The sequence below is a fragment of the Chiloscyllium punctatum genome, chromosome 9, assembly GCF_047496795.1.
Source record: "Chiloscyllium punctatum isolate Juve2018m chromosome 9, sChiPun1.3, whole genome shotgun sequence".
Lineage (NCBI taxonomy): Eukaryota > Metazoa > Chordata > Chondrichthyes > Orectolobiformes > Hemiscylliidae > Chiloscyllium > Chiloscyllium punctatum.
The window spans coordinates 2,202,536-2,713,139 of record NC_092747.1 but is presented as its reverse complement, the minus strand read 5'-3'; the positions used below and the strand labels follow the sequence as shown (position 1 = coordinate 2,713,139).

The 510,604-nt window shown below is 49.2% G+C and overlaps 3 protein-coding genes across 11 annotated transcripts in view; 2 read left to right on the top strand and 1 right to left on the bottom strand.

Moving 5' to 3' along the window:
- Positions 1 to 32,212, top strand: part of LOC140480975 (cholecystokinin receptor-like) — a 45,510-nt gene extending 13,298 nt beyond the window's left edge. The window contains exons 2-5 of the mRNA XM_072576580.1: positions 9,768 to 10,019; positions 23,930 to 24,191; positions 28,512 to 28,639; positions 31,603 to 32,212. Of these exons, the coding sequence (XP_072432681.1) occupies positions 9,768 to 10,019; positions 23,930 to 24,191; positions 28,512 to 28,639; positions 31,603 to 32,126 (1,166 nt within the window). The 3' untranslated portion in view covers positions 32,127 to 32,212. The remainder of the gene's footprint in view (positions 1 to 9,767; positions 10,020 to 23,929; positions 24,192 to 28,511; positions 28,640 to 31,602) is intronic.
- A 197,038-nt stretch (positions 32,213 to 229,250) lies between these two features.
- On the bottom strand, positions 229,251 to 298,223 carry cnga4 (cyclic nucleotide gated channel subunit alpha 4). Of its 2 annotated transcripts, XM_072576694.1 has the most exons (5): positions 296,763 to 298,223; positions 269,256 to 269,360; positions 248,457 to 248,563; positions 233,192 to 234,187; positions 229,251 to 231,126 (listed from the first exon to the last, which is right to left on the bottom strand). In XM_072576694.1, the coding sequence occupies exons 1-5, from the start codon at positions 296,954 to 296,956 to the stop codon at positions 230,642 to 230,644; spliced, it is 1,887 nt and encodes a 628-aa protein (XP_072432795.1). In that variant the 5' UTR covers positions 296,957 to 298,223; the 3' UTR covers positions 229,251 to 230,641. The 2 variants fall into 2 exon arrangements, with proteins under 2 accessions (XP_072432795.1, XP_072432797.1); XM_072576696.1 differs by lacking the exon at positions 269,256 to 269,360.
- A 58-nt stretch (positions 298,224 to 298,281) lies between these two features.
- fhip1b (FHF complex subunit HOOK interacting protein 1B) lies at positions 298,282 to 478,119 on the top strand. 8 transcript variants are annotated; one of them, XM_072576688.1, is made up of 14 exons: positions 298,307 to 298,366; positions 319,990 to 320,093; positions 324,747 to 325,045; positions 383,467 to 383,856; positions 396,414 to 397,013; positions 408,934 to 409,092; positions 412,707 to 412,793; positions 414,866 to 415,033; positions 449,064 to 449,143; positions 456,708 to 456,877; positions 466,743 to 468,026; positions 470,691 to 470,869; positions 472,703 to 472,865; positions 477,294 to 478,119. In XM_072576688.1, exons 4-14 carry the CDS (start codon positions 383,728 to 383,730, stop codon positions 477,587 to 477,589), a joined length of 3,315 nt encoding a protein of 1,104 aa, XP_072432789.1. In that variant the 5' UTR covers positions 298,307 to 298,366; positions 319,990 to 320,093; positions 324,747 to 325,045; positions 383,467 to 383,727; the 3' UTR covers positions 477,590 to 478,119. The 8 variants fall into 8 exon arrangements, 7 of the variants coding, with proteins under 7 accessions (XP_072432791.1, XP_072432788.1, XP_072432789.1 ...); XR_011961466.1 differs by lacking the exons at positions 319,990 to 320,093; positions 477,294 to 478,119 and adding an exon at positions 469,929 to 470,005 and having other exon boundaries at positions 298,283 to 298,366; positions 472,703 to 472,852; XM_072576687.1 differs by lacking the exon at positions 319,990 to 320,093 and having other exon boundaries at positions 298,283 to 298,366.
- Positions 478,120 to 510,604: the final 32,485 nt, after the last annotated feature.

Below are 510,604 nucleotides of genomic sequence, written 5' to 3'. Positions count from 1 at the left end.
GTTTCTATGAAATCCTTATTCTTCTAATCTCGAGAGATGGTCTATTCTCCAAAATCTCTCCTCACAGGACACTCTCACCATCTCAGTCTGGTGAATCTCCTCTGCACCCCCCCCATGGTAAGTCTATCTCTCTTTAAGCAGGATGACCAAACCTTCCCACAGTCCTCCAGGTGCAACCCTGCCTGGGTTCAGTCAGACAATGACTGTAGAAAGGTCACAAATATCCTTCAACAACAGATTCCAGTAGTTTCTGTCTTCCTGTGTTCAGGCCAACAGGTCTGCAGGTTCCCAGTGTCTCTCCCCATCCTTTCTTAAACAAGGCTGTGACATTTCTAACCTTGCACTTGAGAGACACGAGGTACTCGACTAGAGCTGGGGTGGGGGGGGGGGTGCGGGGGGGGCGGGTGGGGTGGGGGGGGGAGGCATCACCTGGAAATATCGGGGAGCAGATTTCAGCCTCAGCTGAGGAGGAACTTCTTCACACAAAGGGTCGTGAAACTGGGGAATTCCCTGCCCAGTTCAGACTACCTCGCTGAATGTTTTTAAAGCTCAGATAGATAGAGTTTTGAACAGTTAAGGAATTAAGGATTATGGTAAGTGGAGCTGAGGGCACCAAAAGATCAGCCATGATCTTATTGAATGGCGGAGCAGGCTCGATGGGCTGAATGGCCTCCTCCTGCTCCTGGCCTTCACAATCTTACGACGATTTCACAGAATGAAGTGACTGTTGGCAGGTGGTTAGTTCAGAATTCTCTGAACCCACGTGCGCCTGGGATTTATCGATTTTCAGTCCCATTAATTTTATCCAAGGTGACCTTTTTACTAATATTCAATCCCATCTTTATTTTTACCATGTTGAGAATTTAATTATTTCAGAGAGAGCATTTGGGACATCCTCAGTGATGATAGCCACAATGTATTTATTTAGCTTTTTTATTATTACAGTTGTATTTTATAAACTCTCCCATCTCCATCTGTAATGGGCTGGCATTTATCTGATTATTATTCATTCCCTGGACGTGGGTGTCACTGGCTGGGCCCAGCATTTATTGCTCGTCCCTAGTTACCCCTTGAGAAGGTGGGGGTGAGCTGCTTTCTTGAACCGCTGCAGTCCATGTGCTGTAGGTAAACCCACAGTGTCCTTAGGGAGGGGAACTTGTAGGGCGTTGGGATCCCACGTACCTGCAGACCTTGTTCTCCTAGATAGAAGTGGTACAGCACCACAACACTGACCCTCTGACAGTGCAGTACTCCCTCAGCACTGACCCTCTGACAGTGCAGTACTCCCTCAGCACTGACCCTCTGACAGTGCAGCACTCCCTCAGCACTGACCCTCTGACAGTGCAGCACTCCCTCAGCACTGACCCTCTGACAGTGCAGCACTCCCTCAGCACTGACCCTCCAACAGTGCAGCACTCCCTCAGCACTGACCCTCCGACAGTGCAGCACTCCCTCAGCACTGACCCTCCGACAGTGCAGCACTCCCTCAGCACTGACCCTCCGACAGTGCAGCACTCCCTCAGCACTGACCCTCCGACAGTGCAGCACTCCCTCAGCACTGACCCTCTGACAGTGCAGCACTCCCTCAGCACTGACCCTCCCACAGTGCGATACTCCCTCAGTACTGACCCTCCGACAGTGCGGCACTCCCTCAGTACTGACCCTCCAACAGTGCAGCACTCCCTCAGCACTGACCCTCTGACAGTGCAGCACTCCCTTAGTACTGACCCTATGACAGTGCAGCACTCCCTCAGCACTGACCCTCCGACAGTGCGGCACTCCCTCAGCACTGACCCTCCGACAGTGCAGCACTCCCTTAGTACTGACCCTATGACAGTGTAGCACTCCCTCAGCACTGACCCTCTGACAGTGCGGCACTCCCTCAGCACTGACCCTCCAACAGTGCAGCACTCCCTCAGTACTGACCCTCCAACAGTGCAGCACTCCCTCAGCACTGACCCTCCGACAGTGCAGCACTCCCTTAGTACTGACCCTATGACAGTGCAGCATTCCCTCAGCACTGACCCTCCAACAGTGCGGCACTCCCTCAAGTACTGACCCTACAACAGTGCGGCACTCCCTCAGCCCTGACCCTCCAACAGTGCAGCACTCCCTCAGCACTGACCCTCTGACAGTGCGGCACTCCCTCAGCACTGACCCTCCGACAGTGCGGCACTCCCTCAGCACTGACCCTCCGACAGTGCGGCACTCCCTCAGTACTGACCCTACGACAGTGTGGCACTCCCTCAGCACTGACCCTCCGACAGTGCTGCACTCTTTCAGCACTGACCCTCTGACAATGCGGCCCTCCCTCAGCACTGACCCTCTGACAGTGCGGCACTCCCTCAGTACTGACCCTCTCACAGTGCGACACTCCCTCATCACTAACCCTCCAACAGTATTGTGCTCCCTCAGCACTGACCCTCCGACAGTGCTGCACTCTTTCAGCACTGACCCTCTGACAATGCGGCCCTCCCTCAGCACTGACCCACCAACAGAGCACACTCCCTCAGCACTGACCCTCCGACAGTGCGGCTCTCCCTCAGCACTGACCCTCCGACAGTGCGGCTCTCCCTCAGCACTGACTCTGCAACAGTGTGGTACTCCCTTAGCACTGGCCCTCTCACAGTGCGACACTCCCTCAGTACTGATCCTCTGACTATGCGGCACTCCCTCAGCACTGACCCTCCGACAGTGCAGCACTCCTTCAGCACTGGCCCACCAACAGAGCGCACTCCCTCAGCACTGACCCTCCGACAGTGTGACACTCCCTCAGGGCTGACCCTCAGACAGTGCGGAGCTCCCTCAGCATTGACCCTCCGACAGTGCGTCGCTCCCTCAGCACTGATCCTCTGACAGTGCGGCCCTCCCTCAGCAATGACCCTCAGACAGTGGGCACACTTTCAGCACTGACCCTCCGACAGTGCCCCCTCCCTCAGCATTGACCCTCCGACAATGCGGAGCTCTCTCAGCACTGACCCTCCAACAGTGCGGCTCGGTGGCACAGTGGTTAGCACTGCTGCCTCACAGCGCCAGAGACCCGGGTTCAATTCCCGCCTCAGGCGACTCTCTGTGTGGAGTTTGCACGTTCTCCCCGTGTCTGCGTGGGTTTCCTCCGGGTGCTCCGGTTTCCTCCCACAGTCCAAAGATGTGCAGGTCAGGTGGATTGGCCATGCTAAATTGCCCGTAGTGTTAGGTAAGGGGAATGGGTGGGTTACGCTTCAGCGGGGCAGTGTGGACTTGTTGGGCCGAAGGGCCTGTTTCCTCACTGTAAGTAATCTAATCTAATCTAATCTAATCTCCCTCAGTACTGACCCTCCAACAGTGCCCACTTTCTCAGCACTGACCCTCCGACAGTGCGGCACTCCCTCAGAACTGACCCTCCGACAGTGTGGCACTCCCTCACTACTGACCCTCCAACTGTGTGGCACACGCTCAGTACTGACCCTCAGTGCGGCAATCCCTCAGAACTGACCCTCCAACATTGCAGCACTCCCTCAGCACTGACCCTCCAACATTGCAGCACTCCCTCAGCACTGACCCTCCGACAGTGTGGTGCTACCTCAATACAGACCCTCTGACAGTGCGGACCTCCCTTAACCCCTACTCTGCGACAGTGCGGCCTTCCCTCAGCACTGACCCTCCGACAGTGCGGCCTTCCCTCAGCACTGACCCTCCGACAGTGCGGCCTTCCCTCAGCACTGACCCTGCGACCATGGATATGTTGCTGACAGTGCAGAGTGTGGATGTGAATTATTTTTAGGTTAATTTTTATGTGTCAGTGCTGACTTTCAGAAGGAGTGATTTATTATGCCCCAGCCTCTCCCTTCATTGCTCCAAATCCTCTGATCTAATTTAGGGAGTTCCTCCTGTCAGGTTCAAACGGGTTATGGTTCCACCATCTTGACTCTCTCTCCGTCTGGACCTCCCTTTGTCTCCATTAACTCTTTGATCAATCCCCTTCAATCCACATTCTCTAATTCTTTGTCCCCTCCCCCACCCCATTGGGGACCGTTTCTCCTTGTTCCTTCTGTCCAGACCCCTCATGAATCTGAAAACCTTGATCAAATCTCCCCTCATCCTTCTGCCCTCCAAGGAAACAATCCCAGCATCTTCAGCCTGTTGTCACTTGGTGGGTGGCTCAGTGGTTAGCACTACTGCCTCGCAGCACCAGGGTCCCAAGTTCGATTCCAGCCTCATGCGACTGTCTGTGTGGAGTTTGCACATTCTCCCCGTGTCTGCGTGGGTTTCCTTCCACAGTCCAAAGATGTGCAGGTTAGGTGAATTGGCCATACGAAATTGCCCATAGTGTTAGGTGCATTAGTCAGAGGGAAATGGGTCTGGGTGGGTGACTCTTCGGAGTGTCAGTGTGGACTGGTTGGGCCGAAGGGCCTGTTTCCACACTGTAAGGAATCTAATCTGAGCCCTCCTTTTGAACATGGCTTCACAGCTGCTACCTGACCTGCTGAGTATTTTGCAGCTTTCTCTGTGTCTCAATGCAGGTTTCCCAATGCTACCCACACACGCTGAATAAATTGAAAACAACATCCCTCTCTGTCAGTGACTCCTGTTGATTTCACTCCCCCGGCCCAGAAGCTATTTGCAGGAATGCTTTTAGTTGTGATTCATCCAGTTAGCGGAGGCACTCGATGTGTAATTAAACTGTCGTTGGACTGATGGATGGAGCTGCAGAGATATTCATAACTGATACGAGAACAATCAGTGATGTCAGAATTCTTTGTCTTTCAGTGCTCTGTACATCAGAGAAATGTTCAAAACTTCTTTGCCATTTTTCTTACTGTTTGTTTCCCAGGATCAGTGTTAAACTGAAACACTGAGAGCATGTTGGGCCCTTGGTCATTTTTCAGTGGAACATTGGGATTGATCTGGGATTGTTCAGTAGGCTTGTTTTCTGAGTGTTTCCCATTGCCCTGGTGATGTGTCAGGGCGAGGGGTAAGTGACACTGGGCAAGTCACCCTGAGCCACAGGATAATGTCATAGAGTCATAGAGATGTACAGCACGGAAACAGACCCTTCAGTCCAACCTGTCCATGCCGACCAGATATCCCAACCCAATCTAGTCCCACCTGCCAGCACCCGGCCCATATCCCTCCAAACCCTTCCTATTCATATACCCATCCAGATGCCTCTTAAATGTTGTAATTGTACCAGCCTCCACCACTTCCTCTGGCAGCTCATTCCATACACGTACCACCCTCTGTGTGAAAAAGTTACCCCTTAGGTCTCTTTTATATCTTTCCCCTCTCACCCTAAACCTATGCCCTCTAGTTCTGGACTCCCCACTTCAGGGAAAGAAAATTGTCTATTCATCTGTTCTGATGACATGGGTTAGATTCCAACATCTAGATGGGGACATTTCAATTCAGTGGAAATATGGGTTTAAAAGAATTAATAAGAACTATTGTCAATTACCAGAAAACCCATCTGGGTGACGAATGTTCCTTAAGGAGGGAAATCTGCAGTCCTTACCCAGTCCAGTCCGGGCTATTTTCCCTGGAGCATCAGATATTGAGAGGTGATCTTACAGAGGTTTAATAAATTCATGAGGGGTGGGTGATAGGATGATAGACAAAGTTTTTTACCCTTGGATAGGTAAGTCCAGAACTAAAGGGCATAGGTTTAGGATGAGAGGGGAAAGATTTAAAAGGGACCTAAGGGGCAATGTTTTCACACAGAGGGTGGTACGTGTATGGAATGAGCTGCCAGAGGATGTGTTGGAGGCTGGTACAATTACAACATTTAAGAGGCATTTGGATGGGAATATGAATAGGAAGGGTTTGGAGGGATATGGGCCGGGTGCTGGCAGGTGGGACTAGATTGGGTTGGGATATCTGGTCGGCATGGACGGGTTGGACCGAGGGGTCTGTTTCCATGCTGTACATCTCTGTGACACTCGATGTAACTCCAGACACACAGCAGTGTGGGTGACTCTTGTCTGGCCTCTGATCAATCATAGAAACAGAGGAGCTAGAAGCAGCATTGGGCCATTCGGCCCTCAAACCTGCCTTGCTATTTAATGTGGTCATGACTGATCATCATAGTTAACCCCACCCTCTCCCCCCATACTCCTTTAGCTCCAAGAGCTATACCTACCTGCTTTGTGAAAATACACAGTTTTGGCTTCAGCGGTTCTATGTGGTGTTGAACTGCAGAGTGACTGAATGAATATAAAGCGAGATGCTTCTCAGTGCCTGATGGTTTGTGTGCACTGGTCCCACTGCTATGGGCTGGTGTGCTTTAACCCGAGTGAGTTGGAGTGAATTCTTGAAGCTGGAGGTAGAGGTTGTTCAATGGGGAGTGAGCTGGCGATGTGCCTGGTGCTGAGGACAGTGGGTAGATGGTGGGCAGAGGGAGATCAGAGTCGAGAGGGTGGTGCTGGAAAAGCACAGCAGGTCAGGCAGCATGTGAAGAGCAGGAGAATCAACATTTCGGGCAAAAGCCCTGAATCAGGAATGAACATCTCCTGCTCCTCAGATGCTGCCTGACCTGCTGCGCTTTTCCAGCACTACACTCTCAGCTCTGATCTCCAGCATCTGCAGTCCTCACCGTCTCCTGGCAAAGGGAGATCAGTCTGACCAGCTCTGAGGAACAGGACATCAGAACATTGGATTCGGGAGCAGGATAAGGCCACTCTGCCCCTCGATTGTGCTGCACCATTTAACATGATGGTGGCTGACCTGATTGTGATTTCAATTCCATTTCCCTGTGTTTTCCCAGAAGCTTTCACTGGATTAACTGTCAGCACTCGGTTAATATATTCCCGGCCGAGCTTCAGAATTCCAGATTCTGACGGACAAGAAGTTCCCTCATCCATGTCTTAAAAGGGAAACTTTTTTTCTTAAACGCTGCCCCCTCCCATTCCAGGCTACCCCTCCCCACTACCTGAGGAACCCTCCCAGATTGGCAGACTCTCCAACTTTGTCCCATCCCTCAGGATCTTAAATATTTTAATAACAACATTTCATATTCTTCTAAACCCCAGTGGATTCAGTCCAACCTCCTGAACGGTTCCCCAAGTTAGACAGGAGTACCCTGAAGTCTTACTGTGACTGGCCAGGAGCTTGATTAGACTGTACCTGGAGTACTTTGTGCACTTCTGGTTCCTTTTCTCAGGAAAGATATGATTGCCATAAAGGAAATGCGATAGAGGTTCACCAGACTTGTTCCTGGGATCATGGGATTGTCCAAAGAAGAGGGGTTGGGTGAACTGGGGCCGTATTCTCCAGAGTTTCAGAGAATGAGAGGTGATTTCATTGAAACCTACAAAATACTTATCGATATGCAGGTAGCATGTTCCCCCTGGTTCGGAGTCGAGATGAGAGAGCACAGTTTAAAAATAGGGGGATGCCATTTCGGATGGCGATAAGAATTGTTTTTACCCAGAGGGTTGTGAACCTTTGCAATTCTCTATCTCTGAGAAGGATTAAGATTGAGATTGTAGACTTCTGATTCTTGGTGGGATAAAGGGTTATGGGGATGGGCTGAGTAAAACCTATTGAAGTGTTTGATCAGCCACAATGGTATTGAATGGTGGGGCAGGCTTGATGGGCTGAATGGCCAATTGCTGTTCCCATGACAAATGTGCAAAGAGAGGTCATTCTACAGCTCTGACTGTCACAGACAAAATGGGCTGAATGGCCTCATACCCCTCACAAAGATGCTTGACCTGAGGATCCTACAGCTCTGCATTGAGGTGATTTTTGATCAGTTAGTGTCTCTGCCAACTGAGTGACATAAACAAACAGACAAGGAACAGGAGCAGGCCATTCGGCCCCTCGGATCTGCTCCCCCATTCAGTAAGATTCTGCCTGATTGGGGTTTTCAGCACGTCCTGCCCATGTGGAGACTGTGGAATGATATTCCTTTCATAAAGTCATCAAGAGGTGACACTCACATGAGCAGGATAGGGACGCGATGCCCTACTGGGGAAATCACAGGCCTTTCAGTCCACAGACACAGTTAATGTCCTGGGGGCCAGGGTTCAAATCCCACTGTGTCAGATTCACACTGCACTGTCGGTGGGTCAGTGCTGAGGGAGGGCCGCACTGTCGGAGGGTCAGTGCTGAGGGAGGGCCGCACTGTTGGAGGGTCAGTGCTGAGGGAGGGCCGCACTGTCGGAGGGTCAGTGCTGAGGGAGTGTCGCACTGTCGGAGGGTCAGTGCTGAGGGAGTGCCGCACTGTCGGTGGGTCAGTGCTGAGGGAGTGCTGCCCTGTCGGAGGGTCAGTGCTGAGGGAGTGCCGCACTGTCAAGAGGGTCAGTGCTGAGGGAGTGCCGCACTGTCGGAGGGTCAGTGCTGAGGGAGTGCTGCCCTGTCGGAGGGTCAGTGCTGAAGGAGTGCCGCACTGTCAGAGGGTCAGTGCTGAGGGAGTGCTGCACTGTTGGAGGGTCAGTGCTGAGGGAGTGCTGCACTGTTGGAGAGTCAGTGCTGAGGGGATACTGCACTGTTGGAGGGTCAGTGCTGAGGGAGTGCTGCCCTGTTGGAGGGTCAGTGCTGAGGGAGTGCCGCACTGTCGGAGGGTCAGTGCTGAGGGAGTGCTGCCCTGTCGGAGGGTCAGTGCTGAGGGAGTGCCGCACTGTCGGAGGGTCAGTGCTGAGGGAGTGCCGCACTGTCGGAGGGTCAGTGCTGAGGGAGTGCTGCCCTGTCGGAGGGTCAGTGCTGAAGGAGTGCCGCACTGTCAGAGGGTCAGTGCTGAGGGAGTGCTGCCCTGTCGGAGGGTCAGTGCTGAGCGAGTGCCGCACTGTCGGAGGGTCAGTGCTGAGGTAGTGCCGCACTGTCAGAGGATCAGTGCTGAGGGAGTGGGCACTGTTGGAGGGTCAGTGCTGAGGGAGTGCCGCACTGTCAGAGGGTCAGTGCTGAGGGAGTGCTGCCCTGTCGGAGGGTCAGTGCTGAGGGAGTGCTGCCCTGTCGGAGGGTCAGTGTTGATTAAGTGATGGACTATGTGTAACTGGGATGTGGAGCAACATCTTCACTGAGAGGGGGTGAATGTTTCCGATGACCTCTTGCTGTGAAAGCTCAGTCCTTCAACGTTAATAAGCCTAAGGTGGATGTGTTTCAGTCTGATACTTTAGTTTGATGTGGATTGATTTATTCCTGTCACATGTACACAGGCAGATTGTCTTGTACGAGTGCGTCAGAGTGGCCAAGTGAGGAAAACAGTATTTCGCTGTTGAGAAGGTGCAGAGAGGGATCAGAATGAACATATAAGAGGGCCATTCAAAACTCTGATAACAACAGGGGAGGAGTCGTTCTTGCCTCGGTTTGTCCCTGTATTCAGAGTTTCATATCTTCAGCCCGACAGAAGTGGGTGGGACAGAGTGTAACAGCTCTTTAATTCGGTTGGCTGCTTTACTAAACCAGAGGGAAGTACAGATGAGGTCGATATGGGTTTCAGGTGGCAATGTGGTGTTCATGTTGGCATTCTGCCATCATCTGGATCAGCACAGCAGTCTCAAGGGGCTGAATGGTCTCTGGTCCCAGGTTCCTGGAGCAATGATTGAGGAAGAGTTGGTCAATGGGGAAAGTAGCACTATGCCTGGGATCTTGCTGTGCTTGCAGTTGGTTTCTGCAAGTGAGGGTCCAGGTCAGGGTTGGGTTCATGGGGTAGCTGCAGGAGCTGGGAGGTAGTGGGTTTGGTGTTTGATGGTGAATTATCCCATTGGGCTGAGGAGACTCTGTTAGCTTCCTATCACTGTCTTCTGTTTAGAATGAGCTATTTGATTCCTGGTCCTTGTCTGTCTTTGCAGACCTTGATTACACCGTCCGAATCCTGCTCTACTCGATCATCTTCCTCCTGAGTGTTTTTGGCAATACGATGGTTATTTTGGTGCTGATTCTCAACAAGAGATTGCGGACAGTCACCAACTCCTTCCTGCTCTCACTGGCCCTGAGTGACCTGATGGTGGCTGTTTTCTGTATGCCATTCACTCTCATCCCCAACCTGCTGGGAGACTTCATCTTTGGGCAGGCCATGTGTAAGATCACCGCGTATTTCATGGGTAAGCCACAGCTCACCTCTCAACCTGAGTGTGGGAGCAGGAATATAGACTTATCAGGGACTCACAGGGAATGTGTTTCTGTGTGTGTGTGTCTGTGTGCTCTGTGTGTGTGTCTGTGTCTGTGTATGTCAGTTTGTATGCATCTCTCTGTGTCACTGTGTTTGTGTGTGTGTGTGCTCTGTGTGTATGCCTCTGTGTGTCTGTCTATGTCTGTGTGTGTGTGTGTCTGTGTGCGTGTCTCTGTGTGTATGTTTGTGTGTCTGTGTGCTCTGTGTGTGTGTGCTATGTGTGTCTCTGTGTGTATGTGTGTCTGTCTGTGTGCTCTGTGTGTGTGTGTGCGCTGTGTGTGTCTGTGTCTGTGTGCTGTGTGTGTGCTCTGTGTGTCTGTGTGCATGTCTGTGTGTGTGCTCTGTGTGTCTGTGTATCTCTGTATGTATATGTCTGTGTCTGTGTGCTCTGTGTCTCTGTATGTATGTATGTGTGTCTGTGTGCATGTCTGTGTGTGTGCGCTGTGTGTCTGTGTATCTCTGTATGTATATGTCTGTCTGTGTGCTCTGTGTGTCTCTGTATGTATGTATGTGTGTGTGTGTGCATGTCTGTGTGTGTGCTCTGTGTGTCTGTGTATCTCTGTATGTATGTATGTGTGTCTGTCTATGTCTGAGTGTGTGCTCTGTGTGTGTGTGTGTTTGTGTGTGTGTGTGTGCTCTGTGTGTGTATGAGTGAGTGTGTGTGTGTGCTCTGTGTGTGTGTGTGAGTGTGTGCTCTGTGTGTGTGTGTGTGCTCTGTGTGTGTGTGAGTGTGCTCTGTGTGTGTGTGCTCTGTGTGTGTATGAGTGAGTGTGTGTGTGTGTGCTCTATTTGTGTGTGCTCTGTGTGTGTGTGTGCGTGCTCTGTGTGTGTGTGTGAGTGTGTGCTCTGTGTGTGTGTGTGTGCTCTGTGTGTGTGTGTGTGCTCTATTTGTGTGTGCTCTGTGTGTGTGAGTGTGCGTGTGTGTGTGTGAGTGTGTGTGAGTGTGCTCTGTGTGTGTGTGTGTGTGTGTGTGAGTGTGTGTGAGTGTGTGCTGACATGACGGTCAGATTGAAACCTTGCTTACTGGATCATATTTTGTTTGCCTTTATATTAATGTGCTGGTCCCTCTCTGAAGCACAAATACACAACGCTACGAATGTGTTTTTCACAATAAAACAGAATTTTATTTCACAAAACAAATGAAGATTAAAAAAACAAACCATTTACATATAAATGAATTTGAAATATTTTGAAACAGTTGGCAGAACAAAATCATCTAACCAACACCATCACTCTACAATATTCAAATACCCGAGAGATACCTTCCCTATCATATCTATCGGATTAATTCATGGTTTCTTTCAATTCCTGGTCTTGAGAGCTTGATATCCTCTTCTTTGATTGTTCACACAACCAAATTTAACCTTTACACACTCAAATAAAAACATTGTGCTGGAAAAGCTCAGCAGGTCTAGCAACATATGTGGAGAGAGATCAAAGTCAACGTATCCGGTTGAGTGACCCTTCCTCAGAGCTTAAACCTTCTTAGCTTCAAATAACTTTTTCATGGTTCTAACCAAACACCTCTGGTCTTGAATTTATAACTCAAACTCTTTCACTGAGTTGATCAATTGTTCTGAACTAACTGCTTTCACCAGGATGGTTTGTTCTTACATCTGATCTGAGCCAGCTCCCCTGCAGACTGCCTCCAAATCTTTCCAACGTACTGATCTTACACTGAACTTCAACCAGGACTTTGGTGAACTGAACCCAACACCTTTCCAGTTTATGGGTGTCTGCCGAAGCCAAAAAAAATCAATTCCTGAATCTCCAAATGAAAAGCAAGTAAATGCTGTTCTAATGCAAACAAACTCCATCGTCACTGCAGGAACTCTCACTCTGCTTAAAAAATTGTTTCAGAAATTCTGCCGAGTTAATAGTTAAATCCCTCTGTGATTGTGTGTGTGTGTAAGTGCATCTGTGTGTGTGTGTGTCTGTGTGTGTGTAAGTGCCTGTGTGTGTGTGTGTGTGTGTGGGGAGTCTTTATGTGTGTCTCTGTATGTGTGAGTATTTGTGTCTGTGTGTATGTCTTCACCTGTGTGTGTGTGTGTCTCTATATGCGTGTGTATTTGTGTGTGTATGTCTGCGTGTGTGTGTCTGTGTTGTGTGTGTGTATCTGTCTCTGAGTGTGTGTGAGTGAGTGTAAGTGTGTGTGTGTCTCTGTGCGGGTGTGTGTCTCTGTGCGGGTGTGTGTGTGTATCTGTCTCTGAGTGTGTGTGAGTGTGAGTGTAAGTGTGTGTGTGTCTCTGTGCGGGTGTGTGTCTCTGTGAGGGGGTGTGTGTGTATCTGTCTCTGAGTGTGTGTGAGTGTAAGTGTGTGTGTCTCTGTGCGGGGGTGTGTCTCTGTGAGGGGGTGTGTCTCTGTGCGGGGTGTGTCTCTGTGAGGGGATGTGTCTCTGTGCAGGGGTGTGTCTCTGTGAGGGGGTGTGTGTGTGTGTATCTGTCTCTGAGTGTGTGTGAGTGTGAGTGTAAGTGTGTGTGTCTCTGTGCGGGTGTGTGTCTCTGTGCGGGTGTGTGTGTGTGTGTGGGTATCTGTCTCTGAGTGTGTGTGAGTGTAAGTGTGTGTGTGTCTCTGTGCGGGTGTGTGTCTCTGTGAGGGTGTGTGTGTGTGTGTGTATCTGTCTCTGAGTGTGTGTAAGTGTGTGTGTGTCTCTGTGCGGGTGTGTGTCTCTGTGAGGGTGTGTGTGTGTGTGTGTATCTGTCTCTGAGTGTGTGTGAGTGTGAGTGTAAGTGTGTGTGTGTCTCTGTGCGGGTGTGTGTCTCTGTGAGGGTGTGTGTGTGTGTGTATCTGTCTCTGAGTGTGTGTGAGTGTGAGTGTAAGTGTGTGTGTGTCTCTGTGCGGGTGTGTGTCTCTGTGCGGGTGTGTGTCTCTGTGAGGGTGTGTGTGTGTATCTGTCTCTGAGTGTGTGTGAGTGTAAGTGTGTGTGTCTCTATGCGGGGTGTGTCTCTGTGAAGGGGTGTGTCTCTGTGAGGGGGGTGTCTCTGTGAGGGGGTGTGTCTCTGTGAAGGGGGTGTGTCTCTGTGAGGGGGGTGTGTCTCTGTGAGGGGGTGTGTCTCTGTGAGGGGGGTGTGTCTCTGTGAGGGGGTGTGTCTCTGTGAAGGGGGTGTGTCTCTGTGAGGGGGGTGTCTCTGTGAGGGGGGTGTGTCTCTGTGAGGGGGGTGTCTCTGTGAGGGGGGTGTCCCTGTGAGGGGGGTGTGTCCCTGTGAGGGGGGTGTGTCCCTGTGAGGGGGGTGTGTCCCTGTGAGGGGGGTGTGTCCCTGTGAGGGGGGTGTGTCCCTGTGAGGGGGGTGTGTCTCTGTGAGGGGTGTGTCCCTGTGAGGGGGGTGTCCCTGTGAGGGGGGTGTCCCTGTGAGGGGGGTGTCCCTGTGAGGGGGGTGTGTCTCTGTGAGGGGGGTGTCACTGTGAGGGGGTGTGTCTCTGTGAGGGGGGTGTCTCTGTGAGGGGGTGTGTCTCTGTGAAGGGGGTGTGTCTCTGTGAGGGGGGTGTCACTGTGAGGGGGGTGTCACTGTGAGGGGGTGTGTCTCTGTGAGGGGGGTGTCCCTGTGAGGGGGGTGTCTCTGTGAGGGGGGTGTCACTGTGAGGGGGGTGTGTCTCTGTGAAGGGGGTGTGTCTCTGTGAGGGGGGTGTCTCTGTGCGGGGGTGTGTCTCTGTGAAGGGGGTGTGTCTCTGTGAGGGGGGTGTGTCTCTGTGAGGGGGGTGTCTCTGTGAGGGGGGTGTCTCTGTGAGGGGGGTGTGTCTCTGTGAGGGGGCGTGTCTCTGTGAGGGGGGTGTCACTGTGAGGGGGTGTGTCTCTGTGAGGGGGGTGTCTCTGTGAGGGGGGTGTCTCTGTGAGGGGGTGTGTCTCTGTGAGAGGGCGTGTCTCTGTGAGGGGGTGTGTCTCTGTGAGGGGGGGTGTCTCTGTGAGGGGGGTGTCCCTGTGAGGAGGTGTGTCTCTGTGAGGGGGTGTGTCTCTGTGAGGGGGTGTGTCTCTGTGAGGGGGTGTGTCTCTGTGAGGGGGCGTGTCCCTGTGAGAGGGCGTGTCTCTGTGAGGGGGTGTGTCTCTGTGAGGGGGGTGTCACTGTGAGGGGGTGTGTCTCTGTGAAGGGGGTGTGTCTCTGAGGGGGGTGTCTCTGTGAGGGGGTGTGTCTCTGTGAGGGGGTGTGTCTCTGTGAAGGGGGTGTGTCTCTGTGAAGGGGGTGTCTCTGTGAAGGGGGTGTGTCCCTGTGAGGGGGGTGTCACTGTGAGGGGGGTGTCACTGTGAGGGGGGTGTGTCTCTGTGAGGGGGCGTGTCTCTGTGAGGGGGGTGTCTCCCTGTGAGGGGGGTGTCTCCCTGTGAGGGGGGTGTCTCTGTGAGGGGGGTGTCTCTGTGAGGGGGGTGTGTCTCTGTGAGGGGGCGTGTCTCTGTGAGGGGGGTGTCTCTGTGCGGGGGTGTGTCTCTGTGAAGGGGGTGTGTCTCTGAGGGGGGTGTGTCTCTGTGAGGGGGGTGTGTCTCTGTGCGGGGGTGTGTCTCTGTGAAGGGGGTGTGTCTCTGTGAGGGGGGTGTGTCTCTGTGAGGGGGGTGTCTATGCGGGGTGTGTCTCTGTGAAGGGGGTGTGTCCCTGTGAGGGGGGTGTCACTGTGAGGGGGGTGTGTCTCTGTGAGGGGGTGTGTCTCTTTGAGGGGGGTGTCACTGTGAGGGGGGTGTGTCTCTGTGAGGGGGGTGTCTCTGTGAGGGGGGTGTCTCTGTGCGGGGGTGTGTCTCTGTGAAGGGGGTGTGTCTCTGTGAGGGGGGTTTGTCTCTGTGAGGGGGGTGTCTCTGTGAGGGGGGTGTCTCTGTGAGGGGGGTGTGTCTCTGTGAGGGGGCGTGTCTCTGTGAGGGGGGTGTCTCTGTGAGGGGTGTGTCTCTGTGAGGGGTGTGTCTCTGTGAGAGGGCGTGTCTCTGTGAGGGGGTGTGTCTCTGTGAGGGTGGTGTCACTGTGAGGGGGGTGTGTCTCTGTGAGGGGGCGTGTCTCTGTGAGGGGGGTGTCTCTGTGAGGGGTGTGTCTCTGTGAGGGGTGTGTCTCTGTGAGGGGGTGTGTCTCTGTGAGAGGGCGTGTCTCTGTGAGGGGGTGTGTCTCTGTGAAGGGGGTGTGTCTCTGTGAGGGGGTGTCTCTGTGAGGGGGTGTGTCTCTGTGAAGGGGGTGTGTCTCTGTGAGGGGGGTGTCTCTGTGAGGGGTGTGTCTCTGTGAGGGGTGTGTCCCTGTGCGGGGGTGTGTCTCTGTGAGGGGGTGTGTCTCTGTGAGGGGGTGTGTCTCTGTGAAGGGGTGTGTCTCTGTGAAGGGGGTGTGTCTCTGTGAGGGGGGTGTCTCTGTGCGGGGTGTGTCTCTGTGAAGGGGGTGTGTCTCTGTGCGGGGTGTGTCTCTGTGAAGGGGTGTGTCTCTGTGAGGGGGTGTGTCTCTGTGAGGGGGTGTGTCTCTGTGAAGGGGTGTGTCTCTGTGAAGGGGGTGTGTCTCTGTGAAGGGGTGTGTCTCTGTGAAGGGGGTGTGTCTCTGTGAGGGGGGTGTCTCTGTGCGGGGTGTGTCTCTGTGAAGGGGGTGTGTCCCTGTGAGGGGGTGTGTCTCTGTGAGGGGGCGTGTCCCTGTGAGGGGGCGTGTCCCTGTGAGGGGGCGTGTCCCTGTGCGGGGTGTGTCTCTGTGCGGGGTGTGTCTCTGTGAAGGGGTGTGTCTCTGTGAGGGGGGTGTCTCTGTGCGGGGTGTGTCTCTGTGAGGGGGTGTGTCTCTGTGAGGGGGGTGTGTCTCTGTGAGGGGGGTGTGTCTCTGTGAGGGGGGGTGTGGGTCTGTGAGGGGGGTGTGTCTCTGTGAGGGGGGTGTGTCTCTGTGAGGGGGGTGTCACTGTGAGGGGTGTGTCTCTGTGAGGGGGGTGTCTCTGTGCGGGGTGTGTCTCTGTGAGGGGGGGTGTCCCTGTGCGGGGGTGTGTCCCTGTGCGGGGGTGTGTCCCTGTGCGGGGGTGTGTCTCTGTGAAGGGGGTGTGTCTCTGTGAGGGGGGTGTCTCTGTGAGGGGGGTGTCTCTGTGAGGGGGGTGTCTCTGTGAGGGGGCGTGTCTCTGTGAGGGGGGTGTCTCTGTGAGGGGGGTGTCTCTGTGAGGGGGTGTGTCCCTGTGAGGGGGGTGTCACTGTGAGGGGGTGTGTCTCTGTGAGGGGGGTGTCTCTGTGAAGGGGGTGTGTCTCTGTGAGGGGGTGTGTCCCTGTGAGGGGGGTGTGTCCCTGTGAGGGGGGTGTCACTGTGAGGGGGTGTGTCTCTGTGAGGGGGTGTGTCCCTGTGAAGGGGGTGTGTCTCTGTGAAGGGGGTGTGTCTCTGTGAGGGGGTGTGTCTCTGTGAGGGGGTGTGTCCCTGTGAGGGGTGTGTCTCTGTGAGGGGGGTGTCTCTGTGAGGGGGGTGTCTCTGTGAGGGGTTGTGTCACTGTGAGGGGGTGTGTCTCTGTGAGGGGGTGTGTCTCTGTGAGGGGGTGTGTTCCTGTGAGGGGGTGTGTCCCTGTGAGGGGGCGTGTCCCTGTGAGGGGGCGTGTCCCTGTGAGGGGGCGTGTCCCTGTGCGGGGGCGTGTCTCTGTGAAGGGGGTGTGTCTCTGTGAGGGGGGTGTCTCTGTGCGGGGGTGTGTCTCTGTGAAGGGGGTGTGTCTCTGTGAGGGGGTGTGTCTCTGTGAGGGGGGGTGTGGGTCTGTGAGGGGGGTGTGTCTCTGTGAGGGGGGTGTGTCTCTGTGAGGGGGGTGTCTCTGTGCGGGGTGTGTCTCTGTGAGGGGGGGTGTCCCTGTGCGGGGGTGTGTCCCTGTGCGGGGGTGTGTCTCTGTGAAGGGGGTGTGTCTCTGTGAGGGGGGTGTCTCTGTGAGGGGGGTGTCTCTGTGAGGGGGGTGTCTCTGTGAGGGGGCGTGTCTCTGTGAGGGGGGTGTCTCTGTGAGGGGGGTGTCTCTGTGAGGGGGTGTGTCCCTGTGAGGGGGGTGTCACTGTGAGGGGGTGTGTCTCTGTGAGGGGGGTGTCTCTGTGAAGGGGGGGTGTCTCTGTGAGGGGGTGTGTCCCTGTGAGGGGGGTGTCACTGTGAGGGGGTGTGTCTCTGTGAGGGGGTGTGTCCCTGTGAAGGGGGTGTGTCCCTGTGAAGGGGGTGTGTCTCTGTGAAGGGGGTGTGTCTCTGTGAGGGGGTGTGTCTCTGTGAGGGGGTGTGTCCCTGTGAGGGGGCGTGTCCCTGTGAGGGGGCGTGTCCCTGTGAGGGGTGTGTCTCTGTGAGGGGGGTGTCTCTGTGAGGGGGGTGTCTCTGTGAGGGGTTGTGTCACTGTGAGGGGGTGTGTCTCTGTGAGGGGGTGTGTTCCTGTGAGGGGGTGTGTCCCTGTGAGGGGGCGTGTCCCTGTGAGGGGGCGTGTCCCTGTGCGGGGGCGTGTCTCTGTGAAGGGGGCGTGTCTCTGTGAGGGGGGTGTCTCTGTGCGGGGGTGTGTCTCTGTGAAGGGGGTGTGTCTCTGTGAGGGGGCGTGTCTCTGTGAGGGGGTGTCTCTGTGAGGGGGGTGTCTCTGTGAAGGGGGTGTGTCTCTGTGAGGGGGGTGTCTCTGTGAGGGGGGTGTCTCTGTGAGGGGTTGTGTCACTGTGAGGGGGTGTGTCTCTGTGAGGGGGTGTGTCCCTGTGAGGGGGCGTGTCCCTGTGAGGGGGCGTGTCCCTGTGAGGGGGCGTGTCCCTGTGAGGGGGGTGTCTCTGTGAGGGGTGTGTCTCTGTGCGGGGGTGTGTCTCTGTGAGGGGGGTGTCTCTGTGAGGGGGGGTGTCCCTGTGAGGGGGTGTGTCCCTGTGAGGGGGTGTGTCCCTGTGAGGGGGTGTGTCTCTGTGAGGGGGCGTGTCTCTGTGAAGGGGGCGTGTCTCTGAAGGGGGCGTGTCCCTGTGAGGGGGGGTGTCCCCGTGAAGGGAGCGTGTCTCCGTGAAGGGAGCGTGTCTCCGTGAAGGGAGCGTGTCCCTGTGAGGGGGCGTGTCCCTGTGAGGGGGCGTGTCCCTGTGAGGGGGCGTGTCTCCGTGAGGGGGCGTGTCTCCGTGAAGGGGGCGTGTCTCCGTGAAGGGAGCGTGTCTCCGTGAGGGGGCGTGTCTCCGTGAGGGGGGTGTCTCTGTGAGGGGGGTGTGTCTCTGTGAGGGGTTGTCCCTGTGAGGGGTGTGTCTCTGTGAGGGGGGTGTGTCTCTGTGAGGGGGTGTGTCTCTGTGAGGGGGCGTGTCTCTGTGAGGGGGGTGTGTCTCTGTGAGGGGGGTGTGTCTCTGTGAAGGGGTGTGTCTCTGTGAGGGGGGTGTCTCTGTGAGGGGTGTGTGTCTCTGTGAGGGGGTTTGTCTCTGTGAGGGGGTGTGTCTCTGTGAGGGGGTGTGTCTCTGTGAGGGGGGTGTCTCTGTGAGGGGTGTGTCTCTGTGAGGGGGTGTGTCTCTGTGAGGGGGTGTGTCTCTGTGAAGGGGGTGTGTCTCTGTGAGGGGGGTGTGTCTCTGTGAGGGGGGTGTGTCTCTGTGAAGGGGTGTGTCTCTGTGAGGGGGGTGTCTCTGTGAGGGGGGTGTGTCTCTGTGAGGGGGGTGTGTCTCTGTGAGGGGGGTGTGTCTCTGTGAGGGGGGGGTATCCCTGTGAGGGGTGTGTCCCTGTGAGGGGGGTGTCTCTGTGAGGGGGTGTGTCTCTGTGAGGGGGTGTGTCTCTGTGAAGGGGGTGTGTCTCTGTGAGGGGGGTGTGTCTCTGAGGGGGTGTGTCTCTGTGAGGGGGGTGTGTCTCTGTGAAGGGGTGTGTCCCTGTGAGGGGGCGTGTCCCTGTGCGGGGGCGTGTCCCTGTGAAGGGGGTGTGTCTCTGTGAGGGGGGTGTCTCTGTGCGGGGGTGTGTCTCTGTGAAGGGGGTGTGTCTCTGTGAGGGGGGTGTCTCTGTGAGGGGGGTGTCTCTGTGAAGGGGGTGTGTCTCTGTGAGGGGGTGTGTCTCTGTGAGGGGTGTGTCTCTGTGCGGGGGTGTGTCTCTGTGAGGGGGGTGTCTCTGTGAGGGGGTGTGTCTCTGTGAGGGGGTGTGTCTCTGTGAGGGGGGTGTCTCTGTGAGGGGGTGTGTCTCTGTGAGGGGGCGTGTCTCTGTGAGGGGGCGTGTCTCTGTGAAGGGGGCGTGTCTCTGTGAAGGGGGCGTGTCCCTGTGAGGGGGGGTGTCCCCGTGAAGGGAGCGTGTCTCCGTGAAGGGAGCGTGTCTCCGTGAAGGGAGCGTGTCCCCGTGAGGGGATTGTCTCCGTGAAGGGGGCGTGTCTCCGTGAGGGGGCGTGTCTCCGTGAAGGGGGCGTGTCTCCGTGAGGGGGCGTGTCTCTGTGAAGGGGGCGTGTCTCTGTGCGGGGGCGTTTCTCTGTGCGGGGGCGTGTCTCTGTGAGGGGTCGTGTCTCTGTGAAGGGGGCGTGTGTCTGTGAGAGGGCGTGTCTCTGTGAAGGGGGTATGTCTCTGTGAGGGGGTTGTGTCCCTGGGAGGGGGTTGTGTCCCTGTGAGGGGGTGTGTCCCTGTGAAGGGGGTGTGTCTCTGTGAGGGGGGTGTGTCCCTGGGAGGGGGTTGTGTCCCTGGGAGGGGGTTGTGTCCCTGTGAGGGGGTGTGTCCCTGTGAGGGGGTGTGTCTCTGTGAAGGGGGTGTGTCTCTGTGAGGGGGGTGTGTGTTTTTACTCGGGTGAAGGTCACTGATACCGTGGGGGTTATGGTGAAGGTCACTGATACCGTGGGGGTTATGGTGAAGGTCACTGATACCATGGGGGTTATGGTGAAGGTCACTGATACCGTGGGGGTTATGGTGAATTAAAGCCCATGTTGACTCTCAGGAATGGGATCTGGGCCCGTCCAAACAGAACTGGCAGATTTCCTCCCCTCTGGAATATAGAGGAACCAATCAACTTCTGACAGTTCAACAGCTTCATGAGCTTTCCTTAATGATCAACACCTTCCTCAAATTCACAACTCCCTCAGTAACAGCCACAAACTCCCCTCAATAACAGCCTCAAACTCCCCTCAATAACAGCCTCAAACTCCCTCAGTAACAGCCACAAACTCCCCTCAATAACAGCCTCAAACTCCCTCAGTAACAGCCTCAAACTCCCCTCAATAACAGCCTCAAACTCCCTCAGTAACAGCCTCAAACTCCCCTCAATAACAGCTTCAAACTCCCCTCAATAACAGCCTCAAACTCCCTCAATAACAGCCTCAAACTCCCCTCAATAACAGCCTCAAACTCCCTCAATAACAGCCTCAAACCCCCTTAATAACAGCCTCAAACCCACCCTCAATAACAGCCTCAAACTCCCCTCAAAATCAGACTCAAACTCCCCTCAAAATCAGCCTCAAACTCCCTCAATAACAGCCTCAAACTCCCCTCAATAACAGCCTCAACCACCCTCAATAACAGCCTCAAACTCCCTCAATAACAGCCTCAAACCTCCCTCAATAACAGCCTCAAACTCCCTCAATAACAGTCTCAAACTCCCCTCAATAACAGCCTCAACCACCCTCAATAACAGCCTCAACCACCCTCAATAACAGCCTCAAACTCCCTCAATAACAGCCTCAAACTTCCCTCAATAACAGCCTCAAACTCCCCTCAATAACAGCCTCAACCACCCTCAATAACAGCCTCAAACTCCCTCAATAACAGCCTCAAACTCCCCTCAATAACAGTCTCAACCACCCTCAATAACAGCCTCAACCACCCTCAATAACAGCCTCAAACTCCCACCATAACAGCCTCAAACTTCCCTCAATAACAGCCTCAAACTCCCCTCAATAACAGCCTCAACCACCCTCAATAACAGCCTCAAACTCCCTCAATAACAGCCTCAAACTCCCCTCAATAACAGCCTCAACCACCCTCAATAACAGCCTCAAACTCCCCTCAATAACAGCCTCAACCACCCTCAATAACAGCCTCAAACTCCCTCAATAACAGCCTCAAACTCCCCTCAATAACAGTCTCAACCACCCTCAATAACAGCCTCAAACTCCCTCAATAACAGCCTCAAACTCCCCTCAATAACAGTCTCAACCACCCTCAATAACAGCCTCAAACTCCCCTCAATAACAGCCTCAAACTCCCCTCAATAACAGTCTCAACCACCCTCAATAACAGCCTCAAACTCCCCTCAATAACAATCTCAACCACCCTCAATAACAGCCTCAAACTCCCTCAATAACAGCCTCAAACTCCCCTCAATAACAGCCTCAACCACCCTCAATAACAGCCTCAAACTCCCTCAATAACAGCCTCAAACTCCCCTCAATAACAACCTCAACCACCCTCAATAACAGCCTCAAACTCCCTCAATAACAGCCTCAAACTTCCCTCAATAACAGCCTCAAACTCCCCTCAATAACAGTGTCAACCACCCTCAATAACAGCCTCAAACTCCCCTCAATAACAGCCTCAACCACCCTCAATAACAGCCTCAAACTCCCTCAATAACAGCCTCAAACCCCCTCAATAACAGCCTCAAACTCCCTCAATAATAGTCTCAAACTCCCCTCAATAACAGCCTCAAACTCCCTCAATAACAGCCTCAAACTCCCCTCAATAACAGCCTCAACCACCCTCAATAACAGCCTCAAACTCCCTCAATAACAGCCTCAAACCTCCCTCAATAACAGCCTCAAACTCCCTCAATAACAGCCTCAATCTCCCCTCAATAACAGTCTCATCCACCCTCAATAACAGCCTCAAACTCCCCTCAATAACAGCCTCAACCACCCTCAATAACAGCCTCAAACTCCCCTCAATAACAGCCTCAAACCCCCTCAATAACAGCCTCAAACCCCCTCAATAACAGCCTCAAACTCCCTCAATAACAGTCTCAAACTCCCCTCAATAACAGCCTCAAACCCCCTCAATAACAGCTTCAAACACACCCTCAATAACAGCCTCAAACTCCCTCAATAACAGCCTCAAACCCCCTCAATAACAGCCTCAAACTCCCTCAATAACAGCCTCAAACTCCCCTCAATAACAGCCTCAAACCCCTCAATAACAGCCTCAAACTCCCCTCAATAACAGCCTCAAACCCCTTCAATAACAGCCTCAAACCCCCCTCAATAACCACCTCAAACTCCCTCAATAACAGCCTCAAACCCCTCAATAACAGTCTCAAACTCCCCTCAATAACAGCCTCAAACCCCCTCAATAACAGCCTCAAACTCCCTCAATAACAGCCTCAAACTCCCCTCAATAACAGCCTCAACCACCCTCAATAACAGCCTCAAACTCCCTCAATAACAGCCTCAAACGTCCCTCAATAACAGCCTCAAACTCCCTCAATAACAGCCTCAAACTCCCCTCAATAACAGTCTCATCCACCCTCAATAACAGCCTCAAACCCCCCTCAATAACAGCCTCAACCACCCTCAATAACAGCCTCAAACTCCCCTCAATAACAGCCTCAAACTCCCTCAATAACAGCCTCAAACCCCCTCAATAACAGCCTCAAACTCCCCTCAATAACAGCCTCAAACCCCCTCAATAACAGCTTCAAACACACCCTCAATAACAGCCTCAAACTACCTCAATAACAGCCTCAAACTCCCCTCAATAACAGCCTCAACCACCCTCAATAACAGCCTCAAACTCCCTCAATAACAGCCTCAAACGTCCCTCAATAACAGCCTCAAACTCCCCTCAATAACAGCCTCAACCACCCTCAATAACAGCCTCAAACCCCCTCAATAACAGCCTCAAACTCCCTCAATAACCACCTCAAACTCCCTCAATAACAGCCTCAACCACCCTCAATAACAGCCTCAAACTCCCCTCAGTAACAGCCTCAAACCCCCTCAATAACAGCCTCAAACCCCTCTCAATAACCACCTCAAACCCCCTCAATAACAGCCTCAACCCCTTCAATGACAGCCTCAAACCCCTCAATAACAGCCTCAAACTCCCCTCAATAACAGCCTCAAACTCCCCTCAATAACAGCCTCAAACTCCCTCAATAACAGCCTCAACCCCTTCAATAACAGCCTCAAACCCCTCAATAACAGCCTCAAACCCCCTCAATAACAGCCTCAAACCCCCTCAATAACAGCCTCAAACCCCCCTCAATAACCACCTCAAACCCCCTCAATAACAGCCTCAACCCCTTCAATAACAGCCTCAAACCCCTCAATAACAGCCTCAAACTCCCCTCAATAACAGCCTCAAACCCATCCTCAATAACAGCCTCAAACTCCCCTCAATAACAGCCTCAAACTCCCCTCAATAACAGCCTCAAACCCCTCTCAATAACCACCTCAAACCCCCTCAATAACAGCCTCAACACCTTCAATAACAGCTTCAAACCCCTCAATAACAGCCTCAAACTCCCCTCAATAACAGCCTCAAACCCCCTCAATAACAGCCTCAAACCCCCTCAATAACAGCCTCAAACCCCTCAATAACAGCCTCAAACTCCCCTCAATAACAGCCTCAAACCCATCCTCAATAACAGCCTCAAACTCCCCTCAATAACAGCCTCAAACTCCCTTCAATAACAGCCTCAACCACCCTCAATAACAGCCTCAAACTCCCCTCAATAACAGCCTCAAACCCATCCTCAATAATAGCCTCAATCCCCTCAATAAATACTTACATTGCTAAACACTGTCCCCATCAGGCACTCCCAGGACAGGGACAGCACGGCACTGTCCCCCCCACCCCCCCCAACAACCCCCCCCATCCCCCCACCCAGGACAGGGACAGCAGGAGGAGAAGGAGGATGGGGTGTGGATGGGGATGGGGGTGGAATGGGATGGGGAGTGGGAGGGAGAGGGGGTGTGAAGGGGAGGCGAGATGAAGTACTCTGCCTGTGGGTGTGCTGTGGGCAGTGTTGCCTTGGGATCTGGTTGCTGTTCGAGGTTTCACTTCCCCAGAGGTTGATGCTGAGTGTCTTTTTACAGGAATCTCGGTCAGTGTCTCCACCTTCAGCCTGGTGGCTATCGCTATTGAGCGATACAGTGCTATCTGTAACCCACTGAAATCCCGCGTCTGGCAGACTCGCTCCCACGCTTACCGCGTCATCGCCATCACTTGGCTTCTGTCCATTGTTATCATGATTCCATATCCCGTCTACAATCTGCTGCACCCCTTCCTAAAGGCCGACAGGAGCAGAGCTCACAACTGCCGTCTGACCTGGCCGAGCAAGCACGTGCAACAAGCCTGGTAAGGAACTCTGAGACAGGGAGCTGCTACTATACAACCCCATCAATCTCTCACAGTCCACCCTCTCGAACTCTCAGTCATCCCAAACCCAGCTGCCCCCTTTCCTAATGCACTCCTAATCCAGTTTCTTTCACACCCGCACCCCCCGCACAGGGTGGAGGCTGTGACCAGTGGTGTTCCACATGGATGGGTTCTGGGTCCTCTTTCGTTTGTCGTTTATGTAAATGATTTGGATGAAAATTTAGGCAGCACGGTTTGTAAGTTTGCAGATGAAACCAAAATTGGCAGGATGGGGGCAGCGAAGAAGGTCATCAAAGATTACACCATGACCTTGATTAATTGGGTCAATGGGCTGAGGAGGGGCAGATGGAGTTGAATTTGGATAAATGTGAGGTGCTGCCTTTTGATAAAATGAACAAGGGCAGGATTTATACAGTTAATGGTGAGGCCTAGGGTAGTGCTGTTGAACAGAGAGAGCTAGGGGTTCAGTACATAATTCTCTGAAAGTTGCATCACAGGTAGACAGGATGGTTAAGAAGGCATTTAGCACACTAGCCTTCACTGCTCAGACATTGAGTTTAGTTGTTGGGATGTCACGTTGAGGTTGTACAGGACATTGGTGAGGAATCTTCCGGAGTACTGTGTACAGTTCTGGTTACCCTGCTGCAGGAAGGATATTGTTAAATTGGAGAGGGTTCTGAAACAATTTACCAGGATGTTTCCAGGACTGGAGGGTTTGAGTTAGAAGGAGAGGCTGGACAGGCTGAGACTTTTTCACCAGAGTGTAGGAGGTTGAGAGGTGACCTTATAGAGATTTATAAAATCATGAAGGGCATCAATAAGGTGACTAGCAAAGATCTTTTCCCCAGGGTAAGGGAGGGGGCATTATTTTACGGTGAGTGGAGAAAGATTTAAAAGGGACCTGAGGGGCAACATTTTCACACAGAGGATGGTTCACATGTGGAATGAACTGCCAGAGGAAGTGGTGCATGTGAGTATAGTTACAGTGTTTAAAGACATTTAGACAGGATTAGAGGGATATGGACCAGTTTAGTTTAGTTTAGTTTGGGAAACTTGGTCAGCGTGGAAGAGTTGGACCGAAAGGTCTATTTCTGCTGTCTGATTCTGTGTCTCTCTACTGCACATTGAAGACCCCCCTTTGACCCATTGTGTCCATGTCAGTCACCAAGCATCCACCTAATCCAGTTTTCCTACACTTGGCCATTACCCTGTGGCTCATCGAAATATTTTTGAAAGTCTTGATTGCTCCTGCCTCCCCAACCCTTTTGGAGATACCCACTATCCTCTGGGTGAAAATAACTTTCCTCAAATTTCCTCTAAATCTCCTACTCCTGGTTATTGAACATCCTGCTCAGGGGAAATGTTTCTCCCTATCTACACTATCCAGGCCCCTCATAACTTGGTACACTTCAATTACCACCCCCTTCGCCTTCGCTGCTGGTAAGGGAACAGTTCCAACCTATCGAGTGTCTCTTCTGAGCTGAATCACTCCAGGCCAGGCACAGTTCCAGTCTATCTCACGCCTTTCCTGATTTTAAACCAGTCCCGAGAGGGATGGTTGCCCATTGATAATTTCACTGAAGCCTGGATGTTTTGGGGACCTGGGTTCAAATCCCACGCTGGCATGATGGGGGAGTTTGAATTCAACAAGAATCTGGATTTACACGATCGTCGTTGTTCACTAATGTCCTTTAGATTAGATTAGATTCCCTACAGTATGGAAACAGGCTCTTTGGCCCATCAAGTCCACACTGACCCTCTGAAGAGTAACCTACACAGACCCATTCCTCTACATTTACTCCTGACTAATGCACCTAACCTGCACATCATAGAACATCGAACATTCCAGCGCAGGACAGGCCCCTCAGCCCTCGATGTTGCGCCGACCTGTCATACTAATCTGAAGCCCATCCCACCTACACTATTCCATGTACATCCATATGCCTGTCCAATGACGACTTAAATGTACTTAAAGTTGGCAAATCTACTACCGTTGCAGGCAAAGCATTCCACACCCTTACTACTCTCTGAGTAAAGAAACTACCTCTGATCTCTGTCTTATACCTATCTCCCCTCACTTTAAAAGTTGTGTCCTCTCATGTTCGCCGTCCCCATACTTGGAAAAAGGCTCTCCCTGTCCACCCTATCTAACCCTCTGATTGTCTTGTATGTCTCTATTAAGTCACCTCTCAACCTTCTTCTCTCTCACAAAAACAGCCTCAAGTCCCTCAGCCTTTCCTCGTAAGACCTTCCCTCCATACCAGGCAACATCCTAGTAAATCTCCTCTACACCCTTTCCAAAGCTTCCACATCCTTCTTATAATGCGGTGACCAGAACTGTACACAATACTCCAAGTGCGGCCGCACCAGAGTTTTGTACAGCTGCAGCATAACCTCATGGTTCCGGAACTCGATCCCTTTATTAATAAAATCTAAAACACTGTGTGCCTTCTTAACAACCCTGTCAACCTGGGTGGCAACTTTCAGGGATCTGTGTACCTGGACACCGAGATCTCTCTGCTCATCTACACTACCAAGAATCTTACCATTAGCCCAGTACTTTGCATTCCAGTTACTCCGACCAAAGTGAATCACCTCACACTTGTCCACATTAAACTCCATTTGTCACCTTTCAGCCCAGCTCTGCAGCTTATCTATGTCCCTCTGTAACCTACAATATCCTTCGTCACTATCCACAACTCCACCAACCTTAGTGTCGTCTACAAATTTAGTAACCCACCCTTCTACACCCTCATCCAGGTCGTTTATAAAAATGACAAACAGCAGTGGACCCAACACTGACCCTTGCGGTACACCACTGGTAACTGGATGAACATTTCCCATCAACCACCACCCTCTGTCGTCTTTCAGCAAGCCAATTACTGATCCAAACTGCTATATCTTCCACAATCCCATTCCTCCGCATTTTGTACAATAGCCTACTGTGGGGAACTTTATCGAACGCCCCCCCCTTGCTGAAATCCATATACACCACATCAACCGGTTTACTCATCCACCTGTTTGGTCACCTTCTCAAAGAACTCAATAAGGTTTGTGAGGCATGACCTACCCTTCACAAAACCGTGCTGACTATCCCTAATCAAATTATTCTTTTCTAGATGCTTATAAATCCTATCTCTTATAACCTTTTCCAACACTTTACAAACAACTGAAGTAAGGCTCACTGGTCTATAATTATCAGGGTTGTCTCTATTCCCCTTCTTGAACAGGGGAACCACATTTGCTATCCTCCAGTCTTCTGGCACTATTCCTGTAGACAATGATGATTTAAAGATCAATGCCAAAGGCTAGGCAATCTCCTCCCTGGCTTCCCAGAGGACCCTAGGATAAATCCCATCTGGCCCAGGGGACTTATCTATTTTCACACTCTGCAGGATTTCTAATACCTCTTCCTTGTGAACCTCAATCCCACCTAGTCTAGTAGCCTGTATCTCAGTATTCTCCTCGATGACATTGTCGTTTTCTAGAGTGAATACTGTCGAAAAATAATCATTAAGTGCTTCCCCTATCTCCTCTGACTCCACACATAACTTCCCACTACTATCCTTGATTGGGCCTAATCTTACTCTCGTCATTTTTTTCTTTCTTGAATATCTATAGAAAGCCTTAGGGTTTACCCTGATCCTATCCGCCAATATCTTCTCATGTCTCCTCATGGCTCTTCTGAGCGCTCTCTTTAGGTTGGATTGTGGGAGGAAACCAGAGCACCCGGAGGAAACCCACGCAGACACGGGGAGAATGTGCAAACTCCACACAGAGAGTGGCCTGAGGCAGGAATTGAACCTGTGAGGCAGCAGTGCTAACCACTGACCCATCGTGCCACCCCTTTAGGGAGGGAAATTGGCCGTCCTTACCTGATCTGACCTACATGTGACTCCAGACCACAGCAATGTGGGTGACCCCTTGGGAATAAGCTAGCAAGGCACTTCAGTCAAAGGAAATTTGATGGGGGGTAGATGCTGCTGTTGTCACTGATGACAGGGAAGTGATCTGAAAGCTTGTGATTTCAAATAACCTAGTGTTTGTCCAGCCCAGCCCAGCCCAACATCAATCCTGCTAACATCACTGATGCCCACATCCTGTGAATAAATAAAATATCGATCTGGGTGCCAGGCCCTGAGTTGCTGGGGTTCCGAGCTATGGAATTCCCTCCTTAACCCTCTCCGTCTCCCTCATTAACACGTGCCCTCAAGAGTTGCTGCTTCAGAGGAAATCAGGGTCACTGCTGAACTGCTTCCTGGGGGACTGACGATGCTAATTCCTCACTCCCTATTCCAGGTACGTGTTCCTGTTATTTATCCTCTTCTTCCTGCCGGGAGTAGTCATGGCTACCGCTTATGGACTGATCTCCAGGGAGCTCTACAGGGGAATCCAGTTTGAGATGGACCAAAGAAAGGAAACCAAAGGTATTAATCTCCTTTTTACTGAAGCGACGTGAGGCAGAACTTTATAAAATAAGATCTCAGGCACAGAAAGAGGCCATTCGGCCCATTAAGTTTGCTCCACCATTCGATCATGGCTGATAGGTTTCTCAACCCCATTCTCTTGCCTTCTCCCTGTGACCCTTGACCCCCTTTATCAATCAAGAACCTATCTCTGTCTCACACACATGCAATGACTTGACCTCCCCAGCCCTCTGTGGCAATGAGTTCCACAGATTCCCCACCCTCTTGGTTGAAGAAATTCCTCCTCGTCTCAGTTCAAAAGGGTTGCCCCTTCACTGAGAGAAGACAGCGAATGAGGAGGCTGACATGCAGGGGGATATTGATTCGGGAGTGGGGTTGAAGGAGCTGAAGGGTGTATCTCAGTCCTAAATCCTGACCAAGTTCCCATGTGCCTTAAAACAAATTCCACCCCGTCAGCCAACACAATTACCCAGAATCGCCCGAGAGGGGGGTGCAATCAGACTCAAACAGAACTTTCTCAAAGTGAATTGTACTGATAATTTGCAGCAAATTTCGCAGAGGGCTGTGGGGACGGCTGAGGCAATGGGAATAATTTGAGGCTGTTTTCAAAAAGCTCTCACTGACTTGAGGAGCCACAGCAACAGGAGAAGGCCATCCAGTCCCGATTCCTAATGAAGGGCTTTTGCCCGAAATGTCAATTTTCCTGCTCCTCGGATGCTGCCTGAACTGCTGTGCTTTTCCAGCACCACTCTAATCTAGACTCTGATTTCCAGCATCTGCAGTCCTTGTTTTTACCCTCCTGCGCTGTCTAATTTGGTTGAGTCTTTTGAGGGGTGGCAATGGGGATTGATGAGGTTTGTGCTGTTGTCTGTATGGACTGCAGGAAGGCTTTTGACAAAGTTTCAAATGGCAGATTCTGAAGAGAAATGAACGTGCCTGAGAATCAGGGGAAAGGGACCAGATGGATCCAACATTGGATGGAAATGGGCCCAGTGGTATTGTCACTGGATTGTTAATCCAGAGACCCAGGTAATGTTCAAATCCCACCACGGCAGATAGTGGAACTTGAATTCAACAATTCTGGAACTAACAGAAAACTGATGACCACGAATCCATTGTCGATTGTTGGAAAAACCCATCTGGGGTCACTAATGTCCATTTGGGAAGGAAACTACCATCCTTACCTGGTCTGGTCTACATGTGACTCCTGACCCACAGCAATGTGGGTGACTTTTATCTGCCCTCTGGGTAATTAGGGATGGGCAATAAACGCTGGCTTGGCCAGCGATGCCCTCGTCCTGTGAATGAATAAAAAACATTGGGTCAGTTGCCAGGAAACACAGGATAACAGTCAGTGGATGGTTTGCAAATGGAACACAGTTTGAGTGGGGTTCTGACTGGGCTCATTGTTGGGTGCTGTGCTGTTTATGGTATCTGTTAATAATTTAGACTTTAATGTGGGAGACATGATCAGGAAGCTTACAGATGGTCCAGGAACTGGCAGGGTAGTTAACCATGGAGAGGGAACTGGGAACTGCAGGAAGATATCATTGGGATGGGGTTGGGGGGGTGGGGGGGGGGGGGGTGTTCAGTGAAATGAACAGAAAAGTGGGAAATGAATTCAGTTGGGAGCAGAACGGGGTTATGTAATTGGGGAGGGAAATCAAAGCCAGGGGGCAGGAGTACATCGAGAGGGATCGAGGGGTTGAAGACCATCACAGTGAATATCCCAGAAAGTGGCAGAATGGCTGGAAAAGGTGGTAAAGGAGGAACATGGTATGCTTCCCTTCACTGGGGAGGATATTGAATACAAGAGCAGGATGCAATGCTGGAACTATACGGGACATTGAGTAGGGCACAGCAAGCGGAGGTTTCCATTGTCGGGTGAGACTAGAATTAGGGGGCATAGCCTCAAAATAAGGGGGAGCAGATCTTGGACTGAGCTGAGGGGAAACTTCTTCACCCAGAGAGTTGGGAATCTGTGGAATTCCCTGCCCAGGGAAGCAGTTGAGGCTACCTCAGTAAATGTTATTAAGGCTAAGATAGATAATGTTTCGAACAGTAAAGGAATTAAGGGTTATGGCGAGAGGATGGGTAAGTGGAGCTGAGTCCATGAAAGGTTCAGCCATGATCTTATTGAACGGTGGAGCAGGCTTGAGGGGCCAGACGTCAACATTAGAGTGGTGCTGGAAAAGCACAGCAGGTCAGGCAGCATCAGAGGAGCAGGAGACTCAATATTTCGGGCAAAAGCCCTTCATCAGGAATGAGGCTGGGAGCCTCGGGGGTGGAGAGATAAATGGGACGAGGCCTGGGGGGAAGGTAGCTCAGAGTGCAATATGTGGATGGAGGTGGGGATAAAGGTGATAGGTCAGAGGGGAGGGTGGAGCGGATAGGTGGGAACGAAGATGGATGGGTGGGACAGGTCATGAGGATGGTGCAGAGCTGGAAGGTTGGAACTGGAGTGAGGTGGGGGAAGGGGAAATGAGGAAACTGTTGAAGTCCACATTGATGCCCTGGGGTTGAAGTGTTCCGAGGCGGAAGATGAGGCGTTCTTCCTCCAGGCGTCTGGTGGTGAGGGAGCGGCGGTGAAGGAGGCCCAGGACCTCCATGTCCTCGGCAGAGTGGGAGGGGGAGTTGAAATGTTGGGCCACGGGGCGGTTTGGTTGATTGGTGCGTGTGTCCCGGAGATGTTCCCTAAAGCGCTCTGCTAGGAGGCGCCCAGTCTCCCCAATGTAGGGGAGACCGCATTGGGAGCAACGGGTACAGTAAATTTTCCAGCACCACTCTAATCTCCAGCATCTTCAGTTCTCACTTTAGCCTTGATGGGCCGAATGGCCTCCTCCTGCTCCTGGTTGATGACTGATTGAGATGGTAATCCTTTGTACTGAGTAATAATGAGATAGGAATATTGCTGATTCCTGTGTTATTGTCTGCACTAACCGATGGGAATTTGCCGTGTGCAGTCCAGGTGAATGGTGACACGGGCTCCAGCCTCGAACACAGTGAGGACAGTGATGGCTGCTACCTGCAGGTGGGAAAGCGTAGGAATACCATGGAGATGGTGACCTTGACCCCCAGCTCCAGTGCGAAACTGGACCGAGCTCGCAGCAATGCCTCTGGGTCCAAGCTGGTGGCGAAGAAGCGGGTGATCCGGATGCTGATTGTCATCGTGGTCATGTTCTTTATCTGCTGGATGCCCATCTACACCGTCAACACGTGGCGGGCCTTTGACAACCAGAATGCCATCAGGCGCCTCTCGGGGGCTCCCATCTCCTTCATCCACCTGCTGTCGTACACCTCGTCCTGTGTGAATCCACTGGTCTATTGCTTCATGAACAAGAGGTTCCGTAAGGCTTTCCTCAGCACCTTTGCCCACTGCCTGCGCCCCTTCACCCACCTCCGACAACACGATGAGGAACCAGGAGCCACAGGCACCTCCCTGTCCAAGTTCAGTTACACCACCGTCAGCACCGTGGGGCCCCCATAAACACCGGGTCCCTGCCCTCACCCCCCCACTCCCCCTCACCGACCCCTGCTCTCACCCCCCCACCCCCCTCACCGTCCCCTGCTCTCACACCCCACCCCCCTCACGAACCCCTGCCCTCACCCCCCACCCCCCTCACAAACCCCTGCCCTCAACCCCCACCCCCCTCACCGACCCCTGCTCTCACCCCCCCACCCCCCTCACCGACCCCTGCTCTCACACCCCACCCCCCTCACCGACCCCTGCCCTCACCCCCCCACCCCCCTCACCGACCCCTGCCCTCACCCCCCACCCCCCTCACCGACCCTGCCCTCACCCCCCTCCCACCCCCCCTCACCAACCCCTGCTCTCACCCCCCACCCCCTCACCGACCCCTGCTCTCACACCCCACCCCCCTCACCGACCCCTGCCCTCACCCCCCCACCCCCCTCACCGACCCCTGCCCTCACCCCCCCCACCCCCCTCACCAACCCCTGCTCTCACCCCCCCACCCCTCACCGACCCTGCTCTCACACCCCACCCCCCTCACCGACCCCTACCCTCACCCCCCCCACCCCCTCACCGTCCCTGCTCTCACACCCCCATCCCCCCTCACCGACCCCTGCTCTCATACCCCCACCCCCCCCACACCGACCTCCTGCTCTCAACCCCCACCCCCCCTCACCGACCCCCTACCCTCACCTCCCACCCCCTCACCGACCCCTGCTCTCACCCCACACCGACCCCTGCTCTCACACCCCACTCCCTCACCGACCCCTACTCTCACCCACACCCCCCCCTCACCGACCACTGCCTCACCCACCACCACCCCCTCACCGACCCTGCTCTCACACCCCACCCCCCTCACCGACCCCTGCTCTCACACCCCCACCCCCCTCACCGACCCCTGCTCTCACACCCCCCACCCCCCTCACCGACCCCTGCTCTCAACCCCCACCCCCCCTCACCGACCCCTGCCTCTCAACCCCCACCCCCCCTTCAATGACCCTGCTCTCACACCCCCACCCCCCTCACCGACCCCTGCTCTCAACCCCCACCCCCCCTCACCGACCCCTGCTCTCAACCCCCACCCCCCTTCAATGACCCTGCTCTCACACCCCCACCCCCCACCCCCTCACCGACCCCTGCTCTCACACCCCACCCCCTCACCGACCCCTACCCTCACCCCCACCCCCCCTCACCGACCCCTACCCTCACCCCACCCCCCTCACCGACCCCTGCTCTCACACCTCACCCCCATCACCGACCCCTGTTCTCACCCCCCCACCCCCTCATTGATCCTTGCTCTCACACCCCCCACCCCCTCACCGATCCCTGCCTTCACCCCCCACCCCCCTCACCGACCCCTGCTCTCACCCCATTCCCTCACCGATCCCCTGCTCTCACACACCCACCCCGTTCACCGACCCCTGCCCTCACCCCCCCACCCCCCTCACCGACCCCTGCTCTCACACCCCACATCCCTCATCGACCCCTGCTCTCACCCCCCCACCCCCCTCACCGAACCATGCTCTCACCCCCCACCCCCTCACCAACCCCTGCTCTCAGCCCCCCACCTCCTCACTGACCCCTGCTCTCAACCCCCCACACCCTCACCAACCCCTGCTCTCACACCCCCACCCCCCTCACAGAGTGCTGCTCTCACTCCCCACTCCCCTCAACGAACCCTGCTCTCACCCCACCCCCCCACACCGACCCCTGCTCTCACCACCCACCCTCCTCACCGACCCCAGCTCTCACACCCCCACCCCCTTATCAGTCCCTGCCCTCACCCCCCCACCCCACTCACCGACCCCTGCTCTCACCCCCCCACCCCCCCTCCCGCCCCCACCAACCCCTGCTCTCACACCCCCACCCCCTCACCGATCCCTGCTCTCACACCCCCACCCCCTCACCGATCCCTGCTCTCACACCCCCCAACCCCCACATGGACCCCTGCTCTCAAACCCCACCCCCCTCACAGCCCACTGCTCTCACCCCCCCACCACCCTCACCAACCCTGCTCTCACACCCCCCACACCCCTCACCGACCCCTGCTCTCTCACCCCAACCCCCTCACCGACCCCTGCTCTCTCACCCCACCCCCCTCACCAACCCCTGCTCTAACCCCCCCCCCCCCCCCCCCCGCCCCCACCAACCCCTGCTGTCACACCCCCATCCCGCTCACGGAGCCCCGCTCTCAGCCCCACCCCCCCCCTCACCAACCCCTGCTCTCACACCCCCCCACCCTCCTCACTGACCCCTGCTCTCATTCTCCAGCGCCCCCCACCGACCCCTGCTCTCACACCCCCATCCCTTTTCGACACCTGCTCTCACCCCCACGCCCCCCTCCCATCCCCCTCACGGACCCCTGCTCTCACCCCCCCCCACCCCCTCACCGACCCCTGCTCTTTCACCACACCACCCCCCTCACCAACCCCTGCTCTCACACCCCCACCCCCCTCACCGAACCCTGCTCTCACACCCCCACGCCTCTCACTAACCCCTGCTCTCACGCCCCCACCCCCCCTCACCGACCCCTGCTCTCTCACCCCACCCCCCTCACCGACCCCTGCTCTTTCACCACACCACCCCCCTCACCAACCCCTGCTCTCACACCCCCACCCCCCTCACCGAACCCTGCTCTCACACCCCCACGCCTCTCACTAACCCCTGCTCTCACGCCCCCACCCCCCCTCACCGACCCCTGCTCTCACCCCCCACCCCACTCACTGACCCCTGCTCTCACCCCCCACCCCCCCACACCGACCCCTGCTCTCACCCCCCCATCACCCTCACCGACTCCTGCACTCACCCCCCCATCACCCTCACCGATCCCTGCACTCACCCCCCCATCACCCTCACCTATCCCTGCTCTCACCCCCCACCCCCCCCCACACCTACCCCTGCTCTCACCCCCCACCCCTCTCACCGACCCCTGCTCTCACCCCCACCCCCTTACTGATCCCTGCTTTCACCCCCTTCCCCCTCACCGACCCCTGCTCTCACCCCCCCACACCGCTCACCGACCCCTGCTCTCACCCCCCCACACCCCTCACCGACCCCTGCTCTCACACTCCTACACCCCTCACCGACCCCTGCTCTCTCACCCCATCCCCTCACCGACCCCTGCTCTCACACCCCACACCCCTCACCGACCCCTGCTCTCTCACCCCACCCCCCTCACTGTTCCCTGCTGTCACACCCCACACCCCTCAACGACCCCTGCTCTCACACCCCCACCCCCCTCACCGACCCCTGCTCTCACACCCCACCCTCCTCACCAACCCTTGCTCTCACACCCCCACCCTACTCACTGACCCCTGCTCTCATGCCCCCACACTCTCACCGACCTCTGCTCTCAACCCCCCCACCCCCCTCACTGGAACCTCACTGCCCCCCTCCCCCCTTCTCCCCCTCACTGCCCCCTCACATTGCCCTCCCCCATCTCGCCTCGCCCCTAAATCACCTCCTGACCTCCTGCCCCTCCACCCCCCGCTCCCTCACTACTCCCCCAGCCTCACCTCCCCCTCCCCCCACGTACATCCGTTTAGCCTGATCTCTGCACTCTTGTTTTTCTCTGTCATTCCCTCCCCCTTTGTCCATCATCACAAGGATATTGAGGGTGAGGGGGTTGCGGATCTGATTGTTATATCGAGTGTTGTGACCTTCAACCCCTACCCCGACTGAACCCCAATCTGTGGCTCATTTCACTGAGTGTGGCGTGTCTCACCATCCCCTCCCCCCTCCCACAGTGGCCCAGTTTGTGGGTGAGGGTCTGGCTGAGTAGAGTGTTCTGGGAAGGGCGGTGGGAAGGGCCACCATTGACTGACCACTTCCCCCCCACCCCCTGCCCACCTCCACCCCATCCTGGACAGCGAGGGAGTCTGAAGGGTTGGACTCCAGCCAAAGTTGGGGTTGAGGGTTGGAGAGGCTTTGGTTTCCAACAGAGTCCTTTCCATCCTCAGGAAACCTCCAGCTGTGCTCCCTACTGAGCCCTCTCCACCACTAAATGCACAGCAAGATCACAACAAGCGTCATCACCATTAAAGGCAGACAATCTTCCCGATTGTTCTAGACCAAAGTCAAACGTTCACCTGGACAACAGGGAGATAGCCCCCTGACCCCACACATTTCCTTGGAGGGGCAGCAGGAATATATAAGTGCAACTGAGTAGATTAAAAGAGCCTCAGTTTAACTCCCTCAGTACTGACCCTCCGACAGTACAGCACTCCCTCAGTACTGATCCTCCGACAGTGCGGCGTTCCCTCAGCACTGATTCTCCGACAGTGCGGCGCTCCCTCAGCACTGACCCTTCGACAGTGCGGCACTCCCTCAGTACTGATCCTCCGACAGTGCGGCGCTCCCTCAGTACTGATCCTCCGACAGTGCGGCACTCCCTCAGTACTGACCCTCCGACAGTGCGGCACTCCCTCAGCATTGACCCTCTGACAGTGTGGCACCCCCTCAGCACTGACCCTCTGACAGTGCGGCGCTCCCTCAGCACTGACCCTCCGACAGTGCGACACTCCCTCAACACTGACCCTCCGACAGTGCGGCGTTCCCTCAGCACTGATCCTCCGACAGTGCGGCGCTCCCTCAGCACTGACCCTTCGACAGTGCGGCGCTCCCTCAGCACTGACCCTCCGACAGTGCGACACTCCCTCAACACTGACCCTCCGACAGTGCGGCACTCCCTCAACACTGACCCTCCGACAGTGCGGCACTCCCTCAGCACTGACCCTCCGACAGTGTGGCACTCCCTCATCACTGACCCTCCGACAGTGCGGCGCTCCCCTCAGCACTGACCCTCCGACAGTGCAGCACTCCCTCAGCACTGACCCTCCGACAGTGCTGCACTCCCTCAGCCCTGACCCACTGACAGTGCAGCCTCCCTCAGCACTGCTCCTCCGACAGTGCAGCCTCCCTCAGCACTGCTCTCCGACAGTGCGGCACTCCCTCAGTCAAGGAGGAGGAAGGGGAACACTACTTGCCAATGGTCAAAGTGCTGAATTCTCCCATTCCCCATTCCCAACTCCATTCCCAAAGCTGTGCCTGGCTGTCTCTCCCCAGAGTAAAATCAGTCATTTTCTCCGATATTGCTGTGTGGGGTGAAGACTGTTCAGAGACATTGGCTGCACTCATTCCCCCCTCTCCTGGGGATCTCCTGTGGATCATACTCGCCAATTCTGTGACCTTTCACCCCCCCAGTACCTACAGCCGAACCTGACCATAGAGAGTGTGAAGTGCGAGTCTCTCTGACCTTTGCTGGGGGCAGTTAGCCAGTTCCTGGCTGAGTTGACGGTCATTAATCTCCCCATTCACAGAAATCTCCCTCTTTACCAAGTTAACTTGTTGTCATGGTGACAGTGCAGTGTGCTCTGTGATTGGTGCATTCTGCTGGTTGCTGTTGTGTTTCTATGGATACTACAAGCCTCTTGCTCCTGATCTCGATGCTTCTGGGTTTTTCGATATTGTACAGCGCTGTTCTGCAATGTGCCGCTGGTCATTGTGTGGTGTAGCTGGCCTCAGTCATTCTGATGGGGTTTACTATCTTGGCCTTTGTGCTTCCCTCATGCTCCAATGCACAGACTCGTGTTTATAGCCTCTGCCAGGCCTCTTTCCCATTGTCTGCACCATGGAGACAGAGCCCAGTGTGTATAACCTGACCAGTGTCTGATCATGCCCCCGGCCCAACACACCCCACTTCACTCACAGGATATATCCATGCTACAGTAACTGGGCAGTGGGCTGCCTGTCCCTTGGTGATCTGGGCACTACCAGCTGACAGAGCAGGCCAGCTTGGGGATTGGGGGGGTTGGCATTGATAAAATATACGCAAAGCAACTGAAATATAACAACAGGCACGGAGCATCGGGTAATGGGGACGGGTATCGGGTAATGGGGACGGGGTATTGGGTAATGAAGACAGGGTATCGGGTAATGGGGACGGGGTATCGGGTAATGGGGACGGGTTATCGGGTAATGGGGACGGGTTATCGGGTAATGGGGACGGGGTATCGGGTAATGAAGACAGGGTATCGGATAATGGGGGCAGTGTATCAGATAATGGGGGCAGAGTGTCAGATAATGAGGATGGAATATCAGAAAATGGGGGTGGAGTATTGGGTAGTGGGGGAGTCAGTTGCAGAAGGAATTTGCCCTCAGGTGATTGGGTGCTGTCTCTGTTCAGAAAGTAATTATCCAGTGTTTTGGTAGTGATGGGTGGGTGGGTGGTGAGTGGGTGAGTGGGGGGTGAGTGGGTGAGTGGGTGGTGGGTGGGTGGGTGGTGAGTGGGTGATGGGTGGTGAGTGGGTGGGTGGTGGGTGAGTGGGTGGTGGGTGGGTGGTGAGTGGGTGGGTGGTGGGTGAGTGGGTGGGTGGTGGGTGAGTGGGTGGTGGGTGAGTGGGTAGGTGGTGGGTGGGTGGGTGGTGAGTGGGTGATGGGTGAGTGGGTGGTGGGTGGGTGGGTGGTGAGTGGGTGATGGGTGGTGGGTGAGTGGGTGGTGGGTGGGTGGGTGGTGAGTGGGTGAGTGGGTGGTGGGTGGGTGTGTGGTGAGTGGGTGGGTGGTGGGTGAGTGGGTGGGTGGTGGGTGAGTGGGTGGTGGGTGAGTGGGTAGGTGGTGGGTGAGTGGGTGGGTGAGTGGGTGGTGGGTGAGTGGGTAGGTGGTGGGTGAGTGGGTGGGTGGTGGGTGATGGGTGGTGGGTGAGTGGGTAGGTGGTGGGTGAGTGGGTGGTGAGTGGGTGGGTGGTGGGTGATGGGTGGTGGGTGATGGGTGCTGTCTCTGTTCAGAAGGTCAGTACCCAATGTTTGGTTCCTGTCAGACTCTCAGCCTCTGATCCCCTCCTGTTGTTCCTGTCCTTGAACAGTTGAAGTTTTGGGATATTTTGATGTTTGTGAACATTGTGGAATCACTTTGTGCCCCGTGCTAGTGTGCTGTCTAATAAACAGATTAGTGTGAACATGCAGCTGCCTTGTGTTGCAATGATTCTCTCTGGGTCAAAGAATGTTGCTTCTCAATTTCATCAATGAGTCATCATCAATTGACTTCTTCTCTCTGGAACCTGGGGGTCGGGGGTCAATCTCAGGGTGTGTATGTGTGGGTGTATGTGTGGGTGTCTATGTAGGTGGGTGTGTTTGTGTATGTGGGTGGGTGTGTCGCTGTGCGTGTGTGTGTGTGAGGGTGTGTGTGTGTGGGGGGGGTGGGGGTGTGGATGTGTGTGGGGGGGTGGTGTGTGGGGGTGGGTGTGTATGTGTGTGTGTGTGTGGGGGGGTGGGGATGTGGGGGGGGTGGGTGTGTATATGTGAGTGTGTGTGAAGCAGCATGGGGGTAAGGGTGAGGTAGATACAGGGGTTAGGGTCACGGGGTCATGGTGAGGTGTAAGGGGGGTGGGGGGATGAAGAGGGAGGGAGTTTGAGTTCTGTATGGGGCTGGTTTGGGACAGAGGGGAGTCAGGGAAGGTGGGATTGGGGAACATATACCCTGGAGCTGAAGCTCAGGGCTGACAGTGGGAATTCTGTGTGGATTGGGTGGATTATCATGAACTCAGGGACATAACCCCTTCTAACTCCCTGTGTGTTACCAGAAGCAACTGGCGCAGGAGGAGGCTATTCAGCCCATCAAGCCTGATCTGTGACTCAATAAGATTATGGCTGATAATGTGCCACCCCATTTTCCTGGGACCAGTGGACCTAGAGAATGCATTGCTCCCAATTAGCTCAAGATCACAGAGCACAGGCGTTATAATGACATCACCCCCTCATCCATCAAATTCCACGGGATACGGACTCAACCTGCCCAACATTCCCTCAGAAAATGCCAACCGAAGGAATCACCTCTTAACTGCTCCCAATGTCAGTATCCACCTCCTTAAGTCTGGAAGTTAAAGCTGTTCTCTAAATGCAGTCTCACAATGCACTGTACAAGTCTTCCCCATTTATATATACAATCCCCATTGCAATAAGTTCCATTCCAATTCCTAATCACTTGCTTTAACTGATTCATGCTGTCGGACCCAGATCTGTTGGAACTTCAGAGTTCTACACTGTCGCTATTCATTTACTGCATCTACCAACCATTTACCCACATGCTGAATCTGTCACTATTACTCTGCAGTATCTATCATCCTCACAACTAGTTGAACTATAAATGACTGTATTTGAACTGGAGCTACAACACATTCAGTGCCTTTATACAAATCATTGCTCCAGTCTGGAGCTCGTCAGAGCCCCAGCACGAGTCTTTGTGGCATTCCACTCATTGGGCATTGTCAGTCTGAAAATGACCCATTTCTCCTGGCTCTGCTGTTTTCCTAATGCTGCCCAATTCTCTATCCATTCTGAGACCTTGTGATTTTACTCTATGTCTGAACCGTTATCTGATTCCTTATCAAATGCCCCTATAGACTACATCATCCTGCTCCCCTTTATCTACCCTGTTTGTTTTAACATATCCCTCATGACTGTTTGGTGTCCTCCAGGAATTTTTCCAACATCCCCCCTCCATCAATTCCCCTGGAGATTTTCCTCTATCATACAGTCAGAAGTGAGGATGTTTTCCAATAATCGCACAATGTTCAGCACCATCTGTCACTGCTCAGATTCTGAAGCAGTCCGTGCTCAAATGCAAGAAGATCCGGACGATATCCAGGCTTGGGCTGACAAGTGGCAAATTACATTCACACCACACAAATGCCAGACAATGACCATCACCAATGAGAGAATATCTAATCACTGCCCCTTGATATTCAATGGTGTTACCATCACTGAGTCACCCACTATCAACGTCCTGGGGTTTACCATTGACCAGAAACTCAGCTGAACTCCCCACATGAACACAGTGGCTACAAGAGCAGATCAGAAGTTAAAAACTGCAGCAGTAACTCCCCTCCTGACTCCCCACCATCTACAAGACACATGGAATACACCTCCCTTTCCTGGATGAGGGCAGCCCCAACAACAGCCTCGGGTGACTCTCTGTGGGGAGTTTGCACATTCTCCCCGTGTCTGCGTGGGTTTCCTCTGGGAGCTCTGGTTTCCTCCCACAGTCTAAAGATGTGGGGGTCAGGTGAATTGGCCACGCTAAATTGCCCGTAGTGTTAGGTAAGGGGTAAATGCAGGGATATGGGTGGGTTGCGCTTCGGCGGGGCGGTGTGGACTTGTTGGGCCGAAGGGCCTGTTTCCACACTGTAAGTAATCTAATCTAATCAACACTCAAGAAACTTGGTGCAAATGTACAGAATTGATACAGTATTTGAGGCCATTCAGCCCACTGATGTTTAGAGTCGTGCGATTCTGAGGGTGGAGGATCAGGTGGATTTCCTTCAACAATGACGGAGAGAAACCAAGAGTCTGATCAAAGAGCTGCACAGTGAGGATCTCTCGTTTGTCCACACTGGAATCACTCCATGACATCTCACTCCGAGGCTCTGTTCATCAACAACAACAACTTCGATCTGAGTAGCACCTTTAATTCAATATATTGTATCCAATATTTCCAATGTATCAGATGACGGGTGCATCAGGGCACCATTATAGGGCAGGGTTTAGCACTGAGACCCTGGGAACACTAAATCCAGTGGCACAGACACTGACAGGAGTGGAGGGAATTCCAAAACTCCAACTCGGGAAGCTGATAACATGGCCATTGATGGTGTGGGGATTAAAATGGGAGATGGTGACCAGAAAGTATAGACTTCCTGAGAAATACAAGCAAATAGGCCATTGGGCCGATCAGGCCTGCTCCCCATCCAATCCAATCGACCAACTCAGTGCCCTGTTTCCGATGTCACCCCAATCCCTGTACTCCCTTTAACCCCAGAATGAAGAAGTTTGAGGAGCACAGAGACCTTGGAGGGTTGTAGTGGGGATGAGGTTATGGGGGGCAGGGGGGTCAGGTAGTGGGGAGGGAGCAGGTTATGGGGGTGGGTTGTGGGGAGGGAAGAAGCTGTGAGGAGGTGGTGCTTTATTGGAGGGGAGGAGGTTACAGGGTGGGGGCAGGTTGCTGGGCCAGAGGGGGATATGGAGGGATTTGAAAAGCATGATGAGAATTGTAAGGTCACTCAGGAGTCACTGAAGGTCAGGGAGGGCAGGGATGGAGTGAGGGGGCAGGAGTCTGCCGTGACTCTATGATGGTCCTGTCAATGTAAGAAGTGTGTTTTGTCCAAGTTTCATTTATAGAGAGATTGGGAGAAGGTAGCGAGCAGTACATGAAAAGATAAACACCTTGTGAGGCCTTGGGTGTGTTTTATTAAAAGTTGGAACAATAGAAGCAGCCTGAATGGGTGGGGTCAAGCTGTCACAGATCCCAGAATTGTAGTTTAGCTTTCAGCAGTTGGTGCTGGGTACTCATCACACTCTGAAAGCAGTGAAACCCCCAGCTTCTACTCTCTCTGTCTCTCTCTGTCTGTCTGTCTCTCTCTCTCTCTCTTCTCCACAACCCTCCAACCTCCCCCCACCCCAAATTGTCTTTTGATATCTTTTCCTCCTGGATTGGAGAACTGCATGTGAGACAATCTGTGTCTGAATTTGCCTTTTTGCCAAGGGGTGTGTTTATGACATGTTACTACATTGGAACAGTTAATTGGTAATGGTTACTGTATCTATTATTCTGTTAAGTTTTACAATAGAGTTACGTTATTCCAAGTTTCTCCTGTTGTTGTATTTTAACTGTAGTGTTGGAATAAGTTGTGTTTCGCTTAACATTAAATAGTTGGACCAATCACACCGAAAGACAACACTACCTTTAAAATAAGGAAATGTTAGGATCTAGTCTACCTTCTTAAAATAGTTTGAGGGGGTCTGGCCTGTTCTGGTCTGGTCTGATCTGGACTGGGGGGAACAACATGAGAGCAGTGGGACACACCACAGTGGGCTCCACGATTATTTCCAATCTTCACTCTGAGTTTCAGCCCTCTCACAATTAAATGCAAATCTTTAAAATGGAAAGCAGAAATTAATCAGGAAGGCTAATGGAAAACTGGCCTTTATATTGAGAGGACTGGAATATAAGGACGCGGATGTTATGTTGCAGTAATACAAACCCTTGGTTAGAGCCCTCTCACCTGGAGCACTGTGAGCAGGTCTGGGCTCCACATCTTCAGAAGGATAGATTGGTCATGGAAAGAGTACAACCTGGGTTTACACGGACGATACCTGAACTTCAGGGGTTACGTTATGTGGCGAGATTATACAAAATAAAACCTGAAAGAACTGCAGATGCTGGAAATCAGAAACAAAAAAACTGAAATTGCTGGAAAAGCTCAGCAGGTCTGGCAGCGTCTGTGGAGAGAAATCAGGATGAGTAATCCTTTCTCAGAACGTTCTCAGGGAGGGTCACTGGACCCAAAGACAGAGAAAACTAAATGACTCCCTCTAGAACGAGAGGGAGCAGAGTCTGAGAATGAGGGCCCAGAGCGATCCAGAGACATTAGGAAGCACTTTGACACACAAAGGGTGGGAGAGGCTTGGAACTCTCTTCTACAAACAGCAGGGTGGGAGAGGCTTGGAACTCTCTTCTACAAACAGCAGGGGATGCTGGATCAGCTGTTAATTTTAAATCTGAGACAGATATATTTATGTTAAGCCATTAGGAACATGTGTGAAAGTCAGATATATGGAGGTAGACTACAGGTCAGCCATGATCTCCTTAAATGCTCAAGGGGCTGATGGCCTCCTCCTGTTAATATGTTCCAATGAGTCTTGAATTGAGAATTGCTTCTGCTGCAATTGCTCTCATCCCATCCCCCGCTCATCCCATCATTGATCCCCACTCTCTCACTCTCAATTCCTGTATCAGCTTGTGATTCAATGATTGAGGGTAATGTTCCCTCTGAGATTGAGGGATTTCATTCTCTTGTTCAAATGTGCCTCACATGAGCCCCTGATTCTTTCAGGCAGCAATAAAACCCTGTTTAAACTCAGCACTGCAACAAAACCTCCGAAAGTTAAATATTATTCCCTGATATGATTCTGAAAATGGTTCAGCGCAAATCTTAACTCATAAAAGTCAGTGTTGGAGGCCAAGGGGACAAAGAAAACACTTCCTCCTTGTTCTAAACTGTTTGAGGATCTCTGTTTGGATTGGATTCTGGGATCAGGAAACCAAATTCTGGGCAATTCCTGAATCTCCATGAGATTCAAATCAGCCTGGTACTGAGGCCAATTCCTTCATATTCACAGGCAGGAAGGTCAAAGATGGGTCCACTGGGAGGGTGGGAGGATGACAGGTGAGGGTTGGGGGGTGGGATGGAAGGTGGACCTCTGACAGTGCGGCACTCCCTCAGCACTGACCCTCCGACAGTGCGGCGCTCCCTCAGCACTGACCCTCCGACAGTGCGGCGCTCCCTCAGAGCTGACCCTCCGACAGTGCGGCGCTCCCTCAGCACTGACCCTCCGACAGTGCGGCGCTCCCTCAGCACTGACCCTGCAACAGTGTGGCACTCCCTCAGCACTGACCCTCCGACAGTGCAGCACTCCCTCAGCACTGACCCTGTGACAGTGCGGCACTCCCTCAGCACTGACCCTGTGACAGTGCGGCACTCCCTCAGTGCTCTCTGGGTAAAAGACTTGCCTCTCAATCTCCCTTGAACTTTCCCCCTCTCACCTTAAATGCATGCCACCTCGTACCAGACATTCCAACTGAGGGAAACAGATTCTGAACATCAACACTATCTGTGCATCTCATAATTTTATTACCTTTATTAAGTCTCCCCTCAGCCTTCACTGCTCCAGAGAAAACAACATGAGTTTTTCTAGCCTCTCCTTATAACTCATACCCTCTTATCCTGACATCATCCTGGTAAACCTCTTCTGCACCCTCTCCAAAGACTCCACATACTTCTTGAAATGAGGCAACCAGAATTGAACGCAATACTCGAAGTGAGGCCTAACCAAAGTCTTATAAAGCAGCAGCATGACACCCTGACACTTGTACTCAATTTCCTGACCAATAAAGTCAATTATGCCATACACCTTCTTTCCCACCCTATCCACTTGTGTGGCTGCTTTCAGGGAGCTATGGACTTGAACCCCAAGGTCCCTCTGTCCATCAAGGCTGGTCAGGGTCCTGCCATTAACTGTATATTTTTCCTGAACATTTGATCACCCAACGTGCAGCACCTCACACTCACCCAGTTTAAAATCCATCTGCCATTTCTCTGCCCATATCTGTAACTGATCTATATCCCGCGATATCCTTTGACAACCTTCTACACTATCCACAGCTCCACCAATCTTTGTATCATCTGCAAACTTACTAACCCACCATCTACAGAAGTTCCCTGTTTTGTCTCTCAATCCCTTCTTACATTGTACATGACCTTTGCTTGCTAACACTCCACAGGAACTATTCCAGAATTTAAGGAATATTGGAGGTTATTGCCAACGTATTGCTTGTCTCTACTTCCTTGCAAATAAAAATTATCCAGTTAATATTCCTGAGTGCAGTTCATTGTCTTTATAAACTGGGGAACTGGCAGGTCAACCTTTCATCTCCTGAGCTGGCAAATTGTTGTCCATGTGTGAAATTCCCCACCCTGATCCAATTTCAATGTGTTTTGAAAAAAATGGTCATTTTTAGAGATTTTTGATTCATCGTGTTCGGGAGGAGACGGAACCTGAATCCAGACCTCCTGGCTCAGACACAGGGACTCTATCACCACCCCACAAGAACCTCAAAATGGTGTTTTTAGAGCAGACGGCTTTATCTATTCCACAATGTTCCCCCAAGATGTGCCATAATGTGTGGTCACATGACCACTGCAGCCATTTTCTGCCCATGTTTTCTCTTTTATAAAACCATCTTCGTCATGTCAGGTGCTGGCTACGATGACCTGATGACAGAAGCTGAAATTCCACTGTCCTCAGCCTAACCTCACACTGAATCATGACTCCACTCACACTGACTCCACGGAATCGCTGAATTGTTACAGTCCCGAAAGAGGCTATTTGGTCCGTTATGTCTATGCAGTTCTATCACCTTGTGCCAATCTCCTGCCTATTCCCCATATCTCTGCACACCATTTTGATTCAAATAACTGGTCCAATGCTCCTCTTGAATGTTCCAATTAAACTCACCCCCACCACATTTCCAGGCAGTGAATTCCAAACCCTCCCCACTCGCTGGGTAAAAATGTGTATCCTCCCCTTGCTTCCATTACACCTCACTTTAAATCTATGTCCCTCCCATTCTGGTCCCTTTTATAAGCAGGGACAGCTTCACCCTGTCCACTCTGTCCTGCCCAGTGAGTGGTTGGATCACCTCTCAGCATTCTTCTTAAGGAGAACAGTCCCAAACTCTTCAATCTCTCCTCATCACCCTGTTTGTGTGTGTGTGTGTGAGTCTGTGTGGGCGTGTGTGTGCTTGTGAGTACATGTGTGTGGGTGGGTACATGTTAGTGTGGGTGTGTTTGTGTGTGTGCATGTGTGTGGGTGTGCATGTGTGTGATTATGTGTGAGTCTGTGTTATTGTGAGTGTGTTTGAGTGTGTAAGTGTGTGTGTGTGTGAATGTGAGTGTGTGTGTGTCTCTGTGTGTGAGAGTGGGTGTGAGTGTGTGTGTGTGAGTGGGTGTGAGTGTGTGAGTGGGTGTGAGTGTATGGGTGTGTGTGTGCTTGTGAGTACATGTGTGTGGGTGGGTACATGTTAGTGTGGGTGTGTTTGTGTGTGTGATTATGTGTGAGTCTGTGTGATTCTGAGTGTGTTTGAGTGTGTGTGTGTGTGAGAGTGGGTGTGAGTGTGTGTGTATGTGAGAGTGGGTGTGAGTGTGTGTGTATGTGAGAGTGGGTGTGAGTGGGTGTGAGTGTGTGTGTGTGTGAGAGTGGGTGTGAGTGTGTGTGTGCATGTGAGAGTGGGTGTGAGTGTGTGTGTGTGTATGTGAGAGTGGGTGTGAGGTGTGTGTGTGTGAGAGAGTGGGTGTGAGTGTGTATGTGTGTATGTGAGAGTGGGTGTTGGTGTGTGTGTGTATGTGAGAGTGGGTGTGAGTGTGTGTGTGTGTGTGAGAGTGGGTGTGAGTGTGTGTGTGTGTGTGTGAGAGTGGGTGTGAGTGTGTGTGTGTGTATGTGAGAGTGGGTGTGAGTGTGTGTGTGTGTGTGAGAGTGGGTGTGAGTGTGTGTGTATGTGAGAGTGGGTGTTGGTGTGTGTGAGTGTGTGTGTGTGTGTGAGAGTGGGTGTGAGTGTGTGTGTGTGTGTGAGAGAGTGGGTGTGAGTGTGTGTGTGTGTGTGAGAGTGGGTGTGAGTGTGTGTGTGTGTGTGTGTGTGAGAGTGGGTGTGAGTGTGTGTGTGTGTGTGTGTGAGAGAGTGGGTGTGAGTGTGTGTGTGTATGTGAGAGTGGGTGTGAGTGTGTGTGTGTGTGTGAGAGTGGGTGTGAGTGTGTGTGTGTGTATGTGAGAGTGGGTGTGAGTGTGTGTGTGTATGTGAGAGTGGGTGTGAGTGTGTGTGTGTGTGTGTGAGAGTGGGTGTGAGTGTGTGTGTATGTGAGAGTGGGTGTTGGTGTGTGTGTGTATGTGAGAGTGGGTGTGAGTGTGTGTGTGTGTATGTGAGAGTGGGTGTGAGTGTGTGTGTGTATGTGAGAGTGGGTGTGAGTGTGTGTGTGTGTGAGAGTGGGTGTTGGTGTGTGTGTGTGTGTGTGAGAGTGGGTGTGAGTGTGTGTGTATGTGAGAGTGGGTGTTGGTGTGTGTGTGTATGTGAGAGTGGGTGTGAGTGTGTGTGTGTGTATGTGAGAGTGGGTGTGAGTGTGTGTGTGTGTGTGTGTGAGAGTGGGTGTGAGTGTGTGTGTGTGTGAGAGTGGGTGTGAGTGTGTGTGTGTGTGTGAGAGTGGGTGTGAGTGTGTGTGTGTGTGTGTGTGTGAGAGTGGGTGTGAGTGTGTGTGTGTGTGTGTGTGAGAGAGTGGGTGTGAGTGTGTGTGTGTATGTGAGAGTGGGTGTGAGTGTGTGTGTGTGTGTGAGAGTGGGTGTGAGTGTGTGTGTGTGTATGTGAGAGTGGGTGTGAGTGTGTGTGTGTATGTGAGAGTGGGTGTGAGTGTGTGTGTGTGTGTGTGAGAGTGGGTGTGAGTGTGTGTGTATGTGAGAGTGGGTGTTGGTGTGTGTGTGTATGTGAGAGTGGGTGTGAGTGTGTGTGTGTGTATGTGAGAGTGGGTGTGAGTGTGTGTGTGTATGTGAGAGTGGGTGTGAGTGTGTGTGTGTGTGAGAGTGGGTGTTGGTGTGTGTGTGTGTGTGTGAGAGTGGGTGTGAGTGTGTGTGTATGTGAGAGTGGGTGTTGGTGTGTGTGTGTATGTGAGAGTGGGTGTGAGTGTGTGTGTGTGTATGTGAGAGTGGGTGTGAGTGTGTGTGTGTGTGTGTGTGAGAGTGGGTGTGAGTGTGTGTGTGTGTGAGAGTGGGTGTGAGTGTGTGTGTGTGTGTGAGAGTGGGTGTGAGTGTGTGTGTGTGTGTGTGTGAGAGTGGGTGTGAGTGTGTGTGTGTGTGAGAGTGGGTGTGAGTGTTTGTGTATGTGAGAGTGGGTGTTGGTGTGTGTGTATGTGAGAGTGGGTGTTGGTGTGTGTGAGTGCTGGGGGAGGGGCTGCTGTCAGGAAGCTCCTCGTCACACCGTATTGTGGGGATCAGGGGGTTTGGGGGTGAGTGGGGACCTGGAGCAGACTGGGGTCACGTTGGTGGTTTCTGAGTCTGAGGCAGATGCGGTTTGATTAGGTACGGGATAGCGAGGGTTAGGATTATCAGGGATGGGACACCCTCACATCCAGATTCCACCAGGATTGACCTGAATGGGGGCAAACAGGCAGGAGGCTGAATGGTCTCCTCTGGTTCCTGTGTCACAGAAGGGAAAACAAAAGGAAATGGATCGGGGGAATGCCCCCCAACACCCACACCCCACCCCTAACTCCAATCCGTTTTGGAATAGAACTGTTACCAGGAAGGTTGTGAGTGTGGTGCTGGAAAAGCCCAGCAGGTCAGACAGCATCCGAGGAACAGGAGAATCGACATTTCGTACTGCCTGACCTGGTGTTCTTTTTCAGTAACGCACACTCTCGGGTCTAAGCTCCAGCACCTGCAGCCCTCACCTTCTCCCAGTTACCAACAAGGTGACTGGTTCTTTCCCACCTCAACCTGGTGGATATTATCCGTCAGTGTCCCTGAAGCAGGTTGACTGGGTCTTTATGGCATGTTGTTTGTGGGATCTTGCTGCTCTTATCCCTGCCTTGTAGCTGTGATGGGTTTGATAGGTGGTGATAAAGGTTGGGCTGTGGTAATGGTCTGGCTGCAGCTGTATGAGTGCGGTGTGTCTGAGCTGTTGGTCGGGAGCTCTGTGTTCAGTAATTGGAGCTGAGTGCTCTGCCTGTGCCTCATTTAGACTGTCCATCAGCAACACTCTGAATCTAATCCACATCAAACTGCAGCCACTTACCTCCGAGAGAAGTCACTAGAATTCACTGCCTCTTACTGTCTTGAACCTGCTCATTAGGATTCGGACACAGTCTTGATTGCATGTTTTAAATTTATCTCCCAGTGTTTTGAGCTGAGTCACTATTGGGCGTTTATTGGAACAATTCATGCTTTTGGTCTCAGTAACTGTTTCTTGTAAGTGAGTCACCTCTCAGGCACAGGGTAGGATGGGGACACAGGAGGGAGCAGGGACAATACACCAGGAATATTCTCCGCTCATTCCAAACCTCAGTCTCCTCTGAGATCTCCTATCAACCTCGCTCTGTTTCATTTCATCCACATCACTCCCGACCCCACCCTGACCCATAGGATCCCACAAACAATCCATATGTGTTCAGGCCGAATCTCCATGGTGTTGTGAAAGGGAAATTGTCTGTAACTAATTGATTCACATTCTTTGAGGGAGTTAGTGGTCCCCCAGGTGAAGCAGAAGCTGTGGACGGGCTGTAAGAGGTTTGACACGGTCTTACATTGCCAGTCACTGCCCAGGGGTGGGGGGAATGTCACAGCACAGACAGAGGATGGTTTAGCTCATAGAAAGCAGGGCCTCAGGATAAAGGTCCACAGGGATCAGTGTTGGGACCACAATTACTTATAATCTACACAAATTATTCACAATCTATATGAATTATTTACAATCTACACAAACAATTCCAATGAAGTGACCGACTGAACAGCAGCAACATTGACCAATCAGTGCAGGCCAGGCTGGAAACTAAACTGTCAGTAGATTGGACAGGAACATCCATGGGGATCTCAGCCCGGCCCCTGAGGATTCTGGGACACTGAGGGTGGGTCTGCGTGTATAGAGAGTGTGGGTGGGGTGTGGGGATTGGGTAGTGGATGTGTGTGTAGGGGGTGGGAGTGTGTGGGTGGGGAGTGTGTGTGGAGGTGTGGGGTGTATGGGGTGGGATATGTGGGGTTGTGTGGGGTGTGGTGTAGGTGTGTGTGGGGTGGGATGTGTGTGTGTGTGTGTGTGTGGTAGGGGGTGTGGGGGGTGGGGGGTGGGGAGTGTGTGGGGTAGGGATGTGGGGGGTGTTGGGGGTGGTGAGTATTTCCTGATTCTACTCCAACTGAGATAGTGAGGCATAAACAGGAGCTGGGACATTGTCTAGTCCTGCCTCAGCAACAGCCCTGTCCCTGGCATGGGGTCTCCTACCCCTGAACACAGGGTCTCATGACCAACCCGGTGAGATGCCTCAGAGTGAAGGCCTCTGTTGAAGTTCCCATGATGCCGTGTTCTCCAGAGTCTCTCTGCTGTTGGGATAACAATCCCAGGTTGAACTCTGTGATGGTTTGCTGTTTGCTGATGTTCTCTCTGGTTTACACAATAAACCCTTGGGTCTCCATGTTTCGATAGACAATAGACAATAGGTGCAGGAGTAGGCCATTCTGCCCTTCGAGCCTGCACCACCATTCAATATGATCATGGCTGATCATCCTTGATCAGTATCCTGTTCCTGCCTTATCTCCATAACCCTTGATTCCACAATCCTTGAGAGCTCTATCCAACTCTTTCTTAAATGAATCCAGAGACTGGGCCTCCACTGCCCTCTGGGGCAGAGCATTCCACACAGCCACCACTCTCTGGGTGAAGAAGTTTCTCCTCATCTCTGTCCTAAATGGTCTATCCCGTATTTTTAAGCTGTGTCCTCTGGTTCGGCACTCACCCATCAGCGGAAACATGTTTCCTGCTTCCAGAGTGTCCAATCCTTTAATAATCTTATATGTCTCAATCAGATCCCCTCTCAGTCTTCTAAACTCAAGGGTATACAAGCCCAGTCACTCCAGTCTTTCCGTGTGAGGTAATCCCGCCATTCCAGGAATTGACCTCGTGAACCTACGATGCACTCCCTCAACAGCCAGAATGTCTTTCCTCAAATTTGGAGACCAGAACTGCACACAGTACTCCAGGTGTAGTCTCACAAGGGCCCTGTACAGCTGCAGAAGAACCTCTTTGCTTCTGTACTCAATCCCTCTTGTTATGAAGGCCAGCATGCTGTTAGCCTTCTTCACTACCTGCTGTACCTGCATGCTTACCTTCATTGACTGGTGTACAAGAACACCCAAATCTCTTTGTACTGTTCCTTTTCCTAAGTTGATTCCATTGAGGTAGTAATCTGCCTTCCTGTCTCCGCCACCAAAGTGGATAACCATACATTTATCCACATTAAACTGCATCTGCCATGCATCTGACCACTCACCTAACCTGTCCAAGTCACCCTGTAATCTCCTAACATCCTCCTCACATTTCACCCTACCACCCAGCTTTGTATCATCAGCAAATTTGCTAATGTTATTGCTAATACCATCTTCTATATCATTAATATATATTGTAAAAAGCTGCGGTCCAGCACTGATCCCTGCGGTACCCCACTGGTCACTGCCTGCCATTCCGAAATGGAGCCGTTTATCACTACTCTTTGTTTCCTATCAGCCAACCAACTTTCAATCCAAGTTAGTACCTTGCCCCCAATACCATGTGCCCTAATTTTGCTCACTAACCTCCTATGTGGGACTTTATCAAAAGCTTTCTGAAAGTCCAGGTACACTACATCTACTGGATCTTCCTCGTCCATCTTCAGAGTTACATCCTCAAAAAATTCAAGAAGATTAGTCAAGCATGATTTCCCCTTCATAAATCCATGCTGTCCAGATGTGTCGTAATTTCATCCTTTATAATAGACTCCAGCATCTTTCCCACCACTGAGGTCAGACTAACTGGTCTATAATTTCCTGCTTTCTCTCTCCCACCTTTCTTTAAAAGTGGTACAACATTAGCCACCCTCCAATCCTCAGGAACTGATCCCGAATCTATCAAACTCTGGAAAATAATCACCAACACATCCACGATTTCTCGAGCCACCTCCTTCAGTACCCTGGGATGTAGACCATCAGGCCCTGGGGACTTATCAACCTTCAGACCTAACAGTCTCTCCAACACCAATTCCTGGCAAATATTAATTCCCTTAAGTTCAGGTCCTTCAGCCACTGTTACCTCGTAGATTGCTTGTGTCTTCCCCAGTGACACAGATCTGAAGTACCAATTCAATTCTTCTGCCATTTCTTTGTTCCCCGTAATATATTCCCCTGTTTCTGTCTTCAAGGGCCCAATTTTAATCTTAACCATTTTTTTGCCTTTCACATACCTAAAAAAACGTTTACTATCCTTCTTTATATTATTGGCCAGTTTACCTTCATACCTCATTTTTTTCTCTGCGTATTTCCTTCTTAGTAATCCTCTGTTGTTCTTTAAAAGCTTCCCAGTCCTCCGTTTTCCCACTTATCTTTGCTATGTTATACTTTTCTCTCTTAACTTTATGTTTCTTCACATCCCTCGTCAGCCACGGCCACCCATGCCTCCTCCTAGGATCTTTCTTCCTTTTTGGAATGAACTGATCCTGCATCTTCTGCATTATACACAGAAATATCCGCCATTGCTCCTCCACTGTCATCCCTGCTAAGGTATTGCACCATTGAACTTTGGCCAGCTCCTCCCTCATAGCTCCATAGTTCCCTTTATTCAACAGAAATATTGTCACTTCCGATTGTACCCTCTCCCTCTCAAATTGCAGATTGATGGATTGGTTCATTCGGAATTATCCTGAGGTTCATTCAAAGCGGGAGGGATTCACCATGATGGAGCAGGAAGATCTTTGACAGAATGTTTATTTGCATCAAGGTCTTTCTTGGGAATGAGGAAACAATAGACGGACAGAGGGAATTCCAGTTTATTCGGCAGCCCAGTGATCAGCCTCAATGGCTGGTTCAGAAAGCATGAAGCTTCCTCAGATTGGACATGGCAACGTACAGCCAACGGCTCAATCCAACTGCCCAGAACTTGGCTTTACTCTGTTCCATTGACAGCAGCCAAGAGTCTATAACCATCAGGAGAGAGTGGACAGTCTGGGGCTCCTATTGTTTAGTGAAAGGAAGGCCAAGGGCTGGCCTGATTATACAAATATCTGGATTAAAGGAGGCCATTCAGCCCCTTGAACCTGCTGTGCTATCCTTTAAGATTGTCATTGATCTGATTACTCCACATTCCCACATACTCCCAAAAAACCTTTCACCCTCAATCCGTTAATAAGATCCTATCCAGCTCCACCTTAAACATACTCCAAGTCTCTGCTTTCATCATCATTTCAGATCAGGATCTCCAGACACTCACCAACCTTTCAGAGAGAGAGAATTTCTCTCCTCTTCTGTTTAAAGAGTGACCCCTTGTTCTCGACTCTCCCACAAGAAAAAAAATCTTTTCCACATTCAGGATCCTGTGGGAAACAGAGCAGCCTGTGGCTGGTGTTTTGTGGATAATATGTGGGGAAGCAGTTTGCCTGGTTTTCTCCAGTGAGTCTGACTCTGGGTGAAGCCATGTTCAGCTTCCACTCTCACTGTCCCTGCCTACTGCTCATTAAAAAGCTCATCAAGAAGACTGCTCACACCCGACTCAGCAATGAGAAACCTCCTGAACTGCTTTTAGCTGAAACCATCATAATTTTCGCAGGCCTGTGATACACAGACAGAGTAATAGCTGTGATCTCACTGAGCTGCTATTTATTCTTTGATCTTCCCACCTTCTATGTTGTTTTAAATGGTATTGCATTTGAGAAAAGCATTGTAAAATGTGACAGCGTGTTTGATGGGTTGGGAGAGAGCTCTTTCCCAAGTGCTGATCAGAGAGAGGGAGACAGACCCTGAAATGATACAGCACTGAATCCAAACATCAGACAATCCATCTGGCAGGACCATTGTCCTGCGTTGTACAGGATTGAAGAGCATTCCTGAGGATCACAGCTTTCGTCTCCTCCCAGAGAGGAGAAGTCCTGCTTAGGATCAGGCCCTTCGGCCCTCCAAGCCCATCCTTGATCATCAGGCCCTAACTCAACTCAAAAACAAATCTTCTGCCCTTGTTTGGTCCATATCCCTCTATTCCCTCCCTATTCATAGAACCATCCAGATGCCTCTTAAATGTCACCAAAGTGCCTGTTTCTACCACCTATTCTGGCAATGTGTTTCAGACCCCTCCCACTCTCTGCATGAAAAACATCCCTCGCAATCTCCCTTGAACATTCCCCCTCTCACATTGAACTTGTGCCCCCCCTTGTAATTGAAACTTCAACCCTGAGAAAAAGCCTCTGACTATCCATCCTGTTGATGCCTCGTAATTCTGTAAACCTCTATCAGGTCTCCTTTCAGCTGCTGTCTTTCCAGTAAAAACAATCCTAGTCCTTTTAACCTTTCCTCATAGCCAAGAACCTCAATCAGGCAACATCCTCGAGAGCCTTATCTGCACTCTCTCCAAAGCTTCCATGTGTTTCTGGCTGTGTGGTGACCAAAACTGCACACAGTACTCCAAATGTTGCCTAACGAGGGTTTTATATAGCTGCAAAATGGTTCACCAATTCTTGTACTCCATGCCCCAGCTGATGAAGGCAAGTATGCCATTTGTCCACTTAATCACCTTGGCCACCTGTGTTCCCAGTTTGAGGGAACTGTGGACCTGCATGCCCAGATCTGTCTATATGTTAACGTCCTTAAGGGTTGTACCTTTTACAGTATAATTCACACCTAAATTTGATCCTCCGTAATGCATCATCTTGCATTTGGCTGGATTAAACTCATTTGCCATTTCTGTGGCCAAGTCTCCAATCTACCTATATCATGTGGTATCCTTTCACAATCGTCAGCATTATCAGCAACTCTACCAATCTTTGTATCATTTGCAAACTTACTAATCAGACCACCCATATTTTGCTCCAGATCATTTATATATCCTACAAACAACAGAGAACCTAAGACCCATCCCTGTGAAACGCCATATTACCAGTCTCCATTCTGAAAAACACCCGTCTACCGCTTGGTCATCTTCTGTGACCAGGCCAGGTTTGATTCTAGCTAGCCCACCTTGAATCCCATGTGATTTTAGTTTTTGTACTAATCTGTTATGTGGGACTTTATCAAATGCCTTACTAAATGTCCATATAAACTACATCCACAGTTCTGCGCTTATGAATTATCTTTGTCACCTCTTCAAAAAGTTCAGTCAGGTTGGTGGGGAAGCTCTTGGAGACGATACTGAGGGGCAAGGTATATGCAGATATGAAAGGAACTGAACAAGTTACTGACAGGCAGCAGGGAAGGTCATGTCTCACTACCTGATTTAATTTTTCGAAGAGGTGACAAAGATAATTAGATACAAAAACTAAAATCACATGGGATTCAAGTTGGCGCTGGCTAGAATCAAAGCTGGCCTGGTCACAGAAGAAGTCAGGCTCACCGGCCTGTAATTTTGTGGATTCTCCCTGGTTCCTTTCTTAAACAATGAATAACACTGGCTAATCTCCAGACTCTAGAACCTTTCCTGTGGTCAAAGAGGATGTGAAGATATTTGCTAATGGCCCAGCTATTTCTTCCCCGTGCCTCTCACAGTAACCTGGGATAGATCCAGTTTAATCAGTATAGGATTCCCAAAATTTCCTCCTTGATTGTATTGATATTCTCTTGAGTATTCCCAGACTCATCCCTGACCTCAGTATCAGTCATCTCCTTCTCCTGGGTTCCCCTTTTATATTCCCTCAGTGACAGTGATGGTTAGTACTGAGCAGCTGTATTCTGATGTAAGGTCCAGATTGTTGTGTGTTGGGATCATTGTTTTTCCGAAGAGGAGAATTTGGGAGCAGTTGTTTGCAGCAACGAATTAATCTAATGCAGCAGCAGGTCACTGCAGAGGCTGGTTTCTGTACAGAAAACTACCAAATGCTGGAGATCACAGTGGGTCAGTCAGCATCCACGGAGAGAGAAAGAGCAAGGTAACGTTTCGAGTCTAGATGACTCTCCATCATTGCCTACAGGATGGTGTCACTTTCTGAGAGTGTTGAATACAGGTAAACTGGCATCATCTCTTGTGGACTAGGCGAAAGTGAGGACTATTCCTGATGAAGGGCTCTTGCCCGAAACGTCGATTTTCTTACTTCTCGGATGCTGCCTGGCCTGCTGTGCTTTTCCAGCATCACTCTAATCCTGACTCATCATTTCTTGTGGAGCCTGGGGGGACTCAGCAAAGTAACAACTCTCTGATTGGCCAAACTCCAGCTTAGCTCAGGAGCAGACCAACAGGAGTAGGAGATGCTGATGCTGGAAATCTGAAACAGAGCCAGAGAATTCTGGGGAAACCCAGCAGGACTGGCAGTTTCTGTGGGGAAAGAAACAGAGAGAATATTTCAAATCTGGTATGACCCCCTTGTTCTGAAAAAGAGACATATTGACTCAAAACATTAACTCTGTTTCTGTCTCCACAGATGCTGCCAGACCTGCTGAATGTCTCCAGAAATCTCTGCCCTTTGTTTTCCTCTCTCTCTTTCACACACTCTCTCTCTCTCCCATTTTCTTTGTAAAGTTGCTTTCTTTAATTCTCTGTCAGAGAAAAGGTTGAATACATTCAGACACAATAAAAGAAGTCATTTCAAATCCCACATCACAAAGAATGGCCCCAGGTCCAATCAACCAATGAATTAAACACTCACTGTCGCTGAGCAGTTACTGTCAAGGTGTCATCACAGAATCCAAAGGGTTGGGATCAACTGATCAGAGTCTGTGATCTGGGGCAGGAGACACAGAACCGTGTCACCCTGATTTGTTATTTCTCCACTCAGTGTAAATGTGTGTGTGTGAGCGAGTGAGTGTGTGTGAGAATGAGTGTGTATGTGTGTAGGTATGTGTATGTATGTGTGTGTGTGTGTGTATATGGGTGAATGGGTGAATGTGTGTGTGTGTGAGAGTGTGTGTGTGTGTGTGAGTGAATGAGTGTGTGTGTCTGTGTGTGAGTAGGTGTGTATATGTATGTGTGTATGAGTGAATGGGTGAGTGTGTGTGTGTGTGTGAGAGTGTGTGTGTGTAAGTGAATGAGTGTGTGTCTAGGTGTATATATGTATGTGTGAGTGAGTGAGTGTGTGTGTGTGTGTAGGTGTATGTATATATGTGTGTGCGAGTGAGTGAGTGTGTGTGTGTGAGTGAATGAGTGTGTGTGTAGGTGTATGTATGTGTGTGAGTGAGTGTGTGTGTGTGAGTCAGTGTGTGTGTGTATATGTGAGTGATTGTGTGCGTGAGTGAGTGTGTATGTGTGCGTGTGAGTGAGTGTGTCTGTGTGTGTGAGTGTGTGTGTGTGAGAGAGAAAGTGGGTGACTTGAGTGTGAGTGTGTGTGAGTGTTTGTGTGTTGGGGTTGGCCATTTGTAAAGGAGTAAAGTTTCAGTTGGACAGTAATAAAATTGGAATGAATGTTTCCTTGTTTCAGTCATTGGTTGAGAAAATCAGTTTGGTTACAATAAAAACTGTGGTTCTTGACTTGTTAATGACAGGAGCCCAGAGACACTGTTTCTTATCCTCCATCAGAGTGTCAGCTGCATTGAGTTGGTTGGTGACTCAGTGACATGCTCCTGTTTGTGAGACTCAGTGAACTGTGTGGCTCAATGTCAGCAGAATCTCCCAAAACAATCGAGACCCTGATTTGATGAAACAGAGGGCAGTGAATGATGTGCCACATTTCTGTGGGTTTGGGGTCACATATAGGACAAGGACAGACATTCCTGTCCATCAGTCACCTCGCTGCTTCGGAAGGACATTACTGAATAATAGTGTAACTGTCACCAGAGAACACACATCCCTAACATCAGTGCCGATCCCCAGGAGAGCGCACCCAGACCCCTCTCCGCACTGCTGTCGGTATAACCCACAAGGGACCACTCTCTGTATAAAGACAGAGCTCCCTCCACAAGGACAGTGATCAGGGAATAGACAGCATCATGGAGATGGGAAGGGGGCTGGAGGGAGTTACAGAGATAGGGAGGGGGGTGGAGGGGCTGGAGGGAGTTACAGAGATAGGGAGGGGGTGTAGGGGCTGGAGGGGGTTACAGAGATAGGGAGGGGGGTGTAGGGGCTGGAGGGGGTTACAGAGATAGGGAGGGGGGTGGAGGGGGTGGAGGGGGTGACAGAGATAGGGAGGGGGTGTAGGGGCTGGAGGGGGTGACAGGGATAGGGAGGGGGTGTAGGGGCTGGAGGGGGTTACAGAGATAGGGAGGGGGTGTAGGGGCTGGAGGGGGTTACAGAGATAGGGAGGGGGGTGTAGGGGCTGGAGGGGGTTACAGAGATAGGGAGGGGGGTGGAGGGGGTGGAGGGGGTGACAGAGATAGGGAGGGGGTGTAGGGGCTGGAGGGGGTGACAGGGATAGGGAGGGGGTGTAGGGGCTGGAGGGAGTGACAGAGATAGGGAGGGGGTGTAGGGGCTGGAGGGGGTGACAGAGATAGGGAGGGGGTGTAGGGGCTGGAGGGGGTGACAGAGATAGGGAGGGGGTGTAGGGGCTGGAGGGGGTGACAGAGATAGGGAGGGGGTGTAGGGGCTGGAGGGGGTGACAGAGATAGGGAGGGGGTGTAGGGGCTGGAGGGGGTGACAGAGATAGGGAGGGGGGTGTAGGGGCTGGAGGGGGTTACAGAGATAGGGAGGGGGGTGGAGGGGGTGACAGAGATAGGGAGGGGGTGTAGGGGCTGGAGGGGGTGACAGGGATAGGGAGGGGGTGTAGGGGCTGGAGGGGGGTGACAGAGATAGGGAGGGGGTGTAGGGGCTGGAGGGGGTGACAGAGATAGGGAGGGGGTGTAGGGGCTGGAGGGGGTGACAGAGATAGGGAGGGGGTGTAGGGGCTGGAGGGGGTGACAGAGATAGGGAGGGGGTGTAGGGGCTGGAGGGGGGTGACAGAGATAGGGAGGGGGTGTAGGGGCTGGAGGGGGTGACAGAGATAGGGAGGGGGTGTAGGGGCTGGAGGGGGTGACAGGGATAGGGAGGGGGGTGTAGGGGCTGGAGGGGGTGACAGAGATAGGGAGGGGGTGTAGGGGCTGGAGGGGGTGACAGAGATAGGGAGGGGGTGTAGGGGCTGGAGGGGGTGACAGAGATAGGGAGGGGGTGTAGGGGCTGGAGGGGGTGACAGAGATAGGGAGGGGGGTGGAGGGGGTTACAGAGATAGGGAGGGGGGTGGAGGGGGTTACAGAGATAGGGAGGGGGTGTAGGGGCTGGAGGGGGTTACAGTGATAGGGAGGGGGTGTAGGGGCTGGAGGGGGTTACAGAGATAGGGAGGGTGTGTAGGGGCTGGAGGGGGTTACAGTGATAGGGAGGGGGTGGAGGGGCTGGAGGGGGTTACAGAGATAGGGAGGGGGTGTAGGGGCTGGAGGGGGTTACAGTGATAGGGAGGGGGTGTAGGGGCTGGAGGGGGTTACAGAGATAGGGAGGGTGTGTAGGGGCTGGAGGGGGTTACAGTGATAGGGAGGGGGGGTGGAGGGGCTGGAGGGGGTTACAGAGATAGGGAGGGGGTGGAGGGGCTGGAGGGGGTTACAGAGATAGGGAGGGGGTGTACGGGCTGGAGGGGGTTACAGAGATAGGGAGGGGGTGTAGGGGCTGGAGGGGGTTACAGTGATAGGGAGGGGGGGTGGAGGGGCTGGAGGGGGTTACAGAGATAGGGAGGGGGTGTAGGGGCTGGAGGGGGTTACAGTGATAGGGAGGGGGGGTGGAGGGGCTGGAGGGGGTGACAGGGATAGGGAGGGGCTGGAGGGGGTTACAGAGATAGGGAGGGGGTGTAGGGGCTGGAGGGGGTGACAGGGATAGGGAGGGGCTGGAGGGGGTTACAGAGATAGGGAGGGGGGTGGAGGGGCTGGAGGGGGTTACAGAGATAGGGAGGGGGTGGAGGGGCTGGAGGGAGTTACAGAGATAGGGAGGGGGTGGAGGGGCTGGAGGGGGTTACAGAGATAGGGAGGGGGTGGAGGGGCTGGAGGGAGTTACAGAGATAGGGAGGGGGGTGGAGGGGCTGGAGGGGGTTACAGAGATAGGGAGGGGGTTACAGAGATAGGGAGGGGGTGTAGGGGCTGGAGGGGGTGACAGGGATAGGGAGGGGGTGTAGGGGCTGGAGGGGGTTACAGAGATAGGGAGGGGGTGTAGGGGCTGGAGGGGGTGACAGGGATAGGGAGGGGGTGTAGGGGCTGGAGGGGGTGACAGGGATAGGGAGGGGGTGTAGGGGCTGGAGGGGGTTACAGAGATAGGGAGGGGGGTGGAGGGGCTGGAGGGGTTACAGAGATAGGTAGGGGGTGTAGGGGCTGGAGGGGGTTACAGAGATAGTGAGGGGGTGTAGGGGCTGGAGGGGGTTACAGAGATAGGGAGGGGGTGTAGGGGCTGGAGGGGGTTACAGTGATAGGGAGGGGGTGTAGGGGCTGGAGGGGGTTACAGAGATAGGGAGGGGGTGGAGGGGCTGGAGGGGGTTACAGAGATAGGGAGGGGGGTGTAGGGGCTGGAGGGGGTTACAGAGATAGGGAGGGGGTGTAGGGACTGGAGGGGGTTACAGAGATAGGGAGGGTGTGGAGGGGCTGGAGGGGGTTACAGAGATAGGGAGGGGGTGTAGGGGCTGGAGGGGGTTATAGAGATAGGGAGAGGGGTGTAGGGGCAGGAGGGGGTTACAGAGATAGGGAGGGGGTGTAGGGGCTGGAGGGGGTTACAGAGATAGGGAGGGGGTGGAGGGGCTGGAGGGGGTTATAGAGATAGGGAGAGGGTGGAGGGGCTGTGATCATGCTGAATGGGGGAGCAGGCCTGAAGGGCTGAATGGCAGTTCCTTGTGACATGGATCTGACTGATTCTGGAGCAGAAACATTGAGGAGGGGCTCGATATTCTGTCCCACTCCCTCAGGACCCCCAGGCTGCTCTACACACCTCCCCCACTCCACCCCACCCCACCCCACCCCAATATCAGTCGGACCCCATGATAGTGGGCGGTGCTAAAGGCGCTCCTCAATATTAACCCTTTCAGAGCCCATGCCAAAGGGAAGCACCGTCAGCTCTCCGTCTGTACAGAGCTGCTGTCCAATCAGAGATAGTGTCCTTGGGGAGGTGCTCACCAAGTCCCTGTGGGACTGGGGTGGGGGGGGGTCACTCAGACAACACTTGGGGTTGGGGGGGGGGGGGGGAGGTGGGCATAGGTGTGTGTCCCCAGGGTAAGAGTCCAGAGGGTGGGTGGGTGTGTGCCCCAGGGTAAGGGTCCAGGGGGTAGGTGGGTATGGGCCCCAGGTTAAGGGTCCAGGGGGTGGGTGGGTGTTTGTCCCCAGGGTAAGGGTCCAGGGGGTGCGTGGGTGTTTGTCCCCAGGGTAAGGGTCCAGGGGGTGGGTGGGTGTTTGTCCCCAGGGTAAGGGTCCAGGGGGTGTGTGGGTGTTTGTCCCCAGAGTAAGGGTCCAGGGAGTGGGTGGGTGTTTTTCCCCAGGGTAAGGGTCCAGGGGGTGGGTGGGTGTTTGTCCCCGGGGTAAGGGTCCAGGGGGTGGGTGGGTGTTTGTCCCCGGGGTAAGGGTCCAGGGGGTGGGTGGGTATGGGCCCCAGGGTAAGGGTCCAGGGGGTGGGTGGGTGTTTGTCCCCAGGGTAAGGGTCCAGGGGGTGGGTGGGTGTTTGTCCCCAGGGTAAGGGTCCAGGGGGTGGGTGGGTGTTTGTCCCTGGGGTAAGGGTCCAGGGGGTGTGTGGGTGTTTGTCCCCAGGGTAAGGGTCCAGGGGGTGGGTGGGTGTTTGTCCCCAGGGTAAGGGTCCAGGGGGTGGGTGGGTGTTTGTCCCCAGGGTAAGGGTCCAGGGGGTGGGTGCGTGGGTCCCCAGGGTAAGGGTCCAGGGGGTGGGTTGGGTGTTTGTCCCCGGGGTAAGGGTCCAGGGGGTGGGTGTGTGGGTCCCCAGGGTAAGGGTCCAGGGGGTGGGTTGGGTGTTTGTCCCCAGGGTAATGGTCCAGGGGGTGGGCGGGTGTGGGCCCCAGGGTAAGGGTCCTCAGAGGGCGGTGATGAGTCTTGGTGAGGACTTTTGACCCAGGTTCCCCCACCTCCAGGAGACCCCTTCTTCCCCTCCAATGACCCTTCAAGAACCCTACCCTCCCTCTCGGGAGAGCCTGCCCCTGAAGACCCCTGGAGATATCCCCAAGGAGCCTCAATCTGATTGTGTTTCACTTCCCCATTTCCAGTTACCCCCTGCCAATGACCCATGATCCACTACCTCACCTTGACCCATCCACATTGCCCTAAAAATACTCAACATCCAGCACTGTTACAGGGCACAGGGCTCCTTCGCATTTCCTTCCAACTGAACCCCAACCTCCCACTCCCCAAACCCAGGTCATTCCAGTGAGTCTCTGTATTGGCTTCTTGGGTAGAGACCGGAATCTGGAATGGAGGATGGATCAGCAGGTTCAACGGGTGGAATGGCCTCTGGTCCTGTTTCTGATGTTCTTCTGTAATGACATGAAGGTGGGATGTGGGGGTGTGGGGGTGGGGTGGTGTGGGGTGGTGGGGGTGTGGGGTGGTGGGGGTGTGGGGTGGTGGGGTGTGGGGGTGTGGGGTGGTGGGATGTGGGGGTGTGGGGTGGTGGGGGTGTGGGGGTGTGGAGTGGGGTAGGGGTGTGGGGGTGTGGGGTGTGGGGTGTGGGGTGTGGGGTGTCGGGGTGGTGGGGTGTGGGGTGTGGGGTGTGGGGTGGTGGGGTGTGGGGGTGTGGGGTGGTGGGGTGTGGGGGTGTGGGGTGGTGGGGTGTGGGGGTGTGGGGTGGTGGGGATGTGGGGGTATGGGGGTGTGGGGTGGTGGGGGTGTGGGGTGGGGTGGTGGGGGTGTGGGGTGGTGGGGGTGTGGGGTGGGGTGGTGGGGGTGCGGGGGTGTGGAGTGGGGTAGAGGTGTGGGGGGGTGGGGTGGTGGGGTGTGGGGGTGTGGGGTGGTGGGATGTGGGGGTGTGGGGTGGTGGGGGTGTGGGGGTGTGGAGTGGGGTAGGGGTGTGGGGGTGTGGGGTGGTGGGATGTGGGGGTGTGGGGTGGTGGGGGTGTGGGGTGGTGGGGGTGTGGGGGTGTGGGGTGGTGGGGTGTGGGGGTGTGGGGTGTGGGGGTGTGGGGGTGTGGGGTGGTGGGGGTGTGGGGGTGTGGGGGTGTGGGGGTGTGGGGTGGTGGGGTGTGGGGTCTGGGGGTGTGGGGTGTGGGGTGGTGGGGTGTGGGGTGTGGGGTGTGGGGTGTGGGGTGGTGGGGTGTGGGGTGTGGGGTGTCGGGGTGATGGGGTGTGGGGTGTGGGGTGTCGGGGTGGTGGGGTGTGGGGTGTGGGGTGGTGGGGTGTGGGGGTGTGGGGGTGTGGGGTGTGGGTAGGTGGGGTGTCGGGGTGGTGGGGTGTGGGGTGTGGGGTGGTGGGGTGTGGGGGTGTGGGGTGGTGGGGTGTCGGGGTGTGGGGTGTGGGGTGGTGGGGTGTGGGGGTGTGGGGTGTGGGCTGTCGGGGTGGTGGGGTGTGGGGGGTGTGGAGGTGTGGGGTGTGGGGTGGTGGAGTGTGGGGGTGTGGGGTGTGGGGGTGTGGGGTGTGGGGTGGGGTGTGGGGTGGTGGGGTGTGGGGTGGTGGGGTGTGGGGTGTGGGGTGTGGGGGTGTGGGGTGGTGGGGTGTGGGGTTGTGGGGTGTGGGGTGTGGGGGGTGTGGGGTGGTGGGGTGTGGGGTTGTGGGGTGTGGGGTGTGGGGTGTGGGGGTGGTGGGGTATGGGGTGTGGGGTGTGGGGTGTGGGGTTGTGGGGTGTGGGGTGGTGGGGTGTCGGGGTGTGGGGTGTGGGGTGTGGGGTGTCGGGGTGTGGGGTGGTGGGGTGTGGGGTGTGGGGTGTGGGGGTGTGGGGTGTGGGGTGGTGGGGTGTCAGGGTGTGGGGTGTGGGGTGTGGGGTGTCGGGGTGTGGGGTGGTGGGGGTGTGGGGTGTGGGGTGTGGGGTGTCGGGGGTGGTGGGGTGTGGGGGTGTGGGGGTGTGGGGTGGTGGGGTGTGGGGTTGTGGGGTGTGGGGTGTGGGGGTGTGGGGTGGTGGGGTGTGGGGTTGTGGGGTGTGGGTGTGGGGTGTGGGGGTGGTGGGGTGTGGGGTGTGGGGTGTGGGGTGTGGGGTGTGGGGTGTGGGGGTGTGGGGTGTGGGGTGTGGGGTGTGGGGTGGTGGGGTGTGGGGGTGTGGGGTGTGGGGTGTGGGATGTGGGGGTGGTGGGGTATGGGGTGTGGGGGGGTGTGGGGTGTGGGGGTGTGGGGGTGTGGGGTGTGGGGTGTGGGGGTGGTGGGGTGTGGGGTGTGGGGTGGTGGGGTGTGGGGTGGTGGGGTGTGGGGTGTGGGGGGTGTGGGGTGTGGGGTGTGGGGTGGTGGGGTGTGGGGGGTGTGGGGTGTGGGGTGGTGGGGTGTGGGGTGTGGGGGTGTGGGGGTGTGGGTGTGGGGTGGTGGGGTGTGGGGGTGTGGGGTGTGGGGTGTGGGGTGTGGGGTGTGGGGTGTGGGGTGTGGGGTGTGGGGTGTGGGGTGTGGGGGTGTGGGGTGTGGGGTGTGGGGTGTGGGGGTGGTGGGGTGTGGGGTGTGGAGGTGTGGGGTGTGGGGGTGTGGGGGTGTGGGGTGTGGGGTGTGGGGTGTGGGGTGTGGGGGTGTGGGGTGTGGGGTGTGGGGTGGTGGGGTGTGGGGTGTGGGGGTGTGGGGTGTGGGGTGTGGGGTGGTGGGGTGTGGGGGTGTGGGGGTGTGGGGTGTGGGGTGTGGAGGTGTGGGGTGTGGGGTGGTGGGGTGGTGGGGGTGTGGGGTGTGGGGGTGTGGGGTGTGGGGTGTGGGGTGTGGGGGTGGTGGGGTGTGGGGTGTGGGGGTGTGGGGTGGTGGGGTGTGGGGGTGTGGGGTGTGGGGGTGTGGGGTGTGGGGGTGTGGGGTGTGGGGTGGTGGGGTGTGGGGGTGTGGGGTGTGGGGTGGTGGGGTGTGGGGGTGTGGAGGTGTGGGGTGTGGGGTGGTGGAGTGTGGGGGGTGTGGGGTGTGGGGGTGTGGGGTGTGGGGTGTGGGGTGTGGGGGGTGGGTGGGGTGTGGGGTGTGGGGGTGTGGGGTGGTGGGGTGTGGGGGTGTGGGGTGTGGGGTGGTGGGGTGTGGGGGTGTGGGGTGGTGGGGTGTGGGGGTGTGGGGTGGTGGGGTGTGGGGGTGTGGGGTGTGGGGGTGTGGGGTGTGGGGTGGTGGGGTGTGGGGGTGTGGGGTGTGGGGGTGTGGGGTGTGGGGTGGTGGGGTGTGGGGGTGTGGGGTGTGGGGTGGTGGGGTGTGGGGGTGTGGCGGTGTGCACACGGACTGACTGCAAGAATACTAACGTAGTTAATGCTGGACCTTGGCATCTTTGGCAAAAGTGCTCTGTTGCTTGGCACAGTCTATTCGATCGGGCCAGAGAGAGTTCCTGCTGCAACACGATGTGTCAGTGATTTACAGGATCATTCCATCAGATCACAGCAACAATTTCAAAGGAAACCCTCAGGATGCTGCCGTTAACTGGATTTGATCTGAAATTCACGTCAATACGCAGCAGATGGTTTGGAGTTATTTATAAAATTCAAACAATTATTGATCAAATGGGACACAGAGAAAATCATCACAAAGACTGAGTCGATTGTCCCTGACACGTGCTCTGGTCCCAAAGCTCATCTTCCTCAATAATTTATTTTTATTTACAGGTTACTGTCGGTTGTAGTTAGATCGTGGAACACATCAAAGTCCTGAGCGCTGACTCAGTAACAGTCAACAGCACTGAGTGATTACAAACACAGCTCCCACTCCAAAATCTAAACCCACCAGCTTCACATTTCCCCCAGTCCTGCTCGTTCCCCATGTCCCCCAGACCCACTTTCCCTTTAAATTCATTAGTGGGACATGGGGGCCACTGTCTGGGCCCAGCATTTATTGCCTGTCCCTAGTTGCCCCTTGAGAAGGTGGGGGTGAGCTGCCGCCTTGAGCTGCTGCTGTGCGTTGACCCACAATGCCCTTAAGGATGGAATTCCAGGATTCTGACCCAGTGACAGTGAAGGAATGGCGATATATTTCCAAGTCGTGATGGGGAGTGGTTTGGAGGGGAACCTGCAGGGGGTGGTGTTCCCATGTACCTGTTGTCCCTTGTCCTTCTAGATGGAAGTGGTTGTGGGTTTGGAAGGAGCTGCCTGAGGATCTTTGGTGAGTTTCTGCAGTGATTCTTGTCGCTGGTACACATTGCTGTTACTGAGTGTCGGTGGGGGGAGGTACTGGATATATGTGGATGTGGTGCCAGTCAAGCGGGGGCTGCTTTATCCTGGATGGTGTCAAGCTTCGGGAGTGTTGTTGGAGCTGCCTCCACCCAGGGCAAATGGGGAGTATTCCCTCACACTCCTGACTTGTGTCTTGTAGATGGTGGATTGGCTTTGAGGAGTCAGGAGGGGAGTTACTTGCTGCAGGGTTCCCAGCCTCTGACCAGTCACTGTGTTTATATGGGGCGTCCAGTTGAGTTTCTGGTCAATGATAAGACCCAGGATGTTGATAGTGAGGGATTTAGTGATGTTAATACCACTGAATGTCTCTTATTGGTAATAGTCATTGCCAACTTTATTCCAGTCTCCCCCAGTTCCAAGTTTCCCCCAGTCTCCCCTGGTCCCACCTTCCCCCAGACTCCCCCTGGTCCCACCTTCCCCCAGACTCCCCCAGTCCCACCTTCCCCCAGACTCCCCCAGTCCCACCTTCCCCCAGTCTCCCCTGGTCCCACCTTCCCCCAGTCTCCCCCAGACTCCCCCAGTCCCACCTTCCCCCAGGCTCCCCCAGTCCCACCTTCCCCCAGGCTCCCCCAGTCCCACCTTCCCCCAGGCTCCCCCAGACTCCCCCTGGTCCCACCTTCCCCCAGTCTCCCCTGGTCCCACCTTCCCCCAGACTCCCCCTGTCTCTGGATCCAGGCTGGGACATGACACGAAGGGGGCAGTGTGCTGATCTGAGCTGGTCCAGCCTTCCCTCACTCAGTGAGTCTGTGCCCTGGGTTTTTCCTTTGGGACCAGCAGCAGCCTCTCACACCACCATCCAACCAGCTCAGCCTTGTCCAAACCCCCGACAAACAATCCCAGTTCCTGCAGACTTCGTGTATTTTCCTAGCTGGGGATGTCAATCACAGATAGTTCAGTCCCTCAGTCAGTAGGGAAGGTGCCATCCAGCAGTCAGCCAGAGAAAATGGATCAAAAACTTTCCACAGAACCTTGGCTCACTAACAGCCTTGTTTTATTTATGACCCTGTAAGAGTTTATGCTCTTTGTATATCTGACAGCCAGGCCTTTCAGCATCACCTCGATATCGGGCAGAACTCCGGCTCTCCTCCCAGCCCTGCTCGGGACGCAGGGACATGTTTCCAACTCCTAACCTCAAACTCCACCGACAGCAAGGATCGCGTGTGCCCTGGGAGGTCAGTGAGAATCTCCAGGTCAGTGAGAAACTGCTGACAGGAAAAGATTCAATTTGTGGAAAGGATGTGGGAGTCTGTGTAACATAAACGATAAAATTCGGGAGAGTTGTAGCTGTAATGAAAGGAGTGTCAGTGCACTCACAATCCAGAGACAGCTTAATGACCTGAGACGTCCTCCCCCAGCAAAGAATGTTCATGAATAAAATTTGGGATTGGAGCGAGTCTCAGTGATAGTGACTGTGAAAATATTGGTGACTATGGTAAAGCCACCTGGGTCACTAATGTCCTTTTGGGAAGGAATTTCAGATTTACCTGGTCTTTACATGAGACTTCAGACCCACAGCGATGTGACCAACTCTTAACTGCTCCCTGAAGTGGGCAAACCAGCCCCCAGTTCAAGGCAATCAGGGATGGCAATACTTACTGGTCCAACCAGTGACACCCACATCCCTTGAAACAGTTAGAAACTCTGAAAGAGGGTACAGGAGCAGAGGGAGCTGGGCATATATGTGCAGGAGGCAGGACAGGTGGAGAGCACGACTAATACAGCAGGCAGTGTCCTCGGCTTCATTAATAGGGACATAGAGTACACGAGCGAGGAGGTGATAGTGAACTTGTACAAGCCCCGTGTTCAACCTCAGCTGGGGGAGTGTGTCCAGGTGTAGGCCCCACATTACAGGGAAGGTGAGGGTGCAGAGACAACTTACAAGAACAGTCCCAGGGATGAGAAACTTCAGTGATGGAGAGAGATTGAAGGAGTTGGGAGTGAGCTCCTCAGAGAGAACATGGCTGAGAGAATATATTTTAGATTCCCTACAGTGTGGAAACAGGCCCTTCGGCCCAGCAAGTCCACACTGACCCTCTGAAGAATAACCCATCCAGACCCATTCCCTACTCTATTACTTAATATTTGATAGAGATTTTTGTGATCATTCTCCAAGACTGTTTACACTAACAGATAGCCCCACTATTCAAAAAGGGAGGCAGAGAGAAAATCAGGGAATTATAGACCAGTCAGTCTGACATTGAAAGTGGGGAAAATGCGAGAGTCCATTGTGAAAGGTTCAATAGCAGAACACTTGGAAAACAGAGGCAGGCTCAAACACGGTGTGGATTTACAAAGGCAAGACAGACACATCTACTGGAGCGTTTCCCACTCACGAAAGAAACACAAGCGAGAGAGCATAGATTTAAAGTTTCCTTAAATCTTCATAAACCAGGGATTGCCTCCCTAAGGATATTGTGGATCTACCTTCAGCACAGTGGGTCACAAAGGCAGCTCACCCCCAACTCCTTGGGGGCAACTAGGGAGGGTTAATAAATCCTGGCACAGCCAATAGTGCTCACATCCCTGAATAAATACAGCCAATAGTGCTCACATCCCTGAATAAATCAAAACCAAGGAGTGGTGGCCAGCTCAATGTTTGTGCCCGAGAGAGTGAGCCCAGGCCAGGAGTGGCTCCTTGGGAAGAATGGGTTCAGTCCCATGGCTCAGGGAAAGCCATTGAACAAAGGATTGTGTTCCTGCATTGGGCTGAGGTCTCTAATTAGGGGGGCATTGGGCTGGCCAACAAAGCAGACCACCTCTCGCTGTGGCTTGGACTCATTGCTGTCTCGGTTTGACTTTCTTACCAACACTCACCTCCCCAGGGTCATACTCTGTATTGAGCCAACTCAGGGCTCTGGAACAATTGACCCTCACCACCTTTACCACAGCCAGTAACTGTTGGAGCAGCCATTCCTGTCCTGCATCAATCAGTGAAGGTTGGGGACAATATTTCATTGTCACTAACACTCAACACTGGAGCCCCCCAGGGGTGTGTACTCAGCCCCCTACTGTATTCACGATATACCCATGACTGCATCACCAAATACCAGACTAATGCCATTTACAAGTTCACTGATGACACCACCATAGTCAGTCGAATCTCAGATGGTGACAAAACAGACTACAGACGGGAGGTGGGAGACCTGGAAAAATGGTGCACTGAGAACAGCCCAGCTCTCAATGCTGGCAAAACCAAGGAATTCACTATTGACTTTCGGCGGGATGTTACTCATGCCCCCCCCCCACACATTAACAACACAGAGGTGGAACGAGTGAAGGGTGTCAGGCTCCTGGGAGTGGTCATCCACAACAAGCTTTCATGGACTCTTCATGTGGACGCACTGGTTACAAAGGCCCAACAACATCTCTTCTTCCTCAGGCAGCTGAGGAAATTTGGCATGATCCTTCCCAACTTTTATAATGCACCAACGAGAGCATTCTGTCTGGATGTATCACTACCTGGTATGGGAACTGTACCATTCAGGATCGGAGATGGTTACAGAGAGTGGTGAACCCGGCCCGGACAATCACAAACCCAACCTCCCATCTACAGAATCCATCTACCAGGCCCACTGTCAAGGAAAGGCCGCCAGCATTCTCAAAGATCCATCCCACCCTGGCAATGTTTTTCTACAACCTCTACCATCGGGGAGAAGGTACAGAAGCCTGAACACACGCACCAGCTGGTTTCGAAACAGTTTCTACCTTACTGTTGTTACAATTCTGAATGGACTCTCAAACTATTAATGTTCGCCTGTACCTGTGTTTTTGCTCTTGCTGCTGTTTCTGTATTATTTACTTATCTACTCTGCTTAACTCTGTGAGCTCACTGTGTCTCAGTACACGGGACAATAAATTCAATTGAATGTATTTCTCTATCCTCAGCTGCTCACCTTTTGGGATCATGCCACTCACTGAGGAAAGAGACAAGATTTGAGTTAGTCAGAAAGAAGGTGAGATGACCTTGCACCTCGCTTCCTGAAGGGAAATGATTGTTTTCTTTCTGGATGTGTGTAAACAGGAAGTGAGTGAAAATGGGGAGCTGAGGAAATCTCCATCAAGGTAAAACTTTTCCAATCTCTTTCCCCAGCATCCATTTTGTTTTCTCAGGCTGGGGTGAGTTGGACCTACGTCTTAGAGATGAAAGGAGATTTTTAAGGAATAATATGTCTGTCTCCATCACTCTCTATCCTGCCACATGCTGTCACACTGGCATTGAGTTCAGGAATGTGATGATGACTGAGTGATTCACCACCAGATTCTCTACTAATAAACAGAGTGCTTTCAAGAAATTGTGTCCTATTAGTGAAACTATCTCCGTGCAAAGTCAGGACCTTGTTTTTTCTGAATTAATTCCTCAGCAATCCCCAAATGGTCGGATTTTTAATCAACAGGTATTTTGCCGACATTCCACAAGACCCTCAGCAGTTGATGACTGTGACTAGGATTTTAAATCAGGACATTAAACAGAGCAGAGAGTGTCCCTCAAAGCACCAAGAGCAGAGAGTGTCCCTCTCAGAAACACTGGAAGAAAATTGAAAACAAATTGGAAGCAGTATTTTTTATTTCACTGGATGAGATGTTTATTACCTGTCCATTAAAGAGCCAGGGGGCCAGGAGAGCGTCAACCACATCACTGTGGGTCTGGAGTCACGTGTACATCAGACCAGGGAAAGATGGCAGGCTCCTTCCCGAAAGAATGTTAGTGACACAGATCAACAATCACTACCCCCCCTGCTCACAATCACCCCGCTCACACTCACACAGCCCCACTCATACAGCCCCGCTCACACTGCCCCACTCACACTCATCCCACTCACACTCGCCCGCTCTCACTCCCCCCGCTCACACTGCCCCACTCACACTACCCTGCTCACATTGCCCCCATTCACACTGACCCCCCCACATTCACCTTGCTCACACTCACCCAGCTCATATCATCCCACTCACACTCGTCCAACTCACACTGCACCCTCTCATACTCTCACCCAGCTCACACTCACCCTGCTCTCACTGCCCCACTCACACTGACCCAGCTCACACTGCCCCACTCACACTGACCCAGCTCACACTGACCCAGCTCACACTCACCCCACCCTCACTGCCCCAGCTCACACTCACCCGCTCATACTCACACAGCTCACACTGCCCCACACTCACTCACCCAACTCACATTGCCTTTCACACTCACCCAGCTCACACTACCCCAACTCAGACTAACCCAGCTCACACTGCCCCAACTCACTCACCCAGCTCATACTGTCCCATTCACACTCACCCAGTTCACATTGCCCCGCTCACACTCACCCTGCTCACACTCCCCCGCTCACACTCACCCAGCTCACACTCACCCCACTCACACTCACCCTGCTCACATTGACCTTGCTCACGCTCAGAGCTCACACTCAGTGAAAGATTTAAAACAAAAACAAAAGACTAAAGCAATGCGTCTTCTTAAATGGCAGTTGGTGCTGGATCAGTCGTTAATTTTTAAGTTTGTAATCGATAAAGTTTCTTTAAGCAAGGTATTATGGGAAATGAGTCAACGACAGGAATATGGAGTTAGACAACAGCTCAGCCATCGCCCCTATACTGACTATAACAATGCCAGCCAGGTGGACCTCAGAGAATCGGAGTTCCCTGATTGGGGCTGTTAACCTGGTCCAATCAGGGAGCCCTGGCTGACAGATACAAACAGGAGGGTCAGGGGTTCTGTTCACTCTGAGAGCTGACTCTGAGGGAGCTGGATCAGTGTCAGGGATTCTCCATGTGTAAGTAAAAGGGGACTTGGTGATGGAATACCGGCCTCGGGGAGCTATTTGAATCTCATTGAATGGCAGAGCAGAGTCAAGGGGCTGAATGGCCTACTCCTGTTGGCATGTTCCTGTGTTTGAATCAGAGTGTGAGTGTCCTTCCAGTACAGAATGACAGCCAGGTTTACTGACCCTTGGGGAAATGAAGCTGTTTACTCACCATCAGGGCAAAAAGAATGTGCTTTCATTTCAATCGGTTTAAAAGGTTCCTTGGTAAACAAATCTTCTAAAAAAAAATAAATGAAGTTGCCAATGCAGCTGACAAATGGAGATGTGAGTAGTCTGACCATGAGCAGTAATTCTGGCTGTCATTGTTCCTGAGCTCAGGGATTTACAGCGAATCTTTCCATGATGCTGGGTTGTGACTCTCAAAATATCTCCAGTCCTGGTTAGAATGAGGAACTTCCCCTGGGATCAGACTGAGCACACAGGCCCCTGCTTCAGTGACAGTGATCCACCAGGTTTATGACCAGAAGCTGAAAATGGACAGAGATGTTTCACAGCAAGGGGACAATAACAGTTAACAGCTGACCAGTCACTGCCAAGATACAGCTAGTGTAGCAGCTTGTGAACAGAAATACAAAATAAAATCATTGAACAGAATCCAGACCTGAAAGGGTTACTCAGCCCATTGAGAATCTGCTAGCTCTCAGGAACCTAGGAACAGGAAGAGGCCATTCAACCCCTTTGACATTGCCTCTGCTATTTCACAGTTTTGGATAACTCATTACTTTGGTTAGACCCTTAACATGTGACTCTTATACCTATTATGTTATTCCAGTCATTTGGTTTGTCTTCAGCTCCACTTTAGTTTTAATGTTTTGTAATTATCCCTCTGCCTCATTTAATCGGATTATAGGTCATCCTTTGCTTGTTATTCAGTGTTGACACTTTACTCACACCATCTAACACTCTTGATCACCTGCAGAGCCCTGTTACTCAGCCTGTAGACAGTCCACTCACTCCATTTGCGCTCCACTTTGATCTCTGATTATAAATTCTGTGAGTGTGTGCTTCTTTTCATTTTACCTGAGGAAGGAGCAGCGCTTTGAAAGCTTGTGATTTCAGATAAACCTGTTGGACTATAACCAGGCATCACCTGACTTCTGACCCTATTCAATCAATGCTGACCAAACATTGCAAGCCACTAATCCACCTCATCACGATAACCCTACATCCTCATGGATCATTAGAAATCGATTAATCTCTGCCTTAAACTGAGGTCCCACAGCCCTCTGAGGGAGACATGTCCCAATATTCATAATCCTCTGAGCAAAATCATTTTAACTCATCTCAGACTGCAAACTAGTATTTGTTGGGAAATAAGGCAGGGCAGGTGACTGAGGTGTCAGTGGGGGAGCACTTTGGGGCCAGCGACCATAATTCTATTCGATTTAAAACAGTGATGGAAAAGGAGAGACCAGATCTAAAAGTTGAAGTTCGAAATTGGAGAAAGGGCAATTTTGACGGTATTAGGCAAGAACTTTTGAAAGCTGATTGGGGCAGATGTTCGCAGGTAAAGGGACGGCTGGAAAATGGGAAGCCTTCAGAAATGAGATAACAAGAATCCAGAGAAAGTATATTCCTGTCAGGGTGAAAGGAAAGGCTGGTAGGTATAGGGAATGCTGGAGGACTAAAGAAATTGAGGATTTGGTTTAATAAAAGAAGGAAGCATATGTCAGGTATAGACAGGATAGATCGAGTGAATCCTTAGGAGACTGTAAAGGCAGGGGACATAAGATAGCTTTGGCAAATAGGGTTAAAGAGAATCCAAAAGGATTTTATAAATACATTAAGGACAAAAAGGTAACTAGGGAGAGAATAGGGCCCCTCAAAGATCAGCAAGGCGGCCTTTGTGTGGAGCCACAGAAAATGGGGATACATTAAACAAGTATTTTGCATCAATATTTATTGTGGAAAAGGATATGGAAGATATACAATGTAGGGAAATAGATGGTGACACTTTGAATTATGTCCATATTACAGAGGAGGAAGTGCTGGATGTCTTAAAACACAAAGATAAATAAATCCCTAGGGCCTGACCAGGTGTACCCTAGAACTCTGTGGGAAGCTGGAGAAGTGATTGCTGGGTCTCTTGCTGAGATATTTGTATCATCGATAGTCACAGGTGAGTGCCGCAAGACTGGAGGTTGGCAAATGTGGTGCCACTGTTTAAGAAGGGTGGTAAAGACAAGCCAGGGAACTATAGACCGGTGAGCCTGACCTTGGTGGTGGGCAAGTTGTTGGAGGGAATCCTGAGGGACAAGATGAAAGGCAGGGACTAATTAGGGATAGTCAACATGGCTTTGTGTGTGGGAAATCATGTCTCACAAACTTGATTGAGTTTTTTTGAAGAAGTAACATCGAGGATTGATGACGGCAGAGTAGTGGATGTGGGGTAATGATCTGAATTCTCGCGGGTGTAGTTGAAATATAAAGTCTGCCTGCTCTCAGAATGCAGTGATCCTGATGGAGTGTCTGTGATCGGGTTTTGTGTTTCTAGCTCAGTGTCTATTGAGTCTATCTTGAGTGGCCTCACAGTCAATCTGGGCTGAGTGTTTGTTTTATTGAATTACAGCCTGTCACTGTGTCCTAGCCCTTACCTGATCAAAGCACATTGAGCTGACACTGACACAGTGACTCCCACAAGCTTCCTGTCAGTGAAAAAGGATAAATAGAAGTTGATAGAAAACAGAGCTTGATGATATTTTTACACACCAACTTTTTTACGGTGGGTGATGAAGAAACATTACTTCATTTCACGTGTCTCTTTGTCGATGCCATGGGTATAATGAGGTCAGTGTGGGTTCCTCAGAGACAGTTTGTTCGTGTCCTCACTCTAGATCCCCCTAATGAAGAGACTACGAGGTCAGGAATCTTCTGGAGAATGGTCCTGCCCACAGTCCCAGCCAGCAGCCCCTCCCTGGGACACAGTCAATGCTGGGAGCTCTCTGACTTTCTCCTGGGGTGTGGGACGGGTGGGTCACAGAGTGAGAAAGAACCAAGTCCCAGTTACTGATTGTAGGGACCTCCCTCACAACCTGGCAAATAAGGAGTATTTTCCATTGGCAACAGCCTGCATTTAGATAGAGTCTTCCTGAGGCGTGCTAGTGGGGATGAGGGGTATTTATGAAGTGGAGGGACAGAGGTCTCTGGGATTGCCCTCCTGCAGGAGATTCAGAGGGAGATTTAATCAAAGGGGTCAACATCAGGAAGGGGTTTGAAGATTGAGGGGAGTCAGGAAAAGCCGCAGAGTGAGGGGGGTGTGAGGGTCAGGGTCAGGGATTGGGTGGGTGGGTGTCAGTGGGTGGAGTGTGGGGTCGGGAGAGTGAGCGTGGGGTCAGTGAGTGGGTGGGTGGGTGTCAGTGGGTGGAGTGTGGGGTTGGGAGGGTGAGCGTGGGGTCAGTGAGTGGGTGGGTGGGTGTCAGTGGGTGTCAGTGGGTTGGGAGTGGGGGGGGTTCAGGGGGGTTGAGGCTGGGTGTGGGGTTCAGGGAGTGGGGGGAGGAGTGAATGCTTTCCCCATAGTTAGTGGTTATGACCTGGAACACGCTGCCTGAAGGGGCGGATTTGAGAGGAACATTCCAAAAGGGAACTGTGAGAAAACTGAGGTGGAGACATTTCCAGAACTGTGTGGGAGAGAGTAGGGGAAGTGGGATTGTGGGATAGCTCAACCAAAGTTAGTATAGCTCAGGTGGGCCAAATGGTTTTCTGATGTGAAGGATCTCATTCAATGTTATGTTTGCTAAGCTCTAACAACAATTACTTTCAATCACTGTCAGTGTTCATTTCATTATCATTCATCACCCGTCCCTAGTTGCCCCTTGAGAAGGTGGGGGTGAGTTGCCTTCTTGAACCGCTGCAGTCCATGTGCTGTGGGTTGACCCACAATGTCCTCAGGGAGGGAATTCCGGGATTTTGACCCAGAGACACTGAAGGAATGGCGGTACATTTCCCCAAGTCAGGATGGGGAGGGGCTTGGAGGGGATCTTGCAGTGGGGGGTGTTCCCCTGTATCTGCTGTCCTTGTCCTTCTAGATGGAAATGGGTCGTGGGTCTAGAAGGTGCTGTCTGAGGATCTTTGATGAATTTCTGCAGAGCATCTTGTCGATGGTACACACTGCAGCTACTGAGCGTCGGTGGAGGAGGGAGTGGATTTCTGTTTTTGATCTGGTTCAGCTGTTACCCTCTGTCATTAGCCCCCGGGGGATTCACTTTTTCATTGGATATCAGAGTCTCAGAGGAACATGAGTCTGTTGTAAATTATGGAACCAGTTCATCCTGATCTCTGGAAACACCTCTCCCCCTCTCCCTGCCTGAGGGAAGTGATTGCTGGGCCTCTTGCTGAGATATTTGTATCATCGATAGTCACAGGTGAGGTACCGGAAGACTGGAGGTTGGCTAACGTGGTACCACTGTTTAAGAAGGGTGGTAAGGACAAGCCAGGGAACTAAAGACCGGTGAGCCTGACCTCGGTGGTGGGCAAGTTGTTGGAGAGAATCCTGAGGGACAGGATGTACATGTATTTTAAAGACAAGGACTAATTAGGGATAGTCAACATGGCTTTGTGCGTGGGAAATCATGTCTCACAAAGTTGATTGAGTTTTTTGAAGAAGTAACATCGAGGATTGATGAGGGCAGATGTGATCAGTAAGGTGTTCGACAAGGTTCCCCATGGGAGACTAGTTACCAAGGTTAAATCACATGGAATATAGGGATAGCTAGCCATTTGGATACAGAACTGGCTCAGAAGACAGAGGGTGGTGGTGGAGGGTTGTTTTTCAGACTGGAGGCCTGTGACCAGTGGAGTGCCACAAGGATCGGTGCTGGGCCCTCTACTTTTTGTCATTTTCATAAATGATTAGGACATGACCATAAGAGGTATAGTTAATAAGTTTGCAGATGACACCAAAATTGGAGGTGTAGTGGACAGTGAAGAAGGTTACCTCAGATTACAACAGGATCTTGATCAGCTGGGCCAATGGGCTGAGAAGTGGCAGATGGAGTTTAATTCAGTCAAATGTGAGGTGCGGCATTTTGGGAAAGCAAATCATAATAGGACTTATACACTTAATGGTAAGGTCCTAGGGAGTGTTGCTGATCAAACATACCTTGGAGTGCAGGTTCATAGCTCCTTGAAAGTGGAGTCACAGGTAGATAGGATAGTGAAGAAGGCGTTTGGTATGCTTTCCTTTATTGGTCAGCTAACTGATGAAGGAGCAGCGCTCTGAAAGCTAGTTCTTCCAAATAAACCTGTTGGACTATAACCTAGTGTGGTGTGGTTTTTAACTTTATTGGTCAGTGCATTGAGTGTAGGAGTTGGGAGGTCATGTTGCAGGTGTACAGGGCATCGGAGTCAAGAGTCTGGAGCCCTTCATCAGGAATGAGGCTGGGAGCCTCCAGAATGGAGAGATAAATGGGGTAGTGGGGGGTTGGTCTTGAGGGGAAAGTAGCTAAGACTGCAATAGGTGGATGGAGGTGGGGATAAAGGTGATAGGTCAGAGGGGAGGGTAGAATGGGTAGGTGGGAAGGGAGATTGACAGATAGGACAGGCCGTGAGGATGGTGCTGAGCTGGACGTTGGGGTAAGGTGGGGAGAGGGGAAATGAGGAAACTGGTGAAGTCCACATTGATACCCTGGGGTTGAAGTGTTCCGAGGCGGAAGATGAGGCGTTCTTCCTCCAGGCGTCTGGTGGTGAGGGAGCGGCAGTGAAGGAGGCCCAGGACCTCCATGTCCTCGGCAGAGTGGGAGGGGGAGTTGAAATGTTTGGCCAAGGGGTCATAGGGTTTGCTGGTGCGGGTGTCCCAGAGATGTTCTGCGAAGCATTCTGCGAGTGGGCGTTTGGTCTCCCCAATGTAGAGGAGACTGCATCGGAGCAACGGATACAGTAAATGATGTGTGGATGTGCGGGTGAAACTTTGATGGGTGTGAAGGCATCTTTTGGATACAGAACTGGTTTGAAGTTGGAGGTGCGGGACATTGGTTAGGCCACTTTTGGAATATGCGTTCAATTCTGGTCTACCTGCTATAGGAAGAATCTTGTGAAACTTGAAAGGGTTCAGAAAAGATTTACAAGGATGTTGCCAGAGGGGTTGAGCTATAGCTGAACACACTGGGGCTGTTTTCTCTGGAACATCAGAGGCTGAGGGGTGACCTTATAGAGGTTTATAAAATCATGAGGGGCATGGATAGGATAAATAGACAAAGTCTTTTCCTCAGCGTAGGGGAGTCCAGAACTAGAGGACATAGGTTTAGGGTGAGAGGGGAAAGATTTAACAGGGACCTAAGGGGCAACTTTTTCACACAGAGGGTGGTACGTGTATGGAATGATCTGCCAGAGGATGTGGTGGAGGCTGGTACAATTACAACTTTAAAAGGCATCTGGATGGGTATATGAATAGGAAGGTTTGGAGGGATATGGGCTGGGTGCTGGCAAATGGGACTAGATTGGGTTGGGATATCTGGTCGGCATGGACGGGTTGTACCGAAGGGTCTGTTTCCATGCTGTAAATCTCTATGACTCGAGTGTTTCTCTCTCTCTTTCTGTCGCAGTCTCTCACTCTCTCTCTCTCGCCCTCGTTTGGTCTCTGTGCCTTGGTCTTGCTCTCTTTCTCTGTCCCTTTTTCTTTCTTCTCCATTTTCTTCTCTCATTCTCTCTCTCTCTCTTTCACTCACACACAACCACACACACACACACTCTTAGTCCTCCACAATAACTATTCTTAAAATCTACCCCTATTATCACTTTAAGTGGTTCAGTGTTGACCTCTGAAGGACAGTTGTTGTGTGCTGGTTAGGGGACAGTCCATCACAGTAATATGGTGTCTCAGTGGTTAGCACTGCTGCCTCACAGCACCAGGGGCCTCGGTTCAATCCCACCCTCGGGCCACTCCCTGTGTAGGGTTTGTACATTCTCCCCGTGTCTGTGTGGGTTTCCTCCCACAATCCAAAGATGTGTGGGCTACCATGGGAAATGTGAGGTTATGGGGAAGGGTCTGGGTGGGATGTTCTTCAGAGGGTCACTATGGGCTAAATGGCCTGCTTCCACACTGTAAGGATTCTATGGTAAAGGTACTATACAGATGCAATCTTTTATTCTTGACTCCCACATTAACATTCCTGTTTCCCAATCTGTCCCTGAACCAATCACATGCTCTCTCGAAGTAGCCTTTAGGATTTTAGATGGAGCAGCGGATTGGATCGATAGTCCCAGTGATCGCGGGTCCCAGCGTCGTCAGCCCATGCTCCATTTCCACAGGTCTAGCCATTTGTCTGAGGCCAGTGAGTTCACCAGTGACCAGGACACTGCTGCCTCACAGCACCAGGGACCCGGGTTCGATTCCTGCCTCAGGCGACTGTCTGTGTGGAGTTTGCACGTTCTCCCCGTGTCTGCGTGGGTTTCCTCTGGGTGCTCCGGTTTCCTCCCACAGTCCAAGGATGCGCAGGTTAGTGGATTGACCATGGGGAAATGAAGGGGTGGGGTGTGTGAAGGGTGGGGTGCCTTCAGAGGATCAGTGTAGACTCGTTGGGCTGAATCACCTGCTCCCACACTGGGGGTAGGGGGGTTTCCATTTGCAGCCTCTCAGGTTTTGGTTGCACTTGAGCCCCCTCTCCTCTCCTGATCGAGGGCACACAGTGCAGGGAGGGGCAGACAGGTCTCCGGGCCTACTCATGGTCTGCCCCTGGGCCAGGCCAAGATGGGTCTGGGCAGTAGGCCAGAGGAGCTCCTGGTTCCTGACTATCTGACCCTTTTTCACCGTTTTGTCACAACACTCAGAGTTCCTGGAGAGGGAGCACTGGGTACCACAGGGGCTGGAGTGCATCATCAGCCTGGAGAGGTATCTTGGAACAAACCGAGAGAGAGAGCGTGCTGGAGAAACTCAGCAGGTCAGGCAGCATCAGCGGAGAGAGAGAGAGAGAGTTAATGTTTCAAATCCCGTGACTGGTCATCATAACTGGTTTCTAAAATCAGTTCTAACAAGCATCACTGAAACATTAACCGTTTCTCTCTGCGCAGACTCTGCCAGACCTGCTGAGTTTCTCCAGCATTCTCTGTGTCTGTTTCAGACTTCCAGCATCCATAGGATTTTGCTTTCATCCAAACATTATTTTGATTTGACTTTGGGAAGTTTCCAATTTGATTTCCACTGGTTTCTGTTAGCCGTTTGATTTTGCTCCTGTTCCAGTCCTGCTGTTTGACTGGATTGAAGTTTATTTCAGAAACAGCACACATGGAACCATTAACAGCCAGTGGTTAAACTGCACTCACTGGCTGCTCGCTGGTCTGTCCAATCCCAGAGCAGCTTCAGTGCACGGTCTTTGAAAACTCAGTGGTGAGTTAGAACAACTTCCATGGTCCTCACATTCCTGAAACTGAGAAAGTGATTTGCAGAACACGACATGGATTGTCTGACTTGAAGCCAGCAAAGTCAACTGCTCAAATTAAATAATTACTTTCCTGCCAGTCACTTCAATAAAAGTCTTTTTGAATTTTAATTAATTCCTTTGATGAGGTGCCACAGTTAAACAGCACTCCCAACGATCAAGCTCCCACTAATCACGAGACAAAAACAACTTAGGAGTGTACACCATTGGAGCAACGTTCAGGAGTTTCATTTCTATAGCACTAGACAGAACTGGCAGCTGGATGTCCCAGGATTGAGATAGAACAATAGAACATAGAACAATACAGCACAGAACAGGCCCTTCGGCCCACGATGTTGTGCCGAACTTCTATCCTAGATTAAGCACCCATCCATGTACCTATCCAAATGCCGCTTAAAGGTCGCCAATGATTCTGACTCTACCACTCCCATGGGCAGCGCATTCCATGCCCCCACCACTCTCTGGGTAAAGAACCCACCCCTGACATCTCCCCTATACCTTCCACCCTTCACCTTAAATTCCCCTTGTAACACTCTGTTGTACCCGGGGAAAAGGTTTCTGACTCTATCTATTCCCCTGATCATCTTATAAACCTCTATCAAGTCACCCCTCATCCTTCGCCGTTCCAACGAGAAAAGGCCGAGAACTCTCAACCTATCCTCGTACGACCTTTTCTCCATTCCAGGCAACATCCTGGTAAATCTCCTCTGCACCCTCTCCAAAGCTTCCACATCTTTCCTAAAGTGAGGCGACCAGAACTGCACACAGTACTCCAACTGTGGCCTAACCAACTCCCTCATCCAAGTCATTAATAAAAATTACAAACAGCAGAGGACCCAGAACTGATCCCTGCGGAACTCCACTTGTAACTGGGCTCCAGGCTGAATATTTACCATCTACCACCACTCACTGCCTTCGACCGGTTAGCCAGTTTTCTGTCCAATTGGCCAAATTTCCCTCTACCCCATGACTCCTGACTTTCTGCATAAGCCTACCATGGGGAACCTTATCAAATGCCTTACTAAAATCCATGTACACTACATCCACTGCTCTACCCTCATCCACATGCTTGGTCACCTCCTCGAAGAATTCAATAAGACTTGTAAGGCAAGACCTACCCTTCTCAAATCCGTGCTGGCTGTCCCTAATCAAGCAGTGTCTTTCCAGATACTCATAAATCCTATCCCTCAGTACCCTTTCCATTACTTTGCCTACCACAGAAGTAAGACTAACTGGCCTGTAATTCCCGGGGTTATCCCTATTCCCTTTTTTGAACAGGGGCACAACATTCGCTACTCTCCAGTCCCCTGGTACCACCCCCGTTGACAGTGAAGACGAGAAGATCATTGCCAACGGTACTGCAATTTCCTCTCTTGCTTCCCACATAATCCTAGGATATATCCCGTCAGGCCCGGGGGACTTGTCTATCCTCAAGTTGTTCAAAATGTCCAACACATCTTCCTTCCTAACAAGTATCTCTTCTAGCTTAACAGTCCGTTTCACACTCTCCTCTTCAACAATACGGTCCCTCTCGTTCGTAAATACTGAAGAGAAGTACTTGTTCAAGACCTCTCCTATCTCTTCTGACTCAATACACAATCTCCCACTACTGTCCTTGATTGGACCTACCCTCGTTCTCGTCATTCTCAGGTTTCTCACATACGCATAAAATGCCTTGGGGTTATCCTTGATCCTATCCGCCAAGGATTTTTCATGCCCTCTCTTAGCTCTCCTAATCCCTTTCTTCAGGTCCCTCCTGGCTATCCTGTATCCCTCCACTGCTCTGTCTGAACCCTGTTTCCTCAACCTTATGTAAGCCTCCTTCTTCCTCTTTACTAGACATTCAACCTCCCTCGTCAACCAAGGCTCCCTCACACGACCATCTCTTTCCTGCCTGACGGGTACATACATATCAAGGACACGTCGTATCTGCTCCTTGAAAAAGTTCCACATTTCCACCACATCCTTCCCTGACAGCCTATGCTCCCAACTTATGCTCCTCAAATCCTGTCTTACAGCATCGTAATTTCCCTTCCCCCAATTGTAAAATCTACCTTGTTGTGCGCACCTATCTCTGTCCATAATCAAGGTGAAAGTCACAGAATTGTGGTCACCATCACCAAAATGTTCACCCACTAACAAGCCCATCACTTGTCCCGGTTCATTACCGAGTACCAAATCCAATATGGCCTCCCCTCTGGTTGGACACTCTACATACTGCGTTAGAAAAGCTTCCTGGACACACTGCACAAACACCGCCCCATCCAATCTACTTGATCTAAAGAGCTTCCAATCAATATTTGGGAAGTTGAAGTCGCCCATGACTACGACCCTGTGGCTTCTGCAACTTTCCAAAATCTGTTTCCCAATCTGTTTCTCCACATCTCTGCTGCTATTGGGGGGCCTATAATAAACACCCAACAAGGTGACTGCACCTTTCCTATTTCTGACTTCAGCCCATACTACCTCCAGAGGCAGATCCCCCTCAAACTTCCTTTCTGCAGCTGTTATACCATTTCTAATTAGCAATGCCACCCCCCCTCCTTTTTTACCACCCTCCCTAATCTTACTGAAACATCTGTAACCAGGAACCTCCAACAGCCATTCCTGACCCTCATCTATCCATGTTTCCGTGATGGCCACAACAGGTGTATGAGAAAGGGAGGTAAAGGGGTGGGGGAATTGGATTATTGGTAAAGGAGTATCTCACAGCTGTACTCAGGGAGGATCCATCAGGGGATTCCGGCAGCGAGGCAATCTGGGTTGGACCCAGGAATAGGAAAGGTGAAATCCCAATGTTGGGGGTACACTCCGGGCCCCCTGACAGCCAGCAGGAGATAGAGGAGAGAAGACGTAGAGAGATCTTGGCAAGATGTAAAACAGCAGGGTTGTTGTGGTGGGTGATTTGAACTTCCTCTACCCTGACTGGAACTCCCTGTGAGCTCGGGGCTTGGATGGGGCAGTATTTCTAAGGGCCATTCAGGAGGGTTTCTTGACACAGTACGTAAACAATCCAACCAGGAAAGGGATTATACTGGATCTGGTTTTGGGAAATGAGCCAGGCCAGATGAGTGAAGTTTCAGTGGGGGAGTATTTCAGGAGTAGTGACCATAATACGGAGAGTTTTAAATCCTCGTGGATAGGGATAACAGCAGTGCTCGGGTGGTGGTTAAATTGGAGAAGGGTGAACTTGATAGAGGTGTACAAGATGATTAGGGGGTTAGATAGGGTTGACAGTGAGAACCTTTTTCCACGTATGGAGTCAGCTATTACAAGGGGGCATAGCTTTAAATTAAGGGGGGGTAGATATAGGACTGATGTTAGGGGTAGGTTCTTCACTCAGCGAGTCGTAAGTTCATGGAATGCCCTGCCAGTAGCAGTGGTGGACTCTCCCTCTTTATGGGTATTTAAGCGGGCATTGGATAGGCATATGGAGGATAGTGGGTTAGTGTAGGTTAGGTGGACTTGGATCGGCGCAACATCGAGGGCCGAAGGGCCTGTACTGCGCCGTATTGTTCTATGTTCTATGTTCTATGTTCTATGCAACAATATTAGGCAGGAACTGGAGAGTGTTGATTGGAGGCAGCTGTTTGAGGGTAAATCCACATCAGACACATGGGAGTATTTCAGACAGGAGTAGATCAGAATTCAGGAGCAGCATGTTCCTACGAGAATGAAGGTTAGGTATGGCAAGTTAGGTGAACCAGGGATGACCAAGGATATTATGGTCTTGGTCAAAATGAAAAAGGAAGGATATATAATGTCTACGAGGATAGGAACTAATGAAGCCCATGAAGTATATAAGGAAAGATCTTAAACAAGGAATTCGAAGGGCTAAAAAGAGTCATGTTGAGTCACTAGCAAACAGGATTAAGCAGAATCCCAAGGTTTTTTATATACAATGCAAAAAAGTAGCCGGGCAAAGGGTTGGTCCACTCAAGGACAAAGAAGGGAATCCGTGTGGAGCCGGAAGAGGTAGTTGAGATCCCAAATGGATACTTTGTATTGGGATTCACCAGAGAGATGGAGTTGATGGAGGATGATCTCAGGGAAGGGCGTCTCCCATTTCTAAGCCAAGTTGCTATTAATAAGAAAAAGGTTTTGTGCATCTTAAAACATATTAAGATAGATAAGTCCCCGGGTCCTGATGGGATCGATCCCAGAATGTTGAGGGAGGCAAGAGAACAAATTTGCTGAAGTGTTGACTGACCTCTTTATATCCTCTCTGGCCACTAGTGAGGTCCCAGAGGACTAGGGAATGTTGCCTCATTGTTTAAGAAGGGTAGCAGGGATAATCCAGGAAATTATAAGCCTGTGAGCCTCCTGTCAGTGTTAGGGAAATTATTGGAACAGAATCTTAGGGACAAGATCTCTACGCATTTAGAAGCAAATGGGCTGAGTAGTGATAGACAGCATCGATAGACAGCATGGATTGTGCAGGGTGGGGTTGTGCAGGGTGGTTTTTTGAGGAGGTGATGAAGATGATTGATGAGGGAAAGGAGATTGATGGACTACATGGATCAGTAAAGCCTTTGACAAGGTCCCTCATGGCAGACTGGTACAAGAGGTGCAGTCACATGGTGTTGGAGTGAGCTGGCAAGATGGATACTGAACTGGCTTAGTCACAGGAGACAGAGGGTAGCGATGGAAGGATGCTTTTCAGAATAGATGGTTGTGACTAGTGGTGTTCCACAGGGATCAGTGCTGGGACTGCTGCTATCAATGCTATATGGACAAAAACACTGTTGGTCGAATTAGTAAGTTTGCAGATGAGACCATGATTGGAGTTGCGGACAGTGAGGAGGATTGTCAGAGGATAAAACAGGATATAGATCAGTTGAAGGAATGGACAGAAAAATGGCCAATGGAGTTTAATCCAGACAAATGTGAAGTGATCCATTTTACAAGGTCAAGTACAGATGGAAATTATACTGTGAATGGTAGAACTCTTTGGAGTATTGATAGGCAGAGAGATCTGAGTGTGCAAGTCCACAGATCACTGAAGGTGGTAGTGCAGGTAGATAAGGTAATAAGAAAGGCCAATAGCATGCTTGCCTTCATTGGAAGGAGCATTGAGTGTAAGGATAGGCAAGTTACACTACAGCTTGATGGAACTTTAGTTAGGCCACACTTGGAATGTTGTGTACAGTTCTAGTCACCATACTACCAAAAGGATGTGGATGCTTTGGACAGGATACAAAAAATGTTTACCAGGATGTTGCCTGGTGTAGGGGATTTTAGCTATGAAGAAAGGTTGGATAGATTGGATTTGTTTTCACTGGAATGCAGGAGGTTGAGGGGTGACATGATAGAAGTTTATAAGATTGTGAATGGCATTGATAGAGTGGAAAATATGAGTCTTTTTGCCGGGGTGGAGGGGGTCAATTACTATGGACACATGTTCAAGGTGTGTGCAGTTTAAAACAGATGTGCGAAGAAAGTTTTTCACACAAAGGGTGGTGAGTGCCTGGAATGTGCTGCCAGAGGAGCTGGTGGAAGCAGACACAACAACAACATTCAATAAGCACCTGGACAGATACATAAATAGGAAGGGAGTAGAGGAATAAAAATCCTGTAAGTGAAAGACCGTTTTAGTGTGGAAGTGACAGCGCAGGCTTGAAGGGCCGAAGGACCAGTTCCTGTGCTGTATTGTTCTTTGCTCTTCACACCCTCTCCTTCCCAAAGGGTGCCAATATGTAATGCAGCAAATTGTGTCGCCTCCTGTTGTAAAGGAGGAGGATGTGCAGCTGCAACTGAGTTACGCCGAAGGGCCTGTTTCAATGCTGTATGACTCAATGACCAGCTGACACTGGGTTTTAGTGCCTGAGCGATGGATACCAGGCAGGAACTCCCCACATAAAACCCAAAAACATGTCCTATACTTGAGAGAGACAGTAAAGAGACTGAAAACACAGACTGAGAGAGAGAGAGAGAGAGACAGACAGACAGACAGAGAGGGTGAGACAGAGAGGGAGAGAGTGAGACAGAGTGAAACAGATAGAGGGTGAGACAGAGAGGCAGAGAGAATTAGACAGAGAGAGAAGGAGAGAGAGAGAGAGATCAACAGGGAGAGAGGCAGACAGTGAGAGATACAAACAGAAACAGAGAGAGAGAGAAAGAGAGGAAAGAAGCAAGAGAGTGTGGGTGGAACCATATCTTGTTTTGTTGAAAGTGTACCTGAACAGCCCTACTGCCAGCTCCTCGCTGAGTGACATTTCCAACAAACCACTTCAACAGAGAGATTTAATCCCTGGGCATGACACTGAAAGATAACCAGGCTCTGAGATGATCATTAACACATTGGCTCCAGCAGTACCAGCTGCTTAGAATCCATTCTCCTTGGAGTTTAAACACTGTAATAATGTTGTCAAGTTAATAGCAAGCAGCAGGTTCCATCCGAGCACTGGGGAGCCAATTAAAACTCGTTAGAGGGATCAATGTGCACACACACACATAACACTGACCCACCCACACATACACACACAGACTCTCCCACACACACATAATGACCCAACCCCCCCCCCCCCCCCCACACACACGATGACACACACACAGAGACTCTCACACTTCCACAGACTCTCACACATGTACACAGAGACACACACACAAACACAGACTCTCCCCTCCACACACACACTCACCCACCTACACACAGGCTCACCCACCTACACACACAGACTCTCACACTCCCACAGACTCTCTTTCACACACACACACAGACTGCACCCCCCACACAAACACACTGACTCACACACACGCACACACAGACTGTATCCCTGCCACACACACATGCACACACACACAGACAGACTCTCCCTCCCAACACACATTCTCCCACACATATACAGACTCTCCCACACACTCCCACACACACAGACACACACACACTGGCTCTCACACACATACACAGACACACTCTCCCACATACACAGACACACTCTCTCACACACACAGACTCTCTCTCACACACACACATACACATTCACACACACAATGACACACACACACACTGTTTCTCTCACACACAATGACACACACACTGATTCTCTCACACACAATGACACACACAGACACACACTGACTCTGTCTCATACACACACACACACAGAGAAATGCACACATCGACACATGCAAACATACACAAAAAGACTGACACAATTACATACATATTCAGGCATACTCTTGCACAGTCAGATCCTTGCTCACACTCTCTGCTCTCAGTTAAATAACCCTGGTCAATTGAGTCTCCCTTCATGGTTAGATTGCTCCATCCCAGACAACGTGCTGGTGAATCCCTTCTCCGGTGCAGTCACATCCTTCAGACAGTTTGATGGCCAGAACTGCAGCTGTGGCCTAACTAGTGTACATTTCCATCATAACCTCCTTACTATTGTATTCGGTGCCTTGACTGATAAAGACTAGGATCCAATAATCATAACGACCTTATCCACCTGTCCCCACTGCCTTCTATGGATATGCTCACTAAGGTCCCACTGAGCCCCTGTATGCCCCAGGGCTCTCCCATTTGTGCCACCCAAATGCCAGACAATGACCATCATGAATAAGAGACCATCTAACCACTGCCCCTTGACATTCAATGATGTTACTATCATGGAATTTCACACTCTCTACATCCTCAGGGTTACCATTGACCAGAAACTCAACTGGACTCACCACATAAACACAGCGGCTACAAGAGCAGGTCAGAGGCTGGGAATACTCCCCTCCTGACTCCCCAAAGCCTGGGTAAAAACAAGGACTGCCGATGCTGGAAACCAGATTCTAGATTAGAGTGGTGCTGGAAAAGCACAGCAGGTCAGACAGAATCCAAGGAGCAGGAAAATCGACATTTCGGGCAAAAGCCTTTCATCAGGAATACAGGCAGAGAGCCTAAAGGGTGGAGAGATAAATGAGAGAAGGGTGGGGGTGGGGAGAAAGTAGCATAGAGTACATTAGGTGAATGGGGGTAGGGATGAAGGTGATAGGTCGGGGAGGAGGGTGGAGTGGATAGGTGGAAAGGAAGATAGGCAGGTAGGACAGGTCATGGGAACAGTGCTGAGCTGGAAGGTTGGATCTGGGGTGAGGTGGGGGAAGGGGAAATGAGGAAACTGTTGAAGTCCACATTGATGCCCTGAGGCAAAGCCAATCCACCATCTACAAGGCACAAGTCAGGAGTGTGAGGGAATACTCCCCTCATGCCTGGATGGGGGCAGCTCCAACAACACTCAGGAAGCTTGACACCATCCAGGATAAAGCAGCCGCTTGATTGGCCCCACATCCACAAACACCCACCCCCTCCACAATCAACGCTCAGTAACAGCAATGTGTACCATCGACAAGATTCACTACAGAAACTCACCAAAAATCCTCAGGCAGCTCCTTCCAAACCCACAACCACTTCCATCTAGAAGGACAGGGGCAGCAGATACATGGGAACACCACCCCCTGCAGGTTCCCCTCCAAACCACTCCCCTTGACTTGGAAATATATCGCCGTTCCTTCACTGTTACTGGGTCAGAATCCTGGGAATCCCTCCCTAAGGGCATTGTGGGTCAACGCACAGCACATGGACTCAGTGGCTCAAGAAGGCAGCTCACCCCCACCCTCTCAAAGAATGGGAAGGAGGGGGTTACAGGGATAGGGAGGGGGTATAGGGGCAGGAGGGTTTTACAGAGATGGGAGGGGGTGTAGGGGCTGGAGGGGGTTACAGAGATAGGGAGGGGGTGTAGGGGCTGGAGGGGGTTACAGTGATAGGGGGTGTAGGGGCTGGAGGGGGTTACAGAGATAGGGAGGGGGTGTAGGGGCTGGAGGGGGTTATAGAGATAGGGAGGGGGTGTAGGGGCTGGAGGGGGTTACAGAGATAGGGAGGGGGTGTAGGGGCAGGAGGGGGTTACAGAGATAGGGAGGGGGTGTAGGGGCTGGAGGGGGTTACAGAGATAAAGAGGGGGTGTAGGTCCTGAAGAGGGTTACAGGGATAGGGAGGGGGTGTAGGTCCTGGAGAGGGTTACAGGGATAGGGAGGGGTGTAGGGGCAGGAGGGGGTTACAGGGATAGGGAGGTGCATAGGTCCTGGAGGGGGTTACAGGGATAGGGAGGGGGTGTAGGGGCTGGAGGGGGTTACAGGGATAGGGAGGGGGTGTAGGGGTAGAGGTAGGAGATGTGAAAAGCAGGTTGAGAATTCTAGTGTCTTGGTAATGACGGGCCAGTGTAGGTCAGTGTAGGCCAGTGTAGGCCAGTGTAGGTCAGTGTAGGCCAGTGTAGTCTGGTGTAGGTCGGTGTAGGCCGGTGTAGGTCAGTGTAGGCCAGTGTAGGTCAGTGTAGTCTGGTGTAGGTCGGTGTAGGTCAGTGTAGGCTGGTGTAGGTCAGTGTAGTCTGGTGTAGGCCGGTGTAGGTCAGTGTAGGTCAGTGTAGGCCAGTGTAGGTCAGTGTAGTCTGGTGTAGGTCAGTGTAGGCCGGTGTAGGTCAGTATAGTCAATGTAGGTCGGTGTAGGCCAGTGTAGGTCAGTGTGGGCCGGTGTAGGCCGGTGTAGGTCAGTGAAGGCCGTGTAGGTCAGTGTGGGCCAGTGTAGGCTGGTATAGGCCAGTGTAGGTTGATGTAGGCCGGTGTAGATCAATATAGGTCAGTGTAGGCTGGTGTAGGTCAGTGTGGGCCATTGTAAGTCAGTGTAGGTCGGTGTAGGTCAGTGTGGGCCATTGTAAGCCAGTGTCGGTCAGTGTAGGTCAGTGTGGGCCGGTGTAGGTCAGTGTGGGCCAGTGTAGGTCAATGTAGGACGGTGTAGGACGGTGTAGATCGGTGTAGGTCAGTGTAGGTCAGTGTAGGCTGGTGTAGACCGGTGTAGACCGGTGTAGGCCAGTGTAGATCAGTGTAGGCCGGTGTAGGTCAGTGTAGGCTGGTGTAGGCCAGTGTAGGTCAGTATAGGCCAGTGTAGGCCAGTGTAGGCCAGTGTAGGCCGGTGTAGGTCAGTATAGGCCGGTGTAGGCCAGTGTAGATCAGTGTAGGCCGGTGTAGGTCAGTGTAGGCTGGTATAGGTCAGTGTAGGTCAGTTTAGGCCAGTGTAGGCTGGTGTAGGTCGGTGTAGGTCGGTGTTGGTCAGTGTGGGCCAGTGTAGGTCAGTGTCAATAGACAATAGACAATAGATGCAGGAGTAGGCCATTCAGCCCTTCGAGCCTGCACCGCCATTCAATATGATCATGGCTGATCATCCTTAATCAGTATCCTGTTCCTGCCTTATCTCCATAACCCTTGACTCCACTATCTTTAAGAGCTCTATCCAAAATTCTTTCTTAAATGAATCCAGAGACTGGGCCTCCACTGCCCTCTGGGGCAGAGCATTCCACACACCCACCACTCTCTGGGTGAAGTAGTTTCTCCTCATCTCTGTCCTAAATGGTCTACCCCATATTTTTAAGTTGTGTCCTCTGGTTCGGCACTCACCCATCAACGGAAATATGTTCCCTCCTGCCAGAGTGTCCAATCCTTTCATAATCCTATACGTTTCAATCAGATCCCCTCTCAGTCTTCTAAACTCAAGGGTATACAAGCCCAGTCGCTTCAGTCATTCCGTGTAAGGCAATCCTGCCATTCCAGGAATTGACCTCGTGAACCTACGCTGCACTCCCTCAATAGCCAGAATGTCTTTCCTCAAATTTGGAGACCAGAACTGTACACAGTACTCCAGGTGTGGTCTCACCAGGGCCCTGTACAGCTGCAGAAGCACCTCTTTGCTTCTATACTCAATCCCTCTTGTTATGAAGGCCAGCATGCTATTAGCCTTCTTCACTACCTGCTGTACCTGCATGCTTACCTTCATTGACTGGTGTACAAGAACACCCAGATCTCTCTGAACAGCCCCTTTACCTAATTTGATACCATTGAGGTAGTAATCTGCCTTCCTGTTCTTGCCACCAAAGTGGATAACCACACATTTATCCACCTTAAACTGCATCTGCCATGCATCTGCCCACTCACCTAACTTGTCCAGGTCACCCTGTAATCTCCTAACATCCTGATCACATTTCACCCTGCCACCCAGCTTTGTATCATCAGCAAATTTGCTAATGTTATTGCTAATACCATCTTCTATATCATTAACATATATTGTAAAAAGCTGCGGTCCCAGTCCTGATCCCTGCGGTACCCCACTGGTCACTGCCTGCCATTCCGAAATGGAGCCGTTAATCACTACCCTTTGTTTCCTATTAGCCAACCAATTCTCTATCCAATCTAGTACTTTGCCCCCAATCCCGTGCGCCCTAATTTTACTCACTAACCTCTTGTGTGGGACTTTATCAAAAGCTTTCTGAAAGTCCAGGTACACTACATCCACTGGATCTCCCTCGTCCATCTTCCAAGTTACATCCTCAAAAAATTCAAGAAGATTAGTCAAGCATGATTTCCCCTTCATAAATCCATGCTGACTCTGTCCTATCCTGTTACTATTATCCAGATGTGCCGTAATTTCATCCTTTATAATAGACTCCAGCATCTTTCCCACCACTGAGGTCAGACTAATTGGTCTATAATTTCCTGCTTTCTCCCGCCCACCCTTCTTAAAAAGTGGCACAACATTAGCCGCCCTCCAATCCTCAGGAACCGACCCTGATTCTATTGAACTCTGGAAAATAATCACCAGCGCATCCACAATTTCCCGAGCCACCTCCTTCAGTACCCTGGGATGTAGACCATCAGGTCCTGGAGACTTATCAACCTTCAGACCTAACAGTCTCTCCAACACCAATTCCTGGCAAATAGAAATTCCCTTAAGTTCAGGTCCTTCAGCCACTGTTACCTCAGGGAGATTGCTTGTGTCTTCCCCAGTGAACACAGATCTGAAGTACCCATTTAATTCCTCTGCCATTTCTTTGTTCCCAGTAATATATTCCCCTGTTTCTGTCTTCAAGGGCCCAATTTTAGTCTTAACCATTTTTTTGCCTTTCACATACCTAAAAAAGCTTTTACTATCCTTTATATTATTGGCCAGTTTATATTCGTACCTCATTTTTTCTCTGCGTATTTCCTTCTTACTAATCCTCTGTTGTTCTTTAAAAGCTTCCCAGTCCTCAGTTTTCCCACTTATCTTTGCTAAGTTATACTTTTTCTCTTTTAACCTTATATGTTTCTTTACTTCCCTCGTCAGCCACGGCCGCCCATGTCTCCTCCTGGGATCTTTCTTCCTTTTAGGAATGAACTGATCCTGCAACTTCTGCATTATACACAGAAATATCCGCCATTGTTCCTCCACTATCATCCCTGCTAAGGTATTGAACCATTGAACTTTGGCCAGCTCCTCCCTCATAGCTCCATAGTTCCCTTTATTCAACAGAAATATTGTCACTTCCAATTGTACCCACTCCCTCTCAAATTGCAGATTGAAGCTTATTGTATTATGGTCACTACTTCCCAATGGCTCCTTCACTTCGAGGTCCCTGATCAATTCAGGTTTATTGCACAATACCATATCCAGAATCGCCTTATCCCTGGTCGGCTCCAGCACCAGCTGCTCTAAAAATCCATCTCTGAGGCACTCCACAAAGTCTCTTTCTTGAGGCCCGATACCATCCTGATTCTCCCAGTCTACCTGCATGTTAAAATCCCCCATAACAACTGTAGTAACATCTTTGCGACAGGCCAATTTCAGCTCCTGATTCAACTTACATCCGACATCCAGACTACTGTTTGGGGGCCTGTAGATGACTCCCATGAGGGTCTTTTTACCCTTATTGTTTCGAAGCACTATCCACACTGACTCTACATCCCCTGACTCTAGGTCCCCCCGCGCAAGGGACTGAATATCCTCCCTTACCAACAAGGCCACCCCACCCCCTCTGCCCGTCAGTCTGTCCTTACGATAGCACGTGTAGCCTTGAACATTCATTTCCCAGGCCCTGTCCCCATGAAGCCACGTCTCAGTTATCCCCACAATATCGTATCTGCCAATTTCCAAAAGAGCCTCAAGCTCATCCACCTTGTGTCTAATGCTTCGTGCATTCATATATAGAATTTTTAATTTGTTACTGCTCTCATCCTTCCCCTCAACCCTTATTTCACTCAACAGTAGGCCAGTGTAGGTCAGTGTAGGCCGGTGTAGGTCGGTGTGGGCCAGTGTAGGCTGGTGTAGGCCGGTGTAGGTCAGTGTGGGCCAGTGTAGGTCAGTGTAGGCTGGTGTAGGTCAATATAGGTCAGTATAGGCCGGTGTAGGTCAGTGTGGGCCAGTGTAGGTCAGTGTAGGCTGGTGTAGGTCAATATAGGTCAGTATAGGCTGGTGTAGGTCAGTGTGGGCCATTGTAAGCCAGTGTAGGTCGGTGTAGGTCAGTGTGGGCCGGTGTAGGCCGGTGTAGGTCAATATAGGTCAGTGTAGGCTGGTGTAGGTCAGTGTGGGCCATTGTAAGCCAGTGTAGGTCGGTGTAGGTCAGTGTGGGGCAGTGTAGGCCGGTGTAGGTCAATATAGGTCAGTGTAGGCTGGTGTAGGTCAGTGTGGGCCATTGTAAGCCAGTGTAGGCCGGTGTAGGTCAGTGTGGGGCAGTGTAGGTCAGTGTAGGCCGGTGTAGGTCAATATAGGTCAGTGTAGGCTGGTGTAGGTCAGTGTGGGCCATTGTAAGCCAGTGTAGGTCGGTGTAGGTCAGTGTGGGGCAGTGTAGGCCGGTGTAGGTCGGTGTGGGCCAGTGTAGGCCGGTGTAGGACGGTGTAGGCCGGTGTAGGTCAGTGTGGGGCAGTGTAGGTTGGTGTAGGTCAGTGTAGGTCAGTGTAGATCAGTGTAGGCTGGTGTAGGTCAGTGTAGGCCAGTGTAGATCAGTGTAGGCCAGTGTAGGCTGGTGTAGGCCAGTGTAGGTCAGTATAGGACAGTGTAGGCCAGTGTAGGCCGGTGTAGGTCAGTATAGGCCGGTGTAGGCCGGTGTAGGTCAGTGTAGGTCAGTGTGGGCCAGTGTAGGTCAGAGTAGGTCAGTGTAGGCCGGTGTAGGTCAGTGTAGGCCATTGTAAGCCGGTATAGGTCAGTGTAGGTCAGTGTGGGCCAGTGTAGGTCGGTGTAGGTCAGTGTGGGCCAGTGTAGGTTAGTGTAGGTCAGTGTAGGCTGGTGTAGGCCAGTGTAGGCTGGTGTAGGTCAGTGTAGGCCGGTGTAGGCCAGTGTAGGTCAGTGTAGGTCAGTGTAGGTCAGTGTAGGTCAGTGTAGGCCGGTGTAGTCCAGTGTAGGCTGGTATAGGTCAGTATAGGCCAGTATAGGCCAGTGTAGGCCATGTAGGTCAGTGTAGGTCAGTGTAGGTCAGTGTGGGCCAGCATAGGCCGGTGTAGGTTAGTGTGGACCGGTGTAGGACGGTGTAGGTCAGTGTGGGCCAGTGTAGGTCAGTGTAGGCCGATGTACGTCAGTGTAGGTCAGTGTAGGCCGGTGTAGTCCAGTGTAGGTCAGAGTAGGTCAGTGTAGGCCGGTGTAGGTCAGTGTAGGCCATTGTAAGCCGGTATAGGTCAGTGTAGGTCAGTGTGGGCCAGTGTAGGTCGGTGTAGGTCAGTGTGGGCCAGTGTAGGTTAGTGTAGGTCAGTGTAGGCTGGTGTAGGCCAGTGTAGGCCGGTGTAGGCCAGTGTAGGTCAGTGTAGCTCAGTGTAGGTAAGTATAGGCCGGTGTAGGTCAGTGTAGCTCAATGTGGGCCGGTGTAGGCCAGTGTAGCTCAGTGTGGGCCGGTGTAGGCCAGTGTAGGTCAGTGTAGCTCGGTGTAGGTAAGTATAGGCCGGTGTAGGCCAGTGTAGCTCAGTGTGTGCCGGTGTAGGCCAGTGTAGGTCACTGTAGCTCGGTGTAGGCCGGTGTAGGCCAGTATAGGTCAGTATAGATCGGTGTAGGCCAGTGTAAGCCAGTGTAGGTCAGAGTAGGTCCGTGTAGGCCGGTGTAGGCCAGTGTAGGCCAGTGTAGGTCAGTGTAGGCCGGTGTAGGCCAGTGTAGGTCAGTATAGCTCGGTGTAGGCCAGTATAGGCCAGTGTAGCTCGGTGTAGGCCAGTGTAGGTCAGTGTAGCTCGGTGTAGGCCAGTGTAAGCCAGTGTAGGTCAGAGTAGGTCACTGTAGCTCGTTGTAGGCCAGTGGAGGTCAGTGTAGGTCAGTGTAGGCCAGTGTAGCTCGGTGTAGGCCAGTGTAGGTCAGTGTAGCTCGTTTTAGGCCAGTGTAGGCCAGTGTAGGTCAGAGTAGGTCAGTGTAGCTCACTGTAGGTCGGTGTAGGCCATTGTAAGCCGGTATAGGTCAGTGTAGGTCAGTGTGGGCCTGTGTAGGCTGGTGTAGGTCGGTGTAGGTCAGTGTGGGCCAGTGTAGGTTAGTGTAGGTCAGTGTATGCTGGTGTAGGTCAGTGTAGGCCGTTGTAGGCCAGTGTAGGTCAGTGTAGGCCGGTGTAGTCCAGTGTAGGCTGGTATAGGTCAGTGTAGGTCAGTATAGGCTAGTGTAGGCCATGTAGGACAGTGTGGGCCAGTGGAGGCCGGTGTAGGTCAGTGTAGGTCAGTGTAGGCCGGTGTAGTCCAGTGTAGGCTGGTGTAGGTCAGTGTAGGTCAGTATAGGCTAGTGTAGGCCATGTAGGTCAGTGTAGGCCGGTGTAGGTCAGTGTAGGCCGGTGTAGGTCAGTGTGGGCCAGTGGATGTTAGTGAGGGCCGGTGTAGGTCGGTGTAGGTCAGTGTGGGCCAGTGTAGGTCAGTGTAGGCCGGTGTACGTCAGTGTAGGCCGGTGTAGGTCAGTGTGGGCCAGTGTAGGTCAGTGTGGGCCGGTGTACGTCAGTGTAGGCCGGTGTAGGTCAGTGTAGGCCGGTGTAGTCCAGTGTAGGCTGGTATAGGTCAATGTAGGTCAGTGTAGGCCGGTATAAGTCAGGGTAGGTCAGTGTGGACCAGCGTAGGCCAGTGTAGGTTAATGTGGGCCGGTGTAGGTCGGTGTAGGTCAGTGTGGGCCAGTGTAGGTCAGTGTAGGCCGGTGTACGTCAGTGTATGGCCGGTGTAGGCCGGTGTAGTCCAGTGTAGGCTGGTATAGGTCAGTGTAGGTCAGTGTAGGCCGGTGTAGTCCAGTGTAGGCTGGTATAGGTCAGTGTAGGTCAGTGTAGGCCGGTGTAGTCCAGTGTAGGCTGGTATAGGTCAATATAGGTCAGTGTAGGCTGGTGTAGGTCAGTGTGGGCCATTGTAAGCCAGTGTAGGTCGGTGTAGGTCAGTGTGGGGCAGTGTAGGCCGGTGTAGGTCGGTGTGGGCCAGTGTAGGCCGGTGTAGGACGGTGTAGGTCGGTGTAGGTCAGTGTGGGGCAGTGTAGGCTGGTGTAGGTCAGTGTAGGCCAGTGTAGATCAGTGTAGATCAGTATAGGCCAGTGTAGGTCAGTGTAGGCTGGTGTAGGCCAGTGTAGGTCAGTATAGGCCAGTGTAGGTCAGTATAGGCCAGTGTAGGCCAGTGTAGGCCGGTGTAGGTCAGTATAGGCCGGTGTAGGCCGGTGTCGGTCAGTGTAGGTCAGTGTGGGCCAGTGTAGGTCAGAGTAGGTCATTGTAGGCCGGTGTAGGTCAGTGTAGGCCATTGTAAGCCGGTATAGGTCAGTGTAGGTCAGTGTGGGCCAGTGTAGGTCAGTGTAGGCCGGTGTAGGTCAGTGTAGGTCAGTGTAGGCCGGTGTAGGTCAGTGTAGGTCAGAGTAGGTCAGTGTAGACCGGTATAGGTCAGTGTAGGCCATTGTAAGCCAGTATAGGTCAGTGTAAGTCAGTGTGGGTCGGTGTAGGTCAGTGTGGGCCAGTGTAGGTTAGTGTAGGTCAGTGTAGGCTGGTGTAGGCCAGTGTAGGCTGCTGTAGGTCAGTGTAGGCCGGTGTAGGCCAGTGTAGGTCAGTGTAGGTCAGTGTAGGCCGGTGTAGTCCAGTGTAGGCTGGTATAGGTCAGTGTAGGTCAGTATAGGCCAGTGTAGGCCATGTAGGTCAGTGTAGGTCAGTGTAGGTCAGTGTGGGCCAGCGTAGGCCGGTGTAGGTTAGTGTGGACCGGTGTAGGTCAGTGTAGGTCAGTGTGGGCCAGTGTAGGCCGTTGTAGGCCATGTAGATCAGTGTAGGCTGGTGTACGTCAGTGTAGGTCAGTGTAGGCCGGTGTAGGTCAGTGTAGGCCGATGTAGGTCAGTGTAGGCCCTTATAGGTCAGTGTAGGCCGGAGTAGGCCAGTGTAGATCAGTGTAGCTCAGTGTAAGCCGGTGTAGGCCAGTGTAGGCCGGTGTAGGCCGGTGTAGGCCAGTGTAGGCCGGTGTAGGCCGGTGTAGGCCTGTGTAGGCCAGTGTAGGTCGGTGTAGTCCAGTGTAGGCTGGTGTAGGTCAGTGTAGGTCAGTATAGGCTAGTGTAGGCCATGTAGGTCAGTGTAGGCCGGTGTAGGTCAGTGTAGGCCGGTGTAGGTCAGTGTGGGCCAGTGGATGTTAGTGAGGGCCGGTGTAGGTCGGTGTAGGTCAGTGTGGGCCAGTGTAGGTCAGTGTAGGCCGGTGTACGTCAGTGTAGGCCGGTGTAGGTCAGTGTGGGCCAGTGTAGGTCAGTGTGGGCCGGTGTACGTCAGTGTAGGCCGGTGTAGGTCAGTGTAGGCCGGTGTAGTCCAGTGTAGGCTGGTATAGGTCAGTGTAGGTCAGTGTAGGCCGGTATAAGTCAGGGTAGGTCAGTGTGGACCAGCGTAGGCCAGTGTAGGTTAATGTGGGCCGGTGTAGGTCGGTGTAGGTCAGTGTGGGCCAGTGTAGGTCAGTGTAGGCCGGTGTACGTCAGTGTATGGCCGGTGTAGGCCGGTGTAGTCCAGTGTAGGCTGGTATAGGTCAGTGTAGGTCAGTGTAGGCCGGTGTAGTCCAGTGTAGGCTGGTATAGGTCAGTGTAGGTCAGTGTAGGCCGGTGTAGTCCAGTGTAGGCTGGTATAGGTCAATATAGGTCAGTGTAGGCTGGTGTAGGTCAGTGTGGGCCATTGTAAGCCAGTGTAGGTCGGTGTAGGTCAGTGTGGGGCAGTGTAGGCCGGTGTAGGTCGGTGTGGGCCAGTGTAGGCCGGTGTAGGACGGTGTAGGTCGGTGTAGGTCAGTGTGGGGCAGTGTAGGCTGGTGTAGGTCAGTGTAGGCCAGTGTAGATCAGTGTAGATCAGTATAGGCCAGTGTAGGTCAGTGTAGGCTGGTGTAGGCCAGTGTAGGTCAGTATAGGCCAGTGTAGGTCAGTATAGGCCAGTGTAGGCCAGTGTAGGCCGGTGTAGGTCAGTATAGGCCGGTGTAGGCCGGTGTCGGTCAGTGTAGGTCAGTGTGGGCCAGTGTAGGTCAGAGTAGGTCATTGTAGGCCGGTGTAGGTCAGTGTAGGCCATTGTAAGCCGGTATAGGTCAGTGTAGGTCAGTGTGGGCCAGTGTAGGTCAGTGTAGGCCGGTGTAGGTCAGTGTAGGTCAGTGTAGGCCGGTGTAGGTCAGTGTAGGTCAGAGTAGGTCAGTGTAGACCGGTATAGGTCAGTGTAGGCCATTGTAAGCCAGTATAGGTCAGTGTAAGTCAGTGTGGGTCGGTGTAGGTCAGTGTGGGCCAGTGTAGGTTAGTGTAGGTCAGTGTAGGCTGGTGTAGGCCAGTGTAGGCTGCTGTAGGTCAGTGTAGGCCAGTGTAGGCCAGTGTTGGTCAGTGTAGGTCAGTGTAGGCCGGTGTAGTCCAGTGTAGGCTGGTATAGGTCAGTGTAGGTCAGTATAGGCCAGTGTAGGCCATGTAGGTCAGTGTAGGTCAGTGTAGGTCAGTGTGGGCCAGCGTAGGCCGGTGTAGGTTAGTGTGGACCGGTGTAGGTCAGTGTAGGTCAGTGTGGGCCAGTGTAGGCCGTTGTAGGCCATGTAGATCAGTGTAGGCTGGTGTACGTCAGTGTAGGTCAGTGTAGGCCGGTGTAGGTCAGTGTAGGCCGATGTAGGTCAGTGTAGGCCCTTATAGGTCAGTGTAGGCCGGAGTAGGCCAGTGTAGATCAGTGTAGCTCAGTGTAAGCCGGTGTAGGCCAGTGTAGGCCGGTGTAGGCCGGTGTAGGCCAGTGTAGGCCGGTGTAGGCCGGTGTAGGCCTGTGTAGGCCAGTGTAGGTCGGTGTAGGCCGGTGTAGGTCAATGTAGCTCGGTGTAGGTAAGTGTAGGCCGGTGTAGGTCAGTGTAGCTCAATGTGGGCCGGTGTAGGCCAGTGTAGGTCAGTGTAGCTCGGTGTAGGTAAGTATAGGCCGGTGTAGGCCAGTGTAGCTCAGTGTGTGCCGGTGTAGGCCAGTGTAGGTCACTGTAGCTCGGTGTAGGCCGGTGTAGGCCAGTATAGGTCAGTATAGATCGGTGTAGGCCAGTGTAAGCCAGTGTAGGTCAGAGTAGGTCCGTGTAGGCCGGTGTAGGCCAGTGTAGGTCAGTGTAGGTCGGTGTAGGCCAGTATAGGCCAGTGTAGCTCGGTGTAGGCCAGTGTAGGTCAGTGTAGCTCGGTGTAGGCCAGTGTAAGCCAGTGTAGGTCAGTGTAGCTCGTTGTAGGCCAGTGGAGGTCAGTGTAGGTCAGTGTAGGCCAGTGTAGCTCGTTTTAGGCCAGTGTAGGCCAGTGTAGGTCAGAGTAGGTCAGTGTAGCTCACTGTAGGTCGGTGTAGGCCATTGTAAGCCGGTATAGGTCAGTGTAGGTCAGTGTGGACCTGTGTAGGCTGGTGTAGGTCGGTGTAGGTCAGTGTGGGCCAGTGTAGGTTATTGTAGGTCAGTGTATGCTGGTGTAGGTCAGTGTAGGCCGTTGTAGGCCAGTGTAGGTCAGTGTAGGCCGGTGTAGTCCAGTGTAGGCTGGTATAGGTCAGTGTAGGTCAGTATAGGTAAAAACAATGACTGCAGATGCTGAAAATCAAATACTGGATTAGTGGTGCTGGAAGAGCAAAGCAGGTCAGGCAGCATCCAACGAGCAGCGAAATCAATGTTTCGGGCAAGCCAGTGTAGGTCAGAGTAGGTCAGTGTAGCTCGTTGTAGGTCAGTGTAGCTCAGTGTTGGCCAGTGTAGGCCAGTGTAGCTCGGTGTAGGCCAGTGTAGGTCAGTGTAGGCCAGTGTAGGTCAGTGTGGGCCAGTGTAACTCAGTGTAGGCCGGTGTAGACCAGTGTAGGTCGGTGTAGACCAGTGTAGGTCGGTGTAGGCCAGTGTAGGTCAGTGTAGCTCGGTGTAGGTAAGTGTAGGCCGGTGTATGCCGGTGTAGGTCTGTGTAGGCCAGTGTAGGTCAGTGTAGCTCGATGTAGGTAAGTGTAGGCCGGTGTAGGTCAGTGTAGGCCAGTGTGGGCCGGTGTAGGCCAGTGTAGGTCGGTGTAGGCTAGTGTAGGTCACTGTAGCTCGGTGTAGTTCGGTGTAGGTCGGTGTAGGCCAGTGTAGGTCAGAGTAGGTCAGTGTAGGCCAGTGTAGGTCAGAGTAGGTCAGAGTAGGTCAGTGTAGGCCAGTGTAGGTCGGTGTAGGCCAGTGTAGGTCGGTGTAGGCCGGTGTAGGTCGGTGTAGGCCGGTGTAGGTAAGTGTAGGCCGGTGTAGGTCAGTGTAGCTCAATGTGGGCCGGTGTAGGCCAGTGTAGGTCAGTGTAGCTCAGTGTAGGTAAGTATAGGCCGGTGTAGGTCAGTGTAGTTCAATGTGGGCCGGTGTAGGCCAGTGTAGCTCAGTGTGGGCCGGTGTAGGCCAGTGTAGCTCAGTGTAGCTCGGTGTAGGTAAGTATAGGCCGGTGTAGGCCAGTGTAGCTCAGTGTGTGCCGGTGTAGGCCAGTGTAGGTCACTGTAGCTCGGTGTAGGCCGGTGTAGGCCAGTATAGGTCAGTATAGATCGGTGTAGGCCAGTGTAAGCCAGTGTAGGTCAGAGTAGGTCCGTGTAGGCCGGTGTAGGCCAGTGTAGGCCAGTGTAGGTCAGTGTAGGTCGGTGTAGGCCGGTGTAGGTTGGTGTAGGCCGGTGTAGGCCAGTGTAGGTCAGTATAGCTCGGTGTAGGCCAGTATAGGCCAGTGTAGCTCGGTGTAGGCCAGTGTAGGTCAGTGTAGCTCGGTGTAGGCCAGTGTAAGCCAGTGTAGGTCAGAGTAGGTCAGTGTAGCTCGTTGTAGGCCAGTGGAGGTCAGTGTAGGTCAGTGTAGGCCAGTGTAGCTCGGTGTAGGCCAGTGTAGGTCAGTGTAGCTCGTTTTAGGCCAGTGTAGGCCAGTGTAGGTCAGAGTAGGTCAGTGTAGCTCACTGTAGGTCGGTGTAGGCCATTGTAAGCCGGTATAGGTCAGTGTAGGTCAGTGTGGGCCTGTGTAGGCTGGTGTAGGTCGGTGTAGGTCAGTGTGGGCCAGTGTAGGTTAGTGTAGGTCAGTGTATGCTGGTGTAGGTCAGTGTAGGCCGTTGTAGGCCAGTGTAGGTCAGTGTAGGCCGGTGTAGTCCAGTGTAGGCTGGTATAGGTCAGTGTAGGTCAGTATAGGCTAGTGTAGGCCATGTAGGTCAGTGTGGGCCAGTGGAGGCCGGTGTAGGTCAGTGTAGGTCAGTGTAGGCCGGTGTAGTCCAGTGTAGGCTGGTGTAGGTCAGTGTAGGTCAGTATAGGCTAGTGTAGGCCATGTAGGTCAGTGTAGGCTGGTGTAGGTCAGTGTAGGCCGGTGTAGGTCAGTGTGGGCCAGTGGATGTTAGTGAGGGCCGGTGTAGGTCGGTGTAGGTCAGTGTGGGCCAGTGTAGGTCAGTGTAGGCCGGTGTACGTCAGTGTAGGCCGGTGTAGGTCAGTGTGGGCCAGTGTAGGTCAGTGTGGGCCGGTGTACGTCAGTGTAGGCCGGTGTAGGTCAGTGTAGGCCGGTGTAGTCCAGTGTAGGCTGGTATAGGTCAGTGTAGGTCAGTGTAGGCTGGTATAAGTCAGGGTAGGTCAGTGTGGACCAGCGTAGGCCAGTGTAGGTTAGTGTGGGCCGGTGTAGGTCGGTGTAGGTCAGTGTGGGCCAGTGTAGGTCAGTGTAGGCCGGTGTACGTCAGTGTATGGCCGGTGTAGGCCGGTGTAGTCCAGTGTAGGCTGGTATAGGTCAGTGTAGGTCAGTGTAGGCCGGTGTAGTCCAGTGTAGGCTGGTATAGGTCAGTGTAGGTCAGTGTAGGCCGGTGTAGTCCAGTGTAGGCTGGTATAGGTCAATATAGGTCAGTGTAGGCTGGTGTAGGTCAGTGTGGGCCATTGTAAGCCAGTGTAGGTCGGTGTAGGTCGGTGTAGGTCAGTGTGGGGCAGTGTAGGCCGGTGTAGGTCGGTGTGGGCCAGTGTAGGCCGGTGTAGGACGGTGTAGGTCGGTGTAGGTCAGTGTGGGGCAGTGTAGGCTGGTGTAGGTCAGTGTAGGCCAGTGTAGATCAGTGTAGATCAGTGTAGGCCAGTGTAGGTCAGTGTAGGCTGGTGTAGGCCAGTGTAGGTCAGTATAGGCCAGTGTAGGTCAGTATAGGCCAGTGTAGGCCAGTGTAGGCCAGTGTAGGTCAGTATAGGCCGGTGTAGGCCGGTGTCGGTCAGTGTAGGTCAGTGTGGGCCAGTGTAGGTCAGAGTAGGTCATTGTAGGCCGGTGTAGGTCAGTGTAGGCCATTGTAAGCCGGTATAGGTCAGTGTAGGTCAGTGTGGGCCAGTGTAGGTCAGTGTAGGCCGGTGTAGGTCAGTGTAGGTCAGTGTAGGCCGGTGTAGGTCAGTGTAGGTCAGAGTAGGTCAGTGTAGACCGGTATAGGTCAGTGTAGGCCATTGTAAGCCAGTATAGGTCAGTGTAAGTCAGTGTGGGTCGGTGTAGGTCAGTGTGGGCCAGTGTAGGTTAGTGTAGGTCAGTGTAGGCTGGTGTAGGCCAGTGTAGGCTGCTGTAGGTCAGTGTAGGCCGGTGTAGGCCAGTGTAGGTCAGTGTAGGTCAGTGTAGGCCGGTGTAGTCCAGTGTAGGCTGGTATAGGTCAGTGTAGGTCAGTATAGGCCAGTGTAGGCCATGTAGGTCAGTGTAGGTCAGTGTAGGTCAGTGTGGGCCAGCGTAGGCCGGTGTAGGTTAGTGTGGACCGGTGTAGGTCAGTGTAGGTCAGTGTGGGCCAGTGTAGGTCAGTGTAGGCCGGTGTAGTCCAGTGTAGGCTGGTATAGGTCAGTGTAGGTCAGTATAGGCCAGTGTAGGCCATGTAGGTCAGTGTAGGTCAGTGTAGGTCAGTGTGGGCCAGCGTAGGCCGGTGAAGGTTAGTGTGGACCGGTGTAGGTCAGTGTAGGTCAGTGTGGGCCAGTGTAGGCCGTTGTAGGCCATGTAGATCAGTGTAGGCTGGTGTACGTCAGTGTAGGTCAGTGTAGGCCGGTGTAGGTCAGTGTAGGCCGATGTAGGTCAGTGTAGGCCCTTATAGGTCAGTGTAGGCCGGAGTAGGCCTGTGTAGATCAGTGTAGCTCAGTGTAAGCCGGTGTAGGCCAGTGTAGGCCGGTGTAGGCCAGTGTAGGCCGGTGTAGGCCGGTGTAGGCCGGTGTAGGCCGGTGTAGGCCAGTGTAGGTCGGTGTAGGCCGGTGTAGGTCAATGTAGCTCGGTGTAGGTAAGTGTAGGCCGGTGTAGGTCAGTGTAGCTCAATGTGGGCCGGTGTAGGCCAGTGTAGGTCACTGTAGCTCGGTGTAGGTAAGTGTAGGCCGGTGTAGGTCAGTGTAACTCAATGTGGGCCGGTGTAGGCCAGTGTAGCTCAGTGTGTGCCGGTGTCGGCCAGTGTAGGTCACTGTAGCTCGGTGTAGGCCAGTATAGGTCAGTATAGATCGGTGTAGGCCAGTGTAAGCCAGTGTAGGTCAGAGTAGGTTCGTGTAGGGCGGTGTAGGCCAGTGTAGGTCAGTGTAGGTCGGTGTAGGCCGGTGTAGGCCGGTGTAGGTTGGTGTAGGCCGGTGTAGGCCAGTGTAGGTCAGTATAGCTCGGTGTAGGCCAGTGTAGGTCAGTGTAGGTCGGTGTAGGCCAGTGTAAGCCAGTGTAGGTCAGTGTAGCTCGTTGTAGGCCAGTGGAGGTCAGTGTTGGTCAGTGTAGGCCAGTGTAGCTCGGTGTAGGCCAGTGTAGGTCAGTGTAGCTCGTTTTAGGCCAGTGTAGGCCAGTGTAGGTTAGAGTAGGTCAGTGTAGCTCACTGTAGGTCGGTGTAGGCCATTGTAAGCCGGTATAGGTCAGTGTAGGTCAGTGTGGGCCTGTGTAGGCTGGTGTAGGTCGGTGTAGGTCAGTGTGGGCCAGTGTAGGTTAGTGTAGGTCAGTGTATGCTGGTGTAGGTCAGTGTAGGCCGTTGTAGGCCAGTGTAGGTCAGTGTAGGCCGGTGTAGTCCAGTGTAGGCTGGTATAGGTCAGTGTAGGTCAGTATAGGCTAGTGTAGGCCATGTAGGTCAGTGTGGGCCAGTGGAGGCCGGTGTAGGTCAGTGTAGGTCAGTGTAGGCCGGTGTAGTCCAGTGTAGGCTGGTATAGGTCAGTGTAGGTCAGTATAGGCTAGTGTAGGCCATGTAGGTCAGTGTAGGCCGGTGTAGGTCAGTGTAGGCCGGTGTAGGTCAGTGTGGGCCAGTGGAGGCCAGTGTATGTTAGTGTGGGCCGGTGTAGGTCGGTGTAGGTCAGTGTGGGCCAGTGTAGGTCAGTGTAGGCCGGTGTACGTCAGTGTAGGCCGGTGTAGGTCAGTGTGGGCCAGTGTAGGTCAGTGTGGGCCGGTGTACGTCAGTGTAGGCCGGTGTAGGTCGGTGTAGGCCGGTGTAGTCCAGTGTAGGCTGGTATAGGTCAGTGTAGGTCAGTGTAGGCCGGTATAAGTCAGGGTAGGTCAGTGTGGACCAGCGTAGGCCAGTGTAGGTTAGTGTGGGCCGGTGTAGGTCGGTGTAGGTCAGTGTGGGCCAGTGTAGGTCAGTGTAGGCCGGTGTACGTCAGTGTATGGCCGGTGTAGGTCAGTGTAGGCCGGTGTAGTCCAGTGTAGGCTGGTATAGGTCAGTGTAGGTCAGTGTAGGCCGGTGTAGTCCAGTGTAGGCTGGTATAGGTCAGTGTAGGCCGGTGTAGTCCAGTGTAGGCTGGTATAGGTCAATATAGGTCAGTGTAGGCTGGTGTAGGTCAGTGTGGGCCATTGTAAGCCAGTGTAGGTCGGTGTAGGTCAGTGTGGGGCAGTGTAGGCCGGTGTAGGTCGGTGTGGGCCAGTGTAGGCCGGTGTAGGACGGTGTAGGTCGGTGTAGGTCAGTGTGGGGCAGTGTAGGCTGGTGTAGGTCAGTGTAGGCCAGTGTAGATCAGTGTAGATCAGTGTAGGCCAGTGTAGGTCAGTGTAGGCTGGTGTAGGCCAGTGTAGGTCAGTATAGGCCAGTGTAGGTCAGTATAGGCCAGTGTAGGCCAGTGTAGGCCGGTGTAGGTCAGTATAGGCCGGTGTAGGCCGGTGTCGGTCAGTGTAGGTCAGTGTGGGCCAGTGTAGGTCAGAGTAGGTCATTGTAGGCCGGTGTAGGTCAGTGTAGGCCATTGTAAGCCGGTATAAGTCAGTGTAGGTCAGTGTGGGCCAGTGTAGGTCAGTGTAGGCCGGTGTACGTCAGTGTAGGTCAGTGTAGGCCGGTGTGGGTCAGTGTAGGTCAGAGTAGGTCAGTGTAGACCGGTATAGGTCAGTGTAGGCCATTGTAAGCCGGTATAGGTCAGTGTAGGTCAGTGTGGGTCGGTGTAGGTCAGTGTGGGCCAGTGTAGGTTAGTGTAGGTCAGTGTAGGCTGGTGTAGGCCAGTGTAGGCTGGTGTAGGTCAGTGTAGGCCGGTGTAGGCCAGTGTAGGTCAGTGTAGGCCGGTGTAGTCCAGTGTAGGCTGGTATAGGTCAGTGTAGGTCAGTATAGGCCAGTGTAGGCCATGAAGGTCAGTGTAGGTCAGTGTAGGTCAGTGTGGGCCAGCGTAGACCGGTGTAGGTTAGTGTGGACCGGTGTAGGTCAGTGTAGGTCAGTGTGGGCCAGTGTAGGCCGTTGTAGGCCATGTAGATCAGTGTAGGCCGGTGTACGTCAGTGTAGGTCAGTGTAGGCCGGTGTAGGTCAGTGTAGGCCGATGTAGGTCAGTGTAGGCCCTTATAGGTCAGTGTAGGCCGGAGTAGGCCAGTGTAGATCAGTGTAGCTCAGTGTAAGCCGATGTAGGCCAGCGTAGGCCGGTGTAGGCCAGTGTAGGCCGGTGTAGGCCGGTGTAGGCCGGTGTAGGTCGGTGTAGACCGGTGTAGGTCGGTGTAGGCCGGTGTAGGTAAGTGTAGGCCGGTGTAGGTCAGTGTAGCTCAATGTGGGCCGGTGTAGGCCAGTGTAGGTCACTGTAGCTCGGTGTAGGCCGGTGTAGGCCAGTATAGGTCAGTATAGATCGGTGTAGGCCAGTGTAAGCCAGTGTAGGTCAGAGTAGGTTCGTGTAGGCCGGTGTAGGCCAGTGTAGGTCAGTGTAGGTCGGTGTAGGCCGGTGTAGGTTGGTGTAGGCCGGTGTAGGCCAGTGTAGGTCAGTATAGCTCGGTGTAGGCCAGTATAGGCCAGTGTAGCTCGGTGTAGGCCAGTGTAGGTCAGTGTAGCTCCGTGTAGGCCAGTGTAGCTCGGTGTAGGTCAGAGTAGGTCAGTGTAGCTCGTTGTAGGCCAGTGGAGGTCAGTGTAGGTCGGTGTAGGCCAGTGTAGCTCGGTGTAGGCCACTGTAGGTCAGTGTAGGTCGGTGTAGGCCAGTGTAGGCCAGTGTAGGTCAGAGTAGGTCAGTGTAGCTCACTGTAGGTCGGTGTAGGCCATTGTAAGCCGGTATAGGTCAGTGTAGGTCAGTGTGGGCCTGTGTAGGCTGGTGTAGGTCAGTGTGGGCCAGTTTAGGTTAGTGTAGGTCAGTGTATGCTGGTGTAGGTCAGTGTAGGCCGTTGTAGGCCAGTGTAGGTCAGTGTAGGCCGGTGTAGTCCAGTGTAGGCTGGTATAGGTCAGTGTAGGTCAGTATAGGCTAGTGTAGGCCATGTAGGTCAGTGTAGGCCAGTGTAGCTCGGTGTAGGCCAGTGTAGGTCAGTGTAGGTCGGTGTAGGCCAGTGTAGGCCAGTCTAGGTCAGAGTAGGTCAGTGTAGCTCACTATAGGTCGGTGTAGGCCACTGTAAGCCGGTATAGGTCAGTGTAGGTCAGTGTGGGCCTGTGTAGGCTGGTGTAGGTCAGTGTGGGCCAGTGTAGGTTAGTGTAGGTCAGTGTATGCTGGTGTAGGTCAGTGTAGGCCGTTGTAGGCCAGTGTAGGTCAGTGTAGGCCGGTGTAGTCCAGTGTAGGCTGGTATAGGTCAGTGTAGGTCAGTATAGGCTAGTGTAGGCCATGTAGGTCAGTGTAGGTCAGTATAGGCTAGTGTAGGCCATGTAGGTCAGTGTAGGTCAGTGTAGGCCAGTGTAGGTCAGTGTAGGTCAGTGTAGGCCGGTGTAGTCCAGTGTAGGCTGGTATAGGTCAGTGTAGGTCAGTATAGGTAAAAACAATGACTGCAGATGCTGAAAATCAAATACTGGATTAGTGGTGCTGGAAGAGCACAGCAGTTCAGGCAGCATCCAACGAGCAGCGAAATCAATGTTTCGGGCAAGCCAGTGTAGGTCAGAGTAGGTCAGTGTAGCTCGTTGTAGGTCAGTGTAGCTCAGTGTTGGCCAGTGTAGGTCAGTGTGGGCCAGTGTAGCTCAGTGTAGGCCGGTGTAGACCAGTGTAGGTCGGTCTAGACCAGTGTAGGCCAGTGTAGGTCGGTGTAGACCAGTGTAGGCCTGTGTAGGTCAGTGTAGCTCGGTGTAGGTAAGTGTAGGCCGGTGTATGCCGGTGTAGGTCAGTGTAGGCCAGTGTAGGTCAGTGTAGCTCGGTGTAGGTAAGTGCAGGCCGGTGTATGCCGGTGTAGGTCAGTGTAAGCCAGTGTAGGTCAGTGTAGCTCGATGTAGTTAAGTGTAGGCCGGTGTAGGTCAGTGTAGGCCAGTGTGGGCCGGTGTAGGCCAGTGTAGGTCGGTGTAGGCTAGTGTAGGTCACTGTAGCTCGGTGTAGTTCGGTGTAGGTCGGTGTAGGCCAGTGTAGGTCAGTGTAGGTCAGTGTAGGCCAGTGTAGGTCAGTGTAGGTCAGTGTAGGCCAGTGTAGGCCAGTGTAGGCCAGTATAGATCGGTGTAGGCCAGTGTAGGCCAGTGTAGGTCAGAGTAGGTCCGTGTAGGCCGGTGTAGACCAGTGTAGGTCGGTGTAGACCAGTGTAGGTCGGTGTAGGTCAGTGTAGCTCGGTGTAGGTAAGTGTAGGCCGGTGTATGCCGGTGTAGGTCAGTGTAGGCCAGTGTAGGTCAGTGTAGCTCGGTGTAGGCCGGTGTAGACCAGTGTAGGTCGGTGTAGACCAGTGTAGGTCGGTGTAGGCCAGTGTAGGTCAGTGTAGCTCGGTGTAGGTAAGTGTAGGCCGGTGTATGCCGGTGTAGGTCAGTGTAGGCCAGTGTAGGTCAGTGTAGCTCGGTGTAGGTAAGTGTAGGCCGGTGTATGCTGGTGTAGGTAAGTGTGGGCCGGTGTAGGGCAGTGTAGGTCGGTGTAGGCTAGTGTAGGCCAGTGTAGGCCAGTATAGATCGGTGTAGGCCAGTGTTGGCCAGTGTAGGTCAGAGTAGTTCCGTGTAGGCCGGTTTAGGCCAGTGTAGGTCAGTATAGATCGGTGTAGGCCAGTGTAGGCCAGTGTAGGTCAGAGTAGGTCCGTGTAGGCCGGTGTAGGCCAGTGTAGGCCAGTGTAGGTCAGTATAGATCGGTGTGGGCCGGTGTAGGCCAGTGTAGGTCGGTGTAGGCTAGTGTAGGTCACTGTAGCTCGGTGTAGTTCGGTGTAGGTCGGTGTAGGCCAGTGTAGGTCAGAGTAGGTCAGTGTAGGCCAGTGTAGGCCAGTGTAGGCCAGTGTAGGCCGGTGTAGGCCAGTGTAGGCCAGAGTAGCTCAGTGTAGGCCAGTGTAGGTCGGCGTAGGCCGGTGTAGGCCAGTGTAGGTCAGTATAGCTCGGTGTAGGCCAGTGTAGGTCAGTGTAGATCCGTGTAGGATGGTGTAGGCCAGTGTAGGTCAGTATAGCTCGGTGTAGGCCGGTGTAGGTCAGTGTAGGCCAGTGTAGGTCAGTGTAGGTCAGTGTAGGCCAGTGTAGGCCAGTGTAGGCCAGTATAGATCGGTGTAGGCCAGTGTAGGCCAGTGTAGGTCAGAGTAGGTCCGTGTAGGCCGGTGTAGACCAGTGTAGGTCGGTGTAGACCAGTGTAGGTCGGTGTAGGCCAGTGTAGGTCAGTGTAGCTCGGTGTAGGTAAGTGTAGGCCGGTGTATGCCGGTGTAGGTCAGTGTAGGCCAGTGTAGGTCAGTGTAGCTCGGTGTAGGCTGGTGTAGACCAGTGTAGGTCGGTGTAGACCAGTGTAGGTCGGTGTAGGCCAGTGTAGGTCAGTGTAGCTCGGTGTAGGTAAGTGTAGGCCGGTGTATGCCGGTGTAGGTCAGTGTAGGCCAGTGTAGGTCAGTGTAGCTCGGTGTAGGTAAGTGTAGGCCGGTGTATGCTGGTGTAGGTAAGTGTGGGCCGGTGTAGGGCAGTGTAGGTCGGTGTAGGCTAGTGTAGGCCATTGTAGGCCAGTATAGATCGGTGTAGGCCAGTGTAGGTCAGAGTAGGTCCGTGTAGGCCGGTTTAGGCCAGTGTAGGTCAGTATAGATCGGTGTAGGCCAGTGTAGGCCAGTGTAGGTCAGAGTAGGTCCGTGTAGGCCGGTGTAGGCCAGTGTAGGCCAGTGTAGGTCAGTATAGATCGGTGTGGGCCGGTGTAGGCCAGTGTAGGTCGGTGTAGGCTAGTGTAGGTCACTGTAGCTCGGTGTAGTTCGGTGTAGGTCGGTGTAGGCCAGTGTAGGTCAGAGTAGGTCAGTGTAGGCCAGTGTAGGCCAGTGTAGGCCAGTGTAGGCCGGTGTAGGCCAGTGTAGGCCAGAGTAGCTCAGTGTAGGCCAGTGTAGGTCGGCGTAGGCCGGTGTAGGCCAGTGTAGGTCAGTATAGCTCGGTGTAGGCCAGTGTAGGTCAGTGTAGATCCGTGTAGGATGGTGTAGGCCAGTGTAGGTCAGTATAGCTCGGTGTAGGCCGGTGTAGGTCAGTGTAGCTCGGTGTAGGCCACTGTAGGTCAGAGTAGGTCATTGTAGCTCGGTGTAGGCCAGTGTAGGTCGGTTTCGGCCAGTGTAGGTGGGGGAAGGCCAGTGTGGGTCAGTGTAGCTCGGTGTAGGCCAGTGTAGGCCGGTGTAAGCTGGTGTAGGCCAGTGTAGGTCCATTTAGGCTGGTGTAGGCCAGTGTAGGTCAGTGTAGCTCGGTGTAGGCCAGTGTAGGTCAGTGTAGCTCGGTGTAGGCCAGTGTAGGTCGGTGTAGGCCGGTGTAGGCCGGTGTAGGTCAGTGTAGGTCGGTGTAGGCCAGTGTAGGTTAGTGTAGCTCGGTGTAGGCCAGTGCAGGTCAGTGTAGGCTGGTGTAGGCCGGTGTAGGCCGGTGTAGGTCAGTGTAGGTCGGTGTAGGCCAGTGTAGGTCAGTGTAACTTTGTGTAGGCCAGTGTAGGTCAGAGTAGGTCAGTGTAGCTCGGTGTAAGCCAGTGTAGGTCGGTGTAGGCCAGTGGAGGTGGGGGAAGGCCAGTGTAGGTCAGTGTAGCTCAGTGTAGGCCAGAGTAGGCCGATGTAAGCCAGTGTAGGTCAGTGTAGGTCGGTGTAGGCCGGTGTAGGCCAGTGTAGGCCAGTGTAGGCCAGTGTAGGTCGGTGTAGGCCGGTGTAGGCCAGTGTAGGTCAGTATAGCTCGGTGTAGGCCAGTGTAGCTCGGTGTAGGCCAGTGTAGGTCAGTGTAGGCCAGTGAAGTCGGTATAGGCCAGTGTAGGTCAGTGTAGGTCAGTGTAGGTCGGTGTAGGTCAGTGTAGGTCAGTGTAGCTCGGTGAAGGCCAGTGTAGGTCAGTGTAGGTCAGTATAGCTCGGTGTAGGCCAGTGTAGGTCAGTGTAGCTCGGTGTAGGCCAGTGTAGGTCAGAGTAGGTCAGTGTAGCTCGGTATAGGCCAGTGTAGGTCAGTGTAGGTCAGTGTAGGTCGGTGTAGGCCAGTGTAGGTCAGTGTAGGTCAGTGTAGCTCAGTGTAGCTCGGTGTAGCTCGGTGTAGGCCAGTGTAGGTCAGAGTAGGTCAGTGTAGCTCGGTGTAGGCCAGTGTAGGTCGGTGTAGGCCAGTGTAGGTGGGGGAAGGCCAGTGTGGGTCAGTGTAGCTCAGTGTAGGCCAGTGTAGGTCAGAGTAGGTCAGTGTAGCTCGGTGTAGGCCAGTGTAGGCCGGTGTAAGCCGGTGTAAGCCAGTGTAGGCCAGTGTAGGTCAGTGTAGCTCGGTGTAGGTCGGTGTAGGCCGGTGTAGGCCGGTGTAGGTCAGTGTAGGTCGGTGTAGGCCTGTGTAGGCCAGTGTAGGCCAGTGTAGCTCGGTGTAGGCCAGTGTAGGTCAGTGTAGGCTGGTGTAGGCCGGTGTAGGCCGGTGTAGGTCAGTGTAGGTCGGTGTAGGCCAGTGTAGGTCAGTGTAACTTGGTGTAGGCCAGTGTAGGTCAGAGTCGGTCAGTGTAGCTCGGTGTAAGCCAGTGGAGGTCATTGTAGGCCAGTGTAGCTCGGTGTAGGCCAGTGTAGGTCAGTGTAGGCTGGTGTAGGCCGGTGTAGGTCAGTGTAGGTCGGTGTAGGCCAGTGTAGGTCAGTGTAACTTGGTGTAGGCCAGTGTAGGTCAGAGTAGGTCAGTGTAGCTCGGTGTAAGCCAGTGTAGGTCGGTGTAGGCCAGTGGAGGTGGGGGAAGGCCAGTGTAGCTCGGTGTAGGCCAGAGTAGGCCGGTGTAAGCCAGTGTAGGTCGGTGTAGGTCGGTGTAGGTCGGTGTAGGTCGGTGTAGGCCAGTGTAGGTCGGTGTGGGCCGGTGTAGGTCAGTGTAGGCCGGTGTAGGTCGGTGAGCAGAGGAGCTTTTGACACAGGATGCAATGTGTTTATAATACACAGGATGAAATTGAGGCCATTCAGCCCCTTCAGCCTGCTCCAACAGATTAGTTGTTGTGTCCGAGTGATTCTAGAGATCCACATCCACATTTCCCAGCGAAGACAATCTGACCAACCGACCGCCCTGGAGACAGAAGACAATTTGTTTGCCGCCTTCAAGAGGCGACCTCTTATTTTTATCAACGGAAACTCCTGACTCTACCCTAAAACCACAACACCCCTCACCCACACACATGGCTCCCCACACACCTCACTCGCACACCGCTCCCCAAACATCGTCACCAACACACCGCTCCCCACACACATCACCCACACACACTGCTCCCCACACATCCCCACCCACACACACCGCTCCCCAAACATCCCCACTCACACACCCCCATCCATACACTGCTCCCCACACACCCCCACCCACTTATCGCTCCCCACACATCCCCATCCACACACACTACACCCCACACATCCCACCCACACACACCGCTCCCCACCCACACACACCGCTCCCCACACACCCCACCCACACACACTACACCCCACACATCCCACCCACACACACCGCTCCCCACCCACACACACCGCTCCCCACACACCCCACCCACACACACTACTCCCCACACATCCCACCCACACACCGCTCCCCACACACACTACTCCCCACACATCCCACCCACACACACCGCTCCCCACCCACACACACCACTCCCAACACATCCCCACCCACACACCGCTCCCCACACACACTACTCCCCACACATCCCACCCACACACACCACTCCCCACCCACACACACTGCTCCCCACACACCCCACCCACACACACCACTCCCAACACATCCCCACCCACACACCGCTCCCCACACACACTACTCCCCACACATCCCACCCACACACACCGCTCCCCACCCACACACACTACTCCCCACACATCCCACCCACACACACCGCTCCCCACCCACACACACCACTCCCAACACATCCCCACCCACACACCGCTCCCCACACATACCCCACCTACACACACCGCTCCACACACACCCCCACCCAAACATATCTCGCCACACACCCCCACCCACACACCGCTCTCCTCACACCCCCACCCACACACCGCTCCACACACACCCCCACCCACACACACCGCTCCACACACACCCCCACCCACACACACCGCTCCACACACACCCCCACCCACACACCGCTCCCCACACCCCCCCACCCACACACACCATTCCCCACTCATCCCCACCCACACACTGCTCCCCCCACACCCCACCCACACACCACTCCCCACACACCCCCACCCACACACCACTCCCCACACATCCCCACCCACACACCGCTCCACACACACTCCCACCCACACACCCCCACCCACACACACCCCCACCCACACACCCCCACCCACACATCGCTCCCCACACATCGCCACCAACACACACCGCTCCCCACACTTCGCCACCCACAAACCGCTCCCCACACACCCCCACCCACACATCCCCACCCACACACACCGCTCCCCACACATCCCCACCCACACACACCGCTCCCCCACACCCCACCCACACACTGCTCCCCACACACCCCACCCACACACACCGCTCCCCACACATCCCCACTCACACACCGCTCCCCACACATCCCCACCCACACACCGCTCCACACACACCCCCACCCAAATATATCTCCCCACACATCCCCACCCACACACCGCTCCCCACACATCCCCACCCACACACCCCCACCCACACACACCGCTCCCCACACATCCCCACTCACACACCGCTCCCCACACATCCCCACCCACACACACCGCTCCCCACACACCGCTCCCCACACATACCCCACCTACACACACCGTAACGCACACACTCCCCTCCCACACACCGCTCCACACACATCCCCACCCACACACCGCTCCCCACACATCCCACCCACACACACCGCTCCACACACACCCCCACCCACACACCGCTCCACACACACCCCCACCCAAACATATCCCCCCACACATCCCCACCCACACACACAGCTCCCCACACATCCCCCCCACACACACACACCGCTCCCCACACATCGCCACCCACACCCCGCTCCCCACAAACCCCACCCACACACACCGCTCCCCACCCACACACACCCCTCCCCACACATCCCCACCCACACACTGCTCCCCACACATCCGCACCCACTGCGCCCCACACACCCGCACCCACACATCGCTCCCCACACACCCCCACCAACACACACCGCTCTCCACACATCCCCACCCACACACTGCTCCCCACACATCCCCACCCACACACCGCTCCCCACACATCCCCACCCACACACCGCTCTCCACACATCCCCCCCCACACACTGCTCCCCACACATCCCCACCCACACACCCATCTCCACACATCCCCACCCACACACCGCTCTCCACACATCCCCCCCCACCCACTGCTTCCCACACACCCGCACCCACACATCGCTCCCCACACTCCCCCACCCACATACACCGCTCCCCACACACTGCTCCCCACACACACTGCTCCCCACACATCCCCACCCACACACTCCGCTCTCCACACATCCCCACCCACACACCGCTCTCCACACATCCCCACCCACACACACCGCTCCCCACACGTCCCCACCCACACACCGCTCCCCACACCCCCCACCCACACACACCGCTCCCCACACACCCCCACCCACACACACCGCTCCCCACACGTCCCCACCCACACAACGCTCCCCACACATCCCCACCCACACACACCACTCCCCACACCCCCCCACCCACACACACTGCTCCCCACACGTCCCCACCCACACACCGCTCCACACACATTCCCACCCACAAACTGCTCCCCCCACACCCCACCCACTCACCGCTCCCACACACCCCACTCATATACTGCCCCCCACACATCCCCACCCACGCACACTGCTCCCCACACATCCCCACCCACACAAACCGCTCCCCACACATCGCCAACCACACACCGCTCCCCAAACATTCCCACCCACACACCACTCCCCACACATCCCCACCCACACACACCACTCCCCACACATCCCCACCCACACACACCGCTCCCCACACATCCCCACCCACACACACCGCTCCCCACACATCCCCACCCAAACATCGCTCCACACACATCCTCACCCACACACTCCGCTCCCCACACATCGCCACCCACACAACGCTCCCCACACACCCCCACCCACACACACCACTCCCCACACGTCCCCACCCACACACACCGCTCCCCACACGTCCCCACCCACACACACCGCTCCCCACACGTCCCCACCCACACACACCGCTCCCCACACGTCCCCACCCACACACCGCTCTCCACACACCCCCACCCACACACACCACTCCCCACACACCCGCACCAACACACACCACTCCCCACACACCCCCACCCACACACACCGCTCCCCACACGTCCCCACCCACACACACCGCTCCCCACACACGCCCACTCACACACACCGGTCCCCACACATCCCCACCCACACACCGCTCCACACACTCCGCTCCCCACACACCCTACCCACACACTCCGCTCCCCACACACCCCACCCATATACTGCTCCCCACACATCCCCACACACACACACCACTCCCCACACATCCCCACCCACACACACACCGCTCCCCACACTTCGCCACCCACACACCGTTCCCCACACACCCGCACCCACACACACTGCTCCCCAAATATACCCACCCACACACACCACTCAACACACACATCCCCACCCACACACCGCTCCCCACACTCCCCCACCCACACACACTGCTCCCGAAACATCCCCACCCATGCACACCACTCAACACACACCCCCACACACACTGCTCCCCACACATCCCCACCCACACACACCGCTCCCCACACACCCCACGCGCACATTGCTCCCCACACATCACCACCCACACACCGCTCCCCACACATCCCCACCCACACACACTGCTCCCCACACATCGCCACCCACACACCGCTCCCCACACATCCCCACCCAAACATCGCTCCCCACACATCCCCACCCACACACCGCTCCCCACACACACCCACCCATTAACTGCTCCCCACCCACACACACTGCTCCCCACACATCCCCACCCACACACACTGCTCCCCACACACCCCACGCGCACATTGCTCCCCACACACACCCACCCACACTTCGCTCCCCACACATCCTCACCCACACACACTGCTCCCCACACATCCCCACCCACACACACCCCCACCCACACACCGCTCCCCACACACACCCACCCATTAACTGCTCCCCACCCACACACACTGCTCCCCACACATCCCCACCCACACACACCGCTCCCCACACACCCCACGCGCACATTGCTCCCCACACATCACCACCCACACACCGCTCCCCACACATCCCCACCCACACACACTGCTCCCCACACATCACCACCCACACACCGCTCCCCACACATCCCCACCCAAACATCGCTCCCCACACATCCCCACCCACACACTGCTCCCCACACATCCCCACCCACACACACCCCCACCCACACACCGCTCCCCACACACACCCACCCATTAACTGCTCCCCACCCACACACACTGCTCCCCACACATCCCCACCCACACACACCGCTCCCCACACACCCCACGCGCACATTGCTCCCCACACATCACCACCCACACACCGCTCCCCACACATCCCCACCCACACACACTGCTCCCCACACATCACCACCTACACACCGCTCCCCACACATCCCCACCCAAACATCGCTCCCCACACATCCCCACCCACACACCGCTCCCCACACACACCCACCCATTAACTGCTCCCCACCCACACACACTGCTCCCCACACATCCCCACCCACACACACCGCTCCCCACACATCCCTACCCACACACACCGCTCCCCACACATCCCCACCCAAACATCGCTCCCCACACATCCTCACCCACACACACCACTCCCCACACACCCCACACACACACCGCTCCCCAAATATCCCCACCCACACACCGCTCCACACACTCCCCACCCACACACCACTCCCCACACTCCCCACCCACAGACACCGCTCCCCACACTCCCCACCCACACACCGCTCTCGAAGGGGTCATTCCTGAAACGTCGATTCTCCTGCTCCCTGGATGCTGTCTGACCTGCTGCATTTTTCCAGCAACACATTTTCAGCTCTTCACAGTGAGAGGATTGGAGTCCAGAGCAGAGATGTCTTACTGCAATACACAGAGTCAGAGGTCATACGACACCAGGTTATAGTCCAACAGGTTTATTTGAAACCACAAGCTTTCAGAGCTCTGTTCCTTCTTCAGGTGAAGTCACTTCCTGTGATGAAGGAGCAGTGCTCTGAAAGCTTGTGAGTACAAATTAACCTGTTGGACTCTAACCTGGTGTTGTGTGACCTCTGACCTTATCCTCCCAGTCCAACCCTGGCACCCCCACATCGTGGTAATTATACAGGGTGTTGGTGAACCCACCACCTGGAAAATTGAGCACAGTTATTGTCTCTGTATCTGAGGAAGGATGTTCTGGCGACAGAGGGGGTGCAGTGAAGGTTTACCAGACTGATCCCTGGGATGGCAGGGCTGACATATGAGGAGAGATTGAGTCAGTGAGGACTATATTCACTGCAGTTTAGAAGAATGAGGGGGATCTCATAGAAACCTATAGAATTCTAACAGGACTAGACAGCGTAGACATAGGAAGGATGTTCCCAATGGCCAGCAAGTCCAGAACCAGGGGTCACATGATCAAGTGGAAGCACAGACTAGCTGGGCTGAATGGTCTAAATCTTCTCCTACATCTTGTGGTCTAATGAATGGCAGATCAGGCGCAATGGGCCAAATGGCCTACTCCCATTCCTCTATTCAATGTTTCTAACCCCTCCCTAGCTAATGTAGACCAAGTGAACCTTCTCTGGACTGTCTCCAATGCCAGGATATCTTTGATTTGAAAAGGCACCCAGAACTGTTCACAATATCCCAGCTCTGGTCTGATTCATGCCTCTTATAATTTTATAAACATCTCCCAACTTTTATATTCCATTCTCTTTGAAATAAAAACCAATGTTCCATTTGTCTTCTGAAGTTGAATTCTAGTTTTTTTTATGATTGATCCAGCAGGACTCCCAAGTCTCTTTGTTCTGTAGCTTTCTGCAGTCTCTCTCCATTTAAATAACATTCAGCTCTTCTATTCTTCCTGCCAAAGGGCACCACCTCACATTCTCCCACATTATCTTCCACTGGCCAAGGTTTTGCCCAATTGCTTGGCCCTCTCTGTATCCCTCTGCGGACTGTTTGGGTCATCCTCACCACTCACCTTCCTACCTTCTGGAATTCACCAGAGATGCTGCTGCAGAGTTTACTCGTTCTATCTCTGTGACCATTTCCCTTTCACTCAATCACTCACTCATACACTCACTCACTCATTCACTCATTCACCCACTCACACTCATCCATTCCCACACTCGCTCACTCACTCATTCCCTCATCAACTCCCATACTCACTCACTCCTCTCCTGCCCCCTGTATTGGAGAACGTGCCAGTGTAAACTCTTACTCATTTTGCTGATAATCACAAGAAACATTTCCTGCAGGTTTGTGTGTGTAAGTGTGTGGGGGTGTCTTTGTGTGTGTGTGTGTTTGGGTGTGTGTGTGTGACTGTGGGTGTGCGTAGAGGGAGGTGTGTGTGTGTGAGTGGATGTTTGTGTGTGTGTGTGGATGTGTATTGGGGTGTGCGTGTGTGTGTGAGAGAGAGAGTGGATGTTTGTGTGTATGTGTTTGTGTGTGTATATATATACGTGTGTGTGTGTGTGTGTGTGTGTGTGGGTATATACGGGTATGTGTGTGCATGTGTGTGTATATAGGGGGGTGTGTGTCTATATCGGGTTTTGTGTGTGTGTGAGTGAGAGAGAGTGGATGTTTGTGTGTGTGTGAGAGAGTGTGTGTGTATATATATATATATATGGGTGTGTGTATATATAGGGGTGTGTGTGTATATATAGGGGTGTGTGTGTGTATATATAGGGGTGTGTGTGTGTATAGGGGTGTGTGTGTGTATATATACGGGTGTGTGTGTGTATAGGGGTGTGTGTGTGTGTAAATACGGGTATGTGTGTGTGTGTGTGTAAATACGGGTGTGTGTGTGTGTGTGTGTGTGTGTGTGAGAGAGAGAGAGAGAGAGAGAGAGAGACAGACTCTGACAAAGAGGATTGATCACATCTGGTTCATACTTTCGGATACAATCAGTTGTTTAAAATTCCAGTCAAGTGAGGCAGTAACAAAAGAAATTCATCAAACCCTTCAGGTCTGTTATTTACACTGTCTCATCGGAAATTAAAACGGATCAAAAACACCTTGAGACACTAAATGTGAAACATCTTTCACCCGGTCCGTCCATCTGTCTGTCGATGTTCTCTCTCGCTGTCTTGTCCTGGTGAAGCTTCACTCTGGGTAATTCAGTGTGAATTGGGACCTGTTTATCCATCCACAGAGTGCTGTCCTCACCTGGGCCCACCAACAACCACAACACAAGATGGAGGAGTAGGAGTGGGCCATTCAGCCTATCAGATCTGCTGTACTATTCAATGAGATTGTAGTGAATCTGATCATCTTCAACTCCACTTTCCTGCCTTTTCATCAGAACCCTCGGTTCCCTTCCTGATTAACAAACTGTCTCAGCCTTAATGATTCAGACCAGCACCTTCCAAACCCATGAGCACTTCCATCTGGAAGGATAAGAGCAGCAGATACATGGGAACACCACACTGGGCGGCACGGTGGCTCAGTGGTCAGCACTGCTGCCTCACAGCACCTGAGACCCGGGTTCAATTCCCGCCTCAGGTGACTGTGTGGAGTTTGCACATTCTCCCCGTGTCTGCGTGGGTTTCCTCCGGGTGCTCCGGTTTCCTCCCACAGTCCAAAGATGAATTCAGGTGAATTGGCCATGCTAAATTGCCCGTAGTGTTAGGTAAGGGGTAAATGTAGGGGTATGGGTGGGTTGCGCTTCGGCGGGGGGCGGTGTGGACTTGTTGGGCCAAAGGGCCTGTTTCCACACTGTAAGTAATCTAATCTAATCTAATTTGCAAGTTCCCTCCAAGCCACTCACCATCCTGACCTGGAAGTACTTCACTGTCACTGGGTCAAAATCCCTCCCTAAGGGCATTGTGGGTAAACCTACAGCACATGGACTGCAGTGGTTCGAGAAGGCAGCTCAAGGGGCAACTAGGGACTCCAATGACCCATGAGTGAATCAAAATATTAAAAACAGAACCTTTTTGCCGTCCTTTGGTGGATGTGCAGATAGTGAAGGGGACTGTCGGAGAATACAGCAGAATATCAATAGATTGGAGAGTTGGGCAGAGAAATGGCAGATGGAGTTCAATCCGGACAAATGCGAGGTGATGCATTTTGGAAGATACAATTCAAGAGCAAACTATACAGTAAATGGAAAAGTCCTGGGGAAAATTGATGTACAGAGAGATCTGGGTATTCAAGTCCATTGTTCCCTGAAGGTGGCAACGCAGGTCAGTAGAGTGGTCAGGAAGGCATATGGCATGTTTTCCTTCATTGGACGGGGTATTGAGTACAAGAGTTGGCAGGCCATGTTACAGTTGTGTAAGACTTTGGTTTGGCCACATTTAGAACACTGTGTACAATTCCAGTCACCACATTACCAAAAGGATGTGGATGCTTTGGAGAGGGGGCAAAGCAGGTTCACCAGGATGTTGCCTGGTATGGAGGGCGTGAGCTATGAGGAAAGGTTGAGTAGATTGGGATTATTTTCATTGGAAAAAAGGAGATTGACGGGGGACCTGATTGAGGCCTACAAAATCATGAGAGGTGTAGACAGGGTGGATAACAAGAAGCATTTTCCCAGAGTGGAGGACTCAATTACTAGGGGTCACGAGTTCAAAGTGAGAGAGGAAAGGTTAGGAGAGATATACTGGAAAGGTCTTTACCCAGAGGGTGGTGGGTGCCTGGAATGCATTGCCAGCAGAAGTGGGTGGGGGGGTGGGGGTGTGGGATAGGGGCAGGCACGGTAGAGTCATTTAAGATATATCTAGACAGATACATGAATGGGCAGGGAGCAAAGGGATAGAGATCCTTAGAAAGTAGGAGGCAGGTTAGATAGAGGATCTGGATCAGCGCAGGTTTGGAGGGCTGAAGGGCCTGTTCCTGTGCTGTAACATTCTTTGCTCTTTGTTCTCCCTTTGTCCAGCTCCTTGTTTCGGATCCTGTCTTCGTTTTGCCTGAATTTGTCTGATGCTGTTTGAACTGTTTGATGTGAACCTGCTGTGCATTTTGCTACATTAAAGGCGCTGGATGGAACGAAAAGGCAGTGACTGTGACTGGTGCTTGTTCACTGACATGGTCAGAAAGATTCAGAGCCTGTGTGAGTCACTAACTCACTCACAGAGCCATTTCTCAAACACGGCAGTGACGCCCCTCGCTGTCCAAGTAACCTGCTCTCAATACAAAACAGAATTTCATTTGGAACTGCTGGCTGCTCCATTGAGCTGATGGCTTTCAGTCAGGTGTTAGAGACAATGGCCTAGTGGTATTATCGCTAGACCGTCGACCCAGACACCCAGGCCATATCCAGGGACCTGGGTTCAAACCCAGCCACAGCAGATGGTGGAATTTAAATTCAATAAAAATGTCTGGAATTCAGAATGTAATAATGGCTATGAATCCATTGTTGATTGTCAGAAAAACCCCATCTAGTTCAATAATCCCCGTTAGGGAGGGAAATTGCCATCCTTACCCGGTCTGGTCCACATGTGACTTCAAACCCACAGCAATGGGGTAACTCCTAACTGCCTCCAGGGGCAATTAGGGATGGGGAATAAATACTGGCCTGGCCAGTGACACCCTCATCCCGAGAATGAATAATAGAAAGGATCATTGCCTGTTGTCAGCTGGAGACTGGCCAAAGGTTACCCTCAGACACCAATCCAGGGAAAAGTGTTTGAGTACATGGAAACACAAAAACTAGGAGCAGGCGTAGGCCATTCAGCCCTTTGAGCCTGTTCCATTATTCAATCTGATCATGGCTGACCATCTAACACAGTCTCCTCTTCCTGCTTTCTCCCTTTTCCCTTTAGTGCCAGATCGAACTTCTTCTTGAAAACATTCAATGTTTAGGCCTCAGTCATTTTCTGGGGCAGAGAATCCCACAGCCTGTGGCATTTCTCCTCATCCCAGTTTGAAATAATCTGCTCCGTATCCTTAGACAGTGAGCCCAGGTTCTGGACATCTCTCTGCCCCGGGTCATCGGGGACATCTTGGGAACCTTCTTACCGCGTGATATCGTTAGTGTCGACAGGGTCAGGGCCGACTGCCTCAAGGCCTTCATTGTCAGGACAGGTCAGAGAGGGTCTGTTGGCGGTCAATGTCCTTATTCCCAGGCGATGATGCAGGAACACAGTTACTCACTATACCCCCCATCACCACCTGCAGAGAATCCGGCCAATCTGAACACAGCAAACCCGGGAATTTAGCCGAAACCATGTAGCTCACTCCCATTGGGAAGCTAGGCATCAGCCTGAGGAAAATAAACATGGATGGGTGACAGGGAGAGAGTGGGACCATGAGGACTGCGAACATCATTGGATGCAAGAGGATAGTCACAGCAAGGGTAGGCCATTCGGCCCTCCCAGGCCTGGTCTGCCTTTCTATAAGACCATGGCTGATGTAGCTGTGGTCCCGAGCCCATATCTCTGCCGCGACCCACTAATCCTTGACCCCCAGGACAATGAAAACTCTGCGTGCTTCAGAATGTCCCACCTTCGCTGCTCCCTCAAAGGGAGAGTTGGTAATAGTCCTGACGGGTGCTGATAGGGTGGGTACTGAGTCTGTCAGAAATAGGAGCAGGAGTAGGCTATTCGGCCCTTTGAGCCTGCTCTTCCATTCCAGAGGATCATGGTCGATCTGATATTCCTCACATTCACTTTCCTGCCCCTTTCCCCATAACCTTCAATTTCCCAACTGATCAGGAATCTATCTCAGCCTTAACAATGTTCCCATACCTCATGCGGGGAGTTCAGAAAAGGGGTTAGAGGGTTACCATTAAAAATCAAAGGTCTTCGACTTCGAACGGTGATGAGGTGGAATATTTTCCCTTTCATTCCGTGGGGCCCCCATGATTGGATTCCCTGGAGTGTATGTGATCCCGGGAGAGAGCTGACAGCACTTCAAGGGGAATTCACCGCTCCCAACAACATCAGAGTGATCCACTCCCAATGACACCAGAGCAATCCACTCCCAACAACATCGTAGTGATCCAATCCCAACATCAGAGTGATCCACTCCCAATGACTCTGGAGAGACCCACTCCCAACAACATTGGATTATCTACCCCAACAGTAGCAGAGTGATCCACAGTCAACAATACTGGAGTAATCCACTCCCAACAACATCAGCTTGGTCCACACCGACCCGCTTCAGAGTGATCCGCACCCAACATTGGAGTGATCCATTCCCAGCAATACAGCATCAGCATGATCCAATCCCAACAACATCAGAGTAATCCACTCCTGACATCAGAGTGGGACACACTCACCGACATTGGAGTGATCCACTCCAAGCAACATCAGAGAGATCCAGTCCCAACAACATTGGAATGACCCATACCCAACATTGAATGATCCACTCCCAAGAACACAGCACCAGAGTGATCCATTGGGTGACACCCTGATGGCTGAATGGTCAACTTGTAAACTCTGAGCATGGTGACTCACACCAATCAGCTGAGCCCCTAATTTCGGTGCAAATGTTGTTCCATTTTGGTATTTCTTGTGAATTGACCAAACAAATTGCCTTCAAATCCTTGAAAAGCCCTCAGTGAAATGTGAGCTCACCTTTTCTGGATGATCACGCTGACACATGGGCTCTAACAGTGATAGAGCTCGGACTGCTCTGACCTCAATCCAGGGAAAAGGATTCACTGAAATCCTGTTCGAAGTTCTTTGACATTAAATTGAAAATTTGGGGCAAGGTGAGACAAGGTCTCGAAAGAATCCAGGTGATAATTTGTGTTAAGGCAATGAATCAGTTGGAAGTTCAGAAAATTTACTTGTCACTGATCACTCAGTTCAAATAGGAAAGTCACACAGTTTGGGCTGGGGTCAAATATTCAATTGCTGGCAATGAACTGATTAAGACCATTTACATAACCTTCCCTGGAGATTCATATCGAAAGGTCCATCTCAATCTCTTCACAGCTCGATTTAAGCTTCACTCATGAATGGTGCACAGGCAGGAAGCTGGAAGGACACAGCAAGGCAGGCAGCATCAGGAGGGAGAGGGACACAGCAAGGCAGGCAGCATCAGGAGGGAGGGGGAACACAGCAAGGCAGGCAGCATCAGGAGGGAGGGGGAACACAGCAAGGCAGGCAGCATCAGGAGGGAGGGGGACACAGCAAGACAGGCAGTATCAGGAGGGAGAGGGACACAGCAAGACAGGCAGTATCAGAAGGGAGGGGGAACACAGCAAGGCAGGCAGCATCAAGAGGTAGGGGGACACAGCAAGGCAGGCAGTATCAGGAGGGAGGGGGACACAGCAAGACAGGCAGTATCAGGAGGGAGGGGGACATAGCAAGGCAGGCAGCATCAGGAGGGAGGGGGAACACAGCAAGGCAGGCAGTATCAGGAGGGAGAGGGACACAGCAAGACAGGCAGTATCAGAAGGGAGGGGGAACACAGCAAGGCAGGCAGCATCAAGAGGTAGGGGGACACAGCAAGGCAGGCAGTATCAGGAGGGAGGGGGACACAGCAAGACAGGCAGTATCAGGAGGGAGGGGGACATAGCAAGGCAGGCAGCATCAGGAGGGAGGGGGAACACAGCAAGGCAGGCAGTATCAGGAGGGAGAGGGACACAGCAAGGCAGGCAGTATCAGGAGGGAGGGGGACACAGCAAGGCAGGCAGTATCAGGAGGGAGGGGGACACAGCAAGGCAGGCAGCGTCAGGAGGGAGAGGAACACAGCAAGGCAGGCAGTATCAGGAGGGAGGGGGACACAGCAAGGCAGGCAGTATCAGGAGGGAGAGGGACACAGCAAGGCAGGCAGTATCAGGAGGGAGGGGGAACACAGCAAGGCAGGCAGTATCAGGAGGGAGGGGGACACAGCAAGGCAGGCAGCGTCAGGAGGGAGAGGAACACAGCAAGGCAGGCAGTATCAGGAGGGAGGGGGACACAGCAAGGCAGGCAGTATCAGAAGGGAGGGGGAACACAGCAAGGCAGGCAGTATCAGGAGGGAGGGGGAACACAGCAAGGCAGGCAGTATCAAGAGGTAGGGGGACACAGCAAGGCAGGCAGTATCAGGAGGGAGAGAGAACACAGCAAGGCAGGCAGCATCAAGAGGTAGGGGGACACAGCAAGGCAGGCAGTATCAGGAGGGAGAGGGAACACAGCAAGGCAGGCAGCATCAAGAGGTAGGGGAACACAGCAAGGCAGGCAGCGCCAGGAGGGAGAGGAACACAGCAAGGCAGGCAGTATCAGGAGGGAGGGGGACACAGCAAGGCAGGCAGTATCAGGAGGGAGGGGGACACAGCAAGGCAGGCAGTATCAGGAGGGAGAGGGAACACAGCAAGGCAGGCAGTATCAGGAGGGAGAGGGAACACAGCAAGGCAGGCAGCATCAGGAGGGAGGGGAACACAGCAAGGCAGGCAGCATCAAGAGGTAGGGGGACACAGCAAGGCAGGCAGTATCAGGAGGGAGAGGGAACACAGCAAGGCAGGCAGTATCAGGAGGGAGAGGGAACACAGCAAGGCAGGCAGCATCAGGAGGGAGAGGGAACACAGCAAGGCAGGCAGCATCAGGAGGGAGAGGGAACACAGCAAGGCAGGCAGTATCAGGAGGGAGAGGGAACACAGCAAGGCAGGCAGCATCAGGAGGGAGAGGGAACACAGCAAGGCAGGCAGTATCAGGAGGGAGAGGGAACACAGCAAGGCAGGCAGTATCAGGAGGGAGAGGAACACAGCAAGGCAGGCAGTATCAGGAGGGAGAGGAACACAGCAAGGCAGGCAGCATCAGGAGGGAGGGGGACACAGCAAGGCAGGCAGTATCAGGAGGGAGGGGAACACAGCAAGGCAGGCAGCGTCAGGAGGGAGGGGGAACACAGCAAGGCAGGCAGTATCAGGAGGGAGGGGAACACAGCAAGGCAGGCAGCGTCAGGAGGGAGGGGGAACACAGCAAGGCAGGCAGTATCAGGAGGGAGAGGAACACAGCAAGGCAGGCAGGATCAGGAGGGAGAGGAACACAGCAAGGCAGGCAGCATCAGGAGGGAGGGGGACACAGCAAGGCAGGCAGTATCAGGAGGGAGAGGGACACAGCAAGGCAGGCAGTATCAGGAGGGAGGGGAACACAGCAAGGCAGGCAGCGTCAGGAGGGAGGGGGAACACAGCAAGGCAGGCAGTATCAGGAGGGAGGGGGAACACAGCAAGGCAGGCAGCGTCAGGAGGAGAGGGAACACAGCAAGGCAGGCAGCATCAGGAGGGAGAGGAACACAGCAAGGCAGGCAGTATCAGGAGGGAGGGGGACTGAGCAAGGCAGGCAGCATCTGGAGGGAGAGGGACATAGCAAGGCAGGCAGTATCAGGAGGGAGGGGGACACAGCAAGGCAGGCAGCATCAGGAGGGAGAGGGACACAGCAAGGCAGGCAGCATCAGGAGGGAGAGGGACACAGCAAGGCAGGCAGCATCAGGAGGGAGGGGGACACAGCAAGGCAGGCAGTATCAGGAGGGAGAGGGACATAGCAAGGCAGGCAGTATCAGGAGGGAGGGGGACACAGCAAGGCAGGCAGTATCAGGAGGGAGGGGGACACAGCAAGGCAGGCAGTATCAGGAGGGAGAGGGACACAGCAAGGCAGGCAGTATCAGGAGGGAGAGGGACACAGCAAGGCAGGCAGGATCAGGAGGGAGGGGGACACAGCAAGGCAGGCAGTATCAGGAGGGAGGGGGACACAGCAAGGCAGGCAGTATCAGGAGGGAGAGGGACACAGCAAGGCAGGCAGTATCAGGAGGGAGAGGGACACAGCAAGGCAGGCAGTATCAGGAGGGAGAGGGACACAGCAAGGCAGGCAGGATCAGGAGGTGCAGAACTCAACATTTTGGGTGCAACCCTTCTTCAGGACTGGGGGTGGGTGTGAGACTAGGACCCGTGGACACAGCCTTAGAATTAGAGGGGGTCATTTCAGAACGGAAATGCGGAGACATTTCTTCAGCCAGAGAGTGGTGGGCCTGTGGAATTCATTGCCACGGAGTGCAGTGGAAGCCGGGACGCTAAATGTCTTCAAGGCCGAGATTGATAGGTTCTTGTTGTCTAGAGGAATTAAGGGCTACGGGGAGAACGCTGGCAAGTGGAGCTGAAATGCGCATCAGCCATGATTGAATGGCGGAGTGGACTCGATGGGCCGAATGGCCTTACTTCCACTCCTATGTCTTATGGTCTTATGGGTGTGGGGTGTGGGGTGGGGGTGGGTGGTGAGGTGGGGATGGGTCAGCCTTGAGAAGGACAGAATTAATCAGATGGATGTAACGTCAGTTTGTATTACAGTGCTATCGATTATGGAGATGGTAATATTTAACAATAGGATTCCACAGCTTTACTGCCGAGTGAAGAGAGAGCAGACACTAGTCTCAGGAGGAAGTGAAATGTATCAGAAAGAGAGAACCTCACCAGAGATTGGTCTGTGAAGTGTCAGAACAACACAGGGGTGTTCGCATAGCCCTCTGGAGCAGGCTCGGAGGTAGGGACACTACCACCACACCACAAGTCCCTAAAACAAATATAATCATTGAAACCTGTTAGTTCTGGTGGAGGAATAAAATCGAACATGGATCATGCCTTCCCGTTAGGTTTCCAGTACAATTAGTGGATTGATTGGTATGAAGCCGACACAATGTTAATGAAAAGCCTTGCTGAGCAAATTAGCAATTACTGCAGTTATACTGGAACAACAGCACAGCTATCAACCAGGGAGCCTGGGGGGGGGGGGTTGTGGCATAATGGAAATGTCCCTAACTCTGAACCAGGAGGTCTGCGTGCAACCCCCACCCCCTCCTAATTCTCTGAGCAGCTTGGTTAGAACTATCAATTAAAGCCAAACTCAATAACCTTTCATGTTGTAGAAAATGTAACACCATTGATAGAAATTTTCAAACGATTTCTTCATGGGATATGGGTGTCACAAGAGTTACCATTCCCCAAGGGCACCACGAGGTCAGAATCCTGCAATTCCCTCCCTAAGGGCATACTGAATGGACTCACAAACTCTTCACATTCGCCTGTACCTGCGTTTTGTTTTTGCCGCTGTTTACCTATTATTTATTATCGATGCTACTTAACTCTGTGATCTGTCTGTATTGCTCACAAGACAAAGCTTTTCACTGTGCCTCGGTACACGGGACAATAAATTCAATTCAATTCAATTCAGTTCAATTCAATTCAACCATCAGGAAAAACCCATCTGATTCACTAATGCCCTTTAGGGAAGGATACTGCCATCCTTACCCAGTCTGGCCTCCATGTGACTCCAGACACACAGAAATGTGGTTGATTCTTAACTACCCTATGGGCAATTAGGGATGGGCAATAAATACTGGACTAACCAGTGATGCCTTCATCCTGTGAAAGAATAGAGAAAATGAGCATATTTCTTAAAAGATCCACAGTGTTTATGTTGAGACCTGGCTGCAACTGAATGAGAGGATGGGGAAGGGGTGTGTGGGTACAGCAAGCCATGGGGAAGACAAACACTGTTCTGGTCTTTTTATTGCGGTGGGACTGGAGTACTGCAATGATAAGGACTGGCTCCAACTGCTTCCAGTTTGATGAGATCACTGCGTGCTGATGGCTCTCCATATTGATGGAAAGATTTACTTACACTGGAGGTGGGGGGGGGGGTGGGGGGAGGTGTCCAGTGAATATTCACCAGACACGTCCCTGGGACGATGGGACTCTTAAATGATAGGTAAACTAGGTTTATATTCTCTGGAGGTCTGAAGTGATAAGGATACATGTTTGTATTTGCAGCCTATTTAGAAAAATACAAAGGTATCCAATGGATATTTCTGGGTTAAATGAGGGTTCATCAAGGAGTGAGGTCAACAGTTTGATGGGTGCTGTAAGCCATCTGCTGTTCACAGAAAACATCAAATGATTGAGGTGTCATGGTGGCTCAGTGGTTAGCACTACTACCTCACAGCACCAGGAACCTGGGTTAGAATCCAGCCTCGGGTGACTCTCTGTGTGGAGTTTGCACATTCTCCCCGTGTCTGTGTCATTTCCTCTGGGTGCTCAGGTATCCTCCCACAGTCCAAAGATGTGCAGGTGAGATGGATTGGCCAGGGGAAATGTAGGGGATGGGTCTGGGTGAATGGCCTGCTTCCACACTCTCGGGAATCTACTTTGGAGAAAGCAGCCAAGCAAAGCTGTCAAGGAGATAACAAAGGATTATCTTAGATTAGATTACCTACAGTGTGGAAACAGGCCCTTTGGCCCAACAAGTCCACACCGACCCGCCGAAGCGCACCCACCCACACCCATTCCCCTACATTTACCCTGCAGCTAACACTATGGGCAATTTAGCATGGCCAATTCACCCGACCTGCACATTTTTGGACTGTGGGAGGAAACCGGAGCACCCGGAGGAAACCCACGCAGACACGGGGAGAATGTGCAAACTCCACACAGTCAGTCGCCTGAGGCGGGAATTGAACCCGGGTCTCTGGCGCTGTGAGGCAGCAGTGCTAACCACTGTGCCACCGTGCCGCCCTTAATTCCCTAAATAAACTGACTTGATAAATATTAGGTTTCCTCTATGTTAATGGCTGCTTAGTTACATTCTCTGGACTTGGCCTTCTGTTTTTCAGAGCCAGGAACCTGTAAAGAAGACACTACAGAAGCTATAAGTCCTTCCTAAAGTACTGTTCTCAGTAGAAACATTAATATTCCTGACTACTTTGTGGAACCTGGAAAATTGGACTGTGACCATCTTCTAAAGACTGGAATCCAGGCAGATTAGAATGAGGATTGAATTCTACCACCAGTCTCTGACTGTCTGCCATTCAACTTTGTCAACAGGAAATCCAGCAGACATGAGTCAGTTTATGCCCTTATCTATGTCCTCACCAACCATCCCAACGGCATCCACATTAGCCTCCATTTTCACCAACTCCAGCAAGATACCATCATATTCCTCATCCCTCCCTTGTCCACCTTCCACAAGGGGTGTTCCCTCCAGGACACCCTGGTCCATTCCCCCTTTACTCCCAAAGCCCCCTCACACAGCCCCGGATCACCTCTCCCTGCAGCAGGTGTATTACCTGACCCTTTGTTTCCTTCCTTCCTCCATGGACTCAGTGTGATACAACAAACTCAAACTCATTGGTATCTGTGGGTTCGCCCTGCTCTCACTGAGACAGCAGTGCCTGATCCTCTCATGGCGTTACTAACTCCAACTCTGAGGGCTCACCCCTGAGAGCTCACACTGAGGTCAAGGGAAAGGCAGCTGCCATAACAATGAGGTGTTGATGGGAAATGGAAGCCACCATGGTCTGTTCCCTGTCCCTCACAGCGCTGTCTCTGAGCTCCGGGTGTGGAGGCTCCAGGTACAAGCTACAATAGGGAAACATTCCGGAAGGCTGATGGCGTTCCAATGTCTGGGCATGTTGGGATATGCAAATCCCAAGCTTCCCACCCCAGCCTCCTCCCTAGCCCCCATCAGCCAGTGTTTGTAATGGCCATGGCTCCATGGGAGGGTCAGGTGGCTTGACAGAGAGAAACATTGCCCTGCACTGAGAGCTGGCTCTGTGCTTTCAATAGTATTAATGATAAAGGATCAAGGGATGGAGGAACAGGAAAGGCCCTTCAGCCCATCAAGCCTGCTCTGCTATTCAATGAGATCATGGCTGACCTGATCATTGTCAACCCTACTTACACACCTTTTCCTCAGAAGCCATGACTCCCCCCTTCTTGATGAACAATCTGTCTCCCTCAGCCTGGTCTGGACTGTGTGGGACCCTTGGCTAAAATGAAAGGTATAGCTTTAAGGTGAAAGGCAGGAGGTTTTGAGGGGATTTGAGGAGAAGCTTGTTCACCCAGAGGGTAGCAGAGTCCGGAATGCTCTGCCTGGAAGAACATTTAAAGCAGGAAACCTCAGAAACTTTAAATAGAATTTGGATAAGCACTTGAAATGTCACAACGTTGACAGCTATGGGGCCTAGTGTGGGAAGGTGGGACTGGTGTAGGGTTTGTGTAGTTTTGGTGGCACAGAATCAAAGGGCCAAAAAGCCTCTTTTGCAGTTTGATTTGATGGGTCGATGTTTCCATTGCCATTGATCTGTGGGAGGATCACATCAGTGTCACTCACATCGATGCTGACTATAAATACTTCTTGAAAGATTTGAGCTGTGAGACCAGCCCCCTCACTGGTTAAAACAGCCTCCAGCTTTTCAGAAACACTTTGGCAATTCCCAGCCTCAATGAGCTCTGCCTTTCTCTGTCAGGTGGGACCCACATGTTCACATGAACCCTGTGCCACCCTGTTTCACTGTGGGGGTGGGGAGCTGCTGCACCCAGCTCAGCCTTCCCCCACTGAGTGCCCTCGATTCAGACCAAACCAGATTCTGAGGGAGAGGTCAGCACATCAGACACAACCACATCTCTTCCCCCTCCCCGAACCCCTCAAACACGGCCTGATGTCAGGGCCAGGGTCACTCCTGAGGGAACACAGTGCAGCACATTCAGAGGGAGACAGGGCGTGTGGGTTGGTCAGGGCGGGGGCAGGCTATGGGGCTGGGTGAGGGTGAGTTTTGGGACACCAGTCAGTGCAGCCTTCCCTTCACTCAGTGAGTCTGTCTCTAGTGGGGGGTGGGGGTGGGGGTGGGGGGTGGGGGGGGGGAGCAGGGGAGTGGGGGAAGAAAGTGAAGCTGTTAATCAGCAAGGATCATATCACACAGCAGCTCGATGGGCTGACTGGCCTCCTCCTGTTTTTGTGAGTTGGCTGTCACCTAAACAAATGGTGAATGATAGTGTTTCTGTGTACATTTGTATTTTATCCAATTAACAAAGACAGATTTGCGCAGGGTGTTAAACAGTGTTCAATCTGATGTTTGGACTGGCTCCAGTAAGAACACAATCACGCATCATTGAACAATGAATTTAAATTTATTACAGACCCAATTTTCATTTACTCTGAAAGGTTTCAGCACAGACAGCTGCAAGAGAAACTGGGAGTTTAGGCTGCATTCAATACCAGACTAATTCTGTTCGTTTAATTAAATAGATTTAAAGTTTCTCAATCTTCAAAGTTTAAGACAAACAACAGTTTGTGTTTCTGTAGCTTAACGTGGGATAGTCTCAGGATCAGCTCTCACACAGGGATCAACTCCTCTCCGGGATTGGGGTTTGGAGACAAACGGGAAACTGGAGCTGGGACTGCAAACTGATCTTCCAGAACAACACAGCAGGTTTGAAGAGCAAAATGGCTTTCCCCTGCCCCTCGGTATCATGACAACTTGGGTCAAACACCTTCTCATCTTGCACACAATTAAGAACATGATCCCAGTTTCTCAACATTGGGGCTGCATGGTGGCTCAGTGGTTAGCACTGCTGCCTCACAGCACCAGGGACCTGGGTTTGATTCCAGCCTTGGGCAACTGTCTGTGTGGAGTTTGCACATTCTCCCCGTGTCTGCGTAGGTTTCCTCCCACAATCCAAAGATGTGCAGGTTAGGTGAATTGGCCATACGAAATTGCCCATAGTGTTAGGTGCATTAGTTAGGGGTGAATGTAGGGGAATGGGTCTGGGTGGGTTACTCTTTGAAGGGTCAGTGTGGAATTGTTGGGCTGAAGGATCTGTTTCCACACAGTAGGGAATCTAAGAAATAAAAAATTCTCCCCTTGGCCCACTGAGCCCAGTTTGAACATACTGTCTGCAGGAGTAGACTAAATCAAGGCTTTGTATAACTGAGTGCTGGGAAGCGGGATGATTAGAGATTTAATGTGTTTTTGACACCTTAGACTCTACAGGCACATTGGTCACTTCTATAATGTCTGATCCTGTGGTTCGACATTGAGCCACTTGTATTCAGGTTCTCCATCAAAGAAAGGGCATTTTCCATTCAAAGTTTTGATTATTATAAGGAACTTTTAAAGGCATTTTATTGGGAGGGTAGTAGAGATAGAGATTTTCTCCAATAAAAGACAATCTAACTCCTGCCCCTTAACAATTCAATGTTGTTACCATCACCGAATCCCCCTCTATCAACATCCTGGGGGTTATCATTTTTCTGAAGAAGGGCTCATGCCTGAAACGTCGATTCCCCTGCTCCTTGGATGCTGCCTGACCTGCTGCGCTTTTCCAGCAACACATTTTCAGCTCTGATCTCCAGCATCTGCAGTCCTCACTTTCTCCTTGGTTATCATTGAACAGAAACTCAACTGGACTCACCACATAAACACATTGGCTACAAGAGCAGGTCAGAGGCTGGGAATCCTGCAGCGAGTAACTCCCCTCCTGACTCCCCAAAGCCAATCCACCATCTACAAGGCACAGGTGACAGAAAGGATGTTTGAGGACTCACCTACTGAGGTAGTATGGGCTGAGGTTAGAAACAGGAAAGGAGAGGTCACCCTGCTGGGAGTTTTTTTACAGGCCTCAAAATAGTTCCAGAGACATAGAGGAAAGGATGGAATACTCCCCTCATGCCTGGATGGGGGCAGCTCCAACCACACTCAAGAAGCTTGACACCATCCAGGACAAAACAGCCCCCACTTCATTGGCACCACATCCACAAACATCCACTTTCTCCAGCACCAACACTCAATAGCAGCAGTGTGTACTGTCCACAAGATGCACTGCAGAAATTCACCAAAGATCATTAGAGAGCATGTTTCTAACCCATGGCCACTTCCATCTCGAAGGACAAAGGCAGCAAATCCCTGGCAACACCACCTGGGCAGGGGGTAGAGGTTATTGGCAGCAACTGAGCCTGGGGAGGGAGGATGGGCTCTGATTGAGGTGTAGAAAGTTCTGGGGGAATAAATGGAGGCTAAAGGTCAATAACCAGGGACTTGGATTTAAGATTTGAGGAAAATTATTCTACCCAGAGGCTGGCAAGAATGTGGAACCCCTTGAGAGGGTGGGATAGGCAGAAACCCTCAGAACAGTGAAGACGGACTGCGATGATCATTTATAATGCCACAGTGTATAGGGTTACAGAACAAGAGCTGGAAAATTTGGATTAGAATAGCTGGAGGTTTGATTAGTACAGACATGATAGGCTGAGGGGTCTGTGTCTCTGTTAAAACCCTGATAACTCTCGGGTTGTGTTGGTCAGGGTGAGGGATGGGTTGAGGGTCATTCCCAATTTACAGCCACATGGAGTTGCTTTTGACCTGTGCTGTAAAGATGGACATTGGTTTACTGCATTTAGAATTTGCCCCTTAAGGAATTCTATTGTTTATTTACTCTTTTGCTCATTTTCAAACCTGCCAAGCCCATTCTGATCGGACTTAAATCCTTAGCTTTACACTGCTTTAAACTGTCAACTTTCATTAGGTTTTTAAAATCTCTCCAATCTTTGTGATGTCAAATCTGATCAATTTCTGATCATTGGCACTTTAAGATTTTCATTGTCCTTACAACTCAATCAAATCCAATTTGACTGGAATTTCTTCTGTTCCAAGCTGAGCCTTAAATCAGTCTTCTCTCTGCAAAAGTAATACCATAGGCCCGCAGGTATGGGAAATCTGAAACAAACACGGAGAATGCAGGAGAAACTCAGTGGCTCTGGCAGTGTTGCTGGAGAGAGATGGGGAGATCTCCCTTCCTTGACTTCTCTGTTTCTATTTCTGAGGCCGGCCTGGCCCCCAATATCCAGCACAAACCCAGGGGCTCCCAGAGTGACCTTGTATTACAGCTCCTCACAGTCTGCTTCCTGCAAGGATTCAACTCCATTCTCAGCCTCCTTTTCCTGTAACTCTTACACATGAGATGGGAGTAATCTGGAGGTTGCTTCTTTAGAAATCCCACTTGCTAATTTTCTACCGAGCTAGTTGAATTCTGATTGCAGCACCACATACCTTTCCTACTGATGTCATTAGTACCAGTATGGACAACAACCTATGACTGTTCCCCTTCCCCCAGGAAAGAGTCTTGCTGCCGTAACATCCCTGTCCCTAGCATAGTAAGAGCAGGAACAGGCCATTCAGCCCCTTGAGCCTGCCCTGCCATTTGATACAATCATATCTCATCTCAGGCTCAACTCCACTTTCCTACATCTCCCCAGAACCCTTTAACCTGTTACTAATTAACATCCTGGGGTCACATTGACAGCCTTGGAAATGCTTGCTCTTCTTCAAAATCAATAATCCCCTCTCCACTCATCCTCCTCCTTTCCTGCAGAGTTGGACCACTCCAGGTGCCATGGGCTGGTTTCTGGGATCCCGAGAGGCTTTGCACTTGTGCCAGCTTCTCTTGAACTACCTGGTGGTCACCCATTCCCGACGACCTGTTTACTCTCACCACCTCTGACTGTGTTATCCTCATCATTCTCTGCCCCATGATGTACCTCAGTGACTCCAGCCCCTGCTTGAGCTAGGAACCCAAGCCTTTGCAGTGAGTGACACTTCCTGTGTCATATGTGTCCATGATTCCTCACATACCCGAGAACAGGCATTCTGCTTGGCTGAACTGTCCTACCATACCTTAATCTTAAACGTCACAGTGATCTCTGTATTGTCAGTAGCAGCAGCAGTACGGGGAGCAACAGTGAGGACCAGGCCTTACCAGGAAGATAAATTTTAAATTATATAAACTTACTTTGTCAATAGACGGAGTACATGTTGAGCAGGAGCTGAGTAAGTGAAGTAATATATTTGGATCGTTGTGTTACCCGAAACACTACTCGGTAGTGTCTCCGACCCATCCTCCTCCTCGAACTAAAACAAAAGGCTCTGTGTGCTGGATTGGTAAGGTCACTGTTTATATTTTAGTTTTCAGCAGTCTCAGTGGGAATTTAGAACAGTAGGGACGCAGGTAAGGGGGGGTCAAATGTTCCTCCTGCAGAATGTGGGAGGTAAAGGTCACTATTGGTGTCCCTGCTGACTACATCTGTGGGAAGTGCACCCAACTCCAGCTCCTTGAAAACCGCGTGAGGCAAGTGGAATTGGAGCTGGAGAAACTTCGGATCATTCTGGAGAGAGAGGGGTTATTGAGAGGAGTTACAGGGATGTAGTCACTCCTCAGGTACAAGAAAAAGGCAGGTGGGTTACAGTCAGGGGATGGAATGGGAACCGGCAGGCAGTGCAGGGATCCCCTGTGGCCGTTCCCCTCAACGACGAGTATACCATTTTGGATACTGTTGGGGGAGATGACTTACCAGGGGTAAGCCGTGAGGTACCCTGGCACAGAGTCTGTCCCTGTTTCTCAGAGGGGAAGGGGGAAGAGGAACAGAGCATTAGTCATTGAGGACTCTATAGTTAGGGGAACAGATCAGAGGTTCTGTGGGAATGAGAGAGACTCACAGTTGGCGTGTTGCCTCCTAGATGCCAGGGTTCGTAATGTCTCTGATCGTGTTTTCAGGATCCTTGAGGTGGAGGGGAAGCAGCCCTAGTCGTGATTCACATAGGCACCAACAACATAGGTAGGAAAAGGGATGGGGATTTAAGGTAGAAACTCAGGGAGCTAGGGTGGAAGCTTAGAGCTAGAACAAACAGAGTTGTTATCTCTGGTTTGTTTAGATCAGAGTGGTGCTGGAAAAGCACAGCAGGTCAGGCAGCATCCAAGGAGCAGGAAAATCGATGTTTCGGGCAAAAGCCCTTCATCAGCATTCCTAATGAAGGGCTTTTGCCTGAAACGTCAATTTTCCTGCTCCTCAGATGCTGCCTGACCTGCTGTGCTTTTCCAGCACCACTCTGATCTAAACTCTGGTTTCCAGCATCTGCAGTCCTCACTTTTGTCTATCTCTGGTTTGTTGCCTGTGCCATGTGCTAATGAGGTAAGGAATAGGGAGAGAGAGGAATTGAACATGTGGCTACAGGGATGGTACGGGAGGGAGGGTTTCGGATACCTGGATAATCTGGGGTAGGTAGGACCTCTACAAATGGGATGGTCTTCACCTGAAACAGAAGGGTACCAATATCCTGGGGGGGGGGGGGGGGGAGTGGAATTTGCTAAAGCTCTTTGGGAGGGTTTAAACTAATGCAGCAGGGGGGCAGGGGGGATGGGAAGCTAAATTGTAGTTCCAATGTCCAGGAGGTTGAGGGTAGTGAGGTCAGAAATAAGATTTCAAGGTCGTAAGAGTTCACCGGCAAGCAGGAAGGTGGTTTGAAGTGTGTCTGCTTCAATACCAGGAGCATCTGGAATAAGGTGGGTGAACTTGCAGCATGGGTTGGCACCTGGGACTTTGATATTGTGGCCATTTCAGAGACATGGATAGAGCAGGGACAGGAATGGTTGTTGCAGGTTCCAGGATTGAGATGTTTCAGTAAGAACAGAGAAGATGGTAGAAAAGGGGGCGGTGTGGCACTGTTAGTCAAGGACAGTTTTACGGTGGCAGAAAGGATGTTTGAGGACTGATCTACTGAGGTAATATGGGCCGAGATTAGAAACAGGAAAGGAGAGGTCACCCTGTTGGGAGTTTTCCATAGGCCTCTGAATAGATCCAGAGATGTAGAGGAAAGGATAGCAAAGATAATTCTGGATAGGAGTAAGAATAACAGGGTAGTTGTTATGGGTGCTTTAACTTCCTAAATATTGACAATAATACTACAGCTCAAGTACTTTAAATGGGTCAGTTTTTGTCCAATGTGTGCAGAAGGGCTTCCTGACACAGTATGTAGACAGGCCAACAAGGGGCGAGGCCACATTAGATTTGGTACTGGGTAATGAGCCCGGCCAGGTGTTAGATTTGGAGGTAGGTGAGCATTTTGGTGATAGTGATCACAATTCGGTTATGTTTACTTTAGTGATGGCATATACTGCAGGGAAAGAGTTATAGCTGGGGGGAAAGGCAATTATGATGCAATGAGGCAGGATTTAGGATGCATAGGATGGGGAAGGAAACTGCAGGGGATGAGCACAATTGAAATGTGGAGCTTGTTCAAGGAACAGCTATTGCATGTCTTTGATAAGTATGTACCGGTCAGGCAGGGAGGAAGTGGTCGAGACAGGGAGCTGTGATTTACTGAGGAAGTTGAATCTCTTGTCAAGAGGAAGAAGAAGGCTTATGTTAGGATGAGATGTGATGACTCAGTTAGGGTGCTTGAGAGTTACAGGTTAGCCAGGAAGGACCAATAGAGAGAGCTAAGAAGAGCCAGGAGGGAATGTGAGAAGTCGTTGGCAGATAGGATCAAGGAAAACCCTAAAGCTTTCTACAGGAATATCAGAAGTAAAAGAATGATGAGAGTAAGATTAGGGCCAATGAAGGACAGTAGTGGGAAGTTGTGCGTGGAGTCAAAGGAAGTGGGGGAAGTGCTAAATGAATATTTTTCGTCAGTAATCACACTGGAAAAAGACATTTTTGTTGAGGAGAATACTGAGATACAGTCTACTAGATTAGATGGGATTGAGGTTGATAAGGAGAAGGCGTTAGCAATTCTGGAAAGTGTGAAAATAGATAAGTCCCCTGGGCCAGATGGGATTTATCCTCCGATTCTCTGGGAAGCCAGGGAGGAGATTGCAGAGCCTTTGGATTTGATCTTTATGTCATCATTGTCGACAGGAGTAGTGCCAGAAGACTGGAGGGTAGCAAATGCTGTTCCCTGTTCAAGAAGGGGAGTAGAGACAACCCTGGTAATTATAGACCAGTGAGCCTTACTTTGGTTGTGGATAAAGAGTTGGAACGGGTTCTAAGAGACAGTATTTATAATCATCTGGAAAGGAAAAAGTTAATTAGGGATAGTCAACATGATTTTGTGAAGGGGAGGTCGTGCCTCACAAATCTTATTGAATTCTTTGAGAAGGTGACCAAACAGGTGAATGAGGGTAAAGCGGTTGATGTGGTGTATATGGATTTCAGTAAGGCGTTTGATACGGTTCCCCATGGTAGGCTATTGCACAAAATACACCGGCATGAGATTGGGGTGATTTAACAGTTTGGATCAGAAGTTGTCTAGCTGAAAGAAGACAGAGAGTGGTGGTTGATGGGAAATGTTCATCCTGATGTTCAGTTACTAGTGATGTACCGCAAGGATCTGTTTTGGGTCCACTGCTGTTTGTCATTTTTATAAATGACTGAGATGAGGGTGTAGAAGGATGGGTTAGTAAATTTGTGGATGATACTAAGGTTGGTAGAGTTGTGGATAGTGACGAAGGATGTTGCAGGTTACAGTGAGACATAGATAAGCTGCAGAGTTGGGCTGAGAGGTGACAAATGGAGTTTAATGTGGAAAAGTCTGAGGTGATTCACTTTGGAAGGAGCAACAGGAATACAGAGTTTTGGGCTAATGCAAAGATTCTTGGTAGTGTAGATGAGCAGAGAGATCTCGGTGTCCATGTACATAGATCCCTGAAAGTTGCCACCCAGATTGACAGGGCTGTTAAGAAGGCATACAGTGTGTTAGCTTTTATTGGTAGAGGGATTGAGTTTCAGAACCATGAGGTCATGCTGCAGCTGTACAAAACTCTGGTGCGGCCACACTTGGAGGATTGCATACAGTTCTGGTCACCACATTATAGGAAGGATGTGTAAGCTTTGGGAAGGGTTCAGAGGAAATTTACCAGAATGTTGCTTGGTATTGAGGGAAGGTCTCACAAGGAAAGGCTGAGGGACTTGAGGCTGTTTTTGTTAGAGAAGGTTGAGAGGTGACTTAATTGAGACATACAAGATGATCAGAGGGTTAGATCGGGTGGACAGTGAGAACCTTTTTTCCTCGGATGGCGATGGCTAGCATGAGGGGACATAGCTTTAAACTGAGGAACGATAGATATAGGACAGATGTCAGAGGTAGTTTCTTTACTCAAAGAGAGTAGGGACGTGGAATGCACTGCCTGCAACAGTCGTAGACTCACCAACTTTAAAGGCATTTAAATGGTCATTGGATAAACATATGGATAAGAATGGAATACTGTAGGATACATGGGCTTCAGATTGGTTCCACAGGTCGGTGCAACATCGAGGGGCCAAAGGGCCTGGACTGTACTATAACATTCTATATTCTATGTTCCTTTCACTTTAAATACTTTTGCCTACTTTAACAGTCCTCTGGTCATTCATTATTCATTGGAGATTAGTAGGAAGTAGAAATTATTCATCCTTCCCCAGAAAGCAGCTCTGTCATCTATAACCATAAGCGAACATTTGCCCTCATCTGGAAGCTTACATTTTTCAAAATTACTGGAGTGGATATATTCCCTGCCAGCAAATTAAAGGAAAACCTTTCAGATACTGGAAATTTGAAATAAAAACAGGGGAGAATGCTGGAGAAACCCAGCATGTCTGGCAATAATATGTGGAGAGAGGAACAGAGTTAATGTTTTGAGTCTGTTGTGACTTTTCTTCATGTGTGGGATTCACCATCCCCCTTAAATATTATCCACCTCTGCCATTCCCTGTTTGAGCAGGTTCCACATTCTCCCTGCTCTCAGAACATAGAACATAGAACAATACAGCACAGAACAGGCCCTTCGGCCCACGATGTTGTGCCGAACTTCTAACCTAGATTAAGCACCCGTCCATGTACCTATCCAAATGCCGCTTAAAGGTCGCCAATGATTCTGACTCTACCACTCCCACGGGCAGGGCATTCCATGCCCCCACCACTCTCTGGGTAAAGAACCCACCCCTGACATCTTCCCTATACCTTCCACCCTTCACCTTAAATTTATGTCCCCTTGTAACACTCTGTTGTACCCGGGGAAAAAATTTCTGACTGTCTACTCTATCTATTCCTCTGATCATCTTATAAACCTCTATCAAGTCACCCCTCATCCTTCGCCGTTCCAACGAGAAAAGGCCGAGAACTCTCGACCTATCCTCGTACGACCTACTCTCCATTCCAGGCAACATCCTGGTAAATCTGCTCTGCACCCTCTCCAAAGCTTCCACATCTTTCCTAAAGTGAGGCGACCAGAACTGCACACAGTACTCCAACTGTGGCCTAACCAAAGTCCTGTACAGCTGCAACATCACCTCACGACTCTTGAATTCAATCCCTCTGCTAATGAACGATAATACACCATAGGCCTTCTTACAAACTATATCCACCTGAGTGGCAACTTTCAAAGATCTATGTACATAGACCCCAAGATCCCTCTGTTCCTCCACCTGACTAAGAACCCTACCATTAACCCTGTATTCCGCATTCTTATTTGTTCTTCCAAAATGGACAACCTCACACTTGGCAGGGTTGAACTCCATCTGCCACTCCTCAGCCCAGCTCTGACTCATATCCAAGTCCCTTTGCAGCCGACAACAGCCCTCCTCACTATCCACAACTCCACCTATCTTCGTATCATCTGCAAATTTACTGACCCACCCTTCGACTCCCTCATCCAAGTCATTAATAAAAATTACAAACAGCAGAGGACCCAGAACTGATCCCTGCGGAACTCCACTTGTAACTGGGCTCCAGGCTGAATATTTACCATCTACCACCACTCTCTGCCTTCGACCGGTTAGCCAGTTTTCTATCCAATTGGCCAAATTTCCCACTATCCCATGCCTCCTGACTTTCCGCATAAGCCTACCATGGGGAACCTTATCAAATGCCTTACTAAAATCCATGTACACTACATCCACTGCTCTACCCTCATCCACATGCTTGGTCACCTCCTCGAAGAATTCAATAAGACTTGTAAGTCAAGACCTACCCTTCACAAATCTGTGCTGGCTGTCCCTAATCAAGCAGTGTCTTTCCAGATACTCGTAAATCCTATCCCTCAGTACCCTTTCCATTACTTTGCCTACCACAGAAGTAAGACAAACTGGCCTGTAATTCCCGGGGTTATCCCTATTCCCTTTTTTGAACAGGGGCACAACATTCGCTACTCTCCAGTCCCCTGGTACCACCCCCGTTGACAGTGAAGACGAGAAGATCATTGCCAACGGTACTGCAATTTCCTCTCTTGCTTCCCACATAATCCTTGGATATATCCCGTCAGGCCCGGGGGACTTGTCTATCCTCAAGTTGTTCAAAATGTCCAACACATCTTCCTTCCTAACAAGTATCTCTTCTAGCTTAACAGTCCGTTTCACACTCTCCTCTTCAACAATACGGTCCCTCTCGTTCGTAAATACTGAAGAGAAGTACTTGTTCAAGACCTCTCCTATCTCTTCCAACTCAATACACAGTGTCCCACTACTGTCCTTGATCGGACCTACCCTCGTTCTTGTCATTCTCAGGTTTCTCACATACGCATAAAATACCTTGGGGTTATCCTTGATCCTATCCGCCAAGGATTTTTCATGCCCTCTCTTAGCTCTCCTAATCCCTTTCTTCAGGTCCCTTCTGGCTATCCTGTATCCCTCCACTGCTCTGTCTGAACCTTGTTTCCTCAACCTTATGTAAGCCTCCTTCTTCCTCTTTACTAGACATTCAACCTCCCTCGTCAACCAAGGCTCCCTCACACGACCATTTCTTTCCTGCCTGATCGGTACATACATATCAAGGACATGTCGTATCTGCTCCTTGAAAAAGTTCCACATTTCCACCACATCCTTCCCTGACAGCCTATGCTCCCAACGTATGCTCCTCAAATCCTGTCTTACAGCATCGTAATTTCCCTTCCCCCAATTGTAAAATCTAAATTGTTGTGCGCACCTATCTCTGTCCATAACCAAGGTGAAAGTCACAGAATTGTGGTCACCATCACCAAAATGTTCACCCACTAACAAGCCCATCACTTGTCCCGGTTCATTACCGAGTACCAAATCCAATATGGCCTCCCCTCTGGTCGGACAATCTACATACTGCGTTAGAAAAGCTTCCTGGACACACTGCACAAACACTGCCCCATCCAATCTACTTGATCTAAAGAGCTTCCAATCAATATTTGGGAAGTTGAAGTCGCCCATGACTACGACCCTGTGGCTTCTGCACCTGTCCAAAATCTGTTTCCCAATCTGTTTCTCCACATCTCTGCTGCTATTGGGGGGGCCTATAGTAAACACCCAACAAGGTGACTGCACCTTTCCTATTTCTGACTTCAGCCCATACTACCTCCAAAGGCAGATCCCCCTCAAACTTCCTTTCTGCAGCCGTTATACCATTTCTAATTAGCAATGCCACCCCCTCCTTTTTTACCACCCTCCCTAATCTTACTGAAACATCTGTAACCAGGAACCTCCAACAGCCATTCCTGACCCTCATCTATCCATGTTTCCGTGATGGCCACAACATCGTAGTCCCAGGTACCGATCCACGCCTTAAGTTCACCCACCTTATTTCTGATACTCCTTGCGTTGAAGAGTTACCAAACTCCTCAGTTCAATAATGAGTACAGGGGTTGGGAGGTCATGGTGTGGCTGTACAAGACACTGATTAGGCCACTTGTGGAATATTGCATACAATTCTGATCTCACTCCTATTGAAAAGATGTTGTGAAACTTGAAAGGGTTCAGAAAAAAATTTACAAGGATGTTGCCAGGGTTGGAGGATTTGAGCTACAGGGAGAGGCTGAACAGGCTGGGGCTGTTTTCCCTGGAGCGTCGGGGGCTGAGGGGTGACCTTATAGAGGTTTATAAAATCATGAGGGGCATGGATAGGGTAAATAAGCAAAGTCTTTTCCCTGGGATCGGGGAGTCCAGAACTAGAGGGCATGGGTTTAGGGTGAGAGGGGAAGATATAAAAGAGACCTAAGGGGCAACTTTTTCACACAGAGGGTGGTACGTGTATGGAATGAGCTGACAGAGGAAGTGGTGGAGGCTGGTACAATTACAACATTTAAGAGGCATCTAGATAGGTATATGAATAGGAAGGGTTTGGAGGGATATGGGCCGGGTGCTGGTAGGTGGGACAAGATTAATTTCGGATATTTGGTCAAGTTGGACTGAAGGGTCTGTTTCCTTGCTGTACATCTCTATGACTCTATAGCTATTAATTTAGCTGACTCTAAACATATCTCTGTCAGTCTGAATATAAACCTTTAAACTCTCTTGTTTGTGCTTTTCCTCTGCTGTGCCCATCCCCCCATGAGGCTCAGAGTTTGGCTCTACTTCTGAAAACCCCTGTGAAACACTTGGGGATGTTTTCTAACATTAAAGGTTCGATATAATGAAGGTCGTTGTCAGGTTGTTGAGAATGTCCTAAAGGCGAGGCAGTGGTAGCTGGAGCCTCACAATGTAGAGGCACAGGGGTTAATGGAGCAGCTGGTTCCACACTGAGCAAACAATTACAATGAGTCCTGGGGCTCAGCACATCTTCCACTCCACACAGGCTGAGAAAGGATGAAAACCTGGATCAGGAAAGGGGTGAAATGTTCGGTTATGCTTTTTTGCAGGAGGAATAGAGGAGATGGATGCTATTTAAATGGAGTGAGACTTGCAGAAAGCTGCAGCACTGAGGGATTTGGGAGTCCTTGTGTATCAAGCACAAAAGACATAAGAACATAAGATCTCAGAGCAGGAGGAAGCCATCTGGCCCTTCGAACCTGCTCTGCCATTCAATAAGATCGTGGCTGATCTTTTTGGGCCCTCAGCTCCACTTACCCACCCTCTCACCGTATCCCTTAATTACTTTACTGTCAAAAAAATAATCTTAGCTTTAAAAACATTTACTGAGGAAGCCTCAACCACTTCACTGGGCAGGGAGTTACACAGATTCACAACCCTCTGGGTGACGAAGTTCCTTCTCAATTCAGTCCGAAATGTGCATCCCCTCATTTTGAGGCTATGTCCTCTTGTTCTAGTCTCACCTGCCAGTGGAAACATCCTCTCTACTTCTATCTTATCTATTCCCTTCATAATTTTATGCGTTTCTACAAGATTCCACCTTTATTCTTCTGAATTCCAGTGAATATAATCCCAGTCGACTCAGTCTCTCCTCATAAGCCAAACCTCTCAACTCTGGAATTTACCTCGTAGATTTCCTCTGTACCGTCTCCAGTGCCAGTACATCCTTTCTTAAGTAAGGAGACCAAAACTGCAGGCAGTACTCCAGGTGTAACCTCACCAACGCCCTATATAGCTGTAACATTACTTCTCTGATTTTAAACTCAATCCCTTTAGCAATGATGGATAAAATTCCAATTGTCTTCTTAACTACCTGCTGCACCCACATATTAACTCTCTGATTCATGCACAAGAACACCCAGATCCCTCTGCACAGCAGCATGCTGCAATTTCTTATTGTTCAATTAATAGTCCTTTTTACTGTTACTCTTACCAAATGAATGACTTCACATTTATTTACATTATATTCCGTCTGCCAGACCTTTGCCCACTCACTGAAACTACCTGTGTCCCTTTGCAAAGTTTCCCAGTCCTCTGCACACTTTGCTCTACCACTCATCTTAGTGTTATCCACAAATATCCACATTCAGGAGGGAATGCAAATGGAATGTTGGCTTTTATTTCAAAGGGAATGGAATGTTAAAAGAGGGAGGTTTTGTTAAAACTATGCGAGGCACTGGTCAGCCCACAGCTGGAATACTGTGAACAGTTTTGGGCCCCTTATCTAAGGAAAAATAAACTGGCTTGAAGACAGTCCAGAAAATATTCACTCGGCTGATCCTGGAGATGGAAGGGCTGTCTTGTGACAAGAGCTTGGGTGGTTTGGGTCTGTACTTTTAGATTTTGGAAGAATGAGAGGTGACTTTATTTAAACATACAAGTTTGTAACAGGACTTGACAGGGGAGATGCAGAAACAGTATTTCCTCCTGTTGGAGGGTTAGGGGTGAGAGGATATCATCTCAGAATAAAGGGTTGCACATTGAAGTCAGAGATGAGGAGGAATTTCTTCACTCAGACAGGAGTGAAGCTGTGGAATTCTTTACTGCAGAGGCTGGGTCATGAAGCATGTTCAAGGTTGAGATAGATTTCCAGCATGTTAAATTGAGAAATTTCAAATTCCAAAAGCCCATGCAGACCCGATGGGCTGAATGGCCTCAAGCACTGTCACAATGCAGTGATACTGTAATTCAGTGATGGGCCTAGTGACCAGCAGACTCGCTCAACATCTGTCAGCGATGACGTATCCCAACAGCTGCTTTAACTGCGGCTGTGGTCCCTTCAGAATATTTCAAATCTTTCCCAGATGTTAATTGGAATGATTGCATCGGATTTCTGTGTCACAGCAACATGAAATCCATCATTCTCAAAGTGTATACTCTCCTCCGACAGCACCCACACATTAACATACACACAGCTCCAGCAGTTTAACCTTTCACATTTAGTTTATTAATATTTCTACTTTATTTCACTCACAATGTTGGAAAGGTACGGATTAAATTGTGATATATTGTCGGGACAAGGGTACCAGCTACTCCACACTGATCATGAATCTCTGCCTCAGCTCCCTCCCTCACACACAGTCCCTAACCTCCTCCTGCTGGACAATCAATTATCCCAATGTGTTTGCAGTCTCAATATTTACACAAATACAGAAACTGTTCCACAAAAACCAAACTGGTGTAAATAAAAGGAAGATAAATGAGCAGAAATTGGGAATATTGCCTATGGAATATTGGCCAGAAATTGGGGAAAAAATATGGAGCATCTTTCAGAACAGCCCACGGCAGATTTAACATCCTTTGGAGAGGAGACACAGACCAGGACCATTCCTCAGCACTGACCCTCTGACAGTGCGGCACTCCCTCAGCACTGACCCTCTGACAGTGCGGCACTCCCTCAGCACTGACCCTCCGACAGTGCGGCGCTCTCTCAGCACTGACCCTCCGACAGTGCGGCACTCCCTCAGCACTGACCCTCCGACAGTGCGGCACTCCCTCAGCACTGACCCTCCGACAGTGCGGCACTCCCTCAGCACTGACCCTCCGACAGTGCGGCACTCCCTCAGCACTGACCCTCCGACAGTGCGGCACTCCCTCAGCACTGACCCTCCGACAGTGCGGCACTCCCTCAGCACTGACCCTCCGACAGTGCGGCACTCCCTCAGCACTGACCCTCCGACAGTGCGGCACTCCCTCAGCACTGACCCTCCGACAGTGCGGCACTCCCTCAGCACTGACCCTCCGACAGTGCGGCACTCCCTCAGCACTGACCCTCCGACAGTGCGGCACTCCCTCAGCACTGACCCTCCGACAGTGCGGCACTCCCTCAGCACTGACCCTCCGACAGTGCGGCACTCCCTCAGCACTGACCCTCCGACAGTGCGGCACTCCCTCAGCACTGACCCTCCGACAGTGCAGCACTCCCTCAGTGCTGATTACATTCTTTTATGCTATTTGTACAATGTTGAACACTGGTCCCAGCTAACAGTGATTTTGTTTATGTTGTATACTCTCTGCTCTGGTGTCATGTTTGTTTCTCGGTTTTACCGGTACCTGATTTTCTGAGGTTTTGGGCTCCCTTGGAGAGGTTAATGTGTTTGTGGGTCCTATTCCCTGACAGGTTGGTGTTGTTGAGCTGTGTGTTACCTGCTGTCTCACTGCAGTGACTGTAATTTGTTGAGAGTGACAGTGAAAGACAGACAGGGAGGTGTAAACTGCACCAAGTGGAACGTGGTTGGCAGGAGGTGAACACTGTGTTGTCCCTGAGACTTTTCCCTTGACCTTTGGCCAGCCTCCCCCCCTCAGTGTGGCGCCAGCTCAGGGTCAGTTTGATGTTCGCGAAGTGAGTCTCTCTGTCAATGAGGAGTTCAGGGCATCACAGAGAGTCTCAGCTGGAGTTCCAGCTTCCAAACAAAACTGTATCACTGTGATCCGATTAATCCTCACAGCGTGAGGGGGTAGGCAGAAGGAGGGGGGGAAACTGAGGCTGTATTGAGTCATTATTCACTGCGCACATTCACTGCACTCTGTCCCTCTGTCTGTCCATCCATCAGCCCCTCAGTAAATAATATCCCAGTATATATTCACACACAGACACAGACACACAGACACAGACACACGCACAGACACACACAGACACACACACACACAGAGCCACACACACACAGGACACACACAGATACACACACCCACCCACACAGACACGCACATACACACATACACAGACATACACAGACATACACACACAGAACCACATACACACGCATCCCCACACACATACATACACAGACACACATACACAGAACCACACACACACACACATACAAACACAGATACACATACACAGGACCACACACACACAGACGCACAGACATAAACGCGTGCGTACACACACACACACATACACACACACACACACACACACATACGTGTATGTATGTATGTTATGCACCAGTTCATTACTAACACCACCCCCCATCAGTATTGCGGTATCGTCACTTGACTATGAATCTAAAAATCCAGGTAATGTTCTGGGGACCCAGGTTCAAATCCCACCACGGCAGATGGTAGAATTCATATTCAATAAAAATCTAGGACTAAGCATCTAATTCTGACCATGAATCCATTGTTGATTATTAAGGAAAACCCCTCCTAGTTCACTAATGTCCTTTTGGGAAGGAAACCGCTATCCTTACATAGTCTGGCCTACATGTGACTCCAGACCTGCAGTCATGTGGGTGACTCTTAACTGCCCTCTAGGGAATTAGGGGTGGGCAATAAATGATGTCCTGGCCAGTGATGACCATGTACTATGAATGAATAAATTAAAGAAACATGTGTCACAGTGCCAGTGTCCATTCCTCACGCCTGTCTGCCTCAGTCAGTATCTGTCATAGTCTGCAACCCCCCCATCGATACAGGGGAACCAGTGGGTGCATTGCATTTAGATTTCCAGATGGTATTGAACAAGATGCCATATCAAAACTTCCTGCAGAAAATAAAAGCTCATGGTGTTGGGGGGAACATATTGACAGACGGAAGATTGTCTGGTTAACAGAGAGTAGGAATAAATGAGTCTTTTTCAGGTTGGTAGGATGTCACAAGTTTTAGAGAAATGATTTGGATGAAGGGATCCAAGGTACAGGAGCTCAATTTGCTGATGCCACAAAGACAGGTCGGAAAGTGAGTTGTGAAAAGGAGATGAGGAAATACGTAGGGATATGGATAGGTTCAGTGAGTGGGCAAAGATGTGGCAAGGGGTGTTTATTGGGAAAGTGTGAACTTGTCCAGTTTTGCAGAAAGAATTAAAAAAAAGCAGATTATCTAAATAGTGAGAAAGTGCAGGACTCTGAGATACAGAGGGATCTGGGTGTCCTTGTGCATGAACCACAGGAGGAGAGTGTGCAGGTACAGCAAGTCTTCAGGAAACCGAATGGAATGTTCTCACTTAGTGTGAGGGGAATGGAATATGGGAATAGGGAGATTAGGCTTCAGTTATACAGGGCACTGGGGAGACCACATATAGGGTACTGTGTCCATGACTGGTCACCATAGTCCTATTGGACAGCAGGGCTGCTCTCTCAGACAGAGACAATGATGGTGGTTTAACCTGAGGGTGACCAGGCCTCAGGTGAGAGGACAGGTTGAAAAGGAGAGTCCTTCATGGTAACCTCAAACTGGTAATGGGAATTGGACCCATACTGTTGGCATCACTCTGCATCCAGCTAATTGAAGACAGGTGGTCATAGAACCATACAGTACAGAATAGTCCCTTCAGCCCATCAAAACTTTACCACCAGACATATAGAATTACTACCGAATGGAAACAGGCCCTTCAAGTCCACACCAACCCTCCAAAGAGTAACCACCTAGACCCATTCCCCTCACCTGCACATCCCTGGACTGTGGAAGGAAGCCGGAGGACCCAGAGGAAACCCACACAGACATGGGGAGAATGTGCAAACTCCACACAGTCACCCGAGGCTGGGATTGAACCCAGTTCCCTGATACTGTGAGGCAGCAGTGCTAACCACCGAGCCACCATGCCACTGCTATGTGCTAGACTGCTACCGACACTAGTCCCACTTGCTGCTCTAGGTCCATAGCCTTGACTGTCGTGACATTTCCAAGGTTTGCGCAGGTACTTTTTCAAGCTTGTGAGGTTCCCTGCCTCAACTCCCCTCCCAGGCAGTGCACTGCAGACCCCCACTCCCCTCCCAGGCAGTGCACTGCAGACCCCCACTCCCCTCCCAGGCAGTGCACTGCAGACCCCCACTCCCCTTCCAGGTGAAAATGGTTTTCCTACAATCCCCTCTAAACCCCCTGCCCCTTACATTAAAATGATACCATCTTGTTATTGACCCTCCAAGCTGCTTTCCATTCACCCTGAGTATGCCCCTGCTAGTCTTATACACCTCCATCAGGTTCCTCTCAACCCTCCCTGCTCCATAGAAAACCATTTGAGCTTATCCAGCCTGTCTTCATCGCTAACCTGCTCCATCACAGGCACCATCCTGGGGAATCTCCTCTGTACTCCCTCCAGAACGATCACATCCTTCCTACAGTGAGGTGACTCGAACTGCACACAGTACTCTGCGAGACGGTCTTTTGAATTCTGTCTGGCAGCAAGGGCAGGAGCCTGTGTATATATTTGGGGCTGGGTTTTGATTTTCAGGTTAGTGAAGAGTTATGGGGGTTGGGTTGGGGTAGGTGAGAGATTTGAGTTGAGGCCACAGTCAGATCAGGCTCAATCACGTGGAAAGGCAGAACAGGCTAGAGGGGCCAAATGATCTGCTGTGGCTCCACCTCTCTCTCCTTTTCTTTCTTGATCTCTGTCTGTACATCCTGCCCACACTCAGTCACCAACCATATTTCATGTTCTTTTCAGAAGCCTTAACCACAAAAAGGTTGCATTTATATAGTGTGTTTAACGGAGTAAAATGTTACAGAGGTGTTGATGGCTCATTGACCTGAAATGTTAACTCTGTTTCTTTCTTCACAGATGCTGCCCAACCCGCTGAACATTTCTGGCACATCCTGTTTGTCGTCTGGATTTCCAGTGTCCTTGGTACATTTGGAATTGTGATGAATCAATCATTTGCACTGAAGCAGAGAAAAAGCTCAGGACTGGGAAGAAAGGGCTGACCAAGGAGGCAACTAGCAGAAGGACAGAGAGGCAGAAGAATTTAGGGAATGGTTATTTTCTCGAGAATTTAGAAGGTTAAGGAATGATCTGATCAAACTATTAACAGGATATTAACAAGATATTAACAGGAAAAGACGGGGTAGATAAAATAAACTACATGTGTTATCGTAAGGATAGACTGACGGGCAGAGGGGGTGGGGTGGCCTTGTTGGTAAGGGAGGATATTCAGTCTCTTGCGCGGGCGGACCTAGAGTCAGGGGATGTAGAGTCAGTGTGGATAGAGCTTCGAAACAATAAGGGTAAAAAGACCCTCATGGGAGTCATCTACAGGCCCCCAAACAGTAGTCTGGATGTTGGAGGTAAGTTGAATCAGGAGCTGAAATTGGCTTGTCGCAAAGATGTTACTACAGTTGTTATGGGGGATTTTAACATGCAGGTAGACTGGGAGAATCAGGATGGTATCGGGCCTCAAGAAAGAGACTTTGTGGAGTGCCTCAGAGATGGATTTTTAGAGCAGCTGGTGCTGGAGCCGACCAGGGATAAGGCGATTCTGGATCTGGTATTGTGTAACGAACCAGAATTGGTCAGTGACCTCGAAGTGAAGGAGCCATTGGGAAGTAGTGACCATAATACAATAAGCTTCAATCTGCAATTTGAGAGGGAGTGGGTACAATCTGAAGTGACAATATTTCAGTTGAATAAAGGGAAATATGGAGCTATGAGGGAGCAACTGGCCAAAGTTCAATGGTTTAATACCTTAACAGGGAAGACCGTGGAGGAACAATGGCAGATATTTCTGTGTATAATGCAGAAGATGCAGGATCAGTTCATTCCTAAAAGGAAGAAAGATCCCAGGAGGAGACATGGGCGGCCATGGCTGACAAGGGAAGTAAAGAAACATATAAGGTTAAAAGAGAAAAAGTATAACTTAGCGAAGATAAGCGGGAAAACGGAGGACTGGGAAGCTTTTAAAGAACAACAGAGGATTAGTAAGAAGGAAATACACAGAGAAAAAATGAGGTACGAAGGTAAACTGGCCAAGAATATAAAGGAGGATAGTAAAAGCTTTTTTAGGTATGTCCAAGGCAAAAAAATGGTTAGGACAAAAATTGGGCCCTTGAAGACAGAAGCAGGGGAATATATTACTGGGAACGAAGAAATGGCAGAGGAATTAAATGGGTACTTCAGATCTGTGTTCACTGGGGAAGACACAAGCAATCTCCCTGAGGTAACAGTGGCTGAAGGACCTGAACTTAAGGGAATTTCTATTTGCCAGGATTTGGTGTTGGAGAGACTGTTAGGTCTGAAGGTTGATAAGTCTCCGGGACCTGATGGCCTGCATCCCAGGGTACTGAAGGAGGTGGCTCGGGAAATCGTGGATGCGCTGGTGATTATTTTCCAGAGTTCAATAGAATCAGGGTCGGTTCCTGAGGATTGGAGGGCGGCTAATGTCGTGCCACTTTTTAAGAAGGGTGGGCGGGAGAAAGCAGGAAATTATAGACCAGTTAGTCTGACCTCAGTGGTGGGAAAGATGCTGGAGTCTATTATAAAGGATGAAATTACGGCACATCTGGATAATAGTAACAGGATAGGACAGAGTCAGCATGGATTTATGAAGGGGAAATCATGCTTGACTAATCTTCTTGAATTTTTTGAGGATGTAACTCGGAAGATGGACGAGGGAGATCCAGTGGATGTACTGTACCTGGACTTTCAGAAAGCTTTTGATAAAGTCCCACACAAGAGGTTAGTGAGTAAAATTAGGGCGCACGGGATTGGGGGCAAAGTACTAGATTGGATAGAGAATTGGTTGGCTAATAGGAAACAAAGGGTAGTGATTAACGGCTCCATTTCGAAATGGCAGGCAGTGACCAGTGGGGTACCGCAGGGATCCGTGCTGGGACCGCAGCTTTTTACAATATATGTAAATGATATAGAAGATGGTATCAGCAATAACATTAGCAAATTTGCTGATGACACAAAGCTAGGTGGTAGGGTGAAATGTGATGAGGATGTTAGGGGATTACAGGGTGACCTGGACAAGTTAGGTGAGTGGGCAGATGCATGGCAGATGCAGTTTAATGTGGATAAATGTCTGGTTATCCACTTTGGTGGCAAGAACAGGAAGGCAGATTACTACCTCAATGGTATCAAATTAGGTAAAGGGGCTGTTCAGAGAGATCTGGGTGTTCTTGTCCACCAGTCAATGAAGGTAAGCATGCAGGTACAGCAGGTAGTGAAGAAGGCTAATAGCATGCTGGCCTTCATAACAAGAGGGATTGAGTATAGAAGCAAAGAGGTGCTTCTGCAGCTGTACAGGGCCCTGGTGAGACCACACCTGGAGTACTGTGTGCAGTTCTGGTCTCCAAATTTGAGGAAAGACATTCTGGCTATTGAGGGAGTGCAGCGTAGGTTCATGAGGTCAATTCCTGGAATGGCAGGATTGCCTTACACGGAAAGACTGAAGCGACTGGGCTTGTATACCCTTGAGTTTAGAAGACTGAGAGGGGATCTGATTGAAACGTATAGGCTTATGAAAGGACTGGACACTCTGGCAGGAGGGAACATATTTCCGTTGATGGGGGAGTGCCGAACCAGAGGACACAACTTAAAAATACAGGGTAGACCATTTAGGACAGAGATGAGGAGAAACTACTTCACCCAGAGAGTGGTGGCTGTGTGGAATGCTCTGCCCCAGAGGGCAGTGGAGGCCCAGTCTCTGGATTCTTTTAAGAAAGAATTGGATAGAGCTCTTAAAGATAGTGGAGTCAAGGGGTATGGAGATAAGGCTGGAACAGGATACTAATTAGGAATGATCAGCCATGATCATATTGAATGGCGGTGCAGGCTCGAAGGGCAGAATGGCCTACTCCTGCATCTATTGTCTATTGTCTATTGTCTATTGTCTATTTCCACTGTTTGGGGAATCTGGAACCAGGAGCAGAAGTCTGAGGATTAGAGCCAGACAGTTCAGGAGAGATGTTGGGAAACACTTCCACACACAAAAGGTGGGAGAGGTTTGGAACTCTCTTCCACAAACAGCAGTGGATGCTGGATCTGTTGTTAATTTTAAGTCCAGGGAAGTTCAAAAGGCTGGAGTTCCTGAATGCATCCTGGGTCCTGGTGTTTTGAATCAATGCATCTGGTCGATAGAATCTTGATGGACTGCCATTGAGATTTCCATTGATCCTCTGTTGCCTCAGAGGGGGTGGGTGGGTGGGAGGGGAGGTGATCTTTGCCCCTCTTAACCCTCTCTCTGAGTCTGGGTTACAAGTCGAGGGCAGAGTAAGGCAGTGGATTGAAGTAATGTACCATCAGGGGGCTACATTGGTAATAGCAGACAGGAATTTTGCACAGCCACGTCCTACACAGATTGTCTGAGTCTGAAAACTGATGACTGCTCCCTGCAATCTAACAGAAAAGCAATCACGCTGAACACATTTCAGTTGAGAATAGACAGAAATTGGTGCATTTAAAAAAATTCTCACTCCTCTCATTTAAAGAACCTCATAGAAATCATAGTCACTTTGACCAATTGAAAGATTTTAAAAGCTGCCTCCTTTATCATCAGTGTGACAAGTATATTTATTTTTAGATTTAATTTTTGAGTTGAAGTGGTATGTAAACGGTCTGTTTGAAACATTAAACACTGTCTTTTCATCTCCAGGAGCTACAGTCTCATAAACACAGGGACAGACAGAAATGCTGTTGGTTGACTCTCAAATTCCAGTCATTGTACTGTAGCACCTTACACCCAGTTAGACTTTAACCTGCATCACAGTCAGTGACAAAGAGGGATAGCAGCATCATAGAATGGGAAAACTGCAGAAAGAGGCCATTCAGCCCACTCTATCTCTATTGGTTTTCTGAAGGAGCAATTTATCCAGTCCCACTCCCCAAACCTGCCCCCACAACCCAGCCCATTATTCCTTCTCAATAATCAATTATTTCAAACAGTACATTCCAGAGCCTAACCACTCAACAAACAGGTTTCTCTCATATTCTGTTTTCAATTTAAATCTCTGCTCTCTCGGTCCTGATGGTTTCAGGAGTAAAGCTGAAGTTCCCATGGTCCCGTTGGGTGCTCTTGATGGGCTGAATGGTCTATACCTGCTCCTGTGATGGTCTTCTCCTCCATCCATGATACCAATGTGTGAGCAGTTTTAGGCCCTGTATCTAAGGAAGGGTGTGTTGGCCTTGGAGCGGATCCAGAGGAGGTTTACAAGAATGATCCCGGGGTGAAGGGCTTGTCATGTGAGGAGCTGTTAAAGACTCTGGGTCGGTACTCCATGGGGGATTTGGATTTCCTGTCCAGTGAGCTTCCAGCTATTCAACAAGAAGTACCATCACCGGGACCTTATCTAGATTGTTCAAGCCAGACCGACCAAACGAGCCAACCCCTCCACCCCCTCCCACCTTCCCCTGCTATCCCCCATTTGTGTCGCTGGGTACTTGGATCAGCTCCGACATGGAGCTCAATAAAGATTGAGAACAGAAGAAAGGACTTACATTTAGGTAGCATCTTCCACCCCCTCAAAGCCACCCAAAATGCTTTCCAACTATTGTAGTATTGTGAAGCATTGTCACTGTTGGGAAGTGGGGAATGCATACACAACAGGATCCCGCTGTGTTATTCCAGCGCCACACTCTCAACAGCAGGGTATCACAAAAGCAATGCGACTAATAAATATGTTCAACAACATGTTATCCCTGGGCAAGACCTCTCCCTTTACTTTCTCAAACACAGTGGCTGTGGCATTGTCCATCAGAATGTGACAGGCAGAAATTCAGCTCAGTACAACATCCCTCTGAAAGGGTGGGGCGGGGTTGCTCTGTCAGGTACATTACACCAGGGCAATATCAGAAAGGGTTAATGTTACAAACAGCAGTTGGAAGAATCGGAATCGGTTCCATTTTCTGCCTCCAGGCAGCATATCACCACGTGCTGTTTGTCATTAATGAGAGCAGCACTTTACTTGAACAGCACCCAGTCCTCTGGACAACACAGTAACAGTGTTTCGGCCAAGAGCAAGGGAAATACTACACAAATCCACGGCAGCCACAGCACTGACCTTCCCTCAGGAACAGTCGCCTGGCGCAGTGTTAGGCTGGAGTCAGTCACTGGAATGTTGTCCTGAATAAGGGGGTGACAGTAACCCAGACAGACTTGTGAAGTCAGAATCAAGAGGGTAAGTGGGGAAATGGGTTGGAGAGGAAACAAGAGAATGGGATCAGACCGGGTGGGATATTAAAGGGTGTGGGGAGTGAGGGGAGAGTGGGATTAGACTGGGTGGGATATTAAAGGGTGTGGGGAGGAGAGTGGGATCAGACTGGGTGGGATATTAAAGGGTGTGGGGAGGAGAGTGGGATCAGACTGGGTGGGATATTAAAGGGTGTGGGGAGTGAGGGGAGAGTGGGATTAGACTGGGTGGGATATTAAAGGGTGTGGGGAGTGAGGGGAGAGTGGGATTAGACTGGGTGGGATATTAAAGGGTGTGGGGAGGAGAGTGGGATCAGACTGGGTGGGATATTAAAGGGTGTGGGGAGGAGAGTGGGATCAGACTGGGTGGGATATTAAAGGGTGTGGGGAATGAGAGTGGGATTAGACTGGGTGGGATATTAAAGGGTGTGGGGAGTGAGGGGAGAGTGGGATTAAACTGGGTGGGATATTAAAGGGTGCGGGGAGTGAGAGTGGGATCAGACTGGGTGTGAATCTTGGCCCCCGTTTTCTGAAGTGTAGGTTTCAGGGATATTCAGTTCCTCTGTATTCAGATAAAGTGACGAATATTTGGGGCCATAGACGTAAATGCCACTGTGTGGGCTGAAGGTGAAAACAGAATTCAATAAAACAACTGGGAGGAAAACATAGTCTCAGCAACAGCCACCCATTTAAACACTGTCATAACAACACACAAGGCAGGAGTGTGATGGAATACTCCCCACTCTCCTGGATGGGGGCAGCTCCAATAACACACAAGGCGTGACACCCTCCAGGACAAAGCAACTGATTGATTGGCATCACATCCATAAACATCCACTTCCGCTGTCACCGACGTTCAGAAACAGCAGTGTGTATCATCAACAATATGCACTACAGAAATTCACCAAAGATCCTCAGACAGCAACTTCTAAATCCACGACCACTTCTGTCTAGAAGGACAAGGGCGGCAGATATACAGGAACACTGCCGTTATGATACAGCAGATGTTATTACTGGATAAGTGAGATCCCAAACTGAAATCATATTTTATTTTGGTTTTAATGAGGTAGTCTTTCACTGAAACACAAGCACACAATGCAGCAGATATGGTTTATGCAAAAAGAGTCATAGAGATATACAGCATGGAAACAGACCCTTCGGTCCAACCCATCCATGCTGACCAGATATCCCAACCCAATCTAGCCCCACTTGTCAGCACCCGGGCCATATCCCTCCAAACCCTTCCTATTCAAATACCCATCCAGATGCTTTTTAAATGCTGTAATTGTACTAGCCTCCACCACTTCCTCTGGCAGCTCATTCCATACACACACCACCCTCTGTGTGAAAACGATGCCCCTTAGGTCTCTTTTATATCTTTCCCCTCTCACCCCTCTAGTTCTGGACTCCCTGACCCCAAGGAAGAGTCTTTGTCTATTTATCCTATCCATGCCCCTTACGATTTTATAAACCTCTATAAGGTCACCCCTCAGCCTTTGATGCTCCAGGGAAAACAGCCCCAGCCTGTTCAGCCTCTCCCTATAGCTCAAATCCTCCAACCCTGGCAACATCCTTGTAAATCTTTTCTGAACCCTTTCAAGTTTCACAACATCCTTCCAATATCCAATATTCAAATGTTTGTTGCAAAACAAAAAGAAATGAAGATAAAATAAGGTAAAACAAACTATTTACATACAACACAGATTTAGAGATTTCAAAATACATGGTAAAAAATAATCCCATTAAACTGAGAAATAGCCTGGCACAGTACTCACACCAGTGAGAGTTCCCTTTGCTATCATCCTTACAGAACTCATTTAACAATGTCATTAACTGGAGAATCTGATAGTGTCTTCCTGGAACCTTGATACAACTGAGCTTAGATTTTCTCAGCTTCAAATGGACCCTCCAGGTATTTAATGCTGGAGAAACACACAGCGTCTGTTAACGTCTATGGAGAGAGAAACCAAGTTATTCGATTAGATTTAAAATAGTGATGGAAAAGGAGAGACCAGATCTAAAAGTTGAAGTTCTAAATTGGAGAAAGGCCAATTTTGACAGTATTAGGCAAGAACTTTCAAAAGCTGATTGGGGTCAGATGTTCGTAGGTAAAGGGACGACTCGAGAATCCAGAGAAAGTATATTCCTGTCAGGGTGAAAGGGAAGGCTGGTAGGTATAGGGAATGCTGGATGACTAAAGAAATTGAGGGTTTGGTTAAGAAAAAGAAGGAAGCATATGTCAGGTATAGACAGGATAGATCGAGTGAATCCCTAGAAGAGTATAAAGGCAGTAGGAGTATACTTAAGAGGGAAATCAGGAGGGCAAAAGGGGGACATGAGATAGCTTTGGAAAATAGAATTAAGGAGAATCCAAAGGGTTTTTAACAAGTACATAAAGGACAAAAGGGTAACTAGGGAGAGAATAGGGCCCCTCAAAGATCAGCAAGGCGGCCTTTGTGTGGAGCCACAGAAAATGGGGGATACATTAAACAAGTATTTTGCATCAATATTTATTGTGGAAAAGGATATGGAAGATATACAATGTAGGGAAATAGATGGTGACACTTTGAATTATGTCCATATTACAGAGGAGGAAGTGCTGGATGTCTTAAAACACATAAAGATAAGTAAATCCCCAGGACCTGATCAGGTGTACCCGAAAACTCTGTGGGAAGCTAGAGAAGTGATTGCTGGGCCTCTTACTGAGATATTTGTATCATCGATAGTCACAGGTGAGGTGCCGGAAGACTGGAGGTTGGCTAACGTGGTGCCACTGTTTAAGAAGGGTGGTAAGGACAAGCCAGGGAACTATAGACCAGTGAGCCTGACCTTGGTGGTGGGTCAGTTGTTGGAGAGAATCCTGAGGGACAGGATGTACATGTATTTGGAAAGGCAAGGACTGACTAGGGATAGTCAACATGGCTTTGTGTGTGGGAAATCATGTCTCACAAACTTAATTGAGTTTATTTGAAGAAGTAACAAAGAGGATTGATGAGGGCAGAGGGGTAGATGTGATCTACATGGACTTCAGTAAGGCGTTCAACAAGGTTCCGCATAGGAGCCTCGTTAACAAGGTTAGATCTCACAGAAGACAGGAAGTTTTAGCCATTTGGATACAGAACTGGCTCAAAGGTAGAAGACAGAGGGTGGTGGTGGAGGGTTGTTTTTCAGACTGGAGGCCTGTGACCAGTGGAGTGCCACAAGGATCGGTGCTGAGTCCTCTACTTTTTGTCATTTACATAAATGATTTGGATGTGAGCATAAGAGGTATTGTTAGTACGTTTGCAGATGACACCAAAATTGGAGGTGTAGTGGACAGCGAAGAGGGTTACCTCAGATTACAACAGGATCTTGACCAGATGGGCCAATGGGCTGAGAAGTGGCAGATGGAGTTTAGTTCAGATAAATGCGAGGTGCTGCATTTTGGGAAAGCAAATCTGAGCAGGACTTATACACTTAATAGTAAGATCCTAGGGAGTGTTGCTGAACAAAGAGACCTTGGAGTGCAGGTTCATAGCTCTTTGAAAGTGGAGTCGCAGGTAGATAGGATAGTGAAGAAGGCGTTTGGTATGCTTTCCTTTATTGGTCAGAGTATTGAGTACAGGAGTTGGGAGGTCATGTTGCGGCTGTACAGGACATTGGTTAGGCCACTGCTGGAATATTGCGTGAATTCTGATCTCCTCCCTATCGGAAAGATGTTGTGAAACTTGAAAGTGTTCAGAAAAGATTTACAAGGATGTTGTCAGGGTTGGAGGATTTGAGCTATAGGGAGAGGCTGAACAGGCTGGGGCTGCTTTCCCTGGAGCGTCGGAGGCTGAGGGGTGACCTTATAGAGGTTTATAAAATTATGAGGAGCATAGATAGGATAAATAGGCAAAGTGTTTGCCAGGGTAAGAGCATTTGAGCCCTCAGCCTGCACACAAAGCAAATTTGATGAAGGTCAGAAGTCAGACAACACCAGGTTATTGTCCAGCTGGACCAAAAACAGATGTTGCTGGAAAAGCTCAGCAGGTCAGGCAGCATTTGTGAAAAGAAATCAGAATTAACCTTTCAGGTCCAGTGACCCTTTCCTTTGAGGGGCAGTGCTCAGAAAGCTTGTGATTTCAAATAAACCTGTTGGACAATAACCTGATGTCGTCTAACTTCTGACCTTGGTCACCCCAGTCCAACACTGACTCCTCTGCATCATGGCTACCATCGACACCATAAATTTGATAAAGACATACCAATCAGAAAATCAACCAGCATACACATCAATCATCAGCTCTGCATTTGCTGGGAATCCAATAGTTGGTGAACCAGCATGACCTGTTCTGGGACATTTGTATTCCTGACAATCTGAATGAATGATAAATGAAGTGAGATTGTAAACATTAATTTATAGAAAATATCATCCAAGCAAAACATTTCTTGGCAAACCACTTTGACGTTTGTCACAATTCCTCACGACAGAATGGGTACGTTTCCAAGCTCTTGTTGCACGTGTGTCACTCAGTCATTGCAAGCATCTAGTTCTTGGTTCAGGTTAACATTTCAGAAGTACTTTTTGGATCTGTTAAGATATAGCATATGCAAATGCTGGGCTTTAGAAATTGCCAGAACATTGCAAGAAATGCAGTTCAAAAGGTGACTCATGTTTGTGGGATTGAGCAATAAACCAGCAGGTGGACTTACTTCATCAGAGAGCTGGAAGTCTGAGCAATACAAGCGTTGGACACCAGACAGAGCTGTTTTTGTTTACTGAATCCGAGCGAAATCAATTAAAAAACATCTCTTGAGCCCTGAAAGTTTCTTTACTTCACTGGATCAAAAAATTAATTTGAAATGAAGGATGATTGACTGAAAGATTGTTTTGAGGCTATCCCAGAGCAGTCTCTGTCATTCTGGAGATGCGTGGAGGTTTGGGAGGGCTCCGGTTCTCAAATATTGGTTCGTTTGTCAAGAGTGTTAGTGGTCAGTGCAGCTTCTAGCTGACAGAGAGTGAGTAGACACAGAAAAGGATTGGAGTGAATGATCGATGAATGGTTTTTATTCGCTTGTACTTCACAGTAAGAATACAATAAAATACAGTGAAAAGGTTTCATTTGTCACCACACTTTGGTGCCATTTTGAATAATTTAAAGAATAAAGGAAAGAAAAGCTACAGGTCGTTCTGTTATAACGCGAAATCATTGTAACGTGATTGACAAATTGGTTGGCACTGTTTCGAAAGGGCAAACTTTTAAAATGTGTGTAGGTTGTGACGCGATTATATCACCAACACTTTAAGCTCTGTTTCTAAAGGGCAATGTTTGTATAACATGAGGTTAGAGAACCATCATGTTGGGGAAGAACTGACTGTACTCCATCTTAGAGAGTTCATCAGTCCTCAGCCAGCTCGCCATCTATAATACCTGGGTAAAGTGAGGACTGCAGATGCTGGAAATCAGAGTCTAGATGAGAGTGATGCTGGAAAAGCACAGCAGGTCAGGCAGCATCCGAGGAGCAGGAAAATCGATGTTTTGGGCAGGAGTCCTTCATCAGGAATACCTGTACTGCCACTTCTCCACTACCACCTTGCAACTGTCTACACCAGACCCAATCAACATTGGAGTTGTGTCTCCCCCTGCTGGGCCCATCTTGTCAATGTCGCTATGATGCCCTTCACTGCTTCACTGCTGCCAGTGCCAGACCCAACCAACAATGGAGTTGCTGACCCTCAAGCACCATGTTTTGCTACAGGGCCTACTATGCCAATGTTGCCTCTGCCAATGTACCAGCTGCCGATTCTGATGCCAGGTCATCAAAAAAGTATGTGCCCACTCGAGGTCTGCCCACTCTCGCTGCCTCTGATGTTGTCCAAGCTCAGGACAAGGCATCAATAAAGGGATAGAGAGAGAAAGAGAACACGAAAAGAAAAAAAAAGGCAGTCAGAGCAGACAAACTCTGGCTCAAGAACCCTACTCCAACATCATTTTGTAACGATAGGATGGTTAGATTGTCCTGCGCTGTAAGCAGCATAAAAACTCACTTCATCATTCACCAATGGGTGGTGCTTGAGCTGAATCTCAATTTGAATTTAATAATGGAACAGGAGTTGGATGATTACTTCATTTGAAAGTAGTGGAAGAATCAAAGCTGCCCCTCACAGAGTTGTGCGTGAAGGAAAGTCACAAGTAAATTAGTTGTGAAGTTTTGGAAAAGTCACCAGAACAAGGGACACAGTCAAGAGAGACTAAGTGAAAGTGTTATGTTTGAGGATAGCTGGGGCTGAGGGAAACTCTCAAGAGGACAGTGGGATACCTCTGTGCGCACCTGTCCCCACCCACTCTAAAGATATACCTAACATTCAGACAGAAATGACTCATGAGAATTCTTGAAGCAAGTCCAAGTAAACCTGATTGCAAAGCTAACAGGTTTCTAAACCTGGATAGGGTAAACATCCCAAAGATAAACGGGGGGTTAAATGGGTCGAAAGATCTTGTAATAGTCTCGATCACAGGGGACAATGTATTCAACAAACTCCTGAGCCTGAAGGCCTCTACATCGACGGAGCTGAGGTGGAGAGGTGCGAATGCCTCACGCTCCTAGCAGTGACGATAACTGACAATCTGTCCTGGCCTTCCCATGGAGATGTGACAGTCAAGAAGGTACAACACCCTCTCATCTTCCTCAGGCAGCTCAGGAAATTCAGCATGTCCATCAGGACCCTCACCAACCTTTACAGATGCACAGATGAAAGCAGACTGCCTGGGGGGATAATGGCCTGGTGTGGCAACTGCTCCACCCAGGACTGTGAGAAACTACAGAAGGTTGTGTGCACAGCCCAGACCATCACGGACGCCCACCTTCCATCCATGGACTCCATCTGCACATCTCGCTGCTGGGGAAAGGCTGCTGACATCATCAAAGACACCTCCCACCTGATAACGATCTCCTACAACCTCTTCCATCAGGCAGAGGATACAGCAGCTTGAACACACGCACCAACAGGTTCAGGAACAGTTCCTTCCCTGCCGTTATTAGACTGATCAATGGACTCTCTAACTTCAGATAACGCTGATCTTGCTGGATGTGTCTCCTGTGCAGTGTAACCCTATATGCCTCACTCTGTCCCAGCACCCTCTGACCTGTATGTCCTTGTTTGTGGTGATCCGTCTGTACTGCTCTCAAACAAAACTTTTCACTGTACTCAGGTCCATGTGACTACAATAAATCAAATCAACTCAAATCATACAAGTCACCAGCACCTGATGATCTGTGTCCAAGGGGATTAAAGGAAGTGGCTGCAGAGATAATGGAGGCATTGATCAAAATATTCTCAAATTTACTGGATTCCAGGAGGGTTCCAATGGAATGGGAACCAGCTGATGTGATGAGCCAGTTCAAGAAGGAAGGAAGACAGGGAGCAGGTGAAGGGGAAATGCTTGAGTCCAGGTAGGGGTGTAGGCTTCGAGAGAAAGGGGTTGGGTGCAATGGCTGGAGGGGTTTACAGATATAGGAAGGGGTGTCGGGGCTGGAGGGGGTGACAGGGATAGGGAGGGGGTGTCGGGGCTGGAGGGGGTTACAGAGAGAGGGAGGGGGTGTAGGGGCTGGAGGGGGTTACAGAGAGAGGGAGGGGGTGTAGGGGCTGGAGGGGGTTACAGAGATAGGGAGGGGTGTAGGGGCTGGAGGGGGTTACAGAGATAGGGAGGGGAATAGGGGCTGGAGGGGGTTACAGAGATAGGGAGGGGTGTAGGGGCTGGAGGGGGTTACAGAGAGAGGGAGGGGTGTAGGGGCTGGAGGGGGTTACAGAGAGAGGGAGGGGGTGTAGGGGCTGGAGGGGGTTACAGAGATAGGGAGGGGTGTAGGGGCTGGAGGGGGTGACAGGGATAGGGAGAGGGTGTAGGGGCTGGAGGGGGTGACAGGGATAGGGAGGGGGTGTAGGGGTTGGAGGGGGTGACAGGGATAGGGAGGGGGTGTAGGGGCTGGAGGGGGTGACAGGGATAGGGAGGGGGTGTAGGGGCTGGAGGGGGTTACAGAGATAGGGAGAGGGTGTAGGGGCTGGAGGGGGTGACAGGGATAGGGAGGGGGTGTAGGGGCTGGAGGGGGTGACAGGGATAGGGAGGGGGTGTAGGGGCTGGAGGGGGTTACAGAGATAGGGAGGGGTGTAGGGGCTGGAGGGGGTGACAGGGATAGGGAGAGGGTGTAGGGGCTGGAGGGGGTGACAGGGATAGGGAGGGGGTGTAGGGGTTGGAGGGGGTGACAGGGATAGGGAGGGGGTGTAGGGGCTGGAGGGGGTGACAGGGATAGGGAGGGGGTGTAGGGGCTGGAGGGGGTGACAGAGAGAGGGAGGGGGTGTAGGGACTGGAGGGGGTGACAGGGATAGGGAGGGGGTGTAGGGACTGGAGGGGGTTACGGAGATAGGGAGGGGGGTGTAGGGGCTGGAGGGGGTGACAGGGATAAGGAGGGGGTGTAGGGTCTGGAGGGGGTTACAGTGATAGGGAGGGGGTGTAGGGGCTGGAGGCGATGACAGAGATAGTGAGAGTATGTAGGGGCTGGAGAGAGTTACAGAGATAGGGAGGGGTGTCCAGGCTGGGCAGGGTATTTGAAAGGGAGGATGAGATGTAGTCAGGCTCTGAGTTGGTGTCAGTGTGAGCTCCGGAATTATGGGTGGACTGGAGTCGTTCTGGTGATCTGTGTGTGTGTGACCGTGTCTGGGTCTAAGTCCAAAGGGAATGATCGCTGAGGACTCACTGAAAAAGGAAGGCATTGGGTATTTGATAAACGTCAGGTTTACTTCCTGCAGCATCAGTGTCTCTCTGCCCCCGGATCACTCTGAGAGTTTATATTCTCAGTTCTGAATGAGCTGGAGATTGTGTTCTGGTGTTCTCCAGCGGTTGGGGCAATTTCTGACCCAAGGCCCAAATTCCCACTAACTCAGAGCAGAATCTCACAATTTATTTCCTTTCAAACTTTCCAATCTCGATCCCTAACTCCTTAATTCTGGGAAGGGGTGGGCATTACACACATTCACTTTCCAGCCTGACACTTAATCACTGAGCCAGACTCAGCGAGTGTGTTTCAGTTCCATAAAAGGAGGAATTTTAACTTTATTTTGAAGATTCCCCCCCCCATCCCTCCCCTCCCCTCACTCGTACCCAATGGCAATTGTTATTGAGTCCAAACCAGGAGAATAGATTTCTTACAAAGATGAAAATGTGTTGCTGGAAAAGCGCAGCAGGTCAGGCAGCATCCAAGGAGCAGGAGAGTCGATGTTTCGGGCATCAGCCCTTCTTCCTTGGATGCTGCCTGACCTGCTGCGCTTTTCCAGCAACACATTTTCAGCTCTGATCTCCAGCATCTGCAGTCCTCACTTTCTCCTCGAAGATTCTTACAAAGATGACCAGACGGGAATAATGAATCAGGTGAAAGTGAGCATGGCAGATGCTGGAGATCAGAATCGTGAGCATGGGTTACTGAAAAAGCACAGTAGGTCAGGCAGCATCCAAGGAGCAGGAAAATCGACATTTCGGGCAAACGTCCTTCAACAGGAATGAGCGACCCTGAATGAGAGGGTTACCATTGTCCTTATCTCAGGAATTAAACATGTTTATCTTGCTTCAATCAAACATGTTTTGCAGGTTCTTAAATGAGCCAATAAAGTGGACTATGCCAAGGTCTTTGGCCTGCTTCTCGATCAGGTTCCATGGAATCTGTCACCCACAAACTGGGCTCCCCACACCAGCCTGCTCCCTCTACAACCTGCCCTCAAACAGACCCTCCTGTCACCCCATTCTCATCGCTGTCCGCATATTGCACAACTTACAGATACAGACCCATCATTCCAGCTCTCACACATTCACACTCACTCATTCGCTCACACATGCACACTTTCACACTCATAAACACACAATTAGTCACACTCTCTCATATAATCGCACTCAGTCCACATTCACATTCAAACTCTCAAACACTTACACTCTTTCACTGACCCTGCCTCACTAACTCTCACAATGACATTCTCATTCACACTGCCACTGTCGTACACACCATCTCACACACGAAAACACCCACTCTCCACTCACCCACACACTCCCTCTCTCCACTCACCCACACACTCCCTCTCTCCACTCACCCACTCTCCACTCACCCACAACCCACACTCCCACTCTTCACTCACCCACACTCACACTCTCTGCTCACCCACACTCTCCCTCTCCACTCACCCACACTCCCTCTCTCCACTCACCCACACTCCCTCTCTCCACTCACCCACACTCGTTTTCTCCACTCACCCACACTCCCTCTCTCCACTCACCCACACTCCCTCTCTCCACTCACCCACACTCTCTCTCTCCAGTCACCCACACTCCCTCTCTCCACTCAGCCACACTCCCTCACTCCACTCACCCACACTCCCTCTCTCCACTCACCCACACTCTCTCTCTCCAGTCACCCACACTCCCTCTCTCCACTCAGCCACACTCCCTCACTCCACTCACCCACACTCCCCAACTCCACTCACCCACACTCCCACTCTCCACTCACCCACACTCCCTCTCTCCACTCAGCCACACTCCCTCACTCCATTCACCCACACTCTCACTCTCCACCCACCATCACTCTCACTCTCACACTCCACTCACATACATTCCCTCTCTCCACTCTCCCACTCTCCACTCACCCACACTCCCTCACTCCACTCACCCACACTCCCTCACTCCATTCACCCACACTCTCACTCTCCACCCACCATCACTCTCACTCTCACACTCCACTCACATACATTCCCTCTCTCCACTCTCCCACTCTCCACTCACCCACACTCCCTCACTCCACTCACCCACACTCCCTCACTCCATTCACCCACACTCTCACTCTCCACCCACCATCACTCTCACTCTCACACTCCACTCACATACATTCCCTCTCTCCACTCTCCCACTCTCCACTCACCCACACTCCCTCACTCCACTCACCCACACTCTCACTCTCCACTCACCCACACTCCCTCTCTCCACTCACCCACACTCACGCCCTCCACTCATCCACACTCCCCCTCTCCACTCACCCACACTCTCACTCTCCACTCACCCACACTCCCTCTCTCCACTCACCCACACTCTCTCTCTCCAGTCACCCACACTCCCTCTCTCCACTCAGCCACACTCCCTCACTCCATTCACCCACACTCTCACTCTCCACCCACCATCACTCTCACTCTCACACTCCACTCACATACATTCCCTCTCTCCACTCTCCCACTCTCCACTCACCCACACTCCCTCACTCCACTCACCCACACTCCCTCACTCCATTCACCCACACTCTCACTCTCCACCCACCATCACTCTCACTCTCACACTCCACTCACATACATTCCCTCTCTCCACTCTCCCTCACTCCACTCACCCACACTCTCACTCTCCACTCACCCACACTCCCTCTCTCCACTCACCCACACTCTCACTCTCCACTCACCCACACTCCCTCTCTCCACTCACCCACACTCACGCCCTCCACTCATCCACACTCCCCCTCTCCACTCACCCACACGCCCACTCTCCACTCACCCACACTCCCTCTCTCCACTCACCCACACTCCCTCACTCCACTCACCCACACTCCCCCTCTCCACTGACTCACACTCCCTCTCTCCACTCACCCACACTCCCTCACTCCACTCACACACAATCGTTTTCTCCACTCACCCCAACTCTCACTCTCCACTCACCCACACTCCCTCACTCCACTCACCCACACTCCCTCACTCCACTCACCCACACACCCACGCTCCACTCACCCACACTCTCACTCTCCACTCACCCACACTCCCTCACTCCACTCACCCACACTCCCTCACTCCACTCACCCACACTCCCTCACTCCACTCACCCACATTCCCTCACTCCACTCACCCACACTCCCCCTCTCCACTGACTCACACTCCCTCTCTCCACTCACCCACACTCCCTCACTCCACTCACCCACAATCCCCATCCTCCACTCACCCACACTCTCACTCTCCACTCACCCACACTCCCTCTCACCACTCACCCCCACTCCCTCACTCCACTCACCCACACTCCCTCACTCCACTCACCCACACTCCCTCACTCCACTCACCCACACTCCCTCACTCCACTCACCCACAATCCCCATCCTCCACTCACCCACACTCCCACTCTCCACTCACCCACACTCCCTCACTCCACTCACCCACACTCCCTCTCTCCACTCACCCACAATCCCCATCCTCCACTCACCCACACGCCCACTCTCCACTCACCCACACCCCCTCACTCCACTCACCCACAATCCCCATCCTCCACTCACCCACACTCCCTCACTCCACTCACCCACACTCCCTCACTCCACTCACCCACACTCCCTCACTCCACTCACCCACACTCCCCCTCTCCACTCACCCACACTCTCACTCTCCACTCACCCACACTCTCACTCTCCACTCACCCACACTCCCCCTCTCCACTCACCCACACTCACACTCTCCACTCAACCACACTCTCTCTCTCCACTCACCCACACTCGTTTTCTCCACTCACCCACACTCACACTCTCCACTCAACCACACTCCCTCTCTCCACTCACCCACACTCGTTCTCTCCACTCACCCACACTCCCCCCTCCACTCACACACACTCCCCCCTCCACTCACACACACTCCCTCTCTCCACTGACCCGCACTCTCACTCTCCACTCACCCCCACTCCCTCACTCCACTCACCCACACTCCCTCACTCCACTCACCCACACTCTTACTCTCCACCCACCATCACTCTCACTCTCACACTCCACTCACATACATTCCCTCTCTCCACTCTCCCACTCCCCACTCACCCACACTCTCACTCTCCACTCACCCACACTCCCACTCTCCACTCACCCACACTCCGACTCTCCACTCACCCACACTCTCCCTCTCCACTCACCCACACTCTCCCTCTCCACTCACCCACACTCTCCCTCTCCACTCACCCACACTCCCTCTCTCCACTCACCCACACTCCCTCTCTCCACTCACCCACACTCGTTTTCTCCACTCACCCACACTCCCTCTCTCCACTCACCCACACTCCCTCTCTCCACTCACCCACACTCTCTCTCTCCAGTCACCCACACTCCCTCTCTCCACTCAGCCACACTCCCTCTCTCCACTCACCCACACTCACGCCCTCCACTCATCCACACTCCCCCTCTCCACTCACCCACACTCCCACTCTCCACTCACCCACACTCCCTCTCTCCACTCACCCACACTCCCTCACTCCACTCACCCACACTCCCCCTCTCCACTGACTCACACTCCCTCTCTCCACTCACCCACACTCCCTCACTCCACTCACACACAATCGTTTTCTCCACTCACCCACACTCGTTCTCTCCACTCACCCCAACTCTCACTCTCCACTCACCCACACTCGTTCTCTCCACTCACCCACACTCTCACTCTCCACTCACCCACACTCCCTCACTCCACTCACCCACACTCTCACTCTCCACTCACCCACACTCCCTCTCTCCACTCACCCACACTCTCACTCTCCACTCACCCACACTCCCTCTCTCCACTCACCCCCACTCCCTCACTCCACTCACCCACATTCCCTCACTCCACTCACCCACACTCCCCCTCTCCACTGACTCACACTCCCTCTCTCCACTCACCCACACTCCCTCACTCCACTCACCCACAATCCCCATCCTCCACTCACCCACACTCTCACTCTCCACTCACCCACACTCCCTCTCTCCACTCACCCCCACTCCCTCACTCCACTCACCCACACTCCCTCACTCCACTCACCCACACTCCCTCACTCCACTCACCCACAATCCCCATCCTCCACTCACCCACACTCCCACTCTCCACTCACCCACACTCCCTCACTCCACTCACCCACACTCCCTCTCTCCACTCACCCACAATCCCCATCCTCCACTCACCCACACGCCCACTCTCCACTCACCCACACTCCCTCACTCCACTCACCCACAATCCCCATCCTCCACTCACCCACACTCCCTCACTCCACTCACCCACACTCCCTCACTCCACTCACCCACACTCCCACTCTCCACTCAGCCACACTCCCCCTCCCCACTCACCCCAACTCTCACTCTCCACTTAACCAAACTCCCTCACTCCACTCACCCACACTCCCTCACTCCACTCACCCACACTCTCACTCTCCACTCACCCACACTCCCCCTCTCCACTCACCCACACTCACACTCTCCACTCAACCACACTCTCTCTCTCCACTCACCCACACTCGTTTTCTCCACTCACCCACACTCGTTCTCTCCACTCACCCACACTCCCCCTCCCCACTCACCCACACTCTCCCTCTCCACTCACCCACCCTCCCACTCTCCACTGACCCGCACTCTCACTCTCCACTCACCCCCACTCCCTCACTCCACTCACCCACACTCCCTCACTCCACTCACCCACACTCTTACTCTCCACCCACCATCACTCTCACTCTCACACTCCACTCACATACATTCCCTCTCTCCACTCTCCCACTCTCGACTCACCCACACTCCCCCTCTCCACTCACCCACACTCCCCCTCTCCACTCACCCACACTCCCCCTCTCCACTCACCCACACTCCCTCACTCCACTCACCCACACTCCCCCACTCCACTGACACACACTCCCTCTCTCCACTCACCCACACTCCCTCTCTCCACTCACCCACACTCCCTCACTCCACTCACCCACACTCCCTCACTCCACTCACCCACAATCCCCATCCTCCACTCACCCACACTCCCCCTCTCCACTCTCACACACTCTCTCTCTCCACTCACCCCCACTCCCTCACTCCACTCACCCACACTCCCCCTCTCCACTCACACACACTCCCTCTCTCCACTCACCCACACTCGTTCGCTCCACTCACCCACACTCCACTCACCCCACACTCTCACTCTCCCCCCCCCACTCCCTCTCTCCACTCACCCACACTCGTTCTCTCCACTCACACACACTCCCTCTCTCCACTCACACACACTCCCTCTCTCCACTCACCCACACTCTCTCTCCAGTCACCCACTCTCCCTCACTCCACTCACCCACCCTCCCACTCTCCACTGACCCGCACTCTCACTCTCCACTCACCCACACTCCCTCACTCCACTCAGCCACACTCCCTCACTCCACTCACCCACACTCCCCATCTCCAGTCACCCACACTCTTACTCTCCACCCACCATCACTCTCACTCTCACACTCCACTCACATACATTCCCTCTCTCCACTCTCCCATCCCCACTCACCCACACTCTCACTCTCCACTCACCAACACTCCCACTCTCCACTCACCCACACTCCACTCACAAACACTCCTATCACCCACACTCCCACTCTCCACTCACCCACACTCCCACTCTCCACTCACCCACACTCTCCCTCTCCACTCACCCACACTCCCCCTCTCCACTCACCCACACTCTCCCTCTCCACTCACCCACACTCCCCCTCTCCACTCACCCACACTCTCACTCTCCACTCACCCACACTCCCACTCTCCACTCACCCACACTCGTTCTCTCCACTCACCCACACTCTCACTCTCCACTCACCCACACTCCCTCTCTCCACTCACCCACACTCGTTTTCTCCACTCACCCACACTCCCCCTCTCCACTCACCCACACTCGTGTTCTCCACTCACCCACACTCGTGTTCTCCACTCACCCACACTCACGCCCTCCACTCATCCACACTCCCACTCTCCACACACCCACACTCTCACTCTCCACTCACCCACACTCTCACTCTCCACTCACCCACACTCCCACTCTCCACTCACCCACACTCGTTCTCTCCACTCACCCACACTCCCCCTCTCCACTTACCCACACTCCCCCTCTCCACTCACCCACACTCGTTTTCTCCACTCACCCACACTCCCCCTCTCCACTTACCCACACTCCCCCTCTCCACTCACCCACACTCGTTTTCTCCACTCACCCACACTCCCCCTCTCCACTTACCCACACTCCCCCTCTCCACTCACCCACACTCTCACTCTCCACTCACCCACACTCCCACTCTCCACTCACCCACACTGGTTCTCTCCACTCACCCACACTCCCCCTCTCCACTTACCCACACTCCCCCTCTCCACTCACCCACACTCCCACTCTCCACTCACCCACACTCCCACTCTCCACTCACCCACACTCCCTCTCTCCACTCACCCACACTCCCACTCTCCACTCACCCACACTCCCTCTCTCCACTCACCCACACTCCCACTCTCCACTCACCCACACTCCCTCTCTCCACTCACCCACACTCCCTCTCTCCACTCACCCACACTCCCTCACTCCACTCACCCACACTCCCTCACTCCACTCACCCACACTCCCTCTCTCCACTCACCCACACTCCCTCTCTCCACTCACCCACACTCCCTCACTCCACTCACCCACACTCCCTCACTCCACTCACCCCAACTCTCACTCTCCATTCACCCACACTCCCCCTCTCCACTCACCCCAACTCTCACTCTCCACTCACCTACACTCCCTCTCTCCACTCACCCACACTCCCTCTCTCCACTCACCCACACTCCCTCTCTCCACTCACCCACACGCTCACTCTCCACTCACCCACACTCTCACTCTCCACTCACCCACACTCGTTCTCTCCACTCACCCACACTCACTCTCTCCACTCACCCACACTCTCACTCTCCACTCACCCACACTCTCACTCTCCACTCTCACACATTCTCTCTCTCCAGTCACCCACACTCCCCCAATCCACTCACCCCCACTCCCTCACTCCACTCACTCACACTCCACCTCTCCACTCACACACACTCCCTCTCTCCACTCACACACACTCCCTCTCTCCACTCACCCACACTCCACCGCTCCACTCACACACACTCCCTCTCTCCACTCACACACACTCCCTCTCTCCACTCACCCACAATCCCCATCCTCCACTCACCCACACTCCCTCACTCCACTCACCCACACTCCCTCACTCCACTCACCCACACTCCCCCTCCCCACTCACCCACACTCCCTCTCTCCACTCACCCACACTCCCTCTCTCCACTCACCCACACTCCCTCACTCCACTCACCCACACTCCCTCACTCCACTCACCCACACTCCCTCTCTCCACTCACCCACACTCCCTCTCTCCACTCACCCACACTCCCTCACTCCACTCACCCACACTCCCTCACTCCACTCACCCCAACTCTCACTCTCCATTCACCCACACTCCCCCTCTCCACTCACCCCAACTCTCACTCTCCACTCACCTACACTCCCTCTCTCCACTCACCCACACTCCCTCTCTCCACTCACCCACACTCCCTCTCTCCACTCACCCACACGCTCACTCTCCACTCACCCACACTCTCACTCTCCACTCACCCACACTCGTTCTCTCCACTCACCCACACTCACTCTCTCCACTCACCCACACTCTCACTCTCCACTCACCCACACTCTCACTCTCCACTCTCACACATTCTCTCTCTCCAGTCACCCACACTCCCCCAATCCACTCACCCCCACTCCCTCACTCCACTCACTCACACTCCACCTCTCCACTCACACACACTCCCTCTCTCCACTCACACACACTCCCTCTCTCCACTCACCCACACTCCACCGCTCCACTCACACACACTCCCTCTCTCCACTCACACACACTCCCTCTCTCCACTCACCCACAATCCCCATCCTCCACTCACCCACACTCCCTCACTCCACTCACCCACACTCCCTCACTCCACTCACCCACACTCCCCCTCCCCACTCACCCACACTCTCACTCTCCACTCACCCACACTCGTTCTCTCCACTCACCCACACTCTCTCTCTCCGCTCACCCACACTCCCCCACACCACTCACCCACACTCTCCCTCCCCACTCACACACACTCCCTCTCTCCACTCACCCACAATCCCCATCCTCCACTCACCCACACTCCCTCACTCCACTCACCCACACTCCCTCACTCCACTCACCCCAACTCTCACTCTCCATTCACCCACACTCCCCCTCTCCACTCACCCCAACTCTCACTCTCCACTCACCCACACTCCCTCTCTCCACTCACCCACACTCGTTCTCTCACTCACCCACACTCCCTCTCTCCACTGACACACACTCCACTCTCACACACTCTCTCTCCACTCACCCACACTCTCACTCTCCACTCACCCCCACTCCCTCACTCCACTCACCCACACTCCCTCACTCCACTCACCCGCACTCTCCTTCTCCACTCACTCACACTCCCTCTCTCCACTCACCCACACTCCCTCACTCCACTCACCCACACTCCCTCACTCCACTCACCCACACTCCCTCTCTCCACTCACCCACACTCCCTCTCTCCACTCACCCACACTCCCTCACTCCACTCACCCACACTCCCTCACTCCACTCACCCCAACTCTCACTCTCCATTCACCCACACTCCCCCTCTCCACTCACCCCAACTCTCACTCTCCACTCACCCACACTCCCTCTCTCCACTCACCCACACTCCCTCTCTCCACTCACCCACACTCCCTCTCTCCACTCACCCACACGCTCACTCTCCACTCACCCACACTCTCACTCTCCACTCACCCACACTCACTCTCTCCACTCACCCACACTCTCACTCTCCACTCACCCACACTCTCACTCTCCACTCACCCACACTCCCTCTCTCCACTCACCCACACTCCCTCTCTCCACTCACCCACACTCCCTCTCTCCACTCACCCACACGCTCACTCTCCACTCACCCACACTCTCACTCTCCACTCACCCACACTCACTCTCTCCACTCACCCACACTCACTCTCTCCACTCACCCACACTCGTTCTCTCCACTCACCCACACTCACTCTCTCCACTCACCCACACTCTCACTCTCCACTCACCCACACTCTCACTCTCCACTCTCACACATTCTCTCTCTCCAGTCACCCACTCTCCCCCAATCCACTCACCCCCACTCCCTCACTCCACTCACTCACACTCCACCTCTCCACTCACACACACTCCCTCTCTCCACTCACCCACACTCTCACTCTCCACTCACACACACTCGTTCTCTCCACTCACCCACACTCACTCTCTCCGCTCACCCACACTCTCCCTCCCCACTCTCACACACTATCTCTCTCCACTCACCCACACTCCCCCTCCCCACTCACCCACACTCTCACTCTCCACTCACCCACACTCGTTCTCTCACTCACCCACACTCCCTCTCTCCACTGACACACACTCCACTCTCACACTCTCTCTCTCCACTCACCCACACTCTCACTCTCCACTCACCCACACTCGTTCTCTCACTCACCCACACTCCCTCTCTCCACTGACACACACTCCACTCTCACACTCTCCCTCTCCACTCACTCACACTCCCACTCTCCACTCACCCACACTCGTTCGCTCCACTCACCCACACTCCACTCAGCCACACTCCCACATTCCCCCTCCCCACTCACCCCACACTCTCACTCTCCCCCCCCACTCCCTCTCTCCACTCACCCACACTCCCTCTCTCCACTCACCCACACTCCCCCTCTCCACTCACACACACTCCCCCTCTCCACTCACCCACACACCCCTCTCCACTCACCCATACACCCCTCTCCACTCACCCCCTCTCCCAATCTCCATTAACACCAACTCCCTCTCTCCACTCACCCACACTCCCTCTCTCCACTCACCCACACTCTCACTCTCCACTCACCCACACTCCCCCTCCCCACTCACCCACACTCCCACTCTCCACTCACCCACACTCGTTCTCTCCACTCACCCACACTCCCACTCTCCACTCACCCACACTCCCACTCTCCACTCACCCACACTCGTTCTCTCCACTCAACCACACTCCCACACTCCACTCAACCACACTCGTTCTCTCCACTCACCCACACTCGTTCTCTCCACTCAACCACACTCCCACTCTCCACTCACCCACACTCGTTCTCTCCACTCACCCACACTCACTCTCTCCGCTCACCCACACTCCCCCAATCCACTCACCCCCACTCCCTCACTCCACTCACCCACACTCCCTCACTCCACTCACACACACTCCCACTCTCCACTCACACACACTCCCTCTCTCCACTCACACACACTCCCTCTCTCCACTCACACACACTCCCTCTCTCCACTCACACACACTCTCTCTCCGCTCACCCACACTCCCCCAATCCACTCACCCCCACTCCCTCACTCCACTCACCCACACTCCCCCACACCACTCACACACACTCCCACTCTCCACTCACCCCACACTCTCACTCTCCCCCCCCACTCCCTCTCTCCACTCACCCACACTCCACCTCTCCACTCACACACACTCCCTCTCTCCACTCACCCACCCTCCCACTCTCCACTGACCCGCACTCTCACTCTCCACTCACCCACTCTCCCTCACTCCACTCATCCACCCTCCCACTCTCCACTGACCCGCACTCTCACTCTCCACTCACCCACTCTCCCTCACTCCACTCACCCACACTCCCACTCTCCACTCACCCACACTCCCCCTCTCCACTCACCCACACTCCCTCTCTCCACTCACCCACACTCCCTCACTCCACTCACCCACACTCCCTCACTCCACTCACCCCAACTCTCACTCTCCATTCACCCACACTCCCCCTCTCCACTCACCCCAACTCTCACTCTCCACTCACCCACACTCCCCCTCCCCACTCACCCACACTCGTTCTCTCCACTCACCCACACTCCCACTCTCCACTCACCCACACTCCCACTCTCCACTCACCCACACTCGTTCTCTCCACTCACCCAGCCTCCCACTCTCCACTCACCCACACTCGTTCTCTCCACTCACCCACACTCCCACACTCCACTCAACCACACTCCCACTCTCCACTCACCCACACTCGTTCTCTCCACTCACCCACACTCTCACTCTCCACTCAACCACACTCCCACACTCCACTCAACCACACTCGTTCTCTCCACTCACCCACACTCGTTCTCTCCACTCAACCACACTCCCACTCTCCACTCACCCACACTCGTTCTCTCCACTCACCCCCACTCCCTCACTCCACTCACTCACACTCCACCTCTCCACTCACACACACTCCCTCTCTCCACTCACCCACACTCTCCCTCCCCACTCTCACACACTCTCACTCTCCACTCACCCACTCTCCCTCACTCCACTCACCCACACTCCCACTCTCCACTCACCCACACTCCCCCTCTCCACTCACCCACACTCCCTCTCTTCACTCACCCACACTCCCCCTCTCCACTCACCCACACTCCCTCTCTTCACTCACCCACACTCTCACTCTTCACTCACCCACACTCCCCCTCTCCACTCACCCACACTCCCCCTCTCCACTCACCCACACTCCCCCTCTCCACTCACCCCCACTCCCTCTCTCCACACACCCACACTCTCACTCTCCACTCACCCACACTCCCTCTCTCCACTCTCCCACACTCGTTCTCTCCACTCACCCACACTCCCTCTCTCCACTCACCCACACTCCCTCTCACCACTCACCCACACTCCCTCACTCCACTCACCCACACTCCCTCACTCCACTCACCCCAACTCTCACTCTCCACTCACCCACACTCCCTCTCTCCACTCACCCACACTCCCTCTCTCCACTCACCCACACTCCCTCTCTCCACTCACCCACACTCGTTTTCTCCACTCACCCACACTCCCTCCCTCCACTCACCCCAACTCTCACTCTCCACTCACCCACACTCCCACTCTCCACTCACCCACACTCCCTCACTCCACTCACCCACACTCCCCCTCTCCACTCACCCACACTTCCCCTCTCCACTCACCCACACTCCCACTCTCCACTCACCCACACTCCCACAATCCACTCACCCACACTCCCCCTCTCCACTGACACACACTCCCTCTCCCCACTCACCCACACTCCCTCACTCCACTCACCCACAATCCCCATCCTCCACTCACCCACACTCCCTCCCTCCACTCACCCACAATCCCTCACTCCACTCACCCACACTCCCCCTCTCCACTCACCCACACTCGTTCTCTCCACTCACCCACACTCCCACACTCCACTCAACCACACTCCCACTCTCCACTCACCCACACTCGTTCTCTTCACTCACCCACACTCTCACTCTCCACTCACCCACACTCCCACTCTCCACTCACCCACACTCGTTTTCTCCACTCACCCACACTCCCCCTCTCCACTCACCCACACTCGTGTTCTCCACTCACCCACACTCACGCCCTCCACACACCCACACTCTCACTCTCCACTCACCCACACTCCCTCTCTCCACTCATCCACACTCGTTCTCTCCACTCACCCACACTCCCTCTCTCCACACACCCACACTCTCACTCTCCACTCACCCACACTCCCTCTCTCCACTCACCCACACTCGTTCTCTCCACTCACCCACACTCCCTCTCTCCACTCACCCACACTCCCTCTCACCACTCACCCACACTCCCTCACTCCACTCACCCACACTCCCTCACTCCACTCACCCCAACTCTCACTCTCCACTCACCCACACTCCCCCTCTCCACTCACCCCAACTCTCACTCTCCACTCACCCACACTCCCTCTCTCCACTCACCCACACTCCCTCTCTCCTCTCACCCACACTCCCTCTCTCCACTCACCCACACTCGTTTTCTCCACTCACCCACACTCCCTCCCTCCACTCACCCCAACTCTCACTCTCCACTCACCCACACTCCCACACTCCACTCACCCACACTCCCTCACTCCACTCACCCACACACCCACGCTCCACTCACCCACACTCTCACTCTCCACTCACCCACACTCCCTCACTCCACTCACCCACACTCCCTCACTCCACTCACCCACACACCCACGCTCCACTCACCCACACTCTCACTCTCCACTCACCCACACTCCCTCACTCCACTCACCCACACTCCCACAATCCACTCACCCACACTCCCCCTCTCCACTGACACACACTCCCTCTCTCCACTCACCCACACTCCCTCACTCCACTGACCCACACTCCCTCACTCCACTCACCCACAATCCCCATCCTCCACTCACCCACACTCCCTCCCTCCACTCACCCACAATCCCTCACTCCACTCACCCACACTCCCTCACTCCACTCACCCACAATCCCCATCCTCCACTCACCCACACTCCCTCACTCCACTCACCCACACTCCCACTCTCCACTCACCCACACTCCCTCACTCCACTCACCCACACTCCCTCACTCCACTCACCCACACTCCCACGCTCCACTCACCCACATTCCCTCTCTCCACTCACCCACACTCCACTCACCCACACTCCCACTCTCCACTCACCCACACTCCCTCTCCCCACTCACCCACACGCTCACTCTCCACTCACCCACACTCCCTCTCTCCACTGACACACACTCCACTCTCACACACTCTCTCTCCACTCACCCACACTCCCCCAATCCACTCACCCCCACTCCCTCACTCCAGTCACCCACACTCCCTCACTCCACGCACTCACACTCTCACTCTCCACTCACTCACACTCCCGCTCTCAACTCACCCACACTCGTTCGCTCCACTCACCCACACTCCACTCAGCCACACTCCCACATTCCCCCTCCCCACTCACCCCACACTCTCACTTTCCCCCCTCACTCCCTCACTCCACTCACCCACAATCCCCATCCTCCACTCACCCACACTCCCTCCCTCCACTCACCCACAATCCCTCACTCCACTCACCCACACTCCCCCTCTCCACTCACCCACACTCGTTCTCTCCACTCACCCACACTCCCACACTCCACTCAACCACACTCCCACTCTCCACTCACCCACACTCGTTCTCTTCACTCACCCACACTCTCACTCTCCACTCACCCACACTCCCACTCTCCACTCACCCACACTCGTTTTCTCCACTCACCCACACTCCCCCTCTCCACTCACCCACACTCGTGTTCTCCACTCACCCACACTCACGCCCTCCACACACCCACACTCTCACTCTCCACTCACCCACACTCCCTCTCTCCACTCACCCACACTCGTTCTCTCCACTCACCCACACTCCCTCTCTCCACTCACCCACACTCCCTCTCACCACTCACCCACACTCCCTCACTCCACTCACCCACACTCCCTCACTCCACTCACCCCAACTCTCACTCTCCACTCACCCACACTCCCCCTCTCCACTCACCCCAACTCTCACTCTCCACTCACCCACACTCCCTCTCTCCACTCACCCACACTCCCTCTCTCCTCTCACCCACACTCCCTCTCTCCACTCACCCACACTCGTTTTCTCCACTCACCCACACTCCCTCCCTCCACTCACCCCAACTCTCACTCTCCACTCACCCACACTCCCACACTCCACTCACCCACACTCCCTCACTCCACTCACCCACACACCCACGCTCCACTCACCCACACTCTCACTCTCCACTCACCCACACTCCCTCACTCCACTCACCCACACTCCCTCACTCCACTCACCCACACACCCACGCTCCACTCACCCACACTCTCACTCTCCACTCACCCACACTCCCTCACTCCACTCACCCACACTCCCACAATCCACTCACCCACACTCCCCCTCTCCACTGACACACACTCCCTCTCTCCACTCACCCACACTCCCTCACTCCACTGACCCACACTCCCTCACTCCACTCACCCACAATCCCCATCCTCCACTCACCCACACTCCCTCCCTCCACTCACCCACAATCCCTCACTCCACTCACCCACACTCCCTCACTCCACTCACCCACAATCCCCATCCTCCACTCACCCACACTCCCTCACTCCACTCACCCACACTCCCACTCTCCACTCACCCACACTCCCTCACTCCACTCACCCACACTCCCTCACTCCACTCACCCACACTCCCACGCTCCACTCACCCACATTCCCTCTCTCCACTCACCCACACTCCACTCACCCACACTCCCACTCTCCACTCACCCACACTCCCTCTCCCCACTCACCCACACGCTCACTCTCCACTCACCCACACTCCCTCTCTCCACTGACACACACTCCACTCTCACACACTCTCTCTCCACTCACCCACACTCCCCCAATCCACTCACCCCCACTCCCTCACTCCAGTCACCCACACTCCCTCACTCCACGCACTCACACTCCCTCACTCCACTCACCCACACTCCCCCTCCCCACTCACCCACACTCTCACTCTCCACTCACCCACACTCGTTCTCTCCACTCACCCACACTCTCTCTCTCCGCTCACCCACACTCCCCCACACCACTCACCCACACTCTCCCTCCCCACTCACACACACTCCCTCTCTCCACTCACCCACAATCCCCATCCTCCACTCACCCACACTCCCTCACTCCACTCACCCACACTCCCTCACTCCACTCACCCCAACTCTCACTCTCCATTCACCCACACTCCCCCTCTCCACTCACCCCAACTCTCACTCTCCACTCACCCACACTCCCTCTCTCCACTCACCCACACTCGTTCTCTCACTCACCCACACTCCCTCTCTCCACTGACACACACTCCACTCTCACACACTCTCTCTCCACTCACCCACACTCTCACTCTCCACTCACCCCCACTCCCTCACTCCACTCACCCACACTCCCTCACTCCACTCACCCGCACTCTCCTTCTCCACTCACTCACACTCCCTCTCTCCACTCACCCACACTCCCTCACTCCACTCACCCACACTCCCTCACTCCACTCACCCACACTCCCTCTCTCCACTCACCCACACTCCCTCTCTCCACTCACCCACACTCCCTCACTCCACTCACCCACACTCCCTCACTCCACTCACCCCAACTCTCACTCTCCATTCACCCACACTCCCCCTCTCCACTCACCCCAACTCTCACTCTCCACTCACCCACACTCCCTCTCTCCACTCACCCACACTCCCTCTCTCCACTCACCCACACTCCCTCTCTCCACTCACCCACACGCTCACTCTCCACTCACCCACACTCTCACTCTCCACTCACCCACACTCACTCTCTCCACTCACCCACACTCTCACTCTCCACTCACCCACACTCTCACTCTCCACTCACCCACACTCCCTCTCTCCACTCACCCACACTCCCTCTCTCCACTCACCCACACTCCCTCTCTCCACTCACCCACACGCTCACTCTCCACTCACCCACACTCTCACTCTCCACTCACCCACACTCACTCTCTCCACTCACCCACACTCACTCTCTCCACTCACCCACACTCGTTCTCTCCACTCACCCACACTCACTCTCTCCACTCACCCACACTCTCACTCTCCACTCACCCACACTCTCACTCTCCACTCTCACACATTCTCTCTCTCCAGTCACCCACTCTCCCCCAATCCACTCACCCCCACTCCCTCACTCCACTCACTCACACTCCACCTCTCCACTCACACACACTCCCTCTCTCCACTCACCCACACTCTCACTCTCCACTCACACACACTCGTTCTCTCCACTCACCCACACTCACTCTCTCCGCTCACCCACACTCTCCCTCCCCACTCTCACACACTCTCACTCTCCACTCACCCACACTCGTTCTCTCACTCACCCACACTCCCTCTCTCCACTGACACACACTCCACTCTCACACTCTCTCTCTCCACTCACCCACACTCTCACTCTCCACTCACCCACACTCGTTCTCTCACTCACCCACACTCCCTCTCTCCACTGACACACACTCCACTCTCACACTCTCCCTCTCCACTCACTCACACTCCCACTCTCCACTCACCCACACTCGTTCGCTCCACTCACCCACACTCCACTCAGCCACACTCCCACATTCCCCCTCCCCACTCACCCCACACTCTCACTCTCCCCCCCCACTCCCTCTCTCCACTCACCCACACTCCCTCTCTCCACTCACCCACACTCCCCCTCTCCACTCACACACACTCCCCCTCTCCACTCACCCACACACCCCTCTCCACTCACCCATACACCCCTCTCCACTCACCCCCTCTCCCAATCTCCATTAACACCAACTCCCTCTCTCCACTCACCCACACTCCCTCTCTCCACTCACCCACACTCTCACTCTCCACTCACCCACACTCGTTCTCTCCACTCACCCACACTCCCACTCTCCACTCACCCACACTCCCACTCTCCACTCACCCACACTCGTTCTCTCCACTCACCCACACTCCCACACTCCACTCAACCACACTCCCACTCTCCACTCACCCACACTCGTTCTCTCCACTCAACCACACTCCCACACTCCACTCAACCACACTCGTTCTCTCCACTCACCCACACTCGTTCTCTCCACTCAACCACACTCCCACTCTCCACTCACCCACACTCGTTCTCTCCACTCACCCACACTCACTCTCTCCGCTCACCCACACTCCCCCAATCCACTCACCCCCACTCCCTCACTCCACTCACCCACACTCCCTCACTCCACTCACACACACTCCCACTCTCCACTCACACACACTCCCTCTCTCCACTCACACACACTCCCTCTCTCCACTCACACACACTCCCTCTCTCCACTCACACACACTCTCTCTCCGCTCACCCACACTCCCCCAATCCACTCACCCCCACTCCCTCACTCCACTCACCCACACTCCCCCACACCACTCACACACACTCCCACTCTCCACTCACCCCACACTCTCACTCTCCCCCCCCACTCCCTCTCTCCACTCACCCACACTCCACCTCTCCACTCACACACACTCCCTCTCTCCACTCACCCACCCTCCCACTCTCCACTGACCCGCACTCTCACTCTCCACTCACCCACTCTCCCTCACTCCACTCATCCACCCTCCCACTCTCCACTGACCCGCACTCTCACTCTCCACTCACCCACTCTCCCTCACTCCACTCACCCACACTCCCACTCTCCACTCACCCACACTCCCCCTCTCCACTCACCCACACTCCCTCTCTCCACTCACCCACACTCCCTCACTCCACTCACCCACACTCCCTCACTCCACTCACCCCAACTCTCACTCTCCATTCACCCACACTCCCCCTCTCCACTCACCCCAACTCTCACTCTCCACTCACCCACACTCCCCCTCCCCACTCACCCACACTCGTTCTCTCCACTCACCCACACTCCCACTCTCCACTCACCCACACTCCCACTCTCCACTCACCCACACTCGTTCTCTCCACTCACCCAGCCTCCCACTCTCCACTCACCCACACTCGTTCTCTCCACTCACCCACACTCCCACACTCCACTCAACCACACTCCCACTCTCCACTCACCCACACTCGTTCTCTCCACTCACCCACACTCTCACTCTCCACTCAACCACACTCCCACACTCCACTCAACCACACTCGTTCTCTCCACTCACCCACACTCGTTCTCTCCACTCAACCACACTCCCACTCTCCACTCACCCACACTCGTTCTCTCCACTCACCCCCACTCCCTCACTCCACTCACTCACACTCCACCTCTCCACTCACACACACTCCCTCTCTCCACTCACCCACACTCTCCCTCCCCACTCTCACACACTCTCACTCTCCACTCACCCACTCTCCCTCACTCCACTCACCCACACTCCCACTCTCCACTCACCCACACTCCCCCTCTCCACTCACCCACACTCCCTCTCTTCACTCACCCACACTCCCCCTCTCCACTCACCCACACTCCCTCTCTTCACTCACCCACACTCTCACTCTTCACTCACCCACACTCCCCCTCTCCACTCACCCACACTCCCCCTCTCCACTCACCCACACTCCCCCTCTCCACTCACCCCCACTCCCTCTCTCCACACACCCACACTCTCACTCTCCACTCACCCACACTCCCTCTCTCCACTCTCCCACACTCGTTCTCTCCACTCACCCACACTCCCTCTCTCCACTCACCCACACTCCCTCTCACCACTCACCCACACTCCCTCACTCCACTCACCCACACTCCCTCACTCCACTCACCCCAACTCTCACTCTCCACTCACCCACACTCCCTCTCTCCACTCACCCACACTCCCTCTCTCCACTCACCCACACTCCCTCTCTCCACTCACCCACACTCGTTTTCTCCACTCACCCACACTCCCTCCCTCCACTCACCCCAACTCTCACTCTCCACTCACCCACACTCCCACTCTCCACTCACCCACACTCCCTCACTCCACTCACCCACACTCCCCCTCTCCACTCACCCACACTTCCCCTCTCCACTCACCCACACTCCCACTCTCCACTCACCCACACTCCCACAATCCACTCACCCACACTCCCCCTCTCCACTGACACACACTCCCTCTCCCCACTCACCCACACTCCCTCACTCCACTCACCCACAATCCCCATCCTCCACTCACCCACACTCCCTCCCTCCACTCACCCACAATCCCTCACTCCACTCACCCACACTCCCCCTCTCCACTCACCCACACTCGTTCTCTCCACTCACCCACACTCCCACACTCCACTCAACCACACTCCCACTCTCCACTCACCCACACTCGTTCTCTTCACTCACCCACACTCTCACTCTCCACTCACCCACACTCCCACTCTCCACTCACCCACACTCGTTTTCTCCACTCACCCACACTCCCCCTCTCCACTCACCCACACTCGTGTTCTCCACTCACCCACACTCACGCCCTCCACACACCCACACTCTCACTCTCCACTCACCCACACTCCCTCTCTCCACTCACCCACACTCGTTCTCTCCACTCACCCACACTCCCTCTCTCCACACACCCACACTCTCACTCTCCACTCACCCACACTCCCTCTCTCCACTCACCCACACTCGTTCTCTCCACTCACCCACACTCCCTCTCTCCACTCACCCACACTCCCTCTCACCACTCACCCACACTCCCTCACTCCACTCACCCACACTCCCTCACTCCACTCACCCCAACTCTCACTCTCCACTCACCCACACTCCCCCTCTCCACTCACCCCAACTCTCACTCTCCACTCACCCACACTCCCTCTCTCCACTCACCCACACTCCCTCTCTCCTCTCACCCACACTCCCTCTCTCCACTCACCCACACTCGTTTTCTCCACTCACCCACACTCCCTCCCTCCACTCACCCCAACTCTCACTCTCCACTCACCCACACTCCCACACTCCACTCACCCACACTCCCTCACTCCACTCACCCACACACCCACGCTCCACTCACCCACACTCTCACTCTCCACTCACCCACACTCCCTCACTCCACTCACCCACACTCCCTCACTCCACTCACCCACACACCCACGCTCCACTCACCCACACTCTCACTCTCCACTCACCCACACTCCCTCACTCCACTCACCCACACTCCCACAATCCACTCACCCACACTCCCCCTCTCCACTGACACACACTCCCTCTCTCCACTCACCCACACTCCCTCACTCCACTGACCCACACTCCCTCACTCCACTCACCCACAATCCCCATCCTCCACTCACCCACACTCCCTCCCTCCACTCACCCACAATCCCTCACTCCACTCACCCACACTCCCTCACTCCACTCACCCACAATCCCCATCCTCCACTCACCCACACTCCCTCACTCCACTCACCCACACTCCCACTCTCCACTCACCCACACTCCCTCACTCCACTCACCCACACTCCCTCACTCCACTCACCCACACTCCCACGCTCCACTCACCCACATTCCCTCTCTCCACTCACCCACACTCCACTCACCCACACTCCCACTCTCCACTCACCCACACTCCCTCTCCCCACTCACCCACACGCTCACTCTCCACTCACCCACACTCCCTCTCTCCACTGACACACACTCCACTCTCACACACTCTCTCTCCACTCACCCACACTCCCCCAATCCACTCACCCCCACTCCCTCACTCCAGTCACCCACACTCCCTCACTCCACGCACTCACACTCTCACTCTCCACTCACTCACACTCCCGCTCTCAACTCACCCACACTCGTTCGCTCCACTCACCCACACTCCACTCAGCCACACTCCCACATTCCCCCTCCCCACTCACCCCACACTCTCACTTTCCCCCCTCACTCCCTCACTCCACTCACCCACAATCCCCATCCTCCACTCACCCACACTCCCTCCCTCCACTCACCCACAATCCCTCACTCCACTCACCCACACTCCCCCTCTCCACTCACCCACACTCGTTCTCTCCACTCACCCACACTCCCACACTCCACTCAACCACACTCCCACTCTCCACTCACCCACACTCGTTCTCTTCACTCACCCACACTCTCACTCTCCACTCACCCACACTCCCACTCTCCACTCACCCACACTCGTTTTCTCCACTCACCCACACTCCCCCTCTCCACTCACCCACACTCGTGTTCTCCACTCACCCACACTCACGCCCTCCACACACCCACACTCTCACTCTCCACTCACCCACACTCCCTCTCTCCACTCACCCACACTCGTTCTCTCCACTCACCCACACTCCCTCTCTCCACACACCCACACTCTCACTCTCCACTCACCCACACTCACGCCCTCCACACACCCACACTCTCACTCTCCACTCACCCACACTCCCTCTCTCCACTCACCCACACTCGTTCTCTCCACTCACCCACACTCCCTCTCTCCACTCACCCACACTCCCTCTCACCACTCACCCACACTCCCTCACTCCACTCACCCACACTCCCTCACTCCACTCACCCCAACTCTCACTCTCCACTCACCCACACTCCCCCTCTCCACTCACCCCAACTCTCACTCTCCACTCACCCACACTCCCTCTCTCCACTCACCCACACTCCCTCTCTCCTCTCACCCACACTCCCTCTCTCCACTCACCCACACTCGTTTTCTCCACTCACCCACACTCCCTCCCTCCACTCACCCCAACTCTCACTCTCCACTCACCCACACTCCCACACTCCACTCACCCACACTCCCTCACTCCACTCACCCACACACCCACGCTCCACTCACCCACACTCTCACTCTCCACTCACCCACACTCCCTCACTCCACTCACCCACACTCCCTCACTCCACTCACCCACACACCCACGCTCCACTCACCCACACTCTCACTCTCCACTCACCCACACTCCCTCACTCCACTCACCCACACTCCCACAATCCACTCACCCACACTCCCCCTCTCCACTGACACACACTCCCTCTCTCCACTCACCCACACTCCCTCACTCCACTGACCCACACTCCCTCACTCCACTCACCCACAATCCCCATCCTCCACTCACCCACACTCCCTCCCTCCACTCACCCACAATCCCTCACTCCACTCACCCACACTCCCTCACTCCACTCACCCACAATCCCCATCCTCCACTCACCCACACTCCCTCACTCCACTCACCCACACTCCCTCACTCCACTCACCCACACTCCCACGCTCCACTCACCCACATTCCCTCTCTCCACTCACCCACACTCCACTCACCCACACTCCCACTCTCCACTCACCCACACTCCCTCTCCCCACTCACCCACACGCTCACTCTCCACTCACCCACACTCCCTCTCTCCACTGACACACACTCCACTCTCACACACTCTCTCTCCACTCACCCACACTCCCCCAATCCACTCACCCCCACTCCCTCACTCCAGTCACCCACACTCCCTCACTCCACGCACTCACACTCTCACTCTCCACTCACTCACACTCCCGCTCTCAACTCACCCACACTCGTTCGCTCCACTCACCCACACTCCACTCAGCCACACTCCCACATTCCCCCTCCCCACTCACCCCACACTCTCACTTTCCCCCCTCACTCCCTCTCTCCACTCACCCACACACCCCTCTCCACTCACCCACACACCCCTCTCCACTCACCCCAACTCCCCCTCTCCACTCACCCCCTCTCCCAATCTCCATTAACACCAACTCCCCCTCTCCACTCACCCACACTCCCACACTCCACTCACCCACACTCGTTCTCTCCACTCACCCACACTCGTTCTCTCCACTCACCCACACTCGTTCTCTCCACTCACCCACACTCCCACACTCCACTCAACCACACTCCCACTCTCCACTCACCCACACTCGTTCTCTCCACTCACCCACACTCCCACTCTCCACTCAACCACACTCCCACTCTCCACTCACCCACACTCGTTCTCTCCACTCAACCACACTCCCACTCTCCACTCACCCACACTCGTTCTCTCCACTCACCCACACTCCCACTCTCCACTCAACCACACTCCCACTCTCCACTCACCCACACTCGTTCTCTCCACTCACCCACACTCCCACACTCCACTCACCCACACTCCCACACTCCACTCACCCACACTCCCCCTCCCCACTTACCCACACTCACTCTCTCCACTCACACTCTCACTCTCCACTCACTCACACTCCCACTTTCAACTCATCCACACTCGCTCTCTCCATTGACATACACTCCACTCTCACACCCTCTCTCTCTCCACTCACCCATACTCCCACTCCCCACTCACCCACACACGCCCTCTCCACTAATCCACACTCATTTTCTCCACTCACCCACACTCTCACTCTCCACTCACCCACACTCCCCCTCTCCACTCCACCACACTCCCACTCCCCACTCACCCCAACTCTCACTCTCCACTTAACCAAACTCCCTCACTCCACTCACCCACACTCCCTCACTCCACTCACCCACACTCCCTCACTCCACTCACCCACACTCCCTCACTCCACTCACCCACACTCCCTCACTCCACTCACCCACACTCTCACTCTCCAATCACCCACACTCCCTCTCTCCAATCACCCACACTCCCTCACTCCATTCACCCACACTCTCACTCTCCACTCCACCACACTCCCACTCCCCACTCACCCCAACTCTCACTCTCCACTTAACCAAACTCCCTCACTCCACTCACCCACACTCCCTCACTCCACTCACCCACACTCCCTCACTCCACTCACCCACACTCCCCCGACTCCACTCACCCACACTCTCCCTCTCCACTCACCCACACACCCAGTCTCCACTCACCCACCCTCCCCCTCTCCACTCACCCACACTCCCCCTCTCCACTCACCCACACTCCCACTCACCCACACTCCCACTCTCCACTCACCCACACTCCCTCTCCCCACTCACCCACACGCTCACTCTCCACTCACCCACACTCCCCCTCTCCACTCACACACACTCCACTCACCCAAACTCATACTCCCAACTCACCCACACTGCCCCCTCTCCACTCACCCACACTCGTTCTCTCCACTCACCCACACTCGCTCTCTCCACTCACCCACACTCCCAATCTCCACTCACCCACACTCCCAATCTCCACTCACCCACACTCCCCCTCCCCACTCACCCACACTCTCACTCTCCACTCACCCACACTCACTCTCTCCACTCACCCACACTCGTTCTCTCCACTCATCCACACTCACTCTCTCCGCTTACCCACACTCCCCCCTCCACTGACACACACTACACTCTCACACACTCTCTCTCTCTCCACTCACCCACACTCCCAATCTCCACTCACCCACACTCACCCTCCCCACTCACCCACACTCATTCTCTCCACTCACCCACACTCCCCCTCCCCACTCACCCACACTCATTCTCTCCACTCACCCACACTCTCACTCTCCACTCACCCACACTCCCTCACTCCATTCTCCCACACTCCCCCTCCCCACTCACCCACACTCATTCTCTCCACTCACCCACACTCACCCTCCCCACTCACCCACACTCATTCTCTCCACTCACCCACACTCTCACTCTCCACTCACCCACACTCCCCCTCTCCACTCACCCCCTCTCCCAATCTCCATTAACACCAACTCTCACTCTCTACTCACCCACACTCCTCCTCCCCACTCCACCACACTCCCACTCCCCACTCACCCCAACTCTCACTCTCCACTTAACCAAACTCCACTCTCCAGTCACCCACACTCCCTCACTCCACTCACCCACACTCACTCTCTCCACTCACCCACACTCACTCTCTCCACTCACCCACACTCCCTCACTCCACTCACCCACACTCCCTCACTCCACTCACCCACACTCCCTCACTCCACTCACCCACACTCCCTCACTCCACTCACCCACAATCCCCATCCTCCACTCACCCACACTCCCACTCTCCACTCACCCACACTCCCTCACTCCACTCACCCACACTCCCTCTCTCCACTCACCCACAATCCCCATCCTCCACTCACCCACACGCCCACTCTCCACTCACCCACACTCCCTCACTCCACTCACCCACAATCCCCATCCTCCACTCACCCACACTCCCTCACTCCACTCACCCACACTCCCTCACTCCACTCACCCACAATCCCCATCCTCCACTCACCCACACTCCCTCACTCCACTCACCCACAATCCCCATCCTCCACTCACCCACACTCCCTCACTCCACTCACCCACACTCCCTCACTCCACTCACCCACACTCCCCCTCTCCACTCACCCACACTCTCACTCTCCACTCACCCACACTCTCACTCTCCACTCACCCACACTCCCCCTCTCCACTCACCCACACTCACACTCTCCACTCAACCACACTCTCTCTCTCCACTCACCCACACTCGTTTTCTCCACTCACCCACACTCACACTCTCCACTCAACCACACTCCCTCTCTCCACTCACCCACACTCGTTCTCTCCACTCACCCACACTCCCCCCTCCACTCACACACACTCCCCCCTCCACTCACACACACTCCCTCTCTCCACTCACCCACACTCTCCCTCTCCACTCACCCACCCTCCCATTCTCCACTGACCCGCACTCTCACTCTCCACTCACCCCCACTCCCTCACTCCACTCACCCACACTCCCTCACTCCACTCACCCACACTCTTACTCTCCACCCACCATCACTCTCACTCTCACACTCCACTCACATACATTCCCTCTCTCCACTCTCCCACTCTCGACTCACCCACACTCCCTCACTCCACTCACCCACACTCCCTCTCTCCACTCACCCACACTCGTTTTCTCCACTCACCCACACTCCCTCTCTCCACTCACCCACACTCCCTCTCTCCACTCACCCACACTCTCTCTCTCCAGTCACCCACACTCCCTCTCTCCACTCAGCCACACTCCCTCACTCCACTCACCCACACTCCCTCTCTCCACTCACCCACACTCTCTCTCTCCAGTCACCCACACTCCCTCTCTCCACTCACCCACACTCCCTCTCTCCACTCACCCACACTCTCTCTCTCCAGTCACCCACACTCTCTCTCTCCAGTCACCCACACTCCCTCTCTCCACTCACCCACACTCCCTCTCTCCACTCACCCACACTCTCTCTCTCCAGTCACCCACACTCCCTCTCTCCACTCACCCACACTCCCTCTCTCCACTCACCCACACTCTCTCTCTCCACTCACCCACACTCCCCAACTCCACTCACCCACACTCTTACTCTCCACCCACCATCACTCTCACTCTCACACTCCACTCACATACATTCCCTCTCTCCACTCTCCCACTCTCCACTCACCCACACTCCCTCACTCCACTCACCCACACTCTCACTCTCCACTCACCCACACTCCCTCTCTCCACTCACCCACACTCTCACTCTCCACTCACCCACACTCCCTCTCTCCACTCACCCACACTCTCACTCTCCACTCACCCACACTCCCTCTCTCCACTCACCCACACTCCCTCTCTCCACTCACCCACACTCACGCCCTCCACTCATCCACACTCCCCCTCTCCACTCACCCACACTCCCACTCTCCACTCACCCACACTCCCTCTCTCCACTCACCCACACTCCCTCACTCCACTCACCCACACTCCCCCTCTCCACTGACTCACACTCCCTCTCTCCACTCACCCACACTCCCTCACTCCACTCACACACAATCGTTTTCTCCACTCACCCACACTCGTTCTCTCCACTCACCCCAACTCTCACTCTCCACTCACCCACACTCGTTCTCTCCACTCACCCACACTCTCACTCTCCACTCACCCACACTCCCTCACTCCACTCACCCACACTCTCACTCTCCACTCACCCACACTCCCTCTCTCCACTCACCCACACTCTCACTCTCCACTCACCCACACTCCCTCTCTCCACTCACCCCCACTCCCTCACTCCACTCACCCACATTCCCTCACTCCACTCACCCACACTCCCTCTCTCCACTCACCCACACTCCCTCTCTCCACTCACCCACACTCCCTCACTCCACTCACCCACACTCCCTCACTCCACTCACCCCAACTCTCACTCTCCATTCACCCACACTCCCCCTCTCCACTCACCCCAACTCTCACTCTCCACTCACCCACACTCCCTCTCTCCACTCACCCACACTCCCTCTCTCCACTCACCCACACTCCCTCTCTCCACTCACCCACACGCTCACTCTCCACTCACCCACACTCTCACTCTCCACTCACCCACACTCGTTCTCTCCACTCACCCACACTCCCTCACTCCACTCACTCACACTCCACCTCTCCACTCACACACACTCCCTCTCTCCACTCACCCACAATCCCCATCCTCCACTCACCCACACTCCCTCTCTCCACTCACACACACTCCCTCTCTCCACTCACACACACTCCCTCTCTCCACTCACCCACAATCCCCATCCTCCACTCACCCACACTCCCTCACTCCACTCACCCACACTCCCTCACTCCACTCACCCACACTCCCCCTCCCCACTCACCCACACTCTCACTCTCCACTCACCCACACTCGTTCTCTCACTCACCCACACTCCCTCTCTCCACTGACACACACTCCACTCTCACACTCTCTCTCTCCACTCACCCACACTCTCACTCTCCACTCACCCCCACTCCCTCACTCCACTCACCCGCACTCTCCCTCTCCACTCACTCACACTCCCACTCTCCACTCACCCACACTCGTTCGCTCCACTCACCCACACTCCACTCAGCCACACTCCCACATTCCCCCTCCCCACTCACCCCACACTCTCACTCTCCCCCCCCACTCCCTCTCTCCACTCACCCACACTCCCTCTCTCCACTCACCCACACTCGCCCTCTCCACTCACCCACACTCCCCCTCCCCACTCACCCACACTCGTTCTCTCCACTCAACCACACTCCCACTCTCCACTCACCCACACTCGTTCTCTCCACTCACCCACACTCCCACTCTCCACTCAACCACACTCCCACACTCCACTCAACCACACTCGTTCTCTCCACTCACCCACACTCGTTCTCTCCACTCAACCACACTCCCACTCTCCACTCACCCACACTCGTTCTCTCCACTCACCCACACTCACTCTCTCCGCTCACCCACACTCTCCCACACCACTCACACACACTCCCACTCTCCACTCACCCACACTCGTTCGCTCCACTCACCCACACTCGTTCGCTCCACTCACCCACACTCCACTCAGCCACACTCCCACATTCCCCCTCCCCACTCACCCCACACTCTCACTCTCCCCCCCCACTCCCTCTCTCCACTCACCCACACTCCACCTCTCCACTCACACACACTCCCTCTCTCCACTCACCCACCCTCCCACTCTCCACTGACCCGCACTCTCACTCTCCACTCACCCACTCTCCCTCACTCCACTCATCCACCCTCCCACTCTCCACTGACCCGCACTCTCACTCTCCACTCACCCACTCTCCCTCACTCCATTCACCCACACTCTCACTCTTCACTCACCCACACTCCCCCTCTCCACTCACCCACACTCTCACTCTCCACTCACCCACACTCCCCCTCTCCACTCACCCACACTCCCACTCTCCACTCACCCACACTCTCACTCTCCACTCACCCCCACTCCCCCTCTCCACTCTCCCACACTCGTTCTCTCCACTCACCCACACTCCCTCTCTCCACTCACCCACACTCCCTCTCACCACTCACCCACACTCCCTCACTCCACTCACCCACACTCCCTCACTCCACTCACCCCAACTCTCACTCTCCACTCACCCACACTCCCCCTCTCCACTCACCCCAACTCTCACTCTCCACTCACCCACACTCCCTCTCTCCACTCACCCACACTCCCTCTCTCCACTCACCCACACTCCCTCTCTCCACTCACCCACACTCGTTTTCTCCACTCACCCACACTCCCTCCCTCCACTCACCCCAACTCTCACTCTCCACTCACCCACACTCCCACTCTCCACTCACCCACACTCCCTCACTCCACTCACCCACACTCCCACTCTCCACTCACCCACACTCCCTCACTCCACTCACCCACACACCCACGCTCCACTCACCCACACTCTCACTCTCCACTCACCCACACTCCCCCTCCCCACTCCACCACACTCCCACTCCCCACTCACCCCAACTCTCACTCTCCACTTAACCAAACTCCCTCACTCCACTCACCCACACTCCCTCACTCCACTCACCCACAATCCCCATCCTCCACTCACCCACACTCCCTCCCTCCACTCACCCACACTCCCACACTCCACTCAACCACACTCCCACTCTCCACTCACCCACACTCGTTCTCTTCACTCACCCACACTCTCACTCTCCACTCACCCACACTCGTTTTCTCCACTCACCCACACTCCCCCTCTCCACTCACCCACACTCGTGTTCTCCACTCACCCACACTCACGCCCTCCACACACCCACACTCTCACTCTCCACTCACCCACACTCGTTCTCTCCACTCACCCACACTCCCTCTCTCCACACACCCACACTCTCACTCTCCACTCACCCACACTCCCTCTCTCCACTCACCCACACTCGTTCTCTCCACTCACCCACACTCCCTCTCTCCACTCACCCACACTCCCTCTCACCACTCACCCACACTCCCTCACTCCACTCACCCACACTCCCTCACTCCACTCACCCCAACTCTCACTCTCCACTCACCCACACTCCCCCTCTCCACTCACCCCAACTCTCACTCTCCACTCACCCACACTCCCTCTCTCCACTCACCCACACTCCCTCTCTCCTCTCACCCACACTCCCTCTCTCCACTCACCCACACTCGTTTTCTCCACTCACCCACACTCCCTCCCTCCACTCACCCCAACTCTCACTCTCCACTCACCCACACTCCCACACTCCACTCACCCACACTCCCTCACTCCACTCACCCACACACCCACGCTCCACTCACCCACACTCTCACTCTCCACTCACCCACACTCCCTCACTCCACTCACCCACACTCCCTCACTCCACTCACCCACACACCCACGCTCCACTCACCCACACTCCCACAATCCACTCACCCACACTCCCCCTCTCCACTGACACACACTCCCTCTCTCCACTCACCCACACTCCCTCACTCCACTGACCCACACTCCCTCACTCCACTCACCCACAATCCCCATCCTCCACTCACCCACACTCCCTCCCTCCACTCACCCACAATCCCTCACTCCACTCACCCACACTCCCTCACTCCACTCACCCACAATCCCCATCCTCCACTCACCCACACTCCCTCACTCCACTCACCCACACTCCCACTCTCCACTCACCCACACTCCCTCACTCCACTCACCCACACTCCCTCACTCCACTCACCCACACTCCCACTCTCCACTCACCCACACTCCCTCACTCCACTCACCCACAATCCCCATCCTCCACTCACCCACACTCCCTCACTCCACTCACCCACACTCCCTCACTCCACTCACCCACACTCCCACTCTCCACTCAGCCTCACTCCCCCTCCCCACTCCACCACACTCCCCCTCCCCACTCCACCACACTCCCCCTCCCCACTCACCCCAACTCTCACTCTCCACTTAACCAAACTCCCTCACTCCACTCACCCACACTCCCTCACTCCACTCACCCACACTCCCACGCTCCACTCACCCACATTCCCTCTCTCCACTCACCCACACTCCACTCACCCACACTCCCTCTCCCCACTCACCCACACGCTCACTCTCCACTCACCCACACTCCCTCTCTCCACTGACACACACTCCACTCTCACACACTCTCTCTCCACTCACCCACACTCCCCCAATCCACTCACCCCCACTCCCTCACTCCAGTCACCCACACTCCCTCACTCCACGCACTCACACTCTCACTCTCCACTCACTCACACTCCCGCTCTCAACTCACCCACACTCGTTCGCTCCACTCACCCACACTCCACTCAGCCACACTCCCACATTCCCCCTCCCCACTCACCCCACACTCTCACTTTCCCCCCTCACTCCCTCTCTCCACTCACCCACACACCCCTCTCCACTCACCCACACACCCCTCTCCACTCACCCCAACTCTCACTCTCCACTCACCCACACACCCTTCTCCACTCACCCCCTCTCCCAATCTCCATTAACACCAACTCCCCCTCTCCACTCACCCACACTCCCACACTCCACTCAAACACACTCCCACTCTCCACTCACCCACACTCGTTCTCTCCACTCACCCACACTCGTTCTCTCCACTCACCCACACTCCCACACTCCACTCAACCACACTCCCACTCTCCACTCACCCACACTCGTTCTCTCCACTCACCCACACTCCCACTCTCCACTCAACCACACTCCCACTCTCCACTCACCCACACTCGTTCTCTCCACTCACCCACACTCCCACACTCCACTCAACCACACTCCCACTCTCCACTCACCCACACTCGTTCTCTCCACTCACCCACACTCCCACTCTCCACTCAACCACACTCCCACTCTCCACTCACCCACACTCGTTCTCTCCACTCACCCACACTCCCACTCTCCACTCAACCACACTCCCACTCTCCACTCACCCACACTCGTTCTCTCCACTCACCCACACTCCCACACTCCACTCACCCACACTCCCACACTCCACTCACCCACACTCCCTCTCTCCACTCACTCACACTCCCCCTCCCCACTTACCCACACTCACTCTCTCCACTCACACTCTCACTCTCCACTCACTCACACTCCCACTTTCAACTCATCCACACTCGCTCTCTCCATTGACATACACTCCACTCTCACACCCTCTCTCTCTCCACTCACCCATACTCCCACTCCCCACTCACCCACACACGCCCTCTCCACTAATCCACACTCATTTTCTCCACTCACCCACACTCTCACTCTCCACTCACCCACACTCCCCCTCTCCACTCCACCACACTCCCACTCCCCACTCACCCCAACTCTCACTCTCCACTTAACCAAACTCCCTCACTCCACTCACCCACACTCCCTCACTCCACTCACCCACACTCCCTCACTCCACTCACCCACACTCCCTCACTCCACTCACCCACACTCCCTCTCCCCACTCACCCACACGCTCACTCTCCACTCACCCACACTCCCTCTCTCCACTGACACACACTCCACTCTCACACACTCTCTCTCTCCAGTCACCCACACTCCCCCTCTCCACTCACACACACTCCACTCACCCAAACTCACACTCCCAACTCACCCACACTGCCCCCTCTCCACTCACCCACACTCGTTCTCTCCACTCACCCACACTCGCTCTCTCCACTCACCCACACTCCCAATCTCCACTCACCCACACTCCCAATCTCCACTCACCCACACTCCCCCTCCCCACTCACCCACACTCTCACTCTCCACTCACCCACACTCACTCTCTCCACTCACCCACACTCGTTCTCTCCACTCATCCACACTCACTCTCTCCGCTTACCCACACTCCCCCCTCCACTGACACACACTACACTCTCACACACTCTCTCTCTCTCCACTCACCCACACTCCCTCACTCCACTCACCCACACTCCCAATCTCCACTCACCCACACTCACCCTCCCCACTCACCCACACTCATTCTCTCCACTCACCCACACTCCCCCTCCCCACTCACCCACACTCATTCTCTCCACTCACCCACACTCTCACTCTCCACTCACCCACACTCCCTCACTCCATTCTCCCACACTCCCCCTCCCCACTCACCCACACTCATTCTCTCCACTCACCCACACTCTCACTCTCTACTCACCCACACTCCTCCTCCCCACTCCACCACACTCCCACTCCCCACTCACCCCAACTCTCACTCTCCACTTAACCAAACTCCACTCTCCAGTCACCCACACTCCCTCACTCCACTCACCCACACTCACTCTCTCCACTCACCCACACTCACTCTCTCCACTCACCCACACTCCCTCACTCCACTCACCCACACTCCGACTCTCCACTCACCCACACTCCCCCTCTCTACTGACACACACCCCACTCTCACACAATCTCTCACTCCACTCACCCACACTCCGACTATTCACTCACCCACACTCCCTCACTCCACTCACCCACACTTGTTCTCTCCACTCACACACAGTCCACTCACCCAAACTCCCACTCTCCAGTCACCCACACTCTCACTCTCCACTCACCCACACTCCCCCTCCCCACTCACCCACACTCCCCCTCCCCACTCACCCACACTCCCCCTCCCCACTCACCCACACTCTCACTCTCCACTCACCCACACTCCCCCTCTCCACTCCACCACAATCCCACTCCCCACTCACCCCAACTCTCACTCTCCACTCACCCACACTCCCACACTCCACTCACCCACACTCCCTCTCTCCACTCACCCACAGTCCCTCACTCCACTCACCCACACTCCCTCACTCCACTCACCCACACTCCCTCACTCCACTCACCCACACTCCCCCTCTCCACTGACACACTCTCCACTCACCCACACTCCCCCTCTCCACTCACTCACACTCCCCCTCTCCACTCACACACACTCCACACACCCAAACTCACACTCTCCAGTCACCCATGCTTCCACTCTCCACTCACCCACACTCGTTCTCTCCACTCATCCACACTCACTCTCTCCGCTTACCCACACTCCCCCCTCCACTGACACACACTACACTCTCCACTCACCCAGACTCCCCCTCTCCACTTACCCACACTCGTTCGCTCCACTCACCCACATTCCCCCTCTCCACTCACCCACACTCCCACTCTCCACTCACCCACACTCATTCTCTCCACTCACCCACACTCCCACTCTCAAATCACCCACACTCCCTCACTCCATTCTCCCACACTCTCACTCTCCAGTCACCCACACTCTCATGCTGCACTCACCCACACTCGCGCTCCCCACTCACCCACACTCTCACTCTTCACTCACCCACACTCCCCCTCCCCACTCACCCACACTCCCACTCTCCACTCACCCACACTCTCACTCTTCACTCACCCACACTCCCCCTCCCCACTCACCCACACTCTCACTCTTCACTCACCCACACTCCCCCTCCCCACTCCACCACACTCCCACTCCCCCACTCACCCACACTCCCCCTCCCCACTCACCCACACTCATTCTCTCCACTCACCCACACTCCCACTCTCCACTCACCCACACTCTCACTCTTCACTCACCCACACTCCCCCTCCCCACTCACCCACACTCTCACTCTCCACTCACCCACACTCCCCCTCTCCACTCACCCACACTCCCCCTCTCCACTCACCCACACTCCCCCTCTTCACTCACCCACACTCTCACTCTCCACTCACCCACACTCTCACTCTCCACTCACCCACACTCTCACTCTTCACTCACCCACACTCTCACTCTCCACTCACCCACACTCTCACTCTCCACTCACCCACACTCTCACTCTCCACTCACCCCCTCTCCCAATCTCCATTAACACCAACTCTCACTCTCCACTCACCCACACTCTCACTCTCCACTCACCCACACTCTCACTCTCCACTCACCCACACTCCCTCACTCCATTCTCCCACACTCTCACTCTCCACTCACCCACACTCCCCCTCCCCACTCCACCACACTCTCACTCCCCACTCACCCACACTCTCACTCTCCACTCACCCACACTCCCCCTCCCCACTCACCCACACTCCCCCTCCCCACTCACCCACACTCTCACTCTCCACTCACCCACACTCACTCTCTCCACTCACCCACACTCTCACTCTCCACTCACCCACACTCACTCTCTCCACTCACCCACACTCCCCCTCCCCACTCACCCACACTCTCACTCTCCACTCACCCACACTCTCACTCTCCACTCACCCACACTCTCACTCTCCACTCACCCACACTCCCCCTCCCCACTCACCCACACTCTCACTCTCCACTCACCCACACTCACTCTCTCCACTCACCCACACTCCCCCTCCCCACTCACCCACACTCTCACTCTCCACTCACCCACACTCCCACTCACCAATCACCCACACTCCCTCACTCCATTCTCTCACACTCTCACTCTCCACTCCACCAAACTCCCACTCTCCACTCACCCACACTCACTCTCTCCACTCACCTCCACTCCCTCACTCCATTGTCCCGCACTGTCACTCTGCACTCATCCACACTCCCCCTTTCCACTCACCCACATTCCCTCACTCCACTCACCCACACTCCCCCTCTCCACTGACACAGACTCCACTCTCACACACTCTCTCTCTCCACTCACCCACACTCCACTCTCCCAAACTCACACACTCCACTCACCCAAACTCACACTCTTCACTCACCCACACTCCCTCACTCCACTCACCCACCCTCGTTCTCTCCACTCACCCACACACCCACTCTCCAATCACCCACACTCCCTGACTCCAATCACCCACACTCCCTCACTCCATTCTCTCACACTCTCACTCTCCACTCCACCAAACTCCCACTCTCCACTCACCCACACTCCCCCTCTCCACTCACCCACACTCCCTCACTCCATTCACCCACACTCTCACTCTCCACTCACCCACACTCCCCCTCCCCACTCACCCACACTCTCACTCTCCACTCACCCACACTCACTCTCTCCACTCACCCACACTCCCCCTCCCCACTCACCCACACTCTCACTCTCCACTCACCCACACTCCCACTCACCAATCACCCACACTCCCTCACTCCATTCTCTCACACTCTCACTCTCCACTCATCCACACTCCCCCTCTCCACTCACCCACCCTCCCTCACTCCACTGTCCCGCACTGTCACTCTTCACTCACCCACACTCCCCCTCTCCACTCACCCACCCTCCCTCACTCCACTGTCCCGCACTGTCACTCTTCACTCACCCACACTATCCCTCTCCACTCACCCACCCTCCCTCACTCCACTGTCCCGCTCTGTCACTCTCCACTCACCCACACTCCCCCTCTCCACTCACCCACACTCCCCCTCTCCACTCATTCAAACTCCCCCTCTCCACTGACACACACTCCACTCACCCAAACTCACACTCCCAACTCACCCACACTCCCCCTCTCCACTCATTCAAACTCCCCCTCTCCACTGACACACACGCCACTCTCACACACTCTCTCTCTCCAGTCACCCACACTCCCCCTCTCCACTCACACACACTCCACTCACCCAAACTCACACACTCCACTCACCCAAACTCACACTCCCAACTCACCCACACTCGCTCTCTCCACTCACCCACACTCGCTCTCTCCACTCACCCACACTCGCTCTCTCCACTCACCCACACTCGCTCTCTCCACTCACCCACACTCGCTCTCTCCACTCACCCACACTCGTTCTCTCCACTCACCCACACTCCCACTCTCCACTCACCCACACTCCCTCACTCCACTCACCCACACTCCCTCACTCCACTCACCCACACTCCCTCACTCCACTCCCCCACACTCCGACTCCCCACTCACCCACACTCCCCCTCTCCACTCACCCACCCTCGTTCTCTCCACTCACCCACACACCCACTCTCCAATCACCCACACTCCCTCACTCCACTCACCCACACTCCCCCTCCCCACTCCACCACACTCCCACTCCCCACTCACCCCAACTCTCACACTCCACTTAACCAAACTCCCACTCTCCAGTCACCCACACTCCCTCTCTCCACTCATCCACACTTGCGCTCTCCACTCACCCACTCTCCCACATTCCCCCTCCCGACTCACCCACACTCTCACTCTCCCCCCCACTCCCACTCTCCACTCACCCACACTCCTTCACTCCACTCACCCACACTTCCCAACTCCACTCACCCACACTCCCCCTCCCCACTCACCCACACTCCCCCAATCCACTCACCCACCCTCGTTCTCTCCACTCACCCACACTCCCTCACTCCATTCTCCCACACTCTCACTCTCCACTCCACCAAACTCCCACTCTCCACTCACCCACACTCACTCTCTCCACTCACCTCCACTCCCTCACTCCATTGTCCCGCACTGTCACTCTGCACTCATCCACACTCCCCCTCTCCACTCACCCACACTCCCTCACTCCACTCACCCACACTCCCTCACTCCACTCATCCACACTCGTTCTCTCCACTCACCCACACTCCCCCTCTCCACTGACACAGACTCCACTCTCACACACTCTCTCTCTCCACTCACCCACACTCCACTCTCCCAAACTCACACACTCCACTCACCCAAACTCACACTCTTCACTCACCCACACTCCCTCACTCCACTCATCCACACTCGTTCTCTCCACTCACCCACACTCCCTCTCTCCACTCACCCACACTCTCTCTCCCCACTCACCCACACTCCCCTTCTCCACTCACCCACACTCCCCCTCTCCACTCTCACACACTCTCTCTCTCCACTCACCCACACTCCCCCTCTCCACTCACCCACACTCCCACTCTCCACTCACCCACACTCACACTCTCCACTCACCCACACTCTCACTCTCCACTCACCCACACTCCCCCTCTCCACTCACCCACACTCCCACTCTCCACTCACCCACACTCTCACTCTCCACTCACCCACACTCCACTCACCCAAACTCACACTCTCCACTCACCCACACTCTCACTCTCCACTGACACACACTCCACTCTCACACACTCTCTCTCTCCACTCACCCACACTCCCCCTCTCCACTCACACACACTCCACTCACCCAAACTTACACTCTCCACTCACCCACACTCTCACTCTCCACTCACCCACACTCCCCCTCTCCACTCACCCACACTCCCACTCTCCACTCACCCACACTCACACTCTCCACTCACCCACACTCTCACTCTCCACTCACCCACACTCCCCCTCTCCACTCACCCACACTCCCACTCTCCACTCACCCACACTCTCACTCTCCACTCACCCACACTCCCCCTCTCCACTCACCCACACTCTCACTCTCCACTCACCCACACTCTCACTCTCCACTCACCCACACTCTCACTCTCCACTCACCCACACTCTCACTCTCCACTCACCCACACTCCCCCTCTCCACTCACCCCCTCTCCCAATCTCCATTAACACCAACTCTCACTCTCCACTCACCCACACTCCCACTCACCAATCACCCACACTCCCTCACTCCATTCTCCCACACTCTCACTCTCCACTCACCCACACTCCCCCTCCCCACTCACCCACACTCTCACTCTCCACTCACCCACACTCCCCCTCCCCACTCACCCACACTCCCACTCCCCACTCACCCACACTCCCTCACTCCATTCACCCACACTCTCACTCTCCACTCACCCACACTCCCCCTCCCCACTCACCCACACTCTCACTCTCCACTCACCCACACTCACTCTCTCCACTCACCCACACTCCCACTCACCAATCACCCACACTCCCTCACTCCATTCTCCCACACTCTCACTCTCCACTCATCCACACTCCCCCTCTCCACTCACCCACCCTCCCTCACTCCACTGTCCCGCACTGTCACTCTTCACTCACCCACACTATCCCTCTCCACTCACCCACCCTCCCTCACTCCACTGTCCCGCACTGTCACTCTTCACTCACCCACACTATCCCTCTCCACTCACCCACCCTCCCTCACTCCACTGTCCCGCACTGTCACTCTTCACTCACCCACACTATCCCTCTCCACTCACCCACCCTCCCTCACTCCACTGTCCCGCTCTGTCACTCTCCACTCACCCACACTCCCCCTCTCCACTCATTCAAACTCCCCCTCTCCACTGACACACACGCCACTCTCACACACTCTCTCTCTCCAGTCACCCACACTCCCCCTCTCCACTCACCCATACTCCCCCTCTCACTCACACTCACTCACACTCACACACTCCACAACCACACACACACTCCAACTCACACTCACTCCACACTCTCCCCACTCACCCACACTCTCTCTCTCCACTCACCCCACTCGCTCTTCCACCCACCCACACTCCCCTCCTCCACTCACCCACACTCCCCCTCTCCACTGACACACACTCCACTCTCACACACCACTCTCCTCTCCTCACCCACACTCACACTCACTCCACACTCCCCCTCTCCACTCACACACACTCTCCCACACTCCACTCATTCACACTCCCTCACTCCACTCACCCACACTCCCTCTCTCCACTCACACCACAGTCCCTCTCTCCACTCACCCACACTCCCTCTCCCCTCACTCACCCACACTCTCACTCTCCACTCACCCACACTCCCACTCTCCACTCACCCACACTCCCACTCTCCACTCACCCACACTCCCACTCCCCACTCACCCACTCTCCACACTCCACTCTCCACTCTCCACTCTCACACTCCACTCTCCCACACTCTCACTCTTCACTCACCCACACTCCACTCTCTCCTCCACTCACCCACACTCCCCCTCTCCACTCACCCACATTCGTTCTCTCCACTCACCCACACTCCCCCTCTCCACTCACCCACACTCTCACTCTCCACTCACCCACACTCCCCCTCTCCACTCACCCACACTCCCCCTCTCCACTCACCCACACTCCCCCTCCCCACTCACCCACACTCCCACTCACCAATCACCCACACTCCCACTCCACCATTCTCCCACACTCTCACTCTCCACTCACCCACACTCCCACTCTCCACTCACCCACACTCCCACTCACCAATCACCCACACTCCCTCACTCCATTCTCCACTCTCACTCTCCACTCACCCACACTCCCCTCTCCACTCACCCACACTCTCACTCTCCACTCACCCACACTCCCACTCTCCACTCACCCACACTCATCTCTCCACTCATCCACACTCTCTCTCCACTCATCCACACTCCCCCTCTCCACTCACCCCCTCTCAATCTCCATTAACACCAACTCTCACTCTCCACTCACCCACACTCCCACTCTCCACTCACCCACACTCCCACTCACCAATCACCCACACTCCCTCACTCCATTCTCCCACACTCTCACTCTCCACTCATCCACACTCCCCCTCTCCATTCACCCACACTCCCTCACTCCACTCACCCACACTCTCCTCTCTCCACTCATCCACACTCTCACTCTTCACTCACCCACACTCTCACTCTCCACTCACCCACACTCCCCCTCTCCACTCACCCACTCGTTCTCTCCACTCACCCACACTCCCCTCTCCACTCACCCACACTCGTTCTCTCCACTCACCCACACTCCCCCTCTCCACTCACCCACACTCGTTCTCTCCACTCATCGACACTCACTCTCTCCGCTCACCCACACTCCCCCCTCCACTGACACACACTACACTCTCACACACTCTCTCTCTCCACTCACCCACACTCCCTCTCTCCACTCACCCACACTCCCCCTCTCCACTCACCCACACTCCCCCTCTCCTCTCACCCACACTCCCCCCTCCACTCACCCACACTCCCCCTCTCCTCTCACCCACACTCCCTCTCTCCTCTCACCCACACTCCCTCTCTCCTCTCACCCACACTCCCCTCTCTCCTCTCACACACTCCACTCACTCATTCTCAGACAGTCTCTGCCTCTGTTCCTCTCTCAGTCTCTCTCTCCATCTCTTTCACTGCCTCTCCCTTTCTATCTCTGTTTTTCTCTCAGACTCTCTGTCTCTGTGTCATTTGCACCTACCCCAAGGGCAGTTTGAATGGTTTCTTATCCCTAATACCACCCCTTCCTCCTGTCCCCTCCTTCCAATCTTCCAGCTCCACAGTCTCCACCCTCACCCCACTCTCCCAGCTCACCTCTTTTCCCCTACCCCTCTCCATTACACACCTACTCCATCTTTTCCCCCTCAAACTCCTCTCTGCCACTGTTCCCCTCTGTGCCTCTCCCTTCCCTCACTATTTTTCTCTCCACCTCCTCCTGCCCTTTCCCCTGTTCCCCCTTTGCTCTCTCCCTCTCCTCCTCGCCCCTTCTTTCCCCTTTTCCCATTCCCCTCTCTCACCCTTCTCCCCCTCCCCATCCCTCTCCCCCACCCCCTCCCTTCACCATCTCCATTCCTCTCTCTCCTCCCTGCAGTTTATCTCCCTCTCTGACACCCTTCCCTCTCTCCGCTCCCCCTGTCCGATCCTGTAGAGACAGCTCCCTCCCTGGACTGGGCCCAGTTCTGGTACAAACTCTCGGAGAGCACTGGGCACGAGCTCAAAGCAGATTGTTTTGTTATTTCTCCTCCAAGTGGAAATGTTTCAATATTAAAGAATAAACTGACGTTTTAGATCAGCACAGCTTGAAGAATGTTTAAACAGAAAGAAAAATAGATTAAGACTGGCACAGCATTCCGTGGGCTGTAACCAGAAAGATTAACCTCTACTCCACCAACACCGATCACTCTGGAGCTCACCCTCTAGTTACTCATCATCTCTTGCCAACTTCTTCCATGACCTGTTACTCCCTCCTTCTCTGTCTCTTTGCTTTTATCTTCACACTCTCCCTCTCTCTCTCGTATTGACCTGTGAATCTTTCTGTCTCCTCCTCTGCTGTCACAGTCTGTGATCTCTGTACTGTTCCCAACTTCCTGGCCATTCCCGGATTCCCATCACTCCCCCATGGGTGGGGAGGAGGCTGATCCAGGATCTCAGTTGCCTGGGCTCTGGATATTCCCTCCCTAACCCTCCCCCCCCCACACCTCCATTCTCATGCTTCTTCAAACCTGACTCTTTGACAAAGGTTGAGAGCTGACCGTCCCCTGGATTGGTGTCTACCTTTTGTCCAGTAATTGCTTCCTGAAGCTAACTGGTGACTGGGACAGAAACACAAACTGCCTGTTGCTGATTGGTGAATCAGTCTGTGTGTGGATCTATCTGATCTGTTCTGGGAGGATAAAGGCAGCAACAATTAGAAAAACTCCACTCATCTCTGTCTGCAGAGGCGTGGCAAGAATGATAGTCCTTGGTCTCGAGGCTGCGTTCGACAGAGTGTGGCACCAAGGAGCTCAAATCAAACTGGAATCCATGGGTATTGGGGGGGGGGGGGGGGGGGGGTGGCAACTCTCCGGTGGTTGGTGTCATACCTGGAAAAGAAGATGGTTGTGGTTGCTGGAGGTCAGTCACCTCAGCTCCAGGACATCTCTGCAGGAGTTCCTCAGGGGAGTGTCCTGGGCCCAACCATCTTCAGCTGATTCCCTCCACCATAATGGGGATGTTCACCGATGATTGTACAATGTTCAGCACCATTCAACACTCCTCAGATACTGAAGCAGTCCATGTTGAAATACAACAAGATCTGGACAATGTCTAGGCTTGCGTTGACAAGTAGCGAGTAACATTCACACCACACAAATTCTAGACTATGATAATCAACAATAAGAGACAATCTAGCCACTACCCCTTGACACTCAATAGTGTTACCATCACTGAAGCCCAAATTATCAACATCCTGGGGGCTACAATTGACTAGAAACGCACAACATAACACTGTGTCAACAAGACCAGGTCAGTGGTTAGGAATACTGGGGCGAGTAACTCCCCTCCTGACTCCCCAAAGCCTGTCCAACATCTAAAAGGCACCAATCAGGAGTGTGATGGAATACTCTTCACTTGTCTGGATGGGAGCAGCTCCACCAATACTCAACAAGTTCACCACCATCCAGGACAAAGCAGCCTGCTTGATTGGCACCACATCCAGAAACATTTACTCCAACTATCACCTAAGAACACTCTGGGTCTTCCTATAGCACATGGACTGCAGTTGTTTAAGAAGGCAGCTCAAGGGGCAACTAGGGATGGACAATAAATGCTGGGCCCAGCCAGCAACATCCATGTCCCAAGATTGAGTAAGAAAAAGGAGCTCTGTGTTAGGGGAGTTCATATACAGGAAAGTGGTGTTCAGACTATGATCAGATCAGCCGTGGCCCTTATTGAATGATGCAGTAGGCTTGGGGGACCGAATACCTCTGATCCCAGGTCCCACATTCAACTGGTGCTCAAGAAATATCACAAAACTAATGTGGTGATTTTCACGTTGCTGTTTCTGGGATCTTGCAGTGCACAGATGGCTGCTGTGCTTCCTACATGATGGTAATGGTTCACTTCATTGATACTTCATTATCTGTAGAACTGCTTTGATATGACCGAGGAGGTGCGGGGGCAGTTGGCTTGTTGTATTATCATACTGGATTAGTGGTGCTGGAAGAGCACAGCAGTTCAGGCAGCATCCAACGAGCAGCGAAATCGACGTTTCGGGCAAAAGCGGGCTTTTGCCCGAAACGTCGATTTCGCTGCTCGTTGGATGCTGCCTGAACTGCTGTGCTCTTCCAGCACCACTAATCTAGTATTTCCATTCCAGCATCTGCAGTCATTGTTTTTACCTTGTTGTATTATCACCAGACTATCAATCCAGAGACCCCAGCAATGATCAGAGGACCCAGATTCAAATCCCACCATTCAACTGAAAATCTGGAATTAGCAATCTAATAATGACCAGGAATCCATTATTGGAAAAACCATCTGGGGTCACTAATGTCCTTCAGGAAAGGAAACTGCCTTCCTTACCTGGTCTGGTCTACATGTGACTCCAGACCCACAGAGACATGGTTGACTCTTAACTGCCCTCTGGGCAATTAGGGATGGGCAATAAATGTCAGTAGCACACACATCCCGTGAATGATTAGAAGAATGTGCAAGGTGCTATAGAATTGTAAATCTATTTGCTGTTGGTGGATTTCCTGGCATCAGTGGAGATCTGGTTTGGGGAAGCAGTTTGAGAGAAACTCACAGATGTTCCTTATTAATGCCCTCAGTGTAGCACATCGCATTGTGCAGGCTGAATTCACAAATACACTTCCAGGCCAGGAACAGCTGATCAGACCCTCTACAGAACATGGGCTGAACAGCCTGAGGCACTGTGTGTTGCCAATAGTAGCCGATCAGTCAAGAGTGCTTTGGGGGGTGGGAGGGGGATAAGGGAGGATCCAGCCGGTCATATTCCCCTGCTCAAACATTACTGTTGGGACAGAGGCAGGGACAAGGTCCAGCTGCTGACCGTCTCAGAGAGATCAGAAAGCTGCCTCTGTTCAGGAGAGGCTGCTGTGAGTCGTGTGTTTTTGAGGATTCATGTTTGAAAGTTTGTGAAAGTTGTTTCATTAGAAAGGTTGAGGAGATACCTGGAAACTTTTTTGTTAAATGTTGCTGAAAGGACATTTTGATTGTTTTTAAAAGAACGCTTACTGGAAGAGACATTCAAACAAGTTAAACAGCCAGAGCCTTACAGATTATAAAATTGCTTCAACTTGCTCATGGAATATGTCACCTCAAATCCCTACAGGGTGGGAGCAGGCTACTCAGCCCACTGAGTCCACACTGGCCCAGCCAACCTCTGCATTTCCCATGGCAAACCTATCCACTTTTGGACTGTGTGAGGATGCCAGAGTACCCAGAGGGGACCCACACAGACAGAGAGAATGTGCAAACTCCACACAGACAGTCACCCAAGGCTGGACTTGAACCCAGATCCCTGGCACTATGAGGCAGCAGTGCTAACCACTGAGCCACCACGTCACAGGCCATGTCTTGCCCCACAGGAAGTTTGGGTGCATATTGTTTAGAAACACCAGTTAGGAGCATAGGAACAGGAGTAGGCCACTCAGCCCTTCAGCCCATCCTTCAGTGAGGTGGTTGATCCGTGATCCCACCCTGTACTCCTGCCTTTGGGCCATAATCCCCAATACATTTACTGAACATAAATGTATCTATATCAGATTTAAAATTAACAGCTGACCCAGCAACTGCTGCATTTTATAGAAGAGAGTTCCAAACCTATCTCACCCTTTGTTTGTAGGTGTTTTTTAACATCTGCTGAGAGAATGGATTATAAGAGGTAGGATTTATCATCATCCAGAGAGGAATAAGTTGATTAGGGATAGTTAACACTGTTTTGTGAAGGGTAGGTCGTGCCTCACAAACCTTATTGAATTCTTTGAGAAGGTGACCAAACAGGTGGATGAGGGTAAAGTGGTAGATGTGGTGTATATGGATTTCAGTAAGGCTTTTGATAAGGTTCCCCGTGGTAGACTATTGCACAAAATACGGAGACATGGGATTGAGGGTGATATAGCGGTTTGGATCAGGAGTTGGCGAGCTGAAAGAAGACAGAGGATGGTGACTGATGGGAAATGAGAGGTGGCAAATAGAATTTAATGTGGAAAAGTGTGAGGTGATTCACTTTGGAAGGAGTAACAGGAATACAGAGTACTGGGCTAATGGTAAGATTCTTGGTAGTGTAGATGAGCAGAGAGATCTCGGTGTCCATGTACATAGTTCCCTGAAAGTTGCCACCCAGGTTGATAGAATTGGTAAGAAGGCATATGGTGTGTTAGCTTTTATTGGTAGAGGGATTGAGTTTCAGAACCATGAGGTCATGCTGCAGTTGTACAAAACTCTGGTGTGGCTGCACTTGGGAGTATTGTGGACAGTTCTGGTCACCACATTAGATTAGATTACTTACAGTGTGGAAACAGCCCAACAAGTCCACACCACCCCGCTGAAGCGCAACCCACCCATACCCCTTACCTAACTCTACGGGCAATTTAGCATGGTCAATTCACCTGACCTGCACATCTTTGGACTGTGGGAGGAAACCAGAACACACCCACGCAGACACAGGGAGAACATGCAAACTCCACACAGTCAGTCGCCTGAGGCGGGAATTGAACCCAGGTCTCTGGCGTTGTGAGGCAGCAGTGCTAACCACTGTGCCAACATGCCGCCCACATTATAGGAAGGATGTTGACCATTGAAAAGGGTTCAGAGGAGATTTACTAGGATGTTGCCTGGTATGGAGGCAAGGTCTTATGAGGAAAGGCTGAGGGACTTGAGGCTGTTTTTGTTAGAGAGAAGAAGGTTAAGAGGTGACTTAATAGAGGCATACAAGATGATCAGAGGGTTAGATCGGGTGGAAAGGGAGAGCCTTTTTCCTTGGATGGTGATGGCTAGCAGAGGAAACATAGCTTTAAATTGAGGGTGATAGATATAGGACAGATGTCAGAAGTAGTTTCTTTACTCAGAGTAGTAAGGATGTGGAATGCTCTGCCTGCAATAGTAGTGGAGTTGCCAACATTAAGGGCATTTAACTGGTCATTAGATAAACATATCGATAAAAATAGAATAGTGTAGGTTAGTTGGGCTTCAGATTGGTTTCACAGGTTGGCGTAACAGCGAGGGCTGAAGGGCCTGGACTGCGCTGGAATGTTCTATGTTCTATCTCTCCTGAACAGTCTGGCTCTAATTCTCAGACTATGCCCCTAGTTCTGCAACCACCACCCAGTGGAAATAGTTTATCTTTCTCTACACTGTCTTTTCCTGCTAATATCATGAAGACTTTGATCAGATCACCCCTTAACCTTCTACATTCTGGAGAAATCAGGCCTCATATTTGTAACAAAAACAGAAATTGCTGGAAAGGCTCAACAGGTCGGGCAGCATCTGTGGAGGGAAATCAGAGATAACGTTTCAGGTCCAGTGAACCTTCGTCAGAACTGATGGCAGCTAGGAACAAGATTTTTTAATGTAAAAGATAGGGTGGGGAGGGGGTAAGGAGTAAACATTAGGTGGATAGGTTGTCTAACAAAGACGGACAGAGAGGGAAGGAGGGAGAGAGCGATGGGGGGAGGGGAGAGAGGAGAAATGAAAGACAGAGAGAAAGGAGAGGGAGAAAGATGGAGAGACAGAGAGAGAGAGGTGAGGGAAGGAGAGGGAGAGAGATGGAGAGACAGACAGAGAGAAAGGGAGAGGGAACAGAAGAGAGAGAAGGATTGGGAGAGAGAGAAGACAGACATCATTATGGGAAAACAGGATGTTTAGAGAATTAGGGAAGAAAGAGTGACCAAGGTAAGTAATACTGGTGGAAGAACTGGTGCCGAATGGCTGAATTCACTAACCAACAGAGAGAAGGTGGCCTACTGGAAATCTATGAACTGATTCCTGTAAAGCTACAACATCTGCCAGAACAAAAGGGTTATATCGCGACTGTGTAGTAAGTTATGCATGTGTTAATTCGTGAGTAAGTATGGCTTCTTTTATTTAGCTTATTTGTTGCATATTAAGTAAGGTTTCTTTCTATGCCAATCTTAAGTTGTTTATTAGAGTGAAAGTTTTAGATTGTGAAATCTTGACCTTAGTTTATTTCTGTTGCCGTTTGGAAAGGTTGTCTCTTTTAAAATTATCATTCTCCTGACACTGACTCTCGAAGTTTGCATTCTTGTTCTAGTCCCTCAACATAAAATAAAAATAGATCTTGCGGTTTCCAAGACGGTCAATTAAATATTTTATTTCTATAAGATCTATTAACCAAGCTTCTTAATCAACACAATCATCAGTTTCTTATCAAAATAAAACTACGTGCCAGAAGGCTGGAGAATTGAAAACACTACGGCCTTCATCAAGAATATTTGTAAGGAAAAGCCCAGCAACTACAGACCAGTCTGTTTAACTTCAGCAGTGGGGAAGCTACGAGAAGCAATTCTTTGGGAGATAATTACTAAACCACAGGGAAAAACGTGGCTTGATGAGGAAGGGTCAGCACAGATTGCTGCAGGTTTTTGAAGAGGTTTCAGAAAGGTAGTGTACATGGATTTCCAGAAAGCATTTTTTACAATGCCAACAAAACAGACTTGTCAGGAAAGTTAAAGCCCATGGTATAAAAGCAATGTGGATACAACATTAGCTGAGTGATAGGAAACAGAAAGTAATGGTCAATGGTTATTTTTCAGGCTGGAGGAGGGTTTGTAATGGAGTTCCACAAAGCTTGTATTGGGACCCTTGCTTTTTCTGATATTTATTAATGGACTCATAGAGTCATAGAGGTGTACAGCATGGAAGCAGACACTTCAGTCCAACTCGTCCATGCCGACCACATACTCGGCCCCAACCTAGTCCCACCTGCCAGCACCCGGCCCATATCCCTCCAAACCCTTCCTATTCATATACCCATCCAGATGCCTTTTAAATGTACCAGCCTCCACTACTTCCTCTTCCTACACGTACCACCCTCTGTGTGAAAAGGTTGCCCCTTAAGTCTCTTCTCTATCTTTCCCCTCTCACCTTAAACCTATGCCCTCTAGTTCTGGACTGATCAGGATCTTGCTGTGCAGGGGAGAATTTCAAAGTGTGCAGATGACATTAAACTTGGAAGAATTGCAATCTGTGAGGAGGACAGTGTGGTAATCCCAAAAGGACATTGACAAGTTGGTGGAGTGGGTGGAGAGGCAAGTATATTTGGTCAATTCAGAGAAATGTCCGGTGATGCACTTTGGTTGGAAGAACATTGAAAGACAATATAAAATAGGGGGTACAATTCTAAAGGGGGGGGGGGGGCAGGAGCAGAGGGAGCTGGGTGAATTTGTGCACAGATCATTGAAGATGACATGATAGGTGGAGAAAACAATGAGTATGCCCTTCTGGAGCATCTCAATATGGTGCCAGGCTGAGGGAGTCAGGGCTACATCTCTGTGAGTTTACCTCCTAAAGGGTGTTTTACTTGATGAAACACCATGGAATCGTGGGAACTAGGAGCAGGAGGAAGCCATTCAGCCCTTCAAGCATGTTACATCATTCAATATGATCATCTGATCATCCAACTTAGTCCCCTTTTCCTGCTTTCTTCCCATTTCCTTTGATCCCTTTGACCCTAAAATCTTTAACTCCTTCTTGAAAACATTCGATGTTTTGATCTCAGCTACTTTCTGTGGTGGACAATTTCTCAGGTTCGCCACTGTCTAGGTGAAGACATTTCTCCTCACCTCAGTCCTCAATGGGCATGTCCCTCTCTTTAACCTTACATTATCCCTCAGAATATCAGGAACTGGGTATGGACATCAGAGGATTGAATGTACAAGTATTACATGGGTCATGCCTAAGGTATGCCTAGTTAAGGTGGAGTTTGAGATGTTTTTCCCATGGTCACATGTTCTGAAATTGTGGTATCATTGAGTAAGAAAAGCAAAAACCTGGGGATGCTGGGAATCTGAAACAGACACAGAAACGGCTGGAGAAACTCAGCAGGCGTGGCAGATGTGGAGAGAAAAATGGAGTTCATGTTTAAGGCTGGCATGTCTCTTTATTGGAACTGATCTATCTCTTCAAGGTCTATGAGAGCAAACACAGTGGTGCTGGCATTTAAATCTGAGCCCACCGAGGACATGGCTCACATTCCTGTTTCTCCATGTTTCGTTTTAATAAAGCGGTTCATTGCCTCATTTGGGTGTAACCATTTCTTTCTTCATTACTCTCATCATGAAGCTGTTCACTTCCTAATGTCCTCTGGCCTTTCACACAGCTTCTCCTTTGTTCTCCTGAATCATCCTCTTCCTTTTCTCCAGTTCAGAATCTCTTCCGTTTCAATTGTTCTTCCGTTCTGGTGAAAGCTCTTTGAGCTCAAAAGTTAACTCTCTCCAGAGATGCTGCCTGCCCCCTGCTGAGTGCATCCTCCAATACCGAAAGAAACCCACTCCAGCAGGCTCAGTGGCCCATGGTAATGTCACTGGGTTTAGGAATCCAGAGCTGGCCACTCCCACCACAGGCTAATGCTCTGGTAATGTGCTCAGTCTGATGATGGTAGGTGGTGAAATTTGAATTCAATTTAACCAACAGTCTGGTATTGAAAGCCAGCTTAAGGCTGATGTTGGGCATTGGTTAGCTTAGTTAGCTGGATGGCTAGTTTATAACACAGAATGAAGCTAATAGTGTGGGTTCAATTCCCACACCAACTGAAGTTACTACGAAGGACTCTCCTTCTCAGCCTCTCCCCTCACCCTCAGATTAAACTCCCACCACCTAACCTATCTCTCTTTCTCTAATGGGATGGATCAATGGTTAGTACTGTGCCTCACAGTGCCAGGGACTTGGGTTCAATTCCAGCTCCAGGTGTCTGCCAGTGTGGAGTTTGCACATTCTCCTTGTGTCTGCATCCAAAGATATGCAGGTGAAGTGGATTGGCCATGGGAAATGCAGGATCATAGGGTCGGGTGCTCTTTGAAGGGTTGGTCTGGACTTGATGGGCCAAATAGCCTCTTTCTGTACCACAGGGATTCTCTTATTGAGAGTTACTCTACTTTTGATGGTGACCATGTCAATTGTTATAAAAATCCATCTTGTTCATTAATCTGTCCTCCGTAACTGGTCTGGATGATACCTGACTCCAGACCCACAGCAATATGCTGACTCTTAACATCCCTCTGGGGAAATTAGGGAGGGGCAATAAATACTGGTACAGCCAGCGGCACCCATATCCTATAAGCAAATATCTATACAAATCAGGGGCTGGGTTATTCCCAGACCCAAAACTACAGCCAGAGAGACAGAGAGAGAGAGAGAGAGAGAGAGAGAGAGAGAAAGAGAGAGACAGTAAGAGAGAGACAGAGAGAGGGAGTCAGAGAGGGAGAAAGAGACAGAGAGAGAGAGAGAAGAGGAAATCAGAAACATGAAAGGGAGAGAGAACAAAAAAACGGAGAGATGGAGAGACAGAGAAGACTGTCAGCTAGTGTGGGGAGAGGGCAGCTAGGCCAGAGTGTGAAAGATTAGTTATGCTGCTGGAGCTGTGTTTTCAGCAGTGCTGAAATCCCCAGCAGCTTGTCCCACTCACATTCCTCTTCCAGCTTCATAAATTATCTCACTCCTGCACCATTCCCAGGTGATAAAATAATAAAATACATCTATAAAACCAGGACATGGTCGAATAAACTGTACAAACTCAGTCCAGAAAAAACACAGGGAACCTCAGAGAAAGGAATGTCTGTAATCGACACAGCAATTGAACATTCACAGGATAACTACATCAAATGCACAGCTAACATTGTACACCTGGGAATTAAACATCAAAATAAGGAGGTTCTGCTCCAGTTATGCAGGGCACAGGTGATACCACATCTCAAATACTGGGTACAGTTTCAGAATCCTTAGTTCAGGGAGCATCTAATGTATCTGAGGAAGTTTACACGACCTTTACAAAACTGAATGGGTCAATATCATTTTGATCACTGGACTTAAAATCATTAACTCTCTCTCTCTCCACAAATGCTGTCAGATCTGCTAAGTTTCCCCAGCAATCTCTGTGTTTGATGCAGATTTCCAGCATTTGCAATTCTTTGTTTTTATCCTGGAGTAAGTGTTTTTTTTTAATGAGTAAGGCTTGGACCGGGCTTGTTTTCACCGGAGTTTAGAGAGTGAGGGGTGATTTGATTGAAGTGCATCAGGCCCTGCATCAGGGTGGATGTGGAGAGGAGGATGATTCCTCTTGTGAGTGAGTCTAGGACCAAGGGGCACTGTTTTACAATTAGGGGTCACCCTCTGAGGCAGTGATGAGAATATATTTTTCTCACAGAAAGTTGTATGATTTTGGGTTAAATTACAATTAGGGGTCACCCTCTGAGGCAGTGATGAGATTATATTTTTCTCACAGAAAGTTGTATGATTTTGGGTTAAATTACAATTAGGGGTCACCCTCTGAGGCAGTGATGAGAATATATTTTTCTCACAGAAAGTTGTATGATTTTGGGTTAAATTACAATTAGGGGTTACCCTCTGAGGCAGTGATGAGAATATATTTTTCTCACAGAAAGTTGTATGATTTTGGGTTTTGGGATTTTGTTTAAGACAGATTTGAATACATTTTTTTCAACAGAGAGTCAAAGGTTCTCTGATGTAGGTGAGATAGTGAAATGTGATCAGCCAATCATTTTACTGAACGGTGGGGCACGCTTGAAGGGCTGAATGGCCTACCCTTATTGCTAATGTGTATATACCCTTTACAGACAGTAAACCCTGTATGGGGTGGAGTGGGGTCGGGAGGGTCAGTGTGTGCAATCATAGGGTCAGTTTCGTTATTTGACAATGATTTTTCTGTGGCGTAACCACGTGAATACTTCAGAAACGAGCAAAGTCTCAAGTCTAACTATGTCCCAGTGGGCACGGTCATTCCACATTAGACACTGAATAATCCTGGGTATATCCCAAGGAGATTAGTGCAATAGGAATTCCAGGGTTTTGGAATTCACGTTTCAGTGACCAATCCAGTCTCTGTTTAATCTGAGGGAAGCAGGCCACAGCTGGTTAATCTGGGACTGACTTGCTGCTGAATTGCGTCTCTGACCTGAAGAAACAGTGACTCCTTGTGTCCATTTGTGAAACTATAATGTCCCATAAATACAAATGCACTCCCTGGGATTTAGAACATAGAACATTACAGCACAGTACAGGCCCTTCAGCCCTCGATGTTGCGTCGACCTGTGGGACCAATCTGAAACCCATCTAACCTACACTATTTCATTTTCATCCATATGTTTATCCAATGCCCATTTAAATGCCCTTAAAGTTGGTGAGTCTACTACTGTTGCAGTCAGCGCATTACACACCCCTATTACTTTCTGAGTAAAGAAACTACCTCTGACATCTGTCCTATATCTATCACCCCACAATTTAAAGCTATGTCCCCTCATGCTAGCCATCACCATCCGAGGAAAAAGGTTCTCACTGTCCACTCAATCTAACCCTCTGATTATCTTGTATGACTCAATTAAGTCACCTCTCAACTTTCTTCTCTCTAACAAAATCTGTAATTACTGACACAGTACAAATGAAGACTCCCCTATAAATACTGATATAACCCCTCTGTAAATACTGACATACTCCACACAGCGCCCCTTCCCCAAATTCCATTTTTAGGGACATCAAGGGATCTGAGGAGAAAGTGGGAATATGACATTGAGGATCAGCCATTACTACATTGAATGCCACAAGATCTGTTTTGGGACCACTGCTGTTTGTCATTTTTATAAATGACTTGGACACAGGCATAGGTGGATGGATTGGTAAATTTGTAGATGACACTAAAGTCGGTGGAGTAGTGGACAGTGTGGAAGAATGTTACACGTTGCAGGGTGACTTGGATGAACTGCAGAATTGGGCTGAGAGGTGGCAAATGGAGTTCAATGCAGATAAATGTGAGGTGATGCACTTTGGGAAGAATAACAGGAAGGCAGAATACTGGGTCAATGGAAACATTCTTGGTAGTGTGAAAGTGCAGAGGGATCTTGGTGTCCGTGTACATAGATCCCTGAAAATTGCCACCCAGGTTGATAGTGCTGTTAAGAAGGCATACAGTGTGTTAGGTTTTATTGGTAGAGGGATTGAGTTCCAGAGCCATGATGTCATGCTGCAACTGTACAAAACGCTAATGCCGTCTCACCTGGAATACTGTGTACAGTTCTGGTCACCATATTTCGGGAAGGATGTGGAAGCAGAGGAGATTTACCAGGATGGTGCCTGGTCTGGACGGAAGGTCTGATGAGGAAAGGCTGAGGGACTTGGGTCTGTTCTCATTGGAGAGAAGAAGGCTAAGAGGGGATTTGATAGAGACATACAAGATGATCAGAGGATTAGATAGGGTAGACGGTGAAAGTCTTTTTCCTAGGATGATGACGTCAGCTTGTACGAGGGGGCATAACTACAAATTGAGGGGTGATAGATTTAAGACAGATGTCAGAGGCAGGTTCTTTACGCAGAGAGTGGTCAGGGCGTGGAATGCACTGCCTGCCAATGTAGTTAACTCAGCCACAATAGGGGCATTTAAACAGTCATTGGATAAGCATATGGATGATGATGGGATAGTGTAGGGGGACAAGTTGAGAATAGTTCACAGGTCGGTGCAACATTGAGGGCTGAAGGGCCTGTTCTGCGCTGTATTGTTCTATGTTCTATGGTGAGGTAGGTTTAAAGGGCCGAATGGTCTTGTCTTGCTCCTAGTTCCTATGGTAATCCTTGCTCCTTGACATTCACTGAATCCTCCACTATCTAAACCCTAGGAGTTATCATGAACTACAAACGCAACTGGACTCACCACATAAACACACTGGCTACAAGAGCAGGTCAGAGGCTGGGAAATCTGCAGTGAGTAACTCATCTCCTGACTCCCTAAATTTATTTCTAGGTTAGAGTGGTGCTGGAAAAGCACAGCATCTGAGGAGCAGGAAAATCGACGTTTCAGGCAAAAGCCCTTCATCAGGAATAGAGGAATATGGGCTACGTAAGCTTCACTATTCACTTATAGGACATGGCCATCGCTGACTTGACCCTGCATTTATTCCTGCTCTATTCCTGATGAAGGGCTTTTGCCCGAAACGTCAATTTTCCTGCTGCTCGGATGCTGTCTGACCTGCTGTGCTTTTCCAGCACCACTCTAATCTAGAATCTGGTTTCCAGCATCTACAGTCCTTGTTTTTCCCTAAATTTATCCATCAACTACAAGGCACAAGTCAGGAGTGTGATGGAATATTCCCCACTTGCCCAGATGGGGGCAGCTCCAACAATACTCGAGAAGTTTGACACCATCCAGGAGAGTCACTTGATTGGCACCACATTCACAAACATCCACCCCCTCCACCACCGACAGTCAGTAGCCGCAGTGTGTACTATCTTCAAAGTACACTGCAGAAATTCACCAAAGATCCTCATATAGCTCCTTCCAAACCCACGACCACTTCCATCTAGAAGGATAAGGGCAACAGATACATGGGAACACAACCCCCTGCAAGTTCCCCTCCAAGTCACTTCCCATCCTGACTTGAAAATATGTCACTATTCCTTCAGTGTCACTGGGTCAAAATCCTGGAATTCCCTCCCTAAGGATATTGTGGCTCTACCTACAGCACATAGACTGCAGCGATTCAAGAAGGCAGCTCACCCCCACCTTCTCATGGACCATGAAGGATGGGCAATAAATACTGGGTCCAGTCAGCGATGGCCATGTCCTATACGTGAGTAGTGAAGTTTATGTAGTCCATATGGATTTCAGGAAAGTCTTTGACAAGGCTCACGTAGGAAATGGATGAAAAAGGTAAAATCCTATGGGATCCAGGGTAACTTGGCAAATTTGATCAAAAGTTGGCTTACAGACAGGAGACAGAGGGGGGTGGTAGAAGACTGTTTGTGTGACTGGAGCCTGGTGTTCAGTGGTGCACAGCGATCACTCTGGGTCCCTTATTATTTGTGATGTTTATAAATGATGTAGATGAGAATATGGGGCAATGATAAAAAAAGCTTGCAGATGACACAAAGATTAGTCGGGTAGTTGACAGGATGATATAAATGGATTGGTCAGATGGGCAGATGGAATTAAACCTGAAGTGTGAGGTGATACACTTTGGAAGAAGGAACAAGACAAGGGAGTACTCAATGAATGGCAGGACACTAGGAAGCTCAGATGATCAAGGGATCTTGGGGTGTTTATCCACAGATTCCTGAAAGTGAAACTACAGGATAATGGAGTAGTTACAAAGGCCATTTCAGACACTTGCCATGCAGCATGGTGGCTCAGTGGTTAGCACTGCTGCCTCACAGCACCAGGGTCTTTGGTTCAATTCCAGCCTCAGGCGACTGTCTGTGTGGAGTTTGTACATTCTCCCCATCTCTGTGCGGGTTTCCTTTGGGTGCTCTGGTTTCCTTCCACAGTCCAAAGATGTGCAGGCTTGGGGAATTGCCCCTAGTGCTAGGTGTATTAGTCAGGAGTAAATGTAGGAGAATGGGTTACTTTTTGGAGGGTCAGTGTGGATTTGTTGGGCTGAAAGGCCTGTTCCAACACTGGAGGGAATCTAATCTTTATCAGATGAGGCATAGATTATAAGAGTCAGGAGGTTATGTTGGATTTGCATGAGAGGGAGTCCAAAGGAGATTCACCAGGATGCTACTTGGGATGGAGCAGTTTAACAATGAAGAGAGACTGGATAAGCTTGGATTGTTTTCTTCAGAGCAGTGAAGACTGAGAGGAGACCTGATAGAGATGTATAAGATCGTGAGGGGCATGGACAGGATGGATGGAAAGCAACTGTTCCCTGAGTCAAAAGGTAAATAACAAATGGGCATAAGTTTAAAGTGAAAGGCAGGTGGTTTGGAGGGGATTTAAGGAAAATATTTTTCATGCAGTCTGGAATGCACAGCCTGGGAGGGTAGTTCAGATGAGAAACCTTTAAAAAGTACTTGGCTGAGCACCTGAAATATCATAACAGTCAAGGCAATGGACCTGGTGTGAGAAAGTGGGATTAATGTAGGGAGAAATATATTTTTGGTAGCACTGACTCAACGGGCCCAAGGGCCTCTCAGTCCTGTATAATGGTATGATTCTATGACGTGGCATCTGCAGTCAGCAGTGGGACTGAGAGTCACAGGTGAGTTTCCACAGTGTGGTCTGTGGGGTCACCCATCAGTTGGGGGTGGGGGGCTGCCCAGCTCAGTCAGTTGGGGCATCCTTCCATACCAGTCCCCGGCTTTGCCGACGGTCAGTGTCCTATTGGGGGTAACATTGCACGGGGGATAATGTCTGTGTTCCTGGGATTAGGTCACAGTCAGCCCGCTGTCCCCATAGGGACCGGTCCAGGGTGGGGGGAGGGGGCAAGGAGGTGGGAAGATGAGGGGGGAGAGGTCTGCTGCAGTCACGGGCATGTGTGGCCATCAGCCCACAGTGTGGGCAGGTTTGGGCTGGCAGTGCCAGGAGTGGACAATGGCCATCCTGTCACTTGTTTGCAGAGGCTAACGAGGAAGGGGTGCTTGTGGGGAAGAGGGTGTGGAGAGTCAGTGTGGATTTCTGAAGGGGAAACTGTGTTTAACTTGTTGGAGTTTTTTTTTGAAGAAGTAACCGAAATGCTCAGTGAGAGTAACACTGTTGATCCGATGTACATGGATCTCCAGAAGGTGCCTGATGTAGTGCCACACAACAGGCTTGTGAGGAGAGTTATAGGTCACAGTAATACGGGGACAGGAGCAACATGGATACAAAATTGGCTGAGTGACAGGAATTAATAGGTCAAGGGATATTGTTCAGGTAGGAAGCAAGTTTGTGATGGAGTTCCCCAGGACTCAGTATTGGGACCCTTGCTTTTTCTGATATTTATTAATGTTTGGGATCTTGCTGTGCAGGGAACAATTTCAAAGTTTGCAGATGACATTAAAGATTGTAATCTATGAGGAGGACAATATGGAACTTCCAAAAGGACATCGACAAGTTGGTGCAGTGGGTGGAGAGGCAATAGATGAGGGTCAATACAGTGGAGCATAAGGTGATGCACTTTGGTTGGAAGAACATTGAAAAACAATATAAAATAGGGGGTACAATTCTAAAGGGGATTTAGGAGCAGAGGGAGCTGGGTGTATATGTGCACAGATCACTGAAGGTGGCAGGACAGGTGGAGAGCACGACTAATACAGCAGGCAGTGTCCTCAGCTTTATTAATAGGGACATAGAGTACACGAGCGAGGAGGTGATAGTGAACTTGTACAAGCCCCCTGTTCAACCTCAGCTGGGGGAGTGTGTCCAGGTGTAGGCCCCACATTACAGGGAAGGTGAGGGTGCAGAGACAACTTACAAGAACAGTCCCAGGGATGAGAAACTTCAGTGATGGAGAGAGATTGAAGGAGTTGGGAGTGAGCTCCTCAGAGAGAATGCGGCTGAGAGGAGATTTGACAGAGATTTTTAAAATCTTGAATGGGCTGGACAGAGTAGCTGGGGAAAAAACTGTTCAGGCTTGTAAAAGGCACAGATTTCAAGAGATTTATAATTCCAGACCGATTAGCCTAACCTTGGTTGTGGGTAAGATCCTCAAATCCATTGTGAAGGGTGAGATTTCTGAACGCTTGGAAGTGTACAGTAAAGTCAGCATGGTTTCAACAAGGGGAGGTCACACCTGACACATCTGCTAGAATTCTTTGAGAGATAATGAGCAGGTTAGATCCAGAAGAACCAATGGATGTTATCGAGCTGGACTTCAAGAGGCCTTTGACAAGGGGCCGTACAGGACGTTACTGAGTAAGATCTGGGCCGATGGTGTTGTAGGTAAGATCTTAGCATGGATAGAAGCTTGGCAGTCTGGCAGGAAGCAGAGAGTGGGGATTAAAGGGCCCTTCTCAGGATGGCAGCTGGTGACAAGTGGTGACCCACAAGGCTCAGTGTTTAGACCACAACTTTTCACTTTACTTTTTCTTTCTTTTCTTTTTTTTCTCGTTTGTTTTAGAGTCTTCTCAGTGCCCTAAACTGAGAAGACTCTAAATCTCCTGGTTTATATATATTTCTTTTTTAACTTTTCACCTTATACATTAACGGTCTAGATGAAGGAACTGAGGACATTCTGGGTAAGTTTGCAGATGATACAAAGATCAGTAGAGGGACAGATAGCATTGAGGAGGTGGGGGGGGGGGGCGGCTGCAGAAGGACTTGGACAGGTTAGGAGAGTGGGCAAAGTGGCAGATGGAGAATGTTATGGACGAGGCCAGACCACTCAAAACATTCCTAAGCAGGCAGCCCAGACCATAACTTTACAATTTGTTTTGGTAGGTGTACAGTGAAAATTACCCGGAGTAAGTTAGCGAGGTTGACTACCAGGTTTTAAAACAGACAAAAATCTGTTCACAAAATTACACAATCAAACACGAAGAACAGAATAAAGAACCCCAACAGAACTCAATCTATCCAAACTAGACTTAATTATGCTGTTCCAAACTTACACACCAGTCCCAATAAACAAACTCTCTTTAAAACCCAGTATAAATGGAACACATGCTGACAGGTTGAAGTTGAAGGGCAGAAAGAGAGAGAGAAAATTTCCACACAGCTGAACTCCCACCAGTTCAGGACTGAACTAAACTGCTCAGCTCTGTTAGAGAGCTGACCACTCCCCTTTCATTATACAGATCACTTCAAAAACATGACCACTTTGACCTGAGGTGTCACCTGTTTACATATAAACAAAAGGCCTCTTAAAATCCTTTTCATCTCTGTTACAAAACCAGACTCATCGGACCCCGGCTGGGTTTATTGCCCCGCTGAAAAAAATCAAGGACAGAGTCTCCTTAAGCCAAGGAACAGTTTTTAAAAAGGGATTAGTTTTATGACAAGTACAATGTGGGAAAATGTGAAGTCATGTACTTTGGTCAGAAGAATAGAGGCATGAACTATTTTCTCAATGGGGAGAAAATTCAGAAGTCTGAAGTCCAAAGAAAGTTAGGAGTTCTAGACCAGGATTCTCTCAACGTAAACTTGCAGATTGAGTCAGTAGTTAAGAGAAAGTGAGGACTGCAGATGCTGGAGATCAGAGGTGAGAGTGTGGTGCTGGAAAAGCACAGCAGATCAGGCAGCATCCGAGGAGCAGGAGAATTGACATTTCATTCCTGATAAAGGGCTAATGCCAGAAAGGTCGATTCTCCTGCTACTCAGATGCTGGCTGACCTGCTGGGCTTTTTGAGTGCCACACTCTCGACTCTGATTCATTACTTAAGAAGGCAAATGCAATGTTGGCGTTTATCTTGAGAGGACTTGAATATAAAAGCAGGGATGTACTTCTGAGGCTCTATAAGGCCCTGGTCAGACCACATTTGGAGTATTGTGCACAGGAAGGATATACTGGCCCTGGAGCGTGTTCAGAGGAGGTTCACGAGAATGGCCCCAGGAATGAAAAGCTTAACATATGAGGAACATTTGTGGACTCTGGGTCTATACTTGATGGAGTTTAGAAGGATGAGGGGGGGGGATCTAATTGAAACTTACAGAATACTCAATGGCCTGGACAGAGTGGATGTTGGGAAGATATTTCCATTGGTAGGAGAGACTAAGACCCGAGGGCGTAGCCATAGAGTCAAGGGAAGACCTTTTAGAACAGAGATAGGAAGAAACTTCTTCAGCCATAGAGTGGTGAACCTGTGGAATTCATTGCCACAGAACGCTGTGGAGGCCAGGTCATTGAGTGTATTTAAGACTGAGATAGACAGGTTCTTGGGTATCAAAGGGATCAAGGGTAACAGGGAGAAAGCAGGAAAGTGGGGTTGAGAAACTTATCAGGCATGATTGAATGGTGGAGCAGACTTGATGGGCTGAATGGCCTAATTTCTGCTCCTGTGTCTTATGGTCTTACAGTCTTATCTTCAAAAGAAGCAAGGGTGATGTGTGAAAAAAAAACTGTTTCACACAGTGAGGTGTTAGGTTCTGCAATGCAGTGCCTTGAATTGTTTTTTATTCATTCAATCACAGGATGAGGGTGTCACCAGCATTTATTGCCCAGAAGGCAGGTAAGAGTCAACCATGTCCCTGTGGATCTGGAGTCACATGGAAACCAGACCAAGGATGGCAGCTTTTTTCCCTTCAGCAACATTAGTGAACCAGATGAGTTTTTCCTGATAATCAACAATGAATTCATGGTTATCTTTAGACTCTTAATTCAGATTCGTTGTTGAGTTCAAATTCTATCATCTGCTGTGGTGAGATTTGTACCTGGATCCCCAAACTTTATCTGGGTCCCTGGGTTAACAATCTAATGATAATATCAATAGGCCATCACCTCCCCAAATATGGCAATACAAGTTCAACTGAGGCAGTCAACAGTTGCACTGGATGGTTATTTGGGATAGAAATAGGGCACTGGGAAACACAGGGCAATGTCAGTAGGGACTGATGCTCATTTGAAGAACAGGTTAAATGCAGTCAACACGGCTTTGTGAGGGGCAGGTCATGCCTCACAAACCTTATTGAGTTCTTTGAGGATGTGACTAGAAACGTTGATGAGGGTCGAGCTGTGGATGTGGTGTATGTGGACGTCAGCAAGGCATTTGATAAGGTTCCCCATGGTAGGCTCATTCAGAAGGTCAGGAGGAATGGGGTACAGGGGAACTTAGCTGTCTGGATACAGAATTGGCTGGCCAACAGAAGACAGCGAGTGATAGTAGAAGGAAAATATTCTGCCTGGAAGTCTGTGGTGAGTGGTGTTCCACAGGGCTCTGTCCTTGGGCCTCTACTGTTTGTAATTTTTATTAATGACTTGGATGAGGGGATTGAAGGATGGGTCAGCAAGTTTGCAGACGACACAAAGATTGGAGGTGTCGTTGACAGTATAGAGGGTTGTTGTAGGCTGCAGCGGGACATTGACAGGATGTAGAGATGGGCTGAGAGGTGGCAGATGGAGTTCAACCTGGATAAATGCGAGGTGATGCATTTTGGAAGGTCGAATTTGAAAGCTGAGTACAGGATTAAGGATAGGATTCTTTGCAGTGTGGAGAAACAGAGGGCTCTTGGTGTGCAGGTAGATAGATCCCTTAAAATGGCCACCCAAGTGGACAGGGTTGTTAAGAAAGCATATGGTGTTTTGGCTTTTATTAACAGGGGGATTGAGTTTAAGAGTTGTGAGATCCTGTTGCAGCTCTATAAAACTTTGGTTAGACCGCACTTGGAATACTGCGTCCAGTTCTGGTCACCCTATTATAGGAAAGATGTGGATGCTTTGGAGAGGGTTCAGAGGAAGTTTACCAGGATGCTGCCTGGACTGGAGGGCTTATCTTATGGGGAGAGGTTGACTGAGCTTGGACTTTTTTCATTGGAGAAAAGGAGGAGGAGAGGGGACCTAATTGAGGTATACAAGATTATAAGAGGCATAGATAGAGTCGATAGCCAGAGACTATTTCCCAGGGCAGAAATGGCTAACACGAGGGGTCATAGTTTTAAGCTGGTTGGAGGAAAGTATAGAGGGGATGTCAGAGGCGGGTTCTTTACACAGAGAGTTGTGAGAGCATGGAATGTGTTGCCAGCAGCAGTTGTGGAGGGAGGGTCATTGGGGACATTTAAGAGACTCCTGGACATGCATATGATCACAGAAATATGAGGGTGCACACATGAGGATCAGTGGTCAGCACAACATCGTGGGCTGAAGGGCCTGTTCTGTGCTGTACTGTTCTAGGTACAGGCATGATGGGCTGAATGGCTGCTTCTGCCCTGTAACGAAAAGCTTAAATGAGACAAGATACCAATTTTACAATTTTATGGACAGAAATTAAGAAGGAATGCATTTTAAGTGGATGAGTAAATGGTTGTGCCAACAGCTGCAACAACAAATCCAACAGAATCAGTTTGATGATATTTATGACTACACAGAATGTCAAAAAAAAATCTCATAGAACATCCATCAACATGTGAAGTATTTTTCCATCTAAAAGGCCTGAGTGAGTAAGATATCTCCTTCCAGAGTGAGAAAATACCCTTTGAGAAATGTTATCGGAGAGTTTTTGTGAAATTTCAGTGAAGGGGTTTTATGTTTATGCTGTTGTGATTCCTCCCCCTCCCCCTCCCCCTCCCTATGCTGCTTTGTCAATGTGAGTGTTAACCCTATGATACGGGTTGTCCCATCTACATGTGTTGCTGAAGCTTCCAACATTCTCCCTCTTTATCTGCTTTTCAGTCAAGGTTCCACGACAAATTTGTGAGCTTTCAGATGATCACTTTATTTATCATGTTTTATGCTCTTTACATGAAAATTCCCTTCACCACTCCCTTATTCTTTCATTCTGAAATTAATCCCTTGTTCAAGGTTTTATCAGTGAAGGTGTTTCAATTCTCTGTCTTTATGAGTGTTGTCTTCTCCTTGTGTCTAATGCTACATTCATGGGATCAGTATTTTTACTATCTCTGAACACTCAGACAGTTCGATTAGTCCTTCCCCAATTAACATTACTTTCACATCTTGGTGTGACATCAAGGCTCTATTTCAGTGATTAAACTATTGTTTACACATTATTATTGATCATATTTAATTGATAATGTGTCTCATCTCCATGTCCTCTCTGAGGCTGCCTTCCAGACTCAAAGTTAAGATCTGACATTTCCTTCTGGCTGTGGTAACAGTTAATTCGCACATAAATATTTATCTTTCAATGTTTTCAATCTATGTGTGACCAACCTAATTAGTTGTGTTTAGTTCTCAAGCATTTTCTTTTCTAACCAAAGATAGTATTGAGACAGAGGACTGGCTACAATTGTATTGAAAACAGTACAGGCTTGGTGGGCTGAATGGTCTGCCTTGGGCCGATGCCTGGGTTTGGGGCTGAGCTGGGTCTTGGCCCTTTGTCCTGGATGTTGGGGCTGGAACTTGGGAAGAAATGGGAATGGGTCTGGGCCTGGGCCTGACTTGGGCCTGGGAGTTATTAGATTAGATTAGATTAGATTAGATTACTGACAGTGTGGAAACAGGCCCTTCGGCCCAACAAGTCCACACCGCCCCGCCGAAGCGCAACCCACCCAGACCCCTACATCTACCCCTTACCTAACACTACGGGCAATTTAGCATGGCCAATTCACCTGACCTGCACATCTTTGGACTGTGGGAGGAAACCGGAGCATCCGGAGGAAACCCACGCAGACACGGGGAGAATGTGCAAACTCCACACAGTCAGTCGCCTGAGGCAGGAATTGAACCCAGGTCTCTGGCGCTGTGAGGCAGCAGTGCTAACCACTGTGCCACCGTGCCGCCCTGGGAATAAGACTGGATCTAGGCCATAAGGCTGGGATTTGCACTGAACTGGGCCTGAGCCTGACCCTGAGCCTGGGCCTAGGCCGAGGAAATGAGCTGGGAATGAGACAGCCCTGCATTTAGGATTGAACCTTAGCTGGAGCCATAGCCTGACCTTTGAACTAGCTGGAGCGATTTGTAACAAAAACAGAAATTGCTGGAGAAACTCAGCAGGTCTGGCAGCAGGTGGAGAGAGAAACAAAGTTTACGTTTTGGAAGTGTCACAGGACTTGAATTGTTACTCTGTTTCTGTGTTTCTCCAGCAGTTTCTGTTTTGTTTCAGAATTCAGCATCCGCCGACTTCAGCTCAGTTCTTGAGCTGCGTGGGGTGAATCTGGTTGAGACTTGTCTGGCCCTACATCCTGGAATAATCCTGGATTATTCAGTTTGATTCTGGGTGAACCTGGGATCTTGACATTCCCTTCACTCTCCAAACCCTCATCAACCTCCAGCACATTTTCAAGGCAGTCAAGTCGAAAGCTGACCTTTTGGAAACTGGACTCAAGTTCTGCCATTAGGCGAGCCATTCTGGTTTGTAACAAGTCAAGAGAATTTTCCATCGGCCCCACCTTTGTCACCACTCTCCCATTCTCCACTTCACTTGGTGCGATAGCTTCATCCAGCAGTCCCATCCTCAGCAGCATCTCCCGACCTTTCACCTCCAGCATCTCCTTAGCCTCGGGGAAATCCAGCAGCACCTCAGTCAGATCATCCTTCCCCAGGGCGAAGAGATCCGAATATCCAACACTCTGAATGTTCGCAGTTCTCCGGTTTCCAGATTTACTCCCTTGAGATTCAAAGGCAGAAAACTCGCAAAAAGTAAAAAGCCGCATCTGGGCTGTGACCAAACCACTATAATGCTCAGGCAAGGCTCTATGCTCCCTCAGCACTCACCCCCCGACAGTGCGGCGCTCCCTCATTACTGACCCTACGACAGTGTGGCACTCCCTCAGCATTGACCCTCTGACAGTGCAGCACTCCCTCAGCACTGACCCTCCGACAGTGCAGCACTCCTTCAGCACTGACCCTCCGAAAGTGCAGCTCTCCCTCAGCACTGACCCTCTGACAGTGCAGCACTCCCTCAGCACTGACCCTCTGACAGTGCAGCACTCCCTCAGCACTGACCCTCTGACAGTGCAGCACTCCCTCAGCACTGACCCTCTGACAGTGCAGCACTCCCTCAGCACTGACCCCCCGACAGTGCAGCACCCCCTCAGCACTGACCCTCTGACAGTGCAGCACTCCCTCAGCACTGACCCTCTGACAGTGCGGCACTCCCTCAGCACTGACCCTCTGACAGTGCAGCACTCCCTCAGCACTGACCCTCTGACAGTGCAGCACTCCCTCAGCACTGTACTCTGGGTGTTGGTATAGTTTTTGTGCTCTCATTTCTGTGGTAGGTTGGGAAACTGAAAACTTGGAAGAGCAAACTGACCACAGCAGCATGGTCCAGAGCACCATTCAATTGGGGAATGAAACAACAGATGTCATAGTTTTCGGGGAATAGTTAGTCAAATAGATACCACTCTCTGCAGCAAAGACAGAAAGTGTTGAGACTGTATGCTGATCTATGCCAAGGTTCAGGGCATCTTCTTCTGGGTAGGAGAGGAAATTGGAATGGGAGGAGAATGGTCCAGTTGTTGTGGCCCTTGTAGGTATTAGTCATAGAGGTAGTACCAATGAAGCAGCGCCTGAGACCCAGGTTCAATTCCCACCTCAGGCGACTGACTGTGTGGAGTTTGCACATTCTCCCCATGTCTGCGTGGGTTTCCTCCGGGTGCTCCGGTTTCATACCACAGTCCAAAAAATGTGCAGGTCAGGTGAATTGGCCATGCTAAATTGCCCGTAGTGTTAGGTGAAGGGGTAAAAGTAGGGGAATGGGTGGGTTGCACTTCGGTGGGTTGGTGTGGACTGGTTGGGCCGAAGGGCCTGTTTCCACACTGTAAGTAATCTAATCTAATCTAAGAGTTTCTGCTGAGGGATTACGAGCAGTGTGGGGCTACATTAAAAAAGCACAACCGCAGAGGTAGTCAGTTCCAGGTTACCACTTCAGCCACAAGCAATTTGGTGTGGGGTAAGTAAGATTAGACAGCTAAATGAGTGGCTCAAAGATTGGTCCAGAAGAAATGGGTTACAATTGATATGGCATCAGTATAGGTGAAAGAAAGAGCTGTTCACCTGGGATGGGCTTCAGTTGAACCAAGCTGGGACCAGTGCCCTAGTGAACCAGAAAACTAGGATTGTAGATAGAGCTTGAAACAATTAGTGATAGTGCAGGCACAGTGGAGGGTTCAACTGCAGGAAGTTTTAAAAATCAAAAATATATCAGAGACCAGAAGTGCAGGGTAGTGAAGAGGCAGTGAATCTTTGAAATTTTCTGCTCCAAAGAGTTGTGGAGGCTACATCCCTGGAAATATTGAGGGGTTGAGGAGCTGGCACAAAAAAAGGGTATTGAGGTCTGGGGCAGATCAGCCAGACTTATAGAATGGCAGGGTAGGCTTGAGGGGCTGAATGGCCTACTCATGTTTCTTATGCACTTCTGTTCTCGTGGCAAAATAACTTTTCGGAGTTCAGGAGAGTGTTTTGGCACAGTGAGTGTTTCTGGCGTGGAATGTGTTGCCTCAAATATCAGGAAACTTTCCAAAAGGAAATTGAATAAATATTCAAAAAGGAAACATTTTACAGAGGGATTGGGAATAACTGGATTACACTTTCTAGGAGCTAACACAGGCACATTGGGCCAAATGGCCTCCTTTATGACGCTATGATATTTATAGTGGGAATTGAAAATGGGATCTGCTGGCTCTAGGAGACTGAATAGGAACGAGCACTAGGGCTCTGCAGAGTCTTACCTGCAATGTTGAGGATGCTGATTTCTCCAAAATAGTTCCCAGCCTCGAGGACAGCGAGTTGTGTCAGTCCATCGTCAGTGACCACTGCGAGACGCCCATCTTGCACGATGTACATGGCCCTACCTATGTCACCTTTACGGCACACGTAGTCTCCGGGGCTGAAGACCTGAGGCTGCAGTCTCATCACCAGCTGGTGCAGCACACGCTGATCACAGGATTGGAAAAGCTGGACCTTCCTGAGGGTCTGGAGGTGGACACAAGCCGTGACCTCAGCCTGCAGCTTGTCCGGGAGCAGCTGCAGGATCTGCCTCTCATTGGTTACCTTCTTGTAGAGATGCAGGTGCTGGGACCAATCGGTCACTCGCTGCTGCAGCTCCGAGTTGACCCGCTGGGACCGGAGGTAATCCCTGATCAGCTGGTGATCAGGGAAGACACTGCGAGCTGCCTTGTCCAGATTGGAGATGATTGACTCCATGTTTCCCACGATGCTCGCAAAGACCAGCACAGCGATGAGGAAATCCACCATCACAAAGAGGAACTCTTCCTCCCGTACAGGCTTCGGGATGTTCCCTATGGTGCTCAGGATCAAGGTGGAGAAGTAGAAACTGTAGAGGTACTGGTGCCTCAAGCGGGCATTGTCGGGATCTGAAATATTGGGGTATACCCAAGGGTCTTGCCCAAAGCCAATGTGTCTGGATAAGGCAAAATAGGCACAGGCATTCCAGTGAATGCTGGCCACCAGGATGGCAGAGGTACGGAGCACCCGGTAGGTATTGGGGTAGAACACGCGGGTCTCCAGACGCTGCAGGAACTCCAGGAGACAGCGGACCGGGAGCAGCCGATTGAGTCGGACAGCAGGACTGTGAACACCGAAATGAAGGTACAGGAGCTCTGTAGGCAGCAAGGAGAGCACGTCCAACTTGAAGCCATGGCTCCGAGCATACCTTGCAGCAATCTGCCAGCGGTCCGTCACTAAAATTCCCTGTTCCAGATATCCTGCAAGAGAATTGCAGATCCACTCCATCACTGAGCTAAAGACATGTCTGAAAACACTGCTGTCAGCGACTTTCCAAACATACCCCTCGGCCAAATCAACTACAATTCTTTGAAACCTCCTCTGCCCTGTTTCTGAACTCACTCCCACCACCAAATCCCATTCACCCAGTCGCACCCCACCCCACCCCACCGTGCTCACTGACATCCTTTATCCATTGGTTAAGCAGAGTCCTGGGTTTAAAATTCTCATCTTGTTTTCAAATTTTCTATGGTTTCACCTCTTCCAAACTCTCCATCCACCCCCAAAACTCTCCCCAAGACCCACACCTCTCCCCAACAACCCTCCCTCAACCCCACAACACTGTCTCATCCCCAAAACCCAATCTGAAACATTCTATGATTGGTGATCATGGCTCCAATTCCTGGGCCCTTCTCTATTGAATTCATCCCTAAATCTCTCCATCTCTCTACCTCTCTGTCTCTCTATCTCTTCTCTCCCTCTAATTCTCTTTCTCTCTCTGCCTTTTCCTCTATTTCGCTCTCCACTTCCCTCTCTTTCTGTCTTTCTTTCTCAATTTCTCTACCTTTCTGTTTCTCTTTACCTCTCCCTCTATCTCTCTCCACCACTCCTAGTATCTCACGCTCTCCTTCCTGGATACAGTCAGAGAGTCATACAGCATGGAAACAGACCCTTTGGTCCAACCAGTCCAGGCCAAACATAATCCCAAACTAAACTAGTTCCACCTGCCTGCTCCTGGCCCAGATCCCTCCAGACCTTTCCTATTCATCTATCCATCCAAATGTCTTTGAAACATTGTAATTGTACCAGCATCCAGCACTTCCTCAGGAAGTTTATTCCTTGCCAACCACCCTCTGTATAAAAAATTTACCTCATGCCTTTTTCAAATCTCTCTCCTCTCATCTTAAAAATGTGACCCTTGTCTTGAAATTCCCCATCTTGGGAAAAGGACAACTACCATCAACTCCATCTCGTATTTCATAAACTTCTGTCAGGTCACCCTCCTGCGCTCCACTAAAAGAAGTCCCAGCCTATTCAGGCTTTCGTTATAACGCAGACCTCCCATTCCCAGCAATATCCTGCTAAATCCCTCCTTCTCTGTCTCTCTTCCACATAGCCTTGTTGTCTCCAAGAAGTCCCAACTTCTTCAGTCTATCCTCATCACTGAAGTTTCTCATTCCTGGAACCATTCTTGTAAATCCCATCTGCATTCTCTCCAACGCATTCACATCTGTCTTATCAAGTGGCACCACAACACACACAATGCTCCCGCTGAGATCGAACGAGTGTCCTTCTACTCGGTCGCTATGCCCCTATTAATAAAGGCAAGGATACTGAATGCTTTATTAACGGCTCTCTCCATCTATTCTGCCATTTGTACTGATCTGTGCACATATATAGCCAGCTCCCTCTGCTCCTGCACCTCCTTTAGGGGACAACTCTTTATTTTATGGTGTATCTTTTGTTCTTTCAGCCAAATTGCGGCACCATACATTTCACCAGCAATCTAACCGTCACGGCATTGAGCTTCACCTGCGATCTAACAGTCTCTGCATTGAACTTCACCTGCGATTTAACAATCACTGCATTGAACTTCACCAGCGATCTAACCCTCGCGGCATTGAGCTTCACCTGCGATCTAACCGTCTCTGCATTGAACTTCACCTGCGATCGAACCTTCACTGCATTGAGCTTCACCTGCGATCGAACCTTCACTGCATTGAGCTTCACCTGCGATCGAACCGTCTCTTCATTGAACTTCGCCTGCGATTTAACAATCACTGCATTGAGCTTCACCTGTGATCGAACCGTCACTGCATTGACCTTCACCTGCGATCGAACCGTCTCTGCATTGACATTTACCTGCGATCGAACCGTCTCTGCATTGAACTTCACCTGCGATCTAACCCTCGCGGCATTGAGCTTCACCTGCGATCTCACCGTCTCTGCATTGAGCTTCACCTGCGATCGAACCGTCTCTGCATTGACCTTTACCTGCGATCGAACCGTCTCTGCATTGACCTTTACCTGCGATCGAACCGTCTCTGCACTGAGCTTCACCTGCGATCGAACCGTCTCTGCATTGAACTTCACCTGCGATCTAACCATCTCTGCATTGAGCTTCAACTGTGATCTAACCTTCACTGCGTTGATCTTTACCTGCGATCGAACCGTCTCTGCACTGAGCTTCACCTGCGATTGAACCGTCTCTGCATTGACCTTCACCTGCGATCAAACCGTCTCTGCATTGAGCTTCACCTGCGATTTAACCATCACTGCATTGAGCTTCACCTGCGATCTAACTGTCTCTGCATTGAACTTTACCTGTGATCTAACCTTCTTTGAACTGAGCTTCACCTGCGATCTAACCATGTCTGCATTGAGCTTCAGCTGCGAGTTAACCTGCACTGCATTGAGCTTCACCTGCGATCTAACCCTCGCGGCATTGAGTGTCACCTGCGATCTAACCATCTCTGCATTGAGCTTCACCTGCAATCGAACTGTCTCTGCATTGAGCCACACCTGCGATTTAACCGTCTCTGCATTGAGCTTCACCTGCGATCGAACCGTCACTGCATTGAGCCACACCTGCGATCTAACCTTCACTGCATTGAGCTTCACTTGCGATTTAACCGTCTCTGCATTGAGCCACACCTGCGATTTAATCGTCTCTGCATTGAGCTTCACCTGCGATCGAACCGTCACTGCATTGAGCCACACCTGCGATCTAACCTTCACTGCATTGAGCTTCACTTGCGATTTAACCGTCTCTGCATTGAGCTTCACCTGCGATCTAACTGTCTCTGCATTGAGCTTCACCTGCGATCTCACCGTCTCTGCATTGAGCCACACCTGCGATTTAACCGTCTCTGCATTGAGCTTCACCTGCGATCGAACCTTCACTGCATTGAGCCACACCTGCGATCTAACCTTCACTGCATTGAGCTTCACTTGCGATTTAACCGTCTCTGCATTGAACTTCACCTGCGATCTAACTGTCTCTGCATTGAGCTTCACCTGCGATCTCACCATCTCTGCATTGAGCCACACCTGCGATCTAACCTTCACTGCATTGAGCTTCACTTGCGATTTAACCGTCTCTGCATTGAGCTTCACCTGCGATCTAACTGTCTCTGCATTGAGCTTCACCTGCGATCTCACCGTCTCTGCATTGAGCCACACCTGCGATCTAACCTTCTCTGCATTGAGCTTCACCTGCGATCTAACCATCTCTGCATTGAGCTTCACCTGCGATCGAACCACCTCTGCATTGAGCTTCACCTGCGATCGAACCGCCTCTGCATTGAGCTTCACCTGCGATCGAACCGTCACTGCATTGAGCTTCACCTGCGATCTAACTGTCTCTGCATTGAGCTTCAACTGGGATCTAACCTTCACTGCATTGAGCTTCACCTGCGATCTAACCATCTCTGCATTGATCTTTACCTGCGATCGAACCGTCTCTGTACTGAGCTTCACTTGTGATCTAACCCTCGTGGCACTGAACCTCACCTGCGATCTAACCATCTCTGCGTTGAGCTTCACCTGCGATCTAACCATCTCTGTATTGAGCTTCACCTGTGATCTAACCTTCCCTGCTTTGAACTTCACCTGCGATCTAACCTTCTCTGCATTGAGCTTCACCTGCGATCCAACCGTCTCTGCATTGAGCTTCACCTGCGATCTAACCTTCACTGCGTTGAGCTTTACCTATGACCTAACTGTCTCTACAATGAGCCTCACCTGTGATCTAATCTTCATTGCATTGAGCTTCACCTGCGATCTAACCGTCTCTGCATTGAGCTTTATCTGCGATCTAACTGTCTCTGCGTTGAGCTTCACCTGCAATCTAACCCTCTCTGCATTGAGCTTTACCAGCGATCTAACCATCTCTGCATTGAGCCTCACCTGCGATCTAACCATCTCTGCATTGAGCCTCACCTGCGATCTAACCATCTCTGCATTGAGCTTCACCTGCAATCGAACTGTCTCTGCATTGAGCCACACCTGCGATTTAACCGTCTCTGCATTGAGCTTCACTTGAGATTTAACCGTCTCTGCATTGAGCCACACCTGCGATTTAACCGTCTCTGCATTGAGCTTCACCTGCGATCGAACCGTCACTGCATTGAGCCACACTTGCGATCTAACCTTCACTGCATTGAGCTTCACTTGCGATTTAACCGTCTCTGCATTGAGCTTCACCTGCGATCTAACTGTCTCTGCATTGAGCTTCACCTGCGATCTCACCGTCTCTGCATTGAGCCACACCTGCGATTTAACCGTCTCTGCATTGAGCTTCACCTGCGATCGAACCGTCACTGCATTGAGCCACACCTGCGATCTAACCTTCACTGCATTGAGCTTCACTTGCGATTTAACCGTCTCTGCATTGAACTTCACCTGCGATCTAACTGTCTCTGCATTGAGCTTCACCTGCGATCTCACCGTCTCTGCATTGAGCCACACCTGCGATCTAACCTTCACTGCATTGAGCTTCACTTGCGATTTAACCGTCTCTGCATTGAGCTTCACCTGCGATCTAACTGTCTCTGCATTGAGCTTCACCTGCGATCTCACCGTCTCTGCATTGAGCCACACCTGCGATCTAACCTTCTCTGCATTGAGCTTCACCTGCGATCTAACCATCTCTGCATTGAGCTTCACCTGCGATCGAACCGCCTCTGCATTGAGCTTCACCTGCGATCGAACCGCCTCTGCATTGAGCTTCACCTGCGATCGAACCGTCACTGCATTGAGCTTCACCTGCGATCTAACTGTCTCTGCATTGAGCTTCAACAGGGATCTAACCTTCACTGCATTGAGCTTCACCTGCGATCTAACCGTCTCTGCATTGATCTTTACCTGCGATCGAACCGTCTCTGCATTGAGCTTAACCTGCAATCTAACCGTCTCTGCATTGAGCTTCACCAGTGATCGAACCGTCTCTGCATTGAACTTTACCTGTGATCTAACTGTCTCTGCATTGAGCCACACCTGCGATCTAACCGTCTCTGCATTGACCTTTACCTGCGATCTAACCATCTCTGCACTGAGCCTCACCTGCGATCTAACCGTCTCTACATTGAGCTTCACTTGAGATCTAACCCTCGTGGCATTAAGCTTCACCTGCGATCGAACCATCACTACACTGAGCTTTACCTGCAATCTAACCATCTCTGCATTGAGCTTCTCCTGCGATCTAACCTTCTCTGCATTGACCTTTCCCTGTGATCTAACCTTCTCTGCATTGACCTTTAACTGCGATCTAACCTTTATTGCATTGAGCCTCACCTGCGATCTAACTGTCTCTGCATTGAACTTCACCTGCGATCTAACCCTCGCGGCACTGAACCTCACCGGCGAACTAACCATCTCTGCACTGAGCTTCACCTGCAATCTAAGCGCCTCTGCCCTGAACCTCACCGACAATTTAACCGTCTCTGCATTGAGCTTAACCTGCGATCTAACCTTCTCTGCATTGATCTTCACCCACGATCTAACCGTCTCTGCATTGATCTTTACCTGCGATCGAACCGTCTCTGCACTGAGCTTCACCTGCGATCTAACCGTCTCTGCATTGAGCTTCACCTGCGATTGAACCGTCACTGCATTGAGCTTCACCTGCGATCGAACTCTGCATTGAGCTTGACTCGTGATCTAACCCTCGCGGCATTGAGCTTTACCTGCGATCTAACTGTCTCTGCGTTGAGCTTCACCTGCGATCTAACCGTCTCTGCATTGAGCTTTACCTGCGATCTCACCGTCTCTGCATTGAGCCACACCTGCGATCTAACCTTCACTGCATTGAGCTTCACTTGCGATTTAACCGTCTCTGCATTGAGCTTCACCTGCGATCTAACTGTCTCTGCATTGAGCTTCACCTGCGATCTCACCGTCTCTGCATTGAGCCACACCTGCGATCTAACCTTCTCTGCATTGAGCTTCACCTGCGATCTAACCATCTCTGCATTGAGCTTCACCTGCGATCGAACCGCCTCTGCATTGAGCTTCACCTGCGATCGAACCGCCTCTGCATTGAGCTTCACCTGCGATCGAACCGTCACTGCATTGAGCTTCACCTGCGATCTAACTGTCTCTGCATTGAGCTTCAACTGGGATCTAACCTTCACTGCATTGAGCTTCACCTGCGATCTAACCGTCTCTGCATTGATCTTTACCTGCGATCGAACCGTCTCTGCATTGAGCTTAACCTGCAATCTAACCGTCTCTGCATTGGGCTTCACCAGTGATCGAACCGTCTCTGCATTGAACTTTACCTGTGATCTAACTGTCTCTGCATTGAGCCACACCTGCGATCTAACCGTCTCTGCATTGACCTTTATTTGCGATCTAACCATCTCTGCACTGAGCCTCACCTGCGATCTAACCGTCTCTACATTGAGCTTCACTTGAGATCTAACCCTCGTGGCATTAAGCTTCACCTGCGATCGAACCATCACTACACTGAGCTTTACCTGCAATCTAACCATCTCTGCATTGAGCTTCACCTGCGATCTAACCTTCTCTGCATTGACCTTTCCCTGTGATCTAACCTTCTCTGCATTGACCTTTAACTGCGATCTAACCTTTATTGCATTGAGCCTCACCTGCGATCTAACCGTCTCTGCATTGAGCTTCACCTGCGATCTAACTGTCTCTGCATTGAACTTCACCTGCGATCTAACCCTCGCGGCACTGAACCTCACCGGCGAACTAACCATCTCTGCACTGAGCTTCACCTGCAATCTAAGCGCCTCTGCCCTGAACCTCACCGACAATTTAACCGTCTCTGCATTGAGCTTAACCTGCGATCTAACCTTCTCTGCATTGATCTTCACCCACGATCTAACCGTCTCTGCATTGATCTTTACCTGCGATCGAACCGTCTCTGCACTGAGCTTCACCTGCGATCTAACCGTCTCTGCATTGAGCTTCACCTGCGATCGAACCGTCACTGCATTGAGCTTCACCTGCGATCAACCCTTCACTGCATTGAGCTTCACCTGCGATCAACCCTTCACTGCATTGAGCTTCACCTGCGATCGAACTCTGCATTGAGCTTGACTCGTGATCTAACCCTCGCGGCATTGAGCTTTACCTGCGATCTAACTGTCTCTGCGTTGAGCTTCACCTGCGATCTAACCGTCTCTGCATTGAGCTTTACCTGCGATCTAACTGTCTCTGCGTTGAGCTTCACCTGCGATCTAACCGTCTCTGCATTGATCTTTACCTGCGATCGAACCGTCTCTGCGTTGAGCCTCACCTGCGATCTAACGTTCATTGCATTGAGCTTCACCTGCGATCTAACCATCTCTGCATTGATCTTTACCTGCGATCGAACCGTCTCTGCACTGAGCTTCACTTGCGATCTAACCCTCGCGGCACTGAACCTCACCTGCGATCTAACCATCTCTGCGTTGAGCTTCACCTGCGATCTAACCATCTCTGCATTGAGCTTCACCTGTGATCTAACCTTCCCTGCTTTGAACTTCACCTGCGATCTAACCTTCTCTGCATTGAGCTTCACCTGCGATCCAACCGTCTCTGCATTGAGCTTCACCTGCGATCTAACCTTCACTGCGTTGAGCTTTACCTATGACCTAACTGTCTCTACAATGAGCCTCACCTGTGATCTAATCTTCATTGCATTGAGCTTCACCTGCGATCGAACCGCCTCTGCATTGAGCTTCACCTGCGATCGAACCGCCTCTGCATTGAGCTTCACCTGCGATCGAACCGTCACTGCATTGAGCTTCACCTGCGATCTAACTGTCTCTGCATTGAGCTTCAACTGGGATCTAACCTTCACTGCATTGAGCTTCACCTGCGATCTAACCGTCTCTGCATTGATCTTTACCTGCGATCGAACCGTCTCTGCATTGAGCTTAACCTGCAATCTAACCGTCTCTGCATTGAGCTTCACCAGTGATCGAACCGTCTCTGCATTGAACTTTACCTGTGATCTAACTGTCTCTGCATTGAGCCACACCTGCGATCTAACCGTCTCTGCATTGACCTTTATTTGCGATCTAACCATCTCTGCACTGAGCCTCACCTGCGATCTAACCGTCTCTACATTGAGCTTCACTTGAGATCTAACCCTCGTGGCATTAAGCTTCACCTGCGATCGAACCATCACTACACTGAGCTTTACCTGCAATCTAACCATCTCTGCATTGAGCTTCACCTGCGATCTAACCTTCTCTGCATTGACCTTTCCCTGTGATCTAACCTTCTCTGCATTGACCTTTAACTGCGATCTAACCTTTATTGCATTGAGCCTCACCTGCGATCTAACCGTCTCTGCATTGAGCTTCACCTGCGATCTAACTGTCTCTGCATTGAACTTCACCTGCGATCTAACCCTCGCGGCACTGAACCTCACCGGCGAACTAACCATCTCTGCACTGAGCTTCACCTGCAATCTAAGCGCCTCTGCCCTGAACCTCACCGACAATTTAACCGTCTCTGCATTGAGCTTAACCTGCGATCTAACCTTCTCTGCATTGATCTTCACCCACGATCTAACCGTCTCTGCATTGATCTTTACCTGCGATCGAACCGTCTCTGCACTGAGCTTCACCTGTGATCTAACCGTCTCTGCATTGAGCTTCACCTGCGATCGAACCGTCACTGCATTGAGCTTCACCTGCGATCAACCCTTCACTGCATTGAGCTTCACCTGCGATCAACCCTTCACTGCATTGAGCTTCACCTGCGATCGAACTCTGCATTGAGCTTGACTCGTGATCTAACCCTCGCGGCATTGAGCTTTACCTGCGATCTAACTGTCTCTGCGTTGAGCTTCACCTGCGATCTAACCGTCTCTGCATTGAGCTTTACCTGCGATCTAACTGTCTCTGCGTTGAGCTTCACCTGCGATCTAACCGTCTCTGCATTGATCTTTACCTGCGATCGAACCGTCTCTGCGTTGAGCCTCACCTGCGATCTAACGTTCATTGCATTGAGCTTCACCTGCGATCTAACCATCTCTGCATTGATCTTTACCTGCGATCGAACCGTCTCTGCACTGAGCTTCACTTGCGATCTAACCCTCGCGGCACTGAACCTCACCTGCGATCTAACCATCTCTGCGTTGAGCTTCACCTGCGATCTAACCATCTCTGCATTGAGCTTCACCTGTGATCTAACCTTCCCTGCTTTGAACTTCACCTGCGATCTAACCTTCTCTGCATTGAGCTTCACCTGCGATCCAACCGTCTCTGCATTGAGCTTCACCTGCGATCTAACCTTCACTGCGTTGAGCTTTACCTATGACCTAACTGTCTCTACAATGAGCCTCACCTGTGATCTAATCTTCATTGCATTGAGCTTCACCTGCGATCTAACCGTCTCTGCATTGAGCTTTACCTGCGATCTAACTGTCTCTGCGTTGAGCTTCACCTGCGATCTAACCGTCTCTGCATTGAGCTTCACCTGCGATCGAACTGACTCTGCATTGAGCTTCACCTGCGATCTAACCATCTCTGCAGAGAGATTCACCTGCGATCTAACTGTCTCTGCACTGAGCTTTACCTGCGATATAACCATCTCTGCATTGAGCTTCACCTGCAATCTAACTGTCTGTGCATTGAACTTCACCCACGATCTAACCTTCATTGCATTGAGGTTTACCTGCGATCTCACCGTCTCTGCATTGAGCTTCACCTGCAACCTAAACATCTCTGCATTGATCTTCACCCACGATCTAACTTTCATTGCATTGAGCTTTACCTGCGATCTAACCGTCTCTGCATTGAGCCTAACCTGCGATCTAACCGTCTCTGCATTGAGCCTAACCTGCGATCTAACCGTCTCTGCATTGAACTTCACCTGCGATCTAACCGTCTCTGCATTGAGCTTCACCTGCGATCTAACCGTCACTGCATTGAGCTTCACCTGCGATCTAACTGTCTCTGCACTGAGCTTCACCTGCGATCTAACCGTCTCTGCATTGAGCTTCACCTGCGATCTAACCGTCTCTGCATTGAACTTCACCTGCGATCTAACCGTCTCTGCATTGAGCTTCACCTGCGATCTAACCGTCACTGCATTGAGCTTCACCTGCGATCTAACTGTCTCTGCATTGAGCTTCACCTGCGATCTAACCTTCACTGCATTGAGCTTCACCTATGACCTAACTGTCTCTACAATGAGGCTCACATGCGATCTAATCTTCATTGCATTGAGCTTAACCTGCAATCTAACTTTCTCTGCATTGAGCTTCACCTGTGATCTAACCCTCTCTGCACGGAACCTCACCTGCGATCTAACCATCTCTGCATTGAGCTTCACCTGCGATCTAACCGTCTCTGCATTGAGCTTCACCTGCGATCGAACTGACTCTGCATTGAGCTTCACCGGCGATCTAACCATCTCTGCATTGAGCTTCACTTGCGATCTAACCTTCTCTGCAGAGAGATTCACCTGCAATCTAACCGTCTCTGCATTGAACCACACATGCGATCTAACTGTCTCTGCACTGAGCTTTACCTGCGATATAACCATCTCTGCACTGAGCGTCACCTGCAATCTAACTGTCTGTGTATTGAACTTCACCCGCGATCTGACCTTCATTGCATTGAGCTTCACCTGTGATCTAACCGTCACGGCATTGAGCTTCACCTGCGATCTAACCGTCTCTACATTGAACCTCTCCTGCGATCTAACTTTCACCGCATTGAACTTCACCGGCGATCTAACTTTCACCGCATTGAACTTCACCCACGATCTACCCTTCATTGCATTGTGGTTTACCTGCGATCTAACCGTCTCTGCATTCAGCTTCACCTGCGACCTAACCACCTCTGCATTCAGCTTTACCTGCGATCTAACCGTCTCTGCATTGAGCTTCACCTGCGATCTAACCGTCTCTGCATTGAGCTTCACCTGCGATTTAACTGTCTCTGCATTGAACCTCACCTGCGATCTAACCGTCTCTGCATTGAGCTTCACTTGCAATCTAACTGTCTGTGCATTGAACTTCACCCGCGATCTAACCTTCATTGCATTAAGGTTTACCTGCGATCTCACTGTCTCTGCATTGAGCATCACCGGAGATTGAACTGACTCTGCATTGAGCTTCACCGGCGATCTAACTGCCTCTGCATTGAGCTTCACCTGTGATCTAACCTTCTTTGCATTGAGCTTCACTTGTGATCTAACTGTCTCTGCATTGAACTCCACCTGCGGTGAAACCATCTCTGCATTGAGCTTCACCTGCGATCTAACCGTCTCTGCACTGAACTTTATCTGCGATCTAACCGTCTCTGCACTGAACTTTATCTGCGATCTAACCTTCTCTGCATTGAGCTTTACCTACGACCTGTCTCTGCAATGAGCCTCACCTGCGATCTAATCTTCATTGCATTGAGCTTCACCTGCGATCGAACCTTCACTGCATTGAGCTTCACCTGCGATCGAACCTTCACTGCATTGAGCTTCACCTGCGATCCAACCTTCACTGCATTGAGCTTCACTTGCGATCTAACCTTCTAGGGTGTAGGTTTGCTCGCTGAGCTGTAGGTTTGATATCCAGACGTTTCATTACCTGGCTAGGTAACATCATCTGAGGCGACCTCCAAGTGAAGCGAAGCTGTTGTCTCATGCTTTCCATTTATATCTTTCTCCTGGATGGGTTTCCTGGGGTTTGTGGTGATGTCATTTCTTGTTTGTTTTCTGGGGGGTTGATAGATGGTATCTAGATCTATGTGCTTGTTTATGGCGTTGTGGTTGGAGTGCCAGGCCTCTAGGAATTCTCTGGCATGTCTTTGCTTAGCCTGTCCCAGGATAGATGTGTTGTCCCAGTCGAAATGGTGTTTTTTTTCATCCGTGTGTAGGGCTACGAGGGAGAGATGGTCGTGTCTTTTTGTGGCTAGCTGGTGTTCGTGTATCCTGGTGGCTACATTTTCTCCTGTTTGTCCTACGTAGTGTTTGTGGCAGTCCTTGCATGGAATTTTGTAGATGATGTTGGTTTTGTCCATGGGTTGTACTGGGTCTTTTAAGTTTGTTAGTTTTTGTTTGAGAGTGTTGGTGGGTTTGTGTGCTATTAGGATTCCGAGGGGTCTCAGTCGTCTGGCTGTCATTTCTGAAACTTCTTTGATATATGGTAAGGTGGTTAGGGTTTCTGGCTGTGTTTTGTCTGCTTGTCGTGGTTTGTTCTTGAGGAATCTGCGCACTGTATTTTTTGAGTATCCATTCTTCTTGAATACGTCGTATAGGTGGTTCTCCTCTGTTTTCCGAAGTTTGTCTGTGCTGCAGTGTGTGGTGGCTCGTTGGAATATAGTGTTCTGATGCAGCTTCGTTTGTGTGTGTTGGGATGGTTGCTGGTGTAGTTAAGTATTTGGTCAGTGTTTGTCGGTTTTCTGTGTACGCAGGTTTGTTGTTCTCCGTTGTCCTTTCTTTCGACTGTGACGTCCAGGAATGCGAGTTTGTTGTCAGTTTCTTCCTCCTTGGTGAACTTTATGCCTGAGAGGGTGTTGTTGATGATGTTAAATGTTTCTTCTATCTTGTTTCGTTTTGTGATGACAAAGGTGTCATCTACGTAATGTAAGCGCCACCTTTTGGTAGGCATTAGCATCTGCGAGTAGTGCATCAAACCAAAAATCTGACTCCGCTACGTAGATGACACCTTTGTCATCACAAAATGAAACAAGATAGAAGAGACATTTAACATCATCAACAACACCCTCACAGGCATAAAGTTCACCAAGGAGGAAGAAACCGACAACATTATATATTAATGATCGCATTATGTATTAATGATCTGGATGAAGGGACAGGGGGCATTCTAGCAAAGTTTGCCGATGATACGAAGTTAGGTGGACAGGCAGGTAGTACTGAGGAAGTGGGGAGGCTGCAGAAGGATCTAGACAGGTTGGGAGAGTGGTCCAGGAAATGGCTGATGGAATTCAACGTGAACAAATGTGAGGTGTTGCACTTTGGCAAAAAGAATAAAAGCATGGACTACTTTCTAAACGGTGAGAAAATTCATAAAGCCAAAGTACAAAGGGATCTGGGAGTGCTAGTCGAGGATTCTCTAAAGGTAAACATGCAGGTTGAGTCTGTGATTAAGAAAGCGAATGCAATGTTGTCACTTAGCTCAACAGGGTTGGAATATAAAAGCACCGTTGTGCTACTGAGACTTTATAAAGCTCTGGTTAGGCCCCATTTGGAGTACTATGTCCAGTTTTGGTCCCCACACCTCAGGAAGGACATACTGGCACTGGAACGTGTCCAGCGGAGATTCACACGGATGATCCCTGGAATGGTAGGTCTAACATACGAGGAATGGCTGAGGATCCTGGGATTGTATTCATTGGAGTTTAGAAGATTAAGGGGAGACTTAATAGAGACGTACAAGATAATACATGGCTTGGAAAGGGTGGATGCTAGGAAATAGTTTCCGTTAGGTGAGGAGACTAGGACCCATGGACACAGCCTTAGAATTAGAGGGGGTAAATTCAGAACAGAAATGTGGAGACATTTCTTCAGCCAGAGACTGGTGGGCCTGTGGAATTCATTGCCACAGAGTGCAGTGGAGGCCGGGACGCTAAATGTCTTCAAGGCAGAGATTGATAGATTCTTGTTGTCTCGGGGAATTAAGGGCTACGGGGAGAATGAGGGTAAGTGGAGTTGAAGTGCCCAGCAGCCATGATTAAATGGCAGAGTGGACTCGATGGGCCGAATGGCCTTACTTCCACTCCTATGTCTTATGGTCCTATGGTCTTACAAACTCGCATTCCTGGATGACACAGTCGAAAGAAAGGACAACGGAGAACTGTCTCTGCACTGAACTTCACCTGCGATTGAACCGTCTCTGCATTGAACTTCACCTGCCATGTAACCTTCACTCCACCCACTGTCTTCCTCACAGCTTAGATTGCTCCCAAGTTGTATTCATCTGCAAACTCTGAAATTGCATTCTGTGTATCCGAATTAGCAGAGGTCCCAACTTGGGAATTCCACTGTTTACCTGAAATAATTCCATGATCGATTACTCTCTGTTCCCTCTCGCTCAGATAGTTTTGTATCCACATTGCTACTGTCCCTTTTATCCCATGAGTTTCAGATTTGCTGGGCTGTTGTATGGCTCTGTGTCAAAGTCCATGTATACCACATCAACAGTATTAGCCTCATCAACCCTCTCTGACTCAGCATAATTAACTCGAATATTTTCACGGGGTGAATGATTAGTGTTTTCACCTTAGCCTCAAAAACAAAGTGGACACATGGAAACACACTCACCTGTGTTAAACCTGACTGCCATATTCAGCAGGTAGATGAGATCTGACAGGTAATCCAGAAAGAGCCACACAGACAGGTAATGGGACTGAAGGTCAGTGAAGCTCCACCTGGGAAGCAATCAGATTGAGTGTTAAAGCAGTCTGGGTAGCAGGCAGGAAGAAACAGCCAGTGGCCACGTGCTCAGCCAGGTCCCACACCACACACAATCCCTCCCCCATTTCTTGATCCAGTCCGACTCAAAGCTGCCACCTATTCAGCAGCTACAGGTTATCATTGCAATCACTTACCACACTCTCAGCATCACAGCCCTGCCATCCCTCCCTCTCTTTGTCACTCACTATCACATTTTGATTTCTTTAACTTCTCTTTCAGTTATTCTCCATTACATTCTATCTCTCCATTATTATCTACTTTCTCTGTTGCTCTCTGCCACAATCTATTATTTATTACCTTCTCTCTATCCTCTTTTTCTTGGTTGCTTCCCTCTGTTTCCACCTGCATGATTCCTAGTGCAGTTTAATGAGATTTAATGAGCCAGTGTGTCAATAGCATTTGTAGCGAACTGCTGAAAATCTGTGGGATCCAGCTTGGTCACATTTGACAGCACTGTCCTCAAATCATGATATGATCCTGGAAGAGACTCTAAATTATTTAATGATCCCACTTCAATCCACTAATTTTGTTTTGGATTCTGGTGAGGGATCAGTAATATTTTATTTTTAAAATAGACAACAATGAGCTTCAGGGAATCCACTAAAAAGAATAAAGCCACAGGATTATATCGTTTTGAATAAATGACAATAAACTTTGCGATCTTAGAACAATAATACAACCTACCATTAATTCATAATTAATATGTGATATATGTGGCTAATAGCCTGCGGTTGAACACCCTACAACATGCAAATAGCAAATGTGACCAAAACAGAACCTACTGATTTCTCTCAGAAATCTCGTCATCAGCATCCCCAGATATTAATGACATCTCGAGCTGGGGAGTGTATGTAGGGAAGTGGAGGTGAGGCAGCTGGACCTGAGAGAGAGACACACCTGTACTCAGGCCACTCAACATCAAACAGCCTGAGCAAAGTGGGAGTCAATGGGAATTGGGGCAATCTCTCCGCTGGGTGGAGTCAGACCCGACACATTAGGGAGATGGTTGTGGTTGTTGGAGGTCAGTCACCTCAGCTCCAGGACATCTCTGCAGGGGTTCCTCAGGGGAGTGTCCTAGGCCCAACCATCTTCATTTGGCTTCATCAATGACCTTCCCTCCACCATAAGGTCAGAAGTGGGATGTTCGCTAACGCATGTTCTGTACCATTAATCACTCCTCAGATACTGAAGCAGGTTAATGTTCAAACGCATCAAGATGTGGACAATATCCAGTCTTGGACTGACAAGTGGCAAGTAACATTCACACCACACAAATGCCAGGAAGTGAGCATAACCACTAAGAGACAATCTAATCCATACCCTTTGACATTCAGTGGTATTACCATCATTGAATCCCTCATTATCAACATCCTGGGGGTTATCATTCACCAGAAACTCAACTGGACTCACCACATAAACACAGCAGCTACAAGAGTAGATCATTGTTTGGAATCCTGCAATGTGTAACTCACTTGCTGACTCCCAGAGCCTGTCCACCATCTACAAGGCACACGTCAGGAGTGTGATGGACAACTCCCCACTTGCCTGGATGGGGGCAGGTCCAACAACATTCAAGACACTTGACACCATCCAGGACAAAACAGTCCACTTGATTGGCACCACATTCACAAACATCTACTTCTTCCACCATCAAATGCTCAGTAGCAGCAGCAGCGTGTATTATCTTCAAAATGCATTGCATAAATTCACCAAACATCCTTTGACAGTATCTTCCAAACCTTAACCATTTCAATCTAGAAGGACAAGGGCAGCAGATACATGGGAACACCACCATCTGCAAATTCCCCTCCATGCCACTCCCCATCCTGACTTGGAAATATATCCCCGTTCCTTCACTGTCACTGGATCAAAATCCTGGAATTCCCTCCCTCAGGGCATTATGGGTCAACCCACGGCAGGTGGACTGCAGCAGTTCAAGAGGCAGCTCACCCCCACCTTCTCAAGGGGCAACTAGGGACGGGCATCGACGACCATATCCCAGGTGTGAATTTTTTAAAAAGAGCCAACTAGAAAAAGGAGTCATTATAAAACTTTGTTGTGAGAGAAACATTTGGAATAAGTGATTACAATATGATAGAATTTAACATTAGTGTATGTCTGAAGGTGAGGTAGTTCAGTCTGAAGCAAGAGTGTTTAGTTTAAAGAAGGGAATTTATGAAGTTATGAGGCACAAATTAATTGAGGGGGGTTTCGGAAACTACATTAAAAGGCCTGACTATATCTAGGCATTGGATGGTTTTTAAAGAGTTAAAGGGCCCCAGAACTTAATAAAGGTGTCAGCCATGCTAACAAATGGAGGTAAGGATTATATAAAATCAAAAGAAAATGCTAATAAAGTTTCAGAAATAGAGGTGAATCTGAGGATTGGGATGTTTTTCAAAACCAAAGGAGATGAAGAATCTGATAAGGAAAGGGGGAATAAACAATAAATGCATTCTAACAATAAACATAAAAATGGACTTTCAAAGCTTCTACATCCACATAATAAGGAAATGTTTGGATATGTCAAATTTGAGTTTATCAGAAGCTAAAAAATGGCAGAGGTGGAATGGTTACTTTGGGTCTGTTTACACTGAGAAAAGTACAATCAATTTCCTTTGACAGTATCAAACTGAGTGGAATTTGCAGATGGTGGTGTTCCCATGTATCTGCTGCCCTTGTCCTTCTAGATTGAAATGGTTAAGGTTTGGAAGATACTGTCAAAGATTGACAGAACTGGAGATCACATGGTTAAGAAGAATGGGGAATTGAAGGAAACTACATTTAGTAAGAGGTTGTACTAGAATAGTAGGGAAAATCTAGAATCTATTATAGAGGGAGTGATAAAAGGCCACTTGGATAGTAATGATCTGATTGGACATAATCAGTGTGGATTTATAAATAGGAAGGTGTGCTTGACAATGTTGGTGAAGGTTTTTGAAAATGTTACTAACAAAATTGATAAAGGGAGTCAATGAATGTAGTATATTTGGATTTTCAAAAGGCATTTGGTAAGGTCCCCCACAGGAGGCTGGTTAGAAAGATTCAAGCATATCGTATACAGGGTAATAAACTGACAAAGCATAATGATTGGCTAAGAGACAAAAAAACAAAGAGAAGAATAAATGGGTCATTCTCACATTGGCAGACTTTGACTTGTGAGATACTGCAAGGATCAATATTTGGGTCCCATCTGTTCACAATATACACCAAGGTCTGCAGTTTGGGGACCAAGCATAATATTTCCAATAAAATATTTGTGGATGATACAAAGTCAAGTGGGTATGCATTTGTGATGAAGATTTAAAGCAGCTTCAGGGGGATTTGGATAAATTTATTGAATGGGCAAGAACATGGCAGATGGAATATAATGTGGAAAATTGTAAGGTTCTCCACTTCGATAGGAGGAACAGATGTGAAGAATATGTCTTCAAGAGTAAGGGATTAGAAACTGTGGTACACAAAGGGATCTTGCTGCATTTGTCAGTGAGTCACTGATGACTAAATGCAGCAAGCGGTGAGAAAGACTATCGGAATGTTAATCTTATTGCAAGAAGATTTGAGTATAGGAGTAGTGAAGACTTGCTTCAATTGTACAGGAGAGTTAGTGCTGGAGAAGCACAGCAGGTCAGGCAGCATCCGAGGAGCAGAATGATAATGAAGGGCTTATACCTGAAACGTCGATTCTCCTGACCTGCTGTGTTTCTCCAGCACCACACTCTCGACTCTGACATCCAGCATCTGCAGTCCTCGCTTTCTCCTTCAATTGTCCAGGAGCTTGATTAGACTGTACCTGGAGTACTTTGTGCACTTCTGGTTCCTTTTCTCAGGAAAGATATGATTGCCATAAAGGAAATGCGATAGAGGTTCACCAGACTTGTTCCTGGGATCATGGGATTGTCCAAAGAAGAGGGGTTGGGTGAACTGGGGCCGTATTCTCCAGAGTTTCAGAGAATGAGAGGTGATTTCATTGAAACCTACAAAATACTTATCGATATGCAGGTAGCATGTTCCCCCTGGTTCGGAGTCGAGATGAGAGAGCACAGTTTAAAAATAGGGGGATGCCATTTCGGATGGCGATAAGAATTGTTTTTACCCAGAGGGTTGTGAACCTTTGCAATTCTCTATCTCTGAGAAGGATTAAGATTGAGATTGTAGACTTCTGATTCTTGGTGGGATAAAGGGTTATGGGGATGGGCTGAGTAAAACCTATTGAAGTGTTTGATCAGCCACAATGGTATTGAATGGTGGGGCAAAAGGCACTCTTGTTCCTTGTGCCTGTGATCATGTTACCGTTGCCGGCTGTTGGAATCAATCTTTGGGGAACAGTTATTATGCTGAAATTTGGCACAAATTCTAGATAGATTCTACACATTTCCAAAAGTTTCATGATTTCCTGTCTAGTTTTAGGATCAGGAATTTTATTTTCCTTGTCCTCAGCAATATTTGTCTTTTTGCCCATAGTGGAACCTAGCTGAACAACTGCACTTTCACACATTCACACTTGACAAGATTTATCACCAAGGTAAAAACAATGACTGCAGATGCTGAAAACCAAATACTGGATTAGTGGTGCTGGAAGAGCACAGCAGTTCAGGCAGCATCCAACGAGCAGCGAAATTGATGTTTTGGGCAAAAGCCCTTCATCAGGAATAAAGGCAGTGAGCCTGAAGCGTGGAGAGATAAGCTAGAGGAGGGTGGGGGTGGGGAGAGAGTAGCATAGAGTACAATGGGTGAGTGGGGGAGGAGATGAAGGTGATAGGTCAAGGAGGAGAGGGTGGAGTGGATAGGTGGAAAAGAGGATAGGCAAGTCGGACAAGTCCGGACAAATCAAGGAGACAGTTACTGAGCTGGAATCCAAGATTTATCACCAGATCAACCAATTATAAGGCCTACAATCAAGTTACATGTCCTTCCCAAATATTGCTGCTTATTTATACATCATTTGATCCTGCACAATTTGATAAACTTGTGATGACTTGGGTTCACAAGTGTTTGGAAACTAGCTGCAGTGTTTTTAAATCCAAATGGCGCGCCTCAACGTTGATATTTCCAAACTGGTGTAACAAAGGCAAATCTCTCCTTCACTCTTGATGTCAATAAATTTGCTAGTTTTCCTTCAATAAATCAAATCTCAGAAAAGAATGAGGCATTGACAAGCTAATCAATACAATCTCCTAATTGTGAAATCAGATATGAATCTGTTTACATCACAACATTTACTTTTCTATAATTTATGCAGATTCCAGTCAACCTATAAAGTTTACGAAGTATCACCATGTAAGTACTCTAGCTGTTTTGATAAGGTTTAATCTACTGATTTTCAAGCATATATTGAATCTTTGTTTTTACTTGAGTTTTCTTCATCCTGCCTTCTATTTTAAGAATGTTGTTTTATTGGTGCAGATTCCCCTATTTCTACATTAAGTCTTGCTAACATTGTACTTCCTGGTTTATTTCTAGAGATTACCTTCAATACTGTAAGTAATCTCACTCGATCCATAAAATCATGGAAGCCTTACAGTGTGGAAACAGGCTCTGCGGCCCAGCAAGTCCACACCGACCCTCCGAACAGTATCCCACCCAGACCCATTCCCCTATTACTCTACATTTACCGCTGACTAATGCATGTAACCTACACATCCACGCACACTATGGGCAATTTGGCATGGCTAATTCACCTAATCTGCACATGTTTGGACTGTGGGAAGAAACCATAGCACCCAGAGGAGACCAGTGCAGACACGGGGAGAATGTGCAATCTCCACACAGTCACTAAAGGTTGGAATTGAACCTGGGTCCCTGGCGCTGTGAGGCAGCAGTGCTAACCACTGAGTCACCGTGCCATCCCAAGTTGTTGTTTTTCCTTTCAGTAGAAGAAAACAATATCTAACTATTCTGGTACTTCAATCTTGGATAATCAGAGAGTAGAAGGCTTAGTTTGTAAACTGAATACACCTCATATCTCCCTTTCACTGCCTCAATCAGCCTCCACTATTTAGTGATGTATTTGGATATGCAATTATGATGCCAAGTCATACAAGGCTATGTGCCAAATGCTAGAAAATGGAACTAGAATAGTTAGGTGCTTGTTTTTGACTAACGTGGACATGATGGGACAAAAGGTCTTTTTCTGTGCTGCAGATCTCTATGACTCTGTGACCTAACATATGAACAAGGAGCAGGAGTAGACCACTTTGCTCTTGGAACCTTCTCCACCATTTAAGATCATGACTGATTTATTTTGATTTTCAATGCCGCATTCGTGCATATCCCTGATAGTCTATCATCTCCTTGTGAGAATTTAAAATTTGGATTTAGGCTGTTGTCGGGAGCAACAAGTATATGTAGGCTTTTATTAATCATAAAATGGCTTTTCAATTTAAAATAACACAACAAAATGGCTTCAAGTTATGATTAGGGTTTTATGGAAACAACAAAGTGAAGGAAAACCTCCAATCCGTGTAAAATCGGAATTTGTAGTCCAAGAGGAAGACTTTATCTGGTATCCAAGGAGAAAGCCACAGATATCCACTTTCTGATCCTGTCCCCATCTATTTCCAAGGCTATTCCCTGTTTCATCACTTTGTGATTACAACCAATTTATCACATAACCTGATGGGACGAGCCCTGCTGTGTGCCTTTCAAGTTAAACTTGCATGCTCCCCCTTGATTCTGACTCATCTGAATGTCAGCTGTATGTGTCCACTAAACCACAACGGTGGTCACTTGAGTTTGACCCTCAAGTCTCTGGAGGTCACATTACTCTTGCTTATGATCGAACAAGCTAAGATAAATTTCTTGAAAACTTGTTCGCAGATATAATTGGAACTAAATAGACTGTACAGATTTTAGCTCGTGTCACCGGTCCAGAAAGCGAGGCAGATTTTGTTTGATAAAAACAAGGACTGCAGATGCAGGAAACCAAATTCTAAATTGCAGTGGTGCTGGAAAAACACAGCAGTTCAGGCAGCATCCGAAGAGCAGGAAAATCCACCCCGAGGCAGATTTTGTTGAAATACCTTCTCACCTGTGGAGCAAGGGGAGTCCTCAGCCCTTCACATCACTCGGTAAGTGAATCCACTCCACCATGCTAAGGAACTGGTCCCTATGGTCCACCGTGCAATTACCAAGGCTGACCCACATTGTTACCTGCTGCAGACATTTCAAGAAGACATGACTATTCTCTATTATCCAACTCCTACCTCCTGCAATGCCACACTCCAGCACCAAGAGAGTCAGTACATCCTTGATTTGGTCAACCTTGATGTATGGGCTGAGACATCCTCCCACGTTGGACTTACAAATTGTGAACCCATTCAAGTTACTTTAAAACCAAATGTTATTCTGCCATCCAGTCGCCAGTACCCACTAAAATAATAAACAATACTAAGCCTTACTGCTTTAATTGATAACTTTCTCTATCGAAGCATCTTAGTCCCATGCCAATCGCCTTGTAATACACCAATTATGGCTGTCCCAAGGCCTGGCAACCCAGACCAATATACGTTGATTCAAGATTTAAGAGCTATCAACATCATTGTCCAGCCACTTCATGCCTTGGTCCCAAACCCAGCACATATTTTATCCTCCATACCATCAGATGCTAAGTTTTTCACGGTTGCTGACCGTCAACATGTCTTTTTCTCCTTGCCTCTTTATGAGAACAGTCAGTATCTATTTGACTTCACCTTTAATGGATAGCAGCTAATCCAGACTCGATTACCTCGAGGATTTATTCACTCTCCAACCCTTTTCTCTCAGACCTTACAGAAACAATTGCGGTCTTTGACTCTGACAGGTGGATCTACACTAATCCAATACATAGATGACTTCCTTGTAGCTAGTATTGATGAAGTATCTAACCACTCTGATGTTATTCTCCTCCTTAATTTTTTGAAGTACTTAGGATATGTAGTCTCTCCATGTAAAGTTTCCATTCCACTACGTCAAGTCAAGTTACAAGGCTTCATCATATCTGCTGACTCATGCCCTCTGGAACAAAGCCACAACACTCCTATTATCAACTTCCCAATCTCAACCACTGTGAAACAAATGCACCAATGGCTGGGCATAGTCAACTTCTGCAGACAGTGGATTCCCAGCAAAGCTCTCCTCATTAAGATGTTGACTCCATATTCCTCATACGAAGGTACCTTCACCTCTCCTCAGAGGCAAAGGAAGCCTTTGATGAACTAAAGCAAGCTTTGTCACAAGCTCCAGCTCTGGGAGGACCTCTTTATGTCAGACCCTTCCAATTGTACTGCACCACCCTGAATGATGTGCCTCTTCAGTACTTACTCAACCTCATGGAGATAAACATCACCCAGTTGCCTATTTTTCTACTAAACTTGACCCCGTTGCTTTAGGACATTCTCGCTGCATCCAAATTTTAACTGCCATTTATCTTAGTCTACAATCCGCAGAGAATCTTACACTATAATAAGACATTGTCATCTCCTGTTCTCATTCTGTAGTTGCCCTCTTGGGAAATTTACAAACTCAACATTTGACTGCTGCTCGCCAAAATCTTTATAATCCTCGATTGACTTTTAAGCATTGTACTACCATTGGACTGCCGATTTCCTGGCTCATCCTCCTTCACCCTTGTCCACTCCAAAACATGATTGTTTTCTCCTCATTAATGAGGACTCCCAAGTTCAGCCAGATCACTATGATACTCCAATCCCAAATCCTGATATTGATATGTTCACTGATGGTAGTTCCTCTGCTGACCATACAGGAAGCTGAAAAATGTGTTGCTGGAAAAGCACAGCGGGTCAGGCAGCATCCAAGGAGCAGGAGAATCGACGTTTCAGGCACAAGCCCTTCTTCAGGAATGAGGAGTAACCATACAGGAACTTGTCTTTCAGGCTATGCAATACTTGACGATTATGGCTCTACCCTGGAGTCTGTTGCCTTTGAGACCCCTTTTTTAGCCAACAAGCTGAACTTTTTGCCCTAATCTGTGCTTGCATTTAGGGACAGGGCTCCGTGTTAACATTTACACTGACTCCCGATATGCTTTTGGGGTTGTACATGATTTTGGACAACTCTGGAGTAACAGAGGACTTTTGACATCATCTGGTACTCCCATACGGGGAGTAGACCATTTAGGACAGAGATGAGGAGAAACTACTTCACCCAGAGAGTGGTGGCTGTGTGGAATGCTCTGCCCCAGAGGGCAGTGGAGGCCCAGTCTCTGGATTCATTTAAGAAAGAATTGGATAGAGCTCTTAAAGATAGTGGAGTCAAGGGTTATGGAGATAAGGCTGGAACAGGATACTGATTGGGAATGATCAGCCATGATCATATTGAATGGCGGTGCAGGCTCGAAGGGCTGAATGGCCTACTCCTGCATCTATTGTCTATTGTCTATTATCTCTCACCGCCAGCTTGTCTCAGATCTTTTGACCGTGCTCCTACTCCCAAAACAGGTTTCTGTTATCAAATGTACTGGCCATGGAACTGGCTAATCTCCTGTTGATATTGGTAACTGTGCTGCTGTATGGCTGCAAAACAAGCTGCTTGAAACCGTCTTATAATTGTGCCCAAAATGATGAGCCAGACTGAAATCTCTGACAAGAGTGGGTCTACCTTGGATAAACTAATACCAACCATTCAAGATGTTGTTACCTTTCAGAGGGACGCCTCTGAATCTGAAAGACAGTTGTGGTCCAAAGCCGGCCATTATTGTAATCCTGTTACTAAACAATGGACCACTCCAGCTGGACAAATTTGTACATCTGATGCTCTTGCTTTCTGGGTAGTTGAGTGTCTTCATAATGCTACACACTGTGGTGCTCACTCAACGTCAGATCTGCTTTTAACCACTTGGTGGCATCCACGCCTCCAGCAGATGGTCCAACAAGTAAGTAATGAATATCTCACCTGCCCAGAACACAATCCGGAGAAGGGTATTCCTTGCCCTATGGGACAGACACCCCTCCCTGATGGGCACTTTCAAACCCTTCAGCTTGACTTCATTGAGTTACAAAAGTGTCAAAACTATAAATATGTTTTAGTTATTGTTGATGTTATTTCCTAAATGGGTTGAAGCCTACCCTAATGCTCCTGCCAAAACTATTGTGAGTATCCTACTTAAAGAGATTTGGTATTCGCCTTTGTCTATCTTCTGACAACGGTCCTCATTTTACTGGTGACATAAATGAGGATTTATGCTCTCAATTCAGCATCCGCTGTCAACTCCATTGTGTTATCACCCACAGGCTGCAGGTCTTGAGGAGCATTGTAACCAGACTCTTAAAACTAAACTTGCAAAATTGACTTCTGAGACAGGCCTTTCCTGTATTACCTCTGCTTCTGTTTCACCTACGCTGCACTCCTGCTGGTAGAACTCGTTTAGCTCCTGCTGAAATAGTTTATGGCCGAGCTTTTTGTACACCTTGGAATCACGCCACTGCTCCTGTTCACTTTCACCAATGACTGAAGACATGTCCTCCTTAACTAAAATTTTGTAAGGACTTCATTCAGGAGTACGTGCTGCTCACGAAAAACTCCCCTCCCTTGACGGTGTTCCTACTATTGAGACAGGCTCCTTTGCCCTCATCAAGAATTGGACATGCCGCGGCCTCCAACCTTGATGGGAAGGACCCTTTCAGGTCCTCCTCACCACCCCAACTGCTGTTAAAATCACTGGGTGTTCTGCCTGGGTCCACATCCATTATTGTAAAGTCATTGGAAGAACCCTCAAACGGGGGAGACGATGGAGGTGATGGGAATGAAAGGGAACTGAGAAAGGAATCAGAACCAGATTATTCAGATATAGCTGCCTTTTTCGATTAGTAATTTTCCTTCTGTTTTGGATATCCTAACCCTTGCTTCAGAAATGACTACCAGGATCAGGATCAATTTCACCCTGCTATATGGACTTGCCATTGCCAGCATTTGTGCACAAGAAGGGATCATCTATCTGTGTGATCCTGAACAACTGGAGACTGTATACCATTTATGCCAGGATGATGTTCTTGTATGCCAAGAAACTGACTCCTTCTATGTGTGGAACGTTACTCAAGATGACTGTCGTAGTGGTCAACTACATCAACAAGACTGAACAATCCTTTAACAGAACAAGCCCCAATGGTCTTTACCTTGTCAAGGTGTTACGTGCCAGTTTGATTTCAGTTGTACTATGGGTAACCCTGGTAAGCCTTGTCCCCATCCAAATAGACCATGCCATAAAAGAGAAAAAGGGGAAATATTATCCCTCACTAAAAATTTGTTTCTCGAAAGCCATAATAGAGTATTTGGTGAGGATGAAGTGGTTTGTTATGCACCTATTTCAGCAAAAGATTCCCTGACCCCTTTTATTCTCCAAAATCCAAACATGGGGGAATGGAATGGTTCTAAAGTATTTACGGGATGTAATATTTCTTTTAATCATTATCTATCCTCACCCGCTACTTGCTTATGGACTTCCTCCAATAAATCCAGATGACCTATCCAAATTGCTACAATGGTAAGGGATTGGGGGTGTGCTTATGTTAAAGTGCCCAAAACTATCCCCTGTGCTATGATTAAATGTATCAGTCGTTACTGCTTCCCTGAAGGACCCCACATCTCATGGAGGAATGTATCTCTATTACCACTGGTATTCCCCACCCCTTTGTGGGGTGGGTAATAACACTCACCTTCATTATAAAACCCCTAATGGCACCAATGTCTTCCCAATTATGGGATGGGTGGAACCATTTTGGGATAATAACCACGTCTCTTATCGAGAGACCCACCTCATGCAACTGGACGATTTTTACCCTCTACATCCGAGATCAAATTGTGTATTCATGGATATCCACATTCTCCGGGAAGTCACAAAGATAGGCCTGCTTTTTGTTGGGAAGGTCCCTCCATTATCTATAATAAACTTGTTTTTTTTAGTCATAATAAAGCATCTAACTATCTTGTCTTGAACAAAGCAAGTACTCCCTGTGCTGTAGCTGTAGGAACACTTTTTCCAACTACTGTTCCCTGTCCAATTATCTGGCAACAAGATTGAAATTCCCTTGTCAAACGTTTAGCCTCCACTGAGTTTTACCAAGAATGAAAGAATCTAAAGGTTCGACAAAACAATAAAACTCACTCTTTGAGATATGCGGCTCTTAAGTGTTTTTTCTGTAGGAGGATCTTCAGGAGTTATTAGTCATCAAAACCGTAATTATCTCGTTGGTAGTCTCACCCTCTTGGGTAATGAGACAACTGCTGCCTTATCTGAAATTAGGGACATACTTTCAGAATTGCACCTATTTACCCAACAGAACCAATATGCCCTCGATTACATACTTGCAAAGGAAGGTGGAGTTTGCGCCATAGTCAAAGGTAAATGCATCATGGGGGTCACTGACCTCATTGAAAACATTACTAGGCATATAGATAACATCTGTACCTTTGACAGTCAAATGAATGAAGGAGCAGGATGGGGAAATTGGGGTTTTGGCTCATGGTACAACTGGTTAATCTATATGGCTATATATGCTGCTATTATTTTAGTTGGTCTTTTTATTGGTATTGCTGTTGTTAAGTGTATTATTGCTAAAATATTAGCTTCTATTGACACCATTAAGTCCACCCAGAAAATGCTTCTTCTCCACTTAGATGAAGATGCGGAAGCACCATTACCTGCCCCGGTCCCTCCCTGGAGGAGGAGGAAGTGTGGCAGTCTTTGGCTGCCATCGAATTGGATTAGTCTGATCCCTGCCTTCACATTTATGATGTGGTCATAAAATGACCAAAGGGGGGAGAAGAGGATTTAAAATTTGAATTTAGGCTGTTGTCAGGAGCCACAAGTATATGTAGCCTTTTATTAACCACAAAATGGCTTTTCAATTTAAAATAACACAACATGGCTTCAAGTTATGATTTGACACTGTGAACCTGCATTTCTGCTTTGCTGAGTTAGCTGAATTAGAAGATAAAGCAAATAATGGACTCTTCGTAAAATTAATCGTAAGACATTAACTGACCACTCAAACTAACCTTGCACTGCGAGTATGAGATGATGATGTGCGTAAGACAATACCATTTCCTAAGAAATATCATTGGATTTACCTGCTGTCAATCATGTCACCTTATTACATTTGATTGGTCTTTCCTTGTAATTAAGGCTGTACTGTCTCTTAAAAAAATATAAAAATTGCTTATTGTTCAATTGTAATTGCGCAATTTCTCCACGGAACACAGAAACTTTTAACCTCTGAGTTGCTGGACAAATCTACACCTGGCTGCCTTATTTTATTAAATTGGTAACCTGGCTTTAAACAGACCATACTGCTCGTGATTCTTTTGACTGATCACGAAACCGAGAGGTCCCTCCTTGGGATTCAGATCTTCACTTGGCCATCAAGAATCTATCCATCTCCACTTTAAAAATGTTTTAAGATTCTGCATCCACTGCCTTTTGGGAAGGGAATTCCAAACCCTCTGAGGGAAAATAATCTTTCCTCATATCTGTTTTAAATGAGCGATCCTTTATGCTTAAACTATGGCCCCTTAGTTCTAGATTTTCCTGCAGAGGAAACGTCCTTTCAACGTTCACCCTAAACATAAAACCATAAGATGTAGGTGCACTCTTGTGTAAAATTCCTCTCACAATAAGTGATAACGTTCAATGAGCTTTCTTGATTACTTGCTATATCTGCACATTCACCTTCTGAGATTCATGCAATAGAACGCCAAATCCCTCTGCATCTCACAGCTTTGAAATCTCTCACCATTTTGATAATATGCTTCTTTTTTGTTTTTTCCTGCCAAAAGGGACAATTTCACACTTCCCATAATGTAAGAAAAATGGAGAACAGACATAAGGTGGTTAGTTTCTGAAGTTACTGAATTTAGTGTTGAGAGTCAGGTGGTAAAGCATGCAAGCAGAGAATGAGGTGCCATTCCTTAAGGAACTTTCTTATATTCTCTTCCTCCTCCGCTTCCACAGCCTAGTCTTGTTTGTGTCTTATCTTGCTCTTTCCAGAGAGGATTCCTTCTCTCCTTGTCACACCTCAATTTACACTCAACTTTTACACCTCTTTTTCTCTTTTACCAGCATTAGCTGTGTCTTTTCCAACAAGTCTCTTCCATTTGCCTCCATGCTCCTCCTCTGCCTCTGTCAAAAGTACATCAAAAACATTTTCAAACCCTTTTAGTTCCGAAGGAGAATCATACCAGCTTCGAAACATTAACTCTTTATCTCTCCACAGATGCTTCCAGACCTGCTGAATTTCTCCCACATTCTGTTTCATTTCAGATTTCCAGTATCCATAGCATTTTGCTTTTATTCTTAATCACTATGGATCACTGAATCTCACTTTCAAAAGTTCTCATCGAGATTAATAACACTGACATTCCACCCTCTGTTTGAAATGCTCTGCTTTTAGCATTCTCATCTGCCTGTCCTTACATCTTTGCTCCTGCTCTATTTTGCAGTCTCTCATTTATCTTTCTGGAACACAGATACACAATCTAACACCAAGAATCCATTTTCCTGTCCTAAATGGTTCCTTTTAATGGACTTTTATCTCATGAATATAAATTGAGTTTCCTAAAACCAGTGGATTAATTCATTTCCACTAGCAAATAACAGAAAACCCAGAACTTTGTCCCAATCATTCACAGGATGAGGAACTGCTAGTTAGGCCAGAATTTGTTGCCCATCCCTACCTGCCCTTAAGAGTCAATGACAGATTGAGGGTCTGGAGTCACATATCGACCAGACCAGGTAAAGGTGGCAATTTCCTTCTCTAAAGGACATTAGTAAACCTGATGGATTTTTCCTGATATTAGACTCTTAAATCCAGATTTTTTAAAAATTGAATTGAAATTCTATCATGGCAGGATTTAAACCCAAGTCCCCAGAGCATTAACCTTGGTCGCTGGATTAATAGTCCAGTGATAATACCACTAAGCCATTGCCTCCTCTTATTCATGGCAATATGCTCTAATCAGTGTCTTGTGAGTCTGATGGTATTATTCTAATGTTCCCTATGTTTGTGTATGGCTTACTGTGCACCTCAGCTGTTCATACACTAGTCACAAATTTTCACATTTTGTTGGAACTTGATCCAATTTATTTTAGTTGGTAGTTCATGAGAATAATAAATACGATTCATTTTTTCATTGCATCTTTACTGTGATTCTCCTTAAAGGAATGGCCTCTGGAGACCAAACTGTCATATTCACAAAATAACACCATCCACTCATCGTCTTCAGATCTGTGAAGATGTCTCCACTTGGAAATTGGGGTCCCTTTAAAACTGAGTTTTTCGTGTGTTTACTGTGTAGCATGAGATTTTGTTTAACTGCTGTTGCAGCAGGGATTAACCTTCCGACTTTCTATCATTTGAAAACAAATGGAAAGATCACAATAATCTCTGAAGTCACAATGCCCCATTAAATCAGGGTCAAGTTATTTGGTATTCCTGATGAAGGGCTTTTGCCCGAAACGTCGATTTCGCTGCTCGTTGGATGCTGCCTGAACTGCTGTGCTCTTCCAGCACCACTAATCCAGTATTTGCTTTCCAGCATCTGCAGTTATTGTTTTTACCTCAAGTTATTTGGTGCTTAATGTGGCCAATTATCAATGCATTGTTTGGGAAAACAGGACTTTTCAAGGAAGGACAACTAACCTTTGAAGGGGGCAACGTCTTCCCTGCCGTTATTAGACTGACGAATGGACTGTCTAACTCAAATAACATTGATCGTGTTAATTTTGGTCTTGCTTCACATACATCCTGTACAGTTTCACCTATATGCCTCACTCTGTCCAAGTATGTTTTCACCCTATGACCTGCATTTCCCTGCTTATTATGATCTGCCTGTATTGCTCACAAACAAAGTTTTTCACTGTACTGCCGTACATGCCACAGTATCCTTTTTTGGTGTCATGAGCAACTCTTCATAGTCCCAGTTCTGATGAATGGTCACTGAACCCAAACATTGGCGGCACGGTGGCACAGTGGTTAGCACTGTTGCCTCACAGCGCCAGAGACCCGGGTTCAATTCCTGCCTCAGGCAACTGACTGTGTGGAGTTTGCACGTTCTCCCCGTGTCTGCGTGGGTTTCCTCCGGGTGCTCCGGTTTCCTCCCACAGTCCAAAGATGTGCAGGGTAGGTGAATTGGCCATGCTAAATTGCCCGTAGTGTTAGGTAAGGGGTAGATGTAGGGGTATGGGTGGGTTGCGCTTTGGCGGGGCGGTGTGGACTTGTTGGGCCGAAGGGCCTGTTTCCACACTGTAAGTAATCTAATCTAATCTAATTAACTCTGTTTCTCTCTTCATAGATGCTGCCAGACCTGTTAAGTTTCTCCACCAATTTGTTTTTGCCTGTAGTTGTGGGCCAAAAGTGTTCAGACAGGTGATTGTTGCAGAATATTTTGCCAGTGCCCAAGATAAGGCATATCAATAGGGGTGGGAGGGAGACAGTGGAGGGGTGTGGGGGGATGATGGAACGGTAGGGGAGAATCCTGGGGAACAGGATATCATTTTATGGGAAGACCAGGAGTTCCCCAACATCACACTGCAGGAAGATTACAACCTTTTACCATCAAAGTCTGCATTACATCAGGAACAAACAGTTCACCACTTCATTACCACAGCCCCTCCTCCTCCATTCTACAGAATGGCTTTGGGATCAGTGAAGCATTCTCTATCACGTGTCATATTTCCTTTATTTGTATAATTAAATAGTGCATTGTGTGTAAACTGCTGCTTCTTAACAATGTCACGCCTTAGTGGAGGAGTGCACTGGAAATCAAGCTTTGCCATTCCTAGAGTCATCACAAAAATGAAAGGCATTAAAATAAGTATATAAGATCCCCCAATTCACCTGAGTTTCAGACCTATGTTAATAGAACGCATAGATCACATTTTTATACTTACCAAAAATGAAATTTATTACAAGTTATCACACTCTTGCTACAAGTAAACAGTTCCTCAGCATAATGCCCCTTATAAACTCCCCAGTACACATGTAGATACGTGCACACATACAAATGCACAAATAGAGACACGTAGATATACACACACCCAGGCACTCACAGATACATACAAACAAAGACACACAAACACACACACAGATACCCTTAGACACATACGCACAGATGCACACACAAATGCAAAGATATATACACACAAACACACCCAGACATATACAATGAAATATTATACATGGATGGAGGGAAAACAAGGAAAGCAGTTCACAAGGTCTCTTGAGTTGGTTCTTACTGATCAGAAGATTCCTTCTCGGTTTTCCTTTTCTGAATGCTTCCATTGTTTTGTAAGAGGCACATGGTGATTGGTTCACTTCTAAAAGATCTCTGACATATAAAAGTTGCAGCTTACTACAACTGCTGAAGGTAAGAGAAACTGTTTTTCTGGAGGTTTAAAGTGGGTTTTGACTGCAGATAACAGAGAGACAGCTCCTGAGTTGGATGAGATGTGATCTCTTATTTCTACTGCAAAAAATATGGAGGTATGGCATTGAGGGTGAGTTGGAGGTTTGGATTAGGAATTGGCTGGCTGGAAGAAGACAGAGGGTAGTAGTTGATGGTAAAGGTTCATCTTGGAGTGCAGTTACTAGCGGTGTTCTGCAAAGATCTGTTTTGGGACCATTGCTGTTTGTCATTTTTATAAATGACCTGGAGGAAGGGCTAGAAGGTTGGGTGAGCAAGTTTGTGGATGATACGAAAGTCAGTGGAGTTGACAGTGAGGAAGGATGTGTCACGTTACAGCGGGATATAGCTAAGCTGCAGAGCTGGGCAGAAAGGTGGCAAATTGAGTTCAATGTGGGTAAGTGTGAGGTGATTCACTTTGGTAAGAGTAACAAAAAGATGGGGTACTGGGTTAATGGTCGGATACTTGATAGTGTGGATGAGCAGAGGGATCTTGGTGTCCATGTACACAGATCTCTGAAAGTTTCCACCCAGGTAAATAGTGTGGTGAAGAAGGCATATAGCGTACTGGCTTTTATTGGTAGAGGAATTGAGTTCCGGAGTCCTGAGGTCATGTTGCAGTTGTATAAGACTCTGGTGCGGCCGCATCTGGAGTATTGTGTGCAGTTTTGGTCGCCATACTATAGGAAGGATGTGGAGGCACTGGAACGGGTGCAGAAAAGGTTTACCAGGATGTTGCCTGGTATGGTAGGAAAATCGTATGAGGAAAGGCTGAGGCACTTGGGGCTGTTTTCATTGGAGAAAAGAAGGTTTAGGGGTGACTTGATAGAGGTGTACAAGATGATTAGGGGTTTAGATAAGGTTGACCATGAGAACCTTTTTCCACGTATGGAATCAGCTATTACGAGGGGGCATAGCTTTAAATTAAGGAGTGGTAGATATAGGACAGATGTTAGGGATAGATTCTTTACTCAGCGAGTCGTGAGTTCATGGAATGCCCTGCCAGTAGCAGTGGTGGACTCTCCCTCTTTATGGGCATTTAAACGGGCATTGGATAGGCATATGGAGGATAGTGGGCTAGTGTAGGTTAGGTGGGCTTGGATCAGCGCAACATCGAGGGCCAAAGGGCCTGTACTGCGCTGTATTTTTCTATGTTCTATGTTCTATAACTTGATCCTAGCCCCAAGTGTTCAGTGACCTGAGAACCAATCATACGTTTATGGGTAGGTCAAAAGCTTTTGTCATCGATAACTGGTCACTGGTCCATAGACCAATCACTCTCTTGTAGCCAACTTTAGCTCTACCTGAAAACTAGAAATGAGGTATTTTGTTTATCAGCAACTTAATCTTCAATTACTGTTGGTTTCAGCTAATGTTTAGACAATGTTTACCATGTGTGCCAGTTTACTAACTCTTTCAAACATGCAGCAGTCCAACACTGGTTTTAAAACAGTTCTTTCTCCTTTAAGTCCACAATTTTAAAAAGCACAAAAAAAAGGACATGGTCTTTACAACAAACTCAATGAACTTTCTAAAAGTGCATATAGTTGGTTGATTGCCTATATTAGGTAACTGTGATCACAAACCCCAAAAATGTAACAATGGTGTCAGGAGAGTCAAGGCGTAATTGACTCTAAATGTGGGGTGTGAAACACCTGTCTTAGATTGTTGTTAAATGTATATTCAATAACTCTTCAGTGAAGCCAGAAGGGGACAATGACACTGGTGTACACTGGAAAGTAGTTGCTAAAATGTTTGAAAGCAAAGAATGGGCAACTGGAACTAAAGTTATGAGCAGTAGTACAGGATTGTGATGGGGTCTAATAGTTTATTTTTGATTGACTCTCTAAGGAGGTCCAGAAGGGTAAAACGATGTTAAAAATGTTCTGGAATAAACAGGTCGATGGAGTTGATAAATCATCTGATAATTTTCAATTCCATTTTCCTGCCTTTTCCTATAACCTTTGAACCCTTACTATCTATTTTAGCCATGAACCTACTAAAGATCTGGTCCTCAACAGACCTCTGTAGGAAATAATTCCACAGATTCACTCCACTCTGAGAGAAGAAATTATTTCTCAACTGTGTTTTCAATGTGTGGCACCTTATTCTGAGTTTATGCCCTCTGATCCTAGGCTCTCCCACAAAGGGAAAAAAATCCTCATCATCTATCTTTGAAAACCTTTTCCTTCTCTTTCAGCAGCACATTGCAGATCACAACAACTCAATGGGTATCCACATCTTCCCTTTCTAATTCTTTTTCAAATGGCCTTAAAACCATATTCCTCTGGTTATTGACGTCCTTCTGATTGTGTAAATAACTGGAAAAACTATTTCCAATCAAAACCCCTTCCAAGTTTCTCCAGTTCCAAGGGTCCATTGTTTTGTTCTAAGGAGAACAATCCAAGCTTCCAGACTCTCCGCAATAATGGAATACCTGAATCACTGGGGTCATTGTCATAACTCACCTCTGCAGGGCTTTCACATCCTCCAAAAGAAGTGGACTTGAAAAATAAAGCAGCTGAAGTCTGGCCTCTGCTTGTATTCCCTTATGTGAAGACAGTGTGGAACTCCAAAAGGACATTGACAAATTGGTGGAGTGGGTGGAGAGGTGGTTGATGAGAGTCAATACAGGGGAGTGTGAGGTGATGCACTTGGTTGAAAGAAGATTGAAAGACAAAATAAATAGGGCTTAAATTCCAAAGGGAGTGCAAGAGCAGAGGGAGCTGGGTGTATATGTGCACAGATCATCGAAGGTGACAGGACAGGTGGAGAGCACGACTAATACAGCAGGCAGTGTCCTCGGCTTTATTAATAGGGACATAGAGGACACGAGCGAGGAGGTGATAGATAATGGAGTTAGACCTCAGTTTGAGTATTGTGTAGTTGTTGGTGCCACATTATCGGAACAATGTGAATGCATTGGAGAGAGTGCAGAGGGATTTTTATAAGAATGGTCCAAGAATGAGAAACTTTAGTGATGAGGAGAGTTTGAAGAATTTGGGACTATTCGCATTGGAGAGAAGGCTGAGAGGAGATTTGATCAAGGGTTTCAAAATCATTAGCGAGCAGACAGGGAGAAGCTGTTCGTGCTTGTTACAAAAACAAGATGAAAAGGGGCATAAATTTGAAGGTTATGTGTAATAGGAACGGAAGTGAGGAAAACCTTTTTCACACAGTGAGTAGTGAGGGTCTGCAATGCACTGGATAATTATCTGAATAGAAATGGTGTGTAGGAACATTGTCTCTCACCTGCCAACAAGAATGATCCAGTTGTAGATGACGGGGATGGTGGACACTGCGAGCCATCGGACATACCAATCTCCCATTGGATCCAGGATCCAATGTGGCCTCACCCTTCAGGGACAACAGCAAATGATCAATCCTGTGACCCCATCACATTTATCAGTGAAATATATCAACAAGGAGGACAGGAGCAGAATGACAATGCCATTGGACAAGAAACACAGAAACATGGAGCAAGAATTGACCATTCAACCCTTTCAGCCCATTCTATATGATCATGGCTGATCCTCTATCTCAATGCCACATTCTCACTTTCTCTATATCTGTTGATAATTATAAACTCGAGAAATTCATCAATCTCTTTCTCAAATATATTCAGTGACTTGACCACTATAGCCTTCTGTAATACAGAATTCCACAGGTTCATTATCCTTTAGGGGAAGAATATTTTCGTTATCCCAGTCCAAAATGGTCTACTTCACATCCTGAGACCGCGTCCCTGGTTCTACACACCACACCCTCCCTGCATCTAGTCTGACCAGTTTCAATCAGATCCTCTTTCATCCTTCTAAACTCTCATGAAGACAGCTCAATCAAACCAATTTCTCCTCATAAGACAGAGCCGCAATCCCCAGTATTAGCCGAGTCAACCTCTGCTGAACGCCGTCGACGGCAAGTATATTCTATCTTAAGCAGAGAGACCAAAACTGTATACAATACACAAGGTCTCTATAACCATAGTAAGACATTCCTACTTTTAAACTTGAATCCTCTTGCAATGAAGGCCAACATACCATTTGCATTCCTAACTGACTGACCTTCTGACAGTGTGGCAATCCCTCCGCACTGACTCTCTGACAATGCAGCAGTCCCTCAGCACTGACCCTCCGACAGTGCGGCACTCCCTCGGCACTGACCCTCCGACAGTGCGGCACTCCCTCGGCACTGACCCTCCGACAGTGTGGCACTCCCTCAACACTGACCCTCCGACAGTGTGGCACTCCCTCAACACTGACCCTCCGACACTGTGGCACTCCCTCAACACTGACCCTCTGATAGTGTGGCACCCTCTCAGCACTGAGTCTCCAACAGTGCAGCGCTCCCTCAGCACTGACCCTCCCTCAGTGCAGCACTCCCTCAGCACTGACCCTCTAACAGTGCGGCGCTCCCTCAGCACTGACTGTCCGACAGTGCAGCGCTCCCTCAGCACTGACCTAGCGGTAATGCTGCACTCCCTCAGCACTGAGTCTCCAAACGTGCGGCACTCCCTCAGCACTGACCCTCCAATAGTGCAGCGCTCCTTCAGCACTGACCCTCCCACAGAGTGGCCCTCATTTAGCACTGACCCTCCGATATTGCTGCACTCCCTCAGCACTGACCCTCTGACAGTGCGGTACTCCCTCAGTACTGACCATCCGACAGTGCGGCACTTGCTGAGCACTGACCCTTCGACAGCGTGGCACTCCCTCAGCACAGACCCTCCCATATTGCAACACTCCCTCAGCACTGACCCTCCGACAGTGCGACAGTCCCTCAGCACTAACCCTCCAACAGTGCGGCACTCCCTCAGCACTGACCCACTGACAGTGCGCCACTCCCTCAGCACTGACCCTCTGGCAGCACAGCACTCCCTCAGTACTGACTCTCCGGCAGTGCGATACTCCCTCAGCACTGACCCTCCGACAGTGCGACACTCCCTCAGTACTGGCCCTCCAGCAGTGCGATACTCCCTCAGCACTGACCGTCCGACAGTGCGGCACTCCCTCAGCACTGACCCTCTGGCAGCGCAGCACTCCCTCAGTACTGACCCTCTGACATTGCGCCACTCCTTCAGCACTGACCCTCCGACAGTGCGACACTCCCTCAGTACTGACCCTCTGACAGTGCAGCACTCCCTCAGCATTGACCCTCTGGCAGCGCAGCACTCCCTCAGTACTTAACGTTCAGCCTTGATAGAGGGTGATCTTTTGGATAAGCGAAAACTGCCACTTGTTGGTGTGGAACCTCAGGGAGCCTGACGCTTTGTAAATACAGAGTGCCCCACAGCAGCTGCATTAATCAAGCAGTGATAATGCTGAGGGTCCTCACTCACCTTCTAGTTTCACCACCAGCTCCCATCTGTCTGTCACTTGTGCAGATCTGGGTATTCTCCGGGACAGCTGTGTTCTTGCTATCCACGGTCAGCTGCTGGATCTGTCTAACCTCACATTGCATGCTGCTGTTCTGACCTCAGCCTCTTGTTATGGTTCCTACTTCCTCAGACAACCACCTGATGAAGGAGCAGCACTCCAAAAGCTAGTGCTTCCAATAAAACCTGTTGGACTATAACCTGGTGTTGTGTGATTTTCAACTTTGTACAGCCCAGTCCAACACCGGCATCTCCTAATCATACTCCCTCACAGCAGCTGAATCTCTTCTCACTGATTCCAGCAAGATTCTTAGGGGAGCTGGGGGATACTTGTAGCAAAAGGCATCTTAGCAACCAGTAACAAGCCAGCTCAGAGCACTGGCTCAGAGGTTCCTGTTGTCACAAACAGCTCACCTCAGACCAGCATCAGTTTGATCCCAATGGAACAAACCACAATGGTGATTAAACACCTAAAGTTTGGGAAGGCAGGTGGGTAGAGAGACAGAGAGAGAAAAAGGAGAGAGAGAGAGAGAGATGGTGAGAAGGAGTCAGGGAGAGAGACGGGCAGCAAGGATAGCGAGAGAGTAAATGAAACACACGCTTGAACAGGATAAAGTTAAAAATGAAAATGTTGAACAGTGGACGTGGAGGAGACGGGTTGATAGGAATCAATAGGACAAATGAGGAAGTAAAGTAGTTGGGGGGAAAGTGAGGGGGTGGGAAAAAAGTGGACAGAATGTGTTTGGGAACTGTACCCCAGTGAGAGTCAGTGTGTGTGGGACTGTACCCCAGTGAGAGTCAGTGTGTGTGAGACTGTACCCCAGTGAGAGTCAGTGTGTGAGGGACTGTACCCCAGTGAGAGTCAGTGTGTGTGGGACTGTACCCCAGTGAGAGTCAGTGTGTGTGGGACTGTATCCCAGTGAGAGTCAGTGTGTGTGGGACTGTATCCCAGTGAGAGTCAGTGTGTGTGGGACTGTACCCCAGTGAGAGTCAGTGTGCGTGTGGGACTGTACCCCCGTGAGAGTCAGTGTGTGAGGGACTGTACCCCAGTGAGAGTCAGTGTGTGTGGGACTGTACCCCAGTGAGAGTCAGTGTGTGTGGGATCTGTACCCCAGTGAGAGTCAGTGTGTGTGAGACTGTACCCCAGTGAGAGTCAGTGTTTTTGGGACTGTACCCAGTGAGAGTCAGTATGTGTGGGACTGTACCCCAGTGAGAGTCAGTGTGTGTGGGACTGTACCCCAGTGAGAGTCAGTGTTTTTGGGACTGTACCCAGTGAGAGTCAGTGTGTGTGGGACTGTACCCCAGTGAGAGTCAGTGTGTGTGGGACTGTACCCCAGTGAGAGTCAGTGTGTGTGGGACTGTACCCCAGTGAGAGTCAGTGTGTGTGAGACTGTAACCCAGTGAGAGTCTGGGTGTGTGTGTGTGTGTGGGACTGTACCCCAGTGAGAGTCAGTGTGTGTGGGACAGTACCCAGTGAGAGTCAGTGTGTGTGGGACTGTACCCCAGTAAGAATCAGTGCGTGTGGGACTGTACCCCAGTAAGAATCAGTGTGTGTGGGACTGTACCCTAGTGAGAGTCAGTGTGTGTGAGACTGTACTGGATTAGTGGTGGTGGAAGAGCACAGCAGTTCAGGCAGCATCCAACGAGCAGCGAAATCCACGTTTCGGGCAAAAGCCCTTCCTGTGTGAGACTGTAACCCAGTGAGAGTCAGTGTTTTTGGGACTGTACCCAGTGAGAGTCAGTGTGTGTGTGTGGGACTGTACCCCAGTGAGAGTCTGTGTGTGTGTGTGTGGGAGTGTACCCCAGTGAGAGTCAGTGTGTGTGGGACAGTACCCTAGTGAGAGTCAGTGTGTGTATGTGGGACTATATCCCAGTGAGAGTCAGTGTGTGTGTGTGGGACTGTACCCCAGTGAGAGGCTGGGTGTGTGTGTGTGGGACTGTACCCCAGTGAGAGTCAGTGTGTGTGGGACTGTACTCCAGTGAGAGTCAGTGTGTGTGGGACTGTACACCAGTGAGAGTCAGTGTGTGTGAGACTGTAACCCAGTGAGAGTCAGTGTTTTTGGGACTGTACCCCAGTAAGAATCAGTGTGTGTGGGACTGTACCCCAGTAAGAATCAGTGTGTGTGTGGGACTGTACCCCAGTGAGAGTCAGTGTGTGTGAGACTGTACTGGATTAGTGGTGGTGGAAGAGCACAGCAGTTCAGGCAGCATCCAACGAGCAGCGAAATCGACGTTTCGGGCAAAAGCCCTTCCTGTGTGAGACTGTAACCCAGTGAGAGTCAGTGTTTTTGGGACTGTACCCAGTGAGAGTCAGTGTGTGTGGGACTGTACCCCAGTGAGAGTCAGTGTGTGTGGGACTGTACCCCAGTAAGAATCAGTGTGTGTGTGGGACTGTACCCCAGTGAGAGTCAGTGTGTGTATGTGGGACTGTACCCCAGTGAGAGTCAGTGTGTGTGTGGGACTGTACCCCAGTGAGAGTCTGGGTGTGTGTGTGTGTGTGTGTGGGACTGTACCCCAGTGAGAGTCAGTGTGTGTGGGACTGTACCCCAGTGAGAGTCAGTGTGTGTGGGACAGCACCCCAGTGAGAGTCAGTGTGTGTGGGACAGCACCCCAGTGAGAGTCAGTGTGTGTATGTGGGACTGTACCCCAGTGAGAGTCAGTGTGTGTTGGGACTGTACCCCAGTGAGAGTCTGGGTGTGTGTGTGTGTGGGATTGTACCCCAGTGAGAGTCAGTGTGTGTGGGACTGTACCCCAGTGAGTGTCAGTGTGTGTGTGGGACTGTAACCCAGTGAGAGTCAGTGTTTTTGGGTCTGTACCCAGTGAGAGTCAGTGTGTGTGGGATTGTACCCCAGTAAGAATCAGTGTGTGTGGGACTGTACCCCAGTAAGAATCAGTGTGTGTGTGGGACTGTACCCCAGTGAGAGTCAGTGTGTGTGGGACAGTACCCTAGTGAGAGTCAGTGTGTGTATGTGGGACTGTATCCCAGTGAGAGTCAGTGTGTGTGTGTGGGACTGTACCCCAGTGAGAGGCTGTGTGTGTGTGTGTGTGGGACTGTACCCCAGTGAGAGTCAGTATGTGTGGGACTATACCCCAGTAAGAATCAGTGTGTGTGTGGGACTGTACCCCAGTGAGAGTCAGTGTGTGTGTGGGACTGTACCCCAGTGAGAGTCTGGGTGTGGGTGTGTGTGGGACTGTACCCCAGTGAGAGTCAGTGTGTGTGGGACTGTACCCCAGTAAGAATCAGTGTGTGTGTGGGTCTGTACCCCAGTGAGAATCAGTGTGTGTGGGACTGTACCCCAGTAAGAATCAGTGTGTGTGTGGGACTGTACCCCAGTGAGAGTCAGTGTGTGTGGGACAGTACCCTAGTGAGAGTCAGTGTGTGTATGTGGGACTGTATCCCAGTGAGAGTCAGTGTGTGTGTGTGGGACTGTACCCCAGTGAGAGGCTGGGTGTGTGTGTGTGTGTGCGTGTGTGTGTGTGTGTGGGACTGTACCCCAGTGAGAGTCAGTGTGTGTGGGACTGTACCCCAGTAAGAATCAGTGTGTGTGTGGGACTGTACCCCAGTGAGAGTCAGTGTGTGTGTGGGACTGTACCCCAGTGAGAGTCTGGGTGTGGGTGTGTGTGGGACTGTACCCCAGTGAGAGTCAGTGTGTGTGGGACTGTACCCCAGTAAGAATCAGTGTGTGCGTGGGACTGTACCCCAGTGAGAGTCAGTGTGTGTGGTACTGTACCCCAGTGAGAGTCAGTGTGTGTGAGACTGTAACCCAGTGAGAGTCAGTGTGTGTGGGACTGTACCCAGTGAGAGTCAGTGTATGTGGAACTGTACCCCAGTGAGAGTCAGTGTGTGTGGGACTGTACCCAGTGAGAGTCAGTGTGTGCGGGACTGTACCCCAGTGACAGTTAGTCTGTGTGTGGGACCTGTATCCCAATGACAGTTAGTATTTCTTCAACATTATGAGGGCTTCTACCTTTACCACTCCTACAGGCATTGTGTTCCACATTCCAACCAGATATTTCCTCACAGATTTTATTCTAAACGTCCTGCCCCTTCCCTTAAATCCAAGGCCCTGGTCATTGATCAAGGGGGAGAGTTTCTTCCTGTCTGTTCTATCTATGTTCCTCATTATTTTATACATCTCAATTGTGTCCCCCTCAATCTCCTATGCTCCAAGGAAAACAACCCTAATCTGTCTATTCTCTGCAGAATGAAACTCTGCAGCCGAGGCAACATCTTGGTAAATCCCCTCCTTCAATGTGGATTCTGAACACACGACTCTAGCTGTGGCCTAACCAACATGCAGTTCCAGCATAGCTTCTCTGCTCTTAAACTCTTATGTTTAAAAGCGAATAAAGGCAAATATCTCATCTGCTTTCGTTATCACTTTATCCACCTGTCCTGATACGTTAAGGAACTGTTTAAAATACACATCAGGTTCCCTCTGACCCTGTGCTTCCCAGAGTCCTACCTTGCATCATGTATTTCCCTGCCTTATTTGTCCTCCTTAAGAACACCACATCACAGTTATCTGGATGGAATTCCATTTGCTACTGATCAGCCATTCATCTCTGTCCGAAACAGCCTACACTTTATCTTTAGACTGTGACCCCTGGTTCTGGACTCGCGGGTCATCGCGAACATCCTTTCTGCATCTATCCTGTCTAGTCCTGTTAGACTTTTATATGTTACTATGGAAATCCTCCCTCATTCTTCTAAACTCCTGTGACTATAGTCCTTTCTGACCCAGTCTATCCCCATAGATCAGTCCCACAATCCCATAGTCAATATGATATACCTTGGCTGCACTCCTTCCAGACCTCCTTAGATAAAGAGTCCAAACTACATCCAATATTCCAGGTGTGGGCTCACATTTATCCACAATTTGCTGCATCTGCCATTCATTTATCCACTCATTTTGCCTGTCCAAATCACACTGAAGCAATCTTCTCAGAGCTCACCCTTTCACCCAGCTTTGTGTCATCTGCAAACTTAGAGAGATTACACTTAGTTACCCCATCGAGCTAATTATATAGATTTTGATTAAGAATATTTGGCATGGCTTTGTGCATGGGAGATTATGCCTCACAAATTTGTTTGAGATCCTTGACAAAGTGACTAGGAAGGTTGACAAGGGCAGGGCAGTAGATGTAATCTATTTGGATTTCAGTAAGGCCTTTGATAATTCCATATGGGAGGCGGCTCTGGAAGATTAGATTGTAGAATCCAGGGGGACCTGGTAAATTGGATATATAATTGGCTTGATGGTAGGAAGCAGAGAGTCATATAATATAAACAGTCATAGAGTCCTCCAGCACAGAGACAGGTCCTTCGGCCCAATCCACCCACGCTAACCTCATTTCTCTGCACTTGGCCCATATCCTTCTAAATCTTTCCTTTCCATGCATTTGTCCAAATGCCTTTTAAATGTTGTTAATGTACCCGCCTCACTCACTTCCACTGGTAGCTTATTCCATGTGTGTACTACCCTCTGCAAAAACGTTGCCCCTCAGATTCCCTTTTATTCTTTCCCCTCTAATCTTAAACTGATGCCCTCTAGTCCTCGATTTCCCAACCCTGGGAAAAAGACTGAGTGCATTCACCCTCTCCATGCCTCTCATGATTTTGTATACGTCTATAAGTTTCTCCCCTCCGTCTCCTACACTCTAAAGAAAAAAGGTCCTAGGTTGTCCAACCTCTCCTTATAAGTCAGAGGAGTGTGTCCTGGCAACATCCTTGTAAATTTCTCCTGCACTCTTTCCAGTTTAGTAACCTCCTTCCTATAGCAAGGTGATCAAAACTGACACAATACTTCAAGTGCGGCTGTACAACTGCAACATAACTTCCCAACTTCTTTACTTAAAGTCCTGACTGATGAAGGTCAGTGTGCCAAAAGCCTTCTTTACTTCCCTGTCTACCTGTGACTCCACTTTCAGAGAACTGTGCACCTAAGTTCCAAGGTCCCTCTGTCCCACTACACTCCTTAAGGCCCTCCCATTCACCATGAAACTCCTATCTTGATTTGACTTTCCAAATTGCAAGATCTCACACTTATCTATATTAAACTCCATTTGCCATTTCGCAGCCCACGTCCCCAGCTGATCAAGGTCCTGCTGCAATTTCCAATAACCTTCCTCACTGTCCACGAAACCTCCTATTTTAGTGTCATCTGAAAACTTACTAATCATGCCGTGTACATTGTCATCCAAATCATTGATATAGATAACAAACAGCAATGTGCCCAGCACCGACCCTGAAGCACTCCACTAGTCTCAGGCCTCCATTCTGATAAGCATCTTTCAACTTTGACCCTCTGATTCCTACCATCAAGCCAATTATATATCAAATTTGCCAGGTCCCTCTGGATTCTACAATCTAATCTTCCAGAGCAGCCTACCATGTGGAACATTATCAAAGGTCTTACTGAAATCCATATAGACTACATCTATTGCCCTGCCCTTGTCAACCTTCCTAGTCACTTTGTCAAAGAACTCTAACAAATGTGTGAGGCATGATCTCCCACGCACAAAGCCATGCTGACTATTCCTAATCAAACCCGGTCTTTTGAAATGCATGTATATCTTATCTCAGAATCTTCTCAAGTAACTTACCTAACACAATGTTAAGCTTACCGATCTATAGTTCCCAGGTTTTTCTTTGCAGCCTTTCTTGAATAAGGGTACACACTTGCTAGCCTCCAGTCTTCTGGGACCTCACCAATATTGTGAATAGCTGGTGTCCTAGCAATGATCCCTGCAGTACCTCACCAGGGCTGTGTTTGCCAATCAGAAAAAAACTCATTTATTCCTTCTCTTTGTTTCCTCTGCCAATCCATTCTCTATTCACATAAGTACATTAAATCTAACCCATGTGTTTAAATTTACAATTCTTATGTAGGACCTTAATCTAGTACCTTCTGAAAGTCCAAGTTAACAACAGCCACTGTATCCCCTTTATTAATTCTACAAGTTACATTCCCAAAAAATTCCAGTAGATTTGTCAAGTATCATTTTCCTTTTGTAAATTCATGCGGAGTCTGTCTGATGCTGTCACCATTTTCCAAATGCTAAGCCGTTAAATATTTGATAATGGAGTCTAGCATCTTCCCTATGACTCATTTGGACACTGATGACCTTCTTCATCTTTTATACTTTTCATCAGTGGCATCATGAGATTCTCTGGAAATTGCAGTGAGCTGCCAATTGACAGTGATTATTGCTTGTTAAACAGCTTATTAATGCAACAATTCACTTCATTAATATTCAGCCTATCTTATCAAAGTCACCACAAGCTCGTGTTGGGAAAACCCAGCAAGGAAATGAGAATGAGAACCTTGCCATTCAGCTTGCTCCTTGTTCTCCAAGTTGGACACTAGGGCATCACACTCTCGGGTAATGGTCCATTGGCACTGGACATATGCACCCCACAATGTCCACAGACATTGACATCCGACATATGCCAGCTTCTAACAACCTTCATGGCACATCTTCAAAACACTTCTAGGAAGCTTCAATGCTGCAGCTCAGACTGCACTAGCAACTATCATCATTACTCTGCAGCAATGAGGTTCCAATTGGCACAAAGGTATTGCACTGAAACGAGAATATCGAGGGTCAGAATAAGATACAGGATATATGGGAGCCTGAACCCCACAGACTCAGCAAGCACTGGACATGGGAGGCCACACTGATATAGTTAAACTGATAGCTAGGGTTAAAAATTGCACAACACCAGGTTATAGTCCAACAGATTGATTTGGAAGCACTAGCTTTTGGAGTGCTGCTCCTTAATCAGGTGGTTGTGAAAGAGGTGGAGGCAGCAGTTCCCTTAGCAATGTTGAAGTGTTGATGTCGGGAATGAAGTTGGCTGGTGTTGAGAGTGACCTGTGTGTAGTGAGTTCAGTATATACATCGTATTCCCACCCTGTAAAATGGTGCAAGGAGGAGCTGCTGGGAGGTAGTAACAAATATCATCAATCATACAGCTTCTGGAGTTCTGAGTGATCTAGATCCCAATATGCGTGATCCACCGTAGAGCCTGGATCTCTTGGAAGACTGAGGAAGTCTTCTTGAACAAATGCTAGATAGCACTTTAATCTTGAGTAATTTTCCAGATGAAAGAACAGAACACTGCCAGTAATGTGTAACACTCTCACTTTTATGGTGGACCTGAATCTGCTCATCACAGAACCACTTTGAAAGCAGTCACTGTGTGCTCTGGTAATTGTTGGGATAGCAGCTTTTAAGCAGGGAGTTGTGGAACAGATCCTTCAGCAGTAGGTGGTATGGTGAGAGACGGCATTCAGCTGTTGAACAGACCACCTCTGGAAAAATAGGGTGATTTTAGGGGGAAGGAGGAAGAAGGGGCAGACAGAGAAAGGATTCCTCAACCCCAGGCTTCATTCCACATAAACACCGTGAATATTTTCTTATTCAATCTTAATTTCCCTTCATATTTGCAATGATCTGACGCCAATGAAGTTAATATACCTTTTTTCATGATTTTTGGGCTAACTATGTATTTTAGTCTATGGTATACTCTGAATGTACAAAAGAAGTTCATCAGACAGCACCTTCCAAACCCATGACCACTTCCATTTAGAAATAAAAGGGTGGCAGATACATGGAAACACCACCAGCTTCAAATTTCCCTCCAAGCCACTCACCATTCTGACTTAGAAATACTTCTCTGTTCCTTCACTGTCACTGGGTCAAATTCCCGGAATTCTCTAAGGACATTGGGGGTCTACCCACAGCAGATGGATTGCAGTGGTTCAAGAAGGCAGCTCACCAGCAGCTTCTCAAGGGGCAACTAGGGATGGGCAATAAATGCTGGCCCAGCCAATGACTCCCACATGTCATGGATGAATAGAATAAACAATACAGCATGTACAGCAAACTTTGTTTTGACCAGGACCTTATTAACCGACCCTCTTGACAAATCGGCAATACTTACATACCTCAAATACCACAATGTCCGAATATTTATGCTGTAAATAAAGTTTAACAGTGAAGTGTTTACCATCTGCATCATATTTCTATTACTTACTGTGTGTTTTTACATTGATTTTAGGAGGTATGGTGATGCTTTTACAGTGATGTTTTGAGGGATTTTGATGTCTCAGATAAAAAGTGAAAGAACTGCAGATGCTGGAAATCAAAAACAAAAACAGAAATTTTTGGAAAAGCTCAGCAGGTCTGGCAGCATTTTAGGAGAGAAATCAGAGTTAAAATTTCGGGTCCAGTGACCCTTCCTGAGAACAGAGTTGTGAGCTGAACTTTTCCAACAATTTCTGTTGATGTCTTGAAGCTTAACTTGGTCAGGGTTTACGGTGGTTATGCTTTAACTCTTAATTATCTGGAATATTTTTTATCAGCCGGCACACTCCTAGTCCCATAGGTGCCAGTTTGTAAAATGTTTGTTGTAATAAAAACAGGACAATGGGATGATATCCTTTATTACAAGAGGAATTTATGGAAGGCATAATGGTAATATCACTAAGCGAATATTCCAGAACCCCAGGTGATTGCTCTGGGGACACAGGTTCAAATCCTGTTGAGGCAGATGAAACTTAAATTCAATTAATAAATTTGCAATTAAAAAGCTAGCCTAATGATGATCATGTGACCACTGTTGATTTTTGTCGAAAAGTGTGGTGCTGGAAAAGCACAGCAGGTCAGGCACTATCCGAGGAGCAGGAGAATCGACGTTTCGGGCATAAGGTTCATCAGGAATGTTTGATGAAGAGTTTATGCCTGAAACATCGATTCTCCTTCTCCTTGGCTGCTGCCTGACCTGCTGTGCTTTTCCAGCGCTACATTTTTCAACTGTGACCTCCAGCATTTGCAGTCCTCACTTTCTCCATTGTTGATTATTGTAAGAGTTCATCTGGTTCACTCATGTTTTTAAGGAAGGAAATTTGCTGTCCTTATCTAGTCTGGCCCACATGTGACTCCAGACCCACAGCAATGTGATTGACTCTTAACTGGCCCCTGGACAATTAGAACAAAGAACATTACAGCACAGGAACAGGCCGTTCGGCCCTCCAAGCCTGTGCTGATCCATATCCTCTATCTAAAAAAACAAAAATACAAAAAGATAGAGATAGTACAACAATGTCATATCATAATACTATTAATGATAAACTACCTACTATTCTACCAGAACAAACATATCTACTTAAACTCAACTACAATCAAATTAAATAAAAATTAAATTAATCTGAATTCAAATTAGCTTAAATTAAATTATAACACATTTCTTTATTCTATTTAACGCACTATACCTCCAGTAAAGCTCCCACCCCTGGGGGCACCAGTTATTGGACCTGTATTATTTTTTCCTCAGATTCCCCAGCCCAGGCCCCAAGAACGCCTAAATGGATTTCCACAGCTATATCACGGCTCTAACTTAAATTGCCGATACGTTTGCGTCAATATAATTTAGAAAGGGCTGCCGTGTCTTGTAAAACTGCTCTGTTTTGTGGTGCACCATATTTGTGAGGTAGTCTTAGGGGAGGTGCTCCATCACCAGCCTGCGCCACCCCATAAGACCTGGGGGTTTCCCAACGTCCAATTCATTAAAATGTTCTTCCTCGCACAGTGGGTAAGAATATTACACAGTCTCTTCCTGTGTTCTCCCAGAGAGGGCAAATGTTGCAACTCCAGAAGAAAAAATACTGGGTCCAGTTTGACTTCAATTCCCAGGATTTCCTTCAGTATTCCTGGATCTTACAACCTGACCAATAGTAGTATGTGAGAGTGCCTGTACTAATTTTACACTTGGGACACCCTGGAGACGCTCCTCTCTTGAATTTAGCTAGCCTCTCTGGCGCGATGTGAGCCCTGTGTAAAATCTTCATTGCATGGCCTACACTCTGTTATATATTGAGATTTTCTTTACATTTTCCCATATATCTTCCCATGTTTCCATTGAAATATCCTCTCCTAGTTCCTGATTCCAAGTCCCTCAAGGTCTCTCCACATGTTCTAAGACATGTTCTTTCTGTAAATGATACAAAGTACTAACTGAAAAGGCATCCGTGCACTGGAGCACTCTTTTCTCCATGTGTGACTTGTAACACTGAGCCAGGAGTGTGGTCTTCCTCTGTGTATAATCCCTTCTCTGAAAGTACCGGAAAAGGTCCCTATTAGACAATCCGTATTTTTGACTTAGTTGGCTAAATGACATCAAGAGCTCCACCTCAAATAAATCTCCCAAACAAGAGATTCCCTTATTCTCCCATAGCTTAAAGCCGGAGTCTATTGCCCTAGTTTTAAATCCTTGGGCTCCTATCAACGGGGTAAATGGCAAGACCTTATGCCAATTGCCTTTGTCTTGCCTCATTGTCCTCCAAGCTTCCACCATATTTAAAATGATTGGGCTCTTACACTGCTCAGTCACAGATTTCATCTTATCCGTGAATAATAGATTAACTAGGGGACGTCTCAACTACGAGGCTTCAACGTCAAGCCAAATTGACTCCGAATCTCCCCGTACCCAGTCACCTGCACATGCTGACAGGGCGCTTATTTGATATCTCTTCAAGTCTGGAAGGTCTACCCTCCCTTATCCCGAGGGAGCTGTAATTTAGTAAATTTAATTAGGGGGCGCCTGTGACACCAAATAAAGGACCCTAGCCAACCAGTGAGCCTCTGTAACACTCGTCTGGGTAGCAACAATGGGAGCATTCTCATGGGCTACAACAGGCGAGGAAGAACATTCATTTTAATCAGGGCTACTCGGCCCAACCATGATAACAATAAACCCTCCCATTGCTGCAAATCCTGTGTTATCCTCTCCAGTAATTGTACATAGTTAGCTTTATACAGCTGGTGGAAGGCAGGGGTAATAAAAATTCCCAAATATAAAAAAACTTTTTGACGACTATCTAAACAGGAACTGCATTCCATCCTTCAAATCAGGCGCCTCCACTGAGCTCCCCACCGCCCCCCCCCCCCACCGACAAGGCTTCCGATTTTGTGAAGTTGATCTTGTTTCCCGAAAAACTGCCAAATAAATAAAATTTTTGAATCAATTGAGGAACAGACTTGTCTGGATTGGCCAAGCACAAAAGGACTTCATTGGCATACAGGGTGTTCTTATGCACCCCCATTCCCACCCTTGGCGCCAATATTTCAGGGTCCCTCCTGATAGCCTTGGCTAACGGCTCAATTACCGAGGTGAATAACAGTGGTGAAAAAGGACACCCCAGTTGGCTGCCTCTCCCAATATAAAAGTTATCCGACTTAGTGCCATTTGTGATGACTGCCACCTTAGGATCATTATACAACACCATCCCCACCGAGCAAAGGGTCCACCCAGACCAAAGCCTTTTCTGTGTCTAGGGAGACCACCAAACCCGGGATCAATCTTTACTGGCATACCTGCACTATGTTCAGTACCTTCCTGATATTGTTGGAGGAGCTACTGCCCTTGATAAAACCCATATGATCTTCTTTTATAAAATCAGGTAACACCTTTTCTAACCTTAGGGCCAGCACCTTTGCCAGAATTTTAAAGTCTACATTCAACAACAAAATTGGTCTGTATGAAGCACATTCTTCAGGGTCTTCCCCCTTCTTTAAAATGAGGGAGATATTAGCCTCTCATAGGCTGTGTATTATAGCTATACATCCTTATAAAACTCACTCGGGAATCCATCTGGTCCTGGAGCTTTGTCACCCTGGAGATGCTTTGTTGCTTCCTGCACCTCTTGTATCGTCATAGGCGCATTTAACAGGGAGACCTGTTCCGTGTCTATACTGGGGACGTCCAGGTTCTCAAAAAAGGACTGCATTCTCACTGCCATCTTCACCGCCCTCTGACCAGTATAGCTCTGCAAAATATTCCCTAAATCTCACATTAATCTTCTTCAACCCACAGGTAACTGTGCCAGCCTTCTCTCTAACAGACATAATGGATTGGGAAGCATTTTTCTTTCTAGCCAGATATGTCAGGTATCTACCTGGCTTACCTCCAATTTCAGTCTTTGTTTAGCGAAGGAGACCTCTTTTTTTGCCACCTGTGTGTGCAATGAGTCGAGAGCAGCCCGGAGAGCGTGACCCACTGCAACTTGACCAATGAAGGCCTATTATAATATACTCACTCAGCTACCTTCAGCTGGGTCTCCAGCATCTGATGCTGCCCCTCCCTTTGCCTCCTTCTAGTCATTGAATACAAAATGATCAGGCCTCATAAATATGCCTTAGTAGCCTCCCAAAGTATTGCTGGATTACTGGCCGGATCCAAGTTGATATCCCAGAAGACCTGAACTCTCTTCTAATGTACTCAACAAATTTGCTATCCCTTAACAGGAATAGGTCCATGCGCCAGTGCCGTGCAACTATTCGACCACCCTTGATTTTAACATCTAAATCCACTGGCGCATGGTCCGAGACAGTTATATTCCCAATTTTGCAAGTCAATGTTCTGTCCAAGCAAACTGATGGCATAAAGAACATGTCAATTCACATTTGGCACTTGTGTGGGTTGGAATATAAAGTAAAGTCTCTTCCATTCGGGTGGAGATGCCTCCACACATCCACTAATCCCAACCCCTCACACATGTCCACCAACTGTCTAGATTGTGCAGATGTACCTGGCGTGCCCCTTGGCATCCTGTCTACCCTGGGATCCATTAGGCGGTTAAAATCCCCTCCTGTGATCGTGCGGCGCAACACAAGATTAATTAATTTAGCAACTGCATCATTTAGAAATTTAAGAGGGTACTGCTGGGGGACAATAAAGGCGCCATACTCTTCCCCATGTATTAGAGTTTAGATCAGTATGGTGGTGGAAAAGCACAGCAGGTCAGGCAGCATCTAAGGAGCAGGAAAATCGACATTTCGGGCAAAAGCCCTTCATCAGGAATAGAGGCAGGAAGCCTCCAGGGTGGATGGGAGTGGGGGGTGGGGCTAGGGAGAAAGTAGCAAAGAGTACAGTAGGTGAATGGGGTGGAGATGAAGGTGATAGGTCAGAGAGGAGGGTGGAGCGGATAGGTGGGAAGGGAGATTGGCAGGTAGGGACAGGTCATGACGATGGGGCAGAGCTGGAAGATTGGAAATGGGGTAAGGTGGGAGAAGGGAAATGAGAAAACTGGTGAAGTCCACATTGATGCCATGGGGTTGAAGTGTTCCGAGGCAGAAGATGAGGCGTTCTTCCTCCAGGCGCTGGGTGGTGAGGGAGCGGCGGTGAAGGAGGCCCAGGACGTCCATGCCCTCGGCTGAGTGGGAGGAAATGTTGGGCCACAGGGTGGTGTGGTTGATTGGTGCGGGTTTCCCAGAGATGCTCCCTAAAGCGCTCTGCTAGGAGACGTCCAGTCTCTCCAATGTAGAGGGGACCGCATCGGGAGCAACGGATACAATAAATGACATTGGTGGATGTGCAGGTAAAACTTTGATGGATGTGGAAGGCTCCTTTGGGGCCTTGGATGATGGTAAGGGAGAGGGTGTGGGCACAGGTTTTACAATACCTGCGGTGGCAGGGGAAGGTGCCAGGACGGGAGGGTGGTTTGTTGGGGGGCATGGACCTGACCAGGTAGTCGCTGAGGGAACGGTCTTTACGGAAAGCGGAAAGGGGTGGGGAGGGAAATACACCTCTGGTGGTGGGGTCTGTTTGGAGGTGGCGGAAATATTGGTGGATGATGTGGTTAATGTGAAGGTTGGTAGGGTGGAAAGTGAGGACCAGGGGGGTTCTGTCCTTGCTACTATTGGAGGGGTGGGGTTTGAGGACGGAGGTGCGGGATATGGATGAGATGTGTTGGAGGGCATCTTCAACCACGTGGGAAGGAAAATTGCGATCTCTAAAGAAGGAGTGTTCTGTGGTGGAACTGGTCCTTCTGGGAGCAGATATGGCAGAGGTGGAGGAATTGGGAATATGGGATGGCATTTTTGCAGGAGGTAGGGTGGGAAGAGGTGTAATCCAGGTACCTGTGGGAGTCGGTGGGTTTGTAAAAAAATGTCAGTGTCAAGTTGGTCAACATTGATGGAGATGGAGAGGTCCAGGAAGGGGAGGGAGGTGTCAGAGATGGTCCAGGTGAATTTAAGGTCAGGGTGGAATGTGTTGGTGAAGTTGATGAACTGCTCAACCTCCTTGCGGGAGCACGTGGTGGTGCCGATGCAGTTATCAATGTAGCGGAGGAAGAGGTGGGGAGTGGTGCTAGTGTAACTACGGAAGATGGACTGTTCCACGTAGCTAATAAAGATACAGACATAGCTGGGGCTCATACGGGTGCCCATGGCTACCCCTTTGCTCTGGAGGAAGTGGGAGGATTTGAAGGAGAAATTGTTGAGGGTGAGGACCAGTTCAGCCAAACGAATGAGAGTGTTAGTGGAAGGGTACTGTTGGGGACGTTGGGAGAGGAAGAAACTGAGGGCTTGGAGGCCCTGGGTCATGGCGGATGGAGGTGTAGAGGGATTGGATATCCACAGTGAAGATGAGGCATTTGGGGCCGGGGAAACGGAAGTCTTGGAAGAGGTGGAGGGCGTGGGTAGTGTCTCGAACGTATGTGTGGAGTTCCTGGACTAGGGGGGATAGGACAGTATCGAGGTGGGTGGAGATTCAGTAGGGCAGGAGCAGGCTGAGACAATGGGTCGTCTGGGGTGGTCAGGCTTATGGATCTTGGGATATAGGTAGAACCGGGCGGTGCAGGGTTCCCGGACTACGAGGTTGGAAGCTGTGGGTGGGAGATCTCCTGAGGTAATGAGGTTCTGTATGGTTTGGGAGATGATGGTTTGGTGATGGCGGGGGGTAGGGTCATGGTCAAGGGGGCGGTAAGAGGAGGTGTCTTCAAGTTGGCGTCTAGCTTCAGCGGTGTAGAGGTCAATGCACCAAACTACCACTGCACCCTCTTTATTTGCTGGTTTGATGGTGAAGTTGGGATTGGAGCAGAGGGAGTGGAGGGCTGCACGTTGTGAGGGTGAGAGGTTGGAGTGGGAGAGGGGGGTGGATAGGTTGACGCAGTTAATGTCTCAGCGGCAGTTGGAAATGAAGAGATCGAGGGCCGGTAATAGGCCAACGCGGGGTGTCCAGTTGGATGGAGTGTGTTGGAGGCGAGTGAAGGGGTCCTCAGAAGGTGGCGATCTATTAGAGCTTTAAGAATGATGCACCGTCCATGTTCGTCCTTAATTTGCTCAGTTACCTGGATTGGGAAGTTCCTTCTTACCAGTATAGCCACTCTGCTACTCTTGGAGCTAAAGGAGGAGAAGAATACTCTATCAGAACCCCCCTGCTGCAGTTTTAGATGTTCCTTATCAGTTAAAGGTGTCTCCTTCCTAAGGCTTGGCAGCACCTTCTTTCTTTTAATAGGGGAATGGCTCCCTTTTTCATTCCAGGTGCACCACCTGAACGAATCACTAGCCATGGTCATCCAAAAAGGAGGAAGCTTATCTGAGGTGCAGCGAGCGACAGAGATATTAATCTACAAAGTCTAAAAACTACAACTAAAAAACTAACCACTACATTTAATTTAAACAAATACCCAAGTAAACTCCAATTCACTAGAGAATTCCCCCCCTTTGCCCATAGGGGGTAATCCTGGCTCCTTCCAGCTGAGACCACACCCTAGTCCCAGGCAATGCACAGATAAAGAAAACATGTTATTTATATTCTGAGAGTTAAAAATGGACAACCCCCCCTCCCCCCTCCACACCTCTTCTCTATACATTTTATAAAATAATCAGAGGGTTAGATAGGGTGGACAGGGAGAACCTTTTTCCAAGTATGGTGATGGCGAGCACGAGGGGGCATAGCTTTAAATTGAGGGGTGATAGATATAGGACAGATGTCAGAGGTAGGTTCTTTACTTAGAGAGTAGTAAGGGTGTGGAGTGCTTTGCCTGCAATGGTAGTAAATTCGCCAACTTTAAGTACAGTTAAGTCACCATTGGACAAGCATATGGACGTACATGGAATAGTGTAGGTTAGATGGGCTTCAGATTGGTATGACAGATTGGCGCAACATCGAGGGCCGAAGGGCCTGTACTACGCTGTAACGTTCTTGTTCTATCTTTACCACAGATATAACCCCCAATCCAAAAAAAAGGACTGCAGAAAATAACAACCCAGACAATAACTAACCAATTGAAATGATAAATAAATCAGGTTTTACACCAAGGCAGTACAAAAGCTATAAAACTGATAACCACAAAAAGGGAAGAGAGGAGAAAAATGGGGACAGAAAATATAAAGAAAAACTGAACCATTGTCCATAACTGTGCTCCACCAACCCCCCCACTACCATCCCCCCCCACCCCCAACCTGAGTCCTTTATTTCAAAGAGTTCACAAAGTCCTTGGCCTTTTTTTAAGAATAGATTAGATTCCCTACAGTGTGGAAACAGGCCCTTCGGCCCAACCAGTCCACACCGCCCATCCAAAGAATAACCCACCCAGACCCATTTCCCTCTGACTAATACACTAACACTACGGGCAATTTAGCACGGCCAATTCACCTAACCTGCACATCTTTGGAATGTGAGAGGAAACCGGAGCATCCAGAGGAAACCCATGGAGACACTGGGAGAATGTGCAAACTCCACACAGATAGAACATAGAACATAGAACAATACAGCACAGAACAGGCCCTTCAGCCCACGATGTTGTGCCGCACTTCTATCCTAGATTAAGCACCCATCCATGTACCTATCCAAATGCCGCTTAAAGGTCGCCAATGAATCTGACTCTACCACTCCCTCGGGCAGCGCATTCCATGCCCCCACCACTCTCTGGGTAAAGAACCCACCCCTGACATCTCCCCTATACCTTCCACCCTTCACCTTAAATTTATGTCCCCTTGTAACACTCTGTTGTACCCGGGGAAAAAGTTTCTGACTGTCTACTCTATATATTCCTCTGATCTTCTTATAAACCTCTATCAAGTCACCCCTCATCCTTCGCCGTTCCAACGAGAAAAGGTCGAGAACTCTCAACCTATCCTCGTACGACCTACTCTCCATTCCAGGCAACATCCTGGTAAATCTTCTCTGCACCCTCTCCAAAGCTTCCACATCTTTCCTAAAGTGAGGCGACCAGAACTGCACACAGTACTCCAAATGTGGCCTAACCAAAGTCCTGTACAGCTGCAACATCACCTCACGACTCTTGAATTCAATCCCTCTGCTAATGAACGATAATACTCCATAGGCCTTCTTACAAACTCTATCCACCTGAGTGGCAACCTTCAAAGATCTATGTACATAGACCCCAAGATCCCTCTGTTCCTCCACCTGACCAAGAACCCTACCATTAACCCTGTATTCCGCATTCTTATTTGTTCTTCCAAAATGGACAACCTCACACTTGGCAGGGTTGAACTCCATCTGCCACTCCTCAGCCCAGCTCTGCATCATATCTAAGTCCCTCTGCAGCCGACAACAGCCCTCCTCACTGTCCACAACTCCACCTATCTTTGTATCATCTGCAAATTTACTGACCCACCCTTCGACTCCCTCATCTAAGTCATTAATAAATTAATAAAGATGGTCGCCCGAGGTTGGAATCGAATGTCTATAGTCAAATCGAATGTATATAATCGTATGTATATAATCAAAATTATATACCGTCCCTCTGTGAGCGAAATGCAACACCACTGGATATCTCAAGGAATATTGAATATTCAGACCCTTAATTTTCTCTTCATCAAATGCCTTTCTCTTCTTAACTTTGGCTCCTGAGAAGTCTTGAAAAAAACATTATTCTTGAGCCTTTGTATGTTAAAGCTTGTGGATCTCTTCCCAGTCTTCTTGCTATTTCAGTCACTAACTGTTTTTCTTTAAAATGCTGGAGTTGCACTCGGACCGGGCGGGGATGTGGGTCTGAGCTGGACCTGCGCATTGCAATCCGGTGGGCCGGCTCCACACTCACCAGGCCCGACTCCAACTCCAACCCCAGGAACTTCGGGAGACACTTCTCCAGGAATCCAACAAGGTCCCCGCCTTCCTCACGCTCCTGGAGACCCACGAGCTGTGAATTTTTTCTTCTACTTTTGTGTGCCAGGTTGTCTACTTGTCCCTGAAGTACCTGAACCTGGTCTTCCAGTGTTCGGATCCTTCCTCCCGAGACTTCCGTCACAGTCTCCGATGCAGCAGTCGTCTGCTCCACTGCCTCTACTCTTCACTCCAGTGTTTGAATCTTCTGCTCATGTTTTTTTAGCATGGCAGATATCAGCTCCATCGCTGCTTCAATCTTTTCTCGGAGTGTGGCAAACTCAGAGAGTAAATGCTGCTGCCCCATTAAATCCAAAGGGGGCACCCCGGGCTTTTAAGCAATGGCTACAGGCACCTCCGACACAGTTGGGGATGCCCTGCTTGATGTACTCTTTTCACCCCTTTTCCTTTATTTGCCTTCATCCTGATCTTAGAGCTGTTAAACCACAATTTTAGCAGCTCCAGGTGTTCCGTAACTTTATATTATTGATGTTTGTCCTGGGGTGGTTAACGGTGGTGGGGGGGGCTAAAGGTCCACTTTGCCAGGGGGTATGGCACAGAGCCCTGCCCAGCAACCCACTCAGACCACCGCCATCTTGGATCTCCAGGACTTTTCCATTTACTGTACAGTTCACTCTGGAATTGCAACTTCCAAAGTGCATCACCTCACATTTGTCCAGATTGAACTCCATCTGCCATTTCTCTGCCCAACTCTCCAGTCTATCTATATTCTGTTGTATTCTCTGACAGTCCCCTTCACTATCTGCTACTCGACCAACCTTAGTGTCATCTGTAAACTTGCTATTGAGGCAGGTCTATACCTTCCTCCAAATTATTTATTTATACCATAAACAACTGTGGTCCCTGCATGGATCCCTGTGGGTCGCCAGTGGTCACAGGTTTCCATTTTGAGAAGCTCCCTTTCTCTTTGACTCTCTGTCTCCTGTTGCCCAACAAGTTCTCTACCCATTTAGTGAGAACACCCAGGACTTCACCTTCTTCATCAGCCTACCATGGGGAACCTTATCAAATGCCTTACTAAAGTCTATGTAGGTGCATCTACATCCCTTCCCTCATCAATCAACTTTGTCACCTCTTCAAAAAAATTCTATTAGATTTGTAATTAATGACCTTCCCTGCTCAAAACCATGCTGCCTATCACTGATAAGCCCATTTCCTTCCAAGTGGGTAAATATCCTATCCCTTAGTAACTTTTGCAGTATCTTCCGTACCACTGATGTCAAGCTCATAGGTCTGTAATTACCTGGATTATCCCTGCTACTCTTCTTCGACAAGGGGACAACGTTAGCCATTCTCCAGACCTCTGGGACCTCCCCCATGTTCAAGGATGCTTCAAAGATATTTGCTATTTCCTCTTTCTCTTCCCACAGTAACCTGGGATAGATTCCATCCGGGCCTGGGAACTTGTTCACCTTAATACCTTTTAGAATACACAACACTTCCTCCCTCCTTATGCCAACTTACCCTAGAGTAATCAAACAGCTATCCCTAACCTCAACATCTGTTATGTCCCTCTCCTTGGTGAATACCGACGCAAAGTACTCATTAAGAGTCTCATCCATTTTCTCTGACTCCACACATATCTTTCCTCCTTTGTCCTTGAGTGGGTCAACCCTTTCCCTAACTACCCTCTTGCTCCTTATATATGAATAAAAGGCTTTGGGGTTTTCTTTAAACCTGTTCACTCAGGATATCTCATGACTCCTTTTAGCCCTCTTAATTCCTCATTTCAGATTGCATCCCGATATTCTTCCAAAGCTTCAGTCACCTAGGCCTTATGTATGCTTCCTTAGCTAAGGATAGGCAATAAATGCTAGCCTAGACAGCAATGTCCACATCCCACAAACAAATAAAGAAAATTGATCATAAAAGATTTTATGTTTCAGTTATACAGTGCATTAGAGAAGAAAGTCCTTCTCATCTCAGTTGTAAATTGGTGCCCCTTTATTCTAGACACACCCATGAGGGGAACATCCTCTCAGTATTTATCCTGTCAATCCCCTTAAGAATCTTATTTGTTTCAATGAGATCGCCTCTCATTCTTCTAAACCCCAGTGAGTAGAATCCCAACCTCTTTAGCCTTTGCTCCGAAGACAATCCCTCCATACCAGGGATCATCCTAGTGAACTTTCTTTGAACTGCCTCCAATGAAATAGAGTCATTGAGTCATAGAGATCTACAGCACGGAAACAGACCCTTCAGTCCAACTCATCCACGCCAACCAGATATCCTAAATTAATCTAGTCCCAACTGGCAGCACTTGGCCCAAATCCCTCTCATCCCTGCCTATTCATATACTCATCCAGATGCCTTTTAAATGTTGTCATTGTACCAGCCTCGACCACTTCCTCTGGCAGCTCATTCCATACATACACCACCCTCTGCATGAAAACGCAGTCCCCAGGACCCTTTTAAATCTTTCCCCTCTCACTTTAAACCTATACCCTCTAGTTTTGGATTCCCCCATTCCAGGGAAAAGGATCTTGGCTATTTACTCTATCTATGCCTCTCATGATTTTATAGACCTCTGTAAGGTCACCCCCCAGCCTCCAACGCTCCAGGGAAAACAGCCCCAGCCTATCCAGCCTCTCCCTATAGTGCAAACCCTCCAACCCTGGCAACATTCTTGTAAATCTTTTCTGAACCTTTTCAAGTTTCACAATATCCTTCCTGTAGCAGGGAGACCAGAATTGAATGCAGTATTCCAAAAGCGGCCTATTTCTTGTAGATGGTCAAAAATGAGTGGCTGTGTCTCTCTCTCTATCTGTGCGTGTATGTGTGTCACAGTGTACATCACTGAGAGAAATAGAGTTTGTAGCCCGGGTGACGAGTTTTTGTGTCTCTGTGCGTGAGAAAGTGAGAGGGAGTGTGTATGTTACTGAGTAATATCTACTTGGCCAGGTGTAGATCTGTGTGTGGATGTCACAGTGCACATCACTGAGTGACATGTTTCCACCTGTGTGCTTGTGTGTGAGGGACATGTGTTCAACAGTGTGTTTGTATAGTGTGGATGACAGTCTTTCTGTGTGTTTGAGCATGTGTGTGTGAGAAACAGTGTACTTCAAACAGAGAGAGACAGTGTGTGTGTAATTGTGTGTCTGTAAGTGAGAGAGATAGTGTACATCAAAAAGAGTACGTGTGAGAGCTCGAAAGATAGTGTACATCAAAGAGAGTGTGTGCGTGAGAGAGAGTGTACATCAGACAGAGTGTGTGTATGTTGAATTAGAAAGACAGTGTACCTCAGAGAGAGTTTGTGTGAGTGAGACAGACAGTGTATGTCAGACAGAGTGTGTGATTATGAATGAGAGAGAGAGGGAGAAAGACAGCGTACATTAGAGCGAGTGTGTGAGTGGGGATCTGTGCCTTGTTCTTGTTGTATTGTCAGAGCTGCTTATCTGAGCAAGTGGCTGCATCTGGACACAGACTGCATTTCCAGTTTGATGCAGAGGGAAGCTCCCTCCTTAAGTAAGGGAACCAAAATGGCTCACCAGCACATTGTACAGTCGTAGGAAGACTTCCCTACTCTTATAATCTAAACAGCCTTGAAATAAGGGCCAACAGTCCATGAGCTTTCCTGATTACCTGCTGTATTCATGTACTAGCTTTCTGTGTTGTGTACGAGTACCCCCAAGTCCCTTTGTATAGCAGCTTCCTGCAGTGTTTAACCATTTAAATAATATTCTGTTCTTCTGTTCTCCCTTCCAAAATGAACAACTTCATGTTTTTCCATATTATACTCCATTTGCCAACAGTCTGCCCACTTACTCAACCAATCAATATCCCTTTGTTAACTCTTGCTATTTGCCTTTCCACATGTTTTTGTGTTCTTTGTAAATTCAGCCACAGTATATTCACTTTCTTCCACCAAATCATTAATGTATATTGTAAACAGTTGCGGCCTCAGCACTGATCCCTGTGGAATTCCACTGGTTATAGATCGCCAACCTGAAAAAGAACTCCTTATCCCCACTCACTGTTTCCTGCCCATGAGCCAATTCTCTAACTATGCCAATACCACCATCAACATGGGATATTAGCTTATGACTTAAGTGAGGTACCTTGGGCTTCAGCTACACAATTCTTTGAAAGGTGTGTCAAGTTTGGCGGGATGGTAAAGATGCAGTTTGCCTTCATTGCCTTCACTGAGCATAGGAGTTAGGACGCCATGACCAGGGCCTCCAAGCCCTCCGTTTTTTCCTCTCCAGATGTTCCCAACAGTACCCTTCCACCGACACTCTCATTCGTTTGGCAGAACTGGTCCTCACCCTTAACAGTTTCTCCTTTGAATCCTCCCACTTCCTCCAGACCAAAAGGGTAGCCATGGACACACGTATGGGCCCCAGCTATGCCTGTCTCTTTGTTGGCTATGTAGAGCAGTTGATCTTCCATAATTACACTGGCACCACTCCCCACCTCTTCCTCCGTTACATTGATGACTGCATTGGCGCTACCTCGTGCTCTCGTGAGGAGGTTGAGCAATTCATCAACTTCACCAACACATTCCACCCTGACCTTAAATTTATCTGGACCATCTCTGACACCTCCCTCCCCTTCCTGGACCTCTCCATCTCCATTAATGACGACCGACTTGACACTGACATTTTTACAAACCCACCGACTCCCACAGCTACCTGGATTACACCTCTTCCCACCGTACCTCTTGCAAAAATGCCATCCCATATTCCCAATACCTCCGCCTCTGCCAGATCTGCTCCCAGGAGGACCAGTTCCACCACAGAACACACCAGATGGCCTCCTTCTTTAGAGACCGCAATTTCCCTTCCCATGTGGTTAAAGATGCCCTCTAACGTATCTCGTCCACATCCCGCACCTCCGCCCTCAGACCCCACCCCTCCAACCGTAACAAGGACAGAACGCCCCTGGTGCTCACCTTCACCCTACCAACCTTCGCATAAACCAAATCATCCGCCGACATTTCTGCCACCTCCAAAAAGACCCCACCACCAGGGATATATTTCCTTCCCCACCCCTTTCTGCCTTCCGCAAAGAACGTTCCCTCCGTGACTACCTGGTCAGGTCCACGCCCCCCTACAACCCACCTCCCATCCTGGCACTTTCCCCGTCCACCGCAGGAACTGTAAAACCTGCGCCCACATCTCCTCCCTCACCTCTATCCAAGGCCCTAAAGGGGCCTTCCACATCCATCAAAGTTTTATTTGCACACCACTAATATCATTTATTGTATCCGTTGCTCCCGATGCGGTCTCCCCTACATTGGGGAGACTGGGCGCCTCCGAGCAGAGCGCTTTAGGGAACATCTCCGAGACACCCGCACCAATCAACCACACCGCCCCGTGGCCCAACATTTCAACTCCCCCTCCCACTCTGCCGAGGACATGGAGGTCCTGGGCCTCCTTCACCGCCGCTCCCTCACCACCAGATGCCTGGAGGAAGAACGCCTCATCTTCCGCCTCGGAACACTTCAACCCCAGGGCATCAATGTGAACTTCAACAGTTTCCTTATTTCCCCTTCCCCCACCTCACCCTAGTTCCAAACTTCCAGCTCAGCACTGTCCCCATGACCTGTCCAGACTTGTCCTACCTGCCTATCTCCTTTTCCACCTATCCACTCCACCCTCTCCTCCCTGACCTATCACCTTCATCCCCTCCCCCACTCACCTATTGTACTCTATGCCACTTTCTTCCCACCCCACCCTCCTCTAGCTTAACTCTCCACCCTTCAGACTCACTGCCTTTATTCCTCATGAAGGGCTTTTGCCCGAAACGTCGATTTCGAAGCTCCTTGGATGCTGCCTGAACTGCTGTACTCTTCCAGCACCACTAATCCAGAAATAGGAGTTAGGGCATCATATTGCAGTTCTACAGGATGTTGGTGAGGCCACTTTTTGGAGTATAGTGTACAGTTCTGGTCACCCTGCTATAGGAAGGATATTATTAAATTGGAGAATTGCAGAAAAGATATACCAGGATATTGCCTGGACTGGAAGCTGGGTAGACTGGGGCACTTTTCACTGGTGTGTAGGAGGTTTAGGGGTGAACTTATAGACGGTTATGAAATCATGAAGGGCACAGATAAGGGGAATAGCAAAGGTCTTTTCCCAGGGTGTGAAAGTTCAAAACTAAAGGGCATAATTTAGGGCGAGAGGAGAAAGATTTGAAATGGACCTGAGGAGCAACTTACAGAGTGTGGTTCGTATGTGGAATGAGCTGCCAGAGAAGTGGCAGATGCAGATACAGTTAAAACATTTAAAAGACATTTGTTAAGATACATGAATACAAAAAGCTATAGAGGGATATAGGTCAAACACAGGCAAATAGGACTAGTTTAGTTTGGGGAAACTTGGTCTGCATGGACATGTTTGACTGAAGGGTGTATTTCTTGCTGTATGATTCTGTGTTCTCCATTACTTCCTTAATAACTGATTCAATTCTATTCCAACATTACATGTTAGGCTATAGTTACCTGCTTTTTGCTTCCCTCTCTTTTTGAATTGGGATGTCACATTGGCAGTGTCGAATCCTCTGGTACTTCTCCAGAATCCAATGGTTTTTTTGGAAATTCACAACGAATGCATTCACTATCTCTGTAGCTACCTCCATGCCTGAGCAATCCATCCTGAGCCAACAGGATCCAGTCAGGGCTATTAAAATCACCATTGGACTTCAGGCCAGTGAAATCCACTCCAGCTTAGTAGGACCAGTGCTGTCCTTTTGACCGTTGAGGTGCACTCTGTCCAATGGGGATCCAATGATGGGGATCCATCATTGCTTCAGTTTGGTACACTGAGATTGATTGCAGCTTGTTGGGATCATTATTTATTTCCAGGTCAATGTGATCAACCCTGAGTGAGTGAAGTCCATCCCAGCCTTTTGGAGACAGCATGGATCAGTAAAATCATTGCTGCATCTGGGGCAGTGAAATTAGAAACCAATGTGGACTGTGGTGAGACCCAATCTAAGGCAGGGAATGCACTCTTATTTGGATCCACTCAGGGTTGATGGGTTTCATACTATGGCAGTTGGAATAGTTCAGACTCGCTACCACAGCCGCATCTCCTTCTTCAGTCTCTACAAGGATTTCAGTCTATGCCAGTTGGATCCAGACTGAATACGGGGTCTACTGCGTCAGTATGAGGAACTGTCTATAGGATATATTGTGATGCACTCTGGGTCATTGAGATCTACTGTGTCACAGTGATCCATTACATGTTGATAGAAGACACTAGCCACCTGTACGATTCAATTAGTCATTGGGATCCACTGTCTCAGGTGGAACTAGTTGGTCAATTGGAAATCCCTGGTGTCAGTTGGATTCTTTCTAGGTGGATGGATCGATGGGATTCACTGAGGGACAGTTAGATCCACTGTCCACTCGATCACTATGTCAGATGGCATTAGTCTATTTCAGTGGACCCAATCGGTTTGCAGCTGATCCACTGGATATCTGGACCATCCACTCCGTTATCTGAGCGATCCAGTCCCTGTCAGGCGCGATCAACTCAGGGCAGGGGACCATCTCCATGTCTGGGTGATCCACTGGGTCCCACAGAGATCCACTCGCTGTCAGACCCCGCTCAACCACAACACGTTGGGGCGGCCCAAACATTCGCGGAGGATCCTGCCACCGTCCCGGGGGGAGAGGGATCGAGTCCCGGGGGGAGAGGGACCGAGTCCCGGGGGGAGAGGGACCGAGTCCCGGGGAGAGGGACCGAGTCCCGGGGAGAGGGATCGAGTCCCGGGGGGAGAGGGACCGAGTCCCGGGGGGAGAGGGACCGAGTCCCGGGGAGAGGGATCGAGTCCCGGGGAGAGAGGGACCGAGTCCCGGGGAGAGGGACCGAGTCCCGGGGAGAGGGATCGAGTCCCGGGGGGAGAGGGACCGAGTCCCGGGGAGAGGGACCGAGTCCCGGGCAGCGAGCGATCCAGCGGCGGGCGATCGGTTGCCATGACAACGGCGCGGCCGCGGTGTGCGTGCTGCGTGATGACGTCAGGGGAGGCGAATGGCGGCGCGGCCGAAGGAATAAATACCCCGTGACTGAGGGCAAATACCCCCCTGACCCCGGGGGAGAGGTGAGTGAGGGAGTAAATACCCCGTGACTGAGGGCAAATACCCCCCTGACCCTGGGGGAGAGGTGAGTGAGGGAGTAAATACCCCGTGACTGAGGGCAAATACCCCCTGACCCTGGGGGAGAGGTGAGTGAGGGAGTAAATACCCCGTCACTGAGGGCAAATACCCCCATGTCCCTGGGGAGAGGTGAGTGAGGGAGTAAATACCCTGTCACTGAGGGCAAATACCCCCCTGACCCTGGGGGAGAGGTGAGTGAGGGACTAAATACCCTGTCACTGAGGGCAAATACCTCCCTGATCCCAGGGGGAGAGGTGAGTGAGGGAGTAAATACCCCATCACTGAGGGCAAATACCTCCCTGATCCCAGGGGGAGAGGTGAGTGAGGGAGTAAATACCCCATCACTGAGGGCAAATACCCCCCTGACCCTGGGGGAGAGGTGAGTGAGGGACTAAATACCCTGTCACTGAGGGCAAATACCTCCCTGATCCCAGGGGGAGAGGTGAGTGAGGGAGTAAATACCCCATCACTGAGGGCAAATACCCCCCTGACCCGGGAGAGTGGTGAGTGAGGGAGTAAATACCCCATCACTGAGGGCAAATACCTCCCTGACCCAGGGGGAGAGGTGAGTGAGGGACTAAATACCCCGTCACTGAGGGCAAATACCTCCCTGATCCCAGGGGGAGAGGTGAGTGAGGGAGTAAATACCCCATCACTGAGGGCAAATACCTCCCTGACCCTGGGGGAGAGGTGAGTGAGGGACTAAATACCCTGTCACTGAGGGCAAATACCTCCCTGACCCTGGGGGAGAGGTGAGTGAGGGACTAAATACCCTGTCACTGAGGGCAAATACCCACCTGACCCCGGGGGGAGAGGTGAGTGAGGGACTAAATACCCCATCACTGAGGGCAAATACCTCCCTGACCCAGGGGGAGAGGTGAGTGAGGGACTAAATACCCCGTCACTGAGGGCAAATACCTCCCTGACCCAGGGGGAGAGGTGAGTGAGGGACTAAATACCCCGTCACTGAGGGCAAATACCTCCCTGACCCAGGGGGAGAGGTGAACGAAAGTGAAAATATCCCATCACTCCGGGCGAATATCCTCCTCACCCTGGGCAAGGGAGAGACACAGATTCCTCCCCCCACCCCCCGACTCCCCCACTGAGGGAGGGTGGTGAGTGTCTGTGAGTGCCCCAGCACCAAGAGAAAATGCCCTTTCACAGAGGAAGGAATGCAGGATAAATCCCTGAACGCACATAACAGAGTCAGGGGCAGAATAGGCCATTCAGCCCATCAAGTCTGTTCCCCCATTCAATCATGACGATGTGTTTCCCAACATCATTCTCCTGCATTCTCCCCTTTATCTAAATCGCCTTGCTAATCGAAAACCTGTCTACCTCTGTCTTAAATACACTCAGTGACTTAGCTTCCACAGCTCCTTGCAGTAATGAGTTCCAGAGTCCCCACCCTCTGACTGAAGAAATTCTTTTTCTTCTCAGTTCTCAAGTCCCTTCACTCTGATGCTGTGCCTTTGGGTCCTAGTGTCTCCTACTTGTGGATATGTCCCTCCTCATCCATTCTATCCAGGCCTCACAGTATTCTGCAAGTTTAAATCAGATCCCATTCCCTCAACCTTCTCACCTCCATTGTATACACAGTCCTCAACCGCTCCTCAAATGACAAGGGAGAGAGGATCACTGAGAGAGAGAGAAAGAGAGAAATACCCCAACCTTACTGAGAGGAGGAGACACATAACCCCCAACAACTTGGGGAGGGAGGTGGGTGAGTGAGGGATTTACAGAGATATTTCAAGTATTCATCTAAATATCTTTAAAAGTTGTGTAGTGTAGATTCTGTAGTGTGTTGAAAAGGTAAGGATTTTCTGTTCTTTTTATTTTATTGTGTGATTGGTTAAAGAAAACTTGCCTTTTCTTTTTCGTAACTTTAGTCTCAATTTAGATAAAGCTGAAGATTAAAAATGGCATGAGATCTCAGACTCGTGTTATGCTGAACTTGCTCAATGTGGGAGCTCAGAGACACAGTTGAAGTGCAAGAAGTGTATCCAGTTGCAGCTCTTGTTAGACCGCATGACGGCTCTGGAGCTGCAGATGCTGAGGGGGTCATGGATAACTTGTTTAGTGAATTGGTCACACTGCAGATTAGGATTGCTGAGGGAGATAGGGAATGGGTGACCAAAAGCCAGAGAAAGAGCAGGAAGGCAGTGCAGGTGTCCCCTGTGGTCATCTCCCTCCAAAGCTGGTATACCCTATTGGATACTGTGGTTAGAGAGGTTATCACAACTCTGCTGAAGGAGGGCACTATGGAAGACTCGAGCAGTGAGGCAATATGGGCAGAGCTCAGAAATAGGAAGGCAGTGGTAACAGTGTTAGACTGTACTACAGGCCTCCCAACAGCGAACGTGAGATAGAGGTACAAATATGTAGAGCGTTCACAGAAAGATATAGGAGCAACAGGGTGGTGGTGATAAGAGATTTTTAATTTTCACAATATTGACTGGGATTCACTTAATGTTAGAGGGCTCGATGGAGCAGAATTTGTAAGGAGCAGTCACGAGGGTTTTCTAGAGCAGAATGTAAATAGTCCAACTCAGGAAGGGGCCATACTCTACCTGGTGTTGGGAAATGAGCCCAGACAGATGGTTGATGTTTCAGAAGGGGATTACTTTGGGAATAGTGATCACAATTCCATAAATTTTTAGAATACTCATGGACAAAGATGAGAGTGGTCCTAAAGAAAGAGTGCTAAATAGGGGGAAGGCCAACTCTACCAAAATTTGGTAGGAGCTGGGGAAAGTGGATTAGGATCAGTTATTTGAAGGGAAATCCACATTTGATATGTGGGAGGCTTTTAAAGAGGGGTTCAGGAGAGATATGAAAATGAGGGATAGAAATGGCAAGGTTAGGGAACCATGGGTGACAGTGAAATTGTGAGACTAAGAGGAAAAAGGATGCAGTCTAGGCGACTGAAGACAGACAAAACTTTGGAAGAATATCAGGAATGTAGAACCAACCTGAAATGAGGAATTAAGAGGGCTAAAAGGGGTCATGAGGTATCCTTTGCAAGCAGGGTTAAGGAAAACCCCAAAGCTTTTTATTCATATATAAGGAGCAAGAGGGTAATTAGGGAAAGGGTTGACACACTCAAGGACAAAGGAGGAAAGATATGTGTGGAGTCAGAGAAAATGGGTGAGCTTTTAATGAGTATTTTGCATCGGTATTCACTGAGGAGAGGGACATGGTAGATATTGAGGTTAGGGATAGATCTTTGATTACTCTAGGTCAAGTTGGCATAAGGAGGGAGGAAGTTTTGGGTATTCTAAAAGGCATTAAGATGGACAAGTCCCCAGGTCCAGATGGAATCTATCCCAGGTTACTGAGGGATGCATGAGAGGAAATAGCTGGGCCTTTAACAAATATCTTTGCAGCATCCTTGAAAAAGGAGGAGGTCCCAGAGGACTGGAGAATTGCTAATATTGTCCTTTTGTTTAACGAGGGTAACAGGGATAATCCAGGTAATCACAAACCTGTGAGCCTGACGCAGTTACTAAGGGATGGGATATTTATCCATTTGGAAGAGAATGGGCTTATCAGAGCATGGTTTTGAGCAGGGAAGGTCATGCCTTACAAACCTAATAGAATTCTTTGAAGAGGTGACAAAGTTGATTAATGAGGAAAGGGATGCAGATATCACATACATGGACTTTAGTAAGGCATTTGATAAGGTTCCCCATAATAGGCTGATGAAGAAGGTGAAGTCGCATGGTATCCAGGATGTTCTAGCTGGATGGATAGAGAACTGGTTGGGCAACAGGAGTCAGAGAGTAGTAGTGGAAGGGAGCTTCTCAAAATGGAGACCTGTGACCAGTGATGTCCCACAGGGATCCGTGCTGGGACCACTGCTGTTTGTGATATACACAAATGATTTGGAGGAAGATGTAGGTTGCCTCATTAGCAAGTTTGCAGAATACACCAAGCTTGGTGGAGTAGCAGATAATGAAGGAGACTGTCAGACAATACAGCAGAATATAGATAGGTTGGAGAGTTGGGCAGAGAAATGGCAGATGGAGTTCAATCTGGACAAATGCAAGGTGATGCATTTTGGAAGATGCAATTCCAGAGCGAACTATACAGTAAATGGAAAAGTCCTGGGGAAAATTGATATACAGAGATCTGGGTGTTCAGGTCCATTGTTACCTGAAGGTGGCAACACTGGTCAATAGAGTGGTCAGGACGGCACACGGCATGCTTTCCTTCATCGGACGGGGTATTGAGTACAAGAGTTGGTAGGTCATGATACAGGGTAAAAACAATGGCTGCAGATGCTGGAAACCATGTTACAGTTGTGTAAGACTTTGGTTTGGCCATATGTGGAATACTGCATATAGCTCTGGTCACCACATTACCAAAAGGATGTGGATGCTTTGGAGAAAGTGAAGAGGAGGTTCACCAGGATTGCAAGGTTTGTAGCTCAGGTTGAGGTTTAGGGTGTAGGTTTGCTCGCTGAGCTGTAGGTTTGATATCCAGACGTTTCATTACCTGGCTAGGTAACATCATCAGTGGCGACCTCCAAGTGAAGCGAAGCTGTTGTCTCCTTCTTTCTACTTATATGTTTGTCCTGGATGGGATTCCTGGGGGTTTGTGGTGATGTCATTTCTTGTTTGTTTTCTGGGGGATTGATAGATGGTATCTAGATTTATGTGTTTGTTTTTGGCGTTGTGGTTGGAGTGCCAGGCATCTAGGAATTCTCTGACATGTCTTTGCTTAGCCGGTCCCAGGATAGATATGTTGTCCCAGTCGAAATGTTGGTTTTTTTTCATCCGTGTGTAGGGCTTCGAGGGAGAGAGGGTCGTGTCTTTTTGTGGCTAGCTGGTGTTCGTGTATCCTGGTGGCTAAGTTTTCTCCTGTTTGTCCTACGTAGTGTTTGTGGCAGTCCTTGCATGGAATTTTGTAGATGATGTTGGTTTTGTCCATGGGTTGTACTGGGTCTTTTAAGTTTGTTAGTTTTTGTTTGAGAGTGTTGGTGGGTTTGTGTGCTACTAGGATTCCGGGGGGTCTCAGTAGTCTGGCTGTCATTTCTGAAACTTTCCTGGGACGGGCTAAGCAAAGACATGCCAGAGAATTCCTAGAGGCCTGGCACTCCAACCACAACGCCATAAACAAACACATAGATCTAGATGCCATCTATCAACCGCCCCCACCGCCCCCCCCTGCCCCCCCCCCCCCAGAAAACGAACAGGAAATGACATCACCACAAACCCCCAGGAACCCCACCCAGGACAAACATATAAATAAAAAGCAAGAGACAACAGCTTCGCTTCACCTGGAGGTCACCACTGATGATGTTACCTAGCCAGGTAATGAAACGTCTGGATATCAAACCTACAGCTCACCAGGATATTGCCTGGTATGGAGGGTGCTAGCTATATGGAGAGGTTGAGTAAATTAGGATTATTTTCATTGGAAAGAAAGAGGTTGGGGGGGAACCCAATTGAGGCCTACAAAATCATGAGAGGTGTAGACAGGGTGGATAACAAGAACCTTTTTCCCAGAGTGGAGGACTCAATTACTAGGGGTCACGAGTTCAAAGTGAGAGGGGAAAGGTTTAGGGGAGATATACGTAGAACGTTCTTCAAGCAATGGGTGGTGGGGGCCTGGAATGCGTTGCCAGTGGAGGTGGTAGGGGTGGGAATGATAGCGTCATTTAAGATGTATCTAGACAGATGCATGAATGGGCAGGGAGCAGAGGGATACAGATTCTTAGAAAATAGTGGCAGGTTTGGATTGGCCAAGGCTTGGAGGGCCGAAGGTAAAAACAATGACTGCAGATGCTGGAAACCAGAGTCTAGATTAGAATGGTGCTGGAAAAGCACAGCAGTTCAGGCAGCCTCCGAGGAGCAGTAAAATCGACGTTTCAGGCAAAAGCCCTTCATCAGGAATCCAGGCAGAGAGCCTGAAGGTTGGAGAGATAAGTGAGAGGAGGGTGGGGGTGGGGAGAAAGTAGCATAGAGTACAATAGGTTAGTGGGGGAGAGGATGAAGGTGATAGGTCGGGGTGGGGTGGAGTGGATAGGTGGAAAGGAAGATAGGCAGGTAGGACAAGTCATGGGGACAGTGCTGAGCTGGAAGTTTGGAGCTGGGGTGAGGTGGGGGAAGGGCATATGTGGAAACTGTGGAAGTGTTCCGAGGCGGAAGATGAGGCGTTCTTCCTCCAGGCGTCTGGTGGTGAGGGAGCGCCGTGAAGGAGGCCCAGGACCTCCACGTCCTCAGCAGAGTGGGCGGGGGAGTTAGAAGGGCCTGTTCCTGTGCTGCAATGTTCTTTATTCTTTTGTAAAGTTTCCAGCCTTCACTACCTTCCCAGACAGTACATTCAGGTTCCCACCACCCTCTGAATGAAAATTTATTTTCTCAATTCCCATCTGAATCTCCTGTCCCTTACCCTAAAACTATGCCCTCTTGTGATTGAACCCTCAACCAAGGGGAACAGCTGCACTCTATTTACCCTGTCCACAGCCCTCATAATCTTAAACACCTCAATCACTTCCATCCCCTCAGCATTCTCTAGTTTCTCCTTACAGCTCAATTGCTCCATCCTAGGCAACATCCTGGTGAACCTCCTCTGTACTCCCTCTAGTGCCATCACATCCTTCCTGTAGTGAGGTGACTGGAACTGCATAACTTCTCAGAAATCAGTCTGGTAAACTTTCTCACTATTGAAGGTGTGCAAAGAAAGTCCTTCCTCAGGGAAGGATACTAATACTCTACGCAATACTCCAAGTATGGTCTTATAAAAGCCCTGCATAGTTACAACAAGGCATCTCTGCTGTAGAACATAGAACATAGAACAATACAGCACAGAACAGGCCCTTCGGCCCACGATGTTGTGTCGAACTTCTATCCTAGATTAAGCACCCATCCATGTACCTATCCAAATGCCGCTTAAAGGTCGCCAATGATTCTGACTCTACCACTCCCACGGGCAGCGCATTCCATGCCCCCACCACTCTCTGGGTAAAGAACCCACCCCTGACATCTCCCTTATACCTTCCACCTTTCACCTTAAATTTATGTCCCCTTGTAACACTCTGTTGTACCCAGGGAAAAAGTACTCGAATTGTCTTGCTTATGAAGGCCAGCATGTCTCTCTGAGTCTTTTGGTAACGGACAGGTGAAAATCTGTCGGTGTTTATGTGGATTTCCAGAAGGCATTTGATAAAGTGTCACGTAAGAGACTGTTAACTAAGGTTAATGGAATTGAGGGCAACTTACTGACATGGTTGGGAAATTGCTTGAGTGCCAGGTGACACAAAGAATAGATAATGAGTAGATATTGCAATTGGCAGAATGTGACAAAGTGATGTCCCACAGTATCTCTGTTAAGGCCTCAATTATTCTCATTATGTATTAAATCTAGGCATAGAAAGTCATCTATCCAAAGTTTCTGATGGATAGTATATATGATAGCATAAACAGGGATATTGATAGATTAAGTGAATGGATGAAGTTGTGGCAGATGGAGTTCACTGTAAGCAAGTGTGAGGTTGTCCATATAGGAAATACCCTGATCTAGATGATATCAACTGCATCTCAGAGACTTGACAGATCAGGTACATGGATTATTTTTATTGAAAGAGATTTTTTTTGACAAAAATGATAAAATTACAAAAGAGATAATATTACAATCTTATAGTACAACAACAATAATGATAAATCTACAAAACAATTCAAAAATGCCAAAAGAAAAGGAACAATCTTCCCATACTACAATTCAATAAATAATTTTTCATTGTAAGTTAAATTAAATTAGGTTGAATTGAGCTAAATTAAACTTACACCACTCGGCGCCACCCCACCGAAGCTCCCATCGTTGGAGCATCAGTTAACATCCTCATAGTTATTCGGGATTCTTCCTCTCTGGGTCCCCAGCCTGCAGATACAGTCTTTGTGACTATCCAAAGGCCCTAATCAGTATGGCTAACAAGTCTGTGTGATTCAAAAAGGGCTGGCATTTCTGATAAAGTAGTTCTGTTTTCTGCTGCACCATACTTGTAAGGAAGTATCAGGAAACATGGTCCATCACTAACCCATGCCATCCCAAATGCCCAGTAGGAGTTTCTGAGACCCAGCTCATCAGAATGTTCTTCCTCACGCTGTATGTTAAGAACGTTAAACAATTTCTTCCCATGCTCATCTAGAGAAGGCAGATTCGGCGTTCCCAGAAGGAGGGATACCGGATCTGCCTTAACCTCAGTCCCCAAGATCTCCTCCAACACATTTGTTATGGTGCTCCAATATCTATGAATGTTATGGCACGACCACAAGCAATGTGTGAGAGTACCGATGTCTATTTTATATTTAAGGCACTTTGGAGATGCTCCTTTTTAAATTTTGCTAGCCGCTCTGGGGCCAGATGGGCCCTGTGGAGAACTTTAGTTGCATGGCCTTTTGCAAAATCTTTTCCACATTCTCTCAGATATCCTCCCCTCTGACGAAATTTCAGCTCCCAATTCTTGATTCTGTAAAGCCTTTCAGTATCTTCTGAGGCACCCCCTCCCTGTAAATGATCAAGGGTACTAACAGACTGAGTGCCCGTGTACCGAAGCACTCTCCTCTCCACATTAGACTTATAGGGACGAACCAATAGCATGGTCCTTTTCTGTATAAAGTCCCTGATCTGAAAATAACAGAAGAGGTCCCTACTGGATAACCCATATTTATGACTCAGCTGATCAATTGACATCATGACCTCCCCCTCAAATAAGTCTCCCAAACAGGAGATTCCCCTAGACTCTCATATCTTAAAGTCAGAATCCATAAGTCCTAGCCAAAATCCTGGTATTCCTATGATTAGATTAGATTAGATTAGATTAGATTCCCTACAGTGTGGAAACAGGCGCTTCACCAACAAGTCCACACCGACCCTCCGAAGAGTAACCCACCCAGACCCATTTCCCCCCGACTAATGCACCTAACACCATGGCCAATTTACTTAACCTGCACATCTTTGGACTGTGGGAGGAAACTGGAGCAACTGGAGGAAACCCAAGTAGACACAGAGAATGTGCAAACTCCACACAGACAGTCACCCGAGGATGGAATTGAACTGAGACCCTGGTGCTGTGAGACAGCAGTGCTAACCACTGAGCCATTGAAGGGGGTGAGCAGGGAGGTCTTATGTAAATTACCCTTGCTCTGTTGCATCATTGACCATGTTAATGACAATCGGATTTTTACAATACTCTGTGACAGTTCTCATCCTGCCCATGAATAGCAAATTAATAAGGGGACATTTTGCCTCCTCAATATTGAGCTATATTGACCTCGGATCCTGAGAAGACCAATTATTCACATAAGTCAATAAAGATATTATTTGATATCTTTTGAAGGCTGGGAGGTCTACCCTCCCCACCCCCCATTCCCTCTGGAAGCTGCAGCTTAGCAAACTTAATAAGGGAGTGCCTGCGGTGCCAAATGAAAGATCCAAGCCACCCATTAAGTATCCGCAGCGCTTGCCTAGGTAGCACCAGAGGGAGCGTTCGCATGGGGTGTAGTAGGTGAGGAAGAGCATTCATTTTGATCAGAGCTATTCGACCCAACCAGGATATTGGTAGCACCTCCCAACACTGAAGGTCTTGTCTTATCTTCCCGAGTAATTGTACAAAATTAGCTTTGTACAATTGGTTAAAGGCTGGGGTGTTGAAAATACCTAAATATAGGAAACCTCCCTGTGACCACCAAAAAGGAAATTGAATTCTACCTTTAAGGTCAGGTATTGCCACGAGGCCCCCCCCTCCCCATGGGCATGGCCTCCAATTTTGTAAAGTTACTTTTATAACCTGAAAAAGAGCCCAATAAATTAATATTTTGTATTAAATGAGGCACAGACATTGTCGGATTAGCCAGAAAGAGAAGGGCATCATCTGCATAGAGAGTGATTTTATGCTCTCCTACTCCCACTTCTGGGGCAACTATTTTGGGGTCCTTCCGAATAGTTTCCACCAGTGGTTCAATCACTAAAGTAAGTAGTAGCAGTGAAAGGAAGCACTCTTGTCGGCCTCTCCTACCAATAATAAAATTGTCTGATTTTATGCCATTTGTGAGAACTGCTGCCATGGGATCGCTATACAACACTGCCACCCACCTGGCAAAGACCCCCCCACCCCCTAAGACCAAACCGTTCCAAGACATAAAAAAGAAATGGCCATTCCACCTGATCAAACGCTTTTTCTGCATCTAGGGAGACCTTTGCTGGCACACCCTGGACTATATTCAAACCTCTTCTGATGTTGTTACAGGACCTGCGACCCTGTCTGGTCCTCCTTTACAATAGAGAGCAATATCTTCTCCAGCCTCAACACTAACGTTTTAGACAGAATTTTAAAATCTACATTTAGCAGCGAGATAGGTCTGTACAAGATGCAGTCCTCAGGATCTTGCCCTCCCTTAAGAATAAGGGAACTATTAGCTTCCCTGAGAGAGGGCAGAAGGCAGTCCTGACTGTATGAATGGTTATACATGCCCAACCTTGGCTCAATGAACATGTTTATAAACTCCTTATAAAACTCGCTCGGGAATCTACCTGGGCCAGGTGCTTTGCCACTTGGAGCTGCCTTGCCGCTGCTTGTACCTCTTGTGTTGTCAGAGGGGCATTCAAAAGAGAGGCCTGCTCTGAAGTTATACCTGGAAGATCCAAATTCTGAGAAAAGGACTCCATCCTTGCCAACCCATCCTCACAGCCCTCTGACTGGTATAACTTTGCATAAAATTTCCTAAATGCTGTGTTGATCTTCTTGGACTCATGAGTGGAAGTACCAATACCCTCTCTAATGGACGTGATAGATTGAGGAGCGCTCTTCTTCCTGTCCAGATATGTCAAGTGTCTACCTGGATTATTACTGTCTCAAATAGTCTTTGCTTCGTGAAGGACACCTCTCTATTTGCTATCTGGATGAGCACTGTATTCAGAGCAGCCCAGAGAGCTGTAATCCGCTGTAGCTTAGTCACAGACGGTCTGTCAAAATATGCCATCTTGGCTGCCTTCAAGTGGGCCTCAAGTATGCACTGTTGCTCTCCCCTCTGTCTCTTCCGGGTCACTTAGTACAAGATAATCATACTCCTTGAATAAGCCTTGGCACACTCCCAGAGCACTGGTGGATTACTAGCTGTACCCATATTAAAACCCAAGAAAGTCTTGAACTCCCTTATGAAATTGTGAGCTTACTGTCTTTCAAGAGAAAAATATCCATGCGCCAATGCCATGTGTCTGTCCTGTTACCCTTGACCTTAACCTCCAAATACCCTGCCGCATGGTCTGAAATGGCTACATTCCTAATCTTACAGGTTAGTACTGAATCCAAAAACAGCTGATGGGGCAAAAACCATATTGATCCTTTTGTGGCGTTTGTGTGGGTTATAGAAGGAAGTAAAATCCCTTCTCTTAGGGTGAATACACTTCCACACACCCACCAACCCCAACTTCCCACATAGGCCCACCAACTGTTTGGATTGTGAGGAGGTGCCCGAAAGACCCCTTGGCATCCTAGCCACCTTGGGATCCATAAGATGATTGAAGTCTCCCCTTATAATGGTGTGGCACACTCCAAGGGCCATCAGCCTGGAAAGTGCATCAATTAAAAATTTGAGAGGGTGTGCCAGCGTGGAGGTTGGGAGGGGTGATAGGGGTAGTAGACATTCAAAATGCTGTACTCCTCTCCATGTATTAGGGCTTTGAGGATCACAAATCACCCATACTCTTCCTTAATTTGGTGTATCAACTGGAGTGATAGATTCTTCTGTATTAGTATAGCCACTCCTCTGTTTTTGGAATTAAAACACGAGAAGAGCACCCGGCTGAACCCTCCCTGCTGTATCTTTAGATGCTCCTTATCATATAAGTGTGTTTCTTGTAGCAGAGCAACATTGACCCTCTCCTTTCTGAGACTCTAGAGCACTTGCTTTCATTTAACCGGTGAGTGACTGCCCTTTATGTTCCAGGTGCACCATCTAAATGAACAACTAGCCATAACTGTCTAAAGCGGCCCTTAATCATGCCCAGCCCCAACCCCACTCCGAGAGGAAGAATCCTACTCGTAACGTGCCAAGTGGAAAAAAATGCAACTACAAACACTACCAAAGCAAAAATTCTAATAACTACTCCTAAAATAAACAAAAGTCAAATAATTAGAGACTTTTCCCCCTTGCCCACAAGGGGTACTCATCCTCCTCACTAACACCTCCATGGCTCCTTCCAGCTGAAGCCGCACCCCAAACCCAGGCAAAACAGAAACAAAGAAATCATATATCTTATACATATGGAAATTAAAAGTGGGCATCCAACCCATCCCACCCATACATTGACCCCGCTTGTAGTCAATAAAAGAAATGATAACCCTTAACCACAAAAAAAGAAATAACAGGGACTAGCAAAAATAACAAGAAAGGGAAAGAAGTAACAGTCCCACATATTACAGGAACAAAACCAGGCACACAAAGTAAACAGTCAAGATTAGAGTGGTGTTGGAAAAGCACAGTAAGTCAGGCAGCATCCAAGGAGCAGGAAAATAGACGTTTCGAGCAAAAGCCCTACAAAGTAAACAACAGAAAGAACAAAGAAACACTATTGTCCATAGTATTTGACCCTAACCAGTCTATTTTAAGTTAAAAATCACACAACACCAGGTTATAGTCCAACAGGTTTAATTGGAAGCACACTGGCTTTCGGAGCAACACTCCATCAGGTGATAGTGGAGGGCTTGATCGTAACACAGAATTTATAGCAAAAATTTACAGTGTGATGTAACTGAAATTATACATTGAAAAATTGATTGTTAAGCCTTTCATCTGTTAGAATACAGTGATAGTTTCACCTCTTACATGTGTAAATCACAAAACTTTTTTTTAAAGTTGCATTCTCGGGTTAGCTGTTAACAATGGTGATAGCTAGACAATATGTTGAAGGTGTTGGCCCCCTGTGTTCTCTGTCTATGACCTGATGTTTAGATTGATTCTAATCTAAAAAGTGAGATAACAGAGTTTTACATAAATTCATGCAGTTTTTGAGCTTGGAGTTCTACATGAATGCATGCAGTTTTTGAACAAAGTACAACGTAACTCTGCAAGTACAAATTCACCCCACAAAATATGTGTATGTATGTGTGTAGTGAGTGCAGAGTGTCTTAAGTCTGTGAGGGGGTGTATGTGTGAGTGTGGGAGTGTGTGTGTCTATAAGGATGTGTGTGGGTGGCTATTCTCCAAATCAAGTCTATTTTAAAGTACCTAGGAAATCCTTTGCCCTCTTTGCTGTATCAAAATTCTGCATGGATCCTTCATGGCTGAAGCGTAGCATTGCCGGGTACCTTACAGAATATTGAAGTCTCTTAGCCTCTTCTTTACTTCTTCATAAGATTTCCTCTTTTGGAAAATAGCCACCACAGGGAGACAGACACCAAGACTTGGTGAGAGAAGTGTGTGAATGACTGAGTGTCAGATACACAGAGAGAGAAACAGAGAGACCCCTGCATACAAGGGAAGAGAAACAAGGAGAGATAACTACAGGGAGAGAGATTATATTCCAACAGGTTTATTAGAAATCACAAGCTTTCGGAGCTTTGCCATTTTGTCAGGTGAAGTCTGGGGTAAAAAGAGAGAGAGAGATACACAATCATAGGGAGAGTGAGTGTGTGTGAGACTGAGAGACCAGGAAACCGCTGCAGAGAGTGAAGCAATTGAGTGTAAGACACCAGTAGGATGGTATGGTGGCTCAATAGTTAGCACTGCTGCATCACAGCACTAGGGCCCTGGGCTTGATTCCACCCTCAGGCGACTGTGTGGTTTTTACACATTCTCACCATAATTGTGTGGGATTCCTTCAGGTGTTCTGCTTTCCTCCCACTGTCCAAAGACGTGCAGGTTAGGTTGATTAGCCATGGGAAATGCAGGGATAAATTAGGAGGCTGGGTCTGGATGGGATGCACTTCAGAGGTTCGGTGTGGATTTGGTGGCCAAATTGCCAGCCTCCATTCTGTAGGATTTTAGACATAGACATAGACATAGAACGTTACAGCACAGAACAGGTCCTTCAGCCCTCGATGTTGCACCAACCCTTGAAATTAGTCTGATGCCCATCTAACCTACACTGTTTCATTATTATCTATATGTATGTCCAATGACCATTTAAATGCTCTTAATGTCGGCAAGTCTACTACTGTTGCAGGCAGGCCGCTTCATGTCTCCACTACTGTCTGAGTAAAGAAATTACCCCTTATATCTGTCCTATATCTATCACCTTTCAATTTAAAGCAATATCCCTTTGTGCTAGCCATCATCACCTGAGGAAAGAGGCTCTCACTCTCCACCCTACCTAACCCTCTGATTATTTTATGTGTCTCTATTAAGTCACCTCTCAACCTTTTTCTCTCCAATGCAAATAGCCTCAGTTCCCTCAGCCTTTCCTCATAAGACCATCCTTCCATACCAGGCAACGTCCTAGTAAATCTCCTCTGAACCCTTTCCAAAGTGACCACATCCTTCCTATAATGCAGTGACCAGAACTGCACACAATACTCCAGGTGTGGCCTTACCAGTGTCTTGCACAATGATGCATGACCTCGTAGCTCCGAAACTCAATCCCCCTACCAATACACGCCAACACAATAGATGCCTTCTTAACAACCCTATCAACCTGGGTGGCACCTGGGATTTATGCACCTGGACACAGATCTCTCTGTTCAGCTGCACTGCCAAGAATCTTACCATTAACCCAGTACTCTGCATTCGTCTGAAGTGAACTACCTCACTTTTCTGCATTAAACTGCATCTGCCACCTCTCAGCCCAGCTCTGCATCTTATCAATGTCCCTCTGTAACCACACAACGTCCTTCGGCACTATCCATAACTCTGCCTATCTTTGTGTCATCTGCAACTTTACTAACCCATCCTTCTATGCCTACATCCAGATCATTTATAAAAATGACAAGCATCGGTGGACCCAAAACAGATCCTTGCGGCACACCACTGGCAACTGAGCTCCAGGATAAACATTTCCCACCAACCTCCACTCTCTGTCTTCTTTCAGCTAGCCACTTTCTGATCCAAACCACCAAATCACCCTCAATTCCAAAACTCTGCATTTTGTGCAATAGTCTACCATGTGGAACCTTATCAAACGCCTTACTGAAATCCATATACATCATATCAACCACTTTACCTTCATCTACCTGTTTTGTCACCTTCTCAAAGAACTCAGTAAGGTTAGAGACGCACAACCTACCCTTCACAAAACCGTGTTGACTAGCCCTATTCAAGTTATTCCTTTCTCGATGATTATAAATCCTATCTCTTATAGCCCTTTCCAACACCTTACCCACAACCGAAGTAAGGTTCACTGGCCTGTAATTACCTGCATTGTCTCTAATCCCCTTCTTAAACAAGGGAACAACATTTGCTATCCTCCAGTCTTCTGGCACTCATCCTGTCGACAATGATGACATAAAGATCAAAGCCAAAGGCTCTACAATCTCCTCCCTGGATTCCTAGAGAATCCTAGGATAAAGTCCATCTGGCCCAGGGGTCTTAGCTATTTTCAGATCCTGCAAATTGCTAAAACCTCCTCTTTGTCAACCACAATCCCATCTAATCTTGTATCTCCGTATTCTCATTAACATTGCCCTTTTCCAATGTGAATACTGACAAAAAGTATTCATTAAGTGCTTCCCCTCTATCCTCAGATTCCACACACCAATTCCCTCTACTATCTTTGATTGGCCCTAATCTTACTCTAGTCATTCTTTTGTTCCTGATATACATCTAAAAGGCCTTAGGGTTTTCCTTGATCCTATCTGCCAACAACTTCTCATGTCCTCTCCTGGCTCTTCTTAGCCCTCTCTTTAGATCTTTTCTGGCTAACTTATAACTCTCAAGCCCCCTAACTGAACCTTCACACCTCATCCTCAGCACTGACCCTCCAACAGTGCAGCACTCCCTCAGCACTAACCGTCCGACAGTGTGGTACACCCTCAGCACTGCTCCTCCGACAGTGCGGCACTTCCTCAGTACTGACCCTTCGATAGTGCAGTACTCTCTCAGTATTAACACTGCAGCAGCTTGATACTATCTTAGTGCTTTGGGTGTGGTGTTCTGGAAAATGTTTGTTTGTCTGGATTGTGTGGTTTGGATGGGATTGGCATGTTTAACTTTCTTATTGCTTAAGCAAGGCTGCGCCTGAACATGCAAAAAACCTGCAGCACCTGCCCCTGAGTGCATCATCGAGCTCACTGAGCTGTGTGTCAGATCCTGTCACTTGCTGCAGAAGTTGGCACATTTTGGTGGGTCCTGGGTGAATTGCAGGGTGTGTTCAAAATTTCAAACTGTGCTCTCCAAACTTTAAAGTAATGCTTTCCAAACTTTAAAGTAATGCTTTTTAACCTCACCACACCATCCCCGCCTTTGCATAGGCTTGTGACTCTTGGTTAGCTTGTATGCGGAGAAAGGGATTAAGCACAGGGCTGAGAGTTAAAGAAGGCAGGGTGTGCTAGGCTGGCTGTGTTATTTCAATTGTAATGAAGGTTACCACATAGGCCACCCTGCAATTTGAAGCTATCCACTGTAGTTCATTAACTCTAGTAGTCATGATTTGGAGATGCCGGTGTTGGACTGGGGTGTACAAAGTTAAAAATCACACCACACCAGGTTATAGTCCAACAGGTTTAATTGGAAGCACTAGCTTTCGGAGCGCTGCTCCTTCATCAGGTGGTTGTGATGAAGGAGCGGCGCTCCGAAAACTAGTGCTTCCAATTAAACCTGTTGGACTATAATCTGGTGTGGTGTGATTTTTAACTTTAATGTAAGATTTGTTGAACCCGGAGGTAAAATGTAAATACCGTTTCCACGCAGATTAAATTGATTGAATGCTTCTAGTTCAGCAATTGTAGTGACCTGTTTAAGGAAGCTTCTCTCATTGAGTGACAAAGAATTCAGACTTTCCATGGTAAAGGGACCAGCTATAGAATTGAACAATTGTCTTTCCTTTCAGCTCAATGTTTGGATGTTTACCCTTTGAGTTGCTTGACATTTGGTTCCTGAGATTTGTTTTTAGGGATTTGCACAAATTTAACTTCTGCAGAAGTGTTGCAAGGAAGTGACATGGATAGTAATGCAATCAAGCAAACATGAAATGATCGTAAGATGATAAGAAATTAAGCAGGAGTATTTTCATTCCCCATACACCATTCAGCAAGATCAGGGCTGTTCTGATAGTGGTCACAACTCCACTTTCCTGTCTGTCCAACCCCCTTATCAATCCAAAATCTATCAAAATCAGTCTTGCGGACAGTACGGTGGCTCAGTGATTAGCACTGCTGCCTTACAGTGCCAGGGACCCGGGTTCGATTCCAGTCTCAGGTGACTGTCTGTGTGGAGTTTGCACATTCTCCCTGTGTCTGCGTGAGTTTCCCCTGGGTGCTCCGGTCTCCTCCCACAATCTAAAGATGTACAAGGTTAGGTGAATTGGCCATGCTAAATTGTCCACAGTGTTAAGTGCATTAGTCAGGGGTAAATATAGGGTAGTGGAATGGGTCTGGGGGGGGTTACTCTTCGGAGGGTCCGTGTGGACTTTTTGGGCTAAATGGCCTGTTTCCACACTGCCGGGAATCTAATCTAATCTTGAATAGATTCATTGACTCGGTTTATACATAAATCTGTGGAAGGGAGTTCCAAAGACTGGTGTCCTTCGGGAGAAATTTCTTCTCATCTTCTCAACTGGACAGTCCTTATTTTCAAACTCTGCTCCTGGTTTGAGTCTCTCCTACAAGAAGGCACATCCTCTAAGCATCCAGTCTGTCAGAACCCTGCAGAATCCTATAAAAATCACTAAGGCCTCCTCTGGTTCTTCTAAACTTTAGTGAGTATAGACCCAGCCAGCATTACCCTTCTTCACAAGGCTGTCTACTCATCCCAGGAACCACATGAGCGAACCTTCTCTGAATTGTTTTATGTGATGGCCTGGCATTGCAACACTGACATCTGTAGAAGATCAGGAAACCAAAAATTTACACTCATCTCACAACCTGTGATCTCATTAATGTCCTGCATAGTTGCACCAATTCTTTCCTACCAACAAGTCTGCTGCTGCCCCTTTTAACTTCGTTTTCTCTTCTTTCATGAGATCTGGGTGTTGCCAGCTAACCCAGCACTTATTGTCTGTTCCCAGTTACAAATATATAACAGATGAATTAGGAGCAGAAATAGACCATTTGTGTCTTCAAGCCTGCTCTCTATTAATAAGATCATGGCTGACTTGCTTGTGTTTCACATTCCACGATCACATCCATCTCCTGATAACACTTCTTTTCCTGCCTAAGGAGAAGCTATTTATTTCTGTCTTAAAAATACTTCATGACCCATCTCCACTGTTTTCTGAGGCAAAGTATTCTGACAGAGATTTTCAAAGTTTCTCCACCCCTCTGAGAGAAAGTTTTCCCTTTATCTATCTTAAAATGGTGACCCCTGATTTTTAAACAGTGTCCTCTGGTTCTAGACTGTCCCACAAGCGGAAACATACATTCCTTTAATAAAGAAGCAAAATACTCCAAATGCTGAAAATCTGAAACAAACACAGAAATTACTTCAGAAGCTCAGTAGCTCTGGCAGCATTTGCGAAGAGAGAGAAACAGAGTTAACATCTCGAGTCCGGTATGACCACCTTCTCTCCATCCACCCAGTCAAGACCATTCAGGATTTTATGCACTTGAATCAAATAACCCCTCACCCTTCTAAACTCTACTGGAAACAATCTCAGTCAGTCTAAATTGATTCCACTCAGTCCAGGTGTAAAATGAGTAAACCTCTTTTCCCCTGACAAGCTGGTGGTGAACTGCTTATAGTCCTGCTAGAGTACTGCTGGGGTGTAAGGGTGCCACAATTCTGTTAGAAATGGAGTTGCTGGATTTAGACCCTTCCATGCTGATGGATCAGCAACTATAGTTGCAAATCAAGATGACGTGTGGTTTGGTTGTGTCCCCATGCATCTGCAGCCCTCATCCTTCTCGGAGGTATAAGTCATGGTTTTGATATGATTTTGAGATGCTGGTGTTAGACTGGGGTGTACAAAGTTAAAAATCACACAACACCAGGTTTAATTGGAAGCACACTAGCTTTCGGAGCAACGCTCCTTCATCAGGTGATTGTGGAGGGCTCGGTCGTAACACAGAATTTATAGCAAAAATTTGCAGTGTGATTTAACTGAAATTATACATTGAAAAATTGATTGTCTATTAAGCCTTTCATCTGTTAGAAGACAGTGATAGTTTCACTTCTTTCATGTGTAAATCACAAAACTCATTTTTAAAAGTTGCATTCTCGGGTTAGCTGGTAACAATGGTGATAGCTAGACAATATGGTGAAGGTGTTGGCCCCCTGTGTTCTCTGTCTATGCCATGGTGTTTAGATTGATTCTAATCTAAAAAGTGAGATAACCGAGTTTTACATAAATTCATGCAGTTTTTGAGCTCAGAGTTCTACATGAATGTATGCAGTTTTTGAACAAAGTACAATGTAACTCTGCAAGTACAAATTCACCCCACAAAGTATGTGTGTGTGTGTAGTGAATGCAGAGTGTCTTAAGTCTGAGGGGGTGCATGTGTGGGAGTGTGTGTGTCTATAAGGGTGTGTGTGGATGTCTGTGTGTACCTGTGTCCATGTGAGAGTGTGTGTGTAGGAATATCTCTGTGTGTGTGTGTGCAATGGTGCAATGGTGATCATCTGTAATGTGACATGAACCCAAGGTCCCGGTTGAGGCCCTCCCTATGGGTACCGAACTTAGCTATCAGCCTCTGCTCGGCCACTTTCCTCTGCTGCCTGTCCCGAAGTCCACCTTGGAGGATGGTCACCCAAAGGTCAAAGGCTGAATGTCCTGGACGACTGAAGTGTTCCCCAACTGGGAGGGAACCCTCTTGTCTGTTGATTGTTGTGCGGTGCCTCCGGAGGCATGGTACATTGGGGAAACCGAGCAAAGGTTACGACAACGGATGAATGGGCACTCCACAACAATCAATAGACAGGAGGGTTCCCTCCCAGTTGGGGAACACTTCAGTGGTCCAGGACATTCAGCCTCGGACCTTCGGGTGACCATCCTCCAAGGTGGACTTCGGGACAGGCAGCAGAGGAAAGTGGCCGAGCAGAGGCTGACAGCTAAGTTCGGTACCCATAGGGAGGGCCTCAACTGGGACCTTGGGTTCATGTCACATTACAGGTGATCACCATTGCACTACACACACACAGACATTCCTACACACACACACACACACACACACACACACACACACACACACACACACACACACACACACACACACACACTCTCACATACACACGGACACAGGTGCACACAGACACCCACACACACACTCCCACACATGCACCCCCTCACAGACTTAAGACACTCTGCACTCACTACACACACACACACACACTTTCTCTCACTCACAACGCCCACCCCAGACAGACAGACACACACAGACAGACAAAGACCCACATGCACACACATATGTTGTGGGGTGAATTTGTACTTGCAGAGTTACATTGCACTTTGCTCAAAAAACTGCATACATTCATGTCGAACTCTGAACTCAAAAACTGCATGAATTTATGTAAAACTCTGTTATCTCACTTTTTAGATTAGAATCAATCTAAACATCAGGTCATAGACAGAGAACACAGGGGGCTAACACCTTCAACATATTGTCTAGCTATCACCATTGTTAACAGCTAACCCGAGAATGCAACTTTTAAAAAAAGGGTTTTGTGATTTACACATGAAAGAAGTGAAACTATCACTGTATTCTAACAGATGAAAGGCTTAACAGACAATCAATTTTTCAATGTATAATTTCAGTTACATCACACTGCAAATTCTTGCTATAAATTCTGTGTTACGATCGAGCCCTCCACAATCACCTGATGAAGGTGCGTCGCTCCGAAAGCTAGTGCGCTTCCAATTAAACCTGTTGGACTGTAACCTGGTGTTGTGTGATTTTTAACATGGTTTTGGTACTTTGTGATGTTTACATACAATTATCCTGATTTCTGTTGAAGAAATCTTAGAAATTACATCTCGTAGGTGATAAACACTGCTGATACACTGCATCATTGGTGAATGGAATGAATGTTGAAGGTTGCCTTGTCCTGGATGGTATCAAGCTCCTTGAGTTTTGTTGGAGTTGCACTTAACCAAACGCGGAGTATTCCATCCTGGCCCTTATTTGTGTTTTGTAGGTTTGGGTGTTCGGACGTGAGTTAGTTGTCAGAGAACTTCTAGCCTCTGATCTGTTCTTAGAGCCAGAAAGCCATACTGCATAGAAACAGGCCTTTCAGCCCACCAAGTGTGTGCCTATAGCCACGGTATTTAAATGGCTGGTCCAGTCAGTTTCTTTTCAATGATAATCTCCAAGTTGTTTGATATGAATGAGCAATGCTATTGAATGTCAATAGGCAATAGTTAGATTCTCTATTCAAAGTTTGTATAAAGATTTGTAGCTTGGGTGTTGGGGGTTGCAGTGGTTGTGAGTATGTTCACCGAGCTGGGAATTTGGTTTACAGATGTTTCGTCCCTTTTCTAGGGACATCCTCAGGGCTGTGGAGCCTCCTGTGAAGCGTGGCTGTATGATGTGTCGGTTGGAACACTTGGTTTTGTTCCTACTACTTCCAGTTGTTCGTTGCAGTGGTTGGTATTTTTGGTCCATGTCAATGTGTTTATTGATGAAGTCCATGTACAGAAAAGCTGCATACACAGACCAGATCCTGAATTATAACAGCAACCACCCAAACACACAAGAGAAGCTGCATTCGGACCTTGATCAAAGGGCTACATTGAACAAAGAACAAACCAAATGTACAGCCCAGGAACAGGCCCGCCAAGCCTGAGCCGATTCAAATCCACTGTCTACACCTATCACCCAATTCCTAAGCATCTGTATCCCTCTGCTCCCCACCTCCTCATGCATCTGTCCAGACGCATCTTAAATTAATCTACTGTGCCAGCCTCTACTACCTCTTGTGGCAACACGTTCCGGGTACCTACCACCCTCTGTGTAAAGGACTTGCTGCTTATATCCCTCTTAAACTTTTCACTTCTCACTTTGAATGCGTGATGTCATGTTATTGAATCCCTCACCCTGGAAAAAAGCTTGTCTCTATTCACCCTGTCTATACCCTTCATGATTTTATAAACCTCAATCACGTCCCCCTCAATCTCCTTTTTTCTAATGAAAGCAATCCTAACCCACTCAACCTCTCTTCATAGCTAGCACCTTCCATACCAGGCAACATCCTCGTATACCTTCTCTGCACCCTCTCCAAAGCGTCCACATCCTTTTGGTAATATGGCGACCAGAACTGTACACAGTATTCTAAATGTTGCCTAACCAAACTCCTGTACAATTGTAACATGACCTGCCAACTCTTATACTCGATATCATGTCCAATGAAAGCAAGCATACCATATACCTTCTTGACCACTCTATCCACCTATGCAGCCACCTTCAGGGTACAATGGACCTGCACTCCAAGATTTCTCTGCTCATTAACTTTTCCCAAGGCTCTTCCGTTTATAGTATAGTTCGCTTGAGAATTAGACTTCCCAAAATGCATCACTTCACCTTTGCCTGGATTGATCTCCATCTGCCACTTCTCCATCCATCTCTCCAGTCTATCTATACTCTCCTGTATTCTTTGACAGTCCCCTATGCTTTCTGCTACTCCACCAATCTTCGTGTCATCTGCAAACTTACTGATCAGACCACCAAAGCCCTCCTCCATATCATTTATGTATATCACAAATAACAGTGGCCCCAGCACTGATCCCTGTGGAACACCACTGGGCACCTTTCTCCATTTTGAGAAACTCCCTTCAACTACTACTCTGTCTCCTGTTGCTCAACCAGTTCTTTATCCACCTAGCTAGAACACCCATGTGATTTCACTTTCTCCATTAGTTTACCATGGGGAACCTTATCAAACACTTTACCAAGGTCCATGTGTATGACATCCACAGCCCTTCCTTCATCTATCAACTTGGTCACTTCCTCAAAGAACTCTATTAAGTTGATAAAGCACAATCTCTCCCACACAAAACCATGTTGCCATAGACCATTCTCTTCCAAATATAAGTAGATCCAAATATAAGTAGTACCTTCTCCAGCAGCTTTCCCACCATTGATGTCAGGCTCACTGGTCTGCAGTTACCTGGAATATCCCTACTATCCTTCTTGAACAGAAGGTCAACATGAGCAACCCTCCAGTCGTCCGCCACCTCACCTGTGTTTAAGGATGCCACAAAGATATCTGTCAGAGCCCCAGTTATTTCCTCTCTCGCCTCCCTCAGCAACCTGGGATAGATCCCATCCGATCCTGGGGATTTGTCCACCTTAATATCTTTAACTCACCCAACACATCTACCCTCCTTGTGTCAACGTGATCCAGAGTAAAGAATTTCTATCTCTAGCCTCAATATTCATCATGTCCCTCTCCTCAGTGAACACTGATTTAAAGTAACCAAGAATCTCGCCCATTTTCTCAGGTTCAACACACAACCTTCCTTCCTTACCCTTTAGTGGACCAATCCTTTCTCTAGTTACCCTCTTGCTTCTTATATATGAATATAAGGCCTTAGGATTCTCCTTTATTCTGCTCGCTAAAGTTATTTCAAGACCCTTTTTAGACCGCTTGATTCCTCATATAAGATTGGTCCCACTCTCCCAATATTCCTCAAAGCCTGTTCTGTTCTTAGCTGCCTGGACTTTATGTACCTTTCCTTTTCCTCGTGGGTAGTCGCATAATTTCTCTTGTCATTCACAGTTCACGAATCTTGCCTTTCCTATCCCTTGTTTTAAAAGAGACATGCCTATCCTGCACTATCTTTAACCTATCTTTGAAAGCCTCCCACATACCAAATGTGGACTTCCCTTCAAAACCTGCTCCCAATCCACATTTCCCAGCTCCTGCCTAATTTTGATATAATTAGCCTTGGTCCAGTTTAATGCTCTTCGCTTAGGACCACTCTCATCTTTGTCTACGAGTATTCTAAAGCTTTCAGAATTGTGGTCACTGTTCCCAAAGAAATTCCCCACTGCAACTTCAACCACCTGGCCTGGCTCATTCCCCAACACCAGGCCCAATATGGCCCCTTCCCTCATCGGATTATTGACAGACTGCTCTAGAAAACTTGCCTGAGTGCTCCTCACAAATTCTGCCTCATCCAGACCTCTGACACTAAGTGTATCCCAGTCAATGTTGGGAAAATTAAAATCTCCCAACCCCACTACGCTGTTGCCTCTACATCTTTCCATAATCTGTTTACCTGTTGTGGTTCTGTTCGCCGAGCTGGGAATTTGTGTTGCAAACGTTTCGTCCCCTGTCCAGGTGACATCCTCAGTGCTTGGGAGCCTCCTGTGAAGCGCTTCTGTGCTGTTTCCTCCGGCATTTATAGTGGCCTGTCTCTGCCGCTTCCGGTTGTCAGTTCGAGCTGTCCGCTGTAGTGGCCGGTATATTGGGTCCAGGTCGATGTGTTTGTTGATAGAGTCTGTGGATGAGTGCCATGCCTCTAGGAATTCCCTGGCTGTTCTCTGTTTGGCTTGCCCTATAATGGTAGTGTTGTCCCAGTCGAATTCATGTTGTTTGTCGTCTGTGTGTGTGGCTACTAAGGATAGCTGGTCGTGTTGTTTCGTGGCTAGTTGGTGTTTGTGTATACGGATCGTTAGCTGCCTTCCTGTTTGTCCTATGTAGTGTTGTGTGCAGTCCTTGCATGGGATTTTGTACACTACATTGGTTTTGCTCATCTGTTTACCTATTTGTTCTTCTACCTCACGCTCACTGTTGGGAGGCCTGTAGTACAGCCCCAACAATGTAACTGTACCCTTCTTATTTCTCAGCTCTACTCATGATGCCTCACTGCTCAAGCCCTCCATAGTGTCCTCCTTTAGCACAGCAGTAATATCATCCCTGACCAGCAATGCAAATCCCACCCCCCACCCCCTTTTGCTTCCCTCCCTGTCCTGTCTGAAGCATCTATATCTTGAAACATTTAGTTGCCAATCATGCCCTTCCTTTAACCAAGTCTCTGTAATTGTAATAACGTCAAACTCCCAGGCCCTATGTTCATCTGCCTTACCCAGTATACACCTTGCATTAAAGCATATGCACTTCAGATCACCAGTTCCTTTACACTCATCTGCTCTCTGCCTACTCTTCCGCTTGGTAATGTTAACTTCATGATCCTGTTCCTTACAGGCTCTAGTTTCCACCTCACTGTCTACGAGTCTTCTCTTCTGGTTCCTAGCCCCCTGCCACATTAGTTTAAACCCTCCCCAACAGCAGTAGCAAAAACTCCCCCAAGGACATTAGTTCCAGTCTGGTTCAGGTGTAGACCATCCAATTTGTGATAGTCCCACCTTCCCCAGAATCCCTCCCAATGATCCACAAATCTGAACACTTCCATCCTACACCATCCCTCAAGCCACGTGTTCATCCTGCCCTGGCTTTCATCTCCGCCCTGGCTAGCAGGTGGCAGTGCCCTGTGAAGGGAAGAAGAAGAGCACCTCCACAAAGTCTTTGCCAAGAATGGATATCCCCGCAACTTCATCCACAGATGTCTGGCAGACAAACAACACAGTGAGACACACCATGACCCACCACACTAACTACTCTACCTTACATAAAAACGTCTCAGAGCTCCAGCCAGACTCCTCCGACCACTCAGATTTATGACAACACATAAACCGAAAGCCACGTTTTTACAATAACTCACCAGAACAAAAGACCCAATACCCATCGTATGCAGGAAAAACGTGGCATGCAAGATTCTATGCAGAGACTACATGATATACTATATAGGACAAACATGCAGACAACTAGCGTTCTGCATTTATGAACATCAACTAGACACTAAACACCAGGACCAGATATTACTAGTGTCTGTACACATAGATGACAAGGACCATAAATTTGACTGGGACAACACAATGATAATAGGACAAGCCAATCAGTGGATAGCCAGAGAATTCTTAGAAGCATGGCACTCATCAACGGACTCTATCAATAAACACATTGACCTGGATCCAATATACCAACCACTGTGACGAACAATTGGTAGTAGTGGGAATGAAACCAAATAAACTCCAACTGACACAGTACAGCAGCGCTTCACAGGAGGCTGTACAGTACGGAGGATGTCCCTAGAAAGGGGGTGCAAGCTGAATTCCCAGCTTGGTGAACATATCCACAACAATTGCAGATTTTCTCCTGTTGAAGATAGTTATTGCTTCGCACTCGTGCGATGTGATGTCAATTGCTTATCTGCCCAAACCTTTATATTGTCCAGGTCTTGCTGCATTTGGACATGGACTGCTTCAATATCTGAGGAGTCATGAATGATCCTGAACATTGTGCAATCATTGGCGAACATCCCCACTTCTGACCTTATGATGGAGGGAAGGTCAATGATGAAGCAGCTAAAGATAAGTGTGGCCTGGGCTATTTTACTGTACTTTCCTGCCGTGTGTCTCACAAACATGTTTAATAGGCCCCTCTGATGTGTTTTTAGCCCAGGGCCTTATGCTGGCTTGTTCCTCCGTTGATATTGGTGACTGCAGGGAGTGCAAGCAAGTCCTGTTGGTGGAGGTGAGTTGTTGCACTGTGTCAGGAACTGTCGGTATTTGACAGGGCCCAACGCTGATTCCAGCTATAAATGTTTCCTGTTTAGAGGAATGCAGGTTATTGGAGTGTTTGTTTTTCAGATCAGCAAATCACCATCAATCCTCTCCTCCTGTAAGTGAACACTTACAATCCATACTTGGTTTGTCAGCAACACCAGCATTTACTGTTCGCTAAAACTCTGACCTCTTTACACAGTTCAAGAGAATAGTGCTCCTGTTCATGGACAGGTTTCCAGATCAGTGTACAGGACTGGTCATTATACTTACAGAAGGATGTTAATGTGTGGGAAGCAGTTCTAATATCTGGAATGAATGGATTGCCTTATGAGGAAAGTCTAGACCAGCTCGGCCTGTATCCTCTGGAGTTTAGAAGAGTCAGAGGTATAAGATCTTGTGGGAACTTGAGTGGGTGGATGTGGAAAAGATGTTTCCTCTTGTGGGAGAATCGAGAACTAAGGGTCACCATTGAAGAATAAGCAGGTGCTGTTGTAAGACCGAGATGAGGAAACCCTCTCAGAGGGTTTGAGTCTTTAGAATTCCCTTCCTCAAAAGGCAGTGGGGCGATGCAGAATCTTCAAATGTTTTCAATGCAGTAGATAGATTCTCAATTGGCAAGGGGATGAAAGGTGATTGGGTATGCTGGAATGTAGAGTTGAGATTAAAATCAAATCAGCCATGATCTTATTGAATGGTGGAGCAGGCTTGAATGGCCGAGTAGCCTTCTCCTATTCCTTGTTCTTTGTTTGTATCTAAGCCTAGGCAGAAACCGAAGGTGAAGGCTTTGAAAGGTAATCCCTCACTCTCTGTTACTTGTGTATGGTCATGAGTATTTCTCCAGAATCCTCGAATCTGCTCATCTGGGGACACTGAGACCATTTGTTGCATGAATGGGTCATCTTGGAAGCAGCAATGTCTTTGTATCATAATGCTGTAGGGACCGCGTGATTCCCCCACACAATCAAGCATAGCCGACCCAGTGACTGTGTATCATAATGCATTCCTGAAGAAGGGCTCATGCCCAAAACGTCGATTCTCCTGCTCCTTGGATGCTGCCTGACCTGCTGCGCTTTTCCAGCAACACATTTTCAGCTATCGTAATGCTGTAAATGGCACAACCTCACCAAGGAGCTGTGGACCCAATCTGCACAGTGTTTGTCGGAAGTGTTCCTAATCTCTCTCTCTCTCAGCACTTGTCAGGAAATTCCAGTGCAGAGCGTGGTAAGGTTGTGGCCTGGCAATATTACTCAGACAGTTCCAGTTAACGTAATGACAGCAATACAGGAAGTATCTTTTAACCAGAAATACTCATTTCGGCAGAGACAGGAACAGGGATCCCAGCCAGAGCTGGAGTCTGTCCTGGGGACTTAATCTCAGCATTGAAAGGGCATTGAGGCATTTTGCGGTACTATGTTGATTGACTTTGTACGCGGTAAGGATGTGAGCTCTGTTATAGTCCAGTCACCTGATCACCAGGCTGCTGTTCCGAAGAGAAACTAAGCTCCTTTAACTTGATCAAACATCACAGAGGGTCACGGGAAAGTTAGTTATAAAAGTAGAGATGACCCAAATCAGATGAGATGGTATCAGATCAGGTGATCAAAAGTTCAGACAAAGAGTATGGTTTCAAGCTTCTTAAAGGAGCAAAGTGAGGAAGAGAGGTGGAGAGGTTAAAGGATGGTATTCCAGAGTTTGGGGCGCGGGCAGCTGAATGCACTTGCCAGTGCTGGAGCATTTGGGAGTATGTTTGAGAGGTGATATAAAGAGTTTCACAGTAATCTTGTAGGGTTGTGGGGCTGCAGAAGGTTACAGAGGTTAGAAGTGGCAAAGCATTTGAGGAATTTGTAAATAGGATTGAGAATTTTAAAACTGAGGCATAGCTGGACTAGGAACCATCTCAGTCCTTTGAATACAATGTTACCAGTCCATCTGTTGTCCTGAGGTAGGCAATACCCTCTCATCCAATGAATTAGTACCATGTGCAGTCCCTCACTCCCATGCCCAGGCTGAGCAGGAAACAGAGGCTGCAGGATCTCACGGAGATCATTGCACCGTGCATGTGCCTGGGAGGGAGAGACAGTGTGCCAACCTGTGTCCAGCAATGGGCTTCTGATGCAACGGGGACACCTTGGCAGTTCATCTGTCTAATATTTCAATCTAACATCGTTGGGTTCTTTAACCAGAATATGGTACAGGGCACAATAGTGATTTGCTGAAACTTGGTCAAAAGTTTAAGCCTTCAAGCCTGCTCCACCAATCAGTATGATCACCCAACTCAGTACCCTGTTTCTACCTTCTGTCCATACCTTTTGATCCCTTTAGAACTATATCTAACTCCTTAAAAACATTCCATGTTTTGTCTCCAACTGCTTTCTGTGGCAGAGAATTCCATTGGCTGACCACTCACTAGGTGAAGAAGTTTCTCCTTGTCTCAATCCTAAATGGCCTTCCATGTATCCTGATACTGTCACCCCTGATTCTGGACTCTCTGTAATGGGGAACATTCTTCCTTCATGTACCCTGTATTGTGGTCACATAGTGTAGTCTGAAAATATTGTGATCAAATCGTACAGGACTCTGATTGGAGCCACCCCAGGAAACATGCCCAGTTCCAGATGCTGAGACACAAGAGACTTTAAACACCAGAGTTTGAGCAGAAAGAAGGCACATGACAGTATTTTGCTCTTTAATCTCATTACACTGACCATACTTTAACCTTTCATCGGAAAGACAGCCCTACGACAGTCTGGCACTCCCTCAGTACTGACCCTCTGACAGTGCAGCACTCCCTCAGCACTGACCCTCTGACAGTGCAGCACTCCCTCAGCACTGACCCTCTGACAGTGCAGCACTCCCTCAGCACTGACCCTCCGACAGTGCGGCACTCCCTCAGCACTGACCCTCCGACAGTGCAGCACTCCCTCAGCACTGACCCTCCGACAGTGCGGCACTCCCTCAGCACTGACCCTCCGACAGTGCGGCACTCCCTCAGCACTGACCCTCCGACAGTGCGGCACTCCCTCAGCACTGACCCTCCGACAGTGCGGCACTCCCTCAGCACTGATCCTTCGAAAGTGCGGCGCTGCCTCAGCACCGACTCTCTGACAGTGCGGCACTCCCTCAGCACTGACCCTCCGACAGTGCGGCATTCCCTCAGCACTGACCCTCTGACAGTGTAGTTTGCCCTCAGTTTGGGACCCAGAACATCAGGACCCTTATGGACAATCCCACTGGTGACAGACCGGGATGTCACACAGCCATCATTGCTGAGGAACCTCAGGCGCTATGTTATTGACATTGCTGCCCTGATTGAAACCCAGCTGATAGGGGAAGGACACCTCAGAGAGCAAGGTGGTGGCTACACCTTCCTCTGGAAAGGCAAGGTCAAAGAAAAGTCAGCTTCAGCATCAGAATAAACTTTGAGTTGGTGGACCAACTCAAAGACTCTTCCTCCAGAATAAGTGCATGCCTTGTGAGACTCTGGCTTCCCTTTGCTGGGAACCAGTATGTCACAGTATTCAGTGCATATGCACCAATGCTCTATGCAGCAGCTGGGGAATTGTACTCCAGCCTTGACCAGTCTCTGTCTGTGAGTCCCTGCAGTGGACAAACTAATCATCCTCAGCAACTTCAATGCTAGAGTCAGCAAAAGTGCAGACCTTTGAGATGGTTAATCGGGAAAGAGAGAGTCAGGAAACAAATCTCCAGCAGCACCCTTCTCCTGATCAAATGCCACCAACACACTATTCTTCCAAAGGGACAAATACAACACAATGTTGCAGCACCCACGCTGCAAACATTAGCACCTCCTTGACTACATCATTGTCAGAGCGAGGGATTGGTAAAATGTTAGAACCACCCTCGCCATGGAACAGGAGCTGACAACTACTGGATAGACCATCACCTGATTCAAGCCAGGATGAACATGAATACAGCCTGGTCGCAGCTGAGACGGAAAAAATAACCTCATACAAGCAGCTCATCTCGATAACCCTAGTGATCTTCAGCGACATCGAGTCACTGGATCCCAACAATCTCTCGTCCACCCTCAAAGTCGCCATCAATGCCTGCAAAAACTCGGTTGGCTACTCAACCAGGAGACACCAAGACTGGTTTGATGAGAATGATCAGGAGATCCAAGAGCTGGTAAGCTGGAAGCGCAGGCATTTCTGAATGTATAGCAACAACCGCACTCCGAAGAGAAAAGACAGACCTATAGGCGACTGAAGGCCAAGGTCCAACAATGAACCCGTGAATGGTTGACAGCCATGGTGTGGAGGGATTCTTCAAGGCTGGCAAGACCACATACGGTCGAAACACCCAAGGTCCCCCACCACTGCTGGCCAAAAACAGTGTGACTCTTGCCAGAGATAAAGAAGCCACCACACAATGCTGGGAGGAGCATTTCAGAGACCTCCTCAACCAAGGCTCTGTTGTTGATTCCAGTGTCCTTGAATATAACCCACAACATACTACATGAGCTTAGCAACACCCCAGCCCTGCATGAAGGAGAGAAGGCCGTCTGTCAGCTCAAGAGCAACAAGGCTGCTGAAGCAGACAGTATCTCTGCTGAGATATTGAAGTGCGGAGGCACAGAGCTCCCAGTGCAGCTACACACCCCTGTCTACTTTATCTGGAAGGCGGAGAATGTTCAGGGAGAGCTCCGAGGTGTCACCATTGTAAGTATTTTCAACAAAATGGTAACTACAGAGGAATCTCCCTGATGTCGACCATTGGAAAAGACATCGCCAAGGTTCTCCTCAATAGTCTCTGCCCTATGGCTGAAGAACTCTTCCTGGAAACACATGATAGCTTTTGACCACCGAGGGGTACAATGGACATGATTTTCACAGTGCGATAGCTACAGAGAAATCCAGAGAAAGGAACCTCCCATTGTTCATGGTTGACTTTACAAAGGTGTTTGACACCATCAACTAGGAAGTATTATGGAGCATCCTTCTCCATTTTGGTTGTACCATGAAGCTTGTCACCGTCCTTAGCCTGCTCCATGATTCCGTGGAAGTCCTGGTAATGACAAATGGCTCCACCACCAACCCATTCCCTGTTTGGACTGGTGTCAAGCAGGGCTGCATCATTGCCCTAACACTGTTCTTGATCTACCTTGCAGCAATGCTTCATCTCACCACTGACAAGCTCCCAGCTGGAGTGGAGGTGAAACCTGTGGAACCAGCAGGAAATTATTCAACCTCCACTGCCTTCAGACCTAAACCAACCCAGTGTCACTGAGCTGTAATATGCATATGATGCTTGCATATATGCAATCTCAGAGGATGTACTCCAGACCATCGTCAGCACCTTTACAGAGGTGTATGAGAGCATGGCTCTCACCCTGAACATCTGCAAGATGAAGGTCCGTCACCAATCTGGCCTGGCATTGTGGAGTGAAGGTCCATGCGGAGGCCTTATAGAATGTTAACCACTTCTAGTACCTTGCAAGTGTCCTATCAGCCAAAGCAGCGATTGATGAAGAGATCCGCCATTGCCTCCGGTGTGTTAAGCCAGCCTTTGGCCATCTGAGACAAGAGTGTTTGAGGACAGCAGCATCAGATGTGACACCAATGTGGTGGTTCCTGCTCTGTTGTAGAGCTTTGAGACAAGTGCGGCACAGTGGCTCAGTGGTTAGTACTGCTGCTTCACAGTTTCTGGATTAGTGATGCTGGAAGAGTACAGCAGTTCAGGCAGCATCCAAGGAGCTTCGAAATTGACGTTTCGGGCAAAAGCCCTTCATCAGGAATAAAGGCAGTGAGCCTGAAGCGTGGAGAGATAAGCTAGAAGAGGGTGGGGGTGGGGAGAGAGTAGCATAGAGTAAAATGGGTGAGTGGGGGAGGGGATGAAGGTGATAGGTCAAGGAGGAGAGGGTGGAGTGGATAGGTGGAAAAGGAGATAGGCAGGTAGGACAAGTCCGGACAAGTTATGGGGACAGTGCTGAGCTGGAAGTTTGGAACTAGGGTGAGATGAGGGAAGGGGAAATGAAACTGTTGAAGTCCCCATTGATGCCCTGGGGTTGAAGTGTTCAGAGTATTCTTCCTCCAGGCATCTGGTGGTGAGGGAGCGGCGGTGAAGGAGGCCCAGGACCTCCATGTTCTCAGCAGAGTGGGAGGGGGAGTTGAAATGTTGGGCCACAGGGCGGTTTGGTTGATTGGTGCGGGTGTCCCGGAGATGTTCCCTAAAGCGCTCTGCTAGGAGGCGCCCAGTCTCCCCAATGTAGGGGAAACCGCATCGGGAGCAACGGATACAATAAATGATATTCAACAGTTTCCTCATTTCCCCTTCCCCAACCTCACCCTAGTTCTAAACTTCCAGCTCAGCACTGTCCCCATGACTTGTCCGGACTTGTCCTACCTGCCTATCTCCTTTTCCACCTATCCACTCCACCCTCTCCTCCCTGACCTTTCACCTTCATCCCCTCCCCCACTCACCCATTGTACTCTATGCTACTCTCTCCCCACCCCCACCCTCCTCTAGCTTATCTCTCCACGCTTCAGGCTCACTGCCTTTATTCCTGATGAAGGGCTTTTGCCCGAAACGTTGATTTCGAATCTCCTTGGATGCTGCTTGAACTGCTGTGCTCTTCCAGCACCACTAATCCAGAATCTGGTTTCCAGCATCTGCAGTCATTGTTTTTACCCTGCTGCTTCACCGTGCCAGGGATCCATCTTCAATTCCATGCACGGATGACTGTCTCTATGGGGTTTGCACATCCTCTCTGTGTCTAGTTTCCTCCCATAGTCCAAAGATGTGCAAGTTAGATGGATTGGCCATGGGTTGCAAGGTTACAGCGATTGGATGAGTGGGCTGCTGTTAGGAAGGTTGATGTGGACCCGGTGGGCCAAATGGCCTGTGTACCTACTGTAGGGGTTCTCTGAATAATTCGATGAAAAGACATGGACTGTCTACAGCAGACATCTTGAGGTGCTGGAGCAGTAACACAATGCGGCCTGCGCAAGATCCTGTGAATCCACTGGGAAGAAAGATGCATCAACACTAGGGTCTTCGACCAGGCCAACATCCCCAGCATTGAGGCACTGAACCCTCCTTGACTGGCTGCAATGGTCTGGACACGTCGTCCACATGACCGACATGAGACTGGCCAAGCATGTGCCCCATTCTCAGGTCTGAAACGGCAGCTGAACCCAGGTGGTTAGAGAAAGGGCTTCAGTGATACCTCAAGGCCTCAGTGGTAAAGTGCATCATTCTCACAGACACCTGAGAATCACTGGCCCAAGACCGTCCAAAATGGAGGAGGATCATCCGGGAAGGCATAGAGGAGCTCAAGACATGCCGTCAGGAAAAAGCAGAAACCAGGTGAAAACAGCGAAAGGAGTGCACTGCCGCACCAACACCCTGCCCACCCATTCCCATGGCCACCTTCTGCCCCAAATGTAACAGAGCCTGTGGAAGCTGCATTGGTCTGTACAGCCACCTACAGACTCACCCCAAGAGTGGAAGAGTCATCCTCATCCATGAGGGACTGCTGATGAATGAATGACTACCTCAGCATTGACCCTGAACATCCACAGGATGAAGGTCCTCTACCAACCTGGCCTGGCATTCTGGAGTGAACCCCCGGTCATTAAGGTCACCACTGACCCAGAGACAATGCAGCACTACTTCAGTTACTGACCCTCTGTCTGTGCGGCGTTCCCTCAGCACTAACCCTCCGACAGTGCAGCTCTCCCTCAGCACTGACCCTCTGACAGTGCGGCAGTCCCTCAGCACTGACCCTCTGACAGTGCGGCGCTCCCTCAGCATTGACCCTCTGACAGTGCGGCAGACCCTCAGCACTGACCCTCTGACAGTGCGGCGCTCCCTCAGCACTAACCCTCCGACAGTGCAGCTCTCCCTCAGCATTGACCCTCTGACAGAGGAGCATTCCCTCAGCACTGACCCTCCGACAGAGGAGCACTCCCTCAGCACTGACCCTCCGACAGAGGAGCATTCCCTCAGCACTGACCCTCCGACAGTGTGGCACTCCCTCAGCACTGACCCTCCGACAGTGCGGCACTCCCTCAGCACTGACCCTCCGACAGTGCGGCACTCCCTCAGCACTGACCCTCTGACAGTGCGGCACTCCCTCAGCGCTGACCCTCCGACAGTGTGGCACTCCCTCAGCACTGACCCTCCGACAGTGCGGCACCCCCTCAGCACTGACCCTCCGACAGTGCGGCACTCCCTCAGCACTGACCCTCTGACAGTGCGGCACTCCCTCAGCACTGACCCTCTGACAGTGCGGCACTCCCTCAGCACTGACCCTCTGACAGTGCGGCACTCCCTCAGCACTGACCCTCCGACAGTGCGGCACTCCCTCAGCACTGACCCTCCGACAGTGCGGCACTCCCTCAGCACTGACCCTCCGACAGTGCGGCACTCCCTCAGAACTGGAATAACTGCTCCCTTGCATGGTTCTTGAATCTGTGACATTTGGACTCTTGGAGTACTGTGGTGTGATGTGAGCCCTGTCTGCTGTGGCAATCTGTAATATCAGATAGCCTGCCACCATGTTCACTTGGATTTGAGACAGTTCAGTTCAGAAAGCTAATTTCTGTTTCCAATTATGCAGCTCCTCAGTGTCATACCCGTTATGGTTCAAATCCATTAGGGTGATGTCATGTTCTAAGGCTGTGAGCAACAGCCTGGGCTGTCCCCTCTGCTGATCAGCCTCTTTAAGCCTGTGCAAGCCAGTCTCAGCCTTTAATAGAATGAGAGGGGAGGAGCCAGGCAGGTCCCTGGTTGATGTACTGACTGCACCTGCTGCAATATTCATGAGCAGGCAGGTTGGCCTTTGCAGGAAATACCTTCAGAGCTGGAGAGTGCACAAACGAGGAATAGAGGAGCTGGTAGAACTACTGAGGAGGTGAGGCGTTCACAAACCGAAAGAAAACTGATGACTGTTTCAGATGAAGACTGCCTTGTGTCAGATTGTAACTCACTGACCTGCAGTCGTCTGTGCTTGCAGCACAGTAGCTGACGCGCAGTTCATTTTTTTCCTGCTGTCTAAAGGTTGTTTATTGCTGGTAATTTTTAGTTTGACGACACTTGCCCCAGCTGCATGTTGACTGCATTGGCAGTGTGTATGTTTCTGAAAGTCTCATGAGGCTTTGAGCAGGGCTTGTTAGTGGGTGAGATTACTCACTGCCGAAAGCTGTCAGCACCTGTCCTTGTCACTCTTCACATGCTACAGCTCTTGTCACCGAGTTTGCTCGACACCAAACCCCAAATGATTGCTGCCTCAGTCACGGTCACTCATCCCCAAGGTCAGCAGCCAGTGCATTCAGACTTCGCTCCAGGGATGATCCAGCATGACTTCCCTACGGCTGAGATTGTGCCCACTGTTAGTGGCGTCATTATTCTGTTAAAATCCTCAAGGACAGTCAGGGGTTTACTTGGCCTCCTTTCCAACATGCCTATAGTTCCTCAACTGTGATTCAGAGCAATCCCGAGGCTTTTGGATAAGACATTAAATTGAGGCTCCATTTATCCTCTTGGCTAGATTTAAAAATCCTATTATTCTGTTTTAGAGTAAAGATGGCCCGGGGTTTGGAAGGGATCTCCCCAGGATCCTGCATCAATATTTATTTCTCAAACATATTACATCATCAGTGACTTGGCCTTCACTAGAGTGCCATTTGTGGGATCTTGCTGTGCATAAATTGGCTGCTTGTAGTTCCTGCATTACAGCAGTGACTACATTTTGACAAGGTCTTCATTGGCTGCAAACGTGCTGTGATAGAGCTGGGGTTTCGGCAACTACCCTGTCAGACCCTATACGAACTGTATCCGTTTCTACTGTATGAGATGCATTCTCATTCTTCTAAACTCTAGGGAAAGTGGGTTCAGTCTCCACAGTGTCTCCTCAGGACAGTCTCACCATCCCAGCACTCAGTCTGATGAACCTCCGCTGCACTCCCTCTATAGCTAGGCAAGGTGACCAGACCTTGACAGTGCTTCAGGTGCAGTCTCACCAGTCTTAGAACATTACAGCACAGTACAGGCCCTTCGGCCCTCGATGTTGCACCGCCCTGTCATACTAATCGGAAGCCCATCCCACCTAGACTATTCTCTGTACGTCCATTGCCTGTCCAATGACGACTTCAATGCACTTAAACTTGGCGAAACTACCACCGATGCAGGTAAAGCATTCCATACATTTACTACTCTCTGAGTAAAGAAACTACCTCTGACATCTGTCTTATACCTATCTCCCCTCACTTTAAAGTCGTGTCCCCTCGTGTTTGCCGTCCCCATACTTGGAAAAAGGCTCTCCCTGTCCACCCTATCTAACCCTCTGATTATCTTGTATGTTCTAACCCTCTGATTATCTTGTATGTAAAATTGAAGCCTAAACTTTTAAGAAACTGAAAGTTTGTCTTCAATTTAGAGCACTCACTTTGGGATGGATGTCCAGATGTCAGAGAGGATGTGGAAGAGATTTGTCAGAATGGAGCCAGGGATAAGGGACTTCACTTGTGTGGAGGGCCTGCTGTAGAGGCTGGGATTGAGAAGGTTAAGGGCAAATTTGTTCTAGATATTCAAAATGAATGGTTTTGTGTGAGTACATAAGGAAAACATGTTTGCAGAGTCCAAAACCAGAGGGCACAGATTGGAAGCAGTTGACTTTTTTTAAGCAGCAAGTTTTGAACTGGAAAGTGATGCCTGAAAGGGCAGCATTAACTTCTGGAATTTGATGAATCCTTGAGGGGCAACATTGGCAGCACCATGGGGGAAGAGCAAGGGGAGTGGCAATAATTGTACGACTCTTTCAAAGAGTCAGAATAGGTACAGATGGTTGGTCGGTCTCCTCTTATGTTGCGTCATTCTCTGATTCAGTGAGTTAATGAAATAGGAATATGACAATTCTTTCAGGTATGCCAGCCTGTTAGCCAAATGGAGTAAACAGGAGCGTACAAATTGCAATGGTGGGTGGGAGAAGGAGGAAACAATATTTCAAATGAGAGGCTTTTCAAATTTGTGATTGAAATACTGCACTTTAGGGAGAACGCTGCTAATTTTCACCAGGCTAAAGAAGAAAGATGTCCTAGCTTTGCAACTGCATCAACATTTGGATAAATGCAACTTCCATAGTGCTCTGTTGGAAACATTATTATAGATCCCGCTGGACTGCATCATCATACTGTGGGGACAGGTCTGGCACTGTATAACACTGGGGTACAGTACTGATGGGGACAGGTCTGTCACTGTATGACATTGGGGTACAGTACTGGTGGGGACAGGTCTGTCACTGTATGACATTGGGGTACAGTACTGGTGGGGACAGGTCTGTCACTGTATAACACTGGGGTACAGTACTGATGGGGACAGGTCTGTCACTGTATGACATTGGGGTACAGTACTGGTGGGGACAGGTCTGTCACTGTATAACACTGGGGTACAGTACTGATGGGGACAGGTCTGTCACTGTATGACATTGGGGTACAGTACTGGTGGGGACAGGTCTGTCGCTGTAGAACACTGGGGTACAGTACTGGTGGGGACAGGTCTGTCACTGTATGACATTGGGGTACAGTACTGGTGGGGACAGGTCTGTCACTGTATGACATTGGGGTACAGTACTGGTGGGGACAGGTCTGTCGGTGTATAACACTGGGGTACAGTACTGATGGGGACAGGTCTGTCACTGTATAACACTGGGGTACAGTACTGATAGGGATAGGTCTGTTATTATAGCACTGGGGTACATTACTGTTAGGGATAGGTCTGTCAGTGTATAACACTGGGATACGGTACTGGTGGGGACAGGTCTGTCACTGTATAACACTGGGGTACAGGACTGTCATTGTATAACACTGGGGTACAGTACTGGTGGGGACAGGTCTGTCACTGTCTTAACACTGGGGTACAGTAATGGTGGGGACGTGTCTGTCAGTTTATAACATTGGGGTACAGTACTGATGGGGACAGGTCTGTCACTGTATAGCACTGGGTACAGTACTGATGGGTACAGGTCTGTCACTGTATAACACTGGGGTACAGTACTAATGGGGACAGGTCTGTCACTGTATAACACTGGGGTACAGTACTGGTGGGGACAGGTCTGTCCCTATATAAAACTGGGGTACAGTACTGGTGGGAACAGGTCTGTCACTGTATAACACTGGGGTACAGTACTGATGGGGACAGGTCTGTCACTGTATAGCACTGGGTACAGGACTGATGGGGACAGGTCTGTCACTGTATAACGTAGGTGCATTACTGGTGGGGACAGGTCTGTCACTGTATAACACTGGGGTACAGTACTGGCAGGGACAGGTCTGTCACTATCTTAACACTGGGGTACAGTACTGATGGGGACAGGTCTCTCACTGTATAATACTGGGGTACAGTACTGGCGGGGACAGGTCTGTCACTGTATAACACTGGGGTACAGTCCTGGTGGGGACAGGTCTGTCAGTGTATAACACTGGGGTACAGTACTTATGGGGGCAGGTCTGTCCTGTAAGACACTGGGGTACAGTACTGGTGGGGACAGGTCTGTCGCTGTATAACACTGGGGTACAGTACTGGTGGGGACGGGTCTGTCATTGTATAACACTGGGGTACAGTACCGGTGGGGACGGGTCTGTCACTGTATAACACTGGGGTACAGTACTGGTGGGGACAGGTCTGTCACTGTATAACACTGGGGTACAGTACTGGTGGGGACGGGTCTGTCATTGTATAACACTGGGGTACAGTACTGGTGGGGGACAGGTCTGTCCCTGTATAACACTGGGGTACAGTACTGGTGGTGACAAGTCTGTCCCTGTATAACACTGGGGTACAGTACTGTGGGGACGGGTCTGTCATTGTATAACACTGGGGTACAGTACTGGTGGGGGACAGGTCTGTCCCTGTATAACACTGGGGTAAAATACTGGTGGTGACGTGTCTGTCCCTGTATAACACTGGGGTACAGTACTGGTGGGGACGGGTCTGTCCCTGTATAACACTGGGGTACAGTACTGGTGGGGACGGGTCTGTCACTGTATAACACTGGGGTACAGTACTGGTGGGGACGGGTCTGTCATTGTATAACACTGGGGTACAGTACTGGTGGGGGACAGGTCTGTCCCTGTATAACACTGGGGTACAGTACTTCTGGTGACGAGTCTGTCCCTGTATAACACTGGGGTACAGTACTAGTGGGGACGGGTCTGTCATTGTATAACACTGGGGTACAGTACTGGTGGGGGACAGGTCTGTCCCTGTATAACACTGGGGTACAGTACTGGTGGTGACGAGTCTGTCCCTGTATAACACTGGGGTACAGTACTGGTGGGGACGGGTCTGTCCCTGTATAACACTGGGGTACAGTCCTGGTGGGGACAGGTCTGTCACTGTATAACACTGGGGTACAGTACTGGTGGGGACGGGTCTGTCAGTGTATAAACTGGGGTACGGTACTGGTGGGGACAGGTCTGTCACTGTATAACACTGGGGTACAGTCCTGGTGGGGACAGGTCTGTCAGTGTATAACACTGGGGTACAGTCCTGGTGGGGACAGGTCTGTCAGTGTATAACACTGGGGTACAGTACTGGTGGGGACAGGTCTGTCCCTGTATAACACTGGAGTACAGTCCTGGTGGGGACAGGTCTGTCCCTGTATTACACTGGGGTACAGTCCTGGTGGGGACGGGTCTGTCCCTGTATTACACTGGGGTACAGTACTGGTGGGGACAGGTCTGTCCCTGTATTACACTGGGGTACAGTACTGGTGGGGACAGGTCTGTCCCTGTATTACACTGGGGTACAGTACTGGTGGGGACAGGTCTGTCCCTGTATTACACTGGGGTACAGTCCTGGTGGGGACGTGTCTGTCAGTGTATAACACTGAGGTACAGTCCTGGTGGGGACGTGTCTGTCAGTGTATAACACTGAGGTACAGTACTGGTGGGGACAGGTCTGTCACTGTATAACACTGGGGTAAAGTACTGGTGGTGACGTGTCTGTCCCTGTATAACACTGTGGTACAGTACTGATGGGGACAGGTTTGTCCCTGTATAACACTGGGGTACAGTACTCGTGGGGACAGGTCTGTCCCTGTATAACACTGGGGTACAGTACTGATGGGGACAGGTCTGTCAGTGTATAACACTGGGGTACAGTACTGATGGGGACAGGTCTGTTCCTGTGTAATGTAGGTGCATTTCTGGAGTGATTTTGTCTGTCAATGTATAGGCACAGGTATAAAACTGTAATGGTCATGTCTGTCACTATATTGTATTATGGTCCAGGAGAAGGACAGTTTATGGGGATAAGTTGGTTGCAGGATTTTATCTTCTGTTGAGCAGACTTGTTGGAGGCATCAAGTTGGGATGATTTCTCCCAGGAGGAAAAGGCAATTGCTCTAATAATTGATCAGTGATCCTGTGGATGATTTGCTTGGTATGACACTGCTCGTCTTGGCTTCTGAAGCCACTGTTGTGTCTTTTGGGAAATCATCGAGCTGTTTGTGTATCTGACAGCACATCGGTGTCAGGTTACATGGGATAAATTGAAATTGTGATTTGTTTTATTGATGTTTTCTGATCCCAGGCAGCTGGATTGGTTTTGGAATTCACAAACTATAATAGTAATAATATAAATGCCCAGCATTTCACCTGTGGCCTTATATTATTGTATCTGCCAGTGTGATCTCGTGTCCTTCCAGGCCCCTTCTCCAGTACCTCAGTTGGTAAGTCAGGCCTGTCATTTGGAAGCTGCGAGCTTCATCTCAATGGGTGACACTCTTGTTTTTGATACAGAGGATTGTGGCTTCCTTTCTCTGCTGAAACTTGAACACACAGCCGTAGACACCACTCCCAGTAATATACTTGGGGCTTTGTTCTCTGCCAAAGCTATTGTCTTTGGGTAAGACAGTAAGGTGAGGCTCTGTCTGCCTTCGCAGTGACTTCAAATGAATCATGAAACCACTAAGAAGTTCCAGCACAGGAGGATTACAGCCCTATTGTCTCCGTGCAGTTTCTCTGCAAGAGCTACTTACCTACAGCCACTCGCCTACCTTTACCCTGGAACCCTGCAATTATTTTTTCTTCAGATTATTATCCAGTTCCCTTTTTAAAAGCTGTGATATGCTTCACCTTCCTCAGGCAGTGCATTTCTGATCCGAACCATTTGCTGTGTCCGAAAGTATTTTCTTCATCCAGAGACCAGATAACGTTCTGGGGACCTGGTTTCGAATCCCGCCACAGCACATGGAGGAATTTGATTCCAATAAAAATCTGGAATTAAGAACCTAGTGATATCCATAAAACCATGTTGATTGTCAGAAAAACCCATCTGGTTCACGTATATCCTTTAGGGAAGGAAATCTTTCATCCTTACCCTGTGTGGCTTACATGTGACTCCAGACCCACAGAAATGTGGTTGACTCTAAACTGCCCTCTGGGCAATTAGGAATGGGCAATAAATGCTGGCCGAGCCAGTGACGCACACATCCTGTGAATGAATTAAATAAGACCTCCCACACTTTTGCAAGTCACTTTTGATCTAAATCTTCTGGTTCTTGACTCACCCATCAATTTGAACAGTTTCTCCCAATCTACTGTGGTCAGACTTCTCATTATTTGAAAACTGCTCTCAAATTTCCTCTCTGCTTTCTCCAGCTAGCAGAACCCCAACATTGGGCGGCACGGTGGCACAGTGGTTAGCACTGCTGCCTCACAGCGCCAGAGACCTGGGCTCAATTCCCGCCTCAGGTGACTGACTGTGTGGAGTTTGCATGTTCTCCCCGTGTCTGCGTGGGTTTCCTCCGGGTGCTCCGGTTTCCTCCCACAGTCCAAAGATGTGCAGGTCAGGAGAATTGGCCATGCTAAATTGCCCGTAGTGTTAGGTAAGGGGTAAATGTAGGGGTATGGGTGGGTTGCGCTTCGGCAGGTCGGTGTGGACTTGTTGGGCCGAAGGGCCTGTTTCCTCACTGTAAGTAATCTAATCTAATCTGAAACAATTTTGCACTGTCTGTAGTACAGTCACATCCTTCCCAAAGCATAGTGCCCAGAACTGACACAACACTCTAGCTGAGACTGAATCCGTGTTTTCTGAAGTTTCACCAAAACCTGTTTGCTTTTGTGCTCTGTGCCTCTAGTTATGAAGCCCGAGAATGTTTATGCCTTTGTAATTGTGCTCACAACCTGCTCTGTCACCTTTAATGATTTCTGTTCATTTACTGCCAGATCTGTCAGAATAAGGGGCTGCCCAGTTTTGATAAGAATGTGGAGAAATTGCTGCAAAAGCTCCAAGTTAGAGAAATCTGGAGAGAAACCAGAATTAATGTTTCAGGTCCAGTGATCTTTCCTCAGAACTCCTGAGAATGTTCTGAGAAAGAGTAACTGGACCTGAAATGTTAACTCTGATTTCTCTCCATAGATGCTGCCTGACCTGCTGAGCTTTTCCAGCACTTTCAGTTTTTGTTTGTTATTTCCGGAAGCTGCAGCTTTTGTTTAGTTTTTGTGGAGGTATTTCTTTTCAAAAGTCATGAATCTGTGGAAACCTTCAGCACAAAAAGCTGTTGAGGCTGTGTCATTAAGTGTATTCAAGGCTACAACAGGTATTTAATCAGTAAGAGAATCAAGGGTTATGGGGAAATGGCATAGAAGTAGAGTTGAGGATTATTTGATCCACCATGATAGCAGACGCAATGGGCTGAATGGCCTACTTCTGCTCTTACATCTGATGGCCTTATAATGCACAAGTCAGGAGTGTGATGGAATGCTCCCCACTTGCCTGGATGGGGGCAGCTCCAACTACACTCAAGACGCTCAACACCATCCAGGACAAAGCAGCCTGCCTGATTGGCACCACATCCACAAACACCCACTCCCTCCCCCCAGCGACACTCAGTAGCAGCAATGTGTGCTATCTACAAGGTGCACTGTAGAAATTCGCCAAAGATCTTTAGGCAGTACATTCCAACTCACAACCACTTCCATCTAGAAGGACAAAGATAGCAGATACATGGAAACACCAGTACCTTCAAGTTTCCCTCCATGCCACCCATCATTATGATTTGAAAATATATCATTGTTAATTCACTGTGGCTGGGTCAAAATCCTGGAAGTCTCTCCCTAAGGACATTGTGGGTCTTCCAGCAGTTCCTTGTTTGTATATAAGAAGAAGCCGCGAATCAGTATAACTGGGTAATAAAAAGACAACGTACTGGACAAACTGGCGAGGTAGTGACATAGAGAAAAGATTCCTGGACAGTCATCCACGGCCACAGGCTAATACTCTGGGCACATGGATTACTATCCCATGGCACATTGTGACATTTGAATTCAATTTAAAAATCTGGTATAAGAAGCTAGCCTACTAGTGACCGTGTAAGTACTGTCAATTGTTATAAAGAAAAAAAAATTTGCTTTGCTAATGTCCTGTAAGGAAGGAAACTGCTGTCCCTGCCTAGTCTTATAGCATTTAAAAAGTCTTTAGGTGTGCGCTTGTGATGTCAAGGCATACAAAGCTTTGGTGAAAATGTGTTGCTGGAAAAGCGCAGCACGTCAGGCAGCATCCAAGGAGCAGGAGAATCGGCGTTTCGGGCATGAGTCCTTCTTCAGGAATGAGGAAAGTGTGTCCAGCAGGCTAAGATAAAAGGTAGGAAGGACGGGTGTTGGAAATGCGATAGGTGGAGGGAGGTTAAGGTGAGGGTGATAGGCCGGAGTGGGGGTGGGGGCGGAGAGGTCAGGAAGAAGATTGCAGGTTAGGAAGGTGGTGCTGAGTTCGAGGGATTTGACTGAGACAAGGTGGGGGGAGGGGAAATGAGGAAACTGGAGAAATCTGAGTTCATCCCTTGTGGTTGGAGGGTCCCTAGGCGGAAGATGAGGCGCTCTTCCTCCAACCGTCGTATTGCTATGGTCTGGTGATGGAGGAGTCCAAGGACCTGCATGTCCTTGGTGGAGTGGGAGGGGGAGTTGAAGTGTTGAACCACGGGGTGGTTGGGTTGGTTGGTCCGGGTGTCCCAGATGTGTTTTCTGAAACGTTCCGCAAGTAGGCGGCCTGTCTCCCCAATGTAGAGGAGGCCACACCAGGTGCAGCGGATGCAGTAAAGATGTGTGTGGAGGTGCAGGTGAATTTGTGGCGGATATGGAAGGATCCCTTGGGGCCTTGGAGGGAAGTAAGGGGGGAGGTGTGGGCACAAGTTTTGCATTTCCTGCAGTTGCAGGGGATTGCGTCCCTCCAATCGCCACCAGGAGAGAACCCCACTGGTCCTCATCTACCACCCGATAAACCTCCATATACATCGTATCATCCATCGTCATTTCCGCCACCTCCAAACAGACCCCACCACCAGGGATATATTTCCCTCCCATCCCCTATCAGCATTCCGAAAAGACCACTCCCTCCATGACTCCCTCGTCAGGTCCACACCCCCCACCAACCGAACCTCCATTCCCGGCACCTTCCCCTGCAACCGCAAGAAATGCAAAACTTGCGCCCACACCTCCCAGCTTACTTCCCTCCAAGGCCCCAAGGGATCCTTCGATATCCGCCACAAATTCACCTGCACCTCCACACACATCATTTATTGCATCCGCTGCACCCGATGTGGCCTCCTCTATATTGGGGAGACAGGCCGCCTAATTGCGGAACGTTTCAGAGAACACCTCTGGGACACCCGGACCAACCAACCCAACCACCCCGTGGCTCAACACTTCAACTCCCCCTCCCACTCCACCAAGGACATGCAGGTCCTTGGACTCCTCCATCGCCAGACCATAGCAACACGATGGCTGGAAGAAGAGTGCCTCATCTTCCGCCTAGGAACCCTCCAACCACAAGGGATGAACTCAGATTTCTCCAGTTTCCTCATTTTCCCTCCCCCCCCCCCCCCACCTTGTCTCAGTCCCAACCATCGAACTCAGCACCACCTTCCTAACCTGCAATCTTCTTCCTGACCTCTCCGCCCCCACCCCCACTCCGGCCTATCACCCTCACCTTGACCTCCTTCCACCTATCGCTTTTCCAACGCCCCTCCCCCAAGTCCCTCCTCCCTACCTTTTATCTTAGCCTGCTGGACACACTTTCCTCATTCCTGAAGAAGGGCACATGCCCGAAACATCGATTCTCCTGCTCCTTGGATGCTGCCTGACCTGCTGCACTTTTCCAGCTCTGATCTCCAGCATCTGTAGTCCTCACTTTCCCCCCATACAAAGCTTTGGGCCAAGTGCTGAAAAATGGGATGAGAATAGTTAGATGGTTATTTTTCACCATGAGTTCGTGGGCTAAAGAGCCTTTTCCTGTGCTGTAGATCTCTCTGTCGCAGGCTCTAGGCATTCAGGAAGGCAACTTATCACCACCTTCTCAAGGCAGCTAGGGATGTACAATAAGGTGCTGACACTACCAGCAATGCCCACATCCCTGTGAATGAATAACAATAAAACCACTGTCCCTGTTTCTTTGCTGACAAGCCTGTCATCTAGCAGGCTGTGCATATTCTGCATGCAAGAAACCAAGCCTTTCCTTGAATGTTGCAAAAGCAACTTGGATGTCTATCTCGACTTTGATAGCCGTGTATTCCACCTTCTATATATGTGGCAGGAGAGAATCTGGCATGTGTTAAACATGTTCTGTTGACAGCCACCTCTCTCAGAAGGCCAGCATTGATGAAGATATACCACTTAATCAGGTGCAGTTATCCTGACCTCTGGCTCTATGCTGTAACCAAGCAGGTCTGGTAGATTATGGCCAATGTTTCCTTTTACTTCTTTCAGCGTCTTTGTACTTCGTCTTTGTACTTCTTGTGAATTCTCAACTTTTTAAGTACAGTCAACCTATCCAGTGTCATCTCCTGATCAATTTTTGTCCTAGTAATTGAACAGAGAGGGATGGGGGACTGGTAGTTGGGATATTAAATGTATGAGAGTTAGAAGAGAACAGAAGAAACCTCTTCACAGTCAAAGGATTGTGAGATTTTTGGTGTTAGTGGCTGAGGGTAAACTGTCAGTGTTCACAAGTACGATCAGGATATTTTCTTTTATCAATGGAAAATACTCAAAAACACTGAATGGTCCAAACAGCCTGTCTCCAGGTTGGAATTTCTGTCTGTTTTCTGCACATTTTAGTTCTTTTGCTTCTGGTATTTTTCAACTGAAGGATTTTGAGAGCCTATAATTCTGACTTCCCTGACAAGGGGAGACCTGGACTAATTGTGAGTGGTGAATTGTGAAGAGGAATAGGAAAATTGCAAGTCCTCCCAAGACACATTGGGCAGTTGGTCACATCTGGTATACAGTGGTGCTCAACGGAACTAGCATGGCCTTGAGTTTACTCCATCAAAGCCACTCCCATCTGGTGTCAGTGTGTAACCTGATGCTTCAAGCTGGCAAGGAGAAGGGCTGCAATGAAAGGACACGTCCTGCTTTTTCTCAACCACTTTGACAAGCTTGGTTTGGGCAGATGTTGAATATTCTGGGTAATATTTGAACACAGAGGGGAATTTACCTGCCACCTTAAACAAGATTCAGCTCTGCCCCACAGGTTCTCATTGCTCCGTGTGGAATCAACCTACACAAAAAGTGGTTGTTGCATTGACCTCTAACTGTGATGTGAAGAATGAAGATTAGCATGTGGAAATATTTTGTGGTAGATCTGGCTCGAGGAAGGTTAAGACTGGGTGTTAAGTATTCCTTGGTGTAAGTTGTTCGGGAAAGATAGAAAAAGAAAGAAAGGAGGAGGAGGGATAGCAGCTTACGACATGATTATCATTAGACAAGTTTTTTTAAATTCCAGATTTTTATCAAATTCAAGTTTTATCATCTGTCGTGGTGGGATTCAAAGCCATGTCTCCAGAACATTAGCTTTGAGCTTTGGATTCCCACATCAGTGATATTACCACTAGACTATTGCCTTTCTTGAATGTGTGGGCTGGGAGAGTAGGGCCTTCTGTAGCCAGACAGCACAGTGCTCATGTGGCTGCAAGGAGGAGGAGGAGTGGCTGCCTGAACTCGGTATTAAAGCCACAAGCCACTGTTCAGGCTCTCTGTTTCCTGTCTCCTACCCCACTTTAAAACTGAGATTGACCTTTCAGTACGTCTTGTTGACTCCCTCTCCTCACCCCCACATTAAAGTCCTGAGTTGGTAGCCGACACCCCACACCCTGCTCCTACTTTCTTTGCTTACCCCCACCTTGTCTCCCCCTCCACTCCTTCCTGTTCATGTTCTACTTCTCCACAGCCCCAACTCCAATCCACTGCACCGAAAACTCCAAATTATTTGCAGTAGCACCGAATGAAAAGGCATGCATCCTCTGATCTGCCGAAATGTCTGCCCTTATAGAAGACATGCTGCATCCTTGATTCTGAAAGAACCATCCAGGGGGAGGTGGTTTAAGATAGCTTAAATATGTCAAATTCCTCTGCTATAATGTGGGGTAGTGGAATTGTTCATGACATTTGGATATGATTCTTGGTAGCAATCATCTTGGACATTGTGTCTGCTGTTGTAATTGTTTATCCCAGTGTCTGCCTTGCCCTCTTGCCCACATGTACATTCCACTGAGCTATTTATCAATATTCATCACAGAATAATGCAGCATAAGGAGGCCATTTGGCTCATTGTGCCTGTGCTGGCTCCATGATTGAGCTGTCTAATAACCCCACTTTGCTTTCTCTTGCCCTTGCACACTTTCCTTTTTCATGTATTATTAATCCAGTTGCCATTTGAATGTTGTTATTAAATCTGCTTTGTCTGCCTTTTCAAGCAGTGAGTCCAGGTTAAAACAACTCACTGTGGTGCAAACGATATGTATTTAGCCAATGACTTGAATCTAGTTGGTGACCCAGTTACTGAAAACTGTTTCTCCTTTTTACTCCATCAAAACCCTTCCTAATTTTGAACTTTATAAAAATCTCCTCCTTTGCTTTGAAGAGAACAACTCTAACTTCTGCAGTCCCTCTACGTAGCTGAAGTCCCTCATCTTTGTTACCATTTCAGTAAATCTCTGCACCATCTCCAAGACCTCTATCCCTCCTAAGGAGTGGTGCTTAGAATTAGACACTTTCCTCCAAATGTTTTTTCAACCAGTTGAATGGCTGTGAGGGAGGTGTCATTTAGGACAGTGCTAGACAATGAACACAGAAGTTATTGTAGGTACTCTGTTTCTCTGAGCTACTGTTGGGTTTCACTCAGCAGTCACTATGCTCCCCATTCCTGACCTGAAGTTCTCCAGGTTGTGTTACTGAACTCCTGAGATGTGGGTGTAATAAGGAAGTTTCAGATAAACTGCTTCCAATTGTTGGAGAGAGTAGAAAATTGCCAGAAAAAAAAGGAAGTCTAAGGTTTGGTAGCATTTTAGAATTAAACAAAGAAGACAGTGTGATCAAGCTGGGGAAAATAGATTATAGGAGTAAAATTTCAGCAAATATAAAAACTGAATGTAAAAGCTTCGATATTTGGAAGAGAAAAAGATTAATAAAGAAATGGAGGTCCCTTCCAGCCAGAAGTTGAGGAGCAAAGAAATGGCAGAAAAGTTGAACGTATACTATGGTTCTGCCTTTACAAAAGAGGGCACAAATAATCTCTCAGAAATGTTAGAGGACCAAGAATCTAGTGAGAGAGAGAAATTAAGGGACATCAGTATTAGTAAGAAAATGGAGCTGAGGAAATTAATGGGGTTAAAGGGTCACAAATCTCCAAGGCAGGATAATCTGCATCCCAGAATATTAAAGGAAGTGGCCCTGGAAATATTGAATACATTGGTGGTCACCTTCCAAACTTCTACAGACTCTGGATCAATTGCTACATGTTGGCAGGTGTAATCCACTATTTAAAAAGAGAGAGAGAGAAAGAAAACAAAACACAATTACAGAGCAGTTAGCCTACCATCAGTGATGGGAAAAATGCTAGAGTGTATTATATAAGACATGATAGTAGAACATTTGGAAAGCTTTAACAGGATGGAAAAAAGCCAGTACTGTATGAGTTTATAAAAGGCAAATTAAGCTTCACAAATCTATTCGAGATGTTTGGTTGTAACTAGTAAATAGATAAGAGAGAGCCAGCAGATGTGGTGTATTTGGATTTTCAGAGGCTTTTGACAAGATATTACATAAGAGATTAGTGGGAAAGTTAAAACAATGAGATAGGGTTAATATATTGACACTGGTTGAGAATTGGTTGACAGACAGGACAGAGAGAGGGGAATTTAGAACAGTACAGGAACAGGTCCCTCGGTTCCCCATGTCTGTGCCAGCCACGATGCCATTCTTAACTAGTCCTATCTGCCTACACATGGTCCATATCCCTCCATTCCCTGCTTGTGCGTTTGGCTATCTAAATGCCTCTTAAGCTTTGCTAATGTTACTGCTTCTATCACCTAGCCTGGCAGCAGGTTCCAGGCACCTACCACCCTCTGTGTAAATAACAACTTCCCTCAAACTTTTCCCCTCTCACCTTAAACATACACCCTCTATTGTTTGATATTTCCACCCTGGGAAAAAGACTCTGACTATCCACCCTATCCATGCCACTCATAATTTTATATACTTCTTTCAGGTCACCCCTCAACCTTCAATGCTCTAGCGAAAACAATCCAAGTTTATCCAAACTCTCCTTATGGCTAATACACTCTAGACAGGGCAACATTCTGTTAAACCTCTTTTGCACCCTCTTCAGGGCCTCCACATCCTTCCTGTAGAATGATTACCAGGAAAGCACACAATATGTGGCCTACGGTCTCGTATACAGTGTAAATAAAAGTCTTTTAAATGGGTCTTATATGAAGTAGCAGTGACTAGTGGGTTACGGGAATGGTCAGTGCATAGACCCCAGCTATTACAATATATAAATGACCTGTATGAGGAAACCAAATTCAAAATTTCTAATTTTGCTAAAAAAAATGGGATTGTGAGGAGGGTGGAAAAGGCTTCAGGGTGATTTAGATAGTTGAGTGAGTACGCAAACACAATGCAAAGGTATGCACTTTGGTGTGAAAAACAGAAAGGCAGAGTATTATTTAAATGGTGATATATCAGTAAATATGGATGTAGAAAGGGATCCTTGTACACCAGTCAATTAAAGCAGACAGGCAAGTACAAGAGCAGTTAAGAAGGCAAGTGGTTTGTTGGGCTTCATTGTAAGAAGATTTGAGTTCAGATGTCTCACCGCAGTTATACTGGCCTTGATGATACCTGTACCTAGAGTATTGAGTGCAGCTGTGGTCTCCCACTCTATACTTGTTTTAGAGGCAGTGTAGTGGAGGATCATTAGGCGAATAGATGGAAGACAGGACTGAGCTCTGAGGAGAGATCGGTTCGATATGCCCTGTATTCATGAGAATTTAGGAGGATGAAAGGGGATCTGATTGAAATGTATAAAATTCTAACAGAGTTGGTTAGACTAAATACAGGGAGGATGTTTCCCTGGATAAAGAGTCCAGGACCATGGGACACATCTAAAGATGGTAGATGAGGACACATTTCTTCATCTCAAATGAATCGATGCAATTTTCTACCACAAATGGCTGTGGAGAGCAAGTCACTGAATATATTCAAGAAAGAAATGTGTTAGGAGAAAGCAAGATTATGTCATTAATTGAAGTATTCCGAGGCGGAAGATGAAGCGTTCTTTCTCCAGGCGTCAGGTGATGAGGGAATGGCAGTAGAGGATCCCAGGATGTGCATCTCCTAAGCAAAGTGGCAGGGGGAGTTGAAATGTTTGGCCACGGGCAGTGGGGTTGATTGGTGCGGGTGTCCCAGAGATGTTCCCTAAAGTGCTCTCTGAGAAGATGTCCAGTCTACCAAATCTCCCAGAGGAGACTGCATCTGGAGCAACGGATACAATAAATGATATTGGTGGAAGTGCAGGTAAAACTTTGATGGATGTGGAAGGCTCATTTGGGGCCTTGAATGGAGGAGGCAGGAGGTGTGGGCGCAGGTTTTGCAATTCCAGTGGTGGCAGGGGAAGGTGCCAGGAAGGGAGGGTGGGTTGTTGGGGCGCGTGGACCTGACCAGGTCGTCACAGAGGGAACAGTCTTTGCGGAAAGCAGAAAGAGGTGGAGAGGGAAATATATCCCTGGTGGTGGGGTCCGTTTGTTGATGGTGGAAATGTTGGCTGATGATGCGGTTTATGCAGAAGTCGGTGGAGTGGTAGGTGAGGACCGAGGTGGGGTCTGTCCTTGTTGCGGTTGGAGGGGTGGGGTTTGAGGGTGGAGGTGCGGGATGTGGATAAGATGCGTTGGAGGGCATCTTCAACCATGTGGGAGGGGAAAATACGGTCTTTAAAGAAGGAGGCCATCTGGTGTGTTCAGTGGTGGAACTGGTCCTCCTGTGAACTGGTCCTTCTGCATTTTAACCCAACGCCTGGAGGAAGAACACCTCATCTTCTGCCTTGGGACACTTCAACCCCAGGGCATCAATGTGGACTTCACCAGTTTCCTCATTTTCCCCATCTTACCCCAGTTCCAACCTGCCATCTCAGTACCATCCTCAAGACCTGTCCTACCTGCCAATCTTCCTTCCCACCTATCCACTCCACCCTCCTCTCTGCCCTATCACCTTTACCCCCACCTCCATCCACCTAAAAAGACCCTCTTGGGAGTTGTCTACAGGCCCCCAAACAGTAGTCTGGATGTCGGATGTAAGTTAAATCAGGAGCTGAAATTGGCCTGTCGCAAAGATGTTACTACAGTTGTTATGGGGGATTTCAACATGCAGGTAGACTGGGAGAATCAGGATGGTATTGGACCTCAAGAAAGAGACTTTGTGGAGTGCCTCAGAGATGGATTCTTAGAACAGCTGGTGCTAGAGAGAAGGCAATTCTGGATCTAGTACTGTGCAACGAACCAGAATTGATCAGGGACCTCGAAGTGAAGGAGCCATTGGGAAGTAGTGATCAAAATACGATAAGCTTCAATCTGCAATTTGAGAGGGAGAGGGTACAATTGGAAGTGACAATATTTCTGTTGAATAAAGGGAACTATGGAGCTATGAGGGAGGAGCTGGCCAAAGTTCAATGGTGCAATACCTTAACAGGGATAACAGTGGAGGAACAATGGCGGATATTTCTGTGTATAATGCAGAAGTTGCAAGATCAGTTCATTCCAAAAAGGAAGAAAGATCCTAGGAGGAGGCATGGGTGGCCGTGGCTGACAAAGGAAGTTAAGAAACATATAAAGTTAAAAGAGAAAAAGTATAACATAGCAAAGATAAGTGGGAAAACAGAGGACTGGGAAGCTTTTAAAGAACAACAGAGGATTACTAAGAAGGAAATACGCAGAGAAAAAATGAGGTACGAAGGTAAACTGGCCAAAAATATAAAGGAGGATCATAAACGTTTTTTTAGGTATGTGAAAGCCAAAAAAATGGTTAAGACTAAAATTGGGCCCTTGAAGACAGAAACAGGGGAATATATTACGGGGAACAAAGAAACGGCAGAAGAATTGAATTGGTACTTCAGATCTGTGTCACTGGGGAAGACACAAGCAATCTCCCTGAGGTAACAGTGGCTGAAGGAGCTGAACTTAAGAGAATTAATATTTGCCAGGAATTGGTGTTGGAGAGACTGTTAGGTCTGAAGGTTGATAAGTCCCCAGGGCCTGATGGTCTACATCCCAGGGTACTGAAGGAGGTGGCTCGAGAAATCGTGGATGCGTTGGTGATTATTTTCCAGAGTTCAATAGATTCGGGATCAGTTCCTGCGGATTGGAGGGTGGCTAATGTTGTACCACTTTTTAAGAAAGGTGGGAGAGAGAAAGCTGGAAATTATAGACCAATTAGTCTGACCTCAGTGGTGGGAAAGATGCTGGAGTCTATTATAAAGGATGAAATTACGACACATCTGGATAGTAGTAACAGGATAGGTCAGAGTCAGCATGGATTTATGAAGGGGAAATCATGCTTGACTAATCTTCTGGAATATTTTGAGGATGTAACTCTGAAGATAGACAAGGGAGATCCAGTAGATGTAGTGGACCTTGACTTTCAGAAAGCTTTTGATAAAGTCCCACATAGGAGGTTAGTGAGCAAAATTAGGGCGCATGGTATTGGGGGCAAAGTACTAACTTGGATTGAAAGTTGGTTGGCTGATAGGAAACAAAGAGTAGTGATAAACGGCTCCATTTTGGAATGGCAGGCAGTGACCAGTGGGGTACCGCAAGGATCAGTACTGGGACCGCAGCTTTTTACAATATATGTTAATGATATAGAAGATGGTATTAGCAATAACATTAGCAAATTTGCTGATGATACTAAGCTGGCAGGGTGAAATGTGAGGAGGATGTTAGGAGATTACAGGGTGACCTGGACAAGTTAGGTGAGTGGTCAGATGCAGTTTAATGTGGATAAGTGTATGGTTATCCACTTTGGTGGCAAGAACAGCAAGGCAGATTACTACCTAAATGGAATCAATTTAGGTAAAGGAGCAGTACAAAGAGATCTGGGTGTTCTTGTACACCAGTCAATGAAGGTAAGTATGCAGGTACAGCAGGTAGTGAAGAAGGCTAATAGCATGCTGGCCTTCATAACAAGAGGGATTGAGTATAGAAGCAAAGAGGTTCTTCTGCAGCTGTACAGGGCCCTTGTGAGACCACACCTGGAGTACTGTGTGCAGTTCTGGCCTCCAAATTTGAGGAAAGACATTCTGGCTGTTGAGGGAGTGCAGCGTAGGCTCACGAGGTCAATTCCTGGAATGGCAGGATTACCTTACACTGAAAGACTGGAGCGACTGGGCTTGTATACCCTTGAGTTTAGAAGACTGAGAGGGGATCTGATTGAGACATATAAGATTATTAAAGGATTGGACACTCTGGAGGCAGGAAACATGTTTCCGCTGATGGGTGAGTGCCGAACTAGAGGACACAGCTCAAAAATACGGGGTAGACCATTTAGGACTGAGATGAGGAGAAACTTCTTCACCCAGAGAGTGGTGGCTGTGTGGAATGCTCTGCCCCAGAGGGCAGTGGAGGCCCAGTCTCTGGATTCATTTAAGAAAGAGTTGGATAGAGCTCTCAAGAATAGTGGAATCAAGGGTTATGGAGATAAGCAGGAACAGGATACTGATTAAGGATGATCAGCCATGATCATATTGAATGGTGGTGCAGGCTCGAAGGGCAGAATGGCCTACTCCTACACCTATTGTCTATTGTCTATTGCACTCTTAACTATCTTCTCCCCAGCCCCAACTCCCTCCCATTTATATCTCCACCCCGCAGGCTCCCAGTCTTATTCCTGATGAAGGGCTCCTGCACCATTCTAATTTTGACTCTGACCTCCAGCACCTGCAGTCCTCACTTTCGCCTAGTTTCCCTTAGTGTTCAGGGGTGTGCAGGCTGGGTGGATTGGCCATGCTAAATTATCCATATTCTCAGGCATGTGCAGGCTAGGTGGATTGGCCATGCTAAATTATCCATATTCTCAGGGATGTGCAGGCTAGGTGGATTGGCCATGCTAAATTACCCATAGTTCTCAGGGATGTGCAGGCTAGGTGGATTGGCCATGCTAAATTGCCCATATTCTCAGGGATGTGCAGGCTAGGTGGATTGGCCATGCTAAATTGCCCATATTCTCAGGGATGTGCAGGCTAGGTGGATTGGCCATGCTAAATTACCCATAGTTCTCAGGGATGTGCAGGCTAGGTGGATTGGCCATGCTAAATTATCCATATTCTCAGGGATGTGCAGGCTAGGTGGATTGGCCATGCTAAATTACCCATAGTTCTCAGGGATGTGCAGGCTAGGTGGATTGGCCATGCTAAATTACCCATATTGTCAGGGAAGCGTAGGTTAGGTGATTGGCCATGCTAAATTACACATAGTTTTCAAGGATGTGTAGGTTAGGTGCATCAGTCAGGGGAAATGTAGAGTAGTAGAGTAGGGGAATGGGTCTGGATGTGATGCTGTTTGGAGGGTTGGTGTGGACTTGTTGGGCCAAATGACCAGTTTCCACACTGTAGAGATTCTATGATTCTGTGGCCTACTCCTAGTTTCTGTCTTTAACCAAGAGCCAGCAAAGCAAGACTGTCATTAATAAATCCAACCAGGACATCTGTATAAAGTTCTTCTCACAGAGAATGCGGGTCAAAAAGTGTGGTGCTGGAAAAGCACAGCCAGTCATGCAGCATCCGAGGAGCAGGAGAGTCACCATTTCGAGCATTAGCTGTTCATCAGGAATGTAGGGGGCTGAGACATAAATGGGAGGAGGATGAGTGGAGCTGGGGGGTTGGTAGCTGGGAACATGATAGGTAAATGGAGGTGGGGGGTGATAGGTCGGAGTGGAGGGTGGAGCAGATGGGGGGAAGAAGATGGACAGTTAGGACAGATCTAGAGGGCAGTGTCGACTTGGAGGGTTGAATCTGGGATAAGGTGGCAGGCGGGGAGATGAGGGAACTGGTGAAATCAACATTAATCCTGTGTGGTTGGAGGATCCCAAGACAGAAGATGAGGTGTTCTTCCTCCAAGTGTTGGGTGGCTAGCATCTCGCAGTGGAGGAGACCCAGGACTTGCATGTCCTTGGGGGTGTGGCAGGGGGAGTTGAAGTATTTGGCCACAGGGTAGTGGGTGTTTTTTTTTTAGTGCGTGTGTCTCAGAGATGGTCTCTGAAACGATTTGCAAGTTGGCGTCCTGTCTCCCTGATGTAGAGGAGACCACATCGGGGAGCAATGGATACAGTAGATGATGTGTGGGGGTGCAGGTAAATCTCTGCCGGATGTGGAACAATCCTTGGGACCTTGGACGGAGGTGTGGGCGCAGGTTTTGCACTTCCTGCGGAGACAGGGAAAGGAGCCCGGGATTGGAGGGTGAGTTGGTAGGGGACATGGAGTTAACAAGGGAGTCACAGAGCGAATGGTTTCAGTGGAATGCAGATAAAGGTGTGGAGGGAAATATACCTGTGGTGATGGGGTCTGTTTGCAGGTGGTGGAAATGGCGGAGGATGATGCATTGTATCCGGAAGTTGGTGGAGTGGAAGGTGAGGACTAAGGGTGTTCTGTCCTTGTTGTGATGGGAGGGGTGGGGTGCAACGGCAGAGGTACGGGAAGTGGAGGAGATGCGCTGGAAGACATTGTTGACCACATGGGAGGGGAAATGGCAGTCCTTAAAGAAGGAAGCCATCTGGGTCGATGTTCCATGGTAGAATTGGTCCTCTTGGAAGCAGATGTGTCGGAGGCGGAGGACCTGGGAATAAGACATAGCGTTTTTACAGGAGATGGAGGTGGGAGGCGGTGTAGTCCAGATAGCGGTGGGTTTGAAGTAGATGTCTTTGTTAAGCAATCGCCGGAAATGGAAATGGAGAGGTCCAAGAAGGGGATGGAGGTGTCCCAGATGGTCCAGGTGATCTTGAGGTCAAAGTGGAAGGTGTTTGTGAAGTTGATGAACTGTTCGACCTCCTTGTGAGAGCACGAGGTGGCGCCGGTACAGTAATCAGTGTAGCGGAGGAAACGCTGGGGAAGGTGCCAGTGTAGCTGCGGAAGGTGGACTGTTTCACTTACCTGACAAAGAGGTAGGCATAGCTGGGGCCCATGCAGGTGCCCGTTGGCTACCCCTTTGGTCTGGAGGAAGTGGGAGGATTCAAAGAAGAAATTGTTGAGGGTGAGTCCATGAGTTGGAGCCTGGCTTCAGCATTGCCGAGGTTGATGCGCCAAATGGCCACTGCGCCCTCCCACACCTCCCACCTTGTCTGAAGTTGGGGTTGGAGTCGAGGGCTGCACGTTGTGAGAGTGAGAGTTTGGAGTGCATGAGAGGGGTGGACAAGTTGAGGCGATCAATATCATGGCAATGGAAATGAAGAGATGGAGGGTGGGTAACAGACCATCACAGGGTGTCCAAGTGGAAGGAGTGTTTTGGAGGTGGGCCTAGAGCATCTCAGACACCTTACAGCTCAGCGAGGAAACCGACATCCAGAACCTCAACCTGAGCTACAAATCTTCTCAAAACTCACCTCCCTCCCCTTCCTGGCTCTCTCCATCACCATTTCCAGTGACTGACTCAACATGGACATCTACTTCAATCACACCGACTCTCACAGCTACCTGGACTACATCTCCTCCCACTCTACTTCCTGTAAAAACACTATCCCTTACTCTTAATTCCTCTGTTTCCGCAGCATCTGCTCCCAGGAGGACCAAAACCAGGACAGAACATCCCAGATGGCTTCCTTCAAGGACTGCAATTTCCCCTCCCAATGCAATTTCTCCTCCACTTCCTACACCTCCGCCCTTGAACCCCACCCCTCCCAACGCAACAGGGACAGAACCCCCCTGGTCCTCACCTTCCACCCCACCAACCTCTGGATACAGTGCATCACCCTCCACCATTTCTGTCACCTGCAAACAGATCCCACCACCAGGGATACATTTCCCTCCCTACCCCTATCTTCATTCCACAGAGACCATTCCCTCCGCAACTCCCTTGTTAGGTCCATACCCTCCGCTCCCAGTTCCTTTCCCTGCCTCCGAAGGAAGTGCAAAACCTGCGCCACACCTCCTCCACACCTCCGTCCAAGGTCCCAAGGATTTTTCCACATCCGGCAGAGATTTACCTGCACCTCCACAAATCATCCATTGCTCCCGATGGGTCTCCTCTACATCACGGAGACAGGACACCAACTTGCCGATCATTTCAAAGAACATCTCTGAGACACCCGCACCAACTGACCCCACCGCCCCGTGGCTAAACACTTCAACTCCCCCTGCCACTCCCCCAAGGACACTCCCCTGGGCCGCCTCCTCCGCTAGCTTGGAGGAAGAACACCTCATCTTACACCTTGCCACCCTCCAACCACACAGGATCAATGTTGATTTCACCAGTTTCCTCATTTCCCCCCTCCACCTTATCCCAGATCCAACCCTCCACCTCAGCACTGCGCTCTTGACCTGTCCTACCTGTCCATCTTCCTTCCCATCTATCCTCTCCACCCTCTGCTCTGACCTATCACCATCACCCCCCCACCTCCATCTACCTATCGCATTCCCAGCTACCTTCTCCCCAGCCCCACCTACCTCCCATTTATCTCTCAGCCCCCACCCCACATTCCTGCTGCTGACCTTATGGCCAAAACAGCGATTCTCCTGCTCCTCGGATGCTGCCTGACCAGCTGTGCTTTTCCAGCCCCACACTTCTTGACCCTGATCTCCAGCATCTGCACTCCTCACTTTCACCCAGAGAATGGGGTCAAAGTACGGCGCAGGGTTTAACATAGACTGGTTGGGTCAAATGGCCTATTTCTGTGCCTTAAAATCTTTGAATCTTGTCCTTATAATTCAGTTTTTTGGTGGATTTATGCCACACAATTCTGAGATTGGTCAGTCTTTGGCGAGGTGTTTCTTGCTCAGGACTGAACTAATTTGATTCAGCTGGAGTCTCACCAAGCTATATAAATCTGAGTCACGGCAGGGACGTGAAAGAACCAGACAAATCCTAGAAACGTAGAAAATAGTGGCAGGAGTAGGCCATTTGGCCCTTTGAGACTGCTCTTCTACTCGTTATGATCATGGTTGAGAGTGTGTGGGGCTGGAAAAGCACAGCAGGTCATGCAGCATCCGAGGAGCAGGAGAATCGACGTTCCTGGCAGGAGCCCTTCATCAAGAAATGATCATGGCTGATCCTCCAACTTGATAGCTTGTTCCTCCTTTTCCCCAAATCATTTTATCCCTTTAGCCCCGAGTGCTATATCCAGGGGCGGCTCAGTGGTTAGCACTGCTGCCTCATAGCGCCAGGGAGTAGGACTCGATTCCAGCCTTGGGCGACTGTCTGTGTGGAGTTTGCACATTCTCCCTGTGTCTGCGTGGGTTTCCTTGGGTGCTCTGGTTTCCTCCCACAGTCCAAAGATGTGCAGGTTAGGTTGATTGGCCATGGGAAGTGCAGGGTTGCAGGAATAGGATAAGTGGTGAGTCTGGGTGAGATGCTCTTTGGAGAGTCGGTATGAGCTCGATAGACCAAATGGCCTGTTTCCACACTGTAGGGACTACTTTCTACAAAGAAAAACTCCTTGAAGTCATAGTGTTTGGCCTTGACTGTGTTCATTAGTAGCAAATTCTGCAGGGTCATCACTCAGTGCAGAACAAGGAGACCTGAGATTGATGACTTGAATTCCATGTGCGTTGTGATTGTATCTTACTAGAAGCAGATATGATTTGGTGGCAGATGCCTGTGTTTAATTTAAGATTTGTCAGTAGTTTCTTCACTCACTGGAGCCCTCTTGGTGGCTTTGCAATGTGCTGAGCTTGGATTTTGTGTTTGGTAATTCATTACACCATGCTCATGGTGTTGAGTACGTGTAGGGGAGGATCGTTGTAACCTGCCTCTAAGTGGTTCTCAGTACAGTATTATGTAATGGACCAGAATGCGTGTACAGTCTGCTGATTAGACAGAAAACTGGGAGTGCTGGATGACTGCATGAAAGCTGTAAGCCCACGCTCCTTATGAATGAATTCACAGTGACTTGTCCTGGCTTGACTTCAGCAACTTATTCCTGATGAAGGCCTTTTGCCCGAAACGTCGATTTTGCTGCTCCTTGGATGCTGCCTGAACTGCTATGCTTTTCCAGCACCACTAATTCAGAATTCAGCAACTTCACTCAGATTGGATTTCTTCACTTCCCTTCCTTCTCTCCTGCTGGGATAGGGCCCATACCCTCCAATCCCACCTCCACAGGCTCCACACTCTCCAATCCCCCTCCTCCTGCTAGGATAAAGGGTCCGCACCCTCCAATCCCCCCCTCCTCCTCCTGCTGGGATACAGGGTACCCACCCTCTGATTCCCCTCCTCCTGCTGGGATACAGGGTCCACACCCTCCGATCCCCCCTCCTCCTGCTGGGATACAGAGTGCACACCTTCTGATTTCCCCTCCTCCTGCTGGGATACAGGATACACACCCTCTGATTCCCCTCCTCCTGCTGGGCTACAGGGTTCACACCCTCCAATCCCCCCTCCTGCTGGGATACAGGGTACACACCCTCTGATCCCTCTCCTCCTGCTGGGATACAGGGTCCACACCCTCCAATCTCCCCCTCCTCCTGCTGGGATACAGGGTACACACCCTCTGATCCCCCTCCTCCTGCTGGGATACAGTGTCAACACCCACCAGTTTTTCCCTCTGTCATGTGATTGCTTCACAAGGTTCAGTCGAGTCATGTTACCTGACCATATATTCAGGACTCCTTATCTGAATTGTTTGATTCAGATTAATTGATATGTTTTACTGTAGAATCATAGAAAAGTCACAACACAGGAAGAGACCATTCAGCCCATCATATTTGTGACATATCTGAGTGATTTGTGTTCTCCCTGTCTAGCCGCCTTGCTATCATCATCTCCCATTCTCAGATGGCATTGACGCTGTTTGGTACTCTACAAAACCAGGTTAAAAGCTGAGCATTTCTTCAGGTCAGACAATGAGTGTTTTCTGATGAATCTATCTAATCTCTCCAATATACAAATCTTCCTTGGATGGTGACTTTCCTTATTCTTGCTTACTGGATAATCAAAAGCTGCTTGCATTTTCATAGCAAGAGTAAAACATCATAATGTGCTTCGTTTGATGTTATCCACAAAACCTTGGTCACTGAGGAGGTTTTAAGGAGTGTCTCCAAGAAGAAACCAGAGATTTTGGAAGGGAATTCCTGAACCCAGCGCCCAGGTAGTCAAAGGCATAAAGGCTGAAAACATCAGGGATGCACAACAGATGTGATTTGTAGCAAAGGCAAAGGTCCTGGTGAGTTGCAGGGCTGGAGGAGTGGTAGAGTGGTAGAGAGCAGTAGGAATATGGAGATATATGTACAATTTAACTTCAGGTGTTACCAGACTGAGAGATAATGTACGTCAGTCAGCATTGAGATGATGGATGGGTAGAATATGATGCAAGTCAGTGCAAGCTCAGAACTGTTTGTGATGAGCTGAAATTTGAGAACACTGCAGGAAAGAACAGTCGAGTTTAGTGTGAGAAACACATACATGGGGTTTCAATAACATATGAGCTGAGATAGAGATGGAGACCAGCAATGTCACAGAAATGGGAACAAAATCAGAAATTGCTGGAAGAGCTCAGCAGGTCTGGCAGCATCTGTGTAGAGAAAGCAGAGTTTCAGGCCTCAGTGATCCCTTTTTCAAGACTGATTGATTGTACTCGAAAAAGGTTGCCATTGTAGGAGAGGGGAGGGGGAAAGAGTAAATAGTAGGTGAAGACGAAGCCCAGAGAGAGGTAAAAACAGACAGGCAAAGGAGTGGGTAAAGGTCAGCCTGGGAGAGTGGATATCAGCTAATAGGGACCATTAGTGACTTGCAATGGGTTGTTTGTGGTAGAAACCCATGTGATAACTAGGCCCAGTGTATAGGTAAAGACATGGGAGAAGGTACACAGGCCATAAATTTATTGAACACCATGTGGAGTCCAGAAGGTTGCAGGGTTCCCAAGCAGTAAATGAAGTCTTGTTCTTCCAGCTTGCACTGGAGCACTGCAGCAAGCCTGAGACAGAGATGTTGGCCAGGGAACAGGGTGGGATGTTGAGATGGCAGGCAACTGGAGCTCTGGGTGTTTTTTGTGGCTAGAACCCAGGTGTTGTGCGAAGCAGTCACTCAGTCTGTGTTTCATCTCCCCAATATAGAAGAGACCACATTATAAACAGTGAATGCAGTGGACTAGATTGAGTGAAGTATTTCCAGAAGTGGGTATTGACAGTTTAGTGATGGAGCAAATACAGGGAGGAGTGCTGATCTCAGGGTCACATAGGGCAGCAAGGATGTAGACCCTAGTTTGGGTCCTGATGGTTGCTGTGGAGAGGGATAGAATCAGTGACTAATGAGTTCATGGCAGGGACAAAGACTATTCCCAGTAGTTGAGTTGAACAAATGTGACAAATCAGATAAAGTAGAGTGGTCAAGAAAGGACAGCACGTACATAAGAAATAGGTGAGGCTGAGAAGAGATCTTCGAGGAATAGTGAAGTTAATAGTTCAGGAATGGGAAAAGAAGTCCAGTAGTTCATTCTCCAGCTATAATTGTCTCGATAGAAATGAACCTATGCAAGGACATTACATTCAGCATGGACAATAAAGGAGACGTGTGTATAGAGGAGGGTGCTGTGTTCAATCATGTCAACATGCTGCTGAAAAAATGATAAGCAATACTGCACTGGTCACTGAGGTTTGCGGTTATAACTTTGAATGAAGAGTGGAAACATTGAAATAATTCAGAAATTACTTTATGAAAACTTGGCACAGATTTGGGAGATGACAGCACATTTGTGAATAAAGGATCTTTAGATTTCCAGAAGCAAAACAAAAAAAAAATGAAATACTTGCATTTATGTAGAGCCTTTCACATCCCCAGTACATCCAAAGTGCTGACCAATCACTGAAATAGTTTTGAAATGTAGTTACCGATGTACTGGACAAGTTAATTGTGACATGTGCATTTAGCCTCGATGAATATAACTGCAATCAAATGGATTGTGTGGGGCACTGACTCCTCCCTGTATTTGCTCCATCGCTGGCTGGTCAGCATTTATTACCTGTGCTTATTGCCTTGCGAAGATGGGGGTAAGCTGTCGTCTTGAACTGCTGCAGTCCACCAGCTGTGGGTTGCTTCATAATGCTCTGAGGGAATTCCAGGATTGTGACCCAGCAACAGTGAGGGAATGATGATACTTCCAAGTCAGAATGGTGAGTGGAATGGAGGGGAATTTGCAGGTGTTTGCCTTGTATCTACTGCCCTTGTCCTTCTATGTAGAAGTGTTCATGTGTTTGGGAGTGAGTTTGAAAGGTTAACTTCTGCAGTGTATCTTGTAGATAGTAGCAAAAGTGTGTGCTGAACATCGGTGCTGGAGGGAGTGGATGTGGTACTAGTCAAGTGGGCTGCTTTGTCCTAGATGGCATCAAGCTTATTGAGTATTGTTGGAGCTACACCCATCCAGGCAAGTGGGCAGTATTGCATCACACTACTGATCTTGAGTGTTTGATGGATACAGTATAGAGGGACCTTTACCCTGTATGTAACTCTGCACTGTACCATTTTTAAAAATCATTAATGGGATGTGAGCGTTGCTGGCTGGGCCAATATTTATTACCTATCCCTAGTTGCCACTGTAGTTCACTGGATTTGGGTACACCCACAGTACTGTTAGGGAAGGGGATCCAGGACCTTAGTCCAGTGACACTGGAGGAATGGCAATATATTTCCAAGGTGGAATGGTGAGTGGCTTGGAAGGGACCTTGAGCTGGGAGTGTTTAATGAAGACAGTGTCACGATGTTATATCTACCTGGCATGATGGGGACATTGTGGAGAGAGCTTTAATTTCAGTTTTGAAGGAGTAGAGAAAGCTTTACTCGGAATCTAACCATGTGTTGTATGTGTCCTGGGACCCTTTGATGGGGACAGAATTCCAATTTAAACAAAAAGAGGAAGTTTTACTCTGTTTCGAACCCTGTGCTGTACCTGTTCCTGGAATGTTTGATGGGGACACTTGAATCCTTAAGTGGAAAGTGTTCCCTCTGTCCTTTGCCTTAGAGAGCAAAGTCTGATGATCAGAGGTAACTTCAAACCAATCTGCTAAGTGACGTAGGAGGTGCTGTAAATCACTGACATTTTGCTTGGTATTTGCACAGGGCAGGCATATATTGAGTTTGAGGATTTTGAATTGCAGTAATTAAAGAATTTGCTGAGGCTCCATGTTGCTTGTTCCTCATGTTCGGACAGTATTCAAGGTCAGTGTGGTTCTATTCCACACTGAGCCCGAGCTCTCTTTGAGGCTGTATACATAGAATTTAGTGAGATACTCAACAGGACTGTAAACATCTGAATTAACAGGGACACATTGTTGGTTCAGGTGGACTCTTGAATCTGTTTCACTGACCCATATATACTCAGCAATTCAGTCAAGTTTCCAGAGCTGCCCTTCACTGTGATTCTACAGGTAGATCCTGGTGCCAGGATCTAACAGTCTTATTGACTGTTCCAGCTGTATGCTTGTGTTTTGGGTTGAAACTGTCTAATTAAAAGGTGTGTAACATTCAGAATAAAATCAAGTGGGACCCTGGGTTCTCATTGTAACCCTGTTATGTTGTACCCTTCACCTATCATTCCAAATGCCCTTGATTCAACTTGTTATTTTTCTGGCTCTCATCATAATCTCATTCATTGAATCATCTGTTCAGGCACTGAGAACTTCCTTGCTCGCTCCTTGCCACCCTCGCTCCTTGCTTTACTCCGTTCTCCTCCTCGTACCTCTGCCTGCCTCTCTTTCATCACTTTGTTAAACTTGTACCGGTAGCTGGCTGCACCATCCCTAGTTAACCCTTAAGAAGGTGGGGGAGAGCTGCCTTATTGAACCGCTGCAGTCCATGTGCTGCAGGTTTACCCACAATGCTCTTAAGGAGCGAATTTTAGGATTTTGACCCAGTGAATTGAATTGAATTTATTGTCCCGTGTACCGAGACACAGTGAAAAGCTTTGTCTTGTGAGCAATACAGGCAGCTCTCAGAGTTAAGTAGCATCAATAATAAATAATAGGTAAATAGTGGCAAAAACAAAATGCAGTTACAGGCGAATGTTAAGCGTTTGAGAGTCCATTCAGAATTGTAACAACGGTAGGGTAGAAACTGTTTCGAAACCTGCTGGTGCGTGTGTTCAGGCTTCTGTACCTTCTCCCCAATGGAAGAGGTTGTAGAAAAACATTGCCAGGGTGGGATGGATCTTTGAGAATGCTGGCGGCCTTTTCTTGACAGTGGGCCTGGTAGATGGATTCTGTAGATGGGAGGTTGGGTTTGTGATTGTCCGGGCCGAGTTCACCATTCTCTGTAACCATCTCCAATCCTGAATGGTACAGTTCCCATACCAGGTAGTGATACATCCAGACAGAATGCTCTTGATGGCACACCTATAAAATTTGGCAAGGGTCATGCCAAATTTCCTCAGCTGCCTGAGGAAGAAGAGATGTTGTTGGGCCTTTGTAACCAGTGCGTCCACATGAAGAGTCCATGAAAGCTTGTTGTTGATGACCACTCCCAGGCGCTTGACACTGTCCACTCGTTGCACCTCTGTGTTATTAATGTGGACGGGGGCATGAGTAACATGAAAGTGACACTGAAGGAATGGTGCTATATTTCCAAATCAGGATAGTGTCTTCCATTTCCCTCCCCTCAGTCGAAGTCACTCTCTTTCCCCCAAAACAAAGACTCTCAGAGCCTCAAATTTTGCCACCAAGAGACTTTAACCTCTTTCTCATTTTACTCTTTGGGGTGCTCGAAACTCAACCAAACACAGAGGACTCAAATCCCACTTCAACACCAAGAACCTGAATCCCAATTAAACACAGAAAACTCAAATTCCACTTAAACACAGAGAGCTTGAACCTCGCTCATACACGGGGAGAGCCCGACCCTCGCTCATACACGGGGAGAGCCAGACCCTCGCTCAAACACGGGGAGAGCCCGACCCTCGCTCAAACACGGGGAGAGCCCGACCCTCGCTCATACACAGAGAGAGCCCGACCCTCACTCATACATGGGGAGAGCCCGACCCTCGCTCATACACGGGGAGAGCCCGACCTCGCTCAAACGCGGGGAGAGCCCGACCCTCGCTCAAACGCGGGGAGAGCCCGACCCTCGCACATTCACGGGGAGAGCCCGACCCTCGCTCATACACGGGGAGAGCCCGACCCTCGCTCAAACACGGGGAGAGCCCGACCCTCGCTCATACACGGGGAGAGCCCGACCCTCGCTCATACACGGGGAGAGCCCGACCCTCGCACATTCACGGGGAGAGCCCGACCCTCGCTCATACACGGGGAGAGCCCGACCCTCGCTCAAACGCGGGGAGAGCCCGACCCTCGCTCATACACAGGGAGAGCCCGACCGTCACTCAAACACGGGGAGAGCCCGACCCTCGCTCATACACGGAGAGAGCCCGACCGTCACTCAAACACGGGGAGAGCCCGACCCTCGCTCATACACGGGGAGAGCCCGACCCTCGCTCATACACTGGGAGAGCCCGACCGTCACTCAAACGCGGGGAGAGCCCGACCCTCGCTCATACACGGAGAGAGCCCGACCCTCGCTCATACACTGGGAGAGCCCGACCGTCACTCAAACGCGGGGAGAGCCTGACCCTCGCTCATACATGGGGAGAGCCCGACCCTCGCTCAAACACGGGGAGAGCCCAACCCTTGCTCAAACACGGGGAGAGCCCGACCCTCGCTCATACACTGGGAGAGCCTGACCGTCACTCAAACGCGGGGAGAGCCTGACCCTCGCTCATACACGGGGAGAGCCCGACCCTCGCTCAAACACGGGGAGCCCGAACCTCAGCACAGTGCGGAGGATTTGAATCTCAAATCAACCTAACCCAGGAAACTTGAATGCCAGTACTGCACAGAGGAATCAAACCTCAATCACACATTTCCCCCCCCACCCCCCCCACCCCCACCCCCACCCCCAAGTGCAGCACAGAGGACTCGAACCACATCCAAACCAACCCTAGAGGACTTGAACTTCAATCACACCCCCCTCCCCCCAATGCAGCCGAGGACTTGAACCTCTGCCTGCCCGTGCGTTTGAGAAACTGTGTCAACTGAACTAATTACCATTCGAGCAATCTGTAGGAAAAGGAGAAATTGAGTGATGGGACCGTCTCTGGCACACAGGAATATCAAGAGGGACCAAGGTTTAAAATCTTACCTAGATGGCCCGTCCGTCTCGAGACACCGATATTCCAGGCGGCTGCTGACACTGTCCGAATGTAACTATCCGTTTGGATCCTGCCGACTCTGTCAATATTGTTGTCCTACTCTTCCTCCCCCCACCCCCCCCCACCCCGTCAAAGCAAAACACTCAGAGACACAGTATAGTTTTACCTCCTCCATCTTTAGTCCGGGCCCTGGAGGGAGAGAGAACGATTGCCCATGTGCACAGAGACATGAATTCACGGTCTTCTCTAGAATAGTAATTTCTCAATGAACTATGTAATCATTTTCAGGGACGAACATACATATTAAGGAACCATATAAATTAATTGGGTGATCGTTACAATCAACGAGTATCAATAGTAATGATTAAGCCATCTGTTGTTACACAATGAATAACTGGCTTCACGTAATGAATACTTTCCACCTAGTTAAACTAACCTCACATACTGAATGCTACCTCATCTTGTTAAGTGGCTCTACATAATGACTGCATTTCCACCTTGTTAACCCATTATCCTTTCCTGCAGCACCCTATTGTTAACTAAGTTCTTATCTGATCTGAATCATGCTCAGCTGAACCTCTTGTTTCACAAAACCCAGAACTTAACTCTTTCCCTGCCTGCATATCCAAATACACATTCTCAGCTTGGAGGAGAACCTGAAGGTGGTGGTGTTCCCGTGTATCTGCTGCCCTTGTCCTTCTAGATGGAAGTGGTTGTGTGTTTAGAAGGTGCTGTCTAAAGAGCCTTGGTGGATTTCTGCAGTGGATCTTACAGATGATCCATATTGTTGCTAATGAGCAGGGGTGGTGGAGGGAGTGCATGATTGGCATCAAATCCACATCAGTATGTGGATGTACATATGAGAGAAGGTACAAAGCTTGACCTACCCTTGGGAAATAAGGCAGGACAGATGACTGACGTGTCAGTGGGGGAGCACTTTGGGGCCAGCGACCATAATTCTATTCGATTTAAAATAGTGATGGAAAAGGATAGACCAGATCTAAAAGTTGAAGTTCTAAATTGGAGAAAGGCCAATTTTGACAGTATGAGGCAAGAACTTTCAAAAGCTGATTGGGGACTGGAAAATGGGAAGCCTTCAGAAATGAGATAACAAGAATCCAGAGAAAGTATATTTCTGTTAGGGTGAAAGGGAAGGCTGGTAGATATAAGGAATGCTGGATAACGAAAGAAATTAAGGGTTTGGTTAAGAAAAAGAAGGAAGCCCATGTCAGTTACAGACAGCAGAGTGAATCGTTAGAAGTAGGAGTGTACTTAGATTAGATGAGATTCCCTACAATGTGGAAACAGGCCCTTTGGCCCAACCAGTCCACACTGACCCTCCAAAGGGTAACCCACCCAGACCCATTTCCCTCTGACTAATGCACCTAACACTATGGGCAATTTAACATAGCCAATTCACCTGACCTGCACATCTTTGGATTGTGGGAGGAAACCCTTGCAGACACGGGGAGAATGTGCAAACTCCACACAGACAGTCATCCGAGGCTGGAATTGAACCTGGAACTGTGAGGGTACTTAAGAGGGAAATCAGGAGGGCAAAACGGGGACACGAGATAGCTTTGGCAAACAGGGTTAAGGAGAATCCAAAGGGATTTTATAAAAACTTTTAATGACAAAAGAGCAACTAGGGATAGAATAGGGCCCTTCAAAGATGAGTAAGGCAGCCTATGTGTGGAGCTGCAGGAGACTATGGAGATACTAAATGATTATTTTGCATCATTGTTTACTGTCGAGAAGGACATGGAAGATAAAGAATGTGGGGAAATAGATGGTGCCATCTTGGAAAACATCCATAGAGGAGGAAGTGCTGGATGCCTTGAAACACATTAAAAGTGGATAAATCCCCAGGACCTGATCAGGTGTACCCTCGAACAAAGAACATTACAGCACAGGAACAGGTCCTTTGGCCCTCCCAGTCTACCCTGATCCAGATCCTTTATCTAAATCTACTGCCTATTTTCTAAGGATCTGTATCCCTTTGCTCCCTGCCCATTCATGTATCTGTCTATTGTTCCTGTCTCCACTACCTCCTTTGGCCACACGTGCCAGGCACCCACCACTCTCTGTGTAATGAATTTTCCATGCATATCTCCCCTAAACCTTTCCCCTTTCACTTTGAACTTGTGGCCCCTAATAATTGAGACCCCCACTCTGGGGGAAAAAGCTTGTTGCTCTCCACCCTGTCTATACCTCATGATTTTTGAGACCTTATTCGGGCCCTCTTCAACCTCAGTCTTTCTAATGAAAATAATCCTAATCTACTCAATCTCTCTTCATAGCTAGCGCCTTCCATACCAGGCAACATCCTGGTGAACCTGCTCTCCAAAACATCCACATCCTTTTGGTAATGTGGTGACAAGAACTGTACGCAGCATTCCAAATGTGGTCAAACCAAAGTCCTACACAACTGTAACATGACCTGCCAACACTTGTACTCAATACCCCGTCCAATGAAGGAAAGCATGCCATATGCCTTTTTGACCACCTTACTGACCTGCGTTGCCACCCTCAGGTAACAATGGACCTGAACACCCAGATGTTTCTGTACATCAATTTTCCCCAGGGCTTTGCCATTTATTGTATAGTTTGCTCTTGAACTGGATCTTCCAAAATGCATTTGCATGGATTGAACTTCATCTGCCATTTCTCTGACCATCTCTCCAATCTATCTATATTCTGCTGCATTCTCTGACAGTCCCCTTTACTATCTGCTACTCCACCAATCTGCAAACTTGCTAATGAGGCAACCGACATCTTCCTCCAAATTATTTGTGTACATTGCAAACAACAGTGGTCCCAGCACAGATCCCTGTGGGTTGCCACTGGTCACAGGTGTCCATTTTGAGAAGCTCCCTTCCACTACTACTCTCTGTCCCCTGTTGCCCAACCAGTTCTCTATCCATCTAGCGAGAACATCCTCGCCCCCATGCGACTTCACATTCTTCATCAGCCCAACATGGGGAACCTTATCAAACACCTTACTAAAGTCCACGTGTATGACATCTACAGCCCTTCCCCCGTCAATCAACTTTGTTCCCTCTTCAAACACTGTGGGAACTGATTGCTGGGCCCTTTGCTGGGATATTTGGATCATCAATAGTCACAGGTGAGGTGGTGGAAGACTGAAGGTTGTCTAACTTGGTGCCACTTTTTAAGAATGGTGGTACAGAAAAGCCAGGGAATTCTAGACCAATGAGCCTGACATTGGTCATGGGCAAATTGTTGGAGGGAATCCTGAGGGACAGGATTTACATGTATTGGGAAAGCAAGGACTGATTAGAGATAGTCAGTATAGCTTTGTGCATGGGAAATCATGTTTCACAAACTTGATTCAATTTTTGAAAAGGTAATGAAAAGGATTGATGAGGGCAGAGAGATAGACATGATCTGTATGAACTTCAGTAAGGCGTTCAACAAGGTTCCCCATGGGAGACTGGTTAGCAAGGTTAGATCTCATGGAACATAGGGAGAACTAGCCATTTAGATACAGAACTGACTTGAAATAGAAAACAGAGGGTGGTGGTAGAGGGTTGCTGTTCAGACTAGAGTGCCACAAGGATTGGTATTGTGTCCACTGCTTTTCATCATTTATAAAAATGATTTAGATATGAGCACAGGAGGTATAGTTAGCGAGTCTGCAGATGCCACCAAAATTGGAGGTGTAGTGGACAGTGAAGAAGGTTACCTCAGATTACAACAGGATCTTGATCAGATGGGCCAATGGGCCGAGAAGTGGCAGATGGAGTTTAATTCAGATAAATGTGAGGTGCTGCACTTTGGGAAAGCAAATCTTAGCAGGACTTATACACTTAATGGTAAGATCCTCGGGAGTGTTGCTGAACAAAGAGACCTTGGAGTGCAGGATCATAGCTCCTTGAAAGTGGAGTCGCAGGTAGATAGGATAATGAAGAAGGTGTTTGGTATGCTTTCCTTTGTTGGTCAGAGTATTGAGTACAGGAGTTGGGAGGTCATGTTGCGGCTGTACAGGACTTTAGTTTGGCCGCTTTTGGAATACTGCATGCAATTCTCGTCTCCCTCCTCTCAGAAAAATGTTGTGAAACTTGAAAGGGTTCAATAAAGATTTCCAAGGATGTTGCCAGGTTTGGAGGATTTGAGCTATAGAGAGAGGCTGAACAGGCTGGGGCTGTTTTCCCTGGAGTGTCAGAGGCTGAGGGGTGACCTCAGAGGTTGATAACACCATGAGGCATGGATAGGGTAAATAGGCAAAGTCTTTTACCTGGAGTGGAGCAGAGGTTTAGGGTGAGAGAGGAAAGATTTAAAAGGGATCTAAGGGACAACTTTTTCACACAGATGGTAGTGCCTGTATTAGCTGCCAGAGGAGGCCAGTCCAATTACAAATTTATAAGGCATCTGGATGGGTTTATGAATAGGAAGAGTTTAGAGGGATATGGGCCAAGTGCTGGCAAATGGGACTAGATTGGGTTGGGATATCTGGTCGGCATGGACGGGTTGGACTGAAGGGTCTATTTCCATGTTGTACATCTCTATGACTCTCTGTACGTGGGCTGCTTCTTCCTAATTGGTGTCAATCTCCTTGAGCCTAATTTGATCTGCAGTCATCCACTCCAGGCTTGTGTCTTGTAGATGATGGACAAGCTTTTGGGAGTCAGAAGGTGACTCGATGCAGGATTCCCAGTGTCTGACCTGCTCTCTTCGGCCCTTCCTCATGAAGGGCTTTTGTCTGAAACGTCAATTTTCCTGCTTCTCGGAAGCTGCCTGACCTGCTGTGCTGTTCCAGCACCACTCTAATCTCCAGTATCTGTGATATCCACTTCTGCCTAGTTCAGTTTCTGGTCAATGGTTACCCCAAGCATATTGATCGTGGGGAATTCAGCCATGATAATGCCAGTGTATATTAAGGAATAATGGTTAGATTCTCTCTTGTTGGCGATGGTCATTATGAGGGGTATGGACAGGCAGATGTGATCATTGACTGGCACTCTTATTGTGTCACTGTTACTTGCCTGATCCTGGATATTGTCCAGGTCTTGTTGCATTTCAACTGGACTATTTTAGTATCTGAGGAGTTCTGAGGTGTGCTGAACATCACAATCATCAGCAAATATCTCCACTTCTGAACTGAGGATGGAAGCAAGGTCATTGAAGCAGCTGACAATGTTTGAGCCATGGACAGTATAGCAAAGAACTCGGGGTTTCTGTGGATCTGTGTTCATGTTCCTACCTCTGACCCATGAGAAGTCACCATTCATGATCCCTCAGATACTGAAACAGTCCATCCCTAGAAGAAAAATGGTAACAGTAGAAGGTTGTTTGTGTGGCTGGAGCCCAGTATGCAATGATGTAGCACAGAGATCAGTGCTTTGTCTCTTATTGTTTGTGATATTCATCAATGATGGAGATGAGAATGTGAAGGGGAATGATAAGTAAGTTTGCAGATGACACAAACATTAGCTCGGTGGCTGACAGTGAGGAGGCGGGTTTTAGGCTGACAGTGAGGATATAAATGGATTGTCAGGTGGAAGGTCAGTGACAGATGGAATTTGACCCTAATAAGTGTGGAAGAAGGAACAAGACAGGGGAGTACTGAATGAATAGTATACTGAATAGAAGCTCCTAATCAGAGAGATGTTCAGGTTCTTGTGCACAGATCCCTGAAGGTAGCAGGAAAGATTATTCGGGTAGCTAAGAAAGCATATGGGACAATTGCTTTCATCAGTTGTGGCAGAGATGATAAGAGCGAGGATGTCATGTTTTAGCTGTACATAACTTTTGTTCAAGCCACAGCTGAAGTACAATCTGTAGTTCTGTTCATTGCACAATAGAAAGGATGTGATTGTACTGGAGGGGGTGCAGAGGGGACTCACCAGGATGTTGCCTGGGATAGTGGGTTTGTCCTAACTACTCTGTGGGCAGTAAATGCTGGCTTAGCCAGTGACACCCTCATCCTGTGCATGAATACAAAAATGGGGCATTTCAGCCTCTATTTTTCAATATTTTTCCAATGTAATGTGTCCTATTGCTTTCTTTGTTTTTGTTATAGCTGTAGTAACCTGTGTATTTTTACTTCGGTTTTGTGGAGAATGGCAACTTGTATACTTCTCAGTGTACTCCGGTATTCCTGTACCTGAGTACACAGCCAATAAATTCTAATTTTAGCTTTTAGTGATCTGTGCATATGTACTCCCCAATTCTATTGCTCTTTTACCACATTTAGATGTTTTATTTCCAAGGAGAATGTGGTCTCTTTATTCCCCTTAGCCCTATTGCTGCTGGAACCGAGTGGCTTAGTATGGGCAGTTAAGAGTGAAGCCATTGTAGTGGATCTGGACTCTATGGCCAAACCAGATAAGGATGGCGGAATGCCTTTCCTAAGGACATATTGAGCCAGATTTGTTCACAACAGTTGACAGATGGTACATGGTCATTGTCAAGCTAGCTTTCAATTCCAGATTTTCATTGATTAAGATGTCACCTTCTGGTTAGGGTGGATTGGCCATGCTAAATTGCTCATAGTGACCAGGGATTTGCGGGCTAGCTGGATTAGCCATGGGAAATACAGGGTTGCAGGGATAGGGTAGGAAGGTGAGTTTGGGTGGGATGCTGTTCAGAGGGGCGGTACGGACTCGATGGGCCAAATGGCATGCTTCCACACTGTAGGGATTTTATGATTCTAACAAGATGTAATGTCTCAATTATCTGTGTGAAATTGATTTTTCAATCATATGCTTATTCTGCAAGTTTAGTAATGTCTTGTCGCTGTTCTCCTCACTATTGACTGTCGTAATTTGGTCTCAGTCTCTAATGAGAAATTGTGGGGTTCTTTTTCCAGTTGAAGTTGGTACTGTAAATTGTGGACAGTAATTTTTACTGTCTAATTTTTATGGAACACCATTTTCCATTTCTGTCACTCTGAATATCTCCCCTTTCCTCCCACTCACAGCTTTTTGTCCATTCTGCCACTTACCCTTTCTCACTACATGCTGCAATCTTCCACATTATACAATGGTCTACCTCACATTGCTCCAGGAAAGGAAAGTATCTCAAAAATTTTAATAATAAATTATGCAAGCTGTTTCACATTGTTACTATGCAGTGGCGACGTGAGAGGTATTTTTCAATAACGAGATTGTGCTGTAGGCCCACAAAGTTTTTTCTTTGCTGCACAATTAAACAACGTTGTGTATGGATTTCAGTGCCATACATTCAAGCAATCGACTGATTGAACCATATTGCATGCTCCTTCAGTTGTTTGCAATAGACACAGTATATGTTATACGGAACTGTTGTCTGCTTGCAAAATGCAAAACAAAATGTCTACTGTTAAATGTTATTCCATGATTGGGCAACACTTGCTGAGCAACCCCAAGCGCATCAGTCATATGCTAAGAACCAAGATGCTAACAACCACACTAACAACCGAGATAATCAGCCGAGCTTTTAGCATGTTGATTTGCACTCGTTAGAAGTTGCACGTCCATTCACACGCAGAGACCTTACAATAAAAATGCATGTGTTTAGGCCTTGCACTTTTTTGTTTAGTCACCCAGGAACTTGGGGAGCCTCAAGTTCCTTGTTGCTTTATCCATCACAATGCCTCAGCCAATCATAACCAACTTGTCAACCAATCAGCACATTTTTCCCATAGTATACATTGTGTAAATATTTGAAATTTGATATTCCCACATTTGTCCAGCTAAGTGCAGGATGGATAGTTTTGGCAATATTCTATTACCCTGCACCTTGTTGAAGATCTTTTTGTAAATCTATATGTTACAGCTCCAATACATCCAGCTGGGGCCTAACCAGAGATGTATAAGGGCTTAGCATTTTGTCCTGTGTTTTTGATGGAAAAGCACAGCAGGTCAGGCAGCATCCAAGGAGCAGGAGAATCGACGTTTCGGGCATAAGCCCTTCTTCAGTAATGAGGAAGGTGTGCCAAGCAGGCCAAGATAAAAGGTAGGAAGGAGGGACTTGGGGGAGGGACGTTGGAAATGTGATAGGTGGAAGGAAGTTAAGGTGAGGGTGATAGGCCGGAGAGGGGGTGGGGGGCGGAGAGGTCGGGAAGAAGATTGCAGGTCAAGAAGGCGGTGCTGAGTCCAAGGGTTGGGACTGAGATAAGGTGGGGGAGGGGAAATGAGGAAGCTGGAGAAATCTGCATTCATCCCTTGTGGTTGGAGGGTTCCTAGGCAGAAGATGAGGCGCTCTTCCTCCAGGCGTCCTGTTGCCATGAGCTGGCGATGGAGGAGGCCAAGGACCTAAATGTCCTTGGTGGAGTGGGAGGGGGAGTTGAAGTGTTGAGCCACGGGGTCGTTGGGTTGGTTGGTCCGGGTGTCCCAGAGGTGTTCTCTGAAACGTTCTGCAATTAGGCGGCCTGTCTCCCCAATATAGAGGAGGCCACATCGGGTGCAGCGGATGCAGTAAATGATGTGTGTGGAGGTGCAGGTGAATTTGTGACGGATATGGAAGGATCCCTTGGGGCCTTGGAGGGAAGTGAGGGGGGTGGTGTGGGCGCAAGTTTTGCATTTCTTGCGGTTGCAGGGGAAGGTGCCGGGAGTGGAGGTTGGGTGGGTGGGGGGGTATGGACTTGATGAGGGAGTCACAGAGGGAGTGGTCTTTTCGGAACGCTGATAGGGGATGGGAGGGAAATATATCCCTGGTGGTGGGGTCCGTTTGGAGGTGGCGGAAATGACGACGGATGATACGATGTATATGGAGGTTTATCGGGTGGTAGATGAGGACCAGTGGGGTTCTGTCCTGGTGACGATTGGAGGGGCGGGGTTCAAGGGCGGAGGAGCGGGAAGTGGAGGAGATGCGGTGGAGAGCATCGTCAACCACCTCTGAGGGGAAATTGCAGTCTTTGAAGAAGGAGGCCATCTGGGTTGTTCGGTATTGGAATTGGTCCTCCTGGGAGCAGATGCGGCGGAGGCGAAGGAATTGGGAATATGGGATGGCGCTTTTACAGGGGGCAGGGTGGGAGGAGGTGTAATCTAGGTAGCTGTGGGAGTCGGTCGGTTTGTATTAAATGTCCATGTTGAGTCAGTCGCCTGAGATCGAAATGGAAAGGTCTCGGAAGGGGTGGGAGGAGTCTGAGACGGTCCAGGTAAATTTGAGGTCGGGGTGGAAGGTGTTGGTAAAGTGGATGAACTGTTCAACCTCCTTGTGGGAGCACGAGGTAGCACCGATACAGTCATCGATGTAGCGGAGGAAAAGGTGGGGGGTGGGGCCAGTGTAGCTGCGGAAGATGGACTGTTCCACATATCCGACGAAGAGGCAGGCATAGCTGGGGCCCATGCGGGTGCCCATGGCTACTCCTTTGGTTTGGAGGAAGTGGGAGGATTGGAATGAGAAGTTGTTCAGGGTGAGGACCAGTTCAGTCAGTGGAAGGAGGGTGTCAGTGGAAGGGTACTGGTTGGTACGGCGGGAAAGGAAGAAGCGGAGGGCTTTGAGTCCTTCGTGATGGGGGATGGAGGTGTATAGGGACTGGATGTCCATGGTGAAGATAAGGCGTTGGGGGCCAGGGAAGTGAAAATCATGGAGGAGGTGGAGGGTGTGGGTAGTGTCCAGAATGTAGGTGGGGAGTTCTTGGACTAAGGGGGACAGCACCGTGTCGAGGTATGCAGAGATGAGTTCGGTGGGGCAGGAGCAAGCTGAGACAATGGGTCGGCCGGGGCAGTCAGGTTTGTGGATTTTGGGCAGGAGGCAGAAACGGGTGGTGTGGGGTTGTGGGACTATGAGATTGGAGGCGGTGGATGGGAGATCCCCTGAGGTGATGAGGTTATGGATGGTCCGGGAGATGATGGTTTGGTGGTGGGAGGTGGGGTCATGGTCAAGGGGGCAGTAGGAGGAGGTGTCCACAAGCTGGCGTTTAGCCTCAGTAATGTAAAGATCGGTGCGCCAAGCTATCACTGCGCCTCCCTTGTCTGCCAGTTTGATAGTGAGGTTGGGGTTGGAGCGGAGGGAGTGGAGGGCTGCACGTTGCAAGGGTGAGAGGTTGGAGTGGATAAAAGGGGTGGACAGGTTGAGGCGGTTAATGTCGCGGTGGCAGTTGGCTATGAAGAGATCGAGGGCGGGTAAGAGGCCAGCACAGGGTGTCCAGGTGGATGGGGTGTGTTGGAGGCGGGAGAAGGGGTCATCAGAGGGTGGGCGAGAATCCTGGTTGAAGAAGTAGGCACGGAGGCGAAGGCGGCGGAAGAATTGTTCGATGTCTCGTCACGTGTTGAACCCGTTAATCTTGGAGCGTAGGGGGATGAAGGTGAGGCCTGATCTTTCATCCTCAGAGAAGGGAGGTCTGGACGGGTGGTGAAAATACAGCAGGGCTGGGAGCTAGGACCTGGGACCTGGTGTGGGGCTGGAGCTGGGCGTGTGGGTGGAGTTAGGCGTGGGGGCGGAGTTGGGTGTGGGGGCATTCCCAACGCCCTTCCCCCAAGTCCCTCCTCCCTACCTTTTATCTTAGCCTGCTTGGCACACCTTCCTCATTCCTGAAGAAGGGCTTTTGCCTGAAACGTCGATTCTCCTGCTTCTTGGATGCTGCCTGACCTGCTGCGCTTTTCCAGCAACACATTTTTCAGCTCTGATCTCCAGCATCTGCAGTCCTCACTTTCTCCTAGTCCTGTGTTTTTGACATGCTAATAGTTGTCAATACTCCAGGAGACTAGCCAGATTAGCTGGAGTAGCACAGTGTCTATATTTCTGGACTAATAATTTAGGCATCCAGAGGGCTTAAAATTTGACTCTTACCATAGCAATTTGATAATCATACAATTGTTCATCTCACGCTGGCTCTCTGTGAGCGGACCTCCACTTATCCCATGTTTCTGCCTTTTCTCCAGAGCCCTGCACATGGTTTACTTCAGATAATTCTCAAATCCCTTTTCAAAGCCACAGTTGTGCCTCCCTCCACCACACACTCAGGATGTGCCTGAGGCGCCCTGACCATTTGCTAGATAAAACATTGTACCTCATGTTATTTTTACTTATTTTGCCATTCATCTTAAGCTGGCACTGTTGTTCATTTAAAATCTGGAATAGTTTTCTTATAAGTGAAAGTAATAAGGATATGGGCCAAAGGCAGGTATATGAAGTTAGGCCACAGATTAGCCATGATCTCATTGAGTGGTAGAGCCAGTTCGAGGGGCTGAATAGCCTACACCTGTTCCTGTGTTCCATGCTGGGAACACAGGAGCAGGGTGAGACCGTTTACCCCTTCCCAATCCTTATGGTGTAACTTCCTCAGTCCTCTGATTTACCATTATTCTTTGCCAAATTGTAAGGTTTTGTTTCAATTAGTTACTGTCCTTAACTTAAGTAGTTAACCACAGTTGGTTTCTCCCTGGTTCGGTTCCTTTTGCTCCAAGAGATATATCTTTGCTGTGAGTCCTGAACTAACATTTAGATTTTTGCCATTGTTCTTCAACCATCTCTTTGACTAAACTTATTTCTCAGTCCGCTTCTGACAGCTCTGCCCTCAATCCTTTGTAATTACTGTTATTTAAACTTAGCATATTTGTTTCCAACCAAAGTTCCTTCCTCTCAAACTGGTAAATTCTACCATGTTATGGTCAATGTTTCCCAAGGTATCTTAAACTCAGACATAATTTTAAAAACCTGCCCTGCCCCACTATTCCTTATTAGGTTCAATATAGCCTGATTCCTGGAAAGATCCACAACAAACTGTTCCAAGTAGTTTCTATGAAATCTTCTTTCTGGCTACCTTTATCAATTTGATTTTCCCAATTTCTAAGAAGATTAAAGTCACTCATGATTTATGTATTGCCTTTTTATGATCTCCTAATTTATTTTTAGTCCTACAGAACAGCTACTGTTAGGGGGCCTATAGACACTCCCACCAGCGTCGTCTTCCCCCTGTCATTCTTTAGCTCCACACATATGGATTCTATGTTATCCAGTCCTAGATAATTTCTTGTCATTGTATTTATTTCATCTTGTACTGCCAATGCTTCGCTACCACCCTTCCCTTCCTGCCCGTCTTTTTGAAATGTCTGAATATCTAATTCCTAGTTTCGGTCTCCCTGTAAGCATTTCTCTGCAATGGTGAAAAGAACATACCCATTTTCCAGTGTTTGTGCCATTAATACATCGGTTTTGTTTCAAATACTATGCACATTTGGGTAATTTTTTTCACTACTTGTTTCCCCCTTTGACAGCTTTTGCTGCTGTTTTTTAATGCATGTTCATTATCACTTCCTGTTTTACTCTGGATGTCATTATCAAAATAGTTGCCTTGCAATGCCACCATATCTTTTTGCTTTATAAACCTAGATATTCCCCAGCCTGAGTACCCAGTGCCGTATTTAATCTGAACAGCTCTCTTCTCTTGCAGCACTGGTGCCAGTGCCTCATGAACTAAACCCTATTTCACTCACACCAATCCCCGAGTCATGTACTTAACTCCTTTACTTTATTTTCCTTATGCCAGTTAGCCCGTAGCTCAGGTGATAACCCAAAGATTATTGTCTTGGAGATTCTGTTTTTAGTTGAGCTCTTAACTGTTCAAAGACTTTCAGCAGAACCATTTTGCAACTCTCAAAACACATAATAATATCAGTGCAGGAGAAAGCCATTTGAGCCACAGTGTTTTTGCCAGCTCTATGAGCATTTTAACTCTGTGTCAAGCTCCTACCTTTTCCCTGTAACCCTGTATATTGTTTCTATTTAAATAATCATCCAATATCCTCTTGAATGTCTGCAATTGATCCTGCCTCGATCAGAACTCCAGGCAGTATATTCCAGACTCTAACTACTTGCTGCATAAAATCATTCTTTGTTAACTTGTATTTGCTTCTTTTACAAAACTGTGTCCTCTGGATCTTGTTCCATTTACATTTGGGAACAGTTTCTCCCTCTCTGATCAGTCCAACCCCACACGATGTTGAACATTTCTATCAAATCTCATCTTACCCTTCTATTCTGCACATTCTCTAGTCTGTTCTCATAACTGAAGTGCCTCATCCCTGAGACTTTCTATTTCTTACACATGAGACTAGGAGTAATCTAGAGGTTGCTACTTTAGAAATCCCGCTTGCTAATTTTCTACCGAGCTAGTTAAATTCTGATTGCAGCACTACAAACCCTTCCTGTTGATGCCATTAATCCAATGTGGATCATAACTTGTGGCTGTTCCCCTTCCCCCAGAAAACTGTCTTGTAGCAGTGACATCCCTGACCCCAGCACCAGGGAGGCAACTCAGCATCTAGGAGGCACATTGATGACATCAGGACTGACCCTCTGACAGTGCGGCACTCCCTCAGCACTGACCCTCTGACAGTGTGGCACTCCCTCAGCACTGACCCTCTGACAGTGTGGCACTCCCTCAGCACTGACCCTCTGACAGTGTGGCACTCCCTCAGCACTGACCCTCTGACAGTGCGACACTCCCTCAGTACTGACCCTCCGACAGTGCGGCACTCCCTCAGCACTGACCCTCTGACAGTGCGGCACTCCCTCAGCACTGACCCTCCGACACTGCGGCACTCCCTCAGCACTGACCCTCTGACAGTGTGGCACTCCCTCAGCACTGACCCTCTGACAGTGTGGCACTCCCTCAGCACTGACCCTCTGACAGTACGGCACTCCCTCAGCACTGACCCTCCGACAGTGCGGCCCTCACTCAGTACTGACCCTCCGACAGTGTGGCACTCCCTCAGCACTGACCCTCTGACAGTGCGGCACTCCCTCAGCACTGACCCTCTGACAGTACGGCACTCCCTCAGCACTGACCCTCTGACAGTACGGCCCTCACTCAGTACTGACCGTCTGACCATGCGGTACTCCATCAGTACTGACCCTTCGAACTGTGTGGTACTCCATCAACACTGACCCTTCGACAGTACAGTACTCCCTCAGTACCGAGTCTCGATTTTGTATTTTTGTCTCTGGGGTGGGGCTTAGACTCTCTGAACCACAGCTAACATTTGTGAAGAGAACAGAAAAGTTTTCGGAGGAACCCAACTTTTAGGACCAGTGTTTTGAGGGGCTTGGAGTATGTCGTAGTGCTGTCAGTCCATTAGTGATAAACTGTGATTTATCAGATGCCAGTTCAGTTAGTGCTGTTTCTATAATGCACCATGCAGATCAGTACCCCAGTGAGAGAGAGAGTGTTGTGTGTGTGTGTAAGAGAGAGAGAGAGAGAGAGAAAGACAGAGAGACCTATACTCCAGTGAGAGTTACTTTCTCTGTATGTGGGAACCTGTACCCCAGTGAGAGTTGATGTGTGTAGGTCTGTACCTTAGTGAGAGTCAGTGTGCATGGGACTGTACCCTAGTGAGAGTCAATGTCTGTAGGACTGTACCCCAGTGAGAGTCTATATGTGTGGGACTGTACCCCAATGAGAGTCAGTGTGTTTGTGGGACCCCGTACCCCAGTGAGTCAGTGTATGTGGGACTGTACCCCAGTGAGAGTCAGTGATGTTGGGACTGTGCCGCAATGAGAGTCGGTGTGTGTGTGTTGGGACTGTACCCCAGTGAGAGTCAGTGTGAATGTGGGACACCGTACCCCAGTGAGAAGGTGAACCCACACTCCAGTGAAGGGAAGCTGGTGATTGGAAACTTGTGAAAGCCTTTTATTTGTCTTTTCCAGAGTTGCTTGGTGTAGGGTAGCCCTGTTGTGCAGTTTCCAAAACCAGGATCACCTCCTTGAGGTGGGAGTGAATAAACCCTTTGGAAACTCAGGGAAAATATGATCTTGAAAGTGAAGTGTGGAAAATGCTACCATTTACATGCAGCATCTTTGAGGTGAACGTGTCATTGCATTCAAAGGAAGTTGGATAAACAGATGAGGGAGGATTACGCAAGAGGATCAGTGGATGGTTTGAATCAAATGCGTAGGCTAGTTTGCACTGAATGCCCTGTTTGTGATGTAAAGTTAAATTCTATCTTGAAAAAAAGAGTTGTTGCAGCAGAAAATGAGCTTCAAAGATCTGCCCCCCCGATTCCTTCTGTTCAGGAATTCCTGACAAGAAACATATGATTTATTCTGCATGCCCTTCACTGTAAGTGTGTCAGTGATTTGGAAGATTCGGGAGTGAAATTACACTGTGTAACACATCAAGACGCCTCCTGAATGGAAGGAAATTAAATCTATGTTTCAGGTAGGACTCCTGCAAACACCTGTGAAGTATGTTTCAAATAGATAGTTTAAGAACAGAGGTTATGTTCAGGAAATGCTCTTGCACAATGGGGATTTATTTCTTGAAGCCTAGCACTGCTTTGCATTAGAGAGAGGTTTTTGCTTTATGAATAGTGTGCTGAATGCCTGTGGTCTCAGGTTTGCTGATTGGTACCAGCATGAAGAAGGAGGGGAGAGAGGGGCTTGTTGTTGTAATTTCTGGATGAAATGGTCACAGTGGGAGAGTAGAGACTGGAGATTGAGTGCAGTGAGTGTGTATAGCCCCAGCTCGGGCTGAAGAGTGCTGTGTGTGCTGATTAATACAGCTGCCTGCCTCACCGTTCAGAGGGTCTATTGGCGATGGTGATATTTACTGCTTCTGTGCATTCTCCTTGACTGCCATGTATTCGTGCTGTGGCTGATTGCTGTGTTCATTTCTTTGCTGAATGTCATGCAGCAGGAAAGGGTGAATTGTGTTCAGTGGGCCGCGAGCTGGCCTGTTTCCTGTCAGGGTGACATTAGCTGCTGTGAAAGGAATCTCATCTTTATTGAAACACCTCAGCAGTGCCTGGGGCCTAAAGTCTCACTGAAAAGGGAGTGTTTGCAGCAAACTGCTTGGGTGGGGAGGCTGTATGTGTCTATTTACAGGGTTACTTCAGAAATATATTCGTGTATTTCTGTGTAAAAGGAGTCAAGCTGTGTCTATGTTGCGGTGTATTTCTGTATGTGAATATCAGTATGAAATTCAGAGTATGTTTGCATGTGTGTCAGCATTTACAGGGAGTTCCCTGTAATCAGTAATTATGTGGTCATTGAGGAGTCTTATCTGTGTTGACAGGGGATCAGTAGTGATAGTGTCAGTATTTACAGGGTCCCAAAGAGTGTGTCAGTATTTTCAGACCGTCTGCCAGGAGTGTGTCAGTCTTGATAGGTGGCCCAGGGAGTGTGTCATTATTTACAGGGGATCCCGGGGAGTGTGCTATTATGTACAGAATGTCCCCGGGGGAGTGTCTCAGCATTTACAAGGGGTCTTGGAGTGTGTCATATTATTTACAGGGTTCCCCAGGGACAGGGTGTCAATATTGGTTGGGGTCCAGGGGAGCATGTTAGTATTTACTGAGGTTCCCCAGGGAGTGTGTCAGTATTGTTGGGGATGCTGGGGAGTGTGTCAGTATCTATTTCCCCCCCTCCGTCTACCCAGGGGGTGAGTGGGGTGGGGGGTGGCAGAGCATATTTTGCAGTGGGTACGGGGGTGAGTATCTTTAATGGAGTGCGTCAGTATTTACAAATGTCTGCGCGGATTGTATCAGTTGCAATGATCTCACAAATGCCAGGCAATTATGATCTTTACCAGGATAGAATCTAATCATTGTCCCTGGAAACTCACTGGCATTGCTATCTCTGAAACCCCCACTATTAGTAACCTGGGGGTTTACCATAGACTTGGATTCTGAACTAGACTCACCATATAAACCAAGTGACTACAAGAACAGGTCAGAGGCTAGGAATCTTCCAGCGAGTAACTCACTTTCTGACTCCCCAAAGCCTGTCCACCATTTACAAAACTCACGTCAAGAGTATGATGCAATACTTCTCACGTGACTGGATGAGTGCAGCTCCAACAATACAAGCATGTCACCCTCCAGGGCAAAGCAGTCCGCTAGATTACACTATACTTTGCACCTTTGACATTCTCACTACACTACTTAAAGGTGGTCCCTGAGAATGTGTCAATATTTACTGTTGTGAGTGCAAAACAAGAAATTGAAGTGTCAGTGATCTGACCAGGTGTAACGTGTGGTTGAATGTCTTAATACCGATTGGTATTTAACACCACTCCATTGGCATGAGACCATAATAGGGCACTACCATGAGACATGGTGAATATATTGGGCCATAGAATAAGAACACAAGAAATAGGAGCAGGAGTAGGCCATTTGGCCTGGTCGAGCCTACCCTGCCATTCACTAAGATCGTGGCTGATCTTTTTGTGGACTCAGCTGCATTTACCTGCCTGCTCATCATAATCCTTAATTCCTTAAAAATCTATCTTCGCTTTAAAAACATTCAACAAAGTGGTTTCAGGTGCTTCACTGGGCAGGGAATTCCACAGATTCACAACCCTTTGGGTGAAGAAGTTCCTCCTAAACTCAGTCCGAAATCTGCTCCACCTTATTTTGAGGCTATACCCCCTAGTTCTAGTTTCACCCGTTAGTGGAAACAACCTCCCTGCTTTGATCTTATCTATTGATTTCATAATTTTATGTTTTTATAAGATACCATCACCCCTGTTCCCCCACCGCACCCAAACACCTCCCAAACCCATTCTTTCAAATTCTAGTAAGAGTCCCAGTCTCTTCAGTCTCTCCTCATAAGTCAACCCTTTCAATTCCGGAGTCAACCTCATGAACCTCCTCTGTACCTTCTCCAGCACCAGTACATCCTTTCTCAAGTAGGAACATCAAAACTGCATGCAGTACTCCAGGTGTGGCCTCACCAGTACCCTGTACAGCTGCAGCATAACCTCTCTATTTTTAAACTCCATCCCCTTAGCAATAAAGGACGATATCCATTTGCATTCTTAATTAGCTGCATGTTGAAATGCTTGTGAACTAAAGAATTTGTTTCTGTTATTTTACAGTAAGCTGCTGTGATTGAAGCAGCATGGAGGAGAAGCACTTACAGACAGGATGATACATGAAGCCAGAAGAGAGCTGACTGGATAGTGTCAACACGCTCTGCCCTGGAGCAAAGTATACTGCACTGTGCATTCTCTTCTGGGTCCCTTCACCTTCCCCATTCCTCCCCTATCCATCCTGATTCACCCTTTCTGCCCCTTTCATACCCATCCACCCTACACCTGCTGCTCCCACACACCCACCCTCCAAAGTCAGTGGAAAGAATGAGCTGGCTGAGTAAGTTGAACCCCCGAGGAACCGGCAACCGGGTGAGCCGGGCTTCAAGTCCCCAGTCTCCAGTCACTGCTGACCCTGAGACCTGCTTCATGGTGTTTAAAAACCACTGGGCACAGGTAAGAACATAATGATACTTATGCAGGTATCTAATACCTCAGCATAAATACAGAAAATTTTGGAAAAACTCAGCATCTGTGGAGAGAGGAACAGTTAATGTAACAGGGAAGATGGTGATGTTGTGGCCTTGTGCCCGGTGAGCTAGAGGCTCAGACTGACCCTGTGGGCATGGGTTCAAATCCCATCACAGCACCTAGTTGAATAGTAAGTCAATTAACAAATTCTGGAGTGTTAAGCTAAAAACAAAATATTGTTAATTGTTTCAAAAATTTATTTAGCTGAAAGTGAGGACTGCAGGTGCTGGAGATTAGAGTTGAGTGTGTGGTGCTGGAAAAGCACAGCAGGTCAGGCAGCATCCGAGGAGCAGGAGACTCTGTGAGCTGCTGTGCTTTTCTAGCACCACACTCTCGACTCAACACCTCTTTTGTTTACTGATGTCTTTCTGGGAAGGAAGTCTACTGTTCTTACAAGGTTTGGCCTACATGAGCTTCTAGACTCACAGCAATGTGGTCAACCTTTAACTGCCCTTTGAAATGACCAAACAAGTCACTCAGCTCAAGGGCAATTAGGGATGAGCAAGAAGTGCTGACATTGCCAATAATGACCATATCTGATGGAAGAATTAAATAAAAACAGATCTGTGACTTTTCACAAAGCCATATTATATTCTGAACGTTTGTGTGCAGTTGAGTCAACATAAGGCAGGTAGGCACAGGCTGGGTCAGTGTTTGGGTGGGTTTGGGTTTGTACAGTGATTCACAGTTTTAGTGCGCATGTGTGCTTTAATTAAGCACTAGGTTCCTAGTTTGAGGTTAAACCTGTTCATCTCTGGACTGTAAATCTATTTAAATAGAATCACAAATTGGTTACAGCACAGGAGAAGGACATTTGGCCCATCATGTCAATGTTGACTCTCTGCCAGATTGACTCACATAGTTTCAGTCACCATCTCCACACTCAATAGCTATGCAAATATTTTTTATTTCCTTTTGAAAGCCTTGAATGAATCTCCCTCCACTACATTCTTGGGCAGTGCATTCCAGGTCCCAACCACTAGTTGCATAAGGAAAGGTTTTCTTCCTGTTGTCTTTTGTTCTTTTGTCATTTGCCTCAAATCTGTCCTTCTGGTTCTCAATCCTTTCATCAGTTTAAACAAAGAGTTCAGACCATTCATGATTCTATGCTGTTCAGACCATTCATGATTCAAATCACCTCTCAGCCTTCTCCAAGGTGAACAACCCCACTTCCTTGTTTTTAAAGAAAGTGTTTTTTTCAAGGTTCTCCAGGACTTCCTTGTGCACTTTTCTCTGCTGCTTCTGTCCCCGCCTTTTTTGAGTGTAACTGATGTACTCCTTGAAGTATTGATTGACCCAGACAGCATTCAAAGCTGTAGAAAGTTCCAGTGATGAACTAATATAGGGATTTACACATTAAATGTTTACCTTCATGGAAAGAGTTAACTCAGTAGCAATAAGAAGGGCCTGTTTCTGTGCTGTACATCTTTATGACTCTAAGATGTACCCATTCTCCTAAAATTTCTTAAAATATTTCTAATCGCTAATCTCCTTATTAGCTAAGCTAAGTTTGTTATTAAGAATGGTCTTGATCTTTCTGATTTTAAATTTGTCCTGAAGTCCTGCCCTGCAACAGGATTATCCAGTGCGTGGACTTCTTGTGTCTTTGATTTGTTGGGTAATGCCAGATAGTAGAGGCTAGCCACAGCTTGTTTGGATAATGGGAATGGCATACTGCTGTTTGTTGTCTGGATAGATGTGTGAAGAATGGATGAATGTATTGTGGGGTTTTTGCATTCCCTTGGACCTCCATCAGCCTCTTAAGAAATATCACCACCACATTTCTGTGGCCAATCTTGCATCAGTGAGTTCTACTTGAAATTGGATCTCGCTGGCCCTTTTAAAGATGTCATGGTAACTGCTGCAGGTAATGAGGTGGTTCACATACAGGCCAAAGTGTCCTCCTAGCTGCAGGGTTCCCATGTGGGCTGTGTTTGGAAATTCCAGCAAGTCCACTGTAACCTCACTGCTACAATGAGGAGTGTAGTGTCACTGACATAGATTGATAGATGCTTTAATCTCTACCCATTTCATTCTGTTGTGTGTTTTGCACCTGCTTAATCTGCAATCGTGTACATTCTACCTCAGGGCTCACAGTAGATGGGGACAATGAGTGTACCCATCTTCAAAACCTCCAATTCATCTTGGAAAATCCATCTATAGACCCTTCCCCCAAATAGAAGACACCTAGATGGGTATATAAATAGTAAGGGTTTAGAGGGATATGGATTAAATGCTGGCAAATAGGACTATACTTATTTAGGATAGCTGGTCGGCATTGACATGTTGGGCCGAAGGGTCTGTTTCTATGCTGTACACCTCTATCGCTGTACAACTCTATATTGATGCATTTTTCTAATTCAGCTTCTGTTTCTGTACAAGTCCAAAAGTCTCATAAAACAGACGGTAATGTTACTATATGATTGCATCATGTAGAACATGAGTTAGTGAGAATGGAAAAGGCACTTTTGAAATCCAGAACTAGCCTCTGAAAAGCAAAATGTAGCCCTCAAGAAATCTCAAGTGAAGCCCTCAAACAATAAATTATTTTGTACTCTCCCATTTCCTGAGGGGAGAGTTTTAAACATTTTCACATTTAGTGAGATTATTAGCTGAGTTTGAACTCAATTTTTATAAGTATCCCACTACTCCTCTTTCCCTATAGTTCTGTAAATTTATCCTTTTCAAAAGATACATTGAATGTTGTTATTGAATCTGCCTCCAGCAATCCTTCAAGCAGCATGTCATCATTATTCCAGGGAAGGCAATGGCAAAGTGGATTTGTCACTGGACACGTTATCCAGAGACTTGAGTCATGCCTTGGGAACCTAGGTTTGTCTCCCACCATGGCAGGTCGTGAAATGTGAATTTTTGTCAAAAATAAAATTTGGAATGAAACCACATTCGATTGTTTCAAAAACAAAAGATCTGGATCATTAATGACCTTAATGGAAGGAAATGTGGCTTGGGTGTCTCCAGACTCACAATTATGTGGTTGGCTTGGAAATAGACTTGAATATAACTCAATTACACCAAACTCCAAAAACGTCTCAAAGGAATGAAACTCATTAGACCACCTGGCACCAAACTAGGCATCAGAAACGAGAACAGTAAATGCAGCCTGTTGCAAAGTCCTCCTTACACACGTCTAGGGACTTATGGCAAAATTGGTGAGCTGTCTCACAGAAAAGTCAAGCAACAACCTGACATAGTAGTGCTCCTGACATCACACTTTACAGACAGTGCCTTCGATACCCCCATCACCTGCACAGGTGGTGACACTGCTATACGGTCCATTAGATCATAAGACCTAGGAGCAGAAGTAGGCCATTCGGCCCCATTCTTCTCCTTCATTCAATGAGACTCAACTTCCCTGCCTTTCTCCCGTCACCCTTGTTCCCTTACAGATTAAAAATGTCTGTCTCAGCAGTTCTCTGTGGTAATGAATTTCACAGATTCACTGTGCTCTGAGAGAAGAAATTCATCCTCATCCCTGTTTTAAATGTGTGACTCCTGTGATATGCCATTTGGTGCTAAACATGAGGGAAAACAACCCTCTAATAATCATGTGTGTTTCAATAAGGTCACCTCTTGTCCTTCTATATTCCAGAAAGTACAGGCTTAATCTATTCAACCTGTCCTCATTAAACAGTTTGTCCACTGGTTTCAGCCTAGTGAATCTCTCTGGACTGGTTCCAATGCCAGTATATCTTCCTTCAGATGAGGGGCCCACAACTGTTCATAATTTTCTCGCTGTTGACTGAATAGTGTCTTGTACAGTTTCAGCAAAACCTCCCTATTTGTATATCATTTTGACCTTTGAAATAAAAGTCGATGTTTCTTTTGTCTTCCCTGTTACTTGCTGAACTTGGATGCTTGCTTTTTGTGATACATGCACAAGGGCTCCCAATCCCTCTGTTGTATGGCTTTCTGCAGGGTTTCTCCATTGAGCTAATACCCAGCTCCCCAATGCTAAAATGCATTTGTCCACATATTCAATTCTTACCACCTTCCTTCTCACCGTATTTTTGTATCACTCACGAACTTGGCTATTGGGCATTCACTTTCCTCAATCAAGACATTAATAAATAGTATAAATAATTGTGGCCCTGGCACTCCATTTATTAGATTGCCATCCTAAAAATGCCCCCCCATGCCAACTCTGTCTTTTGTTAGTAACCAATCTTCTATCTTTGCAAATGTATTATCTCTAAAATCATGGGCTGTTCTTAAGTAACCTAATATGTAGTACCTTATCATATGCTTCTGAACGTTCCAAATATATGACATCCACTGCTTTCCCTTTACCAATCCTGCTTGTTACCTCCTCAAGAATTCTAGAAACCTGTCAGGCATGGTTTCCCCTTCATGAAGTCATGCTGACTCTCCTTGATCATTTTATGCATTTCTAAATACTCTGCTATTCCATCCATTCTGATGGAGTCTAACATTTTGCCAATAACAGACATTAAGCTAAATGGCCTAATGTTACCTGTTTGCATGATTCCTTCCCTTTCTAAATTAAGGTGTTACATTTACAGTTTTCCAATCCTCTGACATTTCCAGAATCTAAGGATTCCTGGAAGATTATTACCAGTGCATCCACACTCTCTCTGGACACTTGCTTTAATAGACTAGTATGCACATCCTGTCCAGGTCATTACCTTCCCTACCATTCTTTCCTCTGGTGATAGGTATTGTAGGTATTTTCTGTCATTTTGCTTCTTGGAATATTTAGTAATTTTGGAATGCTATTAATGTCTTCCACTGTGAAGACAAAGTATTTATTTAACTCCTCTGCCCTTTCCTGGTTGCCCAATACTTGCTCCCCAGCCTCGTTCTCCAAAGGGATGATGTTCACTTTGGCTTCTCTCTTCAATTCTACATATTCAAAGAATCTTTTAGATTAGATTAGATTACTTACAGTGTGGAAACAGGCCCTTCGGCCCAACAAGTCCACACCGACCCGCCAAAGCGCAACCCACCCATACCCCTACATTTACCCCTTACCTAACACTGTCCATCTTGCTATTGCATTCAAGTTTGCCCTCAGTTTTTTTTATTAGATTACCTACAGCGTGGAAACAGACCCTTTGTCCCCACAAGTCCACACCAACCCTCCGAAGAGTAACCCACCCAGACTCAGTTCCCTCTGACTGATGAGCAGTTTAGCATGGCCAATTCACTTGACCTGCACATTTTTGGACTGTGGGAGGTAACCGGAGCACCCGGAGGAAACCAGGTAATTTAGGAATGCGTGGAAACCCATGCAGACACGGGGAAAATGTGCAAACTCCACACAGACAGTCGCCTGAGGCTGGAATCGAACCTGGATCCCTGGTGCTGTGAGGCAGTAGTGCTAATACTGTGCCGCCGTGGTTGTCTTTTATTGATTTTTAAAACTTGTCCAATCCTCAGGCTTATCAGTAATATTTGCCACATTGTATGGATTTTCTTTTAATCTGATGCTATCCTTAACTTCCCTGGTTGACCATGGTTGACTTCCTCACTGGAAATATCTTTGTTATGAGCCATTAACTATTTTCTGAAATTTCTGCCATTGTTTCTCAATTGTCTTTGCAGCTGAACTCCTTTCCCCGTCTACTCCAGTCAGCTGTGCCCTCATTCTTGGCAATTAATGTTATTTAAGCTCAGCGCAGTTGTTTCCGACCCACGTTTCTCCCTCTCAAACTAGTTGTGAAGCTCTACCACATTATGGTCACTGTTTCTGAGATGACCTTTTACTCTGACATTATTTATTAAACCTATCTCATGCTGCATTACCAGATCCAAAACAGTTTGATCCCTATTTGAATCCATGGCATATTGTTATAGAGTCATCGATATCTATAGCATGGAATAAGGCCCTTTGGTCCATCCAGGAAACTGTGCTGAACACACTCTCTGAATTTGTCCTCATTGCTTCCTCTGCCAATCTGACTATCCCCATCTACAGCAAGTCTGAAGTCACCCATAATTAATGTACTGCCTTTATTACATGCTCTCATTATCTCCTGATTTATTCTCTGTCCTACCAAATAACTACTCTTAAGAGGCCTATCAACAACTCCTCCCAATATCTTCTTTCCCTTTTATTTCTTATCTCCACCATATGGAGCCTGGATTTTCTGACCCAAGACCATTTCTTGCTATTGTATTTATTCCATTCTGTACCGAAAATGCTACCCCACTACCTTTTCTTCCCTGCCTGTTCTTTTGAAAAGTTTCATATCCCTGAATATTTAGTTCCCAGCTTTGATGTCCTTATAATCATGTCTGTGTAATGGTTATAAGATCATATCCATTTACCTGTAATTGTGCTGTTAATTCATCTATTTTGTTCTGAATACTATTCACATTAAAGCAAAGCACCATTAATTTTTCCTTTTGACCATTATTTCCTTTTTTTGACCCTATTTACTATTGTTTTTTCTACATTTGAACACACTGTCCCTTTCTGTCCCACTCTGGTTATCATTATCCAAATAAATTGCCGTGTAATTCTGCCATATCCTCTTGCTTTGTAAGTCTACATTTCCCTCTCCCAAAAATACTTGCCCTTTCTAATTAGGGTGGGAGGGAGATATCCTGGAGTTCTTAACATTGACCTCATGACGTCTCATGGCATTAGGTCAAACATGCACAAGGAAACCGTCTGCTGATTTCCACTTGCCATCCTCCCTCGGCTGATGAATGAATTTGGCCAACATTTGAAAGAACTATCGAGCGTGTTAAGGTGTAGAATGTACTCTGGGTGGGGAATTTCAATGTCCACCACCAAGAGTGACTCAGTAGCAGTATTACTGATGGAGCTGGTTGGGTCCTAAAGGACATCGCTGCTGGACTGGGTCTGTGGCAGATGGTGAGGGAATCAACAAGAGGGGAAAACATACTTGACCTCATCCTTACCAATCTGTCGGCTGCAGATGCATCTGTCCATGACTGTGCAGTGGTCACTCTTACTGATACTATGTGGAAAATCACCCAGATATGGCCTGTGCATAAAAAGCAGCACGATTCCAACCTGGCTTGATTCACACCTCATCCATCAGCTTCTCTGGGCACTCCTTGTACCGTCTACAAGATGCGTAACAGAAATTCGCCAAAGATAGCACCTTCTAAATGCATCTAGGAGGGTGAGGGCAGCAGATAAATGGGTAGACCACACTCTGCAAGTTCCCCTCCAAGCCACTCACCATCCTGACTCGGAAATATATCACCATTACTTCACTGTTACTGCGCCCAAATCCTGGAATTCCCTCCCTAAGGGTATTGTGGATCAAATTGGACTGCTGAGCTCACCTCCACCTTCTCAAGAGCAGCTAGGGACGGGCAATAAATACTGGGCCCAGCCAATGATACCCACATCCTATTAGTGAATAAAAGATAAGTCACTGAATGTAAAAATAAACATTTCTGCCACCTGGTTCTTTTGTCAATGAATTTGAATCTCTCTCTCTTTCTGTTATCCTTTCCATTCCTGGTTTCTCGTATTCACTTGTCATAAGTTTGAATATTTCTGTCAGACTCCACATCAGCTACTCTCCTGTAAGAAGAACAATCACAGCTTGTCTAATGTCCACAGGAACTGAAGTCCCTCATCCCCAGCTAATCTCCTTTACACCTACTAAGTTCCAGCTTCCACACTTTAAGAAGGTTATCCAGAGTTGTATGCATTATTTTGTAAAACGTAATGAACTAACAATGAGGCAGTAAGAGAGACAAGAAAAATGAGTCCCTGAATTGAAAATACAGAAAGCTAACAGACAGGTATGTAAAATAACTCAAAGATTACTGAAACGTTGGCCTTTATCTTGAAGCCATTTGTTGAGTAAGTGTATTAATGTTTCCAGACCCGAAAGGTGAAACACAACTGGGGTTCAGCCATGATCTAATAGAATGATGGCGATAAATGTGAGGCTAAATAAATTTTGCTAAAACTAACAAGGATAATTAATGGAAGAGTGCTGGGTAGTGTTGTTGAACAGAGACCTAGGGGTTCAAGTACATGGTTCCTTGAAAGTTGCATCACAGGTAGACAGGGTGGGTAGGAAGGCGGTTAGCACTCGAGCCTTCATTGCTCAGATGTTTGAGTAAAGGAGTTGGAATGTCATGTCGAGGTTCTACAGGATGTGGTGAGGCCACTTTTGGAGTACTGTTTACAATTCTAGTCACCCTGCTGCAGGAAGGATATTATTAAATTGGAGAGCGTTCCGAAAAGATTTCCCAGGATGTTGCCAGGACTGAAGGGTTTGAGTTATAAGAGTTATAAGATCATTCGGGAGGCAGAGGGGGTCATAGATCGGAGCTATAGGGAAGTAGTAACTCCAAAGATGGCAGATAGATGGGTGACAGTGAGGGGGACTGGGAGGAAGCAGCCAGTGCAGGGACCCCCTGTGGTCGTTCCCCTCAAGAACAAGTATACCGTTTTGGATACTTGTGGGGGGGACGACTTACCAGGGGTAAGTAACGGGGCTCAGGCCTCTGGCACGGAGCCTGTCCCCGCTACTCAGAAGGGAAGGGTGGAGAAGAGCAGAGCAATAATAATTGGGGACTCGATAGTTCGGGGCACAGATAGGCGGTTTTGTGGGAACGAGAGAGACTCACGTTTGGTATGTTGCCTCCCAGGTGCAAGGGTACGTGATGTCTCTGATCGTGTTTTCCGGGTCCTTAAGGGGGAGGGGGAGCAGCCTGAAGTCGTGGTCCATATTGGCACCAATGACATAGGTAGGAGTGCTGAGGATGTTAGACAGGCTTTTAGGGAGCTAGGTTGGAAGCTCAGAGTTAGAACGAACAGAGTTGTTGTCTCTGGTTTGTTACCCGTGCCACGTGATAGAGAGTCGAGGAATAGGGAGAGAGAAGAGTTAAATGCGTGGCTACAGGGATGGTGCAGGAGGGAGGGATTTCGGTATTTGGATAACTGGGGTTCTTTCTGGGGAAGGTGGGACCTCTATAGACAGGATGGTCTGCACCTGAACCTGAGGGGCACCAGTATCCTTGGGGGGAGGTTTGCTAGTGCTCTTGGGGGGGGTTTAAACTAACTCTGCAGGGGCATGGGAACCCAGACTGTAACTTTAGGGTGCAGGACCTGGAGTGTAGGGAGGGTAGGAATATGGTATCAATCTTAAAGGATCGTGCCTGTAAACAGAAGAGTGGCTTGAAGTGTGTATACTTTAATGCCAGAAGTATACGAAATAAGGTAGGTGAACTCGCAGCGTGGGTTGGTACCTGGGACTTCGATGTTGTGGCTATTACGGAGACATGGCTAGATCAGGGACAGGATTGGCTGTTGCAGGTTCCAGGGTTTAAATGTTTTAGTAGGGTCAGAGGTGGGGGTAAAAGAGGGGGGGGTGTGGCTTTGCTTGTCAAAGATAGTATTACAGCGGTGGAAAGGAAGATGGATGAAGATTTGCCATCTGAGGTAGTTTGGGTTGAGGTTAGGAATAGGAGAGGTGAGGTCACCCTGTTAGGAGTCTTTTACAGGCCTCCTAATAGTCCTAGAATCGTTGAAGAAAGGATTGCGAAGATGATTCAGGAGAAGAGTGACAGTAATAGGGTGATTGTTATGGGAGACTTTAACTTTCCTGATATTGATTGGGAAAGCTATAGCTCAAGTTCGTTAGATGGGTCAGTGTTTGTGCAATGTGTGCAGGAGAGTTTCCTGACACAATATGTAGATAAGCCAACAAGAGGTGAGGCCATACTGGATTTGGTTCTGGGTAACGAACCAGGCCAGGTATTAGAACTAGAGGTAGGTGAGCACTTTGGGGACAGTGACCACAATTCGGTGATTTTTACTCTAGTGATGGAGAGGGATAAGTGTGTACTACAGGGCAAGAGTTATAGCTGGGGGCAGGGAAATTATGATGCGTTGAGGCATGACTTAGGATGTGTGGATTGGAAAAGTAGATTCCAAGGCAAGAGCGTAATTGATATGTGGAACTTGTTCAAGGAGCAACTATTGAGTGTCCTTGATAAGTACGTACCTATCAGGCAGGGAGGAAAGGGTCGTGTGAAGGAGCCGTGGTTTAATAAGGAGTTGGAATCCCTTGTTAAATGGAAGAGGGCGGCCTTTGTAAAGATGAGGCGTGAAGGTTCAATAGGGGCGATTGAGAGTTATAAGGTAGCCCGGAAGGACCTGAAGAGAGAGCTAAGAGCAGCAAGGAGGGGACATGAAAGGTCCTTAGTTGGTAGGATTAGGGAAAACCCTAAGGCTTTCTATAGGTATGTTAGGAATAAAAGAATGACTAGGGAAGGAATAGGTCCAATCAAGGATAGTAATGGGAAGTTGCGTGTGGAGGCTGAAGAGATTGGGGAGGCGCTGAATGAATACTTTTCGTCAGTATTCACTCAGGAACAGGACATTGTTGTCGATATGAATACTGAGGCACGAATAAGTAGAATGGATGGCTTTGAGATATGTAGAGAAGAGGTGTTGGAAATTCTGGCAAGGGTGAAAATAGATAAGTCCCCTGGGCCTGATTGCATTTATCCTAGGATTCTCTGGGAAGCAAGGGAGGAGATTGCAGAGCCATTGGCCTTGATTTTTGTGTCCTCTTTGTCTACAGGAGTAGTGCCAGAGGACTGGAGGCTAGCAAACGTGGTTCCCTTGTTCAAGAAGGGGAGTAGGGATAATCCTAGTAACTATAGGCCAGTGAGTCTCACTTCTGTTGTGGGCAAAGTCTTAGAGAGAATTATAAGGGATAGGATTTATGCACATCTGGATAAGAATGATGTGATCAAGGATAGTCAGCATGGTTTTGTGAAGGGCAGGTCGTGCCTCACAAACCTTATTGAATTCTTTGAGAAGGTGACGAAGGAGGTAGATGAGGGGAAAGCGGTAGATGTAGTATATATGGATTTTAGTAAGGCGTTTGATAAGGTCCCCCATGGTAGGCTACTGCAGAAAATACAGAGATATGGCATTGAGGGTGAGTTGGAGGTTTGGATTAGGAATTGGCTCTCTGGAAGAAGACAGAGGGTAGTAGTTGATGGCAAAGATTCATCTTGGAGTGCCGTCACTAGTGGTGTTCCGCAAGGATCTGTTTTGGGACCATTGCTGTTTGTCATTTTTATAAATGACCTGGAGGAAGGGTTAGAAGGTTGGGTGAGCAAGTTTGCGGATGATACGAAAGTCGGAGGAGTTGTAGACAGTGAGGAAGGATATGGCAGGTTACAGCGGGATATAGAGAAGCTGCAGAGCTGGGCAGAAAGGTGGCAAATGGAGTTCAATGTAGCTAAGTGTGAAGTGATTCACTTTGGTAAGAGTAATAAAAAGATGGATTACTGGGCTAATGGTAGACTACTTGGTAGTGTGGAAGAGCAGAGGGATCTTGGTGTCCATGTACACAGATCTCTGAAAGTTGCCACCCAGGTAAATAGTGCAGTGAAGAAGGCATATGGCGTACTGGCTTTTATTGGTAGAGGAATTGAGTTCCGGAGTCCTGAGGTCATGCTGCAGTTGTATAAGACTCTGGTGCGGCCGCTTCTGGAATATTGTGTGCAGTTTTGGTCGCCATACTATAGGAAGGATGTGGAGGCACTGGAACGGGTGCAGAGGAGGTTTACCAGGATGTTGCCTGGTATGGTAGGAAGATCCTATGAGGAAAGGCTGAGGCACTTGGGGTTGTTTTCTTTGGAGAAAAGAAGGTTTAGGGGTGATTTGATAGAGGTGTACAAGATGATTAGGGGGTTAGATAGGGTTGACAGTGAGAACCTTTTTCCACGTATGGAGTCAGCTATTACAAGGGGGCATAGCTTTAAATTAAGGGGGGGTAGATATAGGACTGATGTTAGGGGTAGGTTCTTCACTCAGCGAGTCGTAAGATCATGGAATGCCCTGCCAGTAGCAGTAGTGGACTCTCCCTCTTTATGGGTATTTAAGCGGGCATTGGATAGGTATATGGAGGATAGTGGGTTAGTGTAGGTTAGGTGGGCTTTGATCGGCGCAACATCGAGGGCCGAAGGGCCTGTACTGCGCTGTATTGTTCTATGTTCTATGTTCTAATAGGCTAGGACATTTTTCACTGGAGCACAGGGGGCTGAGGGGTGACCTTATAGAGGTTTATAAAATCATGAGGGGAATGGTTAGTGTGAATAAACAAAGGTCTTTTTCCTAAGATGGGTGAATCCAAAACTAGGGGCATAATTTTAAGGAGGAAGCTTTAAAAGGGACCGGAGGGGCAATTTTTTCATACAGAGGGTGGTTCATGTGTGGAACGAACTGCCAGATTAAGCGGAAGATGCAGGTACAATGACAACATTTAAAGATGTTTGAACAGGTCCATGATTAGGAAAGGTTTGGAAGGATATAAGCCAAATGTAGGCAAGTGGGACTAGATTAGTTTGGGAAAATTGATCAGCATGGACAAATTGGACCAAAGGGTCTGTTTCTGTGCTGTATAACTCTGTAACACTGTGACTGAATGGCTTCCTGTTCTAACTGAGGCAGAACCTTTGACCTTTATTGGATTGTATTGCAGGTGAGTCGTATTCTGGAGCGACAAGACTCACGAACAGCGGATGAAGCGAGCGCAGTCCGTAATTATACCGATCAAATGATGTATCTGTTGGCAGAGGAGAGGCCACAGGACAGCACAGGGATTGGTCCCATCCTGGAGCTTGTGATTGTGGAAGGAATCCTGGACAGGTTGCTGAGTTGGAACCTGCGCTGGCAATTCAGTGATGACAAGAAAATCGAGCAGCTGAAGCTGTATGAGCTGCTGGTCAGTCAGTCCCATCAGCAGCTGCTGCGACACAAGCCCATCCTCTTGCCTTTGATGCGGTTGCTGAGCGCTTGTGTGGAACCGCGTTCCCCAGTGGTAGAGAACAACCTGGTGCTGCTTCTCAACCAGATCTGTGTGTCACTGGCCAAGGAGCCTTCTATCCTGGAACTGTTCTTTCACAGTCAGACCAACCAAGGCCCAGCAAAGCTCCTCATCTTCTCTATTCTGGTTCCCTTTATCCATCGCGATGGTCTGATTGGACAACAGGCACGAGATGCACTGCTCCTCATCATGGCTATCTCTGCAGAGAATGATACTGTGGCGAAATACATTGCTGAGAATTCCTACTTCTGCCCGGTGAGTACTTTCCTATGACGGTAGGGTGGGGCCAATATCAGTGCCTGAGAGAGAGGGGCATGGGGACATTTCACTGTTGGTGGGATTGGGGGAAGGTATATCAATGCTTGTGGGGAACGGAGGGCTGGGTTAGCGAGGCTGTGGTCTCAGCTCTCTGCATCACACGGTGAGCTCTTCGTGTTCATGCTGTCTGTGCAACTGTCCAATCGCTGCATGTTTCATATTGGGAGAAATGACAAAAACCTGCAGATGCTGAAATCCAAGGTAGACAGGCAGGAGGCTGGGAGAACACAGCAAGCCAGGCAGCATCAGGAGGTGGAGAAGTCAACATTTCGGGTGTAACCCTTCTTCAGGACTGGGGGTGGGTGTAAAGGGAGCTCCAGATGAAGGGGATTGTGGAGGAGGTTTTGTGAGAGGGGGGTGGAGTGGTGAGGTAATGATAGGTGAATACAGGTAGAAGGTACAGCTTGGTTGGTCATTGGTAGGAATGAATCTGGTTAGTGGCTGGAAGGAAGGGTCAGTCAGAGGAATGGACGGGAGGGGGAGGGGACGGCTGGGGAGGGAGTCGGGGAAGGGGAAGGAAGTTATTAGAAATTGTTGAACTCAATGTTGAGTCCTCCGGGCTGCAGGCTACTCAGGCAGAAGATGAGGTGTTGTTTCTTCAATTTGCCATCTGAATCGCTGTGGCAGTGGAGGAGACCAAGGATGGTCATGTCAGAAAGGGAGTGGGAAGGTTTGGGAGTTGTCAGAGCAGTGCAGTCCAGGCTCCTTCTCACCCAGTTTACAAATCTTTTCACAGTATCTAGGTACGTATGACAATAATAAATCAAATCAAAGCAATACTTTCTGTCTGGTCTTTCACTGGATAGCGATTTTGGCTCATGCCTCCTTCTTCTTCCAACCCTTTCAGCTCAGGGTCACTGAGGCAAATTAACGATCAGCTAAATAAACACAGAGCTGGAATAAACACAGAGTGGGGTCTTTGCTCACCTCTGTGACCCCATTTTTCGTGGTGGGAGGTTGGGAGGGGTTGTTGGACTGGGTGTGGAAAATGCAGCACGTTTATTTCAGTGCTGAGGAACAGACGAGCTGCTGTGTATAGTCTTTAATGTGCTGACCCCCTCCTTGGTGAGGGTTGGATTTGTGCCTCATCACCTTTGAGCTCCGTGCTGACGAATGAAGCAGCCCAGTGTTAAACACAAACTGCTTTCCCAGTGGAGCCGCGGCTCCAGTCTCTTTCGGTGTGTCGGGAGTGGACTGGAATGTTTGGAATCTCCTAGGCGGTTACTGCAACTGGCCAACAGGGTGTGTTCCCTTAGCTCTTGAGAGGCAGACACAACCACTTCCTGACACCAGCACTTGCTGGCAATTGGACTGAGATTGCTGTTGGAGTTAACAGACATAAACCAGCATTCTCCAACATTTCCCTCTTCACCAGCTGATGTCAAACATCTTGGAGACCTTTTTATTCTCCAACTAGCTAAGTCATTTCCCACGTGCAGTTGGCTGTAAAACACTGCTGCAATTGTGAAAGGCGCTATGAATTCTTTGGTTTTGAATTCCCTTCACCTTTTTATAACAGCCACTTTACACTGAGATTAATGCTCAGCTCACTCCTTATGAGTTTTTTTTAAATTGATGCATCTCAAAACCAAACCATCAAACTAATTACTGTGAAGGAGCAAAGGGATTTTCTCCAGTCAGAAAAATCATTAAGCTAGTCTACAGCAACAACTGGCATGCAGCAAGTATTTCAATATTGCAGTATTCCAAATATTTACAATGTTTTTAATTTATTTTATTGGCATGCAGCAAGATCTGAACAATATCTAGGACTGGGCCAACAAGTGGCAAGCAGCATCCACACTATACAATTACCATCAAGCAACTAGAATGGCAGGGGGTGGGGACCTGAGGTGGGAGACAGAGAAGGAGAAAACAAGGATAGAAATGAAAGATGGAATAGTCAGATGCAAGAATAGAAGGCAGAAAAAACAAGGGTGAAAAATAAGTGGGGCATAATGCAAAATAAGGCCACAATGACTAATGAGATTAAAAAGACAAGGCAAAAGGTAATGTGTGCAGTGAGGTAGATGAATTAGCAGTGCAAATAGATACACACGATTATGATATAGTTAGCTAAAGTTATAATCATGCAGACATGGCTGCAGGATAACCAAGGTTGGGAACTAAACATCAGAGAGATAGTCAGTATTTAGGAAGGACAGATAAATAGGAAAAGGAGGGTTAGGGTAGCATTGTTGGTGAAGATGGACTCAATGCAATAGTGAGGAAGGATATTGACTTGGAAATACATGAGATGGACTCTATATGGGTGGTGATAAGGGACAGAAACCATTTGTGTGGTTGTCTATAGTCCCCAAACAATAGCATTTATTTAAGAGAAGACATTAAACAGGAAAAAGGATATGGATGCTGTAAGGGTACAACTGTCATCATGGGTGATTTTAATCTATATATGGATTGGGCAACCAAACTAGCAATATTTGTTGAGGAGCATTTCCTGGTGAATTTTTTTTCAGCCAATACTTTGAAGAACCAACTGGAAAGGAGGCTATTCCAGCTGAGGTATTGTGCAATGAGAAGACGTTAATTAACAGTCTTCATGTGCAGGGTGTAATTTTGGAAAAAATGTGACCACAAAACAATATAATTGTTAATTTAGATCGAGCGTGAAGAAGTTGAATCAGAATAGAGGGTTGGGAATCTAAATGAAGAAAATTACAAGACTATGAGATGCAAATTGGCAAGGCTGGATTAGAGAACCTTATTAAAAGGATTGACATTTTAGAGGCAATGGCTAATACTGAAGGAATGTATATCTGAATTACAACAATTCTTCATTCCAAACTAGTGCAATAACAAAACAGGAAAGGTGACTAAATCATGGTTTACAAAACTGCAGGGATCCGTACTGGGTCCTCTGCTGTTTGTGATATACATTATAAGAAGGATGTGGAAGCTTTGGAAAGGGTGCAGAGGAAATTTAGAACATAGAACATAGAACAATACTGCACAGAACAGGCCCTTCAGCCCACAATGTTGTGCCGAACTTCTAACCTAGATTAAGCACCCATCCATGTACCTATCCAAATGCCGCTTAAAGGTCGCCAATGATTCTGACTCTACCACTCCCATGGGCAGCGCATTCCATGCCCCCACCACTCTCTGGGTAAAGAACCCACCCCTGACATCTCCCCTATACCTTCCACCCTTCACCTTAAATTTATGTCCCCTTGTAACACTCTGTTGTACCCGGGGAAAAAGTTTCTGACTGTCTACTCTGTCTATTCCTCTGATCATCTTATAAACCTCTATCAAGTCACCCCTCATCCTTCGCCGTTCCAACGAGAAAAGGCCGAGAACTCTCAACCTATCCTCGTACGACCTACTCTCCATTCCAGGCAACATCCTGGTAAATCTTCTCTGCACCCTCTCCAAAGCTTCCACATCTTTCCTAAAGTGAGGCGACCAGAACTGCACACAGTACTCCAACTGTGGCCTAACCAAAGTCCTGTACAGCTGCAACATCACTTCACGACTCTTGAATTCAATCCCTCTGCTAATGAACGATAATACTCCATAGGCCTTCTTACAAGCTCTATCCACCTGAGTGGCAACCTTCAAAGATCTATGTACATAGACCCCAAGATCCCTCTGTTCCTCCTCCTGACCCAGAACCCTACCATTAACCCTGTATTCCGCATTCTTATTTGTTCTTCCAAAATGGACAACCTCACACTTGGCAGGGTTGAACTCCATCTGCCACTCCTCAGCCCAGCTCTGCATCATACCTAAGTCCCTCTGCAGCCGACAACAGCCCTCCTCACTGTCCACAACTCCACCTACCTTCGTATCATCTGCAAATTTACTGACCCACCTTTCGACTCCCTCATCTAAGTCATTAATAAAAATTACAAACAGCAGAGGACCCAGAACTGATCCCTGCGGAACTCCACTTGTAACTGGGCTCCAGGCTGAATATTTACCATCTACCACCACTCTCTGCCTTCGACCGGTTAGCCAGTTTTCTATCCAATTGGCCAAATTTCCCTCTATCCCATGCCTCCTGACTTTCCGCATAAGCCGACCATGGGGAACCTTATCAAATGCCTTACTAAAATCCATGTACACTACATCCACTGCTCTACCCTCATCCACATGCTTGGTCACCTCCTCGAAGAATTCAATAAGACTTGTAAGGCAAGACCTACCCTTCACAAATCCGTGCTGGCTGTCCCTAATCAAGCAGTGTCTTTCCAGATACTCGTAAATCCTATCCCTCAGTACCCTTTCCATTACTTTGCCTACCACAGAAGTAAGACTAACTGGCCTGTAATTCCCGGGGTTATCCCTATTCCCTTTTTTGAACAGGGGCACAACATTCGCTACTCTCCAGTCGCCTGGTACTACCCCCGTTGCCAGTGAAGACGAGAAGATCATTGCCAACGGGACTGCAATTTCCTCTCTTGCTTCCCACATAATCCTAGGATATATCCCGTCAGGCCCGGGGGACTTGTCTATCCTCAAGTTGTTCAAAATGTCCAACACATCTTCCTTCCTAACAGGTATCTCTTCTAGCTTAACAGTCCGTTTCACACTCTCCTCTTCAACAATACGGTCCCTCTCGTAGGTAAATACTGAAGAGAAGTACTTGTTCAAGACCTCTCCTATCTCTTCCGACTCAATACACAGTCTCCCACTACTGTCCTTGATCGGACCTACCCTCGTTCTTGTCATTCTCAGGTTTCTCACATACGCATAAAATGCCTTGGGGTTATCCTTGATCCTATCCGCCAAGGATTTTTCGTGCCCTCTCTTAGCTCTCCTAATCCCTTTCTTCAGGTCCCTTCTGGCTATCCTGTATCCCTCCACTGCTCTGTCTGAACCCTGTTTCCTCAACCTTATGTAAGCCTCCTTCTTCCTCTTTACTAGACATTCAACCTCCCTCGTCAACCAAGGCTCCCTCACACGACCATTTCTTTCCTGCCTGATCGGTACATACATATCAAGGACACGTCGTATCTGCTCCTTGAAAAAGTTCCACATTTCCACCACATCCTTCCCTGACAGCCTATGCTCCCAACGTATGCTCCTCAAATCCTGTCTTACAGCATCGTAATTTCCCTTCCCCCAATTGTAAAATCTACCTTGTTGTGCGCACCTATCTCTCTCCATAACCAAGGTGAAAGTCACAGAATTGTGGTCACCATCACCAAAATGTTCACCCATTAACAAGCCCACCACTTGTCCCGGTTCATTACCAAGTACCAAATCCAATATGGCCTCCCCTCTGGTTGGACACTCTACATACTGCGTTAGAAAAGCTTCCTGGACACACTGCACAAACACCGCCCCATCCAATCTACTTGATCTAAAGAGCTTCCAATCAATATTTGGGAAGTTGAAGTCGCCCATGACTACGACCCTGTGGCTTCTGCACCTTTCCAAAATCAGTTTCCCAATCTGTTTCTCCACATCTCTGCTGCTATTGGGGGGCCTATAGTAAACACCCAACAAGGTGACTGCACCTTTCCTATTTCTGACTTCAGCCCATACTACCTCCAGAGGCAGATCCCTCTCAAACTTCCTTTCTGCAGCCGTTATACCATTTCTAATTAGCAATGCCACCCCCCCTCCTTTTTTACCACCCTCCCTAATCTTACTGAAACATCTGTAACCAGGAACCTCCAACAGCCATTCCTGTCCCTCATCTATCCATGTTTCCGTGATGGCCACAACATCGTAGTCCCAGGTACCGATCCACGCCTTAAGTTCACCCACCTTATTTCTGATACTCCTTGCGTTGAAGTATACGCACTTGAGCCCATCTCTGTGTCCGCAAGTAGTCCCTGTCAGTGCTACCTTCTCCACAGCCTCCCTACAGTCTTGGGCATCCTGACACACAGCTAGCTTACTTGCTGGACTACAAGTCCGGATCCCATCCCTCTGCCAAATTAGTTTAAACCCCCCCGAAGAGTGCTAGCAAACCTACCCCCCAGGATATTGGTGCCCTTCTGGTTTAGGTGCAACCCGTCCTGTTTATACAGGTCCCACCTTCCCCAGAATGCAGTCCAATTGTCCAAATATCTGAAGCCCTCCCTCCTACACCATCCTTGCAGCCACTAGGATGTTGCCTGGTATGGAGGGAAGGTCTTACGAGGAAAGGCTGAGGGACTTGAAGCTGTTTTCGTTAGAGAGAAGAAGGTTGAGAGGTGACTTAATAGAGACATACAAGATAATCAGAGGGTTAGATAGGGTGGACAGGGAGAGCCTTTTTCCAAGTATGGTGACAGCGAGCACGAGGGGGCATAGCTTTAAATTGAGGGGTGATAGATATAGGACAGATGTCAGAGGTACAGGCCCTTCGGCCCTCGATGTTGCGCTGCCCTGTCATACTAATCTGAAACCCATCCCACCTACACTATTCCATGTACATCCATATGCCTGTCCAATGACGACTTAAATCCACTTAAAGTTGGCAAATCTACTACCGTTGCAGGTAAAGCATTCCATACCCTTACTACTCTCTGAGTAAAGAACCTACCTCTGACATCTGTCCTATATCTATCACCCCTCAATTTAAAGCTATGCCCCCTCGTGCTCGCTGTCACCATACTTGGAAAAAGGCTCTCCCTGTCCTTACCACCTTTATTAAATAGTGGCACCACGTTAGCCAACCTCCAGTCTTCCAGCACCTCACCTGTGACTATCGATGATACAAATATCTCAGCAAGGGGCCCAGCAATCACTTTCTTAGTTTCCCACAGAGTTCTAGAGTACATCTGATCAGGTCCTGGGGATTTATCCAACTTTTATGCGTTTTAAGACATCCAGCACCACCTCCTCTGTAATCTGGACATTTTCTAAGATGTCACCATCTATTTACCCACATTCTATATCTTCTATGACCTTCTCCACAGTAAACTCTGATGTAAAACATTCGTTTAGTATCTCCCCCAACCCCTGCAGTTTCATATATAGGTTGCCTCACTGAGAGTCACCTTCTATCCCTAGTTATCCTTTTGTCCTTAATGCATTTATATAATCCCTTGGATTCTCCTTCACACAATTTGCCAAAGCTATCTCATGTCCCCTTTTTGCCCTTCTGATCTCCCTCTTAAGTAAACTTCTACTGCCTTTATACTCTTCTACGGATTATTATTATAAAAAATGTAAACACCTGAAGCCCAAATACTGATGTCTGGCCACTTGCCACCACCTGCCACCAGGAAAAATACATTCATTCCCACTCTCTGTTTCCTATCTGTCAACCAATTCTCAGTCCATTCCAAAATATCTCCCCCAAACCTGTATGCTTTATTTTTGCTCACTGGCCACTTATGTGGAAATGTTTCAGAAGCCTTTTTCAAATCCATATACATCACATGCAGTGTTTCTCCCTTATCTATTCTACTTGTTATATTCTCAAAAAACTCCAGTAGATTTATGTATGATTTTCATTTCATAAACAAACTCACACTGACTTTGTCTAATCCCGTTAAAACTTTCTAAATGTTCTGTTATCACACTTTTTATAACAGACTGTGGCATTTCCCCCCAATACTGTTGTTAGGCTAACTGTTCTGTAATTCTGTTTTCTCTCTGCCTCCCTTTTTAAATAGTAGGGTTACATTAGCCACCCTGCAATCTGTAGGAACTGCTCCAGAGTCTATAGCATTTTGGAAGATGACCACTAAAGCATCCTTTATTTCACCTCTCAACATTCTTCTCTTCAACGAAAACAGCTTCAAGTCCCACAGCCTTTCCTCGTAAGACCTTCCCTCCATACCAGGCAACATCCTAGTAAATTTCCTCTGCACCCTTTCCAAAGCTTCCACATCCTTCTTATAATGCGGTGACCAGAACTGTACACAATACTCCAGTGCGGCCGCACCAGAGTTTTGTACAGCTGCAGCATAACCTCATGGTTCTGGAACTCGATCCCTCTATTAATAAAAGCTAAAACACAGTATGCCTTCTTAACAACCCTGTCAACCTAGATGACAACTTTCAGGGATATGTGTACCTGGATACTGAGATCTCTCTGCTCATCTACACTACCAAGAACCTTACCATTAGCCCAGTACTTTGCATTCCGGTTACTCTGACCAAAGTGAATCACCTCACACATGTCCGCATTAAACTCTATTTGACACCTTTCAGCCCAGCTCTGGAGCTTATCTATGTCTCTCTGTAACCTACAACATCCTTGGTCACTATCCACAACTCCACTGACCTTAGTGTCGTCTGCAAATTTCTAACCCACCCTTCTACGCCCTCATCCAGGTCGTTTATAAAAATGACGAACAGCAGTGGACCCAACACCAACCCTTGCAGTACACCACTGGTAACTGGACTCCAGGATGAACATTTTCCATCAACCACCACCCTCTGTCGTCTTTCAGCAAGCCAATTACTGATCCAAACTGCTATATCTCCCACAATCCCACTCCTCCGCATTTTGTACAATAGCCTACTGTGGGGAACCTTATCGAACGCCCCCCCCTTGCTGAAATCCATATACACCACATCAACCGGTTTACTCATCCACCTGTTTGGTCACCTTCTCAAAGAACTCAATAAGGTTTGTGAGGCATGATCTACCCTTCACAAAACCGTGCTGACTATCCTTAATCTAATTATTCTTTTCTAGATGCTTATAAATCCTATCTCTTATAACCTTTTCCAACACTTTACAAACAACTGAAGGAAGGCTCACTGGTCTATAATTATCAGGGTTGTCTCTATTTCCCTTCTTGAACAGGGGAACCACATTTGCTATCCTCCAGTCTTGCACTATTCCTGTAGACAATGACGATTTAAAGATCAATGCCAAAGGCTCTGCAATCTCCTCCCTGGCTTCCCAGAGGACCCTAGGATAAATCCCACCCGGCCCAGGGGACTTATCTATTTTCACACTCTGCAGGATTTCTAATACCTCTTCCTTGTGAACCTCAATCCCACCTAGTCTAGTAGCCTGTATCTCAGTATTCTCCTCGACAACATTGTCGTTTTCTAGAGTGAATACTGTCGAAAAATATTCATTAAGTACTTCCCCTATCTCCTCTGACTCCACACACAACTTCCCACTTCTATCCTTGATTGGGCCTAATCTTACTCTCGTCATTCTTTTCTTTCTTGAATACCTATAGAAAGCCTTAGGGTTTACCCTGATCCTATCCGCCAATATCTTCTCATGTCTCCTCATGGCTGTTCTGAGCTCTCTCTTTAGGTCTTTCCTGACTGCCTTGTAACCCTCAAGCACCCTAACTGAGCCTTCACATCTCATCCTAACATTGTTAAAAATCACACAACACCAGATTATAGTCCAACAGGTTTAATTGGATGCACACTAGCTTTCGGAGCGACGCTCCTTCATCAGGTGATAGTGGAGGGCTCAATCCTAACATAAGCCTTCTCCTTCCTCTTGACCAGAGATTTTGGGCGGCACAGTGGTTAGTACTGCTGCCTCACAGCGCCAGAGACCCAGGTTCAATTCCCGCCTGAGACGACTGACTGTGTGGAGTTTGCACATTCTCCCTGTGTCTGCGTGGGTTTCCTCCGGGTGCTCCGGTTTCCTCCCACAGTCCAAAAATGTGCAGGTCAGGTGAATTGGCCATGCTAAATTGCCCGTAGTGTTAGGTGCAGGGGCAAATGTAGGGGAATGGGTCTGGGTGGGTGCACTTCGGCGGGGCGGTGTGGACTTTTTGGGCCGAAGGGCCTGTTTCCACACTGTAAGTAATCCAATCTATTTCTTACAGTAATCTAATCTAATCTATTCCGCTTGCTTCATAAACCACGGCTCCCACGCTCTACAGCTTCCTCCTGCCTGACAGGTACATAGTTATCTGGGACACACAGGAGCTTTTCCTTGAATAAGCTCCACATTTCTAATGTGCCCATCCCCTGCAGTTTCCTTCCCCATCCTATGCTTCCTAAATCTTGCCTAATCGCAACGTAATTGCCTTTCCCCCAGCTGTAACACTTGCCCAGTGGTATACACCTATTCTTTTCTATCACTAAAGTAAACATAACAGGATTGTGATCGCTATCACTAAAGTGTTCACCTACATCAAAGTCTAACACCTGGCCGGGCTCATTACCCAGTACCAAATCTAATGTGGCTTCACCCCTTGTTGGCCTGTCTACATACTGTGTCAGGAAGCCCTCCTGCACACACTGGACAAAAACTGACCCATCTACTATAGTGTTCCCAGTCAATATTTGGAAAGTTGAAGTCCCCCATGACAACTACCCTGTCTCTCTCACTCCTATCGAGAATCATCTTTGATATCCTTTCCTCTACATCTCTGGGACTATTCCGAGGCCTATACAAAACTCCCAAACAGGGTAACCTCTCCTTTCCTGTTTCTAACCTCAGCCCATACTACCTCAGTTGACGAGTCGCCAAACATCCTTTCTGCAACTGTAATATTGTCCTTGACCAACAATGCTCTTTTACCATCTTTTCTGTTCTTACTGAAACATCTAAATCCTGGAACCTGCAACAACCATTCCTGTCCCTGCTCTATCCATGTCTCCAAAATGGCTACAAAATCAAAGTCCCAGGTACCAACCCAAGCTGCAGGTTCACCCACCTTATTCTGGATGCTCCTGGTATTGAAGTAGACACACTTCAAACCAACTTCTTGCTTGCCGGTGCCATCTTGCGTCCCTGAAACTTGATTTTGGACCTCCCTACTCTCAACCTTTTCTATACTCGAGCTACAATTTTGGTTCCCATCCCCTTGCTGAATTAGTTTAAACCCACCCCAATAGCCTTCGCAAATTCCAACCCCCCCCCCCATGATATTGGTACCCCTCTGGTTCAGATGAAGACCATCCTGCTTGTAGAGGTCCTACCTACCCCAGAAAGAGCCCCAATTATCCAAGAATCCAAAACCCTCCCTCCTGCACCATCCTTGTAGCCACGTGTTCAACTCCTCTCTCTCCCTATTCCTCGCCTCACTAGCATGTGGCCGGGCAACAAACCAGGGACAACAACTCTGTTCGTCCTAGCTCTAAGCTTCCATCCTAGCTCCCTGTATTTCTGCCAAGGTTCTGTAGAGAGCACCTTCCAAACACATGACCACTTCCATCTACAAGAATGAGGGCCATAGATACATGGGAACACCACCCCCTGAAAGTTCCCCTCCAAGCCACTCGCCATCCTGACTTGGAAATATATCGCCATTCCTTCAGTGTCACTGGGTCAAAATCCTGAAACTCTCTCCTTAAGGACATTGTAGGTCAACCCACAGCTCATGGACTGCAATGATTCAAGAAAGCAGCTCACTCCCACTTTCTGAAGGGGTAATTAGGGATGGGCAATAAATACTGGCTAGCCAGCAATGTCCACACCCCCCAAGTGAATAAATAAACCGACATCTATCCACGTGCCCCAAAATTGCTTTTCGTGATTGGCTCCTGAGTAAGACCCTTCTGTCATCGCTGGCTAGCAGTCTGAGGCTCTCTCATCAGCATTGATTGCCCTCTTAAGAGAAACCTAGTGACAGCAGGTCAAAATACTTAACCTTTATTAGGATAAAAGTGAAGGGTAGCGAGATGTTCACCTGATGAAATGGTATCACCTCTGGACATCAAACCAAGAGCATTAAACTCCATCTCGTGATCCCCTGGCCCCTAAATGCTGGTGACTCTTAGTACAGGTTGGTAGCTTTTAGTCCCCTGTTACTGTGTGTAATATAGCTCAGGTTGTTGTGCATTTTCTCCCCAAACCTGTGCTGTGAGACCAAGTTAGTAGCACTATGTAGCACATCTCCTGTGTATCCACGCTGTCGGTGGTTAGACCAACAGATGACTGGGAAGCAGATGATCCTCTTCTGTGTTGTGTTTGTCATGGTTTGCCATCTAACCTTTGACCTTGCTCCTACAGGTGCTGGCCACGGGTCTCAGTGCACTTTATTCGTCTTTACCTCGAAAGATCGAAGTGCGAGGGGATGATTGGCATGCACTCAGGCGTGAGGATTGGATGGGAGTCTCCTCACTCACTATGTTTATGAACTCCCTGGAATTCTGTAATGCTGTAATTCAGGTACAGAGTCCACAGTTCCCCTTCCAAAGCCCAGCTGTTAGCAGTTTTCAGTAAGAACATGAGAAAGAAGAGTGGGATTTAACCCAGCAGCCCATTTAATCTAATTTAACATCTGATCAAGGATCTCAGGGTTTTTGTGAAAATCTCTGGGACTGATTAGCCCTGAGGCTGGAATCTAATTGATGAGTTTGGGGAAGTCAGTCCTATTGGAAGTTAGTTTGGAGAATTGATAGTGGAAAATCAGGAGATGACTGATGAACTGAACAGGCATTTGCCTAAATGTTCATGCTCGAGAGTACAAGTCCCATCCCAGAAGCAGCAACTAATCAGGAAATGCAGGTGAGTGAGGAATCTGAAAAATCATCACCATGGAAATGGGACTCAGTAAAGTGTTGGAGCTGCGGCTGCCTCTGGACTTCATCCTAGGGTTAGAAAAGAAGTGAATAGTGAGAGAGTTGATGCATTTTATCCCAAAACCCCTTGATTCAGGGAAGGTTCATTAGATTGGAAACTATGAATGTAACTCCTTCATTCAAAAAAGAGAGCGAGACAGAAGGCAGGAAACGACAGGCCAGTTAGTTAAATATCTGACATAGGCCTGATGATGCCACTTGTATTGGAATTTGTATAGCACATTATTCATTGGTGTCATAAGCAGAAGTTTTTTTTCACTTGATGGCAGGATTCAGTTAGTGGCAAACATCACTCGTGCTGTGGCTGCATAGTAGTAACATGGGATAGTCATCTTCAGCAGTTCCTCAAGCTGTTGAGATAGGGAGGGTAATCTGAGGTAGTCTGGACCTACATGGTATGGAGGCAGATTCACCTCTCTCAAGTACATCAGTAAACCAGATGGGTTATTATAACAATTGATAGTGGTTATGTGGTTGCCATTAAGCAAGTTCTTTAATTCCAGATTTTTATTAAATTAAAATTTCACCATCTACCACAATAGGATTCGAACATCTGTCACAGAATGTGAGTCTGCGGTTCTGGATTACTAGTCCACCAATAGCTCTCTCCCTTCTTACATAAGAACTAGGAGCAGGAGGAGGCAAATCAGCCCCTCAAGCCAGCTTCACCATTTAGTATAATCCCGGTTGATCTCATCTCAGCCCCAAAGCCACTTTCCTGCCCATTCTCCATAGCCCTTCAATCCTTTACTAATTTAACATCTGTCTATTTTCTCCATAAAGTTATTCAATGTCCCAGCATCCACTACACTTTGGGGAAGTGAATTCCATAGATTTACAACCCTTTGAGAAAAGTAATTCCTCCTTAACTGATTGAAATCCGCTATCCCTTATCTGAAAACTGTTACCTCTTGTTCCAATTGTCTGACAAGGAAGCATCCTCTCTAAGTCTACTTTTTCACTCTCCTTTAGCATAGTATATATCTAAATTTGATCTCCCCTCATTCTTTTAAAATTCAGAGAGTATAGGCCTAAAGTACTCAATCTCTCTTCATAATTTACCCCTCACCTCTGGAATTATTCCAGTGAATCTTCTCTGAATTACCTCCAATACAAATATATCCCTCTTCAAGTAAGGGGACCAAAATTAGACACAATACTCCTAACACTAACCCCATTGTGGTCGCATAATTGCCTTTACAGCTGCAGTGACTGTTCCCTACTTTTATGCTCTATTCCTTTGTCAATAAGTGCAAAAATTTCATTTGTCTTCCTTTAATAGCTACAGAACCTGCAGACTAATGTGTTCATGTATGAGAACACTTTGGTCCCTTTGCACTGAAGCACTCTGAAGTTTCACTCCATTTAGTTAATAAGTTGCCTTTCTATTCTTCTGACCAAAAGGATTTATCCTTACAAAACCAAGCTGACTCTAACGGATTGCATTTTGAATTTACAAATGTAATGTTATTACTTCCTTAGTAATAGGTTGTAACAATTTCCCAATGACAGATGTTAAACTAACTGGCCTACAGTTTCTTACTTTCTGCCTTCCTGCCTTTTTGAATAAAAGCATTATAAAAACATGAACCCAAGATTGATTTATGAAGCATTGTCAGGTTGCCGTACAAATATCAGGGTTCACTTTTTATATAGTATAGCAACTTATTCATAGGATCCCTACAGTGTGGAAACAGGCCATTTGGCACAACAAGTCCACACCAACTCTCCAAAGAGTAACCCACCCAAGCCCATTCCCCTACCCTAATACTCTACATTTACCCCTGACTAATGCACCTAGTCTATACATTCCTGAACACTATGGGCAATTTCCCATGGCCAATTCACCTAGCCTGCACATCTTTGGATTGTGGGAGGAAACAGGAGCACCTGGAGGAAACCCACACAGACACGGGGAGAATGTGCAAACTCCACACAGACGGTTGCCCGAGGCTGGAATCGAACCGAGCTCCCTGGCGCTGAGAGGCAGCAGTGCTAACCACTGAGCCATTGTGCTATTGTTACGTGATTTATAAAAATACAGAAAAATATATATATGTCATCATCATTAATCCAGCACCATTTAATTACATAAATTATAAAAAATAAGTCATTCATACAAAGTTAGGACAAATTTACTTTTTGTTCAACCGTGGTTTTTTGATTGCATAAACGACGACAGGAAGTGCCTTACTCTAAAGCTGCCCCTGAGGCTGCAACACACAGAGGAGAAGGCAGCCTCTGCCACCTCTGACCAGACATGGAACATCACCTCAGCCAAAGCTGCCTCATTGCTACTGGTACTCCAACCACTGGCATAGCCAGGAGGCTGACCCAACTCTCGAGGATCAGGCCCATCTCAACTTCCTAGGATCAATAGATTGACCAAATTAACTCGCGAGGATTGAGGAATTGTTCAGACCACCGTTGTTGAAGTTGTCGCCGAAACACAGAAGGAAAAGAACAGACCGCATTCCATCGATGCTAGAACAGTTCCTCAACTCACAACCGCCATGGCCACGAGGAATGGACCTGATCTACTGCTCAACAGCTCCCCACAATGTCTCTCCATCACCGTAGGCACAGAAGGAAGAAAAAATGAATTCGATTCAGAAGTTAAATGAAGAAAATAAAATTTAAACAAAATGTACGGTCAGTCATGTGAGGGGGAGCAGACAGGTCTGGGCGCCGAAAACTTCCTAACCTGTTGCTTCCGCCATCTGGAAAGGCATCGATCTTGTCAACCAATGCTGGCAAATGGGATTAGGTCAGTTTCCATGCTGTAGAACTGTAGAACCAATCAACACTCTCTTCTCAGAAATTACTATATTATAATTTCTCTCACATTGATATTTTTTGTGAATGTTCTGACAAGTTTAAGACAAACCTTTTGAGAAAATGTGCCTTTGCTTAAGCAAAGGTTATTTATACAAAACTCTGTTTCTGCTTCTACAGCTGCTTCCTGAGCTGCTGGGTATTGCTAGTACTGTCCGTTTTAATTTCTGATTTGCAGCCTCTTCACTATTTTGTTTTAATGTTCAAAAGTACACTGTTGGTATGGAGTATTTCTGGATACCTTGAGGTTGTGAGTGACACGGTTTAATTCTGAATTTTGATGGAGAAAGACTTATGGATTTGTATCCTGATCCTGAGATTTGCATCTTGTGTACCAGACATTTGGTTTCTGTTTGTTTTCCCCAGGTTGCCCACCCACTTGTGCAGCAGCAGTTGGTAGATTATGTTCATAATGGGTTCCTGGTGCCAGTTATGGGACCTGCACTCCATAAGGTAAGGCTAAGGCTTGCTCGTGCTCCCAGTTGTCTCCACAGCCCCTCTGTCTGTCACCACTTCACTGTGGATTTTTCTTTGCTTGAAACCTAATCCCTTCAAGTCATCTAGCGAGACCTTCTTGTCTATCTTCAAGATCCTGCCATCAATAGCCTCCTCTCAACCTGACAACACCCACTAATCTATTGATAAAGAAGCTTTGTACTGTCAAAGGGTCAATGCTGAGGGACTGTCGCACTATTGGAGCGTCAGTACTGAGGGAGGGCCACACTGTCGGAGGGTCAGTACTGAGGGAGAGTCAGTACAGAGGGAGGACCACTCTGTCAGAGGGTCATTACTGAGGGAATGCTGCACTATTGGAGGGTCAGTACTGAGGGAACACAACACTGTCGGAGGGTCAGTGGAGAGGGAGCACCACACTGTCGGAGGAGACAGTAGTGAGGGAGGGGGGGGGGCACACTATCGGAGGGTCATTACTGAAGGAGTACTGCACTGTTGGAGGGTCAGTACTGAGGGAGTGCCGCACTGTCAGAGAGTCAGTGCTGAGGGAGTGCTGCACTGTCAGAGGGTCACTAGTGAGGGAGTGCTGCACTGTCGTGGGTTCAATACTGAGGGAGCACTGCACTGTCGGAGGGTCAGTGCTGAGGGTGCGCCCCACTGTCGGAGGGTCAGTGCTGAGGGTGCGCCCCACTGTCGGAGGGTCAGTGCTGAGGGAATGCCACACTGTCGGAGGGTCAGTGCTGAGGGAATGCCACACTGTCGGAGGGTCAGTGCTGAGGGTGCGCCCCACTGTCAGAGAGTCAGTGCTGAGGGGGTGCCGCACTGTCAGAGGGTCACTAGTGAGGGAGTGCTGCACTGTCGTGGGTTCAGTACTGAGGGAGCACTGCACTGTCGGAGGGTCAGTGCTGAGTGTGCGCCCCACTGTCGGAGGGTCAGTGCTGAGTGAATGCCACACTGTCGGAGGGTCAGTGCTGAGGGAATGCCACACTATCGGAGGGTCAGTGCTGAGGGAATGCCACACTGTCGGAGGGTCAGTGCTGAGGGAATGCCACACTGTCGGAGGGTCAGTGCTGAGGGAATGCCACACTGTCGGAGGGTCAGTGCTGAGGGAATGCCACACTGTCGGAGGGTCAGTGCTGAGGGAATGCCACACTGTCGGAGGGTCAGTTCTGAGGGAATGCCACACTGTCGGAGGGTCAGTGCTGAGGGAATGCCACACCGCCAAACGGTCAGTGCTGACAGTTTCCCCACAGCCTGTGTTGTTCTTAGTCAATAATTCCAAACCAACCAGTCTAGTCACTCTCTTCCATTTTCAATTTTCCACATTGGGAGTTGTGAATCTCACCATTGAAGCGTCCTAATTATATGTGCTCATCATTCACTGAAATCTGAGAATCATGTTTTACAGTGGAAATGGGTCACAGATTGCCATTTGTCCCATCCTGTGTGCACCAGCTCTTAAAGTAGCATGACCTAGTGCCAGTCTCCTGCCTTTTTCCCCATCTCTTTGCACACTATTTTGTTCAAATAATTGTTCAATACCCTCTTGACTGCTTCAATTGAATCTGCCTCAACATATCCATACCCTAATTACATGCAGAGTGGCATCTTTTGATAAATGATGGATCTTAAAATTTGAACTAGATAGTAGAATTTGAAATTAATTAGTTAAGTAACTACACAGTCTCAAAAGTAGGAAACTTAAACTTTACTGTTTGTCCATATTAAACCAGCTTCTTTTTGTCCCTTTTGTAACAGCACAGCTAACAGTGTTTTGGAATTCCTACAGCAGTTGCCACACTTCAAATAGTTAATCGGCTGTAAAGCTCTCTGGGACAGGCTGAGGGTGTGGAATTGCTGTAGAGTTGCGTGCTCTTCTTGTTTTGGACAGCGGCTGTAGACCAGGTTTGAGAGGTTGCTACAAGTGAATCAATAGCTAGGTTCAGGGTCCACTTCACGTGCAAGCCCCTGACTCTAATAGTATACTTGCACTGGCTAGAGGAGGTATAGCAGGCTTGTAGCTTTGTGTTAGTTTTCTGGGCTGACTGTGTATTTACTCTGATCTCTCTAAGACTTCCATTGAGGAAATGATAGCCAGCACGGCCTACCTAGACCTCTTCTTGCGCAGTATCACTGAGGTGGCACTTCTCAAAACCTTCCTGCGCTTTATCGTCCTGCATCGGCATGAAAACATCACAATCCTTGACACTCTGATCAGCCGCATCAGCAGCAACTCTCGGGTGAGTTTCTCATTGGTCACATTCTGCATAATTGAGTATCTAAGGGCATCATGAAAGGGCCTCCGAGCTCATTCTAACACCCATTGCTCAAGGCTGGTCTTGGCCTGGCTGAGTGCCAGCTGGATCAGAGAGGGAGTAGTCAGGGGGCATTGGATAATAGTATTGTTTCTTCACTCAGGTCCCACTCCAGATAGCAGACAGTCTCCTTGCGTTCTCCTGTGGGGATGCTGCATTGTCAGAGATTTAATGCAAGTGACATTAAACTGCGATCCTGTCTGTCCTTACTGGAATGGATCCCAGTCAATGTGCTCACTGCCTTCCTGATTAATATTTATCGCTCGATCAACATCATCAAAACGGATTTCCTGGTCATTATCACAGTTTGCCATGTGTAAATTGGTTGTATTGTTTCCATTTGTATAACAAATGATTGCAAATCACAAATCGCTTGCTAACAGTCACTGTCTTTGCATTATCCAGAATTTGAGCGACTCACTGGAGAATTTGTTTGGTTGCGCAGTATTTTATGAGAATAGATTTGTTTTGTCATGTTCTTTTAATGAAACAGTGCTGTTGATGGGGACCATCAGAGGAGCAGGGTTATAGGTCGTGGAGGGTAGGGAGCAGTTTGGTTGGGGGGAATGGGGTGTTTGGGTTGGAGGGTTTGGTTTGGGTCGGGGCCAGAGTTTAGGTCTGGGGGGGTTTGGATTTGGTATGTGGGGGAGGGGGCAGGGTTTTGGGTCAGGAAGGTTGGGACGGTGGGGTTTGGATCAGGGGTGTTGGTTCAGGTTTAGGGGATTGGGTCGGGGTGTTGGTTCGGGTTTAGGGGATTGGGTCAGATGCGTTGGTTCAGGTTTAGGGGATTGGGTCAGACGTGTTGGTTCGGATTTAGGGATTGGTTGGGGGTTCTTTCGGGTTCAGGGGATTGGGTCGGGGCGTTGGTTCGGGTTTAGGGGATTGGGTCAGACGCGTTGGTTCAGGTTTAGGGGATTGGGTCAGACGCGTTGGTTCAGGTTTAGGGGATTGGGTCAGACGTGTTGGTTCGGATTTAGGGATTGGTTGGGGGTTCTTTCGGGTTTAGGGGATTGGGTCGGGGCGTTGGTTCGGGTTTAGGGGATTGGGTCAGACGCGTTGGTTCAGGTTTAGGGGATTGGGTCAGACGTGTTGGTTCGGATTTAGGGATTGGTTGGGGGTTCTTTCGGGTTTAGGGGATTGAGTCAGGTATTGGTTCGGTTTTAGGGTATTGGTTCAGATTTTGGGGATTGGGTGAGGGGTGTTGGTTCAGGTTTAGAGGATTGGGTCAGGGGTGTTGTTTTGAGTTTAGGGGATTGGGTCAGGGGTGTTGTTTTGAGTTTAGGGGATTGGGTCAGGGGTGTTGGTTCAGCTTTAGCGGATTGGATGAGGGGTGTTGGTTCGTGTTTAGGGTATTGGGTGAGGGAGGTTGGTTCGGATTTATGGGATTGGGTCAGGTGGTTCTTTCGGATTTAGGGGATTGAGTCAGTGGCGTTGGTTCGGGTTTAGAGGATTGAGTCATGGGCATTGGTTTGGGTATAGCAGATTGGGTCAGGGGTGTTGGTTCAGGTTTAGAGGATTGGCTAAGGGGCATTGGTTCAGGTTTAGGGTATTGGGTCAGGGGTGTTAGTTCGGGTTTAGAGGATTGGGTGAGGGTTGGTTCAGGTTTTGGGAATTGGGTCAGGGGTGTTGGTTCAGGTTTAGGGGATTGGCTGAGGGATGTTAGTTCGGGTTTATTGGATTGGGTCAGGGGGTTCTTTCGGGTTTAGGGGATTGAGTCAGGGGCGTTGGTTCGGGTTTAGGGTATGAAGTCATGGGAGGTTCTGGTTTAGGGGATTGGGTGAGGGGTGTTGGTTCGGATTTAGGGGGTTGGGTGAGAGATGTTAGTTTGGGTTTATAGGATTGTTGTCAGGGGGTTCATTTGGGTTTAGGGGATTGGGTCAGGGGCATTGGTTCGGGTTTAGGGTATTGGGTGAGGGGGTGTTGGTTCATATTTAGGGGATTGGGTCAGGGGTATTGGTTCGGGTTTAGGGGATTGATTCAGGTGCGTTGGTTCGGGTTTAGGGGATTTGGTGAGGGTGTTGGTTCCGATTTAGGGGATTGGGTGAGGGTGTTGGTTCCGGTTTAGGGGATTGGGTGAGGGTGTTGGTTCCGGTTTAGGGGATTGGGTGAGGGTGTTAGTTCAGGTTTAGGGGATTGGGTGAGGGATGTTGTTTTGGGTGAGGGGTGTTGGTTCAGGTTTTGGGGATTGGGTCAGGGGTGTTGGTTCAGGTTTAGGGGATTGAGTCTGGGGCATTTGTTCAGGTTTAGGGTATTAAGTCATGGGCATTGGTTCTGATTTAGGGGATTGGTTGAGGGGTGTTGGTTCGGGTTTAGGGGGTTGGGTCAGAGATGTTAGTTTGGGTTTATGGGATTGTTGTCAGGGGGTTCATTTGGGTTTAGGGGATTGGGTCAGGGGCATTGGTTCGGGTTTAGGGTATTGGGTGGGGGTGTTGGTTCGTATTTAGGGGATTGGGTCGGGGCATTGGTTTGGTTTAGGGTATTGGGTGGGGGTGTTGGTTCGTATTGAGGGGATTGAGTCAGGGGCGTTGGTCCGGTTTAGGGGATTGGGTCAGGGATTTTGGTTCGGGTTTAGGGTATTGGGTTGGGGTGTTGGTTCAGGTTTAGGGGATTGGGTTGGGGCAATGGTTCGGGTTTAGGGGATTGGGTGAGGGGTGTTGGTTCAGGTTTAGGGAATTGGGTCAGGGTGTTGGTTCGGGTTTAGGGGATTGGGTCAGGGTGTTGGTTCAGGTTTAGGGGATTGGGTCAGGGTGTTGGTTCGGGTTTAGGGGATTGGGTCAGGGTGTTGGTTCGGGTTTAGGGGATTGGGTCAGGGTGTTGGTTCGGGTTTAGGGGATTGGGTCAGGGTGTTGGTTCGGGTTTAGGGGATTGGGTCAGGGTGTTGGTTCGGGTTTAGGGAATTGGGTCAGGGTGTTGGTTCGGGTTTAGGGGATTGGGTCAGGGTGTTGGTTCGGGTTTAGGGGATTGGATGAGGGTGTTGGTTCGGGTTTAGGGGATTGGGTCGGGGTGTTGGTTCGGGTTTAGGGGATTGGGTCATGGGCATTGGTTTGGGTTTGCAGATTGGGTCAGGGGCATTGGTTCGGTTTTAGAGTATTGGGTAGGGGTGTTGGTTCGTATTTAGGGGATTGAGTCAGGGGCGTTGGTTCGGGTTTAGGGGATTGGGTCAGGGATATTGGTTCGGGTTTAGGGGATTGGGTAGGGGTGTTGGTTCGTATTTAGGGGATTGAGTCAGGGGCGTTGGTTCGGGTTTAGGGGATTGGGTCAGGGATATTGGTTCGGGTTTAGGGGATTGGGTCGGTGCGTTGGTTCGGGTTTCGGGGATTGAGTCAGGGGCGTTGGTTCAGGTTTAGGGGATTGGGTTGGGGCGTTGGTTCGGGTTTCGGGGATTGGGTCGGGGCGTTGGTTCGGGTTTCGGGGATTGGGTCAGGGGCGTTGGTTCAGGTTTAGGGGTTTGGGTGAGGGGTGTTGGTTCAGGTTTAGGGGATTGGGTCAGGGATATTGGTTCGGGTTTAGGGGATTGGGTTGGGGTGTTGTTTCGGGTTTAGGGGATTGGGACGGGGCATTGGTTCGTGTTTAGGGGATTGGGTCAGGGGTGTTGGTTCGGGTTTAGGGCATTGTTGCGGGGCGTTGGTTCGTGTTTAGGGGATTGAGTCAGGGGCGTTGGTTCAGGTTTAGGGGATTGGGTCGGGGCGTTGGTTCGGGTATCGGGGATTGTGTCGGGGCGTTGGTTCGGGTTTAGGGGATTGGGTGACGGGTGTTGGTTCAGGTTTAGGGGTTTGGGTCAGGAGCGTTGGTTCTGGTTTAAGGGATTGAGTCGGGTGTTGGTTCAGGTTTAGGGGATTGGGTGAGGGTGTTTGTTCGGGTTTAGGGGATTGGGTGAGGATGTTGGTTCGGGGTTTGGGGATTGGGTGAGGGGTGTTGGTTCAGGTTTAGGGGATTGGGTGGCGGGTGTTGGTTCGTGTTTAGGTGATTGGGTCGGGGCGTTGGTTCAGATTTAGGGGATTGGGTCAGGGTGTTGGTTCAGGTCTGAGGGATTGGGTGAGGGTGTTTGTTCGGGTTTAGGGGATTGGATGAGGGTGTTGGTTCGGATTTAGGGGATTGGGTCAGGGGGTTCTTTCGGGTTGAGGGGATTGAGTCAGGGGCGTTGGTTCAGGTTTTGGGGATTGGGTCAGGGGTGTTGGTTCACGTTTTGGGGATTGGGTCAGGGGTGTTGGTTCAGGATTTGGGGATTGGCTGAGGGATATTTGTTCAGGTTTATTGTATTGGGTCAGGGGGTTCTTTCGGGTTTAGGGGATTGAGTCAGGAGCGTTGGTTCGGGTTTAGGGGATTGGGTCATGGGTGTTGGTTCGGGTTTATGGGATGGGGTCGGGGATTCGTTCGGGTTTAGGGGATGGGGTCAGGGGCGTTGATTCTGGTTTGGGGATTGGGTCAGGGGTGTTGGTCCGGGTTTAGGGGATTGTTACGGGGCGTTGGTTCGGGTATCGGGGATTGGGTGAGGGGCATTGGTTGAGGTTTAGGGGTTTGGGTGAGGATGTTGGTTCGGGGTTTGGGGATTCGGTGAGGGGTGTTGGTTCAGGTTTAGGGGATTTGAATCCGGGGTGTTGGTTCAGGTTTAGGGGATTGGGTCGGGGCATTGGTTCAGTTTTAGGGGATTGGGTCAGGGTGTTGGTTCGGGTTTAGGGGATTGGGTGGGGGCGTTGGTCCGGGTTTAGGGGATTGGGTCATGGGCATTGGTTTGGGTTTGCAGATTGGGTCAGGGGCATTGGTTCGGTTTTAGGGTATTGGGTAGGGGTGTTGGTTCGTATTTAGGGGATTGAGTCAGGGGCGTTGGTTCGGGTTTAGGGGATTGGGTCAATGATATTGGTTCGGGTTTAGGGGATTGGGTCGGTGCGTTGGTTCGGGTTTCTGGGATTGTGTCAGGGGCGTTGGTTCAGGTTTAGGGGATTGGGTTGGGGCGTTGGTTCGGGTTTCGGGGATTGGGTCGGGGCGTTGGTTCGGGTTTTGGGGATTGGGTCAGGGGCGTTGGTTCAGGTTTAGGGGTTTGGGTGAGGGGTGTTGGTTCAGGTTTAGGGGATTGGGTCAGGGATATTGGTTTGGGTTTAGGGGATTGGGTTGGGGTGTTGTTTCGGGTTTAGGGGATTGGGACGGGGCATTGGTTCGTGTTTAGGGGATTGGGTCAGGGGTGTTAGTTCAGGTTTAGGGGATTGGGTCGGGGCGTTGGTTCGGGTATCGGGGATTGGGTCGGGGCGTTGGTTCGGGTTTAGGGGATTGGGTGAAGGGTGTTGGTTCAGGTTTAGGGGTTTGGGTCAGGAGCGTTGGTTCTGGTTTAAGGGATTGAGTCAGGGGTGTTGGTTCAGGTTTAGGGGATTGGGTGAGGGTGTTTGTTCGGGTTTAGGTGATTGGGTCAGGATGTTGGTTCGGCTTTAGGGGATTGGATGAGGGTGTTGGTTCAGGTTTAGGGGATTGGGTGAGGATGTTGGTTCGGGGTTTGGGGATTGGGTGAGGGGTGTTGGTTCAGGTTTAGGGGATTTAGATCAGGGGTGTTGGTTCAGGTTTAGGGGATTGGGTGAAGGGTGTTGGTTCAGATTTAGGGGATTGGGTCGGGGCATTGGTTCAGTTTTAGGGGATTGGGTCAGGGTGTTGGTTCAGGTTTAGGGGATTGGGTCAGGGGCATTCATTCGGGTTTAAGGGATTGGGTGGCGGGTGTTGGTTCGGGTTTAGGTGATTGGGTCGGGGCGTTGGTTCAGATTTAGGGGATTGGGTGAGGGTGTTGGTTCAGGTCTGAGGGATTGGGTGAGGGTGTTTGTTCGGGTTTAGTGGATTGGATGAGGGTGTTGGTTTGGATTTAGGGGATTGGGTCAGGGGGTTCTTTCGGGTTGAGGGGATTGAGTCAGGGGTATTGGTTCAAGTTTGGGGGATTGGGTCGGGGCTTTTGTTTGGATTTAGGGGACTGGGTCAGTGGATTGGTTTGGGTGCAGGGGATTGGGTCAGGGGGTTCTTTCGGGTTTAGGGGATTGAGTCAGGAGCGTTGGTTCGGGTCTAGGGGATTGGGTCAGGGGTGTTGGTTCTGGTTTACAGGATTGGGTGGGGGGTGTTGGTTTGGGTGAGGGGTGTTGGTTCAGGTTTTGGGGATTGGGTCAGGGGTGTTGGTTCAGGTTTTGGGGATTGGGTCAGGGGTGTTGGTTCAGGATTTGCGGATTGGCTGAGGGATGTTAGTTCAGGTTTATTGTATTGGGTCAGGGGGTTCTTTCGGGTTTAGGGGATTGAGTCAGGAGCGTTGGTTCGGGTTTAGGGGATTGGGTCATGGGTGTTGGTTCGTGTTTATGGGATGGGGTCGGGGATTCGTTCGGGTTTAGGTGATGGGGTCAGGGGGTTCGTTCTGGTTTTGGGGATTGGGTCAGTGGTGTTGGTTCGGGTTTATGGAATTGGGTCGGGGTTCGTTCGGGATTTGGGGATTGGGTTAGGGGTGTTGGTTCAGGTTTAGGGGATTGGGCAGGGGCGTTGATTCTGATTTGGGGATTGGGTCAGGGGTGTTGGTCCGGGTTTAGGGGATTGTTACGGGGCGTTGGTTCGGGTATCGGGGATTAGGTCGGGGCGTTAGTTCGGGTTTAGGGGATTGGGTGAGGGGCGTTGGTTGAGGTTTAGGGGTTTGGGTGAGGATGTTGGTTCGGGGTTTGGGGATTCGGTGAGGGGTGTTGGTTCAGGTTCAGGGGATTTGAATCCGGAGTGTTGGTTCAGGTTTAGGGGATTGGGTGAAGGGTGTTGGTTCAGATTTAGGGAATTGGGTCGGGGCATTGGTTCAGTTTTAGGGGATTGGGTCGGGGCATTGGTTCGGGTTTAGGGGATTGGGTGAGGGGTGTTGGTTCAGGTTTAGGGAATTGGGTCGGGGTGTTGGTTCAGGTTTAGGGGATTGGGTCGGGGGTGTTGGTCCGGGTTTAGGGGATTGTTACGGGGCGTTGGTTCGGGTATCGGGGATTGGGTCGGGGCGTTAGTTCGGGTTTAGGGGATTGGGTGAGGGGCGTTGGTTGAGGTTTAGGGGTTTGGGTGAGGATGTTGGTTCGGGGTTTGGGGATTCGGTGAGGGGTGTTGGTTCAGGTTCAGGGGATTTGAATCCGGGGTGTTGGTTCAGGTTTAGGGGATTGGGTGAAGGGTGTTGGTTCAGATTTAGGGAATTGGGTCGGGGCATTGGTTCAGTTTTAGGGGATTGGGTCGGGGCATTGGTTCGGGTTTAGGGGATTGGGTGAGGGGTGTTGGTTCAGGTTTAGGGAATTGGGTCGGGGTGTTGGTTCAGGTTTAGGGGATTGGGTCGGGGGTGTTGGTCCGGGTTTAGGGGATTGTTACGGGGCGTTGGTTCGGGTATCGGGGATTGGGTCGGGGCGTTAGTTCGGGTTTAGGGGATTGGGTGAGGGGCGTTGGTTGAGGTTTAGGGGTTTGGGTGAGGATGTTGGTTCGGGGTTTGGGGATTCGGTGAGGGGTGTTGGTTCAGGTTCAGGGGATTTGAATCCGGGGTGTTGGTTCAGGTTTAGGGGATTGGGTCGGGGCATTGGTTCGGGTTTAGGGGATTGGGTGAGGGGTGTTGGTTCAGGTTTAGGGAATTGGGTCGGGGTGTTGGTTCAGGTTTAGGGGATTGGGTCAGGGGTGTTGGTTCAGGACTTGGGGATTGGCTGAGAGATGTTAGTTCAGGTTTATTGTATTGGGTCAGGGGGTTCTTTCGGGTTTAGGGGATTGAGTCAGGAACGTTGGTTCGGGTTTAGGGGATTGGGTCATGGGTGTTGGTTCGGGTTTATGGGATGGGGTTGGGGATTCGTTCGGGTTTAGGGGATGGGGTCAGGGGGTTCGTTCTGGTTTTGGGGATTGGGTCAGTGGTGTTGGTTCGGGTTTAGGGGATTGGGTCAGGGGCGTTGATTCTGGTTTGGGAATTGGGTCAGGGATGTTGGTCCGGGTTTAGGGGATTGTTACGGGGCGTTGGTTCGGGTATCGGGGATTGGGTCGGGGCGTTGGTTCGGGTTGAGTGGTTTTGGTGAGGGGGCGTTGGTTCAGGTTTATGGGTTTGGGTGAGGATGTTGGTTCGGGGTTTGGGGATTCGGTGAGGGGTGTTGGTTCAGGTTTAGGGGATTTGAATCCGGGGTGTTGGTTCAGGTTTAGGGGATTGGGTGAAGGGTGTTGGTTCAGGTTTAGGGGATTGGGTGAAGGGTGTTGGTTCAGGTTTAGGGGATTGGGTCGGGGCATTGGTTCAGTTTTAGGGGATTGCGTCAGGGTGTTGGTTCGGGTTTAGGGGATTGGGTCAGGGGGTTCTTTCGGGTTTAGGTGATTGAATCAGTGGTGTTGGTTCAGGTTTAGGGGATTGGGTCGGGGCATTGGTTCTGGTTTCGGGGATAGGGTCAGGGGCGTTGGTTCAGGTTTAGGGGTTTGGGTCAGGGGTGTTGGTTCAGGTTTGGGGATTGGGTCAGGGGCGTTGGTTCAGGTTTAGGGGTTTGGGTGAGGGGTGTTGTTTCAGGTTTAGGGGATTGGGTCAGCGATATTGGTTCGGGTTTAGGGGATTTGAATCTGGGGTGTTGGTTCAGGTTTAGGGGATTGGGTGAAGGGTGTTGGTTCAGATTTAGGGAAATGGGTCGGGGCATTGGTTCAGTTTTAGGGGATTGGGTCAGGGTGTTGGTTCGGGTTTAGGGGATTGGGTCAGGGGGTTCTTTCGGGTTTAGGTGGTTGAATCAGTGATGTTGGTTCAGGTTTAGGGGATTGGGTCGGGGCATTGGTTCTGGTTTCGGGGATTGGGTCAGGGGCGTTGGTTCAGGTTTAGGGGTTTGGGTGAGGGGTGTTGGTTCAGGTTTAGGGGATTGGGTCAGGGATATTGGTTTGGGTTTAGGGGATTGGGTCGGGGTGTTGGTTCAGGTTTAGGGGATTGGGTCGGGGCGTTGGTTCTGGTTTCGGGGATTGGTTCAGGGGCGTTGGTTCAGGTTTAGGGGTTTGGGTGAGGGGTGTTGGTTCAGGTTTAGGGGATTGGGTCAGGGATATTGGTTCAGGTTTTGGGGATTGGGTCACGGGTGTTGGTTTAGGTTTTGGGGATTGGGTCAGGGGTGTTGGTTCAGGATTTGGGGATTGGCTGAGGGATGTTAGTTCAGGTTTATTGTATTGGGTCAGGGGGTTCTTTCGGGTTTAGGGGATTGAGTCAGGAGCGTTGGTTCGGGTTTAGGGGATTGGGTCATGGGTGTTGGTTCGTGTTTATGGGATGGGGTCGGGGATTCGGTCGGGTTTAGGGGATGGGGTCAGGGGGTTCTTTCTGGTTTTGGGGATTGGGTCAGTGGTGTTGGTTCGGGTTTATGGAATTGGGTCGGGGTTCGTTCGGGATTTGGGGATTGGGTCAGGGTGTTGGTTCGGGTTTAGGGGATTGGGTGAGGATGTTGGTTCGGGGTTTGGGGATTGGGTGAGGGGTGTTGGTTCAGGTTTAGGGGATTGGGTGGCGGGTGTTGGTTCGTGTTTAGGTGATTGGGTCGGGGCGTTGGTTCAGGTCTGAGGGATTGGGTGAGGGTGTTTGTTCGGGTTTAGGGGATTGGATGAGGGTGTTGGTTCGGATTTAGGGGATTGGGTCAGGGGGTTCTTTCGGGTTGAGGGGATTGAGTCAGGGGCGTTGGTTCAGGTTTTGGGGATTGGGTCAGGGGTGTTGGTTCACGTATTGGGGATTGGGTCAGGGGTGTTGGTTCAGGATTTGGGGATTGGCTGAGGGATATTTGTTCAGGTTTATTGTATTGGGTCAGGGGGTTCTTTCGGGTTTAGGGGATTGAGTCAGGAGCGTTGGTTCGGGTTTAGGGGATTGGGTCATGGGTGTTGGTTCGGGTTTATGGGATGGGGTCGGGGATTCGTTCGGGTTTAGGGGATGGGGTCAGGGGCGTTGATTCTGGTTTGGGGATTGGGTCAGGGGTGTTGGTCCGGGTTTAGGGGATTGTTACGGGGCGTTGGTTCGGGTATCGGGGATTGGGTGAGGGGCATTGGTTGAGGTTTAGGGGTTTGGGTGAGGATGTTGGTTCGGGGTTTGGGGATTCGGTGAGGGGTGTTGGTTCAGGTTTAGGGGATTTGAATCCGGGGTGTTGGTTCAGGTTTAGGGGATTGGGTCGGGGCATTGGTTCAGTTTTAGGGGATTGGGTCAGGGTGTTGGTTCGGGTTTAGGGGATTGGGTGGGGGCGTTGGTCCGGGTTTAGGGGATTGGGTCAGGGATATTTGTTCTGGTTTCGGGTATTGGGTCAGGGGTGTTGGTTCAGGTTTAGGGGATTGGGTCGGGGCATTGGTTCGGGTTTCGGGTATTGGGTCAGGGGTGTTGGTTCAGGTTTAGGGAATTGGGTCACGGTGTTGGTTCGGGTTTAGGGTATTGGGTCAGGGTGTTGGTTCAGGTTTAGGGGATTGGGTCGGGGCGTTGGTTCGGGTTTAGGGGATTGGGTCAGGGGCGTTGGTTTGGGTTTCGGGGATTGGGTCAGGGTGTTGGTTCGGGTTTAGGGGATTGGGTCAGGGTGTTGGTTCGGGTTTAGGGGATTGGGTCAGGGTGTTGGTTCGGGTTTAGGGGATTGGGTCAGGGTGTTGGTTCGGGTTTAGGGGATTGGGTCATGGGCATTGGTTTGGGTTTGCAGATTGGGTCAGGGGCATTGGTTCGGTTTTAGGGTATTGGGTAGGGGTGTTGGTTCGTATTTAGGGGATTGAGTCAGGGGCGTTGGTTCGGGTTTAGGGGATTGGGTCAGGGATATTGGTTCGGGTTTAGGGGATTGGGTCGGTGCGTTGGTTCGGGTTTCTGGGATTGTGTCAGGGGCGTTGGTTCAGGTTTAGGGGATTGGGTTGGGGCGTTGGTTCGGGTTTCGGGGATTGGGTCGGGGCGTTGGTTCGGGTTTTGGGGATTGGGTCAGGGGCGTTGGTTCAGGTTTAGGGGTTTGGGTGAGGGGTGTTGGTTCAGGTTTAGGGGATTGGGTCAGGGATATTGGTTTGGGTTTAGGGGATTGGGTTGGGGTGTTGTTTCGGGTTTAGGGGATTGGGACGGGGCATTGGTTCGTGTTTAGGGGATTGGGTCAGGGGTGTTAGTTCAGGTTTAGGGGATTGGGTCGGGGCGTTGGTTCGGGTATCGGGGATTGGGTCGGGGCGTTGGTTCGGGTTTAGGGGATTGGGTGAAGGGTGTTGGTTCAGGTTTAGGGGTTTGGGTCAGGAGCGTTGGTTCTGGTTTAAGGGATTGAGTCAGGGGTGTTGGTTCAGGTTTAGGGGATTGGGTGAGGGTGTTTGTTCGGGTTTAGGTGATTGGGTCAGGATGTTGGTTCGGCTTTAGGGGATTGGATGAGGGTGTTGGTTCAGGTTTAGGGGATTGGGTGAGGATGTTGGTTCGGGGTTTGGGGATTGGGTGAGGGGTGTTGGTTCAGGTTTAGGGGATTTAGATCAGGGGTGTTGGTTCAGGTTTAGGGGATTGGGTGAAGGGTGTTGGTTCAGATTTAGGGGATTGGGTCGGGGCATTGGTTCAGTTTTAGGGGATTGGGTCAGGGTGTTGGTTCAGGTTTAGGGGATTGGGTCAGGGGCATTCATTCGGGTTTAAGGGATTGGGTGGCGGGTGTTGGTTCGGGTTTAGGTGATTGGGTCGGGGCGTTGGTTCAGATTTAGGGGATTGGGTGAGGGTGTTGGTTCAGGTCTGAGGGATTGGGTGAGGGTGTTTGTTCGGGTTTAGTGGATTGGATGAGGGTGTTGGTTTGGATTTAGGGGATTGGGTCAGGGGGTTCTTTCGGGTTGAGGGGATTGAGTCAGGGGTATTGGTTCAAGTTTGGGGGATTGGGTCGGGGCTTTTGTTTGGATTTAGGGGACTGGGTCAGTGGATTGGTTTGGGTGCAGGGGATTGGGTCAGGGGGTTCTTTCGGGTTTAGGGGATTGAGTCAGGAGCGTTGGTTCGGGTCTAGGGGATTGGGTCAGGGGTGTTGGTTCTGGTTTACAGGATTGGGTGGGGGGTGTTGGTTTGGGTGAGGGGTGTTGGTTCAGGTTTTGGGGATTGGGTCAGGGGTGTTGGTTCAGGTTTTGGGGATTGGGTCAGGGGTGTTGGTTCAGGATTTGCGGATTGGCTGAGGGATGTTAGTTCAGGTTTATTGTATTGGGTCAGGGGGTTCTTTCGGGTTTAGGGGATTGAGTCAGGAGCGTTGGTTCGGGTTTAGGGGATTGGGTCATGGGTGTTGGTTCGTGTTTATGGGATGGGGTCGGGGATTCGTTCGGGTTTAGGTGATGGGGTCAGGGGGTTCGTTCTGGTTTTGGGGATTGGGTCAGTGGTGTTGGTTCGGGTTTATGGAATTGGGTCGGGGTTCGTTCGGGATTTGGGGATTGGGTTAGGGGTGTTGGTTCAGGTTTAGGGGATTGGGCAGGGGCGTTGATTCTGATTTGGGGATTGGGTCAGGGGTGTTGGTCCGGGTTTAGGGGATTGTTACGGGGCGTTGGTTCGGGTATCGGGGATTAGGTCGGGGCGTTAGTTCGGGTTTAGGGGATTGGGTGAGGGGCGTTGGTTGAGGTTTAGGGGTTTGGGTGAGGATGTTGGTTCGGGGTTTGGGGATTCGGTGAGGGGTGTTGGTTCAGGTTCAGGGGATTTGAATCCGGGGTGTTGGTTCAGGTTTAGGGGATTGGGTGAAGGGTGTTGGTTCAGATTTAGGGAATTGGGTCGGGGCATTGGTTCAGTTTTAGGGGATTGGGTCGGGGCATTGGTTCGGGTTTAGGGGATTGGGTGAGGGGTGTTGGTTCAGGTTTAGGGAATTGGGTCGGGGTGTTGGTTCAGGTTTAGGGGATTGGGTCGGGGGTGTTGGTCCGGGTTTAGGGGATTGTTACGGGGCGTTGGTTCGGGTATCGGGGATTGGGTCGGGGCGTTAGTTCGGGTTTAGGGGATTGGGTGAGGGGCGTTGGTTGAGGTTTAGGGGTTTGGGTGAGGATGTTGGTTCGGGGTTTGGGGATTCGGTGAGGGGTGTTGGTTCAGGTTCAGGGGATTTGAATCCGGGGTGTTGGTTCAGGTTTAGGGGATTGGGTGAAGGGTGTTGGTTCAGATTTAGGGAATTGGGTCGGGGCATTGGTTCAGTTTTAGGGGATTGGGTCGGGGCATTGGTTCGGGTTTAGGGGATTGGGTGAGGGGTGTTGGTTCAGGTTTAGGGAATTGGGTCGGGGTGTTGGTTCAGGTTTAGGGGATTGGGTCGGGGGTGTTGGTTCGGGTTTACAGGATTGGGTGGGGGGTGTTGGTTTGGGTCAGGGGTGTTGGTTCAGGTTTTGGGGATTGGGTCAGGGGTGTTGGTTCAGGTTTTGGGGATTGGGTCAGGGGTGTTGGTTCAGGACTTGGGGATTGGCTGAGAGATGTTAGTTCAGGTTTATTGTATTGGGTCAGGGGGTTCTTTCGGGTTTAGGGGATTGAGTCAGGAACGTTGGTTCGGGTTTAGGGGATTGGGTCATGGGTGTTGGTTCGGGTTTATGGGATGGGGTTGGGGATTCGTTCGGGTTTAGGGGATGGGGTCAGGGGGTTCGTTCTGGTTTTGGGGATTGGGTCAGTGGTGTTGGTTCGGGTTTAGGGGATTGGGTCAGGGGCGTTGATTCTGGTTTGGGAATTGGGTCAGGGATGTTGGTCCGGGTTTAGGGGATTGTTACGGGGCGTTGGTTCGGGTATCGGGGATTGGGTCGGGGCGTTGGTTCGGGTTGAGTGGTTTTGGTGAGGGGGCGTTGGTTCAGGTTTATGGGTTTGGGTGAGGATGTTGGTTCGGGGTTTGGGGATTCGGTGAGGGGTGTTGGTTCAGGTTTAGGGGATTTGAATCCGGGGTGTTGGTTCAGGTTTAGGGGATTGGGTGAAGGGTGTTGGTTCAGGTTTAGGGGATTGGGTGAAGGGTGTTGGTTCAGGTTTAGGGGATTGGGTCGGGGCATTGGTTCAGTTTTAGGGGATTGCGTCAGGGTGTTGGTTCGGGTTTAGGGGATTGGGTCAGGGGGTTCTTTCGGGTTTAGGTGATTGAATCAGTGGTGTTGGTTCAGGTTTAGGGGATTGGGTCGGGGCATTGGTTCTGGTTTCGGGGATAGGGTCAGGGGCGTTGGTTCAGGTTTAGGGGTTTGGGTCAGGGGTGTTGGTTCAGGTTTGGGGATTGGGTCAGGGGCGTTGGTTCAGGTTTAGGGGTTTGGGTGAGGGGTGTTGTTTCAGGTTTAGGGGATTGGGTCAGCGATATTGGTTCGGGTTTAGGGGATTTGAATCTGGGGTGTTGGTTCAGGTTTAGGGGATTGGGTGAAGGGTGTTGGTTCAGATTTAGGGAAATGGGTCGGGGCATTGGTTCAGTTTTAGGGGATTGGGTCAGGGTGTTGGTTCGGGTTTAGGGGATTGGGTCAGGGGGTTCTTTCGGGTTTAGGTGATTGAATCCGGGGTGTTGGTTCAGGTTTAGGGGATTGGGTCGGGGCATTGGTTCTGGTTTCGGGGATAGGGTCAGGGGCGTTGGTTCAGGTTTAGGGGTTTGGGTCAGGGGTGTTGGTTCAGGTTTGGGGATTGGGTCAGGGGCGTTGGTTCAGGTTTAGGGGTTTGGGTGAGGGGTGTTGTTTCAGGTTTAGGGGATTGGGTCAGCGATATTGGTTCGGGTTTAGGGGATTTGAATCTGGGGTGTTGGTTCAGGTTTAGGGGATTGGGTGAAGGGTGTTGGTTCAGATTTAGGGAAATGGGTCGGGGCATTGGTTCAGTTTTAGGGGATTGGGTCAGGGTGTTGGTTCGGGTTTAGGGGATTGGGTCAGGGGGTTCTTTCGGGTTTAGGTGGTTGAATCAGTGATGTTGGTTCAGGTTTAGGGGATTGGGTCGGGGCATTGGTTCTGGTTTCGGGGATTGGGTCAGGGGCGTTGGTTCAGGTTTAGGGGTTTGGGTGAGGGGTGTTGGTTCAGGTTTAGGGGATTGGGTCAGGGATATTGGTTTGGGTTTAGGGGATTGGGTCGGGGTGTTGGTTCAGGTTTAGGGGATTGGGTCGGGGCGTTGGTTCTGGTTTCGGGGATTGGTTCAGGGGCGTTGGTTCAGGTTTAGGGGTTTGGGTGAGGGGTGTTGGTTCAGGTTTAGGGGATTGGGTCAGGGATATTGGTTCAGGTTTTGGGGATTGGGTCACGGGTGTTGGTTTAGGTTTTGGGGATTGGGTCAGGGGTGTTGGTTCAGGATTTGGGGATTGGCTGAGGGATGTTAGTTCAGGTTTATTGTATTGGGTCAGGGGGTTCTTTCGGGTTTAGGGGATTGAGTCAGGAGCGTTGGTTCGGGTTTAGGGGATTGGGTCATGGGTGTTGGTTCGTGTTTATGGGATGGGGTCGGGGATTCGGTCGGGTTTAGGGGATGGGGTCAGGGGGTTCTTTCTGGTTTTGGGGATTGGGTCAGTGGTGTTGGTTCGGGTTTATGGAATTGGGTCGGGGTTCGTTCGGGATTTGGGGATTGGGTCAGGGTGTTGGTTCGGGTTTAGGGGATTGGGTGAGGATGTTGGTTCGGGGTTTGGGGATTGGGTGAGGGGTGTTGGTTCAGGTTTAGGGGATTGGGTGGCGGGTGTTGGTTCGTGTTTAGGTGATTGGGTCGGGGCGTTGGTTCAGGTCTGAGGGATTGGGTGAGGGTGTTTGTTCGGGTTTAGGGGATTGGATGAGGGTGTTGGTTCGGATTTAGGGGATTGGGTCAGGGGGTTCTTTCGGGTTGAGGGGATTGAGTCAGGGGCGTTGGTTCAGGTTTTGGGGATTGGGTCAGGGGTGTTGGTTCACGTATTGGGGATTGGGTCAGGGGTGTTGGTTCAGGATTTGGGGATTGGCTGAGGGATATTTGTTCAGGTTTATTGTATTGGGTCAGGGGGTTCTTTCGGGTTTAGGGGATTGAGTCAGGAGCGTTGGTTCGGGTTTAGGGGATTGGGTCATGGGTGTTGGTTCGGGTTTATGGGATGGGGTCGGGGATTCGTTCGGGTTTAGGGGATGGGGTCAGGGGCGTTGATTCTGGTTTGGGGATTGGGTCAGGGGTGTTGGTCCGGGTTTAGGGGATTGTTACGGGGCGTTGGTTCGGGTATCGGGGATTGGGTGAGGGGCATTGGTTGAGGTTTAGGGGTTTGGGTGAGGATGTTGGTTCGGGGTTTGGGGATTCGGTGAGGGGTGTTGGTTCAGGTTTAGGGGATTTGAATCCGGGGTGTTGGTTCAGGTTTAGGGGATTGGGTCGGGGCATTGGTTCAGTTTTAGGGGATTGGGTCAGGGTGTTGGTTCGGGTTTAGGGGATTGGGTGGGGGCGTTGGTCCGGGTTTAGGGGATTGGGTCAGGGATATTTGTTCTGGTTTCGGGTATTGGGTCAGGGGTGTTGGTTCAGGTTTAGGGGATTGGGTCGGGGCATTGGTTCGGGTTTCGGGTATTGGGTCAGGGGTGTTGGTTCAGGTTTAGGGAATTTGGTCACGGTGTTGGTTCGGGTTTAGGGTATTGGGTCAGGGTGTTGGTTCAGGTTTAGGGGATTGGGTCGGGGCGTTGGTTCGGGTTTAGGGGATTGGGTCAGGGGCGTTGGTTTGGGTTTAGGGGATTGGGTCAGGGTGTTGGTTCGGGTTTAGGGGATTGGGTCAGGGTGTTGGTTCGGGTTTAGGGGATTGGGTCAGGGTGTTGGTTCGGGTTTAGGGGATTGGGTCAGGGTGTTGGTTCGGGTTTAGGGGATTGGGTCATGGGCATTGGTTTGGGTTTGCAGATTGGGTCAGGGGCATTGGTTCGGTTTTAGGGTATTGGGTAGGGGTGTTGGTTCGTATTTAGGGGATTGAGTCAGGGGCGTTGGTTCGGGTTTAGGGGATTGGGTCAGGGATATTGGTTCGGGTTTAGGGGATTGGGTCGGTGCGTTGGTTCGGGTTTCTGGGATTGTGTCAGGGGCGTTGGTTCAGGTTTAGGGGATTGGGTTGGGGCGTTGGTTCGGGTTTCGGGGATTGGGTCGGGGCGTTGGTTCGGGTTTTGGGGATTGGGTCAGGGGCGTTGGTTCAGGTTTAGGGGTTTGGGTGAGGGGTGTTGGTTCAGGTTTAGGGGATTGGGTCAGGGATATTGGTTTGGGTTTAGGGGATTGGGTTGGGGTGTTGTTTCGGGTTTAGGGGATTGGGACGGGGCATTGGTTCGTGTTTAGGGGATTGGGTCAGGGGTGTTAGTTCAGGTTTAGGGGATTGGGTCGGGGCGTTGGTTCGGGTATCGGGGATTGGGTCGGGGCGTTGGTTCGGGTTTAGGGGATTGGGTGAAGGGTGTTGGTTCAGGTTTAGGGGTTTGGGTCAGGAGCGTTGGTTCTGGTTTAAGGGATTGAGTCAGGGGTGTTGGTTCAGGTTTAGGGGATTGGGTGAGGGTGTTTGTTCGGGTTTAGGTGATTGGGTCAGGATGTTGGTTCGGCTTTAGGGGATTGGATGAGGGTGTTGGTTCAGGTTTAGGGGATTGGGTGAGGATGTTGGTTCGGGGTTTGGGGATTGGGTGAGGGGTGTTGGTTCAGGTTTAGGGGATTTAGATCAGGGGTGTTGGTTCAGGTTTAGGGGATTGGGTGAAGGGTGTTGGTTCAGATTTAGGGGATTGGGTCGGGGCATTGGTTCAGTTTTAGGGGATTGGGTCAGGGTGTTGGTTCAGGTTTAGGGGATTGGGTCAGGGGCATTCATTCGGGTTTAAGGGATTGGGTGGCGGGTGTTGGTTCGGGTTTAGGTGATTGGGTCGGGGCGTTGGTTCAGATTTAGGGGATTGGGTGAGGGTGTTGGTTCAGGTCTGAGGGATTGGGTGAGGGTGTTTGTTCGGGTTTAGTGGATTGGATGAGGGTGTTGGTTTGGATTTAGGGGATTGGGTCAGGGGGTTCTTTCGGGTTGAGGGGATTGAGTCAGGGGTATTGGTTCAAGTTTGGGGGATTGGGTCGGGGCTTTTGTTTGGATTTAGGGGACTGGGTCAGTGGATTGGTTTGGGTGCAGGGGATTGGGTCAGGGGGTTCTTTCGGGTTTAGGGGATTGAGTCAGGAGCGTTGGTTCGGGTCTAGGGGATTGGGTCAGGGGTGTTGGTTCTGGTTTACAGGATTGGGTGGGGGGTGTTGGTTTGGGTGAGGGGTGTTGGTTCAGGTTTTGGGGATTGGGTCAGGGGTGTTGGTTCAGGTTTTGGGGATTGGGTCAGGGGTGTTGGTTCAGGATTTGCGGATTGGCTGAGGGATGTTAGTTCAGGTTTATTGTATTGGGTCAGGGGGTTCTTTCGGGTTTAGGGGATTGAGTCAGGAGCGTTGGTTCGGGTTTAGGGGATTGGGTCATGGGTGTTGGTTCGTGTTTATGGGATGGGGTCGGGGATTCGTTCGGGTTTAGGTGATGGGGTCAGGGGGTTCGTTCTGGTTTTGGGGATTGGGTCAGTGGTGTTGGTTCGGGTTTATGGAATTGGGTCGGGGTTCGTTCGGGATTTGGGGATTGGGTTAGGGGTGTTGGTTCAGGTTTAGGGGATTGGGCAGGGGCGTTGATTCTGATTTGGGGATTGGGTCAGGGGTGTTGGTCCGGGTTTAGGGGATTGTTACGGGGCGTTGGTTCGGGTATCGGGGATTAGGTCGGGGCGTTAGTTCGGGTTTAGGGGATTGGGTGAGGGGCGTTGGTTGAGGTTTAGGGGTTTGGGTGAGGATGTTGGTTCGGGGTTTGGGGATTCGGTGAGGGGTGTTGGTTCAGGTTCAGGGGATTTGAATCCGGGGTGTTGGTTCAGGTTTAGGGGATTGGGTGAAGGGTGTTGGTTCAGATTTAGGGAATTGGGTCGGGGCATTGGTTCAGTTTTAGGGGATTGGGTCGGGGCATTGGTTCGGGTTTAGGGGATTGGGTGAGGGGTGTTGGTTCAGGTTTAGGGAATTGGGTCGGGGTGTTGGTTCAGGTTTAGGGGATTGGGTCGGGGGTGTTGGTCCGGGTTTAGGGGATTGTTACGGGGCGTTGGTTCGGGTATCGGGGATTGGGTCGGGGCGTTAGTTCGGGTTTAGGGGATTGGGTGAGGGGCGTTGGTTGAGGTTTAGGGGTTTGGGTGAGGATGTTGGTTCGGGGTTTGGGGATTCGGTGAGGGGTGTTGGTTCAGGTTCAGGGGATTTGAATCCGGGGTGTTGGTTCAGGTTTAGGGGATTGGGTGAAGGGTGTTGGTTCAGATTTAGGGAATTGGGTCGGGGCATTGGTTCAGTTTTAGGGGATTGGGTCGGGGCATTGGTTCGGGTTTAGGGGATTGGGTGAGGGGTGTTGGTTCAGGTTTAGGGAATTGGGTCGGGGTGTTGGTTCAGGTTTAGGGGATTGGGTCGGGGGTGTTGGTTCGGGTTTACAGGATTGGGTGGGGGGTGTTGGTTTGGGTCAGGGGTGTTGGTTCAGGTTTTGGGGATTGGGTCAGGGGTGTTGGTTCAGGTTTTGGGGATTGGGTCAGGGGTGTTGGTTCAGGACTTGGGGATTGGCTGAGAGATGTTAGTTCAGGTTTATTGTATTGGGTCAGGGGGTTCTTTCGGGTTTAGGGGATTGAGTCAGGAACGTTGGTTCGGGTTTAGGGGATTGGGTCATGGGTGTTGGTTCGGGTTTATGGGATGGGGTTGGGGATTCGTTCGGGTTTAGGGGATGGGGTCAGGGGGTTCGTTCTGGTTTTGGGGATTGGGTCAGTGGTGTTGGTTCGGGTTTAGGGGATTGGGTCAGGGGCGTTGATTCTGGTTTGGGAATTGGGTCAGGGATGTTGGTCCGGGTTTAGGGGATTGTTACGGGGCGTTGGTTCGGGTATCGGGGATTGGGTCGGGGCGTTGGTTCGGGTTGAGTGGTTTTGGTGAGGGGGCGTTGGTTCAGGTTTATGGGTTTGGGTGAGGATGTTGGTTCGGGGTTTGGGGATTCGGTGAGGGGTGTTGGTTCAGGTTTAGGGGATTTGAATCCGGGGTGTTGGTTCAGGTTTAGGGGATTGGGTGAAGGGTGTTGGTTCAGGTTTAGGGGATTGGGTGAAGGGTGTTGGTTCAGGTTTAGGGGATTGGGTCGGGGCATTGGTTCAGTTTTAGGGGATTGCGTCAGGGTGTTGGTTCGGGTTTAGGGGATTGGGTCAGGGGGTTCTTTCGGGTTTAGGTGATTGAATCAGTGGTGTTGGTTCAGGTTTAGGGGATTGGGTCGGGGCATTGGTTCTGGTTTCGGGGATAGGGTCAGGGGCGTTGGTTCAGGTTTAGGGGTTTGGGTCAGGGGTGTTGGTTCAGGTTTGGGGATTGGGTCAGGGGCGTTGGTTCAGGTTTAGGGGTTTGGGTGAGGGGTGTTGTTTCAGGTTTAGGGGATTGGGTCAGCGATATTGGTTCGGGTTTAGGGGATTTGAATCTGGGGTGTTGGTTCAGGTTTAGGGGATTGGGTGAAGGGTGTTGGTTCAGATTTAGGGAAATGGGTCGGGGCATTGGTTCAGTTTTAGGGGATTGGGTCAGGGTGTTGGTTCGGGTTTAGGGGATTGGGTCAGGGGGTTCTTTCGGGTTTAGGTGATTGAATCCGGGGTGTTGGTTCAGGTTTAGGGGATTGGGTCGGGGCATTGGTTCTGGTTTCGGGGATAGGGTCAGGGGCGTTGGTTCAGGTTTAGGGGTTTGGGTCAGGGGTGTTGGTTCAGGTTTGGGGATTGGGTCAGGGGCGTTGGTTCAGGTTTAGGGGTTTGGGTGAGGGGTGTTGTTTCAGGTTTAGGGGATTGGGTCAGCGATATTGGTTCGGGTTTAGGGGATTTGAATCTGGGGTGTTGGTTCAGGTTTAGGGGATTGGGTGAAGGGTGTTGGTTCAGATTTAGGGAAATGGGTCGGGGCATTGGTTCAGTTTTAGGGGATTGGGTCAGGGTGTTGGTTCGGGTTTAGGGGATTGGGTCAGGGGGTTCTTTCGGGTTTAGGTGGTTGAATCAGTGATGTTGGTTCAGGTTTCGGGGATTGGGTCGGGGCATTGGTTCTGGTTTCGGGGATTGGGTCAGGGGCGTTGGTTCAGGTTTAGGGGTTTGGGTGAGGGGTGTTGGTTCAGGTTTAGGGGATTGGGTCAGGGATATTGGTTTGGGTTTAGGGGATTGGGTCGGGGTGTTGGTTCAGGTTTAGGGGATTGGGTCGGGGCGTTGGTTCTGGTTTCGGGGATTGGTTCAGGGGCGTTGGTTCAGGTTTAGGGGTTTGGGTGAGGGGTGTTGGTTCAGGTTTAGGGGATTGGGTCAGGGATATTGGTTCAGGTTTTGGGGATTGGGTCACGGGTGTTGGTTTAGGTTTTGGGGATTGGGTCAGGGGTGTTGGTTCAGGATTTGGGGATTGGCTGAGGGATGTTAGTTCAGGTTTATTGTATTGGGTCAGGGGGTTCTTTCGGGTTTAGGGGATTGAGTCAGGAGCGTTGGTTCGGGTTTAGGGGATTGGGTCATGGGTGTTGGTTCGTGTTTATGGGATGGGGTCGGGGATTCGGTCGGGTTTAGGGGATGGGGTCAGGGGGTTCTTTCTGGTTTTGGGGATTGGGTCAGTGGTGTTGGTTCGGGTTTATGGAATTGGGTCGGGGTTCGTTCGGGATTTGGGGATTGGGTCAGGGTGTTGGTTCCGGTTTAGGGGATTGGGTCAGGGGGTTCTTTCAGGTTTGGGGATTGGGTCAGGGATATTGGTTCGGGTTTAGGGGATTGGGTCGGGGTGTTGGTTCAGGTTTAGGGGATTGGGTCGGGGCGTTGGTTCGGGTTTAGCGGATTGGGTGAGGGAGTTTGTTCGGGTTTAGCGGATTGGGTGAGGGAGTTTGTTCGGGTTTAGGGGATTGGGTGAGGATGTTGGTTCGGGGTTAGGGGATTGGGTGAGGGGTGTTGGTTCATGTTTAGGGGATTGGGTCAGGGGGTGCTTTCGGGTTTAGGGGATTGAGTCAGGGGTGTTGGTTCAGGTTTAGGGGATTGGATGAGGGGTGTTGGTTCAGTTTTAGGGTATTAGGTGAGGGAGTTTGGTTCAGATTTAGGGGATTGGGTCAGGTGGTTCTTTTGGGTTTAGGGGATTGAGTCAGTGGCGTTGGTTCGGGTTTAGGTGATTGGGTCATGGGCATTGGTTTGGGTTTAACAGATTGGGTCAGGGTTGTTGGTTCGAGTTTGGGGGATTGGGTCAGGGGCTTTTGTTCGGATTTAGGGGACTGGGTCAGTGGATTGGTTCGGGTCTAGGGGATTGCGTCAGGGGCATTGGTCTGGGTTTAGGGGATTGGCTCGGGGCGTTGGTTCAAGTTTAGGGGATTGGTTCGGGGCGTTGGCTTGGGTTTAGGGTAGTAGGTCGGGGTGTTGGTTCGGGTTTAGAGGATTGGGTGAGGGGTGTTGGTTCAGGTTTAGGGGATTGGCTGAGGGATGTTATTCGGGTTTAGGGGATTGGGTCAGAGATGTTAGTTCGGGTTTATGGGATTGGGTCGGGGGTTCGTTCGGGTTTAGGGGATTGGGTCAGGGGCGTTGGTTCGTGTTTAGGGGATTGGGTCAGGGGTGTTGGTTCAGGTTTAGGGGATTGTTGCGGGGCGTTGGTTCGTGTTTAGGGGATTGTGTCAGTGGGGTTGGTTAGGGTTTAGGGGATTGGGTCGGGGCGTTGGGTCAGGTATCGGGGATTGGGTCGGGGCGTTGGTTCGGGTTTAGGGGATTGGGTGAGGGGCGTTGGTTCAGGTTTAGGGGTTTGGGTCAGGAGCGTTGGTTCTGGTTTAAGGGATTGAGTCAGGGGTGTTGGTTCAGGTTTAGGGAATTGGGGCAGGGGGTTTGTTCGGGTTTAGGGGATTGGGTCAGGGTGTTGGTTCGGCTTTAGGGGATTGGATGAGGGTGTTGGTTCAGGTTTAGGAGATTGGGTGAGGATGTTGGTTCGGGGTTTGGGGATTCGGTGAGGGGTGTTGGTTCGGGTTTAGGGGATTGGGTCAGGGGCGTTGGTTCAGGTTTAGGGGTTTGGGTCAGGAGCGTTGGTTCTGGGTTAAGGGATTGAGTCAGGGGTGTTGGTTCAGGTTTAGGGGATTGGGTGAGGGTGTTTGTTCGGGTTTAGGGGATTGGGTCAGGGTGTTGGTTCGGCTTTAGGGGATTGGATGAGGGTGTTGGTTCAGGTTTAGGAGATTGGGTGAAGATGTTGGTTCGGGGTTTGGGGATTCGGTGAGGGGTGTTGGTTCAGGTTTAGGGGATTTGGATCAGGGGTGTTGGTTCAGGTTTAGGGGATTGGGTGAAGGGTGTTGGTTCAGATTTAGGGGATTGGGTCGGGGCATTGGTTCAGTTTCAGGGGATTGGGTCAGGGGCATTGGTTCGGGTTTGGGGATTTGGTGAGGGGTGTTTGTTCGGGGTTAGGGGATTGGGTGAACGGTGTTGGTTCGGATTTAGGGGATTGGGTCGGAGTGTTGGTTCGGGTTTAGGGGATTGGGTCAGGGCATTGGCTCGGGTTTAGGGGATTGAGTCTGGGGTGTTGGTTTGTGTTTAGGGGATTGGATGAGGGTGTTGGTTCAGGTTTAGGGGTTTGGGTGAGGGGTGTTGGTTCAGGTTTAGGGGATTGGGTCATGGGCATTCATTCGGGTTTAAGGGATTGGGTGGCGGGTGTTGGTTCGGGTTTAGGTGATTGGGTTGGGGCGTTGGTTCAGATTTAGGGGATTGGGTGAGGGTGTTGGTTCAGGTCTAAGGGATTGGGTGATGGAGTTTGTTCGGGTTTAGGGGATTGGATGAGGGTGTTGGTTTGGATTTAGGGGTCTGGGTCAGTGGATTGGTTTGGGTGTAGGGAATTGAGTCAGGGGCGTTGGTTCAGGTTTAGGAGATTGGTTCGGGGCGTTGGCTCGGGTTTAGGGTATTGGGTCAGGGGTGTTGGTTTGGGTGAAGGGTGTTGGTTCAGATTTTGGGGAATGGGTCAGGGGTGTTGGTTCAGGTTTTGGGGATTGGGTCAGGGGTGTTGGTTCAGGATTTGGGGATTAGCTGAGGGATGTTAGTTCGGGTTTATTGTATTGGGTCAGGGGGTTCTTTCGGGTTTAGGGGATTGAGTCAGGAGTGTTGGTTCAGATTTTGGGGAATGGGTCAGGGGTGTTGGTTCAGGATTTGAGGATTAGCTGAGGGATGTTAGTTCGGGTTTATTGTATTGGGTCTGGGGGTTCTTTCGGGTTTAGGGGATTGGTTCGGGGCGTTGGCTCGGGTTTAGGGTATTGGGTCAGGGGTGTTGGTTCGGGTTTACAGGATTGGGTGGGGGGTGTTGGTTTGGGTGAGGGGTGTTGGTCCGGGTTTAGGGGATTGGGTCGGGGCATTGGTTCGGGTTTCGGGGATTGGGTCAGGGGCGTTGGTTCAGGTTTAGGGGATTGGGTGAGGGTGTTGGTTCGGGTTTAGGGGATTGTTTTGGGGAATTGGTTCGGGTTTAGGGGATTGGTTCGGGTTTAAGGATTGGGTCAGGGCGTTGGCTCGGGTTTAGGGGATTGAATCTGGGGTGTTGGTTCGTGTTTAGGGGATTGGATGAGGTGTGTTGTTTCAGGTTTAGGGGTTTGGGTGAGGGGTGTTGGTTCAGGTTTAGAGGATTGGGTCAGGAGTGTTGGTTCGGATTTAGGGGATTGGGTCAGGGGGTTCTTTCGGGTTTAGGGGATTGAGTCAGAGGTGTTGGTTCGGGTTTGGGAGATTGGGTCAGGGGCTTTTGTTCGGACTTAGGGGACTGGTTTAGTGGATTGGTTCGGGTGTAGGGGATTGGGTCAGGGGCGTTAGTTCAGGTTTAGGGGATTGGGTCAGGGGTGTTGGTTCAGGATTTGGGGATTGGCTGAGGGATGTTAGTTCGGGTTTATTGGATTGGGTCAGGGGGTTCTTTCGGGTTTAGGGGATTGAGTCAGGGCCGTTGGTTCGGGTTTAGGGTATTGTTTCAGGGGCCATGGTTTGGGTTTAGGGTATTCAGTCAGGGGCGTTGGTTCTGCTTTCGGGGATTGGGTGAGGGATTTTAGTTCGGGTTTATGGGATTCGGCTGGGGGTTCATTAGGGTTTAGGGGATTGGGTCAGCGGTGTTGGTTCGGGTATAGGGGATTGTTGCGGGGCGTTGGTTTGGGTTTCGGGGATTGGGTCCAGAGCGTTGGTTCGGGTTTCGGGGATTGGGTCAGGGGCGTTGGTTCGGGTTTAGGGGATTGGGTCAGGGGTGTTGGTTCAGGTTTAGGGGTTTGGGTCAGAGGCGTTGCTTCGGGATTAGGGGATTGGGTCAGGGGTGTTGGTTCAGGTTTAGGGGATTGGTTAAAGGGCGTTGGTTCGGGTTTAGGGGATTGGGTGAGGGGCGTTGGTTTGGGTTTAGGGGATTGGGTAAGGGGCGTTGGTTCGGATTTAGGGGATTGGTTCAGGGGGTTGGTTCGGGTTTCGGGGATTGGGTCAGGGGCGTTGGTTCGGGTTTAAGGAATTGGGTGAGGGGTGTGGATTCAGGTTCATGGGATTGGGTCGGTGGTTTATTCGGGTTTAAGGGATTGAGTCTGGGGCGTTGGTTCATGTTTAGTGGATTGGGTAGGGGCGTTGGTTCGGGTTTAGGGATTGGTTCAGGGGCGTTGGTTCAGGTTTAGGGGATTGGGTGGGGGTGTTGGTTCAGGTTTAGGGGATTAGGTGAAGGTGTTGGTTTGGGTTTGGGGGATTGGGTGAGGATGTTTGTTCAGGTTTAGGGGATTGGGTCAGGGGTGTTGGTTCAGGTTTTGGGGATTGGGTCAGGGGCGTTGGTTCGGGTTTAGGGGATTGGGACAGGGGGTTCGTTCGAGTTTGGGGGATTGGGTCAGGGGTGTTTGTTTGGGTTTTGGGGATTGGGTCAGGGACGTTGGTTCTGGTTTGGGGATTGGGTCAGGGGTGTTGGTCCGGGTTTAGGGGATTTGGTCAGAGGCGTTGGTTCGTGTTTAGGGGATTGGGTGAGGGGTGTTGGTTCAGGTTTAGGGGATAGGGTGAGGGGTGTTGGTTCAGGTTTAGGGGATTGGGTGAGGGGTATTGGTTCAGGTTTAGGGGATAGGGTGAGGGGTGTTGGTTCGGGTTTAGGGGATTGGGTCAGGGGTGCTGGTTCGGGTTTATGGGATGGGGTCGGGGGTTCGTTCGGGTTTAGGGGATTGGGGTCAGGGGGTTCGTTCGGGTTTTGGGGATTGGGTCGGGGCATTGGTTCGGGTTTAGGGGATTGGGTAAGGGGTATTGGTTCGTTTTTAAGGGATTGGTTCAGGGTAAGGGGTATTGGTTTGTTTTTAGGGGATTGGTTCAGGGGCTTGGTTCGGGTTTAGGGGATTGGGTCAGGGTCGTTGGTTCGGGTTTAAGGAATTGGGTGAGGGGTGTTGGTTCAGGTTCATGGGATTGGGTCAGGGGGTTTATTCGGGTTTAAGGGATTGAGTCTGGGGCGTTAGTTCGGGGTTAGGGGATTGGGTCAGGGGCGTTGGTTCGGGTTTTAGGGGATTGGGTCAGGGGCGTTGAGGGGATTGGGTCAGGGGCGTTGGTTCGGGTATAGGGGATTGTTGCGTGGCGTTGGTTTGGGTTTAGGGATTGAGTCAGGGGCGTTGGTTCGAGTTTCGAGGATTGGGTCAGGGGCGTTGGTTCTGGTTTAGGGGATTGGTTCAGGTGCGTTGGTTCGGGTTTAGGGGTTTGGGTCAGGGGCGTTGGTTCTGGTTTAGGGGATTGGGTCGGGGCGTTGGTTCGGGTTTAAGGAATTGGGTGAGGGGTGTTGGTTCAGGTTCATGGGATTGGGTCAGGGGGTTTATTCGGGTTTAAGGGATTGAGTCTGGGGCGTTAGTTCGGCTTTAAGGGATTGGGTCAGGGGCGTTGGTTCAGGTTGAGGGGATTGGGTCGGGGCGTTGGTTCAGGTTTAGGGGATTGGGTCAGGGGCATTGGTTCAGGTTTAGGGGATTGGGTCAGGGGTGTTGGTTCAGGTTTAGGAGTTTGGGTGAGGGGTGTTGGTTCAGGTTTAGGGGATTGGGTAGGGGCGTTGGTTCAGGTTTAGGGTATTGGGTGAGGGTGTTGGTTCAGGTTTAGGGGATTGGGTGAGGGTGTTTGTTCGCGTTTAGGGGATTGGGTCAGGATGTTGGTTCGGCTTCAGGGGATTGGATGAGGGGTGTTGGTTCGGGATTAGGGGATTGGTTCGGGGAATTCGTTCGGGTTTAAGGGATTGGGTCAGGGCGTTGGCTCGGGTTTAGGGGATTGTGTCAGGGGCATTGCTTCGGGTTTAGGGGATTGGGTCGGGGTGTTGGTTTGGGTTTCGGGGATTGGGTCCAGAGCTTTGGTTCGGGTTTAGAGGATTGGGTCAGGGGCGTTGGTTCGGGTTTAGGGGATTGGGTCAGGGGTGTTGGTTCAGGTTTAGGGGTTTGGGTGAGGGGTGTTGGTTCAGGTTTAGGGGATAGGGTGAGATGTGTTGGTTCAGGTTTAGGGATTTGGGTCAGGGGCGTTGCTTCGGGATTAGGGGATTGGGTCAGGGGTGTTGGTTCAGGTTTAGGGGATTGGGTGAGGGGTGTTGGTTCGGGTTTAGGGGATTGGTTAAGGGGCGTTGGTTCGTGTTTAGGGGATTGGGTAAGGGGCGTTGGTTCGGATTTAGGGGGTTGGTTCGGGTTTAGGGGATTGGGTGAGGGGCGTTGGTTCGGGTTTAGGGGATTGGGTTAGGGGCGTTGGTTCGGATTTAGGGGATTGGTTCAGGGGCGTTGGTTCGGGTTTAGGGGATTGGGTTGGGGCATTGGTTCAGGTTTAGGGGATTGGGTGAGGGTGTTGGTTCGGGTTTGGGGGATTGGGTGAGGGTGTTTGTTCGGGTTTAGGGGATTGGGTCAGGTGTGTTGGTTCAGGTTTTGGGGATTGGGTCAGGGGTGTTGGTTCGGGTTTTGGGGATTGGGTCAGGGGGTTCGTTCGGGTTTAGGGGATTGGGACAGGGGGTTCGTTCGGGTTTGGGGGATCGGGTCAGGGGTGTTGGTTCGGGTTTTGGGGATTGGGTCAGGGGTTTTGGTTCTGGTTTGGGGATTGGGTCAGGGGTGTTGGTCCGGGTTTAGGGGATTGGGTCAGGGCATTGGTTCGGGTTTCGGGGATTGGGTCGGGGCATGGGTTCGGGTTTAGGGGATTGGGTCGGGGTGTTGGTTCGGGTTTAAGGGATTGGGTGTGGGGTGTTGGTTCGGATTTAGGGGATTGGTTCAGGGGCGTTGGTTCGGGTTTAGGGGATTGGGTTGGGGCATTGGTTCAGGTTTAGGGGATTGGGTGAGGGTGTTGGTTCGGGTTTGGGAGATTGGGTGAGGGTGTTTGTTCGGGTTTAGGGGATTGGGTCAGGTGTGTTGGTTCAGGTTTTGGGGATTGGTTAAGGGGCGTTGGTTCGGGTTTAGGGGATTGGGTAAGGGGCGTTGGTTCGGGTTTAGGGGATTGGGTTAGGGGCGTTGGTTCGGATTTAGGGGATTGGTTCAGGGGCGTTGGTTCGGGTTTAGGGGATTGGGTTGGGGCATTGGTTCAGGTTTAGGGGATTGGGTTGGGGCATTGGTTCAGGTTTAGGGGATTGGGTGAGGGTGTTGGTTCGGGTTTGGGGGATTGGGTGAGGGTGTTTGTTCGGGTTTAGGGGATTGGGTCAGGTGTGTTGGTTCAGGTTTTGGGGATTGGGTCAGGGGTGTTGGTTCGGGTTTTGGGGATTGGGTCAGGGGGTTCGTTCGGGTTTAGGGGATTGGGACAGGGGGTTCGTTCGGGTTTGGGGGATCGGGTCAGGGGTGTTGGTTCGGGTTTTGGGGATTGGGTCAGGGGTGTTGGTTCTGGTTTGGGGATTGGGTCAGGGGTGTTGGTCCGGGTTTAGGGGATTGGGTCAGGGCATTGGTTCGGGTTTCGGGGATTGGGTCGGGGCATTGGTTCGGGTTTAGGGGATTGGGTCGGGGTGTTGGTTCAGTTTTAGGGGATTGGTTCAGAGGCGTTGGTTCGGGTTTAGGGGATTGGGTGAGCTCTGTTGGTTCGGGTTTAGGGGATAGGGTGAGGGGTGTTGGTTCGGGTTTAGGGGATTGGGTGAGGGGTGTTGGTTCGGGTTTAGGGGATTCGGTCGGGGCGTTGGTTCGGGTTTAAGGGATTGTGTGAGGGGTGTTGGTTCAGGTTTAGGGGATTGGGTAAGGGGCGTTGGTTCGGGTTTAGGGGATTGGGTAAGGGGTGTCGGTTCGGATTTAGGGGGTTGTTTCAGGGAGTTGGTTCGGGTTTAGGGGATTGGGTGAGGGGCGTTGGTTCTGGTTTAGGGGATTGGGTTAGGGGCGTTGATTCAGGTTTAAGGAATTGGGTGAGGGGTGTTGCTTCAGGTTCATGGGATTGGGTCGGGGGTTTATTTGGGTTTAAGGGATTGAGTCTGGGGCGTTAGTTCGGGTTTAGGGGATTGGGTCAGGGCCGTTGGTTCGTGTTTAGTGGATTGGGTGAGGGGTGTTGGTTCGGGTTTAGGGGATTGGGTCAGGTACGTTGGTTCGGGTTTAGGGAATTGGATCAGGGGTGTTGGTTCGGGTTTTGGGGATTGGGTCAGGGGTGTTGGTTCGGGTTTTGGGGATTGGGTCAGGGGTGTTGGTTCGGGTTTAGGGGATTGGGTCAGGGGTGTTGGTTTTGTTTTAGGGGATTGGGTGAGGGGTGTTGGTTCGGGATCAGGGGATTGGGTGAGAGGCGTTGGTTCAGGTTTAGGGGATTGGGTGAGAGGCGTTGGTTCAGGTTTAGGGGATTGGGTCAGGGGGTTTATTTGGGTTTAAGGGATAGAGTCTGCGGCGTTAGTTCGGGTTTAGGGGATTGGGTCAGAGGTGTTGGTTCATGTTTAGGGGATTGGGTGAGGGGTGTTGTTTCAGGTTTAGGGGTTTGGGTGGGTGGGGTTGGTTCAGGTTTAGGGGATATGGTGAGGGGTGTTGGTTCAGGTTTAGGGGATAGGGTGAGGGGTGTTGGTTCAGGTTTAGGGGATTGGGTAAGGGGTGTTGGTTCGGGTTTAGGGGATTGGGTAAGGGGTGTTGGTTCGGGTTTAGGGGATTGGGTCAGGGGCGTTGGTTCAGGTTTAGGGGATTGGGTGTGGGGCTTTGGTTCTGGTTTAGGGGATTGGGTCAGGGGTGTTGGTTCAGGTTGAGCGGATTGGGTGAGTGGTGTTGGTTCTGGTTTAGGGATTGGTTCAGGGGCGTTGGTTCGGGTTTAGGGGATTGGGTCCGGGCGTTGGTTCAGGTTTAGGGGATTGGGTGAGGGTGTTGGTTCAGGTTTAGGGGATTGGATGAGGGTATTGGTTCGGGTTTAGGGGATGGGGTCAGGGGCATTGGTTCAGGTTTAGGAGTTTGGGTGAGGGGTGTTGGTTCAGGTTTAGGGGATTGGGTGAGGGGTGTTCGTTCAGATTTTAGGGATTTGATGAGGGTTGTTGGTTCAGGTTTAGGGGATTGGGTCAGGCGTGTTGGTTCAGCTTTGGCAGATTGGATGAGGGGTGTTGCTTCGGGTTTAGGGTATTAGGTGAGGGAGGTTGGTTCAGATTTATGGGATTTGGTCAGATGATTCTTTCGGGTTTAGGGGGATTGAGTCAGTGGCGTTGGTTCGGGTTTAGGGGATTGGGTCGGGGCATTGGTTCGGGTTTTGGTGGATTGGATGAGGGGTGTTGGTTCGGGATTAGGGGATTCGGTCGGGGCGTTGGTTCAGGTTTAGGTGATTGGGTCAGGTGCGTTGGTTCGGGTTTAGGGGATTGGGTCAGGGGCGTTAGTTCAGGTTTAGGGGATTGGTTCAGAGGCGTTGGTTCGGGTTTCGGGGATTGGGTCGGGGCAATGGTTCGGTTTTTGGGGATTGGGTTGGTGCGTTGGTTCGGGTTTATGGGTTTGGGTGAGGGGTGTTGGTTCAGGTTTAGGGGATTGGGGCAGGAATGTTGGTTCGGGTTTAAGTGATTGGGTCAGGGGCGTTTGTTCGGATTTAGGGGACTGGGTCAGTGGATTGGTTTGAGTCGATTGGATTGGGTTAGGGGCATTGATTCAGGTTTAGGGGATTGGTTCGGGGCGTTGGCTTGGTTTTAGGGTATTGGGTCAGGGGTGTTGGTTCGGGTTTAGCGGATTGGGTCAGGGGTGTTGGTTTTGGTGAGGGGTGTTGGTTCAGGTTTTGGGGATTGGGTCAGGGGTGTTGGTTCAGGTTTTGGGGATTGGGTCGGGGTGTTGGTTTGGGTTTATGGGATTGGGTCAGGGGATTCGTTCGGGTTTAGGGGATTGAGTCTGGGGCGTTGGTTCGGGTTTCGGGGATTGGATCGGGGCATTGGATCAGGTTTAGGGGATTGGGTCGGGGGTGTTGGTTCAGATTTAGGGGATTGGGTCAGGGGCATTGGATCAGGTTTAGGGGATTGGGTCGGGGGTGTTGGTTCAGATTTAGGGGATTGGCTCAGGGTGTTGGTTCGGGTTTAGGGGATTGGGTCAGGGGCGTTGGTTCGGGTTTAGGGATTGGGTAAGGGGCGTTGGTTTGGGTTTAAGGGATTGGGTCAGGGGCATTGGTTCGGGTTTAGGGGATTGGGTCAGGGCATTGATTCGTGTTTAGGGGATTGGGTGAGGGGTGTTGGTTCAGGTTTAGGGGATTGGGTCGGGGTGTTGGTTCAGGTTTAGCGGATTGGGTGAGGGTGTTGGTTCGGCTTTAGGGGATTGGGTGAGGGTGTTGGTTCGGCTTTAGGGGATTGGGTGAGGGGTGTTGGTTCAGGTTTAGGAGATTGGGTGAGGGGTGTCGGTTCAGGTTTAGGGGATTGGGTGAGGGGCAATGGATCAGGTTTAGGGGATTAGGTCAGGGTGTTGGTTCGGGTTTAGGTGATTGGGTCAGGGGCATTGGTTTGGGTTTAGGGTATTGGGTCGAGGTGTTGGTTCGGGTTTAGGGGATTGGGTCAGGGGCATTGGTTTGGGTTTAAGGGATTGGGTCAGGGGTGTTGGTTCGGGTTTAAGGGATTGGGTCAGGGGCGTTGGTTCGGGTTTAGGGGATTGGGTCGGGGCGTTAGTTCTGGTTTAGGGGATTGGATCAGGAGTGTTGGTTCAGGTTTAGCGGATTGGGTGAGAGGTGTTGGTTCAGGTTTAAGGGATTGGGTAAGGGGTGTTGGTTCGGGTTTAAGGGCTTGGATCGGGGCGTTGATTCGGGTTTAGGGGACTGGGTCGCGGGTATTGGTTCGCGTTTATGGGACTGGGTGAGGGGTGTTGGTTCAGTTTTAGGGGATTGGGTCGGGGCATTGGTTCACGTTTTGGGGATTGTTTCAGGGGCGTTGGTTCGGGTTTTGGGGATTGGGTGAAGGGTGTTGGTTCAGGTTTAGGGGATTGGGTCAGGAGTGTTAGTTCGGGTTTCGGGGATTGGGTCAGGGTTGTTTGTTCAGGTTTATGGGATTGGGTGAGGGATGTTGTGTCGGGTTCTTGGGATTGGGTCAGGGGATTTGTTCGGGTGGAGGGGATTGAGTCTGGGGCATTAGTTCGGGTTTAGGGGTTTGGGTCAGGGGCGTTGGTTCCTGTTTAGGGGATTGGGTCAGGGGCGTTGGTTCGGGTTTAGGGGATTAGGTGAGGGGTGTTGGTTCAGGTTTAGGGGATTGGGTCAGGGTATTGGTTCGGATTTAGGGTATTGGGTCAGGGGGTTCTTTCGGGTTTAGGGGATTGAGTCAGGGGTATTGGTTCGAGTTTGGGGGATTGGGTCAGTGGTGTTGGTTCAGATTTTGGGGATTGGGTGAGGGGTGTTGGTTCAGGTTTAGGCGATTGGGTCGGGGGTGTTGTTTTGAGTTTAGGGGATTGGGTCAGGGGTGTTGTTTTGAGTTTAGGGGATTGGGTCGGGGCGTTAGTTCTGGTTTAGGGGATTGGATCAGGAGTGTTGGTTCAGGTTTAGCGGATTGGGTGAGAGGTGTTGGTTCAGGTTTAAGGGATTGGGTAAGGGGTGTTGGTTCGGGTTTAGGGGATTAGGTGAGGGAGGTTGGTTCGGATTTATGGGATTGGGTCAGGTGGTTCTTTCAGGTTTAGGGGATTGAGTCAGTGGCGTTGGTTCAGGTTCAGGGGATTGGGTCAGGGGTGTTGGTTCAGGTTTAGGGGTTTGGGTGAGGGGTGTTAGTTCAGGTTTTGGGGATTGGATGAGAGGTGTTGGTTCAGGTTTAGAGGATTGGGTCAGGGGTGTTGGTTCGGGTTTAAGGGATTGTGTGAAGGGTGTTGGTTCGTGTTTAGGGGATTGCATCGGGGGGTTGGTTCTGGTTTAGGGGATTGGGTGAGGGGAGTTTGTTCAGGTTCACGGGATTGGGTCAGGGGCGTTGGTTCGGGTTTAAGGGATTGGGTGAGGGATGTTGGTTCAGGTTCATTTGGATGGGGTCAGGTGGTTTGTTCGGGTTTAAGGGTTTGAGTCTGGGGCGTTAGTTTGGGTTCAGGGGATTGGGTCAGGGGTGTTGGTTCATGTTTAGTGGATTGGATCAGGGGTGTTGATTCGGGTTTAGCGGATTGAATGAGGGGTGTTGGTTCGGGGTTAGGGGATTTGGTCAGGGGCGTTGGTTCGGGTTTCGGGGATTGGGTCGGGGCGTTGATTCAGGTTTAGCGGATTGGGTAAGGGGTGTTGATTCGGTTTTGGGGGATTGGGTGAGGGCGTTGGTTCAGATTTAGGGGATTGGGTCGGGGCGTTGGTTCAGGTTTAGGGGATTGGGTGAACGGTGTTGGTTCAGATTTAGGGGATTGGGTCAGGGGTGTTGGTTTGGGATTAGGAGATTGGGTGAGGGGTGTTGGTTCAGGTTTAGGGATTTGGGTGAGGGGTGGTGGTTCAGGTTTAGGGATTTGGGTGAGGGGCGTTGGTTCAGGTCTAGGGGATTGGGTCAGGGGCGTTGGTTCGGGTTTAGGGGATTGAGTCTGGGGCGTTGGTTTGGATTTAGGGCATTGAGTCTGGGGCATTGGTTTGGATTTAGGGGATTGGATCAGGGTGTTGTTTCTGGTTTAGGGGTTTGGGTGAGGGGTGTTGGTTCAGGTTTAGCGGATTGGGTGAGGGGGTTTGGTTGGGTTTAGGGGATTAGGTCTGGGGTGTTGGTTCAAGTTTAGGGGATTGGGTCAAGGATGTTGAGCGGAGGTGTTTTAGGTCAGGGGATTCGGTTGCCACTGAGTGGCTATGGCATGAAGAAGGTTGTGTTTTTGGGGTGTCCACTTTCCAACTCATTGTTTCCACTCATGTGCATCTTTTGCAGCTCTGTATGGTGTCCCTCAGTCTCTTCAGGACCCTGTTAACCCTCAGCTGTGAGGACATTATGCTTCAGCTTGTTCTCAGGTAAATGGCAGTGTATGGTCATATAACATCCAGGTAGGTAGGACACTGCTCCCAGCTCACACAAAGAGCTCAATATCAGGTTTAAATTATGTGGACAATTGGATAAAGTATTACCTTGCATCTGGAAGGGCATGGGTTGATTTGATTGAGATCTTTAAAATAATAAAGTAACTTGTAAGATTTGAAATAGGGAAAACCCATCTTACAAAAACAGATTTCCTTTCTAGCAACCCTTTCTTCACAGATGCCACCCTCACTAACAATCCTCTCTTTCATGATCGATACTAGTATTTGTAAATACTTCACTGTTCCATTTAGAATATAGAACATTCCAGTGCAGTACAGGCCCTTCGGCACTCTATGTTGCACCGACCTGTGGAACCAGTCTGAAGGCCAACTAACCTTCACTATTCCATTATCATCCATATGTTAATCCAATGACCATTTAAATGCCCTTAAAGTTAGCAAGTCTATTACTGTTGAAGGCAGAGCGTTCCACGTCCCTACTATTCTCTGAGTAAAGAAACTACCTCTGACATCTATCTTATATCTATCACCCTCAATTTAAAGCTATGTCCCCTTGTGCTAGCCATCACTATCCAAGGAAAAAGGCCCTCACTCTCCACCTATTTAATCCTCTGATGATCTTATATGTCTCAGTTAAGTCACCTCTCAACCTTCTTCTCTCTAATGAAAGCAGCCTCAAGTCCTTCTACCTTTCCTCATAAGACCTTCCCTCTATACCAGGCAATATCCTAGTAAATCACCTCTGAACTCTTTCCAAAGCTTTCACATCCTTCCTATAGCCAGAACTGTATACAATATTCCAAGTGCAGCCGTGCCAGAGTTTTATACAGCTGCAGGATGACCTCGTGGCTCCGAAACACAATTCCTCTACCAATAAAAGCTAACACACCATACGCCTTCTTAACAACCCTATCAACCTGGCAACTTCCAGGAATCTATGTACTTGGACACCAAGATCTCTCTGCTCATCTACACTACCAAGAATCTTAACCATTAGCTCAGTACTCTGTATTCCTGTTGCTCCTTCCAAAGTGAATCACCTCACACTTTTCTGCATTAAACTCCATTTGCCACCTCTCAGCCCTGCTCTGCAGCTTATCTATGTCCCTCTGTAACCTACAACATCCTTCGGCACTACCTACAACTCTACCGACCTTAGTGTCATCCGCAAATTAACCCATCCTTCTACACCCTCTTCCGGGTCATTTATAAAAATGACAAACAGCAGTGGCCCTAAAACAGATCCTTGTGGCACACCACTAGTAACTGAACTCTAGGATTAACATTTCCCATCAACCATCACCCTCTGTCTTCTTTCAGCTAGCCAATTTCTGATCCAAAGTGCTAAATCATCCTCAATCCCATGCCTCCATATTTTGTGCAGTAGCCTCCTGTGGGGAATCTTATCTAACACCTTACTGAAATCCATATACACCACATCAGCTTCTTTACCCTCATCCACCTGTTTGGTCACTTTCGCAAAGAATTCAGTAAGGTTAGTGAGGCACGACCTACCCTTCACAAAACTGTGTTGACTATTCCTAATCAACTTATTCCTTTCTAGATGATTATAAATCCTATCTCTTATAACCTTTTCCAACACTTTACCAACAACCAAAGTAAGGCTCACTGGTCTATAATTACCAGGGTTTTCTCTACTCCCTTTCTTGAACAAGGGAACAACATTTGCTACCCTCCAGTCTTCTGGCACTATTCCTGTAGACAATAATGACATAAAGATCAAAGCCAAAGGCTCTGCAGTCTCCTCCCGGGCTTCCCAGAGAATCCTAGGATAAATCCCATCCGGCCCAGGAGACATCTATTTTCACAGTTTCCAGAATTGCTAACACCTCCTCCTTATCAACCTGAATCCCGTTTAATCTAGTAGCCTGTATCTCCGTATTCTCCTTGACAACATTGTCTTTATCTAGTGTGAATACTGATGAGAAATAATCATTTTGTGCTTCCTCTATTTCCTCTTGACTCCACGCACAACTTCCCACTACTGTCATTAATTGGTCCTAATCTTACTCCAGTAATTCTTTTATTTCTGGTATACCTATAGAAAGCTTTAGGGTTTTCTTTGATCCTTTCTGCACACAACTTCTCATGTCCCCTCCTGGCTCTTCTTAGCTCTCTCTTTAGGTTTACCCTGGCTAACGTGTAACTCAAGCGCCCTAACTGAGCCTCCACATCTCATCCTAACATAAGCCTTCTTCCTCTTGACAAGAGATTCAACTTCCTTAGTAAACTACAACTCCCTCACTCAACCACTTCCTACCTGCCTGACAGGTACATACTTATCACGATGAAGGGCTTTTGCCCGATTTCGCTGCTCCTTGGATGCTGCCTGAACTGCTGTGCTCTTCCAGCACCACTAATCCAGAACACACTTATCAAGGACACACAGTCCACATTTCAATTGTGCCCATCCCCTACAATTTCCTTCCCCATCCTGTGCATCCTAAATCTTGCCTAATTGCATCATCATCGCCTTTCTCACAGCTATACCTCTTGCCCTGCTGTATATACATATCCCTTTCCATCACTAACGTAAACATAACCGAATTGTGATCACTATCACCAAAGTGCTCACCTACCTCCAAATCTAACACCTGGCTGGGTTCATTACCCAGAACCAAATCTAATGTGGCCTTGTACCTTGTTGGCCTGTCTATATACTGTGTCACATTGGACAAAAACTGACCCATCTAAAATACTTGAATTATCACATTTCCAGTCGATATTTGGAAAGTTAAAGACCCCCCAATTAGTGAGCCTTTACAGTGCAGGAGGCTATTCAGCCCGAGTCCATGATGGCCCTCTCTGTAGAATCGAGTCACTTCCATTCTATCCCATAGCCCTGCAATGTTATTTTATTCAAGTGCCTGTCCAGTTTCCTTTTCAAATTGTTCCTTGTCTCTATCTCCATCACAGTTGTACAGTCATCAGCTAGCTTCAGATCATTACCACTCGCCGTGTAAATAAAATACGTCCTCACATCCCCCACTGTGGTTCTTGCCTAAAGCTTTCAGTCTTTCTTCCTTGTATTCTGAATACTTGTCCTCACCCACTATCCTGGTTTTCTTTATCTTACCCTTATCTTAGCATCGCCTTCAGGGCATATTTTCAGTAATCATCTGAAAATGAATCAGAAACATTAGTTCTGACAGTATGAACCAGTATTTCTAACCTTTAGTTCGTTTTGATGCAATCTTCATATTCTCTACATTTGCACTCTCTTTAATACCAGTCCACTGTTACCTAGCAGTCCATGTCACCTTCCACCTACACTTATTACTTTGTAAACTCTACTCTAATTTCATCTTTTTATTTCCTCTGTATTTATAATCTTGGTATTATTAAAATGAAACATGAAATTGAAGCTTTTCATCTTGCACTCATCAGGATGGAAACACAAAGAAACAAACATTAGAGAGAGAGAGAGAGAGAGAAGGAAAGCAGAGAACTGCAGATAGAGATCTGAAATAAAGGGAGGGAAGTACAAGTTCTGCAGCATGTGCAGATGGTGCTGATTGGTTGGCCTATGGTTGACACAAAAGTGCTGACTGTCAATTTAAAATAATTGATTCCATACAAATTGGGCAAGTCGACTGATTGGTTGGATTATTGCTGTGGGCAGCCAGCCTGGATTGGCTGTCTCCACAGTATTGTCCTCATTAGAAAGGTGCAATGATGAGGGGGTTATGTCACTGGATTATTAATATTTTGGGGTCAAGAGTTGGAATGCTATCATGGCGAATGGTGAAGTTTGAATTTAATGAAATCTGAAGTTAATGATGACCATGAAACCATTGCTAATTGTTGGGGACAGCTCATGTAATTCACTAATGTCCTTTAGGGAAGGAAATTGCCATCAGAGCTGGATGATGGCTCAGTGGTTAACACTGTTACCTCAAAGTACTAGGGACCCAGGTTTGATTTCACTCCCAGGCGACTGTGTGGAGGTTGCACATTCTCCCCGTGTCTGCCTTGGTTACTTCTAGGTGTTCAGGTTCCCTCCCACAGCCTAAAGTTGTGCGAGTTAGGTGGATTGGCCATGCTAAAATTGCCCATAGTGTCCAGATTAAGTGGGTTAGCCATGGGAAATGAAGAGGTAGATACTAGGGGCTGGGTCTGGTGTGATGCTCTTTGGAGCGTTGGTGTGGACTTACGCTGAATAGCCTGCTTCCACACTATAGAGATTCTATGATCATTACCTGGTCTGGCCTTCACGTGACCTCAGACCCACAGCAAAGTGCATGACTCTTAACTCCAAGTGGGCAGTTAGCAATGGACAATAAATGCTGGTCTAGCCAGCAATGCCCACATCCCATGAATGATTTTTTTTTAAAAAGGTGAAATTTGAATTTAATTAAAATCTGGAATAAAATGCTCATCTAATTGTGATCATGTAACCACCATCGGTTGTTGTAAAAACCCATCTCAACACTAATGTTCTTTTGGAAAAGACATCTGCCATGCTTACCTGGTCTGACCTACATGTGACTCCAGACCCACAGCAATGTAGGTGAGTGTTAATAATTCTCTGGGCAGATTAGAGATGAGTGATGAATAATGGCACCCATATCACACAAAGAAATAAAAGAAAGAAATCCTTTTACCTAAAGGGTGGAAGCACTGCTGCATCCCCAGTAGTAATCTCCAATCAGAGTCAACTGGCCTGGTATGAATAGGCTGGTTAACGATCAGTTAACAGTTCATGCTGCATCTCCATGTCAACTATTGTCCATTCAACCAAAACTCTTCTCATGCTATTAAATCATTCCTTCCTCTCTAAAGTGGATTTTCTTGTCTTTCAGTCCTGATAAATGCAAAACAAAATGCCTGAACTTGATCCCTCCTTTCTACAACACTTAAATCCTTATATTGTGCTTGCTGCTCTCAAACCAATCTCGCTGATCCATGCCATTCCCACATTCAGATCCTACGTAATCTCTCTCTGTCTTTAGGTCCAAGAATAGAAACCTTTACACGTCATAGAAATGTTGTGCCTACTATTCCCTATCTGGCACAGTTGCTAAGTGGTTCATTGAAATCTATCTAAAAACTAATTATGCTTTTTCTATCCATCTCTCCCATCTTCCTGCACATTTCCTTTTCTATTTACTGCTTGCAACTTACTAACTTGGGAGTAGGCACAAAGGGCTTGAGTTACGCTTGCACTGGCAAGAAAATTAAACTACAAATCTGACCGAACCATGGCTAACATGGAAAATTAGGGATAGTATTAGTCCCAAAGAAAGGGCATATACATTTGCCAAATAAAGCAGCAGTCTGGCTTGGGAGGTGTGTAGATTTCAGCAAAGGAGGACATAAAAGCATTAGAAACTTGGGCGAGGAGTTGCTGTGCCATTCAGTCTGATCACAGCTGGTTACCCACCTCAGTACCCCATTCCCACTTTTTCACCCACATCCTTTGATCACTTTAGCTCTTAAAATTATACCTAATTCATTCTTGAAAATATTCAGTGTTTTGGACTCAACTGCCATCTGTTGAACCAGGGCTGTCAGTCTCAGGATACAGGGTAGGCCATCCCGTTCTGAGATGGGGAGAGGGGGGAGCCTTTAGGATTCTTTGCCACAGAAAGTGGTTAAGGCCAAAATATTGAATGTTTTCAGGAAGGAGTTTGATATGGCACTTGGGGCTAAAGGGATCATAGAAAGGGGGAGAGAAAGCAGGAACAGGGCACCGAGTTGGATGATCAGCCATGATCAGATTGAATAAGGGCCTACTCCTCCTTCTATTTTGTAGGTTTACATGGAAATACCGGAAAAGCAGAGGTTACTTTAGAAATTATAATTCAAGAAAAAAGTTAACTATTTGGACAGGTGCAGTCCCAAAGGAGCAGGGTGGGTTAACAAAATACCTGCAAAAGGAGAACCAGCCTGGATTTGTCGAGGGGAACCTACCTTTCAGTAATCTGATTAGGTTTTATGGTGAGGTAACAGAGAAGGTGGATGAGGCTAATGTGATTAATGTTGGGTGGAGGGCTGTCATATGGTATTTCATAAGGTACCACGTTAAACTTGTTAAATTGAAACCCCATGGGATAAAAGGGGCAGGAGCAGCAAAGGTATGAACTTCACTGAGGGGTGGGAAAGACAGTAGTTTTGAACAGTTGATTTCTGGATTGGAGGAAGATTTATGGTGCATGTCCCTGGGGTTATTTTTAGGGTCACTACTATATGCAATAAACATTAATGGCATGACCTTGATATAGGACACAATTCCAAAATTTACAGATGACCCAAAACTCAGAGTTGGAACCAGTGAGTAGGATGATACCAGACCCCAGGGGGACAGTGATGAACTGATGAAGTCCATAGGCACATGCAGATACTTTTCAACAGAGGGAGGTGTAAAATTATGCACTTCAGTGGGAAGGCAGAGTGACAATTCTAGCTGAATGATGCAAGAGCAGAAATCTGGGGGTGATGGTGTACAAATCTCAAAGGGCAGGCTGGGTTAACAAAGCACCTGAGAAAGTGTATGGAATCTTGAGCTTTTGTAAATAGAGCTACAGAAACATAAGTTAGGAGGTTGGCCAAACCTTCCTGCTATGGGCATCACTGGCTGGCATCTTGAAATCTCACTCACTCAGCATTTATTGCCCATCCTTAATTGCCCTTGAGAAGGTAGGGGTGAGCAACATTCTTGAACTGCTGCATCCATGTGCTGTAGGTTGACCCACAATGCCCTTAGGAAGGGAGTTCTGGTATTTAGACCTCGCGACACTGAAGAAACAGCTACATATTCCCATGTTTCTACTGCACTTGTCCTTCACGATGGATGTGGGTTTGGTTCCGATTCTGGACAGACACTTAACAAAACAAGCCAAGGGATTGTAAAGGGTCCAGAGGAAATTTGCTGAATAGTTCCAGAGATGAGAGACTTCCATAACATGGAGAAATTAGCATTGTTCCGGGAACAGAGAAGGATAAGAGGAGATTTAATCAAAGTGTTTAAAATCATGAGAATGCTTGAATAAGAAGAAATAGTTAGCAGGGTCTAAATGGTCAATTAACAGAGGGCTCAAATTCAAGGTGGTTGGGAAAGGTCCTCAAGGTGAGTTGAGAGAAATCTTTAATGTGCATGAGTGGTAGGGATTTGAATTGCACTGCCTGACAGTGAGGTGGATATAGTTCACAAGTATATTTCAAGAAAGCATTAGATACATATTTGAAGGGGAAACATTTCAGGGCTGTGGGCAAGTCTAGAGAGGTGTTGGCGAGGAATTTGAATGCCCTATTAAAGAACCAGTGCAGACAAAATGTCAATCGCTGCTTTAAGATTCTATGATTCTAAGTTAGAAGTTATGATCAGCTCTTTGTTAAGATTTCTAAACTCATTCAACTTCAGGTATGCCTATGAGGGATATACCAGAGCTTTTGAGATGTGGACAGTATTGAAATGGTGCCAGTAGCCACACAACCCTCTGATGAAGTTTGTAGGACCAAGGAGCTGTTTGTTAATCTCACACTTACACTCCTGCCCTCCCCATAATTTTGGCAGGTATCTAATTCCATGCAATCATGTGATGTTAAGCCAGCGGCGTGCTGTCAAGGATCAGGATTTCTATGGGAAAACAGCAGACAAGTTTCTGTCCTTAATCCCAGAGTGCTGTAAACCAGAGAACTTTAGTGGTATGGAACGAGAAGAGGAGCATGCTGTCTGGTCTAAAGGTGAGTTTCCATCCCAGCAGGTAACACTGTGCACTGTGTGGGGCTGTGTTTGGGCAAGTCCTGATAACACAGAAACATGGCAAGGGGTAAGAGAGGATGAAAAAATGACTCCAAAGTGTAGGCATGGGTTCCTCAGGATAGTGTCCTTGGCCCAACCATCTTCAGCTGCTTCATCAAAGACCTCACTTCCATTTGGAATGTTCGCTGGTGATTGCGCAATGGTCAGCAGCATTTGCGACTCCTCAGATACTGAAGCAATCCCACTTCCAAATGCAGCAAAATCTGGACAATATCCAGGTTCAGACTGGGGCAAGGGGCAAGTGGCAAGTAACATTTGTGTCATGCAAATGTCACGTAATGACATCTCCAATAAGAGAGAATCTAACCACTGCCCCTTGTATTCAATAGCATTACCATCACTGAATTCTCCACTAAACATCCCGAGAGTTACCCATTAACTATATACTGAACTGGACTGGCCATTTAAATAGTGACTGCCAGAGTACGTCAGAGGCTAGGAGTACTGAAGAAAGTAACTCACCTCCTCACTCCTAAAGCCTGTCCACTATCCACAAGGCACTAGTGAGGAATGTGTTGGAATAGCTTCCATTTGCCTAATGGTTCAAAATTCTATCCAACTCAGCTTTGAACATGTTCAGTGACCTAGCCTCCACTGCTCTGCACTAGCAGAGGTTAATAATGACTAGTGATCCTTTGAGCAAAGGAACTTGCCTATCCCTTGAATGGGAATCTGCTTATTTTGAAAGTCTGTCCCTTGTTCTGTCTTCCCCTACAAGAGGAAACAAGTATGAGCTGATACAGTTTAGTAGCAAGAACATTGCGATATAGTATGAAATAAAAAGCACAATTCTAAAGGGAGTGCAGACGCAGAGGGACTATCAAACAGGCCATTTGGCCCAGAGAATGCAGTTAATAAAGCATACAATGTTCTCAACATCATTAACAGGGGCATAGAGTACAACAGCAGGGAGGTCATGGTGAACTTGCATGAAACACTGGCTAGACACAATTGGAGTGTTATGGACTAGGCCAGACCACTCAAAACCTTCTTAAGCAGGCAGTCCACACCCATAACTTTACAATTTGTTTTGGTAAGTGCACAGTGAGAATTACCCGGAATAAGTTAGCGAGGTTGACTACCAGGTTTAAAACAGTCAAAAAAATTATTCACAAAATTACACAATCAAACATGAAGAACAGAATAAAGAACCCCTACAGAACTCAATCTATCCAAACTAGAATATACACAACCGTCCCAATAAGCAAATCCCCTTTAAAACACAGTACAAAAAAGGGTCAGATGCTTTCAGGATGAAGTTAGAAGGACAGAAGAAAGAGTTTCCTCACCGCTCACTGTTGAACTCCCAACCAGTTCTGGACTGAGCTAAACTGCTCAGCTAGAGAGATGACCACTTCCCTTTCATTAGGTCCCTTCGAAAGCATGACCACTTTGGTCTGAAGTCTCATCTTTTTACATATAAACAAAAAAGACCTCTCAATACCCTTTAATCTCTGTACCAAACCAGACTAATCAGAACTGAGAATGGTTTATTACCCCTCTGAATAAAACCCAGAACATTGTAACCTTGAGAAAAGGAACAGTTTTTAGAAAAAAAGAAACCAGCTTTGTGACAGGAGCATTATGTGAAGTTTCCACAGTCCCAGAGAATGATAGGGCTGCTCTCTCACTTGAGAGAGGGAGACGAGTGATAGTGTTTCAACCTAAGAGTTGCCATGCGTCCGGCAAGATGAGAATAGTCTAAACACACACATACACCATACTAACTATATACATGTAAACATGCACAACCACATGCAAATTCAGGCCGCAGTACACCCACCACTGAACACCGCTGTATCTCATTCGAGTCTCAATAATGCATTGGCTATCACGTTTTTGCGAAATGCCGTATGCACACTTGTCAAATTGAACTGCTGCAACAACAAGCTCTATCTAAACAGTCTGGCATTTTTGTCCTTAAATCTTTCCACAAATGTCATTGGGTCAGTGTATACGATTGTCTCAGATGTGTTGCTGGTAATGTAAACACTGAAATGTTGTAATGCCAACACCAAGTTTAAAGTCTCTTTCTCCACCATTGAATATTTTTGTTGATGAACATTCAATTTCCTGGAAAATTACCCAATGGGTCTTTCCATCCCTTGGTCATCCTCCTGCAGGAGCACCGCACTGACACCCACATCACTGACATCAATAGCCCCCTTGAAAGGCTTTGTATAATCCGGGGTGGCTAATACTGGGACAGTGGGTAACACAGTTTTTAGGCTGTCAAATGCCTTTTGACAGTCCGCTGTACAGTGAAATGTCTTGCCCTTTTTTAACAATTCGGTGAGTGGAGCAGCCACACTGTTAAAGTTCAGCACAAATTTTCTGTAAAATCCACTCAACCCCAGGAACCATAGGACTGCTTTTCTCGACAACAGTGTGGGAAATTCCCCAGTTACTTTCATTTTCACATCTTGTGGGCCATTTGTCCATGTCCAATAAGATGGCCCAGGAAGGTGACTTGGGATTTGGCAAATTCACTTTTAGCTAGGTTTCCCACCAAGCCTGCCTTCTGAAGTCAATCGAACAAGTCCAATAAATGCTATCAATGTTCCTTCCATGTGTGACTAAAAATCACCAGGTCATCAATATACACCACACATTTGGGTAATCTGGCAATGACCTTATTAGTCCGTCTCTGAAATGTGGCTGGAGCATTTTTCATACCAAATGACATGACTTTGAACTGGTATAGTCCATTTGGTGTTATGAAAACCGAAATTGCCTTTGCTCTCTATGACAGTGGGACTTGCCAATAACCTCTGAGCAAGTCCAACTTAGAAATGTAAGTTGCTTGTCCCACTTTTTCGACACAGTCCTCCACCCGTGGAATTGGATATGCATCAGTCTTTGTAACGGCATTGACTTTGCAATAGTCCACACATAACCATCTGGCTTTGGCACCATGACTATGGGTGAGCTCCAGTCACTGTAACTCACTTTGATTATGCCATCTTGGAGCATGCGGTCTATCTCCTCCTGAACCAGTGCCAACTTTACAGGGTTATGCCTATAAGGATGTTGCTTAATCAGAACAGCATCTCCTGTTTCTACATCATGCACAATTAGGTTAGTACTTGCCAGTTTATTTCCAATTTTCTCCCCATGTCATAGTAATAACTCTTTCAGGTCATTTCAATTTTCTTGTGGAGGGTAACCCAATAATTTATCCCAATTTTTGATAACTTCCTCATTGTCCAATTTAATTTGAGGAATATCCAATTCAGAATCCTCTGAACTTGGTTCTTCCTTCTGTGCTGTAATCATTAACACCTTCTCCTCTTCCTTTCCTTCCCGATCAAAATACCTTTTGAGCATATTCACATGACACACTCTGTGCGATTTCTTCTTGTCTGGAGTCCTTATCAAGTAGTTTACCTCACTCAATTTCCTCTTGATTTGACAAGGTCTACTAAACCTGGCTTTTAAAGGCTCACCTGTCACTGGAAGTAACACCAATACCTTATCCCCAATTGCAGAATTGTGAATTTGTGACTTCTTATCCATTTCCTGTTTCATTATATGCTGTGATACTTTTAAATGCTGTCTAGTCAACTCTCCAGTTCGATTTAATTGTTCTCTAAAATGTGACACATCGTCCAAATGGGTGGTTTCTGAACTCTGACTTATTAATTTCTCCATAATCAATTTTATCGGTCCTCTTACTTCATGCTCAAAAATTAATTCAAATGTACTGAATTTGGCCAATTCATTTGGTGCATCTCTGATCGCAAAAGTACAAACGGAACTCCCTTAACTCATGATAACCTCAACCCGCATGGGAATTGAACCCTCGCTATTGCAATCATTCTGCATTGCAAACCAGCCATCCAGCCAACTGATGCCTGACCGTTATGTACAGTTCGAACTGCCATGCTTACAGCATCCACTTACAGCATGGCTATCTAATTACTCCAATTCCTCCTACTCCCTCTTTTACCCCTTTGCTTATCAAGTACCTTTGTTTTATATTGCCTCTAAATATTTTTTCCCACCAAAATGTGTTACCTTAAACTTCTCTGCATTAAACCTCATCAGCCACTTTGCTGACCATTCCAGCAAATTTTCAATGTTCTTTTGAACTCCTGCCCTGTATTTTCACAAGTTACAATGCTTTGAAATATCAAAATCGATACTCGTTTATCATCTGACAATAGCAATGTAACTCAGATGAACACAGTAAAAATCACACCACACCAGGTTATGGTCCGACAGGTTTAATTGGAAGCAGTAGCTTTCGGAGCACCGCTCCTTCATCAGGTGGTTGTCACCTGATGAACACAAACATCAATGAAACAAAAAGCTGGTAAAAAGGTAAGCAAAGGGTTGCAATGCAGCTTTCCACCAACAGAAGCTCAATATGATTCATGTTTTGAAATCCCTGCAATAAATTGCATTGGCCACAAGATGGAGAAGGAGCCTTCCCCTCAGTCACTCTCTCAGGGAGTAATGATTTGGAGGAGCCGGTGTTAGATGAGATTCCCTACAGTGTGGAAGCAGGCACTTCAGCCCAACCAGTCCACACTGACCCTCTGAAGAGTAACCCACCCAGACCCATTTCCCTCTGACTAATGCACCTAGCACTACGGGCAATTTAGCATGGCCCATTCACTTGACCTGCACATCTTTGGACTGTGGGAGGAAACCGGAACACCTGAGGAAACCCACGCAGACACAGAGAACGTGCAAACTCCACACAGACAGTCGTCCAAGGCTGGAATTGAGCCAGGGACCCTGGTGCTGTGAGGCAGCAGTGCTAACCACTGAGCCACCATGCCACCCCCAATCCGTGTTGGATTGTGGTGTACAAAGTTAAAAATCACACAACACCAGGTTATAGTCCAACAGGTTTATTTGGAAGCACTAGCTTTCGGAGCGACGCTCCTTCATCAGGTGGTTGTGGAGGACACAGTTGTACGACACAGAATTTATAGCAAAAGATGACAGTGTGATGTAACTAAAACTATACATTGAAAAATACCTTGATTGTCTGTTGAGTTTTTCATCTGTTCGAATACCATGGTGTTGTGTGATTTTTAATCTCTGGGAGTAGGCACTCATCATTCCATAATTTTGACTTCGTTATCAAAGGGGATTCTGAGATCCATCAGGTATTGATCTCCAAACTTTAGAGCTTCTTCATCAATGCCCCATTCTCTATTCCTGGATAGTAAAGTCTTTTTCATGGAAGAAGTGGTTAGGTTTGGGAATGCTGCTTTTATAGTGTGGTGGAGGCTGATCCAGTCAAGACTTTCAAGTGGCAAGTTGATGGTTATTTGAAAAGAAAAATGTGCAACATTATAGAGAGAAGGTGAGATAATGACACTAGGTGAGATTCTCATTTGGAGATTTGATGCAGACCCAATAGGCCTCTATCTACACTGCATCGAAACACAGGATAAGGTGTATCATTAACAAGGCCAGCACTGATTGTACTTTCAAGGTGAACTGTCTTCTTGAACCATGTGCTGTAAGTAGGTGCACAATGCCCTTTGGGAGGCAATTCCAGGACCTTGACCCACAGTGAAGGAATGGCAATATATTTGCAAGTCTGGCTGGTGAGTGGCTTGGAAAAGAATTTGTAGGGGGTGGTGTTCCTATGTATCTGCTTCCCTTGCCCTGGATGGAAGTGGTCGTGATCTGGAAGGTGCTGTCTGAGCAGCCTTGATGAATTCCTGCAGTGCATCTTGTAGATAGTACACATTGCAGCTACTGAGTGTAGATGGTGGAGGGAGTAGATGCTTGTGGATACAGTGCCAGTCAAGCAGCCTTCTTCATCCTGGGTGGTGTTAAGTTTAATGAGTGTTGTTGGAGAAATGTTAACTACGTGCCATTGAGGGAATGCAGCAGGGTTCACTAGGCTGATAGCTGGGATAGCAGGAGGAGAGGCTGGTTTGACTGGGCTTGTTTTCACTAGAATTTAGAAGGATGGGTGGGGATCTAGATTCGTTTCGCGCAGAAAAGGCCCTTTGGCCCATTGAGTCTGCACCCACATAACTACCACTAAAGGTGCGCTAATCCTAATTTCCTACACTTGTCTCATACCCTTGAATGTTCTGATATTTGAAATGCTCATTTAAATACTTTTTAAAGGTTGTAAGGTTTCCAGCCACCACTACCTTCCCAGTCAGTGCATTCCAGATTCCCACCACCCACTTAGTGCAATGGTTTTTCCCAAATCCCCTCGGAATCTCCTGATCCTTAACCTAAAACTGCACCATCTCATAATTGACCCCTCAACCACGGGGAACAGCTGCTCCCTACTCACCCATACCCTTCATTATCTAATACACCTTAATCATGTTCCCCCCTCAGTCTTTGCTCTAAAGAAAACAATCCAAGTCTATCTAATCTCTCCTTATAGCTCAGTCTCTCCATCCCAGGCAACATCCGGGCAAACCTCCTCTGTACCCACCCCCACTGCTAACACATCCTTCCTGTCGTGAGGTGACCAGAACTTCACACAGTATTCCAGCTGTGGCCTGACCAATGCTCTGTACAATTCCAACATTACCTCTTTGTCTTAAACCCTGTGCCACAATTGATGAAAGGAAGTATCCCATATGCCTTCACTATCCAATTCATGAGCTCTGCTGATTTCAGGGCTCTATGAGTAATTACCCCCAAGAATAATTCCTCTAAGCTACCCAGTGTCCTGCCATTGATGAAATACTCCCTCTTTTGGGCTTTTCCAAAGTGCATCACCTCACACTTAGCAGGGTTAATACCATCCGCCACTGGTCTGCCCTTTAGACCAACCATCAATATCTTCCTGTAACTTCCAACTATCTTCTTTGTTATTAACCACTCTACCATTCATGGTGTTGTCTGCAAATTTGCTTTACATTGCTCCATTTTCATCAATTTCATTATTTAGAACATAGAACATTACAGCACAGTACAGGCCCTTCAGCCCTCAATGTTGCGCTGACCCATGGAACCAATCTGAAGCCCATCTACCTACAGTATTTCATTTTCATCCATTTATTTATCCAGTGACCAGTTAAATGCCCTTAAAGTTGGCGAGTCTATTACTGTTACAAGCTGTGCGTTCCACGCCCCTACTACTCTCTGAGTAAAGAAACTACCTCTGATATCTGTCCTATATCTATCACCCTTCAATTTAAAGCTATGTCCCCTCATACTAGTCATCACCATTCAAGGAAAAAGGCTCTGTCAATCCTATCTAACCTTCTGATTATCTTATATGTGTCAATTAAGTCACCTCTTAACCTTCTTCTCTCTAACGAAAACAGCCTCAAGTCCCTCAGCCTTTTCTCATAATACCTTCCCTCCATACCTGGCAGCATCCTACTAAATCTCCTCTGAACCCTTTCCAAAGCTTCCAAATCCTTCCTATAATGCGGTGACCAGAACTGTACGCAATACTCCAAGTGTGGCCGCACCAGAGTTTTATACAGCTGCAGCATGACCTCATGGTTCTGAAACTCAATCCCTCTATCAATAAAAGCTAACACACCGTATGCCTTCTTAACAACCCTATCAACCTGGGTAAAAACAATGACTGCAGATGCTGGAAACCAGATTCTGGATTAGTGGTGCTGGAAGAGCACAGCAGTTCAGGCAGCATCCAAGGAGCTTCGAAATCGATGTTTCGGGCAAAAGCCCTTCATCAGGAATAAAGGCAGTGAGCCTGAAGCGTGGAGAGATAAGCTAGAGGAGGGTGGGGGTGTGGAGAAAGTAGCGTAGAGTACAGTGGGTGAGTGGATGAAGGGTGGAGTGGATAGGTGGAAAAGGAGATAGGCAGGTAGGACAAGGCCGGACAAGTTATGGGAACAGTGCTGAGCTGGAAGTTTGGAACTAGGGTGAGGTGGGGGAAGGGGAAATGAGGAAACTATTGAAGTCCACATTGATGCCCTGGGGTTGAAGTGTTCCGAGGCGAAAGGTGAGGCGTTCTTCCTCCAGGCGTCTGGTGGTGAGGGAGCGGCGGTGAAGGAGGCCCAGGACCTCCATGTCCTCGGCAGAGTGGGAGGGGGAGTTGAAATGTTGGGCCACGGGGCGGTGTGGTTGATTGGTGCGGGTGTCCCGGAGATGTTCCCTAAAGCGCTCTGCTAGGAGGCGCCCAGTCTCCCCAATGTAGAGGAGACCGCATCGGGAGCAACGGATACAATAAATTATATTAGTGGATGTGCAAGTAAAACTTTGATGGATGTGGAAGGCTCCTTTAGGGCCTTGGATGGAGGTGAGGGAGGAGGTGTGGGCGCAGGTTTTACAGTTCCTGCGGCGGTGGTTCCTCCCTATCAACCTGGGTGGCAACTTTCAGGGATCTATGTACATGGACACCGAGGTTCATCTACACTATCAAGAATCTCACCATTAGCCCAGTACTCTGCATTCCTGTTACTCCTTCCAAACTGAATTGCTTTACACTTTTCCATATTAAACTCCATTTGCCTCATCTCAACCCAGCTCTGCAGCTTATCTATAACCTGTAACATCCTTCAGCACTGTCCACAACTCCACCAACCTTAGCGTCATCTGCAAATTTACCAACCCAACCTTTAAATAATAATAGTCCCAGCACTGATCCTTGTGGTACACCACTGGACACCAGCCTCCAGTCGTTCAAACAGCTTTCTACCACCACCCTTTGTGTCCTATTACTAAGACAGTTGCTTAACCATCTTGCCAAGTTTCCCACAATTCCATGTGCTTTAACTTTCTCAATCAGTCTCCCATGTGAGACCTTGTCAAAAATATTTGCTAAAACCCATATATATCAACACAGCTTCCCTTATCCACACACTTGATCACATTTTCAAAAAAAACTAATAAATTTATTAGGCATGATCTCCCTCTGATAAAGCTATGCTGACTATGCCTAGTTCGGCCAAGCCTTTCCAAGTTGGTATAAATTTGCTCCTGCAGAAGTTTTTCTAGTAGTTTACCTACAATGTCCTGAGACCCACCCATCTGTAATTTCCTGGTTCATTTCTAACACCCTTCTTGAAAATCTTTTAGATTTTAAAGGCTTCAATGAGTATGGGGAGAAAATGGGAATATAACATTGAGATAGAAGATCAGCCAGGATCATATTTAATGGCAAAACAGGCTTGAAGGGTTGAGTGCCTCATTCCTGATTTAAGGGCTTTTGCCCATACATCGATTCTGCTGCTCTTCGGATGCTGCCTGATCTGCTGTGCTTTCCAGCACCACACTATCGACTCTAATCTCCAGCATCTGCAGTCCTTTCGCCTTGAAGGGTTGAGTAGCCTACTCCTCTCAGTTTCTACGGAGCTGCACCCATCCTGGCAAGTGAAGATTATTCCACCATACTCCTGACTTGCGCCTTGTAAATGGTGGACAGGCTTTGGGTAGTCAAGAGGTGAGTTACTTGCTGCAGTATTCCTAGCCTCTGACCTGCTCTTGTAGCAACTGGGTTTATTTAGCAAATCTAGTTGAGTTTTTGGTCAATGGTAACCCCCAGGATATTGATAATAAGGTACTCAGTCCATGTATCAGACCTGTGAAGTCCAGTAGCCAGAATTAATTAGTCTGAGGGCTGACACATTCCCAGTGACACCCACATCCCAAAAGAACACATTTTTAAAAACCACTGTCAGTTGAATATTTATGGAAGTACTGAGGTTGTGAAAGGTGCTGTAGATGAATGAGTTTCCCTTTGCTTTCATTCCACTGATACTGTATGTTCACTTAGACATGGGTGTTGTTGCTGGGTATAGGTGACACTGGAAAAGCTGTGTATTGTGGCTTCCCTGGCCTTTCTGTGCTCACTGTCTTCCTGTTTGTCTGCAGCTCACGGGAGTCCGAGTGTCGACACCTCGACTGTGACTGCTGCAGTGCCCAAGCCCTCGACACCTGCTCGCATCGCGCTGTTCATGAGGCAGCAGAGCACAGGCTCTGATGCAATCAACCCACCTCGATCGCCAGGAGGAACTGAATCCCCTAGCTGCAGTCCTGCCCACAACAACTGGGAGGACGTGTCAGAATTGGACTCAAACTACTTGGAATACTTGCGAGATGCGCGCCGTCACATTGACCAATGCGTCAAGGCCTGTGGGAAGTGGTCAGCACCATATGATGGGCAGGAGCCAGATCCTCGTATGGTCCAGCCCATTCCGTTTGATGCCAATGCCATTAACCCACACATGGACCATTTTGGTCCAGAACAGCAGAGAGACATTCTCCATCATCAAAATCAAACCCAACTCAGCCTAGACACTGCTGCCAAGAGTGATGGACTGGAAAATGGTGACTGGGATGTGAAGTACAACCAACAGAACATGACCATCACTCCTCAGAGTAAGAAACGCAGCCTGCAGAGGGAGGCAGGGCCAATGAGTCCCGAGCTCCAGCTTTCTACCTCCTCATCCTCCTCCTCTGCCAAGCATGCTGAACGAGGCAGGAATGAGCTGTGGATAGCTGGAGACCAGACTGATAGTAAGTATGCCAGCTCCATGTTGAATGGGTCTCATGAGAAATACGTTGACATGAAACTGCCCGGAACCTCAGAACGCAACGAAAGCTGCCTAGTGGTCAAGAAGGTTCGGAGAGAGAAGCCTGAGGGAAACTATGGGGACTGGAAAGGAAAAGTGGCTCAAAAAACTCTAAGGAATGATGCGACCCGACTGCAGGGGTCAAGTGTTGTGGAAGGGTTACTGGAACACAGAGTGGTGCCTGAGAGTAAAGCTGAAGGCTCCTCCGTCAGTCAGCAGTCCCTCACAGACTCCGAGTCCATCGACAGTCTGATAGATGTGCTACTTGACCAAGCACCAGCGGAGGCCAATGGCCAAGGGCTCAATGTGGAGAAGTTCACAGAGGAGCTGAGGGAGATGGAGGCTCGGATGGGAGACCGGTGTCACGCAGAAGCGAGGGCGAGAGGTGGAGGGGACCTGCAGTCTGAGGAAGAAGAGGAGGAGGAGGAGGAGGGGGAGGCGGATGAAGACACTGAGAGACATTCCGTACATTATAACAACGACTGGCCAGGAGCCTCTGGGAAACTGGCTTCAGTGAGACCTGAGCCCCAGATAATGGTCAACCTTGAGCGAGCTGTACAGCCACAGAGTCAGCCTTTCACAGGTAGGAGCACCCAAAACAGGCTGGTTCTGTCTGTCCATGATAAATCCCTGGCTCAGGCCATTGAAGGATTGTGGCAACATAGGCAGAGTGGCTGCAGGAAAAGAGGCTGCTGTTTCAGCCAAGCAGTGTGAGGAATTAAAAATAATGAGCAGATTGTCAGGGGAGAAAGATACATTTTCCAGAAAATTCTTTAGCCCATGGTAGGTCAGTGGGAAATCTGTTGTTTTTTTTAATATCTTCATTCATGAGTTGTGGGTGTCGCTGGCTGGGCCCAGCATTTATTGCACGGTCCCGAGTTGCCCCTTGAGAAGGTGGTGGTGAACTGCTGTCTTGAACCGCTGCAGTCCATGTGCTGTAGACAGATCAACAATGCCCTTAGGGAGGGAATTCCAGGATTTTAACCAAGAGACACTGAAGAAATGGTGATGTATTTCCAAGGAGAAAGTGAGGACTGCAGATGCTGGAGATCAGAGCTGAAAATGTGTTGCTGGAAAAGCGCAGCAGGTCAGGCAGCATCCAAGGAGCAGGAGAATCAACGTTTCGGGCATGAGCCCTTCTTCAGGAATGAGGAAAGTGTGTCCAGCAGGCTAAGATAAAAGGTAGGGAGGAGGGACTTGGGGGAGGGGCATTGGAAATGCGATAGGTGGAAGGAGGTTAAGGTGAGGGTGATAGGCCGGAATGGGGTGTGGGCGGAGAGGTCAGGAAGAAGATTGCAGGTTAGGAAGGTGGTGCTGAGTTCGAGGGTTGAGACTGAGACAAGGTAGGGGGAGGGGAAATGAGGAAACTGGAGAAGTCTGAGTTCTGTATTTCCAAGTCAGGATAAGGAATGGCTTGGAGGGGAACTTGTCGGGCGTGGTGTTCCCATGTATCTGCTGTCCATGTCCTTCCAGATGGAAGTGGTTGTGGGTTTTGACCCATGCGCCCAGAACATTAACTGGGTTTCTAGATTGCCAATCTATTGATGTTACCACAACGCCACCATTCCTCCTCTGTTTATTCCCCTGGGCACCTAGTGAGTGCTGCATTGAAGATGCTTCCCCCTCCCTTCTTCAGGTGCAGGCCCCTTTTCCCTGACACACTGCATCAAGATCTGGACAGTCATTGGGATCCTGCAGCACAGGAGGGCACAGTTCAGCCCAGCATGTGTTGCTTACATTGGAATGTACAAACAAGGAGCAGAAGTCAGCCATTCAGCCCCTCTAACCGGCTCTGCATTCTATAAGATCATGGCTGATTTGATTGTAATCTCAAACCCACATTCCAAACTACCTCCTGACAACTTCTCACCTTCATGCTTAGCAAGAATCTGTCTGTCTCTGCCTTAAAATTCAAATTCAGATTAAGTTTTATTTGAATATGGTTTTGTTGTCATGTGTGTTCAGGACCAGGGATACAGGCATATAATGAGAAGTGTACAAAGTCATCATTCTCCATTGGGGAGAAAGTGAGGACTGCAGATGTTGGAGATCAGAGCTTAAAAATGTGTTGCTGGAAAAGTGCAGCAGGTCAGGCAGCATCAAAGGAGCAGGAGAATCGACGTTTCGGGCATAAGCCCTTCTTCAGGAAGGGCTTATGCCCGAAACGTCGATTCTCCTGCACCATTCTCCATCACCATCTTAGGTACAGAGGTACCTAGGGGCAAAATGTTAGGTAGAAAGTATCTGTCATAATGTACTTTTGTACCAGTAGATTCGTGTTGGTTTAGGATGTTGAGAGCTTTAGAGCTAAGATGGAGTTGAGATAGAACATGAATTAATTGGGTCGTACAGGTTCGAGGGGCCGAATGGCGGTGCCCTGTGCCTCTGCCAGTTCTTAGGTTAAACTGCCCAGAGCGTAGGTTAGCACAGAAACCGTGCATCATGCTGGGTGAATTCTGGAACCTTCTGTTATATCTCATCCCAGAACTACACCAGCATGAAAGAATCTTCATTCACATCCTGATGACCTGGTTGATCCCACCCCCCCAGGCCCCTGCGCAGGTCAGTACATACCAAATCAGTGTGTGTATCTTTTGATGTGAAAGACTATCATGTGTGTGGCCCAAGCACAGGCTCCATCTCTCTGTCTACTACTCCCACTCTCACTTTCTTTCACTCCTCTTATCCTTTATCATTCCCTGTTCTGACCCTGTGAGAATTGGTTAATTAGGAATGCCTTGCACATTCACTCACCTCACACTCTCTTCTCTCTCCCTGCATGTATCCCTTTCAGTTTCTGTACTGTCTGTATCTATTATGCTCATCTCTCTTATTCTCTGTTTTTTTATGCATATGTCCCTGATGAGTGAGGATGTGTTCTTAAGATGTTAATGATCCCGGTCTGTCACCACTCTCAATCTCTCTTTCTTTCTGTCTCTCTCTGTCACATTTTCTTTTGCTACCTATTTCTTGTTAATCTGTGCTGTTTCTCAGGTATTAATGATCTCTGTCTCTTCCCCTCTCTGCCTTTCTTTGTCTCTCTGTCATTTCCTTTCTGCCTCTTTCTCTCTTAGACGCTCTTGGAGTTCTCTTGTGACTCTCTTGTCTCTTCCACCCTCTTCTCCTTGTCTCTGTGGTGAGTTAGTCTGTGCAGTCTCTGAAATGTTAAACCTTCCTTTGTGTCTGTTGCTGGTGAGTTAATCTGTGCTGTCTGAGATGTTGATGACCCTCTGTCTCTCCCCTCCAGGTTCGTTTATCGCTGTTCTGTTTGCCAAGCTGGAAAATATGTTACAGAACTCGCTCTACGTCAATTTCTTATTAACTGGAATTATTGCGCAGCTAGCCTGTTACCCCCAACCCCTCCTCCGCTCCTTCCTGCTCAACACCAACATGGTATTTCAACCCAGTGTCAAGTCTCTAATCCAGGTATGATCCTAGCACACTGATTTAACAAACCTAGCAATTAACACACCTGGAGGTTGAATGTATTGGATTGAGAGGGGAATATGGTTGTTTTGAATTAGTTTGTGTGGCAGCGTTTGATTGAGTAGATGTAAGGAATATGTGTTTGTTCATGAAGGAGAGCAAAAATACAAACAGAAACACAAGACTGTCTCTAATGAAGCCAATTGGAAATTCAGGAGAACTGTCTTTATCCAGGGAGTGGTAAGAATGTGGAACTTACTTCCACAATGGAGGTGAGCACTACAGATACCTTTAAGGGGATAAACATATGACAGAGAAAAGAATTGAAGGTGCTGAAAATGTGTTGCTGGAAAAGCGCAGCAGGTCAGGAAGAAGGGCTCATGCCCGAAACATCGATTTTCCTGCTCCTTGGATGCTGCCTGACCTGCTGCGTTTTTCCAGCAACACATTTTCAGCTCTGACTTCCAGCATCTGCAGTCCTCACGTTCTCCTAAAAGAATTGAAGGATATGGTGATGAAGTGGGAGGAAGGTCATGTCATTGAAGCCGCAAAGACTAGTTGGGCAAAATGGTCTGAATCTGTTGCTACATGAGCATTATCACTTCAGAAATTGAAAGTGATGCTTGAAGACTCCCTCTGCCAGTTGGATCCCTGCTGGTATGATTGAGTTCATAAATGGCACAGGTCACTGTTCGTGGATTCAGGATGATGCAGAGTGCCATTGTTCAGACACCTCCATGTTTGGCTTAACCAAGGTTACAATCAAATATCATCATCAACCCCAACCAATACTGCCATTGGGACTACACCAGAGGTCTGCTTTTTCACCCCATATTACTGAGCATCGTTGATTAAATGTAACAACATTTAAAGAGAAATATCTGGAGACCCATCCCATTGTTCAGTCACTTCCTGAAACTTGGCACAGTCGTAGCTCTGAAAGCAGATGACATCAGTAAGAGACCAGCATGGGCAGTGTGATGCTCTGAGTTGCTATCCGCCTCCTCAATCTGAAGTTTTCTGTGAAGTGGATGGAATTGGAGTTGTCCAGATTCAGTTGAATGTGGAGTTCAGAGACTTGTATAGTGTCCAAAGATACAATGCCAAAATATAATGAGTATCCCAGAACAACATTATCCTTGTTGGATAATGAATAGTTTCCTCCAACGGTCTCCGTTCAGTTTAACATCTCTTCCAAAAGACAATGCATAATGTGCAGCACCTGCCAAATATAGTTCTCAGAAAAGTCTGTTCTCCCTTCTACTGACCCTCTGACAGTACTGATCATCCGACAATGTAGCACTCCCTCAGCACTGACCATCCGACAGTGCAGCGCTCATTCAGCACTGAAATCCAACAATGCTGCACTCCCTCTGTACTGACCCTCCAACAGTGAGGCACCCCCTCAGTACTGACTCTTTGACAGTGCGGCGCTCCCTCTGTACTGAACCTGCAATAGTGCAGTGTTCCCTCAGTACTGACCCTCCGACAGTGTGGCACTCCTTCAGTACTTACCCTCCAACAGTGCGACACTCCCTCAGTACTGAAGTATCTGGAGTTGATCATTGAGCCTGTGAACCCACCCCATGGGTGAGTTTGCTGCTGTCTTGTCATGACTGACAGACTTTTATTTAGGGGTGCTATATCCTGGCTGAGAAAATAGTGCCTTTTATCCCCTGAAAGTATTGAGCCTAAGTCACCCTGTTGCTGACCACCCACAGACCGGGTATCAGTGCAGAGTTTGCCAGTTTTCCTGTGCTGGGCATGTCTTTGCAAATCTAGTCTTATTTTTCGAGCCTTTTCCATGTCACATTTGAACCATTCCCCACTCAGGTTCTTGGGTCTGTGAAGAGCAAGATTGAGATGTTTGCAGCCACTCAGGAAGATTTTCCCATGATGCTGTACAAGGCAAGGAAATATTTAATCGCCAGAGGGAAACTCGACTGGTCAGAATCTCCCAACTCTGTTCCTCCACTGCGACGCTCTGAGAATCTAGGTAAACCTCACTCTTTATTCTTCAGTCTGCTTCCTTTACAGTACCTTTTTGGGGTTAAGTTACTAACTATCGCTTCACATTCTTCAAAGTGATTGGGTAGATATCTGGTTGGTTCATATTCAGAGTATTTTTCTACAGTGGTCACCTTTTCCAATCTTCTTGTTGTACAATCCTGATATACCGATTCATCCCATCCCTGGTTCTCCTATTTCCATATATGACTGTCCACTGAAATTGAAACTCATTCATTGCATTGCTCTACTGGACAGTCCTGTTACTTTTTTTCTTGTTTTACAGAATAATGGCTTTGGAGGTAAGGTCTATGCTTGCCAGCTAAAATTGCTCTTGAACTGAAGGAGTTGCTCAGCTAATTTTGGAGGCAGCCTTGAGTCATTCCCAATGCTGTGGGTCAGGAGCCTGGATAGATTTGCTATCTCAGTTTAGGTGCCTGCTTGATTGGCACCTCATTCAGCACTTCTATTATTGTCTCCCTCAACCACCTTCAATATTCACTCCCTTCAACACCAATGTTCAGTAGCAGCATTGTGTCCCATCTACAATTTACCAAAGCTCATTAGCACCTTTCAAACTCACAACCACTTCTATGTAGAAGGACAAAGGCAGCATATACATGGGAACATCATCTCCTGCAAGTTCCCCTCCAAGCCACTCATGGTCCTGACTTGGAAATATATTACTGTTCCTTGTTAAGTCCTTCAGTGACCCTCGACATTGTGGGTCTACCAGCAGCAAATGGACTGCAGCAGTTCACCACCTTTTTTAACATTCAGTGTGAGATGTGAGCAACCCTGCCCAAGGCCTTCAACTGAGTGGCTTTGCTTGTCCATTTCAAAGGGCAGTAATGAATCTACCACATTGCTGTGGGTCTGGAATCATGTACGCCAGACCAGGTAAGGACAGCTGATTTCCCTCCCTGAAGAACGTGAGCTACCCAGATGGGTTTTTACAACAGTGGTTACATGGTTGCCACTTGGGTAGTTTTTAAGTCAAGAACTTTCTGAATTCAAATTTCACCATCTCATCTGGGGTGCAGAGGAACTTGGAATGGGATGGGAAAGATCCAGTTGCTGTGGTCCGTGTAGATATCAATGATGTCGATAGAAAGAGGTTCTGCTGAAGGAGTATGAGCAGATAGGGGCTAAATTTAAAAAGCAGAACCAAAAATGTAAAAACCTTTGGATTACTATCTGAGCCATGAGCAAATTGGCACAGGGTCAACAAGATTAAAGATCTAAATGCACGGCTGGAGATTGATGTGGGATAAACAGGTTTGAATTCATAGGGCATTGGCACCAGTAATGGGGAAGCAGGGAGCTGTTCCAACGGGACCAGAATCCTGGCTAATCAAAAACCTAGGAAATGGATAAAGGTGGGGAGGGCTCAGCAGAGGTTATTACAGTTTTCAGAACAACTAGTAGGACAGAGTATGGAAAGGCACAGCAGATAAGGAGACAACTATGAGAAGGGGAGCAGTCAACACAGGATTGAGGTTGTTGTAGTTAAATGCACACAGTATACATAATAGGGTAAATGAGCTTGTAGCGCAGATTGAAACTGGCAGGTGTGACGTTGTGGGTATCACAGAGACGTGGCTGCAAGAATATACATCCTATTGAAAGGACAGGCAGATGGGCAAAGGGAGGAGGTTGCCTTATTAGTAAGAAGTGAAATCAAAAGAAAATGAAAAGGAATTAAATTGATAGCCAGAAGTGATATAGATAGAAGATCTAGAATCTGTGTGTGTAGAGTTAAGGAACTGCAAAGGAGAAAAAGACTTTGATGAGAATTATGTAGATGCCTCCTGATAGTCAGGCTGTGAGGCACAAAATAAATCAGGAGATGGAAAAGACATAGAGGAAAGGCACATTACAATAAACATCAGAGACTTCAGTATGCAGGTGGATTGGGAAAATCAGATTGGTAGTGGACCTTGAGATTAGGAATTTATGAAATGTCGACATGATGGCTTTTTTTTTGGAGCAGTTTGTGGTAGAGCCCATTAGGGAACAGGTAAATGTGGATTTAGTGGCATATAATGATTAGGGAGCTGAAGGTAAAGGAACCACTGGAAAATGAGTCTGGAAAAGTAGTAATAGTGAACAAAGAAATGGCAGAGGAACTGAATAGGTACTTTGCTTCAGTTTTTACCAGCAGCGTACCAGAACTTCAAGAGAGTCAGGGGGCAAAGGTGAGTGTAGTGGCCATCACTAAGGGGAAGGTGCTGGAGAAGCTGAAAGGGCAGAAGTTGGATAAATCACCTGGACTAGATGGACTATACCCCAGAGTTCTGAAGGAGATAGCTGAGGGGATTGTAGAGGCATTGGTATGATCTTTCAGGAGTTAAGGAGGGTCCCAGAGACTGGAAATGGCTAATGTAACATCTTGGTTTAAAAAGGGAGGGAGGCAAAAGACTAAACTATAGGCTGGTTAGTCTGATCTCAGTTATTGGTATGATTTTAGAGTTCCTTATTAAGGATGAGATTTGCAGAGTACTTAGAAGTGCATGATAAAATAGGACTGAGTCAGCCTGGCTTCATCAAGGGGAGGCCATGCCTGACAAATCTGTTAGAATTCTTTGACAAGGTAATAGTCATGTTAGACAAAGGAGAACCAATAGACATGATCTATTTGGAACTCCAGAAGGCTTTTGTCAAGGTGTCACATAGGAGACCGCTAAACAAGGTAGGACCCCACATGACTGGCAGAAGGTGGAAAGTGGGGATAAAGGGGTCTTTTTCAGATGGAAGCCAGCGACTAGTGGAGTACTACAAGAGTCTGTATTGTGGTCATGACTATTCACATCATACATTAACAACCTGGTTGGAGGAACAAAGGGCATTGTTGCTAAGTTTGCAGATGACACAAGAATCGAATAGATTAGGTTTGATTAGATTCCCTAGTGTGGAAACAGGCCCTTCGATCCAACAAGTCCACACCGACCCTTCAAAGAACCCATCCAGACCCATTTCGCCTCTGACTAATGCACTTAACACCGTGGGCAATTTAGCATGGCCAGTTCACCTGCCCTGCACATCTTGGACTATGGGAGGAAACCGGAGAAAACCCACGCAGACACTGGGAGAATGGGCGACTGTCTGTGTGGAGTTTGCACAAGGCTGGAATTGAACCTGGGACCCTGGTGCTGTGAGGCAGCAGTGCTAACCACTGAGCCACTGAGCTGTCCACTAAAGGGTGAAGGGCATATAGTGTTGAGGAAGTGGGAAGCTGCAGAAGAACTTGGGCAGGCTAAGCAAATGGGCAAAATGGCAGACAGAATACCATGTAGGAAAGTGAGGTTATGCACTTTGGTAGGAGGAATAAAAAAGACTATTTTGTAAACGGGAAAGGCTTCGGAAATCTGAAGCACAAAGGGACAAGAGATTTTGTTCAGGATTCTCTTAAGATTAACATGCAGATTCGGTTGGCAGTTAAGAGGGCAAATGCAATGTTCGTATTCATTTCAAGAGGGCTAGTATACAAGAGCAGCGATGTACTGATGAGACAATATAAGGCTCTGGTCAAACCACACTTAGAATATTGTGAGTGGGTTTGGGTGCTGCATCTAAGGAAGGATGTGCTGGCATTGGAGGGAATCCAGAGGAAGTTTATAAGAGATCCTGAGGATGAAGAGTTTGTCATGAGAGAAGCAGGTAAGGACTCTGTGTCTGAACTCGATAGAGTTTAGAAGAATAGGGAGAAGTTGCGGGGGGAGAGTGTTCTGATTGAAACTTAGGGTACTGCGAGGCCTGGATAGAGTGGATATAGAGAAGGCATTTCCACTACCATGAGAGACTACAAACTGCGGGCATAGCCTCAAAGTGAAGGAATGACTCTTTAGAACTGAGATGAGGAGGAATTTCTTCAGCCAGAGGTGAATCTTTGGAATTCGTTGCTGCAGAGTGCTGTGGAGGCCAAGTCTTTAAGTATACTTAAGACAGAGATAGATAGGTTCTTGATAGGTAAGGGGATCAAAGGTTACAGGGAGAAAACAGGAGAATGGGGTTGAGAAACTTATCAGCCATGATGGAGCAGATTCGATGGGCCAAATGGCTTAATTCTGCACATCTTAAGGTCTTGTGGATCTGTCATGGTGGGATTCAAACCTGTGACCTCAAGAATGTTAAGTTGTCTCTGGATTATTAGTCCAGTGGCAATGACGTTTATGATTGCTCCACCTTCTCCATAGCACTTTGGGATGAGTTATAAATACTGACCCAGCCAGCACACCCACATCCCAAGAACGAATGAAAAAACTGTCTTTTCACTGAATCAGTCCTGGATTTAATCAGAGCATGTGTGGGCGGGTTTAAAGAGTCTAGGTAGAGGTGGTTTTAATGGGTAGGATATAAGTCTTGAGTTTACAGCTGGTTCTTTAACTGGATTTTTTCTTCCCTTGGCACTTTTCAGTAAAGAGTCGAAAGCCCTCCCTTGGTGAGCTGATCCTGCGCCACACCAACAGTCCCACAAGGGCCCGCCAAGCTGCCCAGTTAGCTCTGCAGCACGTGCGAGAGGGGCAGGTCCTGCACGCACTCACTGGGAGCTCCATCTTTAAGAGTTCGGCGGAAAAACAAAATGAGGCACTACGGGTGAAGAATGCTGTTTACTGCTCACTTATCTTTTCGGAGTTCCTGAAAGAGCTAGCAGCCATTGCTCAGGAACACACTGTCACATCTCCCTTCTTACTGGATGACAAGGAGGAGTGACGGCTGGAGAATATGGAGAGCAGGAGCAGCCAGTTAGCACATAGTACTCGCACTGACTTGGAGCATGACAGAAGCTTCCTTTAATAGTAACCACGGAATCTGTAAATAACACATCTGACTCTGCAACACATTGTGTTACAGAAGTTCCAAACTTCATTCCAAAGAGTTCTTCATCGACATTTGGAGGCAGAATGTATTCCTCAATTATTCTCATCAGGTTTCCACAGTGCGTTGCTGATAGTGGTTCACTTCAGTGCTTTCTGACTGATTGCTGAGACTCGTCTCACACTGGGCATTGTGCAAGAAAAAAAACCATATCACCGTCCTCTCTCTGGACTGAGCTGCATGTTTGGAAGGTTGAGAGCGGGAGAGAGAGAGAGACAGATCAATCTCCGGGTGTCTTGGATCCAACTGTAGATTCAAAGAGAGACAAATTTACACACTCATTTTATCAATGAATGTTATGCAGAAATTTCTGCTGTGTAAATGTTGAAATATTTTTTTAAAAAAACACAGCTTCTCAAATTGCATTTAGTTTCACTTTTTAATGTTATTAGAATGGTGTGTTGCTTTACTGGTGCCAAGGTGGGGGATGTCACTGAAAGGGGCTGCAGAGCACCCTGCGGGGGCATTGTGAACAGCCACTAGTTGTGGTCACATTGCTCTGAATGACAATAGACCGAAAGAAGGTTGTAATTCAGGAACCAAGACTTAGGCAGCTATAGGGAGCTGGGTAGAAAGTTAGCAGGAGTTTGTCAAAAATAATGAAGTAGTAAAAGTAGTAATTAATCCTATTATTAACTCTGCACTCATTCTTACCTAGTTACTCTGGTTTATGTTTAGGATAGCTGTTTTTGACCCAAGTTTCTCCCTCTCAAACTCACTCTTTTTGGGGATCTTTTACTCATTCATCATTCATTAAACCTACTTCATTACACATTACCAGATCCAAAATAATCTGATCCCCGATTGGGTCCACAGCATATTATTCTTGGGAAAACTGCTCCAAATTCATTCTATGAATTTTTTTCTTGTGGCATTCTTTGCCAATTTGATTTCCCCAATCTATATGAAGACTGAAGTCACCCATGATTAATATAATTTATACATTCCTTCATTACCTCCTTATTTATTCTCCGTCTTATAGAACAGCTACTGTAGGGTGTCTGTGGATACTCTAACCAGTGTCATCTTCCCCTTATTACTTCTTACCTCCACCCATTTGGATTCTACACCATCTGAGTCAACAGCATGTTTTGCTCATGTACTTATTCCATCTATGCTGCCCCGCTGCCCCACTACCCTTTCCTTCCCGCCTGTCCTTTCAAAAAGTCACATGCCCCTGAATATTTACATTTTAATACTTGATCTCTTTGATGACGATTTTCAGGTAGAAAATACAATTGAGACCATGCTGAGTATGGAAACTTTAAGGGGCTGTTGGAAAACAACTAACAGAAGGAAGGACAGAGTGTGAAAAGAAATTGGCAGCTAACAAAAAAGGGAATCTCAAAATCATCTTTGGTGCATAAACAGGATGAATGCAGCTGATATGGGAATGAAAAAGGGATTTACCTGGGGTGGGAAGGGAAAGGGGCTGTTGTATTAAGTGAATACTTATGGTGCTGGAGAAACCTCCAAGTATTTTGCACAAAAATTATTATGTTGGAAAATGCAAATTAATCAAGGAAAGACAGCTTATGTTAGATATTATGCCACACAACAGACTTGTAAAATTAGAGTGAGTTCAATAAAATCAACAGTAGCAACATGGATAGAAAATTCACTGAGTGACAGGGAATAGATATTTCTCAGACTGCAGGATGGTTTACAATGGAGTTCCCCAGGGTCAATACTGGGACCCTCATGAATGTTAATGGCCAAGACTCAGGTTAGAGGGCACAATTTCAGCGTTTGTGAATAGTACAAAAACTTGGGCGAATTGTAAACTGAGAGAAGGATACTATAAAACCTGAAAAGGACATTGACATGTTGGTGGAGTGGATGGATAGGTGGCAGGTGAAGTTCAATGTGGAGAAGTGGCAGTGATGTACCTTTTAGGAAGAACATTGGCAGACAATATAAATTAAAGGGTATTACTTGGTAGAATTTGTAGGAACAGAAGGATATAGAAACATAGAAAATAGGAGCCAGAGTAGGTCAATCGACCCCTGAAGCCTCCACCATTCAATCATCGAGCTCAATACCCTAATCTCACCCTCCCCCCAGATCCCTTAATCCCTTTAGCCACAAGAGCTATATCTACTTCCTTAAAAACACAAGTTCACTCGCGTGGTTACAGTCTGGGATGTACTGCCTGAAATTGTGGGGAAGCAGATCCACTCAAGGGCTTGGGGTCTGGGATGTACTGTCTGAAATTGTGGGAGTAACAGGTTCACTCGAGGGGTTGGGGTCTGGGATGTATTGTCTGATATTGTGGGGGAAGCAGGTTCACTCAAGGGGTTGGGGTCTGGGATGTACTGTCTGAAATTGTGGGGGAAGCAGGTTCACTCGAGTAGTTAGGGTTTAGAATGGACTCAGGTTCCATTCTCTGAACTTGTCTAAATCACCTTGCATCTTCCTCACAATTATGTATATCAAGTGTATCTATAAAAGTAAAGTCACCCACGATTACATTATGCATGCATTTAAGGTGAGAGCGGAAGGTTCAAAGGAGATGTGAGAGGCAAGTTTTTTAAACCGAGTGGTAGGAGTCTGTAACATGCCGGGGAGGGAGGCAGTTATGATAGGGATATTTAAGGGACTTTTAGATAAGCATATGAATAAGCAAGGAATGGTGGGTATGGACCAAGGACAAAGCAGAAGGGATTAACTTAATTTGGTGTCCTGTTCTGTACAACATGGTGGGCCAAATGGCCCGTCCTTGTGCTGTACTGTTCCATATTCTATTACAGTTGTATTCTTTTTGCATGCATCTCTAATTCCCTGTGTATTACCTTCCCTTATTTCTCCAGTATTGTTAAGCAATGTCAACCATCTTCTGCCCCTTAGTGTTTCTTTTCTCCTAACATGCAGATTCCACATCATGATTGTCAAAGCCAATGTCCTTCCTCACTATTTCATTGATTTACTACTTTATTAGCAATGCTACCCCATCTCCATTTCCTAATTCACTAAATAATGAATACCTTTGGATGTTCAGTTCCCATCCTTGATCGAAGGGAAAAAGTGAGGACTGCAGATGCTGGAGATCAGAGCTGAGAATGTGTTGCTGGAAAAGCGCAGCAGGTCAGGCAGCATCCAAGGAACAGGAGAATCGATGTTTCGGGCAAAAGCCCTTCTTCTTTCCTGAAGAAGGGCTTATGCCCGAAACGTCGATTCTCCTGTTCCTTGGATGCTGCCTGACCTGCTGCGCTTTTCCAGTAACACATTCTCAGCTCCCATTCTTGATCACCCTGCAGCCACGTTTCTATTTCATAACCGTTTGTATCCATCTGCATTGTTAATTCATCGATCTTTTTGTGAATACACATTGCTTTAAGACAGGCAGCCTTTAGGCTTACCTTTTTAACCTTGTGAGTTGTCATAGCTTTATTTTGATGGCCCTATTTGGTTCTTTCTTTTGCTCTTTCTGCCTCCCTAATTTGCTTCTTACCATTCTGTCTTTAGTTTCTATCCTTGTTTCTTCATCCCATCTCTATGCTCAGGTTAATATCTCCATGCCATTCTATTTTAAACCCTCCCTGACAGCATTTAGCAAACATTCTTCCTCACCAGTGCATTGAGTATAGGAGTTGTGAGGTCATATTGCTGCTGTACAGGACATTGGTTAGGCCACTACTGGAATATTGTGTGCAATTCCAGCCTCCCTGCTATAAGAAAGATGCTGTGAGCCTTGAAAGTATTCAGAAAAAATTTACAGAGATGTTGCCAGGGTTGGAGGGTTTGAGCTATAGGAAGAGACTGAATAGGCTCGGGCTGTTTTCTGTGGAGGTTGAGGTGTGACCTTTTAGAGGTTTATAAAATTATGAGGGGTGTGAATTGGGGAAATAGTCAAGGTCTCTTCCCCAGGGTGGGGGAACCTAGACGGCATAGGTTTAAGGTGAGAGGGGAAAGATTTATAAGACCATAAGACATAGGAGTGGAAGTAAGGCCATTCGGCCCATCGAGTCCACTCCGCCATTCAATCATGGCTGATGGGCATTTGAACTCCACTTACCCACATTCTCCCCGTAGCCCTTAATCCCTTGTGACATCAAGAATTTATTAATTTCTGCCTTGAAGACATTTAGCGTCCCAGCCTCCACTGCACTCTGCGGCAATGAATTCCACAGGCCCACCACTCTCTGGCTGAAGAAATGTCTCCACATTTCTGTTCTGAATTTACCCCCTCTAATTCTAAAGCTGTGTTCACAGGTCCTAGTCTCTTTGCCTAACGGAAACAATTTCCTAGCGTCCACCCTCTCCAAGCCATGTATTATCTTCTAAGTTTCTATTAGATCTCCCCTTAATCTTCTAAACTCCAATGAATACAATCCCAGGATCCTCAGCCGTTCCTCATATGTTAGACCTACCATTCCAGGGATCATCCGTGTGAATCTCCGCTGGACACACTCCAGTGCCAGTATGTCCTTCCTGAGGTGTGGGGACCAAAACTGGACACAGTACTCCAAATGGGGCCTAACCAGAGCTTTATAAAGTCTCAGTAGCACAACGGTGCTTTTATATTCCAACCCTCTTGAGATAATTGACAACATTGCATTCGCTTTTTAAATCACGGACTCAACCTGCATGTTTACCTTTACAGAATGCTCAACTAGCACTCCCAGATCCCTCTGTACTTTGGCTTTACGAATTTTCTCACCATTTAGAAAGTAGTCCATGCTTGTATTCTTTTTTCCAAAGTGCAAGACCTTGATTTGCTCACATTGAATTCCATCAGCCATTTCCTGGACCACTCTTCCAAACTGTCTGGATCATTCTGCAGCCTCTCCACTTCCTCAGTACTACCTGCCTGTCCACCTAACTTTGTATCATCGGCAAACTTCGCTAGAATGCCCCCAGTCCCTTCATCCAGATCATTAATATATAACGTGAACAGCTGCGGCCCCAACACTGAACCCTGCGGGACACCGCTTGTCACCGGCTGCCATTGCGAAAAAGAACCTTTTATCCCAAATCTCTGCCTTCTGTCAGACAGCCAATCCTCAATCCATACAGTAGCTCACCTCGAACACCATGGGCCCTCACCTTGCTCAGCAGCCTCCCGTGTGGCACCTTATCAAAGGCCTTTTGGAAGTCTAGGTAGACCACATCCACTGGGATCTTTTGATTTCCCAGTGCTCTTGGCCACTTTATAGGATCTCTCTTTTTCTTTGATAGATTTCCTGACTTCCTTTGTCAGCCATGGCTATCTAATCCCTCCCCGGATAATCTTTCTCTTCTTGGGGATGAACCTCTGTACAGTGTCCTCAATTTTACCCACAAACTCCTGCCATTTTTGCTCTACTCTCTTCCTTGCTAGGCTCTGCAACACCATTACATCCAATTTGGCCTTCTCTCTTTCAAACTGCAGACTGAACTCTACCATATTATGATCGCTGCTTCTTAAGTGTTCCCTTACTTTATAAGATTTTTTATAAAGTCTGGTTCATTACATCGCACTAGGTCCAGAATAGCCTGTTCTCTTGTGGGCTCCATGACAAGCTGTTCCAAAAAGCCATCCTGTAAGCATTCCATGAATTCCCTTTCTTTGGATCCACTGGCAACATTATTTACCCAGTCCACCTGCATATTGAAGTCAGAAAGTTGGCCTTTCTGACACACCTCCTCTATTTCCCGGTACATGTTGCGCCCCTGGTCCTGACCACTGTTAGGAGGTCTGTACATAACTCCCACTATGGTTTTTTTGCCTTTGTGGTTCCTCAATTCCACCCACACAGACTCCACATCATCTGACGCTATGTCATTCAGTGCCATAGATTTAATTTTGTTCTTAACTAACAAGGCAACCCCACCCCCTCTGCCCACCTCCCTGTCTTTTCGATAAGTTGGAAACCCTTGGATGTTTAACTGCCAGTCCTGACCCCCTTTTAACCACGTCTCTGTGATGCCTACCACATCATAATCATTCACGATGATCTGTGCCGTTAGTTCATCTGCTTTGTTACGAATGCTACGAGCATTCAAGTAAAGTGCCTTAATGCTAACTTTCTTATCATTAGAGATATTGGAAGTCATAAGATGTCCGAAGTTATCCTTCCTTTTTGCTGCATTCCCAGTCTGTCTCAAGTTTAAATCTGCCTGCACATATGCTATCCTGCTGCTTATCTTTCCATTTAACTCCATACTCCCTGTCGCTTTCACTTTCCCTTCCCACCCCCCCCCAACTCAGAAGTTTAAAGTCCTACTGACCACCCTATTTATTCTCTTCGCTAGAACATTGGTTCCTGATTGGTTCAGGTGGAGACCGTCCCAACGGTACAGATCCCCCCGGTTCCAAAACTGATGCCAATGCCCCATGAAGTGGAATCCCTCTTTCCCACACCAATCCCTTAGCCACGTGTTTACTTCCCTAATTTTCTTATCCCTATGCCAATTGGCACGTGGCTCGGGCAGTAATCCGGAGATTATGACCCTTGAGGACCTGTACTTCAATTTCCTTCCTAGTGCTCGATAATCCCCAAACAGGTCCTCCACCCTAGCTTTGCCTATGTTTGTTAATCCCAAAATGGAACACAACAACTGGATCCTCCCCCTCCTGTTCCAATATCCTTTCAAGTTGGTCAGAGATGTCCCGCACCCTGGCACCGGGTAGGCAACACACCATGCGAGACTCCCGATCCAGCTTGCAAAGGATACTATCTGTCCCCCTAATTATAGAATCCCCTATAACAACTACTTGTGTTTTTGCTCCCTGCTCTTGAACGGCGTTCTGCACCATGGTGCCGTGATCAGCTGGCTCATCCTGTCCCAGAGCCCTTTTCCTCATCCGTACAGGGAGCAAGAATCTCATACCTGTTGGACAAGGTCAAGGGCTGAGGCTCCTGCACTCCTGAACTCAGGTTCCCCCTACCTGCCTCATTTACAGTCACATTCTGATGTCCGTGATCACTAACTGAATGTGAATTAGATTAGATTAGATTACTTACAGTGTGAAAACAGGCCCTTCGGCCCAACAAGTCCACACCGACCCGCTGAAGCGCAACCCACCCATTCCCCTACCCATCTCCCAGGTGTGACTGCCTCCTGAAACAAAGCGTCCAGGTAACTCTTCCCCCTCCCGGATGTGCCGCAGTGTTTGAAGCTCAGATTCCAGATCATCAACTCTGATCCGGAGTTCTTCCAGCAACTTGCTGCAGATGTGGTCACTGCCATTCACAATGGGATCAGCCAGCTCCCACATCATACAGCTACAGCACACCACCTGCCCAGCCATTTCTGCTTAGTTAAATACTTTATTACTTTGTCCAGGTTTGAGTTAAAATACTTTCTGATACCTCTCTGCTATAGTCTTTTTCTAAAAACCAATTAATAGATAAACAAAAAACGTAATTTTTTAACCAGTCACTGATAAAGAAATAGAAAATCCTTACCCTAAAAAAAACCAGAGTACTTAATAAGGGGGTTAGAGGAGGAGGGCGGGTGGAAGACACTACAGTTGTAGAGTCTCGGGTTTAGCCACCTTCCTGATTTATATACTCACTGCTTTCCTTCCCGGCTGCCCCTCTGGTCGTCGTCACTTCCCCCTGCTGCTCCCGCTCCTTCTGTGAAGAAGAAAAAAAACACCGCTGCCCGCTACCGGTAAGTAATTTTAAAACAAACTGTCTTACCTTAGCTGTAGCCTTCCGGGTTCATTTAAACTCGGCTACTGCTCGCACTCAAAATGACCATCGGCGTCGAAGGGTGAGTATTTATAAAGGAACTTAAGGGGAAACTTTTTCATGCAAAGGGTGGTGCGTGTATGGAAAGAGCTGCCAGAGGAAATGATAGAGGCTGGTACAATTGCAGCATTTAAAAGGCATCTGAATGGATATATAAGTAGCAAGGGTTTAGAGGGATATGGGACAAATGCTGGCAAATGGGACTAGTTTAGGATATCTGGTTGGCATAGATGAGTTGGACTGAAGGGTTTGTTTCCATGCTGTACATTCTCTTTGACTAAGTATGTAAGTTAGCTTGCTGAACTTGACCATTTATTTTGAGACATTTCGTCACCATTCTAGGTGACATCATCAGTGAGAGTCTCAGGTGAAGTCCTGGAGGTATATCCTACCTATCTATTTATAGGTCTTGGTTCCTTAAGGTGGGTGATATCATTCTCAAGGGAAGGTAGGTAGGATCTAAATCCATGTGTTTATCAATGGAGTTCTGGTTAGAATGCCATGCCTCTAAGAAATCTCATGCGTGTCTTTGTTTCGCCTGTCCTAGGATGTGTGTGTTGTCCTAGTCAAAATGGTGTGATTTGTCTGTATGTATAGAAACTAGTGATAGAGAGTTGTGTCTTTTGGTGGCCAGTTATAAAAGACATTTGTCCTGGTCCTGTCCAGATACAACCTGTATTTGTACTTTTCCCACTTTCTCCAGAACCAGTCTCTATCACATGAATCTGAATCCCTCCTAGATCATTTCTCCATCTATATAGTCATTTGGTATAAATCCTGTTAATCCCAAGCTCGTTAGCATGTGGTGCTGGTAGTAATCCTGGGAAAGCTGCATTTTAATTCACATCCCAACTCACTATGTTCACCTTTAAGATCTCATCCCTGTTTTTACCTTCACCACCGGTGTTAACCCTCCCCCTTCAGAATGTGCTGCAGCCTCCCCAAGACAGCCTTGACTATACCATCCTGGAATCTCTTTTGCAGCCACAGAAACATCTGTCTGTTCTCCTGCCTATTCAATTCCCACTCACCATAGCCCTACTTACCTCTCCCACTTCCCACCTTGTGCACTAGAGTCACCTATGATGCTTTGGCCTAGACTCCTGCTGCTCTCCCCCAAGATGCCGTCCCCCCAGAGGAGAAGGGAGAATGGCCACCAGGGTCTCTAACACTACCAGCCTTCCTCTGCCTGGGGCTTTCTTTACCTGTAGTGTGACCACCTCACCAAATATATTGTCCTTGATAATCTCAGCGTTATGGATTCTCCACAGTGAATTCACCTCGAGCTCTAGCTCTGAAATGTGGTTTGCCAGTATTTGCAGTTGCACACCCTTCATACACATGCAGTTACCAGTGACACTGAGCATGTCTATGACTTTCTACATAGCATAGGAAAAACATATCATGGGTGTTAGCTCTGCTGCCATGACCTCCCTTTAGATTAGGACCATAAGAAATAGAAACAGGAGTAGGCCATTCATTCCCTCAGCCCTGCTCTGCCATTCAATAGGATCACAATTGTTTTGAAATTCTTCATGTCCACTTTCTGAAGAAGGGTCACAGGACCTGAAGCATAAATTATGCTTTCTATCCACAGGTAATGCCAGACCTGAGTTTTTCTAGCAATTTCTATTTTTGTTTTTGATTTCCAGCATTTACAGCTCATTTTTTTTTCAATTACAAAGTACCTAAGAGGAAAATGAAGTGAGGTTCTTCCAGTTTGCATTGAGCTTTTCTGGGACAGAGCATCAGGCCCAGCACAGAAATGTTGGCATGGGAGCAAGATGGAGCATTGAAATGAAAGGTGACTGGAAGGTCATGATTTTTCTTACAGGTAGTGGGGTGTTGTTCCACAAAACAGCCACTCGGTGTGTGTTTGGTCTTGTCATTGTAAAGGAAACCACATTGTTAGAAGTGAGTGCAGTCAATCAGTTTGAACAAAGTCCAAGTAAAACGTTGCTTTGCCTGGAAGGTTTGTATGGGGCTTCGGACAATGCAGAAGGAGGACTTGAACAGCAAGTCCTCAGCACCTACTATAGTTTCATGGGAAGGTGCCATGGGCAAATGAGCAAGTTATTCAGAATGATGGAGGAGTGCACCAGGGTGTTACAGAGGGAACAATTCTGGCAGAATGCTGACAGTGGAAGGTGATATCATCACAATCAATGAGATGGAGAATGGAATGGGATCCATGACAATGAACTCTTCTTCTGTCGCTTTTGTCTCCATGATTGGTTATCTGGACGTCACTGAATATCACTGCTATACAGACCCTTTTACCCATCTCAAATATTCCTCCATCAACCCCCACCTTTTCATTCAGATCTGCCAATGTGACATCAGCCATCTCAATGGATGAAAGAGTGGCAGATGGAATTTAATTTGAATAAAGGTGAGATATTGCATTTTGTTAAAACAAACAAGGGCTGAACTTGTGCAATAAATGTAGGGCCTTGGTAGTGTTATAGATCACCGAACAATACAGTGCAGAACAGGTCCTTTGGCCCTCGATGTTGCACTGACCTGAGAACTAATTTAAGCCCATCCCCCAATACTATCCCATCATCATCCTTTTGCTTATGCAAGGACTATTTAAATGCTCCTAATGTGGCTGAGTTTACACGGGCAGGCAGGGCCTGCCCTTACCACTCTCTGAGTAAAGAACCTGCCTCTGACAACGTCTTAAATCTATCACCCCTCAATTTGCAGCTATGTTCCCTCGTACAAGCCGGCATCATCATCATCCTCTGAAAAAGACTCTCACTGTCTACCCTATCTAATCCTCTGATCATCTTGTATGTCTCTACTAAATCCCCTCTTAGCCTTCTTCTCTCCAATGAGAACACACCCAATTACCTCAGCCTTTCCCCATTATGCCCTTCCCTCCAGACCAGACAACATCCTGGTAAATCTCCTCTGCACTTTTTCCAATGCTTTCACATCCTTCCTGTAATGGGGCAACCAAAACTGTACACAATATTCCAGGTGAGGCCGCCCTAGCGTTTTGTACAGTTGCAGCATGACATCATGGCTCCGGAACTCAATCCCTCTACCAATAAAACCTAACACACTGTATGCCTTCTTAATAGCACTATCAACCTGGGTGGCAATTTTCAGGGATCTATGTACACGGACACCAAGATCCCCCTGCACATCCACACTACCAAGAATGTTTCCATTTACCCAGTATTCTGCCTACCTGTTGTTCTTCCCAAAGTGAATCACCTCACATTTATCTGCATTGAACTCTATTTGCCACCTCTCAGCCCAATTCTGCAATTTATCCAAGTTCCCCTGCAACCTGCAACATTCTTCCACACTGTCCACCACTCCACCGACTTTAGTGTCATCTGCAAACTTACTAACCCATCCACCTATGCCTGCGTCCAAGTCATTTATAAAAATGACAAACAGTAGTGGTCCTAAATCAGATTGTGTGGCACACCACTAGTAACTGGACTCCAGGCTGAATATTTTCCATCAACCACCACTCGCTGCCTTCTTACAGAAAGCCAGTTTCTAATCCAAACTACTAATTTACCCTCAATTCCATGCCTCTGCATTTTATCCAAAAGTCTACCATGTGGACCCTTGTCAATAGCTTTACCGAAGTCCATAAATACGACATCAATTGCCCTACACTTATTCATATGCTTGGTCGTCATCTCAAAAAACTCAATGAGGTTTGTGAGACATAATCTACCCTTGACAAAACCATGTTGACTATCTCCAATCAAATTGTTGCTTGCTAGATGATTATAAATCCTATCTCCTATAATCCTTTTCAAAACTTTTCCGACAACAGACGTAAGGCGCACTGGTCTATAATTAACTGGGTCATCTCTACTGCCCTTCTTGAACAAGGGCACAACATTTGCAATCCTCCAGTCCTCTGGTACTAAACCTGTAGACAATGACGACTCAAAGATCAAGGCCAAAGGCTCAGCCATCTCCTCCCTAGCTTCCCAGAGAATCCTCAGATAAATCCCATCCAGCCCAGGGGACCTATCTACTTTCACACCTTCTGGAATTGATCACACCTTCTCCTTACTAACCTCAATCCTTTCTAGTCTAATAGCCCATAACTCAGCCTTCTCCTCTACAATATTCTCCTTTTCCTGAGTGAAAACAGATGGGAAATATTTGCTCAGCACCTCTCCGATCTCCACAGGATCCACACACAACTTCCCACTTCTGTATTTGACTGGCCGTATTCCTACCCTGGTCATCCTTTTATTCTTCACATACCTATAGAAAACTTTAGGGTTCACCTTTATTCTACCTGCTAAAGACTGCTCATGTCACCTCCTTGTTCTTAACTCTCTCTTTAGATCCTTCCTAGCTAATCTGTAACCCTCCATTGCCTCATTTGAACCATCTCATCTCAACATCACAAAAGCATCCCTCTTCCACTTAACAAGAGATACAATTTATTTCATAAACCATGGTTCCATTACCTTATCACTTCCTCCCTGCCTGACAGGGACACACCTGTCAAGGTATCACACAATATCTGTTCTTTAAACCAGCTCCATATTTCGATTGTCCCCATCTCCTGCACTTTGGTACCCCATTCTATGCCTCCTTAGTCTTGCCTAATCGCATTATAATTGTCCTTGACCCACCTATAACTCTTGCCCTGTGGCATGTACCTATCCCTTCCTATTGCTAAACTAAATGTAACCGGATTGTGGTCACTCTCTCCAAAGTGCTCACCTACAACTAAATCAATACCTGACGTGGTCCATTCCCAAGCACCAGATCCAGTGTGGCCTCCCTCTTGTCGGCCCTTCGACATACTGTGTCAGGAAACCCTCCTGCACACATTGGACAAAAACTGTTCCATCTGACATATTAGAGTTATAACATTTCCAGTCAATGTTGGGGAAGTTGAAGTCCCCCATTAATGATCACCCTGCTCCTTTCACTCTTACCCAGAATCGTATTGCCAATCCTCTCCTCCACATATCTGGAGGAGGCCTATATTAAAACTCCCAGCAGTGTGACCTCTCCTCTCCTGTTTCTAATCTTAGCCCATACCACTTCAGTAGATGAGTCCTCGTCAAAAGTTCTTTCAGCCAATGTCCTTGTTACTGTCCTTGACTAACAAAGCCACATCTCCCCCTCTTTTACCACCTTCCCTGATCTTAATGAAAGATCTAAACCCTGGAACCTGCAGCATCCATTCCTCACCCTGCTCTATCCGTGTCTCTGAAATGGCCACAACATCAAAGTCCCAGGTACCTAACCATGCTGTAAGCTTAACTACCTTATTCCAGATACTTCTGGCGTTGAAGTAGACACACTTCAAACCAGCTTGCCGTCTGCCAGCACACTCTTGTGACCATAAAATCCTGTCCATATCCTCCCTACTCACATCCTCCTGTGCACTTGAACTACACCACAGGTTCTATTTGTAGAGGTCACACCTTCCCCAGAATGAGCCCCAATTATCCATATACCTGAAACCCTTCCTCCTGCACCATCCCTGCAGCCACGTGTTCAGCTGATATCTCTCCCTGTTCCTCACCTCGCTATCACGTGGCAAAGATAACAGCTCTCTTTGTCCTAGCTCTCAACTTCCATCCTAGCTTCCTGAAATCCTGCCTTACAGCCCTATCCCTCTTTCTTCCCAAGTCGTTGGTACCTATGTGGACTACAACTTGGGGCTGGTCACCCTCTCCCTTCAGGACCTGAAAGACATGATTCGAGACATCACGGACCCTGGCACCTGGGAGGCAACACACCAACTGTGAGTCTCTTTTATTCTCAACAAACCTTCTATCTGACACTCTAACTATTGACTCCCCAATGACTTAACACTCTCCTCCTTCCCCCCCATCCCTTCTGTGCAACAGGAACAGACTATACCAGAGACCTGCACCCCATCACATGCCCCTGGTAAGTTGTCCCCCCCAACAGTATCCAAAATGGTATACTTGTTTTTCAGGGGAAAGACTACAGGGGATTCCTGCACTGATGTTTTTTCCCTCTTCTAACAGTTACCCAACTTTCTTTGTGCCTAAGAGAAACTACTTCCCTGTAACTCTTATCTATCACTGTGTCTGCCTCCTGAATGATCTGAAGTTCATCCAGCTCCCGCTCTAGTTCCCTAACGCAATCTTGGAGGAGAAAGAGTTGGGTTCACTTCCTGCACATGTACTTGGATGGGACAATAATAGCGTCCCTAACCTCAAGCATTATGCAGGAGGAACATTCCTCTCCCTGCACTGCCATCCCTGCTAATCATCTTATTATAAAGTAAAAAAGAAGAGAAGCTTACATGATGTGTTCCTAGTGTTTAAGGTTAGAGGAGGTGGATGGGTGGAAGGCGCTACAAAGGTAGGGTCTCGGGCTTAAAAAACACTCACTTATGTAACTGAGGGGAAATAAAAGTCCCTCCTTTCCCAGAAACTCTGCACTGTTATAGAACAGAGAGACCTAAGGGTTCAGGTTAATAATTCTTTCAGGCATCACAAACAGATAGGGTGGTTAAGAAGGTATTTAGCATGCATGTTTTTATTCATTCAGGGATGTTGGTATCACTGGCTAGATCAGCATTTATTGCCCATCCTAATTGCCCCAGAGGCCAGTTTAGAGTCAACCACATTGCTGTGGGTCTAGAGTCACATGTCAGCCAGACCGGGTAAAGATAACCGTTTCCTTCCCTAAAGGACATTAGTGAACCCAGATGGGTTTTTCTGACAATCAGCTTGCCTTCATTGCTCAGACCTTTGAGTAATAGGAATTGGATTGTTATGTTGAGGTTGTACAGGATTTTGGTGAGGTCTCTACCGGAGCATAGTGTCCAGTTCTGGTCGGCCTTTTATCGGAAGGATATTATTAAGCTGGAGAGGGTTCAGAAGAGATTTACCTGGATGTTGCTGGGAATGGAGGGTTTGAGTTATAAGGAGAGCCTGGATAGGCTCGGACTTTTTTCACGGAACACAGAAATTTGAGGGGTGACCTTATAGAGGTTTATAACATCATGTGCGGTATAGATATGGTGAATGGCAGGTGTTTTTTTTCTCTGTAGGACAAGGATTTCAAGACTGGAGGCATATTTTAAGATGAGGGTTTTTATTTTACATAGTGGTTCATGTATGGAATGAAATTCAAGATGAAGTAATGGATGCAGGTACAGTTACAATTTTAAAAGATATTTGGATAAATACATGAATCAGATATGTTTGGAGAGAAGTGAGCCAAGCACAGGCAGATGGAACAGTCCAAAGATGTGCAAGTTAGATGAATTGGCCAAGCTAAATTGTCCATAGTGTTCAGGACTGTGTAAGTTAGGTGCATTGGTCAGGGGTAAATGTAGAGTAATAGGGTAGGGCAATGGCTCTGGGTGGGTTACTCTTCAGAGGGTCAGTGTAGACACGTGGGCCTAATGGCCTGTTTCAACACTGTAGGGATTCTATGTGGAGCCAACAGGGACACCAGGAGACATACCAGACTAAGCTAGAGTCCCAGACTAACATGTTGATTATGGCAAGGCTAATATAATGGGTGACAAAGTGAAGTTGAATAGAATTGCCAGCAACAGTGCATCCCTTCCTGATGAGCTCAATGCTCTGCATTTACTGGGAAAGGTGCCATGGACTTAGAAAATGATGTAGAGTGTTCCAGAAGAAATAGACCTTGCAGAAGGCTGACAATCAAGAGGAGGGGAATATACGTCTGATGGTAGTTGTAATGGAGGTAACAGAAATGGTGGCTAATGATATCGATGCTGGTGGGATGGTAGGCGAGGACAAGAGGGCATCGATTGCTGTTGTGGGAGGGAGGTGAGGAGATGATGGCTGAAGTGCAAGAGATGTGTCGGACCCAGTTGAGGTACCTACTTCAACTCAGTTTTTTCTTCCCTTGTCCAGTCCCTTCCCATATATATTCGCTATTCCTTTGACACTTTACTTCAGTTTGAGAATTCCAATTTGCTAGGTCCAGCCACCTCCTCTTAATCCCTTTACATGTCCATTTCCCCATCAGGATGGTCTCCGGGCTCTCTGCTTCTTCCTGGAAAAAAGATTTGAACTGTCCCCATCCACTACCAACCTCCTCTGTCTGTCTGAGCTTGTCCTCACTCTGACCTTGTAACACCTCTCATTTTCTTCAGGTCAAAGGAGTGGCCATGAGTACCTGCACAGGCCCCAGTTCTGCCTGTCTCTTTGTGGAGTACGTGGCACATTCTTTGTACCAGTCCTACTTCAGATCCCACCCATAACTCTTCTCCGGCATATTGATGATATCATCGGTGCTGCTTTCCTCTCTTGTCCAGAATTGGAACAGTTTATCAATTCTGCTTCCAATTTCCACCCTACTCTCACCTTTACTGGCACATCTCTGACTCCTCCCTTTCCTTCCTTGACATCTCTGTTTCCATTTCCACATATGCACTGAAAACCAACTGACTCCCACAGTTACCTTGATTATACCACCACACCCTGCTTCCTGTAAAGACTCTATTCCATTCTCCCAGTTCCTTCATTTATGCTACATCTAATTTGATGATGCCAATTTCACAAGGGTGCATCCGAAATGTCCATCTTCTTCCTCAACTGAGGATTTCCCAGCACCATAGTTGACAGGGCCCTCAGACGTGTTCAGCTCAACTCTCAAACTTCAGCCTTCACTCCCCCTTTCCTCACCTACCATCCTACTAGCATTTACATCCTAGGACCATTAGCTGTCATTTCCGTCACCTTCAGCGGATGTCACCTCCAGTCACATATTCCCCTCCCCTCTCTTGTCAGCTTTCCACAATGACTGTTCCTCCCAGGATACCCTAGTCCACACCACCTTCACTCCCAACAAACTCCCACAGCCCCATGGCACCCTCCCCTTCAACAGAAGGTGTAACACCTGCCCATTTACTTCCACCCTCCTCATTTTCCAAAGGCCCAAACAGATCTTCCAGGTGAAGTAGCACTTTACCTACACTTCACTCAATCTAGTCAACTGCATTTGCTGTTCCTCTACATTGGGGAAACAAAGCATAATCAGGGTCACTGCTTCACGGAGTACCTAACTATAATAGACCCTAAGCTTCCAGTTGCCTGTCACTTCAACATACCACTTTGTTCCCAGGCCAACATCTCCGACTCAGTATGCTGCAGTGCTCCAGCCAAGCTCAGCACAAGCTGGAAGAACAGCACCTCATGTACTGATTGGGTACTCTAAAGCTTTCTGGACTCAATATTGAGTTCAACAATTTTAGGGCTTGAGGCACCTTCTCCAACTCCCACACACCAGGCGTTGTTAGATATGGTCTGCTATGCTGACCATTATCCACTCCCTTGCCTGTCCATCTGTTCTCTCTGAGCTCTAGCTGTACCTATCATTTACTCCTTACCCCATTATGCTACCATCTCTATTGCATAAAAGAGAACTTATTCCTAGCTACCATTACCTCTGACGAAGAAACACTGGACCCGAAACACGAATCCTGATTTCTCTCCACCGATTTTGCCAGACCTGCTGATTATTCTAGCAATTTCTGTTTATATAGCTATGAAGAGAGACTGGTTAACCTCATGTCATTTTCTTTACAGCAGAGAAGATTGAAAGGGGACCTGACAGAGGTGTATAAGATTTTGGGGGGGCATGGACAGAGTGAATAGAAATCAGCTGTTCCCCTTCATTGAAGCATCAACAACAAGGGGCATAGTTTTAAGGTGAAAAATAGGAGGATTAGAAGGGTTTAGAAGGTTTTTTTTTACCCAGAGGTTCATGGAGGTATGAAGTGCACTGCCTGGAAGGGTACTTGAGGCAGGAAACCTCACATTCTTTTTTAAAAAGTAGTTGGATGAGAAATTGAAATGTCATAACATTCAAGGTTATGGGCCAAGTGCTGGAAAATGGGACTAGTGTAAACTACAGGAATTTTGTTTCAGTGCAGACTCAATGGACCAAAGGGCATTTACTGTAATGTATGATTTTATGATTCTAATTCTCAATAGATCACATATTTTTTCACATTCCCCATACTTGGTTGTGTTTTTACTTGCTTTCACAGCTGTAGTCAGAAGTAGTATATATTGTCTGCAGTACTGTTAGCCAGGGTCCCTTTCTCTGCATTCACCCTGTGTACTTCAATAAGTGCCCTGATTTCACCCTGTAACATCCAGAGATCCATATGAAGGTATACCAAATTGTGGTAATGTAAGTGCTTAGACTAGATGCAGACAGACTGTTTTTCCTGGCTGGGGAGTCTAGAAGCACAGTACATAGTTTCTGGATCCATGGTAAACCATTTGGGACTGAGATGAGGAAAACTTTCCTTACTCAGAGGTAGTGAACCTATAGAATTCTCCACCACAGAAGACGGTGGAGGCCACGTCACTAAATATATTCAAGAGAAAGATACAAAAATTTGTAGATTTCAAAGACATCAAGGGGTATGGGGAGAAAGCGGGAATATGATACTGAGGTCGAGGATCGGCCAATATTGTAATGAATGGCGAAGCAGGTTCAAAGGGCCAAAAGCCTACTCCTGCTCCAAGCTTCTTTAATGCAGAAAATTGCGCAAGGATATCCTTTACACAAAATAGAGGAGAAGTGCAACCTGGCCAATTACTGCCCATCACTCTACTCTCAATCATTGATAACACTGTTGATGGCACTTCAATCACTTTATCAAAAAGCACCCATGTAACAATAGCTTGCAAAAGTGACACTTACTTTGGGTTCTTCTAAGGTTACTGAGCTCCTGACCTCAGTATACCTTTGGTTCAAACATGGACAAAAGAGCTGAATTCCAGACATGAGGGGAGATGACTGCCCTTGACATCAAGGCTGCATTCAGCTTCTTGAAGGAGCCCTCACAACTTTCGAATTTTTGGGTATCAGGGGAAATCTCTCCACTGGTTGGAGTCATACCCGGCACATAAGAAAATGTTTGTGGTTGTTAGACGACAATCATCTCAGCTCCATTACATCTCTACCGGGGTTACTCAGGGTAGTGCCCTAGGCCCAACCATCTTCAGATGCTTCATCAATGACGTTCCCTCCATTATAAGGTCAGAAGTGAGGATGTTCACCGATGATTGCAAAATGTTCAGCACCATTTACAAGGGACAGGTAGCATTGAGGATGCAGGGAGGCTGCAGAAGGATTTGGACAGGTTAAGAGAGTAGGCAAAGAAGTGGCAGATGGAGTACATGTGGGAAAGTGTGAGATCATGCACTTTGTCAGGAATAGTGACCTGGACTATTTTCTAAATGAGGAGAAAATTCAGAAATCTGAAGTGCAAAGAGACTTGGATGTTTTGGTTCAGGATTCTCTCAAGGTAAACTTACAGTTTGAGTCAGTAGTTGGGAAGGCAAATGCAATGATGGCATTTATTTTAACAGGACTTGAATATAAAAGCAGGGATGTACTTCCGAGGCTTTATAAGACTCTGGTCAGATTACATTCTGAGTATTGTGTGCAGTTTTGAGCCCCACATAGCTCAGGAAGGATGCACTGGCCCTGTAGCGTGTTCAGAGGAGGTTCATGAGAATGGTTCCAGGATTGAAAAGCTTTACATATGAGGAATGTTTAGGACTCTGGGTTTACACTTGATGGAGTTTAGAAGAATGAACAGGGATCTAACTGAAACTTACAGAATACTGAAATGGCCTGGACAGAGTGGATGTTGGGAAGATGTTTCCATTGGTAAGAAAGATGAGGAAACAAGGGCACAGCCATAGAGCAAAGAGAAGACCTTTTACAATGGAGATAAAGAAAAACTTCAGCCAGAGAGCAGTGAATCTACAGAATGCATTGCCATAGAAGGTTGTGGAGGCCAGGTCACTGAATATATTTAAGACTGAAATAGATCGATTCAAGAGGATCAAGAGTTATGGGGAGAAAACAGGAGAATGGGGTTGAAGAACTTTTCAGCCATGATTGAATGACAGTTAGAGACAAAAAAAACCACAGATGCTGGAATCCAAGGTAGTCAAACAGGAGGCTGGAAGAACACAGGAAGCCAAGCAGCATCAGGAGGTAGAGAAGTCAACGTTTCATGTGCAACCCTTTTTCAGGACTAAACAGTGTTACACCTGAAACATTGACTTCTCTATGATTCAATAGCAGAGCAGACTCGATGAGCTGAATGGCCTAATTTCTGATCCTATGTCTATGATCCTCTGTTATTGAAACAGTCTGTGTTCAAATACAACCAGGCCTGAAAATATCCAGAAACAAAAACTAGACATTTCTGGAAAAACTAGCAGGTCTGGCATCATCTGTGGAGAGAAAAGAGAGTTAATATTTGGGTTCAGTAATCCTTCTTCAGAACTTTTGGTAGCTAGGTATTTATGTAGAAGTTGGGGTGAGGAGAAGAGTAAAATATAGGTGGAGATAGATCCCAAAGAGAAAGAGAAAAATATGTGGATAGACAAAAGAGTACGTAAAGGTCAGCTTGGGAGAATGAATAACTTCTAAGCTTTAATGTGTTGTGTGCTAGCAGCCCATGTGATGACAAGACCTGGTGTGTGGCAGTTGAGTAAAAACATGAGAAAGGTGGTCAAGCCCTCAAATTGTTGAACTTGATACTGAGTCCAGAAGATTGCAGAGTTCCCAAGTATAAAATTAAGTGCTGTTCTTCCAGCTCACGCTGTGCTTTGCTGGATCACTGCTGCAAACCTGAGATCATTCCAAGGTGGCAGCAGAGTAAGATTCTCCAATCGGAGCTCCTCTGCTTGCCAATTCCTTTTCCTTTTTCTTTCTTTGCCAACACCCCCCACCCTGCCCCTGCAACTTTTAACCACTCCTACCTGGACAATGGAGTCAAGGGAAACAAGTCACGACCAGAGTCCAGGTGGGAACTGAGTAAGCGCAAGCTGATATGGGGGCTGAGTCCTGGAGTGACATCAGCAGAGTGAGTTCTGGCTGAATTGCAGACCGAGCCACAGAGCAGGGAGCAGACCAAGTACAGGCTGGTGCTGGAGCAGCAGCAAAGGCACACAGGCTAAGCTCTGAAGCAGGAGCAGAGCGAGCACAGGCCCAGGTCCCAGAATGGCAGCAGTGCGAGTCCTGAACAGAGACTGGCATATGGAGGCAGCATTGCTTTGTGTTCTGAAGCCAGTAGGCACAGACTAATGTTGGAAAAGGACTAGAACTTGTAGAACTTAAGTACCTTATAGCCACTTTTTACTACAATTCCATTCCCATGCTTACCTATGTTTTTTAAACTGTAGTAACATTTAAAATATTTGTACCTAGGTACTCTGTAGCTAAGATGGTGCCAAGAGGCGACATACAATCTTTTCACTGCACTCATTCAAGTGCACATGACAATACAGGCTATTCTAATTTTGATTCATTTGATTTTTAGTTTATTATTGTCACATGTACTAAGATACAGTGAAAAGTATTATTTTGCATCCTGTCCAGGCAAATCACACCTTACATATGCACATCAGGGAAACAGAATGCAGAGCAACCTCAGTTATCCAAACATCAATTATCCAAATTTTGGATTATCCAAACCAGATCTCAATGGCCTGTAAAAACGGCATTAGGCAACTCAGATTTGGTGTGCACTGCTGCATAACCAGCATTCAAATTACCACTTTTTTATGATCAGATCAATTATCAGTTAAATGGCATTAGACAACTCAGCATTGGCGTGCATTAGACCATAAGACATAGGAGTGGAAGGCTATTCAGCCCATCAAGTCCGCTCCACCTTTCAATCATGGCTGATGGGCATTTCAACGCCACTTACCCACACTCTCCGCATATCCCTTAATTCCTTGTGAGATCAAGAATTTATCAATCTCTGCCTTGAAGACATTTAACGTCCCGGCCTCCACTGCACTCTGTGGCAATGAATTCCACAGGCCCACCACTTCTTGGCTGAAAACATATCTCCTCATTTCCGTTCTAAATTGACCCTCTCTAATTCTAAGGCTGTGCCTACAAGTCCTAGGATCCCCGCCTAATGGAAACAAATTCCCAGTGTCCACCCTTTCTAAGCCATGCATTATCTTCTAAGTTTCTATTAGATCTCCCCTCAACCTTCTAAACTCAATCCCAGAATCCTCAACCATTCTTTGTATGTTAGACCTACCATTCCAGGGATCATCTGTGTGAATCGCTGCTGGACACACTCCAGTGCCAGGATTTTCTTCCTGAGGTTTGGGACACAGTATTCTAAATGGGGCCTAACCAGAGCTTTATAAAGTCTCAGTAACACATTGCTGCTTTTACATTCCAACCCTCTTGAGATAAATTACAACATTACATTTGCTTTCTTAACCATGGACTCAACCTGCAAGTCAACCTTTAGAGAATCCCAGACTAGCACTCCCAGATCCCTTCGTACTTTGGTTTTATGAATTTTCTCACCATTTAGAAAATAGTTTGTCCCTGTATTCTTTTTTCCAAAGTTCATCAGCCATTTATTGGACCACTGTTCTAAACTGTCTAAATCTTTCTGCAGCTTCCCTACCTCCTCAGAATTACCTGCCTGTCTGCCTAACTTTGTGTCATCGGCGAAAAAGAACCTTTTATCCCAACTCTCTACCTTCTGTCAGACAACCAATCACCAATCCATGCCAGTAGCTCACCTCAAACACTGTGGGTCCTCAACCTTACTCAGCAGCCGCCCCGTGAGGTACCTTTTGAAATGTCTTTTGGTAGTCCTGATAGATAACATCCACTGGGTTTCCCTGGTCTAACCTACTTGTTACCTCTTCATAGAATTCTAAAAGATTTGTCAGGCACGACCTCCCCTTACTAAATCCATGCTGACTTGTTCTATTCTGATCCTGCACTTCGAAGAATTTAGAAATCTTATCCTTAACGATTCTAGAATTTTATCTACAACCGAGGTTAGGCTAACTGGCCTATAATTTTCCATCTTTTGTCTTGATCTTTTCTTAAACAAGGGGGTTACAGCATCGATTTTATAATCATCTGGGGCTTTCCCTTACTCCAGTGATTTTTGCATGATTACAATCAACGCCTCTGCTGTTTCTTCTGCCACCTCCCTCAGAACTCTAGGATGCAGCCAATCTGGGCCAGGAAATTTCTCAATTTTTAGCCCTTTTCGCTTTTCTAGCACTTTCTCTTTTGTAATAGCCACCATACTCAACTCTGCCCCTTGACTCTCCTTAATTGTTGGGATATTACTCATGTCTTCCACTGTGAAGACTGACACAAAGTATTTATTAAGTTCTTCAGCTATTTCCTTTTCTCCGATCACGAGCCCTCATGCATCAATTTGAAGCAGCCCAATTTCTACTTTTGCCTCTCATTTGTTTCTTATGTATTGGAAGAAACCTTTACTTTCACTTCTAATATTACTGGCTAGCTTACCTTCATATTTGATCCTCTCCTTCCTTATTTCTCTCTTTGTTATCCTCTGTTTGTTCTTGTAGTCTTCCCAATCTTCTAATTTCCCGGGGCTCTTGGCCACTTTATAGGCTGTCTCTTTTTCTATGATGCATTTCCTGACTTCCTTTGTCAGCCATGGCTGTCTAATTCCCACCTCCCCCCCCCAACCCCAGATAATCCTTCTTTTCTTTGGAATGAACCTCTTTACTCTGACCTCAACTACATCCAGAAACTCCTGCCATTGTTGCTCTACTGTTATTCCCACTAGGCTCTGCTTCCAATCAATTTTCGTCGGTTTCTCTCTCACTCCCCTGTAACGCCATTACATCTGATTTTGCCTTTTCTTTCAAACTGCAGACTGAACTCTACAATATTATGATTGTTGCCTCCGAAGTGTTCGCTTACTTTAAGATCTTTTATAAAGGCTGGCTCGTTATAGAGCACTAAGTCGAGAATAGCCTGCTCCCTTGTGGGCTCCATCATAAGCTGTTCCAAAAAGCCATCCTGTAAGCATTCCATGAATTCCCTTTCTTTGGATCCACTGGCAACATTATTCACCCTGCACATTTGCATATTAAAGTCCCCCATGATCACCGTGACCTTGCCTTTTTGACATGCCTTATCTACTTCCTGGTACATCTTGCACCCTTGGTCCTGACCACTGCTGGGAGGTCTGTAAATAATTCCCATTATGCTTTTTTTTTACCTTTGTGGTTACTCAACTCCACCCACACAGACACCATATCATCTCACCTACGTCATTCATTGTCAGAGATTTAATTTCATTCTTAACTAACAAGGCAACCACCCCTATGCCCACCTCCCTGTCTTTTCGATAAGTTGTAAATCCTTGGATGTTTAATTGCCAGTCCTGAACTCCCTGCAACCATGTCTCCGTGATGCCTACCACATCATAATCATTCACGATTTCACGATGATTTGTGCTGTTAATTCACTTACTTTGTTACGAATATTACGAGCATTCAGGTAAAACATCTTAATGCTAATTTTCTTATCCTCATGATTTCCATTATCTCCAATAATAAGTCCTAAGTTTTTCCTTCCTTTTTACTTCATTCCTAATCTGCCTTGAAATTAAACCCTGCACACATACTAACCTGCTACTTATCATTCTACTTGACTCCATACTCCCTGTTGCTTTCCCTTTCCCTTCCTCTCAACTCACAAGTTTAAAGTCCAAATAACCACCCTATTTATCCTTTTCGCCAGAACACTGGTTCCAGATTGGTTTAGGTAGAGACCGTCCCATGAAATGGAATCCCTCTTTCCCACGCCAATCGCTTAGCCATATGTTTACTTCCCTAATTTTCTTATCCCTATGCCAATTAGCACGTGGCTCGGATAGTAATCCAGAGATTATGACTCTCGAGGATCTGTTCTTCAATTTCCTTCCTAGTGCTTGATACTCCCCAAACAGGTCCTCCTTCCTGACCTTGCCTATGTTGTTTGTGCCAACATGGACCACAACAACTGGATTTTCTCCAATAACCTTCAAAGCTGGTCGGAGATGTCCTTCACCCTGGCACCAGACAGGCAATACACCATGCAGGACTCCCGATCTGGCTCACAAAGGATACTATCTGTCCCCCTAATTATAGAATCCCCTATAACAACCACTTGTCTTTTTGCTCCACCCCTTGAATGGCCTTCAGAACCATGGTGCCATGGTCAGCTGGCTCATGCTGTCCACAGCCCTTTTCCTCAAACATACAGGGAGCAAAAATCTCAGACTTGTTGGACAAGGTCAAAAGATAAGGCTCCTCCACTCCTGAACTCAGGATCCCCCTACCTGCCTCACTTACAGTCATACCTTGTTGTTCCTGATCGCTAACTCAATTTGAATTACTTAATTGGCCAGGTGTGACTGTCTCCTGAAACAAAGCGTCCAGGTAACTCTCCCCCTCCCGGATGTGCCACAGAATTTGAAGCTCAGATTCCATATAATCAATTCTGAGCCGGAGTTCTTCCAGCAACTAACGCTTGCTGCAGATGTGGTCACTGCCGTTCACAATGGGATCAGCCAGCTCCCACATCATACAGCTACAGCACATCACCTGTCCAGCCATCTCTACTTCTTGAATTAATTTATACAAATTTATGAATTAAATAATTTCTCGTACTTCTCTGTTGTCTTATTTAACTAACCAACTAATAATAAACTTTTGATCAATCACACGCTACACAAGAAATATCAATTGAAACGCCTTACCTTAACAACACATGAGAGCCCTTTTTTTTGGTTAGAGGAGGAGTGCAGATGGGAGAGAGGATTCAGCCACATTGCCAGATAACCGATCATGTTCGGATAACTGGCACTCACAAGTTACCGCTAGTTTACAATCAGATCAGTTATCCGAACAAAATACTCCCCGCCTGTCTCGTTCAGATAATCAAGATTGTTCTGTATAATGTTACAGCTATACAGCTGGGTAAAGGACGATCACCTTTAATATATGATAGGTTGTCCAGCAGACTGATAACAGTGGGGAAAAAAATCTGCTCTTAATTTATGTGTTTTCAAAATTTTGTATCTTCTACCTGATGGAAGAGGGTGAGAGTATAACCAGGGTGGAAGGTGTTTTTTCCTAAGGCAGCAGGAAGTATAGATATAGTCAATGGATGGAACAATGGTTTGAAATGAATGATTGGGCTGAATTCATAATTCTCTGTAATTTCTTGGGGTCTTGGGCAGAGCAGTTGTCATTTCAAGCTGTAATGCATCCAAATAGGATGCTTTCTATGATGCATCCATAAAAATTTGTAAGAGTCATTGCAGACATGCCAGATTTCCTTAGTCTTCTAAGGAAGTAGAGCTGTTGGTGTGCTTTCTTGACTGTCGTGTCGATGTGAATGGACTAGGATAGATTGTCAGTGAACTTTACTCCGAAGAATTTGAAGCTGTCAGTCATCTTCATGTCAGCACCATTAACATAGACACGGGAGTGTTCTCCACTTTGCTTCTTGAGTTGATGATTAACTCTTTTGCTTTGCTGACACTGATAGACTGATTGTTGTTTTTATACCATGACTCTAAGCTCTCTAACTCTTACCTTTACTCTGTCTCGTCATGATGTTGGCCAGACTGAAAAAAACAGCAGCAGACTGTTGGCAACCTGGAAGAACTGCACCTCATTTTCCGCTTGGAGACGCAGCAAATTTCTGGACTCAAAATCAAGTTCAACAATTTTAGCGCTTCAGAATCTCTCCCATGTCCTTACCCCAATTCAGTCACACCAGGCCTTGTTTGGGGTAGCAACCCATGTGATGACAACTCATTGACAGCTCCTAATAGTCCCAATTGGCAGCTATTCATTCTCCTAGGATGACCTTTACCCCATCCTTTATCTGTCCAACTGTTTTTTTTTCTCCCTTGGGCACTTATCTCCACCTATCATTACTCCTACCGCCTCCTCCCACCCCGTCTTCTGCATAAATACCAACCTTTTCCTAGTTACCTTAAGTTCTGAAGGTACCTGAAACATTAATTCTGATTTATTTCCATAGATGCTGTCAGACCTGCTGAGTTTTTCCAGCAGTTTCAGTTGCTTCTGATTTCTAGCAGCTGCTGTTCGGTTTACTGAACAATAGCCAGATTTAGGCTGACAAGTGTCAACTCAGATTAGTACAACTAGATGCCAGGCAATGATTGCTTCCAACAAAAAAATTTAACTATCACCCATTAACATCCAACCATATTACTACTGCTGAATCCCACACAATGACCAGCTGGGAGTCACCACTGACCAGAAACCAAACTGGATTCACCATTTAAATACAAAGGCTACAAGAACTGGCCAGAGACTAGGAATCATGCAGTGAATAACTCAACACCTGACTCCCAAAGCCTGTCCACCATTTATAAAGCACAGGAGCGTGATGTAATACTCCCCACTTGCCTGGATGAGTGTACCTCCAACAACACTCAAGAAGCTTGGCACCATCCAAGACAAACCAGCTGCATGACTGCCATCACATCCACCACCAACACTTAGCAACAGCAGTGTTAACGATCTACAGAATGCAATGCAAGAATTCACCGATTCTGACACACCTTCCAAATCCATTAGGCAGAAGTGGGTACTGCAGATTAGAGTGGTGCTGGAAAAGCACAGCAGGTTAGGTAGCATCCGAGGAGCAGGAAGATCAACGTGTCGGGCGGGAGCTCTTCATCAGGAATGAGGCTGGGAGACTCAGAAGTAGAGAGAGCCATTTATCTCTCCGTCTCCGAGGCTCCCAGCCTCATTCCTGATGAAGAGCACCTGCCCGAAACATTGATTTTCCTGCTCCTCAGATGCTGCCTGGCCTGCTGTGCTTTTCCAGCATCACTCCAACCTTCCAAACCCATATCCATTTGCATTTTATGGTTAGATTCCCTCCAGTGTGGAAACAGGCCCTTCGGCCCAACAAGTCCACACCGACCCGCCGAACAGCAACCCACCCAGACCCATTCCCCTACATTCACCCCTAACTAATGCACCTAACACTATGGGCAATTTCGTATGGCCAATTCACCTAACCTGCACATCTTTGGATTGTGGGAGGAAACCTACGCAGACACGGGGAGAATGTGCAAACTCCACACAGACAGTCGCCCAAGGCTGGAGTCAAACCCAGGTCCCTGGCGCTATGAGGCAGCAGTGCTAACCACTGAGCCACCATGCAGCCCTGGATTGTAGGAAACCCAACTGAGCAGAAATTTCTTCAAAGTGTTGTGAATGTCCAGATATCTGCAACCTTGAAGGTGGTGTATCTTGAAAACTATTTTATGGCATAGACAGATATTCTTTCAGGGAGTTAAACCAAGCAGATGGGAAAGGCCGATTCCACGTGCTGATTCTGAAGTCATCAAACTGGACTGGAAACGATAACTCTTTCTCTCTCCAAAGATGCTGACAGACCTGCTGAGTTTCTGTCGGACTTTGCACTTTTATTATATATTTACAGCTTCGGTGGTATTTTGCGTTTAGTCACCTAGTATTGAAGGGCTAGGATGTAGGCCAGCTCTGAGTTTTTAAGGTGTCCGAGAGTAAGTTTTCAGGCGTTTGCCTGCAACGACGATGCCTGGTGATGGTCTCCAGTACCACATCCCACCTTCCCCACACTTTTGTCGGCATTTTTACATTCAATTTGTTAGCCATATTGTGTTTTCTCCCATCTGCTGCGATCCTTCAGTGGCGAAGGTGAGAGTGAGCTCGCGCCACAAGACGAGGCCGCGCACAACCCTCACCAACGGCCACTGAGAGCGCGGCAAAACAGCGCGCACTGATTGGGCGGGAGGAGAGGCGCGTGCTGAACGGCTGCCCCGAGAGCGCGCGAAGGAGGTTGACTCCTGATTGGAGGAGCAGATCCCCGGGGAATCCTCCACACCTCCATCCCACGCAGGATCTCATCACCCCAACCTCTTAAACCCCCATCACCATACACCCCCACTCCCATCACCATACCCCCACATAAACCCCCCACTCCCATTGCCACACACCCCCATCATCACACCCCCACACATGTCTACATCCCCACACTTCACACCCACACTTCAACACTACACCCCTTTCCCCACATCCTCCCCCACACAAACCCTAATCCCCACATACTCCCATCCCCCCCCCACACACATCCCAACACCACCTCACCCTGCTTGAACACATACAACAATATCCTCCTCATCCCTACACAGACACCAACAACCCACACACACATACCCCATCCTCCCCACCTCACCATCTCTAAACATTCCCGACACTCCCACCCTCCTCACACGCACTCCACACCCTTCCCGCACACCTACTATTCCCCCGCCCTACACTTACCCAATACCCCTACCTTCCCCACACATACACCTCTCCGCCCTCCTGGCATACTCCCTGACAGCCCCACCCTCCCTGCACACTCTGACACTCCCCATTGTTCCCACACACACCCTGATACTCCCCACTCTTCCCAAACACACAACCCCCACCCTCCCTATATACACCCTGACATTCCCACCCTCCCTACACACATATCCCACCTTCCTCACATCCATTCCTTACCCTTCCCACACTCACCCCCACCATCCTTACACATCCACACTAGATATAACCCAACACCCCATCCTCTTCACACACACGACCCACTCTCCCTACACAAAGCCCAACACCCCAGCCTCATCACATACAGCCCCCATCCTCCCTAAACACACCCCAACACATCCCCCACCTCAACCTCACCCCCACATTTCGCTCACATACGCACCCACAAAAATAACCACTACCCCACCAACAACAAATAGCCCCCATTCACACATGCATACCCAGACAGAAGTCCTCACCATTACACCACGCTACAACACCACACCCCCCCCCCTGACCCCATCCCCAACACACACACATATACATACCTTGAACTACCATCTCTTTATGATTATGCCTGGGAAGGAGACACTGCAGTGAAATGTGAAAGTCACTCATGTTGAATATGAAGGAATGAAAGGTTTGTCACTGAAGCAGGACCTGGATGAAGAGATAATGACAGCAACCGTCCTCTTCACAGATCACTCAGTCTGGGAGTTGCACCTCCAATTTCAGAACCATTTTTAAGTATAAGTTGGATTCTTCAACAAAAGCTTCGACAAATAGCTCCCATCACCTGTGTGCAGGTCGTCTTGAAAGAAACGTTCTCTTTCCCTTGCTCGCAAGGTGAGCGAGTGATATCCAAGTGCTAACGTGCTCGTAGTTTTTCGTTAGTATGTAGAATGGCATCCATTTTAGATGTTTCAGTAAGAACAGGGAAGGTGGTAAAAGAGGAGGAGGTGTGACATTATTAATCAGACAGTATTACGGTGGCAGAAAGGATGTTTCTGGTGGACTCGTCTACTGAAGTAGTATAGGCTGAGGTTAGAAACAGAAAATGAAAGGTCATCCTGTTGGGAGTTTTCTATAGGCCTCCAGAAAGTTCCAGAAATGTAGAGGAAAGGATTGCAAAGATGATTCTGGATGGGAGTGAAAGTAACAGGGTAGTTGTTATGGTGGCCTTTAACTTTCCAAATATTGACTGGAAACACTGTAATTCAAGTACATTAGATGGATCAGTTTTTGTCCAATGTGTGCAGGAGGGTCTCCTGATACAATATGTAGAAAGGCCAACAAGAAGCGAGGCCATATTGGATTTGATACTGGGTAATAAACCGGGCCATGTGCTAGATTTGGAGGTAGGTGAGCACTTTGGTGGTAATGATCACAATTTGGTTACGTTTACTTTAGTGATGGGAAGGATTAGGTATATACCACAGGGCAACAGTTCTAGCTGGGGGAAAGGCAATTATGATGTGATTAGGCAAAATCTAGGATGCATAGGATAGGGAAGAAAACTGCAGGAGATGGGCACAATTGAAATGTGGAGCTTGTTCAATGAATAGCTACTGCATGTCCTTGATAAGTATGTACCTGTCAGACAGGGAGAAAATGGTCGAGTGAGGGAACTGTGATTTACTAAAGTAGTTGAAACTTGTCAAGAGGAAGAAGGAGGCTTATGTAAAGATGAGATGTGAAGGCTCAGTTAGGGCACTTGAGAGTTACAAGTTAGCGGGAAGGACCAAAAGAGAGAGCTAAGAAGAGCCAGGAGGGCACATAAGAAGTCTTTGGTAGGTGGGATCAAGGAAAACTCAAAAGCTTTCTATAGGTATGTCAGGAATAAAAGAATGTCTAGAGTAAGATTAGGTAAAAACAATAACTGCAGATGCTGGAAACCAAATTCTGGATTAGTGGTGCTGGAAGAGCACAGCAGTTCAGGCAGCATCCAACGAGCAGCGAAATCGACATTTCGGGCAAAAGCCCTTCATCAGTTTTATTCCTGATTCGGGCTTTTATTCGGGCTTTTGCCCGAAACGTCGATTTTGCTGCTCGTTGGATGCTGCCTGAACTGCTGTGCTCTTCCAGCACCACTAATCCAGAGTAAGATTAGGGCGTGTCAAGCAAAGTAGTGGGAAGTTGCGCATGGAATCCGAACGGATACAAGAGGCACTAAATGAAAACTTTTTGTCATTGTTCACACTGCAAAAAGACAATTTTGATGAGGAGAATACTGAGATACAGCTAACTAGACTAGATGGGATTGAGGTTCACAAGGTATTAACAATTCTGGAAAGTGTGAAAATACGTAAGTCCCCTGAGCCGGATGGGATTTATCCTAGGATTCTTTGGGAAACTAGGGAGAAGATTGCAGAGCCTTTGGCTTTGATCTTTATGTCATTATTGTCTACAGGAATAGTGCCAGAAGACTGGATGGTAGCAAATGTTGTTCCCTTGTTCAAGAAGGGAGTAGAAACAACCCTGGTAATTATAGACCAGTGAGCCTTACTTTGGTTGTGGGTAAAGTGTTGGAAAGGGTTAGAAGATATAGGATTTATAATCATCTGGAAAGGAATAATTTGATTAGGGATAGTCAACATGGTTTTGGGAAGGGTAGGTCGTGCCTCAGAAGCCTTATTGAGTTCTTTGAGAAGGTGACCAAACAGGTGGATGAGGGTAAAGCAGTTGATGTGGTATAAATGGATTTAAGTAAAGCACTTGATAAGGTTCCCCATGCTAGGCTATTGCAGAAAATATGAAGGCAGGGGATTGAGGGTGATTTAGCGGTTTGGATCAGAAATTGGCTAGCTGAAAGAAGACAGATGGTGATGGTTGATGGGAACTTTTCATCCTGGAATTCAGAAACTAGTGATGTACCGCAAGTTTTGATTTTGGGTCCTCTGCTGTTTATCATTTTTATAACTGACCTGGATGAGAGCATAGAAGGATGGCTTCATAAATTTGTGGATGACACAAAAGTTGGTGACACTGTGGACAGTGCGGAAGGCTGTTGCAGGTTATGGAGGAACATAGATAAGCTGCAGAGCTGAGCTGAGAGGTGGCAAATGGAGTCTAATGCAGAGAAATGTGAGATGATTCACTTTGGAAGGAGTAACAAGAATACAGAGTAATGGGCTAATGGTACGATTCTTGGTAGTGTGGATGAGCAGAGAGATCTCAGTGTCCATGTGCATAGATCCCTGTAAGTTCCACCCAGGTTGATAGGGTTGTTAAGAAGGAGTAGTGTGTGTCAGCTTTTATTGGTAGAGGGATTGAGTTTTGGAGTCATGAGGTCATGCTGCAGCTGTACAGAACTCTGATGTGGCCAGAGTTCTGGTCACCACATTATAGGAAGGAAGTGGAAATATTGGAAAGGGTGCAGAAGTGATTCACCAGGATGTTACCTGGTGCGGAGGAAAGTCTTATGAGGAAAGGCTGAGGGACTTGAGGTTGTTTTCTTCAGCAAGAAGGCTAAAAGGTGACTTAATAGAGACATACACGCTAATCAGAGGGTTAGATAGGGTGGACGGTAAATGCCTTTTCCTTGGATGGTGACAGCTAGCACAAGGAGACATAGCTTTAAATTGAGAGGGTAATAGATATAGGACAGATGTCAGAAGTAGTTTCTTTACTCAGAGAGTAGCAGGGGCGTGGAATGCCCTGCCTGCAACAGTAGTAGACTTGCCAACTTTAAGACCATTTAAATGGTCATTGGATAAATATATGGATGATAATGGTATAGTGTAGGTTAGATGGGCTTCAGATTGGCTTCACAGGTCGGCACAACTTCGAGGGCCAAAGGGCCTATCCTGCGCTGTAATGTTCTATGTTCTTTGTTCTGTTTCGGGTTGTGTAACAGGTTAGGAGTTTAAGAAGTCAATCGCACCAAGTGCGTTCGTAACAAATCTTGTCAGCAACTCTGTTTCTGCACAATCTTCCTTAGTCCTTTCTGCTAAGACTGTTCCTTAGAAATGTGATAGAAATGTTTAAAGCAA

Bases quoted from the DNA above. Each gene is read 5' to 3' on its own strand.
- cnga4 (XM_072576694.1), bottom strand. From the start codon at position 296,956: ATGGTGATTTTAATAGCCCTGACTGGATCCTGTTGGCTCAGGATGGAT. The intron at 269,361-296,762 runs GTAACTATAGCC...TTGTCCCTGAAG, and splicing joins GAGAGGGAAGCAAAAAGCAG to GGTGAGGCCACATTGGATCC. The intron at 231,127-233,191 runs GTAAGACTCTGC...TTGAATCTCAAG, and splicing joins CAGCATCCTCAACATTGCAG to GGAGTAAATCTGGAAACCGG.
- fhip1b (XM_072576690.1), top strand. From the start codon at position 383,728: ATGAGCTGGCTGAGTAAGTTGAACCCCCGAGGAACCGGCAACCGGGTG. The intron at 412,794-414,865 runs GTAAGGCTAAGG...GATCTCTCTAAG, and splicing joins TGGGACCTGCACTCCATAAG to ACTTCCATTGAGGAAATGAT. The intron at 470,870-472,702 runs GTATGATCCTAG...TTCCCCACTCAG, and splicing joins GTGTCAAGTCTCTAATCCAG to GTTCTTGGGTCTGTGAAGAG.